The sequence below is a fragment of the Lodderomyces elongisporus genome, chromosome 7 (assembly GCF_030384665.1).
Source record: "Lodderomyces elongisporus chromosome 7, complete sequence".
In the NCBI taxonomy this organism is placed as follows: domain Eukaryota; kingdom Fungi; phylum Ascomycota; class Pichiomycetes; order Serinales; family Debaryomycetaceae; genus Lodderomyces; species Lodderomyces elongisporus.
In genome coordinates, this window is record NC_083679.1 from 397,934 (window position 1) to 956,748 (window position 558,815).

Here is a 558,815-nt window from a genome sequence, read left to right on the forward strand (position 1 = left end):
AGGAAATTATTTTCAGTTAATTTTGTTTTACTTGGTGGTTATCACCTTTAATATGTAACATTTCAGTCAAAGATTTGTGTTTAGAGTGTAACTGCCTGTCTATTAGAATTGCAGAGGGTATCAAGAAAAACACAAATAAGGAATATATACACAACCTACGGCAAATGTAGAGCGACTACAATGCCATGTACAAGTACCCGCAAACAAGAAGCAAAAAATAAAATGAAAAATTGAAAAATTGAAAAAAAGACGGAAACAAAAACGTTCAAAGGTACATTGGTGAAATGCATTTATTGCAGATACGCTCATCACGATCATTAAACTAATCTGAAATTGTTCTCGTGGCACAGAAATGAGCTGTGTGTATATCTTCCTCAATACTACTTTGAGTGCGATGAGGGAATTTCAGGTGCCAATAGATGCCAAAGCACAAACCTAAAAAGAGAAAAAAAAAAAAAAAGAGACAAAAAAAGAGAAAGAGAAAGAGAACGAAGCAAGTGGTTATCTTGCTCTGACTACTATCAATCAATCTTGAAATTCGAGGGGGGGGGGGGTTCAGAGGAAATCGACGATCCATCTTTGTTTTCTGCACACATGAAATTTTTTTTGCACAGTCTCCAGCAGTCACTTGAAACTCGGGTTTTCCGATCCATTATTATTGTAGATGCAAAGTATTAAGTATGCGTAAAAGTAAAATTTCATGTTATTTCTTTCTTTAAATATTTTTTTTTTTGGCACAGCGCGTCCTTGTAAAGCTCCTTTATTACCCTACAGGGTCCAAAGCTCATGACCATCTTCAAGACTGCGCAAAACAAGGAGTTAAAGCAAACAATAAACAGTAAACAACAAACAGCAAACAACAAACAGCAAAAAAAACAAAAAGCCAAAGACAAAATTTCAAGAGATTTGCGCATCACTTGCTCGTCAATTGTGTTTGTATACCCTTGTGTATTGTTAGACGAATTGGTCACTCATAAATTCATATTGCATTGGTATTGTTTGTTCCCACAACTCGTTTGCAAGGTAAAGAATGAACAATACAATACAAAAACAAGACAATACAAAAACAAGCTATGAAAAGGTATGAAAAGGTATGAAAAGCTAATATGAAATAAATATTTGTGGAAGAAAGTTCCCATTTCGAGAGGGGTTTGGGTTTGGGTCTGGTAAAATAAGCGCCTGTTAGCCCGCAACGCATCTCACTCGTTCTTTTATCTACAATTATTATTATTATTATTATATGTACAGTTGGTAGCATCAACACTAACAAAAGTGAAATTTCAGGGGTACGCAACGGACCATTGGGTTTGTGGATGTTATTGTTGTCGTTCACTTTACTGCGCCTGGTACAGGAAAAAAAAAGTAGTGAGAAACATGGAAAAAAAAAAGAAAAGAAGAAAGAGGAATGAACAAACGGGAAAGATTTACAGTGATGACTACAGGGGGAAAGAGTGGGGGAGGGGGAAGTGAAAAGAGGGCAAAGAGTAGTTCTCGAGTCAAAGATACGAATATATCAAAAATGATTAGTGATTACGAGGGAGGCCTGCCATGATTATGCTACCATCGTCTACAAATCTGCAATAAGAAAAACAAAAATCCGTAGAATGAAGAATGGGCAGATAAATAAATGTGGAGGTGCAGTCGTGGGGGCGTGGGGGCGTGGGGGCATCGGGGAAGAAAAGCGTGATGAAGACAAAAATAAAAAAAAATATATATATAATATTATTACTATCTAGTTGTGGTGCTGAGATAAGACCAAATGTTGGTTGAGCTATAAAGAAAAGGTTTGTCAAATCCAAAATTTCTTTTCACACACAAACACACAAGATCTCTTTCCCTCTTTCTCTTTTTGATTCCAATTTTACCCCTAATTCCCTATTTCTTAAATAAGAGATTGTCAAAGAGATTAATGAGGGTCGTCTTTTAGTTGTTTAGCCTGAAATTCCTATTGACCTTTTTTTTTTGGGCCCATTTTCCTTTTTTTTCACTTCTTTTTTCACTTTTTTTTCTCATTCACTTATTCAATAGACAAATTTTTTTGAAATTACTATAACTGCACATCCTCAACTTTCACCACTCAGCATAAACCAACAAACGTTTCCCATGCCCTACTCTTTTGCACGTTGATGATGATGCAACTTGCGTCCGGTGTACCGCGATAATGCTTTTCGTGCAAAGGGAGATGTGATTGGACAGAGTCACAAACTAAAAGCCACGAAACTCTGAACCTCAACTAAAGAAAAAAAAAAAAAAAAAAAAAGCAAAGTATGAATCGACCACCAACCCAAATTTCATCTCTTTTCTATATAGTTGTATTACGTCTACTCTTTTGCAGTTTGCTTTTCATTCTTCACTTTTCATTTTTCAGATTTGGTTCTTGCATCTTATGGGAAATGAGTTGAGAGCAGGCGGAAGGGTGGAAGCAAACCAAGCAAAGACGGTTCCATTCCACTACATTCCTCTTGCAAACCTGCTTTTGAACACAAATTCTAGTCTCAAGAGTTAAAAAGAAAATCAAAAGAAAAGAAAAACAAAAAAGAAAAACAAAAACTTACAGCACGGTACCCATATTTTCGTGATCTGCAGTACTACTACTTTGTAATACCTCTAAAATGTAACCGTCAAGAACGACCCCAAACATCTGTTTCTTGTTAGCGTCACCGTCTAAAACCAAATATAAATGAAATCGTAGAGACAGAATAAACCCAAAAGTGAAAAATTGAAAATTGAAATTGAAATTGAAACTGAGAAAAAAAAAATTGAAAAATTGAAACATTGAAACATCCAAACAAGAGCAGGAACATGAAAAATGGCTGAAACAGAGTGTTGGCCGATCTTTATCGAGTTGGAAATTTAGCAAAAACGATGGTGCCGTTCACGAAACTTTAAAGTTTTTGTGTCAAAACAAAGATTGATTGCATTTGCAAAGACAATGTAAGAGGCAAAAAAGAAAAAAGGTGGGTATACAAAAGACAAAGGATTAAAGGTTAGAAAGTTCGTGTTGGTGTTGATTGACTGTAACACCTAGTATTTTTTTTTTATGTTTTTTGGGGCTTTTCCTACGTCGCATGGTCATCGTCAGTAGTGATAGAGTCCATAGAGTTTCTCTCGACCTCTACTTTCACTCACGCCTTCTTCCCGCCACTAGCACTACCACCACTACCACCACTACACTTCCTTGGCTACACAAGACAAACATCAGGAGAAACTGGTAGTGCTATTAGTCAGATCAATACATGCGTTATTATTATAATATTTCCAATAGTTCCGGATTTTAGATGCACACATAAAGCCCGAAACAAGTTGGGAGCCATGAAAGCTTTTCTAAACACCTTCCCTCAGGATGCTCCTATACTACTTCCAAGCAAAGCCAGTATGCATTGCGAAAACTGTACATATTGCTACTACTGGTTTATTTTTTGCTTTTATCACTATATTTGTACAAGTGCTTCTTTGCAACTACCTCGTTTGCCACTTTTTCCTGTGTATCGTGGACTCTGTGCAGGGCATAGTCTTGAAACTTGCATAGGGATGGTGGTGAAACTCAAAATTAAACCATTTTCATTTTTTTTTTCTTTAAAAGAAGAAGAAGAAGAAAAGAAAAATGGTGCTTATTGTTGTGTGTTTTTCTTCTTTGTCCTTTTTCTTGCACCTATTGTTTATCTTCCTCTGTAGTATTGTAGTTGTCAAACAAAGGTAAAAGTAGGTGACATGGCATGCAATATGCACAGTACAAGTGTTACTTGCGACCCACTAAATTTCAACAAAATTCTTTTTTTCTTTTTTTCCCGCAAGTCAATGTCGTTGTGGGTGTGCAGAGGAAAGAGTGAGGAGAGAATTGCCAGGGTTGAAAATAGGCATACTAGAGCAGTATACTGGTTTTAGATACTGACTCACAAGGTATAAGAAAAAGAAAACTCCCACTTTTCATTGGTGTTCATCCATCGTCTATGAGTTGACTCTGGATACTCAGAAACAAAGTTTCCTTTTTGCGGCATCTATTTTTCTTTTTCTTTTTCTTTTTTTTTTTTTATTCTTTTTTATTTTGCAACTTTTGCATCCTTATAGCTTTTTGGGTGTCTCTTGTAGTACCATTGAGCTAAACAAAGTACATCAACATTTGCTACTTTTGACAAAGCATATTTCTCTTTTCCTTTTCTTTTTCTTTTCTTTTTTTTATTTGGAGGTGAAGGACATCTAAAGGCAGTTTTTATGGAATTGTAACTTCAAACTTAATATCTCTTCCAATGTCTATGCATCCATCCTCCCAATTGATACTACTCTACTCGAAAAGTAACACGTTGTCCTTTTTATTTTGTTTGGCTTCTGATCAATAACCTTTGGTAAAGAATATGCACAATTGACATTATCAAGTGAAGTATCCTGAAGTATATTTTTAAAAAATCAATAAAGGTAGTAGCTGGGTGTGTGGGTGTGTGTGTGGGTGTGGGCGAGGGAAGTGGGAAGTGGGAAGAGAGGGAGAAGAGGGGGTATCGGAATGGGCTGGGATGGAAGAAGGAAGCTCGACTTGTGTGGTAATGTATTGTTGTATAGTTTCGCATTGACAAAACTGCAACCTCCAGAAGTATTGGCCAATGCCAACAAATTTTCGCATAATAGGGGCGACCTTTTTACCTGAACTAACCACATCTACTTCTTGTTACCTGCACCACTACAACCATAGCCACCAAAATCCACTAGTACAACCACAACCACAACCACAACCACAATCAGAGAAACCTTTATTTTAGCTCTGCCCATGGACTCATACAAAGAAGCTAATTGATAATGCGTCCAGCAATTATCACCCTGCCCCCTTCCGCCCCTTCGCCCCTCCCCCTCGCACAAAAATACTACCTTGATTCAATTTTTTGAGGCACGATTGTGCATTAATTCTCTGTTTTTTGGGAAATGTTACACTGCAAAGAGACAAAAGGATAAACAATAGGTCATAAAGAATAGGGGATAAAGGATAAAGGATAAAGGATAAAGGATAAGGGATAAAGGATAATGGAGAAAGGATAAGGGATACATGGTAAATGCTAAATGATGAATGTTAATAGGGAGAGAATGGAAAGGACTGGTTAAATACAACATGGAGACTTTGTCATGTTTCGCTATACTTTTCTTTACTTTTCTTTACTTTACATTGCTATGCTTTTGTTTGTTCTATTTTAAATCGGGTTTAAGTTTTCATAAAACCTTGTTTTCTATTTTTGCATTTACTTTTAGGTTACTTTATTTTTTAAAACCTACTGATTTTTTCCAAACAAGGTGACACTTTTCTTGCATTTTTTGCTAAACCCCATGGTGGTGTGCTAAAACACGAAAATAGCTTTTCAGATTAAAAAAAAAATGGAAAAAAAGAAGATATGAAGACAAAGAAAGAGAAGGATAGATAAAGTGGGAAATAAAAAAGGAGGGAGGGGCAATGGAAAAGCTTGTTTTATACAAGTACTTGAAGTATCATCAGCAAGCACGTTCCTGGGATATATTTTCACTCTTTCTTATTTTTTTTGGTTTTGCTCATCATTAAAATTCACGTTTCCGCCTCATGTTTGGTATCAACAGTTGGAGTCATTTATCTAAACACTACTTTCTTTTTTCAATTGAGCACAAGAGTTTGTGCAATTGCCGGAGTGATGGCTTATGGCTACAGCAATAATGCGAAACATGGATGAAGCTTTGGCATTAGTTGGGGAGAGCAAAAGGCGGTGTTGGGCTAGAGTTCACAACAATCAGTGTCAATACAAAGCTCTTGATGAAAGCATATATTAAAACACGCTCCAGATAAGCAGGGACGCTTGCGAACTATCTAATTGAATGCCAAACTATAAAATGCATTACAAAAAGTCTTGAAAGTCAGTAGTTTAAAAGCCTAATCAAAGTATACACCATTTTTTTACTTTACTTTACTTTACTTTGTTTTGTTTTGTTTTTATTATTATTATTATTATTATTCTCTCTCTATCTCTATCTCTATCTCTCTCCTCTCTCCTCTCTCCTTTGACCTTCGTCAGATATTCATCAAAACTTTATTGATTAACCAGTCACGGAGAGCATTAATGGTTGTCAGTTGTGTGCCAGTGGTAGTAACTTGTTCGATGTTTAAAAGAACTCGGCAAGTGTTTGTCTTTCTTATTTAATTATTTATTTTTTTTCATTCGTTTGTTTCCCCACTACACACTAACTCTCGGTAAAAAAAAACAGCATGTGTCTATAAAGGTGTTTCAAGTCTACTGGCTGCTTGATGTAACATGGATTGCCAAACTTTGCTGCAACACAAATATCCCACACAAGTTGAAGTGTTCATTAGCTGAAACAACTGTGTGTGTGTGTGTGTGTGTGTGTGTGTGTGTGTGTGTGTAAGTAATGGGAAAGAAGTATCAAAAAAAAAAGGGTAGAAGTTTGTCTTATCAGGAAAATTTACGGCACTAGCGAGAGGTAGGGAGTGTTTATTCTTGGTTTTTTGGTTTTTGATTCTTGGTTTTTTGAAAAGTCTTCTGCTGTTTACACATGAAATAAGTAAGGAAAGATGAGGGGTGAAAGCTATGAAATGCGGGGAGTAGTAGTGGCAGTAGCAATAGTGATGGGTGATGTTAGTTGTAGTTGCTGCAATGATGAAGCCAACAATAATATCATATCGGCACTATCATGTAAGTTTTTATTGCTGGGTTCAGCTTCACTCTGTTCGGTGTTTGATTACAAAGAAAACCTCCTTTTATAATGCAAAACGTTAGTTACAATCCAGATTTCATAAAGTACATTATTATGCATACAAGTCCCGTGGTGCTTTAATTGTCATTTTCATTGTCGCTATCATCGTTATTATCATCGTCATCTCCACCATCATTTTATTACCACCATCACCATTACCACCACTTCCACCGTATTAGGGAGGTGACGAGCGAAAGTGTAGCTACAAAACAAAGGCCCAAGTTTTTGCTATTGTACTCTTGTCCCTGGTCTTGTTTTCCCTCGGAAATGAAGCGAGAGTTCAGCCCTTGAAGAAAATGACTATTACGTTTGTACAAAGAGAAGTATATCTAAGGAGGGGTCTAGTTGACTAGACCATTAGGCTATCCTTGAGTGTATTTGCTTCTTTTTTTTTGGCCTTATTATTTTTCTTTTTCCTTTAACTATTCCTTTTTCTTCTTTCTTTTTTCTATCTACTTTGTTGCATTTCGTTTAATAAAAGGAGGAATAAGAAAAAATAGATGTTTTATAATATCATACATTTCCTTGCAAATGCAACCTTGTGTTTTTAATTACCCATTTGGAAACAAAATAATGTGATACGAAATTGGATTTCTAAAATTTCCTGAGTCAGATACGGTTGTGTCTGTGTTTAGTATTTATTTTTTGTTGTTGTATTTTATTTTATTTCAGTTTCTTTTTTTTATGTTCATTTTTTTTTTTCTTGCTTTTGGTTCACCGGTGAGATCTCATCGAATTGAATTAAAATAACTTGAGCATAAAACTACGAAAGCTGAAGCCACCCTGAACTTCTTTTTTTTATTTTGTTCGTTTGTTTCGGAACGCTGGTGTCCGAAACGTATCTGGCCTTACCGGTTCAAGTTGAACCCAAGATCTATAAATTTCCAGACATGAATTCCAAGATCTGAAAGAGAAACTGTGTGTGTAACATGAGAAGTAACCTTCCAAGACCTAAGATCAAAGTTTCAAGATATTGAAAAAGTCGTCTCGACAAAGCGTTACCTTGAGCAAACAAAAGCACACAACTTATTTCTAGAATAGAAGCAAACACTTTGATTACTAATTATTCTAGACTTGTGCAAACTCTAAGCGAAACCGTTATCACTAAACAGTACATCGTAGTCCAATTACCTGTTCACTTCACCTCTCTTTCTTTTCATTAATAGATCAATCGTCGTCGATACATATATATTAAACATATGGTTACATGGTTCAGTATTGGCAAGCTCACACTAGATTAACTTGACCACGTCTCCTTCTTTTCCGCCCCCCTCCCCCTTTATCCTGTACAAGGATGACACAATACGAGGTGAAGTGAAAAACAAGAAGTGTTGCTCCATTTCAGTTACGAAGGGTCGCAACACCAAAACCCTTCGACCATCTCCGCAATATTAATAGTCAACAAAAGGGAAAACCGAGTTTTTTGGAAAAAGCAAAAAAAAAAAAAAAAAAAAAACAGAAAAACAGAAAAAACAATGCATGGATAGATAACTGACTGAATGAATGAAAAATTCAAATAATAATAAACATATACGAGGTTTGTCTCAAAGTGTGACCGTGCACTATGCCTCGCATTACTTAAAACATGTCTCCGCCATTCTCATTCATTATCATTATATTCTTCCTTTTCTTCCACCTTTACTTTATTTTTTATTTTTTTCATGAAACTCCTGAAAGATCCCAAACTATTCCTAGCTAGACGTAAGCTTTCCACTCATATATCTGCCTTGCCCATCTGGAATAATGTTTATCCTTTTTTGTGGTGTAAATAGGATAAGAAACTTGGAGAATAAATGCTGAAAAGATGCACAATCATGTCGGTATTATTATTATTGTTATTATTATTATTATTGTGATTGTGGTTATTATTATTATTATCATTATTATTGTGCTTGTGGTTGCTATTATTATTCTTTTCATCTCTCTTCGGGTAATTTGGTCAAACAGTAGCAGTTGAAACTTTTGTAATAATAAAAAGTTGTTGTAATAACCCAAAAACATAAAAAACATAATATGCTAAAAAAAATAAAACAAGATAAGCGTTATTATAGGAGGATTCTGGAGTGGAAATAGGTGTATTATGGGCGAAGTGTGAGGGGTAAGGGGTGAAGGGGTGAGGGGTTATCAATACTATCACTGCATGTCGAGGTAGGGCAAGATCCAAGTTGTACTCCATGCTGAAAATGATAAAGCAGGACGCTGCGGGGTGTTATCGCTTTCTCTCAATAACGATTCGCTACTGTCATGTTCATGAGTAAAAAGCTGGTGAAGCTGGTAAGCCACTTTGGAACCAAGGAAGTTTCAATACATGCAATGTAGCTATTCTATTTTGTTCTCTTTTAAAAAGAAGTAGACCATTCCAGAAGCTATGGCTTTACGTCATTATCATTCGCAAATAAGCTTGTCCTTGAATCGTTTTCTTCTTCTTCTTCTTCTTCTTTGCTAAAACTGCCCGTTTCTTCACATTTAGTATCTAATTATTATGAATTCTCAAGACCATAATTTTGCAGGCTCAACTCATAAATATTCTTGTCGTTATTATTAATTCCACGACTATACTTTGTGGTACGGGTGGAATAAAATATCAAACAGGTTCCATCAGTATCAAACACTATCTTTGAACTCCGCCCCTCATTTATTTATTTTTTATAAAAAACCTGAGAGGAAAAAGCACAGAGTTGAATAATGACGATGATGAAGGTAGAAGTGGTGGTGGTGTAGGTGGTGGAAGTGGTGGTGGTTATGGAGGTGATGTAATGGGTTGCCACATTGATAATAAAATTTATTATCAGGACGCGTTGGGGAAATGGTGATTTGTTTAATTTTCTATTTATTATTTTGTTTTTTATAATATTTTTATTTTTTTTTTTCCTCCACTGTGAAACTGGCTAACAAAAATTTTTATATAATGTGTATATTTTATAATTGTATGTTGTGTTTTTTTTTAATTATCTTTTCTTCTTTTGCAACCAGCGACATAGTGGTCTACCATAGATACCCATTCCCTTTCCTCTTCCCCCTCTATCGCTCTCTAGAGCCAAATCTGTGGTTAACGTATATGTTCTTTTCTTCTCATCAGAATTAATTGTGCAGAAGCCCACAACTTTAGCAAAGTGAATCAGTATAATCCCGGTAATCTAGTTTTGGAGTCTCAATATATTTTTCCAACTTTTCATTTGAGAAAAGGAAAAAAATCAAAAAGTTGAATAACAAAGCAAGTATTTGCCAATGTAGATGTCAAAGATGGTGTAAATATATGGCTAATTGTATTCGATATCAAATCAATTCTGACGAGAATATTAAGAATAACACACACACACAGAGCAAAATACTGGATATCGTAGTAATGTAGAAGAATATATATTTAAAACATATTAATCAATCGAGAACTGAAAACTAAACAAAAAAAAAGAACAAATTGTAAATTGCAAATTGCAATCAAGAAATTCAAGTGTCAACCAACCCTATAGTCATAAAACTCATTCGATTATATCCTTCGTCTCATAAACAATTAATATACCTCTAATATCTCTTTCTTCCATTTGGCAAAAAAAAAAAATCCATCATTTTCCTTGTCCTTTATACATATGATGGCTTTGTAGCAAAGTTAAAGTGCGGTGGTTGGTGAGGAAGAGGGTGGTGGTGGTGGTGGTGGCTAATGTATGCAAGAGGCTGCTGCTGCTGTTGTTGCTGCTGGTATTGGGGCTGGGCTTGGACCTGCTGTTGCTGGTGTTGGTGGTGTACAATCATTGGTGGCGCGTATCCTTCTTGGACTTGTGGGTGTACTTGTGGGTGTACTTGTGGGTGTACTTGTGCGCCAGCCTGTACATTACTATTCATACCGGCATTACCATTTGTATGCGACACCGATGTGTTTCTCATCCTCTTGTTTTTGCCATTAGTGTGTGTTTTGTAATGCTGCATACAGTTATCCTGTCTGGCAAAACGAGCATCGCAGCTTGGCCAAGGACACTCGTGTTTCCGTTCACCAGTGTGTATTCTATTGTGTCTTGCCAAGTGGCCACTGGTGGTAAAGGATCTAGAGCAAATCTTGCACACGTGTTTCCTGCGTGGATCACTAGCACTGGCAGTAGATGGTGATGTAGCTGATCTGGTTGAGGGAGAGTGTTGTGGCGACGAAGCTGATGAAGATGCAGGAAGGTACTGTTGTACTTGTTGTGCATGCTGAGCATGGGGAGATGTTGTAGCCGGCGATACCGACTGGTATTGGTGTGGAAAGTGTGCTTGCTGTGGTGGTTGTGCTTGCTGTGGTGGTTGTGCTTGCTGTGGTGGTTGTGGGTAACTATAGCTTGCAGAGTTGGATCTGATTCTTGAGTCAAACGCTATAGTGACTGGTGTGATAGGTGCCATGTTGATGTTGTCACTCATGTGGGAGGGAGGTAGTTGTTGTGGAGCCGAATGTGGAGCACGGTTCATCGTCATCGGCACAGCAAAACCACCATTTGGAGCTGTTGATGGATACTGTTGAATTGTTTGTGGCTGTGGTTGTGGCTGTGGTTGTGGTTGTTGAGTTTGAGATAATGGGGGAGTAGGCAATCTATGTTGTACTGATGGTTGAGAATAGTATTGGTAAGGCGGCGATGTAATGGATGGAACTCTATTTCTATCCTGTGGTACCGGTGCCGGTACTGGTTGTGCTTGTGCTTGTTGTTGTTGTGGTGGTGGTAGTGGTTGTCGCACTGAGGAGGCACTGGAACTGCTATTACTTCTTGACTTGAATTCAGAGGGGAGTGGGATCGAAGTCAAGAGTTCGCTGAATGAAGGCAATGAGGTAATCTTTGGTTTGGTTTCGTCATACTTGGCTTTGGTGGTGGTAGTTGAAGTGCTCTGTTTGGGAGATGATTGTTGATTCTGAACAGTAGAGCCAGCTACTGTTGTATAGTGAAGGTGTGTCTGGGTCATCATTGTGTCGTGTTTATTTTATTATTTTATTTTTTCAAAATGGTGATTTCAACAAACTATGCGCTAGTCTCTTAGCTAGTTGAAGCAGTATATGTGTGTATGTGTGGTGTTGTAAAGGCCTTTTCCAATAATACTTCTTAAACCCTTTTGAATGAATCTCGAGGGGCAAAGTAGAAGGTATGGGTGTGAGGTCCCGTAAAGTGTTTAAGTGTAGAATAGTCCTTCTAAAGTATGTAATGTGTGGGTACTACTGAGTCTAGTAATATATATATATGTGTGTGTGTGTCACGCTATCTGGAAAGAAGAGTAGCAATGATATAACCAAAATTACAATTAGACTGGGTGAGATCCTTTTTCCTTTTTAAGTATGTAGGAATATAAGAAATAGATGGTGTGTTTTATACCTTCGTAATTACTAGTATTGGTAGTATTAGTAGTAGTAGTAGTAGTAATAGTAGTAGTAGTAGTAGTAGAAGCACTCTTTTGTCAGTAAAGGAAGGGCTATCAAATGGGAAGGAGGGGGTGATAGGTGTATAGAAATGGGTGGGATATAGGAAGTATTTATAATTCTGAAGGTAAAGTAGTTGAAAGGGACTCTATTTCTTTTCTTTTCTTTCCTGCTGTTTCTTCCTCTACTTCTGATTCTACTTCTACTTCCGCTGCTGCTGTAGCTGTAGCTGCTGTAGCTGCTACATCTACTTTTGTATGTGTATTGTGTGTGTGTGTGTGTGGGTGAGGGTAGTAAGGTTAAGGAAAGTATCATAATATTCGCAACAACTCTATCTGCATGTCTATACACTATGGTGTTCCAATGCAACTGGAACAACAACTACAACTACAAAAAAAGAATAAAAAAATAAAGAAAAGAAATAAAAGAAATAAAAAATTTTTTTGCTGGAGCTGCACCTGCACCTGTCTTTCTTGTTGGTTTCTGTTACACTTGATGCCAGTTGTGTACTCTTGTTCGAAATCTTGTTCTTGTTCTTGTTCTTGTTCTTGATAAATTTTTTTTTTGGTTATATTTATGTATTATTCTTTCTGATTACTTCTATACTTTACTATCTCGCAGTAGTTGGCGCTTAAATGAAAAATATAAATTTAAAATTAAAATTAAAATTAAAATTTTTTATTTTTTTATTTTTTTTATTTTTTTATTTTTAAGCGATGAAGCGTTGATTATCATTTTGTGTAATTACGCACTTTTTATTTTATTTTTTTATTTTCACTTTGTGTAACTTTCTGTACACCGACTAAAGATACAGTTTCCTTTTTGTCGTTGTACTGGTACTGTATATAAACGATATATTACTATGCAGTACTCATACATCCACTGTAAATTTTTTTCTCTTTTTTTATTTTTTTGTAAATAGACAATAAGTATACAGTAACCACAAGATAAAGTCTCTCTTAACAGGATTTACTACTATAATAAGTGTTTCCTATTCTTTTCATCTATCTTTGTTTGGTTTTTTCTTTAGTGTTTTTTTTGTGTGTTTTTTTAATGCTGAAACTCCATCTTATGGAGGTGGAGGTGGACGACGACGAAATACTCAAGGTGTCGAGAGACACTCACTGTAAATGTTGACAAATGAAAGCTAATAGAGTAGTTGGGTCTGGCAAAGTACCATAATAAAGAAACAAACAAATACATAAACTAACAAAGAAACTGAGACAATCACTAAACCCAACACAAATACTTAAATTAAAAATTTAGAGAAACTAAGAACAAAAGATAGGAGATACGGACTTCACACGTCTCTTTACTTGAGGAATAAAATATCGTCAACTGAATCTGATGAACAGATGTTCCCCTTCACCCCGCCTGGCCTGCCCTCACTTGGAATTAAAAAAAAAATAAAAGGGCGAGATACTTAGAGTATGTAGAATCAGTAAGTGTGTGAGTAAACTGAAAAACGGAGGCAAACTAAGAGCACAATTTGATAATGCTGGAGCGCAGTGGGGCGTTTACCACTATATACTACAGTACTGCAGTACCACTGTACCATTGTACTATTGACTCAATATTCACTCAACTGCCACATTCTTCAGCTCTAACTCTGCCTCCACATATGAACCCTCTCTCATCCACCTTCCCTTTGTTCCCGCCTTCACTTTTTTTGTTTTTTTTTTTTGTTTTTTGTTGTTTTTTTTTTAGTTTTTTGCAATTTTTTCCATATTTGTTTTACTCTTTCCCCCTATACATGAATCCAGAGACAATTTAAAGTATGAAAAAAAAAACTTGATAACAATAATATAGCCAAACTAAGGAATAATACAATTAGTTACAAGAAGAATAATGAAGCAGAATTCAGAAACAATCAATTTAAAAGGCGAGAGCAAACGAAAAGGAACAAAGACAAAGACAGACACAAGGACAGAGTATACACTTGTTATCAGTCCAAGATAACCTTCCGCCTTGTAATCTGAAACAAGTTTTGTTCTAGCACTAGCTCTAGCTCTTGTTCTGAGTACTCACTTCCATAGTCTATTTTACTTTATATTTATTTTTTGGACTTTTATTTTTATTTTACTTTACTTTTTTTTGGCAACGGCAACACGACCATTGGTTTTTTACTTTCTCTTTACCTTTTTCGTTTCGTCTTGCGATAATAAAACATCTGCTTGGTAAAGGTATAAGACATTTTGATAACGATCTAGACGAATAGGAACGCTTGCTTCTACATATATTGGCTAGATGCTTTCTTCGTCTCAAAAATAGCGGAAATCCTTTGTCTCCACTTTTATTAAAAGCAAAGAAAAATAAAAAAAACAAATACACTCTACTCATTGCTCTCTCTATACTTTTGCTGTTTTGGTTGTAATCTTACTTTTGACCATATTGCTTCTTCTTCTCTTCAAGAAATGTAGTTTTGTAACATCCCAAATAAATAAGACAAAAAAAATAGTGGACTTTGTTGAGAACCTATTGTAGCTTGTCTTCCTTGTCTTTTTGCCTTTTTTTGCCTGCTTTGTGAAAATTAACAATCAGTGTTTTACGTACAACACCACCTCAACCTCAACCACGACCACTACCACTATTACCTATGCTGTTACTGCTGAGACATGGCGGTTAAGCACATTACAATATGAAAATGGGTAAAAGACATCTAAAGAGCAAGTTGTAGAAGAACTATAAAAAAAAAAACTCAAGCAACGCATATGCAGAGATGAAATTCCATCTTTTTTTTTTTAGTTTTGCAATGGAGAGGGGACCATAGGGGAAAGAAAAAAAGAAATTTACGCTTGAATCAAATCCCGGAAGTTGGCGGCGAGCGGGATTTCATGCAAGACAATTATAATATCTCACTCGTGCCGTAAATCTCTTATCAAACAATTTTGAAAAAATTCAGGCGTAGGTGAGATGCCCTGTTGATGACTCTCAATTCCATTCATGCACTTGGTACATTCTCTCTTACTCTTTTTTTCTATTTCTATTATTTCTGTATTTATTCTTTTATTCTTTTACCTCAACCAACCAGTGATGTAATGCAGCCATTACCAAAAAGAGAAAATGATTGCAATTTCAATACACAAAGTATAGGCACAGCCACTATCAGACCTTTTGTTTTTTTGTATTTTGTTGTTGTTGTTTCTTTAGTACCAAGGCACAACGTGCACCAATTGAACATCACCAACATTACCACGACTTGCAATCAAATGTGTTTCTGAAACGATACATGTACGCACTCGTTCTCTTCTCCCTTACAAGTAAAATGACCAATAATTTTCCCTCCTTTACATTATGGCTACGATCTTGACCATCTTGGTCCTGCCCGCCTTAGCCTCTCACTCCATACTATGATCTATGCATTTGCAACAGCACAACAGAATATGAATGAAGATCAACCTCAAATAGAAGAATAAAGAACCACACATAAAAAAAGAAAAAATATTAAAAAGAGAAACAATCATGGTGGACGGAAAAGGTTAAAGATTTGTGCATAGCTCATTACTGGTCGCCTTTCAAACGGTTCATTACAAATGGGAAATGGCACTTGTATGAGCAAGTGTATTCAAATTCCTTTTTTTTTTTTCCAATCTTTTTGTTTTGCCTCGACTTCTTCATTCTTATATCTTTCTTATTGGTTATTTACGATTTGTTATCTACTGTTTCCTCTGTTTTCGACAAAAAAGGGTCTAGTTTTTTTATCTAGTCTTGTAATTTTCTACAAAAACTTCTACTATCCAACTCCCAGTCTCTTTGTTTTCTTGGACTAGTGAACTAAAATGAGATAATTAAAATCAGAAAAATTTGAATAACAAGAGGTGGAAGAAGCAAAAACAAACACTGATTTGAGTGATTCTTAGACACTCAAATCCAATTTCCTTTATAACTATATCTTTTTTTTTCTAATCCACAAAAGTGTACAATACTATGTACTTCATACTTGGTGTAGTTTCTCTCACCTGTCACTCTTCTTCATCCCAAGTGATACAAGAGGATAACCTTCTTTACGTTCATGCACCAAAAGAAAAAATGAAAAGAAAATGAAAAGAAAATGAAATGAAAATCTCAAATTCTCAAAACCTTGTATTTACTATTGTTTTGTTTTGTTTTGTTTCGTTGTTTTATATATATGTATCTTTTTTATTTGATCATAATTTGTCATTTGCATACTTGACATTTACGTCACCACTTACATTGCATTAACTCCTCCTTTCCACCAAACACATCTACATTTCAGAGTCAAACAAAGAAATATTCTTATTGTCTCATGAATTCCAACACTTGAAGGCAACCCTTGATAAAAGCATCTGGAAAGTAAAGAGAAATATAGAAAAAAGGCGTTTGCAACTGTCACAAACTTTGTAGTGGTAGTAAACAGGTTAATTTGCACTTCAAACCATACGTTCTCTTTTTTTGTTGAAAACAATACCAAAAAAAAAAAAAAAAAAGAGTTGAAAAAGTTGTCGGAGATTAAACAATCGTTAAAATCTCATAAAAATAAAAGCAATGAACTGAGAACAAGAGTGTATGAACTCGGTCGAGTATTTCAATCCCAGTTTCTCAATTATGAAAGAAAAAAGAGAACAACCAAAGCTAATAGCTGATAATCCTGGTTCATCTACACCCATCTCTCTCTCTCTCTCTCTCTCTCTCTCTTTCTCTCTCTTTTTTTGTTTTTTTTTGTTCTTAAGTCCATGCCTTCAACATTTACTGTTGTTGCAACACACTTATATACTGTCAAGTGGGTGCCTCAGCATCATCTAGCGTCATCAAGACTTGTGTGCATCAGCATTTATCGTGTGTCAAATTCAAACTCAAATAATAATAATAGTAGTAGTAATAATGAAGAAGAAGACCGGAAAAAAAAAGACAAAATAAAAAAACGCGGATAAAAAAAAAATTGAAGGCTTCCAAAGGATCACAACGCTTGAACTTTTCTTTTTTTTTTTTTTTGTTCTTCCCAGTAGTTGCATGTGCGCAATGCATCTGAATATTGTTAATGTCTAGGCTGCTGCTGTTACTGCTGTTGTTACTGCTACTGCAAACATCGAACTGCCCTCTAGCATCCTCTTAACTTCCCTTTAACTTCACACGTCGTACAGCTCACTTATCACTAGCAAAAAAAGAAAAAAAGTTGCGCCATTCTTTATTCTTTTTTCTTGTTTCTTGTTTCGTTTTTCTTTTAATTAAAAAAACGGGAAATTTCTGTTGTCACGTCCAATCTGAAACCGTCAAAGTTATTCTTAGCAATTTAGATTACAGACAAAACAGAAACAGAAGCGCGTGAGAATAGGAGAATAGGAGAAAAGCAAAAGCAAAAGCAAAAACCATAACAAAGTTCATCACCATAATCACTATATACTAGAACTATCCGCAAAATAGTAAAAAAAAAAATTTGAACCAAAAATTAATCGCTTCTATTATACTGTCACGTGATATGAAAAAGTGAAATTAAAAAGAAAAAAAAAGAAGACAGTTTGGTGAACGAAGATGAGCAGTGTAGATCATTCATCTCAACGATCTTGCTTCAATTATGGTAGTGCATTTCACACCCTCTCAATCTTTCCCCACTCTCTGTCTCACTCTCTGTCTCACTCTCACTGTTTCCCTTTCTCTTTCTCGTTCTCTTTGTTGCTTATATTGCTGTCAACAAGTGTATTTATATATATGTATATATGTGTATGAGTTATGGAGATACACTATATACAGGACACCAAATTACTTTTCATTCAAATAAGTAGTGGATGCAAAGTAAGGTACAGCCTACTTCAACACACACACTCTCACACTAGCACGAACATTACCATGAACGGAAAAAGGAACGCAAGAAAAGGAAGTGGAGGTTGAAAGGTGGAGGGGGGGGGAGCCTACAAGAAACAAAGAGAGAGATAGCCAAAAGTTGTTCTTTTGAAAAGCGCAAATGCTATGAGGATTTTGTAAATATGTATTCCGGTATACTCGTTATCCACCAATCGTTTAGAGTATTGAATACAAAATTTTTTTATTCTTTACAAAGTATGTTCAAAGCACGTCGAATTTCAGTCTGGTCACGAGCCTATCTTTAGTTGATGTTGTTGTTGTTGTTGTTGCCATTTATTTCTGGTACTGTTCTTCTATATCCTTTTTTCTGCTTCTATTTTACTTTATTATTCTCTTTTTGATGCAGAGTGTCATCATCAGTGGTATATTGAGTAAAATCCCACTTTATTTCCTGAAACGTTTTTAAAAGCAGACGGGAAAGAAAAAAAAAAAGAAGCAATAAGAGTCGATGAAGGAGCAGCGGTTGTGCAAAGCCCATGGTTGTGAAACTGCTTGCCTCTCTTTCCTTCTTTATCTCTGTTCATTTTTTTTGTTTCTTTTAGGTTTTGAGCAAAAGCAAATTACCCAAATGAGCATTCATTGAACATTTAATTGATATTGAAAACAAAGGAGTACGTTTTCACAGATACATAAGCAAGCTTATAATACATGTAGAAAATGAGAAGAAGAAGAAACAGAAGAAGAGATACTTTGTCCTTTTTGTCCTAATTGTCCATTTTGCTAGCCCGGAAGAAGGAGAGAAACAAAAAAGTGTCAAAACCTTTTTTAAAAATTTCTTTTTTTTTCTTTTTTCCTTCTTTCTCTTTGTCTCTCTTTAATTACCGATGGTTCATACAATAGCAAGAGCAATATCTAGTGAAACTATTAATTTCTTATTCATCTTCTGTCCAGATGGTTAAAAGAAAAGTAATAACAATAATAACAATAACACTTGAAGCCACTATAGAGCAAGAGATTAACATAGTGTGTCTGTGTTTTTATTCTGTTGAAACAAGGATATGTTTTTTTTAAGAAAAAGGAAAAGAAAAAAAAAACAAGGACAATAAAGTCAACAGTCAGCTGATTCTTCGGGACCCAACACTATTTAAGAAACCAAAAATGAAGAGAAACAATAAGTTACAAAAATATAAAGACTAAGAAATGGTGGAGGTTAATGTTTTTGCAAAAGGGAGGAAATGGACACTGAAATGGGAGAGAGAGAGAGAGACAATTACACAAGATATAATTAGAGAGATAATGCCAGGGTGGCTGAGGCTATTGTTAGTCCCTGTTACCCAACCATTTTTTCCTTTTTCTTTCTATTTTTTTTTATTCTCTTTTCCTGTTGTTTGAGTAAGTAAAGCATTCAACTTTTGTTACACTTTGGGCTCTAGCCAACTATTTCCTCTTTTTTTTTTAGGGAATCTTACATTTCCCTTTTGTTATATATATATATATATATTCTTTTTTGTACTGGTTCTTGTACTTGTACCTGTCATTTTGTGGTGCGCAATATGCATAAATACAGAGCAGTATCTTTATAATTAGACCAGATACTGGAGGGTGAGGGTGAGGGTGAGGGCGAGGGCAGGTTCTTTGTTTCTTTGTTTCTTTTGTTCTGTGTAATTTTAAAGGTGTTGGAGTTTATACAGCGTGGTACAGAGCAATAAATGTAATTCCATCTTGACACAACCCACATATTTCCAGATATGTGGGTTGTGTATGTATGTGTGTATGTATGTATGTATGTATATGTATTTATATATGAGTATAAGTAATGGGCTTTGATGAATTCGTTTTAGGTATCACCATAGAACCGGCATACTCCACAAAAGATATTAGTGCAAGCTACTGCTAACAATCTATATACCTCTATTACAAAATTGTATAGTAAGAACTAAAACAACAATAGTTGAGCACTTGAATAGTTGAACACTTGAATAGTTGAATACTTAAAATTCTTTTCTTTTCTTTTTTTTTTTTTTTTTGTTTCAGTAATTAACTTCAACACCTATAGTCAGAGACAACTTTGAAGCGTAACAAAAGGAGTTGCTATTAGCCATTAGAAGTGAATTGTGAGTTATGAGCGATAATTGGAACATTACCTTTTGCGAAAATAAAAAGAATAAAAAATAAAAAAAATAGAAAATACAGAAATTGACAGAGACAGAAAGAAGGTCGTTGAGTGAGAGGGGCAGTAGATGCATCACCTATTCCTCGGGTTGTCAAGTACTTCCCACCACCACCACCACAACTACACTCCCCTCCTTCCCCACCCCACCTCCAAACAAAAAAAAAATCCAAAATCTTTTTTTTTCATCTCTTCTTTTATTTTATTTTGAAAAGAGGGGAATGTCTATACCAACCATTAATCGCAATTGCTTTCTTCAACCAAACATACAAAAAAAATAAAATAAAACAATAATTAAAACAAAGAACAAAAAACAAAAGTGAAGCAAAGGGATAGATACCAATATCTGTGCCCCATGTGCAAAGGGTTCTCTGTCCTTTATTACTTTGTTTAATAAAAAAAGAACAACAATAACAAAAACAAAAAATGAATAAAAAAAAGGATTCAAAAAAAAAGAGGGACAAAAGTCCGAGCATACGTTTGAACTCTACAGAGTAATTGTTGGTATTTCCGCGGAAAAAACAGCAGCATCTAAAAGAAGAAGAAGAAGAACTCAAAACAAAGAGCCATTCAGTTTGTTTGCTGGAAAGAGAAAAATATAATTAAATAGGAGTAGTAGTGGTGGTGGTGGTGGCATTGGGGCAAAGCAAGGTTGTAGTGGTTGTACTAGTAGTAGTAGTAGTAATGAGAGAGAGATAGATGAGCAATGATCAGCAAAATGCAAGTCAAAAATGTAATGAACATCAACAGAAATTACAAAACAATAAGGAGTGAAATGCATACATAAGAAATAAATAAAAAAAGAAGAAGAATGTTTTTGTTGGTGGTGATAAAGATGTTGGTGATGAAGTTGAAAGTCCAAAAAAAAAAAAAAAAGAAAAAAAAAAAAAAGAAAAAAGGAAAAAGGAAAAAGGAGAGAGCAACAGCACAAAAAAAAAAACAGATGGTATACAGAAAAAAAAAAGAAAAAAAAAACGTTTGTAATTATACCATCATCAACTGTCACAATTGGAATCTAAAACACAATAACCATAAAGAAAAAGGACATATTTGAATGCAACTTCACCCAGTGTAACTCATCAAATAGCAAGGCTTCATTGCTAAAGCTTTGTACAAGTTAAGTGGAGAAACAAAAAAAGCAGAAAAAAAAAATATGTAGAAAGATTGGCAGGATTTGCCTATAATCCCCCATACACTTCTCTTATCCAATAACTTCAAGAAAAAAAAGACCAACTATCTTGCTGGATATCGCTTTTGTTTTTGTTTCTGTTTTTGATTTTGTTTCTGTTTTTTTAATCTTTTTTTTGACTTGTCATCGAAGAAAGTGAATTGTAAGTCACATTTTAATAAAGTGGTCCTACTACTAGTGCCTCTATCTCTACAAATATTGAATAAGGTTTTTAGTACTAAAATGTCATTTTTTAAATGTGGAAGAAAAGCTTCGAAAACGCAACAAGTATGGAATGTTCTTCTTCTTCTTTCTATTTCTTTTTTTCCAAGTCCTTGTTGATCTTCTCTTGTTGTTCGATTTGGAAAAGGGCCCCTTAACCAATCACTCTTTATTACTGCCAAATTGTCAATTTCCATATATTTATTTATTTATTTATTAATTATTTTCTTGTTTGTTTACAAAGAATTCACCTTGTGTAGAGGTATACAGTTTGAATACGAAATTGCTAAAAATTGCAAAATATAAAATTTTTTGAGAAATAGATAGAGATATTGTATCTTCCCAACAACAACAACAACAGCAGCAGCAGCAGCAATTTCTACCTCTTTTTCTTTTTCTGCTCTTTGGCAGCGGTTGCTTTTGTATTATAATCTGCTTTTGTATTTGTACAGCGAGATCTTTAGCTCGTACTCTACTCATTTTGAGTATACCTTTAATTACACTCTGTACCTAACATTATCACCACCATGGCACCACCACTAACACTAACACCACCACCACTACGACATGCAAGAGCAATTAACCAAATGAACCACCACTACTATAGTAAGTGAACTTATCCCGATAACAAAGGGGAATATACTGGGTGGAGAAAAAACATAAAGCAAGAAAGAGAGAGAATGATTGTATCACAAATAATTTGTCTAAGCCAAAAGTACATTTAGTAAAAGAGCATAGCATAGCATAGCAGAGCATAGCAGAGCAGAGCAGAGCAGAGCATATAAGCTAGTGTACTTTATAATATCCTTGGGTATAGGCATAGTGCAAGTCCCTCTTCCTCCTTTCCCTCTTCTTTTCTTTTCACAAACATACCACGATGCATCCTACTTTCTACATTTTATCTTTTGGGAAAATGCATGGTGACACAATATACAAAGTCTTTTGGTAAATAGTAAAAGGAAATTATTTTCATGATTCAGAAAATTTCAAATCATCATCACCCATCATCTTCATCAGTAGTAAATATAATTCATTATATACAGAAAAAAAAATAAAAATATATATCTTACTCTCCTGCCAAATCGATCTTGCATGTATACACAATAATTGAATGCCGACAATGTTGTATTTTGTCCTCCTACTCCTCCTCCTTAAACCTCCACCTGTATTAGAAACGCCTCACTGAAGCAACTTTGAGTACATAATTCTGTGACTCCGTGACTCCTGACTTCTGGCCACTTGAAGATTAGGTATTTGACTCCTGAGAACTTTTTCCATACTCTTGATCGGCACTTTTTCCATATACATATGTATAGATGTATATATATATGTATATATATTATTTTTAAACCATTTATTATTAACTAATTTTACCAAAAAAGTCCAATTTGAGATATCAAAAGGAATGCTTGTGTTGGACGAGAGGCACGAAAGAAAAGTCTATTGACCATACAACACTGTTTATAACACTGTTTATAACATTGTTTATAACATTGTTTATAACATTGTTTATAACACTGTTTACAACATTGTTTATAACCCTGCATCCATAAAGTATATTCCTTTTCTTTTCTTACTTGCCCTTGCACTTTTACCTGTACGCCAAGGCGGCCAAGGTGTCGACATACAAATAACCCTTGAAATGAGTAATAAATTGTGTAACTTTTCCAACAAGTCTTTGAAATCCGGAATCCACCAAAAAAAAAATTATTTGAACCAAAAAAGTCACAATATATTTCATAGCAAAATAAAGACCAAAAAAAAAAAAAACCTGAATCACGTTCAAGTACAAGGTATTAATTTATCATTTCTCTAGTCCAACTATTCTTGTGTCCTGTTTCCTGTTCACCATGTTATTTCTATCTTTATGCTCAGTTATCTTTTAATCTTTTTTTTCATTTTTGGGAAAACTACCAAAAAAGTACAAAAAATACAAAAAAACAAAGCCACACCAGCAGAAACCAAAAAAAAAAATACTCCTTGTAAAAATGTATCCAGCACACGGGCATCCATCTCCGTAATCTATGCTATTTCTGCTCAAATACGTCGTCTTGCGTCTAAATCAGTAATCAACCATTCGGTTCTCCTTCCCTTTGAGTTTCCTAAAAACAAAAGAAAAAAAAAGAACGCCATTGAGAAAGTAAAGATAAAAAGAAAAAAAAAAATTGGCTTCTTGTATTTGTTTTCCCACTTTGCCTCTCTTTTGTTTAAGTAATTATTCTCGAGAGACAGAGAATGAGAATTGTAAGGAAAGGGCCCAATTGTTTCTTCAACGCCTTTTTCTTCTTTTTGGTCAATTGTGTAAAACTTTAATTTCTTTTGTTTATTGTTACTTTCCAGATATGAGCACTGAGCAGAATAGATCGGCTTGTTCCATACTCTGGTTGAAGGAACAATAATAGAAATTGACCTCCTATTACTACTAATAATACTACTACTACTACTACTAAAACTACCAACACTACTAGTAATAGAAAACAATTGCTGTATCTGCATATCATAATTACTCTATTTGCCATAGTTACAAATACATGATAATAAAGGAAAGGGATTGAGATGCTGAGATGCTGAGATGCTGATATTTGAGATTGAGATTGAGATTGACGCTAACAAAAAAATATGGTGACAAAAAAAAAGGAAAGAAAGAGGGGGGGAAAAAAAAGAAATTTCTTTTTTTTTTATATAATTTTATTATTTTTGGGGTTTTTCAACCTCCCTTCCCCCCACCCAGCGGTTGACTGAACAATTTGTGCTTTAAACAGAAAACTCAATTGAGAATCATAAACTAAAAAATTAGGAGGAAAATCCCATTCAACAGACAAATCGACTGATATTTTGTGTTTTTGGATCCAATTTTTTACTTTTTTACTTTTTTACTTTTTTTGGGCAAACCGGTAAACATGCTGAATAGTTGTAGTGCTCGGGGCTTAGACCCTCAGTTTCCTTTGCTTAGTTCAGTTTGGTTAAACAGCAATTTAGTCAAAAATTGTATCTAATGTGAACATTGAGTAAACACTTGCAATGTGTGTGTATGTATTCTCTCAAATTTCTCACTCTATTATTCCTTTCATTCTCAGTTTCTTTATCTTGACATATGTGGCTTGTGAAGCAATTTGGAGTCCGAGAGAATGGCGTTTTTCTGCATCAATGGTGCATGGTCAACACGGAATTCACAACATTTTCACCCTAGAGAAAGATTATCTTTAGCGCATAAAAAAGAAGAAGAAGAACCAGAACCAGAAGAAGAACCAGAAAAGGCATAAAACATCAAACATCAAGCATCAAGCATAAGGCATAAGGCAATGGTAGAAATAGGACATGGATATGGCCTGAGGCAAAGAGACAGTTCCTTTTTATACTACGCATATCAACATTGCCAACCACACTGCGGAAATACTTTTGCCCAAAGCAAAGCACGACTGATTAATATAGTGCCGCATGGCACTCCGATGACCATCGTTGCTCCCTGACCCAAGCACAGCTGAAATTCTCGTAGCCAGTACAGAAAGTACACATGCTTTGAGTAGCTTGTGTTGGTCATCTCAATAGAAGAGAGGAGAGAGAGAATAGAGAAAAAAAAGATCCAACAAGTGCCGGGAGATGTTGTGAAAGGAGCATAGCCAAAGGATAAAAGATAAAAAGAAAAGTCTCTCTGTGTGTGTATGTGTGAGAAAATGAATAGGACTATAAGCTGTTTATTGTCGTGAAATTAAGTGCCTTACCTTGTTATATGGCTTAGCACTGCAAAATACTGAAACAAATACGGTTCGGATACAATGTTGCTTAAACCACTACTGTGTAATGATTATTACTCAATTGGGGGATAATTTTGGTTTTCGAGATCTATTTGTATCGCGTATGGATAAAACTAAACAAAAAAAAAAATTAAAAGAAAGAATTGCCGCAATCTATTTTTGAGCTGCAAAGCTGCTTGGCCCAATGACACAAAGGGTTTATCTCTCTCTTTAGTTATGGTTGTTGTTGTTGTTGTTGTTGCTGGTGTGTGTTTGAAATTGGTGTTGAAATAGTTGTTGAAGTTGAAGTTGAAGATGAAGAGGTTATTTTTTTGGGCATGAAATAAAAAAAAAAATAAAAAAATGGAAAATATTTATTTTACGTTTTGTGTCTTTTCTCTCAGCTCCGTTAGTTTTGTGTAACTTGAAGTTTTTTTTTTTCTTCTTTTAAAAATTTAATTTGAAATTATACTTTTTTTTTCACTTACTTTATACTGGCTAGAACAATAGTTGGTTAGAATTGGTTTTGGTTTTCTTTTTGATTACTGCAACAATCATAACCACATAGTATTTCGAAGAAAAAGAAGAAGAAGAAGAAGAAGAAGAAGAGTGAGATCTCAAGATGAGGTAGAACGCGTCTCAAGCCACCAACCTCATTTCAATTTTTTTTTTTTGTTTACTCGACAACGTGATCAGTTCAGCGGGTACGACAAAACTAGTGTTTGTTTTATTCAAACGAGGAACGAAAGTAAATAAAAGAGAATTTGTGCATTCTTTCTTGATGAAAGCAAACTGTTTTGAAAAAAAAAAGTACCTTGAAGGGAAGGTCAACTTGAAAGGAGTACAGAATTAGAAAAAGTAAACGAATTAAAGTGAAAGTGAAAGAGAGGTGAGGAGAGAGAGAGAGGAAAGATAGTGTAAAATTCATCATTGATGATATGATTTCGTACAAACTCTGGGTAATCAATTGTCCGTACATTCTATTTACATTCAAACCTTTTCCCCTATCTTTCCTCTTTTCGTATTTTTTTTTTTGCACAGTGCCGAAGACCAGAATAAAGTATAATAGAGTTTGAATTGGAAACAAATGTATCAACATTGAAAAGTACAACATGGTACAACATGGTACAATATAGTATACCTTAGGGTAATTGCAAACTAAATAGTTGGCGCGTCTTTCCCAGTTCTTATAAAAAACATCTGATTCAAGGTAAATAATCCAATGCAAACAAGCTTTCCCAATAAAAGAGTAATTTGCTAATTGATTCGTCTTGTCTAGTCTCAACCACCTGCCCAACATTGTCCTAGTACAATTTCCTCAACTCTCCATCATTATTTTTTTTTTTCTTTTTTAGTGTTTTGTTCTTTCTAGATTATCTTTTCTTTTGTTTATGTCGTCGTTTTCATACCTCTCCAGAACCATAACCCTAACCTTAACAAAAAAAAAAAATAATAAAAAAGAAGGGAAAAACAAATTAGGATAGTCGTCTCTGCAATGGTCACGAACATTGTGCAACTAATTTTTATTGATTCAATACTTTCTACTAAGAAAGTAAACAACAGTCAAAAATGAAGTAGAAACACAGGTTTAAAACGAATGATTGAGAAGAAAACAGAAAAAAAAAAGACTTGGTACAGCAACCTCTATCCATCTTTAAACTTTTGACCATATATGGATAATTTGAAAATCCTCTAATGCCCAAAAGATCTTTGTGCAGCACCAGCAATACATCAAAATCAGAATCAACATCAACATCATCAACAGCATCAACAATAACTAATCCATGGTACTCTCTATCTCTTCCATATCACTGCAAATCTTTCTACTCTTTTGCTGATCTTGTGGTTAGGATAATATATGGTGCCCCCACCTTCCCTCTAGGATGTCCCCCACCACTGCCCGCCTCCACCACCAACAATAACAATTAGAACAATAACAGTAACAGTAACAACAACAACAACAACCTTATTATTCTCACCTTCATCTTCTCCTTTACCTTTACCTTTATCAACTATTTAGAAAAGATTTACCATAATCAATTAATTTAAAGGACAAGAAATGTAAAAGAAATGCAAAAGAAAGAACAATTCTGACTTGGATGTGTTTTTATCCACAAGTTGCTTCCTCTGGTTCTCCAATATGTACTCAATACGCGTCATTATTTGCATATCTAATTATACCAATTATAAACGTTAAAACTCTTCTTTTCACCTTAATACTTCTACTTTAAAATTAACACCACCACCACTAGCACTATCACAACCACCACTCCTTTCACAAAAACTATAAAGGGTGCTTTCCATGCTTCCTTTTAAAAAAGATTCCCAATTACCAACGGTATGCACTAATACTTCTTGTTCTTCTTCCTGTTTTTGTTCTTTTTCTTCTTCTTCTTCTGGTTCTTTATTCTTTATTCTTTTTCTTCTATTTCTCTTTCTATCTGTTTCTTTTTTGGGGTTTTTTCTTACCGTTTTCCTATAGCCTGAGGCAACTAGAAAACCAAGGAAAGTAAGGTGGTTACGAACAATATGTGGGTGGTGACGTTCCATATGTTGCAGCAATGCATACTATATATAATATAATAGAACCAGTTCCAAGAAGCCCTGTGCCTCTCTTTTTTCTTTTCTTTTCTTTTCTTTTCTTTTTCCTTAAAATACACTTTTGTTTTCTTTATTTTCTTCAAAACTCTTTCTCTTTTCTTGCCATCGTTGGTTGCGACAGCATAAGCTACTTGGCGATGGTGCACTTGCATTATAGTGTTGGTTTATTGTGAGCCAGTAAGGTGTTGGTTGTGAGAATTGCGGTATTCGAGCTTAATACTCAGGCCCAAGCTGCAAAAGCAAATGTAAAAGTACATATAAATTGAAATGGGAAAACTGGATAGAAGAACAACCCTTTTGCAGATGGCAAAGTGCAAGTTGCAAGATGCCACAAAGATGAAGTCCGTGTTCCTTTTGTAAGTTGTTGTTGCTCTTGCTCTTGTTGTTGTTGTTGTTTTTTTGGCCTTTTTCCAACTCTTGATAAGGCCAAATCTTTTAAATATATATATATATATATATCTATAACAAACAACAAGTGGGACATGTTCTGTGGACTTATTCAGAAGTATTTTAAGCCCTGAAACTTTTTTTTAGAATTACCATTTTCAAAATCACTCCAACAATAAAGTTTGGAGATAAGTGTATATGTGTTTGTAATTGCTTGTGTATGTTTGTGTATGTTCAATGGTTTCAAAGCAAATATGCATTTGGACACACACACATCTACACGTGTAGTAGTAAACATGTTGTATCAAATGAAGCCAAGGACCCTTTGTGTTGCTCGTTCAGCTCTTTTCTCTCCCTCTCTCTTTTGTTGGTTTTAATTTACAAGAAAGATTTTTGTTTTGTATTTGTTTAAAATTCACGGAAATTGATTTCTGATTTCTTTTTCCGTCCAAAGAAGAATATAGATTGTTCGATACATGGATGGTTAGCCCAAAGTCTTTACATATTTGGTGGATGCATCGAAAAGGAAAGAAACAACAACAACAATAATAACAATAATAACAATAACAACGACAAGAAGAAGAAGAAGAAAAGATTCATATTATAGTACTTGTTGGAAACGTTTCTTAACAGATTGTAGTAATTCTATTGACTTTGGTTCTCTAGACATCTCTTGCTAAACCTCATAACCAGAGTCATCCTGGTTCGTTCATATATATATATATATATATGTACATGTACATGTATTTATAACATTACCACAACAAGAAGAAAATAAAAACAATAGGGTTAACATGGAAGCTTCTAATTCGTATAACTACAGCCTATCTCTTGTTGTTGTTGTTGTTTTTTTCTTTCTTTCTTTTTTTTTGTTTCATTAATTTTTAACTGTTTCTGCTTTAAAAACACAACAAGAAAACAATCAACAATATTGACAGAAGAATATAGGTTATAAAAAGAAAGAGACAATAGGAATTAGATATACATGTATTTGTATATATTTGAATATAAGTGTGTGTGTATATGGTTATGAGTTGGAGCTAAATGTGAACATGCCTTAATTCACTTGGTCGCAGCACTAAAAAACGTCGATCCCTTGCTTTGCTAGTCTTGTTTTTTGATGAGTTTTAGCTCTTGAGCTTTTTCTTTTTTTTTGGCTTTAGCTTTGGTTTTAGTCTTGGTTGGTGCTTTGTTTTTTTTTTTTAGGATAGGACCTAGCACGATAACCCCATGGTCAAGCTAAAATCTAAAAGTGGGTCGTTTTTCATTTCATTTCTCTTCTCTTTTTATTTTGCACTGAATTTCAACTTTAGAAACTTATAATGGATTTCCAGCTATTTAGGTGATGGACTAACATTGGTGTTTTAGTTTACTAAAAGTAGTTGAAGGTGACATGAAGCTTAATAGACGCGTCACACCAAGGTATATATATATATATATTGATGATTGAGCGATTTTTTTTTTCATCGCCAATTCCGACCTAACCTCGGAATAATATTTTTCCTGCTTCTTGATTCCTGTTTCCTGCCGCCCCCCCCCCTCTAACTCGGAAGATAGCGTTTACCGACTCATGAAATAGAGTAAGGTAAAGAGAATATATATATATATCTATATATATATGTACATGTATATAACCATACAAAAAAACAAGAACAAAGTATACTTCGGCTATTTCTTTAAACGCTTTATTATTATATGTATAGAAGAAAATGGAACTAATAAATAAAAAAATAAAAAAAAAAGGAAGGAAACAATACTTCTGGAACTGAACTGGTTATAGAGCATTGTATTCTTTCCACTAACCAACTCAGTTTCCACAAAACAAAAGACAAAAAAGGACTCCATATTCTCCGAGAATCCGTAGTTTGGAGAATGTTGTTCATTGCACCAGAGCAAAATATTTGTGCCAATACAAACTCAACAAGATTCATTTCGTATTCTTCTTTTCATACCCCTTTTTTTTGCAGAGGGGGGGGGGGGGGGAAGGAGAGAAAATGTATCCCCAAAAGAGATAAACCATTTCAACTACAACTACAACTATAACAACAAGTACAACTACAACCCTAAAGGACAATGGACAATTATTCACGTCTGTCGGTACTTGCTCATATAGAAATTTGCCTAAAATCTTTTCATCACCCAAAAAAGAAAAAAGCTGGCTTTGCAAAATCCCAGAGTACTGGTCTATGCTCTCAGAATAAATTGAACCATGAACAAAATTTGCAAAAGAATTTATTCACGGAATAGTCGGATCAACAAAAAAAATTAAAACGTTCCGCTTTCATTTTTTGTTTTCCGTGATTTTTTGTTTTCCAGCTTTCTCTACTTCTTTTTTGATTTGCTTTTTCGTATTTGAATTTTGTATTTGTATATCATTAATCCTGATTAATCAGATTACTTCAAACTTCAGATAAAAAAGCAGTGGCATGGACGATATTGAAATGAATATATGTATGGTCATGAACCTTGGTAGAAAAAGAAACAAAGAACAAAAAAAAAAAAGAAAAAAGAAAAAAACAAACAAAGAACCGTTTCTTTTACCTTATTATTATTTCGTTCTTTGTTTCTAGAGAGAAAAGAGTTCCATTAATGCTTTCTCCAAACCCTCTTTTTTTTTATTAAAGTCTATGAGACTATTCGCATCTCGTATGTGGGTGACAAAATTCTTTAATCGAACTCTACCTGCACAAACATAAAGTATATTTATTCTTTCTGATAGTTTTTTATCATCTTTAAAGAAAGAGGTAAGGAGCAAGGAACCTCTCTATTCTCTATAAAAAAAATACTTGTCTGCGTTTATAGCTAAAGCCATTTTTTTTTTAAAAACGAAAAACCAAGAATGGCCCACAATCTTGGCTTTGAAGTATTGGAAGTTAGATATATCTCCAAAAGGTTTGCCTATACAGAATCCCTGTTCCTTTACGAGTGTAAAGAACTATCCCTGTTTCTCTTTTTCCTTCAATCTCTTGCTAACCAGAAAGCGTGTTGGGGAAAGAAAAAAATCAAATATGAATATTTCAAAACAAATTAAAAGTGAAGATTAAAAAAAAAAAAAAAAAAAAAAAAAAGAAAAACATGAAAACTGGAAAATAAAAATTCAACAAGGAGCAACACATTGAATATGAATGGTATATGTTTTTTCTACATTATTTTGTTTTTTTTTTGGGGGGGGGGGGGGATGAGCACGAATGCCAGAAGGTGAGTTTATTCAGTGCAGCTGAAATTCCATTGGGGAGTACCGGAATAGGGTGTAGAGAAAAGTTTGCTCCAGTGTAGGATAACATGGCTATGGATGTACAACACCGCCAAACTTTTATGCCACGCGTTTCGGTTAAAGAGTAAAAAGAAAGGGAGATGGAGATGGAGATGGAGATGAAGTAGAGATGTGAATTGAAATTGAAGAAAGTGGAATTCGTGGTGGTAGAAGAAGTAGAAGAAGAAAATAAAATAAAAGATATTCAAAATTGTACCTTCGTATCGTGCAGAACCCTTTCGTAATCTTTTTCTCCCAGATGTTGCCTCAATTAAAATAAAAATATAAAAAAATAAAAAAAAATTACCTCGGCATCACCCATTTTTGTGTCACTCTACATACCCAACCTCTATATCTTTCTCGACCAAATTCCAAATTCCAAAACTAAAGTAGTAAACCACACAAGTTGCGAAACCACCTTATCATGCAATTCCATCTATTAAAATAAAAAATACCCAACAAAGTTTGTACAAGTGTATGTATATGTGGGTATGTCAATTTTGTCCAAAGTTTGTTTATGAATAAACAATTTTCAATTGTTGCAGAACTCCACTATGTATATTTTAAAAGAGATGAAAAAGAAAATTAAAAGAAGTACCTTGTAAAAGCCTTGGTAACAAATATTGAAGACCCCTCTTCCCTCTGCCCCCCTCTGTCTCCCCATGCCTCTCCATTTTTTTTTTTTTTAAAGCTGCATCTGCAAAGTTACCACCGTGCTTTCCACACAAACTGCTCCAAACCTAGCATTTTCCAGATTCTTGGAATATTTCGTAAACTTGAGAAAGATTGCTATTTCAGTTGAGAAGAAGAAGAAGAAGAAGAAGAAAATAAAAAGGTAAGAAATAATACACATATCAAATGTTCCCCTTTTTATAGGAACTTTCAATACATTACTCTCGCTGAGAGGGACCCTCTTTTGTGTTGCCACCACGATGCCGTCACCATCGTCGCAGCTCGATGAAATTTGATTCGTTATAAAATTTTATGACATTCCTGAAAAGAGAGGTTTAACTTTCTTTACTTTTTTTGGTTATCCTGCTCTTTCCTGACCCCTTCCCCTTTCAAATATTAACTCAAACATATACAACGGAAAAAAATGGTAAATGAAAGGGTGGAATAAAAATAATATTGATTTGGAAAACAATCTGTCAATAGATTTCTTAGATTTTTCTATTTTTTCATTCTTGCCTACTTTCTCCTTCTTCTACAAACTCCAAAAGCATTCAGTGCTAATACTCACGATATCTTGTACTTTAACTGTAGACACACAAGTACATATATATATATGTATATATATATATATGTACATATATATTTCTGTAGACAAAAATCCAAACTCTTGCGTCTCTCCTCATGTCATGTGACTTATCTGTCCTTATCCTGGAGTTTTTTTGCCTACTAATTGCTCGAGACAACTCCCAAAGCAAAAAAAAAACAAAAAAAAGAAAAAAAGGGAAAGAAAAGTCACGTGTTATGAGCTGATTACCTAAGCACCCGTGGAAAACTTATTGCGCTCGAAAACATCTAACTAACTAGTTTCAGCAACCATACGTCCCCCTGACCCCCCCCCCCCCCCCTCCCCGCCCCACTCAATTGCCTATTCACTTTCTTACAGATTTGGAAACTTGTCCTAACCTTTATTGCTCAAACTACGTTTTTTCTTTCTTTTTTTTGTTTTTTTTGGTTTGTTTCTCAATTATTTAATTCACATAATTATGATTTCGAGAGCTTCTAGGATTTCCAAGAGGTGCATTTCCATTTCATTAAACAGCGAGGTCAAACTACCATTTGTTCCGCTAGTCAGTGAGACTGGGTTTCCAGGCGCAATTGGAAACACACCTTTGCTTCGATTACCAAGAATCTCAGATTCTGTTGGCAGAAACATCTATGCCAAGGCCGAGTTTATGAACCCTGGAGGTTCTATCAAGGACCGTGCAGCTCTTTACGTCATTAAGGATGCCGAAGAAAAGGGCTTGATCAAACCAGGTGGAACGGTTGTCGAAGGAACAGCAGGCAACACGGGTATTGGCTTGGCCCACGTTTGCCGTGCAAAAGGATACAAATGTGTCATTTATATGCCCAACACACAATCAAAGACAAAGATCGAAACACTTAGATTGTTGGGTGCTGAGGTCTACCCCGTGCCCGCAGTTGCATTTACTGATCCTCAAAACTATAATCACCAAGCAAAGAGACACGCAGAGAGTCTAGACAATGCAGTATGGACCAACCAATTCGATAATACCGCCAACCGTCAAGCACATATTGAAACCACTGGTCCTGAAATCTGGGCACAGTTGGACGGTAAAGTGGATGCGTTTACCTGCTCTACGGGTACTGGTGGTACATTTGCCGGAATAACACGCTACTTGAAAGACATCAGCAACGGCAAAACCAAAGCTGTGCTCGCAGACCCACCAGGGTCCGTTCTTTACTCCTACATCAAGTCTAACGGAAAAGAGATGGAGAGAGGCGGCTCCTCATTCACCGAAGGTATCGGCCAGGGAAGAGTCACCGATAACTTGAAACCCGATATCGAGTTGATTGACGATGCAGTGAAGATCCCTGACGAGGACTCCATCACCATGATATATAGATTATTGGACGAAGAAGGATTGTACTTGGGAGGAACTGGTGCATTGAACGTTGTGGCTGCCGTGGAAGTGGCCAAGACTTTACCGGAAGGAAGCAACGTCGTCACCATTTTGGCAGACTCTGCACACAAATACAGTGACAGAATCTTTTCCAAAACATGGTTGAAAAACAAGGGATTATACGACTGTATCCCAGACCATTTGAAGAAGTACGCTGTGTTGGACTAAAGAGAATGAGTGACCAAGAAACTAAAACTGCACTGTTTTATAAATCAGCTTTATTCTATATATACTGATCTTTATAAATACTTTATAGATTATCAATAAAATGTCAATAGATCAATTATGGATCATTTATGGATCATTTATGAATCATTTATGAATGCATTTTCTACTGTTTCCTCCATTGTCGTGTGCATGGTGACAAAAAAGATTTTCTGTTTTTTTTTTCTTTTTTGGTTTTTTTTTTTTTTTCCAGATCTTCTGCTGTAGACGGGAAACCAAAGCGACAAATGCACACACTGACACACACTCACACACTCACACACTCACACAAACATACAAATTTACTACCACCACGAACAACAACGCTAACACTTTGATCTAACAGAGAAAGTTTTCTATTTTGTTTTTTCTTTTTTCTTTTACAGCCAAAAGAGAGGGAAATATTGTAACAAACAACCATCAAGACTTTGGATTCACTTCACTCATTTGACATCCAACATCTTACCTTAACATCCTGCATTTTCATAGCATCTAGAAATCTATTTATATTTGTGCCTATATATATATAGTTTCTCAACTCCCACCTCCCTTCACCTCAGTGACTTTACTTCCCTGTTTTCCAAAATTTTTTTTTTTCTTAGAATCTAATTTATACATATTTGCTCAAATAGCAAAGAGCTAGTACGACTACATCGCGAAAAGTTTGTACCTTTATATGAAGCAAGCCTATTGAGTGTTTTGAAATCTTCATCTTGAAAAACCGCCCACTTATTCACATTGAATAACAAAGAAAAATTATTAGGTTTTCAAAAAAAGTCGAAAAGAAAAGAATAAAAATAAAAAAGAAAAAAAGAAAGAAAGAGCCATTAGTTTCTTACAAGTAGCGTTCAGATAGCAGTTCATTCATGGAAAGCCAAATACTAAATGCTATCGAAATAGCATTAGATGGGTCTGCGGACCAAAAGTTACAAGTGCAAGCGTATGAGTTTCTCAACGAAGTTAAAGGATCGAAAAGTGGTTATGACACAGCGCTCAAGCTTCTTTCCTCGTCGCCATCAAATACGTTGATCAGCCAGCTCAAGTTCTTTCTATACCAAGTGCTTGAAGAAAATGCAGAAAATCTTGACCCTGAGGACTGTCTTCAGCTATGCCAAACGCTTTTCAAGATGCTTTCGGAGTTTATTGTAAACGATCTCAAGGACGAGGCATTCTTGAGAAATAAGCTAGCCCAGGTATTTGCCAAGGTTTTTACACAAGTGTATATATCAACTGTTCCTGATTTCTTGACAAACTTACTAGCGACCACACAAACGAACTCCCAGTTGGCTTTGGATTATTATACTAGAATTTTGATGAGTATCCATATGGAGATTGGAGACAAGTATATTGCACGTTCACCAGCTCTCTCTGAACGCAACATGACATTGAAAGATGCCATTAGAAGCAGGGATATGTCAGCTTTGGTCACAAGCTGGTTCAACATTTTAGAAAACACCAATAACTTGGACGAGGTTCTTGACAATACATTAAATATCATTGCACAATATGTCGACTGGATGGAAATTGGCCTATTTGTTTCTCCACAGTCCATCAATACGATCATTGGATACCTTAGTCGAGAAAATGAGCGTAATTCGACATGCGAAACTTTGATCCATATATTGTTGAAAAAGATGCCAGCTCAAAATAAATTGGAGCTTGTGAGTCTACTAAATTTGACCAATGTGATATCGTCTATTGATTTGTCAGATGACCTCGAGTTTGTTGAGCGCATTGCAAAATTGGCAAATCAAATTGGAGAGGAACTTTTGATTGTGTTGGGAAACCAGCCAAGCTTATTGGATCAGGTAAATGAACAGTTACTCAAGTTGTGGCCAATCGTGCTAACATTCCTTGGTCACGAGTACGACGACGTCTCACAAAGCGTATTCCCATTTATTCAACAATTCTTGGGCGCTTGTAAAAAACACTCGCAATTGTATTCGGTTGAGCTTTTATCAACTTTATTGAACAAGACTATTAGCAAGATGGAGTATGATGAAGAAGACGATGACTCTGATGAGGAAACAGAACGCCAATTTGCCGAGTTTAGAGCACGGCTAAAGCTCTTCCAAGATGGTATTGCATCATTAGTACCAGACTTGTACATAGAAGCAGTCCCTATTATTATAAACCAGTCTTTATTTGAAGGTGACAAGCCTTGGAACAAATTGGAGTTGGGTATGTTTGAGCTTAGCAATTTCTCGGAAAGCTTGAAGAATAATGTTATCAATGCGCCAAAAGCCAAGATTAGCGAAAGCAAGCCATACTTGATGTTTCAAGAGTTTTTGGTGAAACTCATCAACTCTCCTTTCATCATCAAAGTGAACCACCCTTTGATCCAATCTAGCTTTTTTGAGCTAGTTGTCAAACATTACAGCTTTTTAAACTCGCACGAGAATAGAAAGGAACTTGTTTTCAAGATTATTGAGATTTTCACCAGTCCATTGGGATTACTCAACAGCAACGATAAAGTTAGGCTTAGAAGCTGGTACTTGTTTTTTCCGCTTCATGAAGCTTACAAAGCCCAAAATGGACAATGAGGCTTTGATTGAGGATATAGTATTGAAAATGCAACCTTTGTTGGTAATTAAAGCGGAATTGCCCACGCGCGATGAGGACGATGACGTGGTGGAAAATGGTAATTTTAACAACCAACAGTACTTGTTTGAAACCATGGGTCTTCTCATTTCCTTGATCCCCAACGAATATGTCTCGCTCAAGGTCAAACTTGTGCAAGCCATGTTCCAGCCAATCTTTAACGACTTGGAAAAATGTATTTCCATTGCCAACAAAGAACCCATCATTGTACTCCAGGCCCACCATTCACTTATGGCATTGGGCACAATTGTTCGTGGCTATGATTACGAAACAAACTTGAAGTTTCCACCCGAAGTGGTTGAAAAGGTTGATAATGCTGCACAAGTTGTTTTGATTACCTTGGAAAACTTTTCGAAATCGGAGAGCGTTAGGGATGCATCTAGATTTGCGTTTGCTCGCTTCATTCCAATTTTGAATAGCACAATCATTAGTGGCCACTTGACCAAATTGATCACCATCATCTGGTCAGCGCCTAATTTGAAGATTAGTGAGATCAGCGACTTTTTAAGTTTCCTTGGCCAAATTGCGCATACCTATAGGACCGATGAGAACATTTATCAGTTGCTAAACAATTTTCTCTCTCCTCTCTTCAAGAAAGTTTTTGAAGTATTGGACCTGCCAGTTACAGAAGATGAGAGCTTGAGACCAGATATTAGTCGAGATAAGAATTTCCTCAAGAAAGCTATCTTGAATTTCATCAATGCCATTATCATCAACCACTTGCCTAGTTTGTTGGTCACAGAGAGCAATAAGAATGAGCTTGCCACGGTTGTGTCCAAGTTATTTGAATACGCATATGACATATCGGACACAGCGGTGTCCAAGTTGGCGATTGTTCAATTGATCAATCTAGTCAATGTTTTTGGCCAAGAAGGCAAAATCTCAGATGAGCAAGATAAATATGGTCAGAGTCTTCCTCCAGTGGAAGGAATTGATAATTTCTTGATGGAAAAAGTAGTCAACCTCTCCTTTGAATTGCCATTTCGCAAACAAGAGTTTGTTCTTGGCGATGCTCAGTATAGACTCATTGCACAAGATATCGCTCTTTTGCTTAAAACTTTTCAACAAAAGAAGGGAGAGCAATTTGTTGAATACCTTTCGGTTTATTTAACTAATATGGGACTTGGCCAGGACATGACCAATGATTTCTGCAGCAACTTGATCAATTTAGACTTAAAGGATTACAAAAAGTATTTTGTCACATTTGTCAGTCAAATGAAAGGTGAAAAATAGAATTGACAGCCAATATAAAACAAAAAAGGATAACAAAAATTAAAAGAAAAATAGAAAGAAGAAGAAGAAGAAGATGATGATGATGATGAAAAGAACAAGTGAACGCTTGATGGCATGCTACTTTACTTTATTTTATACAAACTGGAAAATAAAAATATAAAGAAAATTGAAAGTAAAAGTTTATAGACAAGTAGATTGAATGATCATAATGAACACAATCTTGAGAAAGGAAAGAAATGGTGATATGGGGGAGGTGAGAGAAAAAAAAAAGAGAGAAATGGCGTAGAAGGATATAAATATGTAAAGTATAGCTTGTATAAGATTGATGAAATGGTAGCACCCATATTTTGAAAATTTACATCAAAGCCGCACATTTTCCTCATCTCGCGCGCATGCGCACGCTCACACACTCATATTCGAATTTTGCAAATCTCATCTTCGATGCTTACAGAGAAGATACTTGAACCCAAGAGTAGAGTAACTTAATTACCAAAACATCATCGACGTCTAGTGCCAAAAAGCAACTGCACATAAAAAAAACACCCTTGTTTTCTGTCTTTACAAGAATGACTTCGATATTGATAAAAAATAGAAAAGGGGAAATGGTGGAAGTACCGCCAAAGGACGAGGAGGAACTCATGTTGGAAAAACTAGTATTTGGAGACATCGAAGGATTGCAAAATAGCTTGAAAAGGGTTGACAATATATTTGATTTCGATGACGATGATGCAGAAGGGGGAGAGGAAGTGATTGAAGATGAAGAGGACAGCGACAGTGGAGATGATGATTTGGTACAGGATGAAGACTTGTTTTATATTGACGATGGAGAAGAAAAGGATGTCGAGGACGATGGAGATGAGGATATGGAAGATGGAGAAACATCGGGAGAGGGTGGAGACTCTGAAGATGAAGGTGACCATGACGATTACGACGACGACGAAGACGACGACGAAATGGCATGGGTTGATAGTGATGATGAGAAATTAAACATATCATTGATAGCATCGGACAGGCTAAAGAAATTAAGAAGACACCCCGATGATGTATGTATATCAGGTAAGGCATATACTACCAGACTACGCTCCCAATTTGAAAAGATCTACCCACGTCCTGAATGGGTAAACAAATTTGAACAGCAGTTGAAAGAGGCAGGTGACTCTGATGATGAAGATAGAGATGATGACAATGATGTGGATATGGATCAAGACGATGAGAGTTTGAAAAAGCAAATGACTCCTGCAACACTATCGAAATTTCTTTCGACGACGCACCAATTCCTCGCTTCGAAACAGCTCAAGCTTATATCGCCAACAAGGATCTCCATCACGCGTTTGAAAGATGCCAACTATCAGAAAATCTCCAAGTCGGCAATACAAGCGTTATCTTTCCATCCAACACACTCTATCTTGCTCACTGCAGGTTTTGATAAAACCATTCGTCTTTATCAAATTGATGGCAAGACAAATAATTACATGACTTCATACTTTCTCAAAAACTGTCCGATTATGGCATGTCAGTTTTCTCCACAACCCGAACAGAATCTAGTTTATGCTGCCGGTCGTAGAAAGTATATGAATAAGATTAATTTGAATACTGGTGAAGTGGAAAAAATTAGTCGAATGTATGGACACGAGCAAGTGCAAAAGTCGTTTGAGTCGATGAAATTGAGTCCCGGTGGAAAATTTATTGGGATGATTGGTAACTCTGGATGGTTCAATCTCGTAAATGGGACAACGGGACAATGGATTAAGGGATTCAAGATTGAGGGTACCGTTGTTGATTTCGACTTTGCTCAAGACGAATCGTTTGTTGTTGTTATAAATTCCGCCGGTGAAGTTTGGGAATTCGAACTCACTGGTAAATTAACATCCAAGCTGGAAAACAAAGTCTTGCGCAAATGGGCAGACGATGGTGGTGTTGGAATAACTAGAGTTAAATTGGGGGGAAGAAATTCTAGATGGATGGCTATTGGGTCAAACAATGGTATTGTAAACTTGTACGACCGTTCCACATTCAAAGATACAGCAGAATCCACTTTGAATCCAAAGCCATTCAAGACGGTTGAGAATTTGGTCACGTCCATATCGTCACTATTGTTCAACCCAGATGGGCAGTTGCTAGCAATTGCGTCGAGGGCCAAAAGAGATGCATTTAAATTGGTTCACATGCCCTCGGGTTCAGTATACAGTAACTGGCCAACGAGTGGTACCCCCTTGGGAAAAGTCACTTCAATTGTGTTTTCTCCAAATAATGAGATGTTGGCCGTGGGCAATGAAGCTGGTAAAGTAACGTTATGGAGATTAAACCACTATTAGTGTTGCTCTGTTTTTTTTTGCCAGTGATAATATAGAGGAATAGAAAATAATGATCTTTGGTAGTTGTTTTTTTTTTACAACGATGTATTTTTAATGTAGTCAAATTTTTTTCAAGCCTTTAAGTGTCAATACGTATATTGTTTGGGTTTGTTTGTTGTATTTTTTTTTTTGATGTTCTTAATTTCTATTGAAAAAAAGAAAAGAACAAGCAAACAAAAAAACAAGCAAACAAGCAAAGAAGCAAAGAAGCAAACAAACAATCTAACTCATTAATGGTGGTGATATCTGGTTGCCAAAAAATTTGTGCACTTGGTATGGTAAAAACGGGGTTGATGCTAGTGATGAACGCTACCAGTGAACCACTCTCAGTTACGACTAAATCAAGAAAAATCAAATTCAAGTAAAATTGAATCTCTCACCACAAACTCCTCTTGAGATAGTAACCATTCACCACCACCACCTGCACTATCAGCACCGACACGAGAGATAACATAAGCAAAACAAAATGGGTATCGCACCGTATGTAAATACTACGCTATTTAACTTATACTTGTCCTTAGTATACTAACCTTGGGCCAATTTAGAAAAGCACATTCACAATACCGTGACCCAAAGACCCATCAAATGACGCCAGCTCTTTATAGAGTCCGTCAACCTTTTTTTTGGAGGAATACCATATCTTTATTTGTCATTGGCTCGATCCCACTTGCGGCATATTGGTACACATTCACGAAAATGACTGAGGATGAGTTTAGTGATATTCCTATCCCACCTATTAGTGATGAAGAGTTGACGAAATTAAAGAAGGAGTATGAGGCTGGAAAGCAGTAAGACATGGGAAGTTGAGTGGAGAGAAATGAAAGGGAAACATAACCGAGATCGATGCTTGTACATAGGGAATTTATAGTATCTAATGAGTTGAAGTGAAAGGAAAAGAAAAAAAAAAATACAAAGAAATTATTTTGAAATTAACAAAAGAATAGAGCGAAAAGAAGTAGCCAAATTGTATTCATGGAATGTTTAGTTTATCTTTTAGATCCTGCTTACTCTCTTTAGATAAATATATATATATATATATATATATATATATATGTTTATTGTTCAAAGAAACGCGATACGCCTCGAACAGGGTATGGCACAGACAGGGGGTCGTTCTCGTTGTTTTTATCGTTGCCCCTACCTTGATGATCTTGGCAGCCCACTATATCTACATCCTCTAAATTCAACCGCGCCTTTGTCTGCTCTTGACGATATGCATCAACTATATCCAAACTTTCCTTAGTAATGCTATGTGTAGGGTAGCCCACAGGTTGATCTGCTTCATTTGCAATTGGTAGTATCATTGCATTGTTGTCAAACCCCAACCCATGTTCAAATTCCACTTCATCGTTGTCTTTCTCTTCTTCTTTTTCTCTTTCTTCTTTAAAGTAGGTTATTTGATCTTCTAAGTCTGGTTTTTTTCTCTTGTATTTACCACTTGGGCTTGTCACTTTATATAATGAGCCCTGTGAGCGGTTAGCTTTGGAAAAGGTCTCGGTAAAAGTCCCCGTTTGCGTAGATCGGGGTGTTGGGTGAAGTGGTGGAATGATGGAAGAGCTACTAAACGGATTCTCTGGTATTTGATCCATTTGGTGGTTTGAGAGCAAGTCGGTACTATTCATCTGCGACGAGTACAATGTTGGGTCTGTGAATGACCGTTGGAAATGTTGTTGAGTTTGAGGTGGCATATACGTCAATATTGCCGTTGATGCGTTTAGATCTGTATCTTTATCCCAATCGGATTGCAATGTGAAGGATCGTTTAGGTATCGATGGCATGAAACTTTCTTGCTGAAGTTGTTGATGTTGATGTTTATGTTTATGTTCATGTTTATGTTTATGTGTGTCATGAAATTGATTACCAAACATATTTTGTGTTTCCAAAAGCTGTCCTGTCTTGTGAGATGTTAGTTCTGGTGCTACGCCTGTGTATGCAGTATTGTATAAGTCTGTTTGATCATTTCGTGGTGTCGTTGTTGCTGTTGATATTGTTCTTGGTGGTGGTGGTGGAAGTGGAAGTGGTGATGATGATGATAATGATGATGATAATGGTAGTGATGTTGTGTTTGCGAGGTTATACTCTTTTCTATTTCTATTCTTATCTTGTAATGTGCTCAATCGTCTATTCATTAAAGGGCCCTTTTCGTTGTTTAATGTTGAATAGACTTGTTCTTCTTGCTGTTGTGTTTGTAGCTGTTCAAACGATGGTTGTTCTTCCAAGAGTGGTCTGGAAACGTTTATGTTCAGCTGCTGTGATTTGGAGCTCTCGCTTCTTCCATAAAATTGTCTCATTGGTATTTCATCTTCAGAGTCGTTTTTGTTGGGATAAAAGACCCTGGTATAATCTGTATAGTCTGGTAGTTCTTGGTCCAATTCTGGGAGTTGTGCGATTCCTTCTCTCGACAAGATTCCGTTATCGAGCAATTCCTGTTTGGACTTGTGGTGGAGTCTAACTGCATGCGATACTGACTTGTTGATTAGTATGCAGCAATAGCTCTTGAACGTGTTTGCCTCTTTGTCTCTTAAATAACATTTCAACGGTACGTACATGATCATTCCAAAAAGGAACCGGAAAAAGAAAAGTGCATAAATCACTACTGACAAGCACATGAAACTTAGGATAATTGACAAGTTCAAATTTGTTTGAGCTATACTCTTGATATTGCGCAATATATCGTTGTTCAACTCTCCGCCGGTGGCGTAGTACCGCAAAGTGAGTATATTGATCACTTGTCTTGGTGTGTCTGCAATCAAAATCTGTGGTGCATTGTCCAACTCATAATATGTGAGGAAGCAACAAAAGTCATGGAAATTGCCTTCGTCTATACTATTGAGCAAACAGAAACAGGAATATGACTTGATTGAGTATATCTTCTTGCAGATTGAATTCAAGTATACTAGTGCAATGTTTCTTGTTCTGTAAATGTGTAGTGCCCATATCCAATGGTAGATCACCAATACAAATTGGAAAATGATACATCCAGTGAAGATCCATTTGGCTATGGAGTATGCGTATGGTTTATAGTCTTCGGTGCCCCATTTTTTAAATACTAGGATATTAAGACATGAGTAGATATCTGCTGCAATCAAGATAAATGACAAAAGCACGAGGATCCACATGTAAAAGTACCAGAATAGCGTTGTGCATTTGTAGTTTATAAAGTTCTCCACTTTCACCACGTCGAATGTCGAGACATTCAAATCGTATTTTTTGATGGCTCTCTCGGCATCCAAATGGCCCCCTCCATTATCCCTGACCATGATGTGAAAATATCGTGAGACTAAGGGAGACGAGGCTGAAGTAGATTGAAGGTTATTTAAAATGACAATACCAAAAAAAAAAAAGAAAAGAAAAGAAAGAAAAATAAAAGATAACTTATATCAACGTGTTATTTTGATCCAATAACTCGTGACTGAATGGGTAATAATGATTTGGCAACGCGTTTAATTAGCGAATGTGTGTCTTTAGGGTTGTCAAAGGAGCGTGTTGAATAAGCAGGTCCATATATATATATATATATAGGAATGTATATATACAAAGGTGTGTGTGTGTGTATGTGTATGTGTATGTATTGTGTGTTGCGTAGAATGTTCTTTTAAAAGGAGTGACTTAGTAGTGTGCATTAGATGATGGCTGGTGTTTAGTCCATATCACTTGTATTCCTTCTCTCTAGTTGATACGAGAAAGATTGACTAGATTGTACTAGAGGTAGTTGGTAATATTGGTGAGCTATTAGTTCTACAAAGTATGCATTCAATTATTTCCTCTTCTGATCTCTCTGATCTCTCTGTTTTCTCTGTCCCTCGTGTCTGCGCCGTTTCATAATTTCTAAAAATAAATAAAAATAAATAAAACAAATAAAAATAAAAAAAAATAAAAATAAAAAAAATAAAATTGATTGAGGATAAATATTGCACCACTATTAAGAACTGGAGATCAGCAGCAATACCATCTTCAACAGCAACTACGAGCCATATACCAACCTTATCAGAAGAAGAAGAAGAATAAGAAAAGAAAGAGTACACGGCTGATCATCTTTTAAAAAGTCATATTTCCTCATTTGCTGCATGTACAATCAACGCTTCTCCTCTATCTTTTCTGTATTTGGTTCCATTTTTGCTTTGCTTTTCGAGCACCATATTCTATAGTGCATTTGTTCTCAATACTCACAATACAAAATAGTCTAGATTATTTGTATCTACGCGTCGTGTAATTATTCACGTGACTCAAAAAAGAAAAAAAGAAAAGGTGTATTGCATCATAGAGAAACAACTCCGCTTTCCAAAGTTCCTTTCAGTTTCAGAATTTGAAAAAAAAAAAAAATGAAACAGAAACAGAAATAGAAATAGAATCAGAAATAGAAATAGAAACAGAAAGAGATATATGTTGAATTATTGAAACACATTGTGCAAAACAAGTGCAACAAGCAAACAAACAAACAAACAAACAAACGAATAAACAAACAAACAAACAAACGAATAAACGAATAAGTAAATAAGTAAATAAGTAAATTGTCATTTTGCAATTATCTATATCTATTTGTACTAGTATAAAGAATATGTTCTAGACTTACAAGGGGTCGTAAAGAGTCTACAGTTTCTCTGCCCGTTTTCTTCTCAATCCACTGCAACATACCAACCTAGCATCGTCTGCGAATCCTCGTTAGCAGCAGGCATATATCGATTTACAGTTTAGATGCGAAAGGGGTAGTTGTTAATGTATAATCTCGAAAAAAAGAAACGAAAGACAAAAAAAAAAAAAAAAAAAAAAAATTTGTGAATAATTAGAATTGAATGCTAAACAATGTCGCATTTGGTGTCGCATTTGATGTCACACTTGATGTCACACTTTGATGTTGGAACTTTATAAAAGACAATTGCATGTGTATGGAACAAATTGTTGTTTTTTTTTCAGCTCTATAAATATTCTAATTTGTTTGCTATAACTTGCACACTAAAAGAATATCGATAAAGACTTTTTTTAGATAATGTATATACATATATATATATATATCACGTGATTTACGTGAATGTTGATATTTATAAGCGTCAGTTTTTAATTGAACTGTGAGTTGCTTATCATAAATTTAGACTTAAAAGTCGGACTTTAAAGTTCTAGCTGTGAATAGTAAGAGTTTTATGGATGCTTCATTATACTTAAATGAGTTATGGACATATTTAAATGACCAGTAGTAACTCTAAAATCATTTGATAATGTATAATAATATTTTCGTTGAAGTTGAAACCAAAAAAGTTGTTTAAAAAAAAAAAAAAGAAAACGAGAAAACGAGAAAAGCTCATGAACATATAAACACATGTTGATATATCTTTCAAAATTGCAATTCAAAGAATTGTAAATCTTGCCAACATTTATACAGCTCAAGTATTCATAATTCATATTGGTTTAGGGAAAAAAAAAAACACACACACACACACACATTGAAATGTTTTTGATCTCCTCTACTTCTTGTCCATGCATTATTCATCTAACTGTTGTTAGATCCTGTCATTTTCCATTTCGCTACCATCTTCTCACACCTCCCCACCCCGCCCTCTTACTCTTTCTCCTTCTCTTTCTTGTATCTCAAATACTCAATAAATCACTCACGCAATCAATCACTCTCGCTCTGGCAATAAAATGTATCTGTTTACATACTGGCTTTTTTTTAAACTTCCATTTTTTCTTTTTTCTTTTTTTTTCTTTTTTTTTTTTTTATCTCTTTCTCTCTTCTTTGTTTCTCATATTCTTTAGTATAAATTTTATTCCCACGCCTGTGAACAGAGGATTATAGTAACGTTTAACCCTTTTTAAAGGCTGTAAATTGAATAAACAATTTTAGCAATGGCAGACGGATCAACGGCCAATACTGATTTGGTGATCAGTCAGTTGGAAGCTGCTAAGAAGTTTACTTTATCCCAACCAGACCAATTTCTTAATGTATTCAAAGGAATCTTGCCCATTATCAACTCTCCTACCCAAGCGTATCCTGTACGACAATGGGGTGTCGAGTTTATGTACGAGACCTTTATCGATAACAACAATAACAACAACAACAATAGCAACAACAACAACAGCCAGAACAACAACAACAACAACAACAACGGCAACGGCAACGATAATGGGACTAGTGGTAGCATCCAGCTCAAACTCAATGAAAAAGTAGATCTTGCTATTGAATCTCTAGACACCTTGCTTTTCTTGATTGATTTGCCAATAAACTTGCAACAGCAACAACAGCATGCACACCAGCACCAACAACGTGCGCTTCACAGTAAGATACAAATCCAACATCTCGATGTAAAGACTTTTCGTCATTTGATTGATATCTCAACTATAGTGTATAAGTTGGTGTTTCAATACGTTGCTGAAAACGACAATTGTAACCAAATATGGAGTAAATTAACAGAGTTGAAAAACTCACTAGTCAACAAGTTTCAAACAACATACCCATTGGAGAAATCAGATAACGAAGAACACGATTTGGTAAGAAACATTCCCACGAAATTGGACTTGCTAAACTTCTTAATGACAGTAATTGACTACCAGTCAAAGACAAAGATTATTGGAGACCCAGTGGACGATAGCGGGTTCTCCCTCGATCGAGTGCGTCCGGATCACACGTTGATCAAATACCAAAACATGGAGTATGAATCCAATACTTTGTTCACACTAGTGTTGCGTATTTTCCAAATGGACATCATTATACCAGCTCTTTTAACAGCGACAATCAATCACAGTGTCGTAATCATCAAAAAGAAACCTCAACTTGTCTCTGCATTGCTCAAGGCAGTGGAAAGCTATGAAACAAATTCTAAATTCCAATCCAATTACCAATCAGTCGAGGAATTCAAACTATCAAAAAAATACGTCGATCGAGCGTTAAGAATATTTATTGGATATGCAAAAAGGAATGGATTGATCCCGACTCCAATAAAGAGTGCACTAGAAATGAAGCTAAATGTGCTATCAGATCGAGGTAACGCTTTAAGGAAAATTAATATCCTTGCTAGCCAAAACGATGATACAAATATTAGAAAACGCAAATTCGATGGTTTTTATAACCCCTCCAAAAAAATCAAAGTATTGGACTACGAACATCTATATAAACTAGGTGCAAGCGATGAGTTGAGCAAATTCGATCTTAGTCTAATAACTCAGCCCAATGTTCATGCATTGATGGTGATGAATGCGTTGAGAAAAGTACCTGTACAGAAACTCACTAAAGGTTTGGAAATCATATGCGAGCGGTTCAAGGATGCTGTATCAAAATCGGCTGCTTCCAATGCTCAACTTCAGACTACTATTAAATCTGAGCCTGGTTTTATGGACCCTTTTACAATTTCCGCAACTGCAAACGATGGCTTATACAACAAGGCATTCAAAAGCGAAATTGATAACAAAGGCAAAGGGAATGTTGGGAAACAAAACAACGAAGTGGGAAATACCGGGGGTAAGTACGGAGAAGAAAGAGTAAAAGTAAAAGTAAAAGGAAAAACAGAAAATGAGGGAAAAAGAGAAGAAGTAGAAAAAGAAGAAGAAGAAGAAGATGATGATTTTGATTACGATGATGACTACGACGAGAATGAATTTAAAGACGAGCCACTATTTAGCTTGCCTCCACCTCAAAATTTGTCTTTTGAAGAGAAGAAAGAGCATTTGTCTATAATCATTGAAAACTTTTTAAAGTTGGCTAAGAATCCGCCGGAAAAGAATGGCGTGGTCTCAATTGCACAAGAACTGAAAAACAATGCGAATACTGATTCGACTGCACATGAAAACCCCAAATTTAATGAACAGCTTAAGGAGGTGGCCATCAAATCATTCAACAATAATACGTGGGTGATTATACTCACGAGGTTGGCTACACGAGGAATGCGGACAGTAGCAAAAGATGAAGAGAACGAAAAAGAAGTGCTGGTGGATCGTGGCATTTATGTCAAAGACAAGTCACCTGATGATCAAAGCAAAGAAGAATTGAGCAACATGATTCGAGAGGCGTTGTTCAACTATTTTGTTGAGAATATTCACTCGAGAGTAGATGTGGTTATTGAATGGCTAAACGAGGAATGGTACAGCGAGCAGGTATTTTATCAAAATTGTATTCTGGAAGAAAAAGGAAAAAAGGAAAAACCAGACGAAACTGGAAATGAAACTGGAAATGAAACTGGAAATGAAACTGGAAATGAAACTGGAAATGAAACTGGAAAAGAAACTGGAAAAGAAAACGAAAAAAGAGCAGATGATGATAAGGACTCTTCTTCCAGAGTTATGAATGTCTCCACCCCAATATACGACAAATGGGCTAACAAGGTATTGGATGCAATGATTAATTACCTTGAACCTAGCGATAAGAAAAATTTCATCCGTCTATGTAGTGATTTACCCTCATTGAATGAGCAAATGTTGGGCAAAATCAAATCGTTATGCTTTGACCCAGCTCGTTCAAACATCGGGTTCTTGGCGTTGCATTTCCTTATAATGTACAGACCGCCAGTGAAAACCATTTGTCATAAGATATTAAAAGAGTTGGGTGAGAGTGATCAGGAGGATGTGAGAGAGGAGGCAAAAAAGAAATTAGCCAGGGTATAGGTAAATACTTTTGTACAAATTTCTGTTAATCTAGTAACGTTTTAGAGTCATTGGTTGCTTACTTTGAGAGCTTGTAGAGCAATTCATAATAGCGTATATGTTATAAATTTAAGTGCTGGCTAATCTTTCATGTTGGTGGTGGAGCCGACCCTCTCCTCTCCTCCTCACCTCTCAATGGGTCGTGCAAATTTGACTATATATTTCTCTAGTCTAAATTTTTTTGCGAGTATTTCATTATCACCACCAGCAGAACAAATGTTTATTACTATAACAAAACCTCAACTTCCATAGATGGAAAAAGAAGCAAAAAACAAAAAAAAAAAGAATTATTAATAGAAAGATTAGGCTACATCTAATTCATATAACATTCATAAATAACTCTTAATCATCTTCCATACTTCTTAACAGGTGGAAGCAAAGCAGTTTACAATTGTTCATTATCAGTGTTTTCTCGCCCCCTACCCGCTCCTTTAGTTTTTTTCTTTTGTTTTTTAAAGTTCAACAACACAACTCTTGCTAATTATTTAACATAAATTGGATCAATTAGTGAGCAACAACTGGCGTCTAACAATCAATTTTTCCATTAACGCTTAAAATATTTTTATCATTAGTTTTGAAAACACATACACACATAAACACCGCCCATTCTTTTTTAATTTTTTTTTCCTTTTCTACAACAGAGTGCAAGTGCAGGTCATTTGTTTCAAACAATCCATAACATCCTGTTCCTTTTGAGTTTACAATGTCGCAACAAGATATCATAACTCAGGTAACGCCAGAATCGACGTATGCTAGCCCCTCTATTACAAACAGCACGAACAGTACTGGTAATACAACACTCGCACCCGGCGGCGCCAGCACCAATACGGACGATGCAGATTACAACTCACTAATTCATTTGAATGTACGCGGTAAGGAATTCACCATCACGAGAGACGAGTTGATGAGTTTACCCGAGAGTATTCTATTATGTCTTTTCCCCAATGGCGTGTTTTTGGATATGAATGGACAAATAATTACCAATTTGACTGAGAATGACGTTGTTTACGTCAATTTCGATCCGCAATGTTTTCAATACATCATCGACGTGTTTTCTAAAGCTCAGCAAGAGTTGGAATCGCAGCCTGGAACTCTGGTGAACAACTTGTCATTGTCATACCCGGGAACTACACGAACACAACAAGAAAATATATTGGAGACTAAGCCCGCAATTATTGTACTTCGAGAGGATTTGGATTTTTATGTCATCCCACCGGTAGCAGGCTTAAACATGGAAGAAATGAAGGTGTTGAAAAGAGGAGTAAGCGCGGAGCTACTCAAGAATAAGCTAATATTTTCTGGATTGGGCTATAGATTTGCCGATCGGGATTTGGATACATTGGGTGAAGATGGGCTGCGGTTACAGGATGCAAACGTGAAGCAAGATAATGCCAAGGGAGACGGGCTAGGGCCAGCAGAACAGCATCTCTTTGACATGTTGTGCAGCTCTGGATTCGAAGTGAAGGATAAATGGGGGTCGCGAAGTTTGGAGCTTGGCAAGTGTGTTATATCATCATTGTCATTGGTGCGTTTGAAAACTGCTAAACAGAGAAGAGAGGAAGCACTTAGTCTTACGCCAACACCTACAGGAACACCACCGGATTCACCTTCGTTAACCCCAGTTGCATCACAAGCGTCTAATGGTAATGGTAGTCGATCCAGGTCGAGATCGCGGATAGCGCAGTTGGCAAACAGTGCCTCTAGGGCGGCATCAAGATCATTATCCAAAGGCCGGTCAAAAGTGGATCCAAACCAAACTAAGCTACTTTTATTTTGGAGGAAACCAGCAAGGAAGTGTTGGTGGTCTCATGGGTGGATTGAGATTATAGTTGATGATCCAAGCTTGAAACGCGTGGATAAGCTATTAAACATGAAAGAAGGACACGCTGATTCTAATGGCAAAATCAAAGTGAAAGTCCATGTGAGAAGAGTGTGGACTTTGGAATTGAGTGTTATCGGTGTACAATGAATAGGTGGGGGTATTTGGTCTAGTATAAAGAATAAAGAATAAAGAAAAAAGAAAAAAGAAAAAAGGATAAAGGATAAGGAAGGCAAAGTAAAGAAAGAAGGGGCATAGAGTCAAGATCAAAGTTGCGTTTTGTGGCTTTTGGTATTCATGGTGCAGGGGCAAAGAAAAAGAAAGAATGATAGTTATTGATCAAAGCCGGCTAGGGTCGCAAAGTTTCTATTCTATTTATCAATTGCATTATAATTATTAATTTGTAAAACATGCATTGCACTGTAGACCAGGCCAATATACTCAAACATATGTGCCTCTCTTGTATTTATGAGTTTTCCAGAAACCATGTTGTTTTCAAATCGAATAATAAAATCTTACCAAATAAAAAATAATAAACAAAACAGAAAGACAAAAAAGTGTGGACCGAGAAGCCTTTGTTAGTAGAGAATATGTGGCTGGCGCGTTCCGTATATATATATTCATATATATATATATATATATATATATATTTGTTCTCTCCATCATTTTAACAGTCGCACACGACCTTGTTATCTAATCTTAATAGGAATATCTCTCACTTATGTTACAAGTTCTCCAACTTGGAAGTATATGAGGAAAAGACAAAAAATGAGAGAAGGAGAAGAAGAAAGGGTGGAAAAGAGGGGAAAAAGGGGGTAAGGTGGTCGACTAAGGGAAAAGTAGCGAAACCTTGATTGTTGTGTTTTATTGTACAAGTTCAATAGATGTTTTTTACCTTACCATCGTTTGTAACAATTATATGTCAACAATAGCTTCCTGTGCTAGTTTCCCGTAGTTATATGTTTTCTTTTAATACATATATATATATATATACATCCACATACAAATCAAGTCAGCTTAAAACCAAGATTGAACCAACATTCATCTCCACTAGTTGCAAGGCTGGGAGTTGTATATTTAAATAAGTGCTAGTGGCCGTTTTTGTACTACCAAAGAAGAAGAAGAAAAAATAAAATAAAATAAAATATTACAGTATCAAAAATTGGAGAGATCATCCTTCTCCAAAGGAATAAAGGAACAAGACCGATTATAATACTCTTGCTTCACCTCTCCCCCTACCCACCTCCCTTTTTACTCTCCCCGCTAGCCTAGAACAGCTCAAACAATTTAGGCAATAAGCGACTTCAACCTTGAGCTTTTCATAATACCATCTTCCGCCAACCATCTTTTAGGTATCATCTAACTCATACATTTGTGAGTTACGGAGGTATTCTCATCAAAACAAAACGAGGTATTTATTTGGTAAAAGATACAAAACAGTTTTTATTTTAAAAATAGAGGAGATAAAACAAAACCAGCACATTAGCAAACCAGTACAGGGTTAACTTTCTTCCCTATTATTTCCCATTGGTTTTATTCATATAAGCTGGTTTCAAGACGAGGCTATCCTTTTTTTTTTTTGTTTGGCTTGGTGTGTGTATATGTCTGTGTTCTATTCTGGACCGATACAATTTGGTTTAGTTGAATAGAAAGCATCTCATATCAACACAATTTAGAGACCTTGAGAGTATTCTTAATTTTCTTTGGAAAGTCTACTACAAAGGTCACGCAGCAAGGATCATAGCAGGGACCTTATCAATCCATAACAATCATTATTGAAAAAAGCCTCTAGGCAAACAAATGAAAAACTAGTTGAAAGTTTGATTGAATTAGAACACTACACCCCTTCTTTTTCTTTTCATTCTTTTCTTTTTTTTTTATTTTTTTATTTTGCCAGTTCAACACAATTCACGTATATCAAAACTTATGCTAAGTTGCAACAGCACCACTGCCTATACTAAAAAGAATCTATTCATTAGCATATACTATATCCAGATTAAATTATGACATTTGCTTCAACTGCTACTCATAATTCACATATCGGCGAAGTAGATTTGCGGACAACTTCCACAAGTGCCAGCTCTGGTGCCAGCTCTGGTGCATGCTCTGACACACCCTCTGGTGCTGGTGCTGGTACAGAAACAAAATCACCATCGCCTTCGCAAAATTTCAGTTATAAAACACCCATTGTTCAGATACCAAACTCTCTTCACGTGGAGAGTAACCAATTGGAGTCAGATCTACAGCATCATCAAGATTTACTGGAAGATGAATTGGAAACTTTAGACCAGTTTGAACTAAGCTCAAGTTCTCACCTTGTACCGCCCAACGGTGGCACTCATATGAACAAATCTTCTTCAGTTGTGTCACATGTATCATTAGCATCCACTCTTTCTAGCGTATCGGACACTGTACATACGCCACATAAGGCATACAAAAGGTCGTCGTCCTCTTCCAACGATTTGATATACGAGCGAGATAGGTTTAGAGCAAGGTTGAAAAGCTTTAACGATACCAATTCGCTAGTCACAGAAACAAAACTAGATGTTGTTGAAGACGAGACCAATTGTGATGTTTGTGATGGGATTGGGTGCAAAACTGCTAAGCTTAATATAGATCTAGACAAGAAGGAGGCTGATGAAATCGACGATTTCCAATTTCAGAATATTACGATAGATCAATTGAGAAACCTTTTTGATCAGTATTTTAACAAAGGTCTTCCTAATACCAATATTATGTTTCCCTGGTTGCATGGATTGCACGTGGACAACTTTGCCCAACGGTCGTTTTTCCTTATGCAACAACAACAGATGCGCGAGAAAGCTGGCCAAAACAGTAGTATCTTCAATGATTTTAAGCTATTGAAACCGGAGAATATCTCATTTCTAATGTGCATCAATGACGGCACTATACCTGTTCAGCTACACAACACAGTTCAACTAAATGAAATCTTGCAAAAAATCGATGTGTCGAGATCAGAAGTAAAGGAAATCGTGCGATCAATATACAAAAAGGAACAAGGATCACAGTTTGATGATGAAAGTGAAATGCTTAAATTGCTTTTTGACGATTGTACCAAATTAAATGTGCTTCCGAGATTCACTAATTTAGATCCAGACCGAGGGATATCATTGCGTAACTTCCATATTCAAGTTGCCAAGTTATCTACATGTTCTGACTTTTTGGTATATGGCACGTCTCCAGAAAATATGCGCTCCATAGCAAGAGTGCTTTGGCTTGCTCAAAAAGCTGAGTCGCACGAAAACTCTGACGGGACAAAGAGACGCATTTTCATACTAGAAAGTCTGTTAAAGGAGCTTTACGAGGAAGTTGGCTCTCCAATAAGAACAAGCCCGCTTCGTTCGTTTTTCCATTACTCGAAATTGGATGCATCACACTTGCATTTTGAGATTAAGGATTCTACCTTGTTACTGCATGATTGCTTTCAAATTAGTGAGAAGATTGAAACCACAAAAATGTCTACAGCCACTAAATTAACTCAGAACGTTTGGGTTGGTAATTTCTGGGACCATCAAATCATGATTGATTATTTGTTGAATGGCAAATCGGTAAATACGCAACCAACTAACCCCAACTTGTACAACGACCCACTCAACTCACTCATAGTACACAAGAATGTACTGCCGCGAGACTTTATCAATTTCTTGCCAAAACCAAAAGCCAATTACAAGCTATTCATCCAGTGCCACGCCGATGCCTCGTTCCCCGACCTTGAAGAGCTTGCCCACCTTTTGTATCAATACACAATCACTTCACACGATAATCATACAGCCGCCGAGCGTCACCATCTTCAGTTCCCACCACTGGGCTCAATTGGTCTTGGAGATTGCAAGCGTGAAAACTTGCAGTCCATCGTAAACACGTGCAAGCTTATATACTTGTATTCATCAACACTTTCGGCAGATGGCTTGGGCTCTTTAATATATTGTTCTGATGGGTATACGGAATCGTCGCTCTTGGTTTTTTGCTATATCATGTACTCAATGAATCTTCCATTGGACGAAGCCATGTTAAAGCTCCATTTGGAGTATGGCCGCCCTTTTTACATTTTCAATAGCGATGTGGTGATTCTTCGCAAATTGGAACCATTGTTGAAGAAGTTTAGCCCGCTTGTCAAGAAAGATTTGAAATGGGAAGAACTTGAACAAATATCACCATCAGAAATAAACGAAATTTTACTCGGTGTACTGAGTAGTAAAGCTAACCGCAGCAATAAACTTGGATTTATAGCCAACGATGAAGATGGCGATGACTCTTCTGACTCTGATTCAGTGGGAAGCAATCTGAGCGACGAAGAATTGGAATCAAAATATTCCATTGATTGGGTCAAAGAAGTGGAAGGCTCTATCCCGTCTAAAATACTACCCTACCTCTACCTTGGATCTCTCAAGCATGCTCTGTGCTTACCGCTATTAAACAAATTGGGAATTAAGAAAATTATATCAGTTGGAGAATCTCTTCCTTGGCTTAACGGGTTCAAATTTCAGAAATACAATGATGTTACTGTTGATGAGTCTGATGATGGGAGTATCGAGTTTTTCAACATTTCGCCTAGCAAATCCCATTGCCATCACCGTCCTTTGCATTGGAACACCAGTATCAACACTGTGATGAAAGTCAACAACTTGGAAGACGATGGAATTGACGAATTGATGCACCAGTTACCACCTATTCTTGACTTTATTGATGATGCATGTAGAAAGGATCCAAACACAAAGATATTGGTGCATTGTCGTGTTGGGGTCAGTCGCAGTGCAACTGTAGTGATTTCCGAGATAATGAGAAGGATGAATGTGAGTTTACCGATGGCATATTTATATGTGAGAGTGCGCAGACTCAACATTATCATACAGCCAAACTTGAGGTTCATGTACGAATTATTTAAGTGGGAGGAATTTGTTAAGGAAAAGCAAAAAAGACTTACATTCAACGAAGAAGTCAGGGCTGCAGATGAAAGAAGCAAAGAGAATTTTCCAGATACCATCCCTAAATATCCCGATGGGACTTACTACCTACGTGAAATCGATTGGTTTATTATGTGTCGGGAGATTATGAAACTAAACCTGCCATACGTGAACTGTTAATGAATGTGACATGCTAAATCTTGATTGAATTTTGTTTGCCAACGTTTACAGAAGTATGAATTATGATTGCTATCATTTTATTCGTTCACCACCACTACCACCACCACCACCATGATCATCATAATCATCACCTTCATCATCATCATCGTTTTCTTCTTCTTCTTCTCTATCTTTTCACTGTTCCAACCACTGTTCCAACCACTGCTACCATCATTATCTTTATTATTATCAACACAATCTATTTCATGCTGTGGCTATATTTGTAATTGTTTTTCGATAATGTTACTAGATAAATTCAATAGATTATTTTGTTCTCTATCACTGTCGATGAGAATTTACAATAAATTGACTAGAAAGGTAGATTATACTCTTTAATTTAATTTTGTTTTAGTTCACTTTTTTTTTTTGTTTTATTCTCTACTCTTTGTTTCTTTTTATAATTGAATTCTTCTCTTCCATTTTCTTTTCCTTGTTTTGTTTTTAATCATGCTGTTCAGCATAAATTTATGGTACTACTCTCTTGGCTCTGAGGTAGTCCGTTTGTATGTGTTTTGTAGCTATTGTGCTTGGAGATTGCGTGGAAACTGCGTGCGCGCTATTCTTGCAAAAGTCACGATTCTGAAATTGAAAAACACCAATACCTGCACCCAGGGTTACAATAGTCCTAATAACTCAAAACAAATAGTCAAGATCATACATAAGCATTTATATCTATATCAAATATGGGTTGGTTTGGAGGTGGAAGTTCAAACTCGCAGCAAGCACCGCCTGCAAAAGTGTCGATTGTATCAGAATATAAGGAGGAGCCGAAACCTCATCAGCAGTATCTTGAAGATCTACCACCAAAATTTGCCGATGATGATGATGATAATCTTCTGCAGTCTTCACAATCACAGTCTCAGACACAAGTACAGCCACAACCACTCTCGCCATCACAGCAACGTCAAGCTACATTATCCGATGCAGCCAAAATGATCAAGCTTTCGGATTTCACGTTTGACCGGTTTGTCCAAATGCCATGTTTTCGAGAGGCGATGATTACGGGGTTTCAAGCGATGGGGGTTTTGGGTGTGATTACGTTCTTAGTGCATCGCAATTTTAAGAAATCGATGAATTGGTCTGTTGGTGGTTTTTTTTTGGGGAACCTAGTTGGTTGGGAGCAGTGTAGGTCTCTTAGAAGAAGATCATTTGAGATGGTTGAAAAGGCAAAGAGAGAAAAGGAGGAGAGGCACAGGAAAAAGTTGGAAGAGTTAAGAGAGAGCCAGCTGGATATGGATGATGTAAAAAGATTTGAGGAGTTTAACAATAGAAGGTGAACTTGGCAAGGGAAGAAAGGGATAAAGTATTTAAGATATAGTTGTGATGCCTCTTGGTTGTGGTGTGTATGTATATACATGTATGTATTCTATCAGATGATGATGATGATGATGACGACGATTTTCACGTGCTGTCTTCACGTGCCGTTCTATTTCTATTTCTCTGTCTCTATTTGTTATTGTTTTTTTTTTTTTTTTTGCTGCTTTTCAAAGTTTTTTCCAATACCTCGCTTCTTGTCTTCACTCTCCCCCAAATTTCTTCCCCACTTTTCGGTATATTAGGTAGTACAAAGAGAGAAAAACGTGAAAAATGGACGTGAAAAATCCTTATTCTTTAAAATAGTAATCCAAAGTCATCCATCAGATACATTCATCAATCACAAATATTACAAATTACCATAGCCATTTATTCAAACATATTGCCATCTTTTCTTTTTTTTTATCTCTTTATCGCTATTTACATAAAGAAAAAGAAGAAAGAAACAGAAAAAAACAAACAAAGAAACAAACAAACAATTTTTACACATTATGGAGAATCACAAATCGACAGTTACGTATCGAACGCTAAAGTCTAACTTGATTAATCTTCCTTCGAACTTGGCCAATTTATTATTCACTGCAAACATTCAAGTCCAAGATGTCATTATTGAGCTTGTACCGACTGACTCAGCTTCATCCCTGCTTTCCACAACGTCGTCTGCTTCAAGGAATATGAAAGCTCAAAGAAGATTCTATGCAGGTTGGTCAGGAATGACATCGTCAGCGCCACTGACTATTGAGATTGATCCAATATTTGCACAATCCTTGCAAATCAAGGATAAAACATCTGTGATTTTGAACCTTAAGTTGGGCAACTATGAAACGGCGCAGATAAATTTGGAGCCATTAACAAGCTCTGATTGGGAGGTGGTGGAGCTAAATGCGCAACTTATCGAAGATAAGCTTTTAAATCAGACCAGATGTGTTGCCCTTGGCCAGGTATTGGTTGTGTATCCGAATGCAACTACCTCTGCAAAGTTAGTAGTAACAGAAATTGGCTCCAATGATGACGCAAAGAACACCGGTTCCGCGTCGGTACACAAGTATGCCAAGATATCGCCATATTGTGAAATTGCCATTGCACCCAAATTAAGGGGCAAGAAAGACTCACTGGGGAATTCAGTTACTGAAACCAGAAGCGTTTCTAGTGCAAAAAGCAGTGCCAAGAGAAAAGAGGACTATTCAAATTTTCAACCAATACTCAAAAGAGGAATAAGTCTTCCACATGGCATGTTCCAGGACGTAAATCATGCTTCAGGCTGCAAAATGTATCTTGATTTGGACCAATTGCCCGATGATTTTGATACATTTGTTGCCGTTAGTGTTGTTCCCGGTCCAAATGAGATTCGAAATAATCTTGAGAACGAAAACGATATAAAAGAGAATAGAAGAGTTATTGCGCAGTTGGTGGATTATAAAGAAGGTCATGGGAATGTGGGGTTATCTTTTGATCTTGCAACTGCTTTGGGTGTCCGTGGTCAAATAGGAAACATTATTGCTCTTAAACCAGCAATCAAGAATTTGTCAAAGCGCCCTTCAAGCTTTGTGGTCCACCCATACGTAATACACACAAACAAGAAGAAGGAAATTAATTTGACAAAGACATCAAAAACAGCACAAATGCTCAATGATGCATTGTATCCACTGATTGCCGACAGTCCTGTAACAAACTACATGAGAATTCCTGCGATTACGGGCATTTTACCATATGGTGGGCTACTAAAATTTCGGAAAATTGAAAATCACAATGCATGGATAAAACCATACAACTTGACTACAAAAAAACCAGTCAAGATCGAAATTGGAGACGAGTTGTTGCGTCCGCAATCGTTTGTGGAGGAAGTAAAATTACCATACCAAATTGGAAGAGTAAAAGGAGAAAAAAGAGGAGGTTTTGAGGACAAAGACGAAAATGGAGAAGAGGAAATTGAGGGAGAAGAACCCATTGGAGTAGCTGATAAAATTGAAGACTTGGTGGAATCATTTGTCATTTCTGAAAACACAGGAACATTGGTGTATGGTAACGCAGGAAGTGGGAAAACTTTATATCTCAAAGAAATAAGTCACAAGTTGAGCAACCAACATGGATATTTTGTCAAATACGTCTCTTGCGACACCTTGATGAATGAAACTTTCCAAAACTTGTCGAAAAACCACATGTCCAAATGGTTCCAGCAATGTTCATGGAACCAACCCTCGTTATTGGTTCTTGATAACATTGACAAAATCCTCAATGTTGAAATGGAGAATATGGATGCATCAAAGTCAAATCAGATTACGGAATATCTTGTATCTCAAATGAGCAAATTACACCAACAAAAGAACTCCAATGTTTCTATCCTCTGTTCGGCTGTGGCCAAGGAAAGTGTAAACAAATTACTTTTGGGCTCACACTTGATTGAAAGCTACTTTCATGTCACAGCTCCTGATAAGCACATGCGCTTTGCAATTTTAGAAAAGCAATTGGTAGATCATTTTCACTGCAAAATTGATATGGACTTGATGGATTTAGTGAGCGAAACTGAAGGATACTTGCCGAATGATCTCAAGACTCTTGCCCACCGTGTATACCACCAATGCCTATCTTCTTCATCGTTATTATCATCATCGTTATCTGGACAAGGAAATGAAGAGGAGTCAATTAATGTCATTAGACTGGAGCACGCTACAAAAGCATTAAGTGGGTACACTCCTTCGGGCTTGCGTGGAGTTAAATTACAAACATCGGAAACCACATGGTCTGATATTGGTGGTCTATCTGAAGCTAAAAAAGTTCTTTTGGAAACTTTGGAATGGCCTACTAAGTATGCGCCAATCTTTGCAAACTGTCCCTTGCGTTTGAGGTCAGGTATATTGTTGTATGGCTATCCTGGATGTGGAAAAACTTTATTGGCCAGTGCCATTGCTGGTCAATGTGGTTTGAATTTTATTTCAATCAAAGGACCGGAGATCTTGAACAAGTACATTGGTGCATCGGAGCAAAGTGTTCGGGAGTTGTTCGAAAGAGCTCAAGCGGCGAAACCATGTATATTGTTTTTTGATGAGTTTGATTCTATCGCACCAAAGAGGGGCCACGATTCGACGGGTGTAACTGATCGTGTAGTGAATCAAATGTTAACCCAAATGGATGGTGCCGAGGGCCTTGATGGTGTCTATGTTTTAGCTGCTACATCGAGGCCAGACTTGATCGATAGTGCCTTGCTTCGTCCAGGAAGATTGGATAAATGTGTCTTGTGCGATATGCCAGATTATGAAGATCGATTAGATATCTTGAGGACAATCACAGCAAAAATGGACCTTGAAGAAGATGTAAACTTGGAAGAGATTGCTAAAAAGACTGCTGGTTTCAGTGGTGCTGATATGCAAGGATTAGGATATAATGCTTATTTGAAAGCCGTGCATGTGCGGTTAGAAGCATTAGAGAGGGAGGAAAATAAGAGCCAAGAAGAAGGTTCAAATGATGATGATTCCAGTATTGAGTTTTTTAAAGTTGGAAGTGAAAAGAGTGATTCCAATGGCCACAGCAATACCAAAAACAAGATGAAATCTGGTGAGAGATTGAAGATTTTGCATCAAATTGAACAGTTTATGACAAATGAGAAACAAGAGGGTAAGGCCAGTGGGAATTCAACAATGATGAAAAAGAAGAAAGCGGACCAACCAAAGGTGATGATCACGCATCGAAACTTTGCCGAGTCCTTAGAGGAGACAAAGCCTTCGATTTCGCAATCTGAAAAGACGAAATTGACCCGAATTTATTCGCAATTCGTGGATGGACGAGATGGAAAGATGCCCGATGGAGCACCAAGCAATGAAATAGGAGGAAGAACAACGTTGATGTAAAATCTGTAACAAAGTAAGAAGATAAGTATGTGCTGAATAATGTATTTCTGTGTAGAAGTATAACAGTATAACAATATAACAATATAGCAGTATAATGTACAGTTTAGAAAAGCAAAGAATACAAACCAAAAGAAAAAAAAAACCAGAAATAAATATAAAAGAATTGTAATTTTAAATTGTTTCAACTCATTTTAGAATTAAACATCCTCTAACATTGTGTCAGCTTCGCCATCGATCACGACGTCGCCTACTTTATGGCGATTTTCGGCATCTTCTTCCTCTTCTGCAATCATAATCAAATTGCTATAGCTTTGTGGGTTGGAAATCCATGGAAATAATCTCAAGTACGACCACGATCCAATCACCAATCCCAACATACTTCCAATAAAAACATCCACAAAGTGATGTCGATAATCCTCAGTTCTGCTCAAAGCAATAAAGGAGGCAACTAATAGTGGTGTAAAGCCACAAAGCAAAGTGCGCCAACTTCCAACTCTTGTGCTATTTGCTTGAAATTGTCCCATCAAGAACAACGCAAGATACACCAATCCAGCAAAGCCAATAGAAGAGTGACCCGATGGCGTAGTCCTATATCCGTCTTCTAACAACCCTGTGTCTTTTGACGTACAAACTTCTATGGATACAAGAACATCTTTTGGGGTTGATGGGTCTGGTTTACATCTTGATAAAAAGTCGGGACGGTGGCGGCCAATTAAGTTCTTCAAGATATCTGTAACATTCGAAGTTACAAGTACAGCTAGTAAAAGTCCCAAACAAGCGACATACGTGTTGTAGACTTTGTACTTTGGTTTGGTTAAAATCAAAGAAGTTATAAGTGCAATCACCAATGGAACCCAAGTCGAGTATATGAATAGTTCTAAATTGTTGACTGTCTCCCTTTCAGCAAATGGGTGCTGCAAAGTGATATCATTGATGTAAAATTGCCTGTGGAATGGTTTGATTCGGTAAATAAAGAAATAGGAAATAACCAACACCGCTAAAAGGGCCAAGTCTGTCACTCTCCATTTTACTATCCTTCGTGGTATGAACCCCAAGTTGGCTCTATTGAATTGTGGACTGGGCAAATTATTTAGTAAACCTTCCATCGACATTATTGCTGCTGTTGATATATAGTAGATTCTTTGGTTTGAACAATGTTTACTGAATTGAGGCGATCCGTGACTAGGAAAATTTTAAATAAAAAACTAGAATGGAGAATTATTATTGAGAATGAAATTGAATTGCTAAGGAACTTTTCTTTATTTCCTCGTTAAAGCTCTCCCGTGCAATTTACTTGTCAATGCCCCTTCCCTTCCCCCCCGTCTCCCTCCACAAACATTTGTGAGCGCGCGCACACACACACATACACATACACATACACATACACACACAAAAAAACACCAGCAACTCTAAACACAACCCAGAGAGCCAGAGCCGAAATTAGAAATGAAAAAGAAAAAAAGGAAAAAAAAAAATTGTTAACGACGCGTCCCCTTGGGAATGATTAGTGATCTCTCATACCTTAGTTATTAGCCAATTTTTTAAAATTCATTAGCCAAACTGAAAAAGGCGTTTATATCTATATTTCCATAGGCAATGGCGACGACAGCGGCAGCAGCAACAGCAACAGCAACAGCAGCAACAACAACAGATAGATCGAAGTACGATGAGGATAAGCTCCACCACACGCCTTGGGTTGAGAAATACAGACCCAAGAACCTTGACGACGTTGCCTCACAAGACCATGCTGTCAAAGTGCTCAAAAAACAAATCTCCACCGGCAACTTACCACACATGCTCTTCTACGGTCCTCCGGGGACTGGTAAGACGTCAACCATCCTAGCGCTTGCTAAACAGTTGTATGGACCGAACCTTTACAAGTCGCGAGTATTGGAACTAAACGCGAGTGATGAACGTGGTATCTCTATAGTTCGACAAAAGATCAAGAATTTTGCCAAGTTAACAGTGAGCAACCCGACTGAGGACGATTTGCGAAATTACCCTTGTCCACCATACAAGATCATTATATTGGATGAGGCTGACTCAATGACTAATGATGCTCAAAGTGCTTTGAGAAGAACGATGGAGACATATGCGAATATCACAAGGTTTGCATTAGTGTGTAACTACATCACCCGAATCATTGACCCATTGGCTTCAAGATGTTCTAAATTCAGATTCAAGTTGTTGAACAACGAGAACAGCTTGAATAGGTTGAAATATATTGCAAAGGAGGAGAACTTACACTTGGATGAAAATGGTGCGCCAGATGAGGTTTTGAACGAAGTATTGAGGATCAGCAATGGAGATATGAGAAAAGCAATCACGTATTTACAAAGTGCTTCTAAATTGAGCAGCAGTTTGCAACTAGAAAATTGTAAGAACGACATGAACGAAGATAACAAAGGTGAAAGCACACCATCATCAAGAAAAGGGGATGAAAAAGATGATGAGGAGGAGGAAAAAGATAAAGGGCTTATCACAAAAGCGTCCATCAGAGAAACAGCTGGAATTTTACCGGATACATTAATCTTGCAAATGGTTGAGTCAATAAAACAAAAAAATGAAGGGATTTTAATTAATTTGGTTAATGATATCATTTCAAGTGGCTGGAGTGTACAGCAGTTGATTGATCAGCTACATGACCAATTGGTCTGGGACGACACTATAGATTCATTGAAAAAGAATCAAATTGCTTTGACGTTGTTTGACACGGATAAAAAACTCAATCTTGGTACCGATGAGCATATACAATTGCTCAATTTGGTTCTCCAGGTGTCAGGTATTGTATAGAAACAATAAGTTGGAAGGTAATGTTTTGTTTCTCCAGTAAACTAGAAAAGTAAAAATAAAAATAAAAGAAAAATAAAAAGGAAACGAAAGAAAAGAAAACAGAAATTAAAAGCAAAGAAAACAGAGTGAATTGGAAAGTTGAGTTGTATGACAGTAATTGCATAAATCTTCTTAATGAGGTTTTTCAGTCAAAAAATACTTAAAGTGCCTCTTCCAACTACATGATAGCTGTGACGAAAATTCTAGATATACCAAGCCAACTATTTAATATTATTATAGATACAATTAAACACGCCATCAGGTAATTGAAAACCAAAAAAAAAAAACTGTAGAGTAGATTAATGTAAGTTACAATTGGTTTTCGGGTACTAGCGGCTGTTGTGACTTTTATTTCAGCTGTTGAGGTTGAGATTGAGATTGAGGTTGCGGTTGCGGTGGCTGTTGCAGCTGTTGTTGTTGTTGTTGTTGTTGATGAGGCGACTGTTGCGGTAATTGCCCTGGGTGAAAAGGTGGTTGTCGCAGTTGAAACCCAGGTGGCAACTGTCCATCTCTCATTGGAGGAATCATAGCATTTGGGTGGTTTCCAAATTGGCCAGGGTGGTGAGGCGGAGGCGGTGGACCTCCCATCCTCATCATTCCTGGCATAAACCCTGGTGGCATCATTGGGTGACCTGGTTGTGGAAAGTTTGGACTTTGGTGGGGTTGGAACTGCGAAGGTGGAGGTGGAAACCCATTTGGAAACATACCTGGAGGCGGTGGGGGAGGCATTGGCATCTGTTGGTTTCGTTGAATGTTCGGGAACAGAGGAGGAACAACACCATCGGGAGCAGCTTGCAAACTTCCACTTGGTTTTCTTTGATTGTTAGGAGACCCGTGTTGCAGTTGTCGATTTGATTGACTTTGTTGCTGCTGTGAAGCCGGACTAAAAGCTTGTTGAGCAAATTGCCTATGTTGGAGCATTGATGGATCAAAACCCGGAGGAAAACTCCTTAACTGTTGTTGTTGTTGTTGCTGCTGCTGTTGAGGATTCATCCAAGGTGGCGGAGGCTGTTGATGCGATGGCCTGCCTTGCCCATATAATTGAGGTAACTGATTTTGAGGCTGAGCTGTGCTTTGTTCTGACTCTTCCTCCTTGTTGAAATTTTTAGACAATGAACTTTGAGATTGATCACTAGTTTTCGCCGCTTCTTTAACCCTTACTTCCAGACCACCCTGTTTCAACTGGTCGACAACCAATGTGGGCGTATTTTTAACACTGTCTGGAGTCAAGTGGCCAACAGCAGGAGAGGACGTTTGTTGTCCGCTTTCCTTCTTCTTCAACAAGGAAAGAAAGAAATTGTCATTAGAGGTATCCAACGATCCTTGAGGTACAAGGGACGGTCTTTCTTGGACGCTGGACAATGTCGGAACACTAGATGATGATTGAGTTTGTGATGGTTGTGATGGTTGTGATGGTTGTGATGGTTGTGATGGTTGTGATGGCTGTGATGGTTGTGATGGCTGTGATGGTTGTGATGGCTGTGACGGTTGCGGTGCGCCACCAAAAAACTTGGAGAGACCCGGGGGTGGTGCTATCGTTCTACCAGTTGCAGTATGTGGCTGCACTGAAGCTGGCAGATAAGTAGCCTGAACTGGTGATTGCCCTTGTTCTTGTGTTTGCTGTGGCGGTTGTGCTCTTCCGCCCGGTTGCTGGAAAAACGAAGAAAATCTCGAGGACCTACTTGCATTGGTAGCACCTTGATTTTGAGAAGATACTTGCTCTTGTTCACCGGACTCCAATTCATCAACATTATTCTTCTGGGTGGGGGGTTTGATGAATGAAAAAAAGTTGTCCACTTCATTACCTGCGTTGGCTGCTGCGTCATTTTCATCCTTTTCCAACTTCTGCTGCTCCAATTCCATATCAATAATATCACCATTTCTTCTTCTCTCCTCTAACTTCATCTGAGACTTCCATTTCTCAAAGTCTTCAACTGTGTGACCCATATTGAGCATTGACATATTATCCGCGCCATCTTTACCATCAAACACATCATCTCCTATACCCCACTCTGGTGTAGGCTCCTCATTGCCTTCACCTAGAAGCTCTGAGATTTTCTCGCTACTCAAGGAATCTAAATCGTTGGCTTTATTAAATCCATGACGATTGTGATGTGAATGAGAACCTCTGTTTTCGTTGCTCGTCTTACCCCTCTCCCATGTTTCGTGCAGGTGTCTCTTAAACTTGCCCTTGTTATTTTTATACGTACTACTACCATTGCCACCACCAGCACCACCACCGCTTCCGCTGTGTTCACCATTGTTTATGGAATACCTTGAATTGACCTCTCTTTGAGGTTTTAACCTCCAAAATGCCACACCTGGTAGATCTTTCAGCACGTCCGCGATATCACCGTCATCTCGCACTTTTAGCAACTGATTTACGGTGTAGATGCGTTCAATTCCCTTTTTCTTCTCTGGAATATTTTCCAACATGTATAGTAACTCAGCACTTGGTTCTTTGTTTGGTTTACCTTTAAACGAGTTCTCGCGGCGGTGCAGGTGAGATGAAGTGCGGGATGGTTGTTCATTAGCACCCGCTCCACCATCACCTTCACCTCCAGTTTTAGCATCAGCTCCAGCATCGGCATCAGAGCTAAATTCTGGTACTGGCGTCGACTCCTTCGCTGCATGGGCCATCGCACTGTCCAATAGTTTACTCAATGCGTTACCAGGGTCAAGATTACTTAATGAGATGGACTTTTTAGATAAAAGGTCCGCTGGATTATCATCACTATCTTCATAATGTTGTTTATGCGTGGAGTTAGACCCCGCGTCCTTGTCTGATATACTAACAATCGAGGGGTCCTCCAACAACGGGTTTGAGTAATTGAATGACATTATCCTGGCCACTCAATATTTATGTTTGTATCTGGAATGACTAAATTGATCAAACCCTTAAAAAGGACGCAATTCTCACAATCAAAAATGAAAGGTTTTGATGTTTTTAAAGATTTTGAAGATTTTGAAGATTTTTAGTATCCTGTAAACGATCAATCACTTGTAATTCCTGAAAAAAAAATTGCAATTGAATGTGGCTGTGACTGCGGCAAATGTGCAAACTTTTCTTATTTGTTGTTTTTTAAATACTGCAGCCTATTCTAAGCTTGATTTCTTGTAGATATCTATGTATGTATGTATGTATGTGTGTGTGTGTGTGTATGTACTATTATCAATGCTGTTGCAATCTTTGTTTCTTCTCAATTCACTTTTTTTGGATTTCCAAAATTTAGCAGAATGCTTTCGTTCAAAAAGGGAGGAAGAAAATTTAGATTCTCATTTGCGCACTACCAAATATATTGCCTCTTGCCTCACTGCTAGCTAGCTAGCAATAAAAGACCGTTCTTTTTAAAATGAGAAAGGGAAAAATATATATATATATATATATATATAAAGAGGAAGAAAAATAAAGAATAAAAGAATGAAAGGGGAATTTTTAAATAGATTTAAAAGTGTGCTTAAATATATATTGATAATTTTTTTCTTCGTATAATACGTCTGTGTATAAGCATCCTAGAGTCATATTCTTCGCTAGTTTTGGATATCCATGTTGACCGTGCTTCTTGTGGAATCTATAAATAATTGATAAACGAATCGTAAAGACTTACGTAAAATCGATCAAACTTTGTATCGTTGAACCAGATTACCAAACGCAGCTAGAATACTTTGATGTTTCCCATTCTTGTCTTCATTTTCCTTCCACCACTCCCCTCCTCACCCTCAAGCACACCAACACACTAATACTCTAACACGCCCATACCACCACCAGTACCATTTCATTCCTTATATAATGTACAGCATTTCAATTGGTTCATATCCATTATTATTAAAGACAAAAGAATGCAACCAAGTAAAAAAAACACAAAAGAAAATACTAAAATAACATTCTTAAAATTCTCTATTAAAGTCTATAAAATTATATCAACACCAACTTCCGCTCATTACCTTTCAATTTCCTTTTTTTTTTTAAAAAAAATCTTTTTTCAATCTACTTCTTCTTTGGGATTAATTTGGAAAATGCACCCTTCATCTTATTTGAAATCTTACTGAAACGGAACAAGTAGTAAAGCACCATGCAAAAGATGATATTGAAGAAAATGTATGCAAAGAAGAACCCCACGTTTCTCCATCTGTATGAGAACTTGGCTCCAATAGTCAACAAGTACTCATCTGCGTTGGTGTACGAACAGTAGCCGCAATCGGATGTAGCATTGGGGTCTTGAAGATACCCACCAGCACGCTTCAAGAAATCTCCCGCAAACTCTGCACATGTTTGTCCTGATGGTGGGTCAAAAAATGAAAGCTCCTTATTGTTACAATGAATCTTCCTACCGTGCAAGAACGACGACACCAAGTTTTGAATAAAATAGGTGTATGGCGAGACTTTGTACATAAAAGTCCAAAATCCAGGCATCAACTGGACGGGTTGAACAACGCCACTGAATGCAACAATGAACGTATAAAGGAAGGAGACGAGGACGGCTGCACTCTCCAAATCTGGGGCAATGTACAACACCATCAAACCAAATGAGACAGCAAACCCTTGCAAAAAAATTCCTTGTGTAAAGTAAAACATACCCGAGTGCAGTGCAACTGTATCGACTTGAGTTGGGAAGTAAAGCGAAACAAACATAATGGCTGCACCTATCATTAAGTAAGGCATCTCGTTCAAAATCTGGGTCAAGATCAATAAAGACCAATGGTATGTGTTTGACAATTTCTCTCGAACTTCAAACAAATCACGACCTCCAATTGCCTTTTCTTGAATTTGATTAATCACTGGCGCTGACACAACAACTGATAAAAAGGCGCAGAACATACCATTCTGGGAACCTGTCTTTGTATGTTTCAACCCAAAGAAGGTAAAGCCAATAAACAAACCTGAAATTCCCATAAGGAAAATCTTGGCCATGATATAGTTGGGATCACGGTAGAATGTCAAGGCGTTTCTATGTAAAACCCAACGGAATTGGTAAAGGTATGGCGCTGCATATGTGTGACTCAACTCTTTCTCCTGTTCTTTACTAAGGTCAGATGGTTTGCTTCTTAATGATTCAATCAATTCATCTCTTTTCCTATCAGTCTCTATCTTTTCCGGCGAGTTGGACCAAACTTGGAACCAATCAGATGTAGTAGCAGCAGTCGCACCAGCCCCAATCGCTTCAAGTATATATTCCGCTGGATTTTCACTATCTTGGCACTTTCTTGCTCCGTTTCTTTCAAAATAGTCCAAAATGGTTCTAGACCTCTCTCCAATGTCGCCAAAGTAAACAGTCTGACCCCCCTTTCTCAACAATAATAATCTATCAAATTCTTCAAATAATGTTGCTGAAGGTTGGTGGATAGTACACAAAATAGATTGTCCGGCATTGGCCAATTCACGCAATAACTTAACAATGGCCCATGCTGATTGAGAGTCCAACCCTGAGGTTGGCTCATCAAGGAAAAGCAACAATGATGGTTTAGCTACCAATTCGACACCGATTGACAATTTCTTTCTTTGCTCAACATTCAACCCGTTACCGGATCTTCCAACAATGGCATCCGCATAAGCACTCATGTCCAAAACATCAATGATCTTTTCAACGTAATCCATTTTCTCCTTATCGGGAACATTTTTGGAACGTCTTAACCTAGCTGCAAATTGCAATGATTCTCTCACTGTGACTTCAGATACGTGAATATCTTGTTGCTGCACATATCCTGTACGTCTACTGAAAGACAAGTCCAATGGTTTTCCGTTAACCAACATATCACCAGTAATAGTACCGAAATCGATTCTTTGTGCCAAAGTATTCAACAAGGTGGTCTTACCAGCACCAGACTCACCCATCAATGCAGTCAATGTACCCGGAATACAGTAGCCACTCACATTGTCCAATAATTTACGCTGTTTACCATCATATGGGATCACATAGTCAACATCCTTCCAAATGAAAATATCTTGAACTTTCAAATCCTCATCATTTTTTTCAACATTTGGTTCGCGATCCTCGATATCCTCAATTGCAGGACCATACTCAAGGTCTTCTTCCACTTCCTTTTTAGCTTCAATAACGTGACGAGGCACTTTTCCCTTCAAGTACAAAAGCTTGTCACCGCCACCGGTGATTGGCTTGATGTACTCAGTTCCCAACGATGTAATTGCCAAAAAAAATGCCAAAAACCCAATAAGAATGCCCAAGTTTCTCCAAACATGTGTGAATCTATACGTGTACGCTATTCTCAAGTAGTCATCTCCCAATACCCAGTTTTGCCCCGCAACTGAACCGATAAAAGTACACACTTGTTCTCCAGCTGACAAATTCTCATATCCAGGACCAGAGGGTGTAAGATAGCTACCCGTACATTCCATTTTACGGCCATGAAATTCGGATGCGATAATTGCTTCAAATGCATACAATACTGGGTTGATGTATGAAATCCATTTGAACCATGGATGCATAGATGGTCTTTGAATCATATATGATGAATACATCAATGAAGCCAACATGAAAACACCGCCCAAGGCATTTGCTCCAGCAACCGATTTGTTTATAGCGGCAATGGCTTGGAACATTGATCCCATTGTGAGGTGTAGCAACACAACAAACAAAAAGCAAATAAAAAACTTGCCTGCTTCTCTAGCCAAGTTCGACAAAAAGTACAAAATAATGACAAAGAAGACATTGACAAGGATACTAATTGGAATCGAGGTGACAAAGTTGGAAAGCGAATCTGCCGAAGGATGGTACATTGAATAGTTTTTTTGTTTCATCAAAATGGGTCTACTAGCAAAAGACGCAGAGATTTCTGCCAACCCCATCAAGGACATGAATAACACAGCAAAGAAAATGACACCACCTCTCGAAAAAGCACCCGAGACATCATCTGGAGTATTGTAGTAAAGCGAACCAGCAACAAATGCTTGAGAAACACCGGCTCCCATAAGTGTTACTGTATACGCCTTATCACCCCATATTTTCTGAATACTTCTCTTTCCGCATAATCTGAGTTGCTCAAAATATGAAATAGTGAATGGACTTGTTTTTCTGGCACCTTTCATCTTTTCCTGATGAACTGACTTGTAGTACTCTGCTCTAACTTCGTCAACGTCGATTGAGTTGTTAAACTCGTCAATCTCATCAAGCAATGCTTGATACTCCTTGGATTTCAACCAGTAGCTTTCAAACTCCTCGGCTGTTTGGGGAACTTTGTTTTCCCATCCTTTTTTGGCAAATCTCCCTATAGGGTCAGTCAATGCTGTTAAAAACTCAGGGGTAGTTTGTCTTGCTGGACACGCCCAACCCATTTCCTCGAAATATTTCTTGGCTCTGTTTGCTGGACCAAAGTAGATTTGGCGACCGTGGTAAAGCACTGTCACTTTATCAAAACACTCGTAAATGTTTTCACCAGCTTGATAGATAGACACAAAAGACGTTGTCTTTAACACTTTTGTTGATGTCTTGATAGCTTGAGCAAACTCCAATGCGGTTGAGGCATCCAACCCTCTAGTTGCATTATCCCAGCAATAAATGGTACCATTACAGGCCAATGCCTCGGCAATGGAAACTCTTTTCCTCTCACCACCAGAAACACCCCTAACAAACTCATTACCAACTTTTGTGTGATACGTATGCCTTAATCCAAATACAGTGGCCAAGATTTCCTTTTTTGCTTGCACAAACTGTTCTCTAGACACACCATCAATTCTTACGTTTGGTGTTTTACATCCAATAGCAAACGACAAGGTTTGGTCAACAGTCAAGTGAGGAAAATGGACATCCAACTCCGGGTTATAAACCAAATCATTTTTGAAATGTTTGATCATCTCCTTTTGTGACAAGCCGTCGTATCTAATATCACCTTCGACACCTTTGTAGAGGTCATGATCGGTTCCACTGATGCTTTTCAAAAAGGTTGTGCAACCAGCACCCGGTCTACCCAAAACCAAAACCATTTCACCTGGCTTAGCAATGCCATTCAACTTGTGCAAGATGCTCTTATGTGGAGCTTTGAGACTAGAAACCATCTGTTGTATACCTCCAATGGGACCTTTTAACAAATCAAGACATGTTGGGACAACTGCAAATGATTCATCAGTACCATATGTGCACAAATCTTTAAATGTGATACCACTGCTTCTCAAGGCAATGCCTTGTTTCTTGGCAAAGTAAACAAAGTTGGACAATATTCTCATCAAATTGAACTCATCCATTCTCAATTCGAATTGACCCTCCTTATTGGTGACCTGTCTTGAGATTTCCCTCGAAATGTCATCCAATTTTTCGGTGTTGCCCTTTTGCGATAACGCTGTAATGGTCTTTACAAGGTTGAGTCTCCTACTCTCTTCATCGTTATCGTCGTACTCTGCATCGTAGTTCATCTTCGATTCGTAAGAAGTGAGTTTAGGCTCACCATTGTCAAAACTTTGTTTGTGATTGTGTCCTGTAAAATCTTGTATGGAAGATGAGGTAGAACTAGTGTCTGCCATGGGAAATAATATTAATGAGTGGTTCTATTGGTCTTTTTCCTTTTTTTTTTTCTTTTTGTAATATAGAAGTTAGGGTTGGCGAAAGCTTTAACACGGTTTTAATCAAAGATTGAATAACTACCACAACTTTCTTTCAAATAGAGTTACAGTTTTTGTTTAATTTGGATCTTTCTTCAGGTTGGTTTCTTTGTTGATGAAAATGTACTCGATAATAGTGATAATTATGAATGATGATATTGCTTTGACTAAATAAATAAGCAAACAAATAATTCCATTTGAAAACCGAGAAATGGGTCGTCTTATATAAGTTTATATATATATATATATATATATATATATGTATATTTTACATGTCTGCATCTGTGTGAAATCGAGGTTATGATCATTTGTGATGAGTGTGGGAAGGGCATTTGACACAAAAGCAAGTTGCAAATTGCACAGCGATATAAAGATGCAACAATATCAACAGAATGTCGTAAGAAGTGATGAAGGAAAGAAGAAAAACTTAGAATTGAAATTGAAAACAAACACAAACACAAACACAAAAATAGGATGTCGTCTCTCTTTATCTCCTCCTTCCATCTCTCTCTCTGTGTGTGTGCAACCGTTTGCCTATCAAACATTTTCTGTCATTTCTGTCATTTGCTTCTTTCTTTCTTTCCTTCTTTTCCCCTTTTCCTTGTACGTTTCGTCATGTCGTCGGCTGCAGATGCGTCAAAAAAAAAAACCAACAAAGAAAACATAGTAATATAGGAACCTCATATATTCTTTTTTTCCCCCGAGCATGGATGGAACAGTCATAACCGATCCAGAATGTCGTAAGCCTTTATTAAGACTTTTTTTTTTATTTGGTAACTTTACTAATCTTCCCAGTGCGAATTAATAAGCATTTGGCATCTTGACATATATGTCATCTCGTAAAAGTGTACACTGCAAATAACTTTCAGTTCCACGACACGGCAACTGGTCAAATGTACCTTGTTCGTTATTCTTCTTCTTTTTCTTCTTCATCATCATCTTCTTCTTTCCATGTTTCCTTCATTAACTATGAATGGCTTTATCAACAACATTCTTGACTGCACTACCATCAGTACAGGCACTGTTAGCAGCCTTTGTAGAAAAGTGTTCTTAGCCCCACTTTAACAAATTTAACTATACTTAGTAAGGAGACCATTGTTTTTTTAAGTAAAACAGAACTCTTTGCTCTCTTTTCCTCTTGTACAACAAGCCTTTGCGTGTTCTTGGTTTGCCGGTGTATGCGGGAAAACAAAGTTAAGAAAAAAAAAAAACGAATAAACAACCACTATCGCACCGGTAACCGAAAAACGACATAATTTGTTAAATGTCGTCTTATCCCCGTTTTAGTGGCTATAAATGTCGCATCTTTATTGGGAGAATGTCGTATGTACGGAGTTTGTACGGTAATAACTGTTACAAAAGCTAATTGATTACAGAGTAAATGTCGCTATGTCGCTATCTCGCTATCTCTCTTTCTCGCTATCTCGCATTGTAGCGATTGTACAAAGTCGCCTAGTTGTTTTGTATAGTCATAATGCTGCTTTATCTAATGGATGCATATACATATGAATTCGGTAAACATAAATGTCGTTCTAGTTCCCCTGAAGAATATTTAACTTTTCTTTTTTTTATTTTCTTCGGGGGGGGGGGGGGGGGGGGGGAGGTCTCCAATGCCAATAGACGGACTTAATACGACATTTAGTCAGGTTCCGTTGTAACAAAATGGATCAATGGTATTGCATATATCGCCATCCGAAAACCTGGAAACAAAAACCATCGACAGCAAGGAGGAAAAGAAAAAATGAAAAAAAGAAAAGAAAAGAAAAGTAAAGTAAAAAAGAACTATGAGAAACACCATCGTTTCATTTCCTTAATTGGTTTTCGGAGCATGCGTAGCAGTAGCCGATTGTTTATAGTGCCATGGTTTTGTTAATGAGAGCTCTGTGTTGCGCGGGTATAGACAATTATTTATAAATCAATAACAAGACATTAATAGTAGAGTGCATTTTAGATTTTATATCTTTTTTTATTTCTTTTTTGTTATGCTAACTGGAGTCATTCAAATACCATGACTTAGAAATAGGCTCTTTTTGGAACAATCTCCCCCATAGACCTTTATCAAGTTATAGTTTGTCTCTTGTGTTGGTCATGCTTTCGATCAATCGATCGATCGATCCATAAGTCGACGACGACTGGATTGTAATGAGCTTACATCTCATCTGGGGCTATTTCAGTACATCGCAAAGCCCACAATATACACAGAAAAGTAAACTTTAAGCAATGTGGAGAGGAAACTTTTCTTCTCTATCTCGTGGTTTCTATCTTCTTCATATATACACCATATCAATCACGTGATACAAGGATGTCGAGCTTAAAAGAAAAAAGTTTGCAATATTGCGCGGTTCTATTACACAAATATGCAAATACGTCCTCAACGCAGTACTCAAATATTTGTATTTGATCTTGATTTTTTTTTTTTTTTTTTGCTTTTGCCCAGTTACACCATATAAGAACACAAGTTATGATGTTTGACAATTTTATGATTTGCTTTATTATTTCTTTTTCTTTTTCTCTTTCTTTTTCTCTTTCCTTCTTTCTTCTTTTCAATCTTTGCGGTTCCCATTACAAACGTAGAAAAATGTAACACCATGCTCGTCTATTACATATTGATTTCACTTGCTATTGAATACTAGTGAAAACAGGTGTACTTTCAAGCTGTGAGTATCTCCCTTGACTATAACACTTTGTTTTTTGAAAAACAAATAAAGGTCTTGTAAACTCCGAAAACATCCGATATCCAGTACATTTTCAAACAAAAAATACTAAAAAAAAAACTAAAAATTACTATTTATAATGATAATTAGAATGAAAACAACAATGTGAGTTTAGGTTGCCGCAATAGAGACATCAATTACAATTGAATGCAAATTAGTAATGTTGGGGGTCCAAATTAGCTTATAGAAAATGGCTAAAATTTGTTCTTATGGGGAAAAAAAAAACTAAATACGATGAATAAGATTACAACTTTCACATTAAAACCCACCTGTATTACACGAAAATAATTGGCAAAAAAATTTGCCAATCTTTGAATTGACTCTTTATTTCGTTTTTGTCCTGGAACACTTAAGTTTCAAAAGATTAGGAAAAAAGGCTTCTTTGTAAAATGTAATAGCATTGTAAAAGTGACATACGGGAACAGACAGACTGCTCTTTGCAATAAAGACTCTCTTTGTTGTTTCCAACAAACAATGACCAGAATCCCAGAATAACTTGCCCTTTTGGTATTCTCTTGGGTTACTCCTTCCTCAATTACACTGAGATGCCTTTATTTCAAGTTTACTCAAAAAAAAAAAAAAAAGAAAAGAAAACAATCTTAATCTTTGGATGCTCTCTTTTTCCATCTCATATTCTCGTATCTCTATCTTTTCCTTGCATGTCTTTCCCCTATTTTGTAAAGCTTGAGGACTCAATCGTATAATCTCACAGAAACGCATCTTTTTCAAATTAACCATTTGTTTTGATGTTCTCCAATTCCCAAAACTGATCTTTTTTACCGTCAAACTCGTCCATGGTTTCAATAATGGTTTTCAAGTTGTCAATAACATTACTAATCGATACTCTAATGACTCGATCACTGATACCAGAAAATTTGCAAATCAAGGTATTGTCTTTTGTACTAAACAAAACACTCAATTCATTCAGCTTCAACACAGGGTCCGGATCAAGGGTTCTCTGGGCTATAATTGCCTGTTTCAGGGTTTCAAACGGAATCTGAAGTGTAAGTTCTGGCATTGGCCTCTGGGATCACTTTCTTTCTTTTTAGGAAGCAGGTACACAAATATGCTGTGAAGCTTCAATGTTCAAGAGTTATTTACCTGTTCTTTCTTTTTTTTTTTCCCCCATTTTTTTTTTTCTCTCTTGCTTGGAAAACATTTCAAGAGTAAATCATTTCTGCGCGATACAGAAAAGAAGTTGAAGACATTTTGAAAAAAAAAAAGAAAAAATTATAATATTTGACAAGACCATTTAAATTAGGAGCTTACTGCGCTAACACTCACTGCTTTCCTTTACTTCATCTTTCTCTCTCTCTTCCCCCCTTTCCCTTCCTTACCACCTTCCCCCCCCCCCCAATCCCTCTTTTCTCGTTCCGCTTTTCAGTCGCTGAGCCTCTTCTAGCCATCATTGTTGTCACAGTTAGCTTTCCTCTTCATTGTTTAATTTGTTGACCCTTCTTTTATAGAGCCACCTTGTATCTTAGAGAGAACAGTAATTTGTGGTTGATATGTCTATCAAGATACCACAATGATATTTCAATAGCTCTATTACAATACCTGCATAGACAAATTTGGTCATCTACGATGTAGATGTAACTATACATAAAATGAAAAAAAAAAAAATAGAAATAAAAATCGAAATAGAAATAGAAATAGAAATAAGAAAAGGATTTTACCCAATTTATTTCCTTACTCCTCTTCATTCCGTAATGGAAAGTTTTTCCTCCTCTAATTTCTTAAACTCTTCTGCTTGTCTAGCAATCTCCTCTTTGACTTTTCCTAAATAAGCGTCCAAGCGACCTAACTCATCGCTCTCATCTGTTCGTAAATATTCCTGGTCCCTCTTATCGTGACTCGATAGCGTATATGGAATTAAGTTTATTGGCTTTTTCGTGAGTATCTCAAATACTTTATCTGTTGGCTCATTAAACACAAGTTCGTCATAAAGTATCAGATGCACCTCGCCATTTTCTCGTTTTGGGTGTTGCGGGTTATAAGGATGAAGCTTTAAAGCATGAAAAATTTGAAAATTTTTCTCGTTGATCCCTAAATCTACTCCAGAATGAAAATGTAGCTTGATGATGATTTCAAACTCACCCCATCCGGTTTCAGTGACTTGGTATGGTGGTCGCTCAATGGATCTTATAGGGTTTTCATATGTCTCATGTAATTTAAATGTGACTTTTTTGATAAGTGGTGTCAAGTCAACATCACCGAGCACCGGCTTAAAGAAAACTGTCCAGATATGTGTATGATCTTGAGGTGTAGTGGCTTTCCGAGTCTCTGGTGTCAATTTATATGCATGGTTTCCATAAAGTACCGGTAACGATATCGATACAAACTTAATTCTTCGCGAATTGGAACTCATTTTCTTTTCTGGCAAGGCGCGAGGACGATATGTTGGTAAGATCTCTTTCAGTAAAGGGCGTTTATGACAACAGCTATGATAGTAGTTGTAGATACGTTGATTAGTCTAGCTGTGTATAGTTAAGAATAGTCAAGAATAGTTAAGAATAGTTGTGTGGGTGTGTGTGTCTGAGTATGTCTGTGTGCGAGTTTTCGCTGTGAATTACAGAGTGCAATATTTTGGTTTCTCTTCGACCTATGTGTGTGCGCTACCGCTTGAGTTTTAATGGATGTTGTAATTATAGTTGTAGTTGTAGTTATAGTTATGGTTGATGACAATAGTTACAGATTACAAAATGCTTCTCTTTAGCATCTCAAAATGGGGAGGGGAGTGGTAGCTTCTACATTTTTTTTATTTACATTTGGTTCAGTTGGTTTAGTTTTGTAGAACGTAAAATTGTTTTGTCTTTTAAGTGACAAGGATGATTTAATATATATTCTCATTGACTTTAAAGTTTGATAGCAAGCCGATTCTAGAAGTAGGAAATGATTATTATAGAATGTAGTATGTTCGTGCAATCTCAACAGCAACAAAAGAAATCAACGTTGCTGAGCATTGTTCTCGATACAATAATATATACGTACTGGTTGGAGACAACACTAACAATTCTGAAGGTGTTTGCTCGTAAATCAGTTCTTCTCTTTCTATCCCACTTACTTACTTACTTACATGTATTCACTCGCGCGTGCGCTTTGCTTGTTTATAATTGTGGCAACGCGACTTGTTTATTATGAGATCAAAACTTTCGCTTTACTAATGAGATTACGTTCTTTTCTTTTCTTTTCTTTTCTTTTCTTTTCGTTTCTTTTCTTTTCTTTTCTTTTCTGATTTGAATGTCACATCAGTCGGAAAAGTCAACTTGCATAACAACCTGAACCATGTCAGTGTTGACCATGCGAAAACGAAAACACGATTTCGAGGATTCAGTATGTTTAGATACAAGCAGATACAAACCTAAGAGGAAGAATAAAACAAAATGCAGAGTAAAAGGAGAAATAGATTAAATATAATATTCTATGATATCGCATACTAACATAAAGCTTATCAAGGACTTTGATGATTCTCTGTCTCATCAAATAATTCTACGTCAATTGGAAGACTTGCGAAAGCAAGACTCTTATGATGAAAGTAGTGGTCTCGATCCAATGACACAAGGGCCACCAGATGGTTTCAATGAATATGACGATAATGAAGAGATGGGGGATAAAGTGTATGACGAAGTTGGAGAGAGAGAGGAAGAAGAAGAAGGGGAAGGGGAAGGAGAAGAGGAAGAGGAAGAAGAAGAAGAATTTGACGAACCTGAGAACCTTCCAGCAGAGGCTGGTGTTATTGAGAAATTGACATTGAAAAACTTTATGTGTCATGATTTTTTTGAGTTAGAGTTGGGGCCGCAAATTAACTTTATCATCGGAAGAAATGGATCCGGGAAAAGTGCTATCTTGACCGGTATTTCAGTGGGGCTAGGTGCAAAGGCCAATGATACCAATAGAGGAAGCTCGATACGAGATTTGATTAAAGATGGGAAATCGATGTCTCGTATCACTATTGTGTTGAAAAACGATGGCAGCTGGGCTTATAGGCCCGAAGAATATGGTAGAAAAATCATTATTGAAAGGAAGCTTCAAAGAGTTGGAACCAATTCATATAGCATCAAGGATGAGCGTGGGAAAACGGTATCAACAAAGAAAGCTACTTTGGATGAAATTCTTTATCAGTTTAACATAACTGTTGATAACCCATTGGCCTTTTTATCACAAGACAAAGCCAGAGAATTTTTGACATCGGCCACTGCAAGAACAAAATTTGAATATTTTATGGATGGGGCTTTCATTACCGATATATACCACAATCTTGACCTTACGCAACATAACTTGAAAGAGATCAAAACCAAGATGAACCAAGCAAAAGCTTATAAAGATACATGCAAGGAAGAGTACAGAAAGGCAGCAATCATACACAACTCGCACATGCAACACAATCATTTGAGAGACAAGTTAAAAACTTTGGGAGGTAAAATACGCTGGTACAATGTCAAGACGCTTGAAGACAAGATCGGGCAATTGGAAGCTAAGATTGTAGCATTCGAACTGCAGATTTTGCAAAGAAATGAAGAGATAAAAATGTTTGACGAAGAGCTTGAACTTAAACGACCCGAGCAAAGTCGATTGGAGGAGGAAGAAGCCAAGGCTGAGAACGAAGTGATTGCCGGAGCAAGCGAAGTTGAAAGCTTGCGTGATGTGCGAGCCAAAATAAAGACAGAAATTGATACATTACTGGAGGATATGAGAAGCAATATTGACAAGATTGGGGAGCTTGAAAGAGATATAGTAAAAGCAAGACAAGCGATTGAAAGAGAAAGAGCAAAGATTGGGGAGCTTGAAAGAGATATAGTAAAAGCAAGACAAGCGATTGAAAGAGAAAGAGCAAAGATTGAAGAACAACAAGGTGGATCAAAAGAACAGATGAAGGAACAGTTGGAGAAGATTCGCTTAGACGTTCAACAATGTGAAGAAAAAATTGAAAACACTAAAATCAAGTACAAGGAAATAGATAAGGCGTATGAGTCTCGTGTCGAGGAGCTTAGAGCAACTAAGCAAATGGTTGGGTCAAAATTGCAGGATCTTCGACAGCAGCAAGTACAGTTAGACCGTGAACAGAACTTGCGGTACCTAGCTTGGGGAGCTAATAGAATGCAAAAAGTCATGCGTGATATTGATAGAGCTACTTGGATAAAGAAGCCTATTGGACCAGTGGGGAGTTATGTGCTGGTGAAGAAAGAATTCAAATCATGGGTCGGGATGCTTGATGCGATTCTCACAAAGACTTTAGACTCTTTTATCGTATCTGACGAGCGGGATAGACCCAAGCTTGCACACATTTTAAGAGCAAATCATTTGTTTAACCACAATATTATTGTCAGAAAAAACGAGCGCTTTCAATATAGTAGTGGGAAAGCTGCAGGCACCACGGTTGTTGATATGATTGATGTTGAGGACGAAGATATTCTTTATGCATTGATCGACACAAACTCGATTGAAAAATTGACCATAGCCAGTTCCCAAGAGGAAGGAAGAAGATTGTGCAGAATGCCGAATGTATACAGTGTTTTGATCCAATTTGGACCTGACTCTGGTAAGCGAGTCACATATAATGGGAATTTGAGCATTGATCCTGTTTATTATCTGACCAAAGCAGCCAAATTTGGATCTGCCAATAAAAACGATTTGATGGAAGAGATCATGTCTGGGATTCGTCTCGAGCAATTGAAACTTAATGAAGTAGAACGTGACACCCGTACGTTAAATTCCGAAAGGGATTCAGAAAAAGAGATTGTTAAACGCGAATTGCAACAATTAAAACAAAAACACTCCAAGTTGAAGCTGCAGCGAAGTGTTCTTGAAGATAAGATTGAAGCTGAGGTTGATTTGAGAAACATCAATAATTTAGAGTTGAGGATTGAAGACCTTGGGATTCAAATAGAACGTCTCGAGCAGCTAAACAAAGGGCTTGAAGAGAGAAATGAGTCTAATAAAGAAAAAGGAAATAGCCTCAAGAGACAAACCCAGGTTGCCAAGGATAAACTTCGTGTGTATCAGCAAAAGAGGAATGCTTGTCATGAGGCCAAGACCAAGAATCTTTTATACATCCAGACATATGAAGACAAACGCAAAGAATGCCTTTTGGAGATTACCAAATTGGAGCACGAGATTGAATCAAGTAAACGTATTTCGGAAATTGCCGAGCCAAAACTAGTCGAAGAACGTGTAGCTGCTGAGAAATTATGCACTCGAGAAGAGGCGCATCTTACCGATCGAGATACTCCAGAGTCTATGGAAAAAGATTTTCGCGTGGTACAGGAACAAATACAAGAAGCCGAGAGAAGAATGGGGTCGAATTTGGAGGATATTTTAAAACAAGTAGAACTTACGAGCCTGAACTTGAAAGCAGCAGAAGCCAATGAACGTGATTTGAAGGAGACTTTTGAGCGACTATGCCGAGAACTCGCCATCAGGTACAATTTTTTGACAACCACTATAAACCACCAAGTTAGTATTGCTCGGCGATCATTTGAGAGCTCAATGGAATTGAGGGGTTTTAAAGGCTCAATGAATATAAATTTTAGCGAAAGATCGCTAGAAGTTTTAGTAAAAACGAAACAGGACATCGAGAGGAATGGGATAGCCACCGCTGGTCGGACGGTTGAATCTTTGTCGGGAGGTGAGAAATCGTACACGCAAATTGCATTGCTTTTGGCTATTTGGCAAACCATGAGTTCCAAGATCCGAGGATTGGACGAGTTTGATGTATACATGGACTCTGTTAATCGTTCCATTAGTATTAGACTCTTGTTGAGCAACTTGATGAGATACCCAAAGTCACAGAATATCTTTATTACCCCGCAAGATATTGCAGTAGTAGGTGACTTGGACAATCCTTGCGTCAAGATCCACAAGATGTCTGATCCTCGAAAGGACTGAATGAACTAAAACAAAAGAAAGTAAACGAAAGTAATAAGAAGCAAAGAAGAGATATGTATACAATGGTAAGTCTAAAAGTGAGTAAGGTTACCACATTTGCTTTTCTGGTTTGTGTGGGCAATCTTTTGGCTCTTTTTTTTTGGGGGGGGGGGGGGGGGTTCTAATTTTTTTTCCCCTGTTTTCTGAGTCTTTTTTGGCCAAAGTAGCTTATATGTCTTTTTTATTTCTACTCTTGTATACATATGTATTTAACTATTTATTTACAGGATTTTTGCATTTATCTAGATCTGCTCATTACAAATGATCAAGTCATGAAATTTACCCGACGGATCCAAATTTTCGTAAGCTGCAAACATGTCTTTTGAAACAAATATCCGAGCCTCCTTCCATGTTCTAAGTTTTTCCAATTTGGACAACAAATCCGAAGATGAAGTAAATGGAGATGTTAATAGAAATCGGACAAACAGTTGCAAAACGCGTTTATTAACATATCCGCGTTTTATCAATGTATGATAATTGTATACTTCATTAGCAAATTGATGATCTGTTGCAGACCTCGCGCTTATGGAGTCGAGGATCGTCACAAAATTTTGGTTTCTCGAAGCATTCCTTTTTGATGTCTTGTTCATCAAGGCTTGCATGACCAAGAAAGCTTGCTTTGTATTTCCGACTTTGCACAATGCTGAAATGACAAATGCACTCACTCCAATATGACATTGCATTATAAATTCAAGGACGGCCCTTGTACTAATGTTTTGCAATGTATCATTACTACTCAGAAAATGACTGGCAAGCAAGTTTATGAATTCGGGTAAATCTGTAATAGCAATCGCCGATGACAATATTGGATTATGAGCAATGCCTCCGGATTGTGTTTTTGCAAAAGAGTAAACATTTCGATGAATTAACGGTGTATATTTTTCTGTTTGACATAATTGACAAAGCAAATTCTGGTGAATATCAAAGTTTTCCTTTGGTTCAAACTCATATTTGTATTCATTGGCTTCAATATTTGCATCTCGCCACCGAATTTCTTCCTCTTGGACTTTCTCCACTGGTTGGCTGTTATTGAGCAAAGCTTCGTTGTACGGTTGGTAATCTTTGGTTATGAGTGCTAGCCTTCTAAATGAATCCAATGCGGGTTTCAAATTACCCAGTTTCGCGTGTGATTCAATTAGAAGCAGTAACATAGCCCGGTAATTGTCCCTATGGTGCAAATATGAGTAGAAACGTCTGAAATATCGTAATAATCCCAGTATTCGCAAATGGTCTTCATTATTTGCAAAAATTGTAGCGAGTCGAACAAGCACGGAGTCGCAAACTAGAAAAGGAATAAAATCATTCTCCTGTACTCCAAAATTCAACTCCGCGTAGAACTTGTGGTTATCAATAAGCTCGTGATAAATAAACATGGCACCAACATGGTCAGATTTAGCGCAAACTTGATCTATTAAGTATGACCAAAGCTGGTTCGGAATCTGATACTTGGGGCACTTGTCTAATAAAAAATGCTGTAAAGATATAGCGGCTTTGATATTTCCCGATTGAAGTAAGTCATAACTGAATGTTGTGAGGAGACTGGTCTCTAACTCGTGATAATTGGATAAAATAAATTCTAGTGTTTGCAGTTGAGGCTGCGACTTTAACATCCATCGTAGCGCAAAATTGAGGTACTTTTTAGGGTCAGCATCAAGTACATGAGTTTTGTTCTGGTTTGCGAGGTCCGAGAAACAAAAGGATACATGATTGGGTGGTTTTGAGTAAAATCGCTTTTGCAATAATTTTGGAGGTATAACAAGAGCCTGTGAGCTGCAGCATTTACATCTGCCATTATTAATGCCGCTACGATAATTTTGGACTCGTCGTAGTGCCAGTCGTGTGAGTATACTCGGTCGAGGGTACATTTTGGGGGATGTTCTTTTTTTTTTTTTGCAAGGATATGTTGTAGTCAAGTTGAAGGAACTAACCCTTTTTTTGCTTGCTTTAATCTCGATTTCGGTTTCGATTTAAGCTTCAGCTAAGGTCTCTTCTGTCGAAAACCATTAGAAATCATGCCAGGATTATATGTCGCGTATATTTTGACGGTTCGATTGTTGCGAACTTTTGTGTGAGAAAACGCAAAAAATAAAAAATTTTGTGTGTGTGTATGTGTGCTGAAAAATTTCAAAGAGCTTGTCGATAATACAGAAAAGAAACAAATCCAAAAAAAAAAAAAAAAAAAAAAAAAAGAAAGAAAGAAAGAAAGAAAGAAAAAAAGAAAATAAAGGAAATAAATTGTACATTTTACAAGTTCAAACTTTATCCAGTTCACAATATATTCACATCACAATGCTTAGGCTAGGACTCCCACGTTCAGCAAAGGCTGTGCTGGCCATTCAATATCGAAATACGATACATGCAAGTCGAATCAGCAGACTCAATAAACCATCGATGGGCTTGAAGGCGACAGCATTCATGACATCTCTTCGTTTCAACTCCACTGCCAACACTTCTAACCCGTCGACCGCCATTTTACCAACCGATGCAGCGTCATCTTCCGAAATTTCCGATAAATTAGTTTCTTTCAGCGACTTGGCTGATAAAGTGCCAGTTACATCTTTACATTCTGATCAGCTTGGATACTTGAAGTCGATAGGTATGGGACAAGGATGGGGACCGACAGCCATCATAGAAAACTTGCTCGAGATTTGTCATGTATATACTGGCTTGCCATGGTGGGGTACGATTGCTGTGGTTACAGTCGGTATAAGAGTGGTGTTGTTTCCATTATATGTCAGAGCCAGTGCCAATGCTACCAAGATGTCTAAAGTGAAGCCTCAATTAGACCAAATTATGAAGGAGATCAAAGAAGACGACTCTGACTCTGTGCAGAACAAAATGAAATTGTTGGAAAAGAGGAAGAGATTGCTTAAAGAAAACGGTATTTCAACCATGGCTTCCTTGGCCCCAATTGTGCAATTGCCATTTGCTTACGGGTTTTTCCAAGCGTTGAGAAAAATGGCCAACCACCCTGTTGAGGGTTTTGAAGATCAAGGTATCTGGTGGTTTGAGAACTTGAGTGCTGTTGACCCATATGTTGGATTACAAGCAATTGCAGCAGTGGCTGTGATTGTTGTGGTGAGAATGGGTGGTGAAACGGGTCAACATGCGTTGGCTGCCAATATGAAAAAGATCATGACGATTGTGCCATTAGCTTCGATTCTCATTACCAAATCCTTTTCCGCAGCGGTAGTATTATACTTTGCAATCAACTCCTTACTATCTTTGGCACAAGCTCTATTGTTCAAGATGCCAATGTTGAGAAAGATGTTGGGTATGCCACCAAAATCAACAGCCGCAGAGTTACAACAAGCTAACAAGAATGCGCCACAGACAACTGTTAAGGATATGTTTACCAATTATCTTGAGGATACCAAGAAAAAGAGTGTGAAAAAAGCTAGAGAAGTTGAAAAAAAGATGAAAGTCACCAAGCAGAGACAAAATTCTGCCAACGATGGTTTTATTAGGAGAAGACAGCAATAGATCTAGCTCATGTAAGGTCCGCATATAGTGCATATGAAGCTTGTGTATTAAAATGTAAATAAATTCTGTGCAAGAGAATACATCTATCCTTCTCCCTAATTGTAATTCACACGATACCTCTACAAGATAAGAGAAAGGGGAGGGGGGTTTTCCCTCTTTTTCTCCCCCCCCCCCTTCCTCCTCCTCCCCCAATTAAACGAACAGCATAATTCTGTTTTGACTTGAATTCGGAAAATTTGGTTGAACTTTATTCTACAAAAGCAGACACGTGATTGATTTTTATTGATCCGATAAAGAGCGCAATTCGAGTATCCGTAAAATTAGAATGAAAGATTCAAGTATGTACACTTTAAGAAATCAGATGGTTGCTAGTGAGGCTAAATGAAGTTACATAAAGTGTAATTGAAAAAGAAAAAAAAAACACTCACACACAAAAAAAGTGTTTTATTGTGGCTCTTTGGTAATAGTTGAAGTCAGCTTTCGTATTTTGTTAGATGCTGCCATCGCTTGTTTGGAATCAAGAAAAAAATTGGACATTATTATCCGATACAGTTCACATACCCGGAAATAAATAAATACTACTAGTTACTTTAGCGAACTGGTAGTTGAACTTTTTTTTTGTCTTTTTTTGTCTTTTTTGTCTTTTTTGTCTTTTTGTCTTTTTGTTCAAAAATGAAGAATATAATAGAGCAGTAGAGAAATAAAGAATTAGAGAAATATTTGAAAAAAGTGGCAAGAGAATGGAAATAGTTTGTGAATTTATAGAATTGCTTTGGTATGAGATATTCTATAATCCTTTAGTAGGAAGGTTTAAGTCTGCAAGCAATTACTCTACCTTTTTTTGGCTACCTCTTATAACTTCTACCAAACCTCCTCCTTTTCCTCCAAGTTCACAACTTGTGCCTTGTCGTTTGGTAGCATCTATGTCCAACTGAGCTTCTTTTTTTTTTTTTTTGCTCTGCATTTTTCAGTGAAAACCTTCGGAGTTAAGATGTGTGGGATGGGAAGGAAGGAAAGAAATTGAGGAGGGGGGGAGGTCGAAAAAAGGAAATGGGATTAAGACCGAAGTACTTACCTCTGCTTTCTTTGCTTATTTCTCTTTTTTCTATTTCACGCTTTTTTTGCTGCCCGTCTCTTATCTCCTACCCCTTTTATTTTGTTAATGTGTCATCTTTAATGTAATCGGAAAAGGTGTTGTTGCAATACTGGAATATTTTATGCTAACACAAAAGGAAAAGGAGAATCGATACGGATAAAAGTGAGACTGTAATATGTCTATGGTGCATGATTCCACAATATTTTTCCATGACGGAAATATAAAGAGTTGTCGTTTTCTCCATCTTCTTCTACCCCACCGTACATAGGTTTGTGGAGAATTACAGCAATATCAACAACAACAGCAACAACAAATCTTCATTAAAACCACCACCATCACCACCACTACCACCACCACCAATAGCATTAAACTTTTGAACTTACACCCAAAACATATAGGCAAAGAAATAAAATAATTTTTTTTTTCTTCCCAATTCGGAAAGATAAGCCAAATTTCAGTAGACACATATACAAAAAGTTTTACTCCACATTCGAAACGGGCTATTGTATAAAAGCCCATCATTCCTTCTTGTCTGACCAGGTTTTTACATATAATATACAACATTGACAATCTTATATATCAATAGCTCCAAAGCCAATGATGATTCATTTACCACTTTTTATAGTATTGACATTACTGTTGGTACTTTACAACATTATACGCTTTTACCGTAAGCAGGTAATTAAAAGAAAGTACAAATGTCAGAAAATACCTAATGCTCAAACATCAACATTCTTGTCTTATCTTGGTCTTGAGTTTATAGTGAACTATAACAAGATTCAAGAAGAAGGCCGAATCCACCAGAATATGTATAAGCAGTTCAAAGATTTAAAGACTTCCACATTGGCACAAACGATGCTCTTCCTGAAGGTGGTATTTACTACAGATCCAGAAAATTATAGATACATGTCCAGCTCGGCCAATTTTAACAATTGGACGATTGGTGACAGACCAGATGCGTTTGACCCCCTACTTGGAGACGGCATTTTTTCAAGCTCCGGGGAGAGCTGGAAACACAGTAGAATTATGCTCAGACCTTTTTTTAGTAAAGACCATATAAAGCAAATTGAATATATGGAGCCGTACGTGAAAGATGTTGTAAGGCTCATTAACATATACCAAAGGGATGGTGTAGTGGTTGATATGCAAGACATTTTCCAATACTTTACAATCGACTATGCCACAAAGTTTCTTTTAGGTGAAAGCTGTGATACGTTGAAGGATGCACTTGACGAGCCCACTTCTGTCACTATTGACCCAGAATTGAAATCTCGATTTGCAAAAGCGTTTGATATTTCACTGAAATACTTGATGTTGAGAGTTTCATTAGGAAAGCCGTTAATGTGGCTTGTAAACCCAAAGGAGTTGAGAGAGGCAAACAAGATCCAGCATGATTTTGTTAGGTACTATATAAATAAAGCATTAGCTATGAATGAGGAAGAGTTGAACAAGCATTCAGATAATGGAAACTGTTTTCTTTATGAGATTGCTAAACAAACGAAGGACCCAAAAATTTTGCAAGATGAAGTTATGAGCATAATCCTTGCTGGGCGAAATACAACAAGTTCGCTTTTGTCGTTTTTGTTTTTTGAACTCTCGAGAGACGCAAATAAGGAGATTCTTAAAAAACTTGTTGATGCAGTGAGGTCCAACTTTGACTCCATTGAGTCAATTACTTATGAAAAAATTCATAACTGCGATTACTTGCGCTGGTGCTTGTATGAAACACTCCGTTTCCATCCATCGGTGCCACTTGCTTCCAAGACTGCCGCAGTTGATACAATTTTACCAAAAGGTGGTGGCTTGGACAACGAGTCTCCAGTATTTGTACCTAAGGGCCGAAGGGTTGTATATCCACTCTACACGGCCAACAGAAATTCGAAATTTTTTGGATCAGATACTGAAGTCTATAGACCTGAAAGGTTTGCTGATCTACCAAAGAGTGGAGGACCTGCTTTCATGCCATTCAGTACTGGTCCAAGATTATGCCTTGGTCAACAATTGGCATTAACCGAGGCCAGCTATATTACAATCAGGTTGTTGCAGACATTTGATATCATTGAAAAAGTAGGAGATGAACCATATCCACCAAGAACCTCGTCGTCTGCTACAATGAGGTTGATGGATGGTGCCAAGGTCAGAATGAGAACATCATCTTCCACAACACCATAAACAACACCAACAACAACACCAACAACAACAGTGAAGAGTTAGTGGTTATTTGTTTGCTGAATTTCAATTGTAATATTATCTATGTTCAAGTAATGAAGTTTTGTCTAGTGTGAATCAGTACATATATAAAAGCACGCAAGTGTTAAATTTTTTTAATTTCGTATTTTCTGTTTATAATTCTATTTCATAAAAATTATACAACAAGTAAAACGTTGCTCACGCATTCCATTCTAAACAACACATTATCACTTGAATATCATTGTATGTTTGGATGCAAGTTGGCTCAACATTGCCTACAGCCTTATACATCCTGCAATGCATCCTATCTCCACAAACAATTCTCGACTCGTTCACAGCAGCTCACGTGCGCGCACACATACACATACTCCAACCCGAGATACTCCAGTTTACAATGACAGCGATTGCGCGAAATATACAGAACGTTCAATTTGAGAAATAATTTGTAGGCTGAGTGCGAAATAGAAAAATGGTTCAATTACAAATAGCAGAGTGCATACAAAAACAGAAAGGTGTGTTAATATTAAAAAAAAAGTGCAAAGATTAATAGCAGGAACAGCAACACCATCAGCAACACCATCAGCAACACAACCAGCAACACAACCAGCAACACAACCAGTGACTCAACCAGTAACTCAACCAGTAACTCAACCAGTGACACAACCAGTAACTCAACTAGTAACTCAACCAGTGACACAACCAGTAACTCAACTAGTAACTCAACCAGTGACACAACCAGTAACTCAACCAGTGACACAACCAGTAACTCAACTAGTAACTCAACCAGTGACACAACCAGTAACACAACCAGTGACACAACCAGTGACACAACTAGTAACTCAACTAGTAACTCAACCAGTGACACAACCAGTGACACAACCAGTAACTCAACTAGTAACTCAACCAGTAACACAACTAGTAACTCAACCAGTAACTCAACCAGTGACTCAACCAGTAACACAACCAGTAACACAACCAGTGACACAACCAGTGACACAACCAGGAATAACACCAGAAACATTTTTGACAAGTTTAAATGGCATAGTTTGAGTTTGGTCGACGTCGGATAGCACACACTATAATAAATATGTTGGATATAATAAATATGATAAATATGATAAATATTAGTGGTGCTATTCCAACACGAGCAAACAATGATTTTGATGCAACATTAACAGACCCCGGAAGCAGATTCCACAAGCTTTTCTTCTGCACCATCTGAAACAACTTGCACGGTGACTTATACAACTCAACCTGTGATTATATGATCCCGCTGTGCCTTGTTGATACCCCTAGTGCATATGCGTCCTCGACATTTTTCGTCCCCCGTACAAGATCATACGACAAAGGCGCCATTTTGTCGCAGGATCTGCCAAGTTCAGAATAAATGTGTGAGTCAGCAGCTACACTAGTGCAATGTTGTGGTAGGCTATGGGAAACGGTAGCAGAGGTCAGTGGGCTCCCCTGCTTTGGGATCATGGTTGGGTTTGTGATATAGTCATCCGTGAAGCAGCAACAGAGGTAACATCAGAAATAGCATCAGTGACAGTATCGGTGGTAGCTTTAGACAGAGAAGGGAATTTCTAAGGACCATATCAAGCAACTCTGGGCGGGACGAGATCACCTTATTGAAGGCTTCTTCTGTGACCTGCAGTATGGGGACCCTCTTATAAAGTGTAATGAAGTCGCCCTCAGAATGGCTCTTAGTTCCCAGTTTAGTGCTATTCATGTAATGGATGTCTGCAAAGTTAACTGCAGCTCAGATCTATTGGCACAATTCACCGCAGTATGAATCGACGGGAGTCTTAAACTTGTCAAAGTGGAAGAAATTGATGTTTTTCTGGTTAATATTGTTTTTATTTTTAGTTTGTGTTGTGTTTTTCGTGTTTTGTGTTTCTTTTGTGATATCGATATCACACTAGTTCAAATGGTTGAGGTAACGACGGTTGTTGTTGTTGTTGTAGTTGTTGTTGTTGTTGTAGTAGTTGTTGTTGTTGTAATAGTAGTTGTTGTTGTTGTTGTAGTAGTTGTTGTAATAGTAGTTGTTGTTGTAATAGTTGTTGTTGTTGTTGTAATAGTTGTTGTTGTTGTAATAGTTGTTGTTGTTGTAATAGTAGTTGTTGTTGTAATAGTTGTTGTTGTTGTTGTTGTTGTAATAGTTGTTGTTGTTGTAATAGTTGTTGTTGTTGTAATAGTTGTTGTTGTTGTAATAGTTGTTGTAGTTGTTGTAGTTGTTGTTGTTGTTGTTGTTGTTGTTGTTGTTGTTGTTGTTGTTGTTGTTGTTGTTGTTGTTGTTGTTGTTGTTGTTGTTGTTGTTGTTGTTGTTGTTGTTGTTGTTCTTCTTTTAGCAGCAGTTGTTGTTGTTGTTGTTGTTGTTGTTGTTGTTCTTTTAGCAGCAGTTGTTGTTGTTGATCATCACTTTCAGCCAAAACAACTTTTTCTATTAACTCCTTCTTTTCTGCCCGTTTCTTTAGCCATGCAAACGGTTTGAACAGAGTCGTTTTGCTCTTCTTGAACCATGAAAACGGTTTAAACAGAGTCTTTCTGCTCTTCTTGAGCCGTGCAAACAATTTGAACAGTGGTATCCTACTCTTTTTAGGCTCCTTTAATTGATTCATACAGGAATCGTTTTCCTCTGGAATCCTAATATCCACAGAAACAAAATCGCAGTCCTCTGAGTTTTGGTTATTCCAATTGGTTCTTTCAACTGAGCTCACAGCATCTGACAAGGGGGCTGATACCAGTAAGACAGATGTATACGGTATATCCGCGTTTCCATCTATGGTTTCAATAGCAACATGAAATGGAAATGCGCTTGGAACGTCATAGGGCGAGCTAGACTCTAATTCTGGTATAACAGATGTATACGGTACATCCGCGTTTCCATCTATGGTTTCAATAGCAACATGATATGGAGCCTCTCTCGGAATGATTTCATCATCATACACCGAGCTAGACTCAAATTCTGATAAGGCAGATGTACATGGTACATCCGCGTTTCCATCTATGGTTTCAATAGCAACATGATATGGAGCCTCTCTCGGAATGATTTCATCATCATACACCGAGCTAGACTCAAATTCTGATAAGGCAGATGTACATGGTACATCCGCGTTTCCATCTGTGGTTTTAATAGCAACATGATATGGAGCCTCTCTCGGAATGATTTCATCATCATACACCGAGCTAGACTCAAATTCTGATAAGGCAGATGTACATGGTACATCCGCGTTTCCATCTGTGGTTTTAATAGCAACATGATATGGAGCCTCTCTCGGAATGATTTCATCATCATACACCGAGCTAGACTCAAATTCTGATAAGGCAGATGTACATGGTACATCCGCGTTTCCATCTGTGGTTTCATTAGCAACATGAAATTGAAGTTGGCTTGGACTGTCATAGGGCGAGGTGAAGCTGTTATTGGATGCCTCCTCTACTTGGGAAGCACTCCTCAGGATTGTTACTGTGTCAGATTCCGTAATTATATCCTCCCTCCTTGTCTGGCGACTCTCGGAGGAAAAATCAATTCCAATATTTACTGGACCTCTAAGTTTATCATAGATCAAACTTGACTCTGCATTTTGCAAAACAACTGATTCTGACGCAACTGATACTTCTGTGCCATCCAGCATATCCATAAAATCATCGGGAAAAACACGTGGATCCTCCGCAATGCGTACAAAGATCGACTTTGGTGGAGAGAAATGCGGAGGGCTGTTCTTTGGTGGCTGCTTTGCATTCTCAGCTTCTAAAGCGCGCCTTCTAATTAATGGTATTCCCGTTGATGGCTCTGTGTAATCCAGCTTATTCTGAAAAATCTCGCCATAAGTTTCAGTTCCAGCTTTTCTTAGATACCTGGAGTCCCTATAGACTGAGCTGGGTTCTAAGATTGGTGAGCCTGATGACTCCCCTGGAAGTAAAAACCGAACCTTGGGTTTGGCGGGTTCGGAATCCTTTGCAAAGACATTTTGAAAACAGTTATTGAAAAAGGGCATTGTTAATTTTTAAATTGTAGTCTTCCTCGATTATTGATGATAAAATCTGGTTAAGGTTATCGAGTAAGGCTTGGTTGTATGTTTAATTCTGGTAAAAGAAAGAAGAAAAAGGAAAAGAAGAAGAAGAAAAGGGTAAAAGAAGGTTTGAGGTCACAAGGGTTTTGTTTGTGGATATTTATACTTCACCAGGTAGCCCTCCAGTCACGCCTTGTGGTTGGGGATTAACAAGTAACTTGTGTTATGCCATATACATTTTGGTTGCAAAACCCGCGAAGAAGTGAGGGGAACAGAAGGGCGAGGAAGTCCCTTCTGGTAGCTCAGCAGTGCGTGTGCAATTGTATGCGCTACCAAACGCGTCATATCAAAAAAACCAAATGGGTGCTGCCAATAGTGTGTGGCTGTATCAGATAGCGGACGACCAGAGTGGATAAATTGTATGTTTGGATGCATGTTGGCTCAACACAATCTACAACCTTATACATCCTGCAATGCATTCTATCTCCACAAACAATTCTCGACTCATTGCAAGTTTGACGGCAATGAGTCGAGAATTGTTTTTGCGTGTTGATTATTCCAGCAAGTCTGGTGCGAATTTACAGGGAAACATTTTTCTACTGAAGTTTGAGGAAAACTGTGGGCTCAGCTACTCCCTCCCCTTCTCCCCGCCCCATACATTTACATCATATAGGCCGGGTTCCAGGTTGAACCCTACGTTGGATCCTATATCAGTTCTAGAACATAGGGGGAATCGTGCTCCTATCAATGCTGCTGCCCACTGTAGTGGTTTTTGTAAAGTTTTATGTAAAGTTTTTTGTAAAGTATACACGCACCCGCGCGTCCATCTTATGTGTATCTAACCTGTACCTTACCTGTATCCTACCTGTATCCTACCTGTCTCCTACATGTGTCTTACGTGTATCCTACGTGTATCCTACGTGTTTCTTACGTGTATCCTACGTGTATCCTACGTGTATCTAAGGTTGACTCGTTCACAGCAGCTCACGTGCGCGCACACATACACATACTCCAACCCGAGATACTCCAGTTTACAATGACAGCGATTGCGCGAAATATACAGAACGTTCAATTTGAGAAATAATTTGTAGGCTGAGTGCGAAATAGAAAAATGGTTCAATTACAAATAGCAGAGTGCATACAAAAACAGAAAGGTGTGTTAATATTAAAAAAAAAGTGCAAAGATTAATAGCAGGAACAGCAACACCATCAGCAACACCATCAGCAACACCATCAGCAACACCATCAGCAACACCATCAGCAACACCATCAGCAACACCATCAGCAACACAACCAGCAACACAACCAGTGACTCAACCAGTAACTCAACCAGTGACACAACCAGTAACTCAACTAGTAACTCAACCAGTAACTCAACTAGTAACACAACCAGTAACTCAACTAGTAACACAACCAGTAACTCAACCAGTAACACAACCAGTAACTCAACCAGTGACACAACCAGTAACTCAACTAGTAACTCAACCAGTGACACAACCAGTAACTCAACTAGTAACTCAACCAGTGACACAACCAGTGACACAACCAGTAACTCAACTAGTAACTCAACCAGTAACACAACCAGTAACTCAACTAGTAACTCAACCAGTAACACAACTAGTAACTCAACCAGTAACTCAACCAGTAACTCAACCAGTGACACAACCAGTAACACAACCAGTGACACAACCAGGAATAACACCAGAAACATTTTTGACAAGTTTAAATGGCATAGTTTGAGTTTGGTCGACGTCGGATAGCACACACTATAATAAATATGTTGGATATAATAAATATGATAAATATGATAAATATTAGTGGTGCTATTCCAACACGAGCAAACAATGATTTTGATGCAACATTAACAGACCCCGGAAGCAGATTCCACAAGCTTTTCTTCTGCACCATCTGAAACAACTTGCACGGTGACTTATACAACTCAACCTGTGATTATATGATCCCGCTGTGCCTTGTTGATACCCCTAGTGCATATGCGTCCTCGACATTTTTCGTCCCCCGTACAAGATCATACGACAAAGGCGCCATTTTGTCGCAGGATCTGCCAAGTTCAGAATAAATGTGTGAGTCAGCAGCTACACTAGTGCAATGTTGTGGTAGGCTATGGGAAACGGTAGCAGAGGTCAGTGGGCTCCCCTGCTTTGGGATCATGGTTGGGTTTGTGATATAGTCATCCGTGAAGCAGCAACAGAGGTAACATCAGAAATAGCATCAGTGACAGTATCGGTGGTAGCTTTAGACAGAGAAGGGAATTTCTAAGGACCATATCAAGCAACTCTGGGCGGGACGAGATCACCTTATTGAAGGCTTCTTCTGTGACCTGCAGTATGGGGACCCTCTTATAAAGTGTAATGAAGTCGCCCTCAGAATGGCTCTTAGTTCCCAGTTTAGTGCTATTCATGTAATGGATGTCTGCAAAGTTAACTGCAGCTCAGATCTATTGGCACAATTCACCGCAGTATGAATCGACGGGAGTCTTAAACTTGTCAAAGTGGAAGAAATTGATGTTTTTCTGGTTAATATTGTTTTTATTTTTAGTTTGTGTTGTGTTTTTCGTGTTTTGTGTTTCTTTTGTGATATCGATATCACACTAGTTCAAATGGTTGAGGTAACGACGGTTGTTGTTGTTGTTGTAGTTGTTGTTGTTGTTGTAGTAGTTGTTGTTGTAGTAGTTGTTGTTGTTGTAATAGTAGTTGTTGTTGTTGTTGTAGTTGTTGTTGTAATAGTAGTTGTTGTTGTAATAGTTGTTGTTGTTGTTGTAATAGTTGTTGTTGTTGTAATAGTAGTTGTTGTTGTAATAGTTGTTGTTGTTGTTGTTGTTGTTGTTGTTGTTGTTGTAATAGTTGTTGTTGTTGTAATAGTTGTTGTTGTTGTAATAGTTGTTGTTGTTGTAATAGTTGTTGTAGTTGTTGTAGTTGTTGTTGTTGTTGTTGTTGTTGTTGTTGTTGTTGTTGTTGTTGTTGTTGTTGTTGTTGTTGTTGTTGTTGTTGTTGTTGTTGTTGTTGTTGTTGTTGTTGTTGTTGTTGTTGTTGTTGTTGTTGTTGTTGTTGTTGTTGTAATAGTTGTTGTTGTTGTAATAGTAGTTGTTGTTGTTGTTCTTCTTTTAGCAGCAGTTGTTGTTGTTGATCATCACTTTCAGCCAAAACAACTTTTTCTATTAACTCCTTCTTTTCTGCCCGTTTCTTTAGCCATGCAAACGGTTTGAACAGAGTCGTTTTGCTCTTCTTGAACCATGAAAACGGTTTAAACAGAGTCTTTCTGCTCTTCTTGAGCCGTGCAAACAATTTGAACAGTGGTATCCTACTCTTTTTAGGCTCCTTTAATTGATTCATACAGGAATCGTTTTCCTCTGGAATCCTAATATCCACAGAAACAAAATCGCAGTCCTCTGAGTTTTGGTTATTCCAATTGGTTCTTTCAACTGAGCTCACAGCATCTGACAAGGGGGCTGATACCAGTAAGACAGATGTATACGGTATATCCGCGTTTCCATCTATGGTTTCAATAGCAACATGAAATGGAAATGCGCTTGGAACGTCATAGGGCGAGCTAGACTCTAATTCTGGTATAACAGATGTATACGGTACATCCGCGTTTCCATCTATGGTTTCAATAGCAACATGATATGGAGCCTCTCTCGGAATGATTTCATCATCATACACCGAGCTAGACTCAAATTCTGATAAGGCAGATGTACATGGTACATCCGCGTTTCCATCTGTGGTTTCAATAGCAACATGATATGGAGCCTCTCTCGGAATGATTTCATCATCATACACCGAGCTAGACTCAAATTCTGATAAGGCAGATGTACATGGTACATCCGCGTTTCCATCTGTGGTTTTAATAGCAACATGATATGGAGCCTCTCTCGGAATGATTTCATCATCATACACCGAGCTAGACTCAAATTCTGATAAGGCAGATGTACATGGTACATCCGCGTTTCCATCTGTGGTTTTAATAGCAACATGATATGGAGCCTCTCTCGGAATGATTTCATCATCATACACCGAGCTAGACTCAAATTCTGATAAAACAGATGTACATGGTACATCCGCGTTTCCATCTGTGGTTTCATTAGCAACATGAAATTGAAGTTGGCTTGGACTGTCATAGGGCGAGGTGAAGCTGTTATTGGATGCCTCCTCTACTTGGGAAGCACTCCTCAGGATTGTTACTGTGTCAGATTCCGTAATTATATCCTCCCTCCTTGTCTGGCGACTCTCGGAGGAAAAATCAATTCCAATATTTACTGGACCTCTAAGTTTATCATAGATCAAACTTGACTCTGCATTTTGCAAAACAACTGATTCTGACGCAACTGATACTTCTGTGCCATCCAGCATATCCATAAAATCATCGGGAAAAACACGTGGATCCTCCGCAATGCGTACAAAGATCGACTTTGGTGGAGAGAAATGCGGAGGGCTGTTCTTTGGTGGCTGCTTTGCATTCTCAGCTTCTAAAGCGCGCCTTCTAATTAATGGTATTCCCGTTGATGGCTCTGTGTAATCCAGCTTATTCTGAAAAATCTCGCCATAAGTTTCAGTTCCAGCTTTTCTTAGATACCTGGAGTCCCTATAGACTGAGCTGGGTTCTAAGATTGGTGAGCCTGATGACTCCCCTGGAAGTAAAAACCGAACCTTGGGTTTGGCGGGTTCGGAATCCTTTGCAAAGACATTTTGAAAACAGTTATTGAAAAAGGGCATTGTTAATTTTTAAATTGTAGTCTTCCTCGATTATTGATGATAAAATCTGGTTAAGGTTATCGAGTAAGGCTTGGTTGTATGTTTAATTCTGGTAAAAGAAAGAAGAAAAAGGAAAAGAAGAAGAAGAAAAGGGTAAAAGAAGGTTTGAGGTCACAAGGGTTTTGTTTGTGGATATTTATACTTCACCAGGTAGCCCTCCAGTCACGCCTTGTGGTTGGGGATTAACAAGTAACTTGTGTTATGCCATATACATTTTGGTTGCAAAACCCGCGAAGAAGTGAGGGGAACAGAAGGGCGAGGAAGTCCCTTCTGGTAGCTCAGCAGTGCGTGTGCAATTGTATGCGCTACCAAACGCGTCATATCAAAAAAACCAAATGGGTGCTGCCAATAGTGTGTGGCTGTATCAGATAGCGGACGACCAGAGTGGATAAATTGTATGTTTGGATGCATGTTGGCTCAACACAATCTACAACCTTATACATCCTGCAATGCATTCTATCTCCACAAACAATTCTCGACTCATTGCAAGTTTGACGGCAATGAGTCGAGAATTGTTTTTGCGTGTTGATTATTCCAGCAAGTCTGGTGCGAATTTACAGGGAAACATTTTTCTACTGAAGTTTGAGGAAAACTGTGGGCTCAGCTACTCCCTCCCCTTCTCCCCGCCCCATACATTTACATCATATAGGCCGGGTTCCAGGTTGAACCCTACGTTGGATCCTATATCAGTTCTAGAACATAGGGGGAATTGTGCTCCTATCAATGCTGCTGCCCACTGTAGTGGTTTTTGTAAAGTTTTATGTAAAGTTTTTTGTAAAGTATACACGCACCCGCGCGTCCATCTTATGTGTATCTAACCTGTACCTTACCTGTATCCTACCTGTATCCTACCTGTCTCCTACATGTGTCTTACGTGTATCCTACGTGTATCCTACGTGTTTCTTACGTGTATCCTACGTGTATCCTACGTGTATCTAAGGTTGACTCGTTCACAGCAGCTCACGTGCGCGCACACATACACATACTCCAACCCGAGATACTCCAGTTTACAATGACAGCGATTGCGCGAAATATACAGAACGTTCAATTTGAGAAATAATTTGTAGGCTGAGTGCGAAATAGAAAAATGGTTCAATTACAAATAGCAGAGTGCATACAAAAACAGAAAGGTGTGTTAATATTAAAAAAAAAGTGCAAAGATTAATAGCAGGAACAGCAACACCATCAGCAACACCATCAGCAACACCATCAGCAACACCATCAGCAACACCATCAGCAACACCATCAGCAACACAACCAGCAACACAACCAGTGACTCAACCAGTAACTCAACCAGTGACACAACCAGTAACTCAACTAGTAACTCAACCAGTAACACAACCAGTAACTCAACCAGTGACACAACCAGTAACTCAACCAGTGACACAACCAGTAACTCAACCAGTAACTCAACCAGTGACACAACCAGTAACTCAACTAGTAACTCAACCAGTGACACAACCAGTAACTCAACTAGTAACTCAACCAGTGACACAACCAGTGACACAACCAGTAACTCAACTAGTAACTCAACCAGTGACACAACCAGTAACTCAACTAGTAACTCAACCAGTAACACAACTAGTAACTCAACCAGTAACTCAACCAGTAACTCAACCAGTGACACAACCAGTAACACAACCAGTGACACAACCAGGAATAACACCAGAAACATTTTTGACAAGTTTAAATGGCATAGTTTGAGTTTGGTCGACGTCGGATAGCACACACTATAATAAATATGTTGGATATAATAAATATGATAAATATGATAAATATTAGTGGTGCTATTCCAACACGAGCAAACAATGATTTTGATGCAACATTAACAGACCCCGGAAGCAGATTCCACAAGCTTTTCTTCTGCACCATCTGAAACAACTTGCACGGTGACTTATACAACTCAACCTGTGATTATATGATCCCGCTGTGCCTTGTTGATACCCCTAGTGCATATGCGTCCTCGACATTTTTCGTCCCCCGTACAAGATCATACGACAAAGGCGCCATTTTGTCGCAGGATCTGCCAAGTTCAGAATAAATGTGTGAGTCAGCAGCTACACTAGTGCAATGTTGTGGTAGGCTATGGGAAACGGTAGCAGAGGTCAGTGGGCTCCCCTGCTTTGGGATCATGGTTGGGTTTGTGATATAGTCATCCGTGAAGCAGCAACAGAGGTAACATCAGAAATAGCATCAGTGACAGTATCGGTGGTAGCTTTAGACAGAGAAGGGAATTTCTAAGGACCATATCAAGCAACTCTGGGCGGGACGAGATCACCTTATTGAAGGCTTCTTCTGTGACCTGCAGTATGGGGACCCTCTTATAAAGTGTAATGAAGTCGCCCTCAGAATGGCTCTTAGTTCCCAGTTTAGTGCTATTCATGTAATGGATGTCTGCAAAGTTAACTGCAGCTCAGATCTATTGGCACAATTCACCGCAGTATGAATCGACGGGAGTCTTAAACTTGTCAAAGTGGAAGAAATTGATGTTTTTCTGGTTAATATTGTTTTTATTTTTAGTTTGTGTTGTGTTTTTCGTGTTTTGTGTTTCTTTTGTGATATCGATATCACACTAGTTCAAATGGTTGAGGTAGCGACGGTTGTTGTTGTTGTTGTAGTTGTTGTTGTTGTTGTAGTAGTTGTTGTTGTAGTAGTTGTTGTTGTTGTAATAGTAGTTGTTGTTGTTGTTGTAGTTGTTGTTGTAATAGTTGTTGTTGTTGTTGTTGTTGTAATAGTTGTTGTTGTTGTAATAGTAGTTGTTGTTGTAATAGTTGTTGTTGTTGTTGTTGTTGTTGTTGTTGTAATAGTTGTTGTTGTTGTAATAGTTGTTGTTGTTGTAATAGTTGTTGTAGTTGTTGTAGTTGTTGTTGTTGTTGTTGTTGTTGTTGTTGTTGTTGTTGTTGTTGTTGTTGTTGTTGTTGTTGTTCTTCTTTTAGCAGCAGTTGTTGTTGTTGTTGTTGTTGTTGTTGTTGTTCTTTTAGCAGCAGTTGTTGTTGTTGATCATCACTTTCAGCCAAAACAACTTTTTCTATTAACTCCTTCTTTTCTGCCCGTTTCTTTAGCCATGCAAACGGTTTGAACAGAGTCGTTTTGCTCTTCTTGAACCATGAAAACGGTTTAAACAGAGTCTTTCTGCTCTTCTTGAGCCGTGCAAACAATTTGAACAGTGGTATCCTACTCTTTTTAGGCTCCTTTAATTGATTCATACAGGAATCGTTTTCCTCTGGAATCCTAATATCCACAGAAACAAAATCGCAGTCCTCTGAGTTTTGGGTATTCCAATTGGTTCTTTCAACTGAGCTCACAGCATCTGACAAGGGGGCTGATACCAGTAAGACAGATGTATACGGTATATCCGCGTTTCCATCTATGGTTTCAATAGCAACATGAAATGGAAATGCGCTTGGAACGTCATAGGGCGAGCTAGACTCTAATTCTGGTATAACAGATGTATACGGTACATCCGCGTTTCCATCTATGGTTTCAATAGCAACATGATATGGAGCCTCTCTCGGAATGATTTCATCATCATACACCGAGCTAGACTCAAATTCTGATAAGGCAGATGTACATGGTACATCCGCGTTTCCATCTGTGGTTTTAATAGCAACATGATATGGAGCCTCTCTCGGAATGATTTCATCATCATACACCGAGCTAGACTCAAATTCTGATAAGGCAGATGTACATGGTACATCCGCGTTTCCATCTGTGGTTTCAATAGCAACATGATATGGAGCCTCTCTCGGAATGATTTCATCATCATACACCGAGCTAGACTCAAATTCTGATAAGGCAGATGTACATGGTACATCCGCGTTTCCATCTATGGTTTCATTAGCAACATGAAATTGAAGTTGGCTTGGACTGTCATAGGGCGAGGTGAAGCTGTTATTGGATGCCTCCTCTACTTGTGAAGCACTCCTCAGGATTGTTACTGTGTCAGATTCCGTAATTATATCCTCCCTCCTTGTCTGGCGACTCTCGGAGGAAAAATCAATTCCAATATTTACTGGACCTCTAAGTTTATCATAGATCAAACTTGACTCTGCATTTTGCAAAACAACTGATTCTGACGCAACTGATACTTCTGTGCCATCCAGCATATCCATAAAATCATCGGGAAAAACACGTGGATCCTCCGCAATGCGTACAAAGATCGACTTTGGTGGAGAGAAATGCGGAGGGCTGTTCTTTGGTGGCTGCTTTGCATTCTCAGCTTCTAAAGCGCGCCTTCTAATTAATGGTATTCCCGTTGATGGCTCTGTGTAATCCAGCTTATTCTGAAAAATCTCGCCATAAGTTTCAGTTCCAGCTTTTCTTAGATACCTGGAGTCCCTATAGACTGAGCTGGGTTCTAAGATTGGTGAGCCTGATGACTCCCCTGGAAGTAAAAACCGAACCTTGGGTTTGGCGGGTTCGGAATCCTTTGCAAAGACATTTTGAAAACAGTTATTGAAAAAGGGCATTGTTAATTTTTAAATTGTAGTCTTCCTCGATTATTGATGATAAAATCTGGTTAAGGTTATCGAGTAAGGCTTGGTTGTATGTTTAATTCTGGTAAAAGAAAGAAGAAAAAGGAAAAGAAGAAGAAGAAAAGGGTAAAAGAAGGTTTGAGGTCACAAGGGTTTTGTTTGTGGATATTTATACTTCACCAGGTAGCCCTCCAGTCACGCCTTGTGGTTGGGGATTAACAAGTAACTTGTGTTATGCCATATACATTTTGGTTGCAAAACCCGCGAAGAAGTGAGGGGAACAGAAGGGCGAGGAAGTCCCTTCTGGTAGCTCAGCAGTGCGTGTGCAATTGTATGCGCTACCAAACGCGTCATATCAAAAAAACCAAATGGGTGCTGCCAATAGTGTGTGGCTGTATCAGATAGCGGACGACCAGAGTGGATAAATTGTATGTTTGGATGCATGTTGGCTCAACACAATCTACAACCTTATACATCCTGCAATGCATTCTATCTCCACAAACAATTCTCGACTCATTGCAAGTTTGACGGCAATGAGTCGAGAATTGTTTTTGCGTGTTGATTATTCCAGCAAGTCTGGTGCGAATTTACAGGGAAACATTTTTCTACTGAAGTTTGAGGAAAACTGTGGGCTCAGCTACTCCCTCCCCTTCTCCCCGCCCCATACATTTACATCATATAGGCCGGGTTCCAGGTTGAACCCTACGTTGGATCCTATATCAGTTCTAGAACATAGGGGGAATTGTGCTCCTATCAATGCTGCTGCCCACTGTAGTGGTTTTTGTAAAGTTTTATGTAAAGTTTTTTGTAAAGTATACACGCACCCGCGCGTCCATCTTATGTGTATCTAACCTGTACCTTACCTGTATCCTACCTGTATCCTACCTGTCTCCTACATGTGTCTTACGTGTATCCTACGTGTATCCTACGTGTTTCTTACGTGTATCCTACGTGTATCCTACGTGTATCTAAGGTTGACTCGTTCACAGCAGCTCACGTGCGCGCACACATACACATACTCCAACCCGAGATACTCCAGTTTACAATGACAGCGATTGCGCGAAATATACAGAACGTTCAATTTGAGAAATAATTTGTAGGCTGAGTGCGAAATAGAAAAATGGTTCAATTACAAATAGCAGAGTGCATACAAAAACAGAAAGGTGTGTTAATATTAAAAAAAAAGTGCAAAGATTAATAGCAGGAACAGCAACACCATCAGCAACACCATCAGCAACACCATCAGCAACACCATCAGCAACACCATCAGCAACACCATCAGCAACACAACCAGCAACACAACCAGTGACTCAACCAGTAACTCAACCAGTGACACAACCAGTAACTCAACTAGTAACTCAACCAGTAACACAACCAGTAACTCAACCAGTGACACAACCAGTAACTCAACCAGTGACACAACCAGTAACTCAACCAGTAACTCAACCAGTGACACAACCAGTAACTCAACTAGTAACTCAACCAGTGACACAACCAGTAACTCAACTAGTAACTCAACCAGTGACACAACCAGTGACACAACCAGTAACTCAACTAGTAACTCAACCAGTGACACAACCAGTAACTCAACTAGTAACTCAACCAGTAACACAACTAGTAACTCAACCAGTAACTCAACCAGTAACTCAACCAGTGACACAACCAGTAACACAACCAGTGACACAACCAGGAATAACACCAGAAACATTTTTGACAAGTTTAAATGGCATAGTTTGAGTTTGGTCGACGTCGGATAGCACACACTATAATAAATATGTTGGATATAATAAATATGATAAATATGATAAATATTAGTGGTGCTATTCCAACACGAGCAAACAATGATTTTGATGCAACATTAACAGACCCCGGAAGCAGATTCCACAAGCTTTTCTTCTGCACCATCTGAAACAACTTGCACGGTGACTTATACAACTCAACCTGTGATTATATGATCCCGCTGTGCCTTGTTGATACCCCTAGTGCATATGCGTCCTCGACATTTTTCGTCCCCCGTACAAGATCATACGACAAAGGCGCCATTTTGTCGCAGGATCTGCCAAGTTCAGAATAAATGTGTGAGTCAGCAGCTACACTAGTGCAATGTTGTGGTAGGCTATGGGAAACGGTAGCAGAGGTCAGTGGGCTCCCCTGCTTTGGGATCATGGTTGGGTTTGTGATATAGTCATCCGTGAAGCAGCAACAGAGGTAACATCAGAAATAGCATCAGTGACAGTATCGGTGGTAGCTTTAGACAGAGAAGGGAATTTCTAAGGACCATATCAAGCAACTCTGGGCGGGACGAGATCACCTTATTGAAGGCTTCTTCTGTGACCTGCAGTATGGGGACCCTCTTATAAAGTGTAATGAAGTCGCCCTCAGAATGGCTCTTAGTTCCCAGTTTAGTGCTATTCATGTAATGGATGTCTGCAAAGTTAACTGCAGCTCAGATCTATTGGCACAATTCACCGCAGTATGAATCGACGGGAGTCTTAAACTTGTCAAAGTGGAAGAAATTGATGTTTTTCTGGTTAATATTGTTTTTATTTTTAGTTTGTGTTGTGTTTTTCGTGTTTTGTGTTTCTTTTGTGATATCGATATCACACTAGTTCAAATGGTTGAGGTAGCGACGGTTGTTGTTGTTGTTGTAGTTGTTGTTGTTGTTGTAGTAGTTGTTGTTGTAGTAGTTGTTGTTGTTGTAATAGTAGTTGTTGTTGTTGTTGTAGTTGTTGTTGTAATAGTTGTTGTTGTTGTTGTTGTTGTAATAGTTGTTGTTGTTGTAATAGTAGTTGTTGTTGTAATAGTTGTTGTTGTTGTTGTTGTTGTTGTTGTTGTAATAGTTGTTGTTGTTGTAATAGTTGTTGTTGTTGTAATAGTTGTTGTAGTTGTTGTAGTTGTTGTTGTTGTTGTTGTTGTTGTTGTTGTTGTTGTTGTTGTTGTTGTTGTTGTTGTTGTTGTTGTTGTTGTTGTTGTTGTTGTTGTTGTTGTTGTTCTTCTTTTAGCAGCAGTTGTTGTTGTTGTTGTTGTTGTTGTTGTTGTTCTTTTAGCAGCAGTTGTTGTTGTTGATCATCACTTTCAGCCAAAACAACTTTTTCTATTAACTCCTTCTTTTCTGCCCGTTTCTTTAGCCATGCAAACGGTTTGAACAGAGTCGTTTTGCTCTTCTTGAACCATGAAAACGGTTTAAACAGAGTCTTTCTGCTCTTCTTGAGCCGTGCAAACAATTTGAACAGTGGTATCCTACTCTTTTTAGGCTCCTTTAATTGATTCATACAGGAATCGTTTTCCTCTGGAATCCTAATATCCACAGAAACAAAATCGCAGTCCTCTGAGTTTTGGGTATTCCAATTGGTTCTTTCAACTGAGCTCACAGCATCTGACAAGGGGGCTGATACCAGTAAGACAGATGTATACGGTATATCCGCGTTTCCATCTATGGTTTCAATAGCAACATGAAATGGAAATGCGCTTGGAACGTCATAGGGCGAGCTAGACTCTAATTCTGGTATAACAGATGTATACGGTACATCCGCGTTTCCATCTATGGTTTCAATAGCAACATGATATGGAGCCTCTCTCGGAATGATTTCATCATCATACACCGAGCTAGACTCAAATTCTGATAAGGCAGATGTACATGGTACATCCGCGTTTCCATCTGTGGTTTTAATAGCAACATGATATGGAGCCTCTCTCGGAATGATTTCATCATCATACACCGAGCTAGACTCAAATTCTGATAAGGCAGATGTACATGGTACATCCGCGTTTCCATCTGTGGTTTCAATAGCAACATGATATGGAGCCTCTCTCGGAATGATTTCATCATCATACACCGAGCTAGACTCAAATTCTGATAAGGCAGATGTACATGGTACATCCGCGTTTCCATCTATGGTTTCATTAGCAACATGAAATTGAAGTTGGCTTGGACTGTCATAGGGCGAGGTGAAGCTGTTATTGGATGCCTCCTCTACTTGTGAAGCACTCCTCAGGATTGTTACTGTGTCAGATTCCGTAATTATATCCTCCCTCCTTGTCTGGCGACTCTCGGAGGAAAAATCAATTCCAATATTTACTGGACCTCTAAGTTTATCATAGATCAAACTTGACTCTGCATTTTGCAAAACAACTGATTCTGACGCAACTGATACTTCTGTGCCATCCAGCATATCCATAAAATCATCGGGAAAAACACGTGGATCCTCCGCAATGCGTACAAAGATCGACTTTGGTGGAGAGAAATGCGGAGGGCTGTTCTTTGGTGGCTGCTTTGCATTCTCAGCTTCTAAAGCGCGCCTTCTAATTAATGGTATTCCCGTTGATGGCTCTGTGTAATCCAGCTTATTCTGAAAAATCTCGCCATAAGTTTCAGTTCCAGCTTTTCTTAGATACCTGGAGTCCCTATAGACTGAGCTGGGTTCTAAGATTGGTGAGCCTGATGACTCCCCTGGAAGTAAAAACCGAACCTTGGGTTTGGCGGGTTCGGAATCCTTTGCAAAGACATTTTGAAAACAGTTATTGAAAAAGGGCATTGTTAATTTTTAAATTGTAGTCTTCCTCGATTATTGATGATAAAATCTGGTTAAGGTTATCGAGTAAGGCTTGGTTGTATGTTTAATTCTGGTAAAAGAAAGAAGAAAAAGGAAAAGAAGAAGAAGAAAAGGGTAAAAGAAGGTTTGAGGTCACAAGGGTTTTGTTTGTGGATATTTATACTTCACCAGGTAGCCCTCCAGTCACGCCTTGTGGTTGGGGATTAACAAGTAACTTGTGTTATGCCATATACATTTTGGTTGCAAAACCCGCGAAGAAGTGAGGGGAACAGAAGGGCGAGGAAGTCCCTTCTGGTAGCTCAGCAGTGCGTGTGCAATTGTATGCGCTACCAAACGCGTCATATCAAAAAAACCAAATGGGTGCTGCCAATAGTGTGTGGCTGTATCAGATAGCGGACGACCAGAGTGGATAAATTGTATGTTTGGATGCATGTTGGCTCAACACAATCTACAACCTTATACATCCTGCAATGCATTCTATCTCCACAAACAATTCTCGACTCATTGCAAGTTTGACGGCAATGAGTCGAGAATTGTTTTTGCGTGTTGATTATTCCAGCAAGTCTGGTGCGAATTTACAGGGAAACATTTTTCTACTGAAGTTTGAGGAAAACTGTGGGCTCAGCTACTCCCTCCCCTTCTCCCCGCCCCATACATTTACATCATATAGGCCGGGTTCCAGGTTGAACCCTACGTTGGATCCTATATCAGTTCTAGAACATAGGGGGAATCGTGCTCCTATCAATGCTGCTGCCCACTGTAGTGGTTTTTGTAAAGTTTTATGTAAAGTTTTTTGTAAAGTATACACGCACCCGCGCGTCCATCTTATGTGTATCTAACCTGTACCTTACCTGTATCCTACCTGTCTCCTACATGTGTCTTACGTGTATCCTACGTGTATCCTACGTGTTTCTTACGTGTATCCTACGTGTATCCTACGTGTATCTAAGGTTGACTCGTTCACAGCAGCTCACGTGCGCGCACACATACACATACTCCAACCCGAGATACTCCAGTTTACAATGACAGCGATTGCGCGAAATATACAGAACGTTCAATTTGAGAAATAATTTGTAGGCTGAGTGCGAAATAGAAAAATGGTTCAATTACAAATAGCAGAGTGCATACAAAAACAGAAAGGTGTGTTAATATTAAAAAAAAAGTGCAAAGATTAATAGCAGGAACAGCAACACCATCAGCAACACCATCAGCAACACCATCAGCAACACCATCAGCAACACAACCAGTGACTCAACCAGTAACTCAACCAGTGACACAACCAGTAACTCAACTAGTAACTCAACCAGTAACTCAACTAGTAACACAACCAGTAACTCAACTAGTAACACAACCAGTAACTCAACCAGTAACACAACCAGTAACTCAACCAGTGACACAACCAGTAACTCAACCAGTGACACAACCAGTAACTCAACTAGTAACTCAACCAGTAACTCAACCAGTGACACAACCAGTAACTCAACTAGTAACTCAACCAGTGACACAACCAGTAACTCAACTAGTAACTCAACCAGTGACACAACCAGTGACACAACCAGTAACTCAACTAGTAACTCAACCAGTAACACAACCAGTAACTCAACTAGTAACTCAACCAGTAACACAACTAGTAACTCAACCAGTAACTCAACCAGTAACTCAACCAGTGACACAACCAGTAACACAACCAGTGACACAACCAGGAATAACACCAGAAACATTTTTGACAAGTTTAAATGGCATAGTTTGAGTTTGGTCGACGTCGGATAGCACACACTATAATAAATATGTTGGATATAATAAATATGATAAATATGATAAATATTAGTGGTGCTATTCCAACACGAGCAAACAATGATTTTGATGCAACATTAACAGACCCCGGAAGCAGATTCCACAAGCTTTTCTTCTGCACCATCTGAAACAACTTGCACGGTGACTTATACAACTCAACCTGTGATTATATGATCCCGCTGTGCCTTGTTGATACCCCTAGTGCATATGCGTCCTCGACATTTTTCGTCCCCCGTACAAGATCATACGACAAAGGCGCCATTTTGTCGCAGGATCTGCCAAGTTCAGAATAAATGTGTGAGTCAGCAGCTACACTAGTGCAATGTTGTGGTAGGCTATGGGAAACGGTAGCAGAGGTCAGTGGGCTCCCCTGCTTTGGGATCATGGTTGGGTTTGTGATATAGTCATCCGTGAAGCAGCAACAGAGGTAACATCAGAAATAGCATCAGTGACAGTATCGGTGGTAGCTTTAGACAGAGAAGGGAATTTCTAAGGACCATATCAAGCAACTCTGGGCGGGACGAGATCACCTTATTGAAGGCTTCTTCTGTGACCTGCAGTATGGGGACCCTCTTATAAAGTGTAATGAAGTCGCCCTCAGAATGGCTCTTAGTTCCCAGTTTAGTGCTATTCATGTAATGGATGTCTGCAAAGTTAACTGCAGCTCAGATCTATTGGCACAATTCACCGCAGTATGAATCGACGGGAGTCTTAAACTTGTCAAAGTGGAAGAAATTGATGTTTTTCTGGTTAATATTGTTTTTATTTTTAGTTTGTGTTGTGTTTTTCGTGTTTTGTGTTTCTTTTGTGATATCGATATCACACTAGTTCAAATGGTTGAGGTAACGACGGTTGTTGTTGTTGTTGTAGTAGTTGTTGTTGTTGTAATAGTAGTTGTTGTTGTTGTTGTAGTTGTTGTTGTAATAGTAGTTGTTGTTGTAATAGTTGTTGTTGTTGTTGTAATAGTTGTTGTTGTTGTAATAGTAGTTGTTGTTGTAATAGTTGTTGTTGTTGTTGTTGTTGTTGTTGTTGTTGTTGTAATAGTTGTTGTTGTTGTAATAGTTGTTGTTGTTGTAATAGTTGTTGTTGTTGTAATAGTTGTTGTAGTTGTTGTAGTTGTTGTTGTTGTTGTTGTTGTTGTTGTTGTTGTTGTTGTTGTTGTTGTTGTTGTTGTTGTTGTTGTTGTTGTTGTTGTTGTTGTTGTTGTTGTTGTTGTTGTTGTTGTTCTTCTTTTAGCAGCAGTTGTTGTTGTTGTTGTTGTTGTTGTTGTTGTTCTTTTAGCAGCAGTTGTTGTTGTTGATCATCACTTTCAGCCAAAACAACTTTTTCTATTAACTCCTTCTTTTCTGCCCGTTTCTTTAGCCATGCAAACGGTTTGAACAGAGTCGTTTTGCTCTTCTTGAACCATGAAAACGGTTTAAACAGAGTCTTTCTGCTCTTCTTGAGCCGTGCAAACAATTTGAACAGTGGTATCCTACTCTTTTTAGGCTCCTTTAATTGATTCATACAGGAATCGTTTTCCTCTGGAATCCTAATATCCACAGAAACAAAATCGCAGTCCTCTGAGTTTTGGTTATTCCAATTGGTTCTTTCAACTGAGCTCACAGCATCTGACAAGGGGGCTGATACCAGTAAGACAGATGTATACGGTATATCCGCGTTTCCATCTATGGTTTCAATAGCAACATGAAATGGAAATGCGCTTGGAACGTCATAGGGCGAGCTAGACTCTAATTCTGGTATAACAGATGTATACGGTACATCCGCGTTTCCATCTATGGTTTCAATAGCAACATGATATGGAGCCTCTCTCGGAATGATTTCATCATCATACACCGAGCTAGACTCAAATTCTGATAAGGCAGATGTACATGGTACATCCGCGTTTCCATCTATGGTTTCAATAGCAACATGATATGGAGCCTCTCTCGGAATGATTTCATCATCATACACCGAGCTAGACTCAAATTCTGATAAGGCAGATGTACATGGTACATCCGCGTTTCCATCTGTGGTTTTAATAGCAACATGATATGGAGCCTCTCTCGGAATGATTTCATCATCATACACCGAGCTAGACTCAAATTCTGATAAGGCAGATGTACATGGTACATCCGCGTTTCCATCTGTGGTTTCAATAGCAACATGATATGGAGCCTCTCTCGGAATGATTTCATCATCATACACCGAGCTAGACTCAAATTCTGATAAGGCAGATGTACATGGTACATCCGCGTTTCCATCTGTGGTTTCAATAGCAACATGATATGGAGCCTCTCTCGGAATGATTTCATCATCATACACCGAGCTAGACTCAAATTCTGATAAGGCAGATGTACATGGTACATCCGCGTTTCCATCTGTGGTTTCATTAGCAACATGAAATTGAAGTTGGCTTGGACTGTCATAGGGCGAGGTGAAGCTGTTATTGGATGCCTCCTCTACTTGGGAAGCACTCCTCAGGATTGTTACTGTGTCAGATTCCGTAATTATATCCTCCCTCCTTGTCTGGCGACTCTCGGAGGAAAAATCAATTCCAATATTTACTGGACCTCTAAGTTTATCATAGATCAAACTTGACTCTGCATTTTGCAAAACAACTGATTCTGACGCAACTGATACTTCTGTGCCATCCAGCATATCCATAAAATCATCGGGAAAAACACGTGGATCCTCCGCAATGCGTACAAAGATCGACTTTGGTGGAGAGAAATGCGGAGGGCTGTTCTTTGGTGGCTGCTTTGCATTCTCAGCTTCTAAAGCGCGCCTTCTAATTAATGGTATTCCCGTTGATGGCTCTGTGTAATCCAGCTTATTCTGAAAAATCTCGCCATAAGTTTCAGTTCCAGCTTTTCTTAGATACCTGGAGTCCCTATAGACTGAGCTGGGTTCTAAGATTGGTGAGCCTGATGACTCCCCTGGAAGTAAAAACCGAACCTTGGGTTTGGCGGGTTCGGAATCCTTTGCAAAGACATTTTGAAAACAGTTATTGAAAAAGGGCATTGTTAATTTTTAAATTGTAGTCTTCCTCGATTATTGATGATAAAATCTGGTTAAGGTTATCGAGTAAGGCTTGGTTGTATGTTTAATTCTGGTAAAAGAAAGAAGAAAAAGGAAAAGAAGAAGAAGAAAAGGGTAAAAGAAGGTTTGAGGTCACAAGGGTTTTGTTTGTGGATATTTATACTTCACCAGGTAGCCCTCCAGTCACGCCTTGTGGTTGGGGATTAACAAGTAACTTGTGTTATGCCATATACATTTTGGTTGCAAAACCCGCGAAGAAGTGAGGGGAACAGAAGGGCGAGGAAGTCCCTTCTGGTAGCTCAGCAGTGCGTGTGCAATTGTATGCGCTACCAAACGCGTCATATCAAAAAAACCAAATGGGTGCTGCCAATAGTGTGTGGCTGTATCAGATAGCGGACGACCAGAGTGGATAAATTGTATGTTTGGATGCATGTTGGCTCAACACAATCTACAACCTTATACATCCTGCAATGCATTCTATCTCCACAAACAATTCTCGACTCATTGCAAGTTTGACGGCAATGAGTCGAGAATTGTTTTTGCGTGTTGATTATTCCAGCAAGTCTGGTGCGAATTTACAGGGAAACATTTTTCTACTGAAGTTTGAGGAAAACTGTGGGCTCAGCTACTCCCTCCCCTTCTCCCCGCCCCATACATTTACATCATATAGGCCGGGTTCCAGGTTGAACCCTACGTTGGATCCTATATCAGTTCTAGAACATAGGGGGAATCGTGCTCCTATCAATGCTGCTGCCCACTGTAGTGGTTTTTGTAAAGTTTTATGTAAAGTTTTTTGTAAAGTATACACGCACCCGCGCGTCCATCTTATGTGTATCTAACCTGTACCTTACCTGTATCCTACCTGTATCCTACCTGTCTCCTACATGTGTCTTACGTGTATCCTACGTGTATCCTACGTGTTTCTTACGTGTATCCTACGTGTATCCTACGTGTATCTAAGGTTGACTCGTTCACAGCAGCTCACGTGCGCGCACACATACACATACTCCAACCCGAGATACTCCAGTTTACAATGACAGCGATTGCGCGAAATATACAGAACGTTCAATTTGAGAAATAATTTGTAGGCTGAGTGCGAAATAGAAAAATGGTTCAATTACAAATAGCAGAGTGCATACAAAAACAGAAAGGTGTGTTAATATTAAAAAAAAAGTGCAAAGATTAATAGCAGGAACAGCAACACCATCAGCAACACCATCAGCAACACAACCAGCAACACAACCAGCAACACAACCAGTGACTCAACCAGTAACTCAACCAGTAACTCAACCAGTGACACAACCAGTAACTCAACTAGTAACTCAACCAGTGACACAACCAGTAACTCAACTAGTAACTCAACCAGTGACACAACCAGTAACTCAACCAGTGACACAACCAGTAACTCAACTAGTAACTCAACCAGTGACACAACCAGTAACACAACCAGTGACACAACCAGTGACACAACTAGTAACTCAACTAGTAACTCAACCAGTGACACAACCAGTGACACAACCAGTAACTCAACTAGTAACTCAACCAGTAACACAACTAGTAACTCAACCAGTAACTCAACCAGTGACTCAACCAGTAACACAACCAGTAACACAACCAGTGACACAACCAGTGACACAACCAGGAATAACACCAGAAACATTTTTGACAAGTTTAAATGGCATAGTTTGAGTTTGGTCGACGTCGGATAGCACACACTATAATAAATATGTTGGATATAATAAATATGATAAATATGATAAATATTAGTGGTGCTATTCCAACACGAGCAAACAATGATTTTGATGCAACATTAACAGACCCCGGAAGCAGATTCCACAAGCTTTTCTTCTGCACCATCTGAAACAACTTGCACGGTGACTTATACAACTCAACCTGTGATTATATGATCCCGCTGTGCCTTGTTGATACCCCTAGTGCATATGCGTCCTCGACATTTTTCGTCCCCCGTACAAGATCATACGACAAAGGCGCCATTTTGTCGCAGGATCTGCCAAGTTCAGAATAAATGTGTGAGTCAGCAGCTACACTAGTGCAATGTTGTGGTAGGCTATGGGAAACGGTAGCAGAGGTCAGTGGGCTCCCCTGCTTTGGGATCATGGTTGGGTTTGTGATATAGTCATCCGTGAAGCAGCAACAGAGGTAACATCAGAAATAGCATCAGTGACAGTATCGGTGGTAGCTTTAGACAGAGAAGGGAATTTCTAAGGACCATATCAAGCAACTCTGGGCGGGACGAGATCACCTTATTGAAGGCTTCTTCTGTGACCTGCAGTATGGGGACCCTCTTATAAAGTGTAATGAAGTCGCCCTCAGAATGGCTCTTAGTTCCCAGTTTAGTGCTATTCATGTAATGGATGTCTGCAAAGTTAACTGCAGCTCAGATCTATTGGCACAATTCACCGCAGTATGAATCGACGGGAGTCTTAAACTTGTCAAAGTGGAAGAAATTGATGTTTTTCTGGTTAATATTGTTTTTATTTTTAGTTTGTGTTGTGTTTTTCGTGTTTTGTGTTTCTTTTGTGATATCGATATCACACTAGTTCAAATGGTTGAGGTAGCGACGGTTGTTGTTGTTGTTGTAGTTGTTGTTGTTGTTGTAGTAGTTGTTGTTGTAGTAGTTGTTGTTGTTGTAATAGTAGTTGTTGTTGTTGTTGTAGTTGTTGTTGTAATAGTTGTTGTTGTTGTTGTTGTTGTAATAGTTGTTGTTGTTGTAATAGTAGTTGTTGTTGTAATAGTTGTTGTTGTTGTTGTTGTTGTTGTTGTTGTAATAGTTGTTGTTGTTGTAATAGTTGTTGTTGTTGTAATAGTTGTTGTAGTTGTTGTAGTTGTTGTTGTTGTTGTTGTTGTTGTTGTTGTTGTTGTTGTTGTTGTTGTTGTTGTTGTTCTTCTTTTAGCAGCAGTTGTTGTTGTTGTTGTTGTTGTTGTTGTTGTTCTTTTAGCAGCAGTTGTTGTTGTTGATCATCACTTTCAGCCAAAACAACTTTTTCTATTAACTCCTTCTTTTCTGCCCGTTTCTTTAGCCATGCAAACGGTTTGAACAGAGTCGTTTTGCTCTTCTTGAACCATGAAAACGGTTTAAACAGAGTCTTTCTGCTCTTCTTGAGCCGTGCAAACAATTTGAACAGTGGTATCCTACTCTTTTTAGGCTCCTTTAATTGATTCATACAGGAATCGTTTTCCTCTGGAATCCTAATATCCACAGAAACAAAATCGCAGTCCTCTGAGTTTTGGGTATTCCAATTGGTTCTTTCAACTGAGCTCACAGCATCTGACAAGGGGGCTGATACCAGTAAGACAGATGTATACGGTATATCCGCGTTTCCATCTATGGTTTCAATAGCAACATGAAATGGAAATGCGCTTGGAACGTCATAGGGCGAGCTAGACTCTAATTCTGGTATAACAGATGTATACGGTACATCCGCGTTTCCATCTATGGTTTCAATAGCAACATGATATGGAGCCTCTCTCGGAATGATTTCATCATCATACACCGAGCTAGACTCAAATTCTGATAAGGCAGATGTACATGGTACATCCGCGTTTCCATCTGTGGTTTTAATAGCAACATGATATGGAGCCTCTCTCGGAATGATTTCATCATCATACACCGAGCTAGACTCAAATTCTGATAAGGCAGATGTACATGGTACATCCGCGTTTCCATCTGTGGTTTCAATAGCAACATGATATGGAGCCTCTCTCGGAATGATTTCATCATCATACACCGAGCTAGACTCAAATTCTGATAAGGCAGATGTACATGGTACATCCGCGTTTCCATCTGTGGTTTTAATAGCAACATGATATGGAGCCTCTCTCGGAATGATTTCATCATCATACACCGAGCTAGACTCAAATTCTGATAAGGCAGATGTACATGGTACATCCGCGTTTCCATCTGTGGTTTTAATAGCAACATGATATGGAGCCTCTCTCGGAATGATTTCATCATCATACACCGAGCTAGACTCAAATTCTGATAAGGCAGATGTACATGGTACATCCGCGTTTCCATCTGTGGTTTCATTAGCAACATGAAATTGAAGTTGGCTTGGACTGTCATAGGGCGAGGTGAAGCTGTTATTGGATGCCTCCTCTACTTGTGAAGCACTCCTCAGGATTGTTACTGTGTCAGATTCCGTAATTATATCCTCCCTCCTTGTCTGGCGACTCTCGGAGGAAAAATCAATTCCAATATTTACTGGACCTCTAAGTTTATCATAGATCAAACTTGACTCTGCATTTTGCAAAACAACTGATTCTGACGCAACTGATACTTCTGTGCCATCCAGCATATCCATAAAATCATCGGGAAAAACACGTGGATCCTCCGCAATGCGTACAAAGATCGACTTTGGTGGAGAGAAATGCGGAGGGCTGTTCTTTGGTGGCTGCTTTGCATTCTCAGCTTCTAAAGCGCGCCTTCTAATTAATGGTATTCCCGTTGATGGCTCTGTGTAATCCAGCTTATTCTGAAAAATCTCGCCATAAGTTTCAGTTCCAGCTTTTCTTAGATACCTGGAGTCCCTATAGACTGAGCTGGGTTCTAAGATTGGTGAGCCTGATGACTCCCCTGGAAGTAAAAACCGAACCTTGGGTTTGGCGGGTTCGGAATCCTTTGCAAAGACATTTTGAAAACAGTTATTGAAAAAGGGCATTGTTAATTTTTAAATTGTAGTCTTCCTCGATTATTGATGATAAAATCTGGTTAAGGTTATCGAGTAAGGCTTGGTTGTATGTTTAATTCTGGTAAAAGAAAGAAGAAAAAGGAAAAGAAGAAGAAGAAAAGGGTAAAAGAAGGTTTGAGGTCACAAGGGTTTTGTTTGTGGATATTTATACTTCACCAGGTAGCCCTCCAGTCACGCCTTGTGGTTGGGGATTAACAAGTAACTTGTGTTATGCCATATACATTTTGGTTGCAAAACCCGCGAAGAAGTGAGGGGAACAGAAGGGCGAGGAAGTCCCTTCTGGTAGCTCAGCAGTGCGTGTGCAATTGTATGCGCTACCAAACGCGTCATATCAAAAAAACCAAATGGGTGCTGCCAATAGTGTGTGGCTGTATCAGATAGCGGACGACCAGAGTGGATAAATTGTATGTTTGGATGCATGTTGGCTCAACACAATCTACAACCTTATACATCCTGCAATGCATTCTATCTCCACAAACAATTCTCGACTCATTGCAAGTTTGACGGCAATGAGTCGAGAATTGTTTTTGCGTGTTGATTATTCCAGCAAGTCTGGTGCGAATTTACAGGGAAACATTTTTCTACTGAAGTTTGAGGAAAACTGTGGGCTCAGCTACTCCCTCCCCTTCTCCCCGCCCCATACATTTACATCATATAGGCCGGGTTCCAGGTTGAACCCTACGTTGGATCCTATATCAGTTCTAGAACATAGGGGGAATCGTGCTCCTATCAATGCTGCTGCCCACTGTAGTGGTTTTTGTAAAGTTTTATGTAAAGTTTTTTGTAAAGTATACACGCACCCGCGCGTCCATCTTATGTGTATCTAACCTGTACCTTACCTGTATCCTACCTGTATCCTACCTGTCTCCTACATGTGTCTTACGTGTATCCTACGTGTATCCTACGTGTTTCTTACGTGTATCCTACGTGTATCCTACGTGTATCTAAGGTTGACTCGTTCACAGCAGCTCACGTGCGCGCACACATACACATACTCCAACCCGAGATACTCCAGTTTACAATGACAGCGATTGCGCGAAATATACAGAACGTTCAATTTGAGAAATAATTTGTAGGCTGAGTGCGAAATAGAAAAATGGTTCAATTACAAATAGCAGAGTGCATACAAAAACAGAAAGGTGTGTTAATATTAAAAAAAAAGTGCAAAGATTAATAGCAGGAACAGCAACACCATCAGCAACACCATCAGCAACACAACCAGCAACACAACCAGCAACACAACCAGTGACTCAACCAGTAACTCAACCAGTAACTCAACCAGTGACACAACCAGTAACTCAACTAGTAACTCAACCAGTGACACAACCAGTAACTCAACTAGTAACTCAACCAGTGACACAACCAGTAACTCAACCAGTGACACAACCAGTAACTCAACTAGTAACTCAACCAGTGACACAACCAGTAACACAACCAGTGACACAACCAGTGACACAACTAGTAACTCAACTAGTAACTCAACCAGTGACACAACCAGTGACACAACCAGTAACTCAACTAGTAACTCAACCAGTAACACAACTAGTAACTCAACCAGTAACTCAACCAGTGACTCAACCAGTAACACAACCAGTAACACAACCAGTGACACAACCAGTGACACAACCAGGAATAACACCAGAAACATTTTTGACAAGTTTAAATGGCATAGTTTGAGTTTGGTCGACGTCGGATAGCACACACTATAATAAATATGTTGGATATAATAAATATGATAAATATGATAAATATTAGTGGTGCTATTCCAACACGAGCAAACAATGATTTTGATGCAACATTAACAGACCCCGGAAGCAGATTCCACAAGCTTTTCTTCTGCACCATCTGAAACAACTTGCACGGTGACTTATACAACTCAACCTGTGATTATATGATCCCGCTGTGCCTTGTTGATACCCCTAGTGCATATGCGTCCTCGACATTTTTCGTCCCCCGTACAAGATCATACGACAAAGGCGCCATTTTGTCGCAGGATCTGCCAAGTTCAGAATAAATGTGTGAGTCAGCAGCTACACTAGTGCAATGTTGTGGTAGGCTATGGGAAACGGTAGCAGAGGTCGGTGGGCTCCCCTGCTTTGGGATCATGGTTGGGTTTGTGATATAGTCATCCGTGAAGCAGCAACAGAGGTAACATCAGAAATAGCATCAGTGACAGTATCGGTGGTAGCTTTAGACAGAGAAGGGAATTTCTAAGGACCATATCAAGCAACTCTGGGCGGGACGAGATCACCTTATTGAAGGCTTCTTCTGTGACCTGCAGTATGGGGACCCTCTTATAAAGTGTAATGAAGTCGCCCTCAGAATGGCTCTTAGTTCCCAGTTTAGTGCTATTCATGTAATGGATGTCTGCAAAGTTAACTGCAGCTCAGATCTATTGGCACAATTCACCGCAGTATGAATCGACGGGAGTCTTAAACTTGTCAAAGTGGAAGAAATTGATGTTTTTCTGGTTAATATTGTTTTTATTTTTAGTTTGTGTTGTGTTTTTCGTGTTTTGTGTTTCTTTTGTGATATCGATATCACACTAGTTCAAATGGTTGAGGTAACGACGGTTGTTGTTGTTGTTGTAGTTGTTGTTGTTGTTGTAGTAGTTGTTGTTGTTGTAATAGTAGTTGTTGTTGTTGTTGTAGTTGTTGTTGTAATAGTAGTTGTTGTTGTAATAGTTGTTGTTGTTGTTGTAATAGTTGTTGTTGTTGTAATAGTAGTTGTTGTTGTAATAGTTGTTGTTGTTGTTGTTGTTGTTGTTGTTGTTGTTGTAATAGTTGTTGTTGTTGTAATAGTTGTTGTTGTTGTAATAGTTGTTGTTGTTGTAATAGTTGTTGTAGTTGTTGTAGTTGTTGTTGTTGTTGTTGTTGTTGTTGTTGTTGTTGTTGTTGTTGTTGTTGTTGTTGTTGTTGTTGTTGTTGTTGTTGTTGTTGTTGTTGTTGTTGTTGTTGTTGTTGTTGTTGTTCTTCTTTTAGCAGCAGTTGTTGTTGTTGTTGTTGTTGTTGTTGTTGTTCTTTTAGCAGCAGTTGTTGTTGTTGATCATCACTTTCAGCCAAAACAACTTTTTCTATTAACTCCTTCTTTTCTGCCCGTTTCTTTAGCCATGCAAACGGTTTGAACAGAGTCGTTTTGCTCTTCTTGAACCATGAAAACGGTTTAAACAGAGTCTTTCTGCTCTTCTTGAGCCGTGCAAACAATTTGAACAGTGGTATCCTACTCTTTTTAGGCTCCTTTAATTGATTCATACAGGAATCGTTTTCCTCTGGAATCCTAATATCCACAGAAACAAAATCGCAGTCCTCTGAGTTTTGGTTATTCCAATTGGTTCTTTCAACTGAGCTCACAGCATCTGACAAGGGGGCTGATACCAGTAAGACAGATGTATACGGTATATCCGCGTTTCCATCTATGGTTTCAATAGCAACATGAAATGGAAATGCGCTTGGAACGTCATAGGGCGAGCTAGACTCTAATTCTGGTATAACAGATGTATACGGTACATCCGCGTTTCCATCTATGGTTTCAATAGCAACATGATATGGAGCCTCTCTCGGAATGATTTCATCATCATACACCGAGCTAGACTCAAATTCTGATAAGGCAGATGTACATGGTACATCCGCGTTTCCATCTGTGGTTTTAATAGCAACATGATATGGAGCCTCTCTCGGAATGATTTCATCATCATACACCGAGCTAGACTCAAATTCTGATAAGGCAGATGTACATGGTACATCCGCGTTTCCATCTGTGGTTTTAATAGCAACATGATATGGAGCCTCTCTCGGAATGATTTCATCATCATACACCGAGCTAGACTCAAATTCTGATAAGGCAGATGTACATGGTACATCCGCGTTTCCATCTGTGGTTTCATTAGCAACATGAAATTGAAGTTGGCTTGGACTGTCATAGGGCGAGGTGAAGCTGTTATTGGATGCCTCCTCTACTTGTGAAGCACTCCTCAGGATTGTTACTGTGTCAGATTCCGTAATTATATCCTCCCTCCTTGTCTGGCGACTCTCGGAGGAAAAATCAATTCCAATATTTACTGGACCTCTAAGTTTATCATAGATCAAACTTGACTCTGCATTTTGCAAAACAACTGATTCTGACGCAACTGATACTTCTGTGCCATCCAGCATATCCATAAAATCATCGGGAAAAACACGTGGATCCTCCGCAATGCGTACAAAGATCGACTTTGGTGGAGAGAAATGCGGAGGGCTGTTCTTTGGTGGCTGCTTTGCATTCTCAGCTTCTAAAGCGCGCCTTCTAATTAATGGTATTCCCGTTGATGGCTCTGTGTAATCCAGCTTATTCTGAAAAATCTCGCCATAAGTTTCAGTTCCAGCTTTTCTTAGATACCTGGAGTCCCTATAGACTGAGCTGGGTTCTAAGATTGGTGAGCCTGATGACTCCCCTGGAAGTAAAAACCGAACCTTGGGTTTGGCGGGTTCGGAATCCTTTGCAAAGACATTTTGAAAACAGTTATTGAAAAAGGGCATTGTTAATTTTTAAATTGTAGTCTTCCTCGATTATTGATGATAAAATCTGGTTAAGGTTATCGAGTAAGGCTTGGTTGTATGTTTAATTCTGGTAAAAGAAAGAAGAAAAAGGAAAAGAAGAAGAAGAAAAGGGTAAAAGAAGGTTTGAGGTCACAAGGGTTTTGTTTGTGGATATTTATACTTCACCAGGTAGCCCTCCAGTCACGCCTTGTGGTTGGGGATTAACAAGTAACTTGTGTTATGCCATATACATTTTGGTTGCAAAACCCGCGAAGAAGTGAGGGGAACAGAAGGGCGAGGAAGTCCCTTCTGGTAGCTCAGCAGTGCGTGTGCAATTGTATGCGCTACCAAACGCGTCATATCAAAAAAACCAAATGGGTGCTGCCAATAGTGTGTGGCTGTATCAGATAGCGGACGACCAGAGTGGATAAATTGTATGTTTGGATGCATGTTGGCTCAACACAATCTACAACCTTATACATCCTGCAATGCATTCTATCTCCACAAACAATTCTCGACTCATTGCAAGTTTGACGGCAATGAGTCGAGAATTGTTTTTGCGTGTTGATTATTCCAGCAAGTCTGGTGCGAATTTACAGGGAAACATTTTTCTACTGAAGTTTGAGGAAAACTGTGGGCTCAGCTACTCCCTCCCCTTCTCCCCGCCCCATACATTTACATCATATAGGCCGGGTTCCAGGTTGAACCCTACGTTGGATCCTATATCAGTTCTAGAACATAGGGGGAATCGTGCTCCTATCAATGCTGCTGCCCACTGTAGTGGTTTTTGTAAAGTTTTATGTAAAGTTTTTTGTAAAGTATACACGCACCCGCGCGTCCATCTTATGTGTATCTAACCTGTACCTTACCTGTATCCTACCTGTATCCTACCTGTCTCCTACATGTGTCTTACGTGTATCCTACGTGTATCCTACGTGTTTCTTACGTGTATCCTACGTGTATCCTACGTGTATCTAAGGTTGACTCGTTCACAGCAGCTCACGTGCGCGCACACATACACATACTCCAACCCGAGATACTCCAGTTTACAATGACAGCGATTGCGCGAAATATACAGAACGTTCAATTTGAGAAATAATTTGTAGGCTGAGTGCGAAATAGAAAAATGGTTCAATTACAAATAGCAGAGTGCATACAAAAACAGAAAGGTGTGTTAATATTAAAAAAAAAGTGCAAAGATTAATAGCAGGAACAGCAACACCATCAGCAACACCATCAGCAACACAACCAGCAACACAACCAGCAACACAACCAGTGACTCAACCAGTAACTCAACCAGTAACTCAACCAGTGACACAACCAGTAACTCAACTAGTAACTCAACCAGTGACACAACCAGTAACTCAACTAGTAACTCAACCAGTGACACAACCAGTAACTCAACCAGTGACACAACCAGTAACTCAACCAGTGACACAACCAGTAACTCAACTAGTAACTCAACCAGTGACACAACCAGTAACACAACCAGTGACACAACCAGTGACACAACTAGTAACTCAACTAGTAACTCAACCAGTGACACAACCAGTGACACAACCAGTAACTCAACTAGTAACTCAACCAGTAACACAACTAGTAACTCAACCAGTAACTCAACCAGTGACTCAACCAGTAACACAACCAGTAACACAACCAGGAATAACACCAGAAACATTTTTGACAAGTTTAAATGGCATAGTTTGAGTTTGGTCGACGTCGGATAGCACACACTATAATAAATATGTTGGATATAATAAATATGATAAATATGATAAATATTAGTGGTGCTATTCCAACACGAGCAAACAATGATTTTGATGCAACATTAACAGACCCCGGAAGCAGATTCCACAAGCTTTTCTTCTGCACCATCTGAAACAACTTGCACGGTGACTTATACAACTCAACCTGTGATTATATGATCCCGCTGTGCCTTGTTGATACCCCTAGTGCATATGCGTCCTCGACATTTTTCGTCCCCCGTACAAGATCATACGACAAAGGCGCCATTTTGTCGCAGGATCTGCCAAGTTCAGAATAAATGTGTGAGTCAGCAGCTACACTAGTGCAATGTTGTGGTAGGCTATGGGAAACGGTAGCAGAGGTCAGTGGGCTCCCCTGCTTTGGGATCATGGTTGGGTTTGTGATATAGTCATCCGTGAAGCAGCAACAGAGGTAACATCAGAAATAGCATCAGTGACAGTATCGGTGGTAGCTTTAGACAGAGAAGGGAATTTCTAAGGACCATATCAAGCAACTCTGGGCGGGACGAGATCACCTTATTGAAGGCTTCTTCTGTGACCTGCAGTATGGGGACCCTCTTATAAAGTGTAATGAAGTCGCCCTCAGAATGGCTCTTAGTTCCCAGTTTAGTGCTATTCATGTAATGGATGTCTGCAAAGTTAACTGCAGCTCAGATCTATTGGCACAATTCACCGCAGTATGAATCGACGGGAGTCTTAAACTTGTCAAAGTGGAAGAAATTGATGTTTTTCTGGTTAATATTGTTTTTATTTTTAGTTTGTGTTGTGTTTTTCGTGTTTTGTGTTTCTTTTGTGATATCGATATCACACTAGTTCAAATGGTTGAGGTAACGACGGTTGTTGTTGTTGTTGTAGTTGTTGTTGTTGTTGTAGTAGTTGTTGTTGTTGTAATAGTAGTTGTTGTTGTAATAGTAGTTGTTGTTGTAATAGTTGTTGTTGTTGTTGTAATAGTTGTTGTTGTTGTAATAGTAGTTGTTGTTGTAATAGTTGTTGTTGTTGTTGTTGTTGTTGTTGTTGTTGTTGTTGTTGTTGTTGTTGTTGTTGTTGTTGTAATAGTTGTTGTTGTTGTAATAGTTGTTGTTGTTGTAATAGTTGTTGTTGTTGTAATAGTTGTTGTAGTTGTTGTAGTTGTTGTTGTTGTTGTTGTTGTTGTTGTTGTTGTTGTTGTTGTTGTTGTTGTTGTTGTTGTTGTTGTTGTTGTTGTTGTTGTTGTTGTAATAGTAGTTGTTGTTGTAATAGTTGTTGTTGTTGTTGTAATAGTTGTTGTTGTTGTAATAGTAGTTGTTGTTGTTGTTGTTCTTTTAGCAGCAGTTGTTGTTGTTGATCATCACTTTCAGCCAAAACAACTTTTTCTATTAACTCCTTCTTTTCTGCCCGTTTCTTTAGCCATGCAAACGGTTTGAACAGAGTCGTTTTGCTCTTCTTGAACCATGAAAACGGTTTAAACAGAGTCTTTCTGCTCTTCTTGAGCCGTGCAAACAATTTGAACAGTGGTATCCTACTCTTTTTAGGCTCCTTTAATTGATTCATACAGGAATCGTTTTCCTCTGGAATCCTAATATCCACAGAAACAAAATCGCAGTCCTCTGAGTTTTGGTTATTCCAATTGGTTCTTTCAACTGAGCTCACAGCATCTGACAAGGGGGCTGATACCAGTAAGACAGATGTATACGGTATATCCGCGTTTCCATCTATGGTTTCAATAGCAACATGAAATGGAAATGCGCTTGGAACGTCATAGGGCGAGCTAGACTCTAATTCTGGTATAACAGATGTATACGGTACATCCGCGTTTCCATCTATGGTTTCAATAGCAACATGATATGGAGCCTCTCTCGGAATGATTTCATCATCATACACCGAGCTAGACTCAAATTCTGATAAGGCAGATGTACATGGTACATCCGCGTTTCCATCTGTGGTTTTAATAGCAACATGATATGGAGCCTCTCTCGGAATGATTTCATCATCATACACCGAGCTAGACTCAAATTCTGATAAGGCAGATGTACATGGTACATCCGCGTTTCCATCTGTGGTTTTAATAGCAACATGATATGGAGCCTCTCTCGGAATGATTTCATCATCATACACCGAGCTAGACTCAAATTCTGATAAGGCAGATGTACATGGTACATCCGCGTTTCCATCTGTGGTTTTAATAGCAACATGATATGGAGCCTCTCTCGGAATGATTTCATCATCATACACCGAGCTAGACTCAAATTCTGATAAGGCAGATGTACATGGTACATCCGCGTTTCCATCTGTGGTTTCATTAGCAACATGAAATTGAAGTTGGCTTGGACTGTCATAGGGCGAGGTGAAGCTGTTATTGGATGCCTCCTCTACTTGTGAAGCACTCCTCAGGATTGTTACTGTGTCAGATTCCGTAATTATATCCTCCCTCCTTGTCTGGCGACTCTCGGAGGAAAAATCAATTCCAATATTTACTGGACCTCTAAGTTTATCATAGATCAAACTTGACTCTGCATTTTGCAAAACAACTGATTCTGACGCAACTGATACTTCTGTGCCATCCAGCATATCCATAAAATCATCGGGAAAAACACGTGGATCCTCCGCAATGCGTACAAAGATCGACTTTGGTGGAGAGAAATGCGGAGGGCTGTTCTTTGGTGGCTGCTTTGCATTCTCAGCTTCTAAAGCGCGCCTTCTAATTAATGGTATTCCCGTTGATGGCTCTGTGTAATCCAGCTTATTCTGAAAAATCTCGCCATAAGTTTCAGTTCCAGCTTTTCTTAGATACCTGGAGTCCCTATAGACTGAGCTGGGTTCTAAGATTGGTGAGCCTGATGACTCCCCTGGAAGTAAAAACCGAACCTTGGGTTTGGCGGGTTCGGAATCCTTTGCAAAGACATTTTGAAAACAGTTATTGAAAAAGGGCATTGTTAATTTTTAAATTGTAGTCTTCCTCGATTATTGATGATAAAATCTGGTTAAGGTTATCGAGTAAGGCTTGGTTGTATGTTTAATTCTGGTAAAAGAAAGAAGAAAAAGGAAAAGAAGAAGAAGAAAAGGGTAAAAGAAGGTTTGAGGTCACAAGGGTTTTGTTTGTGGATATTTATACTTCACCAGGTAGCCCTCCAGTCACGCCTTGTGGTTGGGGATTAACAAGTAACTTGTGTTATGCCATATACATTTTGGTTGCAAAACCCGCGAAGAAGTGAGGGGAACAGAAGGGCGAGGAAGTCCCTTCTGGTAGCTCAGCAGTGCGTGTGCAATTGTATGCGCTACCAAACGCGTCATATCAAAAAAACCAAATGGGTGCTGCCAATAGTGTGTGGCTGTATCAGATAGCGGACGACCAGAGTGGATAAATTGTATGTTTGGATGCATGTTGGCTCAACACAATCTACAACCTTATACATCCTGCAATGCATTCTATCTCCACAAACAATTCTCGACTCATTGCAAGTTTGACGGCAATGAGTCGAGAATTGTTTTTGCGTGTTGATTATTCCAGCAAGTCTGGTGCGAATTTACAGGGAAACATTTTTCTACTGAAGTTTGAGGAAAACTGTGGGCTCAGCTACTCCCTCCCCTTCTCCCCGCCCCATACATTTACATCATATAGGCCGGGTTCCAGGTTGAACCCTACGTTGGATCCTATATCAGTTCTAGAACATAGGGGGAATCGTGCTCCTATCAATGCTGCTGCCCACTGTAGTGGTTTTTGTAAAGTTTTATGTAAAGTTTTTTGTAAAGTATACACGCACCCGCGCGTCCATCTTATGTGTATCTAACCTGTACCTTACCTGTATCCTACCTGTATCCTACCTGTCTCCTACATGTGTCTTACGTGTATCCTACGTGTATCCTACGTGTTTCTTACGTGTATCCTACGTGTATCCTACGTGTATCTAAGGTTGACTCGTTCACAGCAGCTCACGTGCGCGCACACATACACATACTCCAACCCGAGATACTCCAGTTTACAATGACAGCGATTGCGCGAAATATACAGAACGTTCAATTTGAGAAATAATTTGTAGGCTGAGTGCGAAATAGAAAAATGGTTCAATTACAAATAGCAGAGTGCATACAAAAACAGAAAGGTGTGTTAATATTAAAAAAAAAGTGCAAAGATTAATAGCAGGAACAGCAACACCATCAGCAACACCATCAGCAACACAACCAGCAACACAACCAGCAACACAACCAGTGACTCAACCAGTAACTCAACCAGTAACTCAACCAGTGACACAACCAGTAACTCAACTAGTAACTCAACCAGTGACACAACCAGTAACTCAACTAGTAACTCAACCAGTGACACAACCAGTAACTCAACCAGTGACACAACCAGTAACTCAACCAGTGACACAACCAGTAACTCAACTAGTAACTCAACCAGTGACACAACCAGTAACACAACCAGTGACACAACCAGTGACACAACTAGTAACTCAACTAGTAACTCAACCAGTGACACAACCAGTGACACAACCAGTAACTCAACTAGTAACTCAACCAGTAACACAACTAGTAACTCAACCAGTAACTCAACCAGTGACTCAACCAGTAACACAACCAGTAACACAACCAGGAATAACACCAGAAACATTTTTGACAAGTTTAAATGGCATAGTTTGAGTTTGGTCGACGTCGGATAGCACACACTATAATAAATATGTTGGATATAATAAATATGATAAATATGATAAATATTAGTGGTGCTATTCCAACACGAGCAAACAATGATTTTGATGCAACATTAACAGACCCCGGAAGCAGATTCCACAAGCTTTTCTTCTGCACCATCTGAAACAACTTGCACGGTGACTTATACAACTCAACCTGTGATTATATGATCCCGCTGTGCCTTGTTGATACCCCTAGTGCATATGCGTCCTCGACATTTTTCGTCCCCCGTACAAGATCATACGACAAAGGCGCCATTTTGTCGCAGGATCTGCCAAGTTCAGAATAAATGTGTGAGTCAGCAGCTACACTAGTGCAATGTTGTGGTAGGCTATGGGAAACGGTAGCAGAGGTCAGTGGGCTCCCCTGCTTTGGGATCATGGTTGGGTTTGTGATATAGTCATCCGTGAAGCAGCAACAGAGGTAACATCAGAAATAGCATCAGTGACAGTATCGGTGGTAGCTTTAGACAGAGAAGGGAATTTCTAAGGACCATATCAAGCAACTCTGGGCGGGACGAGATCACCTTATTGAAGGCTTCTTCTGTGACCTGCAGTATGGGGACCCTCTTATAAAGTGTAATGAAGTCGCCCTCAGAATGGCTCTTAGTTCCCAGTTTAGTGCTATTCATGTAATGGATGTCTGCAAAGTTAACTGCAGCTCAGATCTATTGGCACAATTCACCGCAGTATGAATCGACGGGAGTCTTAAACTTGTCAAAGTGGAAGAAATTGATGTTTTTCTGGTTAATATTGTTTTTATTTTTAGTTTGTGTTGTGTTTTTCGTGTTTTGTGTTTCTTTTGTGATATCGATATCACACTAGTTCAAATGGTTGAGGTAACGACGGTTGTTGTTGTTGTTGTAGTTGTTGTTGTTGTTGTAGTAGTTGTTGTTGTTGTAATAGTAGTTGTTGTTGTAATAGTAGTTGTTGTTGTAATAGTTGTTGTTGTTGTTGTAATAGTTGTTGTTGTTGTAATAGTAGTTGTTGTTGTAATAGTTGTTGTTGTTGTAATAGTTGTTGTTGTTGTTGTAATAGTTGTTGTTGTTGTAATAGTAGTTGTTGTTGTAATAGTTGTTGTTGTTGTTGTTGTTGTTGTTGTTGTTGTTGTTGTTGTTGTTGTTGTTGTTGTTGTTGTTGTTGTTGTTGTTGTTGTTGTTGTTGTTGTTGTTGTTGTTGTTGTTGTTGTTGTTGTTGTTGTTGTTGTTGTTGTTGTTGTTGTTGTTGTTGTAATAGTTGTTGTTGTTGTAATAGTTGTTGTTGTTGTAATAGTTGTTGTTGTTGTTGTTGTTGTTGTTGTTGTTGTTGTTGTTGTTGTTGTTGTTGTTGTTGTTGTTGTTGTTGTTGTTGTTGTTGTTGTTGTTGTTGTTGTTGTTGTTGTTGTTGTTGTTGTTGTTGTTGTTGTTGTTGTTGTTGTTGTTGTTCTTCTTTTAGCAGCAGTTGTTGTTGTTGTTGTTGTTGTTGTTGTTGTTCTTTTAGCAGCAGTTGTTGTTGTTGATCATCACTTTCAGCCAAAACAACTTTTTCTATTAACTCCTTCTTTTCTGCCCGTTTCTTTAGCCATGCAAACGGTTTGAACAGAGTCGTTTTGCTCTTCTTGAACCATGAAAACGGTTTAAACAGAGTCTTTCTGCTCTTCTTGAGCCGTGCAAACAATTTGAACAGTGGTATCCTACTCTTTTTAGGCTCCTTTAATTGATTCATACAGGAATCGTTTTCCTCTGGAATCCTAATATCCACAGAAACAAAATCGCAGTCCTCTGAGTTTTGGTTATTCCAATTGGTTCTTTCAACTGAGCTCACAGCATCTGACAAGGGGGCTGATACCAGTAAGACAGATGTATACGGTATATCCGCGTTTCCATCTATGGTTTCAATAGCAACATGAAATGGAAATGCGCTTGGAACGTCATAGGGCGAGCTAGACTCTAATTCTGGTATAACAGATGTATACGGTACATCCGCGTTTCCATCTATGGTTTCAATAGCAACATGATATGGAGCCTCTCTCGGAATGATTTCATCATCATACACCGAGCTAGACTCAAATTCTGATAAGGCAGATGTACATGGTACATCCGCGTTTCCATCTGTGGTTTTAATAGCAACATGATATGGAGCCTCTCTCGGAATGATTTCATCATCATACACCGAGCTAGACTCAAATTCTGATAAGGCAGATGTACATGGTACATCCGCGTTTCCATCTGTGGTTTTAATAGCAACATGATATGGAGCCTCTCTCGGAATGATTTCATCATCATACACCGAGCTAGACTCAAATTCTGATAAGGCAGATGTACATGGTACATCCGCGTTTCCATCTGTGGTTTTAATAGCAACATGATATGGAGCCTCTCTCGGAATGATTTCATCATCATACACCGAGCTAGACTCAAATTCTGATAAGGCAGATGTACATGGTACATCCGCGTTTCCATCTGTGGTTTCATTAGCAACATGAAATTGAAGTTGGCTTGGACTGTCATAGGGCGAGGTGAAGCTGTTATTGGATGCCTCCTCTACTTGTGAAGCACTCCTCAGGATTGTTACTGTGTCAGATTCCGTAATTATATCCTCCCTCCTTGTCTGGCGACTCTCGGAGGAAAAATCAATTCCAATATTTACTGGACCTCTAAGTTTATCATAGATCAAACTTGACTCTGCATTTTGCAAAACAACTGATTCTGACGCAACTGATACTTCTGTGCCATCCAGCATATCCATAAAATCATCGGGAAAAACACGTGGATCCTCCGCAATGCGTACAAAGATCGACTTTGGTGGAGAGAAATGCGGAGGGCTGTTCTTTGGTGGCTGCTTTGCATTCTCAGCTTCTAAAGCGCGCCTTCTAATTAATGGTATTCCCGTTGATGGCTCTGTGTAATCCAGCTTATTCTGAAAAATCTCGCCATAAGTTTCAGTTCCAGCTTTTCTTAGATACCTGGAGTCCCTATAGACTGAGCTGGGTTCTAAGATTGGTGAGCCTGATGACTCCCCTGGAAGTAAAAACCGAACCTTGGGTTTGGCGGGTTCGGAATCCTTTGCAAAGACATTTTGAAAACAGTTATTGAAAAAGGGCATTGTTAATTTTTAAATTGTAGTCTTCCTCGATTATTGATGATAAAATCTGGTTAAGGTTATCGAGTAAGGCTTGGTTGTATGTTTAATTCTGGTAAAAGAAAGAAGAAAAAGGAAAAGAAGAAGAAGAAAAGGGTAAAAGAAGGTTTGAGGTCACAAGGGTTTTGTTTGTGGATATTTATACTTCACCAGGTAGCCCTCCAGTCACGCCTTGTGGTTGGGGATTAACAAGTAACTTGTGTTATGCCATATACATTTTGGTTGCAAAACCCGCGAAGAAGTGAGGGGAACAGAAGGGCGAGGAAGTCCCTTCTGGTAGCTCAGCAGTGCGTGTGCAATTGTATGCGCTACCAAACGCGTCATATCAAAAAAACCAAATGGGTGCTGCCAATAGTGTGTGGCTGTATCAGATAGCGGACGACCAGAGTGGATAAATTGTATGTTTGGATGCATGTTGGCTCAACACAATCTACAACCTTATACATCCTGCAATGCATTCTATCTCCACAAACAATTCTCGACTCATTGCAAGTTTGACGGCAATGAGTCGAGAATTGTTTTTGCGTGTTGATTATTCCAGCAAGTCTGGTGCGAATTTACAGGGAAACATTTTTCTACTGAAGTTTGAGGAAAACTGTGGGCTCAGCTACTCCCTCCCCTTCTCCCCGCCCCATACATTTACATCATATAGGCCGGGTTCCAGGTTGAACCCTACGTTGGATCCTATATCAGTTCTAGAACATAGGGGGAATCGTGCTCCTATCAATGCTGCTGCCCACTGTAGTGGTTTTTGTAAAGTTTTATGTAAAGTTTTTTGTAAAGTATACACGCACCCGCGCGTCCATCTTATGTGTATCTAACCTGTACCTTACCTGTATCCTACCTGTATCCTACCTGTCTCCTACATGTGTCTTACGTGTATCCTACGTGTATCCTACGTGTTTCTTACGTGTATCCTACGTGTATCCTACGTGTATCTAAGGTTGACTCGTTCACAGCAGCTCACGTGCGCGCACACATACACATACTCCAACCCGAGATACTCCAGTTTACAATGACAGCGATTGCGCGAAATATACAGAACGTTCAATTTGAGAAATAATTTGTAGGCTGAGTGCGAAATAGAAAAATGGTTCAATTACAAATAGCAGAGTGCATACAAAAACAGAAAGGTGTGTTAATATTAAAAAAAAAGTGCAAAGATTAATAGCAGGAACAGCAACACCATCAGCAACACCATCAGCAACACAACCAGCAACACAACCAGCAACACAACCAGTGACTCAACCAGTAACTCAACCAGTAACTCAACCAGTGACACAACCAGTAACTCAACTAGTAACTCAACCAGTGACACAACCAGTAACTCAACTAGTAACTCAACCAGTGACACAACCAGTAACTCAACCAGTGACACAACCAGTAACTCAACTAGTAACTCAACCAGTGACACAACCAGTAACACAACCAGTGACACAACCAGTGACACAACTAGTAACTCAACTAGTAACTCAACCAGTGACACAACCAGTGACACAACCAGTAACTCAACTAGTAACTCAACCAGTAACACAACTAGTAACTCAACCAGTAACTCAACCAGTGACTCAACCAGTAACACAACCAGTAACACAACCAGTGACACAACCAGTGACACAACCAGGAATAACACCAGAAACATTTTTGACAAGTTTAAATGGCATAGTTTGAGTTTGGTCGACGTCGGATAGCACACACTATAATAAATATGTTGGATATAATAAATATGATAAATATGATAAATATTAGTGGTGCTATTCCAACACGAGCAAACAATGATTTTGATGCAACATTAACAGACCCCGGAAGCAGATTCCACAAGCTTTTCTTCTGCACCATCTGAAACAACTTGCACGGTGACTTATACAACTCAACCTGTGATTATATGATCCCGCTGTGCCTTGTTGATACCCCTAGTGCATATGCGTCCTCGACATTTTTCGTCCCCCGTACAAGATCATACGACAAAGGCGCCATTTTGTCGCAGGATCTGCCAAGTTCAGAATAAATGTGTGAGTCAGCAGCTACACTAGTGCAATGTTGTGGTAGGCTATGGGAAACGGTAGCAGAGGTCAGTGGGCTCCCCTGCTTTGGGATCATGGTTGGGTTTGTGATATAGTCATCCGTGAAGCAGCAACAGAGGTAACATCAGAAATAGCATCAGTGACAGTATCGGTGGTAGCTTTAGACAGAGAAGGGAATTTCTAAGGACCATATCAAGCAACTCTGGGCGGGACGAGATCACCTTATTGAAGGCTTCTTCTGTGACCTGCAGTATGGGGACCCTCTTATAAAGTGTAATGAAGTCGCCCTCAGAATGGCTCTTAGTTCCCAGTTTAGTGCTATTCATGTAATGGATGTCTGCAAAGTTAACTGCAGCTCAGATCTATTGGCACAATTCACCGCAGTATGAATCGACGGGAGTCTTAAACTTGTCAAAGTGGAAGAAATTGATGTTTTTCTGGTTAATATTGTTTTTATTTTTAGTTTGTGTTGTGTTTTTCGTGTTTTGTGTTTCTTTTGTGATATCGATATCACACTAGTTCAAATGGTTGAGGTAACGACGGTTGTTGTTGTTGTTGTAGTTGTTGTTGTTGTTGTAGTAGTTGTTGTTGTTGTAATAGTAGTTGTTGTTGTTGTTGTAGTTGTTGTTGTAATAGTAGTTGTTGTTGTAATAGTTGTTGTTGTTGTTGTAATAGTTGTTGTTGTTGTAATAGTAGTTGTTGTTGTAATAGTTGTTGTTGTTGTTGTTGTTGTTGTTGTTGTTGTTGTAATAGTTGTTGTTGTTGTAATAGTTGTTGTTGTTGTAATAGTTGTTGTTGTTGTAATAGTTGTTGTAGTTGTTGTAGTTGTTGTTGTTGTAATAGTTGTTGTAGTTGTTGTTGTTGTTGTTGTTGTTGTTGTTGTTGTTGTTGTTGTTGTTGTTGTTGTTGTTGTTGTTGTTGTTGTTGTTGTTGTTGTTGTTGTTGTTGTTGTTGTTGTTGTTGTTGTTGTTGTTGTTGTTCTTCTTCTTTTAGCAGCAGTTGTTGTTGTTGTTGTTGTTGTTGTTGTTGTTCTTTTAGCAGCAGTTGTTGTTGTTGATCATCACTTTCAGCCAAAACAACTTTTTCTATTAACTCCTTCTTTTCTGCCCGTTTCTTTAGCCATGCAAACGGTTTGAACAGAGTCGTTTTGCTCTTCTTGAACCATGAAAACGGTTTAAACAGAGTCTTTCTGCTCTTCTTGAGCCGTGCAAACAATTTGAACAGTGGTATCCTACTCTTTTTAGGCTCCTTTAATTGATTCATACAGGAATCGTTTTCCTCTGGAATCCTAATATCCACAGAAACAAAATCGCAGTCCTCTGAGTTTTGGTTATTCCAATTGGTTCTTTCAACTGAGCTCACAGCATCTGACAAGGGGGCTGATACCAGTAAGACAGATGTATACGGTATATCCGCGTTTCCATCTATGGTTTCAATAGCAACATGAAATGGAAATGCGCTTGGAACGTCATAGGGCGAGCTAGACTCTAATTCTGGTATAACAGATGTATACGGTACATCCGCGTTTCCATCTATGGTTTCAATAGCAACATGATATGGAGCCTCTCTCGGAATGATTTCATCATCATACACCGAGCTAGACTCAAATTCTGATAAGGCAGATGTACATGGTACATCCGCGTTTCCATCTGTGGTTTTAATAGCAACATGATATGGAGCCTCTCTCGGAATGATTTCATCATCATACACCGAGCTAGACTCAAATTCTGATAAGGCAGATGTACATGGTACATCCGCGTTTCCATCTGTGGTTTTAATAGCAACATGATATGGAGCCTCTCTCGGAATGATTTCATCATCATACACCGAGCTAGACTCAAATTCTGATAAGGCAGATGTACATGGTACATCCGCGTTTCCATCTGTGGTTTTAATAGCAACATGATATGGAGCCTCTCTCGGAATGATTTCATCATCATACACCGAGCTAGACTCAAATTCTGATAAGGCAGATGTACATGGTACATCCGCGTTTCCATCTGTGGTTTTAATAGCAACATGATATGGAGCCTCTCTCGGAATGATTTCATCATCATACACCGAGCTAGACTCAAATTCTGATAAGGCAGATGTACATGGTACATCCGCGTTTCCATCTGTGGTTTCATTAGCAACATGAAATTGAAGTTGGCTTGGACTGTCATAGGGCGAGGTGAAGCTGTTATTGGATGCCTCCTCTACTTGTGAAGCACTCCTCAGGATTGTTACTGTGTCAGATTCCGTAATTATATCCTCCCTCCTTGTCTGGCGACTCTCGGAGGAAAAATCAATTCCAATATTTACTGGACCTCTAAGTTTATCATAGATCAAACTTGACTCTGCATTTTGCAAAACAACTGATTCTGACGCAACTGATACTTCTGTGCCATCCAGCATATCCATAAAATCATCGGGAAAAACACGTGGATCCTCCGCAATGCGTACAAAGATCGACTTTGGTGGAGAGAAATGCGGAGGGCTGTTCTTTGGTGGCTGCTTTGCATTCTCAGCTTCTAAAGCGCGCCTTCTAATTAATGGTATTCCCGTTGATGGCTCTGTGTAATCCAGCTTATTCTGAAAAATCTCGCCATAAGTTTCAGTTCCAGCTTTTCTTAGATACCTGGAGTCCCTATAGACTGAGCTGGGTTCTAAGATTGGTGAGCCTGATGACTCCCCTGGAAGTAAAAACCGAACCTTGGGTTTGGCGGGTTCGGAATCCTTTGCAAAGACATTTTGAAAACAGTTATTGAAAAAGGGCATTGTTAATTTTTAAATTGTAGTCTTCCTCGATTATTGATGATAAAATCTGGTTAAGGTTATCGAGTAAGGCTTGGTTGTATGTTTAATTCTGGTAAAAGAAAGAAGAAAAAGGAAAAGAAGAAGAAGAAAAGGGTAAAAGAAGGTTTGAGGTCACAAGGGTTTTGTTTGTGGATATTTATACTTCACCAGGTAGCCCTCCAGTCACGCCTTGTGGTTGGGGATTAACAAGTAACTTGTGTTATGCCATATACATTTTGGTTGCAAAACCCGCGAAGAAGTGAGGGGAACAGAAGGGCGAGGAAGTCCCTTCTGGTAGCTCAGCAGTGCGTGTGCAATTGTATGCGCTACCAAACGCGTCATATCAAAAAAACCAAATGGGTGCTGCCAATAGTGTGTGGCTGTATCAGATAGCGGACGACCAGAGTGGATAAATTGTATGTTTGGATGCATGTTGGCTCAACACAATCTACAACCTTATACATCCTGCAATGCATTCTATCTCCACAAACAATTCTCGACTCATTGCAAGTTTGACGGCAATGAGTCGAGAATTGTTTTTGCGTGTTGATTATTCCAGCAAGTCTGGTGCGAATTTACAGGGAAACATTTTTCTACTGAAGTTTGAGGAAAACTGTGGGCTCAGCTACTCCCTCCCCTTCTCCCCGCCCCATACATTTACATCATATAGGCCGGGTTCCAGGTTGAACCCTACGTTGGATCCTATATCAGTTCTAGAACATAGGGGGAATCGTGCTCCTATCAATGCTGCTGCCCACTGTAGTGGTTTTTGTAAAGTTTTATGTAAAGTTTTTTGTAAAGTATACACGCACCCGCGCGTCCATCTTATGTGTATCTAACCTGTACCTTACCTGTATCCTACCTGTCTCCTACATGTGTCTTACGTGTATCCTACGTGTATCCTACGTGTTTCTTACGTGTATCCTACGTGTATCCTACGTGTATCTAAGGTTGACTCGTTCACAGCAGCTCACGTGCGCGCACACATACACATACTCCAACCCGAGATACTCCAGTTTACAATGACAGCGATTGCGCGAAATATACAGAACGTTCAATTTGAGAAATAATTTGTAGGCTGAGTGCGAAATAGAAAAATGGTTCAATTACAAATAGCAGAGTGCATACAAAAACAGAAAGGTGTGTTAATATTAAAAAAAAAGTGCAAAGATTAATAGCAGGAACAGCAACACCATCAGCAACACCATCAGCAACACAACCAGCAACACAACCAGCAACACAACCAGTGACTCAACCAGTAACTCAACCAGTAACTCAACCAGTGACACAACCAGTAACTCAACTAGTAACTCAACCAGTGACACAACCAGTAACTCAACTAGTAACTCAACCAGTGACACAACCAGTAACTCAACCAGTGACACAACCAGTAACTCAACTAGTAACTCAACCAGTGACACAACCAGTAACACAACCAGTGACACAACCAGTGACACAACTAGTAACTCAACTAGTAACTCAACCAGTGACACAACCAGTGACACAACCAGTAACTCAACTAGTAACTCAACCAGTAACACAACTAGTAACTCAACCAGTAACTCAACCAGTGACTCAACCAGTAACACAACCAGTAACACAACCAGTGACACAACCAGTGACACAACCAGGAATAACACCAGAAACATTTTTGACAAGTTTAAATGGCATAGTTTGAGTTTGGTCGACGTCGGATAGCACACACTATAATAAATATGTTGGATATAATAAATATGATAAATATGATAAATATTAGTGGTGCTATTCCAACACGAGCAAACAATGATTTTGATGCAACATTAACAGACCCCGGAAGCAGATTCCACAAGCTTTTCTTCTGCACCATCTGAAACAACTTGCACGGTGACTTATACAACTCAACCTGTGATTATATGATCCCGCTGTGCCTTGTTGATACCCCTAGTGCATATGCGTCCTCGACATTTTTCGTCCCCCGTACAAGATCATACGACAAAGGCGCCATTTTGTCGCAGGATCTGCCAAGTTCAGAATAAATGTGTGAGTCAGCAGCTACACTAGTGCAATGTTGTGGTAGGCTATGGGAAACGGTAGCAGAGGTCAGTGGGCTCCCCTGCTTTGGGATCATGGTTGGGTTTGTGATATAGTCATCCGTGAAGCAGCAACAGAGGTAACATCAGAAATAGCATCAGTGACAGTATCGGTGGTAGCTTTAGACAGAGAAGGGAATTTCTAAGGACCATATCAAGCAACTCTGGGCGGGACGAGATCACCTTATTGAAGGCTTCTTCTGTGACCTGCAGTATGGGGACCCTCTTATAAAGTGTAATGAAGTCGCCCTCAGAATGGCTCTTAGTTCCCAGTTTAGTGCTATTCATGTAATGGATGTCTGCAAAGTTAACTGCAGCTCAGATCTATTGGCACAATTCACCGCAGTATGAATCGACGGGAGTCTTAAACTTGTCAAAGTGGAAGAAATTGATGTTTTTCTGGTTAATATTGTTTTTATTTTTAGTTTGTGTTGTGTTTTTCGTGTTTTGTGTTTCTTTTGTGATATCGATATCACACTAGTTCAAATGGTTGAGGTAACGACGGTTGTTGTTGTTGTTGTAGTTGTTGTTGTTGTTGTAGTAGTTGTTGTTGTTGTAATAGTAGTTGTTGTTGTTGTTGTAGTTGTTGTTGTAATAGTAGTTGTTGTTGTAATAGTTGTTGTTGTTGTTGTAATAGTTGTTGTTGTTGTTGTAATAGTAGTTGTTGTTGTAATAGTTGTTGTTGTTGTTGTTGTTGTTGTTGTTGTTGTTGTAATAGTTGTTGTTGTTGTAATAGTTGTTGTTGTTGTAATAGTTGTTGTTGTTGTAATAGTTGTTGTAGTTGTTGTAGTTGTTGTTGTTGTTGTTGTTGTTGTTGTTGTTGTTGTTGTTGTTGTTGTTGTTGTTGTTGTTGTTGTTGTTGTTGTTGTTGTTGTTGTTGTTGTTGTTGTTGTTGTTGTTGTTGTTGTTGTTGTTGTTCTTCTTTTAGCAGCAGTTGTTGTTGTTGTTGTTGTTGTTGTTGTTGTTCTTTTAGCAGCAGTTGTTGTTGTTGATCATCACTTTCAGCCAAAACAACTTTTTCTATTAACTCCTTCTTTTCTGCCCGTTTCTTTAGCCATGCAAACGGTTTGAACAGAGTCGTTTTGCTCTTCTTGAACCATGAAAACGGTTTAAACAGAGTCTTTCTGCTCTTCTTGAGCCGTGCAAACAATTTGAACAGTGGTATCCTACTCTTTTTAGGCTCCTTTAATTGATTCATACAGGAATCGTTTTCCTCTGGAATCCTAATATCCACAGAAACAAAATCGCAGTCCTCTGAGTTTTGGTTATTCCAATTGGTTCTTTCAACTGAGCTCACAGCATCTGACAAGGGGGCTGATACCAGTAAGACAGATGTATACGGTATATCCGCGTTTCCATCTATGGTTTCAATAGCAACATGAAATGGAAATGCGCTTGGAACGTCATAGGGCGAGCTAGACTCTAATTCTGGTATAACAGATGTATACGGTACATCCGCGTTTCCATCTATGGTTTCAATAGCAACATGATATGGAGCCTCTCTCGGAATGATTTCATCATCATACACCGAGCTAGACTCAAATTCTGATAAGGCAGATGTACATGGTACATCCGCGTTTCCATCTGTGGTTTTAATAGCAACATGATATGGAGCCTCTCTCGGAATGATTTCATCATCATACACCGAGCTAGACTCAAATTCTGATAAGGCAGATGTACATGGTACATCCGCGTTTCCATCTGTGGTTTTAATAGCAACATGATATGGAGCCTCTCTCGGAATGATTTCATCATCATACACCGAGCTAGACTCAAATTCTGATAAGGCAGATGTACATGGTACATCCGCGTTTCCATCTGTGGTTTTAATAGCAACATGATATGGAGCCTCTCTCGGAATGATTTCATCATCATACACCGAGCTAGACTCAAATTCTGATAAGGCAGATGTACATGGTACATCCGCGTTTCCATCTGTGGTTTTAATAGCAACATGATATGGAGCCTCTCTCGGAATGATTTCATCATCATACACCGAGCTAGACTCAAATTCTGATAAGGCAGATGTACATGGTACATCCGCGTTTCCATCTGTGGTTTCATTAGCAACATGAAATTGAAGTTGGCTTGGACTGTCATAGGGCGAGGTGAAGCTGTTATTGGATGCCTCCTCTACTTGTGAAGCACTCCTCAGGATTGTTACTGTGTCAGATTCCGTAATTATATCCTCCCTCCTTGTCTGGCGACTCTCGGAGGAAAAATCAATTCCAATATTTACTGGACCTCTAAGTTTATCATAGATCAAACTTGACTCTGCATTTTGCAAAACAACTGATTCTGACGCAACTGATACTTCTGTGCCATCCAGCATATCCATAAAATCATCGGGAAAAACACGTGGATCCTCCGCAATGCGTACAAAGATCGACTTTGGTGGAGAGAAATGCGGAGGGCTGTTCTTTGGTGGCTGCTTTGCATTCTCAGCTTCTAAAGCGCGCCTTCTAATTAATGGTATTCCCGTTGATGGCTCTGTGTAATCCAGCTTATTCTGAAAAATCTCGCCATAAGTTTCAGTTCCAGCTTTTCTTAGATACCTGGAGTCCCTATAGACTGAGCTGGGTTCTAAGATTGGTGAGCCTGATGACTCCCCTGGAAGTAAAAACCGAACCTTGGGTTTGGCGGGTTCGGAATCCTTTGCAAAGACATTTTGAAAACAGTTATTGAAAAAGGGCATTGTTAATTTTTAAATTGTAGTCTTCCTCGATTATTGATGATAAAATCTGGTTAAGGTTATCGAGTAAGGCTTGGTTGTATGTTTAATTCTGGTAAAAGAAAGAAGAAAAAGGAAAAGAAGAAGAAGAAAAGGGTAAAAGAAGGTTTGAGGTCACAAGGGTTTTGTTTGTGGATATTTATACTTCACCAGGTAGCCCTCCAGTCACGCCTTGTGGTTGGGGATTAACAAGTAACTTGTGTTATGCCATATACATTTTGGTTGCAAAACCCGCGAAGAAGTGAGGGGAACAGAAGGGCGAGGAAGTCCCTTCTGGTAGCTCAGCAGTGCGTGTGCAATTGTATGCGCTACCAAACGCGTCATATCAAAAAAACCAAATGGGTGCTGCCAATAGTGTGTGGCTGTATCAGATAGTGGACGACCAGAGTGGATAAATTGTATGTTTGGATGCATGTTGGCTCAACACAATCTACAACCTTATACATCCTGCAATGCATTCTATCTCCACAAACAATTCTCGACTCATTGCAAGTTTGACGGCAATGAGTCGAGAATTGTTTTTGCGTGTTGATTATTCCAGCAAGTCTGGTGCGAATTTACAGGGAAACATTTTTCTACTGAAGTTTGAGGAAAACTGTGGGCTCAGCTACTCCCTCCCCTTCTCCCCGCCCCATACATTTACATCATATAGGCCGGGTTCCAGGTTGAACCCTACGTTGGATCCTATATCAGTTCTAGAACATAGGGGGAATCGTGCTCCTATCAATGCTGCTGCCCACTGTAGTGGTTTTTGTAAAGTTTTATGTAAAGTTTTTTGTAAAGTATACACGCACCCGCGCGTCCATCTTATGTGTATCTAACCTGTACCTTACCTGTATCCTACCTGTCTCCTACATGTGTCTTACGTGTATCCTACGTGTATCCTACGTGTTTCTTACGTGTATCCTACGTGTATCCTACGTGTATCTAAGGTTGACTCGTTCACAGCAGCTCACGTGCGCGCACACATACACATACTCCAACCCGAGATACTCCAGTTTACAATGACAGCGATTGCGCGAAATATACAGAACGTTCAATTTGAGAAATAATTTGTAGGCTGAGTGCGAAATAGAAAAATGGTTCAATTACAAATAGCAGAGTGCATACAAAAACAGAAAGGTGTGTTAATATTAAAAAAAAAGTGCAAAGATTAATAGCAGGAACAGCAACACCATCAGCAACACCATCAGCAACACAACCAGCAACACAACCAGTGACTCAACCAGTAACTCAACCAGTGACACAACCAGTAACTCAACTAGTAACTCAACCAGTAACTCAACTAGTAACACAACCAGTAACTCAACTAGTAACACAACCAGTAACTCAACCAGTAACACAACCAGTAACTCAACCAGTGACACAACCAGTAACTCAACCAGTGACACAACCAGTAACTCAACTAGTAACTCAACCAGTGACACAACCAGTAACTCAACTAGTAACTCAACCAGTGACACAACCAGTGACACAACCAGTGACACAACCAGTAACTCAACCAGTGACACAACCAGTAACTCAACCAGTGACACAACCAGTAACTCAACTAGTAACTCAACCAGTGACACAACCAGTAACTCAACTAGTAACTCAACCAGTGACACAACCAGTAACTCAACTAGTAACTCAACCAGTAACTCAACTAGTAACACAACCAGTAACTCAACTAGTAACACAACCAGTAACTCAACCAGTAACACAACCAGTAACTCAACCAGTGACACAACCAGTAACTCAACCAGTGACACAACCAGTAACTCAACTAGTAACTCAACCAGTGACACAACCAGTAACTCAACTAGTAACTCAACCAGTGACACAACCAGTAACTCAACTAGTAACTCAACCAGTGACACAACCAGTAACTCAACTAGTAACTCAACCAGTAACACAACTAGTAACTCAACCAGTAACTCAACCAGTGACTCAACCAGTAACACAACCAGTAACACAACCAGTGACACAACCAGTGACACAACCAGTGACACAACCAGGAATAACACCAGAAACATTTTTGACAAGTTTAAATGGCATAGTTTGAGTTTGGTCGACGTCGGATAGCACACACTATAATAAATATGTTGGATATAATAAATATGATAAATATGATAAATATTAGTGGTGCTATTCCAACACGAGCAAACAATGATTTTGATGCAACATTAACAGACCCCGGAAGCAGATTCCACAAGCTTTTCTTCTGCACCATCTGAAACAACTTGCACGGTGACTTATACAACTCAACCTGTGATTATATGATCCCGCTGTGCCTTGTTGATACCCCTAGTGCATATGCGTCCTCGACATTTTTCGTCCCCCGTACAAGATCATACGACAAAGGCGCCATTTTGTCGCAGGATCTGCCAAGTTCAGAATAAATGTGTGAGTCAGCAGCTACACTAGTGCAATGTTGTGGTAGGCTATGGGAAACGGTAGCAGAGGTCAGTGGGCTCCCCTGCTTTGGGATCATGGTTGGGTTTGTGATATAGTCATCCGTGAAGCAGCAACAGAGGTAACATCAGAAATAGCATCAGTGACAGTATCGGTGGTAGCTTTAGACAGAGAAGGGAATTTCTAAGGACCATATCAAGCAACTCTGGGCGGGACGAGATCACCTTATTGAAGGCTTCTTCTGTGACCTGCAGTATGGGGACCCTCTTATAAAGTGTAATGAAGTCGCCCTCAGAATGGCTCTTAGTTCCCAGTTTAGTGCTATTCATGTAATGGATGTCTGCAAAGTTAACTGCAGCTCAGATCTATTGGCACAATTCACCGCAGTATGAATCGACGGGAGTCTTAAACTTGTCAAAGTGGAAGAAATTGATGTTTTTCTGGTTAATATTGTTTTTATTTTTAGTTTGTGTTGTGTTTTTCGTGTTTTGTGTTTCTTTTGTGATATCGATATCACACTAGTTCAAATGGTTGAGGTAACGACGGTTGTTGTTGTTGTTGTAGTTGTTGTTGTTGTTGTAGTAGTTGTTGTTGTTGTAATAGTAGTTGTTGTTGTTGTTGTAGTTGTTGTTGTAATAGTAGTTGTTGTTGTAATAGTTGTTGTTGTTGTTGTAATAGTTGTTGTTGTTGTAATAGTAGTTGTTGTTGTAATAGTTGTTGTTGTTGTTGTTGTTGTTGTTGTTGTTGTTGTAATAGTTGTTGTTGTTGTAATAGTTGTTGTTGTTGTAATAGTTGTTGTTGTTGTAATAGTTGTTGTAGTTGTTGTAGTTGTTGTTGTTGTTGTTGTTGTTGTTGTTGTTGTTGTTGTTGTTGTTGTTGTTGTTGTTGTTGTTGTTGTTGTTGTTGTTGTTGTTGTTGTTGTTGTTCTTCTTCTTTTAGCAGCAGTTGTTGTTGTTGTTGTTGTTGTTGTTGTTGTTCTTTTAGCAGCAGTTGTTGTTGTTGATCATCACTTTCAGCCAAAACAACTTTTTCTATTAACTCCTTCTTTTCTGCCCGTTTCTTTAGCCATGCAAACGGTTTGAACAGAGTCGTTTTGCTCTTCTTGAACCATGAAAACGGTTTAAACAGAGTCTTTCTGCTCTTCTTGAGCCGTGCAAACAATTTGAACAGTGGTATCCTACTCTTTTTAGGCTCCTTTAATTGATTCATACAGGAATCGTTTTCCTCTGGAATCCTAATATCCACAGAAACAAAATCGCAGTCCTCTGAGTTTTGGTTATTCCAATTGGTTCTTTCAACTGAGCTCACAGCATCTGACAAGGGGGCTGATACCAGTAAGACAGATGTATACGGTATATCCGCGTTTCCATCTATGGTTTCAATAGCAACATGAAATGGAAATGCGCTTGGAACGTCATAGGGCGAGCTAGACTCTAATTCTGGTATAACAGATGTATACGGTACATCCGCGTTTCCATCTATGGTTTCAATAGCAACATGATATGGAGCCTCTCTCGGAATGATTTCATCATCATACACCGAGCTAGACTCAAATTCTGATAAGGCAGATGTACATGGTACATCCGCGTTTCCATCTGTGGTTTTAATAGCAACATGATATGGAGCCTCTCTCGGAATGATTTCATCATCATACACCGAGCTAGACTCAAATTCTGATAAGGCAGATGTACATGGTACATCCGCGTTTCCATCTGTGGTTTTAATAGCAACATGATATGGAGCCTCTCTCGGAATGATTTCATCATCATACACCGAGCTAGACTCAAATTCTGATAAGGCAGATGTACATGGTACATCCGCGTTTCCATCTGTGGTTTCAATAGCAACATGATATGGAGCCTCTCTCGGAATGATTTCATCATCATACACCGAGCTAGACTCAAATTCTGATAAGGCAGATGTACATGGTACATCCACGTTTCCATCTGTGGTTTCATTAGCAACATGAAATTGAAGTTGGCTTGGACTGTCATAGGGCGAGGTGAAGCTGTTATTGGATGCCTCCTCTACTTGGGAAGCACTCCTCAGGATTGTTACTGTGTCAGATTCCGTAATTATATCCTCCCTCCTTGTCTGGCGACTCTCGGAGGAAAAATCAATTCCAATATTTACTGGACCTCTAAGTTTATCATAGATCAAACTTGACTCTGCATTTTGCAAAACAACTGATTCTGACGCAACTGATACTTCTGTGCCATCCAGCATATCCATAAAATCATCGGGAAAAACACGTGGATCCTCCGCAATGCGTACAAAGATCGACTTTGGTGGAGAGAAATGCGGAGGGCTGTTCTTTGGTGGCTGCTTTGCATTCTCAGCTTCTAAAGCGCGCCTTCTAATTAATGGTATTCCCGTTGATGGCTCTGTGTAATCCAGCTTATTCTGAAAAATCTCGCCATAAGTTTCAGTTCCAGCTTTTCTTAGATACCTGGAGTCCCTATAGACTGAGCTGGGTTCTAAGATTGGTGAGCCTGATGACTCCCCTGGAAGTAAAAACCGAACCTTGGGTTTGGCGGGTTCGGAATCCTTTGCAAAGACATTTTGAAAACAGTTATTGAAAAAGGGCATTGTTAATTTTTAAATTGTAGTCTTCCTCGATTATTGATGATAAAATCTGGTTAAGGTTATCGAGTAAGGCTTGGTTGTATGTTTAATTCTGGTAAAAGAAAGAAGAAAAAGGAAAAGAAGAAGAAGAAAAGGGTAAAAGAAGGTTTGAGGTCACAAGGGTTTTGTTTGTGGATATTTATACTTCACCAGGTAGCCCTCCAGTCACGCCTTGTGGTTGGGGATTAACAAGTAACTTGTGTTATGCCATATACATTTTGGTTGCAAAACCCGCGAAGAAGTGAGGGGAACAGAAGGGCGAGGAAGTCCCTTCTGGTAGCTCAGCAGTGCGTGTGCAATTGTATGCGCTACCAAACGCGTCATATCAAAAAAACCAAATGGGTGCTGCCAATAGTGTGTGGCTGTATCAGATAGCGGACGACCAGAGTGGATAAATTGTATGTTTGGATGCATGTTGGCTCAACACAATCTACAACCTTATACATCCTGCAATGCATTCTATCTCCACAAACAATTCTCGACTCATTGCAAGTTTGACGGCAATGAGTCGAGAATTGTTTTTGCGTGTTGATTATTCCAGCAAGTCTGGTGCGAATTTACAGGGAAACATTTTTCTACTGAAGTTTGAGGAAAACTGTGGGCTCAGCTACTCCCTCCCCTTCTCCCCGCCCCATACATTTACATCATATAGGCCGGGTTCCAGGTTGAACCCTACGTTGGATCCTATATCAGTTCTAGAACATAGGGGGAATCGTGCTCCTATCAATGCTGCTGCCCACTGTAGTGGTTTTTGTAAAGTTTTATGTAAAGTTTTTTGTAAAGTATACACGCACCCGCGCGTCCATCTTATGTGTATCTAACCTGTACCTTACCTGTATCCTACCTGTCTCCTACATGTGTCTTACGTGTATCCTACGTGTATCCTACGTGTTTCTTACGTGTATCCTACGTGTATCCTACGTGTATCTAAGGTTGACTCGTTCACAGCAGCTCACGTGCGCGCACACATACACATACTCCAACCCGAGATACTCCAGTTTACAATGACAGCGATTGCGCGAAATATACAGAACGTTCAATTTGAGAAATAATTTGTAGGCTGAGTGCGAAATAGAAAAATGGTTCAATTACAAATAGCAGAGTGCATACAAAAACAGAAAGGTGTGTTAATATTAAAAAAAAAGTGCAAAGATTAATAGCAGGAACAGCAACACCATCAGCAACACCATCAGCAACACAACCAGCAACACAACCAGTGACTCAACCAGTAACTCAACCAGTGACACAACCAGTAACTCAACTAGTAACTCAACCAGTAACTCAACTAGTAACACAACCAGTAACTCAACTAGTAACACAACCAGTAACTCAACCAGTAACACAACCAGTAACTCAACCAGTGACACAACCAGTAACTCAACCAGTGACACAACCAGTAACTCAACTAGTAACTCAACCAGTGACACAACCAGTAACTCAACTAGTAACTCAACCAGTGACACAACCAGTGACACAACCAGTAACTCAACTAGTAACTCAACCAGTGACACAACCAGTAACTCAACTAGTAACTCAACCAGTGACACAACCAGTGACACAACCAGTAACTCAACTAGTAACTCAACCAGTGACACAACCAGTAACTCAACTAGTAACTCAACCAGTAACTCAACCAGTGACACAACCAGTAACACAACCAGTGACACAACCAGGAATAACACCAGAAACATTTTTGACAAGTTTAAATGGCATAGTTTGAGTTTGGTCGACGTCGGATAGCACACACTATAATAAATATGTTGGATATAATAAATATGATAAATATGATAAATATTAGTGGTGCTATTCCAACACGAGCAAACAATGATTTTGATGCAACATTAACAGACCCCGGAAGCAGATTCCACAAGCTTTTCTTCTGCACCATCTGAAACAACTTGCACGGTGACTTATACAACTCAACCTGTGATTATATGATCCCGCTGTGCCTTGTTGATACCCCTAGTGCATATGCGTCCTCGACATTTTTCGTCCCCCGTACAAGATCATACGACAAAGGCGCCATTTTGTCGCAGGATCTGCCAAGTTCAGAATAAATGTGTGAGTCAGCAGCTACACTAGTGCAATGTTGTGGTAGGCTATGGGAAACGGTAGCAGAGGTCAGTGGGCTCCCCTGCTTTGGGATCATGGTTGGGTTTGTGATATAGTCATCCGTGAAGCAGCAACAGAGGTAACATCAGAAATAGCATCAGTGACAGTATCGGTGGTAGCTTTAGACAGAGAAGGGAATTTCTAAGGACCATATCAAGCAACTCTGGGCGGGACGAGATCACCTTATTGAAGGCTTCTTCTGTGACCTGCAGTATGGGGACCCTCTTATAAAGTGTAATGAAGTCGCCCTCAGAATGGCTCTTAGTTCCCAGTTTAGTGCTATTCATGTAATGGATGTCTGCAAAGTTAACTGCAGCTCAGATCTATTGGCACAATTCACCGCAGTATGAATCGACGGGAGTCTTAAACTTGTCAAAGTGGAAGAAATTGATGTTTTTCTGGTTAATATTGTTTTTATTTTTAGTTTGTGTTGTGTTTTTCGTGTTTTGTGTTTCTTTTGTGATATCGATATCACACTAGTTCAAATGGTTGAGGTAACGACGGTTGTTGTTGTTGTTGTAGTTGTTGTTGTTGTTGTAGTAGTTGTTGTTGTTGTAATAGTAGTTGTTGTTGTTGTTGTAGTTGTTGTTGTAATAGTAGTTGTTGTTGTAATAGTTGTTGTTGTTGTTGTAATAGTTGTTGTTGTTGTTGTAATAGTTGTTGTTGTTGTAATAGTAGTTGTTGTTGTAATAGTTGTTGTTGTTGTTGTTGTTGTAATAGTTGTTGTTGTTGTAATAGTTGTTGTTGTTGTAATAGTTGTTGTTGTTGTAATAGTTGTTGTAGTTGTTGTAGTTGTTGTTGTTGTTGTTGTTGTTGTTGTTGTTGTTGTTGTTGTTGTTGTTGTTGTTGTTGTTGTTGTTGTTGTTGTTGTTGTTGTTGTTGTTGTAATAGTAGTTGTTGTTGTTGTTGTAGTTGTTGTTGTAATAGTTGTTGTTGTTGTTGTAATAGTTGTTGTTGTTGTAATAGTTGTTGTAGTTGTTGTAGTTGTTGTTGTTGTTGTTGTTGTTGTTGTTGTTGTTGTTGTTGTTGTTGTTGTTGTTGTTGTTGTTGTTGTTGTTGTTGTAATAGTAGTTGTTGTTGTAATAGTTGTTGTTGTTGTTGTAATAGTTGTTGTTGTTGTAATAGTAGTTGTTGTTGTTGTTGTTCTTTTAGCAGCAGTTGTTGTTGTTGATCATCACTTTCAGCCAAAACAACTTTTTCTATTAACTCCTTCTTTTCTGCCCGTTTCTTTAGCCATGCAAACGGTTTGAACAGAGTCGTTTTGCTCTTCTTGAACCATGAAAACGGTTTAAACAGAGTCTTTCTGCTCTTCTTGAGCCGTGCAAACAATTTGAACAGTGGTATCCTACTCTTTTTAGGCTCCTTTAATTGATTCATACAGGAATCGTTTTCCTCTGGAATCCTAATATCCACAGAAACAAAATCGCAGTCCTCTGAGTTTTGGTTATTCCAATTGGTTCTTTCAACTGAGCTCACAGCATCTGACAAGGGGGCTGATACCAGTAAGACAGATGTATACGGTATATCCGCGTTTCCATCTATGGTTTCAATAGCAACATGAAATGGAAATGCGCTTGGAACGTCATAGGGCGAGCTAGACTCTAATTCTGGTATAACAGATGTATACGGTACATCCGCGTTTCCATCTATGGTTTCAATAGCAACATGATATGGAGCCTCTCTCGGAATGATTTCATCATCATACACCGAGCTAGACTCAAATTCTGATAAGGCAGATGTACATGGTACATCCGCGTTTCCATCTGTGGTTTTAATAGCAACATGATATGGAGTCTCTCTCGGAATGATTTCATCATCATACACCGAGCTAGACTCAAATTCTGATAAGGCAGATGTACATGGTACATCCGCGTTTCCATCTGTGGTTTTAATAGCAACATGATATGGAGCCTCTCTCGGAATGATTTCATCATCATACACCGAGCTAGACTCAAATTCTGATAAGGCAGATGTACATGGTACATCCGCGTTTCCATCTGTGGTTTTAATAGCAACATGATATGGAGCCTCTCTCGGAATGATTTCATCATCATACACCGAGCTAGACTCAAATTCTGATAAGGCAGATGTACATGGTACATCCGCGTTTCCATCTGTGGTTTCATTAGCAACATGAAATTGAAGTTGGCTTGGACTGTCATAGGGCGAGGTGAAGCTGTTATTGGATGCCTCCTCTACTTGTGAAGCACTCCTCAGGATTGTTACTGTGTCAGATTCCGTAATTATATCCTCCCTCCTTGTCTGGCGACTCTCGGAGGAAAAATCAATTCCAATATTTACTGGACCTCTAAGTTTATCATAGATCAAACTTGACTCTGCATTTTGCAAAACAACTGATTCTGACGCAACTGATACTTCTGTGCCATCCAGCATATCCATAAAATCATCGGGAAAAACACGTGGATCCTCCGCAATGCGTACAAAGATCGACTTTGGTGGAGAGAAATGCGGAGGGCTGTTCTTTGGTGGCTGCTTTGCATTCTCAGCTTCTAAAGCGCGCCTTCTAATTAATGGTATTCCCGTTGATGGCTCTGTGTAATCCAGCTTATTCTGAAAAATCTCGCCATAAGTTTCAGTTCCAGCTTTTCTTAGATACCTGGAGTCCCTATAGACTGAGCTGGGTTCTAAGATTGGTGAGCCTGATGACTCCCCTGGAAGTAAAAACCGAACCTTGGGTTTGGCGGGTTCGGAATCCTTTGCAAAGACATTTTGAAAACAGTTATTGAAAAAGGGCATTGTTAATTTTTAAATTGTAGTCTTCCTCGATTATTGATGATAAAATCTGGTTAAGGTTATCGAGTAAGGCTTGGTTGTATGTTTAATTCTGGTAAAAGAAAGAAGAAAAAGGAAAAGAAGAAGAAGAAAAGGGTAAAAGAAGGTTTGAGGTCACAAGGGTTTTGTTTGTGGATATTTATACTTCACCAGGTAGCCCTCCAGTCACGCCTTGTGGTTGGGGATTAACAAGTAACTTGTGTTATGCCATATACATTTTGGTTGCAAAACCCGCGAAGAAGTGAGGGGAACAGAAGGGCGAGGAAGTCCCTTCTGGTAGCTCAGCAGTGCGTGTGCAATTGTATGCGCTACCAAACGCGTCATATCAAAAAAACCAAATGGGTGCTGCCAATAGTGTGTGGCTGTATCAGATAGCGGACGACCAGAGTGGATAAATTGTATGTTTGGATGCATGTTGGCTCAACACAATCTACAACCTTATACATCCTGCAATGCATTCTATCTCCACAAACAATTCTCGACTCATTGCAAGTTTGACGGCAATGAGTCGAGAATTGTTTTTGCGTGTTGATTATTCCAGCAAGTCTGGTGCGAATTTACAGGGAAACATTTTTCTACTGAAGTTTGAGGAAAACTGTGGGCTCAGCTACTCCCTCCCCTTCTCCCCGCCCCATACATTTACATCATATAGGCCGGGTTCCAGGTTGAACCCTACGTTGGATCCTATATCAGTTCTAGAACATAGGGGGAATCGTGCTCCTATCAATGCTGCTGCCCACTGTAGTGGTTTTTGTAAAGTTTTATGTAAAGTTTTTTGTAAAGTATACACGCACCCGCGCGTCCATCTTATGTGTATCTAACCTGTACCTTACCTGTATCCTACCTGTCTCCTACATGTGTCTTACGTGTATCCTACGTGTATCCTACGTGTTTCTTACGTGTATCCTACGTGTATCCTACGTGTATCTAAGGTTGACTCGTTCACAGCAGCTCACGTGCGCGCACACATACACATACTCCAACCCGAGATACTCCAGTTTACAATGACAGCGATTGCGCGAAATATACAGAACGTTCAATTTGAGAAATAATTTGTAGGCTGAGTGCGAAATAGAAAAATGGTTCAATTACAAATAGCAGAGTGCATACAAAAACAGAAAGGTGTGTTAATATTAAAAAAAAAGTGCAAAGATTAATAGCAGGAACAGCAACACCATCAGCAACACCATCAGCAACACAACCAGCAACACAACCAGCAACACAACCAGTGACTCAACCAGTAACTCAACCAGTAACTCAACCAGTGACACAACCAGTAACTCAACTAGTAACTCAACCAGTGACACAACCAGTAACTCAACTAGTAACTCAACCAGTGACACAACCAGTAACTCAACCAGTGACACAACCAGTAACTCAACTAGTAACTCAACCAGTGACACAACCAGTAACACAACCAGTGACACAACCAGTGACACAACTAGTAACTCAACTAGTAACTCAACCAGTGACACAACCAGTGACACAACCAGTAACTCAACTAGTAACTCAACCAGTAACACAACTAGTAACTCAACCAGTAACTCAACCAGTGACTCAACCAGTAACACAACCAGTAACACAACCAGTGACACAACCAGTGACACAACCAGGAATAACACCAGAAACATTTTTGACAAGTTTAAATGGCATAGTTTGAGTTTGGTCGACGTCGGATAGCACACACTATAATAAATATGTTGGATATAATAAATATGATAAATATGATAAATATTAGTGGTGCTATTCCAACACGAGCAAACAATGATTTTGATGCAACATTAACAGACCCCGGAAGCAGATTCCACAAGCTTTTCTTCTGCACCATCTGAAACAACTTGCACGGTGACTTATACAACTCAACCTGTGATTATATGATCCCGCTGTGCCTTGTTGATACCCCTAGTGCATATGCGTCCTCGACATTTTTCGTCCCCCGTACAAGATCATACGACAAAGGCGCCATTTTGTCGCAGGATCTGCCAAGTTCAGAATAAATGTGTGAGTCAGCAGCTACACTAGTGCAATGTTGTGGTAGGCTATGGGAAACGGTAGCAGAGGTCAGTGGGCTCCCCTGCTTTGGGATCATGGTTGGGTTTGTGATATAGTCATCCGTGAAGCAGCAACAGAGGTAACATCAGAAATAGCATCAGTGACAGTATCGGTGGTAGCTTTAGACAGAGAAGGGAATTTCTAAGGACCATATCAAGCAACTCTGGGCGGGACGAGATCACCTTATTGAAGGCTTCTTCTGTGACCTGCAGTATGGGGACCCTCTTATAAAGTGTAATGAAGTCGCCCTCAGAATGGCTCTTAGTTCCCAGTTTAGTGCTATTCATGTAATGGATGTCTGCAAAGTTAACTGCAGCTCAGATCTATTGGCACAATTCACCGCAGTATGAATCGACGGGAGTCTTAAACTTGTCAAAGTGGAAGAAATTGATGTTTTTCTGGTTAATATTGTTTTTATTTTTAGTTTGTGTTGTGTTTTTCGTGTTTTGTGTTTCTTTTGTGATATCGATATCACACTAGTTCAAATGGTTGAGGTAGCGACGGTTGTTGTTGTTGTTGTAGTTGTTGTTGTTGTTGTAGTAGTTGTTGTTGTAGTAGTTGTTGTTGTTGTAATAGTAGTTGTTGTTGTTGTTGTAGTTGTTGTTGTAATAGTTGTTGTTGTTGTAATAGTTGTTGTTGTTGTTGTTGTTGTAATAGTTGTTGTTGTTGTAATAGTAGTTGTTGTTGTAATAGTTGTTGTTGTTGTTGTTGTTGTTGTTGTTGTAATAGTTGTTGTTGTTGTAATAGTTGTTGTTGTTGTAATAGTTGTTGTTGTTGTTGTAGTTGTTGTTGTTGTTGTTGTTGTTGTTGTTGTTGTTGTTGTTGTTGTTGTTGTTGTTGTTGTTGTTGTTGTTGTTCTTCTTTTAGCAGCAGTTGTTGTTGTTGTTGTTGTTGTTGTTGTTGTTCTTTTAGCAGCAGTTGTTGTTGTTGATCATCACTTTCAGCCAAAACAACTTTTTCTATTAACTCCTTCTTTTCTGCCCGTTTCTTTAGCCATGCAAACGGTTTGAACAGAGTCGTTTTGCTCTTCTTGAACCATGAAAACGGTTTAAACAGAGTCTTTCTGCTCTTCTTGAGCCGTGCAAACAATTTGAACAGTGGTATCCTACTCTTTTTAGGCTCCTTTAATTGATTCATACAGGAATCGTTTTCCTCTGGAATCCTAATATCCACAGAAACAAAATCGCAGTCCTCTGAGTTTTGGTTATTCCAATTGGTTCTTTCAACTGAGCTCACAGCATCTGACAAGGGGGCTGATACCAGTAAGACAGATGTATACGGTATATCCGCGTTTCCATCTATGGTTTCAATAGCAACATGAAATGGAAATGCGCTTGGAACGTCATAGGGCGAGCTAGACTCTAATTCTGGTATAACAGATGTATACGGTACATCCGCGTTTCCATCTATGGTTTCAATAGCAACATGATATGGAGCCTCTCTCGGAATGATTTCATCATCATACACCGAGCTAGACTCAAATTCTGATAAGGCAGATGTACATGGTACATCCGCGTTTCCATCTGTGGTTTTAATAGCAACATGATATGGAGCCTCTCTCGGAATGATTTCATCATCATACACCGAGCTAGACTCAAATTCTGATAAGGCAGATGTACATGGTACATCCGCGTTTCCATCTGTGGTTTTAATAGCAACATGATATGGAGCCTCTCTCGGAATGATTTCATCATCATACACCGAGCTAGACTCAAATTCTGATAAGGCAGATGTACATGGTACATCCGCGTTTCCATCTGTGGTTTTAATAGCAACATGATATGGAGCCTCTCTCGGAATGATTTCATCATCATACACCGAGCTAGACTCAAATTCTGATAAGGCAGATGTACATGGTACATCCGCGTTTCCATCTGTGGTTTCATTAGCAACATGAAATTGAAGTTGGCTTGGACTGTCATAGGGCGAGGTGAAGCTGTTATTGGATGCCTCCTCTACTTGTGAAGCACTCCTCAGGATTGTTACTGTGTCAGATTCCGTAATTATATCCTCCCTCCTTGTCTGGCGACTCTCGGAGGAAAAATCAATTCCAATATTTACTGGACCTCTAAGTTTATCATAGATCAAACTTGACTCTGCATTTTGCAAAACAACTGATTCTGACGCAACTGATACTTCTGTGCCATCCAGCATATCCATAAAATCATCGGGAAAAACACGTGGATCCTCCGCAATGCGTACAAAGATCGACTTTGGTGGAGAGAAATGCGGAGGGCTGTTCTTTGGTGGCTGCTTTGCATTCTCAGCTTCTAAAGCGCGCCTTCTAATTAATGGTATTCCCGTTGATGGCTCTGTGTAATCCAGCTTATTCTGAAAAATCTCGCCATAAGTTTCAGTTCCAGCTTTTCTTAGATACCTGGAGTCCCTATAGACTGAGCTGGGTTCTAAGATTGGTGAGCCTGATGACTCCCCTGGAAGTAAAAACCGAACCTTGGGTTTGGCGGGTTCGGAATCCTTTGCAAAGACATTTTGAAAACAGTTATTGAAAAAGGGCATTGTTAATTTTTAAATTGTAGTCTTCCTCGATTATTGATGATAAAATCTGGTTAAGGTTATCGAGTAAGGCTTGGTTGTATGTTTAATTCTGGTAAAAGAAAGAAGAAAAAGGAAAAGAAGAAGAAGAAAAGGGTAAAAGAAGGTTTGAGGTCACAAGGGTTTTGTTTGTGGATATTTATACTTCACCAGGTAGCCCTCCAGTCACGCCTTGTGGTTGGGGATTAACAAGTAACTTGTGTTATGCCATATACATTTTGGTTGCAAAACCCGCGAAGAAGTGAGGGGAACAGAAGGGCGAGGAAGTCCCTTCTGGTAGCTCAGCAGTGCGTGTGCAATTGTATGCGCTACCAAACGCGTCATATCAAAAAAACCAAATGGGTGCTGCCAATAGTGTGTGGCTGTATCAGATAGCGGACGACCAGAGTGGATAAATTGTATGTTTGGATGCATGTTGGCTCAACACAATCTACAACCTTATACATCCTGCAATGCATTCTATCTCCACAAACAATTCTCGACTCATTGCAAGTTTGACGGCAATGAGTCGAGAATTGTTTTTGCGTGTTGATTATTCCAGCAAGTCTGGTGCGAATTTACAGGGAAACATTTTTCTACTGAAGTTTGAGGAAAACTGTGGGCTCAGCTACTCCCTCCCCTTCTCCCCGCCCCATACATTTACATCATATAGGCCGGGTTCCAGGTTGAACCCTACGTTGGATCCTATATCAGTTCTAGAACATAGGGGGAATCGTGCTCCTATCAATGCTGCTGCCCACTGTAGTGGTTTTTGTAAAGTTTTATGTAAAGTTTTTTGTAAAGTATACACGCACCCGCGCGTCCATCTTATGTGTATCTAACCTGTACCTTACCTGTATCCTACCTGTCTCCTACATGTGTCTTACGTGTATCCTACGTGTATCCTACGTGTTTCTTACGTGTATCCTACGTGTATCCTACGTGTATCTAAGGTTGACTCGTTCACAGCAGCTCACGTGCGCGCACACATACACATACTCCAACCCGAGATACTCCAGTTTACAATGACAGCGATTGCGCGAAATATACAGAACGTTCAATTTGAGAAATAATTTGTAGGCTGAGTGCGAAATAGAAAAATGGTTCAATTACAAATAGCAGAGTGCATACAAAAACAGAAAGGTGTGTTAATATTAAAAAAAAAGTGCAAAGATTAATAGCAGGAACAGCAACACCATCAGCAACACCATCAGCAACACAACCAGCAACACAACCAGCAACACAACCAGTGACTCAACCAGTAACTCAACCAGTAACTCAACCAGTGACACAACCAGTAACTCAACTAGTAACTCAACCAGTGACACAACCAGTAACTCAACTAGTAACTCAACCAGTGACACAACCAGTAACTCAACCAGTGACACAACCAGTAACTCAACTAGTAACTCAACCAGTGACACAACCAGTAACACAACCAGTGACACAACCAGTGACACAACTAGTAACTCAACTAGTAACTCAACCAGTGACACAACCAGTGACACAACCAGTAACTCAACTAGTAACTCAACCAGTAACACAACTAGTAACTCAACCAGTAACTCAACCAGTAACTCAACCAGTGACTCAACCAGTAACACAACCAGTAACACAACCAGTGACACAACCAGTGACACAACCAGGAATAACACCAGAAACATTTTTGACAAGTTTAAATGGCATAGTTTGAGTTTGGTCGACGTCGGATAGCACACACTATAATAAATATGTTGGATATAATAAATATGATAAATATGATAAATATTAGTGGTGCTATTCCAACACGAGCAAACAATGATTTTGATGCAACATTAACAGACCCCGGAAGCAGATTCCACAAGCTTTTCTTCTGCACCATCTGAAACAACTTGCACGGTGACTTATACAACTCAACCTGTGATTATATGATCCCGCTGTGCCTTGTTGATACCCCTAGTGCATATGCGTCCTCGACATTTTTCGTCCCCCGTACAAGATCATACGACAAAGGCGCCATTTTGTCGCAGGATCTGCCAAGTTCAGAATAAATGTGTGAGTCAGCAGCTACACTAGTGCAATGTTGTGGTAGGCTATGGGAAACGGTAGCAGAGGTCAGTGGGCTCCCCTGCTTTGGGATCATGGTTGGGTTTGTGATATAGTCATCCGTGAAGCAGCAACAGAGGTAACATCAGAAATAGCATCAGTGACAGTATCGGTGGTAGCTTTAGACAGAGAAGGGAATTTCTAAGGACCATATCAAGCAACTCTGGGCGGGACGAGATCACCTTATTGAAGGCTTCTTCTGTGACCTGCAGTATGGGGACCCTCTTATAAAGTGTAATGAAGTCGCCCTCAGAATGGCTCTTAGTTCCCAGTTTAGTGCTATTCATGTAATGGATGTCTGCAAAGTTAACTGCAGCTCAGATCTATTGGCACAATTCACCGCAGTATGAATCGACGGGAGTCTTAAACTTGTCAAAGTGGAAGAAATTGATGTTTTTCTGGTTAATATTGTTTTTATTTTTAGTTTGTGTTGTGTTTTTCGTGTTTTGTGTTTCTTTTGTGATATCGATATCACACTAGTTCAAATGGTTGAGGTAGCGACGGTTGTTGTTGTTGTTGTAGTTGTTGTTGTTGTTGTAGTAGTTGTTGTTGTAGTAGTTGTTGTTGTTGTAATAGTAGTTGTTGTTGTTGTTGTAGTTGTTGTTGTAATAGTTGTTGTTGTTGTAATAGTTGTTGTTGTTGTTGTTGTTGTAATAGTTGTTGTTGTTGTAATAGTAGTTGTTGTTGTAATAGTTGTTGTTGTTGTTGTTGTTGTTGTTGTTGTAATAGTTGTTGTTGTTGTAATAGTTGTTGTTGTTGTAATAGTTGTTGTTGTTGTTGTAGTTGTTGTTGTTGTTGTTGTTGTTGTTGTTGTTGTTGTTGTTGTTGTTGTTGTTGTTGTTGTTGTTGTTGTTGTTGTTCTTCTTTTAGCAGCAGTTGTTGTTGTTGTTGTTGTTGTTGTTGTTGTTCTTTTAGCAGCAGTTGTTGTTGTTGATCATCACTTTCAGCCAAAACAACTTTTTCTATTAACTCCTTCTTTTCTGCCCGTTTCTTTAGCCATGCAAACGGTTTGAACAGAGTCGTTTTGCTCTTCTTGAACCATGAAAACGGTTTAAACAGAGTCTTTCTGCTCTTCTTGAGCCGTGCAAACAATTTGAACAGTGGTATCCTACTCTTTTTAGGCTCCTTTAATTGATTCATACAGGAATCGTTTTCCTCTGGAATCCTAATATCCACAGAAACAAAATCGCAGTCCTCTGAGTTTTGGTTATTCCAATTGGTTCTTTCAACTGAGCTCACAGCATCTGACAAGGGGGCTGATACCAGTAAGACAGATGTATACGGTATATCCGCGTTTCCATCTATGGTTTCAATAGCAACATGAAATGGAAATGCGCTTGGAACGTCATAGGGCGAGCTAGACTCTAATTCTGGTATAACAGATGTATACGGTACATCCGCGTTTCCATCTATGGTTTCAATAGCAACATGATATGGAGCCTCTCTCGGAATGATTTCATCATCATACACCGAGCTAGACTCAAATTCTGATAAGGCAGATGTACATGGTACATCCGCGTTTCCATCTGTGGTTTTAATAGCAACATGATATGGAGCCTCTCTCGGAATGATTTCATCATCATACACCGAGCTAGACTCAAATTCTGATAAGGCAGATGTACATGGTACATCCGCGTTTCCATCTGTGGTTTTAATAGCAACATGATATGGAGCCTCTCTCGGAATGATTTCATCATCATACACCGAGCTAGACTCAAATTCTGATAAGGCAGATGTACATGGTACATCCGCGTTTCCATCTGTGGTTTTAATAGCAACATGATATGGAGCCTCTCTCGGAATGATTTCATCATCATACACCGAGCTAGACTCAAATTCTGATAAGGCAGATGTACATGGTACATCCGCGTTTCCATCTATGGTTTCATTAGCAACATGAAATTGAAGTTGGCTTGGACTGTCATAGGGCGAGGTGAAGCTGTTATTGGATGCCTCCTCTACTTGTGAAGCACTCCTCAGGATTGTTACTGTGTCAGATTCCGTAATTATATCCTCCCTCCTTGTCTGGCGACTCTCGGAGGAAAAATCAATTCCAATATTTACTGGACCTCTAAGTTTATCATAGATCAAACTTGACTCTGCATTTTGCAAAACAACTGATTCTGACGCAACTGATACTTCTGTGCCATCCAGCATATCCATAAAATCATCGGGAAAAACACGTGGATCCTCCGCAATGCGTACAAAGATCGACTTTGGTGGAGAGAAATGCGGAGGGCTGTTCTTTGGTGGCTGCTTTGCATTCTCAGCTTCTAAAGCGCGCCTTCTAATTAATGGTATTCCCGTTGATGGCTCTGTGTAATCCAGCTTATTCTGAAAAATCTCGCCATAAGTTTCAGTTCCAGCTTTTCTTAGATACCTGGAGTCCCTATAGACTGAGCTGGGTTCTAAGATTGGTGAGCCTGATGACTCCCCTGGAAGTAAAAACCGAACCTTGGGTTTGGCGGGTTCGGAATCCTTTGCAAAGACATTTTGAAAACAGTTATTGAAAAAGGGCATTGTTAATTTTTAAATTGTAGTCTTCCTCGATTATTGATGATAAAATCTGGTTAAGGTTATCGAGTAAGGCTTGGTTGTATGTTTAATTCTGGTAAAAGAAAGAAGAAAAAGGAAAAGAAGAAGAAGAAAAGGGTAAAAGAAGGTTTGAGGTCACAAGGGTTTTGTTTGTGGATATTTATACTTCACCAGGTAGCCCTCCAGTCACGCCTTGTGGTTGGGGATTAACAAGTAACTTGTGTTATGCCATATACATTTTGGTTGCAAAACCCGCGAAGAAGTGAGGGGAACAGAAGGGCGAGGAAGTCCCTTCTGGTAGCTCAGCAGTGCGTGTGCAATTGTATGCGCTACCAAACGCGTCATATCAAAAAAACCAAATGGGTGCTGCCAATAGTGTGTGGCTGTATCAGATAGCGGACGACCAGAGTGGATAAATTGTATGTTTGGATGCATGTTGGCTCAACACAATCTACAACCTTATACATCCTGCAATGCATTCTATCTCCACAAACAATTCTCGACTCATTGCAAGTTTGACGGCAATGAGTCGAGAATTGTTTTTGCGTGTTGATTATTCCAGCAAGTCTGGTGCGAATTTACAGGGAAACATTTTTCTACTGAAGTTTGAGGAAAACTGTGGGCTCAGCTACTCCCTCCCCTTCTCCCCGCCCCATACATTTACATCATATAGGCCGGGTTCCAGGTTGAACCCTACGTTGGATCCTATATCAGTTCTAGAACATAGGGGGAATCGTGCTCCTATCAATGCTGCTGCCCACTGTAGTGGTTTTTGTAAAGTTTTATGTAAAGTTTTTTGTAAAGTATACACGCACCCGCGCGTCCATCTTATGTGTATCTAACCTGTACCTTACCTGTATCCTACCTGTATCCTACCTGTCTCCTACATGTGTCTTACGTGTATCCTACGTGTATCCTACGTGTTTCTTACGTGTATCCTACGTGTATCCTACGTGTATCTAAGGTTGACTCGTTCACAGCAGCTCACGTGCGCGCACACATACACATACTCCAACCCGAGATACTCCAGTTTACAATGACAGCGATTGCGCGAAATATACAGAACGTTCAATTTGAGAAATAATTTGTAGGCTGAGTGCGAAATAGAAAAATGGTTCAATTACAAATAGCAGAGTGCATACAAAAACAGAAAGGTGTGTTAATATTAAAAAAAAAGTGCAAAGATTAATAGCAGGAACAGCAACACCATCAGCAACACCATCAGCAACACCATCAGCAACACCATCAGCAACACCATCAGCAACACCATCAGCAACACCATCAGCAACACCATCAGCAACACAACCAGCAACACAACCAGTGACTCAACCAGTAACTCAACCAGTGACACAACCAGTAACTCAACTAGTAACTCAACCAGTAACTCAACTAGTAACACAACCAGTAACTCAACTAGTAACACAACCAGTAACTCAACCAGTAACACAACCAGTAACTCAACCAGTGACACAACCAGTAACTCAACCAGTGACACAACCAGTAACTCAACTAGTAACTCAACCAGTGACACAACCAGTAACTCAACTAGTAACTCAACCAGTGACACAACCAGTGACACAACCAGTAACTCAACTAGTAACTCAACCAGTAACACAACCAGTAACTCAACTAGTAACTCAACCAGTAACACAACTAGTAACTCAACCAGTAACTCAACCAGTAACTCAACCAGTGACACAACCAGTAACACAACCAGTGACACAACCAGGAATAACACCAGAAACATTTTTGACAAGTTTAAATGGCATAGTTTGAGTTTGGTCGACGTCGGATAGCACACACTATAATAAATATGTTGGATTTAATAAATATGATAAATATGATAAATATTAGTGGTGCTATTCCAACACGAGCAAACAATGATTTTGATGCAACATTAACAGACCCCGGAAGCAGATTCCACAAGCTTTTCTTCTGCACCATCTGAAACAACTTGCACGGTGACTTATACAACTCAACCTGTGATTATATGATCCCGCTGTGCCTTGTTGATACCCCTAGTGCATATGCGTCCTCGACATTTTTCGTCCCCCGTACAAGATCATACGACAAAGGCGCCATTTTGTCGCAGGATCTGCCAAGTTCAGAATAAATGTGTGAGTCAGCAGCTACACTAGTGCAATGTTGTGGTAGGCTATGGGAAACGGTAGCAGAGGTCAGTGGGCTCCCCTGCTTTGGGATCATGGTTGGGTTTGTGATATAGTCATCCGTGAAGCAGCAACAGAGGTAACATCAGAAATAGCATCAGTGACAGTATCGGTGGTAGCTTTAGACAGAGAAGGGAATTTCTAAGGACCATATCAAGCAACTCTGGGCGGGACGAGATCACCTTATTGAAGGCTTCTTCTGTGACCTGCAGTATGGGGACCCTCTTATAAAGTGTAATGAAGTCGCCCTCAGAATGGCTCTTAGTTCCCAGTTTAGTGCTATTCATGTAATGGATGTCTGCAAAGTTAACTGCAGCTCAGATCTATTGGCACAATTCACCGCAGTATGAATCGACGGGAGTCTTAAACTTGTCAAAGTGGAAGAAATTGATGTTTTTCTGGTTAATATTGTTTTTATTTTTAGTTTGTGTTGTGTTTTTCGTGTTTTGTGTTTCTTTTGTGATATCGATATCACACTAGTTCAAATGGTTGAGGTAGCGACGGTTGTTGTTGTTGTTGTAGTTGTTGTTGTTGTTGTAGTAGTTGTTGTTGTAGTAGTTGTTGTTGTTGTAATAGTAGTTGTTGTTGTTGTTGTAGTTGTTGTTGTAATAGTTGTTGTTGTTGTTGTTGTTGTAATAGTTGTTGTTGTTGTAATAGTAGTTGTTGTTGTAATAGTTGTTGTTGTTGTTGTTGTTGTTGTTGTTGTAATAGTTGTTGTTGTTGTAATAGTTGTTGTTGTTGTAATAGTTGTTGTAGTTGTTGTAGTTGTTGTTGTTGTTGTTGTTGTTGTTGTTGTTGTTGTTGTTGTTGTTGTTGTTGTTGTTGTTGTTGTTCTTCTTTTAGCAGCAGTTGTTGTTGTTGTTGTTGTTGTTGTTGTTGTTCTTTTAGCAGCAGTTGTTGTTGTTGATCATCACTTTCAGCCAAAACAACTTTTTCTATTAACTCCTTCTTTTCTGCCCGTTTCTTTAGCCATGCAAACGGTTTGAACAGAGTCGTTTTGCTCTTCTTGAACCATGAAAACGGTTTAAACAGAGTCTTTCTGCTCTTCTTGAGCCGTGCAAACAATTTGAACAGTGGTATCCTACTCTTTTTAGGCTCCTTTAATTGATTCATACAGGAATCGTTTTCCTCTGGAATCCTAATATCCACAGAAACAAAATCGCAGTCCTCTGAGTTTTGGTTATTCCAATTGGTTCTTTCAACTGAGCTCACAGCATCTGACAAGGGGGCTGATACCAGTAAGACAGATGTATACGGTATATCCGCGTTTCCATCTATGGTTTCAATAGCAACATGAAATGGAAATGCGCTTGGAACGTCATAGGGCGAGCTAGACTCTAATTCTGGTATAACAGATGTATACGGTACATCCGCGTTTCCATCTATGGTTTCAATAGCAACATGATATGGAGCCTCTCTCGGAATGATTTCATCATCATACACCGAGCTAGACTCAAATTCTGATAAGGCAGATGTACATGGTACATCCGCGTTTCCATCTGTGGTTTTAATAGCAACATGATATGGAGCCTCTCTCGGAATGATTTCATCATCATACACCGAGCTAGACTCAAATTCTGATAAGGCAGATGTACATGGTACATCCGCGTTTCCATCTGTGGTTTCAATAGCAACATGATATGGAGCCTCTCTCGGAATGATTTCATCATCATACACCGAGCTAGACTCAAATTCTGATAAGGCAGATGTACATGGTACATCCGCGTTTCCATCTATGGTTTCATTAGCAACATGAAATTGAAGTTGGCTTGGACTGTCATAGGGCGAGGTGAAGCTGTTATTGGATGCCTCCTCTACTTGTGAAGCACTCCTCAGGATTGTTACTGTGTCAGATTCCGTAATTATATCCTCCCTCCTTGTCTGGCGACTCTCGGAGGAAAAATCAATTCCAATATTTACTGGACCTCTAAGTTTATCATAGATCAAACTTGACTCTGCATTTTGCAAAACAACTGATTCTGACGCAACTGATACTTCTGTGCCATCCAGCATATCCATAAAATCATCGGGAAAAACACGTGGATCCTCCGCAATGCGTACAAAGATCGACTTTGGTGGAGAGAAATGCGGAGGGCTGTTCTTTGGTGGCTGCTTTGCATTCTCAGCTTCTAAAGCGCGCCTTCTAATTAATGGTATTCCCGTTGATGGCTCTGTGTAATCCAGCTTATTCTGAAAAATCTCGCCATAAGTTTCAGTTCCAGCTTTTCTTAGATACCTGGAGTCCCTATAGACTGAGCTGGGTTCTAAGATTGGTGAGCCTGATGACTCCCCTGGAAGTAAAAACCGAACCTTGGGTTTGGCGGGTTCGGAATCCTTTGCAAAGACATTTTGAAAACAGTTATTGAAAAAGGGCATTGTTAATTTTTAAATTGTAGTCTTCCTCGATTATTGATGATAAAATCTGGTTAAGGTTATCGAGTAAGGCTTGGTTGTATGTTTAATTCTGGTAAAAGAAAGAAGAAAAAGGAAAAGAAGAAGAAGAAAAGGGTAAAAGAAGGTTTGAGGTCACAAGGGTTTTGTTTGTGGATATTTATACTTCACCAGGTAGCCCTCCAGTCACGCCTTGTGGTTGGGGATTAACAAGTAACTTGTGTTATGCCATATACATTTTGGTTGCAAAACCCGCGAGGAAGTGAGGGGAACAGAAGGGCGAGGAAGTCCCTTCTGGTAGCTCAGCAGTGCGTGTGCAATTGTATGCGCTACCAAACGCGTCATATCAAAAAAACCAAATGGGTGCTGCCAATAGTCTTATTTTTATATCATGCACTTGGTAGCACCATCACCACAGGCAGAAGCATATTATTAAGTCCTTTTTTTGTCACGGTGATTTAACCATAGTTGTAGACATGGTGTTGTACTGTCGTGTGGGGGAAGTGGGTGAGAGGTGTAAAAATTAGTGAGTACCAAAGTGCATTAGTCATTTTGTGTAGATATGGGTCTTGTTTCTAAACTTGTCTGCGATGTCTTCGACCAAATACTGATGCGCAAGTTGCAGTTTAAGGACCATACGGTCTGATCATTGTTGAATTGTGAAAGAACAAAAGCGCGCGCGATTTATGTTCTGGATTCGCAGGCTATGTCTACATAAGCATCAAAATCGACAGTTAGAATGAATGGGAAATAAATGTTGGAATCTATTACGAGTCATCGCGTAGCCTACTGTCTATTTCTAGTTGGTGTCTGACAGTAATGCTAAAACAGGAAATTGATACTGAAAAAAAAAAATTTTTAATCAAAAACTTTAAATCAAACTAAAGCACATTAATCACCTCATTGTTTCAATACATCCCTCAAATTTCCAAATGGTAACACTTCATCAATGCGTTCAGCTCCACTTACATACATTGCCAATCTATCAATACCAATACCCCAGCCACCTGTTGGAGGTAAGCCCATCTCCATTGTCTTGACGTATTCCCAATCAGGGATCAACATTTCATTGTCTCCATATTTTTGCTTGTTCGCCTTTTGTTGCTGAAACTTGGCCAACTGAATTTTTGGGTTATTTTCCTCTTCGTATGCGTTGACATATTCCTTGCCGTTAATAAAAAGTTCGAAGCGTAGAGAAACTGGAATTCCATTATGCCCGTCAGTTTTAGATTTGGCCAAGGGAGACAAGATCTCTGGCTGATTGTATATAATCACTGGGACATTGTAATGTTTTGTTACTGAAAGCGACTCTAGATATGTTTCACTCAAATTGTTGACAAGGCTGATTGGATTGGGGTTAGAAGGAACTGTGATGCCAAGCTCCTTGTATAATGTAAGTAAACTGTCCAATGACAAATCGTTAATCTTTTTTCCAGTGATTTCCTCCAAAGTTGGCAAAAAATCGTACTTCGGAAATTTGATGGACTTCAACGATACTTTAGTTTGTTCAGTTCCACCTAATGGAACCTTGAATTTATGGAATATCTGTTTAAGTAGTTCCTCGGTAATATTCATAAGTTCTTCCAAGGAGGTAAAGCTCTGATAAAACTCACATGAGGTAAATTCTGGATTGTGCGATTGATCGATACCTTCGTTTCTGAAATTGTTACCGATTTCAAAAATCTTTTCAAACCCAGCAATAACCATTTTTTTCAACCACAACTCCGGTGCCACTCGCAACTGTACGTGATCATCTTTGAATTTAGTTAAAAAAGGTTGCGCATTGGCACCTGTCCCCAAGCTGCTCAAAATTGGGGTTTGCATTTCCAAAAACCCTTTGTTGATAAAAAATTGTCGTATTGCTTGTATAACTTGTGATTTGACAATAATAGGGTTTGCGGATTTAGGGTTCACAAGATAGTTCATGACCCTATTTTGATTAATTATTCCCTTGTCAATAAGCTTGTCTGGTAATTGGATCAAACAGGGACTGAGCATCCTCACGGGTGTGTTGACTTTCAATGTCAACTCACCAGTTTTAGTTCTCGATGCAAAACCATGACAGCTTACATAATCCCCTTCCTTAAACCATGAGTGCACACGATCAAACTCTGACTTTTCTAAAACCACTAGTGAGTTAGATATCAAGACTTGCAATTTGCAATTATCCTGTACAAGGTCAAAAAAGAACATTGCCTTGCCAAACTTTCTAATACCACTTATTCGCCCTTCGATGTTGTAGCACTCGCTGGTTCGATTGTATTCATAGTTACTAAAATCAGTCGTTTCGAACCTATTCCTAAAATCTGAAATCCGTAGCAAGGTTGCATCAGGGTATTGCTGGCGAGCATCAGCTATTGAAGGATAGCACGATGATTCGAAATATGGTTCTGATTGAATGATAGCCTTTCGTCGCTCAGCAGTGAGGTTTTCTTTTGTCATTTGTCTTGCGACTGATGCTGTAGATAATAATTTGATTCCGACATTGTTACAATATAATCGTCGAAAGCTTGATCTAAGACTTGGATTGAGGCATCGCAACATGGTATCTCTGAAGTATGTTTATAAATACGTATTGAGCCCAAATACTTGGAACAAAAATAATGGTATTTGGTGATAAAATAAGTTGAAAAAAAAAAAGCCGCGCAAATTTTTGCTTCCTCTTTCTCTCTTTCTCTCTTCTCAATATTTGTCTTTGTCATATTGAGACTTTGAAATACTATCGTGTCACTTCGCCTCTGTCTCCACTATATCTTAATTTACAACCTCTCCTTTACAAACTTGGTGACGCAAAAATTTAACCTTTCCCACAAATTTATGACATCCACTTTATAACCTCATTATTGCGTATTTACATCAATAGAGATCCAATATCATAATTTTATTAAAGAGGATTACAGTGTAATATTCTCCAAAAGTACGTATTTGTTCGTATGTTGGGCGGCCACATCACAATATAAAATTATTATTATCGCCATCGCTATTACCATTATTTAAACGCCATCAACTAGCCATTTCTTCATCATTATCGCCAGTACCAGCATGGACCTCTCCTTCTTGTTCTTCTTGTTGTTCTTCTTCATCATCCTCTTCATCATCCTCTTCTGCTTGCTTTCTGACTTCCACGAGCAAGTCATCCGGGATAAATTGATGCTTTCCACCTGTATGTTCTTTGCTCACCCAAGAAATCTCTAATTCGTAATCTTTATCCTTGTTGTCCTCGTGTGCCAAGTGTATAATCTTTGCTGCGACTTTAATGGCCTCCTGACATGTAATCTCCTCAAAGTTTAATTTTTCCAACTCAGACTTGGCAATTTGGCGTCCTTTACCTGTTGCTGCTCCACTATAACCCCAACATGAACCACTAGGCTCAATCATGTATAAATGAGGACCATCATCGTCAACACCTCCAACTATTGACACAACACCAAACGGTCTCACGGAGTTGTAGCAGGTATAATTCTGCACATATATACCCATTCTGTCCATTAGGTTGGGAACAGGGATAGGGATCTTGAATATAGACTTGAAAGATTGTGCTTCTTCTCGACTTCTATTGACAAAATGACGACCATCGGGGAGCAATCCGGAATAAACAACACCGACATGGCGGTCAACTGTTTGGATTCGCTTATTTTTACCTGGTACTAACAACTTTGAGTTTATAATCTTCTCCACTGCAAGAACAATACCATCCTTACATTTGATACCAATCGATGTGCCTCCATTCTCTACTGCTTTCATGGCGTATTCGACTTGGAAGTTTCTACCATCTGGTGAGAAGACACTATTGGATAAATCATAGCCAGTACCAATTGATGTCATCTTTTCGATTTATTATGTATTCTATTGTGGATACTTGACAGCCAAAGTTATATTGTATGATTGATTTAGAATGTTCAGGAAAGTGCAATCAAGAATTCTGTTTCTTTCGTTCTCTCTCTCTCTCACTCTCTCTCTGTCTCTCTCTTTCTCTCAGTTCTCGCCACCACCCTCCGCGAAAATCAAGAGACGGAAAGAAAGACTGACAAAAAAACAACAACAAAAAAAAGAAAGGCAAATATGACAGATATCAAACGCGACAATATGTAATGCCCGATTTGGAGTGCTAATGGATTTTTGCACGACACAGTTATTGACCATGCTTCTGTCCTTGCTGAGGTCTAACAACCCACCAGCTATTCAAATTACACTCTTCTGTAACAAACGAACCTGACATCTTTACTCTCCCGAGGGTACCAAAACTGGATAGTGATTGGGCATTTGCTGTTGCACCTAAATGGCTTGGGAGTTTAAGTGGCCAGTCCTTGGCGTGATTATTCCGTGCACAATTATAGCATCAACGGCCTACGGATCACACTACTTTGTCCTACGTCACCACCTTAGTTTTAAGGAACAAATGTTTTACCAGTTCCTTGTGTGCATGATTTGGGTCTCGTATTGCATGGCAATATTCACAGATCCTGGTCTGCCCCCAAGGACATATACTCCAAAACCGGGTGAGTGGAAACGGTACTGTAAGAAGTGCCGTTTGTTTAAGCCACCAAGAGCCCACCACTGTTCTAAATGCCAAAAATGTGTTTTGCAAATGGACCATCATTGTCCCTGGACCATGAATTGCGTTGGAAATGATAACTTTTCCCATTTTATGAAGTTTTTGGTATGGGTGATGATTGGAACGAGTTATCTACTCTTGCAATTTATATATCACATCATCGAGTACTACGAAATGTCATCCATGCCTGTGTATTTACTTCGCAAAGGTGAACTTTCGGCTGTGATTGTTTTCACCTTGCTCGATGTGTTTGTTTTGTTAACGATAACATTATTGTTCATTCGATGTGCCGTAAATATGGCAAAGGGTATGACCCAAATTGAAACGTGGGACTGGGAGCGTATTGAGAGCCAATTTTACACTAGAAGATTTTGGAAGCAGGTAAGATCAAACTACAAGCGACTACATGGTAAAAAATTGCCACAACTTTCGAGTTGGAGAAATCCAAATTTTCAGGGTCTTGGTGAAGGCGGTGGCGATGAAAGCGATGGAAATGCCGAGGAAATGCAGGTTTTTTCTAACCAAAACGAGTCATCTGCATTGGCGGATGTGGAAGGTGCATCACACAATTGCCACGAGAATCACGGGGATAATGAAGGACTAGAACTTTCGCATAGAAGATCCAATGAAAGCGAATCTTCAGTGAATGAGCAAATTGACGAGGTAGCTACGAATTTTACCATCGACGATCTCATTTTTCCTTATGATTATGGATTGCTCGTCAACTTCAGAACTACACTTGGACCACTACTTTTCTGGATGCTACCGTGGGTCAGCACACGGTGCAACGGGTACGATTGGAAATCGTCTGAGGATTATGAGGAATATGATCAATTGAACTTACCCTGGCCACCTGATTTTGGTCACGGCGAAATAAGAGCTAGTAATCAAGTATTTATGGAACGCATGCATTGGCAAAATGATATGGGCGAAAGATTGCGCGATTTTGGAGTTGATATAGATACAGAGCAGGAAGAGTCTTTGGATTGAGCAGTTAGGATGGTGGGATGAAAAAATAAAACAAAGAAAGAGAGATATACATATATATATAATTGCAGCTTTTTTCATCACAAAGTGTTAAATGGAGTATAAACGTATTGTAAAAAATTAACTTATTAGTATCGATCTTTTTCTTAACAAGCAGTTTTGGTATGTGTGTAGTAGGGCCAAGCGTTGTTTGCAATTCCTGAATATTTTTTTCTCATTTTTTTCTTTTATTCGAAATTGGTGCGAATTTCACACAAAGTTGCTGTACATATTTCTTCTTTCATTTTTCATGCATTCCCTCTCTCATTTTTTATTTTTTTGCTCGGTCGTCTTTTTCCTTAGTCATCCTCTCCCTTTTTTCCTATATTTACTTTTGGCTGCAAATTCCATACAATTGCACGTGACTTGTGATAATATCCGCTAATCAAATCGTCACCACTATTGTTACCAATCACCTAGCACTGAGCCATGTAATAGGGGATATATCAACCGTACAAATGAGTTGTCTTTGTAAGCAATTGACTATTGATACTTAACGAGAATTGATAGTCTGCATTGGTGTTACCGGAAAAAGTTAAAACTGGAGAGTTTGTAGGCGGAGGTTGTTCTTTTCTGATTCACAAACAAACAACTGTGGCTTTGGTGGTTATTTCTCATAGAAAAAATGGGAGCTGTAACTACTATTACTACATATACATCTACCACCACCATCATCACCACCACCACCACCACCACCACCACCACCACTACTGATACTACTTCTGCTTCTACTTTTATGATTCTTATTACAGTTACTTCTTCTACTGTACATCTGCTTATAACAAATTTGGTAGCCTTGGTGGATTTGCCACACGTTCTTGTCTATTGCTGCCCCTAGAAAGACTTTTGAATATAATGCTAACACTAACTTCAAGACGACTATTGGCGCCAATACTAAATTGAGTATTTGTTAGTGCGTGTGCATGTGCATGTGCATGTGTGGAAATCGGGTGGCAGGTGACAGAGGAGCTTTTTTTTTTTCGGTGGAAGAAAAAAAAATAAAATATTTCAAATATTTCGAATATTTCAAACATTCCATATTTGTGGAAATTAAGAATCCACAGTCTGTGGCACTATATAAAGAGTCTGCTTTTTCTCCTTCTTTGCTTTCTTATTTTCGTACAAGTTTTTTCTTTTCTTTTTTTTTTTTCTTTCTTTCCTTCTTCTTCTTCTTTTTCTTTTAAGAATTGATCTTCCAAATTACTAGCAATTAACAATGAGTGACTCAAAGCAACACACCACATTGAGATTGGGTTCAACTGCCCCAGACTTCAAAGCCGAGACTTCCAATGGACCAATCTCGTTCCACGAATACCTTGGCGACTCTTGGGCCGTCTTGTTTAGTCACCCAGACGACTTTACTCCAGTCTGTACTACCGAATTGGGTGCATTCGCCAAATTGGAGCCGGAGTTTGCCAAGAGAAACGTCAAGTTGATTGGTTTGTCAGCTAACAACTCTGACTCGCATAAGGCTTGGATCAAGGATATCGATGAAGTTACAGGCTCCAAATTGAGTTTCCCCATCGTTGCTGACCCAGAAAGAAAGATTGCTCACTTGTACGATATGATTGACTACCAAGATGCTACCAATGTCGACGACAAAGGAGTGCAATTCACCATCAGGTCTGTTTTCGTTATTGACCCAAAGAAGAAGATTAGACTAATCTTGGCCTACCCAGCAAGCACTGGTAGAAACACTGCCGAGGTTTTGCGTGTGGTTGACTCATTGCAAACCGGCGACAAATACAAAGTTACTACTCCAATCAACTGGGTTCCAGGTGATGATGTCATTGTGCACCCAACGGTCTCAAACGAAGAGGCAAAGACTCTTTTCCCTAAATTCAGAATCATCAAGCCATACTTGAGATTGACCCCATTGGATGTTAAAGAGGAATAAACTACTAGATTGACTGGTTCAAATTTTTTGTTTAGTAAATGCGAATAATTTTTTTTTTTATTATGAAAAATGTACATATACCATGTATGTATATTGAAACTCTTTGATTTTATAAATGTAGTGCTCTAGAAGGACTTGGGGTAGAAGAAAGAAAAAAAAAACGATAGAAAAGAAAATAAAAAAAAAAAAGAAAAATCCATTCAGTTTGATGTCAAGTACTTTATCTAGTCTACCTTTGGCACATTTTTATCTACTTATTCATTTATTTTTTGATACTTTTTTTTTTGCTTTCTCTCTCACTCTCTTTTTCTCTCCGTATTCATCCATCAGGCTTTCTCGACACATCAAACTTTGTTTCATACACCTAATTCGCTGATGTTACTCAATAACTGTTGTAGACATCTTCGTGTCGCTGCGTCATCATGCAATATTCCAGAAAATGTACCATCTCTCAAAGGTTCGGGTAAGATATTTGCCAACGCTTTTCTCGCTTCAAGATTATCCGATAACCGCATATAACACCTAATAACATGTTTCAACAATCGACCTGAGCTATTTGATGACGAAGGTTGTGGTGTTTGGCCCTGTATTCCTTGCTGCGCATGTTGGTTGCCGAGGCCATTGGCTGTCACCGTGCTACTCAATTGCTCCACCATTTTGGATAGCACTGATGCCACGGTATGGAACCTTTCAAAAGTTGTGCACACATAGTTGAGTCCTTGGTCGTCTAGTAATATCTTCTGTAATATGAAGATAGCAACTGTCTTTGATAACTCTGAGGAAATCTCCATAATGTTCAAGCACAACGGCACAATCTCTGTTGTCAATAAAAAGTTGATAACTTCGGGTGTATCATTTTTCACCAAGGCACCAATCACACCCAAACTTGTGAGTCTTAAATACTCAAATGAGCGTTGTCGAGCATTTGTCGACAAGAATGGATACAAGTATAACGGCAAATTGGCACTTAGGAAAAGCCCACGGGTTTGTACATTGGAGGCAACACATTGAAGCAACGCTAAGGCATTACATACTCTGTTTGAAGCAGATGCACTCAAGTTTGGTGGGTCAAGGTAAGGATAGACGCTAACAATTTCCTCTAGTAGAACCGTAATTACACCAAACGAGTTCCACAAGACCAAAGCCAAGTCATCGTATTGTTCTCTCTTTTTACCTAGTTCAAGAAGCGCTTTTTCCCTATTCGGACTTGAGACTAGCTCCGTAATCCATTGGTAGATTTGATCATCGTTTAATGCCATGCCCGAGGCAACATTGGTCTTGTCTTGTTTAAATTCTGCCATTGGTGGTGGCCAATTTGAGATGTGATTCTGAGACTTTGGAGTTTGTGCACTTGCTGTACTATACATATCTTTTCTCCGTAACTGGACTTATACAGCCTTTTATGCTGTTACTTCCTATAAACACCTGAATTTGGTAATTTAGATTTAAACTATCTGAAGGGGTATTCGAAACGAGAAGCAAATATCCTATCCAGTTTCCTCAAAATTTGAAAACTTAGTTTAATTTTTTTCTTCCTTTCTTTCTTTTCTCTCTCTTTGATTTGGGATTTATTTTTTATTATCGTTCATGAGAACTCTCGCACACATTTTCTGTGTTTTTATTTTTTATTTTTTATTTTTTATTTTTTATTTTCCCTTCCCTTGACTTCAAGCCCGCACTCAACCTCTGTAGTTCGGAGAGAGAGAGAGAGAGAATGGAAGGGAAATGAGTGGAAGAGCCAAAAATAGGCAAAACTGTATCTGAGCATGTAAAACTAAGTAAGCGCAAGTACAAGCAAACAAAAAGAACGGAGTCTACAACAACTATGCCGCATGAAATCTATTCCTATTCATTGTCGGATCTCGATGATCTCGAGAACGAACTCCAATTTTCTAAGTTCAACTCTTCTATTGCTTGGGAATTGGGTGTTTTAGCACGCGAAACATGTCAAAAGGAATATCCTCAAAAGCCAATAGTCATTGATATTACATTGGTTAGTGGCCAAACATTGTTCCATACTGCAGTTGCTTCCGGGGCACAGTTTGATAATGATGAGTGGATTCGCAGAAAGTACAAGACTACCTTTAGGTTTGGAAAGTCAAGTTTCTACATGGGCCAGAAGTTGCGCGGAAAACAAGGCAAATCAATGGAGGAGGCTTACTATGTTTCATCTAAAGAGTACGCTTTCCACGGAGGAAGTGTGCCGTTGAAGTTGGTAGGATTCGATAACTTATTGGGTGCGCTCACAATCAGCGGTTTGGCTCAAGAGGAAGATCATTTGATGGCAGTGAAGATCTTGAAATTGTACACATCGAGACAAAAGTAGTCCTAAAATTAGAAGTTGGGAGTCAAACGTGGAGTCTGATTAGATAATAATTTTTTAAAAAAAGATTAGTATGCACATAAATCATTGTTTTTCAAGAATTTTTCTCTTCTGCCCTCTTCTACATTAAAGCATTAAAAAACTACAAATAGTTAAGATGGCACTGTTATTACAGATGTGACGATCTCTAGTTGTTTGAGTTGAGATAGCTCGACTCCATATGGGTTTCGGATATTTTTCAACAAGTCCTACTATATATATCTCTCCCGCGCAATTTGCACAACTGTGAATAGTGCGAAATTCAAAATGAAAGAGAAGAACACCAAAATATATTTTTAAAAGAAAGGGATGAAAAAAAAAAAATTATTTGTATCAGAAAAACTAAAAAAAAAAAAAAAAAAAATTTCAAAAGGAGCTCTCTAGATATAGTTTCCCACCCCTCCCTCCATTGCAAAAGGATACACACTTTTTTCATCCTTGTACAATACCAGTAATGTCTTTTATTAGAGGACTTTTTGATCAAGCTAAGAGTTCGATTCTCATAAAGAACAATGTTCTTGGTAGTGTCGAGCAGATTCGTACTGCGACCAAAAGAGCGGCTGGTTCAAAAACCAACAATAAGGACTCAGCAGGAAGAAGGTTAGGACCAAAAGCACACGAAGGTCACCCCGTGAAACCCGGTCAAATCATAATGAGGCAGAGAGGTACTGTTATTCACCCAGGGGAGAATGTTAGACTTGGTAAAGACCACACAATCTATGCTGTTGAACCAGGTTATGTTAGGTTTTACTATGATCCTTTCCACCCTAGAAGAAAATATGTTGGAGTTGCCCTTACCAAGGACATAAGGTTCCCCAAGGACCATTTTGCTCCAAATTTGAGGAGGTTCGGGTATGTACCAATCACCGATACAGCCTTGGCCAAAGAAGCCGAAGCAGAGAAGCTGAGAAAGGAGGAGTTATTATCACCCAAATTGGAAAAGATTCAACGAAGGAAGCAATGGGTTCGTAACAATAGATTGAAGAATTTCAAGGAGCAGGTTGCAAGCGAATATAAGTTGGATTTTGGTGAGCAGGAGATGAAATTGGCCGCAGAACGCTTGGTGAACATTTTGGAATTGATCGAGAACCGCGATCCCTTAACTGCAGCCAAGATGCAGGTTACTTATAACAAATTGTATGACTTCAAACTCCAGTATAGAAACCTGGAATTGAGCCAGGAGGAGTTTGAAAATGCCAAACAGAATTATATGAATTTGGCCAAGAAAGTAGATGATGCTGTTTGCGTGTCCGTAGATGGAGTACTATACAAGAGTAGGACCGAGGAAGAGAATGAAGAACTTAAAAAGAAATTATTGTCACAATTGGAGACGCTTTATGAGACCGAGGCTGCAAGCAACGAGTACAGATCCAAAGCTCAGCTGCTTGTTGAGACACCTGGCGCCTTTGACTTGACCGAGCGCGAACAGTTGAAACAACAATTTGTACCCAAGAGATTACCACTTGATGCCCCAGGAACAGTCATTAAAGATATTGATCTCAAGAATGTACCTGAAAACGTTGTTGTTGAGAGGATCTACGATGAAGAGGCCGGAAAAGTTAGGATTTTTGGACGTCCAAAGACTGTGTTTGCATAAAAAGATTGAAGAAACAAACCATTTATTTTAGAAGCAAGCGTATATGGATGTATGTATATATAAAACCAATTGAATAAATTTGAATAATTTATCAAACGGTCGTTGAAGTAAGTTTTTGGTTTTTTTTTTTTGTTTGATATTTTTTCGGATCTCGTAAATAAACAGCTCATTTCTGAACAAGTGCCCAACATTAAACTGCAATAACTATAAAACTGCAATAAAAACGATTCGTGTCTGTTGTTCGCGTCCATAATTTTTTTTTTGTCTTTTTTTTTGTCTTTTTCTCTCTCTCTCTCTCTCTCTCTCTCTCTCTCTCTCTCTCTCTCTCTCTCTTTCTCTCGATTTTTTATTTATTTATTTACAATTGGAAAGGAAACTAAAACAAATTTTTTTTGTTATCAACAATTATCGGAAGTCGTTTGGACCAATTGAGGTAAATCAACTTTCACAGCAACAGCAACAACAACAACTGCAATTAAACTGGCAATTAAAGTGGCGATAATAACAACAATAGTACCGATAGTTGCAGTAAGATGACGGATTTGCCATTTGGTATCACTACTGAAAACCCTGTTGTTCAAAATTACAAAAGAGTGTTGATCACTTACCAGAAATTTGTTGATGAGTCTGTGCCTCACACCAACTACAGATGGCTGGGTTTTGCTATTTTGCTCTTTTTGTTCATGACAAGGGTTTTCTTAGCGCAAGGCTGGTATATTATCTGCTATGCTCTTGGAATCTACTTGTTAAATTTGTTTTTGGCGTTTCTCACACCAAAGTTTGACCCATCATTGGAACAAGAGATGAAAAATGAATCTATTGAAGAAGGTATCGATGGCTCAGATCTGCAACAGCAACAACTGCACCAGCTGCTGCAACAAGGTTCAAGCGGAGACGAGGAATTCCGTCCTTTCATCAGAAGGTTACCCGAATTCAAGTTCTGGTACAATGCCACAAGAGCTACATTGTTGAGTTTGGTCTTGTCATTTTTTGCTATTTTCGACATCCCAGTGTTTTGGCCAATCTTGTTGATGTATTTCATCATTTTATTCACCTTGACCATGAGAAAGCAAATTCAACACATGGTGAGGTATAAATACCTACCTTTCGATTTTGGCAAGACTCGTTACAGAAAGGGTTAGTAGTGGGAGAAGTTTTTTTTTTTTTTTTTGATGAGTTCATGCTTTCTGTTCACATGGCCATTTATTCTGTATACTTGTATAATTTTCTATTATTATTCTTGTTCCTCATCAATATTCATTGGACATTTTTATCACTATCGATCTTATTTACACCATCGAGACAACAGTAAAAACAGAACAGCGGTGCTTGTAGTTTTGTACAAATGCGAATGAAAAAGCAGAAAAAGCAAAATAAGAAAAAAAGAAGAAGAAGAAAAAAAAAAAAGAGTGGGAGAACCGTATACGGATGGAAGCTCCAGTAATGGGAAACTGGGTGGAGATTATCCGTCGATGGATAATGCATGAAGAAAGGGTAAAGTAGCTTGACTCCAGACCACTATCTACTTAATCTTGGATTTAAATACGAGCTGCTATGCAATATGGATGCTCTAATTATTGCAGTTCCTATTACTTACTGTAGAGTGTCCTTACTTTCCGCGTCTAAATTGAAGGATACTAAAAGGAAATATATATATATATATATATCTATCTATATATATTAAAAGCAAAAAATATTACTTAGGGATCCTGGTGTATGAGAACGTACAATTTTTGAAATAGTTTCTCTCACTTTTACCTCTACCTTACCATACCCCACTGCACCCTAGTATACTCTCGTATACTATTTCGTCCTTACGATCATTCTCGTCTGCTCTATCTTTATTGCCCTCTGCTTTCACCTTGTACCACTACTTTCTCTGCTTCTTCCTTTGTTTTTCTAAAATTCCACGTTTAACCTTGTAGTAAAAGTGTGCTTAATTTTCTATGGAAAAGTGCGCTGAGGCAATATTACATAAGCTTGCCCTTATTATAAATTGGTCGGCGATAATCTCGCCAAACCAACACCGAAAATCCACACCAATAGTAACTACACTGCCCTTTTTTTTTTTCCTTTTCAAATTTCGTAGTCTGCAACGCCCCTTGCCATTTCCATTTCCATTTCCATTTTTATTTTTATTTTTATTTTCATTTCTATTTCGATTTCAATATCATAACTATTATTATTATTGCAATCATAGCTACGATCACAATTGCCAGTACCTGATTTAACAGATATCAATGAGTCGTGCTGAGGTTGATTTGCAGACAAGTGTCAAGAAAGCTTGTAATAGCGATGAAGTGCCACCAAAGCGTAAGCATGTCCGAGCATGTATTGTCTACACATGGGACCACAAGAATTCACGTGCATTTTGGAATGCAGTCAAGATCCAGCCTTTGCAGAGCTCGGAAATCCAGTTGTTCAAAGCATTGATAATGATCCATAAGGTATTGCAAGAAGGTCATCCAAACACACTTAAAGATGCGTTCCGCAACAGAGACTTTATCGGGTCCTTGGCAACGGTTTTTCCTAGTCACGGACTGGCATATGGAAAATTGATATACCAGTACGACAAGTATCTTTTGCAGAAATTGGATTTCCACCGCAACAATCCAGGTTTTAATGGTACTTTTGAGTACGAGGAATACCTTTCCTTGAGAGCTGTAAATGATCCGAACGAAGGTTACGAGTCAATTTTGCAGTTGATGGATCTTCAAGATCTGATCAATGACTTGCAACAACTTATTTTTGCTACTATCCACCAAAGCCGCAACAATTTGTGTAAAGTTAGTGCTTTGGTGCCTTTGATTTCGGAGTCATATGGTATATACAAGTTCTGCATCTCAATGCTCAGAGCTTTGTATCAGCAATTGGGCGAGGATGAAGCACTCAAGGTATTGTTTGATAGGTTTGAATCGCAGCATTTCATGCTTCGTGATTTCTACACAGATTGCCATTCAATAAAATTTTTGACAAGCTTGATAACTATACCTCGTCTCCCCAATAGTTCACCCGATTTAATGGTCCAAGAGGACGGCCAGCCAGCTCCACGCGCCCGTTCTGTGAGTGATCTTGGTGATAATCACCAGCTTTCGCAAATATCGTCTCGTGCCACTCCGAGCCTCGCCGAGGAACCTTTTACTGCGCCACCTGAATCCGTTGACAATTTGTACACTGAACGTAATGACAATTTGTACCAGCAACAACAAGAGCAAGAGCAACTTCAGCAACAATTGGAGCTCCAAAGACAACAGCAATTGCAACAACAGGAGCAGCAGCAGAGATTGTTTGAACAGCAGCAGCGGGAGCAAGAGCGTAGATTCATGGAAGAGCAAAGGGCCCTCCAAATGCAGCAAACCCAGCAAAACCAAGGTCGTGTAGCGGAGTTGGAGCGTGATTTGCTCATGTTCAAGAGCCAATATGACAATGATCAGCTGCTTTTGCAACAGTACGATTCAAGAGTGAAAAGTTTGGAGAATGAGTTAGCTGCCTTCAATGACACAGCAGCACAACAAGTCAACTCCAAGAGCGAGCAAATAAAGAATTTAGAAGACCAAATCGCAAATTGGACCAAGAAGTATGAGTCCCTTGCCAAGCTTTATTCACAGTTGCGTCAAGAACATTTGAATTTGTTGGCCAAGTTCAAAAAAATTCAACAAAAAATTAGCAGTGCTCAGGAGTCCATCTTGAAGAAGGAGAAACTAGAGAAGGATCTTAAGGCTAAGAATATTGAGTTGGCAGATTTGATCCGTGAAAGAGACAGAGCTAGACTCGAATTGGATAGAGTCAGGGCGGGCAAGGATCAAGAAATTGAGAAGCTTGAAACACAAATAAGAGAACTCAATGTGTCTGCATCGGAGTCAGGAAAGTTGCAGAATATGAATCTTAGTTCACTCATGGCCAAACACGAACGAGAATTGAGTGACTTGCAACTGCAGCTCAAGGAAAGAAACAACAAGCTCGAGCAATTGGGCGACTTAAACGGGTTGGAAGCCAAATTGAGAGATAAGGATATTGAGTTGGAAATCGCCAACCAATCTCTTGAAGCAGCATACCAAGAACTCACCCGGTTCAAGGAAGACCAAGATGATATTGTGAATGCAGAGATTGACCACATTATCATGGAGCATCTATCCAAATTCAAGGGGTTGATTGATTTATTTTTGGACAACAATATCAAAAGGGTGTTGGACACAAAGCGTCAGCTTACCTTACCGGGCCACACCGGAACTTATGGTTCATCTCCCGAACATTTACTTTCCATCATTGAGCAATGCTCAGACGTGGCAACTGATTTGGCATCGACATTCAACGAATACATTGCGGAAAATAACAACCAAGACGAAGAAGTGTTTTCCAAAATCATTTTGAATACTTCCTCGTTGGCAACTTTTTTGAACGAGTTGGCATTGAACGCCAAGGCTTTTGCAAAGGGTTCGCCCAGCGCAGACGAAGAGTCTATATTGCTGCAAATGAGCAATATTTTGGACGATGCGGAAAATTACTATTCCGGCTTGAAAACTAACGAGTTGGACAAGTTTAAATCTGACGACGACAAGATTGACGCTGTCATTGATCTCAATCTCGAGTTGCAAACCTCAATGAAACTACTAGGAGGACTCTTTGACGAATTGCGGAGCTCAAGTGCAATTGATTTCAAGGGTGGTAACTTAGAGGATCTTTTGGACAGAGAATTGAGCCAAACTGTGAAGACTGTTGATCATGCATCACAATTCTTGACAAACTTAATGAAAGACGTTACCATTTACGGCGGAGACGTCAAGGTGCACGAAGCGCTTCTTGCCTGTGCCAAAGCGATAACAGATGCAGTTGCCCGTTTGATAAAAGCTTCGGTGTCTTCACAAAAGGAGATTGTCGATAGAGGAATGGGCAAACAGTCTCGAACGGAGTTTTACAAGAAGAACAACAGATGGACGGAAGGTCTCATCAGTGCCGCTAAGGCAGTAGCCGGAGCAACTAACATCTTGATCCATACTTCAGATGGGGTGTTGAGACAAAAAAACAGCCACGAAGAGTTGATTGTTGCGTCTAATGAGGTTGCGGCATCTACCGCACAACTAGTGGCAGCTTCGAGAGTCAAGGCCGACTTTGTTTCCAAGTCTCAGAACACGTTGGAGGATGCGTCAACCAGTGTCACCTCAGCATGCAAAGCTCTCGTCGAACAAGTTAGAAGTTTGTTAAAGAAGGAGGAGGAGGTAGAGACGATTGACCTCAGCAAACTTACTCCATATGAGGGTAAGACAATTGAAATGGAGCAACAAGTCCTCATATTGAAATTGGAGAATAAGCTTCTTTCTGCCAGAAAACGCTTGGGTGAAATTAGAAGACATGGTTACAGAGACGATAACAGCGATGATGAGTAAACCGTAGGTGCGAGGAATGAAACGTTTTATTTAGTATCTGTATAGTAATTTTAGAAAAAGTCACATAAAATTTACGATTTAAACAACCCTTGAAACAAAATACGGAAGCAACAATCACATTAACCACTACATTTTTGCTCTCCCTATACGCAGCAATTGCCGAAACACTATATTGCCAAAGACTCATTAAAATACTACTAGTATATCACCATGATAAAATTTAGACAACAAATAGTTTACAAAAATAAATATCACTATATTTGACCAAGCTTATAACGAACGGTAAACACAAAATCTTTCAAAAAATACAACGGCATATTCTGACCATACACATTGCAATTAAAAACAGAGATAAATAGAACTCAATATGAAAGATACTAAGCATTACTCACAAACCTTGAATATCACAGACTATGAAGAGGTTTTTTGAGAGCAACAGCCGTCGCATAGAATGGAATGGGGGTTTCAAACACTACCGCTGGCGAACATTAAAAATCAACAAGTCAAAATCGGTCGGAAAAATTACAAATATCTCGTCACAAGAACTAAATTCAACCCTATCTTTGCTTTCTAAATTGCCAATCGACAAACTAAAAAAAAGAAGTTCAAAACAAACGACGTTATAAATGCTTTACTTAAACATCTACAATGAAAATGAGATCGCTCTATTAAGCCATTTTCAGAGATGCATGGGAAGCAAAATATAGCACAAGAAGATCATTCCCCCCAAAATTCCCCCAATTGAAATATGTCTAGATCAAATATATTAAACCAAAATGGAAGGAATTCGATAATTAGAAAGAACAGATATTTGTCTTCATAATTCAACAATTCGATGTTAATAATTTTCACGTATCTACATGTAAAAAGACTGTTATTGAAATACAAATAAGGACCGATGATGAATACATTTAATAATTTGTAATTCAACTCAAAACCATAGTTGTATTACCAAAACAAGGTTATGTGATTATATCTCAAGTAAAGCTTAAAAACCACTTCTTATGAATACAAGGCTGTGCCCACAACACGTCATGTCGAACTCATTATGCACTTTATTTTTTATTATTGTGGACCAAGACGTAGACAGAAACGTCATTAGCAAAAATAGTCACACAGTAAACACACATCTTGATTTTTGGTCAATGCAGTATGGTAGAACTCGTAGAAATTTTGCATTATCTCATGCGTTTATTTTATATTAAAAAACGTTAGCCTTTATATATTAACCTCAATGAATAGTGTTTAGCTCATACCTAATAGTGGATTGTTTTCAACATTCAGCAAGATGCAAATGTTATCGAATTTTGTAAACAATTTTTTTTATTTGCATCGTCAGTTAATATCTGTGAAATTTTTGCGACTTTTATAATAAGCTTGCCTTTAGCACATTTCTTTGAATTTGGTAGTACACACTTTCGCTCAGGTCTCCGAATGTTACATTTCATTTGTAGCATATGTATTTAAACTAATTTAAATGAACGTATGTGCACGGAATTGTAATCTAACTTTGACTTCTTAGACCTATAATTATTACAAAATTTTACAAATAGTGAAATTTCTACATAATATATATTCTAGAGCAAATGTAATCTAGTATAGAACAGGCAGCAGGGTCTGCAAGTCATTTCATACTTCGTGAGAACTCGAAATTTTAGCCAAAATTGGCTAATTTACTATTTGTTAGCTTTCATTCTACATTAAAGAATTATAATCATGCCTTTTGTCTAGTAAAAAGAGGCTTTTTAGTGTTAATTAAATGGTTGAACTTTATCACGATACATTCGTACTCACCATGACTTAGCCAATCACATGATGTATAGCGAGCCTTTTTGTTTTATAGCTTGCATCACGTATATGGAATTTCATTAGATATCTTAGAGCCAGCCTACGGAAAAGACGATAATTTATCTTTATACACTTCAGACGCATTTGATTGACAAATGAGTTTAAACAATAAAGTTGAACATCTAAGAAGTTGGCTTATATAAGTTTAATACAATTATAAATCTAGGAATTGAAATCAACTTATACAATGTAGTGTTGTAAATTATTGTTTGATTTCCAAATGATACTTTATTAATATTGTTGTAATGTTACTTTTTTGTTAATCGAGTCTCACACGAAGTAATTTTTTAAAGTATTTGCTAAAGATTCATTTCGCAAAACAAAATCCAATAATCAAGTGTTGAAATCACCCCCCTGATCCCAATTCTATGTTTACAAGTATTTGTTGCATTATATTTTAACTGACTTCCCTAACGGGTTTCTAAGAAAGTAGTTAACCGTTGTATATTGTTTGAAAGTAATGGTCATTGTTATAATTGGTCATATTGAGCACTGAAATAATATATATGTGATGGTACTTATAATTTGTTAATATGATGCGGTTGCGTTCACTTTAAGGGCGAAACATTTTTTTGCAAATGATGATTTTGTTAAACAGAAGTTTCATAGCTGTAATGCTTTAGCTATTTCTATGTTAAAAGTATGGTCGAAGAATATATGAGTATTTGTTTTTTGTAAATTTTTTCGTTACACGTTAGCATTAAGTATTTAGTGATTGTCGTTATTTCTTCACATAAGGTTCCATATATAGATGAAGGGTGTTGTCCAATAAGTTTATCGTGGGTGGTATTGTATTGTCGTCTTTAGTTTAATTTTATTATAGATTAAAAAAATTAAAGCTTTGATTATGCTGATGCGCTTATCGTTAATATAAAAATGGGTTTTGACCTTGATAATGGGTCAGTACCTTTTCTTCATATTGTTGAGAAATAATGCATTATTGTTTCTCGGCTCTGAGTGTTGTCCTCGTATATTTTAGCGTAATTTTTTTTGGTAGTGTAGGTAGACGTTGGTCAATATTTCTAGTTGTTAATTGGTTTCATGTGTCATAATTTTGGTTTGAAGGTAATATAGATACGATTTAATTGAGGCGTTTTAATAAGGATTGAATTCAAATTTTGTTAATTCAAGGACAATTGTACTTTTATTAAGCACGCTTGGGTTTAATATTTATTCATATCCGAACTATATTAAGTTTGGAAGGAGTTGTACTTTTTCGCAGTAGGTTTTAGGCAAAGAGGTCATGTGTCAAGAGATTAAGTCTGCGAGTGATGTTTATAGTCAAAATTGGAATTACAACTATAAATGATATGTAAATAATGACATTTTCGCTCAAGTATCAATAGGCTATATATGATGCTCTAGATTTCAGATGACGGATCAACAATCTAAGGGGCAATTGCAAAAAAGACCAGCTTTCATTAATATGCACAGTTAGTTTGCAATCGTCATCGACATGCGCAATTCGTGAGATAAAGCATCTAAGCCACTTAGGTATTTATCCTCGTGTGGATCATGCTCCGAAAACTCAAAGTTCGGATTGCTCATGATGGTCCCCATGCATGCGAGCAAGGTTTCAGTTGTCGTTTTGCTCTTGAAAAGTGCCTGTGACTCAAGGTCTGTCAACATTGAAGGGCTCATTTGCAAACTCGATATAGACGCGTCTTCGCGATCATCCATACGCGATAGAAGCATTGGTTTCAAGATGACCCTGCTAAAAGCCTGGATTAAGTATGTGTCAGCATCTAGCATTTGATACCTTGAACAACCGAGCTTTTCAACATAGTCTCTGTTTAGTAGCAACTCAAGTGGATGCATTATGGTTATCACCAAGAACCTCGTTCTCATATTGAAGTGTGTCCAGCAGCTCGATACAATGTCCCAGCGGTGAATCGGGCTATCGTTTATTACATCCCGTCCTTCTTGTCGATTATTCTTTCCTCCGCCTTGGTACCCATCGATCAACATATGCATACACATATCTAAAACCTCGTTGAATTCTCTAGAGAAAGTTTGAAGAGCATGGCCATTCGATTCCTCCAGATGAGGATTGATAGTATTAACGACTTGTATTTTTGACGGAGATCTCACTCCTTTTCGGTATTTCGCCAACTTGATGTTTGTGGCTGCAAATGGGTTTGCTTCCTGGAACACATCTTTCACATAATTTCCAAGCTCTTCGACTGACACGCCAAGTTGCTTACTTAGTAACCAATCTGAACTTTTAGCATTGTTGTTGATTTTACTAATGCCATTGATGTTGTTGCTAGTGTGGTGCTGATACTGGTGATGTGCGTTGAAGTTGCCGTTATTTCCAGATGAATCAAAAAGAGGCTTCAAGATTTGAAAAAGTCTTAGCTGAAATTTAGAAAGTGCAGGCTGATCTCTATTGGTCTTGATAGCTGTCTTGGAGTCCAAGATTTCACTCAAGACTTCGTTGTGCGGGTGGTGCTTGTTGATCTTTTGATAGATATACAGATCTGTTGGTGTAAACATTTTTCGCTGTAGCTCAACCAAAGTGCTATAGTCAGAGTTCCCTTCGCTATCTTCTGCAAATAAATTACCCTGAGTGAATCTAAAAATTGCCGCAAGGTCTGGATCGCTGACTATAGAGTTGGAGTTGCTTGAAGATAAACCCACTACGTTTTTAGATTGGCTCGGAAGTGAATCCTTGCGGCCCTTGCCTTCTGCCTTCAGTTGCGCACTGCCCAAAGGCTTGTGAAAAAAGTTTTGAATGCTCATCACAGGTGAAGCAAGCGATAATTTTTTTTGTTTTCTCTTTAAGGAGCTAGGTGAGGAGTTTTGAGAAGTAGTGCTGTAGCTATCCTGTCCATCAATAAAGTTCGAAGGGGGTCTTTCAAGCTCGAGACTTGCAGAATGCAGCTTGGTTTTACTTGGCAGTTTCTGCTTATCTTTATGTCTGTGCCCTGAGGAGATACGTGAGCCTATATGAATGGAAGAGCCGCTTCTCCTGACATATTGGTTATCTGCGCCTTCCTCAGTAACATTGTTTTCTCCTGCTTTGTCTCCTCCATTTCTTCCTTCTTTTTGACTATATTCTTGCTCTTGCTCTTGCTCTTGCTCTTTCTCTTCTTCTTCCTCCTTTCCTAACTTTCCTTTTCCTTTTTCTCTTTCTTTATCTTTATCTTTTTCTTCATGATGGCTTGGATTTGCTTTCCGCAAGCTTGTATGGGCACTCGCTGTTTGTATAGAGTTTGAAGATTTATTTCTTGTAAAAAGCCTTGCAAGTGGATTCGACTTTGTTCTTGCACTTGCATCAGACGTTCGCGAGCTGCTCGTGGTTACTTTTCTCAAGTTGTTAAAGTCCACGTTGGAAACGTGCCCCACATGCTTGAAAGTCTCTCCCTGATGGATTGAGGACGATCTCAGTTTCGGTAATGACTGACTGTCGATTGTATCATCGGCAACACCTCCAACACCACCATTGCCTGCTTCTAGATCTTTTCTTGTACATTTTCCTATATCGGCTACTTCACTTGCTGGGATTTTGTTATTCGCGGTTGCAAGGTTCCTTGTATCGCGGTCAGACACATTACCATTTGTCACCATTGCTCAAAGCTTTATTTTTAAAGAAAAAAGCAATGTGTGCTTATTTTTTTTGTGGAAAGCAATTCGTCCTCTATATGCGACTCCTCTTCCCTGAAATTCGCCCTATTCAAAGTAGCAAGCAAATGACACTCTCTTGGTTTTTGAAAGGTCGCTGCAAGTGCGGAGACATCAAGAGCACTTGCGTTCTATAACAATTTTGGTTTTTTTTTTTGAATCCGAATCACGTTTAGTTACGATGTTGGGGTGCGCAATATCAAGAATTTTGAGTAGAAAATTAAAAACAGAACAACAGAAAAAAAAAAATGCTCTATAAGAAACATAAAAGTAGAATAGACAGGGTTTGGCGGACCAAGTGGCTCAAAAAGTAATAGCGATTAAGCTTACGAAAAAAAAAAAATATATATTTGTATGTTCTGTCTCATATGATTCAACACGACAACTGATTAAGCAGTGGAAACTAATAAGTTTAAAATGCTGTTTAAAGATAAAGCACTGGAAGCGTTGAAAGAAGGTAACTACACAGGTGCTATAAATTTCTACACATTGGCATTGAAAAACGAACCGTCCAATTCCAAGTTGTTCTCGTCGCGAGCCAAGGCGTACTACTTGAACCTTCAAACTGGAAGCAGTAACCCAACACAAGCTCAATGGAAGAAAATAGCCGATGACTGTTCTACTTCTTTGTCCTTGGATAAGGATAACTATGACGCGATATACTATAATGCATTAGTGCAATCATATGGCTACAAGAGATTGGAAAAGGGTCTCAAGCTATTAAATGAAGCATACACCAAATCACTAAGCCGGGTCAAGCAGTCTAAACATTACCTGTTACCGCAAGAAATTTACATGGAGATCTTGAAGCTCAAAGCAAATATTCGTGAAATGAGACTCCATGAGAATTTGGCCAACGCAAACCCCTTTTTTAACAAGTTGGTATACCTTCTCCAGCAAGAGTATGAAAGGAAATTAAAAGAGCTCATGTCAAAGGACATGCAGAAACCTGCTTTTGATTATGCTACAACAAAATTGGCAGTGGAATACAACAATGAGATTAAACAATTGATTGATATGTTTGAATTGAAGCGCCGCAATGTTGAAGAGCAACACAAAGAAGTAAAGGAGTTGAAAAAAGATGAACAGAAAAACGGTAAAAACAACAACAGCAGCAGCAGCAGCAGCAGCAGCAGCAGCAGTGATAGTAGTATTGCCAGTAGTGCTAGTGGTAGTGGTAATAGTGAAAAGAAACAAGCACTTGATGTTGGGATTGAGGCTCCAGAATACTTGTGCGATCCAATCTCATTTAACATTTTCCATGACCCTGTGATTACGCCGTCCGGTCAATCCTTTGAAAGATCGTGGTTATTCCAATACCTCAGCTCCAATGAATGTGACCCATTGACGAGACAGAAGTTGACAAAAGAGGACTGTTACCCGAATTTGGGCCTCAAGGCTTGTGCCGACAGATACCTTGAAGATGTTGCAAACCATTCGCCTTAGATCGATTTTTACAACCCGCATCTCGTGCAGAAAAGCCAAGACATTGTTTTCTTCATTCCTTGTGAATCACAAGAATACATGTATAAGTCTAATGACTCTCATGAAAACTACCAACCATTACGTTGTTAAATTTAACATGTCTTTTTTTTGTTTCCCAGTATTTTTTTTTTTTCTTTTTGCTTCATCGTCATCCTCTTATTCTCTTATCCTCTATCGATTCTCTGCGCTCACCAGTTACCATTTATTTCTATTGTTTATTTTTTTTATTTTTTATTTATTTTTTTTGTCAAAATATGCACGTCGTGTTAAACAATATTGTTTTTGTTTTGATATTTACCAGATCCAGATCTTTATTTTCAAGGTATGGCTTGGTCCCAGGTCTTTCCATTGCAAGACTACATAATCTCATATGCTGACTGGGAATTGAATTTTTGATCCTGTTGCTATCCTCTCAATTTCACTTTTCCTTTCTTTTTTTTCTTTTACTTTTGCTACTGTTGTCGGTATTCAACTAGTTAGTTTTATTCTATTCTTGTTCCCCACAAGGACAAACTACTACTACTACTACTCCTACTCCTACTACTACTACTACCAATGCATCCAAACAGCAATATGGACCTGGATCTCGACCTCGAGATCCCTTATGCTGCACATGTCAGCTCGAAATCTCCAAGAAGACGGTACCAGCCATTGGACGATGATGACCCATTCGAAAGTCCATATGAGAATAACCCATTTGAGGAGTCAGCACAATTTGCTGCATTTCCCAGCTCTATTATGGAGCAACAGCACCAGCACCAGCAGCAACAAGGACAACAGTATAGCCAACCAGATATGAAGCGTTCGCCCAATATCTTTTCCAAGAGCATTGGCCTTTCAAGTAATAATAGACATTACAACAGCAACAACAATAAAAACAAAACCAAAACCAAAACCAAAACCAATAATAATAGAAATAACCAGTCGCCGAATAAATCACCAACAAGGTCGCCTTTTGTTGGGAAATTGCCAGATTTGAGTTATAGCAACAACAAAGTTAATAATCATACTAATGATAATGTCAACATTTACAGCAATATTGACATAGATGCTGGTGTTGGATCATCACCAGACACTGCGCGTGGAATGTATACCTCGAGAGAGTCACCCAAACGACAGAGGGAGACAGAGATCCTGATTGATACAGATTATCCTGCTTATACAGGATCACCTACTCGGTCTCTTAAATCTAGCACAATCAGTAGTCAACGGTTTCTCGATCCCCCTGAGCCAATCTTTGCACCAGGGTCCTTTGAAGATGATGACGACGACGACGACGAAGAGGAGAAACAGAATCCTCAAAAAGTGCAAAAGGAGGTTTCAGAAATTGACGACGACCAAGAGACATATTATGAAGATAGAATGGGACGTAAAAGCACCGAGTCCAAGCTCAGTCAAGGGTGGCACGAAACCCACTCTCTTCATTCGGGGTCCACAGCTTATAGTGGATACACTAGAGATAGTGCAGAGTCGAGTCATGAGTCGGAATATTTTGGGAGATCAATTGATGGAAACATGATGCAAAATGTGGCCAATGGGTACATACCAAACAGAGAAAAGAATGTAACACGAAGGAAGGTTAGAGTTGCTGGGGGGAATAGTGGTAATTTGGTATTGGAGAACCCAATTCCGGAAGAACTCGAAAAAGTGTTGGCAACCACCGAATCTCCATTTGGAGAGTTTACTAATATGACGTACACGGCTTGCACGGCTAATCCTGATAACTTTATGGATGACGGGTTCACCTTGCGAGCTGCCAAGTATGGGCGCGAGACGGAGATTGTTATTTGTGTTACGATGTATAATGAAGACGAGATTGCTTTTGCACGTACTATGCATGGAGTGATGAAGAATGTTGCACATCTCTGCTCGAGACAGAAATCAAAAGTATGGGGCAGAGACAGTTGGAAAAAGATCCAAGTTATCATTGTGGCAGATGGAAGAAACAAAGTGAAAGACTCGGTTTTGAAATTGTTGACTGCCACCGGATGTTATCAAGAAAACTTGGCTCGCCCATACGTCAACAACCAAAAAGTAAATGCCCATTTGTTTGAATACACAACACAAATCTCGGTGGATGAAAATTTAAAATTCAAAGGAAATGAGAAAAACCTCACACCAGTGCAGGTCCTTTTCTGTCTTAAGGAACAAAACCAAAAGAAAATCAATTCTCACCGTTGGTTGTTCAATGCATTTTGTCCAGTTTTGGACCCAAATGTGGTGATCTTATTGGATGTCGGTACCAAGCCAGATAATCATGCCATATACAACTTGTGGAAGGCATTTGACAAAGATTCCAATGTGGCTGGTGCTGCTGGTGAGATTAAGGCCATGAAGGGCAAAGGCTGGATAAACTTGTGGAATCCGCTTGTCGCATCTCAAAACTTTGAGTACAAGTTGTCAAACATTCTTGATAAGCCATTGGAGTCCTTGTTCGGATACATTTCAGTTTTGCCGGGAGCTTTATCGGCCTATCGATACATTGCCTTGAAAAACCACGATGACGGTACAGGGCCACTTGCATCCTACTTTAAAGGTGAAGATCTTTTGAAGTCTCACGAGAAAGACAAAGAGAACACGAAAACCAATTTCTTTGAAGCCAATATGTACCTTGCCGAAGATCGTATATTGTGTTGGGAACTTGTTTCCAAAAGAAATGATAACTGGGTTCTAAAGTTTGTCAAGCTGGCCACGGGTGAAACCGATGTGCCCGAGTCAATTGCCGAGTTTCTTGCGCAAAGAAGACGGTGGATCAATGGTGCATTCTTTGCAGCGTTATATTCGCTTTACAATGCCGGCAAAGTCTGGCAAACTGACCATTCTTATGCGCGTAAGTTCTGGCTCCACGTTGAGTTTACATACCAAATGGTGAGTTTAGTATTCTCCTTTTTTTCGTTGAGCAATTTCTACTTGACATTCTACTTTTTGACTGGTTCCTTGGTTTCATACAAAAGCCTTGACCACAACAGAGGGTTCTGGATTTTCACAATTTTTAACTATTTATGCATCTGTGTTTTGACCTCGCTATTCATCGCGTCCATTGGGAACAGGCCACACGCCTCAAAGAACATATTCAAGACGTTGATTATTTTGTTAACGGTATGTGCATTGTACGCCTTGGTTGTTGGTCTCGTGTTTGTTATCACCACCATCAACCTGTTTGATACCGGTGGAGCGTCGACGTATGTGTTGATAAGCATTGTTGTCTCGCTCCTTTCGACATATGGGCTATACACTCTATTGTCGATCCTTTATATGGACCCATGGCATATGATTACTTGCTCGCTTCAGTATTTTTTGTTGATTCCGGCATACACTTGTACTTTGCAGATATTTGCCTTCTGTAACACCCATGACGTTTCTTGGGGAACAAAAGGTGATAACAATCCACAGGACGATATTTACAACCAATACATTGTTGAGAAGAACGATGACGGCGAGTATGAGGCGACGATTTTGGACGTCAATGTGGACGAAGTTTACCTCGAAGCGTTGTACGACATTCGCTCAAAAAGATCAAACAAGAAACTCGCTGCAACTACAAGCACAAAAACTGTTCTTGATGGCGACGATTATGCAAAAGATGTTAGAACCAAGGTCGTGCTAGTTTGGCTACTTGCAAATTTGATTTTCATTATGACCATGGTTCAAGTATACGAACCAGGTGACACGGCAAGAAATATATATCTCGCTTTCATTTTATGGACTGTGGCGGTGTTGGCGCTCTTTAGAGCAATTGGCTCGATTGGATACTTGGTACAAAATTATGCAAGGTTCCTCGTTGAGATGAAGAGTAAATGGATGCGAAAAAGAACTGGCTACGCAGTTACTAGTCAAAACGCTCTTAATTGAAGAAAAGAGAGACAAAATTACTGATACCCTTTATAAAGATATGCCAATATATAAATAGATAGATATATATGGAGAGAGAGAGAGGTATGTGGGTGTACTCGTATGAGTAGATAGGTACACGTATCTAGACTAATAAAAAAAAGTTACATCTTTACATATTATATATATATATATATATTAAGAGAATTATGACCTTGATTTTTTAACAAACTAATTTGTAGTTGTCCTTGAACTTCGGGCCATGTGTGTGTCTATGTGTGTGTGCATGTGTGTGTGTATGGGCATTTGTTGGTGTCAGTGTGTGGTTATTTTTTTTTTTGTTTTGCTTTTCTTGCTTTTCTTGCCTTTTTTCACTTTTCGGTTGTTGTTAATTTTTTCGCATCTCTTTGCTAGCAATTTTTTGAACAACCTTTTAACCTTTTGAATCTTGCAAAAGCTTTGGAAGCGAGGTGGAGTAACAACATAAACATCTATTTACAGCTGCAATATTGACGCAATAAAAAGTATCGTTTCAATACAATGGTTGCACTTCAGAGAAAGAGAAAGACCGAGGAAGGAAGCCCAAAGAAGGACCACAAGAAGTCCAAGAGCTCCTTGGTTACGTCATCATTCATTCTTCACTCATACTCGAAACTACCAGATATCAATGATTCTCCAAAACCAAAGTCCGTGGGGTTAGATATATTTGTATGGGGGTCTGGATCCATGTGTGAGTTGGGATTGGGTCCATCCGCCAGCACGAAAGAAGTGAAAAGACCTCGATTGAATCCCTATTTGACTAAAGAGAAACTTGGTGGCACCCAGATCGTGGACTTTGCTGTGGGCGGTATGCATACTTTGGCATTAGACGGCAAGAACCGTATTTGGTCGTGGGGTACGAACGATAGTGCCGTGTTGGGCCGTGACACTTCAAACGCAAAAGAAGTGCTCAAAGATATGGATGCAGCAGGGAGTGATGGCGATGACGATGATGAAGATGGGGATCTAAATGAAGCAGAATCAACTCCGGGTTTGGTGGAAAACTTTCCCAAGGAGGGAGAAAAGATTGTTCAGTTGGCAGCAACAGACAACTTGAGCGCAGCCCTTTTGTCTAATGGTGATGTATATGCATGGGGCTGTTTCCGGTGTAATGAGGGTCTCCTAGGCTTTTTGAGGGACGAGATAAAGATACAAAAAACACCACTCAAAATCAAAGAACTCAAGAATGTAGTGCAATTGGCTGCTGGAAAGGACCACTTGCTTGCCTTGGATTCGAAGGGGATAGTGTTTGCTTGGGGTAACGGGCAACAGTTTCAATTAGGGAGAAGAGTTTTGGAAAGGCACCGTTTTAGAAGCTTGGAGCCACAGCAGTTTGGTCTTTATAACATCAAGTATATTGCCAGCGGTGATTTCCATTGTTTTGCCATTGACCACAGTGACAATGTTTACTCGTGGGGTTTGAACCAATTTGGGCAATGTGCGCTTACTGGCCAGAATGGGGAGTTGGAAGACGGATCTATCTTGACCAAGCCCACACTAATTCCAGAATTATCCGGTCTCGGAATCAAACAGATTGCTGCTGGCGAGCATCATACTTTGGCTTTAACCGAAACGGGAGAGGTACTTGCTTGGGGTAGATATGATATGAAAGAAATTGGCATACCAGAAAGTTTACTTCCCGAATCGTCGTTCAAAGATGCGCATGGAAAAGTGAGGTCTGTGCCTAGACCTACAAAGTTAAAATTTGGAGCTAAGAAGAGTCCAAAGATTAAAACTATTGGAGTTGGCTCTCATCATTCATTTGCTGTTACTGAGGATGGTTTTGTTTACGCGTGGGGTTTTTCGGAAACGTATGCACCCGGTTTAGGTAATTTGGATGAAGATGTAGAGCGTCCAACCAGAATCGTTAATACTGCTACAAAGTACGAAGATATCACGATGATCGGTGCAGGTGGTCAATTTTCCGTTAGTGGTGGTATCAAGATTGACGATGAGGATAAGGCAGAGGACAGACTAGAGAAATATGAAGAATTGGACGAAGAATAGTGGGTCATTTTTTTTTTTAAAAAAAAAAACAAAAAGGAGAAAAAAAGGCGGGTAAGGAAGGAAGGAAGGAAGGAAGGAAGGAAGGAAGGAAGGAAGGAAGGAAGGAAGGAAGGAGGGAAGGAAAAAGATTGTTATTCTTACATTCTCCACAGAAAAGAAAAAAAAGAAAAAAAGAAAAAAAAACACAAGAAAATGGTTGTAATTTTAAATATTCGTGGTGTAAAAGTATATTAAAGAAAAAGTAATAGATGTTTCCAAATTTTTCTTCTTCTTTCCTTTGTTTTTCATCTTCTTTTTTTTTTTTGATTATGTTCTTCTAACCAATTATCTTATTGCGAAAGCTCATGCAAGAATGGAAAGTATTACAATTTGTTTCAGAACCATAGAATTGTTTAACGAAAATAAATATAAAGCTCTCTCTTAAAAACATCTCTCTCGCCCTTTTTTACCATGGTGAATCAAACATAATATCCTTGCACCATAGCATAAAGTATTATCTACCTCACCATTGTGTCTCGTCCCATTTAACCATCTCCAACGCTTGTTGGTGAACGTCTTTTTGAACCTTTTTTCTCATATAAAAAATGGGACAATCCTTGTTGGAGCAAAGCACTTCCTGATGCAAGGAGCCTTGGCATCGTTGACATTCAGTCCACAATCTCGAAAACTTGTTTTCCAAGAAATTCATTTGCGACAATGCGTTCGTATAGAGTGCCTGTCCTTTACCATCTTTGATACAGTTAGGACACAATGCTCCACGATTCGTCGAGCTCAATGGTGTCTTACAGCTAACACAAACCTCGGATTTCTTCGCAAACCTCATAAGACCCCCCGTTTTCGGTGCTGACATTTTGATCGTTCTTGTGTGAGCACCCGCAAGAAGCTCTTTTGTTTTGGACTCTCCCAAGATTGGTATAAAGATTCTTTCCAAAGGCTTGGTCATCTGCTGGTCCAAGTAATATTTGACATCAATGGGAAGCGAGTTCTCCAACACATACAACGGGTCCTCTGATTTTTCATAGTTTTTCTCACCTCCTGACTTGACAATCACGTATGCCACACGATCGCCTAACGTAGGAGCAGATCCCGGATCCCTTTTCCTCATTCGCTCTGCTAGTTCCACATGAGCTTGCTTCGCAGAATAGTCGTGCTTGGAGTATGCTTTAGTAATCACCAACTGCGAAAGATCGACCCTGTTCTGCAACAAATCAGCAATAGTTTGCTTAACAAACCTTTGCGCCTTCTCGACATCCCGCTCCTCCAATATGAACTCCAACACTTTAGTGATAACATTCTGCACTAATCTACAATTGTCTCGCCTCACGGTTTCGATACCTTTGGTGTCCATCTTATCAAACTTCTTAGGGTTAGTCCAATAAAGCCCAGCATACCTCTTTTTGTTGATCAAAAGATACGGAAAATAGACCTTCTCAAACTCCAACTTGATGGGGTTCTTAAACTTTTGCGAGACATAATTGGCAGCCTCTTCCCCTAGCTTCATACAAGTCTCGAGATCCTGGTAACCAAACTTCACCATCACCGAATCAGTGTCACCATAGATGACCTTGGCGTCATAAGGGTGTCCATTCTTTTTGGAGTAGTGTTCCTGCACCTCGTTTTTGGTTTTTTCAATCATTTCACGTCCAAATGCAGTCACCGATGATGATATCGCCAAGCAGGGCAACTTACCAATCGTGGCACCAGTAAAACCATAAACCGAGTTGGCCGATATCTTCAAAGCCAATTGTCTACCGTTCAAGACATTCTTTTTGAATGGATCGGTTTCATTCTTGAGGTCCGTCTTGGCTTTCTTTCTTGCGGTAAGCAATTCATTCAAGATAGTGGGAAGAATTCCCTGCTTCTTGTTTGGTTTCACAAAGTAATCTCCATTTGGGGTTTTAGTGTAATCCTCCTCCGTGAGTTTATACGATTCAATAGTATTTTTACTGATTAAAGTTGTATAGCACAAATTGTGCGCCATCATAATGGAAGGGTACAACGAGCTAAAATCCAATGTAGCAATCGGTACATCGTAGTAACCTCTCTCGGGTTCAATAACCGTAGCACCTTCAAACTCTACATTGGATCCTTCGCTTTTCATGTTGGGGATAACAATACGCTCTTGCAAACATTTCCGGAACAACTGCGAAATAACTTTAATTTGTTGACCTCGCGATAACAAGTACGAGAATGGAACTCCCGTAACACGCGCCATTTCAGTGTAATTAACCAAACACATTAGTTTGTCCAAAAGACGCAAAGGTAGATAGGCATCTTTCAAACAATACACAGCCAACCGCCTTCTTGTCTCCTTTGTGCCGTTTTGCAAGTCAGTAATTATAGAGTGCTGAACATCTTCCTTTTGTTCTCCTAAAAAGTGCGCCGAAACCGAGTTAAGTGTGTATGACCTCAACTTGTATTCACGCTGAACAAATTGAAGCAAATCAAGTTGCATCCGCCCATCAATGTTGGCAACCTTGTTTTCTCGAGTTCCATATGCCCTAGAACTAAATACTGCATCCTTCACTTCTTGCTTGACAAATTGTAACCTTCCAAAATACGGGAATTTCTTCAAACCCAATGCCTTTGCTCTATCAAGTAAATAAGGAATGTCAAAATTGGCAATATTGTACCCAATAATAACATCGGGATCCACTTCATTCACGAAATCTTTCCAATGAAGCAACATATCCTCTTCTTTTTGGTGCTCAAAAATTTGAGAACCGATAATTGGAGCACAAGTGTTGACAGTAAACACATTCCTCACAAACGGTTTCGCATCACCCAATTTTGAAACAACATTGGCAATTTGAATAACTGGATCCTGCTCTGCTTCGGGAAATATACCTTTTCTTCCAGCACACTCAATGTCAAAGGATAAAATCCTTAAAGGTGCCATTTTCAACCATTTCCCCTCCGATGGATGAGATATCAAATCCTTATAGTCAATCGAGCATTCAATCTGACATGACGAGATCTTCAGACCAACCATGCTGTATTTAGTTTTGGGAAGTGTTATCCAGGACATACCCGTTATGTGGCAGTCAATCATCAACCGCAATAAATAGTTGATATTGTCATAAGTAACACTTTGCTGCAATGGAAATAACCCTTCAAAGGAGATTTCGGCTCTCTCAAACGCACCTCGCAATTTAGTTATATTCCGGTTATTGTTGACAAAGATTTGGAAAAAAGGCGTTTTGGTATTATTGTTGAAACCCCAAATCGATTCCCTAAACTCAATCTTGACTTCCACCACGCCTTCGTAATTAGCCTTCAAGTAGCTCGTGAATTGAGGAATAAGATTCTTGTTGAAACCTTTCGGCACAGGATAATAAAAGTAATGAATGAAACCTGTAACATTACATAGCACCGAGTAACCTTCTTGCGTGATTCCAAAAAACCTTGCATAAGTAGAATCGCCGTCATTATACTCTTCAGCATCCAATTGTTGAAATGAAATATCCTGTTCCGTAGGATCAAAGTCAGCTGGTAGAGGCGGTCTTGACCACGATTGATCCTCTTCTGAACTCATGGATTGCACAGCCTGTGTCATTCCAAGAAGCTCCTTCTCAAACTCAGAAGGAGACTCCGAGCCATTTGGTCTCTTCACTTTCTTGAGTAGTTGCTCCTGTGAAGCACTAAGCTCAAATTGAGATGACGCGGACGCGGCAATAGCCAGTTGACTTGCAACAGGCAACGAGTGCGCCTGATCCTGTTGATTATGATGGTTATACACCTCGTCTAATGTCCTTTTTCCCGACATTGATTATGAGTTATAGAACAGGTTGGCAGATTGGCAGATTGGCTGGGTGATAGACCAATCGATTAATTTTTATTTTTTACAAATAAGAAAAGTGGTGCACTAGATATCCCTAGCTTTCACTCAAAACAAGATCGTGCAGTTTCAAACAAGAAACGCAGAAAGAGAGAGAATTGGAGGGGGGGGGAGGAAAAAAAAATAAAAGAGAAAATAATCACGATTCGTGTATCGCCTTCTCATCACTTTGACGCGTCTGGCGAGAAATACATTCTGTCTTTTTTTCTTTGGCACAACCAGAGCCACACCCGCACATAATACACAAAGTTAAAGTGGGAGAGAATGTGTGTGTACATGTGGGTCTATCAGGTTTCATAAGCTGCTTTTCGAGGTGCAAACCTTTTTGCCCAAATATAGCTTGTTGATTGATGTGCTCTCTTTCTCTTCCTCTTTATTTTTTTTTCTTTTTTTCTATTTTTCTTTTTCTTTAGTCTTTTTTATTCATATAAGAAGAATCTGCTGATAAATGGCTGTCATTTTTTGTCAATAAAAAGGAGAGAGAAAAAAAAACAATGAACTTTCTCAATTTGTACAAAGTTTACAAAGTAAGCAACGTCAGCTATGTTAACTTGATCAAGAAGAAGATAAAAGAAGATATCAAAAAAAAAACACAAATTCTAAAAGTTCAAAATGCTAAAAATATAAAAAAAAATTAAATTATTCAACTACCTTCACTTAAGATCATCAACTTCCATTGCATCGTTCATGTCACTGATGTCTTTGCCGTCTTTGCCGTCTTTGAAATCGTTGACATCACTGGCATCATGGATTTCAGTAATTTGAGAACTTGTGTAATGTAAGGCACTTTCAGTTACGGACCTTGTATCCGGTGCTAATTGACCTGGTCTACTCTTCATGGCAGGTACATATTCTGATGAATGTGACTTTGTTCCCATATGTGGGCTACCCGTAGATGACAAGTTTATCACCGATGGTGACTCCGACTGAAAAAACTCGCTGTTTGCATCTCGATTAGAGTTTTTGGACGGCGAGGATCTTATATTCATGGTCGAGTCTCCATTCTTCATAGACCCTTTCTTCAATTTCTTGGCAAAGTCAGACGTTCGGTTATTGTGATTTTGTTTCGATAGCTCCTTCAACTGGTTGATGTTGTGAATACACTTGTTGATTGTCTGCATGAGTAACTTTGGTTTCAATGGCTTCGATACATAGTCGTCCATCCCCTTCGCAAGCGATTTCTCTCGATCACCCAACATCGCGTGGGCTGTTAATGCTATAATGGGGGTCCTGAATGTCAAATAGTCAATCGGATTCGATTTTTTCTCCCATTGACGAATCTTCTCCACGGACTCAAATCCTCCCATAACGGGCATTTGCACATCCATCAAAACCACATCGTACCTATTCTTTTGAACAGCCTCAAATGCCTCCAATCCATTTTCGACAACTTCAACCTGGTGTCCTTGCTTTTCCAATATTCGAACAGCCAATTTCTGGTTTACCAAATTATCCTCGGCCAACAAGATCTTGTAGCTAACGGATTCGTCAGAGTTTTGCGAAATAGATCTTGACTCCAAAGCCGGGATCAATGCACTTGCAAGATCAGTAATTGAGCACGGGGTGTTTCCATACGACGAGATACCCAAATCAATACACACACGCATGTTCAACTCTGGAATAGAATGGTGCACAAGCACCAAGGGGATATATTTAACCTCTGATAAAAGACGCAATTTCTTAGCAGTAGCAATCGAATCAATCATGATGATATCATACTTGATAGGTTCTGATAAGTTGGCATCTTCAATATTCCGAACAATCACCGGGTTCAATCCCAACTCCAAAATTCCATCTCTAATATCCTCCAACTCCTCATCACTATGCTCATTGGAAACAAAGAGCACGTAGTGTGAGCTAAAGGGCAAGAGCTGCTCAGTCTGGCGCGTGTACCGTATATTGGAGGGAGATACACTAACAGTGAAATTGAAGTTGGATCCAGAACCATACTCGGATGTGACCCATATTTCACCACCCATGAGGTGGATCAATTGTCTCGAGATAGATAAACCTAGACCAGTACCACCAAACTTTCTTGTTGTAGAACCATCAGCTTGACAGAAAGTGTCAAAAATCAAACCTAATTTGTCCTTTTCGATACCGATACCTGTATCACTCACACAAACTTCTAGTAATAATTTATCACTATCTTCGGCAGTCTTGTCAGATTTCTTTACACTAACACTCACTCTACCTTCCTTTGTAAACTTTATTGCGTTACCTGCCAAGTTCAAAATAACCTGTCTCAATCTAAACGAGTCACCAATAAGATTATCTGGGAACGACGAGTCACACTGATACGTCAAGTCCAAGTTCTTTTCAATCGCCTTCACCGCCAATGTTTTCAATGCACCAAACACTGTACCACGGAGTGAAAAGTCAATCTGCTCAACCGTCATCCGGTTGGCTTCAATCTTGGAAATATCCAAAATATCATCAATAATCGTCAAAAGGGAGTTTGCCAAATTGTGGACAATGGACAACATCTCCCTTTGGTATTGCGTCAACTCAGTATCTAACGACAATTGCGTCATACCAATGATACCATTCAATGGGGTTCTAATTTCGTGCGACATGTTGGCCAAGAACTCTGACTTGGCACTGTTGGCCAACTCTGCTGCTTCTCTTGCTGCGGTGTTCCTTTGAATGGACTCCCTCAAGTTTAAAACCATTTGGTTGATTTTGGTTTTCAACGCATCCATTTCTCCCAGCGCTTCAACAGTAATAAACCTTGTGAAGTCACCATCTGTGGCCGCCGCAGTAATTTGGGCAAATGCTCTCACTTGCGAAGTCAAGTTTGAAGCCATGGTGTTCACATTTGAAGTGATTTCTTTCCATAATCCATCAACATCGCTAACTTGGGCTTGGATACCTAATTTACCATTTATACCGACATCTCTAGCAACTTTAGAGACTTCGGAAGCAAACAACTGCAAAGAGTCCACCATCTTGTTGATGGTGTTTTTCAATTGCAAAATTTCTCCCTGAGCATGAACATCAATCTTTTGCGACAAATCACCATGAGCGACAGCAGTAGTGACGGTGGCAATGGATCTCACTTGATTGGTTAAATTTGTTGCCATTAAGTTAACGTTCTCGGTGACTGCTTTCCATGCGCCCTCGACATCTTGAACGTTGGCTTGACCGCCCAAAATACCAAGAGTACCGACTTCTCGTGACAATGTGGTAACTTCGGACGCGAATTTCAACAATCGGTCCACCATTTGATTGATTGTTAATTTCAAATTTAAAATTTCACCTTTACAATCAGCAGTGACTTTCTTGGACAAATCTCCCTTGGCAACGGCAGTAGTAACATTTGCGATATTTCTCACTTGCGTAGTCAAGTTCAAGGCCATTGCGTTTACGTTATCGGTCAATTCTTTCCAAATACCTTCAACGTTTTCAATAAATGCTTGACCACCCAAGATTCCCAAAACTCCGACATCTCTTGCAACTTTGGACACCTCAAACGCAAAAGTTCTCAATTGGTCCACCATTGTGTTTATAGTCATTTGTAATTGTAAGATTTCACCTTGGGCGTGAACATTGATTTTTCTCGACAAGTCACCTCTAGCGACTGCTCTTGTGACATCGGCGATTTCTCTCACTTGGTTTGTTAAATTGGAAGCCATAATATTGACATTATCGGTTAATGATCTCCATATACCCACAGATCCTTCGTTTTTCGCTTGACCGCCCAATTCACCATTGGCGACCTCGGTGGCCACTTTGGTGACTTCGCTTGCGAAAGTCTGCAACTGGTCCATCATTGTGTTTATGGTGATTTTCACTTTTAAAATCTCGGGGTCGCTTTCCACTGTGTGGATTTCGACTTTCTTGGACAAGTCACCCATCGCAACAGATATGACAACTGTACCAATCTCCGAGAGAGCCTGTTTGAATGCTTTGTTTGCCGTCTTGCATACCTCTAACTCGTTGTTTTGGTCATTGATGACCAAGTTTTGCTGATTAATGTGTTTGATCAAGTCATTTCTGATCTCCATATGCTTTTGTTCGTACAACACGGGGTCTTCGAGAATTTGCAATATTTCATGTTGCGTGTGTGAGGTGGCCAACATCGTCCCCTCGCCAAATACGTTGTTGTTATGTTGGTGGTGGTTGTGGTGGTTTTTATTGTTGCCGTTGCTGTTGCCGTTGCTGTTGCTGTTGCTATTATTATTGTTGTGATTACTATTAGTAAATGGATCTGCGGCTGAGTTCAAAGACGCTGGCGAGCGCGAGGTCAGTTTATTGGAAGTTGGTGAGTGTGATGCTGATGAGTCCAAGTTCAAGTTAAATGAGAAGTTACTCTCTACGGGCGATGAGACGACTGCGGTTGATAGTCTTTGTTTCTTGACTGGCGGAGTAATTTTGGAAACAATTTTTTTTTTTTATATATCTAGAGCTGGGTGGGGAGCTTTGAGGCAAAAAGGGGCAGAGAGACACAAAAATGGTGATGATGAAAATTTTGCTCGTGGATTTTAGATCTCAAATTTTTAGTGTTAATATTCGTGTTAGTGGTAGTATTAGTGTTCGCGATCGTTTTGCTTGATAGTCGGTGATTGGTGATAACGGTTGATCCACTTTGTCCCTTACAATTTTTTTTTATAATGATTGGTGGCTATATAGCTATTGTTGTTGACGTTTCAGAGGTAGTTACTTTTTTTTTTTCTCTCTCTTTTTCCTTATAGTTATTGTTGTTGGTATTGTTATAAGGGTTATGGTGAAATGTTAGTCTATCGAGTTTGTATGCCTTAGTCAGTAATGCTGTTGGTGCTATTTTTGGTGCCAGTTTGTGCGTGTGTGCGTGCGTGAATTGAACATTTTGGTCGATGACGTATTCAGCGCTAACAGGTCTCAATAAGACAAGACCCAAAGGGGCCAAAACAAAACAAATGTAGTAAGGATGCGGCGCGTATCTATCACATATACAGTACAAATAGATTGGTAAAAAACTATAATATGTTAGGTAAGCACTAGTACTGGTCTTACTAAGCATATCTGTACACATACATCTATACATACATATTAATCAACCAACTAACTGACTGACTAACTAACTAACTAACTAACTAACTAACTGACTAAGTGACTGACTAAGTGACTAGCTCATATAAGTACTTGTCTCTACTACTACAGGTAAATTGGAGATAATACTTATGCACGTGATCTAATGATATTCAAACATTTTATGAATTTTTCATACTCTATCACTAGAGACGTGCAGAACATTAATTAACTTGATACAAGTGATACGAAGCCATTACGGTGACGAAGCAGTAAGATCAAAGAGTGTTAGAATAGTGCATTCTTTATTCTTTTTTTCTCTTTGTGTGTTCAACTGGGATTACTAGCCTAGCCGCTGCTTCAATACATTTGAAAAGTCAAATGTAGAGTTTGCAATTTTCGAAAAATCACAATGTCACAGCTATTATTTTTGTCCAAATTTAGACGAGAATTCTCCACTAGGTGCAAACATGAAAGATAAAAACCGTTGTAAAATGTTTGCGTTGATGGAATTAAGTGGATTTCTAAAGCATGGATAAAGATTACTACTTCTATTAATACAGTCACAATCAATACCATCACATTTAATACTATTACCATTATAATTATTTCAATAGCTACGTATTTTATATACATTTTGTGTAACTTTACCCCTGATAAGACGATGCTGGTAATTCAATACTATCACCATTCCTATTATTTTTATTACTACTATACAGACCTAAAACAAATGCCTCAAATAAATAGATATCCATTCCATGAAAAGCAAGTACATTTATCACAGACATGATTTGCTTTCTGCTTCTTTGTTTGTTTGATTTTTTTTTTTTTGTTTTTTATCCCAAAACGTTAGCAGATAATTCTCCTTGATTGTATCAATCATCACTTGTTCTGACTATTTCCAAAATTTTTGGCTCAAAATTCAAGTGAAAAAAAGAATTATAAAGGAAAAAAACTTCTCACTTTTTTTTTTTTTTTGAAATATGACATTGTTTTATCCACCAATCTAATTATTGCCTTGAAGCTAAAAAAAAAGAGTGAGCTTTCAACTTAACAATAAGACATTAGATTTCTCTTCTTTGCTCTGTGAGATCCTCCAATGGAGTATCACACCATATAAACTCTACTTCAAACTGATCGAAACCACCATTGGTTTTGGTGAACAGAGGTCGTGTACATTGGGCATAAAAATCTGGTTTAAATGAAAATACAGGATAGAAAAAAAAACTCAAAAAAAAAGAAGCGAAAAAACTTGCCTGGCTCACTCTCACGTTTGTCTTTCGCATTCGCAACTCAAAAGAGCTTGATCATTTATAGACCAGCCCAATTACCACCATTTTAACATAAAAGTCCTACATTAATTAGATCAGCCACATATACATATACGTATACACATACACATACACATACACATATACATCATGCCAGCCTCATCAAACTATCAGCTCACGTTGTCAGACGAGTCTAAGGAAAGAATTGTCAAATTGTTGGAATACTCCAAGACAATTGCTCACTACGGTTTCATTCCATTTGTGTTATACTTGGGTTGGTCAGCTACTCCAAGCAAGCCTTCCATCTTGAGCTTGTTGTCACCATTTCCATCTGCCTAAATAGAGAACAGATCGAAGCTTTGAGATGTGGGCAGTTTCCGAATGTGTGCAATAGACACTGTTTTGTTAAAATTTCAAAATTTTCCACCATCACCAATCGATAATTTATCAAACACAATCTATTCAATGTTTGCCGATTTCTAGCAACGCCTAGTAGTGTTAAGCATTGTTTAGCATTGTTCAGTCTACTATACCCGAGAAAGAGGTCATTTGTCTAATATCATTTCCCGGTTAATAATGTATATATATATATCTATCTTTTTTTTATAATAAACTTTGTCCATCAAAACCTGTATTTTTCCATACTTTTCCTCTCTTTCCTTTTCTTTTTCTTTTTTTTTTTTCCCCTCTATAATTTTCCTATAATTAATATCCCCCTTTGTTTTGTTTTTCTTCTATTCCTTTGTCTAGCATCTTCTTTTCAGTAGCAGAATTACAGTTTAAGGCGATTTTGAAAGCTACAGAATGAGTCTATAATTGGCAAGGAACAAGTACACCGTTCTCAAAAATGTGACATTCTTTCTGATGTTCTTTCTCCCCCTCCCCCCGGACCTACATTGTTATATTTCGTTTGTTTGTTCTCTCTCACGCAAAAAGTTATTATATCGAGATCTTTTCTCTGCTCAAAAATTATATTCTTCCCCACGCTACACAATTCATTTTGCCATATTTCGTTTTTCTTATTTACTTCGATTTCTTTCTTTCTTTCTTTTCTTTTCTTTTCTTTTTCTTTTTCTTTTTCATTTTTTTTTTTGGTTCTTTTTCACACCTCATGAGCCACCTACAGACGGAAAGTACAGGACATGGTGTGATCAATCGTCGAAGCATAGAGGTCATTTCGGGTTTAGCTGCCGGGTTCACGACCACAGTCATCACACATCCACTCGATGTCATCAAAGTCAAACTACAGTTGAGCCATATGAATATGGCGTCGCCTAGAACACAACCACTCCAGTCCATCCTATCCGTTATTAGACGAATGGATAACGATGCTTTGTTGTTAACAAAGCAGAACCATCGACCGAAAGCTGTTAATTTGCTATTCGAATACTACCGAGGTATCGTTCCAAATTTGCTAGGCAATATTTCAGCATGGGGAATATATTTCACTTTGTACGCGGAGTTCAAAACACAAATTGCATTTCAGAATGATACATTGACTTATTTCACAAGCTCAACCTTGGCCGGTATAACGACTTCCCTTTTGACCAACCCCATTTGGGTGTTGAAGACACGGATATTGGGCGGTTCAAGAGCGCAGCCGGATTCATACAAGTCTGTGCTCGATGGAGTTAAGCAGATGCTTCGTAACGAAGGCATACAAAGCTTTTGGAAAGGAGCTGTTCCCAGTATGTTCCAAGTATTCCAAGCAAGCTTGCAAATAACAATTTATGACCATTTGAAGAATTACGTACTGCCGAGTCCAAAGACCACAAATATGCAAGCTAATGATGTGAAACTGAATCTCACATTGACTACATGGCAATATTTGTACACTTCAGCCACATCAAAGATCATCAGCAGCTTGATCATGTATCCTGCTCAAGTAGTGAAGTCGAGGATCCAAAATAGCCATGGTCACTTGGGTATTCGACAAGTCGTTCACATTTTGTATTACAAAGAAGGTGGATACTTTGCTTTCTATAAGGGGTTGAGCGCAAATATAGTGAGAGTCCTCCCGGCAACGTGTATTACATTTATGGTTTACGAAAATGTTAAAAAGTACTTGACTTTGCAATATTTGGAGTAATACACTTTTCGGATGTAGTTATGGGTGCGCCCGTTGTAAAAGTGGTGGATGCAATTAGATTTTATAGACAACCTTCTGTGATAGATAGATAGTTAATGGATGATATATATATATATATGTATATATATACATATAAATATATCTATACGTTGTTATTGCTATCGATATGGCTCTGGCATCTATGTATTAGGGATGGAGGACGCGTGAAAAAAAAGAAAAATTAAATCAAAAATTGGAAATGATTACATAATCAGAATAATTTTCAAATATCTTTCTATATTTACCATTTGCAAAACATAAAACTTTGGGGTGGTTGCTATATTCAATTTTTAATTTTTATATATCTAAATCAACGATTAGAATTACAACTAAGATTATAGTTATTGAAGATAGAAACAAGACTAGAAATAATACAATATCATTATCCACCATGTCAGTTGCCTCACCCATTAATGGTTCCGGGCTTGATGCAGAGCCACTACTTGAAACTGACTTGAAGAGAAAAGTTAATGATGAACTCCTCAGTTCGTCTTTTAACAAGGACACATTTGTCACAATACAAAATGGCGGTAGTGGTGATCATAATAATAATAATAATAATAATAATGATGATGATGATGATGATGATGGACGTAAAATAAAGCGAGCCAAGTTGTCGGAGTCCGAGCAAGAACCAGAACACGGGAAAGTACACAACGAGACAGAGGAAGATAATGCCAAAGAGTGGATGCCACCTTCAATTACAAGTATCGAGAACTTCTCCAATTTTAAAACCACAACGTATTCATCCAAAGTGCCACAATCGATTCTTGAGAACCCCGAGGAGCCCGTAGAACTCGGGGTCGATGAAGCAGGGAGAGGTCCTGTGTTGGGCCCAATGGTTTACGGTATTGCCTACTCTTTACTGAGTTTTCTGAAATGTTTACAAAAGCAATATGGGTTTGCCGATTCTAAACAATTAACAGGTGACAAAAGGGAACTGCTATTTAAAATGATGGAAGATACCCACATTGAGAATGGGCTAAGCAAACATGTGGGATGGGCAACTACAACAATGACTGCAAAGGATATCTCGCTGGGGATGTTGCGACTGGTGAGTAATGGCAAAGGTGTTTACAATCTAAACGAGCAGGCGCACGATGCAACGATTGAACTTATCCGGCTCATTCTTAGTAAAGGTGTCAACATTACGGCAATTTACGTGGATACAGTAGGACCTCCTGCAACATACCAGGCTAAATTGAAGAAATTGTTCCCAACCATTGACATAACAGTGACGAAAAAGGCCGATAGTATATACCCGATTGTTAGTACAGCATCCGTTGTTGCCAAGGTGACAAGGGATTTGAACTTGAAGTATGCGAACCAACACATCAACTTACTCAAGAACCATGCATTGGGTTCGGGGTATCCGAGTGACCCAAACACTAGCTTCTGGTTAAACCATAACGTTGATCCCATTTTTGGTTGGTGCTTTGGGTTTATCCGTTTTTCCTGGCAAACAGCAAAGGACTGCTTGATTAAGCACAATGCAGTGCCTGTGATCTACAGAGACCAATGTGAGAGGACAAAGGGGTACAAAGACGTGTCGCAATTGATGAAGGACAGCAGTGAGGATGGAAAACAGGGCCGGATTAGCAAAATGCATTATAACAGCGACTTAGTTGAGCTATAGGTGGTACAATATTTGGTGCATAAAGCTGACTATGTAGAGAGCATGCACAATTGTACATATATATATATATATATATATACATATATGTATATAAGAGATTCTTGAATTGTTTATAAAGTACAACAAATACAATCACGTGATTATACGGAGATGTACCTCCGTAGAAGAGGGGAAGGGCAAACACAAATAGACAAAATTGAGAAGAGAAGCCTGTCGTGCTCTTTGTGTGACATTTTGGGGAGTAGTGAGGGAGTGAGAAGCAAAAAAAAAAATAAAAAAATTTAAACAGAAAAAGTTGGCTATCGGAAATCATTGCTGCGAAAGACTCCAAACCACAAAGAGATTTTTGTAGCGATTTTTGATACAACAGATAGCTAGAGAGTTTATTCTTTAAGCGATACCGTTGTGTTGAGAATGATCTCTGATGGCATAAATAATACTTTAACAACAGTGATAGTAGTAGTAGTAGTAGTAGTATTGTGCCTTTTCCAACTGTAAAAGAGAAAGCTCTTGTTGATGGAATCTAACAAAATGTAAGAGGAGAAGAAAGGGGGGATTAGGGTAGGGGAAGAGTGAAGAAGAGCAATGTAAAAAGGATATAGTATACACTATATGGAACGGTTTTGGCCGATTGAGTATACTTTATTGATTGAGATCACCTGTTCCGTAAGCACCTATTACGTTCTTTCTTACTTTGTCCGCATAGAAAATTATACACAATTTTAATACTTGTATCATATATATATATATATATATATATATATATATATATGTCAACTACTTTCTATCAACTTCTTCAAATTGAAAAAGCAAAATTGGCAGAGATGGTATTTTTTTACCAAATGAAGTGGCTACTACTCTGTGCTAGATTAATTTTATTTTAATCTTTTATTTTCTTTTTTGTTGGTAAGGTCTCAGTGAAGGTTGTTGTTGTGATGAAGATGAAGATGAAGATGAAGTAGTAGTAGTAGTAGAAGTACAAGAAAAAGAAAAAGAAAAAAAAGATGGCACAAAGTCCTCGCGAACTTCAACCTCCGAAATTTTGACGTTTTGGTTTTTTCTTTCCTTTGCACAACATTTCTGACATCGCCATATTATAATCAGCTTTTCTTTTTCCCTCCACCACCCTTCCCTTTTATACAGCTAGCACCAAAAAAGCACCAAAAAAGCACCAAAAAACACCAAAAGACACCAAATAAAAACCACCAACAGAACACCCCATCTTAAATAATGTCTGCTATCTTTGCTGCTTCTGCCAAGAATGCGGTGCGTTCATTGGCCTCATTCAACGCCGCCACCATCAGATTAACATCGGCATCAAGAACCTCCGGCTTGACCTTGGCCAGATTATACTCTTCTGGTAAGTTTCCTCCACACACCGTCGTCCACATGCCTGCATTGTCTCCAACAATGACACAGGGTAACATCCAAAGCTGGGCCAAGTCCGTCGGTGATGAATTGAGCCCTGGTGAGCCAATTGCAGAAATTGAAACCGATAAAGCTTCCATGGACTTTGAGTTTCAAGAAGAAGGTTACTTGGCTAAAATTTTGATGGATGCTGGCTCCAAGGATGTTCCTGTTGGTCAACCAATTGCCGTCTACGTTGAAGAGTCTGGTGATGTTTCTGCTTTCAAAGACTTTACTGCTGCTGATGCAGGAGAAGGACCAAAACAAGCGGCTCCTGCAGCTGAAGAAGAGAAAGCCGAATCAAAGAAGAGCGAAGAACCAAAAGAACAAAAAGACGCTTCTTCTTCACCATCATCATCTCCAGCAAAAAAGACCTCTCCACCAGTAGACAGAATCTTTGCTTCTCCATACGCCAAGACCATTGCATTGGAGAAAGGTATCTCATTGAAAGGTGTCAAGGGTTCAGGACCACATGGTAGAATTGTTGCCAAGGACCTTGAAGGCCTCGAGCCATCAAGCGCTTCTTCAGCATCTTCAGCACCTGCTGCTGCTGCTGCTTCTACTCCAGCAGCTTCTGCTACATACGAGGATATCCCACTCACCAACATGAGAAAGACTATTGCCACTAGACTCTTGCAATCAACTCAACAATCACCTACCTACATCATCCAATCACAAATCTCTGTTTCCAAATTGTTGAAGTTGCGTGCTTCCCTTAATGCTTCCGCCGAGGACAGATACAAGCTTTCCGTTAATGATCTTTTGGTCAAGGCTATTGCTGTTGCTTCACAAAGAGTACCACAAGTCAACGCTGCTTGGTTGGGTGAACAAGGTGTTATCAGACAATACTCAAACGTTGATGTATCCGTTGCCGTTGCCACACCAACCGGTTTGATTACTCCAATTGTTAAGGATGCGCACAGCAAGAGACTTTCAGCCATTTCAAACGAAATTAAAGACTTGGGAAAGAGAGCCAAGGCTGGTAAATTGAACCCTGAAGAATATCAAGGTGGTACAATCTGTATCTCCAACTTGGGTATGAACCATGCTGTCACTGCATTCACCTCCATCATCAACCCACCACAATCTGCCATTGTTGCTATTGGTACTACAGAGAAGAAGGCAGTCCCAAGCGAAGTTAACGAGCAAGGTTTTGTCTTTGATGACGTCATGACCATCACCGGTACCTTTGACCACAGAGTCGCTGACGGTGCCGTCGGTGGTGAATGGATCAAGGAGTTGAAGAGAGTTATCGAGAACCCATTGGAAATGTTGGTTTAAGGTGTGTAAAAGAAATAAAGTGATTTCAGTCATTTCACATCTGAAGAATACCACCAGAGAATAGTTAGTTTGTTTGCATGCTTGTTAGGTTTGCTTACTTGTTTGTAGATTACATTAGCAGAAGAAAGCGCAATACGAACTAGCAGTAATATCAAGTACAACCAACTAATGGAATAATCATGAAACTACAAGTAGCCTTGTCCCAAAAAGAAAAAAAAAACAACAATATGTTTTCTCTCCTTTCCTTTAAAAACCTATGTCTTCTTCTGAACAAATATCTGTGCCATATATACAGACAACAAAGAAATAGCAAAAAAAAGTAAACGGAAAACAAAACAAAAAAAAAAAAAAAATTAATAGAAAAATAAGGAAAAAGAAAACCTATTTATTGTTTGATCTTTTTTTTCTTTTTAATTTTGATTTTTATTTTTATTATAATTTTTATTTTTATTTTTATTTTTCTTTTTAATTTTGATTTTTATTTTTATTTTTATTTTTATTTTTATTCCTTTTAATTTTTCTTTACATAATTATGCAACTACGCAATTCCAACATTTTCACCATTCTACATTTCCACAATTTTCTTTTCTTTTGTTTATCTTTCTTAGAACTACGAAAATTTCACACATTAGGGCACGTTTCTTCTTGTATTCTTTGCTATTTATTTACATTGAAATCAGCGTTTAAATCAACATTTATATTTACAGTTTAGCTTGCAGTTAACGTTTGTTTCCCTTTTTCCGTATTTTACATCAACTCACCTTAATTCACAATGACATTGAAAGAGATATATATTGCTCGACATGGGTATCGATCAAACTGGCTTCCACCACCACACCCACCAAATCCTACTGGAATTGACAGCGATCCGCCTTTGGCGCCACACGGAGTTGAACAGGCAAAGCAACTTGCAGCGTATTTGGTCTCGATTCCATCTGAAGATTCCCCACAATTTATCTTATCTTCGCCATTTTATCGTTGTGTTGAAACAGCAGAACCAATTGCCCGGATGCTTGGGTTGAAAATTGGGTTGGAAAGAGGTGTTGGTGAGTGGTTTAGAAAGGGCAGAAACACTATTCCCGTTCCTGCAAACTATAATGACTTGAACAAATTCTTTAGTGAAGTCTTGGTAGAGGAGAAGGAATGGCCCAGAGACCACATTGGCGTGATACCAAGCTTGGAAGGTGAGCTGCCGGAGGATATCTTGGCAAGAGCACAAAATTTCTGGAAGGCATTCATTCCTCAATTTGAGAAGGAACATCCTGAGATCTCAAACATCTTGATAGTCACACATGCTGCAACAAAGATTGCCTTGGGAAGTGCGCTATTACAGTTGGAAACGGTCACATCACCGATTGACGACAACCATGCAATGTTGCGTGCAGGAGCATGTTCCTTATCGAAATATATCAGAGCAGATGATACTTTCGCCACAGACAATTTAAAATGGAACTTGGTTATGAATGGTAATTGCGAGTACTTGACACAAGGAGAAGAGATGAATTGGGACTTTACTACTGGGGTTGAGGCCGGATCCAATGAAGATATAGCGAGAAGGCAACACGAGGCAAAGAAGAAAAAAGAAGAAGAAGAAGCAGCAGCAGCAACAGCAGCGACAGCAACAACGACGACAGCAGGAACGGCAAAAAATGGATTAGGAAGCGAAGGTTCAAATGTCAATCAGAGCAGAGAGATTAGTGAGGAAACATCTTCAACTGGACCTATAGTTCAAAGCAAGGAAGCTGTCGAGGACGACATGGAGGTACGTGGACGAATTTAGAGAACTTTAACACGACTGGTCCTAATAATATTATTGATACTACTGGTACTATTGGTACTACTAGTATTACTAGTATTGGTACTATTATTACTATTCTTATCCTTATTATTTTAATTATTAATACTCCTATTATTATCGTTATTGTTGTTACTATTAGTGTAGACAAATTAAATTACTAACAAATACACATTGACATAGACATTTTACATTACAGTTGATCTTCCAAACCTACCGCGTAAAAGAGAAGATTATGAAGAGCAAATGGGCTCAGCAACAAGTAACCATAAGCCGAAAAAGGGTACCCCAAAAGTTAAAAACTACATTATCAAGTCTTCAGCGCAATTGCAATTCACAGATCTCAGTGTTGAAACTCCGTTGGTGAAGTTTTCCAATAACTCTAACTTTGGCATGGACTTGAAAGATAGCAATAGTGGTGTTGGTAGTGGTGTTGGTAGTGGTGTTGGTAGTGGTGTTGGTAGTGGTGTTGGTAGTGGTGTTGGTAGTGGTGTTGGTAGTGGTGTTGGTAGTGCTGGTAGTGTTTTGGGGAACACTAATGGTGTACATAACATTCATACAATCGATGCATCTGAGTTGATCAATGATCGAATTTATGAGACCAAATGGAAAAAGTTAATAGGGCTGGAATTACTCTTTGATGATTATGGTGACCTCATTGGGCAATTAAAGGAACATTTGGTAATTAATGATAAAGCACGGTTTGAACTACATAAAGAACAATCTAATATAGATTATGACGAATGGGAAGAATACAATGATGGGTCAGTGAGACCTGCCAATGGAAGTAGTAAAAAAGGCCAAAGTGCATTTTGGAAGAAGGCTAACAAGTTGGCCAGAGAGAATGAAAAACGGTGGGATTGAAAAAGGAAAAATAATAATAATAATAATAGAGAGAGAGAACTCATTTGTTGAAGATCTTAAATGCCAGATTCAAAGTGCCGAATGCAAGATGCTAGTGGGCGGAAGTTATAGTTAAAGAGAAACGGGAAAGAGACGAGTTTGAACCCACAATTCTACTTATGTTTTTTTAATTTTTTTTTTTTTAATTTTGTTTTTTAAAATTCAAAAGCGCTGTTGCTAATCTATTGTAAATTTTTTTTTTTTTTTCATTCTATCGACTCTAAAAATTGTTTATATTGAATTGTAATCAGCGAACCAAAGTGGAATGCGATAGCTCACCAAACCATTGAGAAAAAATATCATCTAGTGTCCAAATATTAGAAGAGAAAAAAATCATTTCTTCGATGTGATAATTCTCTGCACATGGTCCATATACAGTTGTAGACTAACATCATCGGTGAACACATCCATTCTGTCCCCTGTTCCGTAAAAGTGGTTTACATTAGTGGCATAACTAGTACTTGGATTCAATTTCGCCATTAAGAACCTCGCTTGCGACCCACCTTCGTCACAGTTTATAAATCTCGGTAAGGGGAACCTCTCTGACAATATTTCCAATGCTTCTCTTTTGGGTGCTTCCAAAAAATCTCTAAAATGCGCATACTCTTCTTGCTCATGGTACCCAGCATTTCTCCAATCGGCAACCTGTGAACCATGATGTATTAAAATATGGAAGAAAGTGTCAAGAAGAAGAATCTTTGAATGTCCCAAACTTGCTGAATCCAAAAGGACCGGTTCGGGCTCTTGTTCTTGCTCCAGTAAATCATTCCCATCTGTCGAGGAGCCCCATGTGTTGATATCATAGGAAAGCAACGATGGTTGGATCATGAGTAATGAGTTGGCCAAATCTTCATGCATGAATAACGTTCTGACATAACTAGTTTCATCAGGCGAGCTATTAAAAACATTGATAAATGGCGACCGCCTCAAGTGGTAAATGAATTGTGGAAACAAGGAATATGCACTTGATAATCTAAAAGAATCAGGCATGCCTTGCGTAAAGACACCAAACCTAGAGCAGAAACTAATCATTTCTTCGTCCAACTCCTTTATAATCGCTGCGCTTGTAGCAAATTTCTTGTGGATCGAGTCAATTCGAAGCTTTTCAATTGCTTTACGCGCAACTAGCACCAAAGCTGCTTCTTGGTCAAAACCAAACTCCAAATTGACATTATCTGAATCTGGAAGAACATTTATAGGTACGGTAGTCACCCTCAATCTTATTTCCCCAGTCGGGTGTTGATAGTGTAAAAGAAACTGTATATAAGTCGTTTGTGTCGTCATGCTATCCAATTTATCAAGGTAAATGGCAAATGTTGATTTCGGGTTTAAGCTGCAAAGCTTCCATGAATTCGTCTTTCCCTCACCAACATCAGTCTCGGCAACCATCCTTGCATTTGCTGGGGTAGTCTTGTTTATTGGCAAAGATGTTGCCTGACCTATAAGACCCTCAACCTTGATATCAGTAGCAGCTTTCACTTCCAAAGTGGCATTGAATGCCATATTCAATAAACCAAACCCTTGTTCCTGTTCCTGTTCCTGTTCCTGTTCCTGTTCTTGTTCTTGCTCCCCTTCTTTCTTTTTAAAAAATTTAATAAAACTTTGCTTGAATATTGCCGTGGCAAAGGAATCACTCATAACTACAGCTCCTCCTGTTTTGTAACAAACCTCATCCATCTCAAAAAGCCCCACTTGATCATAACTACCTATGAAAAGGTCGCAGCTGAGTCCAAGGCCGATCAACAATTTTGTTATACCATGATAAAACATCTTACACTCCTTAAGCAAAGAAACATCAAACTTGGATATCTTTGATGTACTGGTGGCAGATGGAATTGATACACTTTGCGACTTGATGATATCATGGTGTGATCGCAAAGGCGTCTTCAAATGTTTGTCTACAACTTTACCAGGCCCCAACGTGCAGACCCCTGACATAAACACCATCAAGTGCCCACCTGTTAGATGCGCATCTCCAAAGATACTCTTCAAAAGCAAAGCCGCAACATTGATTGCCGAACCAGTACACCTTTCTGGACGTTCACTAAAGTTGTTTCTTGGGAAAGAATTGCACACAAGGTTTTCCAAAATACTTGTTAATTGGTACTCAACTAGATTGAGTGGTTGGACAAATCTCCTCGCAGCATTGCCAATGGGCAACTGGCTCCCATTTTGCGTGGCGTGTTTCAATCCTGCAGCACTCAATTCCGAGCCCAATATACCAAGACTAGATTGAACCTTCTCCAAGGTGTATGTCTTAGAGCCACTAAATGTGTGGCTTATATTATCGTTCGATGTAAGATCATGTACACTAACATGTTTGCCAAAAGTAATGAGCCCTACAAGAGCATCTTCGGGAAGCAAACTGAGTGATATGATCAAGCTCTCCTTGAGTTGCTCAAATGCCGATTCTACGTCGTCACCCTCAAAACAAGTGTCAACAACATAAAAAAACACCGGTGGTAAAGAGCTATGTCTCCCAGTTTGGTACTCAATAGTTGTCGATCCCGGGTTCAAAGATGGATGCAAAACCGGCTCGCCTTGCGCGTTGAATGTGGGAGGAAGTTGATTTGAGGTGCCGCAGAACTGGCAATTCCATAACTGGGTATTGTTAACTATCTGGACATAAGGGTTAATGATTGATCGACAAGTCCTGCAACTAACCAAAAAAGATTTATCAACCACCTCTGTTTCGCTCTTGTCGTTCATCGGCGTATACAAAGCAGCTAATGGTATGACATTTCTTTTGTTTTGCAACCTAGATTTTGGCACTGAGGACCAAGACAACCGAACACCATCTTTGTCCTCTCTCTTTTCAAACTCCATGTTAAAGAAATTTATTGTATATTGTTTTTTTTTTTTTTTTTTGGTGAAGGTGGTGAAGGTGGTGGTGGTGGTGATGGTGTTTGACAAGTGGAAGGGAAAATGGAAATTCAGCTAGAACAAGGACCTTGTATTGATTTTACTAATTTCGATGCACAAAGATCTGTTTGTAATCCAGAATTTGCTACCGGAAAGAAAAACGTGAGAAAAAAAAGTATCAACAAAAAAAAAATCACGTACGCGTTAAGTGTAAAGCATAACTGCAGGTCGACAATAGTGTGGGACAGAGGGAAAGCATCGCAAAGCGATTTTTAACTAGTTGCATTCTCCTCTTTCGTCCTACAAACGAGCGTATCACACTCCAACTAGGAAGACGAGAATCGCAGTTATGAGAACAAAGAACAGAATAAAGATCAATTGTATAAATAACAGGCTCAATTCTCATTGTGGGCCTCTACTAAAATGAATAAGAATTTTTTGATAAAAAACTACGTTTTCAGGATTAAAACAAACATACGCTAAAAGACATGTATATTGTTCCAGAACAAATTGTGTATGTAAAATACAAAAATATAAATGGTCCTTAACCTCAGTGCTAAATCCTGTACTCAATAAGCTTTTGTCCTGCGCCATTAACAAGCAAGTCTTCATCCCATACAATCTCAACTATATCTTTGAACTCTCTTGCATAATACAATTGCAACGAATACTTTTTGGCAAAATAGTCTTCCACTTGCGACATGTTGAATTCGGGTAATTCGTTATCTCTCAAGAGCTCATTGATGAGGTTCATATCCTCCCTCGAGTTGGCGATGGTCACGGCGGAGTCACCATTCGAAGTAGATGATTTAGTAGCACTGGTTGTATTAGCAGCAGCAGCAGCAGCAGCAGTAGTAGTAGTAGTAGTAGCGGTGGTAGCCTTCTCCTCTACTAAACATTTTGCATATTCTTCAATAAGATCTTTCCTATTTTCACGTGGAACAATCATCCTCTTAATGCCGGGACTAAGATGTGCACCTAACATCTTCTCCTTAACGCCACCAATTGGCAAGACCAACCCACGTAAGGTGATTTCACCAGTCATGGCGATATCACTGGGCACTGCTCGATCCAAGAGAACCGACAAAAACAGCAATGCCATAGTGACACCAGCAGATGGGCCATCTTTGGGCACCGAGCCCATTGGAACGTGCATATGGATGTCAAGATTGTTAAATTTATCAAGGACTTGACTCTGACCACCATCAACTCTCAACAAATCCTTGTATATCATCAGCTTGATGAGGGTCAACCCAATCTTTCCACTTTCCATCAAAACCTCACCCAACCTACCCGTCATGTGCAATGCTGCTCCTGACCCAGATGCGGTTCCTGGATTACCATCCATCAGTTTTGAATCTTCCCCAATGACTTTTCCAAACCTTCTATCAAACCCAATACTCTCAAACACCAAAACAGATCCAAGACCTTCGGAGTTGTATGATAATCCATTCACTACCCCAACTTTAGAGTTTCCAAACGAGGTTGCATTTTCAGAAACACAGTCAGAGCTTGCAAATGGAACTCCTAGATATACAACCAAATCGTTCTCGCCAATCGTAGGATTATAGGGTTTGCGATTACCATCATTTAACGACTCGCAGTACTCAACAGCTTTATAACGACACAAAGCACCAAGTTTCCTCTCAAAATCTCGAACACCCGCTTCTCTAGTATAATCGACTATAATTTTCTTCATGGAATTTTCATCGAGCTGGATATACTCATCATAGTCGTTTTGAGCTTCCGTAATGGGGAAACCATTTCTCCGAATCTGACGCGGCAAGAGATACTTTCTGCCAATAACTAATTTCTCATTGTAATCATAGGCACCCATCTGAATCAATTCCAACCTATCCAATAACGGTCTAGTCATGTTTTGAGGCTCATTTGCAGTACATATAAATATGACTTGTGATAAGTCGACGGGAAAACCCAAATAGTGATCAATAAATGTATTGTTTTGCTCAGGGTCCAATACTTCTAATAACGCAGCTGAGGGATCACCATTAAACTTGCTGCTACCAGAGTTGCCTCCCACAACCTTATCAATCTCGTCTAACAATATTACGGGGTTCATGCAGCGTGCCTTACGCAACGCTTGAATAATAAGTCCCGGCATGGCACCAACATAAGTTCTACGGTGGCCCCGAATCTCGCTTTCGTCTTTAATTCCTCCCAAAGACAACCTTTGAAAGTTCCTGCCTAATGAAGTAGCTATCGATTTGGCAATGGATGTTTTACCAATACCTGGGGGACCGGTTAATGCAATTATGGGAGATTTGTTATTCTTGCTCACAGCGACCTGTTCCAAATATCCATTCTGAAGTTCAACACCTGTCGAAATAGTCCCCTTCTGGTTAGGTTGTTCATCTAGTGTACTTTCGTGTTCTGAGCTGCCAACAAGGCTGTCACCATCATCAGAATTTCTACGTGAATGCTTTTCTAGCTCTTGCCTCTCTTTGTTTGCAAGGTATGAAGCGTTGATACCCAAGAGCTTTAAAACCACTAAATATTGTATCAATCTTCGTTTGACATGCTCTAGTCCATAGTGGTCTAAATCCAATTGCGCCTTGGCTGCTTGAAGATCAATGTCCTTATTAGACTCAAACTTTGTGACAAAACAATCCCATGGTATATCCATAACAATCTCCAAGTAGTTACGAAGAACATGGTAATCTGCACCCATACCGCCAGGGGAATTTGCCGAAGACTTGATCCGTTTGAAATCTTTTAGAATGAGCCTTTTTGAATCAGAGGATAACGAGGAAATTGTTGGAAGTGTATTTTTAATGAAGTTGGAAATAGCTTTCAATTCATCGCCATCGTCATTACTATCATCAAAATCGTCGTTATTTTCACCACGCGAAGAAGAAGAAGATGAAGAAGAAGAAGAAGAAGAAGAAGAAGAAGAAGAAGAAGGGGAGCCACGTGTGGAAGTTGGTGAATTTGTGCCCTTTCGTTGTTTGGATTGCAGGCTCTGCAGCAGCCTTTCGACGTTCCTTTGCCTTATTTTGTTTCTTGTGTTCATGCCTTCCAAAAGACCACGGATTGACTTCAATTGCTTAGCAACTACATTTGCCTTTTGAACATTCGTAGCTTCGTTAAAGAACCAATTATTCGCAAATAAGTTGTTCTGCTCAAGATTTTTGAATATCTTTGTTAGCAAAGACAACATGTCATTAACAGTGGTAGATCTATCTTCAATATGGAAACAGTTCAAGAGACGAAGCTTTTCGTAATTGGGGAAAGGCAAAATTGCGGCTGTTAAATCTACCAATTTCAAATAAATCTTTTCATCCTTAAAGCCTTCCAGACGCTGATGCTGGATCTTGGCATCAAAGTGCGAGTATAATTGTATAAGGCTATTATATGCTTTACCGATATCTGTATTGCTGGCTAATTGTAAGAAAAGAGCATTTGCAAGTGGGTTCAAAGTCAAAAGATCCTGTTCTGGTGGTTGTGATTCGGTGGAGATTTTGCCATCCTTTTTATTTGCCGATTCATCCTTGCTAGAGGAACTTTCCTCTTCCTTTACCAAGGACAAATTACTACCTTGTATAGTACTTGGATTGTTCTCACTGGCACGATGGTATGCAACAAGAAAATTTTCGATTGCTTCATTCAACGCAAAGAAGTTTGACTGCAATGTGTTCAACTTTTCTTTTAAATCATAAACATCGTGGTTCCAATCAATGAGTATTTTTGCTTCATTGGCCCTCAACTTTTCCCTGTCTTCTCTTGGTTTTACCTTTAAACCTCTAGTCACAGCTTTAAAAGTAAGTCTAATGGTACTGGTGTTATCGGTCACTTTGACAATCTTTACTACAGTTACAACTCTACCCATGGAGCTAAGGTAATTTGAGTCTCTATCTTTGATACGATCCAAGTTGGGCGAAATTGCTAAAGTAAGCCAATCAAAACGATCTAAAGTAGGCACATTGGCTCCTTCAGTAGTTCTTGTTCTTGCTCCTGTTTCTTGTTTCGCATTTGCATTTGATTCCTCCTTGTTTGAACTAGTATCTGCAAAAGCGTCTTGAACATTTTTCTCCATATTGTGAAATCTCCAGATACCATCTTCTGCATCCTTCGAAATAAGTGTTGGAGACAGTCCATATTCGTTTTGTTCATTGGCAGTAACTCCGTTTTTTTTATCATTTGTGGCTTCATCTTTTTTAAAATCATATTCATTTAACAAGTTATTAATAACATTGATATTTGAAACATGGTCACTAAAACGATATAACAATGCAGCTGCTTTGAATCTCGAGAAAGTAACATTATAAATCACGCCAGGTAACAAAACCAAGTTTGAGTCAAGTTTATACGACGGTAAGACCGCTTCTTGACTTGTAAATTTTGGCAGCCTAGCCTTTGAATATTTGCCCATTTTTATGTTTCTTTTCTAAACTGAGAAAGGAGGGGGGGGACAAAATAAAGGAAAATAAAGGAAATGGAAAAGAAAAAATAAGTGCAGATGAGGGAGGGTGGTGGAAAGATAGTGAAGTTGAAAAATTGGTGGCGTTCCAAGTGGCTCAAATAAGTTGGATAAAGAATGATAGCTGTTAAATCAGATGTTTTGAAAAACTAAAAGATAATCCTTTGTAGATTGTTGAAAAGCAAAATATTCTTTTAAGATGTATCGTGTAGATTATTTTCACTAATTTCCTTATTATAAATTTCAGGGTAGATTTATATTTTTGTAGTAACTGGACAGTGATCTTGAGACTGGGGAAAGGGCGCTGGGCGCAGGTGTTGGCTGGGATCTACAATCGAGGAAGGAAAGGGTTGTTGTGTGGGGAAGGCCAAAATCACACCGATAACAATTGGTAGCAATATATATATATTTATCCTTTGTTGTTGAAGAACATCCGATACCGAGGGCATATGAATTTTTTTTTTTTTTTGGCAATCCCACAGTATGATAACAAAATATATTCATAAATACACACATGTACAGAAAACTTTGCCAAAAAAAAAGGAAGAGAAACAAATCAAAATTCACAACCTTGATCTTTAATCATTTTATTCAAGAAGAAGACAGAAATAAACAGGAGCACAGAGCTTTATATTCTTTAAAGTATATATAAATATGTCTTTGGCATTAATCGGAGTTGAAAAAAAAATAATCCTTACATTGCAATTCGATCTTATCTATATACACATTTACTTCCTTGCATAAATTCTATCGTCGCCGTTTTGCTGGAAGTACTATTGGTACCCACCCACGCTCCTCCTCCTCCTCCTCCTCTTCTTCTTCTTCTTTCTTCTTCTTCTCCTCCTCCTCCGAGTATTATATCTTACCCTCTAGCAAGTCGTTTAAACCATCTTGTAACGCTCGTGTTTCATCATCCATTTTCATTTCGCTCAACTCTTTTTCTTTAACATCACCTCCCATCAACGCTTTCATCCTATAGCCAAATTCTTTCAAGTTGCTCACGTCGAGGATCCATGCAGTGCCAAACATCAACATTCCCGATATCGAGCCACACGCGAGTGTACCTGCACCAACAGCAACCATAGCGTCAGCTGTGAAGTTGTATGAAGTGGGTGGTTGATGATTCTGCTGAAACAATAAGGGTACATACTGTCTTGCAATGGTTTGTTTGTAGATGAATCTAGTTGAAAAAATTGATAATGCAGCAAAAGTGAAAAATTTGGCCATCTGCAACTTTCGACGGTCTATATATTCTGGCGAAGCATCTGCAATGCTAAAGTTGAGTTTATGCAACACATCTCTCGTTGTAGAAGTCATTTTTGGACTCAAGTATATTGTTGTTGTTGTTGGTGGTGGTAGTGGTAGTGGTAGTGGTGATGGTGGTACTACTACTATTACTACTTGTAGTGATAATTTAAAGGGGAGAGTTTGAAGGCTGCGCAAGGTTGAAGCGTTACGATTCAATTAGAAGAATATGATGCTTTAGCTACACTGGAAGCATACAGTATTAGGTCTGTCCCAAAGAAAAAAAAAAAAAGTGTGCCTTATGAAAAGTACGACAGGAAAATCTAAGACAAAAGGATTCGCGACATATACAACAGACGACGGAAAGATTACACAAAAATACGTAAATACGAAAAGAAAACAAACAAACGGCCCATTACCAGGCTATCTGAAACCACTATTTCCCATCACTCAACTCCCAAGGCAGAATTGACACTGCAAATTATCTTGCTTTTGCTACTTCTTTAAATAATAGAGTCTCATTAGCCATAGGGGTTATTGGTCATGCAAACTTAAATTTTTAGTAGCATCGATACGCATATTGCTTACACTAGCATATTGTTTTTGCTATAGTAGCCATTGAAAATTACAAATGATGTCAAAGAGTACTTTGAATGATCTGTATGACCGCGAGGAAGGAGAATGGAGTACCGATTATATTGCCCATACAACTGAAGACGCGCGGGAGAGCGCTGAATATCTGCGGATTGCAATAAGTGCAAAGGAAGAAGAAGAAAAAGAACAACAACAACAACAACAAGACCAACAGCTAAAGAAAGAGAAAGGAGGGGAAAAAGAGAAAGAGGAGGAAAAGGTAGAAAAAGATTCATTAGGGCTCCTTATCTCCAGACCTACCCATCTAGAAAGAGATGGTACTTCTGATACGAATTCAAATATTTCAGATGATTTGCAAAATTTTAGTGATGACTCTGCAAATTCTCCAACATCACCTTTTGGTAACCAACAATATAGTCCATTTATTTCAGACTACTCTTCTCCGGCACCAGATGACTGTGATTTGGGTACTATCGATAACAATGAATTGAACATCCTAGATGAAAATGTCAAGCGAATAAGTAACGTTAACTTGGAGGAGAGCAAATCACCTTTAAGCAAAGCACAAAATTTGAAAAACATATCTCCTTGGAGACAATTTCGTACAACAAACACGAAGTTGCAACCATTAAATCACAACTCAATCTCTAATGTACCAGATTTGAAACCGACATCAGCGGATTCAGTTGGATCCACGAAAACCACACAAACTACTGAAACGAATGGAACTACTGTAACGGCTGGAACCTTTGGAACATTTGCAACCTTTGGAACCACCGGAACAAGGTCTCGAGAAGACGAATTAACAAAACAGATTGTCAACTACAAGATTCAGATCAAATTATTGAAAGCATCAATAAAAGAACTTTTGCTAAAAAACAATTGGAATCCAGATGACTTTCGACATTACTTATCCATGATATGCCAGGACTCGACACAGTTGAACAAAAGACTCAAATCCCTCCAAAGCGAATATGACGAGATCTACAATTTGAATCAGGACTTGTACGCAAATTTGGAAAAAGTGCAGGACTTGCAAAAAGTCGGGGATCTTGAAATGAAGAGTTTGAAGGTGATATTGCAGACTGTACAGGATATGGTTGCAACTATTGTAGAGATAATACACGAAGGAGAAAAAGAATTGAAAATAGAAAAAATAGACGAAAAAACAGAAGATGAGAAATTACACTGTGATCTCAGCGTCATATTCACATTGCCTATTGAACAGCAACTTGAATATATCATTGATAGCTTAAGGCGACGGCGATTATTGGATATCACTTGTATATCTCCTCCAGAATCCGAGGTGGAAACAGCAACTATTGCACCCGACGATGAGGATGACAAGAACAATGGGGAGAAGGGCAGCAGTGACGATTTGGATGGTGACGATCATTGTGGAGGTAAAAATGATTATATTGATGGTGTTGAAGAAAAGGAAAGGAGGAGGAGGAGGAGGAGGAGGAGGAGGAGGAGGAGGAGGAGGAAGAGGAGTGGTCACTCTGCACAAACTGCCAGCTTTTCCAAAAGTTCAACTATATCCAATGAGGAACCTGAAAACATACAGATTAGAGAGCTAGAAATTGAATTGGAAAATCGGCTGAATATGTGTTCACAACTCCAAATTCAATTGAATGACAAAATAAAAGAGGCAGAAGAGTATGAACGGAATCTCGAGCTTGCAAAAGCGACAATCTCTCAAAAAGTGAGCGAGTATGAGACTCGACTCGAGGAACTCGAGCATAAGTTGTATGAGGAGGGTCAATCAAAACAAACCAACAATGGCATCGTAATAGATCGGGGGGATGTGGAAGAGCAAGAGGAAGCTTTGAAACAGGGTAAGGAGAACCATGACTTGCAAATCGCATACAACGAAAAAATAAAAGAGTTGGCGCAAGAACGTCAGGCACATGAGAGAATTCAAAGAGATTTGCAACTGCAATTGGATGACTTGAATGCCAAACTCAAAGCAAAAACTTTGAGTCCACATTCCCAATTGAATACCATCAGCAAGTTCGAAAGGCAAGTGATCGGTGATTTTGACATTAATAATGAAGGGGAGCCTGATTTACGTAGGCGTCAAATTTCTCTTGAGAATGACCTGTTGCAAAGGGAAAACCAATCTTTGCGAAACCAGATTGATAAACTATCCCAAATTATATCCCACAACAACCGTAATAATAGCTATAGCGATCATAGCGAAAAGTCGATGGAGCTTCATTCTCAAAGTATATTAAAAAAACTTTCTATAATGGAGTACCAGTATCGAGACTTGTTGTCTTTTGACATGATTGAGTTTCAAAAATTTATACAACTGTACAATAAAATTGCCGAAGATCAATCTTTGCTGGACCCGAGGGAGAAATACGAGAAAGTAATGAAACGGATAAAACACTTTGACGAGGAAGATATAGCATTCATTCGAGATAAACACAAATCTATATTTGAGTATTTTGTTCGTGCTACTGATTTATTGATCAACGATCATGTCAGGTTACTAATCAAAGATGGGTCTAATGAGGAACGCATGCGGAAGAAAATGAATTTGGTAAATACAGAAAATGCACAGTTGAGAGCAAGGGTTAACCAACTAGAGGAATCTTATCAGTATCATAAGAAACCTGTGTCATCTATCACTGAGTTGAGGATTGAGGATCTTCAAAGGAAATGGAAAGCCGAGCGCGAGCGAAGAATCCTTGAAGATCACGAGGCGCAGAAAAGATTTAGGGAATTGGAGAATGAGATTGTATTGTTGAAAGAGCGTGCAGGAACATAAATGGGGGCGATAAGGCGTGGTTATATAGTTCTTATTTATTCTCCCTTCTTTTCGGAACCATTGATGGAACCATTTCGCTGTTGATACAGCCGAGCTAAATAAATGGCTACATTTTACAAAACCTTTTTTTTTTCTTATTTTTTTTTTTATTTTGTCTTTTTATTCAACCTTTATTGTATCTCATCCTCTCCAAGCAAGTTTATATTTCTTGATCTCTCTTTCTCCAAGTTCTTGTCCTTCGGGTATCTTTCAAGAAAATACAAAAAAGAAACATACATAGAAATTAGAAAAAAAAAAAAAAAAAAAAAAATTAAGAAAAAAGCGAGAAGAAGCGGAAAAGTGAGAAACAAAAAGAGGCAAAGAAACAGCGAAAAAAAAAAAAAATTGAAAAAAAAATATGGTGAATAAATCGAAGAAGCGAAAATTTTCAAAAAAAAAAAAACAAAAAAAAATTACCTATAAGGCGGTTTATAACGACGTTATTATAGCCATTTACTCCATTTACTTTACCACCACTATAACCGCCAAAACTGGAGATGTCTATTAACGAAGAAGAGTACCTTCGCTTAGAAGAGGAAATTGATTTAGGTGACATCGACTTCACCGACTTGGAAGAGCAATACGAGGCAGACCTTGGATATGATAACTACGTTATTGTGGATGGTGCACCTATTGCACCAGAGGCAAAAGTGCCTATTTTGATCAAGGTTCTCAGAAAACTTTTCAGCACTGCAGGTGAGATTGTTGAAGGAGACGAGGGGATCTTTATGCCAATGGAAAACGGCAAGTCCAAGGGTTTCCTTTTCATCCAATACAAGAATGTAGCGGATGCAGACACTGCCATTAAGAAATTGAATGGTAAAAAATTAGATGCGCAACATAGATTGTTGGTGAATAGATTGTCCGATATCGAAAAGTACGGATCCGTATCTGGCGAATTCAAAGAGCCGGAGATTGAACCATTCCAATCACATGGATTTTTGCAAAGTTGGTTGCAAGATGAGCAAGGTAAAGATCAAATTGTTTTGCATTTCAACGAGAGCGTTGGTGTCTATTGGAACAAGAAAACATCTGAGCCAGAGCCAGTTATTGAACCAAGACGTGGTTTTACTTCTAAATATGCCAAGTTCTCACCAAAAGGTACATACCTCTTTTCGATCCACCCACAAGGTATCCAAGCATGGGGTGGTGCTGATTTCCACAGAATCAAGAGATTTTTCCATAATCAAGTGAGATTGGTTGACTTTTCACCCAATGAGAAATACATGGTGACCTTATCACCATTACCAATCACCTTACCCGATTCCACTGCCGAGAGAGCCCAATTCCCATTCGGGCCAGAGAGTGAAGGTCACAAGTTGGTTATTTGGGATATGGAAACCGGCGAACCAGCAAGAACCTTTGCGTTGCCACCACATCTCGAGAACCAGAAGGAAATGCAATGGCCTTTGGTGAAATGGTCATTTGATGACAAGTACTGTGCTCGTCAAGGACCAGATGCGTTGGCTATCTACGAGACACCAAGCTTCCAATTGTTAGAGAAGAAATTGGTCAAGATTGATGGTATTCAAGAGTTTGAGTGGGCACCAGCAGGCGTCAAATTGCACAATAGCAAAGAGGCAAACGAGCACCTCTTGTCGTATTGGACACCTGAAAGTGCGAACCAGACTGCCAGAGTTGCGATTATGCAGATACCAAGCAGACAAGTGTTGCGTACAGTCAACTTGTTCCAAGTTAGTGATTGTAAAATGCACTGGCAAAGCGAGGGTAAATTATTGTGTGTCAAGGTTGATAGACATACCAAGTCAGGTAAGACCTTGTTCTCGAACCTTGATTTCTTTAAAGTAACTGAGAGGGATATTCCAGTTGAGAAGTTGGAGTTGAAGGATGTCATTGTTAACTTTTCATGGGAACCAAAGAGCGAGAGGTTTGTTACCATCAGCAGGTTGGACGATGGTAATCCAAATCCAGCTATTCCAAAGAACTCAATTACTTTTTACGCAGTTGAAGAAGGTAAAGGTAAAAACGCCAATTCCAAATATAAGGCATACAAGCAAATCGAGAACAAGCATTCTAACACTGTTTTCTGGTCACCAAAAGGTAGATACGTTGCAGTTGCCACAATCTCGAGATCCTCAGGTGAGATTGAGTTTTATGATGTTTCATTTGATGACGAGACAAGCAAGAAAGCTGCACCAGCTAATGTCAAACTCTTGAAGACCGACAAGTACAGTGGTATGACGAATATTGCATGGGACCCATCAGGAAGATTCTTGGCTGCTTGGTCTTCATCATGGTTGCATACTATAGAAAACGGTTACAGAATTTATGAGTTTACCGGAAACTTGTTGCGCGACGATTCTGTTGATCAATTCAAGGAATTCATTTGGAGACCAAGACCAGAGAGTTTATTGACCAGTAGTGACAGAAAGAAGGTGCGTAGTAACTTGCGTGAATACTCGGCACAATTTGAAGAGTTTGACGCCATGGAGGCCGATGCTGCTGTTAGAGAAGCTATCTTGGCCAGAAGAAAGGCTTTGGAAGACTGGAGAGCATACAGAGCTAAGCATGCTGGAAAGAAGGTGCAAACAAGCAAGGTGCAAGCAGAAGTCATTGAAGAGATTAAAGAAGAGATTGTCGAAGAGAAGGAAGAAATTGTCGAATGAGCTTAATTCGTTTTCTTGTTTCCTCCCAATTGTATTAAATACGTATGCATGTATGTATATATGTATGTATGTGTATATGTATGTATGTAGCCATGCATTGTATTGTACTCCATTGTATCTTATAGCACTGGATTGAATTTGCATCTATTTACATTATGCATTATATAAAAGAATATTACAATGATATAGTTTAGTTATTCTATGTGGATTTTGTTTTCAATTGCAAGCCATGCCATTTCTTGATCTCATCTTTCAATGTTTCATTGACCAAACGATGTTGTTTGATCATGGGAAGTCCTTTGAATTTAGCACTTTCCACGAGAATAGCAAACATCGATCCACATCCACCAGAGACATCTTGCACTTGTAATCTCAGTGGCTTGAACTCTTCATTCAAAATGTTGTATATCTTTGTTTCGTATTCGCCCATGGTACTCTCTTCATTCAGATCCAGCAGTGAATACATCCTGCGGTAGATGAGATTTGCCGGCAAGGATGTCATCATCGTCATCATCAGCAGCAGCAGCAGCGGCAGAGGCAAAAGGGGAAACAACATCAGGTTGTTCCTTAAAGCGAGGCTTCGTCTAAATTGAGATCTTAACATTTGTAAAACTTTGAACTTTGTTCGAATTAAAAAAAAAATTGAATTGTAAAGATAGCTGTCGGATAAGTAGAGTTAGTGTATCGTCTAATGAAGTTGTAGATGTTGATACTCGAGAATATCCGCTGAATGAGATGCGGCAGCCGAGATTTCAAGTTGAAAAAAATGCAGGATTCTAAAAGAATATCAAAACAATTACTAATTGCTTTCACGACATTAAACGCTACTGATATGTCATGACACGACTTATTCTTTTTTCCGGAATTCATGTGGAGTATATCAAGACTATTGGAAATGTCGCAGATTGTGCACTGTTGTCGCAAAAAACAAGTAAATAATATCCACGACACTTGCTACGCATTGATATATGCGGAAGTTCGTTGACATTTTGAGGACGTTTTGAGGACGTTTCGTGGACGTTGTTAGCCGCTAACTTTGTATTTTGTATTTGGAATAGTCGTTTTGTAGTTTTATTTTTAGTTTTCTCCAATTTGGATTTACCCACAAACCAAAAGATCAACAAATACAAAAAAAAGCTAACAAATTAATAATCCAAAGTCAATTGATTCACCACCTATTACTTTCAACATGAGGTATGTGTAATAACTAAAATCTTATATGGTCCAATTTTCTAATTCTTTCAATTTCTGTTTTTTTTTTTCTTTTTTTTTTTTCGCTTTTGTTTTCGGATATTTTGGTCAATTCCATTCTCCATATACATCTTCTTTTACATTTTCACTTAGTTACTGACTTGGCTGTTTTTTTTTTAAATCGATTTAGTGGTAAATTTGTTAGAGCTTCGAAATACAGACACGTATTTGGCCAGGCAGCCAAAAAGGAATTATGCTATGAGAATTTGAAAGTAACAAAGAATGCGTGGGATTCAAACATCATCCAATCAAACGGACAGTACATCTCTGTCAATTGGGATTCTTCTGGTGGTGGTGCGTTTGCGATAATCCCAGTCTCCGAGGTTGGTAAAGCACCCGATACGGTTTCTTTGTTCAGAGGTCACAAGGGTCCTGTTTTGGATACCGCTTTCAATCCTTTCAACAAGCAAGAAATAGCGAGTTGTTCGGATGATGGCAAGGTTTTGATTTGGAAAATACCAGAGGATTATTCTTTCCATCATTATGTGGATGAAAACGAGGAAGTTGTGGACATAACCGAGCCTGTCAAGGTGCTTCTGGGCCACACAAGAAAAGTGGGGCTCATTGAATACCACCCATGCGCTGAAAATGTGTTGGCATCGAGCTCCTTAGACTACACAGTCAAAATATGGAACACCGAGACAGGAGAAGATGTAATCACCTTGCAGCACAAAGATTTGGTTACTTCTTTTGCATTCAACTATAATGGCTCACTCTTGGCCACTACTTCAAGGGACAAGAAAATTCGTATCTGGGATATCAGAACAGGTGAAATTGTATCTGAAGGGTCTGGACACACAGGTGCTAAACCTTCTAGAGTTACTTGGCTTGGTAACACCGATAAGATAGTTACTACTGGGTTTTCGAGGCTTTCAGATCGTCAAGTGGGAGTATGGGACATCCACAATATCGAAAAAGGTCCGATCGATGGGTTCTTGGTGGTTGATGCATCTTCAGGAGTTTTGATTCCTTATTTTGATTCCGAGACGTCGATTCTCTATATTGCAGGAAAGGGGGATGGAAACATACGGTACTACGAATTTGACAATGACAGCAACATCTTGTATGAGTTATCGCAATATGCCTCAACCGACCCACAAAGAGGATTTGCCGTTATACCAAAACACGCCGTTAATGTAAAAGATAACGAAGTTGTGCGCGCATACAAGACTGTTCTCGATAATGTGATTGAACCCATTAGTTTTATTGTTCCTAGAAGATCAGAATTGTTTCAACTGGATATTTTCCCAGATTGTCCATCCACCAAGCCAGCACTCAGTGCCAAGGAGTGGTTTGATGGAAAAACAGTCAATGGTCCAATATTGATGACAATGGAAGCAGTATATGAAGGCAAAGAGCCAACTTTAACAGAGAGTAAACCACCTGGCTCGTCGTCATCTATCAAAAAAGAGACTAAACAGACAGAGGAGCCAAGAAAAGAGGAAACTAGTAAGGACGATTTGGAGTCAAAGAAAGAGTTGACGAATTTAGCTGTCGACACTGATGTTAAAGAGCCTCAACAAAGAGAAATTGGTGTTTCCAAACCTGACCAAACTCTTGACAATGTGTTGAAAGGATCGAAAAAGGTGGATGGCTTACTAGACAAAGTAGGTGACCAATCAGACGATGAAGATGATCCTAGTAAGTCTAATGACGAGGACGACGAAAGCTGGGAAGATGTTCCAAAACCAGAGATTAGAAAGTCGGGGAACTCGCTTGTTAAGGATACTTCTCCCGTGTCCAAATCCGAATCTGTGACTGCATCTGAATCAAAGAAGAGCGATTCAGAAAGCAGTGGCGATGATAAAGTGATCTCAAAGGACAAAGTAGCTGATGTCAGGGACGAAGAGAAGGAAAAAACACCCGAAGTAAGCACAAAAGATGGGCTGAATGTTGAAAACGCAGACATTAAGGAAAAGAGCGCCAACGCTCACACTCACACCACTACCAGTACCACCCCCACCACCACCAACAACAACAACAACGACAACATCAGCAGCAGTAGCATCAACAGCGCTAATAATGCAAAGGCAGCAGCAACAACAACAACATCAACAATATCAGCAAACTCTTCCGATGCAACAGTACACTCACCAGGAAGCTCCATTTCCGATTCAAAGACAAAGGAAACGGAAACATCAGAACAATCAAAAGATCAAGATTCAAAGAAAAAGCCAACTTTAACATCCACTGTTGAAAGACTAGCATCACTTGTTGAGCAACTTCAGAACCAAATCTCAAAGTTGGAGGAAATCAATTCCTCAAAGGAGGAAAGGTTACAAGCCTTGGAGAAAAAATTAGACGCCTTGAACTCCGCTTAATATTTTAGCGAACGTCACATATATGTATTATTGACCCCAAATATATGTAGATATCTATCTATCTATATATATACGCAGGCACACAAGAGAACATACACGTATATAAATATATTTTAGTTGTACTATTCTAGTTTTGACCTTGAACATCGTAGAATGTCTTGAATATGAATGCTGTGATGTTGCCCGAGTCGAATACAATGTTATTGCTGCACAACGAAAGCTTGGGCTTATTCTCATACTGTAAAGCTAACAACTCGTCAAGAGTGACGATAGCACTTGCACCAGTAACAACAACAGAACCCTTGGCAACTTCGATTGTGAACTTGCCAACTTCATGACAACTGAATATAAGTTCAAGCTTATTCCGTGGAGCATCGTAGCCATAGCTTAAAAGCACATTTTGCTCCATTAGCCTTTTAGCCGAAACTATACGAGAGCCAAACTTTGGTGTCTTGTTGCGCCTACGTAATTCTCTGTGGTAAAAATATTGCTTGCTGAAAAGCGGAATGATGTTGAACAACTTTTTATCCTTTGGTATCACTTGAGAGTCAACAAGAATTTGGTCAACATGTCTTTTGTACTCCTGCAATTGCTTGCGCAAAAACTTTTCCTTATCAGTGATTTTCTTGCACGTCATTTCCAACATTTTAATCTGCTCAAATCTAGTCCATCTCTCGGTACCTTTTTTCCTTATATCATCGGATATTTGATTTAGCAACTCTTGGAATGAATTCTTTCTTGTCAAATGACCCATTGTCTCTAGCTTCAAAATGTCTTCCAAACATTTTCTTTTCAACTCATGATAAGTCACTACTTCGGTGTTTCCAATCACAGCTTTTGAACGATGTCCCGCTTTAACATTATTATCCTCATTCTCAGCATTCAATATCTCCTGGAACTTTTGTTCATCCGCAGGTTTGATTCCTGAGATCAATAGCTCCAACAAATCGTCTCCTTGTTCTTGCACTCTCATTATGTAGAGCAAACATCTTTTTGCTTGTGCAAACAAAAACTTGGTCTTTGTATCCGTTATTGACTCATCCAAGGCAGACGAGTTCAAGGCAAATGTCAATACGTTCAAATCGTTTAAAATGACAAAGTCGTTGGAAGAGCTAACGATGCTATTGAGGTTACTCATCACTGTAACAAGCTGGTCGTTAAAATCGGGGGCCATAGTTTCAAGATTATTAGTCACGATTCTTTCGAGGAAAATCATTGAATTTGCCTTTATCTTGACATATGGTTTCGTAGTACTCATGAGGTCCTCATATTCGCCAATGTCATATGCATCGCTTTGTATGTCTATAATTTCTTGGATAAGCAATTCAGCAGGATCGCTCATCGACAATATGTAATCGTTAAGCGGCTTCAAGAAATTGTCGCTAAATGGATGCATACTGAATAGCTGTAGCAAAACTCTATACATTTGGTGAAGATTAATCTTCTCCTTGGAATCCTGTTTCAACCGAATACCGTAGTTCTCAGGTGTGTTAAATATAGATCCAATATAGTGCTTGAAAAACACAACGCCAGCAACAGCCATGTGTTGTTTACTAGATTTTTCAGGATAGCGTGATTTTGAGAGTACATATGCTTCACGGCATAGAACACGTATATGGTGTGGAATTTTGTCAACACATTTTTGCACCTTGCCAAAAAACTCATGGCAGTGTTCCCTTAAAGAAGTCAAGTTTCGAACAAATTGAGTTGAGACCTCAGGGCATCTTATGGCTTCTTGTGGATCACTAGTAGGCTTTTTCGTGCTGGTTCCGGTAACCCTGATTTCCTTGGCAATGATTGTTGAAAGAATTGAGGTAGGATCACTTTCAAAATCAAATTCGTCATCCTCAGTCGTTTGAATAACAAACGCACCAAAAAGAGCCTTCAAATGCTGTCTTTGAGATGTACGACTATTGAAATGAGCCAAATACTCTATCCAGTATGTAAAATGGACTTTTGTAATATCACTCAAAGTCTGAGATTGAACAATGTCATTTTGCATAAGGGTGAGTATAAATTTGATAAAGTAACGCTCCTCTCTAGAATGAGTGCTTGTTGAGGTTTGTTCATATGCAAAGATTTGCAAAAGACAAGTAAACAAGTCGCGGTATTGTTGACTGTTTTTAAATTGATGATGGTCAAAAGATTGAAATAATCGACCCCAATACTCCGGTCTAGTCTGCAAGAGATACACTAGGCGCTGGTAACATTCTATTCTTGCCCGTATGGTCTTGCTCAAACCCTTAAGGTTCATTTCCTCTGGTAGCCTCATACTGTGCCTAAGATGATTCAGCTTGGCAAACTCATCAACGGTAATCTTGTTCTTGTCCAATAAAGTAAGCTTAAAGTCAAAGTTTTCGATTTCTGATTCCAAGTTTTCGTTGATCTTGGACAATTCAACAACACGTTCTCTTGAACGGGATAGCTTGCGCTCTTCTTCAATATCTGCCTCCGTTTCAATCAACAAGAATGCAAATTTACGCACCACAGGTAAAGTTGGCTGCGTATTAGAAATAAATGCACGATACGCTCTTTGTGCCAATACTTTTCTTATTATAGCTTGAGCATGCACTATTTCCGGCACACGCTGATGGTAATATTCGTTTACGGCATCAAATGTACGTCTAGTACGCAGACTTCGGACATATGATTGCAAGGTAATAATTTGATCAATGTACAGGTACACATCATCAAGAACCACTTCTTTTTGATAACGAGAAAGTATACCACGAAATAAAGTCTGCACAGGAAGCACAGATTTATGTTCAAGCATCTGTAGCTCTGCTTTAACCGCATGGAACTTAGCTCTTAGTTGTTTACCTCTTGCAATGGCAAATAACTCATTGATTGCATCATCCTCATGCATTAGTGTGATTAAAACGCCATTGCATATTCTAGTTCTCGAAATTGCACCTCTGCAAATGCTTTGAAAATCTATTATTTTTCTTTTGCATGAACGGATTACACTATGCTTGTAGTTGATCTCATCAATCACCAAATTTCTTTTGGCCATTGCTTGCAATTCAACGATACCACTAATATCGTCAAATGCCACTGTTGAGTATTTTGAGTAAAGCTTGGCACGGATGATTGATTGGAAATCGATCATATTTGTATGAAAATCCTTGCTTTGTAAAAGCACGATACTGGTTAATTTCGAAACTTTTTTCATTCTAACGATCGATTGCAACTTGACAGTTTGATATAGAGAGGTTTCTAATTCCAATTTTTGCTTCGTTTCTTCCAATTTATTTCTCACCATAAATCCTCGGCATATGCTTTGCAATTGCTCGGTTTCGTCGAAAGTCTCTTTAGAAGAAACCTTTGGTTTTTTGCTCATCAATAGCTTGCGACGTATGATTGATTGTAATTGCACCAACATGTGGTTATGACCTTGCAATTTATCTCTATGTTTATGAATTGTTAATCTGCGCACTTTGGCACCTCTAAGAACAGATTGGAAAGTAGTTAACTCATCACAAAACGATTTAAGAAGAATCCTGTTGGCAAACATTGAATAACGAAAATTGGCACCACGGCAAAGTGCTTGCAATTTGACAAGGTATGGACTTACTTGTTCAAGCTCAGTTCCAGATCCGGTAAAATCACGATTCCGTTTGATACTTTCCTGCTCTTGCAGCAAAGAAGTGTTGATGCGGGTTTTTGGGGGTATGTCGACTGGTCTTGTCGTCTTTGATGGTGACTGCAATTGTTTTGATGGAGATTTTGGAGTATCAATGAATGGGCTTTGGTCAACAACACTACGTGTTCTCGCTTTTGAAGAAAGCTTTATAGGTGAACTTACTGCATCCATGAATTTGGTGTCACCGTCAATTCCAATATCGGCACCAGAAAATTTCGGCAATGGTGCACCTACCAAGGCCTTATTTGCAGCTTTAATATCATCCTGAGTGAAAGTCAATACATTGACTAAATCCTTCATTTTAGGGTACCTCGAGTCACTCCTATGTAAAATATAGCTTAGTGCATGCAAACAGAACCAAACTTTGGGAATATTCTTGGCATCATAAAGGTCGGTGAGTTCAAAGCGAAATAAATCCGGCATATTCAAAAAATCTAGCAAATGGAAAAATCTATTGATGTTCTCTGTATGCTTGAACTGCAATCTAGTATCATCTGTAAAGACTTTGCGCTGCGTCGGTAATATAGCATTGGCTAATTTAGCTAGATGGATACCGTTTCGAATGTATGGGATTAGTTCTACTGCAGTCTGTTCAATTTGGTCATCCAAGACTTCTTGTAGCCAGAGTTTTATCGCCTCTATTCGACAAAGATATTCGTACCCAGGAGAAGTGTGATCCCCTGGAACACCCGCGGAGTATTTTGTCGGCGAAGAACTTGGAGTAGTTCCCGGAGTTCTCGGAGCATGAGCTCTGGAGTTATATGAACCAACAACTTTGGATGGAGATTTGTTCAATATTTTGCGATAGTCTTGTTTAGCCCAACTTGGAGTTTCATCAGAGCTGGTGGTTGTAGCAGCAGCCGCTTGATATCTTTCACGACGAGACGCAATGCCATCAAGTGTTGTTTTTGTTTTTGTTTTTGTTTTTGCTGCTGCTGTTGTTGTCGACGACGACGACGATGACGATGACGATGATGGGGGTGATAATGAGGAGGATGCCTTAGGGGAAGCTGATATAAATGACGAAACGGTAGCAGACGGCGTACCAAATGCAGTTGAGGTAAATACATGCCTTGTAGAAGGCCTATTTCTAGTGGGTGACACATTCAACTCTCTTGCTAACTTATCTAGGTCCAGATCAAAAGTCTCCTTCAGCTTCAAATTTGACGAATATCCATCAATATTATGGCGTCTTGTCGGCTGCAAAACCTTGTTGGGAGTTCGTTGGCTATTATAGTATGACATTATTTATGTTGAAAAGGTCCCTTTAGTACCTTAGTTTGGGAAAGGGGACGGAGAGATGGGACGGAGAAGGTAGGGTATTGGTCGAAGGGGGATGGGGGGGGGGTGAGGGAGGAATGGGTTGAAAAGAAGAAAGGAACGGAAAAAGGACGCAGGGAAGAAACTGTGAAAGATTAGTAATAAAAACAAAATTGCAAGTGAATGAAGTGTAACTGGAACTTGGCTTCAGATATTCACACTTTCCGTGAATACTAATCTTGTAGAAATTGGTATAAATATGTTTTGTTTTGTTTAGTTTTGCTTGGTTTTCCCCCATTTTATCCTTTTTCTTTTTTTGAGTACATCGTGTAGTTATTCTTTTGTTCCTGGGGAATTGAGAGCGGAGGAAGAAAGCAGCGTTTCGAAGCGAAATCTCATATACCCAATTCGGAGAATCCGAAAACAAAATGTTTCTTTTTTTTTTTTAATTTTTTTTTAATTTTTTTTTTCTATAAAAAAAAAAACAATATAGAAGCATGCACTGTTGAAGTGTGAGCAACTTACGAGACAGAACGTGTACTTAATTCAAACTGTATCAGGTCGGATAGTAGGTCATTAATTCGGTAATTCTACAAGACTATTAACTTTAGCTTCTATTTAGAATCTGGTCGACATTTATGTTCTCCCATGAGTGGTTCACATACTTGTGCTTTGCACGACTTTACTCATTCCTTCGTACGCTACCAATCGTCAACCTTCAAGTTGGTCTCACGTGTATGCTAACACGTGATACCGTCAAGTGGCTTATAATTATATCTTGATTCTCAACACCCTCTCTTAAGTGTAAGTCACTTGACATCATCATGTCATTTCCATTCATCATCTCTTAAATAAACCGATCATTCACAATGATAAAAAAAATGATTTGACTTGAATTAAACGTCATTCAATCAAACAACCAAAAAAAAATATCATTGCTAATTTCAAAACCATAATTTCAATTCTCCAATTAAGTCATTCATGTTAAGACAAATTCCTTAACATATTCACTTTAACGAGAAACAATCATATCTGCTTCTTTACATAATTACCAAGCAGATCAATTGTGTAACCAGGCTATTTTCATTAGCCTTCAAAAGTCTCCAAAAATCCCAGCCATGGGAAGAGTCATCATTGACTCACAAGGACATATGGAAGTGATGTGATATATCAATATCCGTCTCTAGTCTAACTTCACCATATGTCCCTTTAAATTCCTAATAAATCTTATGACCATTTCTTTGATCACATATTAGTGCAGCGAGTGCGTCCGCGGTACACTAATTTCTTTTAACATTAAACGCACCGTCTAGTTGTTCGTCACTAACGGGCCCTGACACTCTTGTCTATGTGTCCATGTAATTAATAAGTAATACTTCTAAACTGTATTCTTTTTACGTATCCTATTGATCGTTCATTGCCAATACGGATTCAGAGGTGCATTTCTCGTAGTCTTCTAAGTAGGCTTCCATACCTCCTAGGATGTAACTTGCCCTCAATCATAACATATACTGGTACCTCCAGTAACCTTAACATCGGATGTGTTTTCACCCGGATAACCTTAACATCGGATGTGTTTTCACCCGGATAACCTTCATTATTTTCTTTCTCTAAATGTATATTTCATACATTTCGTTGATCGACAGTATCAGATTCTAGAATCACTTATTGGGGTCAAACATATATTTCAATAGTTTCCCTCTCTGAATCTGAACTGTCTGATCAACAGGATCAGATTCTCAAATCACTTCTTGAGATCAAACATATATTTCAATAGTTTCCCTCTCTGAATCTGAACTGTCTGATCAACAGGATCAGATTCTCTTGCCAATACCTTCCTTGCTTTTAAAAGATATTAAAACTATTTTATGCAGTTCATATGCATCATCAACTCATAAAAATCCTTATGAGTAACACTATGTTTACCATGTCTCTTTTCCGTTGTGAAACTATGGAAAAACATTCACTTGATGGATCAGACATTCCATCACACATAATTCAATAAATTTAACTCCTTAGCTGGTTTCATTGATAATCACAATTCAATAAACCTCGGCTATTAGAGTTCACACTGAAATTATATATATAATCGTATATATATATTCAGTCACACATTATCCCATTCTGGATAATTCGGGATACGAGTTTGAGTATTACACAGCATTTGTAATTTACCCTTCAAGTTCCCTCACAAGCTGCTCTCAGCTTTCAACGAATGTGCATCCTTTTCTGCACCATTCGTAACAGATAAAACATTTTTCCCTTTCTATTTGACGCGAACCCATTTCAACGCCCTTTCCTGAAGAGTATATCTGCTCATATTTGACGGCCGTCCAATTCAGCACTGTTCAAATTCAAATTGCTATACTTTGACATGACTAAAAGGACACTATTTCCTAAAAGTTCAAGTCAATCTCGGGCAAACGATAGAATGACTACTCATGTCACCTATCCCAATAAGACCAGGTTTCATCCAATGAAACTTCAATCTTCCAAACAATGTTGTGCTTCACAGCACCACTGTTAACATGTAAGTTATCAAAAACCCAGAAAGCTTCCATTACTTCCAAAATGAGCATACTTCCATTCTGCTCGAACTAGTGGCCTTTCCACCTTTTAAATAGTAATCCTAGCTTAATTGCAAACAGTGACCGAACCAACAATCCTACTTATCACGACAAAGGATACTTCCCTTGAGACAATTCATCACTCTATTCATGCAGCTAATAATCTAACGTTAGCTCAATCACTTGACCAACATAATATAGACATCTCGAGCTGAAAACAAATATATCACTCAACCATTTACAATCGTCCTATCATCCTTTCATGCTTCACACCATCGTCGTTCATACGCCAACGTTGTCAGGGCTCATAACCTGTTGAAGTGTGAGCAACTTACGAGACAGAACGTGTACTTAATTCAAACTGTATCAGGTCGGATAGTAGGTCATTAATTCGGTAATTCTACAAGACTATTAACTTTAGCTTCTATTTAGAATCTGGTCGACATTTATGTTCTCCCATGAGTGGTTCACATACTTGTGCTTTGCACGACTTTACTCATTCCTTCGTACGCTACCAATCGTCAACCTTCAAGTTGGTCTCACGTGTATGCTAACACGTGATACCGTCAAGTGGCTTATAATTATATCTTGATTCTCAACATGCACGATTTTGCTACTATTTTTATTACTATCGCTAACACTAGTTATTTACGATTACAGAAGATATTAATTTTGAATTTCATGATGGAAATGTATACATATTAACATTAAAATCATAATCAACATTAAATACTAGATACCTCGACAAAGCTTCGCGTCAACAATTACTTTCTACGATGAACCATGAATTAAGTTGTTATAATGAGAACAATTTACTATTTCCTTTGTTTTTCCTTCTTGTTTTTTTTTGATTTTTAATCAATAGAGATCAATCAAGTCCATAATCCCATCTGAAACCCATTTTTTTTCTTTGTTTTGTTTTGTTTTGTTTTACCCATCACAATAAACTTAATTGAGAGTCGAATTCGAGGTTAGATGCAGAAAAATTTGAGAAAACGTGCTCCATCTTACTTAACTTCTTTTCTTCTTGGATCAAATGGGAACTGATTGTGGTGGATCCTGATTGAGTACAAAATTCAAGAAATGAAGTTTCAATTTCTCTCTCTCTCTTGTAGTAGTAGTAGAAACAGTAACAGTAATTGCAGCAGCAGTACTAATCGCAGCATCACTGACTACTGTTGGTTCTGCTGTTCGTGCATTGTTTTTAAAAAGTTGACAGTCTTTGAATATCGTTGAAGTTCCAGCTTCAAACTAGGTAATTTCTTATTCAACGAGTCGGCAAACTCTAGATAGTTCCTATAAGTGTCGTTGAGGTCATCGAAGTTGAATTGTACAAGTTCGTCGTCAACAAGAGTTTGACGAGCATTGCTGATCCCATTAGTACCACTAATACCTTCTCCAAGAGTATTAACTCTGTACTCCTCCGTTTCCTCATCGATAATTTTCAAAACATCTGAGACCTCCTCCTCAATCGAGCTCGTGAGATCCTGATACAAGTCCTGCACTTTCATTGGTAATGTTCTTTTCATTCTAGTCACTTCTACTACTAGTTCATCATTCTTGATAAGGATTTGTTTAAGCTTGTTATCTATCGAAGAGTCGAATGTTTCAACATTATCATCTTGTCCATCAACTTTCAACACCTCGTTAATTGACATCGAACTAACATCCTGACCGTCAACTAGTAGTCCTTTAACTAGCTGCTGAAACGTGTCTGCTAAATATGTCTCTGCTTCGTTTGTGACAGCTTCTAATCTTGGATCCGTGGGTGGAAATCGTAGGCTAAGCTTATGTACTATGCTCTGAAACAAATTGTTATAAATGATTTTCAACTCCTTTTTCGTAAGAGACAATTTCCCAAAGTCATATTGAGACTCAGATAAAGATGACTGACTCATTTTGTAGGTCTATGTGTGGTAAGTAGAGCACTAATGTTTTGTAATTTGTTCTGATTTGGTTTGTTTACATTTCGGTTCGTAATAGGAGGGATCGGGGGGGAAAGATATTGGGTCCAAAGCGCGCCAGAAAAAAGAAAAGCTGTTATAAAGATATAAGCAGCCAGATATAACTAGCCACTAGCTTCGATGTAGAGAATGCTACAAGTACATGGAAAATGGGTTTAACAATAGTGACAAGAACAACAACAACAACAATAAGGAATAAGGCTTGATCAACTTTCTCTATTTTTTTTTTTAGTTCTTAATGGAATGTGTTTACGTCTCCTACAGAATATATAGAACATTGTCGCTCACAAATGTTTGATAGCTCTCTGATTGATTTTTTTAGTTTAGCATACTTCTTTTTTTTTTTTGTTTTTTTGTTTTTTAGCTACTACAGATGTTACTACTGGTACTAAGCACTCTCTTTCTCGCCCTTTTGCTCACTCTATTCTTCATTTCCATTTAAGGTAGTGCACACATTGTCAAAATATGATAGCGATCAAGAGAACAAAAAAGGCACAGAGCTTTCAAACTACTGAACATACAGGCTATTGCTCGGGTACCATTTATAAAAAAAAACTCAATAATACAACTCAACCAAATAGTGTATACATAGAACTATATTGTACGCTTTTCACCACCTAACACTCATTAATTTTACAATTTTTAACAACATCAGTAGCAGTAAAAACAACAGCATTACCAGCAAAAACAACAACAACAGCACCACCACCATTACCACCACCACCATCACTACTACTACTACTACTACTTTCGCATATCCCACAAACCGTTCATTTTAACACCAATTATGTCAGATACGCTAGGACCGGAGTTTTACCCACTGTTTGCACCATGGTTGGGTTTTGCTGGATGTGCAGCAGCAATGATTCTTTCGTGCGCTGGCGCAGCAATTGGCACTGCAAAATCTGGAATAGGTATCGCTGGTATCGGTACTTTTAAACCTGAACTCATTATGAAGTCGTTGATTCCCGTAGTGATGTCGGGTATCTTGTCTGTGTATGGATTAGTCGTGGCCGTGTTGATTGCGGGTGGATTATCACCTACAGAAAATTATTCACTTTTCAACGGGTTTATGCACTTGGCATGTGGACTTAGTGTAGGGTTTGCGTGTCTCGCATCTGGTTATGCCATTGGAATAGTTGGTGATGAGGGTGTCAGACAATTTATGCATCAGCCACGTCTATTTGTCGGAATTGTGTTGATCTTGATTTTCGCTGAAGTTTTGGGATTGTACGGAATGATTATAGCCTTGATATTAAACACAAAGGGTAATTGAGTGAGAAAAGTGTTACATACGAGAGAAAGTACTTGTTAGAATATATATATCACATTATCTTTTTTTCTTTTTTTTTTTAAAAAAAATATTAAGGATAAAAAAAAGAATACTTTTGATTTTGTTTTATTTTATTTTATTTCACTTTATTTTACTTTGTTCAACTATGCTAAACTTTATTTTACAATTCATTTAAAAAAATACAGAACAATTGTGTACACTCTAATCGGTTGTGATTTCCATTTTGTCCTCGTCTTTCTTCTCTTCTGGTTTGACCTCACTGGTGGCTTCGACGGCAGAAGCTTCTGGATTGGACCCATTGGTGGATATCTCAGGAACCGGTACAGAGCTTGCTGATGGTGCTGATGGTGCTGGGGTTGGATTTGGTACAGGTGCAGGTGCAGGTGTTTCACTCTCATGTTTGAAATCTCGATTTCCAATTGTGACATTTCCAGAGTTATCAATATATTGAGAAGCATTTTGCTCCAAATGCTGCACGGATCTATCAGAATCTAGGAACAACATGTAAGCTCTCTTGATATCTTGCAAGCTCACTTCATTATTTCTCTTTTTCAATGCTATCTGCTGTGCAACCGAGATCAAGTTGCTAGCATACCTCAAGCTAGTTTCTTGTCCAATTTTAGTCAAAAGAGCTAATGCATCAGCACTCAATTCAACTTCTTCCTCAGTGGCTCTTATGGACAAGATTGTACGAATCTCATCTCCGGAGTATGTTGTAGTATGGATAATCACAGATCTGTCCAAGAGGTCCAATGGTATACCATGTGGCGACTTGTAATCTGTACCTCTAGTTCTACTAACACCTCGGTTAGTAGCCATCATTACCACTGGTGAGAAATCATCTTCCAAAGCTCTATTTATGAATGAGAAACACTCGATGTCCAACATGTGAACCTCGTCAATAAACAAAACACCAGGAACAATTTCCGCCTTACCTTCTTCCTTCCATTCTGCAACCTTGGTGTTGATCTGATCCCTAACTTCAGAGTTGATCTCTCCAGTATCACCAGAGAACAATGCCAAAAAACCCTGTTGTCTAGAGTTTATAACATCAATCTCATGCAACGACACAGTGTGCACGACTTCTTTTCTCTTCTGCAACTCTCCTTCTGGACACTGCACAAACTTGGTCTCTGGTCCCATTGCATCATAATCTCTTGCTCGTGTAAATGATTTACCGAGCTTTGTGATTCTTCCTGAAGCTTTGTCGATGGAAATGACATCACCAGCAAGAACTTTTTCTTTCGTTAACCCTTCAATCATTTTGTTTCCCAATTCATAAACAGTCTCCATGTCTGTGGTTTTAATGGTGAGTTTACCTTGCTTGTGGCCACCGGTGATAGAACGATCAATTTGAATCTCAACCACCTCACCCTCAATAATTTCTGTTTCCTCTTTGATACGAACACCAATCGATTTCCTAAATGCCTGGGTCAATGCCTCTGTTTTGGAAATCTCTAAACTGTAAACTTCAGATGCTGCAAGTGCAGTAAATGGAACTTCGGATCCCAAACTTTGCGACAAACCCAAAGCAATCGCTGTCTTACCAGTAGATGGTGGACCGGCAATCAAAACAGCTCTTCCGGCAATCTTACCTGCCTGGACCATCTTCAAGATGACACCAGCAGCTTTTCTAGCTTGGATCTGGCCAACTAAGCCTTGTGCATTCTCTTTAGGTTGCAAGTTGTCTTCCAAACCGAGTCCCGTGATGTGCGAATGAGCAGCTATCAACGATAACCCGCTCACATCCTTTGTTGTGACATGTGTATTAATCGTGGTCATTTCTATACCTAGGTTCAAGTAAAATATATCCAGCAAGGGAAATAGAAAAAGAAGGAAAGCAAAATAAAAGAAAAGGCAAGGGAAAATATAGTATACTTTTTATAAGCTAGTGCTTTGAAATTCGCTTTTCCTCTATCTGTTTTTTTTTTTCCTTTTTTCCTTTTTTCCATTTTTCCTTTGAGTTGTTTGTTTAAACTGATGCTTTTGTATTTTTCATTCAGCAGAAAGGGAAGGGTTGAGGTTCTTCAGCGCGCGTAGATTGAATTGTTCAAGTATGTGCTACCAACTGGCCATGATTCTCCTTCGTCTACTGAGTATATTTCAGTCTCCTCTAACATCCTCACTTTATTCACTCGAATCCCTTTTTCATATTACATGAAATAGTACATTTTACAAGTGTTAATATCTAGTCAAGATCAATTCTATTCCTCTATATCACAAGGCACTACTCAAATCGAATTGTAAAAAAAAAAGAAAAGAAAAGAAAAAAATAAGATAAAGGATAAAACTAAAATAATTTTTTTTTCCTCAAAGGAAAAGAGCAAGACAGAAACAGAATCAAAAACAGAAACAAAAACAGAATCAAAAACAGAATCAAAAACAGAATCAAAAACAGAAACAAAAACAGAATCAAAAACAAATGGAAATTGATTACAAAGAAATTAATTCGAATCTACAACTTCAAATTCCGCAAGATCGACCCCTCGGCATACATTTCGTCGATTTGTTTTTTGAAAAATTTAGCAGCAATGGGTCTTTTTATCTTTGATGTGGGGGTAATCACATCCCTCTCCAATCTTAATGGCTCAATCTCTACGTGAATATTGTGCAATTTTTCAAACCCATTCAATTTGGAGTTTATTGCAGTATTAATCGTGAGAAGGATTTGTGTACGGATTTCTCTTTGGTTGCAAACCTCAATTATTTTGTCGTTAGATGACAAATCTCCCTTGACACCGAATCTGCGCAAGTGTGGCACTATAGTTTGTGGATCAATTCCAATGACTCCAACCATAAATGAGCTTGTCAGCTCACCATGTGCAAATACCTGTGTTAACAAAGGACTAGCGGAAAGATATGTATTTTCAATTTTCTCTGGGGTTACGTACTCACCTTGTGATAATTTGAAAAAATTCTTAACTCGGTCAATAATGATGAACCAACCTTCATGGGTTATTTGGGCAACGTCACCAGTAGAGAACCAGCCTTCTTCATCTACACTTTTCTGTGTTTCCTCCGAGTTTTTCAAGTAGTGTGTGAACATTTGTGGGCCACGTAGTTGCAACTCTCCTCGCGGGCCTTCCGGGTCAGACAAACTATAACCCATTTCAGGTAGTGCACGCAAACGAGCTTCAGTTGATGGGGCAAGCGCTCCGCAAGTACCAACACTTGGCTCGTGATTAGGTAATGCCAACAAGACACCACCAAACGACTCACTTGATCCATAACCCTGAGTCATTCCAACGCCGAATGCTGTTTTCAAAAATCTAATGGTATCCGAAGCAATGGGTGCGGAACCAGTAAAGAACATGTCCATCTTGTCGAGCCCAAAAGTTTCTCTTAACTTATCGACTGATGCCTTGGAACCAATCTGCAAATCCCCTCTTTCGAATGGTGATGAAAACGATGACAACGAAGAAGAAGAAGAAGAAGAAGATGATGATGATGGTGGTGATGGTGCTGCTGTTACTGCTACTGTTGTAGCGTTTGTTAATTCCTTGACCATATCTTTTACCCCCGATTCAATTTTGGTAAATATACGAGGTACGTTTGCCAAGAATGTTGGTCTGCACAATTTGACGTCGTCGAGCATGGTTGCAGAAGTTCCGCCTAATCTCGGGAACGCAATTGAGCCACCATAGACAAAGACATTTGCGGACATTTGCCGTTCAAAGATATGGGCCAATGGAAGGAAACAAAATTCCTTAGTGCGTTGCGAATGGGGCAAAAGGAGAGCCAGGGAGGTAATGGCACACGTCACTGCTCTCTGCAAAAGAACTACACCTTTAGGATTGGATCCCGTAGTTCCAGAAGTAAAAGTGATTGTATAGACCGAATCTGGTGAAGGAGGTGTTTCAACGCGTGGGAAAATGGCACCAACACGCTCCACTTGACTGAAATCGAACAACTTTATGTTCACTTTATCGGCTTGTTTGACCAACGACATATACTCCTTACCCAAGTGATCCATCGAAACCAACATTATCAATGATTTGAGGGCCACGGGGTTGTCTCTCTTAAGGTTGAGCAAAGACTCTATCTTGCTTCTTGTTGTAATCAACACTGGCGATTGAGTTGTTTCCAAAATATATTTGGACGACTCAACACCCATGGTGCCATAAAGCGGAGCTGTGGCAATAGTGTTTGCAGAGCATGCCAAATCTGACAAGATCCACTCTGTTCTGTTTCCAGAGTAGAGTGTAACAACAAATGAGAAGTTATCCTTGTTGTATGAGGCAAAGTCTCTTTCATGGTTATCTATTTTTTGGTGAGCCTCCAAAGTAAGGTCTTTGTATGGATTGTTTGTCAACAAGTAAAGCAATCCACTCACCAAATTATCCTTCCTTGCCAGCACCTCTTCGTATGAGATATCCAAGTACATACCGGTATGTAATTGGTTATCGAGATCATATTCATGGTAGCTCAAACATGGTGCCTTTGGATGTCTTTTCACAGCAGAATCAAAGATTTTGGGATAAGTGTCAAGCTCTTTGGTGATGCAAGATTTCAACCCGTTGGGGAACGCAGCATTGCGGTAAATCTCCGAAAAACCTGGTTTTGCAGTCATAGATATTTTGACCGAGCACGCACCAAAATTTTGGTTTATGGGTAATGATTGGTTGATGAGGGTTTCAACGGGTAAATCGTAGGGGTTTTCAAAGACATAATGCTTGTCATCGTTAGCAAAAAGGTGATCAGTTTCACAAATTGAGGGAAGTTTGAACGACATGGTGCTTGAAGTAGAAGGCAAATTGTTTATTTCTTCCGATAACCCTTCATCATGGATATGACAAATGTCTACTTATATATGTACATATATATATACAAACTTGTGTCCATGTCTATATCTAGACTTAAATATACAAGCTCACATAGTCAAAGCTATTTTATTGCCGATGTGGAGATTGTTGGACAGATTACAAGTTTTAGGAGGAGACGGTTGAGTAAAGAAACACAACAAATTTTTCGTACCAAAGGGAGCCGATGTATATTGCGGGGTAGTTGGTGGGGATTTCTCAAAACCGACAACCAAAAAAAAATAAAAAATTAAGAAAAAAAAAATATTAAAAGAGCAAACAAAAAGAGAATAAAGAAAAGAAAAGAAAAGAAAAGAAAACAACTAAAGAACAAAACAGCAACTTGTTAGAGATTTATTGATACAATCTTTTGCGTTTTTTAAGACTCTTCAGGAATACTCGGAAGTCAACCAAACTGCTTTTATTTTCCCCTCATTTTTTCAATAAAAGGAACATAATGACATTGAGCTTTTGTTTGTATGTTTTCCTTCCTCTTTCTTTCTTTCTCTCTCTCGCTCTCGCTCTCAATGTACACACCCTTTCCCAATTACTACCAGAACCCAGAGAATGTTATAAACTAATATGTGCATACGACTCCGAGTAACGTAACATTTGTGGTCCTTGATGTTTTTTTTATATAAATGTCTTTTCCTCTGACACACATTCTCTCCCTCTTCTCTCCCCCAACCTCTTTTTGCTTGTCAAATGCATGTCAGTAGCACCGAATTATGACTTTTGAATCTTGCTTGACTGTTTCTAGTGCTCATAACTGTAACTAGCTATTTTCAGTGCTTACAATAGCCCCAACTGCTTTCTCTTTTTCTCTTTTTCTCTCCTCTCCCCCTCTCTGTCTTGCACATCCTTCCTTCGTCTTTACTTCTACTTTTCATTCTTTTGGTCTCTGCGTGTAAAATAATTTGTGGGGTTGATTACAAAGCAGAATTGTGGCTAAGCTAAATTAGAAATAATAATAATAATAACTATAACAATAACAATAGCAGACAACCGGAAGGAAAAAAAGAAGGAGAAAGATGTGCGATGAGTGGATGGGGGGGTAGAGGGAAAGCAAAGCTATCCAGAGACAAAGCGGGGAAGGGATTTTTGAGTGAAATGAATCATGAAATGGTGCCCGGTCGATACTCCGAAAAAGCCTACAATAAGGGTGCATACTATATGCAGGGGATCGATGTGGCGAATTAAGAACAAATGTGATCAAACGTTACAAGCGGGGAGGGAGGAGTAGTGAAGAGGTTATTTTTCTTTTTATCTTTTTTTGGGGGGCGGGGGAAAGGGGGTTTCTTCTACTTTTTTTTTAGTTCCAATTCTAGTTATACTTCCATTTCTAGTTATACTTCTAGCTCTATATATCAATGCTCGGTTACAATTTCAAGTCCTTCAAGATAGAGCCCTCAGAGTACATAGCGTCAATCTGCTCCTTAAAGAACTTAGCTGCAATAGGTCTTCTCAACTTTGAAGTAGGAGTGATCACTTCTCTCTCCAATCTCAATGGCTCGATATCAATAAAGATATTGTGCAATTTCTCGAACCCATTGAGTTTACCGTTCACGTTTGTATTCATTGTAAGCAAGATCTGAGTTTTGATTTCTCGTTTGTTGCATGCTTCGACGACTTTAGCTGGAGAGCTTAGGTCACCGGTGTACCCCATTTTCTTCACCAATGGTACAATATTTACAGGATCAATACCAACAATACCTACCAAGTATGAGTTGAGGGAATTGCCGTGTGCAAAAACTTGTGTTATAAATGAGTTTGAAGAAAGATACAAGTTTTCAATTTTTTCTGGGGTAACGTATTCACCCTGGGCCAATTTGAAAAAGTTTTTGACACGGTCAATGACAATAAACCATCCATCATGTGTGATTTGCGCTACATCTCCAGTGGAAAACCATCCGTCCTTATCAATTGCCTTTTTCGTTTCTTCTTCATTTTTGTAGTAGTGGGTAAACATTTGAGGACCGCGTAATTGTAATTCACCTCGAGGACCTCCTTCGTCCGTCAAGTTATACCCCATTTCAGGTACTTCTCTTAATCTTGCCTCCACAGTTGGGGCAATTGCACCACACGTACCAACACTATCTGCGTGGTTTGGTAAGGCCATAATTATTCCAGCAAAAGATTCACTCGATCCATAACCCTGGGTGATACCTATGCCCAAAGAGCTTTTCAAGAATCTAATAGTCTCTGCCGCTATTGGCGCTGACCCCGTAAAACACATTTCCATATTATCAAATCCAAATGCCTTTCTCAAACGCTTAATTACCGTCTGGTCATAGATGAAATGATCTCCTTTGGAATTCTCACTCTCTTGTTTTTGACGCTTTGCGTCAAACGCTTGCAGGTATACCGTTCTGTTGAATTTCGACTCAGAGTCAATAGTCATGGCTTTTATAGTTGCTTCGATCTTGCCAAATATACGTGGAACATTGGCCAAGAAGGTGGGCTTTGCCAATTTTAAATCATCAACCATTGTAACGGCATTACCTCCCAACCTGGGGAAAGCAATTGATCCTCCGTAAAGAAACACGTTTCCTGACATGTGTCTTTCAAAGATATGGGCCAATGGAAGGAAGCAAAATTCACGGTCTTTTTTGGAATGTGGTAAAAGCAAAGCTGCTGCTGAAAGCGCACATGTGACGGATCTTTGGGGTAAAATGACTCCCTTTGGATGAGCACCGGTAGTACCCGAAGTAAATGTGATTGTGTAGACTGAGTCTGGGGTAGGTGGGAACCTTGGAGATGGGAAAATAGCACCAACTTGTTCGACTTGGGAGAAGTCAAAAACCTTGATTCTTTGGGCTTCTGCTTCTCGGATCAAGTGTGCGTGTTTCTTGGTCAAGGGGTCCATCGATATGACCAAGATCAATGATTTCAAGGCCTCGGGGTTTTCTTTTTTCAAATTAATCAAGTGCTCGATCTTGCCTCTTGATGCTATAACCACGGGTGATTCGGTGGTTTCCAAAATATACTTTGATGCCTCAGCGCCCAAGGTGTCGTATAAAGCTGTCGAGGTGATTGAATGCGCTGAGCATGCCAAGTCAGACAATATCCATTCTGCTCTGTTGCTTGCGTAAAAAGTGGCAACAAAGGAGAAATTGTCCTTGTTATATGAAGCATAGTCTCTTTGGTGGTTGTCAATCTTTTGGTGTGACTCTAATGTAGGGTCTTTGAAGGGACACGAGTTTAAGAGAAAGAACAATCCACTTGCGAGGTTTGTGACTCTTTTACTAACTGTGTTGTAATCAATAGAGACGTACCTTTCCATGTGTTGGTCATTCTCGTAATCGTATTCGTGATACAATAAACATGGCGAGTGCCCATGTCTCTCGACAGCAGAGTCAAATATCTTGGGATGGGTGTCCAAGTCAGCAGTAATGCACGATTTCAATCCATTGGGAAAAGCTGCGTTTCTGTAAATTTCAGAGAACCCAGGCTCGGCAGTTGCTGGGACCTTGGTGGATCTTGCACTTAATTCTTGGTCAATGGGTAATATTTCGTTGATCAAGGACTCGACAGGCAAGTCGTCTGGGTTTTCAAATACGTAGGTCTTGTCGTCTGAGGCAAAGACCGGGTCTGTATCACTAACTGATGGGAGTCTCATACTAAAAGGTTTAGGATTTGTTGGTTGGTTGGTTGGGGGGGGGGGTTTTTTTTTGTCTTTACTTAGTTTTTATAAATACTTTTGTTTTTTGATAAATTTTATTACTTGTTCTTCTTTTGGTTGCAGAATCCATCATAAAGAGTTCCAAGAGAGTGTGTAGAAAATGGAAATTGAGGTTGGTATTTATAATCTCAAGATGTCTATTTAGAATATGTGGCAGCTTTGTCAATAATAGTACTGCCTTGTCTCCGAGCCCATAATAAAAACTAGTACTTAGATAGTGGAGAAGTTGGCCACAATACCGGTTAAATAAAGTGGAGAGGGGGGGAGGGGGGAAAGGAAGTATATAAAAATAAAAATTAAAAAAAATAAAAAATTAAAAAAAAGAGGAAAAAAAAAAAATAGTAAATAGAGACAGAGAGAAAATGGGGAAGTAAGAAAAAACAATAGCGGGTAATTTTCTGGTGGGAAATTTGTTTTATTCAATTGAGAAATTTTTTTTTTTTCAAGTTTATGTTTTCAAAAAATTCTTTCAATTTTAATCTTTTTTTTTTTCTTAATTGTTGAATCAGTTTCTTTTTAGCTGGAATGTGAATATCAACGGTGCAATACACTTATTTTGGCATCAACTGCTGATTCTGTTTCGTCCTTTGCTTTTGTTGTTTTCTACCTCTCTCTCTCTCTCTCTCTTTTCTTCTCTTGTTTTTTTAGAGAAAAAAGCAAATAAAGGTTGAAAATTGTGGAATTTTTAGTACGCCTCTTGTTCTCCTCCACAAGTGACTTCTTGAATCTCGGACTATGCGGGTGGCATGCATACTCTCCAAAAGTGGGCCGGGTGGTGGAGCGAGAGTAAGAGAGTAAGAAACTGATTGGAGAACAATAACGCACCTCAGATTCTTGCTACTCTTCCGGCATTTGCCAACTGCTTCTATAACAAGAAAAGCGTCGGTTTGCAAATTTCAAGATGTCATTGCGCGCGGAAAATCAAAGATCACGAATCGGGCACAAAAAAAAAAATATAAAATAAAAAAATATTAAAGCATAAAATAAAAAAAAAAGGAAGAAAGGAATTTCAAGTCAAAGCACGACAGAAATATCTAGTGAACAAAAGGAGTGGGGGAAGAGTAGGTAAAAAGTGGGGCTAGTTGGAAGTTTGAAGATGAAGCTATTATGCGAGGGGAAACAAAGCAAAGCAAACAAGGAAAAAGAAAAATAAGATTATACCGAGACTCAAGCTTGGCAGTACAAGTACATAAAACCCGAACTAGGTTGAGATAAGAATAAAGAAGAAGACTGTTTCTTCTCTTATCAAGCAACCATATTTGGTCATTGCATAGTTGTTCTATAGATAAGATGATTATTATGACAAAGATAAGCACCAGGGGAATAAGAAAGAAAAAAACCGAGAGTCACCAGCTTTACTTTCTACACGTAATCCCCAACTTTTGGTGAGATTGGAAGCCTGTTTCATTTGAAGCTGTAGTTCTTATACCAACAGTTTTCATTGAAGATTGCACTGTGTGCGTCGTCCCCAATTGTCCGCATATACTCCAGAACCAAAGGTAGTTCTGCCAAAGTAAAGAACAGTTGCAGGCCGTTTACTTTTATTGTATAGTTGCATTGTAAGTTTCTATGAAAAGTAACGGACACGACGTTAAGCTAGAGCGAAGAGAAAACGGGGACACGAAAAAAAAAAAGTGAAAATAGTGATGACAAAAAACGTTGGAGACATTTTTATTATACCTCTGCTAAATCTTTTTTTTTTTTACTTTGTGGTGCTCTATCGGAGAATCGAAGCGCATTACCCCAAAGGGGATTGACCTCGGAATGTAGGACCCAATACCCAACCGCTATCGGAAACATGGAAGAAACTTTGTCTCACTCCTATCTTTGCCTTGTTCTTCGTTTTTTTTTCTACGTTGATTCGATTGCATCGTGTGTTACCGGATGTCTGATGCAGCGTACGATCTTCCTGGAAAAAATAAAGCCACTTTTGACGTAGAACAGTTTCGTCCTTAATATTACTTTTTTTAATTTTTTATGTTGATTATTTATATCTTAGTCTTCGTTATTAGATTTCAGAAATTCAATGATATCATGTATTAATTAGCACGTGCTTAGAACCACGTGATATGACACTATATGTACTTACTTCTCTATTTGGAGCCATTTAATTTTTTTTTCTTTTTCGTTTTTCTCTCCTGGACGAACAAAATACCCGGTTCGTTTTTATTATTTTTTGCCGAAAAATACCCTCGTATCTCCGTCTTTTTTACTTTTCTTCCTCCTCTCTTTTTTTTTCTTCTTTTTTTCTTCTTCTTTTCTTTCCGTCGGATATTTTATCTCCGCTAGATAAATCAATTTTTTTTTTCTTTTTTTTTTTCTTTTGTCCTTTCTCTTTTGGCCTCCAATTTGTTATCTTTGGCTGTATATTGTTTGCCACTGATTAAACGATTTTCTCAAGGTTAAGCAAATCCTATTTTAGCTTCCACCAATTACCTTCGAACCAATCTTGTTGTTTGTTTTATTTTTTCTTTTTTTTTTCTTTGCTTTGATTCGTTGGTGAACACTTTATCGTGACTAGTACAATCTTTCGTCGCAGTGGATATCGATTCTTTGCGACCATGGTTGCTTCCGAAGGATTATCATCTTCACTTGAAGGCGCATCATCATCAACATCATCATCATCATCATCTGGAGCAGCAATAGCAGCGGCAGCATCAATACACAGCACAAACACTAACAGGGTGAGTACAGAAACCAGTGCTACTGCCGCGACAAATTCATCACAATCAAAGATGAGTTCTCGTACAAAAGTCAACGAATTCAATGATGGTCGAGTAACTCCGTCTTACTCATGGAAGGAAAGTTGGAATGATTGGTTTAAACATAGCTTCAGTTCCAACTACACCGATGCAAAAGTCGAGTCGCGTCTTTTGAACCAGATCAAATTCAAAGAAAATGTTGTTACATCCATTATTGATACCGATATTGGCAATGGCAATTATATACACGAATTTTACATCCAGAACAAGTCAAAAGATACCAACGCCAAATCTGCTGCATCGTCGTCTCCATGCAAAGAAATTGTCCTAATCCATGGATATGCAGCATCATTAGGTTTGTTCATTGATAACTTTGAATTGTTAAGTCGCGTGCCGGGAGTCAAGATCCATGCAATTGATATGCTTGGATTTGGATTGAGTTCCAGACCCAAATTTCCACTGTTTCCATCCGATACTAAGGAAGATATATATAAGGTAGAGGATTGGTTTATTGATTCGATCGAGTCATGGAGAAAGAAACGAGGGATTGACAAATTTGTCCTTGTTGGCCATTCATTTGGAGGATACTTGAGCTGTGCATACGCAATGAAATACAATAATCATAAGGATCAGCAACAAAATGTCCTTGACAAATTGGTTCTCGTTAGTCCTGTGGGAGTAGAGAGAAGCAAGTTTTCCTTACTCGATGACAAGACAACAGTACCGCAAATTTCTATTGAAGAAGAGCTTGATGCTAATCAAGAAGACATTGTGCATGGCCTGAAAAAAGAGTCATCGTCTTCAAACTCCTCACCAAGACACAATGTCGAGGAAACTGATTCGCAGGTTCCTGTGCCATCAAGAAGAAGAAAATTGTTCAACTACATGTGGCAGCACAACTATTCACCTTTCTCCATAGTTCGTAATGCTGGCCCAGTAAAGAGCAAGATGATTTCGCGTTGGACTACTCATAGATTTGCTCACACATATTTTCAAAACAAAGAGAACTTTCAAAACATGCATGATTATATATATAGAGTGTTTAACGGTGCAGGGTCAGGTGAGTATGCCATTACACGTGTTTTAGCAGTTGGTGCATTGGCCAAACTACCATTGATTGATCGTGTGCCTCAAAGATTTGTTGAAATGAAATTACCCACGTTGTGGATGTATGGAGATAAGGATTGGATGAATGAAGTGGCTGGAGAAGAAACAGTGAAGGAAATCAACGAATTGTCTGTGAAACACGGAGGAGGCAAGCTTGCACAGTTTGACATCATCAAGAATGCCGGTCATCATTTATACCTCGATAATCCACCTGATTTCACAAAGACATTGTACAAATTTTTGGGATACACTTAACAGTTGAGGACGCTCAGTATACAGTATATAGATTCTTGTGTCTTATTGTGTCTTGTTGTGTCTTATTTTCAACTTTTCTGTTCTGTTTATTATTGTAGATAATCAACTAGATATAAATAATGCATCAACTATATTGAATTTGGCCTGATGGTAAAAAAAGTAACTCAATTATGTAGGATAGGGATTGTGAAAAATCTACTATAAATTGTAGAGAAAGGCGAAAAAGTCACGAAAGTGAAAAGTTTAAAAAGAAATGTACATATATTAAGAAAATAAAAATAGGTTGAAAAAAAGCTCAGAATTTAGATGCCAAAAAATGTGTTTGGTGTATTGCGCGAAATTTCGATTTCTTCAATCCACTTTTTTTTTTTCCTCCTTTGTCACATAGCGACTTAAGTAAGTCGCATTATGCCATCATTTCTGTGAAACAGAAATTAGTGTCATTACCAATTATTCAGGGTAATGAGAGAACAAACAAATTAAGTTAGTATAGAAGGATATAAATAGTGGGTAGAAGTCGCACTCTAGACTTCTATCAAATTGTATAGAATTATCGATAAATAACACATTTTACGGTCACAACAAGTATAACGCAAATCAGTGAATATTGGTAGAGAATGGCCACTCTACTAATTCCCTTCACTTGAGTATTGTATGAGACAATTTACTTCTTACACTTAAACACCATACCATGATCATGGTAAGAACAGTTACGAAATCACTTAGTCAGAATATAGCCAGTTAGGTTGTAAATAGAATAGCTGGTACTAGTGAGCAGGTAGCGATAACCTAGTGCACAGCAGTCGCACACTTACGTTGAGTAACGTTGCTATGTGACATTTTGGTGGTCCCTAGCAGGAACTTCGACCATTCCTGCACTTGTTGCAGACCTTTGGTACTGCAACTTGTGATTCATACTGACTGGTGTCATAGAGTTTGAAATAATTTGTCGAACTAGGTGTGTCACTGTCGCGAAAGTCTCACTACCTAGAATAGAGGGAGGAAGTGCTCCTTAAGGCGTTTGAACTTAAAATCCTACACTAAACCAACTTGGGAGGAAGTGCTCCTTAAGGCGTTTGAACTTAAAATCCTACACTAAACCAACTCGGGAGGAAGTGCTCCTTAAGGCATTAGAACTTAGAATCCTACACTAAACCAACTCGGGAGGAAGTGCTCCTTAAGGCATTAGAACTTAGAATCCTACACTAAACCAACTCGGGAGGAAGTGCTCCTTAAGGCATTAGAACTTAGAATCCTACACTAAACCAACTCGGGAGGAAGTGCTCCTTAAGGCATTAGAACTTAGAATCCTACACTAAACCAACTTGGGAGGAAGTGCTCCTTAAGGCATTTAGAACTTAGAATCCTACACTAAACCAACTCGGGAGGAAGTGCTCCTTAAGGCGTTTGAACTTAAAATCCTACACTAAACCAACTCGGGAGGAAGTGCTCCTTAAGGCGTTTGAACTTAGAATCCTACACTAAAACAACCTATGGGAGGAAGTGCTCCTTAAGGCGTTTGACCTTAGAATCCTACACTAAAACACAACCATTGAAGATTAGACCTTGTACATGTACACTACCCATGGATATGAGGATATTGTGAAGCATTACCATTTGGGAATCAGATGTGATTTAACACACCGCCCAGTGATCATCATATACCAAGGATATATTTGTATCACACAAAGTCAAGTGGACAAATGTATAAATAATACCTTAAGTCCCCGAAGAAAGGTTTGACGAGCCGGTCATACTACATAACCGGAAACGTACAAATAAACCACACACCCATCACGAGACATCAACGTTATTAACAAGCCAACAAATGCCTTACTCAGACATACATCACGCGGATCCTAACCATACCGCTCAACCCAACGCAGTTTTAAACGCACCTACCTTGGATAATGTTAACTCATCCGCCACGTCTGAGATTAGTAACTCATCAGAGGATGATAGTGGAATCGAGGAGAACCACGTTACATCAAAAGGGGGAGTCCAGAAGGATAAACCCATTGAGGAGAAAACAGACGACACTATCAGCAACCAAAATGTAGCCACTACCTTAGCTAAAGTTAACAGTGAGAATGCAGATTTGAGAGCAACTGTTAACAGATTAACAATGTTAGTCGCTGACTTGACAGAAAAGTTACATGACCTGTCAAACAAACCAAGAGTGGACGATGGTCACATTGGTGATCAAGCCCAATCGACCCCGTCCACCCAAAAGAATCACCTTAGTGAATCCTTCCTGTCTGCCCATTCCTTTAAAGACAAAGAAACAACCAATATGTTATTCCAACCTCTGGCTATATACGATGGAGTTTCGTACGCCCAAGGGGGTGGACCAGTTGAAGTCATGATAAAAGGATATGAAGCAACGTGTCAGAAGATAAACGACTACAGGAAGAGATTCATCGATAATGAAAGAATTGAAGATATTCCTTACATTAGAAGACCCGACCCCAACGTCGAGAAAGTATTTATTGCTCACTACAATGAATTGTCAACCAAACTTATCAGAACACATCAAGATGAATTAGCTATAAAACGTTATGATGCCCAGAAATTTCCTTCACCCACTTCTAAAGACTTTGATGGATTCTTCTTTTGGTTAAGGAAGTTGATTTGGTATAAACATACTTATTTTATTCCTGATTACTTACTCAGAGAAGAAGTTATTGCTGTAGCACAACTGGTCAAAAATGAAACATTGTTGGACATTGTCAAAGCTGCCACTAAAAGAAAAGGAAACGAACAGCATAAACCAATCAAGTACCATCGTATTCTAGAAGAGTGGGGAAAGAAAGCATCAGAAGAGCATTACGTTGATATCATCGGAGAAGTAAACAGGGTCATCAAACCAAATGTGGACCCTAAAAGTGTGATGATCATAGTTCAGACCGAAATTGACAACTACTTGGAAAACAATGAAATTGGTGACTTACCCGCATTGACTTGGATTCGATTATTCAAAACCCTATTCAATAAACTCGGGGGAGTTATGGACCAGATAATTACATATATGAGCAGCAGAATTAAAGTACAAAGATACGACGACGATGCCGAAATAAAGGAAATATGGATTAATGGAGAAGATGTCAGACATTACCTTACCTCGATCAAGGTAAATAGTCACGACCATTTAATTGCCATGGAAATGAATTTATCATATGTGGATATCTGGGACGCTATAAACACTACATATACGGCGAAGATGACTTTGATAAATTCACGACAAAATGAATCCAAATCACAAAACAAACAAAAAGAACCCTGCCTAGTCTGTGGACGAACAAATCATAAGACTGAGGTTTGCTTCCGAGCACAAAACGCTGCTAAACGAGGAATGATCAAAATAAAGGATGGACGAATCTACACAGTTGACGATAATGAATTGAAAGTTGGAGAGAATGAATTTATGGTAAAGAAATACCCAGACCTATTCACTCAACAAGCGAGGCACCGTGAGGGCGGAAATTAAGACGATAAGTAAACTACAACCGCTGAAAACTCCAGTCGACCAATCATCTAGCGCTGAAGTTAATGCAGTGCAAACTAGAAGTCAGACGAAAGCGGGAAAAAGATTAACTACTCCCAAATCGACAATTCCAAAACCCCAAACTACTCAAAGAAGAAGCCAAGTTATTAAAGATAATATGAAGGCCCAACGATCAACAACCAGTGAAGACGATACCAGTCCCAAACAATCATCAAATGCTCCGGATTCCACAAACCCTGAACTTACAAATAATCTTACCCCTTTTGTTAATCAACATCTCACTGAAGATGACATTTCCACAGACCCAGACTACACTTATACAGAACCTCCGTTATCTGAACAAAAGTTTCAAACTACACCTTCGGCAATGGATAAAGAATTGAACAACTTAGCGCAAGAAGGTACCATACTGCCTGAAGAAGAGATGCTACAATTCTTGAATGATGATGCCGGGAATGAGGTGGAAGAGCCAAATAAGATTGAAATCATGGACGTAGATGAGGAAGAGGATCGCAACAACGATAATCTAGAAAGTCCCCACGATCTAGAACCCGGAGATTTAAGTCCTAATGCCCTAGACAAACTCACAGATGAAAGTGAGAATCAACAAGATGAGACGTTAGGTGATGATACCAGTATAAGACTCCTTCGGAGAAAAAGGACTAGCCGTTTCGATATGCCAGACAAACAGACTTTCTTTGAAAAGATGCCAACTGAGAATATTCAAGTGACCATGTCATTAGCAGATTTCCTTGGGATATCTCCAGAGTATAGGAAAGACATACACGAAAGGACAAAAGGAATATTGGTAGCCAGAGCGGGACCCATGAACGCTCCAAAATATGAAGTCAATGAAACCGTAATCATTAACCCTAACGAACACACAAACGACGCTGACCAAATCTACATCCCAGCGAAGATCCAGAACCGGGATGTCACCCTTAAATATGACACGGCGCTGCAAGTGAGTTTGATTAACCCAAAGACCCTTGATGGATTGAACGTCAAATGGTCAAAGCTATCGCCAGCGGTACGAATTATTGGTGTGAATAAAGATGAGGTACTAGTGGAGAAAGGAGTAGCTATTGATATATTCATTCACTTTATCCCACTCACAGCACATTTATTAGTACACGACGCTACGCCTGTTGGACAGATATTATTAGGACTCCCGTTCCAAAATGAGCATAAACTCAGTATTGGCTTCAATAATGATGACAAGCGAGAATTAAGGTTCAAAGTAGACGGTAAAGTTTTGAAATTCCCAGTTCAACAAGTCGGAAGAGAGAGTTTCCAAGTTAACCAATACCCTGAAATCCAATGCAACGAAGCAACCTCCGCAAACCAACTCGAAGAGTTGTTGACCACATCCTTTAACGGTTCCAAAGCTACAGCTGAAGAAATGCGCTACTTTATCTCAAAATGTGCAGATGTTACTGACGTGTTCTATGTCAAAGGTGGGCATCCTGGCCGCCTAAAGCCTGAAGTTCATCCACCGGTACAAATCAAACTCAGAGATAAAAATGCCTTCTGGAGGTGTAAGTCTATCCCGTTAGGTATAAAGAGGCCAGCAGCAGTCGAGATCCTTAGCGAAATGTTAAAGAACGGACAACTCCAATATAGTAGTGCTGCTTACCGAAATCCATGGTTCCTTATCCCCAAAAAGGATGGAAGGCATAGAATGTTGATTGATCTCCGAGAACTTAACAAACATGTTGAGTTGGAGGGGGGTCACCCTCAATCTACAGATGAATTGACATCTGAATTGAGTGGGAGACTGTTTAATACACTCATTGACGTTCAGAATGCTTATTTTCAAGTTCCATTAGACCCAACAACCAACGATGTGACTAGTTTCAACAGCCCATTAGGATTGCTTAAGTATGCAGTGTTACCACAAGGATACCTTAATCTGGTTAGCGAGTTTAGCTCTATCCTACAAAAAATATTATCACCAGTGGCCAAAGATGTAATATGCTTTATTGATGATATTGCTATCTGTGGTCCAACAGTTGAAGACCTATCGGAGTCGCTGATGAAAGAACACCTTGACAAAGTGCATCAGGTCCTTCAACTCCTTGCTCACGCTGGATTGAAAATCAACCCAGCTAAGCTAAAAGTCGCTGTGGAGGATTGTGAATTTCTCGGTTATCGAATTACACCTGAAGGTAAAACAATCATACGCGGACAGGTGGATGCGTTAACAAATTACCCACGTCCTACCACACAAAAGAAAATGGAGAGTTTCCTTGGTCTTGTGAATTATTATAGACAATTAATTGTCGGGTTTGCAGAGTTGACGGCTCCACTCTACGACCTCATTCTGAAAGCCAAAGAACACCCCAAACACCTACTCGAATGGGATGATCAAACAATCAACTACTTCCAACATATCATCAGAGTACTTACAAGCTGCCCCGTACTACAACCATTCAATGACAAACAAATCACCACTATTCATACTGATGCGTCAACTGAATCTTGGGGTGGTGTACTTCAAAACACAGATGCTCATGGTGTCACCAGGATGGTCCTGTGCTATTCTGGAAAGTTCCATGGGTCCGAAAGACACTACACTATATATGAGAAAGAGTTATTTAGTATCTATTTAACCTTGAACGCTATTCAACCATTACTCGTCGGGTATAAAGATATCCTCTACATCTACTGCGACAACAAAGCACTTGTCACAGTTTTAGATAAGCCTTTGGAAAATTCACATTTTGTAAACCGAACTTACAAGTGGTTGAATTATATCCGGTCTTTCAATTACATGATCATCCATATTGATGGGAAAAGGAATGTCATAGCGGATGCCCTTAGCCGCTGTCACCTGTCTTCCCTTCAAGCCGAAAATTACGCGGTTGAGGAGGTACGAAACCTATTTAGGAACAGCCTCGACCCAACTATCCTCGCCGAGGTAAACACAGTCAACATAATCACGAATGCCAATAACTCCTACAAAGGTATTAATGTTCATTACATCCAAAATTACCTCAAAACCTTAGAGATCCCTACTACGTTCCTGAAATCCAAAGATTTGAAACGATTTACTAACCGGGCTTTAGAGTTCTATTTACAGGACGGTAAATTGTACAAACGGGGAAAAGACGGATCCTATACTCGAAAGGTGATAACCAACTCCAACGAAGTCCGAAATTTGTTCCAACTTACCCATGATGCTCGAGGTCACTTAGGCTTAGAAGCCTGCTTCAACCTATTAAACTGTCACGCCTTTATCCCGAATTTGTACCGCAGGTTAAAAGCATATACCACATCATGTCTTCACTGCCAAAAGCAAGGCCCTGCCACATTACAGAGAGACCCACTCTACTTTCACCTTCCCGCAGGCCTCTTTCACACTGTTGTATGTGATTGTGTCAAGATTGGAAACATCGTGATAGTTGTTGCCAGAGATGAATTCCTGGCGTGGGCTGAAGCTCGTATTCTCCCTGAACTTTCCGCTGAAGCGGTTGCCGATTTCATTTTTGATGCCTTTATTGCGCGAGTTGGTTCATTTCACACGTTGAAGACTGACAATGGGCCTGAATTTGCGAACAGAATACTCCGGAGACTATTGGATATTCACGGTATCAAAGCCACCTATTCCGTACCTTACCACCCACAAGGAAATGGTATGATTGAAGCCTCTCATAAAAGGATTATCCGGTTTATGCAACTGCTCCCCCCACGAGTTAACTTCCAACATGCCTTGCTGACCGCACTTTGGGTGGATAGAACTACCGTACGGAAGAGGACTGGGTTTTCCCCCCAATACTTAGTCTATGGATTTGAGGGACACAGTCCTTTGAGGTCCTTCCTAGACATTACTCCAAAACATACTACTTACACTGAGGATGAGTTATTTAAATTCCGATTTCGCCAGTTGTACCATAGGACAACCCAAATTGAATCCGCTCTCGACACTCAACGCAACGCACGGGAACGTCAGAAAGTCAAATTTGATGAACGATATGATACAACGACAATACTACAAGTTGGTGATCTAGTGTTAGTAACTGATAAGAATCAGGGCCCACAAGGGAAACTTGCCCAACGATGGGCAGGTCCATACAAAGTTTGGCGAAAACTGAGCCGAATCTATCATTTGCAAAGTTTAAGCGGTATCAAGATTCTGAGGTGCTACACAAGAGAAATGCTCAAACCCTACGTACTAAGGAGTACCCAAATATGAATTTACGTGTTCGGAACGTCCCAACGAACTTCCCAAAATATACCAATCCAATCATTTCAATTCGAAGGGGGGTACAGAACACGCTAAATTCACACAAAAAAAAAAAAAAAAAAAAAAAAAAAAAAAAAAAAAAAAAAAAAATGAGATTCAAAGATCCAAGAGTTACACCTACCTTCTTCGTAGAGGGGGGAGGAATGTCACATAGCGACTTAAGTAAGTCGCATTATGCCATCATTTCTGTGAAACAGAAATTAGTGTCATTACCAATTATTCAGGGTAATGAGAGAACAAACAAATTAAGTTAGTATAGAAGGATATAAATAGTGGGTAGAAGTCGCACTCTAGACTTCTATCAAATTGTATAGAATTATCGATAAATAACACATTTTACGGTCACAACAAGTATAACGCAAATCAGTGAATATTGGTAGAGAATGGCCACTCTACTAATTCCCTTCACTTGAGTATTGTATGAGACAATTTACTTCTTACACTTAAACACCATACCATGATCATGGTAAGAACAGTTACGAAATCACTTAGTCAGAATATAGCCAGTTAGGTTGTAAATAGAATAGCTGGTACTAGTGAGCAGGTAGCGATAACCTAGTGCACAGCAGTCGCACACTTACGTTGAGTAACGTTGCTATGTGACATCCTTTGTCTTGGACAAGCGTGCTAATATTGTCCATCATTTTGTCAATCTCAATCTACAATAGACGCTTGAACACCCTTCTTCTTAATATTCAGCCAATCTCACATCAAGGCAAATACACACACATACACACATACACACATAAACACATACACACACGTGCACAGTCATAGATAGGGAACGCTGTTCAACGTATATACATACAAACACCTAAATTAGCATCCACACTGACATAGGAACCAAGGCTGTGCCTCTATACGATGTCATATACAAAAGAGCAAGAGGCTGTGGTCCTCAAAGTGCTCTCATACAAGAGTCATCAGTTCTATGAGATCTTGGAAGTTAAAAAAACGTCATCTGAATCCGAAGTTAAGAAGTCGTATAGAAAACTAGCCATAAAATGCCATCCTGATAAAAACCCACATCCACGTTCCTCTGAAGCATTCAAAGTGCTCAATAAGGCATGGGAGATTTTAAGTGATCCACAAAAGAAAGCAATCTTTGACCAAACAGGTACAGACCCCACCTCACGTTTCTCAGCGGCAAGTGCAGGAGGGGCCGGAGGAGCTGGTAGTGGTTTCGGCTCGGGAGCATCACACTTTAGCAGCGGAAGAACAGGGTTTGCTTCTGCTAATGGACATCCATTTGAGGATGATCTTTTCAACATGTTTTTTGGAGGTGGCGGTGGTGGCGGATCTGCTTTTGGAGGTGGTCCAGCGTTTACATTTGGCGGTAATGGTTTCACTTTCCAATCATTTGGTGGGCAAGACCCATTCATGAGACAGAGACGAACAACAAGAAGGTCTGGAGCCAGAGGAGGAGCTCGCACGCAGCAACAACATGCAGATGGGCAGCCGCGACAACCTGAGTCACTATTTGAATCATTTAAAAGTCTTTTGCCCTTACTATTAGTTTTGATTGTACCCATTCTTTCTGCACTTTTTTCAGACGACACTAATCCGGAATATTCGTTTGTTCAAACACGAGAGTTTAACGTGGAGAGAACAACACCAAGGTACAACATCCCATTCTATGTCAATGAAAAGTTTGTGAAGAAGAATTCGCAAAAGACGAAAAGACAAATGAGGAATTACGATTCCAAAGTGGAAAATATCTTTATACATGATAAACGGGCGAAATGTTCTAGAGAACAGATTCGAAAAGACCAAATGATTGAGGATGCGCAGGGTTGGTTTTCAACAGATATGGAGAAATTAAGACAAGCCGAGAGCATGCCCATGCCTAATTGTGACATCCTTCGAGGTTTGAATCTTCTTTAACACAAGTAAGTAGTTTAGCTCCCTAATATGTTTTCTTTTTTTTTTTTTTTTTATCTTCTTCCTCCAGAAGTTTTTCTTTATCAATTTTTTGAGCTTACAAGTTTTTGTCTGTTCTTTTAACATTTCCTTTACATTTTATATTTCTTCTTTATTTGTAGTCTTTTTTAATTTTATTTTTATTTTTATTTTTATTTTTATTTTCTATTTTTTATGTTCTTATTTTTGGTTTTGCTAGGTCAATTCGTGACTTAACATATACAGTATTATGATAGATATTATAACATTTCAGAGATAGCAGCTCACAAAAAAGAATACTTAAACTTTTTGTATCGTTTATTCTCAGTTTAAATTGAACGAAACTGAAGTTTGTTTCCGTGATTGTGTAGCAGTATCGAGGTGCCTTGAAGTTGATGGTGATGGTGTTTAAACAGTGATTTGGTGCCATCGAAACTCGCATTTGGTAGCGGGTTCAACATTTTTCGAGATTGTGGCAACTCCCCATAATTTCGCCAATACTAGATTCTAATTCAAGAAAATATAAATCGAAAACTCTAGTCGATCTTCAAAAAAAAAAAAAAAGAAAGAAAGAATATTGCTTTTGCTTTACTATCGATTCATTCCTCACTTTAACGAAACCAATGTTTAGAAACAATTACGATAACGATTCTGTTACATACTCTCCCACGGGCCGTCTCTTCCAAGTTGAATATGCCCTCGAGGCTATCAAACAAGGCAGCGCCGCCGTTGGTCTCACCTCGGCAAACCATGTTGTGTTGGTGGCATTGAAACGTAATGCTGAAGAGTTGGGTTCCTACCAGAAAAAGATTATCAAGATTGACGACCATATGGGTGTTGCGTTGGCAGGATTGGCCCCCGATGCTCGTGTGCTTTCAAATTATTTGCGGAAACAAGCCATGCAATGCAAGATGATTTTCAACCGCCCCATCCAGACTTATAAAGCAGCATTGTCAATTGCAGATAAGGCACAAGAAAACACTCAAAGCTATGGTCTGAGGCCATATGGTGTTGGATTATTGATTTCGGGCTACGACGAGACTGGTGCACACTTGTTGGAGTTTCAACCATCGGGGTCAGTATTGGAATATTTCGGAGCTGCGATTGGTGCTAGATCGCAAGCTGCTAGAACTTATTTGGAAAGAAACTTGGAGGAAATCAAGCAGAGTGAAAGTGTTGAGCAGTTGATTGTACATGGATTGAATGCCTTGAGGGATACTTTGAGTCAAGATGTTGAACTTAATTCCAAGAATACCACTGTTTCCGTTGTGGGCAAGGACCAGCCTTTTGTCTTGTACGATGATGAAAATGTGCAGCAGTGGTTGGACAAATTGGACTCAGTGACTAATGACCGTAATAGAAATGATGGAAGTGGCAGTGGCGATGACAATGAAAATGACAATAATGAGGATAATAAGGATGAAGAAGGTCTGAAAGATAATGTAGAAACCCAACAACAGCAACAGCAGCAACCACTGGGAGAGACGAGAGAGGGTGATGCAGATAGAATGGAGACTGATGAATAAATAATTTTTAGTTATATACAATATACATCAACTCTTTTGGAAATTAATTTTCCTAACTCCTTTCGGTATGAATTCTACAGCCGAAACGACCATTACCTCTACTACTTCAAAAATTACTACCACTACTTCTCTTCTTGTTGCTGCTGTTTTGCAGCAAGATTCTTTATAGCTTCCATGCATGTCTTTTGCATCTGGTTCAACTCATTGTTGAGAACCTGTGGATTATGAAGCTGTTTTCCACTTCTTATGTCATCAATCATTACTCTGACCCTTGATATTTCGACTTTAATTGCATCAACTTCGCCACTCTCCATCTGCTCACCAAATTGCACCAATGCCATCTCTGTATCAGTGCACAAGATCTCCGCTCGTGAAGCATGCTCGTATAATTTACGCATCTTTTCGTCATCCAACTTGTTTTGTCTACTCTCTTCGAGCTTCTTTTCCACTTCAGACTCGCTCATTCCAACTTCGGTAACTTGAATAGAAACAGTGTTTGGCTTACCATAATGAGGTGAATCTTTGCTATAGGGTGTTTTGTCAGTTGCACTCACATTGATGATTCCGTCAGCATCAATCTCAAACTCCACCGCAATTTGAGGAGTACCCTTAGGGCCGGGTGGTATGTTGGATAGCTTGAAATGTCCAATCTCCTTGTTGTATTTGACCAATGTCCGTTCACCTTGATAAACGCGCAATTCCACTCCAGTTTGTCCATCTACTGCCGTCGAAAACATTTGCTCCTTTTTGATAGGAACTGCAGAATTTCTTGGAATGAGTGGACTAAAAATTCCACCATAAGTTTCAATTCCCAATGACAATGGAGTCACATCCAACAACACTACGTTTTTCACCTGACCCGAGAGGATTGCACCCTGGATTGCAGCGCCTAAAGCAACAGCCTCATCTGGATTCACCGCAGTACTAGGTGGTTTACCAAATAATTCTGATACAACTTGTCTCACCAATGGCATCCTCGTCATACCCCCCACAAGCAAAACCTCGTCAATATCCTTGATCTTTAACCCGGCATCTTTAATACATCGTTTCACTGGATCAATGACTTTGTTGATGAGCAGCATGCTCATCTCGTTGAGCTCCGGCTCAGTTATAGCAAAATCAATATGTTTATCTTCAAAAATAAAAGGGAGCTTGATTTCCGTTTTGTCCTTAGTAGACAATTCAATCTTTGCAGTTTCTGCTGCATCCCGTATTCTTTGCACTGCTTCTTGGTTCAGACTCAAGTCGATTCCGTGTTGCAGCTTAAACTTCTCCAAAATGTATCTCATCAATATTATGTCCAAGTCTTCACCACCTAAATGTGTGTCACCATTTGTCGCTCTTACTTCAAATATCCCATCCTCAATATCTAGGATGGACACATCAAAAGTCCCACCACCAAAATCAAAAACTGCAATGATGCCTTCTTTTCTCGACTTGTCGCATCCATAAGCCAATGCGGCTGCAGTTGGCTCGTTTATGACACGAAGCACTTCTAAACCGGCTAATTTCCCAGAGTTTTTAGTTGCTTGTCTTTGACTATCATTGAAATACGCTGGAACCGTCACCACCGCTTTCGAAATTTGGCCTTCTCCCAACTGCTTCTCTGCAATATGTCTCATTTTTTCTAATACTAACCCTCCGATTTCCAGTGGTGTAATTTTTTCGCCCCAAGAAGTTTCCACCACTGCATCTCCTTGACTGTTGGGAACAATCTTGTATGGCACATTTCCTATATCACGTTGGACTTCAGGATCCTCGAATTTTCGACCAATGAGCCGTTTTGTAGCAAAAAACGTATTCCGAGGGTTAATCAATGCCTGCCGTTTAGCTACATCTCCAATAGGCTTAGAACTGACACTAGTACTGTTGTTGCTTTTGCCGTTGCTACTTTGCTCAGTAAAAGCAACAACCGATGGTGTAGTTCGTTTGCCCTCGTCATTCTCCAATATGAATGGTTCATTATCGGCTCCAATTGTCGCGACCGCGGAATTCGTCGTACCCAAGTCAATACCAATTACATGAGATTTGAATCTCCTGCTCTGCTTAAGTGTGCTATATAGTATCCGCCTGTGCATTGTATGATGTATAATTTAACAATTGAGTCCCGTTTTCTATGTTGTTGATTTATTATAATGAAAAAATAAAAAGAAGTTGATTTGCCTGTAACCTTTTTTTTAAAAAAAAACTTTCCCCATTATCGATCCCTCCTCTCTTCCTTCCCCCCCCCCCCCCCCCTTTTTCTCTCCTTCTCGCTGTTCCTCTTTTGGTTTTCCCCCCTCCGTTTCCGTCGAGATTTCCGCATCGTACGCCGCACAATGGTCATCATTCTCTCTTTTTTCTTTTTTCTTTTTTTTTTTTTTATTTCCTTCAAACTCAAGTCTTTATACCAAATGTATAGAAAGCAATATGACGTCAAATGTGGTAGGTGCACAGTCTTGAAAAAGACATATTTCTATAACCAGAGTAACGTATTGATACTATATGGTCAATAAAAGAGTGGCCCTTTATCAATGGGCAATAAATATAAGTACATATTACATAAATATATATATATACATATCTCTATATTTTTATATACAATAGGAAAAGAAGTTGAGAAACAAAATTATTGATGGTATAAGCAACAAATCAAAATTTTAAAGTTTATTTTTTGCTCACTGAGTGTGTTGGATGAAATACCCATTTGAATCAAAATTCATATCTAAAATTTTCAACTAGTGATAATTTACCCATGTCTTATTACTACTTTGCAGTTACTCCAGAAACCTCATTTGAGCCAACTCTCTATCCAACAATAGTTTCCTAAACCCAAGCCCGAATAATTCTTCAAGCTTTAATAAATAAATCATGGAAATGTGCTCTTTCGCTCTTCCTTTGTACGGCTTCCATGGCGTGCATGATTTGGACGATACTCGTAAGCTATCTCCGCAAACATCCTTTACTATATAATACTTATCCGAAGTGATTCCTGTAATGATTCCAGGAAAATATCGTGTCTCAACTAATTGTCCAAAAAACGGACCCTTTTCGCCGCTTGGCACAAACTGTTTCTCTTGTTGTCCCATAAGTTCGCTTAACACGATTCCATGAAAGTCGTAGTCAAAGCGCAGAAACTGCTCCAAAATCGTGTTCCATTGCTCATAGGGAAAGCTTGCCATATCATAAATTGCTTGTATCCTTGAAATTGCATTCTTTTCCAAATACATTTTTGACGCTAAATGTGGATTGGGCAATTTCCCTCTATTTTTTACCAAATAATTGGAAAGATTACTTTTTTTATTTTCATAGACTAACCAGTTTAAAATTGATTTCTTGCATGATCTGAGATTCGTCACGAATTCAGAATGTTGCTTTGCATTAAATACCAAAGGCTCTCCATTTCCAAAAGACATGACGCAATCATCAACCACGGCAAATCCAGCTACAATGGTTGGTTGAACCTCACGCAGAGGATACAGCTCTTGCGGCTCTTGCGACTCTTGCGACTCTTGTGGCTCTTGTGGCTCTTGCTGTTTGTTTTCTTCTTTTGTAGACCTCTCTTCATTGATTTTTGTCTTTAAACCAAATTCATCTGTAAAGCTTTCCCACTCGAGTTGAATAATTTCCAAAATCACAGCAAGCAATAGTCGTTGGTCGGCACAGCCATAACCGGCATACAAATTAAGAACATCGTATGCTTCTATCAGCGTACTATTGAAACTAGTAACTTGACATATCTTCAAGCTTATAAAATTTTTCAGTAGCAACTGGAAACTGCGAGCATAAAAAGCGTAGCGCATCTCGCTGAGAGATGTCCTCTTTTTGTCATCAAATTCATGTAGCAACATGGTGCTAACTTTCCTGTGAAGCAATTTCCTCTTTGCCCTAATAAACTTTCTTCGACAAGATATTTTTCTAAATGCAGATCGATCAAGAAGACTCAATGTGAATGCCATGCTTTCGTAAGATGTTCTCTTTGTAACCTTTTCCAATCTTTGTAAACCAATGCGATAATATTGGTTTACGATCAAATACTGCAATAAGCCGCACAATGTGATATCAAAAGTTGAGTCATTCCCATCCGTAACAAATGCTAATAGTTTCTTTTCTTCTTGTGCGTGCAAGTTTAAAAGTGCCGGTAGATAAGAATGGTCCATAAGGTATCGCTTTTGAGTTTTCTCTGGATCCAAACCAAACTCTGCCAAAAGTTGTTGTGACATAGTATTCACTTTGGTTGAGTTATATTTTGCTAAATTAGTCCATTTGATCTGTTTCAACTCCAAGAGCCGTCGGTAATGCAAGTGACAAAGCGAGAAATAGTCTGCATTGGATAGTAATGATGATATTGATGTTGATTTCGATGGTGATTTCGATGGTGATTTCGATGGTGATTTCGATGGTGATTTTGATGATGAAAGAGAATGCAAAGAGGGAAAAGTGTTGGTGGTGGGTATTTCAAGATCCTCATATATCGGTGCTATCAACTTGTTGTACAACACATTCCAGAAATATGGGTGTGATAGTTTTTGTCGCAATAACCTATTGGATTGGTATAATGCAAATGCATCGGAAATAGTTAAATTTCCCACATCGAAAATGTGAAGCACCAAATCTATTGGTAATGTCAGCATGGATATGGGACAGAAAGAGAGAGAGATAGAAGAAAAAAACAAAAAAAAAAACAAAAGCTTGATCGATTTTCTATTCCAAAAGTCAACTGATGTTCATATGGTAGAATATGTATGAAACTATAATTCTAAGTAGCCGTTGCGGTGAGGCGATAAAGCAGTGGAATTATTGAAGCAGTAGCGCAATGGAGTAGTGGAGTTAATGAAAAACTGTTTTTCTGCTTTGTTTTGTTTTGCTTATTGTTATTATCAATGGATCAGGAAGCAAAGCACAGAGCGCAAAATTGGCAAAATTGGCAAAATTGCCGAGTTTTGTGTCAGTTGTGGTGAAGAGAAAAAATTCCGTCGAGGTTAGAGGAGAGATGGATGCTGGGAAACCAATCCATCTTGATTCCTCTCCATCACCAAAACACGAAATCAAAACACAAACTAAAGATCAAAGACCAAAAACTGAAAACTGAAAACTGAAAACAAAAAATTGAAAACTGAAAACTAAAAACCATTTACAAGTGAATATTCCATAGCTTCAACCATTGCATTTGTCATTTTCATTTCATTTTCCGACAAAATATGTCTAATAAACGACAAGGAACCGAGTCAAGTCAGACTCATACAAAAAAAAGAAAGTTCACAAATGCTGCAAAGTTATTGAGTCCCTTTACTTCGGGTGTTTACGCAACATGTGCACGTAGAAAAGAAAATCAAGCTCGTCGGGAGTTGATAAGTGTTCTTGCCGAGAAAGTACCAGAATACTTTGACTTAAGCAAAACAGAGGAAGAAGATAAAGATCAAGATCAAGATCAAGATGAAATCGACAAAGCAGTAAAAGAAGGAAACAAAAAGGAACCCGAATTGTCAATTGAGGAAAAGATCCAACAAGAATTGTCCGACTTGAAAGATCAGAGTAAAAAAGACAACGACCACTTGCAACCCATGGAGCTAGACTGCGAATGTGTGTTATTTATCAAAACAAGAAAACCTATTGACCCCGAGACTTTAGTGCAAAACTTTGTCAAGGATTGTTTTGAATCCGGCATCAAATCTACGCGATATACACAAAAACTTATTCCTATAACAGACTCGTGTTCTACTGGCGACGAGCCGCAACAGCATTTACGAGAATTGGCTAAACGAGTACTAAAAAGGCATTTCCACCAAGAGGAAGGACAAAAGCCTGTCAAATTTGCTATTCAAGTCGGAAAGAAGAATTTTAATACCTTGAAATCTGATGAAATTATCCGAATAGTTGCCGAATGCGTTGGCCGCGATCATAGTCACCAAGTCGATTTAAAGAACTATGACAAATTGATTATGGTTGAATGTTACAAAAACAATATCGGGATGGGTGTCGTGAAGGATTTTCAAAAATATTGCAAGTTTAATTTGCAGCTGATATTTGACAAACTGCAAGAGAAAAATTAGCGGCAATGGGTATATCTTTGAATTGTATAGTTATTAAAAATAGCTGTGGTTTGTTAGGTGCATATCTCCATCTTTAGATTAATACATGCATAAAGAAATGGAATACCAAAAGAAAGAAGAAAAAACAGAAGAAAGAAGAAAAAAAACTAGTTGATAAATCATATATATACCCGCTCAAGAGGTGGTGCATACTCTTTCCAGGCTAACCAGTCTGCTTCCGTGTGCGGTATAAGTCCCATTTTATATAGCTTATACACTCCAACACCCATATTCAATACTTGAAATAGAATAAACACAAGTTTAGCCAAAGTGATTTGCCCTCGGTTGCTTTTGGTCTCTAATTTTGAAAAGCTAATGTTTGTGTCATTGAAAATAGCTTTGATAGGGTTCCATAATAACATCAATGTCATCGACATTGGGATGATTTGTAATGAGTTACCAGTCATATAACTCATGAATAAATTCATAGGTATAGATTTGGCCGGTGCAATGGCCACCTCCCAGATTTTCTTGGACTTGAGCAGCTCAACTTCAGCATTCGATTTAGTAGATTTTGGATTGGCTGCGGAAGTAATTTTAGTTGTTGTTGCACTTGCACTTGCACTTGCGGATGCGGATGCGGTTACCAATGTAAACCCTGATGGTGAAGCTATGGATTCGTTGGTTTTCCTTATTTTGTTATTAGGAACAATTTGTGGATTCAAAATCTCCTCAAATCTCTTCATATTGTGTATGGTATAATCTTCCCGTTCTTCCCTTCTCTTTATTATTATGTTCTAGTTTTGGCTGATACAAAGTTAAATTATTTCTAGAGTCAACTCTTATTAGCAATTGACGAAATACATTGAATGGGCTTTTTTTTTAATGGCGTTCTTGGTGCGAGAACTCCTATTTCTTTTTCCCATTCTCTTTTTCTCTCTTTCTCTCTTTCTCTCTCGCCCGCACTATCTTTTTATCGCCAATTTACCTTCTTATATTCCTTCTCCTCTTTACCCCCCGCCCCCCCCCCCCCCTACACTTCTCTCGTTCATCAGCAAACTCCCCAAAAACAACCTCGTTGAAAGATCAAAAAGAAAAAGCGAGTAGGTCTCATCCACATACAAAAATCAGCATCCATCAGCAAGAAATTGAGCACTTTAGCCTTAAAAAAAATCAGAAGCACATTTACTAAACCAATTGAGATAAGTAATAGGTCAAATAAAGAACTAGAGAAAGGACTAGAAAAAAGAACTAGAACGATGATCAACTCAACGTCCTTCAAAAATGTACATCCATTAAACAGAATAATTGGCTTATCTGTGATTTTATCCGTCGGTTTCCTTCTAGTGATTTTAGCAGGGATTTTGGGCAGCTGGTATCCCATAATTATTGGTATCATCTTTGCTGTGGCGCATTTACCGGTTGTAATTACACGGAGTATTTCGGATTCCTCAGATTACGATTTCAACTTTGACCCTTCGAATTCATCCAATGCCAACTTGATTGTAGAATTTGGACAATTCACTACGGCGTTTTTATTGGTTACCGGTTTTTATTTGCCGATAGTACTACATCACTCATTGATTTTGACCAAAACAGCTGTAGTGTTGACTATTGCTGGGGGAGTATTGATATATGGCACTGTTTATACATTTAGTCACTATTTTGACGAGCCAGAGGAGGAAGACGCATTAGCTGATCTAGGCGGAGGAATTATTTAAATATAGCGAGCAATGACAATAATTAACTGATACAAAAGGAAAATAAAGCAATTCAATAAAGAGAGCAAAAAATGGATTGGATAGTGACCAGTAGCAGAATGTACATTCTGTGCAACATGATGTATGGTTCTGCCATCTGGAAGGCTGAATGAATCTTCAATAAGTCTGTATATTTGTATTATGGACTTTCCCATTCTTGATTGGTTTTCTTTGTTTTTTTTTTTAAAAAAAAAAACGAAAACGGAAAAGCAAAAATAAGGAAGAGGAAGAAGAAGAAGGAAAAGAAAAGGAAAAGAAATGGTAACTCTCCTTGACGGTAAATTCGAAATGAAAAATGCATTAAAAATGCAGAAGTTTTTTTTTTTTTAAAAAAAAAAAGAGTTTAATCTAAAGCTGACGTTTTGATGAAACGTTGCAGAATACATTTCAGATTGTAGTTTGCGTTACCATAAGTACTTGTGTTTCTTTTTTTTGAAAGAAAAAAAAAACTGTCCAAATGGATAATATATATCCATGTTTTCTTTTTCTATGTTTCTTCTTTTTTTTTTAATGCACTTTTTTATGAGATAGTATCCACTTTTTCCTTAAACTCTTGTAATGCCGCTTGTTTTCTCTGATTATCTTGTTTTAGCTTTTCAATTTGTGCCTTCATGCTTTCTGGTGAGTCTTCAATGCCCTCGATCTCCAAAACGTGCTGTCTCAATTTAGAGATTTTCAATCTTAAACCACCAATCAATTTATCAAAGTCCTTGGCTTGTTTGGTACCGTTATTGACTTCAAGAAGAAGCTTTGTCAATTCTGGCATAATCTGTATTTGTTTGATCTTGTCGATGGGATTATATTCAGTTTGCTGCTGTTGACTTTGGTCTTGATTGTGAGCAAATTGTTCTTGTGGGGCATTCTGCAAATGCAGCAGCAGCTGCTGTTGTTGTTCTGGTTGTTGTTCTGGTTGTTGTTGTTGTTCTGGTTGTTGTTGTTGTTCGGGTTGTAACATATTCGATATTGTAGCATCTCCAGCAACATCAGCGTCCATCATCGGCACGTCACCTGTTAACTCATACTGCAGGCTTTCATTACTAGGTGCTACTTGTGCGGGAATGCCAGCTGCACTATCTGACATGGTGGCTGATTAGTCAAAGTAGTTGGTTACATATGGTGTCAGAAACATAGAGATTGCATAAATGAATTGTTTTCAAAGCTCAAATATCACGTGGTACTTGGTACTTGGTAGCGATTTGATATCTTGACTTCACTATAGTCTTGTTTTCTTTTCTATACTATTTCTGTATTTCGTTTAATGTTATTTTTTGAACATTATATGTATATACATATGTACATATATATATAGTTAATGTTCTGGGATTGGAAAAGAAGATGGTAATTGCCGAAACTATTATGGGTCTTTTATTAAATAAAGGGTGTTTGTGGAAAAGAGTGAGAGGGGAGGAAAAAAAAGTAGTATTGTATCTATGAAAAGAAAAAGTAAAAGAGATGCTGACATTATTGACTGAAAATTTCGTGGATAGATTGAGACAAAGTTTGTCGATTTGTAAATTTCTTTTTCCCCATAATCCTTTATTTTCTTTTTGACATTGTTGTCTCTCTACTTTTTTTATGTTGTTGTGGATTTGGTTTGATTCTGCACCAAAAAGTTTTGTTCTTCAAATTGCTTGTTGGATTAGCAATGCGAAGGGATGACGGATAAATAAAAAAAATGTCAATATACAGATATACAAACACAACCGAGTGTTTACTGTGTACACACACACTCACACTCACACTCTCTCTATCTCTTTTCTTTTCACCTTGTAATATATTCTATTCTAAAGATAACTTAAACAAAACAAGCAAAATAAGAAAAACGGATATATATGTCTAAGAAAAAAAGACATATCAAGGATAAAGGATGTAAAGTTTTCTTTTTTTTTTTAAAAAATCATATGCTTCTTGTACAGCTAAACTCCGCTAAACTCCTGACATATGGCAAAAAAAAAAAAAAAGATAATAATGACGCTACCAACTGTTAATACTATTCTGAATTTTTCTTTTTCTCCTTTTTTTTTTCCATTCATTCTTTCATTCTTTCATTCATTCCTTTGTGTTTTGTGTCAATTTATTTGTGCTTTTTTTTTCTTTACCCCACGAATGCCGTTGATTTTTTCTTTAACAATTTGGTATTGTTGAGACGACGAAAAGGAGAAGAAAAGAAGAAAAGAGGAGAAGAAGGAGGGGCAAAAGACGGAAAATAAAAACATGCTCAATATTTACATATATAAACACAATCAGGATATCTAGTTTATATATCTCTAAATATTTATATATATATATACATAAAAGAAAGTACTTGAAATATATATATACAAATACAAATACACTGCTTTGTTCAGAATAATGGGCAGTAGTAGTGATAGTACCAGTAATCAAAAGCCATCTAATAATAATACACCTACTCGCATTGAATCCACTTCTGCCAAAATCAAGAGAAAATTATCCATACGCAAAATGAAAAACTCATCATCAGCTGCAATTGAACCTCCAAAATTGGACCAAGTATTGAGCTCACCCGAGTTGGAGCCACAAACACAACAGGAAAGAGTACCACAAACTTCAGCAAAGACCAACAATACCAACAACAAGCCACTGGCATCGACACCTCAGTCTAAAAAGACTGAAGCAAAAAAATCTGACCTCGGTAAAAGCCAACCAATTAGTAATGGAAATAGCAAGTTAAAGCCCACACCAGCAAATACCAAAAACAAAGTTAGCAGTGGTGAAAATAATATCGGCTATAGTAAAGATGGTGGTACTAGAGTCAAAGTAGATCGACCAAATAACGATCACAACTCCAAGCTCACTCCTAATGCACTGGTGAGATCATCAGCATCTTCAACAATAACAGCAACAGCAACAGCAACAGGCGCAGATGCAGATGCAGATGCAGATGCAGAAAGAGACTCTATCACCACAAAGGTCTCTTCAGCTGCGCCCAGTATGTCAACTACTAATGGTGCTCGTGGTAGTGAGGTGAACAAAGATTTTAAAGCTTCAGAGGAAACAACACTTGAATATACTAAAGTCGAGGATATCGAACCAGGTATTGCAAGGGTCCATGCCGGTTTCAGAAGCGGTAAAACACAAAGTATCCAATTTAGATTGAACCAGTTGAGAAACTTGTACTTTGCAATCAAAGAGAATCAACCTGCAATTTGCCATGCATTGAGCCAGGATTTCCACAGAGTCCCATCTGAAACAATAAATTACGAAATAGCAACTGGATTGGGCGAGTTGCTCTATATAATGTCACAATTGCACAAATGGGTAAAGCCAGAAAAAGTCACTGATTTACCACTAAACTTATCCACCAGTCCAGTGTATATCGAAAGAATACCATTGGGAGTTGTCTTGGTCATTGCGGCATTCAACTACCCACTCTTTGTCTCCATATCGCCCATTGTGGGTGCTATTGCCGCAGGAAATACCGTGGTTTTGAAGCAGTCGGAGGCAACTCCACACTTTAGTCAATTGTTTACAAATATCTTGTCAAAGGCATTAGACCCAGAAATCTTTTTCCCAGTCAATGGAGCAGTCCCTGAGACTACAGAATTACTTAAGCAAAAAGTCGACAAGATTATCTTTACAGGCAGTGCCACTGTGGGCAAGATTATCGCATCAAAAGCAGCAGAGACTTTGACACCTACAATATTGGAGCTTGGTGGTAAAACACCAGCTTTTGTTTTGGATGATGTTAAGGATAAGGATTTGCCCACTGTAGCCAGAAGAATTGCTTGGGGAAGATTTGCCAACTCTGGACAAACGTGTATTGCAGTCGATTATGTATTTGTTGCCAAATCCAAGCATGATAAATTTGTTGACGCATTGAAAAAAATTGTACACGAGGAATTTTACTCCAACATCAATGCAAATGATAAGAACTATACCCATTTGATCAACCAACGTGCATTCAACAGGATTGAAAATATCATTAAAACAACAAAAGGTGATATTATTACTGGCGGAGACGTAAACCCCAAGTCGCTTTATGTGGCACCCACTGTAATTGACAATGCTACATGGTCAGACAGCTCGATGCAAGCTGAAATTTTTGGTCCCATCTTGCCAATACTTACCTACGATGATGTTGAAACTGCATCAAATGAAGTCATTGCCAATCACGATACTCCCTTGGCGCTCTACATTTTCACCAGTGGAGCTACTTCTCCTCGTGTCAACCCCCAAATCAAGACTATAGCCACAAAAGTGAGATCCGGTGGAATGGTGATCAATGATGTGTTAATGCACATTGCTCTTCATAATGCACCATTTGGAGGCGTGGGACAGTCAGGATATGGAGCTTACCACGGCAAGTTTTCGTTTTTGGCATTTTCACATGAACGTACCACGATTGAACAACAATTGTGGAATGATTGGGTGATCAAGGCTAGGTATCCACCACATACAAACCAAAAGGATAAGTTGGTCAAAACAAGCCAACTGAGTTATGGTGGAAGGGTATGGTTTGCAAGAGATGGCAATGTTAGAAAAGAAGGACCCACATCATTTTTCAATGCATGGACTGGGGCATTAGGATTAGCAGAATTGGTTAAAGATTTTATTGGTGCCTCTATTTGATTTTTCATTAGAAAAAAGAGGAAGACAGAAATAGACGAACCAAAACAAACCCCAAACAAATGAAGAAAGAAAGAGCAAAAAAAAAAAAAAAGAAAAAACCAAAGACAAAACCCAAACACAAGCGAGCGACAAAGAGAGTCGACAGCGATTGACCTGGGATTGTGGAAGGTTTAGCCACCTACCAACCTTGATTTAATTTTTTAAATAGTTTTTTTTTTTTCAGTAGAGGACAATTTTTTTTTATTAGACAATATATTACGTTATTAAAATTTAGGGACATAGTCCAAATTGGTTTGAACTCTGTTTCAAAAGCTTGTAAATGATTTAAAGATCAAGCAAGGAATAGTGTTGAACAAAAAAGAGACAAAAAAAACAGGAAGTAATGACGACAGAGTTGAAAGAAGAGCGCAATATCGTCATCAATCACATATATGAGTTGAAACCGCCTTAGTGCGCAAATTCATCGATTGTGGCAGGTGATTCAACTGCGAAAAGGAAGTTAGATATTTCCGTGGCGCAAGCTCTATTCAGAAACGCCTTGGTTAGGACAGTGTTGCAAAAAAAAATATACTTATTTCTTGTTCTCAACGCACAAGTACTTTGCCAAACCTATTACTTTACTACAGCTTTTGTAATTTCTTAATTTTTTTGTTTTCGTTAGCTTTTTGTTTTTCACCAGTAACAGATTGTTTCAATAGAGAGCCATTTTCTACATTCAATATATATAGGTTTGAGACCCAAAATATACACTTTGGTTTACAATAAAGTAAGAAGCAAATAAAATTTAGGTAGCAGTTATCCAAGTTAACTGAGCAGAAGTAGACAAAACGACACTTTCTCTTTTTCTCTTTCTTTCTTTTTTTTGAGAAGGGGGGGGGGGGGGGGAGGGGAGGGGAGGTTTACTATTCATGATAATTCAAGGGTCATTTCAATTTCATTTTTTTTTTTTTTGTTTGTTTTGGCTTTTCATCCCACTTCATTAATTTCTATTTCCATTATCGCGCCTCCTTTTTTTTCCAGTTAGTTGGAAAATTAGGATGATGGAAGCAAGAATGTGAAAGATACAAGCATGTTTGGAAATCAAAATCTGTTCAACTATAGATTCTCTTCTTCTGAAAATGTACATTATCAAATTGGTATTCCTATCAAGTGTGGATTAAGGCTTCAGCGAATTGGTGATGACGAATGTCGATCCTTTCTACATGATTGAAAGATACCTGATTACCCAGGAGGATTCAATAAAATTGGAGGAGGAAAGAAACGAAATAGTTTTGAAGTATTGCAATAGATTTAGCAAACGGTAAATTTTTTTTTTTTTTTTTTTTTTTGTCTATTTGAGGGGAGATGAAATAAATAGAGAGCGACGATAGATAAGGCAAGCAAGAATTAACCTTTGCCATTTCCAATTCCAATTCCATTCATATTTCTTCATTTCTTTAGGTATTTTTGTAATTATTGTTCATAAATGGTTCTTCTTTGCCGGCCCGTGTGGGTTACCCTAATTGATCTACTTCACGTGACCGTGAACAAATTCAAGCAATTAATCTGTCTAAATTTGCAAAAGTTGCTGTTAAGCGCCATGGCCAGAATTTGTCTAAATTGCACCTTGCATTTTACAGAGAGTTAGGAAAAAAAAAGGGAAATTTGTACTGTGGTTTGTAGACAAGACAGAGAAAGAGAAAAGGAGATAGATTGATAACGTATATACCATAACTGGAAAGTGAATTCCATGGTTTCTAACAGTCAAGTGTTTTTTCATTTTTTAAATTTTAAATTTTTATTTTTTTCTTTTTTTTTTTTTTGGGGGGGGGGGGAGGAGGGTGGAGGAAGAAGTACAAGGTAGCGGAATTTGTTTTTGTGGTTTGTGGATTTCTTTACTTTTTGCAACTTCAGCTGCGCAAATGACGTTTTTTGTTTTTCCACTATATGTATAAATATGAATATATTTCGCAGCCACACTTCCTTGTGTCAATTTTAATAGTAGGCAACACTCACTATACCATAAAGATAACAATACATTACATGCAAATACTGCAAAATAAAGACTTAAAAACAATACGAACAATTGGAGCAAGAATAATTCATAACTCTTGTGATGCCACCACACTTTTTAACCACAATAAACAGAATTAAAGTTAGAGATAGAAACATTGTTAAAAATTTAACATTAAGATTGAGTGATATATGTACCCTAGTTCTAATATAGAGGCAAGGGGGAAAAGTAGGGTTGGAGAGGGAAGAGAGAGTTACAAATCTATCTATGTGTCTATGTGAGTGTGAGTGAGTGTGTGTGTGTGCATGCGTGGTTGTGTGAAGGAGTGCAAGAAGAGGAAGTTTGAGAAAGATAGGTTTGTAATATGCCTGTTAACGGTTAGTTACACATCTGTTGACTACAAATCTAGGAGATTGCTGCAAACTTAAAATAAATTAAACCAATACTTAACAAACAAAAAAAAAACAATAATAGATTGCAAGGCAAAAGAGACTAGACCACCCACCCATCGACCCACATCTACCAGATTTGTCGAGTATATAACTGAGCAGATATCTACCTCATCTTCAAATCTTTAAACTATTAAGATCATCTTTGCCTATTCACAGCATCCTCCATACTTGGCACCCTTTTTGCACCCTCTTTGCACTCCACTTCCTTTGTTCCAAGAAAAGGTTTACCGAAATAATTGGAATACATACAAATTTAGCTTGGCTGATACTTGGTAAACAAACAACATAACAACATAACAACAAAACAAATAAACAAAAAATTTAATAATAATAATAATAAAACGTTCGAATCTTGGCAGTATATTTTGGACTACACGCAATGTCTGCAAGAAGAAATAGCATTGACACGGTCTCAATAGGATCTGCAAATAGCCAGACACCTTTGAAAGACGAGACAAAAGAGGTCAATATCCAAAGAGTAGGGTCTGAATCGTCGACCGAGACAGTCAATCTGAAGAACCCTTTTATTGACCCTAAAGTTGCTGAATATTATCAAAACTTGTACGATGAAGTCCATTATGAGTGTCGTGGTGCTTTTGACCCATCATTTGAATGGACACCCGAAGAAGAACGCAAAGTTGTTTGGAAGTTAAACTTCAGAGTGGCTTTGACAGCATGTCTTATGTTTATGGGTTTGCAAGTTGATAGGGGAAACCTTGCGCAAGCAGTTACTGACAATATGTTGACAGACTTGGGTATGAACACTAACAACTACAACACTGGAAACACTATATTTTTAGTTTGTTTCTTGGCCGCTGAAGTCCCTTCACAATTGATTTCAAAGGCACTCGGACCAGATGTGTTTGTTCCATTTCAAATCTGCGCGTGGTCAATCGTTGCCATGTCACAGGCTGCTCTTAAAAATAAAGCTGGCTTTTACATTACTAGAGCATTGATTGGAGCGTTGGAAGGTGGATTTATTGCCGATTTGGTCTTGTGGTTGAGTTATTTCTTTACTAGTAAAGAATTACCTGTGCGGTTATCCTGGTTCTGGACCACATTGTCCTTGGTGCAGATTTTTACCTCCCTCTTGGCCTTTGGTATATTGAGAATCCGTGCAAATGGCATGCACGGTTGGCAATGGCTCTTCTTGATTGAAGGCTTGTTCACATTGCTTATTGGTATTTCGTCTTTTTTTTTAATGAGACCAAGTGCAACACAAACAAAATCCAAATGGAATCCAAAGGGCTGGTTCACCGATAGGGAAGAAAAGATTGTGGTCAATCGGGTTTTGCGTGATGACCCATCAAAGGGAACCATGCACAACAGACAAGGAATCACACCAATAAATTTATGGAGATGTTTTACTGACTACCATCTTTGGCCCATTTATGCTATTGGATTAGTTGCATACATTGGACAGCAAACACTTGCCTCGTACTTTGGTTTAATCAATCGGTCTTTAGGATTCAGTGTCTTCACTACCAATTTGTTGACTATTCCAAATGCCGTGATTCACATTATATTTTTACTAGCAATAACATGGTTCTCAGAAAGAATTAACCAGAGAGCATTGGTGTGTTTGATTGCACCAATATACGCAACGCCCATAATGGGGGTTATCAGATGGTGGAAAGGTTCAGGCCACAACATTTGGGGGACTTGGGTTTTAAACACTTTGTATATGGGTCAGCCGTACATCCATGCAATTTGTGTCTCTTGGATCTCAAGAAACTCAAATTCTGTGAGAAATAGATCTGTTTGTTCAGCTTTGTACAATATGTTTGTTCAATTGGGAAGCATTATCGGAAACAACATTTACAGAGACGACGATAAACCACTTTACCATAGAGGAAACATGCAATTGTTTGTAATCACTTTCATCTTGATCCCCATTTTGCTCTTGGCAAAATTTTATTACGTCTACTTTAACAAGAGAAGGGAACAGATTTGGAATAATATGACCGAGGAGGAGAAGCACGAGTATCGAGTTACCACCAACGATCAAGGTAACAAACGGTTGGACTTTAGGTTCGACCACTAGATTTATAGACAGCAACACTATAGACTATAGACTATAGATCCTAATTTCTGAAGAGCAAAACAAAAACAAAAACAAAAACAAAAACACAAAACAAGCTCCAAACTTTAAGTACTTAGACTTTAGATATCTTTACAAATTTCGTTTAGTTGAATTTATTTATTCCATCTGCTTTAATCATATATCAATTTAGATTTAAATTTTGAATCTGCTCTCTAACAAAAATATCATTATCTGTGTGCTCAACATATTTCAACAATGTCGAAATCTGTCTCTGATATTTCTTTGGAAATTCAACTTTATCGGTTTCCGAAGTCCCGATAACCAAGTCCTGAATTAGCATAACAGCCGCCCGCCTCATAATTGCTTGCTCCTTGCTAGTTTCGAGATTCAAGATCCCAATGGCACAATCTAAAGCAGCTTCCAAGTGTCCGATTAATCCAAGCGGGTGAACTTTACAACAGATCCCCAACAATGACATTGCCGACATTCTTATTCGGTTATCCTCATCGTGTGTGCGAATAACACTTAGCGTGGATTCCACTACCAATTCAGCAGACTCACCAGCAAATGTCTCATTGGCAAGTTGTATGTATTTGAGTAAAACTTCACCAATTCGTAACCTCTCATCGAGCTCGGTGTCTTTCGAACGGTATAGTCCACACAAGATTTTGAGCACGGGTATTTCTTCCCACTCGATCAAGGCACCTAACCCTTTGATCACATTCAAGTAGATATACGGTTCAGGATCCTTAAGTTGCACTAGATGCAAATTAATGACAAAGTCAAGCGAGATCACCTCGCTCCGCATCTCAACTAGTTGTCTCAACAAATAAAGACCATGCGCACGTATAGGAACTAGAGGATCATTCAAGCTGGTAATTGCCCTGCTTAACATGGTCTTTTGCGCATCAATTTTGTTAGTGGCTGTAGCAATCTCCCCCGACAATAAGTTTGTAATCCTTTGCTGAAGCGCCTCTGCCGAGCTCTTGACATTGGAATTAAGACCTTCGTCTATGATATTCGAAAGTGATGTTTTGATCTTGAGTAGTACAGCGGATGAAGATTTATCAATAACAACGTCACTCTCGGTTAATATAGCAGAAAGTAGTTCCAATAACACTGGTAATAAACTCTCTTTTTCGTTCTCGTCGCTAAAATTCTCATCATCTTCGTCATCAGAATCGGCATCTTTAGTAGTATTTATGCCTTGCATTGAATCGGCTTCATCAGGAAGATTCTCAAGAAAACTATGGACTATAGTCAACATCTCATGCGGAGTTCTAGCCAAACTTTCCTTGAAAGTTTGACCTATACCCTCCAACACTTTCAAGTCCATTAATTTGATAAATGGATTTTGACCAGTCTCACCCAATACAAAATTATAACCGCTGCCAACGCCAGCACCAGCACCAGCACCAGCACCAGGACTAGTACTAGCACCATTGCCTTTGTTACCACTGAGCCATTGCCTCAAGGTTTCAATAAATATGGCATGGACAATCTCATCATCGACATCCTTGAGCAAACTTACAAAGTTTGTACAGGCAAAGTCGATATCCTCAATAAACTTTGTAAGTTTTACTTCCTTACTTTGTGAAGTAAACTCCGCAGTCCTTTTAACAATCTGCGGTAGCCCATTTGCGCCAACTTCGTATTTCCATTTCTCCTCATTACCACCATCGAACAAAAGGTTTTTCCGTATCTTATCGACCCCAGTAAAGCTGTTTTCATCAAAGTCTTTGATCACAGTGAAATAACTTGTTAGTATTGTGCTGATGATCTCCACGGATTTCCCATTCTTTTTAAGAAACAAATAATAACCCCACAATGGCAATATAACAGGTTCCATAACTGCATGGTACAAGCTTGCTTCCAAACCTTTTCTAGAAATTGATATAAGGACATTAATTCCATTGTTGAATTCTTTTTCTGAAACTAAAACCAACAGGTTTTCATTTTTTATATTTGACAAACTCTTTTTCCTTTCCCTAGGTTCAAAAACTCTCCATATTTGCTGCAAGAAAAAGTCATTGACAACAAGTTTATTTCTCTCCCACAATTTTTCCATGATGTATGTTACACAAGAGGCAACATGCGGCCTATTAATATTTACTAAAAGATTATACGATTGTTTTCCAATAGACGTAAAGTAATCTGTCGTTTTTATCTCCTTTGGTTTCAGAAGCACCACGTTTGCCACTTGGTCGAATTTGATGATATCAATATCTTCTTGTTCACGCAAACCCAAGACGTATTCTATCAATGTAAGCAAACCGTCTCCTCGAGGTGCATCATACGGGAGAGTCTGAATTTTCTGCATCACAAATTGCTTAAAGTAAGACGGCGATGGCGTGGTTAGTAGTAGGGAATATGTTTGTAGCAACTCATAGGTCTCTGCAATCTTTTCAACTCCTCGAAATTGCTGAATAATTTGTTCTTTGCTGTTGCCATTCTTGTTGCCAATATTGTTGTTGATATTGTTGCATCTTGGAATGGTGATGAGAGCTATGGCAATGGTGAGAAAATCGGTGAATCCTGTTCCTTTGCTCAACAAGTCCGTTACATCTGACCGTGTTTGAAATAAGATATAAAACTTTTCATATAACAATAATAATAGTTCCATTGCTGGCGACGGTTCCAATTTTGCAATATGCGCGGGTCTACTTTTGTCGGTGGTATCCTTAAGTTTCCTCTTTGCAAAAGGTATACCTATATGAAATGCACTTAATGCAGGGTAAACTCCAAGAATGACAATGGTATTCACAAGTTTGCCAAAAGTTTTTAAATCATGCAAAGATATTGTAATGAGTGAATTGTTCTCTCCAACTCGACTTTCTAGTGACGCTTCCTGTACCTGGATCAATTGATCCATAAGAAACTTGATGACATTGTACCTGGAACAAGATTGGTCTTGTTCTTGGCCATGGAAAATCTTTTCAGAAAGTTGTTCAATTGTGATCTCATCGTAAGGGGACTCCAAAATCTTTTCAAGTTTTTGAAATAATAGGTCAAGTGGCTTATCCCCCAAATAATCTAGTTTATTTAAACCTCTTCTTTCTGGGTAAACTTCATCTGGGTTTCTTCTCATCGTTGTACCTCGTTTTGCGGCAAACGGGTTCTTTTTAATTGGGGGTTTGACCTGTAAATCTTCCTGAACAGGCTGCTCAGGTTGATTATGGTAATCATCAGGTAATTCTTCAATTTTTGGCGCCATTTTCTCATATACACTAAAACACTTCCAAAGGTCTAACAGCTTACAAAATGGCAAATCTATATTTCCATTCACGATAGTAGCGATAAGTGACAGAGAGAGAGCAGCAATAAGTAGAAGCAGGGTGCAACATACTCTTCGGAGCGCCGCATCGGAAAAAACGCAAAAAAGAAGAAACAAGGGAAAAAAAAACTAAAGAAAAGAAAAAGCAAAAAATAGAGAGAAAAGGAAGAAGAGGATAAGCAAAAAAAAAAAGGACTAACGCATCTGAGATCACATTCAGTCCCATCATCTTCAATCTTCCATTATATAACACGTTTCCATCAAGTATCTCATTATCAACAAATACTGTTTACTAGCATACCTGGCTCATTATTTTGAAAAGTTTTTATAAACATTTTTTATTAATTTTTTCAAATTTGCTTTATTCTTATTATTATTTATTTTAGAATTTTCTTTTTTTTCTTTTTTGATACTTCCTCACAACGATCAACATGTCGGGTAATGTAGAAAGCTTAACTCAAGAAGAGATGGATGTGGTCATTTATGACGCAAGGGTTGGTGATTTGGAAACATTACAAGAGATTTTTGCTGAAGTATCACCTTCGCTATTATTATCGATAAAAGATGATATTACGCTAGCAACACCGATCCACATGGCAGCAGCAAATGGCCACCTTGAAACAGTACGATATCTTTTATCCATTATACCAAAAGAAGACGCTGTGAAGCTTGTGGCAAGCAAGAACGAGACGGGAAATACTGCGCTCCATTGGGCGGCATTCAATGGTCACCTTGAAGTTGTACAATTGCTTATTGAAGAGTACAACGCCGATGCTTTTGACAAGAACACTGCTGGCCATGATGCAATTTACGAGGCAGAGAATAATGGTAAGGTAGAGGTTGAAAATTGGTTTTTGAAGAAATATACTCCTGAGCAAGAGATCCTGGTGGAGGAAGAAGGAGACACCACCAAGGTCGTTTATACACCTGGTAAGGAGAGTAAATTGGCTGATGACAATGCTCGTGAAGCAGCATTCAAGGCTAGCTTGGATGAGGAAAAGTCGCTAAAGAGTGATAGTAATGATAAAAAGGCTGACAGCAATATGGAAAAAGAAGATTTACTGAATGAGCAACTGCTAGAACAAGGTATAAAGGATGTGTCTATAGAAAGTAAATAGAAACATTTTGTTTTTAAATATATATATATATATATATATATATATTCTTTAATTTTAACCCGACATAAAGTGTAAAAATGATCGATCCGTGAACATAACTACTTTATATACACCTTGCAACTGTTCAAGGCAAAAACCAAAAGAGTAACCCCCCCCCCCATGTTGTCTCGAGAACATCTTTGTCATACGAGTATATACAGAAGTGTTTACTCTACTATAAATTATTATTCACAAATTTTTTATTTTTTATTTTTTATTTTTTACTTTATTTTTTTATTTTTTTTATTTTTTAATTTGCTTCTTCCCTTTATTGTACTCACGCGCACTAAAAAATTTTCCAGAAATTTTCAACTTGTAGATGAAAAAAGAACAAAAAAAGAAAAAAAAAGAAAAAGAAGACTCACAAACAATTTTATTGTAGTGTTTACAAGATCATCAACTAAGCCCAACACATATCATCTTCATTTACATACACCCATCCTTTACCAGTTTCCCCTGTATATCACCTGCTATATTTTGTATAAACTAACATTTGAATTAAGATAAGATGTCTGACTTGGGATTTGATGCAACTTTAAAGAAGAAGAAAAAGGTTAAGAAGACTGTTGATGGAGCAACGCCCTCAGAAAGCACAGAGTCAACACCACAACCATCGACCACATCATCAGGAGCTGTAGGCGACGACTTGTTCTCAGGATTGAAGAAGAAGAAGAAATCCAGTTCTAAGAAATCAGAAGACTCGCCATTGGAAAAGTCTCTCTCCCCTGATGCAGGTGCAAGCGATGATCTTTCGGCCTCGCTTGGCGACCTATCGTTAAAAAAGAAGAAGAAGAAGAGCACAAAGAACCTCGACTTGAACGAGTTTGAGCAGCAATTAGAAGAAGCTGGTGTGGAAGATGTGGCTAACGATGATAGCTTAGCCGACTCGCAAACACAAACACAATTGGGAGGCGGATTATCATATGACGAATTGCTTTCACGATTTTTTGAGATTTTGAAAACCAATAATCCAGAACTTGCTGGAGACAGATCTGGTCCCAAGTTCCGTATTCCACCACCTGTATGTCAAAGAGAAGGTTCTAAAAAGACACTTTTTGCCAATGTTCAAGAAATTGCCACAGTATTGCAACGTAACCCTGAGCATCTTATACAGTTTTTGTTTGCCGAGTTGGGTACCTCTGGTTCCATTGATGGTGAAAAGAGATTGGTGTTGAAGGGTAAGTTTCAACCCAAGCAAATGGAGAGTGTTTTAAGAAGGTATATCATTGAATACGTTACATGTAAAACATGTAAGAGTATGAACACCGAGTTGAAGCGAGAATCCGCCAACAGATTGCACTTCTTGAGCTGTAAAGCATGTGGATCCACAAGATCTGTTTCTTCCATCAAAACAGGTTTCCAAGCCCAAATCGGAAAGAGGAAGAAGTTTTAATATATTTACATATATATATATATATGTATATGTATATGAATATGTATGTATGTATACTTGTTTAATACATTGTTTAGAGAAAAAGAGTAAAAAGAAAATCCGTAAGTAGTTTCTGGATGTGTATAATATTTAATCTCTCGAGCTCTAATATGTGGAATCTGTGGAATTCATGAGCCGATACATACCATGAACACTCCTTTAGCGTTTAGTGCTTTAAATATCCTATATATATATATATATAAATTTATAGAGAGAGATCGGTACCTCTTCCTCCTAAGCATTCAAACTTTACTCACAATCTTCTTTAGTGGAGAACACCATGAAGCAACACCTTCATGTGCCATCATATACTCGACCACTTGATTGGCCAACTCTTTTCTTTCGATTGTTCCTTCAATCACCTCATGAAATACTGTAGCAAGAAAGTGGAGATGTGTTTCGTTCATTGTCTGTATTTGAGTTTGCAATTTCTGTTTATGATGGGTCAACTCTCGTTCGGGTAATTGAATGGGCAAGGTGAATACCTTATCACATAATTCCATGGTCTCCTCACGGTTTCGTCGTACTGTTTCACCAAGCGATATGGTAGAGTTGTTCTTGGACATCATCACAGGCGTGGGACAATCGTTCCAGCCTTCTATGGCATCACCCCTTTGATATTTTGTTAGCGTCATTATGGACCAAAGGTATTGTACTGTAAAGATGGGGTTGATCAATTAATGGGCTGAGCTGCACTGGTCGACTGTACCTAGTGAATTTAAAAAGTTGGCTCAAGGAAAAAAAAAAAAAAAAAAAAAAGAAAACAAGAAGTATTAGAATAGTAAATTTGAATGTTGATGGTATGTGTTTAGATTTCACTTATGCGGCTAGAGTGGAGGAGGAGGAAGAGGGGTGTGAGATTTGGGCGGGGGGTCATATATATACAAACAACAAGAGAATGTGTGTGCGTGTATGTAAATATAAGAGAAATCAGTTATTGTTTCATACTAATATTGCATTGCTACCATGTCACAACTGCCACGTCCATACTCAAACCTTATCCACAAAATGAAACCATAAACATCAACTAATAAGCTATCACCTTGCTGATGACAAAAATTATGTACAAATTTTTATTTTTATTTTTATTTTTATTTTTTTTTAATGAACTTCAAGGTTGTATGAGTACTGTAAACATTAAATTAGTTACTTCATAGTATAACAGTAGTATTATTAAAACCAAGGTCCTTACCTTTGTTCCCAATCATTTCACAAAGAATTCAAACAAATTCAGCTTTTATTGTTCTATTTTTCTCTTTTTCTCTTTTTCTCTTTTTCTCTTTTTCTCTTTTTGTCGTTCTGTTTACTAGAGCATTACTGTCTCTGATACATTCTAGTTATATCCAATGCCTCTTCAACTAGCTCAGCTGCGGATGGACGTTTTTCTGCTTTAACTTGTAAACATTTCCTAATCATCTCCACAAGCTCTTCACTATAACCGGCTCTATCCTCAGGTATTTCGTATTTCCCCTGAACGATGGCAATGTTTAAGTTAGCGCCCTGTTGAATCTCCAATTTTTCAAACGGCGAGTACCCAAAGCAACAGCAGTATAGTAGACAGCCCAATGACCATATGTCTGTAGCCTCGGTAATTTTGGCACCTGTTGAGACATCCATCAACTCTGGTGCACGATATGGCAAAGTACAGTGTTCTTGTGCAAAATCTGTTACTGTTAGAGCTTGTTGCCGCGTGGTAACATGGATTCTAGCTTTGGAACAGGAGCCAAGGTCAACAAGTACGGGTAACCCAGAGGAGGAGAACATCACGTTTGCCGGTTTGAGATCGTGGTGGGCATATGGTATTTTGGTCAGCAGCAGCAGTAACAGTAACAGTATTTCGTTTGAATCATCTCCATCAATATTATTGCTATTGCTATCCGGCTCAACCCCAACTGCATCCTCTTCGCCGTCGTGAGGCAACAACGCAGCCTCTTCTTCTTCGGCTTCTTCGTTGCGAGATATATTTGAGTTTCCTCCATTGATTTCATTGGTGACGGCTTTATGTGACTTGTAGTTATGCATTACTTCTAGCCCGCGACATATACCAATGAATGTCCTCAATATATCGCCTTCATCCATCTTGGTATTACTCAAGACGTGTTCATTGATGATATCTTGCAATGATCTCTCAAAATATGGCAAGAGGATATTAATCTGTCCCAGTCCATCGGGATTGGTCACTATACTCTCATCGATTGACTGAATAATATACGGCGTCTTTGAAGCGGTAAACCTGTGATAATTTTTGATCTCCCTCATTGCATTTTTGTATGTCTCATCCTGGACCCCAAAAGGACAATTGATCCTCTTGAGAGCATATGGCGACGACGATGATGAGGAAGAAGGAGAAGAGGAAGAGTGAAGTGTTGTTGTTGTTGTTGTTGTTGTTGTTGTAGCTCCTGCCGCTGAATATGAACCGTGTACTAAGTAAACGTATGAGAAGCCACCTTCACCTAAAAGCTTGATGATCTTGTACTTGTCATTATTGATCCACACGGAGGGAATGGATAGGTCTGGAAAGCACGGAAAACATGCGCCAAGAAGTTGCAAGATTGAATCCATTGAGTCAGAAGGTAGTTTATGCCTAGGTTGTGTATATTCAAATATCTGGGTGTGAGGAAAGGCTTGTACCTACTAAAGATTTCAAAACTATTACGTGATTACAGTTTGTGCGACGATAAGCAATGTGGAGAAGAAATTAATAAAGAAGAGGAAAAAGGAGAGGAAAAAGTAGAGGAAAAATAACAACAACAACAACAACAACAAACGAAGTAACCAACAAACAAATCATTTGTACTTTACAATTTCGAAAAGCTGTTTACGCTTGTAGAGTATAGCATTTAGCAGAGGGAGATGTATGTACTATGCTGTCAATTTCAATGTATCTTCTCGAGGTTTGAACTGTATTTTTCTTTTCTGTTCTTGTCAAACTTTTGAAAGTGTTCTTTGTCATAGGATATAACCACAGCTTATTTCAAAGATTATCTAGCATCTTGAGCTATTAACAACACTAGCGTTTGGTATAAACTCTTGAGTCAAAGTCTCTGTGTGATTCTTTTTGTGCGCAAACAACTCGGTCCTTTCATAATATTCCAAATTAAATTCTATAGTTTATCTATTAGTTTACACTGAATCTAGCAAAGCAATATTGTGAAAATGGCTATAGCTTCTTTCAGTAAGTAGTAGTTCTTTATTCCTTTATTCTTTATACCTCCTCCAAAGTGTTAATGCTCACTGACCTAGTAGAAAAGCAAAAGCCAAGTTTTGAATAACATCACATGGCTAGACCGTTCTCTTCTTCAAATGAACAACTTTATTTTTTTTTTTTTTTTTGCAATCTATTCCCCTCTTGCAGAACCACAACAAATACAAGAACAACGACGGACCATTCTCGAAGTGTGAGAAAGAGGAACAACGAGAAGGGACGGACGGAAAGACAGCGATGGATACCAACAGTTCGGCCTATTACTACAAGTAAAACGTAACCATTCCCCCCCCCCCCCCCCCCCACCACCAAAAAAAAAATAAATACGTTCGTCCTTCAGTGGATAACCAAATATAATAATCTGTCAAATTTTTTATTATCTCCATCCAGGGTAAACTCAATGGAAAATGGGAGTCAAAAAAATAGAAAATACCATATCTATCTCTCCTTATCTATACATGTAGAATGGTTTGAAAATGAAAAGGGAAGATGTAGAGGGGAAAAAGAAAAAAAAAAGAAAACGGAAAACAAAGAAATGGTAACATTACACACACACTCACTCACTCATTCACACACTCGCCAAATGTTCTCCAGTTCATCCATGATGATCTTTTCTTCTTGAAAATCACACACTCAATTAGATACAGTGGCACTTTTGGCTTGTTTGTCTTTTGCAAAAAAAATTTTTTTCCTTCTTTCCCACCTTCCTTTCCCCTCAAAAGAAAAACAATGAGTGCCAGTTTCAATGAACTATATCAAAAATTTAAAAAGACGCCTGCTTTAACTGCGGGACTAGTTGTTTTCACCTTCTTTTTATGCGTTTTAAAGACCACATTTGGAGTCACTTTTCAAAGCTTGATCTTGTATCCGAGATCGCCCTTGGATCTCAATCTCAATGCCATCTCGCTTTATAGCTTGGTCCATATTGGATATTTGCACTGGCTATTCAATATTTTGTCAATCTTCACACCTTTAGCCTTGTTTGAAAAAAGGCACGGAACTGTATATACCGGGATCACATTGAATTTGTTGACTGTTATTGCAGCCGTCCAATATTGTATAGTGGGTCTTGTGTTTTACCCTGAAACAGGAGTTGCTGGATTATCCGGAATTGCATTTTCCTTCTTTGCTTATATGGCTTATCAAGAGCACAAATTTAAACCAGTAATGGAATCATTTAATATCGGCTCAGTGGAGATCAAGATTTATACCTTGTCCATCCCATTCATTGTTGCTTTGGTGTTTATGATTATCTTTCCAGCTAGTTCATTACCAGGTCACCTAGCAGGTATCTCGACCGGGTTTTTATTGGCCATGGGATACATCAATAAGCTTTACCCACCATCAAGTGTCATATTGAAGATTGAACAATGGGTAGCACCAGGAATCAACCTTTTGGGACCTATTGTCACATATTACAAGGAGGAAGATGCATTACATGTGAGAAACGTGGGATACACGCCTTTATTGGTTGACGATATTGAGAGTCTGGCCACTGCTTCATCTTCAAGTGGAATAACTTCTGTTGGAGGTAACGTTCAAGCAAGTTCTGGCCTTGCTGTTCCACCTACTCGAGCATCTCGCTCTTCATCATACGTAAGAGAAAGCAGGGTCTTAGGTGAAGCATAGAATTTTGAATTTAAGAAAAGAAAAAAGAAAAGAAAGAATGGAATTTGTGTTTGCCATGAAAGCTAGAGAGTATGTACTTCTACTCTGTGTGTGTGTGGAACCTTTTCTCCCTCTATCTCTCTCCGTGTGTGTGGAACCTTTTCTCTCTCTCTCCGTGTGTGTGTGTGTGTCTATGTGCGCACGTTTGTACTAGAGTATTTTGCATGTAATTCAATTCCTTAATACCAATAATTCCCGTTGATTTCTTATTCTTAGTATGGAAAACTGGTCTTTCCCTTGATTTTAGAGCAAATCCTGACCCTTTACTTTCCATTTCCATTTCCATTCTCATTTCATTCTTTTTCTTTTTATCATTTACTTCTCAACAACCAATTGACGCTGTAACCTTTAAAGACGTAAAGGAATCAATCTCGAATAAATGTGGGGGTGGGGTATTACTTTATATTGCGGGTTCTGAAAAATTTAGTAAGCAAAAAATATAAAATATAAAATATAAAATATAAACGAAAATAGAGTTAAATATTTAGGAGGGGAAAAAAAAGAAACAAATAAAAAAATAAAAATAAAAATAAAAAAATAAAAATAAAAAGAAGCGCTTGGGGGAGAGACTAGAAACAATATCAAACGTGCTAAACCTTTAGGGTATATAACTTTGCAATCTGTATTTACCAAGACTTATCTGTTCATTGGTGAAAATTTACTGGGATTAAAGAGAATTGGAGTACAGACATCCACACGTACACACACACTTATTGACAAATATATATGTCTATATATATATACATACATAGATGGACAACTGGAAAGTAGCTCAAAAGTAATACTCAATAATGGAAGGAAACTTTGTAACCAGTGGAGACGATTATAATGATAATCATGATCATGCACAGAATAATTCGAAAGAACCCATATCTCGAACGTCCCAAAGTTTATCGCCAACACTTTCTAAACAAAAAGACGACTCTAAACGGAGGAAGCGAAAGAACAAATCGAAAAGCAACAAAAATCAACAATTGAACAAAAAACTACCTCAAAACGAACACCAAAACGAACACCAAAACGAACATGAGCACCAAGACCTTACTGACAACAACAACAGCAGCAACAGCAACAGCAACAGCAACAACAACAACAAGGACACTTCCACCCAAACTTATAATGCCATTAGTGAACCCAAGCAGAAACCTTCAATTGATAAATCATATCCTATGCAGAACTCGAAAAACTCTGATTCCAAAAAGTCTGCTAAACTAAATTCGGCAGCCTTGGAAGATTCGCATAAAACAACACCAGCACAGATAACTGAAGCAGTCTTGCCGCATGCACAGGAGCCGCCTCCAGTAATGACGTTACAACACGCTTACAGGTCGCCGAGAAGAGAAGCTCTAATGCGTCATAAACAAAATGACCATGACTCGGTTGGAACTACAGATTTTCGAGATCACTTAAAACCGAAGACATCAAAATCTACAAAGTCGAATTTGAGTATAAACTCAGATGGACCAAAATCCCCATTTAGATCCCCTCAATCTCTCCAAAACACAGAGCAGCCGCAATTTTCAAGCGACATCGATGCCAAAGTGACATTGTTTAAATACAAGTCACTGAGAATTGTGGAACTTATAAACCAGCATACACAAAGCGGCTCATTATTAGCACACGGAGAAATCGAGATTTTTCAATTGCACAATGGCGATGTCACATACCTCTCGTGCGGCGGGAAACTGTTTATATATCCGCTTCTTCCCAAAATCAAAGTCTTGAGAATTAGTTTTAACCAGTTTCTTTTGCCGTTGCTTAACCCTGAAAGGTACTGGAAGATCTATGTCGATTGTGAAGATGTATCCACTTTAGACTGTTTAGAAGGGGTCTTGAAATGGAACGTGCAATATATCAATATCAGCAACGATAAAAGTGACAAAAGTGATAAACTTGACATAGACGATCCAAAACACCAAAAACACATAAAGCACCAAAATGACCAGAATGACAAGAATGACCAGGTATTTCAATCTAATTCCTCCAAATTGGTCAGTAGAAACACTTTCTCAACACCAAAACATCTAGACTTACAACCAGCCGAGTTGTCAGAAAACTTGAGTGGAATAGGGGTAACGGTTATACCACATTTTATAGGCAATGATATTCCAGACTCGCCACCTTCGGCACCAATATCTCCCAATCAGACGCACTCTGTGCCAAATACTGTGCCAAATTACGCGCTATCGCCAGCTGAACAGCGAAAATACGCCAAGGCACAAAATCTCTTACTAAAGCAACCATCAATGCAATCATTATCTACAAATGTGGCATGTTTAGACGTGAATTCAGGAGCCGAGCCCTCGCCATTTTATCTACCCAAACAATCACAATCATTGTCTGCAACTCGGAACTTAGAAAGCCCATATCATTCTGTGACTACTTCTTATCAGAAAACTGAGCAGGTAAAAAATGATCAGAGCCGCAATGTAAATGGTAATATCGATAATTCCAACTCACGCCACCATCATATTGACAGAATAGATGAGAAGTCGGAAAGTTCAATGGACTCACTATTAGATGAATTTGATGATACAGTCGCCAGGACAACGAAATATCCTCAAACCTTGTCGCGACAATCTAGGCCTGTGTCACGTCAGCAATCGATTGTTTCAATACATAACCCTGTTCCTGTGTATTCGCGTGGCAGTTACTTTTATGGTCAAATAGGAAAAGACGAGGAGCAGGACGAAACTGATGTTGAGGTTGAAGACGAAGAAATGCATTTTGCTAGCTTGAATGAACGTAATCGAAATATTTATCAAGCACCATACCTTACAGCCAATGGTGTAATTGTTAATAATAATAACAACAACAACAACAACAACACTCGCAACCTTAATAGGAACAAAAATAACAACTCTACCATGAGTAGACGATCATCACGAAGTGATTTGTACTGCAATGAGAGTGGATGGATGGAGCCTAATCTTAATTCGAGACCATCAAACCAAGGGCAACTGCACCACTACCCGCATCATCATCTTCATCACCTTCATCAACAACAACAACAACATTCATTGTCAACCCATGCAAAAATACCCAGATCGATTTCGAACCAAAGTATTAATAGTGCCATATCTGGGAGTAATCTAGGAAGTATTTATCGCTCAGTGATTGGACAACGAAACACTCGTAATAAGGCTTATTTGCAACAAAACCAACAACAACAACAACAATCAGTTAATAGTGGACGTCACGATGTCTGGGACTCTCTGCGTTCTGTTAAGCTGATGTCACAGGCGAATTACCACAGACCTGTTCAACCACCGTTGAGCAGTAGAAGAAGCGCTTATTTGCGGGGTGATACAGAGAAGCATCAAAGAAGTTCTGTATCAGTTAATGGTTCGATAGGAAGAGGTAGGGATACCGGAGAAGGAGTGGGTCGTGGTGGTGGAGTTAATGCATCTGCTAAAGATGTCAAACTAGATTCGAGGGAAATATATCGATTGCTTAGTAGCAAACAAGTGAATACAAACACTACTTCCGCAACAACAAACACACCACCAGCAAAACCATCATCATCATCATCACTGGATGATATGAAACAGAAACAACGACAGGTGCCGAAGAGTTCAAGTTTCACTTCTAGACTTTTCGGGTGGTAATATTTGGAAATGAAAAGTCGAATGGGGGAAAAAAAAAGAGTAAAGAGGAGTCAGAATAAATTAAAAAAAAAAAAGAAAAATCACTGCTTCTAGTAATGAAAAATAGACTACTAGAACAAAGTTCAATTAACGCTTTATTTATTATGTACAAAACAGGCTCATGTTATACAATCTGGTGTAGATTGTGTCTCTTCAAAAAGTTTTGTCTTCTCAAAAGTTTTCCATCTCTTGGTTTCTTCGTTCTCTTTTATATATATAAAGATTTAGATATATCTATTCTACTTACATGGCTGGAGGTGCACCTGGGATTGGGTTACCGTTGGCATCAACCAAACCTTGTTGCATCAACATCAATTGCTCGTTACCGGCAGCTTCAAATTGTAAACCCAAACCTAATCTGCTTGTGTTTTTGAATTGGTCAATTTCACCGCTGAACAAGACGCTTACAGTAGGCAAGATTCTCTTTTCCAAGAATGCGCTAACTTTTCCTTTTGAGTCCAATTGGCCTCTGAAAACAGCAGTTCTGTATTCGTACTTGGCACCAATTGTGGTTGTACCTTCAATGACTGGTTCGAAACCAACACCCATCAATGGGTCGGCAACTTGTTTCATTGTGGCTGCAACCTGGGTTTCCAAACCAGCCTCAACTTTATCACTAACTTTTCTCCAGAATGAAGCAATCAAAGCACCTTGAGCCTGAACTTGTGCAGAAGCAATCCATTTGCCGTTATTGTTGTAACGTGCAACGTATGAGACGGCGGTATCTGGCGGACTCATTGGTTGTTTGGAGTACATTGCTTCCAAACCAAGAGCAAATTTAGGAGTGATTGATTGCAAAAGTGAAGCAACGGCAACACCAGAAAATCCACCGTAGAGGAAACTTGGGTTAAGGGTCTTCAAGTTGATGGAAAAGTCGTTGGCTTGGTAGTCTTGCTCCAACTGAACCATTGATGGTTGTGATTGTGCCAATTGCAAAGTAACCTTTGAAATGTTGGATTTGTCCCATCCATAGTTGATTCTACCACTGAAACTGAGGTCATTGTCGACATTACCCTGGAGGAAGTAATCTTCTGCAGCGTAAAGAGCACTAAACGCATAAGGTGGAAGAACTTGCGAGCCCAAGGAAAGGGTGTGGGAAGTTTGGAATGCAGGTGAGATGGAGAATGCCTTGTTTAAGTCTGCTCTCAAACCGGTGAAAAAGTATTGGTTGAGGAAAACGTCTCTGCTGACTTCCTTGTTGAGGTTCTCGATGGTACCTGGGTTGGTCAAACCCAAGTTCTTGCGGTGTTCACTAATGGTGATATATACATCGTTCAAGTAAGAAAAGACTGGGTTTGACGACCACAAGCTGTTTGATTTTGGTGGAGTTGGGGTAACGTTAGGTAAAGTTGGGACAGACAATTTCGACAAGTCTGCCACTGTGTATGGTGCATCGCTCTTGGTTTCAACTGACATTGTCTCTTCTTCGATCTATGACTGTGACTGTTACTGTGACTGTGTCTATGGAGAAGAATGTGAAGGTGTGCTTGTGTCTGTTATTTGATGCTAAGCCGATAGAAGTCAAAAACAGAAAATACAAATTGATAAAAAGAATGAAGAAAAGAAAGCTCTGGTTGGTGATTCTCACTTTCTGTTTCTTTGTTCTCCAGTGTGTTTGCTTCACTCTGATTCAGTTTCCTTTTTCTCTCTTTTCTCTTTTCTCTCTTTTCTCTGTCTCTTTCACTTTTTTTTTTCTTTTTAATTTTCGCTTGGTTCAAACTGCTGCTCTTGTTCTCCAAAAGCGTTGAAAATTTTTAATTCAACTTTTGGGTGCAATTACACTACACTTTGGAACACTTGCAAAGAACGAGAGACACACAGAGAGAGAGAGAGAGAGAGAGAGAGAGAGAGAGAGACAAAGACACATACACACACACACAAACATATATATATTCAGAGAGAACAACAATTGCAGACGAACCGTGGGCAATATTGTGCATAGAGTAGAAGTCCACTAGACTGTTGTGAGTTATTTCACGAAACGATTGAGACTTAAATGGCTGATCTAAGTCCTAGAAAAGTTATTCTGAGTAGAAGGAAGTATAATATATAGACAATGTGTCGCGACGGATATTGAAGGGCAAAATAAACCTATGAGGAAAATGATGTCATCCCTGTCGCATAGCACTGTCACAAGTGACAAGTGTACGACTGCTGAGCATCGGTTTTAGCTGGTAGCTCACCGATACCAGCGGTTTGAGTTCGTGACTTGATAGGCTATATTCCAACTAAGTGTAATTGTCAATGATCGCACCTATAAAGGTCTCAATGCTCATAAGTTAAGAGAGTAAATTGTCTCATACAAAGTCACTAGTAAGGAGAATCGTGAGAGTATACACTCTGCACGTTCACCTAGTGATTCGTGTTCAATGTAGTTGACCGTATAAATTATGTATTTAACCGATATTTCTATATAATAGTGATAAGTTAATTTTACCACTTCTCGTTCCTATTTATATTAACTCATCTCGTTTGAAGTTTCAAGTTTCCCATGTCGTGCAATATTCTCCAAATATTCACTTAGCGGAAACAAGGGCACAGAGCGTCCAGTGTGTGTCACACTGTGACATCTTCCCCCCTTCAAAGTCAGATGAAAGATACGGCCTAATTTCAGTTGAACTTTGGAAAAATATTGATTTGAGGTAAAATAACTGTACAATATGATGATAACCGTTGTGGCCTCCCCTCCCCTGCAAAGCAAAAACTTACCTATTAAATGATGAGCGGAGCGGCAACAAAAGGTTTCGACAATTTCCTGAAATTCTATCGAATAATAAGGGAAATGTTCTCATCAACGTTTGTGACAAATGAATACCTTCAAATCCAAAAACCAAATATTGCGGTGTGAGCCCAATACGTTCGCGTACTGTAGTATGGTCCACACACAATGCTAAATCTACGTCCTGCATTGATTCGTTCGTGTCAGGATCGTTCGCATAAATATGCTTTTCTAATTTCTAATATTTGACTCTGCATATTGCCACTCTCATGTGATGTAGGAACAGGTTCATTTCTATTCCCTTCGCCTCCGGAATAGAATGACTTAAGTTCTTCATCTGGATTTACGACCTCCTCCATGGCTAGGTCTTCTAATTCCTTATTCATTGCCCGTGCAGAGGGATCGAACCTAGCATCAGATGCGTCAGGCTCTTCGTATTCGTAACCCAGATCTACTTCCATGCTTTCCTTGGGAAACTGGAGTTCCAGGAGTGGTAAATGCGAGTCAAGGGTTTGGAGAATGATCTCCGGTTGACAGAGACTTAGACTCTAAGTCTCGTCGAGAATCCTGCATAGTTTGATCTATGTCAGGACGAGGTGCGCTTTCGCGACGCATTACTTCAGCCTCCTGTCGCTGTCTGACTACTTCATTGAGTAGCTGCTTCACCTTGTCAGCTCTCAATTTATTTCGAGTAGATTTTAACACACTGGGGACAGGGGTATTTTTTGAAGCCCAATCCTTTACTACCTTTTTCGCAGATCGGGTATTGGCTGCGTACACCAAATATACATGAACGTCATCAACTGTGATCAATTCAATCCTTCGTTGTTTGTCACTCGTCCCTTGTCACTTTCTTCAAGCGTGATTCTGGACTTTGATGCAATAATGATGTTATATTTGGGATTTTAATTGGTGAAAGGATAAATGCTAGGAAAACCCTTCGTTCCATATTATTAAGGATTTTTGCTCAATTAATTTTTGGGATTCAAATTTTTTCTTTCGCATCGTGAGAGTTAGGTTTATTTGTCGGTGACCTCATCGAACGAAGTGAAAATTTTTTCATCATCGACTGGTCGTGCGTCTGAACCTCATTTTCTTAAATATTGTCGACAAAATATTTAAGATCACAAATGTAAGTCCCCTAAAATAGTAACACAATGATTCCGCGAATCCAGTAATCGACTAATAGAGCGTCCTGTAGAAACACTGAGGTTTCATGAAATTAGTTGGTTAAATCCTTTCGGGAACTTCATCCCACGGCAGCTACCTTTTCCGTCGTTTTTGAAAGGTGTATCGTCTCACCCGAAACACTGAGGTTTCAATAAGCTTAGTTGGTTAAATCCTTTCGGGAACTTCATCCCACGGCAGCTACCTTTTCCGTCGTTTTTGAAAGGTGTATCTTCTCACCATAAATGCCGTTTAGTTTGTTTAGCCTGCGGTCACCATATCTAGGCGAGAAATGATAATAGTAACTCCTAAACTCTGCTTTAACGGCCTCACCATAGCTGCAGAGACTGGTGAGCCAATTTTGAGATATAAACCCTGATTTGGGATGTGGTCATTACCTCTAAATAACTATTTTCCACGAAATTTGCACCACTGTGAGGGTAGCCACATACCCATGCAATATTCGGTACTTTTCGACGCCATGGCATTTCATGTACAGCATTCAATTATAGCCAAGTCGGCAGACACGACTCTAATCGGCCTATAGTTGCACTCTGTCTAACGTCTACAACCTTCGCCCTTTGTCAACTGATCGATGAATATCCCATCATAAAGTGTTGACAGTATGCGCTATTTGATATTTTCTGGTGTAGTCCCGGATACGTTCCGAAGACCACAATGCATATTGTTTCATTGGACTAAACTCGCGCAGTTCTCCAATGAGGAGTAGCTCCTCCTTCAAACTATAGTTCACAACAGTGAAGCTATTAATTCGTGGATAAGAGATTTTCTCTTCCACAGGTCCTTCTCATAAATGATATTGACCAAAATGTTGTAAAGCCAAAGTATTGAAATGTCATGATCATTCAATATCCTGGTCGACAATACTGCTTAACAGTAGCCTCAATCAAAGTATCAATTACTTGAAATATTAGGTAACCATATCGAATCGTTCAAACAACATGATTTGCAAGGATTTGAGTTCCTCACTCTGGTCGCCATTCTGTCGCATAGCACTGTCACAAGTGACAAGTGTACGACTGCTGAGCATCGGTTTTAGCTGGTAGCTCACCGATACCAGCGGTTTGAGTTCGTGACTTGATAGGCTATATTCCAACTAAGTGTAATTGTCAATGATCGCACCTATAAAGGTCTCAATGCTCATAAGTTAAGAGAGTAAATTGTCTCATACAAAGTCACTAGTAAGGAGAATCGTGAGAGTATACACTCTGCACGTTCACCTAGTGATTCGTGTTCAATGTAGTTGACCGTATAAATTATGTATTTAACCGATATTTCTATATAATAGTGATAAGTTAATTTTACCACTTCTCGTTCCTATTTATATTAACTCATCTCGTTTGAAGTTTCAAGTTTCCCATGTCGTGCAATATTCTCCAAATATTCACTTAGCGGAAACAAGGGCACAGAGCGTCCAGTGTGTGTCACACTGTGACAATCCCCCGAAAAGAGCAAGAGATTGATATTTTCGCTACACTTTTACAGTCTTGTTTAAACCAAATGATTTCATTGTATACTTCTTCCACTCTTCCTTTCCTTTCTTTTGTATCTTTCATTCGTGTCTCCTTTTTATTAATAAGTAGAAGCTCCTAGTTTCCATTGTTTTCTTTTCAAGCTCAAACCAAAGCTTGTATGTAGTTTTTCTATTGTCGTAAGATAAATAATGGAGAGAGAGATTGGGCTCAGTTTAAAACGAGATATCTAAATTTATTTTCAATAGAAAACAATAAAAGTAACAAACTTTAAACATTAAAAGAAGCTCAATACGATTTCGAAATAGATTGTTACTGTTACTGCTGTTGTTGTGGTGGTGGTGTTGGTGGTGGTTGTCATCTGTTTAATTTTTGCAATCGTGTAATTCCCAAAAAAAAAATGTCTATACATCTTTATGTCTCATACACAGACACACACACACACACTCTCTCTCTCTCTCTCTCTCTTTCTCTCTTTCACTTTCCCTCACTTTGATGATCGAGAGGGTGGGTGAAGGTTTCGCAATACATTCAACCGAAAGTGCGCAAAAACAATCATCCCACAGCACTGGATTTCATCATGCTCATAGAATCTCCAAAGGAGCTGCAAACTCCGTAACTCCAAACCATATCCTTCAATCCTTCTTTTTTTTTCTTTTTTGTTTAATTATAAAATTAAAAAACATACAATAAAACACATACACAGACACATATAAAGACATAGAAGTATAAGAAAAGAAAAAAAACAAATATAAAGATTAATACCGTTTCTCATATTTTCCCCCCCTGAAAAGTGTTTACCAAGAAGTGAATTGACGTTCATAGCATTTCTCACAGAATATAACGAAGAGAATTAAATAAAAAAAGAGCTTAATATCTTTATACAATGTTGTCGATTGTCAATGGATCCTCGACGATACCGTTGATTGCCGGCTCATCAGATCTAGTCAATGACGCACTTAACTTTTACACCAATGTTTTGGGATTAATAGAGCATTCAAAAACAAACGATACTGTCTACTTGTCAAATGACGGCGTCCAGGTCATTGTTGCCATCACTTTAGATGAGACAAAAGGCAACTCTGCTCAAGAAGTTAGCAAGAGGAGAGAAGAGATTTTGTCTAAATTGAACATTGTCGATTGGAGGTCGCTTGATACAACATATGTCTTGAAAGTTGAAAAGCTCGTTGATTTGGTTGAGCAATTAAAGACATTCAACTATAATGTGCAAATAACTCCAAACGAATTGTACCCAAATGAAGTATACTGTGTCGACCCATTGGGCTACATACTTGGTTTCACTGCATGCGACGAGCCGTTGACAGTGGTGCCACCTTTACAAAAAGCCAGACCAAGAATTGACTCGTCGAAATTGGACTCGACATTGATGTCCACCACAGCATCCGTGGCCAAAAATGATTTTGATGCTGGCTCTGCAGCAGCAAACTTCCCAAGCAGAAGAAACATTGCTGTGATGACCTCCGGTGGTGATGCGCCAGGTATGAATGCTGCAGTGAGAGCTGTGGTGAGAGCAGCAGTGTTTAGAGGTTGCAAAGCTTTTGCAATCAAGGAAGGTTACGAAGGGCTTGTTCGAGGTGGAGAGAAATACATTACAGAAATGAAATGGCAGGATGTGAGAGGTTTCTTGAGTGATGGTGGTACAAATATTGGAACTGCTAGGTGCATGGAATTCAAGGAGCGAGAAGGTCGATTGAAAGGATGTCGTCACTTGATTGAGGCGGGAATTGACGGTTTAATTGTTTGTGGAGGTGATGGATCATTGACCGGTGCAGATTTATTTAGATCTGAATGGCCATCATTAATCTCCGAACTTCGCGAAAGAAAGGAGATTACAGAGGAACAATATGAAAGGCACAAACATCTCTACATCTGTGGTATGGTGGGCTCCATCGATAATGATATGGCCACAACTGACTCAACTATTGGGTGTTACTCGGCATTGGAAAGGATATGTCGTGCAGTTGATTATATCGATGCCACTGCCAACTCTCATAGTCGAGCATTTGTTGTTGAGGTGATGGGTAGACATTGTGGATGGTTAGCATTGATGGCCGGTATCGCAACAAGTGCAGACTATATTTTGATTCCAGAAAAGCCTGCTTCATCACATGACTGGCAAGATCAGATGACTACAATTGTGAAAAACCATAGAGCTGCTGGTAAGAGAAAGACAATTGTGATTGTTGCCGAAGGTGCAATTACTATAGACTTGAAACCAATTAGCTCAGAGGATGTCAAGGACGTATTGGTGGACCGTTTGGGTTTGGATACGAGAATTACTACATTGGGACATGTGCAAAGAGGTGGATCGGCCGTCTCTTTTGATAGGATCTTGGCTACTCTCCAAGGTGTCGAAGCCGTTAAAGCAGTATTGGATTTGACGCCAGACACACCTTCACCCTTGATTGCCATTGATGAGAATCAAGTGGTGAGAAGGCCATTGGTTGAGGCAGTCAAGATTACCAAGTCTGTGGCACAAGCTATTGCCGAAAGAGATTTTGAAAAAGCCATGTCCTTGAGGGATTCTGAGTTTAAAGAACATTTGGCTAATTTTATGGCAATGAACAGTGCCTGTCACGATAAACCAGTTTTGCCAGTGGAAAAAAGGAAAAAGATTGCCATCATCAACATTGGTGCTCCTGCTGGTGGTATGAACTCAGCGACGTATGCCATGGCCACATATTGTATGTCCCAAGGTCACACTCCATATGCTATACATAATGGATTTGCAGGTTTGTCAAGGCACGAGTCAGTGAAATCTATTGAGTGGATTGATATCGAAGGATGGAACAGTGTTGGTGGTTCAAACATTGGTACAAATAGGCAGACACCAGCCGAGACGGATATTGGTATGGTTGCCCATTACTTTGAAAAGTACCAATTTGATGGGTTGATTATTGTGGGAGGTTTTGAGGCTTTTGTTTCGTTGAATCAACTTGAGCAGGCGAGATCAATGTATCCTGCTTTCAGGATCCCCATGGTTTTGATCCCAGCAACCATTTCAAACAATGTTCCTGGTACAGAATATTCGCTTGGTGCAGATACATGTTTAAACGCACTTATGGACTATTGTGATATCATTAAACAGTCTGCATCAGCAACTAGAGGCAGAGCGTTTGTTATTGAAGTTCAAGGAGGAAACTCTGGTTATATTGCTACATTTTCTGCATTGGTGAGTGGAGCTCAAGCCTCTTATGTTCCAGAAGAAGGAATTCATTTGCAACAATTGGAAATGGATATCAGCTCCTTGCGCGAAGGTTTTGCTGTCGATAAAGACCTCACCAAAGCAGGTAAATTGATCATCAAATCTTCCAATGCATCATCTGTACTCACTCCACAAGTGCTTGCTGATATAATCAATGCTGAAAGCAAAGGAGAGTTTGACACAAAGACCGCTATCCCGGGACACGTTCAACAGGGTGGATTGCCTTCACCTATTGACCGTACTAGAGCCGATAGATTTGCCATCAAGGCTGTGCAATTCATTGAGGAACACGCCGATATAATGGAGCCTGTTAGATACACGCTTGATTTCCCACACGATGAACCTAAGTATGCAGATACTGCAACTGTTCTTGGTGTTAAGTCGTCGCACTTGAAATTTACTTCCATCAGACGATTGTTTGATTTTGAGACTGAGTTGAAGAGAAGAATGCCCAAAAAGGTGTTTTGGAGCAAGATTAGAGACATTGCCGATGATCTCGTTGGTAGAACAAGGTACAGAACAACATGAGAATAGATAAATTAGACATTTCATCAAGGGTTTACTGATGGTGAACATGATAAAAATGGTAGAGTGAGTAGTATTAAGAAAAGCATTATTAGTAACATTATTAGCAATACCATTAGTAGCATCATTAATAACATCATTAGTAGCGTCATTAATGACTTCATTAGTATGTTCATTGACACCAGCGTTGAGAAAGGGGAAAAGGAATAAATTCTGGGGAAAGACAGAGACTTTTACAAAACAAAATAAACTCATCTAACTATTTTTTTTTACATACTTTATATATATATCTTATTCAAGGTTGACTCTTCTTGTGTTTAATTTATAAAGCGAAAAAAAAGAAAAGTCAAACAGAAGCACATAAATTTTAGAATTCAAAATTGTTACTTTAGCTTGTTATTTATGCTCTTGGTTCATACCTTATTTTTTTTCATTTGAACTGCTCTATTGTTTTCATTCGACTTGTTTCTTGGAGAGTGATATCTCCGTTCAACGGAAATAATTATACAATGCGATAGCGTCAAAAAAAAAATAATATCTCCAAAAAAATCCATTGATAATGTTTCCTGCTCCCCATCTACACATTATATTCTAATGATGCTGCATTGTCTACCAACTTGAACTCAGATTTCAGATCTAATCTTTAAGTTTGATTTTGATTACAGGCATGAATAGCGAGTCGTATTCACAGGATCATGTGCAACCAAGTATTACACCTTCCTCGCATAAAAACACTTTACCGCATTCCAAACCCACTTATATACAAAAACAAGAAAATGAGGAATACAAGTCTATGCTCAAGTTGATCCAACTGAAGCAAAACCAGTCGCAAAAAAAGAGATTTCAATTTTTTGGTGAACCTCAACCACCAACAATACCACTGCATCAGCAAGTAAAGTCCTATTCTTCTTTACCAATTGCAGGTTCCTGGAATAGCGATACTACAAAAAGTCAAGATAAGTCAGTCACAATAATCAATGAGACGTATTCTGCTAAAGTCGGCCACTTGCACGTAAAGAAGTTTGAATCAAGTATACTCTCGATTCAGGGGCATTCTTTGAATCTTTCAAATGGGCTGAACTCGATCTTGGTGTTGAAATGCAATGGGCCAATACTAGTGCATGATATAAACTATTGTATTGTTGTTATCCTTCAGTGCCAACAAGCTAGATTCCACAACTCTTCTAATTGTATTGTATTCATGGCGAAAAATGAAACAAGCGGTGACTCTTTTGAGGAACTGAAAGACGCTGTTGAAAGTGGTATTGATACAAGCTTGCCTCCATTGATTGTGGAAAATTGTGCTTATCTCAGAACAAACCAAATGAATATTGAAAATTTTAATCATCCTTCCCGGAAATTTAGAGATCCAACTTTTCAATCATTAGATGCGAATGAAAAAAACAGTTTGAAAGAAGTTTGCGAACGAGCAGATTTGGCGGATTTGGCATCAATCTTACGACGATATGGAGTGATAAATACTAATTGTCAGAATAGTACTGCTTTTACTGCTACCACTACTACTACTACTACTACTACTACTACTACTACTACTACTACTACTACTGCTGCTGCTGCTGCTGCTAATGAATATGATAATAATAAATAAAAATAATACCAATTTGGGGTGTAGAAAGTGAAAGAATGTGCGATGACCACAGCTTTAAGCGAACTAAAAGCTTTCTCTAATTGGTCGCGAATGCACAGAAAGCAAAAAACAGGTATAATAAAAAAAGGGAAAGAATTCATGGCAACATATCTACATGGTTCAAAATAAAGAAATTCGAATCAAAAAAAGAAAAAAAAAAAAAAAAACAATAATCAAGCCGTAAATTGTTGAGTAAATAACTAATCAATGACTGCAACTTCGTTTCGAAGCTTATCAAGACATCTTTTGATCTGTTCCGAGCTTGCTGGTTTCTCAATCACGTAATCAAAGCAGCCACTTTGTCTTGCCTCTTCAGGGAATCCCGTGATGGCAACAACAGGTGTATCTGCGTTTTTTCCGGTGGTATATTTGATCAACTTTATAGCGTCTATTGCATCGACTTTGGCTAATCTTAGTCCGGTCATTATAAAATCAAACTTAACTTGACTGGTTGCTCTCTTGATCAACTCTTCACCGTCGGATACAGCAATTGTGATGCAACCGGCTTTCTCAAGTAGTTTTACCGTTTGGTGACGAACGGATGAGATAGGTTCACAATAAAGAACATCTATCTCATGCAGTAGCGATACAACCGTATCAGACATTCTCGAACTCTCGCGTCTTCTTTGAATCCTCAAGAGTGCATTCGAACGATTAGCTGCCTCCTCTGAGTCTGATGAATTTGGCGATGAGAAATCACGGATATGCGACAGTGCAGTACCAGCGATACTTGGGTTGGGGTATGAGAACGTACTTGCCGTGGGGGAATGCTGCGATAATAAACTTGACTGCTTGTGCAATGTTTGCACATACGGCGAACTAGATGATCTTTGATGAAAATACGAGGTTGACGTATTTGGTGATTCACCTGGCATCACTTCATCCCCCAGCGAAAACGTACTTACTGTTGAGGGGATACGCTCGTGTTTACGCAAATCCATGGGTCTGTGCGGTATCGATGGTCCCAAACCTGCAGGTGGTGAAATTGGTCTTTTGAAAGGACTGCCACTAAAACTTGTAATGGGCCCTACCATGCCGGTATTACCGCCAGCATTGCTACTAGCACTATTAGTACCCCCACCGATACCTCCACTTTGGTTCGCGGTACCAAACGAGAACCCACGAGAGCGTAACACGGGAGTACTTTCCAGAGACGACGATGAAAAGCTATTCATATGCTCCATATGCTCTGACTTGAGTCTGTTAATAACGTCTTTATTCTGCTTCTCCAATACTGACAAATTTCTAAAATGGAACAGTCCAAACTCTCCACTGGGATCACTCAATTTATTCGGCCTCCTCTCAGACCTTGAAGAAGATGAATGGGTACTTGGTGGTAAGTGAAGCGAATTAATAGACAGTCTTCTATCGTTATTGGTATCGTCGTTTACTTTTTCCTCATCTGATGACGATGAGTCTTCCTTGGGAAATTGTGCCAATTGTGCGCCTCGCAAGTCAAAGTAATCTGTCAGCTCTGGATCCTCTGAATTTGGAATAAATACGCCCGGCTCCTCATACAATGTATCCCAATGAATGTGTCTGAAAAAAGCGTGATTTTTGATCTCCTCAGCTCCGTTGGACCCAAGCCTCTTTTCAGGATCAAGAGTCAATAGTTGTTTGATCAAATCCTTTCCCTCTGGAGTGCAAAATTCCATATCTTCTTCAGGTGATAAGTTGGGCCAATCAATTTTGCCACTCAAGATGTTGTCAAACACTTCTTGTGGGGTTTCTGCATGAAATGGGGGATAACCGTAAAGAAATTCAAACAAAATGCATCCAATAGACCACCAATCCGATGCTTCGCTTTGACCAACACCTTGAATAGTCTCTGGCGCTAAGTAATCTGGAGTGCCAACGAATTTCTTAATCTCATGATCACCGGCACCCACGCCTCCGTGTTCTTGTTTTGGGTCATACAAGGCATAGTTTGTAACCGAAGGACTTGAACTATCATCTTCAACAATTGCAAAAGATGATTCGGAAGCTGTTCTTGGAATAATGGGCTTCAACAACGGAGAGTCATTGCCACCAGAGTTTGACCTTATGCTTTTCTTTCGAGTGCCAATTACAGGAGGTTGGCTCAATCCTTCTATAGAGGCTATTGGTGAGCTCGATGCTTGCGACGATGATGCATCAGGTGTCAGAAACAAATACAGTTGCTGATGTAGTTTCAAGTGCTCTAATGTAGGAGATAAGGAAACAGGTGTGCTTGAGCTATACCTTTTTTGATTTTGTTGTTGTTGTTGTGCTGGTGGTGGTTGGTGATGCAGATAGTGTTGCTGCTGCTGCTGCTGCTGCTGCTGTGATTGATTCTGCATTACATGCTCATCATTGGTGTTTCCTCCGCCAGCGGATGCACCTCCAAACATGCTGCGGAACAATTCAACATTTTGCTCATTAATACTGCTATTTCTATGTTGCGTTTGCCTTCCCACAACACCTAAACGTGAAAGCCCAAAATCTGTTAATTTTAAATGCCCATTTTGATCAATAAGAATGTTATCTGGTTTCAAATCTCGATGGATAATACCTCGCTTGTGTAGATCATCAACCCCAATGATTATTTCGGCAATGTAACGAGGAGACCAATCCAAACCAACAACACCCAAGCTCTTGATAAGATTGCCACAATCTCCTCCATTGAGATATTCCATGACCAAATATAAAAAATTTTTCGATTGGAAACTGTGGTACAATTGAGCAACATAAGGAGAATCTGATTGCCGCATCATGACTGCCCTTTCTGACTTGACATTTAGCACTTGATTTTTAGCTATCATATCTCTTTTACGAAGACATTTTATGGCAACGTAATCGCCAGTAATCCTTCTTCTTGCTAAAAACACCGATCCAAATGCACCTTTGCTTATTGGTTTGATGACTTCGTAATCTTTGATGCTAGCTGTTTTGGGAGGAGGCGGTTGTGTTGATACGAGCAATGGTGACAAGGGAGGCCTAGCTGTACTGCTTTTCAGACTCGGCGTAGCAGATGCTTGAGATAATCCTCGACCATGTGAAGGGCCACTGGTATCTAGAGACAATTTGGTAATTCTTTTTTCGTTGATATTCCCGTTATTTGCGGTCGAGTCAACCATTGGCGACGACATGGGTGATGCTTTTACTGCATTATTCTTCAGCAACGTAGTAAGGTTGATTTTATCGAGACATGGCGCTGGAGACAAATGATGATGCCTGGGTGAAGAGTACACTGAATTGTTACCTGACGATTTCCGGGAACTTTGATTTTGAATTGTCTCGATCAACTCTCTAGAGCTGTTGTTACTTTGCGAATTTCGCGAACTAAAGCTAGATCTCGATTTGGTGAGAACGGGTGGTAACGCAGGTGGTAAAACGGGTGGTGTCACGGTTGACAGATGGTGGGGCGCTTCATTGGAATCTCGGCGTAGCAAATCGTGTGGTGTCACGACGTTGTCGTATGAAGCATGCAAAACTTCGGGAGACTTGCTTCGCGACGGCTGTGGAGCAGCCATTAGTGGCGTTGGAGCTTTCAATTGAGGCAGGTTTCTATTGAGTTTATAATTCTGATCTTGGCTCTGCAAATGGTTGGCAATTTGCATTTGCATGTTCACATTTTGAGAATCATTGTCATTGGCTATATATGACAGCAGTGGATGATGTTGATGAGATGAATCGAGTTGATTATTACTACTCGGCGTTGCACTTCTCGACAATGCAAATTCAGTTTGGTCTCTGATTTTCTCCACTGTTTCACGTACACACATCAACACTAGTTCATCGACTCTATTCTTGATCTTTTCCGAATATTGCAAAATGGAGACTAATCGAGATAATATTTCCAACTTCTCGCTGATAAGTACATCGACATCTTCTATAAGTTGTTTTATGGCCGGGTCCGAAGATTCAATGTGGCCCTGGTGGTTCATAGCTGAGGTTATATGCTTTTCTGATTCTGGTGAAAATGATACAATAGTAGTTTGAGGATTGGTGATATCGCCATCATCAAAGGTATCACCTCCACCCCCAACTCCATCCGCGTCGTTACCAGTTTTATTATTACTTTCACTTGTAGTAGCTATTCTCCTCGAAGGTGGGTTAATTGCCAATGCTTCGTCACAAGATTCAATAAGTCTTTGTAAAGTGCCAAAGGGGAATTTTTTAGAGTAAATCAAGCTTTTATTGCGTGCTTGGAAATTCTTGGTCAATACTTTGTTGGCTAGCCTTGGCGAAGATGTTTCCGAAATTACTGGTAAAGGTATTCCTTTGTATTCCAACATCACATTCAGAGTGCCATCATCATCTGACGACGAGCCAGATGAAACAGAAGATCGAGGCAGAAGGTGTATTGACCCCAGAGATGACAGCAACGACTGTGCTGAACCAGCGTCACTTCCACTTCCACTTGAACCTGAACCTGAAGTTGTACTTGTACTTACATTTGTACTTGTACTTGTTCCTCCTCCCACGGTTTGTTGCATTTGCAGAGCTAGACTCTCGCTAATCTTCTCAACCATATCTCGTTGATCTACTATTGCATCATGACATTGTTGTAATTGCTCATCGACTCTATGTTCAATAATGCATAAATCTGAATGCTTTTCTATGAACCAAGCAGGAATGTGAGTTTCACATATCCTACATAGTATAGTATTCGGTTGTGGTACATTTTCTTCATCGGTTATGCCGGAGTTTTTCAAATTTACCAAGTACGATTCAAAAATCTCAGAGCCAAACCCCAAAAGATCAAACAATGCCGTTGGTATTGATAGTTCCAAATCAACGTGAACGAATGGACGGATGGTCCACATTGAGTGGGTTGGAAGTTTTGTCTTTGGGTCGTGGATCATTATCCCCTGTGCTTCCAATTCAATAAAGTCTCCATCATTTGACAATGTAGACGAAAGTGGGCTCGATGTAGTTGCCGATAATAAGATTTCTTCATCTACATTTTCCAATCCTTGCTCTTGTTTTTGCTCTTTTTCTTCAGGAACAAAATCGTCAACGGGTAAGGATTCAACATCAACAACCAGTAAATCTTCAGTAGAGTTATGCGGAGTTCTTCGCCCACTCAGCGATGCAACAATATTCCTCAACTCGGCAATCCTCGCATTTTCCTCTCCATCTTCATCTTCGTCATTGTCATTGTCATTGTCATTGTCTTTGTCTTTGTCCTTGTCAATAAGCAGGCTATACCTTGTGTGATTAGTTGCAGTAATGAATTTAACCTTGTAGCTTCCGTCATCTTTAATCATTGAGTCGATAGCCTTGTTGAATACTTGAAAATCTTCGTCGTTTATACCAATGATAATCTTTGATATGTGTCGATTCTTAATCTTCTTTATATGGGTACCAACTATATATTCCCAATTCTGCGACAAGTACTTGATATTTCCATCAAGGTCCAATTCCATCACAATTGTTGGGTTATTCAGTGATGCTAGTCTTAAATCGATGTGATCTTCAATCTTGTTGTACGTGGATTGCGAAATCATCTTTGGCGGGGAAGAAGAGGAGGAGGAGGAGTAGGTATCTGCATTGTTATTTTGTGATACTTGTGATATTTGTGATACTTGTGTACCTGGTACATCTGGTGTACCTGGTGTACCTGGTGAATCGTCTTGTACTGTGCTTTGTTTTGTTTGGTTTGAATTTTTTTGTGCATTTTGATTATCACCGATTATGCAAATCAGAGGTCGTTCACTCTGGGGTGATCCTCTTTTCTTCTCAAGATGCTGTTGTTGTTGTTGTTGTTGCCGCTGTTCCTGCAGTTGTGGTTGCTTTTGTTTGTGTATACTAGGATCGGGTGAGTTGCTCTTTGATAGTTGACGTGGTGAAATCGATCGGTCAATTGAATGGGGGTGGTGCATATCCATATTTTGGAATACTAGTTCATCAAAGATAGAGTTATTGATTGGACTCTGTCCATCCTCTGTGTTTCCAGACATTCTACTTTTATTTAAAGGTATATGTGCTGGCAATCTGGACCTAGATTAGTTTCGTTCGGTGTTGTGTATAATTTGTGGGTAATTCCTGGGTAATGTATGTTGCGTGTCTCTTTATATCTATGACTCTCTCTATATATATATATATATTTATGTGTGTGTGTGTAGTTGTGTGTGCTATTCAAACAAGGTTAGTATATAGAAATCACTTAGATTTCATTATACTATACTATGATGAAGAGTGATGTAAAGTCAAAGGAAAGTAGGATTGAAGCACTGAATAATTTTTCAATAAACGAAAAAAAAAACAAGAAAAGAGAAAGGAACCAAATGACCAAGATTCTATTCTTGTAGTTTTTAATCAATGGATTGGACCTTTCTATGTATATTCTCTTTCTTTCTTTCTCTCTGTCTCTCTCTCTCTCTCTCTCTCTCTACTTCTATGTATGGATTTGTGGCTGATTGATACATGTTGTTTTCTATTTTATTTTTATTTTTATTTTTTTCTGGTTGTAAAAAAAATGAAGAACAATGCATTTTGTGTGTCTGAGAGATTTTATCTTTGTTTCTCAGCGATAATGGAGAGAGAGTATAGACACAATACAAACATTCTGAGAGGTAAAGGGGGTGGGAAGTAGGTTGCATTTGCATTTGGGAAATAGAAATATTTTATAGGCATGTGTATATTCAAGTATAAAATTAATGGTTGTAAAATCAGCTATAATATCTCGCTATCTAATAAAGAGGAAAGAGAGGAGCTGAGTGGTTAAAAAACAAACTCCTTTCTACTTTACTTGTTGAAGTAAAACTTTCGTGTTAATATTATTATTATTATTACTACTACTACTACGGTGGTTGCAGTAATAATGGTGATTCGTGTCTCATAAGTTACAGTCACAACTTGCAAACTAAACACTTTCGTCTAGCGAAATGTTTGTGTGCTGGTGGTCTGTAGTTGGCAAAGGATGGACAAATGGTTGAGAAATGCCAAAGTGTAAGTCTCTAGCTCTTCCTTTTTGTTGTTGTTGTTGCTCCTTAAAGTCCAATCATCCTGTAAGTTGATTACAGGATCATTATATATATATATATGTGTGTGTGTTGGTGTGTGTGTATGTGTGTGTACGTACACACGTGTATTGTTGTAGCTCCACATATTTAGCAATGTGTTGTTGTGTTACAATCCAGTTAAGTCGTACTCTTCTGAGATTCTCTTCTTGATTGATTCAACCAATTGCGAGTTCTTGCTTTCATTTTGTTTAAAGATGATGGTTTTCAAGCATTTGTTTTCAACCTCCATTTTTCTCAACTTTTGTTGTAAACGTTCAACTTTTTCTTCCAACTCTTTGGTCTTTGTATGCAATTCTTGCTCTTTCAATTTCTTCTTAATTCTGAATCTCGCGCTTGCAGCTGTGTTTCTCTTTTTCTTGTCCAATAATGAAGCTTGCTCTGCCAGTGAAACTAATGTTGATGTTGATCCTGGTGCTTGTGCTGGAGTAGATACTGTTGAGTATGAGGTTGCTGCGGCTATCAGGTTGTTTCCGTATATGCTACTACTGTTGTTGTTGTTATACACTGGTGCTGGTGTATGTGTCGTTAATGGTTTAGCATATTGAGTATTCTGTTCGTATTGGGGTTGGAACTGGCTGTAGTCAATAGGTGTTTGGAATTGTGGCGATACAATAGTGGTGGTGGAAGAGGAGTTGTATAATTGTTGCTGTGGTTGCTGTGGTTGCTGTGGTTGTTGTTGCTGGTGTTGTGGTTGGTGTTGTTGTTGTTGTTGGTGTTGTTGTTGTGGTTGTTGTTTGGTTGGTATTGTTGTGTCGCCCAATACGTCCAATGAGTAAAAGTCGTTTGCTGCTTGGCTGAACAAGTCCAAATCCTGTTGCAATTGTTGGTTGTCAATCATTGGTGAAACTTCGTCATCAAAGTAGTCGTTGTTGATGTTAGAGTCGAAATCTATATTCAAGCTCAGAAGGTAGTCTGTAGGTTCAAACTTCATTGTAGATGAGTGTCTTTTGATTACAAGTTGAAAGTGTAGTTGTAAGCACACGTGTTGGTGTTTAGTAGGAAGATGATAATAATAAAAAAAAAAATGAAGGAGGAAGGGAGAATACAAAGGGTAGATTCTTAAGCTTTCTATATATATATATATTTATATATATATCAATCTGTGTGTGTATGTAATAAACTGGAACCTGAAATTGGTGCTTCTTTTCCTGTTTTTGCAAATTTTTTAGTATTTTTTTTCTTTGTGAAATTTTTTTTTCCCTTTCCCTTTCTCTCAATTTCTGATGAATCATCATCTTCTTCTTCAGCAATGCTAATAATGTTTAGTGCGTGCCCACTACTTCCCTACAAGAACAATCAGCTAAAGTTTCTGCTCACCAAAAAAAAAAAGAAAGAAGGAAAGAAAACACCACAAGATTATACACTCTATGCATATCTGTTATGATACTGTTGTGATACTATTACCGCTAATGTTGTTACTGTTACTGTTACTACTACAAAATATCGCAACTATAGCATAAACTGTCATTGCCACTCCCTATTTTCTACACATTACTTTTTTACTCTACTACAACATTATTGGGGGGGGGGGGGGGGAAGGGTCCATTTCTTTGCTATTTTTTACCCAATGCAGAAGTGAAAACCCGATACTATCTTAATTCCTCTTCTCTTAATTTCTCTTCTCTTCTATTTTTTATCTACATCTTCCATAACATCTCTAGTACATTTATTCTTTATATAATCTCTATGGTAGTGGGTATGGAAATGATAACTTTTTTTCTATTAGCGTACTGGATCTCTCTTTATTCGTACTATTGACAAACATGCCACCTTGTCTTTTGGTTTATCCTCTCTACATGTTTTTTTTTTGGTTTAAAATTGAAGAAGCTTTTGTAAAATTTACTCTGCAACTGTTCTACAACAAAGTACCCAAAAAATAAAATTAAAAAAATAAAATAAATAAAAAAAAAATTCATATTCTCTCTTTGTCAGCATCCATACATACATACATCCATACATACATACATACATACATACATACATCCATCCATCCATACATATATTAATTATTGACAATACAACCGCTTTTCTCTGCCATTTAAGAGAATTAAAGAGCCAAAAATAAAATAAAATAAAAATAAAATAAAATAATTTCAATATATATACAACGGGAGAGAGAGTAAAGAGAGTAAAGAGAGGGACAGCGGTTGCGGGATGAGTCTAAGTTTGAGCTTACCAAAATGTTTGTTTAGAAATATCTTATAGAGAGTGTACCTCAACAAAGCTACTCTACTACTAAACGCATAATATATGATTGCTTTCCAGAACCTTTAGGAAGCTGATGAAATTATTATTGGTAATTGACTATTCTTTTTTTCTTTTCTAGTTTACACATATATATATATATATATACATAGAGTCATTTTCTCTTTCTTATTTTTAAAAAGAAAATGGTTCATTCCTATACGAGTGTGCCTAGAAATGTGTATGGGCCTTTTTCGGTCCTTTTTTATTTTGTGTGTGTGTGTGTGTCTGTGTGTCTGTCTGCTTTTGGGTTCTCTCTTTTTAACCGCGCTCTTTGCCCTTTCTATTTCTTTATCAGCGCCGGATCTGCAATTCTTATTGGACAGCTACTCATCTTCTCTGCAATTTGCAATTTGAAAAAAAAAAAAAAAAAAAATAAAGTAGAAATGGTATTAAAAAAAAAAGTCAAGTGTGTTAATATATCTAATGGTATGCGCTAGTTCTAAGGCGTGGAGGTAAAGTTGGAGGATCAACAACTAGAAAGAAAGAAGGAAGAAGCAAAAAGAAGAACAATAAAAATAAAGGGAACCAATAGAACTTAAAGGAACTACTTGTGTGATTCTTTTGTAGATCCTTATTTCTCAAATCACCCTCGGTAATAACAGAGATGAGGAGAAATATAAACAGATAGGCACACACTCTTTTATTCTTTGTCTTCCTCTTCCCCTTCCTCACCCCATTCTGTAGACTAAGAGCAAAGTCATTAACTAACATAGAAGAGAATTGAAGAACCTCATAGACAAGTTATACAAAAAAACAATACAAAAAAAAACATAAATGTCAAATTTCTTCTAGCATCGTATAGCATGTACTCGGAACTTACCGAATTTTTTCTTTTTTCTTTTTTCTCTCTCTCCCTCTCTCTCACTTTGCGTTATGAGAAAATGTGATTACTAATTACTCTGCAAGTACATTCTCTTTGTTATATATAATCACGGTTATGAGATTATCCAGTTTCTTTTACAATACCAAATTATTCAAACTTGCTAACCCTTGTTGTTCAACCAACCAACCTAACCAAGCCTCCAAGCCTTAATTTTATTATTAAGCAATAGAGAGAAAGTAACAAACCTATATGTGTTTTTCTTTTATTTTTCATTTTTATTTATTTTATTTTTTTTAATATAATTCTACTATGTCCGTTCTCCAATAAACAAACTAATTAGGTATTGAGTCCCTGGTACCACGTTCAAAAACATTTTGTACATTTAATCATTGACTCACTCACTCAAATACACTATAATTCCTGACCTAGGAATTATTTATGAACCATGTTTTATATTTATTTTTTTTTTTGTTCAACCTTTTTTTTTTTTCTTTGCATCCCCCACCCGTTCCCCCCTCGCCTCCGATGACAATTGAACAAACATAACAAACAAAACATAACAAACGAAACAAACGAACAACGGACGGATATAAAAGAAGAAGAAGAAACAAAGAAACAAAGAAACAAAGACCGACAAAAACTATAATTGTGCATAAAACAATTTGTCCCTCTGCTGCTGCCCCCCTTCCCGTTCCCTTCACTCCCATTCCCATTTTTTCAAATCCCTCCCTCTTATACTCCGCCGCCCTTCTTCTTCCCTCTCCTTCCTCCTTACCCCCACCCCCCGCCTCCGATACCTACTTTGATTCACTCTTTTCTCCAATTCTCCTCTCCATACTCTATTCCTCTGCAAGAACCAAGTCAATGTAAAATTAAACCAATCTACAACAGTTCATTTCTATATAATATCCCTTTCTCTTTCTTTTTAATTACAATATATACCACCACTACTTTCTCACTTTATTTTATGAATATTTGTACAATACCTTTCTAATTTTTAATTTTTTTTTTGGTTTCAAAATCATTCCAAAAAATTGAAAAAATTAAAGAAGTTAAATACTTTTTCAGTTCAACATTGAATAACCCCCATTCATGTATCACTTTCAATCTCTACCAATTAAACTGTAAAAATTGTCTCTACATTAATAGTGAAGAACATTCAAATAAACCAGTTCCATTGTATACAGCTGCAAAGTAAAAAAAGAGGTACTACATCATATTATATAATTAGATATCAGAAATAAAAATATATATATATATATATATGATGCAAAGCACGTGACCATCTTATTTTAGTGCTTACACAAACTAGTTGCAACTAATACTTTGGGGTCTATTATCTTGTTCATCATTACTATAATCAAACAGAACATATATATATATATATATAGATATATATAGATATAAAGCCAAACAGCCGGCTTCCATCTCTTATCCTCTAACCACCTACACTTACACCTACAACTGAACCTCCCCCACTCACCACACCACACCACACGACTCCCCGCGCAAGGTTTTACATCATGATTCTTAACAAAATTAAACCACCGTCCTTATTCTTTCCCCCCCTTCCTCCCAATAAAAAATATCCTAAATCATCAACTCAATATCAATGTCAATCAGTCTAATCAATTTATCCATCTCACCCAAATCTCTATACGTCGATTGGGCAATTTGCTCCTCTTGCTTCGACTTCTCATCAATCAACTTCTGCATATTAACATCCTGCAACGCTTTTGCATTCTCACGATTGATCAAATCCTGATAAAACATCCTCGTGTTTGTCTTCAACCTCGAAAACGGATCACCACCATCAAACGACGCCGTTGACGCATCTGTCTTAAACTTGAGCTCGGCCTTCCTAATATTCGTCGAATTCAACTTTCTATTTCGCTCATTGACCTTGGCAATACTCTGAATCTGCGATTGAGATGTACTAGACAGTGTCTTTTGATCCAAAATCTCATCAATATGCTTCAACTCATTGATAATCCGCTGCGTTCCTTCCAAATCTCCCCGTTGCTTGAAAATCTTGAGCTCCTCCATTAACCTCGATTTCGCCTGCACAGCCTCAAATGCAGTGTATGCACCCTTCTTTTGTTGCATCTGCTGCTTCCTAGCAATACGCTCATTGATATCCTTATCCGTAATACCCGTTTTGTAGAACTTACTCAACTCCAGAACCTTCTCCTTTATATCATCAAGCAAATCAATGCTCTCACCAGTCTTGGCAAGCTCCCCAAGATACTTATCATACTCTTCTCTGGTAATAATAGAATCAGAAAACGTACTCATGGGAAAAGGCATCTTCTGCTCTCTGTTTTGACTCACCAAGAAATACATGTCATATTTAGAATTCCCAATGCGGAATGGCTTCTCCGGCCTAGCACGAATATCCTCAATCTTCACCATCCTATAAAACTGTCTCCCCGTATGCCTATCAAAAGAAACAGCAACTTTGGCATATGTTCCAATCATGACGTTTTGAAAGTTCGGATGATAGCAGTATTGCGCAAGCACACTTCGAGTCATACTTATTCGTAAAATATCCTCGTATTTACCTGGCTCAGTCAGCTTCTTACGCTTCGTCTTGGAAACACCACCCCAAGAAACACCACCTTTATTAAACTCATCAAACTCATCATCTTCGTAAGCCTCTTCACCCAGCAACTCCTCTTCACCTAACCCCGAGTCATCAGAATCTTCCTCTGCATCATCATCATCATCATCATAGTCATCTTGTGCTCTAGTCCGTTTTCTCGAATGTTTTTCTCTCTGCTTCTTCAATTCACTCAACTTATTCTCCTTGTGTGACCTCGCACCAACAGTCTTGTTTCGACTAGACGTCCTCAACTTCTCATCGGACCTATTAAGTTGTTGTTGTTGCTGCTGCTGCTGTTGCTTTTTGATCCTCTGTTGTAAAAACCTACGCTCATTGTATTTATCCATCTCCTGCGATCTTTCAAACAAAATCTCCTCTCTCTTCATTTCATCCATTGCTTCCAACTCGTCACGATCCGCCTCATCCTTATACTTACCATCGATTGGATATGGATTCACCAATTCGGTTTCATTCTCCTCGGGTTCGTATCCAGTACCTGCATCGGGGTCATAATCGTCTTCTTCTTCGTCCTCTTCGTCGTCGTCTTCATCATCATTTTCAGGACTTAATCTACCCTCAACTTCATCATCGTAATCATTGCTTCCAGAGTCAACTCTACGACGCTTCTTGGCCAAAACAGTATCTTCGTCATCACTTTCAGACTCATCACCACCGCCATTACCATTACCACTACCATTATAAGTCGATCGACTCTTTGATGTTGTTCTTGTGGTGGGTACGTCAGCCTCGGAGTCGTATTCATCGCCTCCTGCTAACGCCAATAAGTCATCTTCTAAATCGGACATAATGCTTAAACTCAAAGAAAAATAAAAAACAAAAGGATAGGTCAGATGGATTAATGGGTGAGTGTTGTATTGATTGAATACGTGTGATATGTGGAAATCGTCGACTCTACTAATAGTTATCACGCCAATAGCATTGTCTCACTCACTCACTCACTCACTTACACACACACACACTCACTTACTTTCTCGGTGCCAATCTACACCTTCACAATACTATAGTTCGCACAGGTCCAGTCATTGTCGTAAAACAGAGGTAGACGGTGTCGCATTTATTCATTGCGTCACGTCATTTCACAATGTCGTAAATACTAGACAATCATCTTTCAAAATGCGTCAATGAACAACATGCTCTTTCCAATTCTTTAAATATCCATCTCGACGTTGATCTTTTCTGGCGCTTTCCTAATGCGGCACATCACGCGGCGCGTGCATTTTATGCTACCACATGTAAGGGTTAAACCCAATTTTATTTTTTAACACGTGATCGCGCAGTAGAGTAATAGACAAATTTAAAGAGACACCTACACTGCACAAGATATTACTATAATGACTGGATAACCACTAGTTAGCAAGACAAAAGAAGAGACAGAAACGTTTTTGAATGCAGTCCTCCTTTCTTGGTTATACTAGCGTATCATAATGTGTGCATTCTTGAAATAATAAAGTTCTAAAAATGACATGTATTGATGAGTTTTAATAGACTAAACCTCCAACATGCACATATGCAACATCTCTCTCTCTCTCTCTCTCTCGCTCTCTTTCGTTCTCTCCACTAAACTGTCCGTATTGATAAAGTGAACAAGCCGAGATTGAATAAAAAAAGATTTTGTAAGTTGGGCTGTGAAAGGGGGAAGTGTAGGTGGTGATGGTGATGTGTGTAAAGTGTGAATTGGAAATAAGCGAAAAGACAAGTTTTGTTTTGAAAAGGTTCCTTAACGCAATCTTCTAGCTTCTCTTTCAGATTCCATCAAACACAAGATGTCGTTTTCTCTGACTGGACCTTTGACGTTTCTGACAATGGTTCTGGTTGAGTCTTCCAAGAACTCAACTCTGACTTGGGTGACACCACCTCTTGAACCGGTTCTACCTAAGACCTTGATGACTTTAGCTAATGTAACTGGGGTTTTTGAGTCCTGCAAAAGAAAAAAGGCAAGTTAGTAATCCATATTCTAATAATATCTTCCATATAATAGATCCACTTTGTAAAAACTAATGGTACATACCATATTTGATACTTGATGTTGTGATTGTGAATAACCAAGATTAAGTTGTTCTTTCGTGAACTGAAAAAATTCAAAATTTAGAGAAAGCAAAAAAAAAAAGAAAAGTTTTGATGATAGATGCGTGTAACAAATGAATCTATTTGGTAGCGCTTCCTAGAGTTGAACGAAAAAAAAAATTTTGTATGAGGCAAAAAAAAAACAACTCCCACACAAAAACAATAAAGACAAAAGCAAAAAAAAAAAAAAATTTAAAAAATCTAAATAGCAAAAATGAGAAAGTAGGAGAGAACTGAAGGAGATTTTAAAAGAAAGTAGGTTGGGACGTGCGCCATGGCATAAAATGTTTCCCCCCTTTTTGCAACCGTCAAATAAGAACTGCTGAAAGATAGTATTGTTTATGCTAAAAGTTGGTACATGAAGTACATTTTAAGTCCAATCTGGTTTTCTGTAGATGTCAAAAACAATTTTTTGCTTTAGCTCCAAGTGGTTTTCTTTTATTCTTTTGGTCAAAAAAATTGTTTCGAAATTGTCTTGGGTAAAAAGACTGAGGTGAAAAACCTCAAAACGGAGTTTAGATCAGGCACATTCGTGGATAGTGTTTTCTATAATATGAAAGAACCTAAAAGCCTCAACTACGAGCAACAAGTCAGATATTGTATACAAAAGAAAAGTAAACGGATCCAGGTTTCGAGCTTTAATAGAATGTATTTGAAATAGCGATTTTTCTTTTTTAATTTTTTTTTTTGTTAGAGACTCTCTCGTTTTTCCTGTTAGAACCATCTCCATTATATGGAAAGCAAAAACAAAAATGAGTGTCACGTGCCAAAAACAACTCTATCTTATCGAATAAGCCGCAGCCTTTGTTTCGCGCGTCCAACATCCCATCATTTCTCCCGCTTTTATCCATGTCATATAATTAATAACATTGATCATTTTGGCACAACGTCACGGTACAACAACTTCCCACATTACTAGACTTTGACTTGTATAATGCCTTCAACAGCAGCCGCAACGACAACTACGCCCACACCCACACCCAAAACCAGGTCTACTTCCAGACCTGGTGTCACAAACAAGGCCGACAATGAATGGGCAAGGGCAGAATTAGATGTCATCAAAGAACAACAGCAGCAAGAAAAAATTGTTAACGAAGAGTTTAAGATTTGGAAAAAGACTGTACCTTTGCTTTATGACTTGATACATACTTTTGCATTACCCGAGGTATCCACAGTAGTGCAATGGATACCGGAATACAAAAAGCTGAATGGTAATGGAAACTTTACAGAAACAACTTTTCTTTTAGCAAGTAATTGTGTCAACAAGGCAGATAACTGTGTGCAACTCGGTTCTGTAAAGTTGCCATCTACGATTGTTGAGAAAGGTAAAGAGATTCCAGTTCCTACTGAAGGTTCCGAAACTGCAGATTTTAAGATCCTCAATAAATGGAAACAGGCGAATGAAGTATACAAATTAAAAGTGGCGCCAGATGGAGCTAATGCGTTATCGTTCAATAGTGATGGTGTCATACACAGGTTTGATTTACTAAACAAAAGTGTCTCAGATTACAAATACCACAAACAAGGTGGTTATGCCTTAGAATGGATTGACAACTCTAGGTTCCTTTCTGGTTCAAAAGATTCGCAGATTGCATTGTGGCAACTAGATAAACCATCTACACCCATTCAATTATTTAAAAGCCATTATGGTGCCATAAATGACATATCTGCAAGTGATGAAAACATCTTTGGTTCCGTTAGCGATGATTCAACTACGCAGTTCTACGATATCAGATTATCCAGCTCAGATAATTCTTCTGCGTCAATGTCTTCTGCTAATCCATACATTAAGATTGAAAACAAACATATTCAAAATTCCATCAAATTTCACCCAAATATCAAGACTCTTTATGCCACTGGTGGAAAAGATAACATTGTTTCATTGTATGACTTGAGAAACAACAAAGAGCCCATCAGAAAATTTTATGGTCACAATGATTCCATTAAACAATTGGAATGGGATTGGACCAATCCTTCTATATTGGCGTCGACTGGGTATGATAATAGGGTTTTGTTTTGGAACTTGGAAAATCTTGACGAGGAATACCTGTACCCCGATTCTTCGACTCCAACGTCCACCGAGGCTCCAAGAAGAAGAAATACCCAAGTTGTCAAGATTGATCCTTGCTTGAAATTTGTTCATGGCGGACATACTGACCGAGTAAATGACTTTGCAATCCACCCAAAGATTAAAAATTTGTTTGCTACTGTAGGGGATGATAAATTATTAGAAATATGGAAACCAAAGAGCTTACCCGTTGAGGACGTCGACGAAGAAGAAGAAGCAGAAGAAGAAGAGGAAGAGGAACAAGAGGAACAGGAGGAGGCAGAAGAGGAAATTAAAAGAGAGGAAGCAGAAGGAATAGAAGGAAGCGAAGCAGAAGAAAAAGAAGAAGAAGGAAAAGTTGGAAAAGAAAATGAAGGAAAAGAAGAAGAAGAAGAAGAAGACAAGGAGAAAAAAGTGGAGGACATAGAAAAGGATGAAAAAGAAGTCACCAAACAAGAGGATGAACTGAAACCAAGTGAGGAAAAGAGGAAAGATGAGGAGGTGAAGGATGGAACAGAGGGAAAAGAGGAAATTAAAGAAGACGTAGAGATGAAAGAAGAAGGAGAGAAACCACTGGAAACTGAGAAGCAAGAGGATGCAGATGTGGAAATGAAAGATGTTAGCGAAGAACCTAGAAACAACGATGATAATACCATGAACGAAGAACCAAAAGAAAGTAGTTCAAAGGACTTGAAAGCAGATACAAAAGGAGAAAATAATGGCTCAACAATATCAGCTGACGAACCTTCTGCTGCAGCAGATGATATGGAACTAGACGAAGAGAAGAAAGGTATATCAATCGAAAAAGAAGGGGCCGCAGAAACTAAGAAAGATTCATCAGCTACACCTGATGTTGACACTATTAGCGGCAATAACTGAGTAGCCCATGTATTGTATTAATAATAGGAAACGGTGAGTAGAAAAGTCAACGATATTTACAACTGTTATTCTTGTTGTAGAAGTAAACTATCTGTTCAAAGTATATTCAGAGATTGTATAAGAAAAAAAAAAATGGCTCTTAGTAAGATGCGCTTGAAACGGATTTAACTCCGGAGATAACAATCACGATCGCGTCCTCGTTCGAAACAATTTTCTTTTTTTTTTTATTATTAGCAAAATAATAATTAAAGAATGATAATATTCGAGATCAATCCTCCTTCTTCTAAATTAGATAGCTTCAAGCACCCAAAATCTTATTTTCAGTTAACATTCTACCATCAAGGCCAAAAGAAAAAAAAAATAGAAATGACCAACCTGATTTTATGGCACAAGCTACCCATTTCTGAGACAGAACTCAATTTATCTATAGTTTTGCGATGTGGTCAAACTTTTCGCTGGAAGAACATTAATAATGTGTGGACTTTTGCAACCAAGGACAGAATCTTATTGTTGAAACAGGAGCAACGACAACAACGATACCACCACCAGCACCACCACCAACAACAACAACAACAACAACGAGAGAACGATTTTATCGAATATTCACATATAATGAAAAGCGACAAGAAAGGCACATACAACGACACGCTTTCGTGGATTTCAGATTATTTTACATTAGACACGAAGTTGCACGACTTGTACGCTTCATGGAAAGTCAGTGGCAAGAAGTACAGCACCACCATTTCCAAGTTCGACTCACATACAGGAATACGTACGTTGCGACAAGATCCGTGGGAGTGTTTGATCTCATTTATTTGCTCATCAAACAACAACGTCAAAAGGATATCCAAAATGTGTGATAATTTGTGCGAGCATTTCGGAGACTTGGTGAATGAATATGAAGGTTATAAACACTATAGTTTCCCCACACCAGAGCAACTTTCTGCTTCGAACACCGAGAGTAAACTTAGAGAGTTGGGCTTTGGGTATCGAGCGAAATACATTTACCAAACGGCGAAAAAGTTTACTAGTCCCGAGTATCCTGATATCACGATTGAAAAGTTGATGTCTATGAGGGACATGGATTATGAGCAGGCACATGAATTTTTGCTACAACTTTCAGGTGTTGGTCCTAAAGTTGCTGATTGTATCTGTTTGATGTCACTCGACAAGCATGATGTTGTACCAATTGATACTCATGTATATCAAATTGCCGTGAGAGATTTTAAATACAAAGGGAAAAGAGATCTCAAAACATTAAACAAAGAGATGCATCGGAATATAAGAAAGTTTTTCCGTGACATCTTTGGCGATTACGCAGGATGGGCACAATCTGTTTTATTTGCTGCCGACTTGAATGACTTCAACAACGGTACAAATGTAGTTAGTGTGGAACTTTCTCAATCAAAAGGTTTGAAAAGAGAAGTTGACGATGATACTGACGCAGTAAAAAATTCTGTTGTGACTGGAACCACTACAACTACTACAACCACTACCACCACCTCCACTACCGCAAACTCAAGAGCCGTGAAGAAAAGGCGTACAACGTCTGTCAAAATAGAAGCGTGAGTTTGGGTTCATTCCATATGTATCTCGCCTTCACATATTCTTCTCTTGTAATTATTGGAAAATTATGAATGGGTATAAGGATTTTTGATTTTCAATTTTTACATAAACAATGTATAAACATTTCTCTTTATATTCTTAATTGTAGTTTATTACTTATTTATACAATATAAAAATGCTGTTGATGATGTTAACTAACTAAATTCTCCACGATGCTAATTCCATGATGTTTCGTTTAATCGAACAAACCGAATCCCATGTCGTCGTCAGATTCTTCAGCAGCTTCCTCTTCCTTAGCTTCTTCGGCAGCAGCATCACCACCGGCAGCAGCACCGCCAGCAGCAGCAGCTGGAGCAGCACCACCGGCTGGGGCAGAAGCAGCAAAAGAGAACAACAACTCTTTCAAGTTCTTACCCTCAACAGCCTTGGCGAAGATGTCAGCCCAGATGGAGTCAACTTCAGCACCTGCAGCCTTGGTGATGGCCAACAATTTGTCGGAGGTGATTTCTTGGCCAGCGTCGGCTAAGATCAATGCCGCGTATGAGACGGAGGATTCTTGTGACATGGTGTAGTTTGGTGTTATGTGTATGTATGTATTGACTAAGTAGCCGTGACTCGCGACCCGCGATATAGCGGATTTTTCACGTTAGTTTGATGTTTTTGGCAATCTCTGGATGTGAGAGTGAGAGTGAGAGTGAGAGTGCGAGTGAGAGTAAGTGCGAGTGCGAGTGCGGGTAGAAACTCAAGACCACGAGTATAGCCCTAATATCACGTGATACTGTTCATTTTAATAGGAATGATAGTCCTTGAGGTTGGATAATTGTACTATGAAACGGAAATATGAATCTCCATTAAAGGTATCAATCATATTCGATAGGAAATTCAATGGACTTTACAGTTGTATACCAAGACGTAGTTTTCGGTTGTGTTTTAGAGTAATATTTTTATCTTTTTCTTTTTCTTTCAAACACGTAGAGTTTCAAAAGGTAACTTGGCAGTGTCGTCAAGTTATCGGATCGCGCTCGGCTTTTAGATAAGATACACGAGATGCCGTGACATATACCTATATACCTTTGTATGTATGGTTATCTGGTTTATACATAAATAGCGACATATATCCCCACACTTTTCCCGAATAAAATAGCACAAGATGCAACCTTCATATAAAGACTTGCACTGTGCATGCCAATCTAACTCGCAAACGAACCAGTCATCAGTATACTCCATGTCAGATGATATATGGGAAGATGATGATAATGATGAAGAACAAGAAGGGTACGACAGAGGTGACAACAGCAACGACTATAATAAAGATGGCGTCAGTGCTCGACAACAGAATAAGCAAACACAAAGTCTTGCAATGAATGAAATTGCAAGGCGTCATAGAAAGCAGGGATATGTAGATGGCCTTGCAAAGCACCAAGAGGAGAACCTACAAAAAGGGTTTGATTTTGCTTACTCCATCGGCGCGGATTTGGGTATTAAAGTTGGTCGATTACTAGCCAAGGCATGTATTGCAGATGGCGCTAATAACGATTTGAAAGACAAATCGGGTGGCAGTGGAAACGGTCTGGGATCATTGAAGGAATGCATGAATGCACTTAACATCTCGAAAGTTTTGGACCTGAAGTACTTTGACGACCACTTGAACTTAAAAGATGGAAAGCATGGGTTAATCGAAGAATGGCAAAACAAAAGCAATTGATGCTGACTGTTGTGATAAAAGAAAGTCAAAGCAAAATTACAATGCCACGTAGGATTGCACATTTTTTATTTCTTTTTCCTTTTTCCATTTTTCATTTTTTATGGTTTACGCTTTTTTTTTGAAGAGAGACAATTCATAAGATGGATTTCTAACACGGCAATCGTATATCAAACTAATCGAAAGAAACTATCTGTTTAAGAATTGAACACGATGATAAATTTCCGGTATTGAATAGTGAGCATACTTGCAGAGAATCTCAAGTGTTACATTCCAATGAAAACCACCAGTTTTGTGCAATCTCAATGTTTTGTGTATTGCATAAGCCAGGGTCTATGTCGATTTTTTTATAAACTCAGTACTCTGTTGATACAATAAAACAGTCAATATGAGTTACGTATGGCTAACAAGAGCCAAAATAAGAGCCAAATCAAAGCCAGTTTTACTTTGCTTTCCCCACTTCAACTTGTGACCTCATGTGAGTTTAGTGCTAGGTAAGGTTTTTACTTTTTTCATGTTTTTTCATGTTTTTTTTTGTTTTTTGCTTTTTTTTTTTTTCATTTTTTGTATTCCTTTCTATTATTTGTTAATAGGAAAAAACATTTTAAATAAAATGTTATGAAACGACATTTCTAGTATCTATAGCAAGCAGTATTAATTAAATATTTGTAGCCCACATTTCCCAAAGTCGCTTTTCAAAAGTGTTGATATGTTTATCTAAAAGTATACTATGTTGGTCCTTCCCCACCTTTATATTTTTCGGTGCTTACCGAAATGCTCAACTGAGGCTCTGTCTTTTTATTTTTCTTGTGCGTTAAAAAAATAACACTGTGGTTTGCGCTCATTAATTTGCGCTCTTGCGAAACATCTCGTGAAAGGTGCAGCAGACCTCGCATCTTACTTTTATGCAAGCTTAAAGGAAACAAGGCATAGCAAGGAGATTACTTTGCTCAGAAGTCTACGAGAAAGTACCTTCCACACCAATTGACATCTTTCATGATATCATTGTTTTAGAGGCAAAATACCGTTTGATCCAATTTAGTCTGCTATCTATTTTATCCCTATTTTTTTTTTTATTTTAATATATATATATATTCCAAGGATTACCAAGCTTCATTATTTTTTTTAATTGAATTTTGAATTACATTTCAGAGCACTTACCATTCCTTAATACCTTTCCGGCCCCCCTCTCCCCCACCCACAGCATTGCTACAGTTTAGACCTAAATATGTATTCCACACCTACACCTACACCAGACGTACGGCGTCTTCACGACTATCAATCACCATCAAATTTGACCAATCCTATAAGATTAGCATTCCTTGGAGGACCCAAATCGGGAAAGACTTCACTCATTTCCAAGCTTACATTGGGCAATTTCATGGACACTTATTACCCTACCAACAAAGTTAATCCAATACTATTCAACTTTGAGCCCGAGTCCAAATTTGCACAAGATATTCTCAAGGGTAAGACAATATCCAACACCAAGTATTATAATCTTCCACCAATCCTACATCGAGAAATAACTGGTCCTTCATCTATTTCTTCCTCAACTTCTTCTTCCTTTGCATCTCCATCAGCATCTAGCTCGAGCTCAAACCCCAATATTGCTCCGAAAGCCACTATTCAAAATAATGGACGGTACCAAATTACACCTGATGGTCAAATCACACCCATCTTGATAGAACTCATTGATACTCCATCCTTTAACCCTAAGCAAGTTGTCCCATTCCTCGAGGCATCTCTCTACACCAATTTGGATAAGGAGATTCTTCGTAATTTGGCAAATGAACCACGAAAACCTGTGTCGACCAATCCACTACTTGTGGCCAGTGGTGCGAGTGAACTTAATGGAAATGTCGATGGATATTTCTTTGTCTATAGTGCAATAGCAAGTTATAATCCTCCAGCCTATGAAGAGGGACCAAATACAGAGTTGTCGAATCAGCACACATTCAGTTTATTAGCAGTTATGAAAGATGCTTTGGATGATGCATGGGAAGAATATAACAAGTACAAATCAAATTGGGAAGTTGGCCAAGAAGCTGATGTGTTTTCATTCAAAAATGCTTTTAAGGGGTTTTGGAAAGATGATAAAACAAAAAGGGCAAACAAATGGGGCGAAAACAACACGAGTTTTAGACAATCACCTCCAGTGTGGATAGTTTGTACTCACACAAGAAGCCAACTTGCATCGGTAAAGTTGATTGAAGATGGAAAACAACTAAGTCGCGACTGGAATTGTGGCTTTATTGCAGTTGATAGTACAAATGACGACGAGATCAATTTAATGCTACCGTTGATGATTAGAGATATAGTAGAAGTGCAGCGTATACGAAAACGATAAAAGATTTGGGACAACTCTGGTGACGATATCGGTTGGGAAATTACTAAACATATTATATACAAAAATGAGCACGTCATCGCCACTACTATAAACATAAACATAAACAATTAAACTTCGTTACTTCTCTCTCTCTCTCTCTCTCTCTCTCTCTTCTCCGCCCCGCTCTCTTTAATTGTTCCATTATCACTTACTCACATAATCCCTACCTCTTTACTTTAATATACGCATTCTCTTCCTCTAGATCTAGTTCAAGAATTTTCCGATTTCATTGATCCATAATCTGTACTCATCTTCTTCTTTCACATCACTGTAGGCAACAATAAAGTCAGCCAAGTCGTTGTTGACACCTTTTTCAAGCAAGTAATTTTCGAATTCAGTTTGCAAGCTCTCATCCAACTCGGCAAATTTAGGACCTTGGTAGTTAAATTTGTCAACAAACTCATTTTGTTCTTGAACATTCTTAATAAACTGTTTAACGTCTTTTTGAACATTGATGAAATCAATCATGATAGAGCTCTCAGTGTTTTGCAAAAGCAAGCTAAAGAACAAACCAGTGTTGTCCGGTTTTTCAACAAGAACCTTAACGTTACATAATAATTGATCCAAGGAATCAGCTTCTTCTTCCAAATCACCTTCCATAGCCTCAAAATCTTCTGTAGGGATGTCAGTGATTTCATCAATGTCAAAGTAAACGTGGATAATGTTTCCGGTTGATTCATCGGTTTTCACCATTTCCACGTTGGCCTTACCTGGTGAAGCAATGATCTTGAAACCACTTTGGGAGAGGAAATCTTGGTAACTGCTTTCCAACTCATTTGGGATGGCACTAACAACATCCTTTTCGGATTTGATAACTTCCTTGAGTGCTGCTTCGGCACTTTCGTTGAGTCTGACACAAGTGTTGTGGAATGATCTAACACTTGTCAAAGCGTTGACTGCTAAAGGCTTTACAACTGTAGAGAAGGCTTTTGTTCTCAATTGAGGCTTGAGTGGAGACAATGCCAATCTTTTGGCAAGGTTGGCGCGTGCGCTGTTGGATAAAACTCTCGACATTGTTTCTTCTTTCGTTTTTTCCTTTATCTTCCTTTGTATATCAGTTTAGGTTTGATTGTGTGCAGTAAGATGGGGTTTGTAATGAAAAAAAAAAGGGAGGTAGATGGAGTCAAGAGAGATGGATTTAATCAATTGAAAAAGGAGAAAGCAAGAGACAGAGAGAGAGAGGGAAAGAGAGAAAGGGAAAGAGAGAAAGGGAAAGGGGAGGCAAGAAGAATTTTAAGGGATACTTACAATGCTACCAAATGTTGTTGTATAGTTTAATAAGTAGTTAAGTAAACATCAAGCCAAAATATATGTGGCATCCGAGCACGGCTAAATTAGATCAGTATCAAGAAAGTGAAAGGAAGAAAAACTGCACCCAATGAACTCATAGTTGAGAGAAATATATGTATAAGGTGAAGCTTTGTACATGAACTTTGCGCTGTTGATGCACAATATTTTTACTTTTCTTAAAATATATGATTACAAATATGAATGTCCAACTTTCCTAGTCCTTTACACAAATTGTGTAAAATGTTGACAGAAATGATATTGAAGTAAAAGAAAATATTTTAAAGAATAAAGGGGAAACAAATAAAGCAGAAAACAGAAAACAGAAAACAGAAAACAAAAAAAAAGTAATAATAGTAAATACATTTCTATCGTTCATTTACGTTATTTTCATGCATGTAATTGTTTAGTGATACTTGAGTTTGATCAAGAACCTGTGCTTCCCTTCGTCGTGGTTTCTTGGTCACATATATATATATATATATATATATAAACACACAAGTGCTATGTCTTGCCTCCTTCACCTGCATACTTCTTATTCAAAAGCATCAAAAAAGTCTTGAACAAAAAGAGAGCTTCGTCTATACCTTCTTTCTTGATATTTTTCAAAAATAGCCTTGTGATTTTTTTCTGGGAACCTACAGTTCTCAAGCATCTGCTCTGCCAAGGGCCGTACTTGTCGTTCGGTGTACCCACTATAGAACACGTGCTGCTCTGTCCAGTGGCCACGGTTAAGCAAATGTCGCGATAAATAGTGTGCGCCAGCAGCTAGCCAACTTGGCGGCGAGGCAACAAACCGTGAGTCCATTATTGTGAGTTCCAAAAAGTATTTAGCCAATGTACGAGTCTCGTAATCGTAGTCATCTGCCTTGGAGGTTCTTCTCAAAAAAGACATTGGACCGGGCCAGCCCATATCGAATTCCAATACGTCTATCATGAACCTTTCGGCTTTCAAGAACTCGTCGACGGTGTATGCGTTATCAGCCATAAAAGCAACTTCTTGAACCGTGGGACAGTTAATCTCTTCATACTTTGCAGCAATGAAAAAGGCAACTGCTCCAACGAGTTGTAAGCGTGATAGTGAGACTTTCCGTTTTGAAAGGAAGCGGTCAATGTAGTTGACAGTGAGGTATAATGTTTCAGGTAGTAAATTGAACTTATCGTGGACCTGGACAACCCAGTCAATAAGCACAGCTCTCATTTCCCATTTGAGTTCGCTTTGCATATTTTCCATATAGTAAGGATCTGGCATATATTTTTGTTCTAGTTTTCGCATGTAGTTGAAAATCTCTGGAGCATATTCGGCAACCATTGTAGCGTCATAAGTGTCTTCATCTTCGGGGTCTAGAGTGTCACGTGAATATTTGGCAACGATTCGTCTGAGCTCTGCGTGGCTCGAGGGTGTGTAAATTGGTTTCATTGGAACATGTTTATTTTCTGATCTGACTCGTTGTTGGTGTTTGAGCTCTTCTTCAGCAACATCGACTTCTTCGTGTTCATCAAGAGGTTCGTCGTTGATCATTCGCAGATAGTCCACAGGCTCTATTTCATCCCTTTCTTGTTCCTTCTCTGTTTCTTGCTCAACTTCTATGGATCGCAAAAGTGTTGCATCGCCCTCTTGGTCATGGGTTGGTAAATCCAGTGTGTTTAGGTAATCGCCAAACTTGTTTTCCTTATCCTCTTCTTCGTCTACTTTTTCTTCTTCTTTTTCTTCTTCTTTTTCTTGATAATAGTTTGCTCTTTTTCTATATCCATATTCATCATCATAACGTGACCCTTTGAATTGTTGTTTCACACGTCTTTCTTCCACTTCGGAACTCCCCGCATCACCACGATCATTGTCAATATCCTCTCCTACTTTTTCTTTTTCTTCTTCTTCCTCTTCTTCATCTTCTTCATCATTACCATCAGTATCAGTTATCTCATCATACCCGTGTGTGTTTGTTTTGTGAACTCTTTGACGTTTGTTCTGGTGTATACTCTGTGCTGCTTGTTGTTTGTAAACTTGAATTTTGGATTGGTTTATTGTAGCAGTGGTCATTCCACTATTGCTATGGTTGCTACCAATACTATTGCTGCTGCTGTGGTGTGGGTGGTGACGATGCTGGTGTGAAGTTTGGTGTGAGGTTTGGTGCGAATGAAGTTGTGGTTGGTAATGCATTGCTGACTTGGAGTTTTCTTGTGCAGTCACATCAGTCAATGCTTCACGTTGGTGGTGCAGACCGGTGGATAACCGCGATTTGGCCTTGGCTATAGCTTGGTTGTGTTGTGGATGATTCGACAGTGCTGAGGGTGCACTCAATGTCGTTGCACCAGTAGCAGCTGTCATTGTTGCTGATTTCGTAGCTGCTTGTGATGCATGCTTTCCTCGTGACTGTCGACTAATCAAGTTCTCATCAGTAATGGCCTTGTACGATCTCATAATGCAAGCAATGGTAGAAAGTATGTGTAGAAGGAATGTGCGAGTGTAGGTGTTGTAGGTGTTGTTGTTGTATGTGTTGTTGTGGTGGTGGTGGTTGTGGTAGGCCAATTGGTGGTGCTATCTATTTTGCCAAAGCTAATGGTGAAGAAATTTTGTTGTTGTTGATGATGCTACAGCTAATAATGGCCAGTGAGATTACTTGTGTATATATTGGAGGGACGTGTTGTAGATGTTATGGTGATTATTGTTGTGTTTTTGCTTTGTGTTTTTGCTTTGTGGCTCTGTGCGCTTTTTCCTGAGATTTCAGATGTTTTGGTTTTTCTTCTTAAAAATAAAAAAGAAAAAAGAAAACACAAACAATTCAAATGGTTCGCGAAACTGTAGAATCGCGGAATGCGAGAAATTTTTTTTTTTTTTTAGAGTATAGATGGGTATGGGACAGAACAGTCAAAAGAAGTGGTTAACAAAAGTGGAGATCTTTCTTCTTAATAAGGTCTCAAAAAAAGAAATTGGGAGCAATTGAATAGTCGTAGAGAAGAAACAATTGGTATTGTCAAATAGAAAAAGAAAAAAGGAAAAAAGGAAAGGAAAGAGAAAAGGGAATAAGGAAGGGGATTGTACTCAAATATTGCCTTACTTCTTGTGTGTGTGTGTGTGTGTGTGTGTGGGTATCTCTATGTGTTTTATTTTTTTTTTTATTTTCTCGTTCACATTTTCACGTTTTTTTTGCTTTGCTTTGCTTTGCGCGTGAAATATTGACAATGGTCTCTAGGAGCGAGAGGAGGGTAAACATTCACAAAAACGCCATTCTACTTTTATATGTTGAACACTTTTGTTTTTTGTTTTGTTTCTATTCACCCTTTAGTAATATCCCATCTCCATCTCCATTCCCAATTCTTCTTTTCTCTTTTCTTTTAGTTTCCAGTTTATAGTTGTCGTAAGGGTGATGAGGAAACGTGCCAAAAAAGAAGAAATAAAAGAAAGAAAAGAACTCAAATGATAATATGAACTGAAAACAACGAAAAGTCCTAATGATCATTAATGTAGAACATGAACACACATCAAGAATATAGATTGCAGACAATCCCAATTACAAATGTACCAAAATGGTCAAACCATTTGTACAGTTCAACCTTCTTGTTCATCATCATCATCATCTTTCTTTCTTTCTTTCTTCTTTCTTTCTTTTTTCTTTCCCAAAATTTTGTTTTATTTTTGATCACGTGATTTGTGATTAATCTTTTTTCCTTTGGTTAGTTAACTAGTATTCAAAATTGTAATTCATAGTTTTCTTTTCTTCTATATATATAGATATAAAGAAAATGCCCAAAAAAAGCAAAGAAATGCAAAAAAAAAGAAGGTAGCAAATAATATACCTTGTTTAGAGAAAAATACTTTATAGATTAGACGAATGCCTCAGTTGTATTGCAAATGTTGGTGAGGGAGGGTTGGAAAGAGGGGGTGAATAGAATAAAAGGAAGTGTATATTTTCCTTGTTGTATTGGCATGGAGTTCCGATCACAAACAGGTGGTGGCTGATAGCGATGGGCTTGTCAATACACTATAAAAGGGGAAATGAAAAAAAAAAGTAAATTGGGCGAAACTCGTCAAACAATCAATAGTCTTCTTTCTAGTTTGTTAGAATCTTATTGTTTGGTTAAGTACTTTGCACTCTTTCTTTCCCAATCTCAAATGGAAATGGAAAATAAAATTGAAACAAAAGAGTGTCAACAAAGGGAGACGGGATTGGCAGTGTATTGATCTACCCTTCCTTGTTTTTTTTTTCTTTATTGTGTTTCTATACCTGTTGTTTCCAGATTTTTTTTTTAGTTTGACTGCATTCTTCATATAGTGGGTTTACAGCTATTCTTTATCTCATGGGAAGCAAAGCAAAGCAAATTGTCTAGTGAAGTATGTCTTTTTTTTTTTTCTGAAGAAAGTCCAGTTGGTAGGCAGTAACGAGGAGAATGAAAGTTTGAAAAAGAAATAAAGAGATAGAGAGGGTTGAAGAATTGGGGGCAAAAGCAAAGTCGTGGGGGGGGGGGGGGGGGGGGGGAAGGAAAGAGGTGAAGTGCTAGTGGAAAAAATGGGAAAAAATGAAGAGAGGGGGAGAGAGGGGGGGGCGAGTAAACGAAGTATTGAAGAGAGCATAAAGTATTACAATAACAATAAGTTGCTGGATTATCTTGTCTTGAAGTACTTGTGAGATGTAGTACAAGATTACAAATGCCTAGACGATACAATCTATAACCACATTTGATGTTGTAGTTGTGGTTGTTCTTCCCCACCCTTGACGAAATGATAAAAAAAGTACAAAACACAGTTGAGGTGTCAACCACTTGAATCAACTTGACAACGATACCCTGTAATAATATTTTTTTGTCTGTCTGTTTGTCTGTCCGTCTGTCTGTTTGATCGACAACCAAAGTTTAATTAACGAAAAAAATGAAAGAAAAAAAAACCCAAAAAAAAAAGAGAATAATAAAAAAGTCAACAAAGATTCATATTTGACGTGATAAGACTTGTACAGAGCAACGAAAAAAGAAAAGAGCAACAGTAATTGCAACATTTGCAATTGCAAGAACAATAGAAACAAAAAATGCATAGATAAGATTAGATAACAATAGAATTTACTTATTGTCTCTTCCCCCCCTCCTCTCTCTTCTCTCTTCTCTCTTCTCTCCTCTGTTATTGTTTAGATTTAGCAAATTGATGTTTCCGGTAGCTACGGAATAATATCCGGGACATTTCCCTAATTCCATCCTGTTATTCTTTTTATTCTTTTATACTTTTATTGCCTAAATTTCATATTTCCTTGTTACGTTTGTTTTCCTCTTTTATTCTATGCTTTGCTTTACTTTTTAGGGGGAAAGAGGGAAAAGATTTTCTTAATGCAATACGGAGTAGGATAGGAAATCCATTCTTGTTTTTCTTTTTTTGTATTTTGCACATTTTTGGATTGTCATTGATTAGGTTTTCAAAAAAAAAAGAGTAAATTAATTATGATACAAACGAAGCAAGGAAGGAAAAAAGGCAAAAAAGAAAAAATTTAAAAAGAAACAATGCAAGGAAGAATAATAGGTTGGTATTATGCTAGAGAAAAGTTGACGTCAATGTAGTAGCTAATCCGGAAAAAAAATAAAGAAAAGAGTGGGGATATGGGTTGTAGAAGCATAAAAATGGGAGGGGAGGGGAGGAAAGGGAGGGGAGGTTTGAGAAACACAATTACAGTGTATATTTCTAATTACTTATAATACGTGTATTGAGTGGGGAAAGAACCAATGTGTGTAATAATATCAGTATCAATTGTTTAATAGGTATTCGAAATAGTCTATATGTAGAACAACCAGCGTTCAGGAATAACAGGACAAATAACAAAAACAAAAAAAAAACAAGAAGAAGAAACACAGTACCAAAAAGGAAAACAAAAAGAAAAAAGAAAAAGTAAAAGTAAAAATAAGCTAAGAAACTTATTGAGGATGAATTAGGAAAGTCAGGTGGCGAAATGAAAAAAAAAAGTAAAAGTGAAATAAAAAGTGAAGTGGAATAAAAATGGCATTGTCGTTCGTTAAGGTCAAGTAGTACATCATTTAGGACATCATCATTAGCATTTGGATAAGTCTTGCAAGAATTTAAAAGATTCATTTGCAAGGGGTAGAGCGTTAGCGAATATATTCTCTTTGTGTTCACCAACTTGAGCTGTAGTGTAAATATCCAGGTGACAACAAGTGCTTGGTTGCAGGTTTGGTTGTGGATGCTGTCTTGGTGCATTTATAAACTGTGGTTGTGTTTCCTTTGTAATTTGGTGCTTTGGCGTTTCAAAGATATAGTCCATGTTTTTGTTTGGTTGCGGCAGTATGTCCTCAAATGGTGGCAACAAGGTTTGAGTGTTTTTTATTTCACAGTTTGTATTGTTAATTGTAATGGGGTTGGAGCTAGTGTTTTTTTGAGAATTAAAAAACAAGTCAAAACTAGATTTCCTCGGCATAGCTTTTTGTTTCAGCAGATGTAATTCCTGCATTGTAGAGTCCAACAACTGGTTCATTTCATCCTTGAGTGAGTCTTCAATGGTATTGATAGAGTTGAATTTTAGTTGAATCAATTTGAGTTTTGTTTCAATAGTGGAAGCAGATACAGATACAGATGTAGATGGAAACAAAGGTTTCGACTCTAACAAAGGTTTTGTGTGTGGTGGAGTAGTAAAGTAGGCGAGCTGCTGCGTGGATGTGTATGGAGTTGAAGAAGCTTGAGTTGTCCCTCGTACGCAATGTCTTTTGTAGTTGTTGTTCAAGTTGTTGTTTAAGTGGTTGGGTAAAGAGGGTGTGGTTGTAGATGATACAATCGAGGGTGGCGTAGAGTGTAACAAGTATGGTTGTGGGGTAGGCAACACAGAGCTACAATTACTGCTGTGTGTTTCTGGTGTCAGTGGTTCCAACACTGATTGTGACACTGATTGTGGCACTGATTGTAACACTGATTGTGACAGTCTTCTCTTTCTTGGTGGTCTCCTTGAAGAGTCAAAGGAGAATGGTGATTGCAACATCTCTTTTATTCTAGCTGATTTTGTATTCAAGATGTTTTGTCTTGTTTGGATTAATAGTTTAAAGTGTTGGTTCTTGTACAAAAACTGTAGTGGTATTTTCCTTGTTTGGGGGGGGGGGGGGTTGTGGTAGTAAGTCGTTACCAATATATATATATGTATATGTATATATTTGTATATAACAAGAATTCTGTAGATAAGTGGATTAGTTTTCTTCTCTTTTCTAGGAATAGAGTCAGTAGCGAGTGGGTGTCTATATGTATAATGGAAAACAGGAGATTACTATAACCTTGTAAACAAGCAAAATAAAAAAGAAGAAAAAAAGGAAAGAAGATATGAACAAGAAGAGTGAGGTACAAGTGGTGTTATATAAATACTATTTGCAAAATGGCCGTGTTTTCCTGTCTTTTTCTCTTCTACTTCTCTTTTTTTTGTTTATATATATATCTGTAGTTCAAAGGTTGGCTAAAGCAAGCAGGATATGTAAGATGTAAGATGTACGATGTAAGAGACAGAGAATGAACTATTTTTTTGTTTAATTTTATTTTTATTTTATTTATTTTAATCTTTTTTAAAAATGTTTTACATGTTTTGCGGTGGGTGTTGCAGTTGCACAAATCTGAAGATTCACTCTTTATTTTTTTTTTCTGTTGTTGTTGTGTAGTATACTATAGTTGCAAAAGTAGTGTACACGTGCACAATTTAGGAACAAAATTTATTTATAATAATAAGAGTGAAGGCATCTATATGTTTTGTGTTACATTTAGATGCACGTAATAATAACATAACTCAGGCAGTGAGATGCATTACATAATTACACTACATTAATTACATAATATCTTATGTAATATAATAATTATAATAAATAAAATAAATCAAAAAAAATAACAAGAATAATTTTTTTGTTTTTTCCCAGGCATAAGCACGGAGTTCAGTTGAGAACAATTTGACCAGATTCTGAAACTCAATTCAATACAATACAATAATGCACATCATACTTTGGCCAATATTATTCATTTATATGTATAGAGAGAGAGAGACAAATAGATATATAATCACTCATTCTTATTCTTGTATTATAATAGTAATACGGAGTGGAGTGAAACTAAAAAAAGAGCGGGAGAAAATATGACAAAATAAAAAAATAAAATACAAGAGAGAGTGAGAGAGAGAGAGTGTGTGTGTGTGTGAGGGAAAACTGGAGTTCCTTATACACAGACACAGAAGAATAACAGAACATATTGGTGGAAAAAAAAGCCATGTTTCTCAGTTCCCTTCTGACATCATCAATCTACAATCAAGTGTTTTAAGGGTGGGGAGGTGGGGAGAGGTAAGAGAAAGTAAGAGCAAATGGTATTTGACTCTCAATGAACAACAAGTCGCCAAAAGTTGCTCATTCCCCATTCCCATATCCCTCTTTATTTATTTATTTATTTATTTATTTATTTACCTTATTTATTAATATATTCTTCTCTATGCATTTAACTTATTCTTTCTCCACTTGTACTCACACCCACAAAAAAAGAAAAGAATAAAGAATAAAAAACCTTAGAGACTAGATCTTGTGTCCAGTTACTGAACTCCGCAAAGGATTGTTTCGAGAAAGAAAAGTTGCGCAACCTCTCTCTTTTTCCTTTTTGCACATGTTCTTGTCCAACGTAAATAAATAAAAAGGGAAAACAACCACCAGATGTACGGTATATTCACTCACTTCTACTACTTCCTCTTTTATACAAAAATTGAGACTAGCAAATCTCTACGCGATAAAGAGATTTGCATCTTCTTGTCTCTCTCTCTCTCTCTCTAAAAAAAAGAAGCGCAAATATCATTCATTCAAACTGTTTTACTGGCTTCAAACGTTTAAATTTGGAGCTATTTTCCCTCGAATTGGGCACCCAACTTTTCCTCGCCCATCGACTCTCTTTGCCTCTTTGCCTCTTTGCCTCTCTCGCCCCTCACCGCACCACCCTCACACCCTCCTCTCTTCCCCTAATACTACTACTGCTAACACGCGCTTGCACTTGCTCCTTTTTATTTTTTTTATTTTATTTTATATATATAATTCTCTTACTCGTAACTTTGATGCTAAAGTGAGACAAAACCTTACAAGTCTCGAATATTGTTTGTGAGCAAGGTACGTACGTGTGTGTGTGTGTTTACATTTATAGATTGGTAGTGCATAATAATACTACAGAAGAAATCTTGGTGTAATAAAAAAGCAGAGTTGATGATTTGCTTGTAATATTTGTAGGAGTGAGTGGGGGGAGAATGGGGGAGAATGGGGTTCTGCTAAATATACGGACCCTTTTTTTATCCAACTAACCCCCCCTGCCACTAAATACTTTTGTCTCATCCCATTCACCTCTATCCTTGTTAATGTATTTCATAAGCTGCTGTTTTATTAACAAAAAGCCTCTCTTTAGTATATATTCTTTATTCTCATTAGCTAGTGAATAAGATAATCTCCAGTACCACCAAAAGTGAAAAACAAAAAAATTGAGCAAGTAAACATATTAGAAAAAGAAGGATTCAAGAGAACACCAACTTTGAAACGTGTATTTCCTTAATAGTTCCTCTTTTTATTTTATTTTTTTTATTTTTTATTTTTGGTATTTGGTGATTGTAATTGTAATGATGGTGGGTCTAGGTGGGTGCTGTAGTACAAATTTTTTTTGTTTATTTACGAATTAGTTTCAAAAAAACACACACACGGCGTTACAGAATGAATTATAAATTATAAAGTGCTTTTTTGGAGGACACACACACACACTCGCACACTGACTTTCACTTGCTTTATATATATTGATCTACAAGGTAGAATATATCCACTGTTAAATAACATAAGAAGAAGAAGTAAAAATGGGGCGTAGACTAAAACTTTCTCTTTCTCTTTTTTAGTCAATTATTTTACAATCTCCCACTTTGGAAAACTCCCTCAAAAAGATGGAACGAGATTGATGCCAAGAGCTTAGAAAACGCAGCTTATGTACTCTGAAATTCCCCCCATATAAAGAAAGAAAGAGAAAGAGAGAGAGATGTACATCTAAACTCCTGTTTCATCCTTCACCCCCGCCCTTTCTTCTTTTCCTTTTACCAAAATCTTCAAGTCACATTCTCGTATATGCACTACAAACATTTGTATATTCTACTTTGCAAGTCCTTCTCATGAAGAGAAAAAGAAAATTAAAGGGAGAATATAGTATAACAAGTTGTAGTTGTAGTTGTTGTAGTATTAGTGGACAAGTAATACAAAATTATATTACTTGCAATAATGACATTATTATTATTATTATTATTATTACTACTTTGTGATAATATACTAAACCACTACTTGCCAGATCAAAGTGGTACGATGCACAACGAGGCGGAACGTCAAATAAATAAAAAAAAAAACGTATTCTAGTCATCCTTTGATAAATTGGCAAGGTGTGGTGGTCCAATCTTTTCACCAGTACTAGTTTAATGGGTTGTCTGGCATATGGATTCAAGGTATTGTGATACGAGCAAGGCGAATGAGTACATGGACTATATCAAAGGTTTATTTAAATCAACCAATATGTTTTATTCATTCTGCTTTTTTTTCTGATGTTGTACTTCAATAATAATGTATGATCGGATTTATTCACCTGCTTCCCAGTATGTGTATATATATATATTACACACTGTTGATGATATAATAGTAGTAGTAGTAGTAGTAGTGATTGGTGCAAAATAAATATAATATTACCATCTCTTTGGTGAATATTGTACTGGACAACAGTTGCATCTTTTCTAAAGTTGATATTACCAATACCTCCCTTCCTATTTTTTTTACATTTTCCCCTCTATTCAAGGGTTCATCTATACAAAAAGTATATTAAACGACAGTAGAATTAAGAGGGAGAAACATGTTTATACCAATGACAAACAAGAGAAAAACAAAGTTACATATAGACTAGGTATCTCCTTCTTCCTCTTCCTTTATCATCATATTATTCTATTGGTCTGTATCCAGAGAAAAATAACAGAGACCAAAAAGTAAAGAAAAAAAAGTAAAAAACATTATTGGTAAAAACAATTGTCAATGTTAATCTAACTTCTAATCCAATGTCATTGTCTATTTAACTTCTAATCCAAAGTTTGAGCATTTTTTCCCTTTTTCAGTTTTTTTTTTGTTGGGTTTGACACTGAATGTTGATGTGTGCAATTGGTAAGTATAGATATTTTAAAGTTTTGTGTACTTGAAATGGATCTCTAGCGAAAATGCCTTATATGCAAAATATCCTAAAAAAACAAAAAGAAAAAAATAGTTTGAAAAAGCCAAAAAAAAAAGCCAAAAAACATCATCATCATCATCATATGGTTACATATATACATATATACATGACAGAAGAAAAAGACTTATTGGATAAGGCAAAATATGTTCTTGACGATACACAAATATATATATTTCTCCCTTTTTTTTTCTGGAAAATAAAAATAAAAAAAAAAGAAAACCAATGAGAATTAATGATGAATTCAGTTGTAGAGTTTCTTTATAACTCCGATATTAATCTTAAACTATTCAAAACTTCGTACTTGTTTCAACTTAAGTAATGATCAAGGAGTTCTCTTTCTTAAGCAATTTCCTTTCTGCCTTTTTGAACAAAAACAAAACAAGAGAAAACGGAAAAGAAAAATGAAAATGGAAAAGGAAAAACCTCGTAATTCTTTGGTGGCGAAGTGGAGGGTGTATGGGCGCTGGCCAGTTTCATCCAACTTAAACTAAACTTGAGTTTAAAAACAACTTTAAGTAAAAAAAAGGGGAAGAAGAAAAGTTGGTTGGTACTCTTCAAAGGCCTAGAGTGAAACACAGAATTGAATTCCAACCAAAAAAAAGGGAAGACCCAGTTGCATAGTGAGACACATCATGGTCGACTCAGAGTCAGCGAGAAAAAAAAACAGAGAGAAAAAAAAAACAGAGAGAGATATAGAGTAAAAGAGAGAGGCTCCAATCCATTAATACAATAAGCCCAAAAAAAATTATATATATATATATATATACATGAGTAGATGGAAAGCAAATCAGTACTACTCAGTAAATCCCAGTCCATGCCCCCAAAATGACAAATCAAATCATAGCCCAGGAACAACGTGTCGGCAACAACAAACTCATCATCAAAGGTCAGCTCATAGATACACATACAAGATGCTCCCATTATCACACTGAACTAGACATTATAGCACTAAAATTTAAATGCTGTCGAGACTCAATATATTATCCGTGTTTCCAATGCCACGAGGAATTAGCAGGACACAAGATTGAGAAACTTCCAGTTGAAAGTGAGATCAAAGCTATTGTATGTGGCAAATGCTGGTATGAGATGACTGCGAAAGAGTATATGAAGAGCCAACTGCAATGTCCCTCATGCCATGGCCACTTCAATCCCAAATGTTCACTACACTATAACCTATACTTTGAAATGTAATCTAGAAAATAAGAAAATAAATAAAATAAAAAAAGATGACATTTACTTCCTTTCACGTGACATGTCGTAAAAAGAAGAAGTTCACGACAGACTTAAAGATGACGTTGAAACTTGTCCTATCTGAAAAAAAAAAAAAAACATTTGACTATACAATTTACAAAACCATTTGGTAGCATCTTTTTATTATTTCTATTCAACATACTATTTTTATTAGAGTACTATGGCTATACTGAAAACAACGGAATAAAAAATTATATAATAAAAATTATATAATAAAAAAAAGGAAATATAACATTACCTTTTTTGTGTTGTAAGGGAAAAGCTAAGCCTCAATTGTGACCTCATTTATTATCAAAGTCTCAAAAATATATTGCCAGCTGCTTCCCCTCCCCCACTTCCACTTCCACTTCCAATTCCACCATTAAAGACATAGACAACAAAAAATAATTATTACTACTCCAACTACTCAAACTACAACTACAACAACATTGTGAGATAAATTGCACAATATTATTATCTACAATTATTTAGATCACACTTTTCAGATACGATAAAAGAGGCTATATCAGCATAGATACTTTCACTTTATAGCATTTACCCCATCCAATCTACTTTTAACCTAACCCTCCTTCTCCCACCTCCAAAATCAAGTTACCGCCTCGCTCCTCCCACATTAAATCAAAGTCATTCAAATCACACAACAACTGCGGCTACACAAGGAGTTTTGTTTTTTTTCAAAAAAAAGAAAGAAAGAAAGAAAGAAAGAAAGAAAGAAAGAAAGAATTGGATAGATTTATAAATAGATTGTCACCTGGTGGTTTTTTTTTTTTTACTATTCCACACCATTGCAACTACTCGAAACTAAACCTATTTACTTCTCACCTTAAAACAACAAAATGTCGAGTCCCTCCAGATCACCTACATTGTCAACAGTTTCAAACTCATCTCCAAAGACTTCTATCATCATATCAAATCTAGACAAGGATGATTTCGTCAAACCAGCTAAAGATTGCACCAAACCACAATTGATTTCAAAGAAATTGTCACTAGTAGACCAAATCAAATTAAGCGTATTGAACCACGACGAGAACGTAGTACAGCATATCACTTATTGGTCAGTATTACCCTTTCTACACCGAATAATTATTATATTCGACAAGGAGTTTAATGCAAAAGCAAACTTGCAGTATTTGGACGAGCTATTATCGAAGCAATTTCCATACATAAAGCTTTCATTACAGGAAAACTTGCTTCAAAAATCAAAGTCACAAGACCAAATCGATGGCGCAGCATATTCACTGACAGAAACCCACTTGAATGTCACCAAAAGCTTGGCAAACTTTAGAAGTTTCCATAACGACCCCAAAAACGAAGATGTCTCATCTTTAGCTTTTGCATCAGAGTATGTTGAGCCGGCACCAGCCCAGTTCAACGTCATCTCAGACTTGTCCAAGTTGGGTATAGATTTGAGCCAATACAACAGTGACGAACAATTGAACGAATTGAAACAAGACGAAGAGGAGTCCCGCGCCAACCAAGCCAACAACACACAAAAGACATCGAGATCAGGGTCTATATCTGCAGCTGCAGCTGGCTCAAGATCTAGAAGTCCATCTTCGTTGTCACCGGTGTTACCCCAAGGTTCGCCTGCATTTGCATCGCCATCCCCATCCTCTACAACAACAGCAGCAACAACAACTGGATCGACTAATAGTGATATGCCAATGAGAAGAAGGTCTACAAAAACACTATTCAAGCCGGACTTGAAAGTCAAAACTAGTGGAATCAGCAACAACAACAACAACAACAGTACTGGAGCAACAAATCTGAATGTTGAAGAACAGGCAAAAAGGAAAAAGTCTTTTCCATTCGATGAAGAGCTGGAGAATTTCCCATCTTCACCAACAATAACCTTAGATGAGACCTTTTAAATGGACTCGTAGAGATATAAGTAGAGATATAATTTTTGCATATATATATATATATATATATATAAATTGATACATGAATTGGTTTTTAACAGAGATTAGAGAGAGATAAAGAGATTAAGAGATAAAGAGATAAAGTTGTATATTTCTTTTCTTAGTACATTCATGAATCTTGTTTGCGCGTATGGTAGCGCAAATACTTAAACACTATTGTTTGCCTACTTTTACACCGTCCAAAAAAAATCTAAAATTATAGTCGATATTTAGAGCGACGAGTGTTCAACACGCAATTCTATTGTAACAACACCATCAAATATATCATTGCTTGTTGTTCTTCCCCCTTTTTTTTTTTTTTTACCTTTTCCCCCTTCAACCAAAGAAAAATTAAAAAAGGAAAGAAAACAATGAAAGTTTTTGGCTTGATAAGCTGGTCATTGCTATCATCTGTGGCCCTCGTTAGTGCCCATGACAAGCAACATACTGCTAAAATATATAGATTTGCCGACCAGACGACGAGCAACTCATTAAACACAATTGAGTTACCATTGAATGATGCAAAAATCTATCTCGATAATGTGCTAGGCAAAGACCAATCTAAAATTGATTTGCCTAGTAGTAGTAGTAGCAGCAGCAGCGGCGGCAGCGGCAGCGGTAGCAACGGTGATGCGCTTATCGATGCATTGAATGAACAATACGAATACCAGGAGAAACAGAATAATAAACCTACGTTGGTGATTAATGTCAAAGGTGTTGATTTTGATGAATTTTCAAAACCCATTGTTCAAACTTCAGATAAAATCAACAAATATTTCAAAAAACAAATGAAAGAAGATGGTGCAGGTGTTCGGAAATTGACTGATGAGTTGCTGATTATTTCCCAAAGAAAGTACCCTGAGTTGTATGCGCATTTCAAATACTTTCAAGAAAAGAAGGATTATATTTGGAAAGAGTTTACCCTTAATGGTGGAGCTGTTTCTGGTACTGGCTCTAAAGTTGGAAGTCAAAATGTTTTGAAGAATCAATACAGTCCAATAAATGATCAATTATTCATCAATGAATTGGCAATGTTGATCCACTTGCAAGAGTTTGCACAAAAGGAGGCGCAAATTATTGACAAGTCAGATGTATTGTTAATCACATCATCATCGTTGTTATCTATTAGCCGTAAGATTGGCATGGAGGCTGAGACATTTATTCACGCCAAGCAAACTATTGTCAATTTGCTCACCGCAATATTGAGTCAGAATTTCAATATTGTGGTGGTTGCTACCCCTACAACAATGCAAGACATTTCGCACTTACACAAGCGCTCAAGCGAACTTGTCAAGAAAGCTTCTGCTTCAAACGTGTTCAAATACGGAACCAAAGAGGCATGTGAGGTGGGCACAAACAAGTGCAACTCGCACGGAGAATGTTCAAAATTGACAACGAAAAAGAGTAGTAAGAGAAAAGAAAATGCACAGGCGAATGAGGAAGAATGGGGATGTGTGTGTCAACCATCATTTAACAAAACCATTTCCAAAACAACTACATGGGTAGGCTATGATTGTAGCAAAAAGGATGTATCAGTTGAAGCTAATTTATTCTTGTGGACTACCATTGCTTTGCTCTTGGTCACAGTTGGTGGAATCAAATTGATGATGAGTATTGGAAGTGGTCCATTACCTGGAGTTTTGGATGCAGCTACCCTTCCTGGTAAAAAGAATCTTTAAAAAAAAAAAATCTAGATAAAATTGATAAAAAAACATACAAACTTCAAGTGAAATCAAATCAAGTTTAATTAAGTTTATAAAATATTGACAAAAATGCTCAATGCATATTGAGGCTATTCTGTATGTGTTTTTCTTTTGACGATTATCTCTGGGGGAATAAATAAATAAAGAAAGAAAAAAGAAAACGACGTTATTGGAATTGTTTTATTTTTTTCGTATTTCTTCCATCTCGGCTATCCCCATTCTATAAAAAGCAGTTAGGAAATTTCCTGAGGATTGCAAGTCTAAGTTGTGCCAGTGGTGGATCCAACAGGAGAAACAAGTTTCAATATATCAGATTTGAATATTGCTCTAAATTTATCTCTATAAGCACTTTACGTGAAATTTGCATTCTCCAATTCCCATTGCCTAGCAAGAATCAAGCAGTCCTTGATAACAATCTTAAAAAAAAAATACGTTATCAGCAAAATGATCACCTTATAGAGCAAATGAGATTATCGAGTTCAGAATTAGTAGGGAGGAGCGAGAAGTGGGGTGGGGTGGGGGAGAGAGAAAAAAAAAAGGTGAGAAAGGCGGAATGATGCACGTCTTAAAAGAGGGAAAACCCACACCAAAAAAATAAATAATAAAATCAATAAATAAATAAAACAAAAAATTATCAAGGAGAGGAAATTCACATTGATATATTCTTGTATCTTGAATATCATCAAACCAACATTGATCAAGTTTTTTCTTTTTTTTTAATCAAAACGAAAGATCTAAGTCAATTAAATCTAGAAGCCAACTTTGAATTGTAATTCTAAAGCTTTATATCACCAATAACCAATAACCAAAAAAAATACCGCCCAAACAATAAATAAGTAGATAAAACTTTGCAACAAAATAATATTTTCTAAATAAAAAAAAATCACCTTTTCTTGATTTATTAAGCACTCCATAGTCTCTTCTACTTCACAATGTCCAAGTTTACAAGGAGACCGATAGCTACCACATTTGCACTTATTACACTAGTGTGCATTATATACTTTATCTCATCGTCATCGCTGAATTTAGAAGGCTCTTTGGGTAAAAATTTACCTATAAATTTGAGTGCTGACTCGTTCAAGGAGACAATCAATTCTTTGAGACTGCAGCAAGCCGTACTTCCACCACCAAAGAAACTCTTAGAAGAAACAGATCTGGATGAAATAGTTGTTGATGAAAAAGGAGTAGTTACCGATGATAAACAGCCAGAGACAGGATCAATCAAGCAAGAATCACAACTTTCACAAGATGAATCAAATGAAGTGAGTAGTTCGAATGAACAAGATGTAACTACAACACCATTTATGCCCAAGATGGCGAATGAAACGCTCAAGCAAGAATTGGGCCGCTCTTCTTGGAGATTATTCCACACCATATTGGCAAGGTACCCCGATAAACCTTCTCTACAAGAACAAACAACATTGAGCACATATATCCAGTTGTTTGCCCAAGTTTATCCCTGTGGTGATTGTGCTCGACATTTTCAGAGATTGTTAGCCAAGTATCCACCGCAAACAAAATCAAGAAAAACAGCGGCCTTGTGGGGATGCCATATACACAACAAAGTCAATGAAAGATTGGGCAAGAATGAATACGATTGCACTACTATCTTGGAAGACTATGATTGTGGATGCGGCTCTGATGAGTTGGAAAAGGATGACACTTTGGGTAAAGGGAATACCATAAGTGATGCTAGAGAAAATACAAATCAAATAAATGGAAATGCAAAGAAGGCGGAAAATGAAGCACTGGATGAAAAGTCTCAAAATGCAAAAGGTTTGGACCAAGCTACGACATTGGAAACTTTGAAAAAGGGGAAAAATTCAGCAGAGAATGGAAAAGGTATTGGTGCTGGTAGTAGCAGTAGTACTGAAAAGAGCAAAGAACCAGCTCATCCATTAAAGGAAATCGACGTCAGTTTGGAGAGAGAAGGACGCCAACGAGGAGGATAAATTGATCAAGTTCATGAAGGACATACAATGACATTTATTTTATTGTTTTTTTTTGTTTTTTGCTTTTTTGCTTTTTTGCTTTTTTGCTTTTCCGTTTTTGTTTTCATTCTTTACGAATATACACACGTCTACTCAAGATTTGTATATTCTTGTTGATTTTTAACTTTCCAAATTGTTTTCAGTATCTGTTCTAACTCCATTATCGTGTTCTAATTTCTTCCCACCCCCTCACCCTACTCACTATCTTGAATTTTCTTTTTCATTTTTCTCAATTATTTTCCCCTTCTTTTTTCAAAATTTAAAAGAAAAGAATGCTGTACTCACATGATTATGCAACACCCTGTTGTCTGTTGTTGGCGCTTCTTAGCACTATCATTCAAAAGTTTGAATTGCTGATGTCTTGCGAATTTGTTTTGATCTGGTGGTAATTTCCAATTATATGGAATCAAATAATCTGGAGTCTCCTCAACAAAGTTTATGATCCTATTAAAAAAAGGGGGAAAAAGAAATGGAGTTAGTAGCTGTTGTCAGTGTTTTGTTTCAATATTTGTTCTTTTTACCTTTGACTCTTTTGTTTTATTTATTTATTTGATGTTTGAATCAGCTCAACATATGCAACCCAGTATTTAAAAAAGGTTAGCTCTAAATACATCAAAATCTTAGTTCTTCAAGAATAGATACGTACAATTCAGATGCTTTTGAAGCGGGAATCCGTTCTCTTTTTAATGTTTCCGTTAATCTGCTATTCAATTCTTGGATCCTTCGCAATTTGATAAGTTGAATCGAATTTTGGATTTGGAGTTTTGTGTTGGTATTGTCTGACATTGGTGTACAAGATTGTATTGATACAGTTTAAGCACTATATTAGTATTTAAGGATTGTATAAATTGTTAAATGTGCTATAATCAAATGCTGGTGTCTCTCTTTGACAAAAGTTGAATTGAGCTTGCTTTTAAAAATGGTCGATTGTAGCTTCACCAATTACCAAAGGTTTTAAGGTTACATCTTGACTCATGGACGGTTGTGGATAGCTGCGTTGTTATATATATATATATGTATATATACATACATATATATTATATTTAAAGAAATGTCGAGGTTCCAAGAATTTACATATACTGGTGTATACATATATATATATATATATATACAATTAAAAATATAAATATTATTTTTGCTTCTGGTCTTTATTTTTTTAAGAAAAGAAAAAATAAATAATTGAATACATGAACAAGTGACATGGAAAGAACAATTCTGAATTATTTTGAAAACTAGACGGTAGGAATAAACTAATTGACTTGGCGATAATATTGAGATTAGGTCAGTAGCCAGTTGCTTCATAATGATCAAAACTTTTTTGAATGCTGTGTATTAAAGATAATATGTAGTGTAATTAACAACCTCATTTACTTGTTTTTTGTTTTTCTTATATTTCGTGTTCTCAGCGAATTAGGTTATCAAATTCATTAGACTCACGAAGTAAGTCTTCTTCTTCTTCTTCTTCTTCTTCTTCTTCTTCTTCCCCCTTTTTATTTCCGTTCATTTTGATCTTCTCTTTCAATCTTTCCTTTTTCTTTATCTCTTTTGTTTCTTATACAAAGAACAAAAGCAAGATACATGCTGCGATAATACTGGCCAAGATCAATGTATCTCTTTTCCTTCTTGTATTAATCTTTGATATCAAGACATTTAAACCGGGGACACTTGACGCGACGCCAAATATTCTCAGTTGAGCATTCGTCAAATACTGTCGTTGGTTCATCAACTCGTCTCTTGTTTGAAGTGCGCCTTGTAACAACCTGTCTGCTAATGTGTTTGCAGAGTCTGCACGCTGTCCTTCTTCCAAAATATACGAGTTTGGATCAATTTCATTGGTGGCTGCTCCGGGATTAGTTCGACGTTTGTGGTTCGATATATCTGATTGCACCGAGAAAAGCAAATTGTTTCGATTTCGCTCTTCCTCGAGTTGTGATTTGATTCGGTGGAATGCACGTGTGTGATCCTGTAAGATTTCACGATGACGGCTGATTTGTTGAAGTTTTGAGGTTGAGAGTTGTTCCCCACCTTCTGGTGCGGACGAGTCACTTATACGGTTTAGTTTCGAGACAATGGCTGAGCGACGAGTGAGTATCTCTGTAATTTGTGTCTCTGTAGAAGTTTCATCTTCTGACGGTTCAAGGGACGATTGTTGTGCAGTGGCTGTGTTTTGAAACTGGGAGTATTTCGAGAGCAATTGCTCCGTTTGCTTTTCTAGATGGAGTGCTTGCGACCTTATTTGGGAAAATGAAGATGAAGACATTGTTGACGGTAATTAAAAGCACGCAGAAAGGTGTGTGTGTGTGTGTGTGTGTGGAGAAATGAGAGCTAAGGAGCAAATGAATACTCAAAGACGTGGTGAATTGATATAAGTAGACAGAATCGACTGGAAATGGTAATTTAAAATGATTGTACTTTATTTCTATCACTATTAATTTTCTTTTTTCTGGCTTCTACTGTGGTGAAGTTTCCATGATTTCACGCACAAGGTTTGTGAATATTTCCGTTGACTCTCCTTGAAAGCTCAAGTTTCTCCGCCTACGAAGTATTAGCACCGCCCAATGCGCATTTCATGATTCTCCATTACTCAGCATACATTCTTTTTTTAATTTGAATGAAGAAAGGTATACGGAAGGTCTAATCAGTACCATTCTGCTTCCAATAGTATTAGCAAAGACCAAAATGGCTAAGGAAGAACTACAAAAGGTTGTGCCCTCGCCAATCTATTCACTAGAAGAACTATCACCAACAACTTCACATACTCTAACACCAGCTACATCTGAAACTCAGCCTTCAAAAACTCAATCACTGTCGCTGTCACTGTCCCAGCAAACATCGCATGACTCGCACAACTCCTTGTTTCTGCCGTCGCATGGCTCGCATGGCTCGCATGGCTCGCATCGCTCGCATATTTCGATATCCAAGTGGGTTATTCCGTCATTGTATCGAATCCAAAAGTATAGTGCATATTCACTTGTGTCATTTGTAGGGATCCATCTTACTTCGGTGGTGATTATACCTATACTTCCGATCCCGCGCGATGTCAAGGACCAAGTATTTAGTCTTGCAAAGGCTGTGTATCAGGATATTCCTGGTTATGAACTGTTGCTCATATATGGTGCTGGTGTGTGTCACATTCTACTGGGAATAATCTTACGAGTAGTCAAGGTTATCCGCAAAAATAGAATTGAGGAAAGGAGACGCAAAGCAGGGTCGCATGTTTCCAAGGTGCATATGATCAATAGTGCCAATTTGGGAAATGGTACTATTGATATTAGAGACAATGACGAAGATATTGGTCTTGGTGGCATAAGTAATTTGTTTGGATTGGGATATAGGAGATCAATTACCCTGACGATGTTTGGCTTGAGTCCTTTGCAATTCACTGGTTGGTTTAGTATACCATTGGTGTTGTTTCACTTGTACAAATTTCGATATGTTCCGTGGCTGGTGGAGGGTGATTCTTCCTTGGTGAACTTGGAGTATATTCCGTATGTGGTGAATTTGAAGCATCCTGTGTTTAACCAGATAGCGTTGTGCTTATTAGTATGGAGTGTAAGCTATCATATGATGTCGGGTATAATGAAGTATCGTGGATGGTTTAGCAAGTATTGGAAAAGGGTTGGGTTAACTGTTATTAATGTTTTGGGGTGGAGCGGATGTCTTGCTGTTTGGTTGTACAAGAGGCAAGAGATTGATGTGAACAATTTGGATTTTGTTGGTAAGGCATTCCACAAGTACGTTAACGCATTTTTGTTGTAAGTTGCATTAAACAGAGGTTTACAATGGTAAGGGGAGAAGGAGGGAGAGTGGGGATGAGAAGGCAGAGACAAAATTGCAACTTGAAAGAGTAGAGTTGAATTTTAGTAGTCAATTGTTAAAGTACCTTTTTCTTCAAGATAATGGCTTATTTATTATTCATCAAATACATTAAATTGTGTATAAGATCCGTGATCTTTGTCTTTTTTATGGTGAGAGAAGGGAAGGGAAGGAATGAGTAGAAATTTGCATCAGGGCGACTTGTTTGCTTTGCTGATGATGGGTTTTAATGCCTGTTTTTTCACTTCTTCTTTTTCTCTTTTTCATTCTTCCTTTGTTGGTCTTTATGTTTTTGCAGCCATTGAAACATTTCAAGTTTGAAAAGAAGAAAAAAGGGGGTTGGTGTGGCAAGAATCAATACTTGTGGTTTTTTTTTAAGAAGATGAGGTTTATCAATGTAGTAATTTTGATAGTAATAATAATAGGAAAAAGTAGAACCAAGAGTAAAATAGAATTGTCATTTTTCGGAACACGATCCGTTTGTATACAATTAGATATGTATGCACTACGGAGATGCATATTGCATATTGCATAAAGTGCGGATTTAAAGTAGAAGCAGATGGGTGAGGGGAGGAAAAACCCCTCATCTCCTAACTCTTTTTGGTTTGTATTTTTTTATTTCTAATTTTTAGTTAATTTTTATTCATTTTAAAAAGAAAAAGACAAGCGATGGTAACATAGACTATTGATGGAATCAACAGAATCGAAGTGAATTGAATTGGGAGAAAGAAAGAAAGAGGGTGGAAATGTTATAAAAAAAACATGCAAATTTGATTAACCAGTTACTTTTCTTCTAAAAAAGGAAAACATGGTTATAGATACGTAGAGTAACAGGGACAAAAAAAGAATTAAGCGTGTATTGCAAAGAAAAGAGGGGGAATAAACAATGAAGGATGAGGGGCGTAAATAGCAAATTTTGAAAAGAAAAAAAACAAACAAACTATAAACTGAAAGGAACCTAACAATGAAATGGGACAATGAGGGAATACTCCAAAAAGCTCCTTGATTGAATTTTTTTTCCTCCTTCTTCTTCTAGCAAGTCGAACCAAAAAGAAAGAAAAAAAGAAAAAGTATATCCCCCCAAACTCAAAGCTGTGGCTGAAGATGGAGGTAAGGGAAAAGTTAGATATTTTTTTGTTCTCTTCTTTTTCCAGTAGTTGTCGACTATAGTTGGTGTCTTTAACAAGTTGACTAATTTCTTTTCAAATAAAAAAAATAATGCACATTATTGTTGTTAAAAGTTTAGGCTGTTGCTGTTGCCACATCGCCTTCGGTGGTGGCGACTGCGGCGTCTGGTCCCAATGTTGGTTTGCTAGTTTTTCTCAATCTCTTGGATCTGTAGTCCTTTACAGCAGACTTGATGGCGTCTTCGGCCAACATTGAGCAGTGTAACTTGACGGGAGGTAAACTCAATTCCTGGGCGATAAATGTGTTTTTGATGGCCAATGCTTCGTCAAGAGTTTTTCCTTTAACCAATTCTGTGGCATATGATGAACTTGCAATTGCCGATCCACAGCCAAAAGTCTTGAATTTGACATCTTCAATCTTGCCTGTTTTTTCGTCAACCTTGATTTGCAAACGCATAACGTCACCACAAGCTGGTGCACCTACAAGGCCGGTACCGACATCGGTGTCATTCTTGTTTAATGTTCCAACGTTACGTGGGTTTTCATAGTGGTCAATCACTTTTTCGTGGTATAATCTCTTCGACTGGAATGATGTAAAGGGGGACAATGGGGTTGATGATTGTGTGTTTTGGCTAGTGAGTTGGTAGAGTGTAGGTACCACTTGTTGTGTGGATGTCCTGAGTATATTTGATGATTGTGACTTGAGCAAGTTTCTGCTGTTTCTCAATACTGTTCTCGATAACATTGCTGTGTGAATAGATTATTTATATGTATGTGTTGTTTGAATAGAAATATAAAAAATATGAAATATAGGTCTATGTTTGAATAAATAGTTGGAAATGGGTTGATAAAGTGTAACTTTGATTCTTTCCTTTATAAATAAAAAGATTAGTTGGTATGTTGGTACGTATATATTTATTTTCTTTTGCTCCTTTCTAAAATGTATAGTGAAAATTCGTTCTCTTTATATTTATATATACACGCACTATTTGAATCGTTGTATATAGTGTATACAAATTCTATATGTATTATGTGATGTGGGTGACGATAAATTGATGACATATTGAAATTCTGCAGTCTAGACTAAAAAAGAAAAGGAAACGGAAAAAAAAGAGTGAAGGTATTAGAAGTATATCTATTTTTGTACCAAGTACACTACCTCTATATATCTCATATACAAATAAAAAATATTGCTTATCTACTTCATCTCTATTTTCTTGCAAATAATACAGACAAGTCAGAGTCACTTAGTGCACATGTACACGACTTTCCCCTATATTATTTAACAATTTTACTCCTTTTTTTTTAATTTTTATTTTTTATTTTTTTTAATTTTTTAATTTTGTTTCGTTTTTACGGAAAGAAGGATCCGGATCCGACAAAAGGAGAGGAGAGAACTGCATATAACTGGTGGAGGTTTAAGAATTGTTGTTTAGTGTCTTTAGTATGTGTGTGTGTGTGTGTGTGCAAAAATACTGCTTACTGTTCTCTGATATAATTGGTTGGTCACACACTTTGTGAATCTTCTACATTTACATTTAGTATTGATATATATATATATGGAGAATTATAGAGAGGAAGAAGAAGAAGGAGAGAGAGAAATAATACGTGGATCCTGAAACAGAGTGGAGAATTGTTTGTTTCAATCAGATAAAGACGTAAGCAAATATATATTATAGTTTAGGAGAAAAAAAGAAGGGAAGATATATATAACAATGTAGTATTATCTCAATGGTGTTTCGAAAGATAAGGACTATTGACTGTGACTCTCTTTGGTGAGAGATAAAAAACATAATATATGTATTCGAATATAGAAATAACAATTACATTTACAAACACACTATGTGTGAGTGTGTTAGAGAGTGTGTGAGAAATACAAAAGTAATTGAGTAATATAAGGAATGCTACCAAGCGACTCGACAGAATGTATAAAAGTGGTAGCGAAAACAACAATGTTTGGTTTGCTTTCCACACACACAAACACACACACTCTCTCTCTCTCTCTCTTTCTCCATTTTTATACAATCTCACAATAAAGTGGTGTCCATAATTAGTAGTATTTGCTATAGACAGAGCTACCATATAAGCACGTGCCCCACTTTTATTTCTAATCTTCTCCTTATTACAATGTGTGTAAGTTTTAACACTGAGTTTTTAGTTTCTTTATTTATTTTTTTTTTATTTTTTTTTCGCTTGCAAATGAAGTAAAACAAAAGCAATCAATACTACAAAATTTCAAGGCGGTAAGGGTGAAGGGTGAGAAAGGCGAAAAGACATCGCGGGCAAATTCCAATTCTGTAAAGTGTTCGTTAGAAAAAAACTAAAGTATACTTATAATGACTTAAAAGACCAATGGGGAGGTGAGAAAAGGCAAGGGGGGGGGGGGGGGGGGGGAAGGTGGAGGAGGTTGTTTGCGTTGATAAGCCTTATCAAAAAAGGAGAAGAAGCAGAACCAAGAACAGCATAGCCCTCTTACACTCTGCTTATGGTTACAAGTTTCTTATCCGTTTATACCTTTCTCTTTTTACATATATATAAAAATATAAAAGGATAAACAACGGGAAATATCAACATACAGTATCTAGCTAACCTTTTGATAAGAGTTTATTGAGGATTAACTTTTATTAGTCTCGTATCCTTGTGCTTTTTTCACAAACTATGTTTATTCTAATCTGTAACAGTAACTGAAGGATGTAGTGGAACTACAAGGATGGAAACCAGAATTACAATATAAAAAAGAACTACACAACACACACAAAGTAGTTGTTTGCTTTGCTAAATGACTTCACATATCCTTCCTCTTTGGAAAATTTCATGTTCTTTTGGCCTGGTAATTTTCTTTCTATTTTTTTTTCTTTACTTATCTACCCCCTCCCCACATTTCAATTTTACCCTTTTTTCCATCACATACTATCCATTGAACAAAACACAGTTCTATACGGAGTTTGCCAATCCCCCCCTCCTTTTTTATTTTGTTTCTTTGTTTCCTTTTTAGTTGGATGTGATTTTTTTTTCTTTCGGTACAGTACAAAGCCACCTCCTCACCACCACTCCTCCTCATCACCCCTCCTTCTCCTTCTCCTCCTTCTCTTCCCCTTGCTATATCAAATAGGAACTAAATCTTTTTTTGGTTTGTTCCAACAAAAAAACTTTTTCTGTATTGTTTTTGTACTTTTTTTTATTTTAATTTTTTTTTAGTCCATATACCCCGTATCACAGATTCGACGAACAATATTTACAGCATTCATTTATCGGACACCAGCTTTGTGTAGACTCTTTACTTCCCCTCCTCGTCTTCTCACTACACTTCTTTTTAAGGTGTGATCATCTGAGCTTCGAGGTTCACAATTCACAGTTCACAGTTCACAGTTCAAGGTTCATACCCTATCCACAAACAATAGCTTAATAATACCCACCACAATCTCTTTGTTTATCATCTTTATCCTTCTTCACCTTTAAAATCCTTCATTCTCTCCTTAGCTACCACCACACCACACTATTACTACTAATCAATTTATATATCCATTATTTCTTTCTTTTTACAACAAAAAAGTATATATATATATATATATATATACTTAAATCAGATACACCACTGCCAGAATCAATACCAAAGAAGAAGCAGAATTAGCAGAATCGAAAGTAAAACATAATATTGGATCACCATCTTCTGCACCTCTCATTGCCATATTAGAACTCATATAGATACTAAAATCATTCTTTGTTTTCTTGGAGACTTAGAACACCCATAGACTAGTCATGGCTTCAAATGGATCTACAGAAGTGGCCTATAGGACAAATTTACCCCAACACCAGAAACACCAGGAACAACCTCTGCACACACAGATACCAGCACCGGCACAAGCACAGACACCAGCACATAAATCATCTTGCAATATAACAATTACAAATCCACACCAACAACCACCGCCCGAGGAATTGGACACTGGTGTCTCCAATGGCGACGTTGATTGGTTGTTTAGAGGCAAGTCCAAGAAATTGGTGAAAAAATTGGCAAGTAACGCCAATAATGACACCAAGGAGACTACAAAACAAGCAGAAGAAACAACACCACCAACAGCAGGAGGAGCAGCAGCAACAACAACAACAACAACAGCAGGAGCAGCAGCAAATGCTGAACATAATGAAAAGCCAACAGAAACACAGAAACAGAAACTGTTGCCAAGTAATGCGTCTACCACCAAACCACCAATTACAGATGCAGAAAAACAAACTTTGTCTCTGGAAAACAACAACTACAACAACAACAACAACAACAACAGCAAGTCAACTAAGTACGGCGAGCAAATACAAAAACCTACTGCGCCCACTGCAACAGCTAACGTATCATCAGCTAATAAACTGGGTCAAGTGACAGGAAATGCTCCACCTCAACCAGAAAAAACTTCAAAATTAGACAGACTTATCGGTCGCTCAAGATCATCGTCAACTTCTGCAGTGCCTTCATCACAAGAGAATAAATCAAAACCCACAATCAATCCACAACAACCTAGCACAAACTCATCCACCAAGAGGAGAAGCAGCAGCAGTTTCAATTTTATGGGCTCAGCTGCAAAAGAACATGTTTACAATGATCACGATGAAGGAAGATTACCCTTGAAATCAACAAATTCGATTTCTTCAACTTCAACTTCAACTTCAAATACTTCATCACCAAGTGTCTCACGCTCCAACAGCGGCAAAAAAGGTTTGTTTAGCTCACTTTCATCAAAGTTCAAACCAACATTGTCCAACAACCTGCAATCACAACAGCAACAGCAACTGCATGAATCACAACAGCAACTGCAACAGCAACAGCAATTGCAACCACCACCACCTCCACCACCACAACAACAACAACATTCATCACATGCGTCCCCAAAACTCAACCCACACTTGATCGGATCTGCCTCGAACCCTAAAAAAGTCGAAGACCTAGTCTCATTGACAAATACCAGTCCCGCAGGATCGGGAATACCAATTAAAAGACGTACATCAAGTAGCTCAAAAGACGCAGGAACAAGACCAGTATTTAAGGACTCATTCTTGGACGAAAGCGCAATATCCACTACCCCACCAAATGATGGCTTGAATAGGTTCTTTAGAAGGCGATCTTCTGCAACTTCAGCATCATCAAAGTCAACAGCGATGGGACACAATGGCAACAACACTACAAATCTCTCTCGCGTGATATTGAACAAGAACAAAACTAGGGTTGCCATCCCAATAAGAGATCTTCAAGATGTCAAGATGCGGAGAGTCACCTTTGCCGTGGACAAACTTGACTATGACCCACAACAACAGATCCCATCGAGAAGACCTAGAAAGGGTAATGTACTAATCCCACAGGACCTTAATGCACCACCGCCACGATTATGTTTGGGCATTGCTGCTGCTGCTGCCACAACAACAACAACAACATCAACAGCCAATGACTCAAGGGACAAACAGCAGCAGCAACAGCAACAGCAACAGCAGTATAGTGAACGAGAAATTGCACTTGCCTTGGAGGCGCAAAAGCGTGCCTTGTTAGAAGCCGAACGACATCAACACGAGGCACACTTGCAAGCCAAAAAAATTGCAAATGAAGTTGCAAGTTTCAAACATTTAAGAAGCGGTAAACTAAAAGATACAGAGCTTGCTAATGTGGCAGAGGCAGCTAATGAAGATGAGTCCAACATGGGAAGAGGATTAAAGGCACAACAAGATGAAGAAGATGCACAAGAAGAAGAACAAGAAGAGATTGAGGTTGATTCCAAAATCTCGAAAAAGTTTGCTACAAAAGCATCGATTGATCAACCATTGCATGTACACGAGCAGCATTTTGATGACGAAGAACATACTTTGAAACATGATGGGTCTGGCGTATCTCTAGAAACCGTATACACCAGATGTTGTCATTTGAGAGAAATATTACCTATTCCAGCAACTTTGAAACAACTCAAGAATAAAAAAGCACCCTTGGAGATTTTGAAAATGCTCAACCCCAAGCCAACATTAATTGACGTTTTATCGTTTGCAGATTTTATTGCTATAACACCAATCAATGCAGTGATTTTCGATAACGTAACAATGACAACAGAAATGCTCAAATGTTTTCTCGTATCCCTTGTTCATAGCAAGACTTTGGAAAAATTGTCATTAAGAAACGTTGCAATAGATTCACAAGGTTGGAAATTGCTTTGTGCATTTCTCGCAGAAAATAAGACACTCAAGAAATTGGACATTTCGCAACAACGAGTTAAATCAGAGACACCACAAGGATCGATTAGGGGCAATTTAAATTGGGATTTGTTCATCTCAGCAATAATGTGCCGTGGTGGCATTGAAGAATTGGTGATTAATGGCTGCAAATTGTCGGACGAAACATTTGAAAAATTAATCACAAAGGCAGTATCTCTTGGCACTAGAAGGCTTGGCGTTGCCTCAATTGCAATGACGTTGACCAAGGCGCAAATTGTGGCAGATTATATCTCAAACCCTAAAGCTGGTTGTGTTGGTATTGATATTGCATGCAATGATTTAAGCGAAGGGCAATTGCAACCATTTATTGATGCATTCAATCATAAAGAAGTCAACCTAATGTTTCTCTCACTTCACTCTACCAATTTGAGTGATGTTAAAGAAGCAAAAAGATTGTTCAAGAGTATTATTAACTTGAAGTTCTTGCGGTTCTTGGACATTAGTTCTATTCCAAAAATTTTTCCCGACATTATCTCATCATTAGCTGAATACATTCCACTATACTCAAGTTTACGAAGGCTTCACATGGACTTGAACGAATTATCACCACAAGCAATAGGTTCAATTGCAATGTTTCTTCATAAGGTGCCTTATTTGGTGCATTTATCACTTTTGGGTAATCGTGATTTAAATCATTCGGCTGCTGCCACTTTATATTCCGCTGTGAAGGAGTCCAAAACGTTGTTTGCACTAGATCTCGACTATGACTTGGTAAGTGACGACTTGTCTCAACGAATTGCATTTTACTTGATGAGGAATATGAATAGTACCATGAGCTCACTGTACCATATTAGTTCTGAAGTCAAGGATGAAGACTTGATGTTTGATGGCTCATTATTGATGGAGACTGCTGAAAAGTTACTTAGTGAAGTCGATCATGAGGGCCACAAGGTCCAACAAGGCGGACAAGAAAAAGAGAATATCAAGATTCAACAAATCATTTCCAATGCCATGCTCGAACGAACAAGAGCAGTTCGTAAAGATATCCACAAGACTATCGATACATTGTTTCAAAAACGTAACCAAGGGCAATTATCATTTGATGGTAAGGAAACATTAATCAGGTTTTGTCTATTAGATTCGTCTTTGGAGAAATTGGTGCTTATGTTTGAAGAAAATGCTCACAAATGGGAAGGCAAGTCTTTTAGTGCTGAACAGACGCCGGAAATACAAATTTCGCAACTGGAAAATGTGGGTCAATTACTGTCACCAATACCACAACCAACTCATCATCAACAACAACCACTACAACAACAACAACAACAGCAGCAGCAACATAATGAACTTCAACACCCATTTCAACATTTACAAGAAGCTCATGAACTGTTGCATCATAATTCAAGCGAGGTTATTTCAGCTGGTCCCATTTTGTCGCCTATGGCGTCGCAAATGCAGTCCAATGCACATTACTTTTCAATTCCAATTGGAGGTGACGATAGTGGCACTGGCTATGACATCGGTAATGTCAGCGGCAACACTAACGGCAATACCAATAACGTAAATTATATGAACAATACGAATAATTTTAACCTCCAGCCCCATCAAGTGGTTGTAGAGTCCAATGTGGACGGAAAGGATGTTGTGGTTGACAGGATCACGGGACGTCCAGTTTTGACCAAGACAATTAGTCAAACTAGTTTACATGCCAGAGAACAGGAAATCGAGGAGGGTGAATTCCACAAGCTCAATTTTTTCATACAACTGAGGAATTCCGAAGCCAATGCAGAGAATGATCTTACACGAGCTTCTGGCACAGAAGACGGTCATGGTGGCGGAACTGGAGATGGGGCAAATGCAAATGCAAGTGCTAGTGCTAGTACTAGTGCTAATGCTCTTGCAGCACATCAAAGTGATTTGAGGCGCGAAATCCCACTTTTGAGTCAATTACCTTCTGGTCCCGAACTACGCGATGCCATCATTAAAGCAAAAGGTATTGATAATGTCAATGAGTTGATCAACAGAATCAACAACAAATCAGGTGTAGAGGGTAACAAACCCATCACCTCAGAGATTAAGGAAAAGCCTAGGCATGCTGAAGACCCTCCATCCGATGAAGCCTATTCGATCGACTCCGGCTCAACTCACAATAATCCAGATCCTGTTGTTGATGAGGTTTATGATAAACTATTGAATGACGCAGAACGAGTGCGTCTGAACAAGTAAAGTAAATAAAAGGAACCCAAAAAAAGAAACAAATTAAAATATAAATAGAGTATAAGTTTGTTTGTTTTTTTTTTTTAAAAAAATGAAACAATAGAGTATAAACAAATATAGAGATACATATACTTGCAAAAAACAATGTACAACTTTAAATATTAAACAGTAAAGGGATATTTATTGAGTAAAAATTAAAAAAAAAAAAAAATTCAAGAAAATTTATTAATAATGATTAGAAACAACCGCTTCTAAATTTAGTTGTTTTCAGCTTGGAAAGCAGCAATCTTCTTAGCAATCTTCTCTTCTCTCTCAGCCTTGGTCAATTTAGTTTGTCTGTATTTCTTTGACTCAGCAGCGTATTGCTCCTTGGTGAACTTCTTTTCAGTTGGCTTGAAAGATGGGTCTTCTCTGATTTTCTCGTGAGCGTTGGCGTAGATTTCTTCAACGTCTTCAGCCTCGATTTCATCTTCAATGTACTTCTTGAACAAGGTTCTGAATTTTTCTTCATCATCGTCCATCAATTCTTCCATGTACTCGGAAACGTGACCACCAAAGATGTATTTTCTCAACAACTCAGCGTCCAATTCCTCAGCTTCGATATCCCAACCTGGGAATCTGTTTGGTGAGTGAGGAACGTACAATCCACCATCGGAAGCACCCTTCAAGACACCAAAGACTCTAGCACCAGTGGTGGTTCTTTGCAAACCAATGTCCAAAAAGACCTTGAATGGTCTTGGAGCATCTTCGACAGCCTCGGTCAATTGGTATTCACCTTCGACTTCTTCGACACCAACGTAGGTCTCGTCCAAACCGAGTTTTTGCAAAGCTCTTCTGGCAACCAAAAGACCAACAGCGTAAGCAGCAGACCAGTTAGTCAAACCGTGCTTGATACCGTATCTTGGCAATTCGTGAGCGTAAGCAGCGGTCAAGACAACATCACCGGTGATTTGGGCACTAATGATTTGAGCAATAATGTCCTTGTTGGTGAATCTAACAACCAATCTGTATTTTGGAGTGTTGTATTTAGCCTTGTGTTGAGTGACCAATCTCTTTCTTTGGTAGTAGTCGGTCTTACCCTCTTGTCTTCTACGGAAAGGGGTTTGGAATCTGGAGTGGTAAGCAGAAGTTTTCAAAGTCTTTTGGAAAGGCATCTTGAGAATGATAGTGTTGGTGATGAAAAGAAAAATAAAGGAAAAGAGGGGAAAAAAAGTAGAAGAGAAAATTTTTCTAATTAGTTTTAGTTTTAGTTTTAGTTTTTTTTTTCTTTCACTAGATGCCTTTTGATTTTTTTCCTTTTTTTTCGTTCTGTTCATCTGTTGGTGGGAGAACATGCACAATTGAAGAAAATGAAAAAAATTTTCAGTCACATGTACACGACCTTTTGTATCAGATAAAATGAAAAGAAAAAGACAAATGGAGAAGAATGTACGTATATGCAGGACATGAGGGCTCGAAGGAATTGTAGTGTGGCTTTCCACTTGTGATTTGAATACCTCTTTAAACAAGTCAATTGATTGTATTTTGTTGGTTGTAGTTAATTGATTTCGGGAAAACACCTAATTTGGAGTTTGGTATCACTGGACAAATATGCTTACACATTGAGAGGAAAAACATCACCAATTCTTTGACATTTGGTCCTCTATCTTTGTCTTTTTTCCTTTTTTTTTCCTTTTCATTTAAATTTTGTTTGCTAACTTCAGCGATGCTTTAGCTTGAAGTATATATTGACCTTGAATCTAGAAAGATTTAATATGTACTTTAGCCACTTCCTTCTTCTCTCATCTTAGTGTTTTTTTTATGTTTTCTTTCTTTCCTAAATTATCTTTCAGAGAGGGTTCAATAGGTATATGTATATAAACGCTACCAAGTTTAAATTTTTTTGTATGCTATTTGGTAACATATGCTTTGGCTGGCTGCAAAAATATCAAACAAAAAAAAAATTGAATTAAAATGATCAAAAAAAGGAGAGATAAAGCAGGCCAAATTCATAACATTATAGTGTGGTTCGTTACTATTTAAGTAGTGAAATACCATCTTTTTTACTAAAAACAAAAATAAGAACATTTTTGAACTTCAATTCTTATCAAAAAAAAATTTAGACTAAAGTGTTTACATTTTTTTTAAAAGTACTCAATTAATTCACAAGCAACAACATTTTCTTTGATTAAAAGATCAACAATTCAATCCGAAACAAAACGTACCAAATGACTACTTTTTTCAACAACAATACCTTTTTAGGTTTGAGCAACAACTCTAACCACTATGAACATATCCAAAAAACCAATTTTGATGATTTTGATGATTCATCTTCATGTACATTGACAATCAACACTGTTGAAGACTTTAGCCAGGTTTTCAGTATTAATCCTGAATACATTAACCACATTGTTTGTCATGAGAACTCAAGAAAATACAAGGCAAATGCCACAGTTGTTCTTACTGTTGACATTACTCAGCCAATTTCTTTTAAAGTGGGTTATAATAATAATTGTTATGAAACCTATAAAAGTTCTGCATTAGGTGCATTACAAATAATTGAAGATGTATCAATTGAGCAACCAAAATTTAACGGCGTGGACTCATCATTCTCAACAAACAACGATAAAGACAATGCTGCTATGAATATGAATAAATTAGAGCTCGAAGAAGAAGAGGACGACTTTGAGGAAGTCGAGGAAGTAAAAGTTGCTGATGAAATGGACAATTCTACAACAAACCCACTCATGATTGACGCTAATAAAGATGTTCACCAGTGTAACCAGATAAAAAAGGTTAAAGTTAACAGCTTTAAAGAAACTAATATTGCTACAGCAAACAGCTTTGAGAAGAGTCTCAATAAACAACACAATTACAATAAATCATCTCAATTTGAAACAAACGACAATTCAACTACTACAACTCCTCCTACTGCTACAACTCCTCCTACTGCTACAACTCCTCCTACTACTACAACTCCTCCTACTGCTACAACTCCTCCTACTGCTACAACTCCTCCTCCTACTACTACAACTCCTCCTACTACTACAACTCCTCCTACTACTACAACTCCTCCTACTACTACAACTCCTCCTACTACTACAACTCCTCCTACTGCTACAACTCCTCCTACTACTACTGCCACTACTGCTACTCCTACCACCACCACCACCACCACTACACTTGCTAATAATAATGATAATGGTCCTATTGCAGCAACAGTTGCAGTAGCTGTAAATACCGAGCACAATGAATCAATCCATAGAAGAACTAGCCCCAAATTCACCTCTATTTTTGACAGTGACTATATTACTACATCACCAACTTTAAAATCAAGTGAACAAAGAGGGAAAAAATCCACCAGCAATTCGCCCAAAAATAGAGTACAATTTGTCGATTTGATTGATACACAACTGAGTAAAGTGGATTCAAATACCCAATTCGAGTATGAACAAGACAAAATATTTGCTGATAATAAGCACCATCCTCAGCCGGAACATAGCCACAAGCACCACTATAATCTGTTCCAAGTTGCAAAAACTAAAGTCAAAGTTAGAGCGTTTTTGCGTAACATAAAAAGCAAATGTCGTACATTTATCCATGATACCGTTCAGTCACGTGCAGACACCGATAAGCAGCTTTTATTCGATACCAAAGGTATGAATAAAGAGATGCAGCACAAATTGTTGAACCCGGGTCCTTCCTACTTGAACTATGAACCCGAAATTGCTGGTGCACAAGATTTTATTGAGCAGCAAGTTTCATTAAATTTTGCCAATAAGGTAAGTTCAGATCTTTGTGGTGCAACTTTGCGTGAAACAAACCCAAAGCATCAGCATATCTCCAATTATGATAAAAGGAATACGCTTTTGGGCTTTGGCTATGGCGATGAGTCGTTTGGTTTTGATAGTTTGACCAAGGCCAATACCCATTTGAACCAATGTGTATAATCAAACAATTTTGCAAAAATATAAAAAAAAAGGAAAAAAAATATAAAAAAACCAAAAAATATAAAAAAAAAGGAAAAAAAATATAAAAAAACCAAAAAATATAAAAAAAAAAGAAAAAAAATTATAAAAACCAAAAAAAAAAAAAATTACTCATTAAATTTAGCCAACATGAGAGTTTGCATTCAGAATGGCTTGATATAATTACAAGTGTATTGCTTTTCACTTATTTGCTTTGCTTCGCTTTGAATAGGATGTATTCAGTTTATATTATTTTATCTTCATTAAATGTTACGATGAAAATTATTATGTTTTTTACTTTAAAATTGTAATGTTCAGTTTGCAGCAATTGTAGGATAATCCGTGATAAACACTCAGACAAAGGGATAAATTTTGACGTCAGAGTGACGTATTCTAGAAGAAACTAAAAAACGTAAAAAAAAAATAAATTAGAACACGACAAAATAAGAGAAGAAAAAAGGACCCCACCACCCCCCTTCCACTTCTTTTCTCTTTCCATTTTTCCTTTGTTTGAAAAAGATGGAAATTGCATTGCAGCAATCAAGAGCAGATCAAAGACAGGATGATATTAATTGCTGTTGACGCAACAAAGAATAACTTAAGCAAATGTAAAGATTTTAGATACCATTTGAAGCATAGAAAGTAGGCATAGCTGCAATAACTTTGCCACAAACTTACATCATAATCAGAGTTAAGAAGCAGCTAGTACGTTTGAAGCTGGAAAATGGTGAATGTAGAAAGAAGAGATTAATCAGTCTCTGTCAATCTTCTCAATATATCCATTACAGGCTCCTTTCTTTTTGTCCCTTTCCCTTCTTCTAGGTTCCTTTTTCTTTGCCATTTTTTCCCTCTCTTTTTTGATCTTGGTAGGACTAGAATGGCCGGAACTGAATGCAGCTTTACCAAAAACTTGATGATTGTCCAGAATTGTTGATAAGGAAGGTGGCTTTTATTTCAAGTCAAATCAAATAAGAGAAAAGCAAAAACAAAAAAAAAAATAAAGTAAATCACCAGAAATAACAAACGGACTTGAGCAAGTATGAAGTTTGCTCTTCCATTAATTACGGTATTGGTAGGATGTGTCATGGTGTGTTCTGCCGTGTAATGCACGTGCAATGTACTGTTTTTTTTTTGTACAAGTGCAAGTACAAGTACAAGTACAAGTGCAAGTACAAGTACAAGATTGAAGGAAAGATGTGGTGTATTTTATTTTCTATTTTATTTTTTTAAAATCATTTTCTGAAGTATTTTCTGATTTTTGCGTTTCTTTTCATTGTTGTTTGCTTAGATTCTTTCCAAATGTTTTATCAATGTAGAAGGAATATTGAGAGTGTGAAGAAGAAGTTTGTTGATACGCAAAGTGTATCGTAATATGACATCATAACGTTTTGTTAAGTCAACGTATTGATACTCTATATTTTTCTATTGTTTAGTTTTTTTCTTATATCATGGCTGTGTTTGTATTATTGCTTGCAAAGATACTTCTCGACTTTTCGTCCTCTTCTTCTTCTTCTTCTTACGCTTGGTTTGTTGAGGGAAGCAAGACAGATTTTTGTGTGTGTGGAATCTTTCTGTTTATTGAAAAATGATGTCACTGTGGAGACCAGCTCAAGGAGAAGCCCCAAAATTGTGAAGAAGAGAATTGATTGCTGTTAATGGTTATAGTAGGTTATGTAATTATCATGGCTTAAAAAACCTTTCAAAAAGGAAAATAGAAAAAAGTGATACACAGACATAAAGAGAGATGGAGATACAGATATACACCACAATAGTATAGCCGTTGGTTTTGATGTTTTTATGATTCTATGATAATTTTATTTTATCATTTTGGAGGTTTGAATGAGGTTCTAGAACCTTTTGATATTTCCGTATTGTAATGTTACACAATACCAAATTTGGATAGAAGAGGAAGAAGAAGAAGAAGAAGAAGAAGAAGAAGAAGAAGAAGAAGAAGAAGAAGAAGAAGGAAAGAATTTTCTTCGATTTTTTTTTATTTACGAAGCAGCTGCCAAAAGAACATTTCAAAGAAATAGGAGGTGGGAATAGGGATGAGTGAAGAGAAAAGAGGATAACAAGGGAAGGTAAATGTAGGAGCATGGAGAGAGGTCAAAAAAAAGAGGAAACAAATCAAACGAATCCAAAGTTGAAGAGTTCTGTTTCTACCCGGCTCTTACGAAAAGAAACCGGTCTCTCTCTCTCTCTCTCTCTCTCTCTTAATTTTCAGTTTTCTTTTTCTCTTGGCTTTTGACTTTTATCCGTATCATCAATTTTGGCCCTATAAACATATGTTTAAGTCTTGGAAATCATGGGACGGCAGAAGATTTGATTTTTAGACCGTAGTAGAAGGTTAGGTTCATCAAACGTGGTTGAGGTAATTAATTAATATACATATATATATATTTGAGAGATGAATGAAAAGTATGCTTTATTTTTTTTTTTTGGTCGAGCACGGCTAATGGTTTGGTTCATATGATTAACTTTGTATTGCAATACCGGTTATTCAAAACTTCGGGACATGTCTTTCTTTTAATTATTTAATCCTTTAATTATTTAATTTTTTTCTTATTTTTTTATTTATTTTATTGGGAAACAATTTGACAGAATGGCGGATCTTTTTTTCCGAGCAAATTTATAGCATGTACCAATACAGGAAAAATAATAATAAGTAAATAAATATAGTAAGAAAGAGGGAAGATGAAGTGAAAATTAGATTATATTTTGTTAGTTGATCCTTTCATTAGGCTGAGTATTGGTGTTTATGAAAGAGAGGAAAGCTAAAGTAAAGTAAAGTAAAGTAATGTAAAGTACTATTGCCTATACTTCCAAGACAAAGATGTTGTTGATGATTTATCCTTTCCTTTCCACTCTGTTTTTTGGGTATTAGATGTAACATCGGTTGGAAATGGTGTACTATTCTATACTCAAAATTTTCTTTTTCTCTCCTTTTCAAGTTAATCAAGATTTTTCTAGGCCACCACCATACGGTGGGTGAGGTTTTTATTTTTGAAAAAAAAAATTAATTTGGCTCATTCGGGGGGAGAAATCCAAATGAGAGAAATAAAAGGTAATGTTTCTGTTCAGTTTTGTATCGTCTTTCTTTCTTTCTTTCTTTCTTATTTTTCTTTTTTTTGTTAATTAGAACCGATGAAGAGACAAAAATAAAAGACGAGTGGCGGAATAGGAGGAGATGAGAAATTGATAATAGTGTCGAACAAGCAAAGAATATGATTGTAGATTGGTTGGTTGGGGGAAGGTTAGGGCACCAAACCGGTTATTGAATGTAGTTTAAATTGGGAGAAATAACGCGTCGTCATAAAATCTCTCTACGTTCTTTGCGCTCTTTGCGCTCTTTGCGTTCCTTCTTCTTCTTCTTTTAATTTCTCTTAAAATTAATTATCTATCTATCTATCTGGTTTGTAGAAAAGAGACCATCAGCCCATAATCTACGTGGTTAGGAGAGGTATGACTTCAAGTGGTGGTGTTCGTAGCAGATATAGTGGTCATTACGGAGAGGGAAGTGGGAAGGAGGGGGAAGGAGCAGAAACAGTGCAAAGACCAAAAGCGGTTCAAGTGTGACAAGCTGAGGTCCAGAATGAGTATTTGTAATCTATAGTTTATTTAGTTACTCCCAGTTGGTGGTTTGTATTAAAATTAGTCAATGATGGTTTATATGAGGGACTTTTAATGCACTATATGTATATCTAATTTTATTCCTTACTATCTCTCTCTCTCTCTCTCTCTCTCTCATTACTTCAACCAATAACACGGGTCGCAGAAGCAGCAGCAGCAGCAGTAGGAAAGAGTGGGTCTAAATGGGAAGTTTAAAAATGTTCAACAGGTTTCTCGGATGTAATTTGTCATCATCATTATCCTACTTCTCTTACACCCACTCCCACTATGAGTGAAAAAAAAACAGGAAAAAAAAAAGAATAGTTAATTAAAAAAACTTTACAATCAAACAATCAATTCTTTATTACTCAATATCTTCACAGTCGTTCTATCCGAGCCATATCATGATTAATAAAATATAGGACAATTTTTTTTTATTTTTTTATTTTATATTTTTTCTATAGCGTTCCGGATTTTTCTTTCCGCAAATTCATTTAAATCCGCACTATTACGGTAAATGAAGATAAATATAAATATGACATTTTGATATACGCATTTACCAGTATTGTTAGTAAAAGAGCTGCTTCGATTTACTAATTGTGGTGTTAAAGATTGAAAAGTCGTTTATACTATATAGATCAAAAATGGGTATCTCTCTTCCTCCTATTTTTTTTGTTTTCTATCTTTTTTAACTGTAATAGTTATAAGCGATGGGAACTTTAGAGTCACGGTTAATCAAATAATTAAAATATATAAAACAGGATAAAAGAGATGTATCTCTACAAAACTAGAACTCTGTTTAAACTTTCTACTTCAATCCTCTGTCTCTTCGGATATTAAGGAACAAATGAAACAGGTTAAAAGTGGAAAAAGAAAGAAAGAAGGTAAAAATATTCATCAAAGAGGTTACGGCCATCGGAGAAATGTCTGAATGTCTGAATGTCGAAAAAATAAATAAAATAAATAAAATTAAATTAAATAAATTAAATAAAATTAAATAAAAAAAAAATTAAAAAAGCGCGCAGAGTGCATTACCCGAGACCGAAGTTTTGTGAGATTTCAAATGGAATGGAACAACTAAAGAGAAGAGAAGAGCAAAATATTACGGAACGGGCCCACAAGCACATTGATAAAAAGGACATATCAAATTGATTCTACATTAATTTGTAGTATCTTTTTTTATATCTTATTTTGAGTCAGGATAGTTCACAGTAGGACAATAATTTTCTCAGTACTTTCTTCAGTCCTTTACTTTGCGTTGCATTTCGACAAGTAGTAATTTCCGAAGTTTTTCTCTTTCCTTTTCTTTTCTTTCCTTTACTTTACTTAGTTTTCATTATCTATTGGGAGTTTGCTATATGGTAAACGAATGTTCTTTTTTTCATTTATTCTTTTTTTTTTTTTTGGTTTCAACAAGAGCTAGCTAGACTCCATGGCTGACGTCAGTGTGGACCCAAGCAAGACTGCGAAATAAAAGAAGAAGAGAGAAGAAAAAAAAATTTCTTTTCTTTTCTTTTGTCTCTCTTTCTCTCTCTCTGTTTCTTCTATTCACATATACTAAATTCTGTATCAATCATTATTAATTTCTCATTCATTTTTAATATTTATTTTGATTAGTTGCTTGTAGAGATTCAATAATTAGTCTAGACTCGTGGATTAAATAAATAAAAAAGAAAGAAAGAAAAGAAAAAAATAAAAAAGCAATCTCTACTAGCGAAGTGTCCGTTTAGTTTTGCAGTTTCTTTTAGTTCTTGCTTCTTGCTTCTTGTCTTGCTTCTTCTTGCTTCTTCTTCTCTTGGTGTGTGTCTGTGTCTGTGTCTGTGTCTCTCCTATTCCGCGCAATTTAAGAAAATAAATAAAATAAAAAAATAAAAAAATAAAAAAATAAAAAAAATAAAATCCATCGGCTATTAAAAAACAAAAAAATTAATTACTCAGCTGCTGCTGCTGCTGCTGCTGCTGCTTAACTATATGCGTCATACCCACTATTCTGCTTTTCCCTTCATCTATTGTACCTTTTTGATATACCCATGTATATATAAGGCACACAAGAGAACCCACTTGTCCACATTTTTTTGTTGATCTCTTTGAAAATGCTATTTTGAAATATTACAAACTCAACCACAGCTTAACAGTTCTACAGTTCTACAGTTCTACAGTTCTACAGCTATAAAGTTATAAAGTTCTACGGCTTGCAGCTATTCTACTTTTAATATCTTCATTTTTTTGCTCTTACCATACTATTCCGTTTCCTTTGACATTATACACTTCCTCTTTATACCAAAGGATCTGACGAAACTAATTTTAGCTTTCCCCTAATCAGATCTTCCCCACCAACACAAGCAACTACGATTTCACTTTAACCAAGACCCGCTTGTTATTCTTGCGCAAGTACCCAACACCATAACTCCCAATTCTGGCAAACATCCCCAAAATGTCCATGTCATTTGCCCAAACATATATCTTGGCCAGTAAAGTGAGGTCCAAGCTCACCAAGGAAGCCTCTTCACCAAAATCAAGTTTGCGCAATTTGGTGACACAAGCAAATATGTTGGATAATTTGATGGATTATATCAGTGAAGAAACTGAGAAGCGTACCAAAAGAAACCAAGAAGAAGAAAAACAAAGAAGAGAGGTTGTATTCAACATTCCAGTGACCAATAACCACAAGCCAAGAAGAAGCAGTGGCTTAGCCTCCAACACTCGTAATACCATTAATGGTACTACCACAAGCACTAGCGCCGCCACATCTGAACCATTATACAAGACATCTATCACTGAATACGAAATAGATTCAGACTCAGACTCTGACTCAGATTCTGATGAAGACAGTGATAGTGATTATGACTCAGACGACGATGTAGATGATGTTTATGACGATGCTATTTACGATGACAATGTTGCTGAGATTCACCAACTCAGCGACGTCATTTTCGATACACCACAAAGCTCAAAGAACAATTATACCCACATTCCACAGATCGTTGACCATCAAACATTTAACACGTCCCATACAATGGTTGATGATGAAGATACCGAGAGCGAAAGTGACTCACTGGTGTACTCTTCTGGAGACGACTCTGACGATTATTATATCTACTCTGATCCTGAAGAAGAGATAGAAGAACAGAAACAGAAACAGGAACAGGAACATGAACAAGAGCAAAATAGAGTGCCCAGAACATTGGTGACATCTCCCTCATACAAACAATTACCAACCTTGGATTTGTCATTGAACTCCATTGAAGAAGAAGAGGAAGAGGAAGAGGAAGAAGACATGGATCTGGATAATTATTCCACAGAAGATGAGTGCCAAACGCTTATTGTTGGTGATGAAGATCGAAGAATGGAGATGGAGATGGAGATGGAAAATGAGATTGGTCATGTACCGGAGTTATCAAGAACGCATCTGTTAACTGACGACGAAGCAGATCACTTAGTACAACATCACCATCAAATCATTTCACCTTTTGAAGAAGAAGAAGAAGAAAAAGAAGTGAAAACACTATTACATAATGGAAAGACCATGCAGCAGCATCAACAACATAAGCAATACCAACAGGAGTACCACAGCCATCACAACAGTCACAACAACCATATTCAAGACAATAAAGTGGGTGTGCAAATACAAGTTCCTGGTTTATTCAAACATGATAATATCACCATTGAACAGATTTGTTGAGTTTGGCCGATTTCAACTTTTAAGTTCTTTGCAAACTTGCTTATGAGACCAATGATGATTCCTTATTTTTTTTTTCTTTTTGCCTTTTTGCCTTTTTGCCTTTTTGTTTTACTTTGATTTTCACGAATGACTGAGCTTATGATTTCCCTATTTATTTCAATTCTTTTGATGATAATGATTTACTTCATCACTACAACAACCTTGCTTATAGATTACATACAGATATACATATATTCATATACAAAGAGCATTGTTATTGAGGGTTTTTTTTTTTTTTGTCAAAGATGCCAATCCTCAAAAACTTTGTGTGTTCTTTAATATGTATATTTTTTTGATAGAATGACAATTACAATTTTCCTTTCAATAGTACCTATTTTCTCCCAGAAAAAGATAAATATGTGGATCTAACATTGTAGTTTTTGTTATCAAGTTCAACCTTTACTTTTCCCTTTTCTCTCTTCAGTTTTCTCTTTTTTTTTTGACTTTAATTCCCCATTTTCCTATTGTCTTGTTGCAGCTGATGCAACAGCAATGACTCATTTGGTAGTGTTTGGCATAGTAAAGATAAAGAGCAAAAGAACAAAAACACATCGTACGAGTTTTTGCATCATTTAACAAACGTTGGAAAGATTTAATAAAAAAAAATAAAGGAAAAAGAAACACTGATAACCATATTCCCAGTAAGCGAGAAGTTGGCGGGTGGATGGAAAGGGAAGAGGAGGGGGGGGGAAGAAAGAGAGAAGGAAACAGGGTGTAACTTGAATATACAGAAAGAAAATAGCAAGGTCAAGTGTAGACAATGGAAGGGGAAAGAATTGAAAATGGAAAAAATTGAATGTAAAAACAAAAGAAAAAAAGAAAAGATTATTGCAAATCGGGTATTCAACAAAAATAATACCTAGCGCATTTACTTGACCCTAAAAGTTATCTGGTTCAATTTTCTTTTTCCTTTCACTTTTTTCACTTTTTTTTTGATTTCCCCTTTTTTCTTTATTTTCATTTTATTTTCTTTATTTTATTTTAATTTATTTTAATTTTTAAGTTTTTCGTTTTACGTCATGCGAAATATTAATTCTTTTTTCTTTTTTATTTCTTTTTTCTGTTTGGACGGACCCGAGATTTGGCCAAAAAAGAACTAAGAAAAAAAATATTTAAAATGATCTGGACGGAGATATGGGGTTAGCGGAGTTAAGGAACAGTTGATTATTTTTAATACGGCCGTAAGTTTTGTATTTTTGCTTCTCTTTCCTCATTTGTCCTTCCTTACACACTTACTTTTATTTTGGCAAATATATAAACAGTAACTAGTAAAGATCCAAGAAGTAAAGAAAATATTGTTAAAGAGAGAGAGAGAGAGATCTATAATACATCAACACATTGTAAGGGTTAAGAAGATTATAATATTCCTTTAAATAAGCAGACTAAAAAACCAAGAATAGCAAAATAGAGATTACATTACTGAGTCTTGCAGTACCAACAGAAATAGAGTCTACCAGTTCTTTTGAATCCATAAACCACACTAACGTTGTAACAAATGTTACAAAGTAGGAAAAAAACAAAAAACAAAAATAATCCATTTCCCAATTATCCCCATAAAACGATTTCCTTAATACTTTGGATTTCAAATTTAAATTTGGCTTGTCTTTCTTTCTTTCCTTTTTTCTCTCTTTAGCCCTATTTTCTTTTTTGGTATATCAAAACACTTTTGAAACTGGAGCAACCGGTAATAAAATTCAGCATACTAAAAACTCTTTTAACCACTTGATATAGGTCATCTCAATAATAAATATGAATCATCTGATAAAGTAAAACATATTGCATTGGAAATCATTTAAAATTGTGGGGTATTCTCTGGCTATAAAAACAAAACCATCTTTACGGAGGGGAAAGGCGAAAGGGAGAGAGAAAAAAAGTTTGTGCATCACGGTACCTAGGAAAGAAGTTTTCAAATAACAAAGAATGGAATAACAGATTGAGTAATTATACTTTAATTATACTTTTTTCATGTACGAAATGGAAATGACCTATATAATATGATCTCCTGAAGAAGTAAAAAAAGAGAATAAAACCAAAAAAGAAAAAAAGAAAGAAAGAAAAAAAGAAAAAAAGAAAAACCTGTCATGACATGCGTTATGAATCTAATATATCTAACGTAAGTTATTATAGTTGTGTACTTGAAGTTTGTGTTTGCAATGTCTTCCCAATAGGCAATATATTATCAAGATGGATAATTGAGTGCAATGAGTGAAAAATTACTACAAAATGTTGGGTTAAATGTAACTAGCATGTCATTATCCTATTTTCATTTATTTAGTATGTTCTTTTAATTTATTTAGGTTATTTTGCTTTTCTATATTTTTTTTCACCTTCATTTGACATTGACCCCACATATCGGTTATAAAATGAAATAGAATATAATTTTGTATGTACAGAATAATACAAAAAAGTAAAATGTATATTCGGTGATCTTTCTTCGTAATTTTCAATTTGCGCTGTTTTTATTTTTATTTATTTTTTTATTTTTATTTTTTTATTTTTATTTATTCATTTTTATTTATTAAAAAAAAACAACAGTTAGATGATCAAAAATTATACCGATCGGTAACAAGTATTCATTTTATTGTCGCCGAAAGAAGAAAGTTATCTAACGCGTCTTTAACGAATATATTTATCAAAAAGTAAAATTAAGTACAGATAAATATTTATGGAGCAATACCTTTTGGAATGGCAGTTATATAAGGTAAGTTTGCAAAAAAAAACGTATTACTGACTTTACACCAAACTCTTTGTTCTTTATTCTTTTCTTTCTTTTTCCTCCTTTTTCTTTTTTATGTCAAATTTATATGCAAGGTATTTGGCTAGGTTTTATCTGATCCTTTGTTTGAACATCACATTTTCTATAATCCTTTAGTACTTATTCGTGCTGCTTCAATTGCAAAACGACTGGAAACACCCTTTCTTTTCCCCCTACTCCAACACCTTTTAAACTGAATAACTAGAAAAATACACTTGCAAAAGAAAAGAAACTAAAAAATAGATCTTAGTTATTCTGTTAACCTCGTTATAAAGTGGCCTTTGTCAGTATTTGTGTTTCCCAACTTTTTACATGCCACCTTTATATTATCTTGTTCTCAATTTTGTTTGCAAAAGCTGACCACGCACGTGACGATTTGAGATACCTATCATAGATGTTCTTCCCTTACCTTTTTTTCTTTACCGCCCCTTTCACCTTCTCATTCCCCACACAAACAAACACCAAAAAAAAAGAGACTGAAACCAAAAATAGACAAAGCGGAAATTACCTTTTACCCTTTGTTTACTAAATGTGGATGGAAAGTGAACTCAATCTGTTTCATTCAATATATATCTCTAGATTTTGGTTTTTTCAAAATTTTTTTTTCTTTTTTCATACATATATTGGATTATCCCATTTACTAGATTTGCCACTAAGTTCAAATACAACACATTACAATGAAATATCTAGATACAATAGTGCTACAGAATAAAGGCGCAGTTGCTCGAGATCATGTACGTATTACTTTGTCTTTTCTTTTCTTTTCTTTTCTCTCTTTCTTTCTTTTCTTTTCTTTTCTTTGTCTTTTCATTTTTTTCTTTTCCTTTTTCAATCTTTGTTCATTAAAACTGAGGAAAAACATAACTAACCTTATATTTGCCATAATAAGCTTGCCAATGAACGGACTCTACTAGCCTGGGTACGAACCTCACTTACGTTTCTCACTTTGGGGATAGGTTTCATGCAGTTTTTCAGATTGGAACAAAAGTCACAATGCACGGAGATATCAATGCAAATACCTCCATCATCGCCCTCGTCATTATTTGATCATGATGTCACAAGTACCATACTACAACTATGTCGGCCAATTGGAATTATGTGCATTCTTATGGGGTTGTTGACTGGCGGGTTTGGTGTGGTGCGGTTTTTTTCTGTGCAACATATGTTGACCAAAGACCAGTTCCCCGTGACTAGGGTAACAGTTGTGGTGTTGATGGTTATCAATTTGAGTATATTGATCTTATTATTAGTGTTGTGCTTCAAGGTAAGTTTATAAATGAAGTTGAAAAGTTGAAAAATTGACAAATAGACAAATAGACAAACAGACAAATAGACAAACAGACAAATAGACAAATAGACAAATAGACAAAGAACACCCCCAAAAAAGAATAGAACAAAAGATTGGTGTCAAATATCACGACATACTTGCTTTTGACCACCAAGTACAAAATAGGCTCTTTACTCAAATCAGTCTCCTTAATACACCTCCCTTTTTCTGTCTCTCAAAAAGTAATTTGGATCAAGAGAATTAGTATTTTGCAAAAAAAAAGAAAAAAGGATCAAGTTGAAACTCTGATAGGGTGGATAAATCTCTACACTCACTGGAAAAGAATAAAGACAAAAAAGAATATTTATTCTATAATAAATATATATTTACATATGTTTGTCTATATGAAATATATTGTATTGCTTTTTTTTTCTTCTTCTAATGAATTATACAGTCACTTTGCTCACGCCTTCAGCCAATTTGTCCTGGTCATCGCCATTAGTTTCAGTATCCCCTTCATCTTCTTTAGCCAAACCTTTCTCAAAAATCTCCTTTCCAGTCATTCTACCATTGTGCATCTCCTGTTTTCTCAATTCATCTTTCTTGTCAACTTGCATTTCCGCTCTAAACTTGTTTCTCCACTCGAGCCAATTCTCGGGAGTCACTTTTGTACCCTGGAATTTCTGTTGCTCTACCTTCTCTCTTTCGTTTCGCCTCTTTTCAAACTCCTTCTCGGCAGCATCTAGTTTACTTTCAAAAAGCTTTTCTGCTTCTTCCTTCAATACTGTGGCTAATGTGAATATCGATGGCATACCAAGCATAAGTTCAGCTTCTTCGTTAAGTTTACTCAAGAGCTTCGACAAGTCGTCGCGCTCAAACTCGATTGTCTCGGCCATGTGCAAGGCCAATTTAGTAGCTTTGCGTTCTTCGTCATCTTCATCATCGTCTTCGTCGGAATTTTGTCCATCATCCTCGTCATCTTCTTGCTCTACTATTTCCACTCGAAGGTCGGGTATGACTTCTGGGTAGCTGGCTGGGTACTTTACAACTAAAATTAATCCGTGCCGCCTTTCACTAGGCACATCTAGGTTTAACTGTATTTGAAATTGTGTTTGCGAATCATTAAGAAACTCAAGCTCATCGGGGTAAATGGATTGTAAGATCTCAATCTCTTGTGCTTGTTCTTCTGCTGGATCCATCTTGAAGCAAATAAAAAAGAAAGACAAGACAGAATCAAAAAAAAAAGAGTGTAATATGAATATACTTATACTCTAGTAGAAGTTTGTGACGTTTGTACTTGATGCAAGCTTTGAATCTAAAGCTACAAAAATTAACAGTGTTGATAAAGCAAGGTATATATATATACATATATATATATATACTTTTTTTTTCCAAATCCGCGAGAGTGAGAGTAGGAGAGCGTGCAAAGAGCGAAAGCCTCACTCTGTAACTTATTCGTGAGGAATTTGCTACCATGTGTTTTCATCACCGACTGAATTGCAAAAAAAAAAAAGAGAAGGACGAAAACAATTGAAAATAAAATAGTGGGAAACCTCAGTAGTAAATGTATTGAATTAGCAAATAGCACTGAATAGCTCCAATTGGCATTCCCTATAGTAGAGATTCATTCTTCTTCCTTTATAACGTAGAAAAGTGGTGTGTTTGGATCTAACTTTATATTTTTGTTTTTCCTTACCGTTTGTTTCCAAAAGGTCTATGGCGTACAAAACAAAAGGAGAAGGAGAAAAAAGAGAGAGACAAAGTAAAAAATAAAAAAAAAGAGGACAACTGTCACAGTGCGACACACATTGGACGCTCTGTGCCCTCGTTTCCGCTAAGTGAATATTTGGAGAATATTGCACGACATAGGAAACTTGAAACTTCAAACAAGATGAGTTTATATAAATAGGAACGAGAAGTGGTAAAATTAACTTATCACTATTATATAGAAATATCGGTAAAATATAGATTTTATACGGTCAACTACATTGAACACAAATCACTAGGTGAACGTGCAGAGTGTATACTCTCACGATTCTCCTTACTAGTGACTTTGTATGAGACAATTTACTCTCTTAACTTATGAGCATTGAGACCTTTATAGGTGCGATCATTGACAATTACACTTAGTTGGAATATAGCCTATCAAGTCACGAACTCAAACCGCTGGTATCGGTGAGCTACCAGCTCAAACCGATGCTCAGCAGTCGTACACTTGTTACTTGTGACAGTGCTATGCGACAGAATGGCGACCAGAGTGAGGAACTCAAATCCTTGCAAATCATGTTGTTTGAATGATTTGATATGGTTACCTAATATTTCAAGTAATTGATACATTGGTTGAGGCTACTGTTAAGCAGTATTGTCGACCAGGATATTGAATGATCATGACATTTCAATACCTTGGCATTTCAACATTTGGTCAATATCATTTATGAGAAGGACCTGTGGAAGAGTAAATCTCCTATCCACGAATTAATAGCTTCACTATTGTGAACTACAGTTTAAAGGAGGAGCTACTCCTCATTGGAGAACTATGCGAGTTTAGTCCAATGGAACATAATGCATCGTAGTCATCGGGACGTATCCGAGACTACACCAGAAAATATCAAATAGCGTATACTGTCAACACTTTATGATGGAATATTCACCCATCAGTTGACAAAGGGCGAAGGTTGTAGACGTTAGACAGAGTGCAACTATAGACCGAATAGAGTCGTGTCTGCTGACTTGGCTATAGTTTGAAGGCTGTACGTGTGATAGGCATGGCGTTGAAACGAGTACCGAAGATTGCACGGGTATAGGTGGCTACCCTCAATTGGTGCAAAGATCGAGGAAAGTATTTTTAGGATAATGACCACATCCCTAATTTGGGTTTATATCATTTTTTTAAAAAAGACTTATTACATTCTAGAAGGTAAATAAGCACCGTTAAAGCAGCGTTTAAGAAATCATCATTACTGTCTACGGACTCATCTGAGTATGATGGTAGCAGACTAAACAAACTACACGGGTTATCGGTGAGGTAGAATTACACCAGATAAAAACGGCGGAGATGGTAACTACCGAGGGAAAGACTAAATTGCATCTCGCAAGAAAGACTATATAGCATCTTGAGAGAAAGACAGAATTGCATCCCGAAAGAAGCAACCAATTATTATTATGAAACTACAGTGTTTCAATAGGTCGTTCAATCATCACTTTATTAGAGATACTGACTTAGCGCCTGCTATATAGGAGGAGTCAAATCCGAGGCACTCATTTATTGTCGACAAAATTTTTAAGATGAGGCCAGGATACACGACTATGCGCTGGTGAAAAATTTTCACCCTACTCAACAAAAATTGTTGTCCACGACCTCTTACTCGCGTGACGAGAACTATAAGTATTCCCGAGATTGATTGAACGAAACCCTTGATAATTTGGAACAAAGGGTTTATCTACCATAAAAACATTTCACCAAAAAGTTTAACACCAAGTATATCACATATTACATTCAAGCAAAATATTATTCCAAAAACTTGAAAAACTTCTACTACAAATGTCATCTTCAACAAAAGATTCTAAGACCTCTAATCCTACTCCAAGGAGTATCAACCCTGGTCCAAGTAAACCAGACCTTGCTGGTGTCGACTCATCTTCAATTTCCGGGCAGTCTATTTCTACCTCGGGAAGAGCCGATATGAGCGAAGGTGAAGATGAATCTCCTGGTTTGAAAAGGACAGAAGCTCCTCAAATAAATCAGGTTGAGATTAACGAGATCTTAGACTTGAAATCTGAGATGATGATGATGCAAGAGCAGATGAAACAAATGACTGCTATGTTTAAAGCCGCTATGATTCAAACAGTCCCGCAACTTAGCACTCCTGTACCAGCTAGGAACGATGAGGCTAACAAGGCCCAGATTTCGGATGATAACAACAGCATAACCCTGCCAACTGACGTGCAAATGAAAGTTCATCCGGAAGAACACACATTTTCACCAGGACGTAACTTCCCTACCTCGAGGCCACACTCACTCGCTTCACCCTTGACTCACCAATCCCGTCAAAGTGGTACTCCTAGTGCTTATGGATCTGATAGATCTGTTGCATCTTACGATGGTATCCTTTACCATGGAGAAGTAGTCCATAGCGGATTCTGGGTTGAAGGCCATGAAGAAGCTTGTCAAATCATAAACGAGGCAAGACAGAGGTACCCTCATGGGGAAGACGTCAGGGTAATTCCATACATTCGAGTCCCAGACATAGCTGTCGAAAAGGCATTCATGGCGTACTACGACAAACTCCTTGCCAAACAAGGGAGAACTCAAAATGACAATATGGCACTCGGTCAGTATGACATTGCAAAACGTGTCCCTTTGAAGTTCTCCGATGAGGAAGGTTTCATGTTCTGGTTAAAGTCGGTTTTGTGGCACAAACACACCTACGGTGTTCCTGATAAGCTCATCATTAATGAGTTAAGGAACGGAGCTAATTTGACGAAGTCAGAGTCGTTGAAGGACATGATTGAGATGTCATGTAAGAGTGAGGGCCCCTTTGAACAACCGGTGGTTGATTACTTACCTATCTTGGGCAATGGGGGCACTCCTCCAGAAACGAACCAAGTTACTGATGTTATGACTGCTATCCATGATGCTTTGAAAAAGAAACATAATCCTAGAGTGAAAATGACCATTATTGGTATTGCTGTCAAAAAGTATTTGAGGATCACCAATACATCTCACCTAGCACAGGAAACATGGATCTCAATCTTTAAGACCCTTTTCGAAAGGATGGGTAGTGTCATGGATCAAATAATCATGTATATGACCCCGGAAGTTAAAATCGAAAAGCCGGGAAGGACTGGACCAATAGTCACGTTTGAAGATGCGTCGATCATAAAGATTGGCCTTGGACTCCTCAAGAATAAACCTAACGATAAAATCATTCAAGGTGTCAAATCATACGATTTGACATTTGAGAGGATCTGGGATGCTGTTAATGCAACATTTCAAACGAGGATGCATCTTATCTCAGATGACGAAGAAAAAGATGCCGGTACTACACTGGTGTCTAAAGGTGACAAATCACAAAAGACTACTAAATGTAATTTTTGTGGAAAGTACAGACACACTGTTGATAGTTGCCACTTATTGGTGACTGCTTTGGATGAAAAGTTGGTAAAGAAAGTCGATGGGAAGTATTACTTAGCAAACGGTGAACCGTTGGTCATGGATTTCTATAAGTGTCCCCTTTTAAAACACCTGAGCTTGAAATCTCTAAGTTCTAATGCGAGGCATCGCACGCCCCCAACAAAGTAAGTCCAAGGCAGCACAAGTTATGGAGGTAGAGGTTATTCCTAAGAGTACAGTCACTAGTAACTCTAGAGAAAATACCCACCACGAACGATTACCGACAGAAGTGATGCAATCTAATTCTCATATAATGTCTGATTCAATAGATGAAGCGATTAAACCCGGACCCATCATGATTGATGACGTCCCGGTTTACTTGGTGCACGCAGCCAATGCTCAATCTGCTAAGAAGGTAGTGAAGGATTGGACTGCGAAGAAAGCCCATCTCCCTAGCTCGCGAAAAGATGCTCACAATAAGTTGAAGGCTGATAAGGTGAAACAGCAACTCAATGCAGCAGTTAGACAACGGCAGGAGATGGAGAGAGTGGAGCGTGAAAGCGCACCTAGCCCTGTAACAGAGCAATCTATGCAGGAGTCCCGACGGGAATTAGACACTGAGTCCCCGCCGATCGGAGAGCAGTCTCCACCCTATGACTCACATTTACCATTCCTGGAACTCCAGTTTCCAGATGAAAACATAGACGTAGACCCAGACTACGAGTATGAAGAACCTAGCTCGGCTGGTATTCGGTTCGAACCCTCCGCACTGACAATGGATAGGGAATTAGAAAACCTAGCCATGGAGGACACCGTAGATCCTGATGAAGAGTTAAAGTTATTCCTATCCGAAGGAAAAGGAATTGAACAGACTTCTACGCCACCGGAGAATGGAAACATGATGAGTCACCCTCAAGAAGAAGTGCCTAAGGTGAAATCTGACGTTGTTGTTAATGAACCACTTAATGAGGAACAGGCAAATGCTACCGCTGATGATGGAGTTGACTCCCCAGTGGCTGACGATTCAATTAAACTCTTTAGTGTCGAAGACATCTTGAGAGAGAATCAGCTAGATGAGCTTGCCAAATTAAGTGCAACGTCCGACCAACCACACCACCTTGCTGACGATTCCACTGATCCACAGCGGAAAAGTCAGCGCCGAGTACGTACTAGTAAATTGACCATACTAGACAAACAGGCTGCATTCAAAGATGCCATGAAACATAACTTCTTCGTGTTTATGGATCTTTCGAAGTATTTGGGAATGCACGATGATGCTCGAGCCATGATGAGAGAAAGTACTAAAGCTATGTTGGTTGACAGAGATGTTTTGCAGAAAGCCCTTAAGGATGGTATTGCCAAGTTCAAGAAGAAACCAGTTGTTACTGAAGTAAATCTGACGACCACTTCGACAGGCTACCACCAACCAGGGGTCACTCAAGAACTACTCTGTTTCCCCGCATCCATACATGGCCGTAGGATAGAAATGAAATACGACACCGCGGCCCAGTTGAGTTTGATCAACCCGCAAACACTAAAAGGGTTACCAATTAAGCCTTTTCCCTTGAGCCAGCCAGTATTTGTTCAAGGTGTTAATAATGACACCAAAGCAATTACTCAGGGAGTGTTTTTAGATGTTACTGTCCATTTCATCTCCTTACCTGCAATCCTCTATTTGCACGAGCAAATTCCTGTTGGTCAGGTACTACTCGGGTTGCCATTCCAAGATGCGCACAAACTCTCCATTGGGTTTACTGATGATGGTGATAAACGAGAGTTACGTTTCCGCGCGAATGGCAACATTCATAAATTCCCTATTCGTTACGATGGGGATTCTAACTACCACATCGATTCATTTCCAACTGTCCAAGTGAGTCAAACCGTCGTCATTCCTCCCCTTTCAGAGATGCTTCGACCTGCATTTACCGGGTCTAGGGCGAGCGAAGATGATATTCGGTATTTCGTGGACCAATGTGCTGAGGTGTCTGATGTCTTCTACATTAAAGGTGGAGACCCTGGCAGACTTAAGCCTGAAATACACCCTCCCGTTCGTATCAACTTGCGAGATCCGAATGTTCACTGGCGGATGAAATCGATCCCATTAGGATCTAAACGTACCGCTGCAGTAGAGATTCTCCAAGAAATGATACGACAGGGGCAATTGGTCTATAGTGATGCGACTTATCGGAACCCATGGTTTCTCATAAGTAAGAAGGATGGAAGGCATCGATTGTTGATTGACCTTCGGGAACTCAACAAAAATGTGGAGTTGGAAGGGGGTCACCCACTCTCCGTGGATGATCTCACTACAGAGATTAGTGGTTGTTGGTTTATAAGTACTATTGATGTGCAGAATGCGTATTTTCAAATACCATTGGATGCTGCTACTAGCGATGTTACCAGTTTTAACAGCCCGTTAGGTTTGTTGAAGTATGCTGTCCTTCCTCAAGGATATATCAATTCAGTAAGTGAGTTTAGTTCTATCTTACAAAAGATTTTGAGCCCAGTTGCGAAGGATGTGATGTGTTTTATTGACGACATTGCCATCGTGGGTCCCAAAGTAGATGAACTTACCGACTCACTGGTTCGAGAACACCTAGATAAGATTGTCGAAGTGTTCCGTCTTCTAACCAATGCTGGCTTGAAGATTAACCCTGCGAAGTTAAAGATCGCTGTACCTGAATGTGATTTTCTTGGATACCATATTTCACCTGCAGGGAAAACGTTAATTAGGGGTCAAGTGGATGCATTATTGAATTACCCACTCCCTAACACGGTCAAACAGCTAGAAAGTTTCCTTGGCTTGGTCAATTATTACCGACAGTTGATTGTAGGGCATGCTGAGTTGACTGCTCCCCTCTACAACTTAGTCAATCAAGCAAGGAAGGAACCCAAGCATCAGATTCATTGGGATCCTACAACTAAGCGGTTTTTCCACCAAATCATCACAGTACTAACCAACCAACCGATTCTCCAACCCCTTAATTTTAAGGACCTCATTACTGTCCACACTGATGCTTCGACAGACTCTTGGGGTGGTGTGTTGCAAAACACCAATGCGGCTGGAGAATCGAAACTAGTCCTGTGCTATTCTGGAAAGTTCCATGGTTCTGAAAAGAACTATACTATTTACGAAAAGGAACTTTTCAGTATTTATAAGACGTTTGATGCAATCCATCCACTCTTGTTTGGATTTACTGGGGTCATTCATTTGTACTGTGACAACAAAGCTCTTGTCCTTGTGATGAATAAACCACTCGATAATTCACACTTTGTAAATCGGGTTTACAAATGGTTGAACTTCATCAGGACCTTCAACTATCAGATCCATCACATTGATGGACTGAAAAACATCATTGCCGATGCTCTTAGCCGATGCCACACGTCTACTCCGCAGACTGATCATTATGAGGTCAGAGAAGCTATTGCCGAGTTTAGGGCGAAGTTGGATCCTAAAGTACTAGCAGAAGTTAATGTTGTTACCATTGAAGCTGAGCCTAATAACAGTTATAAGAAGATCCCACTTCAAGCGCTTAGAAAGTACCTTGAGGCACGTACCATTCCCGTTTCGCACAACGCACCTGCTGACGCCAGACGTTTCATCAACCGCGCACTAGAGTTCTATTTACATGATGGAATCCTTTACAAGTTAGGTCGGACCGGTTCATACACTCGACGCGTCGTTTATGAGAACAATCAGGTTGAACACATATTCAATCTTGCTCATAGAGATCGTGGTCACCCAGGAGTTGAGACTACGTTCAATCTAATAAATACTGGATTCTACATTCCGAACCTCTATCGCAGACTTGCCGACTATATCAAACGGTGTGTTTATTGTCAAAAGGACCAACCTGCAACTAGGCAGCGGGATCCATTGTACTTGAACTACCCGGCTGGTATGTTTCATACAATCGTCTGTGACTGCGTTAAGCTCCGTGACGCTACTGTTGTCGTTGCACGTGACGAATTTCTGGGATGGCCCGAAGCTCAGGTTTTACCAAAGGTTACTGCAGAGGCAGTAGCCGACTTTATTTATTCAAACTTTATTGCTCGTGTAGGAACCTTTAGTGTTTTGAAAACCGACAATGGTCGTGAATTTCACAATGAGGTCCTCCAGCAATTGCTCTCAAATTATGGCATTTCTCCATCTTATTCTGTACCGTACCATCCGCAGGGGAATGGGATGATCGAAGCGTCGCACAAACGACTTATCAGATTCATCAAACTGGTTCCAGAGAATAAGAATTTGAGCAAAGTTTTGAATGCTGCATTGTGGGTGGATCGTACTACGGTTCGTAAACGTACGGGATTCACACCACAATACTTGGTTTTTGGATTTGAAGGTAATAATCTGCTCCAATCATTGATGCAAACACCATCTGATATACAACAATACACGGAGGACGAACTATTCAAGTTCCGCGTTGGTCAGTTTTATTTCCGTAAACAACAGGAAGACTCTGCTAAGGAAACTCAACGCCGCGATCGGGATCATCAGAAGGAAGTTTTTGACAAACGTTATGACACTAATGTACCGATCAAGAAAGGAGACTTAGTCTTAGTTTACGATGCTGCTACCAACAAGATGGGCTTGAATTGGTCGGGTCCTTTCGTTGTCCGGAAGGTGCTGTCGAGGATTTACTATCTTAGTAACCTCCAAGGCATTCCCATGAAACGTCAGTATACTAGGGAGATGTTGAAACCGTTTGTTGCCGCTCCGCTTAGTACTACAAAATGATTTTCTACTTTGCAGGGGGGGAGGCCACAACGGTTATCATCAATTTGTACAGTTATTTTACCTCAAATCAATTTTTTCCGAAATGCAATGAAAATAAGGCCGTATCGCTCATTCAGACTCTGAAGGGGGGGAGGATGTCACAGTGCGACACACATTGGACGCTCTGTGCCCTCGTTTCCGCTAAGTGAATATTTGGAGAATATTGCACGACATAGGAAACTTGAAACTTCAAACAAGATGAGTTTATATAAATAGGAACGAGAAGTGGTAAAATTAACTTATCACTATTATATAGAAATATCGGTAAAATATAGATTTTATACGGTCAACTACATTGAACACAAATCACTAGGTGAACGTGCAGAGTGTATACTCTCACGATTCTCCTTACTAGTGACTTTGTATGAGACAATTTACTCTCTTAACTTATGAGCATTGAGACCTTTATAGGTGCGATCATTGACAATTACACTTAGTTGGAATATAGCCTATCAAGTCACGAACTCAAACCGCTGGTATCGGTGAGCTACCAGCTCAAACCGATGCTCAGCAGTCGTACACTTGTTACTTGTGACAGTGCTATGCGACAACAACAACAAAAGAAAAAACAAAAGAAAAAACAAAAGATAAAACTTTACACACACTCAGAGAGACATACAGAGACATATATACAGTAAATCTCAATTTACGACGCAAGATCAAAAGTCATAATAGACCATTTGCTTGATATCGTTTTCAACACCAACTACTATTACCATCACTCTGACGACCACCATCACTCTGACGACCACTACAACTACTACTACAACTACAACTACTACAGCGTACCCATAGATACACATACCGTCTCGGCTGTTTTTTACCCGCTCGAGTACGAATTTACAGTTGAGATATCAGATTCGTTGCATTATCTTATTCTTTCTTCTTTTTAATACCGTGTCAATTGGATTCTTCTAATCCCTTCTCCACCCCACAATCTTTGCCGGCATACTATCTTTCCAACTTGGTTTACCATTCAAATTCTTTGGTACTTTTGACACAGTAAATTTATAAAGCACTATAATTTGCAATTTCATCACCTTGAATTTCCCAAACAGAAACCCGAAAAGGAAAGCAAAGAAAGGACCCCCCCCCCCCCCCCAAAAAAAAAAGAGATAGGAGTAGAGGAAGAAAAAAAAATAATACATGAAACTGTTACTATAAATAGCTATTATCAAGTTCATTTCAGTACAAACAACAACCGAAAACACAATCGTTAATCAGATATATTCATAAAACTTATACAGGGGTAAACAATCATTCTCCCCCCTTTTTCTAATTCTTCTTCTTCTTCCCTATTATTATTATTCACCTTTCATCTGGTTCAAAACAATGAGGTTCAAGCTACCACCAAATACACAAGTTAAGGATTTTGGGTACCCAGAGTCCCACCCACTACATCTGGGGACAGGCGAATCTCTAAGGTTTTCGTATCAATCTACTTCAATTTCGGACTCGTCAGATGAATCTTTAGCATCTTCATCTTCATCATCATCTTCACCATCATCATCATCATTGAACGCATCTTCTCAAGGTTTGCCTCTGGGCGGAGATACGCGACGAAGGGAAGGGGACGAAACATTTAACCATTATTACAATGAAGATGATCTGTACCAATTTATAAATGACGAAATCAATTGCAAAGCTCGAGCCATATTTGACTTTAAACCGGAAAACGATAACGAGATAGAGTTGGTTGAGGGACAAATTATTTGGATAAGCTACCGACACGGGCAAGGCTGGCTAGTAGCCGAGGACCCAATTACCAAAGAGCACGGTCTCGTGCCTGAAGAGTATGTCGAAGTGTTTGAATTTGCGGAAAATGAAGACCGAGATGTAGCGAAACCATTCCTACCTGAAATATTTCGACGCCGAGAAGAGATTTATGGAACTGAAGCGGCGGGGGAAATAGATGATGATGAATGGGTTGACACAGACGGAAGTGATGGCGAGTTTTACTCGGAAACTGAACCAGAACCAGAACCAAAACCAAAACCAGAACCAACAACAGTAGCAACAACAACAGAAACAGAAACAGAACCAATACAAGCAGATGGTATAACAAAAGAGACAAATGAATTGAAAAATGTAAGCGTAGATACAGGGAGTACAAACAAGAAGGTGTCAGATATAAAGGACCGACTAGCGGATGGTATCAAAAATATGCAAATATGATGTAGCATTTTTTTTTAAAAAAAACGTGGAATGAATATAATGAATTTATATACTAATATTAGCCAGTTGTATCTCTTGATATTCTCACATGATGGCATAACGGCCTCCAATTTTGGCAAAAAAAAAGAAAAAAAGTACCCGTTACAATACAACACTATCCACCAAACGTTATTATTTCTACTCTACTCTTTTTCGATTTTGGTGTGACATCAAATAAACGCGGTAGAACGTACATTTCTATTCTGTTCATTTTGTAATTTTTTGTTTTCTTTTTTTTTTTATTTAGAATTGAAGGAACAGGGAATAGGTACATCGATCGCATCCTAAAACCCGTGATCTGGAATGTAGATTACCTCGCAGCGTATACATATGTATATATATATACATACACACATACACACACGCACATATATATCACATCTCACTGCTCCAGACCATACCACAGCATACCACAAACAAGGGCAAAAAAAAAAATCCAAAACAAAAAACCCACATAAGAAACGTGTGTGATTAGTTCCACATATATGACATAGTAATTCTCGAACCTAAAGAATAATGAGTGAGGGGACACAGCGATCTCAACCAGATCCTGATACGGCTACAAATGAACCTCAGCGTGATATTCAGAGCATCGCAGCTAATCAAAGTCAATTAAATTTGGGAAATAGGTTATCTACTAGAGATACCTCTTCCAGAAGGAGGATTTCCCGCTCTGCTGCCGGGAGAAAGGCGCAAAGGGCGATTAATGCATCCAAACTTCGAAAAGCTAGCAAATCTAACAAGGATAGTCCTGGAGAAGCCAAAAAACTGTTGAAGGGAGTATCACGACAGAAAAGTGTACAACCTCCTAAATTAATCGAAGAAACAGAACAAAATGGCACAGAAGATTCAGGGATCTCACATGCATTCTCTGAAATTCAACTGTTAGTTCCTGGAACACCGCTTACAGGAACAGCAAGACGCTCATCTTTAACTGGTGAACACATATCACCCTCATCTCAAGCACAACAGCAATCACATTTGCATGAAACCCAATTACAACTCCTGCCTTCGCCAATTGAAAGCCAGTCGTCTAATTCTAGAATGCAACCACGACGAAGACGTACTAGTTCAACAAGCTATCCTTTACTAAAAAGACCCTTTAATTTTGACACAGAGGAACCAGAGCTGGAACCTGACGCGGAGCCAGAACCAGAGCCAGAACTAGAGCTAGAACCAGAACTAGAAATAGAACCAACACTAAGATCAGAACCAGAATCGGAATCAGAATCAACACTAAGATCACAAAAAAACCAGCTGCAACAAACGAGTACTACTCCTTCACTGCTAAGGCAGAGTATCTCACAAACCATGTCAAATAGTCAATCAGTACTTGGAAGGATGTGGAATTTCTCAAAAAGTTTGTTTTCATCTCCACTACGCACAGATGAAGATGTCTCTGTATTGTCTTCCGACTCCTTGCCAATCTTAGCATCTCATGTAGAGAATTACCGTGAAAATGACGAAATAAATGGCGAAAACAACAGCAAAATTTACAACAGAAGAAGGAAAAAAAGAAACAACAGTGTCGCCCGCAGAAGAGGACTGATATTTGCGTCTTCTTCGCCAATATTAAAAACAAAAGATAGTTCTGGTATTTCCACAACCATTAACACCAACATCAATAGAGCAACCACATCAACGGAATCAGGTTCACCAACCACGGAAAGAGTCAACCGTATTCGATATTCACCTGCCGCAAGTCTTTCCATGTTTGATAACCAACATAAAGATAAGAACATACGTGATGACAGTCCAAATCCAAACAATCATTTGCCATCTTTGTCGCAATCATTACTAGCAAATAGTACATTGACTACCTTGAATAATCAACAAGAACCAATAGAAGCACTCATAACTAGGTCACGTTCAAAAGTCCCTTTGGTGAACAAATCACCAATACAATCAGATTCGAGTCAGAGCCAGAACAATCTTCTGAGCTCTCCATTACCTCTTGCTTCACCTAACTCAAATAAGCAACTGACATTGAAAAGGTTTCTGTTGATGCGCGATGCTGTTAAAACTCCTGGATCGCATGTAAACAATCAAACGAATGGAATTGTATTACAGGATGATAGTAACGTGCACCCCCCAAAATCATTTAACAAAGGACACAACAATCGAAATACCTCAACTAATCTATCTGTTTTGTACGGGCACTCATTGATAAGTAATTTGAAAAAAAGTGTTACACCAGAAACTCAAAGCGAGAATAATGATGAAGAGGAACAGCAACAGCAACAACTACATAATCAAATAGAAACCGCCACTCATGAAAAAAGCTCTGAGGCGTACGTTTGTGTACAAATTGCCTCAAATGAGCCACTAAACGGAGATGTTCAAGAAGCTAATAACGACTTGACCAAATTATTTGATGGTGGACAAACTACTCCAAATTTGAAAAGAAGAAATCTTGATCTTGAGTCGGATGTACTCCACGATGACACTTTGCTGAGTCCAAATTTATTGTATACTACGCAAAATAATAACTCCCAACAAGTTGCACCAGCTGAATCACCAGTACAAAATTCAACTACTTCCAGTTTACCACCAGCTCAGGATCACCAGTTAGCTGTTAATGACTTGAGTTCACAGAGACCAAATACTTTGCTGAACTTGCTTTCGTTGAATAGCAGCCATGTGGAAAACACCGATCGCGATTTTACCCCTACAGAACAAGCTCTATTGAAACTTTCGTTAGCTCGTGAATCATCTTCACCACCATCACCATCATCATCATTCTTTCCAATATCATCACTTCAACCATCCAATCCTACTCAAACACAAAAGCGTAAAAGTGGTTTAAATAAAAAAATAGGTACGGAGGGGTCTAAAAGTGTTGGCTCGAAAAAAAGACGAAACAATTCTCAGCAGATTCCAACATTGCAATCTAAAGATTCGAATCCATCATTGAGTAAACAAGGTGAGATGTCAACGTTGGACGAAACTGTTTACCATACCAACAATAGCACTAATGTGCACGTAGATGGCACAACAAGCAAGAATCCAGCGTTATCAAAAACAAGTTTACTCTCTACATCTGAGGAAACCATTGCTCCAAATTTGCAAAACTCTGTTGTAGCAACTGTTGATCCAATTAATAACGCAGTCTCTCAATCAGGAGAAAAACTGGATAAACAGTATACATCTACAACACTAAATGAGCCTCATAGATCAGGAATTATACTTCAAGAATCTACCACTAATGACTCGACATTAGCAATACCGACCTCGTTGCAAATGCTTCCAACCACATCAAAACATGGCCATCATGTTCAAACACGAATCATTGAGGAAGCAAGAAATTCGCCTCTAAACACCGACGTCTTAGTGTCTACGACTCCTAATTCTAATTTGCAACACTCGAATGGTAGTGCTACACCACAATTGCCTTTGCCAAAGATACAAAATAAGAATGCGAAAGTTATTGAGAAACCAAAGCGCAAGAGGAAGCCAACTTTCAAGCCACTTGATGAGATGGCTCCCAACGCCAAGTATATTGATTTTTACAACACATATGTGAAAGAAGTATTTGGAACAACAAAGGCGTCAAAACTATGGCATTTTGATCCACTGAAAATTAGCTTTGAAGGATCATTTCCTTTGGAATCATCGAATCCTGGGTGTGTTTGGACTCCTGTAGATAAAGAAATGTTCTTTAAGTTAGTTGCTAGACATTCTATACACAATATCGATTTGATTGCCCTGGAAATGAAGAAAAGCGAGATGGAGATCATCACGTATTACAATTTGTTGCATTCTGAAGTGGAGAGGCTAAAAAAGGGTGAGATTGATAACGATGATTTTGTTATTGATAAACGTGAGCGGAAACGTAGGAAGAAGGATATGAAAAGAGCTATAGTGAAATATGAGGATATGCCCATTGCATATGATATGCTGGAGTGGTTTATCAGGTTTGAAGATGAGCAGAGTTTTATTATTGAAAATTGTTTGCGCAAGCAAATGGTGAATGAACAAATTGAGAATGAGTTGAATTACATGGACCAATTAACCAAAGAAATTTTGGATGATGAATCCCTGCTGGGCACGGGCATGGATATGGACATGGACATGGACATGGGCACGAGTGTAGATGATGATGTTTGTGAAAGAGCTGTAGAAAATAATTTCTCAACTTCACCATCAATCTCCGAGCTGCAGTTGGTTGATAAGCTTAGGTTAAGCCAACTCTTGCAATGTAAAGCTGATGATGATTCCTTTGTGTTGTTTGGACAAATTGTGAGTAATTTAACCAAGAGAATATTGCTCAATCTTATATTGTTGAGAAAAAGCGATGCTACAAAGAAAGAGTCTAGTGATTTACTTAATAAAATTATAACAAAGTCTGAAATAAGGAGTGCTGTTAGGTCTTTGGATTACCGTGATCCTGATTTGATGTTTTCTCGGCGAAATATGATTTTGAAATACCGCCAGCAAATGGGGTATAAGGTTGATGAATGGCGGGAAGAGTATCACCAAAGTTTGCACACGGCACCTGTTTTTACTCCACCAAGTATACGTGATAATTTTGTTCCTTTGAAGAAAAAAAAGAATAGAGATTTTGCTGACGAGTATGATAATGGTAATGTCGATGTTTATGCTTCAAGCAATGATGATCTTGGTGACATTTCAGAGACCAGTGTTAACGAATCAGATGAAATGCAGCTGGCCTGTTATGAGCGTGGTTTATATTCCCTATTGCTTGATTCGATGGAAATAACGCTGTTGGATTATAAGAAAGTCGCCCACTGGGAACGCGAAATGAAGAAAGAGAATAAAGAGAACAAGGAGAGACAAGGACCTAGAGAAGAGAAATTTTCAAAAGCGAATATAGTAGAAGGAGTCCTTACTAGTAATGGAGAAACAAGTTAAACAAGCATAGTTTTGAAGGGGAATGAATCAAATAATTTGATACTCAGCTTCATTTTCACTCAACTTTTCTTTCACCATGCGTTTTTCTTTATTTTTTTTTTCCTTCTTTTTGTTCATTCGTTTTGTTACTTTTTAAAAATTGTAATTGCTTTTTTTGCATTGTATTGTACTTTGTGCTTTATGCTAATTAGTCTATTTATAATGATTTAAGTAGTATACATCTATATGAATTATTCCGATACATGTGAGCACTAAAATAAAATCTCTAAACTTCAAGGGTTGTCGCCTTGTTTCGCAATGGTCGTATTCATCATCATCATCATTGCTGTTTGTATTCATTTGATTGTAAGGATGCTGAGTTTCCAAATCGTTATATTCTCTGAAATTATTGTTTAAATCTTCGCCATCTTTCAATTCCCATAGAATCATGATCCATAGGCAATATAATTTAATCGACCACTGTGCAAGTTTCACTATGATTGCATCATCCAGCTCTGCAATCATTAGGAATGAATAGCTTAGTGGAATTTTCAACATATGGTTGTTAAAAGTTGTTAGACGAACCGGTGTTTGTTTTGCATTTGCAGTTAAACTTGCATTAGCATCTCCATCTTCTTCACCCCTGGCACAGCAATAGTCAATCCCAAGAGATATGGCGATAAGCAGCAACTGGATGATTAAGCTGATTGAGATCCATAATTCCATGGCACAACATACATATATTGTGACTAGTGCTCCTATAATGAATAACAAGCATTCTCCAAAGGTGCCCAATTTTGTAGCATGGGCAAATCGATAGACAAAGTATATGGTAATTATTTGGTTTAGGATATCTTGGAATGGATATGATTCTGGATATGGCAGCTTGACTAGGTAGGATAGTTGCGGTAGATGCGGTGTGAGGTGTGAAGTTAGGGTGTATGCGATGAGTATGGTACAAGCTGCGATGGGGTTGTTGAGTCTTGTACAAAGCTGTTTTTCAATCAAGTTGATATATTGTTGCGTTTTGTTGCAAACGGGGTGAACCTTTTCTGTTGTGGTCATGACTTGGAAACGTGGTTTGAGAATAATGGAAAGTTGTTTGGATTCAGTTTCGTGTGATGATATTGTAAAAAGTAGCACACGTTGTGTACTCGAGGTGGTAATTATATATTTGAATTATTGTCGATGGTAATGGAATAGGTATAATGTCAGCTCTAATTACCCATTGTCAAAAAAAATAGATTTGGTCAAGAAAGGAAGGAATAGCAGTATATTTATGGAGAAGGATGTAATGATAACCACATCTTTTTTTTATTTTTTTGGGAAAGAACAAAAATTAAAGTTGAAGATCAAGGTCAAGGTTCAAAATTCAAATTCATATTTTAGAATTTCTCTATAATTAGCTACAACATGTGGCTTTGACTAATATGTTGTTGATGATGATGATGAGTAGGAGGGGGAAGAATAAGAAGAAGAAATTGAATATGGGGATGAGGATATGACAAGAATAGGAAACCCAAAAGCCTCGAGTGCAGGAGAAAGAAGTAGTGCTGTATAATGATTGTAAAGGAAAGCTAAAAGAAGAACAAAAGAAGACTAACCATTCAATTAATAGTGAAAAACCTTATAAATTTACTTTTGGTATCGATGGTTTGCAATCATATCTCGAAATGCAGTGTTCTTTTCTGCGACAACGTGGATTCTCTTAACCCCCCACGTGTGTTAGGAGGTTGAAATTACACCAAAAAAATAAAAAATAAAAAAATAAAAATTAAAAAATTAAAAAATGAGTATAGAAGTATGCGCTACCATCTGAACCACAATAGAATAGCACTGCCTCTGCCTTCTTTCAAAAAACCGTTGCCAAGAAAAACAAACAATACATTGACTTACACTAAAACAATTGACGTACAATTAAAAAAAAGTTTTAGAAAAAGGTGAGGTCCAAATATAGATTCAGCACAGAAAGGAATTGAAACTCTTGTCTCTTATGTCCTGTTTTTTTTTGTTTTTACTTTGAATTTTCTTTTTTACGAGGTATATATTTGGTTGGAAGAAAGAAAGAATAAAAAAAGGAGCAACACCCACACACACACACACACACACAATACAAATTTGTGTTGTTTAGACATAGTGGATACAACAATATGTCAAAATAGATTGATGCATAGTATTTAAGAGATATAAACCAATCTAAAGCAAGCTATACGAATCTCTTGAGAAAACATCTTGGCAAACTCCTAACAAGTTTTCCATAACCTGTTAAGGGGAAATATCTATAAACACTTCGAACAATCAAACAATTACTCACCAAATCAATCAACACATTTTTAATATTATAGTTTACTTATTATTTAAATATATCCCCTTCCCGTTCTTCCCCCCCCCCTGCGCCACTCCTTTTTCTTTTTTTTTCCTTTATTTTCTGTATGTAGCTATATCAGTCATCTTTTCCATTCCCTCGTCAATATGTCTCTCTTTCTCTGCTTCTATTCCGCCCCCCCTTCCTTCTACCAAATTTCAAGGCTTATAAGAATTACCAGTTCCCAAATATAGAATTACTTGTAATACACTATCATAATCCAAGCTTATCCATATATAATTTGGTTGAGGAAAGAGAGAGAGGAAGATTAATAAACTGTGTTTAAAATTAGAAATTTAAAAGTGGCTGAGGCAAAAAAAAAGAAAGTTTTAAGCATTATAAAAGAGGTTCCTAATAAGATAGTAACAGCAATTGTACACTATAATATGAATTTACCTTTGTAAATATGAATTTATGTATATATAAAAAACTATTGCACAGAGATTATACACTTTAATCGTTGTATTTACTAGCAAATATTAAACACTTTTAAACTAAATCGAGGCTGAGGCATACAATATAGAAAACGATTTACAACTGTGGGTTAAATGTTTAAAACAGAGGAAATGGAGGAAGAGAGGGGAAATACTGAGACGATGAGTGACCTGGAGATTCATATCCAGTCCTAGTTCTTATATAAACTGAAGCTTACTATTCATAAAAAAAAACAACAAAAAAAAATGGTAGGTGATATATTTGAAACCTTGTACCGCCTTAGTAAATTACGCAATTCAAAGATTTACTACATTCTCTTTAAAACTCTATAGTGGTTCAAACTAAAACCTCGCAGCAGATTGTTTTTAGTAAAGAGTATTGTAGTTGTGTTATCAATAGTTTTCTTTTTTATTAGTTTTTTTGGGCTTAACTTTGTCACTCACTCACTCATTCTTTCATTAACTCACTCACTATCTGTAGCTCCTAAAAAAAATAATTTTTTGTTGTGGCTTGTCCTCGCTAATTCAAAGCTTTTTGTGTAAAGCAGGATCAAATTATAGCTTTGTGTTATTTGGCTCTTTCTTCTTTTTTATTCCCTCAAATACCTTTGATAAATATGTTTTTTGGAAAGAATGTTTATAAAAACTAGTTTTAAAAGAGTTTAGTGGGTTTTAATGTTTACACGGAGGAAGCCGTTATTCTTTTTTTCTTTCCTTCAATATAAATTCGCTCAACCATTTAACATAGAAAAGAAACCGGGTTTCCACTTTGATATTGTTTTTTTTTTTTCATATTTCAAGTGGTTGGTTGTGATGAGTTGTTGCTCGGATATACACATATATTCTTGTTGTTTCTTTTGTGTTTGGGTGTAAAAGACTATAAGGTGGTCAAAGTCCGTAGCATAATACAATCTAAATAAAAAAAAGTGAAAGAATGAAAGAAAAGGTGGAATTAACTATCGTTGTGATTACACAATCGAAGGATCACAACCAAGTATAAACTGGGTAAAAAACATAAAGAACAGAAAGAGCAGAAAGAACAGAAGTAGTTACAAAGAAATTTGAAGCAGTCTGCTATAAGAATCGTGCGCTATTAATAGTCATGGAGAGGAGAGAGGGGACGGTTTAACTCTTTCCTAAATTTTTTGAACCTTCTTTTTTGTTTCTTCTTCTTAGTATTTTTAGTTCTTGTTGTCTAAGTCACAAATACAAAACACAAAGATGAAGAAACATTTAGAAGCTGAGTCAACCATGGACAAATTTTTTATTTTTAATCTAAAATCGAAAAAAAGAAAAAAGAAAGTAAGAGCATCAACACAACTTCCAAGAATAAATTGAAACCTTCTATCCGGTGCAAGTGGAAGAAGGGGAAGAGACCAGACCAAACAGTTAGAATATCTCTCTCTCTATATATATATACATATATATATACATTTGTATGTATTCTGACTTTCCCTATGTTTTTTTAACATTGCAAAACCGCATTTTTTATGCACTATGAAGGTGTTGGAACTTGGCCAACTAGATACTAAATATAAACAAATTACCTATACATATACTGTCTTGTTGGTGACAAGTTTTCGCCATAACTGTTGTTGAAAATTGGTGTTTTGTGTATACCATCGCTTATCTTAGCAATAGGAGAAACTCTCAGTAGAGTATCCATCATCTCTACCAAACACAAAGAAGAAGGGATAGGAAGACGCGGAACATGTTCTTTTTCGTTCTATTATCTTTGTTAAGAAGAGCAATATCTTAAGAGCCAGTTTGAGGCTTAGAGAAATGAGGTTTGGGATGCTTGGGGGTGTTTTGCAGGTTATGAGGCTTTTTCACAATATGGAATGTGCGCGATTTTTGGTTTTTTTCATTTTCTCCATTTTGCGTTCCCTTTTGGTTTTTTTTTATCATGTTCTGTTTTTAGAAACAAGTTATTCTTTACAAAGACTAAATAAACTAAGGAGTGCAATGCTAGATGGCGCAGTGGTGCCGTAGTCGTGTGACCTTAAGACTTTGTAATGTTCGAAAATGCCTGTTTTTGTATGTGCTGTTGTGATTTTTGAAAAACAATATTGTATTTCAGAAGTATGTTGTTGTTTCTGTGGCAGTATGCCGCGTGAAATTAGGGGTGAAAACAAACAGGAAAGTAGATGTATTATTATCTATGCTGGTGCTGGTGGAAAAGGTGGTACTACTTGTATTTGTATCTATATTGTACTATTACAGGCTCTTGTATATTCCCCAATTATTATTTTTTGTCAATCGCTACATTGCTTTGTACTTGTCAAAGAAGGTATTAGAGGGTAAGAGTAGAAAATTGTTGGTTCTTTTCTCTTTTTATAGAATTAGTCGTTTACTATTTTTATTTTATAATTATTCAAAAGTCATGGTTCGTTTATAGTATAGAATCGTAGTTGGGGCCGATATATACAAGCACAGATATGATAATCATCAATACATTTTCACACAAATGCTGTGGCAAAGTTTTGTTTTTAAAAGGTGAAACCATCATTTCCAATACTTGACTGTTGCTTACATCATACTCTATTTCTTCAAGTTTGTTGTCACTTTCCATATTGGCAGCTGCTTCGAGATCTTGTAATGCAATTCTTAATTTGTCGTTATTAATGTCGACTATTTCGCTTCTGATAAATGCAGATACTGCGTATACTTTGATAAAGTAGCTCACTAATGGTCCTTCTGAATGTTGTAATGGCACGAATGAAATGATAATGAGTACTGTGAACAAGTATTTGTTGAAGGATTGTATAGAGTGCGCCCATTTATTTGTTTGGTAGTACTTGATAAACAAGATGGCAAATGGAATCAAGCATTGGGTTGAGATCAATGCCAAGATTGGTTTGCTTATGCTATTGTATTGTGGCAACAAGTAGACAATTCCTGCCAATTGTGCAATGCCAAAGGGGATTTCCAAAAACAAAGTTGTTGGTAACAAATTTGAGTATCTTAAAACTGCAACAATATTGAGCCAAGCATAGTCGTCAACCAAGTCCAGCGTAAAGAATAGTTGAGCTAGTGTGAATGTGGAGCAGATGGAGAGTGTGTATGCAACTAAGTCCATGAGCTTGAGGTAAGTGGTTGATGAAGCAAAGTACTTGTGAATGTGAGGCAGCAATTTGTTATGTGAAAATGTTTCCATGGATGACTGTGGAGTCAATGGTAAAGACAACTCTTGCTTTTCATTCATTTTTTTCAACTAAAAGATAATTTGAGTGGATGGGTCAAAATGTCGTTGCTAAAGCTTTGTTTAGAATTAATCTTGTAAAGGCAAAAAAATAATAATAAATAAACCAGTTGAAGTATAGAAACTTATGAATGGAGAATCAACTAATTGGTTGATACTTTCTTCTCAAGCAATTAAAGATAAGTATATGTTAAAAATAAGCAGGAGGAGGAGGAGGAGGAAGGGGAAAAGGAAAAAGAAAAAATGAAGTATAGCCTTCTTCTTTCTCTGGTTCTTTTCTAATTTTGGGGATACATTTGCAACCTATTTATACACCAGTGAATAGTTTTTTTTACCAGGATAACCATCTTGTAATTATTTGTTGTTTCTTAAACGTGTATATAAATTTTTAGTCTACTGTTGCTTAGTATTGAGCTGTATTGTATTGTATTGTATTGTATGGTATTGTACATTTGCTTTTTTTCCAGAGTAAAGTGCCATGGGTTAAAAAAATGTACTGAAGAATAACAGAGAATAAATTACTTTATATATTTAACGTATTTAGGTTGGTTGGCATAAATTACACAAAAGTAAGAAAATAAGGATACAAATGAAAGTCATATGCAAGTACAGTCCTTTTCCTTTGTATTTTTGTGTATAACATCACCTCAATGTTGCAGAGATATCAAGGTTCTCTAAGAATTGGGATTACCCTTGAACCAACGAAGAAAAGAAAAGAGAAGAAAAGAGAAGCGAAAGTATATAGAGACTTTATGTTTTTTGCAAGATATCGAAATAACTTAGAAATTAGCAAACATCAAAACGATATCAAAAAGATATCAAAAAGACAAAATACGTGATTTAGAGGGTAAAAGTTACCACCATACATCGTGCGCCATCTACTGATGAATAAAACACCGAGAGATAGGGAAAGCGTGAGCGTGTGTGTGTGTGTGTGTGTGTGTGAACCTTGAGTGTATTGTGTGTTATCTGTATGTGTGTATGTGTTGTGTATGTGTTGTGTTGTGTGTGTGAGGGTATCTACCGGTGTATATGCCTGTACGAGAGATTAACCGAATTGGTTACGAAGGTACAAGTGTTCAACCTTTGACCACTTCCATTTCGTACAAACACAAACACACACACACACAGACACACACACATAAACCTCTCTCTCTCTTTCCCTCTCTTCCTTCTCTTTTCCTTTCCCACTATCTCTCTTTGAGTGCGCCTTGCCTGTTATTCGTAATGGCTGTTTTGCTTAGAGTCGTTCTTTTTAACTCTCTTTTATCTTTCTATGCAATTTCGCCAATTATCTGTATATACATATAGATATGTGTGTGTGTGTATATTTGTGTGTGTGGTTCATGTTGTGTAGATCTTGCGAAAAGCCTCGAAGCACGTGTTGCCTTAGGCAAATGGGATTATCGTGAGATGATAAATTGTAAAAAAAAAAAAAAGCACTAAATAGAAGAGAACACAGACTAAGACTTACTCAGACTTACTCTAGATATAGCGATATACTGCACACCACTCTGTATAGTCTAAAGCTGAAGATATTTAGTTTGAGCATTATCTTGTTCACTCTCTTGCGTGTATGTTGTTTGTAGAGTGCAATTTGTTGGTGATTGGCTTAACTTTGCATTAACAATTTTTTTTTTAAAAAAAATATATATGAAAAACAAGCTTATACAATTGTAAGAGTAATAAAAAGTTTTGGGTAGTTATCAACTTCCAATTATTTTCATTAGCTTTTTGCACTTTGTTTGTTTGTTTGTTTCTTACTTATTGTTGTTGTTGTTGTTGTTGTTGTTTATTGTTCTTTATTTGACATAGAGGGCAACGTGGGACAGTATTTGTTTCCTACTAAAGAAAGAAAAAAAGGCAAGACAATATCGATGGTGAGCACGTGCTCACCACAATATATATATATATTAACAGTGCAATAAGACAAAAAAAAATTAAACGTAAAAAAAAGACCCCCACGTTTTCTCAAGTTGGCCAATCTCAATCTCAAATCTCAAATCTTCCACCCCCCTCTTCTGAAAGAAATGCTTTGTTAGGAGGTTGATTTATTTTGTCCTTTTGTACACGACTCTCCATCGCACTCTAATTTTCTTTACTGCTCGTAGATGCACACGATATCCCAAAATTTTATTTTATCTTCAACTTTTTTGAGTTTGTTTTGTTTTGTTTTGTTTTGAATTTGATTTTTTGTTTAATTTACTTTAGTATCAACTTTTTGTAACAAAACTTCAAAAGAAAACGCAAATGGAACAAAAAAAAGAAAAAACAAGTAATGGGGATGATTTGTGCTTTTAAACAGTATCGTGTTGCCTTATTACGAAATAAGTGTACGGGACACGAAACACCGGTTTAGAGGCTAAGGAGCTTGGATCTTCGTTTTAGCTGCTTGTTGGATAAATTTACCTATTAAAGCAGCGTTGTTTTTTTTTGGGGATTTAGTGCTACAAAGACTAGTACTAGTACTAGTACTAAAACAGTACTAAAACTAGTACTAGAACTAAGCAATAGTATCAAAGATACTCCCTTGAGCATATCGCCTTTTTTTTTCTGTGGCCAAAGATCTATTCAAAGCCATATCCATCTACTTTATGTCCAAACTTCTAAGTATTTGCCGTTCAAAGAGAAAGAGAAAAAAAGAGAAAAAGAAGAATAGCACTTTGATTTCGTAATTTCAATTAAAGAACGAGATAAAGAGAGAGAGAGAGATAAAGTCAAATTGTTTTCCTTCTTTATTGGTGAAAACTCCGAAGTTGAGACTTATTTTTTTAAATTTTTTCTTTCCTTGCTTTATCAGGCAATGGGCATATTTGTTGTGACAAAAAAATAAGATAGACCAATGTGGCTTTTACAAAGAGTCTCTGTAGCATTTACTACTACTACTACTACTACTTTCTTGTTATGAACATTCAGATTGTATGTCTTGCCAAACGCTACTCGTCTATCAGCGTATACAAGTTTAAACCAACTTTGAATTTTTCTTTTTTCTCTTTTTTTTTTTGGAGGCGGCGGATAGATTCGTAAACCATATACAATATAAGAGGGCAGATAGAGTTCAAAGACAAACTGTTCATTTATTTATCCTCTTTTTTTTGTTTTTTGTTTTTGTTTTTGTTTTAGTTTGCCCACTTTGTCAATTCTACATTGTTTAATGACTTTCAGAGTGATATTCAATTGACTCTAGTAAGAAAAGATAAAAATCTACTTACGTGTCACACTCCATATTCTTTTCTCTTTTGAGTTTGCAATTGCAGTTGCAGTTGCAATTGCAGTTGCAAAATTCTCCTTGTTTTTTTTTTGATATTGTATTTTATTTTGAAATCAAACTTTGTAATTCATTTCATTTACAAGACACCAGCTTCCTCAATCTTGATGGTGGCCTTGGTAGCACCTGAACCTGAACCGTAGCTCTCAATCTTCTTAACAATGTCGAAACCATCAGTAACTTCGCCGAAAACAACGTGCTTACCATCTAACCATGGACATGGGACAGTGGTAATGAAGAATTGGGATCCATTGGTGTTTGGACCAGCATTGGCCATAGACAACAAACCTGGTCTGTCGTGCTTCTTGGTGAAGTTCTCATCAGCAAACTTAGCACCATAGATGGACTTACCACCAGTACCATTGTGGTTGGTGAAATCACCACCTTGCAACATGAATTGAGGAATCACACGGTGGAAAATTGAGCCAGCGTAACCAAAACCCTTTTCACCAGTAGACAAAGCTCTAAAGTTTTCAGCAGTCTTTGGAACAACATCATCGTACAACTTGAACTTGATGGTACCCAATGGTTGGCCATTAGCGGAAACGGTAAAGTATGTGTTGGTCATTTTTTGAAATAGTTATACTCTTTTATTCAATTGAACTGTTTACTAAAATTCGTGGTCAAAAAAAGAAAGGAAATAAAAAAAAGTTCAACAAAAGAGGAAAGAAGAAGTATTGAGAAGGAAAAATTGTAAAGGAATCAAATATCCTTATGTACGGAAAAGTGTCGAAAATTTCTTTGAGAATGTGTAGAATCAGGAAGAAGGGGAAAGAATGTTGGATTGTGAAGTACAAATGCGGTGGGATGAGTGTGAGGCGCAGAAATTTGAAACATACGCACGCCAGTTTTTTTTTTCAATTCTCTTTTATTTTAATTTTTATTTTTATATTTTATTTTTTTTTATTTCATTTTAGGTTGCGGTGGAGGAGTTAGGGGTAGAGAAGTAGGGGTTGGGGGGGGTTCAGGATTAGTGGGCTATAGAGGGAAGAGTGTATATAGCATCATACGGTGATTGCTTCAAAAGGGACTAGTTTAATGATAAAATTGGAATGGGGAGAAGAAGGCAAAATAAAAATTGTGGGGGAAGAGTGGGGGAGGGAAAAGGGAAGAGTGGACGGACAGAGTTTGGTCGAGTTCGATCCTATAAGGTGAACTTGCAATTATCATTTATATAGCAAGTGTGAATCCAGTTTATGCTAAATAACGTTACGTCACCATACATTGCAAAACAATACAATAAAAAACAGTACAATCTATGCCTCTTATTATGAAAAACTAAACATAGTGTACCTTTGCTACACTTTTGAAAAAATTCTGTATGTATTCAATTTGTTGGTTGAATCAAGACATTTATCACTACCTGAATCTCTATATGACCTCTTCTTTTCTTTTTTTTTCAATTCCAACTTCTTCTGTCCCCCGATTTGTTTCAAACTGTAGCAACAGTTTTCTACATTGAGAAAAAAACAGGAAAAAAAATTAGACATAACCACTAATTCACAATTTAGCCAATATAGCATCAACGCCAGACTTGTCTACCACTCTCTCTGTCTCTGCTCCGAAATAGTCCACTTGGCTATTTTCACAATTGACCAACACGGCATACCTCTTATTCCTCACAAATCCTGTAGGGTCAGTCATTGATAACCCATGCAGTTTGCTGAAACCTGCATCGTTGGCAAATATTACTTGTAGTGAGTTTGCATTCTGTGCCAGATTGAGAAACTTTTGACACAATTGGTTACCCCATGCTTGCATAACAAATTGGTCATTGGCACCAACCACTATAATTGCAGCCACTTTTTTGGCCAATTTCGAGGTATTTTGTGCTAAAGATTCAAGATAGGGTGGAATATGGTTCTCAGAACACAAGGGTGTAAATGCACCAGGAACAGAAACAATTAGTATATGTGATTGGGGATTTTGTTTGATAAGACTATCAATGCTGAGTTTACTAGGGATCTTGCATGTATCATCAGCTGGATCTGCCAAGTTGATGGGAAGGTAGTTGAATGTGACGTTTTGTGGAAACTTGTCACCTTGAGTTAATGTCATTTTGCCGGAGAAAGAAAAGAAAAAAAAATATGGGGCAAACAGTAGTAGTAGAAGTAGTAGTAGTAATATTAATTTTTCTTATGTAAAGACTTTATAGGAGGTGAAGGGGAAGAAGAAAAACCCACCAGAGAATTCAAAAAAAAGAAAGGTTCCGTGAATATTTAAAGGGAGATGGGGCGAATCAGATGTAGGTGATAAATTGTATGAGTATATACAGAGCTCTTGGTCAATCTATGTTGATAAGAATTGGCCGAGAGTAAGAAGGAGACATAAATATTTCTGGGGAAATTTGAGCTTTTTCATTAGTTTCTTCTGCGGAGATAACCGAGAACAATAGTACACACACACATATATATATATATATATGTATATGTATAAGGAGGAGTCTAAATTACACGTCCTTTATTTCCATCCATTCATCCACCCATCCAATCTTCAATATCTATACTTGAATAAGTATCCCTAATTTGACTTTGACCACAAGAAAAAAATTAAAGAAAAGAAGAGAAGAGAAAAGAACAGTAAAAGAGCTGGCTATTACTTTTCCAATGTACATAAACATATTGTCAGTGGCCACTGCATCATGTTAATGTTTGTGGAAACTTTATGGAAACTTCATAAAGTTGTTTAGTTCATCAAGAGATTTGGTACTACAATTTCCCATGTCTAAAGTTAGACAAATTTGTAAATAGTTTCTCTTCTTCTTCTTATTTTATTTTACTTTGTTTATTTTTCCATTAAAAGTAAAGAATCTGAAAAAAGAAAAAAAAAATTAAAACCAACGAATTTAACAATATAGGTAATCAATCTATTTGGTGTGTGCTGGTGGTGGTCCCTCTGGTCTTTGGTATTCGTAGGTTGGTGCGCCATCATTGCTGTAATATGTTCCGGATCCTGTATTACCAGTATTTCCATAATTCTCATCTGTTGTTGTTGTAGTTGCACCGCCGTATCCACCATATCCAGGTTGTCCTGCTGTGTTACCGTATTCGTTATTTGCATTATAACCGCCGTAACCGCCATAGCCGCCAGTTTGTGAGGTTTGAGGATTTTCTGGTGGATAGTATGTTTGTTGTTGGTTGTTGTAATATTGCTGATTGTTGTTATCAGGGTAAACGACATTGGACTTGGCTCTTCTCCTTCTGACACAGAATAGCAACAACATGATAAAGATGGGGATCAAGACAATCAACCAAAGAAACCAACGATAACGGTGCCATCCTGAGTTATTGTTGTAGTATGGATTGTAATAGTATCTTTTTGCGTGCTCTTGCACTTCCTGAATATACATCGTGTGAAATATAGTGTGAATAAATAGATGGAGCAGAGCAGAACTAGTTGAACAAAGTGCTATTGCGATTGAAGACTGGCTTTAAATGTGTGAAAAAGAAAAATGTGTTTATGTATATATGTATATATATATATATATATATAATATTGGAAGAAAGGGTGTGCTTGTGTGTTTATATATAGGTACTTGTCTTGGCTCAAATATTCCAAGAATACTTTTGATAGCAATTTTAAATATATCTGTATATAATTATATGTATATATATATATATACTCAAATATAAATATATATGCAAAAAAATTTATATGAAATTGAAAACAATAAGGGCAGAGACAAAGAGAATAAAGAAACAACTTGCAGCTTATGGAATATGTCACACAAGATTAGAAAGAAAGAAAGAGAGAATGAAAGAAAGCAACAGGCTTTGGGGTTAACTGGATGGAGGTGCTTAAAAGCAATTTGTGTATTGCACAAGGTTCAAGTCGTCTTTTTCTCATATTCTCTACCCTAAATTTATAACTTGCTTATTTCACTTATCAATCTACATTGTCTCTTAAGATGAAATTAGCAACACACTCGTAATTCAGATGAAATGAAAAAAAAAAAAAGAAAGAAGAGAGAGATAGAAGAAAGGTTTGCTTTCAACTAGTTTGTGAAATAAACAGCAATACATATCTGAATAGTCCAAGTGGATTTTTGAAAGCAATTAACAAGTTGAGATTTCCTGTTCTTTTCACATTTTATTATTTTTTATTTGTTTTTTTTGGCACATGACGTATTATATCTTTTGTAACTATGCACGCACTCTTGCTCATACTAGATGTCTGTGTCCATATATAAAAAAAAAACAAAGAAGACAATATTTAAATATCAATTGGAAATTAAGTAGAATAGAAGGCAGAAGTAGATACTCTCATGTAGGAACTGAAACAAACGGTCAAAAGAGCAAAGATAAAGACGATGTGCACTTATCGACTTTCTACTATTTTTATTGTTTCTGTGGTGTCAATCCCCAAGCCTTACCGTTGAGTATTAACCCCACACAATAGAACAGTACATGGTGCGGCTGTTCTTCAGCAAGAGATTTCAAATATTACATGGAACCATTGGTTAAAACAGTCAACATATAGCAATCCATATGAAGAACTATATGAAACTCTATTGCAAAGCTTGGTTTTTAGCGTACTTGAAGTATAGAATGAAAAGTATCAAGAAATAACTGCACAGCAGTAAAATACAGGTTACTTGTTAATTTTAACAATTGATAAATATATATATATATATATATACATAATTATTCTAATATATAACATGGTGCAATAGTCGGTCAGAAATTGGAAAAGAAATATAAAAATGAAATTTGAATAAAGATATTGCTATTGAAGTATACATATGATATTTTTCGGACATCGTGTCTATTGCTGAGAGAAAAAAAAAACACAAACAAATTGCACATCTAAAACATAATTGTCGACTGTTAGGATAGTCTAACCTACTATCGTGTTCACCTAATCACGTAAATAAGCTGGTGGTGGTGGTGGACCCGTTGGTCGTTCGAAATTGTTAAATTCGTTCAGACCAGCTGAATTCACAACACCATCTTTGGCTTGTGGTGTTCCAACTTCCTTGCTGTTTCCATTAATAGTAGTAGTAGTATTATACCCACCGTAGTCACCGTAGTCACCATTAAGCGTGTACGGTGAATTGTGATCGTATACACCAGTCTGTGCAGATTGCTCAATATCACGAGCTCTTTGTTTTCTTTTGCGTGAACGGTACCACAAGTATATGAAGAGCAATATGATTGGAACAAGAATCAACAACATCAAAAGCCATCTGCGATCCCAATCTCCATCATCCTCGTTTCCATTGGAACCGCCACCATGTGCATGAGCAGCATATGCGCCAGCACCAGCTGCACCCCCAGCGGCTGTTCCTGAACCCCCTCGATAAGAACTAGATGAACCCAGACCTGAACTATGACTTGATGAGCCCAGACCTGAACTATGGCTTGATGAGCTCAGACCTGAACTATGGCTAGAACTGCCACCACCAAATCTCCCCCATCTTTTTTGTAGTGGAATAATAAAAGGAATAATCATTAGCTAGAGTGTGAATTGATGAAACTGTAATCTCTGAATAAATTTAGCTTTTAGTTTGCATAAAACAGCCGTCCTGGTTCCTTTATATACAAACCTGCAATACTTATGGCTCCAATCCCTGTGTTGATTTTGTTATCACCAACCGGCATCTACATTCTTTTTTTGATTTTCATCAAATTTTTTTTTTTTTTAAATCATCTTGCATAACTCTGATCTTTCTTGTCTTTCCACAATTTGTCTTTTTCCTTTTTTTGAGCCAGAGATGGGGGAGTCGCTGTGACTTTGTGAGTTTGTGAGTTTCTATGGTTGTGCGAGGCTTAGCATTTGGCAGCGAAGAGAAGGAAGCGACAAAAACAAAAAAATTTTAATTCAATTTACGAGCTTTTTCCGAATGACGCGTGGCTTGGCAAGGCGCAGGGCTTGATACTTTGATGCTTTGATGCTTTGATGCTTTGATGCTTGGAAAACGGTATCGGCAGTTATTAAAGCAGCTCGTTCTCAATTTTGATACAGTTTTTGCTCCACCCAAAACTTTTATGACTTCTTGATTATTCAACGATCAATCAATGGGCTCAGCTATAACAATTAATTATCGGTTACCTTATGTTTACATTTTTTCTTTTTTTGAAGACGAAACGAGTTGCATGGTTTAGGTTTTTTATATCCGTTACATAAAGATTATATCTCCGCTACAGAATCAACAAAAGAAAAAAAGAACAAAACAAACAAAACAATTAATCAACCTTTGGAAAAAAAATTACAATGTTTTGTGGGTTATCAATCTTTGATAAATCTGTTCATTAAGACAAACTAGACTCTGAAAATGAAACATGGAAATTGGAAGTGGAAATTGTGAATTTGTTTAATCAGAGAACTATATGTATATATGTAAAGAGGAGAATGGAGGATTTTACTACTCGCAAATCATCTAGTATAGGCTGGTGGCGGTTCCATAGGTTCTTGAGAAGTATTATGTGCAAAATTCATTTCAGTTGTTGTAACAATTGCATCTCCAACTTCTTCAATTTCTATATTGCTATTGTGTCTAGTAAACATATTGCTATTTACCATGCCACTTTCAATAATTTCTGTAGATGCAGCAAATGCTTTAGTAGTTACCTCCAGGCCAGTTTGAAGCTGGTGTTTGGATTCAAAAACTCTTTCGTGATTCAAATTTCTTTTCAAGTGACAACCAGCAACTTGTTTTCTTCTTGTGTAACGACGATGGCAGTAATAAATCAATGAAATCAAAAGGGGTAAAAGAATTAACAACATTAATAGCCATTTGTTATTCCAACCACCTCTATTATGGCTTGGCGCAGCATTGTTTCCATAAGAAATAGCATCACTGGAGGTATATGCAGAAATAGACGTGGCTGTACCGACAGCAGAAGCAGAAGCAAATGCTGAAACAAATGCTGAAACTGAAGCAGATACAGCAACAGAAGCTGTTGTTGCTGTTGTTGTTGCTGTGCGTTTCAGAGTCACAGCTGACGCTATAATAGATGGGTTAAAGTCAACTGAGCTAGAATCAGAACAATCTGAATCCAAAGATCCATCTCCAGAGATATAATACCCAGAAGGGTCCAAATAAGGGGCGCAATAACCATTCGGATAATACCCTGTAGGGTCTAAGCCAGTGGAGCCTGACCTGGAGGATGAACCATCCCCAGAAAAAACTGAGCTAGAGTTTTTGTAATTATTCAATCTTTTGCGTATTGAAACCAAAGGTATAATCATTGTTTGAAAAGGAAGTTGGTGGTTTGCAAAGTAATTTATCACTTCAACATGGATAAGAGAATCTTCTCAGTATACATATATATATATATATGTGTGTGTGTGTGTATCTCTATGTCTATATACATATCTACAAACTCTAGCTAGATTTCATTCATCTTTACCCTCTTGTAGTGCCTTCGTATCTAAGCTTTTGAGATGTAATGACACTTCAGATCATATTGTGCTTATCAGGCTGCGTGCAATAATGATATTCATTTACTATGAAGGGTAGAAGGAAAGAATACCAAGAGAAGCAAGTGAATTATATTAAGTAGATGGTCGTGAAATGTGAAATGTGAAATGTGAAAAGTGAAATGTGAATAGTCAAGTGGTGCCACAAGCAATGTTCTCAGTCGGTAATCGGCGGAAGAAAGAAAACTCATATTTGCAAAAATTTACGAGGTTTCAATATATTGATAAAAAGAAGTGTTTGGGAATGAAATGTAGAATCCGAGGCCAAGAAAAATGAGTCTGACGTTATCCATGCTTTGGTGGTGTACCTTACATGTATTCTTTACACCAACTGAATTTGTGTGACCTTGAGATAAAGTTGAACAATGTAAATGTATAAGCAAGTATACAAAGTCTTCTTTACGTGATACATTTTGATTTTCATCCCCGATAAGAGCAAGTGGCTAGCCAATGAGAATTTCCCATCATAAAGACACTCCTCACCCCCTCTCCACAAAATAAAAAAGCAAAATGATAAAGAAGAAAATGATAACTTGTTTTGCAATCATTGCTGTATTCTCTATTGTCAATGTTCAATGTGGTCACGAGCAAAATTCAAAATTTTTGTTTGTGATAAACTCGGTCCGAGAGGGTCACGGGAGGAGAGCGTGGGGGGGGGGGGGGGGGACTTTGCAAAACTTTTCTTTTTTTTTTTGGTTTTTTTACGAGATTTCTCGGTTTTAAAATTTTTTCTGGTTTTATTTTTTATCTTTTTTTTTTTTTGCTTTAACATCGGATTTATCCTTTTAGAAGACAATTTTGCATCCATAATCCCGGTTGTATAAATCGGATTGTACAAAATAAGTCAAAAGTGAAGCACAATAGAGAAACAGGAAACATGACCAAAACAAGATGCAACCACCCACTCTATATCCAATTAGTTACAGATAAACCGATCAATTCCACAACTCCAACACCCCCCCTCCCCTTCAACTTTTTTTTACCCTCCTTCTCCCCCCCCCCCGCAAAGAAAAATAAAAAAAGATTCCAAAGGTATAGCAAGCGGAATGAAGAGTGCTTATGTTAATCTAAAATAAATCTAGTGGATTAATGAATTGACTATATGACGCAATATAAATTAAAAGTAACAAAACACTTTTGAAGATGCCTCTTGCTTTTTATGTTGTTTTTTTTCCTTCCTTCCTTTAGGTACTTATCTGCGATAAGCAGGTGGTGGTTCTGTAGGCAATTGTAATTCACCAGCCGCATTCCGACAACGATCGTGTTCAATCTGGGCTTGACAATATTGACAGCTATTAGCACCATTTGTAGCTATAGTTTCTGCACCTCTCTGTATGGGTAACATATTCATCTCTAAATCGTTTGATTTCTTAGTTTTTCTATACGAAAGCCAACCTTTGAAACCACCTAAAAACATTAGAAAGAAAGGTATTAGCATAACTAACAACCATAGTTTGTTCAAATTGCTCATGAAGTTCTTTGTACTTGTAATGTTTAAGAATGAATGAACAACTACAAAAAATGAAAAAAAAATGAAAAAAAAAGGATCATAAAACAATTTGAAAAACGAATTTGGGTGTGTAACAAAAGAGTAATCGGGAGAGGTATTGAGAAAAGAGTTGAAGTCTCTCCAAAAAAGAGCAACATCATTAATATCAAGATCAATGATTGAAACTACCCATTGTATTTATACTTCCTTCGTGATGATCATGCCTCTGTAAAAACCACGACTTTGGTGTAGTGAGTCTACCTTGCTTCGATCCTTTGTTCTGTTTTGGTGTCATTTTTTCTCTTTCTTGGTTCATCTTTGACTTCCTCGTACTTTAGCCATGCAAGAGTCACCAGATTCTTTAATCTTTATCTTTACAAAATCAATCTCAACCCCATTGGTTCAAAATCAGCACTGCCGAATCACCAACATTTCTCATACTATTATCGAAAAAAGCGGAGATAAGTCATGAAAAACTCAACCACGGTGATAATGCCAGAATAAGCTCAGCAATCCTCCTCTTTCTCTATTCCTTTTTTTTTTGGACTATTATTAGTATTATCTGTTTATGAAAATTGTCTTCTTTGTTTTTGTTTGTTTTTTTGCTTCTTTTATTGGCAAGAGAAAGCGAAGTTTGGAGTTCACTGCACTGATTTTATTTCTTGTCGCGACATATGAGAGATTGCTAATTCGACTTTAGAAATGCTTAACTGCAATTTTGTTCCTTCTTCAATATCAATTTGGTTGAAATTGACCAATAATCTCGAGAATGGTTCTTAATCATTTGCTTGCAAAATTTTAATTAAATAGCTAGCTACAGTTAGAAATGAAAACTTCTATGTATCCATGACAACTTGGTTTGAGTTCAATTTCTTTCCTGCTGTTTTTTTCCTATTTTTATTTTTCTTTTTCTTTTTAAATGATTTTGGTACTAAAATAATTGAAAAGAATGTACCATTTACGTTTAAAATAGAATGACCACCTTCACAAAGAATTTTTTTAAAGATAAAGACAGAGAAACAATCAATAGTATACGACATTGCACCAGCTAAATACAGATACTGAAACATAGCAAGTCCTCAAAAACTATTGTTCATTTCATAGGTTACCAAACAAATCAAATTGGAAAACCTTAAGCCGCACGCATTCCTATTTTTCTCTATTCCTTTTGTATTCTAAACCCTCATCACCAGTATTTACTTTTTTTTTTTTTTTATTTTTCCTCTTCTTATTTATTCTTCTTTTGCAACATCCAGGAAAACCCATTAGTCCCGACCAAATTCCACCAACCTTGCTGTAAAACCAGATTTATGCAAAAAACCCCATTGATGAAGCACCCATTTCAAATTCTCACATCAAGCACAGATGGCAAACTTCTTATAGCGTCTGCATCGTCACCATCAAACGAATCTAGTCTTCTTCTTTTGCTGCCGGAGCTGGGAGATGTACTATGTCAACAAAATGTACCACAGCCCATTTACATCAATTATCTGGAAACTGGACCCGATAAGGTCCTCATAACAGCTGATGTTGATAAAAACATTACCATATATAAACTTGAAAACAATGAGCTTCACCAATTGAAACAGCAACCAATGCCGAAAAGACTTAGTGGCATCTCAATACTCAACAGTGATGCAATAGTTTGCGACTCATTAGGGGATGTCTACCAAATCACAATCGACACTCAACCAGCAGTGAAAAAAGAAGACTTGAAACCACTTTTGGGACACACGAGTCCTCTCACTGCAGTGGTTGCAGCACAATACAAAAACCCGCCTAAATCGTTTTTGATAACCAGCGACCGGGATGAACACATACGAGTTTCAAACTACCCCAAGTCGTATGTCATTAAAGGATTCTTGTACGGCCATACACAATTCGTATCGCAAATTCATTTGTTTGAAATATGCAAAGAGTCAAGACTCGTGTCCGGAGGCGGCGAGGGCAAGTTATTTTTCTGGGACTGGTTTAGAGAGGTTTTGATTACCGAATTCGACTTGATGCCATATGTTGAAGAATACCTCCACGAGTTTCATATAAAGAAAAGTAGCAAAACCAAAGAAGAACAAGATGTACAAAAAGAACAAGAAGTAGAAAATATACAACCCAAATATGAAATTGGAGTGCAAAAGATTGACTCTATCGAAGGTGAGGATGGTGTTTTTATTGTGACATTGGTTGAAAATACTTCATGTCTAGTTGTGGTTCATTTCACCGATGAGGCCAAACACGCACAAACAATTCAACTTGCTGCTCCCGCAGTGACATTTGCCATTGTTGGAAACAAATTGTTTGTTTCACTCGATGCTGAAAACGATAATATATTAACAATTTACAAATTTGTTGATGGACAGTTTGTAAATGACGATGAAGCACAATCAAGCATTGCTGAAAGAATTATACTGGCCAACCCCATTAACGTTGAAGACAAGAGCAAGTTTGCACCATTCTACAGTATCAACCAGCTACGCAAAAGAGGAAACAATTACAGTTAGGATAAATAATCTCAAACAATAAAAAAATAAAACCAAAAAATCAAAAGCAAACTTATAAAAAAAAAATGGACATACCATTTCTTTTTGTACTACAAAATTTCTATTTTTACTATATCTTGTAGAATCCCATTTGATTATACATTTCTCTGAGAATTTGAATTGTTTTGAATTTCAAACTAGGTAAAATTAATATTGCTGAAGTGTAATGTTAAAGCAAAAGAAAGAAGGAAAAAAAAGAAGAACCAGGTAAAAAAAACTGGGTCAAAAAAATTATTCCCACTAGTTTTCTTTTCTCTTTTCTCTTTTTTATTGTTTCTTTTCCCTTAACCCTCTTCTTCCTCAATAAAACCTCCTTGTTTAGCCAATGAATAAAGTAACGAGTTTTTGTCACTTAACAACACCTCGGGAGTGTCAAACTCTGCAACTTCACCCTTCTCCAATACCAAGATCCTGTCTGAGTCCAAGATGGTATTCAATCTGTGAGCAATAGTGATGATGGTCTTATCCTTAAACTCTGTTCTGATTGTTTGCTGCAATATCTTGTCGGTTTCAACATCAACTGCTGCAGTGGCTTCATCCAAAACAAGTACATTTGAATGGTTAAGCTTGAGAAGAACTCTTCCAAGACACATGAGTTGACGTTGGCCAATAGACAAGTTGGTACCACCCTCAGAGACTTTAACATCAAGCGCACTATCACTTTCAATCTCCTCGCGTGTCTCTTCAAACATTTTCAATACATGATCTTTCAAGTGTGAAAGATCCAAGGCTCTCCATATTTGCTCATCTGAATACTCCTCAGTAGGATCCAAATTCGATCTAATTGTACCTTCAAACACTTGTGAATCTTGCGGAATAATTGAAAGCTTGTGACGCAAATCAAAGAGACCTATCGAATTAGTCTTAATGTGGTCAATATTTATATCACCTTGAAATGCTTCAATGATACGGAAAAGCGCCAAAGTGATTGATGATTTACCAGCACCAGTTCTACCAACAATACCAATCTTTTCCTTTGGCTTGATATCAATATTGATGTTCTTCAAAACAAGTTCAAGCTCAGGCCTATACTTTGTCGAGTAATTATTGAATTTGATTTCACCTTCAGAAGGCCAGTTTGTAGGTGGTACATGCCCAGGAATAACTGCTGGTGCTTCAGACTTTAAACGAGAATATTCAAGACTTCTTTCAACAGAAACAATATTGGTTTCAACTTCAACTGTCATACGAACAATCCAGTTGAGTGATTGTGTTACTTGCAAAGCATACGAAACTGACAAACCAACCATACCTGCAGTCAAGTGACCCGAAGATAATGTCAAGATGGACAAACCAGCAGAGCCAAGAATGATTATAGAACCAAGAAACTCTAACCTCACAGCAAGCCATCTGTTTGAATTGATTGCTGGATGATAAGCTTTCAAGTTTTGATCAACTCTTTCTCTATTAACAACTCTAAACCTCTCTTCTTTACCATACGCCCTGATTGTCGAAACACCAACAAGTGACTCTTGGAAATTGGCAAATATAGGAGATCTAGTCACCGAATCCAATCTCTTCAACTCTCTTGAAGTACGAAGATAATACTGTTGGTAATAAACGTACAACACACCCAATGGCAAGATCAAAAATACAAATTGCCATGTTGAAAAGCAAATCACCGCAATCGTCAAACTAACCTTGATAGCATTACTAAAGAACATGTTGAAAACCCTGCCCAATACTTCATCAATCTTGTAGATGTCATTAGAAAATCTATTCAACACTCTACCGATAGGTGTTGTTTCAAAGAAACTCATTGGTGCACGAATCACACTCACAGCCATATCATTGTGAATCTTTTTAGACCCCTGTATAGTACACAATATCCAAAGTGTAATGTTTTGAATCAATGACGACGAAGAATAACCAATACCCAACAAAAAGTAGATACCCAAGTATTTCCCAACGTTTGGGTTATATCCATATTTTGTATTAATTTCTGACCAATGTTCCAACCAAAATGTCGAAGCAACATTGACCAAATAAGAAAGAATGGCACACCCTAAAAAGATCATCACATTGATTGGGCCACACGCTTTAGCATACTCCAAGTACACATCCCATTTAACTTTACCTTGCTCAATGTGTTCTTTTCTAGCCTTTGTGTCGGCATCTTCAGCATCAGCTAATTCTCTTTGTTCTGCAAGATACTGTTCTGGATCACGCTCATCTTCTGGTATATAAGACACTTCAGAAGCACGTCTCAAACTAATTCCTTCAAAGTCACAATCGGAGTCGAGATTTTGTGTGTCGATATCATCATCTAGCACTTCGTATTGATCCTTCTTGGGAACTTCACCTTCATTGATTGGAGTACCAGCAACAGCCTGCTCGCGCTTGGCTTCACCAACTGTTGGAGTTGCAGCTCTAGAAGGAGTTCTTGTAGGAGTATCCTCCTTCTTTTTACCAAACTCATCAATCAACTGCTTCAACTTGGAGTTTGGTTGCTCCATTATATCATCGTATGTGCCTTGCTCAATAATTCTTCCACCACTCACCATTTGCAAATTATCGGCAATACTCAAAACTCTAATATTGTTTGTAGCCAAGATCTTACATTTTGTACGCAACAATCCGTTGGGACCCAATACGTGATCTGTTAAATGTTTCCCAACGTGTTCATCAACAGCACTAAGCGGATCATCGAGTAAATAAACATCAGCACGTGCATAAACAGCTCTTGCTAGTGATAACCTAGCCTTTTGACCACCAGAAAGAGAAATACCTTTTTCTCCAACTTCGGTTCTATCGCCTTTAGGAAGTATTGCCAAATCAACAGTCAAGGCACAAGCTTTCAACACATTTTGGTAGAATTCAGGGTCGTACTTGTGGCCGAATAAAATATTGTCCTTAACAGTTCCATTCATGATCCATGGCACCTGTGATACATAAGCAACTTTACCATGCAATGCAACTTCACCATCGAGTTTATACAAATCACCAAGGATGGCCTGAATTATAGAGGATTTACCAGAACCAACCTTACCAACAATACAATCCAATTGTCCCTTTCTCGAGCTGAGGTTAATACTTGATAATGCAACTTTGTAATTTTGTTCACCTTGAGCTTTGGACCACAAAAAGGTACCATTTTTGATTGAAACAGCTACATCACCAATGTTCTTTGCTGGTGGTAGCTTGCTCACCGCATTACTTTGCAACTCGGAGCTGGTCAAGTACTTTGTCAATCTACCAACTGCAACTTGCGCTTCAACAATATTTGTAATCACCATTGGTACAACAGCAAGTGGGAATGACAAAAGGTTGAAAAGAGATAATGCTGGAAAAACCAAATCAGTTGACAAACTTCTCTTTTGTGTCCACACAAACACGGCAAAAGTTGAGCAACTAACCAAAAATGGTGCCAAGTTCCAAGTAAAATTGGAAACTGCCATAAAGACACCCATTTTTTTCAAATTCAGCAACTCCAAATCATTTCTGACATAGTTTAACCTATTCAAATATGGTGTTTCCCAAGCGTACAACTTGAGCGACTTGATATTGTTCAAAATCTCATTGATTAATCTGGACCTCTTATCCTTGTATTTCATTTGAGTCTTTTGCAAGTTTCTTTGAGTTCTTGCAATTACAGCATTCAAAGGAATCATAATAATCATAATCGCTACACCTGCCCACATAGAGTTTCCAATCAATCCATGCAAGGAGTATAAACATATGATAATTTGGAAAGGTCCCGACCAAATAATTTGCAAATTCTGTACCAAATCTTGTAATCTTTGCACATCAACCGACATCAAGTTAACAATGTCACCAGTTGAACTTTCTTGTTTGGACTCGTTCGACAAGACAAGAGATTTGTCATAAACGGCAGAGGATAATGAACTTCTAATCTTCATCCCTAAATCAAATGCTCTTTGGAAATATTGGTGCAAGCAAGCAGTTTGCACAATGGAAACAACAAACATTCCCACAGCAATTAACAAACCTTTGGTCAATGGTATTGGTTCGCCATGTTTAACCGATTGCGTATAGTCGTTAACAAACTTTATCAATAATCTCAACAATTGTGGTTGAACAAATGCAAGACAATCCTGGGCGCCTTTAAACACACCACCTAGCAAAAACTCCAATCCAAATGCATTGCTTACTGCCCAAAACAAGGATTTGCCGCTTGCTGGTTGTTCATTCCAAAAGTGATTAAAGTCTGTAGTGGTCTTGTTTGCCTTTAACAGTTTTGGTAAGGGTGGTAAATCATGTTCAGTGAGGAATTGGTGGTATCCTTTTTTCATCAACCCGCCAATCCAGTCAAATGTGATTCTTGAAAATACATTTGCTCTGTCGTATGGCGATTGTCTCAATTGACTAATACGGTCAAGTGGTTTCATTGGTAACAACGATTCAACCAACAAAATTGCGAAAGCGTTGACTGTTCCCAAAATGAGCAATGTTGAATAGTGCAGGTTGAATTGACTTCTCAAGTGCAAGTTAATGTCTTTTCCTAAAAAGAAAATGGTCTCAAATAACCAATAAAAGAGCAAAACACCATTGGGGATGGTGGATTTAAACTCTTCTATGTAGTGGATAGCCAAAGCCACAATTGTCGATGCAACATTCAATACCAAGGAAGTGAAAATAATTCCTTTTGCTGGGCCAGTAAACGTAAACACCAATCCAACTAAAATAGCCAACTGGATCAAAACTAGTGATAATTTGAAATAGAAGCTCCACGTGATTCTATTTCCTGAAGTGATTTTCTTATTTTTGAGATGCACAACTTGGTATGTTCCAACAACAATCATTAACAACGATGCAATGCTAAACAAGAGGCCAGTAAAACACGGAGTTAAGTCATTGTATGTATGAGAAATAGGACCCCATGTCTCATGTTTAGTTGTACACTGAAGCCAGCTAAATCCATCTAGGAAATTGACATCCAGTGTAGTTTCATTGTGGGACTCTGCACCATCAGTCAATTTATCAATAGGTAAATGTTGAGATTGAGACAAAAGCCACGAGTGTGAGTCAAATAGACTCGGCTGGAATTCCAAGTGGTTATTGTGCTCCATCTTCAACTTTTTAATAAAACTCAAGTACCCTTTAATTTATCTTGCAGTAACTAACAAGTTCTGAATAAAAAGTGGAAGCTAGATAAAACTTAAAGTCTATAGTCTAGACGAGGGAAAGAGAAACGTCAAAAAAGGAAAAAAAATAAAATAAAATTGATAAAGAAAGTCGTAGTATTTGATGTTCTTTTTTCTCTTTTCTTTTCTTTTCTTTTCTTTTGTTCTGTTTTGTTCTGTTTTGTTTTCTCTCTGTTTTATAAGCTTGCAAGTAGTTATAATTGATATTTGTTTGAAGTATCTACCTCCATATATATATGTATATATATATATACCATTTTTCGAGAGATAAGATTATTATTTAATACGATGGAACCGTTGCCCTCCTAAAGTGCGTGAAAAAAAAAATAAGCAGCAAAAAAATCAAAATAAAAAAAAATAAAAATTAAGAAAGGGAAAAATTTACAGTTAGTATGCATTACGTAACCAACAAAATTTTTTTTTCTTTTTTACTTTTCCTCTCTCTCTCTCTGTCTCTGTCGACTTGATTAGTAAGACTCTGAAATTTTTCACTTTCGGAACTACATTCCGTCGTCTCGGATAAGCCTCGTTATATCAATATCATTTTAGGAATTAACACCGAGAGCACTTTGGGTAACAAACGATACTCTAAAACAAATTATACATTTGAGAATCAATATACAAATTGAAGGCAAAAACACTAATAATTACATTTCTACAAAACTATTTAGTCCTTAATAATACAAGTACTTTTGAACATTTGTCTATTGTACTCTACTGTTTTGCTCTACTATTTAAATAACTTTTTCAATTTAGAGGCTTTAGATTTCTTCTTCTCTTCAGTGCCACTTCCCATTGGTTGTGGCGATCCACTTGAGCCTCTCTTTTGGTAATGAGAATGTGTTGTTTTTCCACCAGTCAGTGCCGAGTTTGGATCCAAGCCATGAGCCTGGGCGTACATCTGTTGCTGTTGCTGAACTTGTTGTTCAAATGAACTTGTTTGGCCAAATTGTGGTTGCACTTGTGCACCAGATCCAGTGCCACCGGCAGCAAGAGGGTGGGGCTGAGGATGAGAAGAAGAAAAAGAAGAAGAAGAAGTGAAACCTGGTTGTGAAGTAGTTGTGGGAACACCTCCTCTTCCATTAACATTGTTACCATGTGCAAAAGATTGACCATACTGACCTTGAAAACCTTGTTGGTTTTGGGGAACAGACTGTGCTGTAAGAGGTGCACGTGGTTTGGGAATACCACCATCATTATACAAGTGCATAGGAACTTCTTTTCTTTCCATTGACTCCTTCACAATATTGAGATTTAACTGATCCAAAGTCTTGTTCTCACCCAAATTTTGTAACCCAATAAGGAAATCACGTGGCTTCAAAATCGACTCTGATCCAATATAAAACTCTTTACCCATGGTACTGGACAATTCATAGATGGACCTAATCTCATTGTATGTCATTCCTCCGGCAACATAGCAAAATATTCTTTGCTTTGGCTTGGCTAGACTAGAGCCATTGCCATATCGCTTTGAAGTGGGAATCGAGGATGACGACGAAGATTGATTAGCCCAACTTGCTTTGATTCTGGGGTTTCTCAATGTTCCGTTACTTGTCTGAATCTCATTCTTCCTTTGCTGCTCTGAACTGGATGTCACTAATTCATCATCCAATGGTGTATCCCTAAAATAAGGGAACCAATCTCGGTCAAGCGAGTATTTGGCAACATTTTGCATCACCGTTTTGAGACCAGGAGTGAATCTCGAAGTATTGTATGTTCCTTCATTATTGATTGTATGGAACATTTGTTTCGAGTATGGTTTGGATTTGAGATCTTTTTTGAAAATCTCAAAACCAAGTTTATCAACATTATTGAAGCATCGTTCACAAAGCCCACTTATGTGAGAATCCTTAACGCCAATAAATTTAATCATTTTCTCAAAATCAGATCTCATAAGCCCACCACGATAGAACGCATATATCAAAATAAGTCGAAGTTTATCATTGATATGCAAGTCATCTCTAGCAAGCAATACAATAAGATCGTCGTGGAGATGCTTATTGCGCTCACCTTCAAATGTGACACCCTCTGCGCAACAAGTTTGCTCAAAGTCAGCGGCAAATTCTGCTAGTTTTCGTGATGCATTGATATCGAGACACTTGTCAATCAATGTTTTGTGCAATGTCAACTGCTTTCTTTCTTCGTCAAATCCTTTCAAATGAGCAACTATATACATCAAATCTGATGAAGTTGATGCCTTGGATCTGTCTATAAGCAAAGGATTGTTCTTGATCAAATCCGTAATCTTGTTGACAATCAACTCCGAACTTTCAATGATGTGCAAGTGCCGCAAATTGATCCAATCCTCATCATTTTCATTAGTCAATGCTGCTTCAACATCATTCACTTCACCTTTTTCGTTTTCACTTTGGTATTTGAAAACATTCTCCTTCTCCAAAGATTCGACAATGTCGTATGCCATAGCTTGATAGGTGAACTCATGCAATAGTGGTGCGTATAAATCAATTGTTCTATCAGTTATCAACAACACCGACCTTGTTTTAGCGGAAACCTCTGGTGTTGGGTAGTTATCATTGTATCTACAATAGTTATCCATTTGCATCTGAAACTCATCAGCAATTAATTCCGGTAAAGTCTTTGCTTCATAGTTCGCATTTGGTGGCTTGTAAAACCGTATAAATGGGTACTCTTCCATAGAGATCATCAAATTGAGCAAGCTCTGAGCAACTTTCTTGATTTGTGGTATAACAAACTGTTGTACATTTTTGTTGTAGTAAATCGGCATAGAGTTGGGAGTAACATTATCAGTTAAAAACACTCTAGTCTCAAGGGCGTTGTATTCAAAGTTCATATGGTTAAAGTTGCCATTGAAAAATTGCTGAACCTGGGGGTTTCTCAAAAATTTGTTGTGATAGAAATCCTCAACCTCGAAATCAAAGTCTTGGTCTTTGTATTGAAACAACGCAATGGCGTTTTTATACCTCTTGGTTTGAACATCGGCTAAAATGCACTTCATGTTATAGATTGTCTTTTCGACTAAATACATTGCTGTCATGTATGAGTTTTTGCGTCGTTCTGCATCAATGAGTTCAACGGCAGCAACTATTCGTAGAAGTTGCTCCTTAGTAAATGTTTTGTACAAGATGGATTCGACATTTTTATCTATGATGAGATTGTATATTTCCTTTGGTTGCTGAAGCCCCTTGATCCTATCGTGGATATATGTGTGTTGGATGTTGAGAAGCGAGTTTGGGTCTTTGTTTCTGGACATAATGTGTTACAAGAAGGAGGTGGAAGAAGGACAATTGTGTTAAAAGTGTGTCAATTAGGATAAGCTAGGTAATGAACAGCAAAAAAAAAAAAATAAATTGATAAATTGAGAGTGGTGTTTTGCTAATAAAGGAAGGAGGATACAAATAGTGATTCTGATTGTCGAAATAGGCAACTCTCAAATACTCTTTGGTTGAGTCGGTAGAAGTGGAGAAAAAAAATGCTGTTGATGATAGTTTATGTTTGCTATGTGAATAAGGAGCCTTCGTGGGTGATAATGATACAGCAAACAATTGCAACGCAGTGTGATCTATATATATATATATATATATATATATATATATATATATATATATAAGTAAATAAACGGAATTGGCTTTGATGTTTGGATGGGCCGATGGTTTGGTAGTGGTGGTGTTGTCGACTTTGCTGGTTAGCTAACTTTTCAATTCTAGTTTGTCGTAATTTGTACCTTAAATCAGGCACTCTCGGTTTTCTTGTTTTCGACTTTATCACTGATTGGGAATTTATTTTTTCCTTCTCTCTTTCTCTCTTTCTTTCTCTTCTTGATTTACCCTTTTTATTTATTTATTTTTTTTGTTTTATTTTATTTTTTTATTTTATTTTATTTTATTTTTTCTTACATAGTTTTGCTCTCTATTGAATCTCACTTGTGTAGGACATGCACGTGACGTCAGATATATATATTACTGTAAAGGGAAATGCATCTCTATTCTTGAACTTTGGATGTGAGGTAAGTGACAAAAGATGGCTTGGGGAAAACCGATATTTATAAAGATGAAAATTAGTTAATAAAAAGAAATAAAGGACAAGGAGCCAATATCTCTTGTTTGCGACAAGGTACTTTCATTTTTATCTCTGATGCAAATTAAGCATCGTATTTTGTATCTCATCATCTTGTGCAAGTACTTGGTATCTGAGAGAAACAGTTTAAAATACATATATGTATCTATACATACATATATGTACATTGTTGGTCGTTACTCGATATGATTGCACCTGTACATTTCCAGTAGCGTCACCGGTTTAGTGTAAAAGACCGTTGCTTGCTCTCGCTTTTACTGTACATTACTAACTCAATTCTCTTTAACTCATATTTGTTGTTTTTTATGCTACTCCTTGTGTCTCCTTGTTATGTGTACTCATCATCACTAAGTTCACAACCTTCTTTCTCTCCTTACCCCCACAAAACTCTCACAATCAATTCCGTTGTATTAAAAGTGTCGCGCACGTACTCGCACAAATACTGGTACAAACACACACTATCTAACAAGCTGAGCACAATTTTCAAAAGCTCAAACGCGCACAGAATTCCGGAAAACAAATATACTTAGCAACAACAACAATAACAACAACAACAACAACAAGTTTTGTTTTATTATAAAAAGTAATAAAGATTCAGAGGCAAAACATCGTATTCAAGCACCCACAAACTGCAAAATCATCCTTTTAACGAAGAACTTCTAAAAATTTATTATCTATATTAATATACTAAGATACGATATAGAGAAAAGTGAAAATAGCGAATGGATCACAACATCAATTGTCAATTGCAACATCTTATAACTACAACAAAAAGTTTACACCCGTTATTTCCAATTTCTTTTTTACTGCACAGTCCATCCCCTAAAAAAAGCACCTTTGAATAGCTTAAAATTGTTAAGAATACTTTCTTTTTCTGTCATTATCTTCATTCCTTCAATTTTTTCCCACCGTTTTCTTTTCAAATTTTATTTTCTTTGCATTTCTTTTTGCATATTTGATTAAATTGCCTGAAAAGAGGTCAACCTTTAGATGCAAAATAATTACCATCCTATGACTGCGAAAACAAGCCATAAGCGAGTTCCTTCAAAACAGGTTACAATAGATACGGACATTCCTCTGTCGACAAGACAATTACACCACACGCAACACCATCATCATCATCAACATCATGATGGTTTTTACGATTACCGAAACGATCTAGATACTAATCTAGATAATATTCAAGCTAAAGATCTATTAACTGTAGGGCAAAATATATCGCATGGATGTCAACCTTCCACGAATGTTGCCCACGCATACTCCAACTCTGCATCTTCGTCATCGGCATTTGCTACACCACAATCACCAATATCACCTACATCACAGACTTCGGCACGTCTATACAAACATCAGACCATACAAGCAACAATATACATTGTGGGTTGGTACATTTTTTCTTTATCCATTTCAATATACAATAAATGGATGTTTGGCTCACAGGGACTTGACTTTAAGTATCCGATATTGATTACTTCGTTTCATCAATTGTGTCTTTTTTTCCTCAGTGGGTTAATCTTGTACATGAGACCAGACCTTCGACCAAAAGTCCCGACACAAGGACTGCGCCGAAATTCAGTATCTTCGGTTTTTGAGCTTACTCTGCAACAACAACAACAACAACACCAACAAGAACAACCTCTGCTGCCACAAGTGCATCAACAACACCAGCAAGGAAGATCACGCAGTCCCAGTAGCATATCATTAGGCGGCACGAGGTTCAACTATCAAGGATTCAATTTCCCCAAATTTATAACTTATGGAATCGCGATGCCCTTGGGAATGTACTTACGAAATATTATACCTTGTGCATTAGCCTCAGCTGGAGATATTGGATTGAGCAATGTGAGCATAAGTTTGATCTCTTTAAGTTTGTACACAATGCTCAAGACCAGTTCTCTAATGTTTGTGCTCATTTTTGGTCTACTTTTCAAATTGGAAAGGTTTAATTGGCGATTGATTTGTATCTGTGTCGTTATGGTATTTAGTGTTGTTATGATGACTGATAAAAACGACTCGGGTTCTGAAGACAATACAGATGAAGGGAGCGCCAGACAAGAGGATAGTGGGTTCGGTATCACCTTGGTAATATTAGCGTCAATGCTAAGTGGATTGCGCTGGTCGTTTACGCAAATTCTTCTCAAATCTAACTCGTATACTTCGAATTCAATCTCAACGATATTCTATATCGCACCATTTATGGGGCTTGTGCTATTTATCCTCGGCTTGTTTATTGAGAAATGGTCAAACTTTATCTCGTCACCGATTTGGGTTACTTATGGAATAGCGCAAACTACAGTCTTGTTGGTAATTCCAGGTCTATTAGCGTTCATGATGACATTATGCGAGTTTAAACTATTGGGAGTTGCCCAGATCATCACGTTGAGTATTGCAGGAATATTCAAGGAATTACTCACGATTTTGATAAGTTCCATAGTATTTGGTGATCAATTGAGCTTAATCAATTGGGTTGGATTGTGTATTACTTTTGCTGATGTGTTGTGGTACAATTATTATAGGTATTTGGAAAAAGACACGGAATTGGCAGGAGTTAATGAACATGGGCACCCCTATGTCAGTGTGGGTAACAGAGATCTCGAGCAGAAGTCGGCACACGAGACCAAAGCTAAAGAAAGAAACAACAGTATTTTCAATGATAACAATAATGATAACGATGACGATGAAGGTGATCGCAATGAAACTGGTTTTTATGCAGGTGACAACAGTATCGATTACGATAGCGTGCGATTAAACAACCTAAACTTTGATTTGGATTTGGAGAATAATAATGAAGATGCTTTGGGTTTGGGAAATCGCAAAAGTCTGCGATAATAGAATACATAGGAGATGTTTAAGTCGGGGAGAAAAAGGAGTGGGCAAGAGGGAGGCGGAGATGGAGATGGAGATGGAGATGGAGATGGAGATGGAGATGGAGACTATAATTATAGAACTAATAAATGATTAATCTTAGCAGCTATCGTAAAGTATTCATTATTGATTTTATGTTTTGCAAAATAAAAAAAAAAACAAGTGTGACCAATAGAGTTTGTAAGACTAACATTATCTTTCTACATTTTCATAATTTGGTCTTATTATTCTTTTCTATTTTTTCGTTTTTCTTCCTATATCATGACCTATTCATTGTCTTGTATATACATCGAAAGAGAAAAACGATTCAAAAAAAAAATAAATAAAGAGGAAAGAAAAATAAAAATAAAGAATGAACAAAGGATTGATCATAATTAAAAACTTGCCCCTAAGTCTCGCTGGCTCAAAGGACTAAAATGAATCCAAGCATTAGCACTGCCAACACGGCTGTCATCATTCCGCCAAGATCCGGTCGGGTTATCAGCCTCATTCTCTCAACTGTATTTGCAATCTTATTTGCCCCGCTCAACTTTGTCATGGTCAACAGGGTTTGCTGTGTGGTTACTGAAATCGACCCAGCGGTATAGCCAGTAACGTAAATGGATCCTTCACTAATCACAGCGCCACTTAATCTGGCTGGGATATCCAAGATCACAGTCTCATAGGATGCGTTGGTCCTGACTTCAGAGTATGTGAATGTTCCATTGGGGTGCATGTATGTGCTTGGAGTTGCAAATGGGATGGTTCCAGAAATGATGTATGCTATTGACGATGAGGAAGATGAAGATCGTGATGATGATGATGATGATGATGATAAAGAAGAGGAAGACAATCTGCTAGAGGAGACCATAGATGTGGAACTAGTATCGGATGGTGTGATTATTGGGTCAAGTACCAAGGATGAGTTGAATGCTTCATAGTTTTCATCATCATGCATCAAGTCGTCAAGTTCAACGTCCAAAAACTTGTTTGTTTCTGCCATTGCTATGGTTTTACCCTCATTATCCACCACAAGGTATATATGGCGTAGAAATGGTAAGCCCAATGCATTGAAGCCAGAGTCTTGGCTCGATAATACGGTCAAGTAGCAAGCGCTAGCACCACTTTCAAACTTGAGTAATTTGTCCTGATATATTGCATCCGCCATAAACTCACGAATGGGGATGTGGATTGAAAGGTTCGCGCCCATTTGGAAAACAATGGTGGCGTTGCCATTGGTGAGCTGATCGCATTCAACAAGCCATCGACCCGCCTCGGGAGAATAGTAGGCGTTGGCTTGAACTGCGAGGTTCACTATTACGTCGAGCGGTAAGTAGGAGTAAATGATACGCGAGTCTAGCACCACGGGTAAAGCTTCATCATCCGATTTAATGCTCAAAGATTCATCCAAGTCTAGTCGCTCTACGCGTATGTCATCGAGGTTGATCACTGGTAGTGTGAGTGCTGCCAAATCTGCATCGACTTGTGGATTCTCTGCATATCTTTGCCCCAGGTGTGGTAACATATCAAACTGATACAAGTCACCAATGTAGTATTTTGTGTCCACTACTCCAGGGATAAGCTGAGCAAAAGTATTCTCTACAGTACTGTAATTGTTGAACCAGAGTGAATAGCCGGGTGATTTTATAATTCCTTGTTGAACTAGTTGCGGAAGAAACCCCAGTCCATGGGGGTGTAGCGCGAGCCCTAACCCACCCACATACATGTTTGTTTCATTGGCCAATAGTACTGTCATGTTTCCCATCAGGTATTGCATCCCATTGGTGATGTTGAAACTCATCTCGTCGGTGATGTATTCGCCACTTGCTCGTATTTGGTTCAAGTAAGGGATCATATAAGGTTTACCATTGTATACAGAGGCATCACCACCTCTAGCCAGTGGCATTGCGTCTAGTGAGGTTGAGCTATACGTGCCTCTTTTGGCACAGTTCATTGTGAATTCACTCTGGGTGGTGAGAGAGGCTGGAAGAGAAGCATCTGTTTGGTACTGTGCTTCTTCGCTGCTGATAAATGAGTACAAGGATGAGCAAGGAACAAAATCATTCTTGTTCATTAGCCATATTTCAGGCTGCAACAAGTCTAGTCTAAGACCCATTTTTTGCAAGGAAGCAGTGTCACTAGTATTGCCTTTATCATTATCTTTATCATCGTTATCATCATCATCCTCCTGGTTCTGTTCATTTATTTGACCAAATTGGAAACGAGCATTATAGTAGGAGTCGTCTGTGCCCATGGTAAACACTAGCTTGAAAAGATTGGAGTCTTGCAAGTCTTCATCGGTCTGTGGTGAAAACAGTGATGTTTCAGTAGCAGATTTGTTTGAAGATGATTGGCTAGTGCTACTAGTGGTGGTGGTTGTGGGTGCTCTCGTAACAGCCACTGGGGCTAAAGTCACTCGACTTATATTTGTATTTCTCGTATCAGATGTAGTTGTTGAAGACGGGGAAGAAGAAGAAGAAGATGATGATGTTGATGATGTTGATAAAGTTATTGAAGTTATTAAGGATAATGACAAAGATGAAGGTGAGGATGAAGACCTCGAGTTTGTAGTCGAGTTTTCTCCACCACTGGATTCCGCATCTGCTGCTGTCGCTCGACGTATGGATACTAGTATATAAAGGACCTGTAATAAAAGAATAGTTTTGTTGTAATTAAACATTAAGCTGTAGTTGCTTTGAGCTTTCTTGTTCGTGTATGAGTTTGAGTGAGTGAATCAATGAGGGAATGAGTTAGTGGGTAAGTGTGTGTCTATCTTTCCTTGCCCTTCACTTGCCTTTTAATTTTATGTCTTTCCTTTTTTTCGCTTCTGTAAAGCTGTTGTTCTTTTGGGAATAGTTCCTTGTGGTTGTCTGTTTTGATTTTTTTTTTCGATATTGAAGTCAAAGAAAACCCATAACAGGTGCAATGTCTCTTCTTTTACAAAGTTACTGACCGCTGTCGAGGTTTATATTTGGTCTCCTCTTTATTTATTTATTTATTTTTTTTATGTTACCTTTTTTTTTTGGCTTGTAAGATTCCAAGCATTGCAAAAAGAGAAAATAAAATAAAATAAAATAAAATAAAATAAAATAAAATAAAATAATAAATAAAAAATAAAATAGAAAACAAGAAATTATACATATAGTAATCGATGTCTATTATTCTCCCTCATCTTTCTTCTATGGGAAAACCTCAATACAATATTGCAAAACACCAAGGCATTACTTATACACTGTGTTGCGTTGTCATACAGAATCTTAACCGAGAGCCCCAATTAAAAAAAAAAATTTCTCCCTACTTTACTTCTTTTCTGTTCTATTTTTTAATCCTGGATGACAAGTTTAGATACAAATTTCCTTTGACGCAAGAATTAGAATGATATGATTTAGTCAGTGTATTGCACTAGTACAGAGTCTTGGTATGGTTAGTTTTTTTGCTTGAATCACACCAAACTTCGAAAAAAAAAATTAAAAAAAAATTTAAAAAAAAGAATTTAAAAAATTAAAGCTACAGCTAAAGAGGTGCACATGTCTTTCTTTAGTCGCTTTGCATGACGTCATCTCTATTATTAGCATCATCGTAAGCTGCTCGTTATTTAAAACATCTTGTAATTCGATAATAGTGTATTTTCATATACGTTGTATGCTAGAGTCAAATGTACTCACCCTTTATTGTGAGTGTTTGTATCAGCGTTTATAAGGTTTCCAAAAATGGTCTTTTTTCCATCTTTCAATCTTTCTATCCATCTTTCTTTCTTTCTCTTTTTTTGTCTAGGACTCCGTATCTTTTTGTTGAATATACAATTGTTGTATGTACCAACAAATGAAAAAAAAGCAAAGAAAAGCAAAGAAAAATAAGGAAATAATAAAGAAAGAAAACTGGTCATTTGGAATTTCGGATGTGACTTTAATGCTCTCATACGGTTACTCTTGGTCAAGAAAAATTAACCTATCTATTATCATCAGCCACTAAGCCTGGTCATACAGCTTACTGTTGGCTACAACCTTTTCTATTATTAGGAGAAAAAGAAACAAACAAGCTGAAATAAAATAACTAAAAAATATAATAAATACAAAAAAAAAAAAAAAAAAAATAAATAATATAAAATAAAGTCGATGCAAACATCTGCTCAGAAAAGGTGTATATGCTCTTGGTGATGTAATATTCAAAGAGGTTAGAGCTCACTCCAATAGGCATTGATGTTGTTCCTCTCTTTCTTTTTATAACTACATACATATATATATGGTTATATATGTTTGTTTGTGTGTGTTGGTACCAGACCCTGAGACGAGTTCTCGGATATATAGGGTGCACAATTATTGTGATGCTGAAAATAATGATTTTCCATTCACTAAACACTACTCTTTAGCCAAAAGTAGTGGTATAATATCTTGAATTGTAGGAAAGGAAAGGAAAGGAGAGAAGGAGAAGAGGGAAAAAAGCATTTTTTAGAAGAGCAAAAGAATGGATGATTTCTCATTCTGTTGCCTCTCGTGTTCTTTTTATTGCAAAGAAAGAAACATCCAGTTCCTTTCTTCTTTTTCTTCTTCTTCTTCTTCTTCTGCTTCTTTGTTTTTCTTTTCAAGTGTATCCTCGTAAACTTTTTCAGTTTATGATGCTACTCTTTTTCCTGCACCACTTTCCAACCTTTTCTAGTTTTGTAAAGAACCACTTCCATTAATAACCAAGTACAAAGATTAACTCCGGATGGTATCGTTTCACTTCTAATAGTCTTGTTCAAAAAAAAATACCCAATTCAAACCTATCCATATCAGCTATCAATACCAAAAAAAGGCTTTGGCAAATACTTGTACTTGTTACAATTCACCCACTGAAATCACCCACTGAAATCACCCACTGAAATCAACGTTCACTTTTCAACAACTGCAAATCAACACTAACAGAGTTCATGCCACCATTTGAAAACCATTTACTAATCTTATCAATATTCATAAACGAGTCCTTCACGTCATTGAAATTGTTCATTGAATAACTCAAATACACAACCAACTTGATTTGTAGATGTTTGTTACTTCCACGATAATCATTGTCGTTGCATAGCATCTCTGTAGTAGAACGGTATTTCTCCAATTGCTGAATCATGGCCTTGAAATTCGATATTGCGAGATGTATTTCAAAGTTGTAAAACTTGCATATATGTGATTGCAAGTGAGTGGATAAATTGCAAAATTCAGTGACTGGGATTCCCTTGGAGGGTAAGTTGTTGCCAGTCTTTTGAAGCAGTGATGTAGGCTGGATCAGCAGTGGTGATAATAACAGCAGCTCTATCCCCAGAGCCAGCTCCAGTGGCAATGGCAGTGGCAGTGGTAATACCAGTAATGTATGTGAATTATAGTCTTCCAGTAAAACAGAAGCTAACCCATCATCTAAACACAACTGAAATTGACTGTTGCGATACAAATGAGTTTGTATAGTATTTGCAAAATGCTTCAGTAGACGAAACTCCTTAAGTACGGAGACTGGTAAATAACAATATACCTGGAGGAGAAGCTCATCAGGTAAGTCGTATATAGTGACCGACATTCTTTCTATAGCTTAACAATAACTTTTATTTAAACCTTTAACCTAAATTTCTGGTGTAAACCAAATTGTGTCGCTATTTAAAAGTAAAATCGAAAACAAAAACAAAAAAATAAAATAAAATATGGAGTATTAAATAAACATGCCGTTATCGGAATCCAGTAGTACTGAAAACCAAAACGAGGAGACTTGGGTTTGAGAAAAAAATGTGGAGGTGGAGAAAACCATAAAAAAAATATATATGTATAGATAAATTTATAAACATAACTGTGTGCTGATTATGTAATAAAGTATTGACAAGACCTTGTTATGTCGCATAATATGGGACATTTAAAAACTGCGACATTGCGATGTAAATTGAAGAATGGAAAAGAAAAGGAATATGAGAGAGAGAGAAAATAAAAGAGAGAAAGATCAACATAAGTTGCCCAAAACCTTCAAAAAGAAAAAAAAATGTTACCTTTCAACCCCCAAGAAGTGGGTATATTACAACAATTGGAATATACATCATTTTGTTGATAATTTTCTTTTTTTTTTTTCCAACTAGGATTGCTTTAGGCTACCACAATGGTATGTTCATAACAGATAAGTCGGCGCATCTACTATTTCCAATATCTTATTGTTGCTGTTGCTGTTTCTAACCTACAAATACTAACATCTCATTCTAGCTCCCGTTATATCTTTTAACTGCAGCAAAGAACAAACCAGTGCTAATAGAGTTGAAGAGTGGAGAAACATACAATGGAAACCTCACCAATTTGGACTCATGGATGAACCTTACCCTAAGTGATGTGATACAAACCAGTGCCAATGGAGATAAATTCGAGAAGATTCCAGAGATTTACATTCGAGGAATGCATATCAAGTACTTGCGCATACCGGATCAAGTAATGGACCAAGTTAAAGAGCAGCAGCAACAACAGTACCATCATCAACATCAAAACCAGCACCACAATCATAACCACCATAACTACAACTACAATAATCAGCAATCAGGATACCTGCATGATAATAGAAATAGAGGTAGCTACGGAGGAAACAGGAGGAGAGATGGCGCCGGACAAGGTGGCAGAGATAATAGGGATAACAGAGACAATAGGGATGGTAACAATCGCAGAGGTGGAAGAAGCAGGAGAGGCAACAACCAATCCAGAGATAGTTAATAAAGAGAGAAAAAGAATAAAGGGGAGGGGAGGAAAGAAAGAGTTGTGTTTCAAATTGAAAAGACTAAAACGTATTGCAGCGACTGTACTGAAATGTTTGAGATTGGTAATTGGAAACTTTCCCCATTTTTTTTGTCATTTTTTTTTGGATAATTTTTTTTTTTTTGTCTTAAAGTTGAAGCATATTTGAGATTGAAAATCCCCCATTAAAATGTAATGAGATACTATTTGTGGTGGTACTGAGAAATTGTCATAAAGATGGCTTTTTGTTTCTGTGGTGTACTTACATATTTTCTATCCTAATATACTTTTTTTTTAATTACCTTGGTAATGTAATACTACTCGATCATGATTACTTTAGTCCCTTCGTCTTAAATTTTACTGGTAGAAATCTTTGTTGATCAATATCAATTTAACACTTGTCAATGGATTTGGTATCTCGAGAAGAAAAATTAAATACAACCAAAATCTAACTACTTGTTGACAAAAATTTGGCTGCTAAAAAATCATTAAACTACGAGAAAAAGAAAAAGAAAAAAAAAATTATTCAGTAGAAAGTTTGCAACCAAAAAGCATTTCAAAAATCTCATGAAAATTCTCCATTGACATTAACAACCTTCGTTTTGATCTAACAGCAAAATGAGAGGAATGTTTCTTTGTATTTTTACTAAACTTTGTTATTTCACTTTGCCAATAAAAAAATCTATCTGCTTTTATCTTTTCTTTTTGCTTGATTCTGCTTTCTTTTAATGATATTGTTACTATCTCCAATTTAAAAGAAAGAAAACAAAAACTCATTCAAATGGGCTATAATGATTGTAAGCTACGACATCAAACTGATCCTGATTCTACCCTTGACAATTCTTCTTTAGTATGCAATTATGAATCAGATTTACTCTCAATTAAAATAATTGAACGTGGAATTTTCAAAGGGTATCGAGACACACGTCGTTTCAATTGCTATTCCAAACGTTGCAGAGTAACTGATGATACAAGCAAGGTCTGTGCCTATTGTAAATACTTGCCATATTTTTCGTCGCCGTTAAAGTTTGTAAGAGCTACTCGCAAAGCAAGAGACAAAGAAGATGAAAATAACAACAATAACAACAACAACAGCAGCAGCAGCAGCAACAACAACAAAAACAGCTACAAATATAGCAACAAAAACAGTAATAAAAATAGCCACAATAGCAAGTGCACCACTGATGGTGCCAAGCACAGTAAATGTTACAACAAAGGAAGTGAAAGCGGTGCAACCGTTGTCGAAAAAATAACCCAAGACCAAAAGCTCGCTAATGTTCAATCTGTTAAGAGATACCATTACACTAATGAAATACATTTTACCGGTCAATACAAAAATAGTGTAAATGATGAAGGCAAGTTGGTAAATAGACGAATTTTACGAAATTCAAGCTTGACTTGTGAAAGCTTCTGTAGTGACAGAAAGGGAAAAGGGACTACAAAACACGTTGAGAATAATGATTACCTTGAAACCAATCATTTCGACACGCAACTTAAATCCTTCACGTTTAAAAAACACGGACATCTGTATCACGAATTTGGTGATTTGCATAGTAGGAATCATCGCGTTTTGGAAAGAAACATCACCTGGGATGAGTTGTTTGAAACATTAAGTCAACTTATCGGTCACGATTGGGAGGAAGAAATTGAAGGAGAAGAAAAAGTGAATGAAGTAAATGTTGCAAAAAAGAATGGTGATGAAATTACGATGCCTCGAAATGAACCTCTATTGCGAACTAACAGTGACTTTGATAATGCTATAGATGGCGAGCAACAGGGCAAAGACGACGATTATAATAACGATGATGATGATGATGATGATGATGAGTTGAGCCAACTGGATGACCGTTATTTTGAAAACTACAATTATAACGAAAAATATTAACCAACTGGTGGTATTGTTTGTGAAAAACAAATAATAATAAAGAAAATAGATGCTGGTGGTCAAGAATCTAATGATACTCGATTAGCCAATTAAAGGTTCCCTGAAATCCTAAACCAGGATGAAGAAGTAATACAAAAATAAAATAAAAAAATAAAAAAAAATTTAAAGCAGAATCATCAACCTAGTCACAATTACCAAAATCATCTTTTTTTGAAAGCCAACAACCATCTTAGGATAGATGCCTAATCAAAGTTCATAATGTTGATAAGAAGATAAATAGCACCTTGAACATACGTTACAATCTAATATACACCACACGTTTCTCTCAAGCCTACTCAATCATTGCTCCTGCAAAACCCCGTGTAGATATTAAACAAGCCTGGAGAATAAAGTAGGTAGGATATTTTTGCCAAATGTGAAGTTAATGACGGCTCGAAATCGAAATAAATAATTGAAAAATTAAAAAATTAAAAATTAAAGGAAAAAAAAAAAGAAAGAAAGGGGTAACTAAAGCAAAACAGGTAGATCAGTAAAATAAACTTCTTTATCTGCTTCTATCACCGATCTAAATGTTCGCCTGAAATATTCCAGCTTCTTAAGTTGGGCCTATACCTTTGCTCGTTGATCAATCCGTTCAATTCTCTATACGTGTCATCCTTATCTGCATCTTGACGAAGGTTCTCGTCGTAATAAGATTTCAACTTCATGTTGCAACCATAAGGATTCTCTGGATTGTCAAAAATATCATTGATGCATTGGTCTGGAGAGTAGTCCAATAATGGATATAATTCTGGATCCCAGCTACTCTCCAAGATCTTGGCGTAAAGGAGGCTGACAATGGGATCCATTATAAGTCGCTTGGAGTTACTGTAAACTTGACCCTGTGTGTATGTTTTTGGGTCATTTGCATCATTGCCGTCTCTTGCGTTTGCACCACCTTCGGCCGAGATGTTCCCCACATTTGCCATATTTATCACACTTGAACTATCATTCCCTTTTGCCACATAATATAACAATTCATCATTGTCTAGCTTTGTGATGTCATCTAGAGGCATATCTTTTTGTGAAGCATTGGACAGTTGTGCGGAATGAGAGTTTTTCGACTTTGCACTAGATTTATCATAGTGACTGAATAAACTTCTGTGCGAATGCTTCCCATTTAACTGAGGCTGCTGGCCATTGCCACCTCCATTTGCTTGTGTAGATTGTAATCCGGTGGAGCCACCTTCGATGTGGCCCTGACCTGGCGGGTGCTCTCCTGGGAACGTATTTGAATTATCACCAAAAACATTATTTATGCCAGTAAACACGTGTTTTCGTTCTAGTTCTGGTACATTGAATGTGGTATTTTTCTTCAAATGCTGCTTGTTATTGTCATTTAATGAGAGGGAGGTGGATGACGCATGACTGCTGTCATTGTCCTGTATTTGTAGCTGAGTGTGGAAATCGAAATTCGAGGGCAATTCATGCAATGCCATGGTGATATTGAGGATGGAATTCACTTTGGAATCCTCAAGTAAATATTTGTTATTGACTGGCTCTCCAAAGTTGAGATACTCTGTAAGATTAATCACTAATTTCCCCAACAGTATCACCTGTGTGTGCGAACCACCACTATCACTGGTGCTACTCGTCGCACTAGTGCCAACATGTTTATGATTATCGATGACATAATATATCCTGAATATCAAGTACTTGTTGGAAATTAAATTGCTCTTTCTCTTACTGTAGTTGAAGCGCAAGTTACATGACAAGTTATAATTGAAAGTACATTTGAAATTGTGGAGCTTTCTTCGTGATGTAGTTGTCTTGATAGTTCCCAGCAACGAAGTGCTACTGGTACTATTGTTGTTGTTACTATTATTACTTCCCGCGCCATCCGATAATGTGCTTTTAGTATTATTATTATCATTATTATTTTTGTTATTATTATTTCCATTGTCAGACTTGCTCGATTTCGATAGAGCATCATCAAATTTGTTAAATAAAGACCTTGTTGAGTTAAGTGTAGATGAAGCCTTCTTCACAGCCTTCAGAGAAGGAGAAGAAGATGACTCGATATCGGGGATCTTCTTGCCTTTAACTCCGCTCTTCAGACGCTTGTTATCGCGCACTTGAACTTCAATATAGCAAGAGCCACTAATCTCGGGCACATTTGTCAAGTCATGGATTGTCAAATCAAATGAAAACTTTGGTTTCTGGTCTGAAAACATGTTTGATTAGTAGGAGAAAAAACAAGTGTTATCTTATCGATAAGGGAAGAAGTAGTTGAATGTGGGGGGATAAAGAAATTGACATTAAAGAGGCTTCTGTTTCCTTTTTATTTTCGGTCCTTTCTCTTTTGTTTTTTATGTTTTACTTTTTTTTTTTTTTTTTTTTTTTGTCTCGGTTGCTATTTTAGTTAAATGAAAATTGTTAAAGCGAATTTGTCTTACTGGATGCAAAATTATATTTACTTTACTTATAGTGCTGGCTTACGAAAACAAGTCTGCTTCTGCTGTTTCTCCAAGTAAAATTATCTGTGTAATTAAATAAAGAAGCAACAGTACTGTCTATTACTTCTGTTTCTTTTTGGTTTCTCTTTTTTGGTTATTATGATTGATTCAGAATTTACTCGGGTTTAAAAGGGAAATAAGTGACGGAATTAAAAACAAAAAAGTTGTTAAATTTGCGCTTATTAAAATTAATTAATTCTACTCATTTTAATGCAAAATATACAAGTATTTTTTTATTATTCACAATAGATTGTTACAAAAGCAAACACAAAAAATTCTATCAATCTACTATTGACATCTATTATTCACAAGTATTTAGGTCATTTCACAGGATCACTTTTCTTTTCCATATTGTTGGTACATCTTGCTTTCCATGTACTCACAATCGTCAATTTCACGGATCAAAAGATTTTGCTCTCTCCATCCAATACGAGACACATTGATAACCATGCTCCATTGAGAATCATCCTTGTCGCCAAGATTGATGAGCCAAGCAGATATTACACCCAATCTTTTCCTCTTTGCTACATCACGTTCGCTGAAATAAGGCACCAGCAACTTAACAAAGCGACAAGGGAAGCCCTCGGTCCCTGGTATATTATAGGCTTTACTCAAGTCTGCTGTTGTAGTGGTAAACGTCTCGATTTGGTCAGGAAATATATGCACATTTAATTGAGAACCATCGATTATAAAATCTGATAAAATGGAATTTTTCTCATTCAGACTCAGGTCCAGGTTCAGGTCCAGGTCCAGGTTCAGGTTCAGTTCCATACCCAGTTTGTTGCGCGAAACAAATTCGATAATTCTCTGTTCAATTAGATCAACAACTTGTGTAGTGAATGACTGGTATTCGTTATCAATATCGTGTTGTAAATTGTACAATTGTGTTTCATCGTACGGTAGAATTTTGACAATCAGTAGTGGTGAAATAATCAACTGGTCTTTGATTGATATTTCATTCATATTAGGCGGAATGCCTCCTACCGCCTTTTTGGCTTCTTTATTCACAAGCTTGTTATAAAGCCATTTATACAGGAAATATGAGCCAATGCATATCGGTGGACCTAGAGTAATTAAAACCAGTGGGTGTATTTTAATAAATGATAATATACTGGCTCCAAATGCAGTGAGATACTTGGCTTGGTAGGGAATAATATTGTTCCATATTAGTATTGGATACGTTTTGTTGGCTACAAGTGATGGTCGTACAGGTCCTTTGTAGACTTGGAAAAAACCCCTTCTTTGTTGTAAATATGGTATTCGAAGCATATTATAAAGAAAATAAAGCTAGCTGGTGGAGAATGACACACTTTTTATGCCTCTTCTACCTCTTTTACTTCTTCTTTTCTTGTATATATAAATGTATTCTTCTTGATCTCCAAGGCAGTTTCTATGGCTCTCTCTCGCTCTCACTCTCTCGCTCTTTCTCCCCATCCCAAAAGAAAAACCAGTCAATCGATTGTGCGGCTCGTTGCGAGATTATCAAAACAGCATCTTTCGATTCTCTCTTTTCTTTTCGTTTAAGAGAAAGACTATTGAAAACTAGCACATTGGTTTCTACGCTACAAAACTTTGAAGAAGCAGTTCTTACCAATTCGTAGTAGTCGCGCCCCTTCATTTACTATCACCACCTTCATCAACTCCTTTGTTTTCATTAGCAACTAGTAAATGGGTAAAGCAGAAATAGGAACCGCAAAGTATGAGGCCAAGCGTCTCAAAGCCAGCGGTCTTCAAAAGTTGAAATTTTACTGCCAGATTTGTACAAAACAGTGTCGAGATGCCAACGGCTACAAGAACCACTTAACCTCTAGATCGCATTTGGGGAGGATCTCTAATATGGAGAAACTGGGAGAAACAAAAAATGTTATGGCTCAATATTCGCAGGATTTTCAACGCGACTTTATCAATTTACTACGCGTTAATCACGGTACTAAACCAATTAATGCTAACAAGTTTTATCAAGAATATATACGACAAAGAGATCATATACATATGAACATTACAAAATGGAAAACTTTGACATCTTTTGTAAGACATCTTGGGAAAAACGGGATTGTGCGTGTTACAAACACGGCAGTGGTCAATGAACAAGGTGAGGCAGGAGGTAACGAAGATACAGAACATGATGATGATGACGAAGAAGAAGAAGGGTTCAATTTGGAGATTAGTTTGATTGATGGGAAAAACTTTCTTGAAAAGAAACGCGACGTTGATACAGATGCCAATGATGTAGATAGTGAAATAGCTGAAAGGTTATTGCGCAAACAGATTGAGCGAGGGAAAAGAGAGGAAAAAATTAGGAAAGAGTTGGAGACTAAAGGTGCCCATTTTATTGGAAGGAAACCTGAAGATGAGGCTAAGGTTATAGAGCTGCCTACAGTACTGACAGGGCCTATAAAGATTGGCATAAAAAAGAAGAGTTTACCACGGACTCGCAATGTCTTTGATGATGATGATGATGATGATGATGCCGAGTAGTTTTATTTTCTTTTTTTTTTTTGGAACTTGACATTTAATTTTTTTTTTTTTGTATTCAAATTTCCTGATAGATGGTTCCAAAACAAGAGTTGGTTTAATGAGATTTTACACTATGATACTTGACAAGAGTTTATAAAGGAATTGATGAGGATTTCCAAATGAGCGATTCGGATCAAAATATACATCAAGCTATATACTAGTAAACAAAACAAGTAAATAAACAAAACAAATTGAAGAAAATTTGATAACGGTGTTCAACCAATACTACCAAACCGCACTTTTCACTATTGAAATCAGCTGTACTAAAAATAGGAAAGGTATATGTGATGGTGCTGTACAGGTTTGCAACTGGAAAAATTTTCCAATTTGATTTCAAGTGTAAAAAAGGAGTTGCTATTGTCTTAAAATTATCAAGTAATGTGTGGTATCAGTTATAAGGAGTAGTCACGTTTAAGTGCCGTGCACAAGCGAAGTTTGCTAGAACTGGTTTGTCACACACAAACATAGACATACCTATATAAATTCGTATATGTGTATATATACCATTAAAATTTTCATGTATACCGCAAAAGCTTTGTCAAGGACCCTGAAATGCAATTTTATCTTTTGTGTAACAAAACAGCCGTTCTATTTAAACAAACATACACACACACACATATATATATATATATACGACGCACAGTGTCAACCACACGATTTTTCAAAGCAAAAATAAGGAAAAAAGGTTTGTTTATATTATCCGATATTCTCGAATTGATAAAATGAGTTTATAAAGGAAATATACCTCTTGGATGCAGGGTTCAACTAAAAAGCTGTGATTTTATTCATCCTTTACAAAAACCACGAGTGTGCTTCATTCTGAAATTGCCTCTCAGGTACAATTGTTGCTTCAAACTAGAAGCCTATTCCTTCTTTTGGCAGAGATAACTTTGTACATGGACTTTAACTAAGGAAAGTCCTTTCCTTTGATTATTCTTAGTGAGAAAATTAGTCTTGGTGTTACTAGATTTGCATCGCATGAATGATTCTATAAATGTTACAATGATCAAATATGCTTTTTGTTTTTCAATTTTTTCATGTTTCTGTTACATCCTTTCACGTTGATTTTCTAACCGGTTGTTATTTTTTTATTTTTTTTTGGATATTTGATGCTTTCACTGAAATGTTACATGTGAATGTAAAAGCTTAATCCGAAACTTGGTCTCAGCATTGGAAGCAAAGTTTTGAAGACGCGTGTTAGACGATACGTAGGAAATGTTAATCTACTTTTTTCTATTTCTTTTTTTGCAATGAATATTAATTGCCAGCTCTATCATATCACCTAAATAACTTTTGATATAGTATACAATTGAAAATTTCGTTGAAGTGTGAGCAATCTACAAGACAAGAACATGTACTTAATTCAGACTACATTAGGTCGGATAGTAGGTCATTGATTCGGTGAATCTACAAGACTATTAATTTTAGCTTGTATTTGAAATCTGGTCGACATTTATGCGCCCCCTGGGTGGTTCACATACTTGTGGCTTGCACGACCTTACTCATTTTTTCTTACGCTACCAATGGTCAACCTTCGAGCTGGTTTCACGTGTATGTTAAGCTTCCATTACGTCCAAAATGAGCATACTTCCATTCTGCTCGAACTAGTGGCCTTTCCACCTCTTGAATAGTAATTTTAGCTTGATTGCAAACAGTGACCGAACCAACAATCCTATTTATCACGACGAAAGATACTTCCTTTGAGACAATTTATCATTCTATTCACGTAAACCAATAATTTAACCTTAACACAATTACTTAACCAGCCTAATATAGACATCTCAAGCTGAAAACAAATCTATTGCTCAATTATACACAATGGCCCTATCATCGTTTCATGCTTCACATCATCGCCGTTCATACGCCAACGTTGTCATGGCGCATAACCCGTTCCTGTACCAGGACTTGAACTTATTTCAAAAAATAAATTCAAAACACGAAGATATTTATTAATGTCATGTTCGTAGTCTATTTCATTACAGATAGCTTGATCTGTTTCAGATCTGAGAGTTAAACCAACTAAATTGAATAATTCTTGTGAATCTTCATTAAGTGGAATAATTTCAGAATATAATCTAAAAAGATTTAACACCGACACATGGATTGGGTCTTTGTCAAGGTACCATGAAGGAAAATAAGCCGTAAGCTCATCATCAGTCCAGTCTTTGCGTAAAGGTGGAATGAAGAATAGGCTCTTAACTTCTGTTCCATTAACAACAGCAGTATTAGAGTATTTCTCAGAATTAATTGGACTCATATATCTCTTAATATGAAAATCCAATTTGTCACGACCTTCACGGTCATCCCAAAATAAATTCTTCAAAGCTTTTTCATCATCAAAAAATGGGGTAGGAGATTTGGCTAAAGCTGCAAATCGTTTTGCATTGAGCAACAGGGTTCTAAGTGTAGTCATGGGCCACTTGACTTTAGCTTTACCAAGCTTAATATCGGAGTTTTCAAAATCGGAGAGTACTGCGTCTAAGGACCTGGGCAATTGTGTTCCTATTGACCGAATAACATTATATCTAAAGTTATTAGTTTTCGGTTCACCACTATAAGTAGACCAGAGCTGTTTTGCAAATTTGATAAATGCCATATAAACCAAGAAGCATCCTATTGTTCCGTGGCGTCTTTCTTCTAATTCCGTCGAGGAACTAGTCACAATAATCTGGCTGAATGGTTTACTAATCCTAAAAGGAAAAGTATCGTCTAATTGGAAATGTTCAATAGTATCAATTTCAGTAATAGCGATAGACATTGGACCAAAGCCTGATTGATTTTGGAAATCAGACCATGATAATGAAATTTTGTCAGAGAAAGTTTTTGGAGGTTTTCCAGTTCGCTTCTTCTTACCCTTTGAATTAAAGGTCTTATTGTGTGCCTTTGCATGTTGCGATATTGGCGAAGTGAGAATAGTATCTTCAGACATTATAAATGATAATGATTACGCGTTCAAGGTTTTAATAGTAATTGTAAATTTGTATATATTTGAAACGAATCTGTCTTTCACATACCATAAACCGAAAGATATATATATCAGCCTTGAACTGAAAGTCAATGCCTTTCTTTTCTTTTGCATCCTTATCAACTTCTGCTTAAACGATTAGAATATAGGCTGAGTATGTCATTTCCTAAAAGTCGCGTTGCGCACGACCAACTATAAACTTTTCTTTATATCGTCATCTTTATCAATTGTTTTTATTTTATATTGTATACATACATACATACATACATACATACATACATACATACATACATATATATACATATATACATACATACATATACACACGTATTTAGTTAAAGTAAAGGACAGGGGAAAAAAAAGACGCCTAAAAAAATAAATAAATAAAAAAGAGAAAACAAAAGGGAAACTAAGACAACCAGACTACGATATCTTTTAACAAATTGTTTATACAGAAATAGGACATAAGAAAATCCACAACAATCCATCGAGAACAATCAAGACAAAAAAAAAAAGAAAAAGGCATATTGAAACCTACTAGTTTACGGATAAAAGCCTTACAGTTTCGGACAAGTAGCGACCATAATTATTATACTGATAACTATTATCAGTATTTTCATTCTACTTTTCATTCCAACTAGAATAGTGTTTAGCAAAGTGAAGAACCAATAAAATCAACTAATTGAGTCGATTAAGCAATTCCAGATATTAGCTTTTTGCTTTTTGCTTTTTGCTTTTTGCTTTTTGCTTTTGAGTTGACACATAATCAATTACGAATTGAGACTGAATTCGTCTCTTGTTCACAAGTAACATGTTTATAATGGAACATCAATCACAACCCAACCTACAATTTCAAACACCTGAATTTAGAGATAATCTGTGCAATAAGAATATTATCGTCGACAATAGTAGCAGCAACAACAACAGCAGCAACAACAGCAGCAACAACAGAAACAATAACAATAACAATAACAAACGGAATAGCTACCAAACTCGAAACACATACATGCATCAGAACGATTCCAATACCAGTTTAGGCGATTTCCAAACACCGACAATACTACCTCATAGCGAACAAGATACAACCATGGAGTTACCACCGCTCCAGAAATTGAGTTTAGGTGGAGCTTTACCATCTGGCGATATCAAAAACTTTACATTTATTTGCTCTTTCCTCAGCCACATCTTGAACCTTAAGGACCCTGTGCAAATTCTTGAGAAAGTAAAGGATACAAATTTTTACAAGTCGATTCAGTACCCTGATGGATACGACGAAATACCGAAGATTGAGATCATGAAGAATATAGTATTCCCATTTGATACTTGGTTGCGGGATGAAGTTTCTGTTAAGGATATAAAAATCAAGATCATATTGCTTAACGAAATAAATACCATGATGGAACTTGAATTACAAACAGCCGATGACCAAACCTCATTTGAAGAGATCACCTTAAACTACTATGCAAAGCTACTCACCGCGTACAAGATGTATGACATGCCTGCACGATCAACATATCTATTTAATACTACTACCACCACTGCTAGTAATAATACACCATCAACATCATCCAATACCAACAACATCAACAACAACAACAATAGCGCTTTTGCTCTTGGCTCTGCCAACATAATTGATGAATCAATTGATGAACGATTTGAACATGTTGGTGATCTTAGGAGTACAAATGATTCTGAGTTCAACTACTTGGGCAAACCCTTGTATAGAACCAATTCAAACCTGTCGCAAAAGTCACAAGGATCATCAACACAGAACCGCAGGGCAAGCACATCGAGCTCGTTATCGCGAAGAAGATTTTCATCATTGTTGAATGTAGGGAGTAATCAAAATAAGCACGGAAGTGATTCATCACTTGAGAATGATACCAACGCTCCCTTGTCAAAGCAAATTTCATCACCTCATACACCACCCCAGCGGCCATTTCTGCAGTTCAATTTTAACCACCATTTAAGTTCAAGTTCAAGTTCTGGTGCAAATTCAGATGCAAACCAAAACGGCAACTTTAACACCCATTCTAATGCTTTTGTTAATGGTAATGGAAGCCCAACAATGAAATCATCACGCCCTACACTGCACGACGGCAACTCAACAACATTCAACTCGATTCTTTCAAAGCTGAAAATTTATACCCGAATGAAAAAACACCGCGAACTGAATGCTTCTTTAGGTTCAAACTTGTCACAACAAACTCAACCCAGCAATCGGAGCAGTATCAGCACCACACAGACTGGCCAAACTTCAGTTGGTACCCGAAGACGAAGCATGGGTCTAGGCATCTCCCACCCAAACCAGTCAAACACAAGTGCTTCTTCATCATTTGTCTCAACAAATACATTGGTGATGGCCACACCTCCACCACCAACTTTACTACCACAACTTAACAGGGAAGAGAATATTGCCACTTCTGAGCAACGACACGAAAATGCCAAAAACAAATACGATTACTACATTCAGCTATTCAAACTTGAGAAAAACTCTCAACGAATTTTGAAAATATTGAACAATCTGCATACCATTAACAATAAGTTACTAAAGTTTATTGAATTTATCAAAAGCAAGCTATTGAAATTCATCGTCATTGACATCATGTGCATGATCCTTGGGTACGCTGAATTACAGAGCAGCAACTTTCAAAACGTGAGAAGATTTTAGGCGTTGAGGATATTTCATTGCTTGCTTCTATGCTTCTATGCTTCTTTTGCTAATTATTTTCATTGTTTATGGTTATTATTTTTTTTTTCTTGATTAATGTATTTATTTCCTTATGTTAAATTTTCAATTTTAGCAATGGATTGAACGTCGGCAGTATTGTTTCAAGGGTGAACAAAATCAAATATCAAGTGACCCGTTGATTTTTATTCGACACTATTGCTGCTTCTTTCTGTGTTCCTCGTTTGCTCTCTTTTACTTTTATTCTTATTTCTAGTTTTTGTTGGATAAGTAATGTATTATGAACAAAGTAATAGTATGTTTTCATGTATGAGAATCGATATATCTTAGTGTTTACTTCAAGGTCTATTTCTTGAAAGAAAAAAAAAACAAATATTTCTTCAAGTATATCATAAACAGTTCTACAGTATCTTTCACAGCGCAAATACATTATAGCTACTTGCAAGTGCTCAACATTTGCGAAATGACACTCAACAACTGTTCATTCTCACACGCAGCTGCAACCCTTTCTTTATCATTCAACTGTTTATTCACTTGGCTTTCCAGCTGATGGGTTCCCTCTTTAATCAATATCTTGTACCTAAATCTAGCAGGCAAACTCCTTTCTAGCCTAATCCTAATACCCAATCCAATCAATGTTGCTAGCGAGCAGTGTGTTATTGTTGGTGTAATTTTGATTACAATCTCTGAAATTTGCGATTTGGTAGGTGCAGCGTTTATAGTTATATCGTTGAGATTTACTACCGCAAGCTGAGCTAGTGTAAGAGGATGCTCAGGATCAGATATAGTCGATATGAGATCAAAAATTTCTTGCTCATCTATAAGATCTTCATCTTCTTTACCTTCTTCATATAATTCTCCTTCATATTTTGATACAATTAGTGGCTGACTTGAGGCATGTGGATCGGTATCCATATCCTCGTCAAAATCACGAGCAGGAGAATCACCACTAATAGAAAGGGAAGATGCATTTGATGTAACTGAAGACATGGAGTCACTCATTGTGGGGCTCGAATGTGATTTCAAGTCGCCATTACGCACTATTGAAAGGGATGATATCATCTTTTCAAGAAGTTCTTTATTCCTATTCTCCTCATCATGGAAATAGGAAGAAGCAGCGCCGCCTTTATTTAGACGAGTGGGTAAGTTGTTTACGTCGATCACCGTTGGATTTGCATTTATAGGGTCACTCATGATGGATTGGAATATAGTGGTGTGCTGCAAAAAAGATGAATGATGTTGTGTTAATGCTGCGATATATATTTATATATATATAGATTTTTAAAATGCGAATTTTGATGAAAAAGAATGTTAGATTAGATTACGCCAAATTCCGTAATGACTATTAGCGTTCCGTTTATCTGTATTCTTTTTTTAATTTTTTTTTCTTTATATAATTTCTATTTTTATTCTTTCTACTTTTTGGTATCACATACCAAGGTTTAATTCTTACTAATATCCTACTGCTGTGCACAAAGTATTTTGCTACACAGCTCACTAGGACCAATGGATTGTATCAGAAGGAAGTGAAGTTGTAGACGATTGTATACTGAGTATAATAAATGTCTAGAGTGTAAGGTGTAAATTATCTAGCGGCGGACTGTTAAGTAAATCTTTTTCGATGAAATGGCCGTTCTCTTCAATCATACGATATATTGTATCTAACTTATGATGACCGATCAAACTAGTATTTATCGATATTCCTATACAAGCTGATAGTAGTTTGAACCGATATTTTACTTATATCATTTGTATTCACGGTTTCACACTTTTGTATATTGTATTGGCTAATTCTTTTTATTTTTGGGTTCGGCACGAATTTCTACTTTGTGGTAGTATTGGTATATTGCGACTGGTTATGGTTGCAATGTGTTTGATATCAAGTATGCAAACACCAAAGTGATCTAAGATATATAAACTCCATTAAAACATCACTAGATTCTATACCGAAATCAAAAAACAACCAAAACAACAACAACAGCAACAACAGCAACGGAAGTAGCGAGAGACAGGCGGACACACACACACACATCAATTTAGACCCTGTTACCACAAGCTACGCAAAGTGACTATTAGCTAGGCCGATTACTACAACACATTGTCACATTTTTTCAACGTCTCTTTCTATTGCCCACCTCATACCTCACTTTACCCCTACCCACAATGGAGTATTATAACGAAGCATTTCTCAGACAACTGAATCCACTTTTACGCATCCAAGTAGATTCCGAACAAGTACGACAATCAGAAGCATGTAGCTCAATTATATCGCAGTGCGAAAGATATGACATTGGTCAGCTGGTATGGGACAATTGTCTCATTCGCAACCGAATATCAACTGCTAAATATATTATCCAAGTCAAAACTAATATGGACCTGGATATAAAGGCTGTTGATGTGCCAACAATAGAGAAAATACCAAATAAACATAGCATATTGTCTCCATTCAATGCAAAATCACCGATTTTTCCCAATGGAATCTTGACCCATGACTGGCTAAAAAAGTATCAGGAAATCTATCCTTTTGCCATGTTGTATGTTTGTCAATTGGACCAGGAAAATGATGCTGGTAGTGATAGCAAAAACACAGGAAATGAAAAGCACAAAGACAACGACGACGACAACGACGACGACAACGACGACGAATACAAAAACAACGACGACAACGACGTCGAGGACAACGATGACGACGATATTCACGACAAAGAGGATGATGCAATAATTGATAAACTAAAGTACTTGAAGCTAAAATTAGAAGATATTGATTGCAAATTGGTTGTACTTGTGCTCACTCGTGGAGAATTGAGCTTAGAGAGGCAAAACAAAATAAAGACAGAGCTAAACTTGGCCAAACACGGAGCATTATATACATTCAACACTTTAATTGATGGTTTGCAAAACGAAAGCGAAGTTATAGTGCTGGCTATAATGAAAAACCTTACTAAGCTAGCCCATGATTACTATGCAAATATTGAATACAAGATCAAGCAAAGATACAAAAAATACTATTCCTGTCCGCCTATAGATGATATCGATACTTCGATTGAACTTACACCGAAATTTTTGGAGACAAGAAACTTGATCAAGCAAGGTTTTATTTTAGAATTTTTATACCCTAGAAACTTGGAAACTAGTGTCAAGATCCTCGAAGTTGCGTACCAGGAACTTGTGGAAATACTCGATACAACATATGCAATAAATTTACTGGACCATGATAATAAAATTCTTGAACAGTTTATGACATTATTGGATGTGATTGCTTTTCATATCGTTCGTGCATACTTTTCAATTGAAGAGCCTATAAAGGCATTGAAGAAACATAAAACGCACATTGTTAATGTAGTTGAAGTTGTGAAGCGGGATCATGACTGGGTTTCTAGACAATACGAATGGCTTGCTCAGTTAATGAGGTTGGTTCCATATTCGATAATAACAAATTTAAATACCACAGCAATTTTGAAGCAGCAACTGGAAAATCGACGAAATGCTCGACCACAATCATCAGCAGCATCATCAGCAGCATCATCAGCAGCATCATCATCATCGGTGTCATTGTTGGCTTTCTTTGGTGGCATACGTACTCCTGAATTTGATTTAGTGACTAATCCTGGATTGGTTTACGTCAAGGCATATGAATTGAGCAGTGACCCGCAAAAGAGAATTGGTCTTTTAACAAATGCCATTGAACTATTAGAAACTCAATTGCTGAATGCCACCTACAAGAATCTGATCTCAGGAAAGGATAAGTTGGACGCGTTGATCTCATACATCAACTGGCGTATTGCTGAGGAGTTAATCCAGATGAAACAATATCAAAAAGCATCAGACTTTTTAGAGATGGCGTATAGTTTAATCTGTGATTCAAATTGGTTTAGCATTAACCACTTATTGTTGGAAAAGTTGTTGTTTTGTTATAAAAACATTGGAGACAAAAAGATGGAGATTAATACAATTCTTAAATTGGCAACAATGCCGCATCCTACGCAGACAGAAATTAGCACCAGCTTTGTGGACCCAACCTTGAGTGAAACAAAGAATGTGTTTGAATTTGCAACCGACTCCAAACTATTAGAGGTTGACTTGTTGGACTCGAAATTGCACGAATTCTTCAAGGTTGATGCATTATTAATCAACAAAAATTTGTCCCTGAAAGAAACTCATGTTTTAGACCAAGTAATGTTTCAACTAACACTAAAGTCCAAAATTAATTTACACGTGTTAAAGTCTTTTTTGCCCAAAGAAAGTAAAGTTCACATTTGCGTCAACCAAATTGACGTTTCCTTTTCACGCGCAGATGGTAGGTCTAAATTCCCTGGAATTAAGAACATTTCCATCACCAACGACGAAAAGAAAAAGTTTGAAACTGTTATGCAATTGCATGGCCAGCAATTGGATCGAACATTTGTCGATTCTGCAAACTTACAATTAAGTGGCCAAAATGCTGATAGTGATGATAGTGGTACTGGTGTTGGTGTTGGTGCTAGTGGCGGTCATGGTCACGTTCGTAGTAAATTAGTACTCCAGCATGTACAGTCTGTTCATTCAACTAGTCAAGTACAAGTAGAAGTTGTTAAGTTGCAAATCTCAGTTCTTGTTAAGCACCATGACAAGTGTATTAAGTTGAATAAAATTGAGTTACATCAAACATTCCCAACTAGTTCTCATTTGGGTCGCTTATTCAACTTTGATGGAACTTCAAGACCAATTAGACTATACGAACCATCACACATTATCACCGTTGTGCCTAAGAAACCCGATATAAGAATCGGGTTGAAACAAAAGCTAGATTATTATATACTAGGCGAGAAACTTCAGATCCCGATAAATATTAAATTTGACGACAAAGAGTTGAGGGCAACTTGTGCAAAAGCGAATTTGTTTGCGAGAGTTAGGAGTGGCGATGTAACATTGACTTGGGAAGGGTTGAAAGATGATGAACCATTGAACTTACTAACTTTAGAGAGTGGAGCAGATGAGCTAGAGCATCTGTTGACTGTGCATGCAAGGTTTTGGCGTGAAACAGAAATGAAACTTGAGATTGAGTTGGTAACTGCTGAGGAGTTTGATGCTGAGGAAACAATAGAAGACAATGGACAAGGGCAAACAACTGTGTATCCGGTCCTTTGTCAGCTCATTCGTGTCCTCCCTGCCCCATTCAGTTTGAATGAATTGATCGAACCAGTTCTTTTTGAACCACGTGCTCTCAGTAAAGAGGATGAAGGAAGAGTAAATGAAAACGAGTTGGAGGTCTCCACAACAAATGATACCGAAGGTGTCATTCGGAAAAATGACGATGATGAACAAGGAGCAAAGGAAGACGAGGAAAAGGATGAAAAAGAAAGAAAAGATGAAAAAGATGAGAAAGAAAACAAAGAAAATGCAATACGGTTGTCTCTTTTGAATCGTGTTTGGAAACTTTCTCCCAAGATTGTTGACGAGTACAAATTAGTAAATGGAAACGATGGAACTAGATTGGATATTGTTGAAATGGACTGTAATATAATATCGCAGAATCCCGAAATCTCGATTGAAGTACAGAAACCAAGCCATCAAAGTTACAATAGAACCTTTGTCACCAGGAGCAGGAATCGGTTGACTTATAGAAGTGTTCTGGTTGCTGTTACTTATAACATCAAATGGAAAAGGTCGGGAAATGCTGATTCTGTTGATAATGGTATCAATGAGTTCAATTCTCGCGAAAAAGTGATGTCCCTTCCATTGATGCTACCCCGTATTCTTTTAAATACTGAATTTACTTTGAATGAAACTGACGGCACTGTCACTGTTGAGCTAAAATATGTATTAGAAAATCCCACACGTGCTCCATTAAACTTTTTAACCGAGTTGATTGATTATGAAGATACATGGACAATTGTGGAGGGACAAGTGAAAGTAGGTGATTTGGAGAATGGCAAAGTTCTCACTGTTGGCTCTGTATCTCGAAATGTGGCAGAGTTTAAACTCAAGAGCAAGCGTCCAATCTCAAAAGAGACGGGGTTGATTAGACTTCCAAATTATAAAGTCTTTGATGTAAATTATAAAGTATTGTTGGTAACAATGAAGACGCAGGAAAATGTCAAATTCAATCCAAGAGACAAGTGTTTATACCTCTCTGTGTTTTAAGAATATTTATGCAATAATAAACGAAAGAAAGAATGAATGAATGAATGAAGAAAGATAAAAAGAGCAAGAAAGAGAAACAAAAAAAGATCAAATAATATTAGCCATACAATTGTAGTTGCATATTAGTCTTGAATTATTTTTTTCTTTCAAAAAACAGCATACTTCTAAAATTTAATTTTTGTTTTCTATAAAAACAAAGTACTCAAATGTTCTAGATACGTCGATATATATATACATAGAGACATCCTGTATATATAGCTGGCAATTCTTCTAATCTATTTTACTTACCATTGACATTCAACAATTCCACATCAAAGACCAAAGTGGAGTTTGCGGGAATCAAACCGGGAAATCCTCTAGAGCCGTAACCGATTTCTGGTGGGATGGTCAATCTAGCTTGGGTTCCTTTCGAAATTGATGGGATACCTCCTTTACCGAAATTGTTTGTCAAAGCAATGTCCCAGCCTTTAATGACTTGACCAACTCCAATTGTACATGAAAATGGCTTACCACGTTTTCTTGATGAGTCGAACTCGCTACCATTGGATTCCAAAGTACCTACATAGTGGATTGAAATGGTATCACCAGGTTGAGCAAATGTCTTACCATCACCTTCTTGAGTGATGACGACTTTAGGTAAAGTTTCTGATCCTGACATGATGAATTGAGGTAAACTAAAAGTGAATTGATTTCAATTGAATGGAGTGTAAGTGGAACAACAAAATTGAAAATAATGATGTAGTTGGAAGATATAAAAAAAAAGAGAAAGAAAGAGGGAAAGAAAGAAGAAAAGAAAGAAGAAAAAAAAATGGAAAGGAAGGAAAGGAAGGGAGGTGAAGGAGGAGAAAAAAAAAATAAGTTACGTTGTGGGGTTGGAGAGTGACATTTATTCTGTAACAGCTTGAGGAAAGCGAGCGCAACCAAGAAGGAGATGGCAAATCTACAGATGTTGGCGATGGTGTCGTAAAATCATATTGTCACGTGATGAATGCGGCAACATCCTTTTAACGTCCCAGACCCCTTCCAACTGTTCCTTCCGATTCAATAAAGCAAGGTCGTCTTTACTCAGTATCGTTTGCTTTAGGTCGTATTTAATTGTGTAGATATATGTTCCACAAGACATTTATAAGGGAACGAAAATAAAAGAATGGAAACAAAAGAATGAAAATAAAAAGAAAAAAGAAAAAAAGATTAACAATGAATTTATAACTAAACCTATTGTAATACAGTAAGGGAGGAATGTTGAATGCTTTGAAAAGACTTTTAATCGAATTAGTATTCTAGCTTTGTTGCAAGGTGAAGACTTTCGTAGATCTGGCTATATAATATAGATCTTAACCGATATTCCGTGTACGGCGGAGAGACAAAAGAAAAACGGAGATTGTAAAAACGAAAAAAAAAAGTGGAGGAAAGGAAGTAGCGAAATCGAGTAAAGTACAAGGATGACGAGCTGAACTCGATAATGTCACAAGGTTATTTATTTTCTCCTGTGTCTTGTTGTTTAAGCGTGTGCTTGTTAGTAAACATTAACGTATTCCATAAAGCATACATGTATCCATCATTTCGTATCACGCGACGTATAATCCACTAGTTTTTGTCACGTTTGCTTGTAAAATTTGTTAATACAATGAATTTAATTCACAAGGGTGTGTGAACCGTCTACAATTTTGTTCTATAATGCTTTATTGGCTTTCGCTTTCGCTTTTTCGTCCTTTCTCGTCTTTCTTTCACCTATTCTGGCTCCAAAGCGTACTTCGTTACCTTCAGTTGCTGAAATACTCCATCTTTTCCATTCTTTGTATATATATATATATATAAATATATATATATATATGTCTGTGTGTGTGTGTGTGTGTGTGTTCTATGTTTTCTTTTTTTTTGCATCTGATAAGGGGAAGAAGCAAAAAAAGCCTCACTTGCTTAGTACCTGAATTGTCAGTCACACAGAATTCACAACCACCATTACCATATCAACACTTATTCAAGAGTGGTTTTTTCTTTCACAACTGAAACAAAAGTGTTATCCTTGAAACACCAAGACATCGCTTAGACCTAGTAAAGAAATACACAAACTAGAAAGCAAGCAAACAAACAACCAAACAAACAAACAAAGAAACTGACAAATAAATAAACGTCACTGAAATACCCTATATACTGGCCGCGGTAAACTATTGTGCACCCTCGGCTATGTCTACTGTAAAGATTGAAATCGACCGCTCGGCCACTGATGGCACATTCACTAACCATGATGTCATTCGTGGCACTATTGTTCTTGTTGTCTCCAAGGCAATAACGCTCAATTTCATTCAAGTCAAGTTAGAAGGTATTGCAAGTTCACAACTACGTATTCCCAAAGAGCAACACCAGCGTGACAAGAATCGAAATGAGCGGCAATACAAAATTATTAGGGACCAACATAAAGTCTTGTACGACACACAGATAGTGTTTCCACCTAATAATGTACGAGAAGTAAGTAAAGCCAAGGATTTTACCTTGGCACCTGGTAATTACCAGTACCCTTTTGAATTTACTATTCCCTTAAATAATTCGTGTGTTAAAATGAATGGTATAACGAATAAAGTGCTGTTAAATCTAAAGACATATGACGTTATGGTCAACAATGGGAACTTTGGAGTTGGCTACATGAGAAATAAAGGCAAAGGTTACATGGACGATATGTTTGGTCCTAATCGCGAGAGACCACCTCATCATACGCCACAACCTTACCATGTCACCATGCAGCTTCCACCATCACTCTCGGGGTTGGGTGACTTGGCCAATATCAAGTACTTTGTTAAAGTCACATGTAAGAGATCCTCGTTTTTTAAAACAAATAAAAGAGCCTATGACCCATTCATATTTTTACCCTTGGATTTAAACATGCATAATCAACTTCAACCTCATATCCCTGCTACTGCGAATGGCGAGTATGATGTCGAATATAAGGAAGCGTTTGTGCGGAAAGAATTGGTCTTTTATAATCGAATACCAGAAATAGTTGCGGTGAAAGTTCCAAGCCCTTCAAAGGAGAAACAAAAGCAACCTTTACCACCAGTACCCCAAATTGCTCCGAAAAAACAAGGTTTTTTCCAAAAAATATTTAGCAGTACTGATTCTTCATATGGTAGTGGTAGCAGTGGCAGTGGCAGTGGCGGAAGTACTGGTGCATCAACACTGTTGCGTGGAAGAAACAAACAGCATGAAAATGAGATTCATTCAAAGAATGTTCCATTTTCGTTCGAGATCAGATTTAGACATCCTGCTTTCTTAATACCAACCAAACCACCATCTTTCAAACTATACATAGTCTCTACATTGAACCCCTTGAGATACACTTTATCTGAATTTGGCAGGCCCGACGAATCTAATGGATTAGGTGTGATTTATTTGCAAACATTGGATATAAAGCTCAATGCAATCACGGTTGTGTCTGTTGTTGAAAATGATGGTCTTTCGGATGATTACCATATGGCGCAGCATGAGAATAGCATATCGGTTTGCAAAAACACGTTTCAAAACTTGAAATTTGACTTGATGCATGGGCAGCCGAATAGACATGCATTCCAATCGTCAAACATAAACATGAATGCTCAGGGTTCATTATTTGAAATAGAAATTCCGAAAAAGTACTTTGCCAATTGTGTTTTACCGGACCACTTGGCCCCTAGTTTCAAGACGTGCAATATTACTAGACGATACGATATGACTGTAATTGCCGGATTTTCTAGTGAAAGGATAGATGACTTTAGTAACAAGAAGGAACTAAAAAAGATAAAGTACATTGAGTTGGAATGTGCAAACATTAGGGTTGCAAGCGGCCTCAATATGACTAGTACACTACAGTCGAATGCTCTGCGGTCATCCGTACCACTTCTTTCAAATGCTCTGCAAGCTTCTATACAGAAATTACCCACTCCTCCACCATCTAGACCGTTAACCAATAGAGCAAATGGCTCTGGATCCGGCTCAGTAAGGAAGTTTTCACATTCCTCAGTAGGTGCTAGTGGTATTGAAAGCTTATCCAATGGACACACCAGTCAAAGACCAAATGGAAATTTTGAAAAAAGCAGCGGATTGCCAGAGACATTAACTGGTGCTGGCTCTGCTAATGAAGTTGGGAATATGTCTGAAAACGAATTGGAGACTGCTACCGGAACTGGAATAGCTAGTGGACATGCACCGGAAAATACAATGTTACCAACTTATGATGATGTTGTGTTAGAAAGCTCCTACCAGGATGATAGTGAACACCAAAGAGCAAGAAGGAGATATAAACAGCTGGAGCAATATTACCATGATCTAGATGGGTATAGTTGAAAACATGCAAAATAAAAATATTTATACTACTCTTCTATAGAAACTTCTATACATATATTTATACGTTGATCGATTTATGGATGGATGTATATTACGTATATTATGTATATCATGTACATTGAGAGCTACTCATATCGCTCATTCTACGGTTTATTAACCCACTATACAAACATTCTTCCAGGTATAGTGCTTTTCACTTTCCATATGAAAGATTTCACCTTTTACTTTTCACCTTTTATTTTTTATTTTTTATTTTCTACTTTTTATTTTTTTATTTTTTATTTTTTTTTTCTGATTTTATTCTTTAAAAAAGAGTTTCCTACTTGTGATGTCATTTGCAGGTTATATTCAAAGGTAGTGCATTTGGCGCAAATTCTGTGCGTTTTGAAAAATTTAAAATTTCGATTTCTCTTCGATTCTACAATTGCCATTCTTCGGTTTTAAAGAGAGACAAGCAGAACTCAGATCACCAGTAACTGGAGAAGCATAACGACTCATATTAGCAGAAGTGATAGGAACTGAATAGCTAGGTACACATCTCCAATATAACTAGTACTGCTACATACTGATATATATTTATCCATATATATATATATATATACCCACAACATGTCTGACAATTTCTTCATCAAAAACAAGACAGCTATTGTAGCCACTGCTCTTGCTGTCACATCAGCTGTTGGAGCATACTACTACTATAGCCAACAACAATCCACATCTACGTCATCATCATCATCATCATCAAAGTCCAAGTCTGACTCTGTTTCTGATAGTGCGGCAGATGACGTTAGTGGTCCTGGCTCATCATCCTCGGCATCAAAGAACAAAAAGAAGAAGAAGAAGAGTAAAGGTACATCTGCTAGTCCCGAACCTGAAACCGCTAGCTCGTCAACTGAACATACCAAGAAGTCGAAATATCCAGTTGATTCCCAAGGATTACCAGCAATTACTGCAGATGTGATTGCACAAATTTCTGGAGCAGAGAAGGAGGAATGGGCTTTGCAATTGAAAGAGGATGGAAACACCGAATTCAAGAACAAAAAATTTGAAAAAGCCATTGCATACTATACTGCCGCTTTGGAGTTGAAAAAGGACCCAATTTTCTACTCAAACAGATCAGCATGTTACGCTGCATTAGATGATCACGAAAAGGTCATCGAGGATACAACCGAGGCTATCAAATTGAAGCCAGACTACACAAAGTGTATTTTGAGAAGAGCCACTAGTTACGAGGTATTGGAAAAATATGAAGATGCTATGTTTGATTTGACCGCATTGACCATTTATGGTGGGTTTTCAAACAAATCGGTCGAGCAAGTTCTTGAAAGAGTTTTAAGGAAACACTCCATCAAGATTGTTGACGGAAAGAAAAAGATTATCGCATTACCATCAGCTGCCACCATTGGCTCATTCTTTGGCGCATTCAGTGAGGATCCAGCATTGGAATACCTTAATGAATCAAGTGAAGGTGGAGAAAAGTTTTTATACGATGCATTAATGAAGATCAAGGGCAACTCCAGAGATGGATATGAGGAAGCTGACACTTTAGTCAACCAAGCTGTTGGTGCATTAACTAATGATGAACAAGACGAAAAGAAGAAAGAGTCATTGGCCATTGCTTTGGAATACAATGCAGCATTCCAATTCTTGAAGAATGATCCAACCACTGCAGCAGAGTTGATTGATAAGGCTATTGCGCTCAAGCCAAGACCAAGAGCTTATGTGTTTAGAGCTTTGATTAATGCTGACAGGTCATCTTATGAAGAAGCATTGAAAGATTTCAAGCTTGCAGAAGAGTTGGACCCATCTTCGCCAGATATTTTCTACCACTTGGGTCAATTATACTACCTCACCTCTGACTTGGCCAATGCCGAAGTTAATTTCAACAAGGCCAAAGCCTTGCACCCAGATAACGTTTATGCATACATCCAATTAGCCTGTATCACCTACAAGAACGGTCAACAAGAAGAGGCATTTGAAAAATTCACTGAAGCCAAGTTGAAGTTCCCAACCAGTCCAGAAATTCCAAACTACTATGGTGAAATTTTGGCGGACAAGGGTGACATTCCGGGTGCTTTGAAACAGTTTGATATTTCTGCTAGATTGCAAGAAAAATTGGACCGTTTTAGCGTTGGTGCTTTGCCATTGATTAATCAAGCCACTGTGATATCAAGAGAAAGTTTGGAGAAATTGCCTGAGGCAGAACAACTTCTTCAAAAGGCATGTGAATTGGATCCTAAATCCGAATTGGCAAGAATCTCTTTGGCACAAATCAAATTACAAAAAGACGAAGTAGATGATGCCATTGTATTGTTTGAAGAAAGTTGTGACTTGGCCAGATCTATCGAAGAAAAAATTCAGGCTGTATCGTTTGCAGAGGCTACCAAGATGCAAAAGAGAATCAAGGCTGATCCTATTTTGACAGCCAAGATTGCTGAATTGATGAGACAAGGTGGTGCTTTCTAAAACTTAAGTGAAAGAACTTGAGAGAAGGTGTGGAGAGTGGCGAAGGAAATATAGTTAAGTTGTGCGATTGATGTTTAAGACGACTTGATTTGTAAATATATATATATATATGTATGTATGTATATCTACATATATTATTATTGTTAAATTACAGCACGCTCAATAAGCAATTGTGGATAGACAATTTTGGAACCATCTACTTATACACTCTATACCATAAATTAAATTATTGCTAGTAAGTATTTTGTCTATTTGGTATTTGATATATATTTTCTTTGTCAACAATCGTGGATACGTTTTTATATGTACCTCTAGATATCAAATTTTATCTCCCATACTATTTTCTTGCATTTTGCGAATATCGCCACTTCCTGATGCCGGCCTATTTGCTTTTCCCCACATACACACACACACACACACATACATGCACACACACACACACATACATGCACACACACACACATACATACATGCACACATGCAAAATTAGAATTCAGATTTTTTTCCGTTGCATAATCTTTGCAACCACACCACACAAGACAGATCAATCATTTCAGCTTCTTTATAGGATAGCCATGAGCTAATTTATGCACTAGATGTCGTTTGTAAAGTCGTTAGTTAGATCACTAGTTGCAGCTCCAAAACAGCTATACTATGAACCAGAGCTTGGTTTGCAACTAGACTTGTCATATATCACACCCCAGCTTATTGTTTCTTCGGCACCTACAACAACATATATCGAATCATGGTATCGGTATCCACTCGGTGACTTGCTCAAGTACCTCAATCTTAAGCATCCACATCATTGGTGGCTATTTAATTTTCGTGGTGAAGAGCCGGGATATCTAAACGAGGATGTTCAAGGGAGAGTAAATCATTACCCATTCCCTGATCATTATCCGCCAACGATGGATATAATTATGAAGGCGGTAAAAGAGATCGACGAGTACCTAAAGTTGTCAAATGAAAATGTTGCAGTGCTACATTGTAAAGCTGGGAAGGGGAGGCTGGGAACAATATGTTGTGCATACCTAATGTACGAGAAGTTACTCTATCGAGGTGAGTCAGACATAACTGTCGATGAAATAGTCTCATACTACACGCAGAAGCGTATGAGATCAATTACCGGGATGAAGGGTGTGAGCATATTGAGTCAACAAAGGTATTTAGAGTATTGGAGAAGCTTAATAGTCGATGAAAGCGGTAAAACTAAAGAAGCGTACATGGAGTGGAAACGTGCATATCGAGAAAGTTTCATTACTCATATTGTGTTTCGAAATTGTACACAAGACGAAGTTTCCTTTCTGGTCTCAGAATACGTGGCATTGAGTGAAGATTCACTTGGTCGACAAAACACTGTAGCTAAACAATTGTTCAACACATTGTCAACCACATTTGCTACGGGTGCCTGGAAACGTGATCAAAGTAATGATCTCATTTATTCTTTTCAAGAACCACAAAGAGTTGGAGAGGATGTAATGATTAGAATTGGACGGGTCTCTTACCTTTGGTTTAATACATATTTTGAGGCGCTGGATTACGGAAAGAAAGAAAACATATTGCTGTTCTCGTGGAGAGAGATGGACGGATTCAAAGGCACACGTCAGCAAGGCACAAAATGTTTTGACAGTATTGAAATTCATTTTGCTTCAACCTGAAAAAGGGGTTTTACAATCATAAATTACAGATTACAAATTACAAATTACAAAATACAAACCATCAACAGGTTCAATGTCACTATCGAGATATAAAAATAAATTAGAATTTGACTAAAATTGACTAAGTTTATCCCCCTTTCTTTTCATTGTCAACTTCCAACCAAAATTGTTTTAGGGCACGAGTCAAAGATGCTAGAAACTTACTCTCCTTGGTCCTTGTAATGACTTGTATATTCTTTGTTGTATTTGTGAATGGCTTGTGAATTTTAATTTCATCGTGGACAATGATTTCGGAGTGTTTTGGGTTACCATATTTGATATTCGTTTCACCATATAACTTTATAAGTTTTTCGTAAAGTTGCGATGCGATTGGATTTGGATTTGGATCTGGTGTTGGTGTTGGTGTTGGTGATGTTTGTTTACTATGCTGAGATGTGGAATTAATATGCCTGGGTTCAGATGCAAGTTGTTGATGCAGATGCTGTTGCTGTTGCGTTTGTGGCTGTGCCTGTGCCTGTACCTGTGTCTGTGTTTGGTTCAGACCTTGATTTTGGTTTTGTCCTTGGGCCTGAACCTGTGACGTTTTGAGAGCGGGCGAAGTCTCGTTCTTGCTTGAACTAGAATTCAACTGTTTTCCTTGCTCATGTTGCTCGTGAATTTCTTTCCCGATTTTTTCTGAGAGATACTTTTTCAAGTCTTCAACATTTATTGGCTTTAGCTGCACATCATCTCCCTTGTACGGTTTTGAATTTCGCTTGTTCTTCTGTGGGAAAGGTTGCAACACCATTATACTCTTGATGAATGATGTATTGATAACTCTGTACGTACTATGCGGCGAAGTGAGCTCCTTATCCTTTGAGGTTCGGAGATTTGACGTTTTAAGTACAAGAATCTCATTGGACAGAGAATAGGTGTAGATGACACCTGTAATTTCTTGATCTAGTAAAGTGGTTATCTTGATTTTTAGATTAAAAACTTGATCAAAACTTTGAATAGACATCTCGGTACGGAATGAATGTTACTAGTTATGTGAGTAGATATTGAACAAGAAAGATAAACGTGACTAAAGATTTGAACAGCAGAAGAATGTTTAGGCAATTGATGAGTATTTTGTTGATGACTGTTTTTTGTAGCCACTCTCGATTTGAGAATTACCAATTTTTCATATTCGTTCTCCCCCGATGTCACACTGTCCTTGAAAGCACATACACACACAAGAAAAAAAAAATGTATATATATGTATATGTATGTATACAGATATTCATATCTACATGTCGTGACTCTTTCTACGACACATCTCTCGAATTACCACGATGCAATGTGACATAAGACGACGCGACTCGACTTGTCAAAACATTACAATACACAATACAAGACAAAACAAGACAAAACAAGACAAGACAAGACAAGACAAGACAAGACAAGACAAGACAAGACAAGACAAGACATGATCTTGCATTCAGGGCGCAATTTAACAGCACCTCCGCCCCGTCGCCTTCTGAGCTTTAGAAACGATTACATATCGAGTTTCGAAGTTAGATTCAACTGAGCTCACTCAGATATAAAGCCACCACCGAAACTGAAACCAAAAAGCGAAAACTAAAGTCAACAGAAAGAAAAAAGGAAAGAAGGAAATCAAAAAAAAAAGGAAAAAATAGAAGAAGAACTTGGGAGAATTTGGAAAATTTTGGGATCTGTGAATAGACTAAAATAAACTGAAAAAGGAAAACAAAAAAAAAATAAAAAAATAAAGAGCAAAAGTACAAATTGCTCGGCTGGAGATGAAAGAAAGAGAGTATAATGAATTATGGGCCCATACAAATTGATCAATTGGAAGACCTGATCATCGATCATCCCGATGCAGAGACCCGTCAGGAGTTAAACGATACCTCTCTTGATGAAACATTCCAAAAAAAGTTGAGTGCAAAAGCTCATGAAATTGAAATGGCCAATAGTGGACCAAAAAACAATGAGTCCAACTACAATGACAATGATATGAGCTATCAATTTTTAGTGACGAAGCTGCACTTGCTGTATGAATATAAGGAGATTGAAGATATCGAGCAAGCAATCAGTGAATGGTTTACTTATAGTGATCTAAAAGCTGTGGGTGTGGCGGCGGGCGTATTAGCGCTGTCGAAGGTGTTTAACAATGATATAGACAAATCACTACAAGAATTGAACCAATTAAACCAGTCTGGACTTGAAGATGATTTGGATTGTTTAAAGAATATTTTGTATTTTAGTTTTGGACTTACAAATGGCAGTGATCCAGGTGATAGAGTAGCGACTAAGACTGCTCAAATCGAGAATATTATTCACCACAATGAATATTTAATTTCTCAAAAGGCTTACGAACCACTAATAAATATGGTGATTAATTTTTTAGACAAAAGAGTCAAGATTGATAAACAAGGAGGATTTGAAAAGAGCAACTTACTTTCAAGAAAGGAACTGGGCAATTACTTTAAGTTGCTCACGTTAATTTACTTTATGATTCTCGTATCATTAAAGGAACCTGGAAAGAGCTCTATAGTCTTTAAGAAGTTTTTGCGAGAATCATGTTTTATGGAAAAGATTCTACTGTTTATTGTGCATTGGAAATGGTTTCCAAACAACTCGTATCGAACTCGGTACTTGATACTAATTTTCAATAAACTAATATTTTTCGAATTTGGAGATTCCGAACAAATACGCCAATGTGACAACTACCTCAATGCAAAACATAACATTACAAAAAATAAAGCAGATATTGAAGATAAGACGCGGTTAACGTGTTCTCCTTTGGATTATTTTGCATTTCGAGAAGACTTGTTGGATAAATTTCCTTTATTTGATGCAAATGTGGGAGGTCAGAGCCGCAATAGTAATAGTGATGGCAACAGTAATGATGTCCATGCTTTTTCATCTACATCTAATCAAGAGGAACTAAAATCAATTGAGAAGCAACAACAACAGTTTATGTCTATAAATGCGTTCTCAAATTCTTTAGCTAGTACTCTTGAAATTCCAAGAACTAACAAATCGCATAGCGTATTGAGCCAGCTACCCACGCAACCAGTTCATCTTGCTACACCTATACCTTCTCCAAAATTGGCGGCTTCTGATTACATGACAGGAGGCGAAAAGATTAGGAAATCATACCAAGTTAATCAATCAATGCCCTTTATTTATCCTGTAGATCCAAATTCCAAATATTCGGTACCGGTGGCTATGATTGAAGCTGACAAAATATTGCAAAATGCAGTGTATGAAAGTTATTCGTTGAAAATGTTGTGGAAAGAACGCGACAAGTTTATGCAGCAGGAAAGGGGATACGAAAGCGCTTATGGTAAAGATGACAATTTTGACTTGGAGCAGTCAGCTGTAAAGCCAGAATTGAAGGCAAATACAGATGCAAATGCAGATACAGATGCAAATACAGATGCAAATTCTGACCACTATGAAGTTGATTCAAAAAATGTTGCTCTGCTCCAACGTGTTGAGCAATTTTACGCTTCTTCTCTTTCAAAGTTGCACACTTTTGTCAAAGTTCTTATTGAAATCATCAAGAGCAATCGTATTGAGACCAACTTGAATTTCTATGAACTTGAATTAAACCCCAGTACATCATATATGATTAATTCCCCTGTCTCCCAATCCAATGATAATGCCAGGTCGAAAATTGAGATGGTGTTAATGCTGCAGTTGGAAGTTTTGAGTGTTAAGGAAACAACTTGTAAAGCAGTTACGGACATTTTACTCAATTTGCTTTCTTGGTTGAAAAGAAGCCATATTTTGAAGAGCTATTATTTTTCTTCCTTGTTATTTGACCAACAATTTTTTTCAATTGCCTTGGATTATATCGGTGGCTCATTCAACAATCCTAATAATCAAAGTACCGCACCGCCCAAATCAGATGAGTTGATTGAATATGAAGTATTGATCAATCAGAACCGATTACTTAATCCGCAAATAAAGCTTCCAACAATGAATTTTTTTAACCACTGCTTAGGTTTAAGGAACAAGTCTTATGATTACCAATTCATAAACAAGACATTTATTTCAGAATTGCCAAAGGAAATTGACGAAAACAACATTAATCATGTTCAAATTAGAAATTATAATGCCAATTTTGCACATATTTTGTCGAATTTGCTTCGAATCCTCAATAAGGTTGTTATAAAGAACCAAAGTCAGCGGATTTTTGCACTAAATGATTTAAAGCCCTCAGAGCTTTTTAAAATGATTTTAATAAATTACGACACCCCGGCCTTTTCAAAACCAATATTAAAGATCATGAAAAAATTAGTGCCTTACCAGGGCCGCAAGTGGAAAAATGTCAACATGGATCTCATTAGCTCGATATATATGAATTGCAAGTTGAGCATGAAAGACAGTTGGCTTAGTGGGAGGGATTTGGAAAGTGATTTCAATACCAGTTATGATCAGGAAGTTGCGCTTAGAGCATTATTACAATTCTACAATATAAGGCGATACCCAAGCGAGATGGAAAAAATCGGCTACAAGCTCAACAATGATGCTGAAAACTTTGATATCTCGGATATCCCAGCATTGAATTTGGAAAGTATTGATTTGTCTAGTTGAATATAAAATAAAAACCATGGTATTTTTTTTCACTTTGCAGAGGCCGTCTAGCATATAAACATTTGCGCTCTCTCTCTCTCTCGCCCACTCTCTCCTTTTCGTTTTCATTTTCGTTTTCGTTTTCGTTTTCTTCTTCTTTTTCGTTCGGTCCCTTTGTCTCTTTGTCTCTACGTTTTCCTCATTTCTTTCTTCCATCATCTTTATACCATTTTGTCTATGTACTTTGTTGTTGGTTCTTTTTTCTGTTACATATACAAATATTTAAATATTTATTTTTTTTTTTGCGTCTGGTTGTCATAGTCAATTGAGCGGGTAATGGTGTGTAAAACTGACGAAAAAAATTTGTCAACTGCAATCCCACAAAGGTTGCGAAGTTGCAGTATCAGCTTGAAAAAGGAAAACCAAAGTCACTGACTTCAACAACCTCTCTCTCTCTCTCCTTCCCTCTCTCTTTCCTTTTACATTTAGTTGATCAACATACTATAATCATACTTGTATAACTTAAGTCAATAACTCAAATATAGCAAACGATGGTTAAGGTAACACAAATTGAAGACGAGACATTCACCAACGGACAACAAACCGTTGAGAAAGTGGAGATCAACCAATTCTCTGATGACGATGCATCAGACGTTTCTGACTCTGAGTTTTCCGATGATGACGATTTCGACTATGAGAACGAGACCATATACGATCGTATTGCCGCTTTAAAAGATATAATTCCACCACTGCAACGTGATCAACTTTCCAGCTTGACTTCAACGGTGAGTTCATATGTTTCAGCTGCTGCAAACAACGGAGGTAAATTGTTGTGGGCATTAACTTCAAGTTCACTTTTGTTGGGTGTTCCTTTGGCATTGGCAATCTTGAGTGAGACTCAGTTGCAAGAGATGGAGAAGGATATGAGTTTGCAAAAAGCAGCACAAGATGTATTGGCACCAGGCTCTGACGAAGCATTCAATGAGAAAAAATAAATTTTGTGATAGGGAACATGTAGAAGGAGCGAAGAATAAGAATGAGGAAGGAGAATGAGGGAAAGAGTCGGATAACGTGATTCTATATAATAGTGTGTCGTTTGATTGTCTAATTCATTATTAGCTTGATTCGTTTCGATTTGATCTATTTGGATCTATCTTGATTTATCTTGACTTTCGAAAAAAGTGTATTCTAGTTGAAGATTGTGTATATAACTTGTAATCTATCTAACATTCTAGTCTAAAATATGATTGTACAATTTACTTTGCTCAGCGGATACACTTGGACAGGTGGCTATCCTATGCTCTTTTGTGTTTGATGGATAAGGCGTATATGTCCAAGTAGGAGGTGATTTCGGTTATGATTTCTCCCACAAAGATTCCATGTATACCTAAAGTAACACCAAATCCCAACCAGCTAATCGAGTTCAACACGTTGTACTCGTTGTAGCCGTAGATGTCAATGAGAACCTTTGAGATTGCCAATTGTGCGATAGGGATAAACATTGGGATTTGAACAAATGGAAATTCCTGAATGGTCAAGTGCGCCAAGATGATGCGGCCCACGGAAAATGCAATAGTACATCCTATGGAAAGTACCAATGGGAACCCAAATTCTGTGACAACTGAAGGATAGATCCATGCGTAAAAGATGATGACCCCATAGTAAACAAAAAATGGGTAGAGACCCTTGTATGCCTCGTGGATTTCACTCTTGGTTTTTTTGGTTTCTTCTCCATCTTTTCCTTCGTAATGCTTTGCGACATTGTGCATTGCCGAGATGATGTTAAAGTACAACGATCCCAATCCAAGAACAACGTAGATCAATGAGGAATCAAGTTGGTAAATGCCGTATCCTAAGGAGGTCAAGTTTAATTCAAACAACTCAATGTTCCAAATGTCGGGGCCAAACACACCGGTCAAGATGTACACAGTGCAAATCATCAAGATTCCTTCAACTGGGCCCGAGAATTTGGAAAGAAACAATTTATGGGTGTGGTATTCTTCCCAAGTGGAGGTATAAAAATTGCAAACTGAGGCAAACTGCGACAACATGAGCAATCCGCCATAGCCCATCTTCATGACACTGGCAAAGACCAATGATCCCAAAGTGGTATTGATGGCATCGATCGAGTGGTCAAATAACTCGCCCAATGGTCCGCTTTGTCCCGTGCGTCTTGCGTGCATTCCATCACAACCATCAAATGTCTGATACATAAATAAACCAAAAGCGTAGAAAAAGTAGCACCATCTTGGCAGGGTTGAGTTCAAAAAAGGGTCGTAGTAAAAGACAACAAACAAGTTGGAAATGATAAAGAATAACCCGAGAAGGGTTACCATATTGGGTGCCATTGACAAGGGGAAAATTTGGACAAAGTAGTTCCACCATTTCTTAAGAACGTACTTGGAGATCAAGGAGTGGTCTTCAGACAGGTACTTGTATAGCTTGAGGTTGTGCAACTTATTGGTTGGAATGAAAAGGCCCATCTTGTGTGTATAAATGTGTGTTTGTATGTGTGTGTGTCTGTGTGTATGATTGTTGGTAAAAAAAAAGGGAAGATAAATGCTCAATAACGATAGATAATGGCAACAAAAATCACAACAATAATTTAAGTATGATTGAATGAATGAATAAATAAATAAATGACCAGAAACAAACAGATAAATGTAAAGCTTGGATTAGGTATGACAGGAAGTTGGGACACACTTATAAATTATATCAAAAAGTTTGTGTATCTGTTGGTTTGTCTAATATATTCTATAGGTGGATCTTAGTCTGCCAATTGACAAAAAATCAGGAATGAAAATAAATAATGAAATTGAGAAAAGAAAGTAATTAGAAGAAGAAGAAAAAAAAAAAGGGAACCAAAATTGGTAAAAGTCAAATCAAGAATTGTGTATCTTTAATTAACAATTGTGTGACGAGGAAGATGAACAAAATTTATAATGGAGATAAAAAACTTGTTTGAAACTCTGTAAACGCTGAAATTGTTGATAATTGCTAAAAAGAGAGAAATGTTTTGAAGTTGTGAAGATCCACGTGAAGAAGAAGAAGAACGCCCCATGTGCCAATAAATTTTTTATTTTATTTTTATTTATTTTATTTTTATTTTCCTATTTTGTTCACCTAATTTTTTGTGTCAAGAATGAAAAAGTAGAGGATCACTATATTCAACTGATTATTGTTTAGTTCAGTTTCAGTATACTCAATTATAAGTGTCGATAAAAAAAGAACATAATTTGATGGCTAACTCTAGCAGTCAATAGAAGAAACTTATCATTCATTGGTTTTAGTTTTAGTTTCAATTTCAGTTCCAGTTCTAGTTCTTGTTTGTAAGAAAAAAATTGCTTTACTCCAGTTGATTTATTCAAATTTTAATATAGTTTCCAACTTTTTTCACATGGATTTGGACCAAAAATTTTTAAGACTTTGAGTTTGAATATCACAAAGGAAACCAAAACGTATTTCCAAGTACATGGTAAAAACACACTCACTTTATAACATTTATGTGCTATGAATTCTTACAAAAAAAAAAATAATGTTTTGTATTCTATTCAATTATATTTCCATTGAGAAACCATATACATGTCATCTTTATCGTGCTTCCATGTTCCTTCCTTGCGTTTCTATTTTTTAATTTTTTTTTTTTTCATATGATAATTGTAAATAACCACCACCAATGAAGCTTAAAGAGTTTCAAGAATCAATTTTTTTATATCACATTTCTATGACGTATACGAAACTTAACTATTTTGAAAAAAAAAGGTAAGCTAGAGAATTGAACTTTCTTTTCTTTTCTTTTCTTTTCTTTTTTTTTCTTTACTGATTCTATCGAAATATTATATACTCTTTCTTTTCATTATATCATTAGCATCTACCAATAAACTAATTAAATAAACTCCCAAAAAAAATAAAACATTACGTTACATCACATTTAATCAACTTCCTCCATAGCAGATTCAACTGCTGGCTCTTCAGTAGCAGCAGTATCGGCCTTAGCGTCAGTTGACTCGGTTTGAGTTTCTGGCTCGTCATCATCAATGTTCAAACCCAAAGCAATCAATCTGTTGATTCTTTGAGCAAAGCTGGATGGCTCTTCCAAAGTGAAACCCGAAGTCAACAATGCAGTGTCAAACAACAAGGTGGTCAAGTCCTTAACAGTCTTGTCTTCAGCACCATCTTCTTCAACCTTCTTTCTCAAGGTTTGAATAATTGGCGATCTTGGTGAAAGTTCAAAAGTCTTCTTTGAGGACATGTATGAGGACATGGTGGTGTCTCTCAAAGCTTGTGCCTTCATGATTCTCTCCATGTTTGCTGACCAACCAAATTGACCGGTTCTAATGGCAGCTGGAGCATCAACCAACTTGTCAGAAATGATAACCTTCTCAACTTGGTCACCCAAGATATCCTTAACAGCCTTGGTCAATGGCTCAAAGTCCTTAGTCTCCTTTTCTCTTTGAGCTTTTTCTTCTTCAGTCTCCTCCAAGTCAAAGTCCTTGGTAATATCAACCAATTTCTTGTCGTCAAATTCCTTCAATTGCGTCATAGCGTATTCATCAATTGGGTCAACCATGAACAAAACTTCAAAGTTCTTGGCCTTCAAAGCATCCAAGAATGGAGACTTTTCAACAGCCTTTAAGGACTCACCAGTGATGTAGTAAATATTCTTTTGGTGTGGTTGCATTCTTGTGACGTAATCGGTCAATGAAGTAGTTTCCTCAGTGGACTTGGTAGAGTTGTATCTCAACAACTTGGCCAAAGCTTGTCTGTTCTGGGTGTCTTCGTGAATACCCAATTTGATGTTCTTGGAGAAGGCGCTGTAGAATTTCTCAAATTGTTCTTGATCCTCAGAGATTTCTTGGAAAGTTTCAATCATCTTCTTGACAATATTCTTTCTAATAACCTTCAAAATCTTGTTTTGTTGCAACATCTCTCTTGACAAGTTCAATGGCAAATCTTCAGAGTCAACAACACCTCTAATAAAACTCAACCATTCTGGGATCAACTCTTCAGCATCATCAGTGATAAAGACACGACGAACGTACAACTTGATGTTGTTCTTCTTCTTCTTTGATTCAAAAGCATCAAATGGTGCTCTCTTTGGAACAAACAAGATAGCTCTAAACTCTAATTGACCTTCAACTGAAAAGTGCTTAACAGCCAATGGGTCTTCCCAGTCGTTTGAGATGGACTTGTAGAATGCATTGTACTCGTCTTGAGTAATGTCTTGTGGGTTTCTAGTCCACAATGGCTTGACTTTGTTCAACTCTTCGGTTTCGGTGACTTCCTCCTTAACCTTTTTGGTCTTCTTCTCCTTCTTTCCATCTTCATCGTCAACTTCCTCCAATTTTGGCTTCTTCTCGTCGTCACCTTCGGTTTGCTCTTCTTCATCCTTGGTCAAGGACTCATCTTCTGGAATTTCTTTTTCAACCTCCTTAGTAACAACCAACTCAATTGGGTAAGCAACGAATTCAGAGTGCTTCTTAACAACCTCCTTGATTCTCTTTTCTTCCAAGTATTCCAACTGGTCCTCTTTCAAGAACAAACGCAACATGGTACCACGGCCCAATCTTTCGTTTGTTTCGTCCAAGGTAACGGTAAACTTACCACCAGCATTAGATTCCCAAATGTATTGTTCGTCATCATTGTGTTTCGAGATAACTTGAACGTGGTCAGCAACCAAGAACAAGGAGTAGAAACCAACACCGAATTGACCAATCATAGAGACATCGGCACCAGCGCTCAAGGCCTCCATGAATGACTTAGTACCAGACTTGGCAATAGTACCCAAGTTGTTGACCAAGTCAGCCTTGGTCATACCAATACCTGAATCTCTAATTTCCAAAACTTTTTGATCCTTTTGTGGAATAATTCTAATGAACAATTTAGGTTCTGATTCCAACAATGATGGATCGCTCAAAGCTTGGTATCTAATCTTGTCCAAGGCATCTGAAGCGTTGGAGATCAATTCTCTCAAGAAAATCTCTTTGTTTGAGTAGACAGTGTTGATAATCAAGGACATCAACTGAGAGATCTCAGCTGTGAACTCGTGTGTTTCACTCTTTGGGTCAGACATTGTGATTGATCAGTACAAGAATTTATGAATAATGTTACTGTTAATAACGATGGTAATGATGATCCAAGAAAAATGTAGATTGATGAAATTCAGAAAGAAAAAAAGAAAAGAGAAAGAGAAAGAAAGAAAGAGGAGAAAAGGATAAAAGAGTTTACACAGGAAATTCGATGGGAATTTATAAATTGGAAATTTTCAACGTGTGGGTAGTTTGCACAAACGCTCAATGTATCAAGAGAGAGATTGAGAAACAGAGAGAAAAAGCGAAAGAAAAAATGAAGACAAAAGAAAAAAAAAAAAAAATAGTCCGCAGAATATTCCATTAGATTCTACACCTAAAAGTATATCACGTGATATACTTATATGCACACTACTTTGATTTTGCACTATTTATTTTGCCACTATATGCTATTAGATATGTCCTTTAAAAAACACATTATAGATACTCATTTAGGAGGAGAGCTGAGGTTATGGATAGAGGAGGCACAAATTCCTGATGGATTGGAAATATCGCGAACGCATTAGAACTTTCTAGATCCAACTATGAACATTTCACATGTGCTATCATTGAATAGAATGGAATCATTGAAGAATCAAGAAACAAAAAAAACAATCAAAAATCAAAAATTGGTAGCAAAATAGTAGCAAATCACTAGCAAATCAGTAGCAACAGTAGCATCAACTGCATCAACTGCATCAGCATAGAGTTGTAGTGTATGCAGCAGCCAAGATATATTTTCTACTATATAATTACTTCTTCGACCTCTACGCCACAATCTATACATCTCTTTTTAACCAAGTTTTTACCAATGGTGAGTGGAGCTGACCAGTCGTGAGCGTGCCGTTCATCAAGTGCTTTCCCATCTCTCAATTTCCTTGTGTACTCCTCTGCCCTCGTCTTTTTCCTCATCTCTCTCAACGCGTCTTGATACTTCTTTTCTTTCCTCTTCAACTTATTCAGCTCGCGCTTTTCCCATTCTAAATCTAGTCCTTCAGGCGACCCCCACTTCTTCCATGCAAACTCTTCGACTTGAAACCGTAAAAACAATTGCATCTTGCTATAACCATGTGGGTTGGGTTTTTCAATTCTCGGTAAGAGCGAAATGTCTTGCAATTCTGGCTCGGTAAGAAGATAATCCTCTTTGCACTCAGTCTTGACCAATAATGAATATTTTTCCGGCATCTTCCTCACACATGCTCTGCATGCCCGTACTTTACGGAAGTTAGTATACAAATTCAAATCAATATCCATTGAATTGCACTCAAAGCATCTCGGCGCCGTTTCCAAGTCCACTGGCGGTGGTGCATTTTTTATTCGCTCCAATTCCTTTTGTTTCTCTTTCCATTCTTGAAGCGTTTCCTCATCGTGTAGTTTCCTTTGCTCGTCATGAATGAACCCCCCTCGTGAATCTTGCATAGTGGCAAAGTCATACTCTATATAATCTTTCTTTTTTATTGGCGGAGGCTGGTACTTATTTGTTTTGCCAGCAGTATCAAATATAAAATCCTGTTTGTTTTTATTTAATCGAATGTTGTCCATGTCGACAGCAGTTGCAGTACTTTCTCCACCACCACCATTATTATTATTATTATTATTTCTCTGCTCTTGTTGTTGTGTCCCCTTTTCTTTCTGATCTCGAATTCGATTCTGTATCTCTATTGCACGCAATCTATTCTGCTCCACTTTCTCAATTTGCTCAGCTGTCTTGTTACGCTTAACAGATCCATCCGGTTCAAACTCAATAAACTTGGACTTGAGAGAAATTGATGGTTGGTCCAAAACCTGACTAAATGGTCGCTTAGATGAAGTCGACGAAGCCGAAATGTCTTTTGGCGTTGCATTTGGTACAATGGTAGAGTCTGCAGTTGCTCCAGGGTTGCCCTTTTTCCTAAGACGTTCCTGTACCCTAGCACGATTTGCTTCCTAAATCATTAGTTAGTATCTCCATAAAGATGCTGTCGCAATAAATAATTCTCACAAAGATGGTACTGATTACATACTATTTTCTGTCTCTGGACATCGGATATATTTCGTGCTTGACTCATTGGTACTGGTAATAATATGGTAAGAAAACTTCGGATATGACTTGCACTATTAATGAGGTTTGCTTTCCTTCCCCAAAAGAGTCACAATCACAAAGATGGCGAAGATCATGATACCATCATGATCCCATGATTCCACGATGGGTTGCCGCGCGTTTGCATAGTAAAATTGACAGCCCTCAAAAGCCCCCACATTTTATATAGTACAGCAAACCCACACAACGTGCACTAGAAAATTCTAAACATACAGAATTATGAAAAAAAAAACCCACAACCCCCTCCTTCCTTTAACACACACGCAGACACATTCTTGACAAACTGTTTATATACAAGTATCAGGAAAAAGTAAAAAAATCTATCATTCATTAAAAATTTATCTACAACCGTAGAATATCTATTTTTTTTTTCTTTTTTTTTTACTCCCTCTTCCCCACCACTCATAATTCTACAGTATCATCCAATCTGACATCCATCTTGGCCTCGTCCTGCAAAAAGTGTTTCACTTGATTCACAGTATATTCGCCACGGTGGAATAACCCTGCACCCAATGCAGCATCTATACCACATTCCATTTCAAACACTTCTTGGAAATGTTTTGGATTACCAGCACCAGAACTAGCGATAACTGGTATCGAAACTTGTGACTTGATCTGATTCAACAATTCTAAATTGAACCCAGCATTGGATCCATCATGGTCAATGGAATTTAGTAAAATCTCACCAGCACCCAACTCCTCACAAGCTTGACAAAGCTCAAGTGCTCCCAATTCATGGACTTTACGACCACCTTGTGAAGTGACTTGGTAGTAACAATATTGTTCGCCATTTGGTCCGTATCTTGTCGAGTCTGTAATGTGAATAGTCTGCATTGATGTGTCACTTGGCGATTTGACATAAAAGCGCTTTGGATCAACAGAAATCACAACGGCTTGATTTCCAAAAGTTTTGGAAATTGTTTCGATTGCTGATGTACCTTTCTTTTGCTTATCGTTTGCATAATACTCTTCTGCAATACGAACAGCATCTGATCCAATACTAACCTTATCAGCACCAGAGCGGAAATAAAGATCAGCAATTTGACAAGCAGGAACCATTTTACCTGTCTCTGGGTCCTCCATATCTTTGATACCTCCACCCACTGTGAGTGGAACAAAAATTGTCTCGGCTGCTTTCTGCAACACTTGCAACATTGGCAAATCCTTCAATGGCGAGTTTCTAAATGATGTTATGTTCAAAAATGTGATTTCGTCAGCACCTTGAAGGTAGTATCGCGTAGCAAGCTCCACAGGTTTACCCAAGTTCCTCACTTTAGCCTTTTCTTTCTCTTTCGCATTCGCATTTCCAGAATCTTCGCCTCCAGATGGAGCTGTTTCTCGCACATTGTATTGGTCCCCTTTAGTCACCACCAAATCACCATCGTCATTTGTTCTCACATCTAAACAGGCAATTATTCTTCTAGTTAATCCACTCAATGTTTTCTCGACACCAACAGGTTGTTCTTGGACATCTGAGTGGTGAACATCAGCATATTTCTCACCCTCAAGGAAACTCTTGATAATCTTTAATCCGGCAACACCCGATTTTTCAGGATGAAATTGTGTAGCAAACAAGTTACCTTTGCTGATTGCAGCAACAAACTTTTCCGATCCATACCTTGCAAGGGCAAAATTCCATCCTTGTGTCTTTAAGTTTTCAATTTGTTGCAGTTGCAAATCATCAAGAATAGCAGCATATGAGTGAACAAAGTAGTACTTGTTTCTCAAATTCATACTGAATAGAGACTTACCAGCAGGTAACTCTTCTTCTGAACCCACGGTAATCTCTTCAATACTATTCCATCCAATGTGCGGTACCGCTTTTTTGATGTTTTGAGCCTTGTATTCTGGGTCATTGACGTCAAATTTTTGCAAATTCAAGTCCAATATGCTCAACCCCTTCTCACCAGGACTTTCTTCTGAAGTCAGCACAAACGCTTGTAGTCCAACACAGATGCCCATAAGACACCTGTCCTTGGCGATGTAGTTTCTGATGTGTTTATCCAAGTTACGTTCGTAGATTTGTCTGACAAAGTGGGCATAGTTACCAACACCTGGAAAGATCAATTTTTCAATTTGAGAATCTTCAGCAAGAAACTCGGCTTCATTGTGGATAAATCTAATTTCGTATGATGGGTTGATTTTCTTGATGGCATTCGAGAGGGATTGCAAGTTTCCACTCTCAACGTCAATCACATGGACTACCTTTGTCATTTTATCCTGCTACAACGGTAGGTACTATGTTATGATATGCTACTTTGACTGTATTAATATGTGTTCAATTGCAAAAACAATACAGGAAAACCAAAAAAAGGTACCAAAAAATCAGAACAAAGAAAAAAAAAAAAGAAATTATAATAAACTTCGTATGATGATGAGAAAGTCCGCTATTTGTCTAATGGTGGAGATCCATCACAATTGATTTCTTTTCTTTTTTTTTTTCTCTTTCAAAGTTACTCACACCGCAGTCACGTGATGTTTTGGATGAGTCAAGAAGTTTGTTGAGAGTAAATGACAAACATCGTTAATAAATACAAAACTTTACGCCAATGTCATGTACCAAAAAAAAACCTGATTAGACAATATTGTATGAAGATATATACTTCTATATCGATACAATGGTTATGGCAAAAAGAAGAAGAAGAAGAAGAAACAAAAAAGAGAGAGAAGGAAAAAATGATTTGTGTTGGAAAAGGTATTTGCCATGTTGAAGTGATATTCCAGTATTACTAAACAGTAGATTGTAGTAAACCAAACCAGAAAACCTTTTTTTTTTCATTTCTTTCTAGTTGTAGGAACCAAACAAGCAAACATTTGTATTCTATAGATAATTCACACAGGCAAGTATAGTTAAATATTTGTAATTTTGTAGAATTGTATTGATTGAATTAAGCATAAATTTTTTTTCTTTTTTTATTCTTCTGTGAATATTGCCTCTCTAAAACACTGGATAGACTGTTGAGGAATGTAGGTACTACTATTATTCTTATTATTATGTTCTGTTCTGTTCTGTTCTGTATTTTCGGAGACTGATCCGCATTTCTATTCTCTGTAGACCCAATCTTTGTAATCTCCTAAAGTCCACAATTTTGTGTTAAATTCTTTGTAATTCCGTGTTGGTAGGCAAACAGAATACATTACCCAGGGTCTACACCACTTGATTTTTATTCTTTTATTCCATTCTTCTTTCCTTGATCACATCAAACAAATAAACAAACAAGCAAACAAGCTAGCAAAAGAACAATAAGCAAAACATGATCAACTTTTCAGGACAAACAAGAAAAAGAACGGTTAACTTGGGTGATCGAAAAGGGTTTCGCAGCGACAATAATTTCTTGCAACAGTCCATCCAGCAACGTAAAGAACGAGAGGAACAACGACGGAAGGAGAAAGCAGCAATAGTCATTCAACGAAAAATTGTGGAGTACTTAAACACCAGTAAACAAGCTTGGGGTAAACTAATTGAATGGAAAGAATCTGCGACACTACTACAAAGGAGGACAGAAAGTCTAGATGTGTTTGACTCTTACCAATCTACTGAGCTTATAAAACCGATCAATGAATGGCTAGACGAGGGTATACGTCTTGTTCGATGGTTTTCCAAAAAAGCATTTAACCCAATGGCATTGCTGGAACTTTTACTTACTTTACAATCAAGTAAACAATTAGTTGAGCTTAGTGGTTTGTCCAACCTGTTCAATCAGTCGACTTTAAACTTGAATCTAACGATGGGGGGAAGGATACAAAACCTTATTGCAGTGTTATCACCCATACTTTGCAACAAAAGACTGTCAAGAGAATTAGAATTGACCACATTTAATGTAATAGTCAACATCCAAGCCAATGAGATAGTGTACAGCGATGTACAACTAACATCTTTGATTAGTTGGCTTGGATCATATCAGGAAAAAGGTGAAAATAAAATTGCGTTACCAGAAAAAGTAGTTGAGCAGGCCATGGATATGGTGTACAGAATTGGACTTGGTGGCACAGGGAGAAATTTTGAGCATAAGAACCTGGTATCACTTTTGTTGGCACTTTCATTGGCATATAATCAACCTAACCTAAATTATTTACACACTTTAAGAGAAAACGCAAAATATTGCAACGCCGATATGTTTCACAAGCTACAAAATAGCATTCCAAATGAAAAACTCCCTTTTATGTTGATCAATTATTTGATAATTCATGGAGACGAGGAGTTTGTTGTTCAAGATTACATCATTATTAGTCTTTTGCTTCGTTATTTTAATGGCGCTGTTTGCGATGACAACGAGATATTTGGTGTTGGAGAAGACGATGATTTGGAGAAACCCAACGAAAAACATTCTGCAGTGATTGTTAACAAAAAGCAACTTGAAGTGTTGAGAATACTATATACTAGAAATTTTTTACAGGGAGTGTTTCATTTTTTCAAATTCAATGATAAAAGAGATAAAGAACATAATTTGCAAAAAATGCAAACGCAAACGCAAACGCAAGAACACACACAAGAAAACGATTCTGAATATGATACTTCTTTTTTGACAGAGGATCGATTGGTACAGGATATGAGTATATGCATTCTCTCAAGGCTTGTGACATTGCGCCCTCAATGGAAACTGTTGGTTTTCAATCAAATCTGCGCTACAAATTCTGTACACCTAATACATTGCCAATTGAGAAAAAATAGCTCGTTTAACCAGATTGAGCAGGACTCTTCTTCTGAATTGATTCCTCGAGAAAAACTTCAACAATCTTTTGCAACAGCAGAACTTTGGGAAGGGATTGCATTATACCATGAGGTCATTTCTTATTGGCTACTCATTTCGCTTGATCATGAGATATTTAGAGAAGTTGATACGAAACAACTTTTGAGCGTTGCTCAATTCACCAAAAGAGTTGTTTTGACATTGTTATACAACGAGGATCTACAAAGTGAAGCTGTGAACTTGAAGAACGTTTGCTTAAGATTGCTAAACCAGTTATACGTTAAAAATTTGCGGGTAAATTTTCTCCCTGATGATTTTTGGACTTTAAAGCAAATACATATTGATGTGGACAAGATAAATATGCATATACTTGCCGATCTGTTATCCAAAACGCTTTACGATGATGAGGATGACATAGACGAGGAAAATTTGACATGGAGGAAAAAACCTGAGAATAATCCATCACTGGTGTATGCTGCACTTGAGATCTTGAAACACGCACCCTACTTTATTGCATTTCGAGATAGAGTAAAAATCTTTCAAGAATTAATTGAGCATGATCGAGAGATGAATTTTTCTGCTTCCCGATTTGACCAGGAGGGTTTAGCAGGAAATATTCGTCGTGAACATGTTTTAGAAGATGCGTTTGCAGCCTTTGCATCAACTGGCTCTCAATTTAAGCAACGTATTAGAGTTCACTATGTCAATCAGCATGGACCAGAAGCCGGCATAGATGGTGGAGGAATTACAAAGGAATTGCTCACTGGTGTAACAACCGAAGGATTTGACCCCGAAAATGGCCTCTTTCAAGAATCCTCCGATCATCGAATATACCCAACAACTGATTTGGGGAATACTTCTAGCCAAATCTTTATAACTGGTACTGGCACGGGTACTGAAGTTGGAAGTGGAAGTGGAAGCAGAAGTGGAAGTGGAAGTGGAAGTGGAAGTGAAAGTGACTTTGAGCTCATGAAGTTGAAGCTTGACTACTTGAGGTTCATGGGAATGTGCGTTGGTAAATGTATGTACGAAGGCATTCTTATTGATGCTTCCTTTGCTCCATTCTTTTTAAACAAATGGTGCCACGACTCGTTTAAAAACACAGTGGATGATCTCAAATATATGGACGTTGAATTGTATAACAACACCATAAAGCTTTTGGATATGAGCTCTACCGAGCTTGATGCTTTGGATTTAACATTTTTCATCAATGAAAGAATATCGGGCAACACCAAAATTGTGCAATACGATTTATTACCCAACGGAAGCAAAATCAAAGTGGACAGGTCAAATGTTCACTTGTACAATCACAAGTTTGCCGATTTTAAACTAAACAAATCGTTAGCACAACAGACAAAGCATTTTTTGTCCGGCGTTCAAAGCATAATTCCCCTCCGTTGGCTTACCCTATTTGATTACCATGAGTTGCAAATGTTGATCTCGGGAGGTGAAAAGGCGATAGATGTAGACGATTGGAGGAGAAATGCTGTTACTAATGGGTTTGAGTTTGATGATACAACATTGAACATTTTTTGGGAAGTAGTTGCAGAAATGTCGAGTGAAGAGAGAAGGAAATTATTAGCATTTGTCACATCGAGTCCTCGTCCTCCATTGCTTGGGTTTGATCAACTCAATCCTAAATTTGGAATACAGAACAAAGGCGCCGAACTCAACGTCTTGCCAAGTGCTGCTACATGCGTAAACTTGTTGAAATTACCAGACTATAGAGATAAAAATGTTTTAAAGGAGAAGCTTCTTTATGCAATTAATTCAGCAGCGGGATTTGATTTAAGTTAATAGAGTTAAAAGCTGATAATCATAATATTGCATTGCACAATACATAATCAAATCCACAATCGTAAAAAAAAAAAAGGATTTATATATTAAAGAGATTGAGTAAAATAAAACAATTTATAGATTCATTATTTTTTTTTTAAAAAAAAAAACCGTCTTGTTCTTTGTGCTTCTCATCCATTATCAGTAACGAATTGAAGAATGTTCCATATTAGTGGAAAAAGGGTCCAAACTAGAAGCTAAAAGCTTAAACAAAAAAAGAACAAAGAAAAATAGAAAAAAAAAACAAACTCTAACTTGTATTAAAAATTGAATCATGAAATATGAAAAAAAGCAACATAAGTATAAATATCTATATGTACGCGAGTCCTCTGACTAATATCTAGTGTCTACCATCTACTTCTCTAAACTGTTGTTATCTAACCTTTCAAATAAATCTATCTTTTCTTTTTTAATTTTTTGGTTTATTTTTTTTTTTGCTTTTGACTTGTCTATTGCACCTACCACTATCGCTTCACTGCTTCAATGTGTACACCAAAATGAACACTTTTATCATTTGAATTGATAATCTTTGAGTCGTCGTCATCCTCAGCTTGAAAGTAATTGACGTAATCATCAATCCTACCAGTCATTTCAAATAATTTCAACCCAGTGAATTTAAGCAAAAACTTACAAACATCTTGGTGCGAACTCAACAATGTGAAACTAAATCTAACATTACCTTTGCCAAACACAGAGTTTAATTCTAAAAGTATAGTTTCAATGTAATTTGGTATGGCATGTGGGAAATGGTCAAATATGGAGTATGAGTTGGCTGGATCGTAAACCCATCCATCAGGGAATTGGGTCGAATACGTTGACGCGAGGTGCTCAACATCTTTAACTCCGAAATGAATCGAGTCAAAGACCAAAGAGCCCTGCGGTTTAAGTATTCTGTGGAATTCGCGAACTAGAGTAGGGTAAGTAAGTTTTGTTGCTTGCCAAGGGAAATCGCGCGAGTGGATGAGTTCAAATGTTGACAGTGCAATATGTGATAAATTAGTGTTGCAATAGTCAATGTTTGCTGGTCTATGGCTCATACTCGATGCAGGGAGTTGTATCTTGTTACTATTGGATGTAGCGCTTGAACTAGCACCAAAACCAGAGGCTCCACCTGTAAATCCCATATTGCTCCTAGGAATAGAAGAGCTGTTGACATTTGGGTCGAGAGGAACCTGTGAAGCTTGTGAAGCTTGTGAAGCTTGTGAGGCTTGCGGAACACGAGATGACGAGACCGAGGCAAGTGATGCTACTGAATGTTTTTTTGGTGGCATTATTGGCCGTACAGGAATTGAAATTGTTTGATCCTTGACTTTTTTCCCCAATTTAACCAACTTTTCCATACTCATTGCATTGTACTCTTGGAAGGAAGAGAGTCCCAATTTCTTGAAATAAGTTTCAAATAATTCGACATCGCTTTGTCTAAAATCCTGCTTTTGCGTAGTTTGTAAATGTCTGGAGTATTCCTTTTGGTCTGCAAGTAAATCTGGGTCTTCATTGTATACATGGGACTCAATAAACCTTACAAATGGGATTGAGACAGCGAGGTACCATCCATATTGCAATGACAGTGAAGAATTGTAGATAAAGACTTTGACGTTTTCTCTCAGATGGCTTTTCACCAGCTGCTTATACTTGTTGAATAAAGTGCTGACCTGGAATTTGTCGATCAAGTAATTATTGTGAAGCTTTGTTTCCATATCAAATCTGTATTTTTCCAAAAGAATGTATTCATATGATAGTTTGGTAATCGATTCTAGTAAGAATTTCGATCTTATTGCTGCAGTGGCTGCATCGCTCGATGCTGCATCAGTTGATTCTTCATCCTTGCGCAATTTGTACAAGGCATCAGCCAAAACAACAAAGATCTTTTTAAACTCATAATGTTCCTTGTCTAAATCACTCGTTTCCAGCACGTTCGATTTAGATTCATCGGGAAGAGTCATCAAGAATCTAACATAATTGATAAAATTTGTTTGTACTAATTCCTCATGATTAACAAGTTTATGGCCCAAAGAAGATTCGCGCAATAATCGTCTCATAAACGATCTTGTCTTTGAGTATAAAAAGTACGCCAACACTGCTTCTGTGGTGGCCAAGTTTGTATAGTTTTGAGGGTTAAAGTATCCATTGTTGTCGATTATTGCCTTGCCCCTTTTTTGTCGAATAACAAATTTGTAAAGCGAATGAATTCGAACATTGGCAAAATTTAATGCATCACTTGTATGGTATTCACTAAGAAGATCAAGAAAATTATTATACCGGAAAATCTGATATGTTGGTACGATAAATGCTTTTCGAACCAGCTCAATGGAATTGTATACGTCAAGGTCCATAACTGGTACAAATTTGGGTACTGCAAGTTTTTCACTTTCCGTAATAACATCGGGAAAGTAAGATTGCATACTCATTTTGGAAACCACCTTTCCACCTGAAAAATCGGGTGTTTGTGGCAGCTGGGTAGAAACAGTGGGTGCTATGTTGCCAGTGGTTGCTGGAGAAACTGCTGCGCTATCTTTCCTTTTCAGTGAGCTTGAAGATAAAAATGATAATTTTCTAAATTTTGAGGAAGAATCCTTGGGAGTAATTGGTGGGTCTCCGGAAATGGCTGTGGTCAATGGTAATACAGATGATGAAGATGAATGTGCTATTGGTGCTGTTGCTACAGGAGGTGCTAATGTGGTTTGATTAATACTTGAGGAAGAAGAGTTTCTATGAAACATCTGGTTTTGAAAATAATGTGAATTTTGATGGGTGTTCGTGCCGTTATTATTTACTTGTGTCGAAGCTGCTGTCGATGCTGATGTTACTGGCGAATAAACAGAATTGGTTCTAGAATTGTTACCTGTGTTGCTTGGGGATATTTGTGAGTTGGGGACGCTAAAGCTGTGGACTGTTTTCAGTTGCGTTAATGGTGTCATTGGAGATATGGGCGATTGTGCACTGGATGATACTGATCTAAACATATTACTTGAGGTTCCTGTCCTCAACTGGTATTGCTTGAACGAATCTGTTGTTAACGATTTCCCGTAGTTCAATGCGATAGCTGATGCTGTTTCTTCTTCTCGTGTCACATCTTCTGGAGAAATAAAATTTTGTGAAGGCTTTGGAGTTAGCGATTGAGAGTGGACGGGAGTGTGAGTGTTTGTGTTTGTGTTGGTATTGGTGCTGGTGTTGGTATTGGTACTCGTGCTAGTGCTAGAACTAGTGCTAGTATGATGATGATGATGATTATGGTGGTTGTGGTGGTGGTGATGATGAGCACGATATAATGAGTTTTTACCTTCCTTGCTTTCTCTACTTTCTTTGCTATCTTTACGTTCTCTTGTTTCTAGATCAATATTCAACTTCAGGTCTGCACTATCTTGGGCAAGCATTTGATGCAGCCTAACCAGGAAATTTCTTTCTTGCAAAGTATCAGGATGACTATAATGTCTTTGTGTATTTGGGTCTGTCCTATCACGGTGGTGCAGGTGGTGTGGCAAAGAGGCATGGGTGTGATGTGGGTAATGTTGTTGTAATGGGGTTTCTGATGATAACAGGCGGTGCTGGTTGTTGCTAATATATGACGGTGGTATAGTTGACTGCAGCAGAAACAAGGACTCGTTATCTTGGTTGTATTCTGCCACAGGGTCATATGTATATGCTGATGTTTGTGCTGTTGAGTAAGCGGACATGATGGATTTTGTATCATCTAGATCAGATTTTCTTGAATCTCTTGACGCGTTGGAATTGCCTCTTGGTGGTGGTGGTGGTTGTTGTTGTTGTTGTTGTACTTGGAGAGCAGAGGCACTTGTCTTGTTGTTGCTGCTGCTGTTATTGTTGCTGTCGCCTTTCAATTTGCTCCATCCTAGTTTCAATTTACTTCGTTTGGATGTAGAGCTAGCTGTAGTTTCCAAACTATGAACACTTTCAGCTGAGCTTTTGGAGTCTTTGCTTTTTCTCAGGTGCAAATGCAGATGTGAGTGTTTTTCTCTATTTTTCTCTTTTTCCTTCTCCCTCTCCTTGTCTTGTTCGTCTCTTTTCTTCTTGTCATCTTTCTGTTTCCTGAGCTTCTGTTGAGTTTGGTACGAGACCGGCGGCACGACAAAGAAACTCATTCTCGGCTTGAAAGGTTAAGGTTAAGGTGAAAGTGAAGGTTAAGGTGAAGGTGAAGGTGAGTGTGAGGATGATTAAAGTGGCGGCCACGTTAAATTAAAGGGTTGGATTGATATTTTTGATTGTTTGGTTGTTTTTTTTACCTTTTCAAAGTATGACTGTCTACAAACTTTTTATCAATGTAGTAGTGTATCCTGCAGGTCCTACTTTAATTGGTGAGCACATGTAATTTGTACTGTTGGTGGGTTTGACTTCTAGTAGTTAAATTGAAAAACTTAGTTATAGTTATAGAAGCAGTTGGACTTGTTGTTGAATTTGTTGTTAAATTTGTTGTTGTTGTTGCTGCTGTTGTTGTTGTTGTTGTTGTATATATTGTTGAATGTGGTAAAAATAGAAAAATTATAAAAATATTCTACAACCCCCCTGAGTATATCCGCTTTTCTGTTCTCTACTTTTTTTTTTATAATTTTTATAATTTTTATTTTTATAATTTTTAATTTTTATTTTTTGTTCTTTGGGTTCTTTTGGCTTTCTTCTGAAGATATAGAATTTATATATTAATTACAATTACAATAATTATTTCAATTCTTATTCAATTAAATTACACCAAAAATGAGATCAGTAGTTCACTATAGCAGGGTCGTTGAAGATATGATGATAAATAGAAAAACAGTCAGATCTCACAATTTGTTCTAATCAACGGTAGTCAGGGGTTTTTCTTCTTTTCTTCTTTTCTTTTTTTCATCTTTTCTTTTTTTTTTTTGGTCTTTTACATTTGGATACTGTCTGTTTTGCTGCTGTAATCTGTACAGATAAGTATGTATATATATATATATATATATATCGATATATCTCGCAATTATTTCTTGCGTTAGTTTTCCCAACGTGTCGACTATTTACTCTTTTTTGTATTCAAAATCTTTTTTGAAAACAAAAAAAGAAAAAGAAAAAGAAAAGAAAAGCAGAAAGGAAGTGGTTGAAAGAATGCAACAGAAATGGGAGGGGATGCTGTTTTGTTCTTTGGCCTGTTAGTTTCTTCTTCTTCTTCTTGGTTATCTATTCTTTCTGGCACTGCATGTATTCAAAGTAATGTTAGGTAGAAGTTTTTTGTATTTTTCTTTTGGTAAGGTCTTTTCAAATGTATCAGTGTATGTCTTTGCCCTTTCCTCCCCCCCCCCCCCCCCATTTCCACCACCAACGCATTTCTTCCTGCTGGGGTGTGAGGTTGAGAATCTTCCACTTTATCGGAGCAGAATGGCACAAGATCCAAACACACTCTAAATGTGACTTGTTTGTTGATGTTTCTGGGTGTGTCTCAGTTATCCCTTACTTTTGTGTGCACTGCAGATATGTACTGCTGCTTACATATCAACACAGAAGCTAAGACACTACCAAAACTGGAAAAGAACAAAAGAACAAAAGAAACAAGCAATTCACGCTCAGAGTACTTATAGATGCTATAGTAATCAATGCCTTTTACATGTAAAGAATACAAAGCAGAGACAGAGAAAAAAAAGAAAACTTGGTGTTGGTGTTTGAAAAGTAAATCTCATCATATATCTTACAAGTGTCAGCGTTCAATAAGTAGTAGGCATTCTTTGTGAATCGCTTTATATCATCTTCTTCTTCTTCATTTTTTTCCTTGTTCTTCCGCGGCACCTCGCTATCATTTGCCAATTTGTTTTTGCAATTTATTATTCAAAAAACCATCGCTAGAATTTGCCGTTTTTACTCGCGGAATTAGTATCACATTCCATAAACCTATCCCATTTTTCTTTTTCATTTTCATTCTGGTTTTTGTTCTATTCTTTTCTATATTCTTTTCTATATTCTTTTTTTCACATTTCTTCCTTGTTTGAAGAACACCGACCCATTTATCTTTAGCTTTATCACATGTAAACATTTCTCTTCTTTTTCCTCTTGATATTTCATTTTTTCGTTATATTATTTTTAATTTTTAATTTTTAAATTTTTTTTTTGCTTTGACAATCAATTGTTTCTATGCTGTATGTTGGTTAATGCTGCACATGCCTTGTCCTGTTTCAAATCGATGAGTGTCGATGAGCAAGTACCATTTTTTCATATAACAATTACTATTTCTAACAATTACTAGCAAAAGCTTATTGGTATGTTGTGTAAAATCTCTCAACCATTTTTTGGGACCAACAAGGAGACGCTCCTTGGGGTATATTTGCTTACAAAACAACTTGTCCCTTGTCTCTTGTCTCTTATTTCCTTTTCTTTTGTTTTTTTTTTTTTTTTTCTTCGTTCTATCAATTGACTATATCCAAGAAATGGAAAGTACTGCACACACACAAACACACTAAGAAACACACACTAAGAAACACATACATCATGGCTAAGTAAAATTTGGTCAACTCCAAGAAATGCAACATTCTTCACCCTCAGCCTTCTTTTCTTTTCCCTTCTTCTTCCTCCTCCTCCTCCTCCTGCCTTCCTTAGAATTTGAATAAAGACAAACTGCTTGGCACAAGGCTGTGTAGATAGAAAGCATAAGCAATCGAAACTGTGACTAACTTGTATAAAAATATATATATATAGTTGTATATATTATGGTCAGTTTTCTGAAACTGCTTTGATACTTCTTGCTTCTTTTTAGGAGGGGGAAACGAGGAGGTATTTGTTTTGCACCAAATTTGCACCAAATTTGACACTAAATTTTACACTAAATTTTATTTATTGGAATTCCATTTTATTTAATGTAATTTAGTGCAACAACTCTTCTTTCTTCCCTCACTTCCTGTTCTTTGAGTTATCACACCACAAATGATTCTTACCACCACTACAGAGTCTATAATCACACTATCGAAACGGTCTACACAACAAAGAAGGTGGTTATTTTGGTTGATACTAATTCCCTTATTTATAATAATACTTGCATGGGTATGCTTTAGACGAAGAGGAAGAAGCAGAAGAATAGGAACCAGTAATCAAGGCAATGCAACGGTATACCCTAGAAACAGTGTACCTCAAATGACGTATATGCAACAACAACATCCACTACAACAACAACAACAACAACAACCACCACCACCACCAAGTGGTTTGTATTATAACAATGCAAACTACAATTACCCACCACACACAACACAAGAGTCATATGTGCCTCCACCATACCCTGAACACGAGCATGGACAAGGACAAAGACAAAGACCAGCTGAAGTAGAATCACAAGGGGTACAGTCACCACTAGTGCTGCGGGGAAGAGGTGGATACATACCCCAAAATAATGATGACTTGGGGTATGCGCCACCCCCACTGACAGTGAGTGATCAGAAACATGTATATGTTGCACCAGAAGGACCACCTCCACCTGCCCACACTAGATAACTAAGCAATTGAAAAATTACAAAAGAAAACAAAAAAATAATAATAATAGTACATAAATGAATAGAAAATAAATGATGTAACCTCTGGTGATTATTACTTGAAGAAGTAGCAGCCGCAAAAAGAAGAAGAAGAAGAAGAAGAAGAAGAAGAAGAAGGAGAAGAAGAAGTTGATGACGTAAGGCATTAACAAATATATATAAATATATATATATATATATTATATAAATATACACTCATACTATTTCCTTATTATAATATCCTACATACTATATCAATGTCGTATTCTCCTTGTCTTACTTTTTATCAAGACGCTAAAAATTTGAGACACTTATTTTTGTCAAATTTAAAAACACAAAAAAAAAAAACAGAATTTGAACGCGTCATCAACTTATCTCCTGGCCACCGTACCGTTAAATTTCTATTTTGCTTTTTGCAATCCTTTTCTTCTTTAACAATGCTAAAGTGTAAGTATGTGTGCTGATACGTGTGCGTCTGAGTGTTGATGGTGTGGGCCCACATCACCGTCTATGTTTGCTTGCCCAATTTCTCTTTTCCTTCCTTCCTATTTTTTTTTTTTATTTTTGTCGATTTGAACATTGTTCAGATTACCCTTACTTTGATCCAGGGATAATAGTAAAAGCCATGTTTTGGTGTTGGTGCATTTCACGTGTAACAATAGTTTCCAGCCTCTTTTTGTACTTTTTTTTGTACTTTTTTTTATTACTTTTTTTATTTTAGACGATAACCAAAGATAACAAAAGAACAAGAAGAAGAAGACACGAACCTTTACGTAAAGAAGTTGAGAAAGTACTCAGAGCTTGTCTATAACATCCCCAGACAACTTTACTATACAAAGTTCACAGATAATAATAAAAAAATGATAAAGGAAAAGACCACACCGCACAATAACTGAGCAGGTGACGTGGTCACGTGATTTATAACTTACATTTAAAAAACAGTTTGATGAAGAAACAAAAAAACAGAAACAATAAAAAGGAACTAATAAAAAAAACTTGAAAAGAGAATGTACAATTACTTGGAATAAGAATGATATATATCATCCACCGTTTATGCACAATAATGGATGTTGATCTCTTGTCCTTTGTTCTTTGTTCTTTGTTTATTGGATATTGTTCATTTTCTTTTTTTTTCATATTTCATATTGCATATTTCTTCACCTCCAGCTTTACCCATTTAACAAACTTTCATCCACTCCAATACTCAATTTGTTAATTCCTACTCCATTCTATTCTGGAATTTAGACGATTAAAAGTTTTTCATTAGTCAAAAAAATAACAAAATAAAATAAAATAAAATAAAGAGAAGGATGAGGAAACAACAATCAAAAGTTGAATTCTATGGTTTTGTTTCTCATTCTCTTTATAGGGGCATCAGCTGACGTAGCCATTGACTAAACTACAAGAAATGATAACCACAATATATCCAAACATTGCAAGTTTGTATGTGATCAGTATAGCTATAGGCTTATTTCTCGTCTCCCAGTATTTCATTTCTATTTCTTTTTCCTTCTTTCTTTCATTTCTTTAATCCACCAAAGATTAACAAAACTGTAAAGGAATCCTTAAAGTAAGTTTCAATTACTGGCTAATAATTGCTTTAAAACTCTGATGATTACCTAAATAGCTTACATGTTTCGTTATTTCTATAAAAAGTTTCTTTTTCTGGTCCTTTACGTTAGTTATTTTTTTGCCTTTTTTTTTCAGTAGACGCGTTTGAGTTTGTACGTTTTTTATTTTGTTTGTTTGTTTGAAAGGTCCATCACTTTCTCGATTAGGACTAATGTTGATCCACAATGAACATTACACGTCCTTATACAAAGTTTGTATGATGAAGGGGAGGGGAAAGAGAAATAGTGATGGAAGAACAATAGTAAAGAGAAAAAGAGAGAGAACCAAGACGAACAAGTAACAGGGGAAGGAAAAGGAAAAGGAAAAGAAAAGGGAAGGTACACTCTTAAACAACAATAGGATATAGTTTTAGCCTGTCTATTACTCGCCATACCTCTTTCGCCACGATTAACAATATCTAAACCTAATCAGCAACATGATTTTTTTTTTTTTGTTGTTGTTGTTGTGTTCCAGCAAACTGTAAAGTCTTATGGAAAACTGTAGAGATAAACAAACTATGGGAAAGTGGAATGAGTAACGAAATGTTTGATCTGTAGGGAGCTTCTAGTGTAGGAGGTTTCGTATACAGAAAATTAAATAATTACACGATCATTAAAACTTTGTCATTCCAGGCTATTGTTTGTACCACTAGTACAAGTTATAGTACTGTTTTACCTTCCACTTCCCTCCTCTTAATCGTTATGTGAATAATTTTATAAATAATTTTATTTTTATTTTTTTATTTTTTTTATTTTTTATTTATTATTTTTTATTTTCCCCTTCCTTCCTTCCTTATACGTTGATATTTCCTTACATACATTATGTAAATTTTATTAGCGCACGTAGATACATACATGAACACGCATAAACTATTACACACACACACACACTTAATCACGATTTACAACAAAATACTCGTTAACGACAAACTAGAATAAAATTTTGACAACCAAAATTTACCAATTCTTGTCTGCCACCATTAGAAGTCCATCACCTTAGACAACTGCTTCTACAATACTAGTAACATTAGTAACATTAGAAACACTTGAACAACACCGACAACAACAACAACAGTATCTACAATAGTATATACAACAGCAACCTCTATAGTTTTTTCCTGTTACTCGTCGATCTTGCAAGAGATATATTTGATCAGTTGCAATTAGTCCCCCCCCTCCCTTCAAATTTACCACCACCAACCAAACAGTCAGAATTTAAGATGAGGAAGATCTGGGGAAAAAGAGACGGTAAGGACAAGAGGAAAAGTTTATCGTCAAAATTCACCAACGGGTCCAACAACAACCAGGACTATGATGATACTAGCTCACTCCAAAGTGGAGCCACGGGAAGCATCTCTGGTGGTAATTCATCATATTATGAGCGACACATGGACTATACCCACAACAACAGAAGCAATACCCACCTAAACCACGGTGGAAACGACGATGATATAATGTCAATCAGGGAAGAAAGAGAAGATGGAGACAGAGAAGAAAGAGAAGAAAATGGGAGGAGCGGAGACAATAATGAACACGATCACGACCAACAAACTATTTCAAACGAATCTCGTCTCTCACATGATGAAATCTCCACTTTACCAACTGCTCCAACTCACAAGCAAAATACAAGAGCAAATCATTCTATAACTGGGGCTCAGCTTGCACGCGCACCTTCTAATACGTCTACATTAGCATCTACTTATACTCCGTCAAAGAGCTCTACTCAACAGCTGGCATACACCATAACATCACAGCAACACGGACAACAACATGGACCACAACAAGGACAACAACAAGGACAACAACAAGGACAACAACAAGGACAACAACATGTAGAACCACATAACCAGAGTCCACTCAGACTTAGCGCATTGGTGAAGCAAGACTATGATACCACCGTTGTCAAGACTGGGTGGCTCAACACCATTGTGAACAAGAATGGGGATATTGATCAGCAAAACTTGAAAATATATAGAGTGGAATTAAAAGGTTCCTTTCTTCACTTGTATAAACCAGCATCAAATCTAAATATCAAAAGCTTCAAATTGGATAACAATTTGGAAAATGAATTTAGTAGTACAGGAGGTGCGCCTAGTATATCAAATGCAAGCGATGATGCAACTTTAACAGATTCTGCGAGACAAGCTGATCACATGAGTTCAACTAGCCCTACAAAGAGATTTAATAACCTAAGTGATTTTGATAAAAGCAACATCAGTATTTCCTCGCCTCAAATGATTGAAACTCCAATCCATACTCAACCCGAAGACAAACTAGCACCAGCATTAGCAACGAATGTGGACATGACAACGAATTCAACAGCACCAATGACAACAACATCAACTACTATTTCGACAAACTCAGACGCCAACGTTACGACAAAAATAGAAAAATTGGACAAAATGGACAATATAGACAATGTGGACAATATAGACAGTATGGACAATATGGACAATATGGATAAAATAGATAAAACGGCAAAAACGACAAAAATGGCAAAATCAGCGGAACCATCAGAGCCATCAATACAAACAAGCACTTTTGCGTCACCTCCAGGAAAAATTGTGCCAATATCGTACTTTTCAAGCATCATTCCACATCCACAACTTCGGTACGACTTTCATACCCATAGGTTTACGACATATTTATTCAGCAATGATGACAACACGTTAGAATCGATTATTCATTTCTTTTTCTTCACTGAAGATCCACTTGATCAGCCGTCAATCAATACTATTACAAGCACACTTCCTCTTTTACCCAATTTTGGCCAAATACTACAATACATTGGATATTACCTCGAAACAATTTTTGACGACAAGTTTGAGTTAGCTGGCAAGACCCAATTGGTATGCGAGCGAACACTTGTATTATTGAGCAACTTGGAAACCCATTTTGACGGGTTTTTGTTAAACTCTGATGTTGGACCCTCCATTCTTAGGATCGTAGAGCTTCTTTCACAAGTACAGGATTTTGATCAAGGTATGGTTTCAAGCCTTAAGCAAAGAATGTTGATTAAGCAACAAGGTCTAATTGACTTGGTCAATAACAGTAGCCTAGCTCCAGCGCCAGAACTAGTATTGGATCTGCCAACACAAACTTCAACACCGGCACCAACTTCATCAACAAATTCAGATCCTTTTAAGGACCTTTCATCGCTGGTGTTTATGAAGGATGTGAACTTGATAGAGTTTGCTAAGACTATTAGCGACTTGGATTTGAAATATTTCTCGTCATGGAATTCAAATATTGACAAGTCATTGCTCTTGGCATCATCAATCAATACTACCAAGGAAACCAAGAACCAGTTTTACAAAAAGAATCCCCTTATTTTCAACAATAATAAGCATATACACTATTTATCAAGATTGCTCATTAACCACATTTTTGTTGAGCAAGCGCTGGCTAGATCAATGAGCTTTGCAATTTTAGAATCGAAAGCAAGGATATTGGAGAAATGGATTGACTTGGGATGTCTCTTGGACAAGTCAGGCAATATGTCCTCATGGTTGGGCATATCATCTATAATATTGTCTCAGCCGGTTTTGCGTTTAACCAAAATTTGGTCACTTGTATCTAATGACTATATTAAATTGTTGAAGAATGATTGGTCGCCCGTGTTGTTTGAGTTGGATCGGCGATATTTGGTACATGAAACAAGTGGCGGAGACAATGGGCTCTCGACTCTTGGTGAAAAGCAGGAACTGACACCATCAAAAGAGTCGTACCATATCATGGCACCAAGAGGTTTGGGCAAGATTTATGCTAAGGAAAGAGTGATTCCTTATTTCAGTGACTTGGTGATCAACAACCTGGGTCTTACTGAAAATGTTGATGTTTACGAGTTGGAATCAATATGGAAAAGAATCAATTATTCGTTTGATCGATGGAATGACTATTTGTCGAATTTGAATAACCATGACGAAATTATTAAATATAATGAAGATGTCTTGAGGCGGTATGATACTATGGGTTTTATATTTTCAAACGAAAGCTTGAATCAGATCTTGTACCTAGGTGGAAACAACGACGAAGACGTTGAACCACACGCGCTCCGTGACGAAATGAATCAAAGGCATAATAGAAATCATGATTATGACCATTCCTCAACAAGAGAAGGAAGTGATAGCAACGCCAAGATCACTGAAGGGCTATTGAGATTAATTGAAGTCAATTGCAACTCGATTGATTTAGAGCAGATTATGAAATTATCGCTAAATTTGGAACCCGATTTACCAGAGGGATACCTTACAATGATCAACTCGCAACTGGTGATTCCATCAACACCATTAGATTTAACATTTCCTCATAAAAATCAATCAAGTTTATCGGTCAACTCTGTGGAAACTCAATCATCACTTGAATCGAGCCTCAATAATCAGGGTTTCAATCCCTCTGCACGGCTACCAACATTTAACAACAATTATTTTAAGCTCGATTTTGCCAAATATGACGAATTGGCTGTAGCAGATGACAAAATAGTCCACCAACAACAATTGGATCCGTCCGTAAATAAACACAATTTGGTTATAGATGATGAGTTAACATTTCGGATTGATGATTTTGTTACAGAAGTGGACTCTAACGGATCCGGTGCCGTTGATGATCGTGACCAAGTTGCTGGCTCATTAGATGGGGGCGAGGAGGAAGACCTGCCTGGGTTGGGTATTGATGTCGATGATATTTTGAGCTCTGAAAAGTTTAACAATTTCACCATATCACCAAAAAGTGATAACAACAGACGCTCCTCTTCTCACAAGCACTCACGCTCACACTCACACTCACACTCACACTCAAACTCAAATTCGCATTCGCAGTCGCATTCGCAGTCGCAGTCGGGTGCAGGTTCCAACGTTGCTTCTAGCGCCAGAATGGAGGGAATAAAGACAATTTATAGCTTTGTTCCCAAATACGCTACTATCGATAGGCTCATTGACTTGCTTTTAATTGATGCAACTTATTTTCATAATGATGTACATTTGGACTTGACAGAGTATCGATTTGTGTTTCTCCTTAATTATAATTCTTTTATGACCACAAAGGAATTGTTGGACAAGTTGGTGCACAGGTTTGTGAACTCGGGAAATGCAGTATTGAGCGTGATGAAGAAAAATCACTTGTTGAAAAAAATGAATCATGAGGTCAAGTATACAAATGGTGTGACTGGGAAGATGCATGAACCAAATTTCGAGAAATCTACACCACAATTGCCCATTAATTTCCCCAACTGGGATTTAGACCCAACAATTGACTTGACAGAAATGGGCGAAGTGGATTATGAATTACTCTTGAAGATTCAAATTAACATCTTAAAGGTTCTTATTGTGCTTCTCAATAATTTTTATTCAAACTTTTCACTAAACTTGTCAAATAAATCCATTTTGATCAAGCTTTTGAAATTGTTTAGCAATGAAATTTTGCAATGGTACAATTCAAATAAGATTGATGCTTCTTTGGAAAGATTGTTTGAAAGTTTGGTTTCTTACTACAAAAAATTGAAGAAGTTATTTGTCAAAAAGACATATAGACCTAACGAGATTTCAAAATTTGATGAGTATCTCATTAACGAATACAAGTTTAACAGCTCATTATCAGAAGTACCAATGAACCGAAACTTACCCAGTCCCAAAAATGTGCACAAGATTGAAAAATTTTTATACAAATTTAATAAGTTGTTGACCATATTCTATAAAGGTATTAAAGCAGAGGACTGGGTTAAAGCGTACAAGATTTTAGAAAATTTGTACGAGTTGAATGCATTGTGGGACTTTAATTTACAAAGACCTACGGGTATTGGTTCTGGATCAGGTGTTGGAAATGGAAAAGGAAAAGGAAACGGAAACGGAAGCGGAAATGTAAAAGGAGCAGGGGTAGGAGCAGGAGCAGCCATAGGAGAAGAAGATGAGAAGCTTGTGATTTCCAACATTTTCAATTTTTTTGAAACGTTAGTTTCTCCCGAAGAAAGACAATTGGTCTTGAAACAATTTCCACTTGTGTTTCGCAAGTTGTTTAAATTATATTTCAGGTTCAAGACGTACTTGTTGGTGCAGTTAACGGATCCAAATATCACCACTGAGGAAAGACTCGAAAGAATGAAAACGCTACTTTTGATGACCAAGATTTCCAAGTTGAAGATGAATGATAATCAGTTTGTCTTTGAAGGCAATGGCCATATACCCTCATGCGTAGAAACCGCAATCATCAATGTTATCTATAGTCCCGAGAGCCGAATGTTTTCCAACTTGTGGGTGAAAGCGGCGCTTGCGTTAGATGAGTCAAGAAGAAATTCGCAATTCAATAGCATCGAAGAAATGATCCCGCTGAATATATCAGTACTTGACTTGCAATCAACAGAACCACTTTTGCCATGTTTTGGGTGGATTATTGAAAATCTTATTGCAAGCGATAAGTGTCCTTCTTTTTACAAAAAGATGGTCAATTTCAATAAACGTTACCTCATTTTCAAATTGATCAAGGAATTGGGGATTGAAGATTTTGAGGAGTCGACTTTAACAAACTCATCGCTGACTTCGGAAGCTACGTTTCACGAATCAAGAGAGTTTGATTTCTTATTGAAATTGAATGAAACGCTAGTGAATTCGCAATTGATGGAGAATGTTTATGGACGACAAGCACAAAGTGATAAAGCGCCTATTTTTTCCGGGGTTTTACGCGAACAGCAAAGAATCTTGCTTATGGATAATCAGAAAAAGTATTTGAGAGATACAAAATATGTCATCCATGGCACGGCACTGTTGAGTGCTACTTCTGTTAACAATTTTAACACTATCCATGGCCCCAACAATAACAGCAGCGGCATCGCTACCGGCGCCACCACTACCACCACCACCACCGGCGGCAGCAGCAGCGGGAATTTTCGCAACCACAACATTCATGGAATACACGGCAATGATAGCATTAATAATAGCACTACATCAATCTTGTCGAAAAAGTCATCAAACAACTCGCTCAAGAGACAATCTTTATCTTACAAATCCAATAGTTCTTCTCGATTTAAGATTAGTGGGCTTTTTAGTAAAACGCGTCCGTTTCTTTCGAGTAGTGAAATAGTTTCGGTCAAAGATTTGCCGAATCTGGATGCTAGGGGTGAAAAACCCGCCAAGGCACATATTAGTATCTCGCTTCGAAACCGCAAGATTTTCCCAGTTTACCAACTCCAATATAGTTTCAAAATTGATGGTGATTCTCCTGAAAATGAATTTTTCTTTCAAGCAACATCAAATGATGAGCTTAACGACTGGCTCGTTAAACTCAATTATGCCAACCGCCACTGGTTTTACTCCAAGGTGTTGAATTTTAGATTCAGCGGAGGTAGCAATAGCAACAATCTCGTATTTGGTTTACCATTGGAATTCATATGTATACGTGAGAGGATGGAAATACCCACTGTACTAAACCAGCTTCTTGAGGCTATTGAGAGTGAAGGATTGGATGAAGTTGGGGTATATCGTATTTCCACGAGTTTATCTGAAATCAACAATCTCAAAAATACCATTGACCGAATGGGGTGCATGGATGATAAAGAGTATGACACACACACGTTGACATCTACTTTAAAAGTATACTTCCGGATGCTACCAGATTCGATCTTAACTGACGAGGCAATTGAGAGATTTTATATTATCAAGGATAACAAGGGGTTTGATGAATACCGAGAGATATTGGAGTTGCTTCCAAAGAGTAGTTATAACACATTAAAAAGGTTGATTAAACACTTGGTCAAAGTTTGTGAGCATTCTGAAACAAATAAGATGACCACCTCAAACATTGCTACCGTCATTGGTCCAACACTCACGGAGGCAAGCTCGCTTGACATTTTGATTCACAATTTTGGATTTATAAATCTGGTGTTGGAGAAAATGATTTTAAATTATGATGATATTTTTGAATAGAATGATATTTATATATTGCTATATGTATAAGTTTGTAATTACAAATGAAACAAAGTATTAAAGGTAAAATGAAATAGAGAATATAAAAGAAGAAGAAGAAGAAGAAGACCAAAAAAATACGAAGAATACAAAATATGAGAATATAAACAAATAGAGCAAAAAAAAGATAAGACAGGTAAAGTAGAAAGCTAATTAAATTGATTACAAATTTGGTCTAATGCATTTAATGCATTGGTTATTGGACTTTCTTTCCTTCTTTCTTTCTTTCTTTCCTTCGTTCTCTCACACACTATCTTCTCCCCACAGACACAGACACCTCTAGTTTGACCAGCTCTTGCCTATTCCTTAAGCTTTTTAATGACTTGATCAATTTCTGTTGACAGTTTGAAATAGTGTTCTCTAAACCACTTCAATTGGGCAATGCTTTCCAAGATATCTGATTTGGCCGTGTGACTTTGGATCTTATCGGGTTGAAGATCCATCAATTTTGGTGCATGGCGTTTGCCAAACTCCATTATTGATGAGACATCCAAGAGTCTATAATGCAAAAACTCAACAATTTCGGGCATATCTTTCATCATAAAGAACTTATCCATGTGTACTGAGTTTCCGGCCATGATACCAATTTTGGGTCCGCTTATATACTTTTTCAAAAATTCGAGTAATTCAGCTTGGACTTTTTCCAAAGTCCTATCGGGGTTATCTAATATTCGCTGGATCAACCCCAGTTGTCCATGCGTTGTTTGGCACCATTCATCCATCTTATCCAAGGTTTCCTGTGGGTAATAGATTGTGCTTTCGTAATAATCGCCATTGCCCAAGACTTCCAAGTTTTCATCGGTTACAATGCAGCAAATTTCAATGATACGGTCTTCACCCAATACGTCAAGACCCGTCATTTCACAGTCGACCCATACTAAAGGTCGTTTAGGTTTCTTTGTTGATGCTAAAAAGTCCCTCATCTTACCCAAAGGGCTATTTTCACTAGGAGATTTGGGCGATGCTGGTGACAGAGGTTGTGAGGTTGAGCTTTTGGACTCGTCTGTCATTTTATCTAAGATGAGTGGCTTTGTCACAGAGTACAATCTAGTAATAGTGGTAGGTCTATATATTTGAAACGCCCTTATTGAGCGTAAGTGACGTAGCATTTATGTTCGGGGAAGGGGGGGGGGGGTTTCCTTTTATTTTTTTTGGGGAATGATCTTTTGTAAGGTTTGCAACTCTCATTTTATTACATCTTTTGGTGTCTCTTTCTCATTCACTCTCTCTATATTTTACATTTTTTTTCTTTTTGTACTTTATTGCTTGACTACGTAATTTTAACTTTAAGTGAATGAAGATATAGAAACGCCTTTTTTTTCTTCATATTTTTGTAATTTTGTAAAAAAAGACAAACTTCAACATGGTTGAAACCAAGCAGTATCCAGCTTATTTATTCTGTACTTGTCTGATAGTAAAGATTATTGAAATATATAAAGTTTATCAAAATATAGCAGCATGTGCTGTGCATGTTTATTGCTTTACTCTTGGTATTATTACGTTTATTTAGGGATTTATTTCTACATTTTTTTTTATTCCTTACTCAATAGTGTTTATCACCAATGTGCTAGTAATTTATTTTTGGTCTATTTTGATTTTACCTTCTTTTTAATTCACTGTTTTGAATTTACATTTGTTTCTTTTTTAGGGATTCAATCTTCTTTTTTTTTTACCACTCTCTTTGCTTAAACTTTAGTTTCGTATATAGCTTATCTCAAGTGATGCAAGGACCTTACCAAGATTATAAAAGGTATAATTAGATAAGGTGAATAGATACCCACCAACTTGACTATCTCCAATTCCAGTAAGCCAAATACACTTCCTTCGAATATAATGTGCATCATACATACTAATGTCGTGAAACTGGCATTGAACCCATAAATCAATGACCATGCATGATACCTGGTGTCAAACTCTCTCTTGTTGTGTTTCCATACAAAATATATAAACAATGGAAGCTGAAATATGCACTCAATGAATATGAATGTTTTGAACCATGTTTGTGGGTATAGGAGCAAGATATCCTTGTTCTGTGAAACGTGGAAGTTGACCAAGATATTGGTTAAATTGAGATGATATTGTTTGGGGATGATGACTGAAGAGTCAATGAGTAAAGTGACTGGGATATGTATGAGATGGTAGAGTGTAATTAGTGATTGAGCTGTGTTTGGAGACATTATCGAAGGAATGGATACAAATGTAAGTATTGAATGTGTATGCTCAAGTAGCTTATAGATAGGAAAAACTATAAATGTTTTTGACAGCTTCAAGTTTGTTTGTGAATCAATTTGATGGTAACTGCGAAAGTTTGTTTACTCTGGCGTGGGGAATAGTGGTTGTGTCGCGTAAAGAGTTTCTCAGAAAAAAAAATAAAGAGGACTGATTTTGATCACGTGATTTTTGATTTAACAAGGCACCTTTATGTAGATACAAAATAAGGACAATAGAATATAGAAGAACATAAAAAGCAGGAAATAAGGTAAAAACGAAACCATCGACAATAGTAATAAAAGTAGTTGTTGATTCGGTTACTAGCAATGATGTTACTCAGTACATTGCTCCCCTTAGTGCTTTGTCTTCTTCCAGGACATTAAGCATAGTATACTTTACCTTTATAAACAAATATGTTAAAATCAATATAAATCGTTAATGAATTGAAGATGCGTAAATGAACGGAGTTTATACCCACCATTCTCTCCCGTCGCTTTCTTTTTAATTTCGTGTATTTTTTTTTTCTTCTCTATCTAAAAATCCGCATATTTGCGGAAGTAAGGGGGAAAAAAAAAGAGAGAATAAACTGAAAAAATTAATAAGAAGAAACATTGTAATACTTCTTTATCATCCAGTTCATAAACTCTAGAGATTTCTTTAGTAAGCAAGTAAATAGTTAACATTGTTAAACAACCAAGCAACCAAGCAAATAAACATTGCTCTTCCTCTGGTCAATTTGTGTTTCAATCCGAACTTAAAAGAGAGAACGAAAGAACCTAAAAATTCGCAGATTTTGGTACCTTAACTGTGGTTCCAAACAAGGCTGTGTTTCCCAAAAAAAAAAAAAAAATGGAACCCGCTATCGCCTCTTTTGCTTTTCCGATTTTGATATAAAAGCATGTGCTAACTTTTCCATAAATTGCCGCAATGTCTCAATGTTTCAATATTGTTGTTGTTAATGTTGTTAATGTTGTTAAATAATTGCTTTACTCATCGATGCTTGTAATGCTACTAATGGTTTTAATCAATGTAGAGTAACAAAAGAATACGTAAAAACACGGCTTTAGGAGGCTTGTACAACTATTTCTTTTGAGTTAATGATCTACGAGATATGGAATATGGAAACGGTCATTCTTTTGGTAACCATTTCATTGCGGTTGTTAATGCTGGAAGAATAATGGTATTATGTGGTTAGGATAAGGATAAGGATAAGGAGAAGCAAGAGAGGTTTGCTATTAAGAAAGAAGGGCAAGGAGGGAGAAAAGGAAAGGTTAGTTTTGTTTTATTTTGTTTTTTTTATTATTTATTTTTTTGGGAAGGGGGGAGGGGGGGAGTTTGATCTTTTTTTTTTTGGTTCTGACTCAGCCGCATTTATTGATTGTTGCATCCGTAATCATTATTGGAACCACAATCAGTAACTGAGCTACCATTAGATATATTCAGATTATAGTAAAAAAAAAAAGTTGGGACCTACCAACACTAAAAGAGACAGAGAAAGAGTGTATTGATTGTATTATAATTGCGTTTAAGTTTGAGTTGAGTTTGTCCTTGTAATTGTACTTCTGTCTGTTTGTACATATCTAAACAGAATGTGGGATACGTTTTGAAATAGGCAAAGGGTCAATCGTAGTAGGGTAGAAGTGTTTTTTCACCATGTATTCGGGAAAAGCTTGGTACACGAATTGCAATGAGTATCCGATTCCGAAGTTTTACCCGTTTTGCCTTTTTTTTTCATTTTCTCATTTTTTTTCTTTCTTCTTTTTTTTGTCCTTTGTAAAAAAAACAAAATAAAAAATAAAAAATAAAAAATCCATTTTGTGGTTGAGGTGCGGAGATAAAGAGCAAAAGGTGTTTGTCATCAACCACAACTTTACATTATTCACCAACAACTATAGAGTAACCTTTGACCCAATCACAATCTATAACCTTGTATATACATATAGACTTATACATGTTTACTTCTCTCTCTCGGTTATGCTCTATTGTTACTCCCACACCATTCTTCTCTCTAACAGTAACAAGTGCTATTTAATTACTGGTTTAAGCAATGTATATATACAATGTATACATACATTGTACATATACGTATATTTGTTATAGAAAAGAATGTTGAGTTGAGAGGTTGATGCTTACTATAGTGGTTATATATATATATATACATATATATATATATATATATACATATATATATATACATATATACAAAACCAACATTTGTAATCAATCAGTAACTCCGCAGCCAAAACTCGGGTCTAAGAAAGCAAAGGAATGCATCTCTTGGAACCAGCAAGCAAGCAATACGCTTAAAGAGATGCACACGTTATGTAGTGAGTCCTAAACGTAGACACTCATAGTAAAATAGTGAATAATCGGTGGGAAGACAAGGATGAATGATGACTAACCCGACAACATCCTCTATACCAAACCCCAATAACAAACAGCAACAACATGAGAAGAGAAACACACGAAATAGAAGGAACACTCTTTCTTCTTTTCACTTATTGTTTTCTTTTGTCTTCTTTCTCGTTTCCAAACTTCTTCCTTATTGTCTGTCCTTATGAGTGTTACTAAGCGTGTATGTAGCATAATGTATGGTAATTGGGACCGCTTATGTAATCGCCAAACTAACTCTTCTCTCTAAAATTTTTTTTAACTTTTTATTTTAATTTTATTATTTTTTTTACTCAGCATAGAAAAAAAAAATAATAAAATATTCGGGATTCGGAAAGCGGGGATTAGTAATAACCCTTCTCCGTGATGATAAATACCTGTTTACTTTGGTACATACATTAAAACTTAATTTTTAAACCAGCCGAAATTTGTAATACCCGTAATACCAGTTTAAAGAAAGATGTGTTTATAAATACACCAGCAAAACCATTCATGAAGGTTGTTTTTTTTTTGTTGTTGTTGTTGTTGTTGTTACTAACTTTTCACCAATACTTTAAAGTTTCATATTTCCAAACAACTGAAAACAATCTGATACACATTAATGGTACATTCTACAAACACAGTCTTGTATTCTGTTCCTAACCCCAATTTATCACAATTATCAAGCAATTACAAGTCAACCACCAAAACTACAAATACAACTACAACACCAAAGATGAACCGCACGTCTAGTTCTGCATCAAATCAATCAGCTACCTCATCCACGTCTACTGCTACTACTGCATCCACTTCTTCCTCTGGCTCCTTGTTTGGCAAGTGCAAGAATAGAAAATCCATTCCATACCCTTGGAAACTCGACTTTGACGACACTTTGCAACAATATTACTATACAAATACAGCAGATGGCACAATTTCATATGACTTGCCCAATGAAGTCAAGTACAAGCCAAACACAAACAAAGGAGGAAACAAAATACTTCATAAGATTAAGTCATTGACTAAAAAAAGAAAAAGCATCGATGACTCTAAAGTTATAACAAGTGCCGAAACCAGAAGAAGCAGTAACGCTGTGGTTGATGATGATAATGAAACTGAAAATGCTAGCATCACATCTGCAGAATCAGTCAAGTCCATTGACCTCGACTTGAGCAATGCCACGGACACAACTATTCAAGGTGCAGATGAACCATACTTGCTCTCAAACAACATGTACAATCAGTATAGAAATTTTGCAGGCACTTCGTCAATTACACCATATGACTCTGTCTCTATCCAGTCTGAACTAGCATCACTCGAAAGTGACCACGAATTTGATGAAGAATATGAAGACTATGATGAGTACGACTACTACTACGGAGATAACATTGCTGCAAATGAAATCAAACCATATACAAGAAAAAACGTACTGAACCCAGAATACGGATTGGTGTATACCAACTACTTTATGAATACATGGGACGACAACAATGACAATAGTGGCAACAGTGGCAACAATCAGTACAATCAGTACAATCAGTACAATCAGTACAATCAATACAATGAAATGAGTGATTTGGATAAAGAGAATGAGAGACGAGAATTGAGATTGCAAATGTTGAGAGAATTGTACTAAAAAGTTCAAGAAACTATAAAAAAGGAAAGACCAAGAGAGGGGAAAGAAGAGTTGTGAAACATTCTACTTATATTCTCTAGACAATTCAATTCTAATTTTAACTCGTTTCAAAACTTTACTGTATTTATTTCAATTCATTTCGATTCTACCCATTTTTTTTGTTTGATTGCTTTAATTCACCCAAGTCTCAATCCCTTTTATTTTGGTTCAATTTTCCTTTTTCATTTTTTAATATCTTAGGTTATCTGTATATACTTTTTAAGGCAACATGTTTAGTCTTTAAACTTCTTTCTTCTGTTTTTTTTTAAAAAAAAAACAACAACAACAAATTAACATAAAGCTCAATAAACTTTGAAATAAAAAAGAGCACGTAAAACACCTAAAACAAAAATAGGTAAATAAATAAAATTGTAAAGTGTAGGAAATTGTTATTAGAAAGGCTAAATAGTTTATAGATTTAGAGTTGGCTCAACATTTTTAAAAAAAAAAATATTAGAAAAGAACACGCTCATAGTTGATGCTAGTTTTACTTGCAGGTTTTGATGTACTTGTCATCAACACAAGCAATGTGAAGTAATGCAAAGTGAAGCAAAGTTAAGCAAGAAAAAAATTATGGAGAATAAAAGAGGAGGAGGAGGAGGAGGATATGTACGAGGATAGAAAACGTAATTTAATATAAAGTTCTCATCAACTATTTCGTTACATCTAGTGTCACTTCAACTCGGAGATAAGCTTATCAATAACTTGCTGAGTTGTTAATTTCTCACCATTTCCCACAGCTTTCTCAATCTGTTTATAACCCAGCCCCGCCAAGTAAAAACCCAAATCTAAGCTTGCCTCGTTTCCACACGTTTCCTTTTGCTTTGGATTTTGCTGTTGCTTTTTGCCAACTATATCCTTTAATTGCTTATATGCAGCATAAGCATAACCATACGGAGGCAACTCGCCATTCACATCTATATTTACATTTACATTTACATCTCCATCTCCATCTCCATTTCCATCTTTATTTTTAATTGCTCCACTTTTAGTAGCCTTCTCCAGCTTCCTCTCTTCTTCAATTCTCGCAATAAAGTCTGTGACAACAGCACGTGCGGGTTTACCAGAAATCAAGGCAGTCATAACCGTACTTGGGCCATCCTGCGAAATTTTGCTAAAGAATCCACTAGTGTTGGATTCTACAGTTCCTAGAAAAGCAGTACCGAGTTGCACTGCATCGGCTCCAGCATCTAAAAACCTTTGAGCCTGACTACTATTCATGATGCCACCAGCAACAACAAGATACGGTGGTAAGCGTGATGCTTCTGCTGATGCTGAGGCTGTTGATGAGGATGATGATGATGATGATTTATTGTGCGTCTCCAGTTGATTTAATTCCTTCTTCACCAGCTGAAACAAATCCCATGTTGGTAGTTTTGCATCAACTACTCCAGTGAGAAAGTTGCCTCGATGTCCACCTGCTTCGTATCCTTGCAACACAACCCCATCAACTTCACCACCAACCTTAATGACTTGATTTACTTCCTCAACTGAAGTTGCAGTGATAAAAACCATAATCCCCAATTGTTTCAATTTATCAATCGTTGATCGCTGGGGAATTCCAAAATGGAAGCTGATAATCTTGGGACGATACTTTAATAGGTAGCTCATTAACCTATCGAGAGCTTCACTATCTTGTTCAAACTCGCGAAATGATACATTACCATTTTTGGTGCATTCAATTTCATCGATGACTGACTTTGGAAGATTTGTTGCTTCAAGGTACAATTTTTTCCAGTTCAAAATTTGCGACTCCATTGGCGGCTGCTCTATTTCATGGCAAAAAAAATTCAAGTTAATTGTATTTGTCTTGGAATCATCAACCAAGTTTGAATTGTAGGAGTCGATTAATGCTTGGAGTTGGGTGATTGAGTTGGGTAGAATGAAATTGATAGTCGAAATGGGAAGCGAGCCCAACCCTCCGGTATTGGTCACTGATGCTGCCATAGCAGGTGTCAGTACTCCTGCCATGGGAGACTGTATGATTGGATATTTGATGCCCAACTTTTGCAAGAGTGAAGGTCTCAGTCTAGACATTTCCGAATGAGTAGTTTGATAATTGGGGATTGTGTTGAGACTTTGGCAAGCTAAAGATGTCTCAAGCTAGATTAGACGTGGACAAAGTATTCAAAGTTGGGTATACACATACAGATAAACATTTATATATATATATACGTTTGTGTCTGTGTGGGTATGGGTATGTGTAACTTCTTGTGTATTGGCAAGTCGGCCTTTTTTTTTTCTCAATGACGGTTAATCGGAGAAACGGTGCTAGGTTTTCGTATACTCCGTGTTTGAATTTGCCCAAGACGGAAAATTGGGACGGATTCTTGATGCGCGATAAGTCCGTGTGATATTTATTTTTTTTTTGTATATTTTTGACATTTTATGTCTCTTTCTACTTCTACCTTACTTTTTTTATTCATAGGGTTCTGGGTTTTTGCAGCCACCGTTGGAAAAATGCACTAAACAAGTCCTTTTTAAATGAAATTATTCAACATCTAATTGTCACGGCGTAAATGCAATCTTTCTAGTGTATTTGAGATAGTAGGACACCTTTTGCTCAGTTGTGAATGGGTTATTAAAGTTGAACATTGAGGAAGAAGAAGAGGAAAAAGTCAAAAAAAAAAAAAGAATTCATAAATATATATATATCCGCACGTGACTGACATTGATAATAAGCCCAACAAAGTTTATACTATTGTTCAATCATAAGAAAAAAAAAATTAAACAAAAAATATGGAGCTTTTGAGAAGTAAAATAATCAGGTGTTGCATTTTCAGTTGAGTCATTTACTGGATGGTTAGTAAACTATTCAAGTGTGCCAGTTACCTTCTTTTTCTCCCCAATCCAATTTGATTTTTGAAAAAAAAAAAAAAAGCAAAGAATGGTGGGGTAAAATGAAAAGGAGTGGAAAAATTTAGTCAATCAATTCTCATGTGAAAAATAAAAGAGCAGGAACAGAAAAATTGGAAGGAAAACAAAATGAGTGCGTGTTACATATTGGAAAAAAAGGGTGGTGGGGAGGAATTGCGCGCGTTTGTTTTCTGTTGGTGTCCAATTACATTAAGGTAAACTCTGCTTACTCGAGTAATAACTACACTTTTTCTTTTACACTTTCAAGTATTGTAAAGATAATCACATTAAAATGAAAAACAGAGTGTTAGCTTGTTTATTCTTTCTTCTATATCCCCTCAGCGAGTGTTTCATGTAATGAACAAGAACTAACATGAAAAGCTGATTGATGTATACATATATATATATATATATATACATTTATATATTAATGTATGTATATATTAATGTGTGTTTGTGTGTGTGTGTGTAGAGAAAAGTACTGAATAATTAGTTTCAATCTCTTGTTTGAATCTCTTATTCATGTCAGCTTCTCAAGTCTAAACAACCTTCTCTATACAAGGATAATAAATAAAACATTGGTCTAAAAGGAAAGAAAGAAAAAAACAAAAAATAACTCTAAAGATTGTTCTTGTAGTAGTAAGCACCAAAAGCCAAAAGGAACACTGCAACTGCAATCAATGGGAAGTTGACCGAGCTCTCAGTGGATGAGTATGCTTGAGCTCTCTTGGCTTCAACTGGTTTGGCACCCTTCAAGTTACCCAAGTATAATTTCTCCAAAATCTCGTGAGCTTCGTCAGAGTGTCCGATATCGTCAAATGCCTCAGTAGCATCAGATCCAGCAACGTCCAAGATAACTTCTTCTCCACCTGGATGTTCATCGATATAGCTTGAAACATTGTAAACTTTACCGTTGATGATTACCCAACAGTCATCGTGGGTTGTGTGTTTAGCAACTTCATCAAATTCAAAAACTTTAACTTGTTCTTCTTCTGTAGACATTTTATATATATATTTATGTGTGTGTGAGTGTGTGTATGTATTAATGAATTATTTTAGTTAAAAAAGAAAGCAAAAACAACAATCTATTTCTAAACTTGTAGTAGGTAGAGTTCCCTTTGTCTAAAGTAAATCAAGTAATTTCTAATTTTTGTTTTAAAAAAAAAAAGAAAGAAGAAGAAGAAGAGGAAGAAGGATTGTTAAATCGATTTATACGATAATCAGAAGAAATTGTTTCAAATGTTGTTTTTTTCTCTCTCTCTTTTTTTTTAATTTTTTTAATTTTTTTAATTTTTTTAATTTTTAATTTTTGGGTTGGGATTTTGTTTTTGTATCAGTTTCTGTTTTAGGGATAAACTTCCCTTTGGTCAATGAATGTCTCTTTTCACTAGTTCCAAGCAGAAGAAGAAGAAGAAGAAGAAGAAGTAGAAGAAGAAGTAGAAGAATAACACCAACACCAACATCAACAATAACAGATGTAAAATATATACCTTTTAAAGAAAGTGGATCTCTCATCAGCTTTATGTAATAACACAGACACACACACTCTCTCTCTATCTGTGTTTCATTTTAAGTCTTTTTGATTAACTTCAACAGTCTCTGGTGACTAGCAATAGTTTACACGTTCAGTTGTATCTGTAAAACTACAAAAAAAAAACAAGTTTATACTAATGACTTGGTTCTAGAAATATATTTTTTTAGATCCGGAGTTAAGCTGCAGCCATGCATATTGTTTTGTGGGCTGATACAATGAAACAACCTGTAGATGTATCTATCTATCTATCTATATATATATATATATATTATGATTATCACAAGCACCTACTTTTCTGGTTTGAACATGATGCTGGACAAGTATATGTAAAGCACCCAACCCTCTCCACACTTGAACTCAATTAAAGACATTGAGTGAGCAAGAGATCAAACCAACGACAAGCAATTATTCAAAACATAAGAGAAAGATAGAAAGAGAAAGAGAAAGGAGAAAAAAAAATTGGATAAGAAAAGACAGCGATACTAACATATTAAGTTTGACCCCCTGCTTCTTCTTCTTCTTCTTCTTCTTCTTCTTCTTCTCTTTCTTCTTCTTATAGATCTTTACTTCCCCTTGCTTCATTCAATTCATCATCCATCTTATTTCGAGATAATGAATCGCAATTGATTGTGCTAGACCCAAAAAAAAAAATTTCAGAAAAAAAGACATCTAGATATCGGGATATTGTATCCAAAAGTAGAAATGAATTACATTTTTGAAAATTTATCCGTCGTTCGCATTTTTCCTCTGCGCCTAACAACGAACAATACTTTAAAGATACTTCCACAATAGTAAATCAACAATTCGTACTTAATTATCTGATGCAAAAAGAATATAGATAAAAAAAAAAATGTTAAAAGTATACATTGCAATACAAGATTTCATTAACTTTATATAGAGGCTAAATCGTAGTCAAACCCTTTAGCTTTCAACTCTTCAACCTTTCTTTTCTTACTAGCCTCGAATTTCTCTACAATAGTAGCCCACTCTTCCTTAGTCTTGCGTTTCTCATGCTTGTCCTTAACAATCTTGTGCACAGGAACAACTTTGAATTTCCTACCGGCATTTTTGAACAACTCTTTATGTGGATTCTCAACAACTTGACACCTGATCAAATGACCAAACAACAAGTAGTTGTCCATTGTCTCTGCTGCAATCTTGGCAACTTCGGGTGAGTCAAATTCAATATGTGCAAAATGCTTGGATTTACCAGTCTTTTTGTTTCGTGAAAGAATTAATTGTGTGATGTTTCCAAATTGTGTAAAGTATGTACGAAGCTCCGACTCTTGGAATCCCAGCGGAAGACGACCAATATATATCACTCCACGTTTGGACTTTTTATCACTTGAACTAGTTTTAGATGTGCTCGAAGCTTTCTTCAATTGTTTATTTACTTTATGGCCCGCGGCAACTGGCTCAAGAGAACCTTGAACATCAAGATCAGAGTCATCGGATGAGGATTCATCATCACTATCATCGTCATCAACAGCTGCTGCTGCTGTTGTTGCTGATGCTGCTGCTTCACTCTCTCCTTCTTCTTCTTCTTCTTTTTCTTCTTCATTGTCGTCTTCTGAATCATCACTTGAAAGTTCATATTCTTCAGCATTCACCGTCACTTTTGAATCTTTATTTTCATTTCCAGATCCTTCATCCTCCGATGAGGAGGACGGGAGATTGATATCATCTGCCTGTTCTTCTACTTCTTCCTTAGGTTGTTTCTTTACCACTTTTTTGGCACTTTTGGCATCTGCAGTCTTCTTAGAGCCACCATTTGATACCGATTTGGTATTAACCTGTTTTCTAGCCATGTTGCAATATATCTCTTAATGTCAGTATAATTATAAAGAAATTTCAATCAAGTTGTGTATACCTGTAGTTGAAAAATTACAATAAACTCTTTGCGATGAGACAAGATCAGTGCGCACTGATAGTAATAGCGAGAAGAATAAGACGAAAAAAAAAAAAAATACTCCTTGAAGGTTATAAAAATAAAGAAAATAAAGAAAATTAAGAAATTGGAATTATTGTCAGAAACAGTACTATTGCGACAAATCTCAGAACACGACAGTACATATACATATACATTTGCAAACATTTATACATACATATATCGTATCAAGTGACATATTACAAAAACTAACACCATTTCGTTTACTGCCCCCCCAAGATCTTCCTACTCATCAATCCCTCATAGAAGCATCACCTCTAAGTCTGTCTTCTTCAGTCAATCTTGGTTTACCGGCAAGCAATTCTCTTCTGATCTCAGGACCAATTGCATGGTGGAATCGTTGTCTCACAGTTTCCAACAAGAAATCTCTCTGGTCATCGGTGATATCATTCTTGTACCGTTGCGCAAATGATAAAAAGGCCTTGTGCCAAACAACAGGCAAGGCAGGAGCATCGCTGACTTTGTTGCCACTCTCATCCACTTCCATCATCAACTCTGGCTGGGCTGCATTCCTAAATCTCATAAAGTAAAACACCAAATCATCCAAGGTCTGATATGGCAATGCATACTTCTTTTCAACCAACACTCTTATAAACACCGTTGTTGCTGGTGAAAAGTCCCGTTGAAGTAACTGACTCAATGCCACAGACGAATGTAGCACCGGAACTGAAACTTTTGTGAGAATCGATGCAGCAATAGTGGCTTCACGAACTGAACAATAACCATCAACCAATGGGAAAAGAAAACCTTTGAAAAAAGCTGCGGGTTTGTATAGCGATTTCTTAAGTGCTCTATAAATATGATAGTTCAACATATGATCATCTGACTCCTCAATGTTGGTCCTGAATTTTTCCAACAAAACCTGTTCAACAAATTTTTGTGCCTCGTTTGCTGAAAGATTCGAAACAAATAATTTTGTAGCCTCGTATGTCGCATGCGGTGACCAATTATCTGGATTGGTGACATATAACACATCTTGCCAGTTTTTCAAGCTTGGCAAAATCTTGAAAAGTTTTGGAAGTTTCCCGTGGGTGTATGTCGATAAGATCTGGCCGATTTTCTCGTATGCCATAATCACTTTTGGTGGTAATAACACTGCTTCTTCGGATTGTTTGCCTTGCGCAATGCTGGCTTGCTGAGCTTCTCGTTGCTGAATCTTGGCAAGAATTTTGTCTGCAAGGTTAATTCCTTGTTCATTGTTTTGGTTGCCACTATCGTTGTTGCTCGATTGGAAATACTTGTTGAATAATTCAGCATCCTTTTCATCAACTTCAATTTCTTTTTCGTCAATATATATCTCTTCTTCTTCCTCCTCTTCCTCTTCATCATCATCTTCTTCTTCTTCATCTTCATCATCATCATCAACAACATCTTTGTCTTCTTCCCCTTCTTTCCTAACACCATACTTTACTCTCCTCCTATTATTATTACCATTATCATAGTCTTCTCCGTCATATTCTTCGTCGCTAACATCAGACTCCTCGCGCTTTAATGACTGGATAAAACTAGGTTTGGTGGATCCGGCATTTTCAAATGCTTCTTCCTCACGCAACTCATCCTGTTGTTCTTTTGCCAATTGAAGAATCTTTCTAGAACTAACAGCATCGAGGTATCCTTCGCCGTCGTCCTCGCCTTCGTTATTAAGGTTCTTCTTGGTTTTGGTAGATTTTGACTTGGCTTTACCAAGTGCAGATCTGGGAGTGGATCGTAAGTTACCGCTCTGCGAAGAAAGATCCTTCAAGAGCGGATTATGACGCTGCTTGAGCTTGGATTCTATAGTAGCTTTACCCATATTTTACTTGTTTAATGAAAAATAGTAAAGCGTTGGTGAAAGGTTGTTGATGTTCAAACTCAGTTTAAAGATATTCGAGATGCCTAAGAGATGTGATGTACACAAAATTACTTTTTTTTTTCTCTCTCAATTGTTTTGTCTTTCTAAATCAGAGGAAAAAAAAAAGGGAATAAAAAAAAAAGAATAAAAAAAAAAGAATAAAAATAAATTAAAATTTAAAATAGATGAAGAAAGAGAATTAGTCCTCAATGTTTTTGTTTGAATCTTGCAATAAGTTACTTATCAATAATTCTGTACTTTGAACAATACTTGATTTCATTATATTACATTAGATTTGCATTATACTCATAAGATACTTTGACAAATAGGGAAGAAAACGGTAATCTTTCACCGAAAGGGTCTTTTAAATGTAAGTGCTGATACCCTTGTTGTAAATGATCCAACTTTGTTACAACCATTGCCACGGTAGCTGGTGTATGAGTGTCGAATTTGCTCGACTCGGACCATGGTGTAGAATAGGATCCAACAACAAATTTCACAAAAATGAAATCTCTCAAACCTGTAATCTCTCCATTAAAAGTCTCATCCCATATGGGACTAAAACCATTATTATTGATCACTCTAGTCCTTTTTCCCAACTCGCCCTCTTCTGTATCAGATTCGATACTGTCAGCTCCGATGACCTCAACAGTTACAAATGGATTTAACACATCGGCATATGTGCTTGTGGGTAGCTCATGAGCACCAACTATAGTAATGCTAAACTTGATCTTCTCCGCCGGCGGAGAAGGCATCTTGTAAAATTTCGAACTCTTAATAATGGGTTTACGCAAGTATGAAGGTTTTAGAACGTATCCGCTCTTATTATGCGGATCTTCAAACATTGCCTCGTTGAGTTGTTGACCCAAGTCATATGTCTGCCAGTTCGTGGCCACCATCTGAACTCCAATTTTCCAATAATTGATGGGGATAAAGTTGGACGATTTGAGTCGAAATCTTGATGGGTAAACTCGTAAAAAATATTTCCTGTTATGCTTGTCTAGCGATGTGCGCTTAACCTCATCTTTCAACATCTTGTTCGTGGCTTTTTCGCTTAACGAAAAACAGTGGTTGTAAACTTTTGACTCGGGTAATGAAAAGTTGCGAAATTTTATGCCTTGGATATATACGCCCAACTCACTTAGTACATCGATGATTTTTGGTGCAGTGACTCGACGAAGCCCTCCTATACCTAAGCCTGATTGCAGCTTGTTATTACCATTAATATTAATATTGCAATTATCTTCGCTAAATGAAGTGGGCGTGGTTGTTGATGTCGTATAGCTTCCGTCTTCTGTCTCAAACAAATCCTTAAATGGACTTGTCTTTTTCACCTTTACCAAAAAACGGTACTTTAAATCTTCAGGCGAGGGTAGTATCGAGTACTCGTTGATTGTTTCAGTAACCAAACTCTTACCTAAAGTCTCTTTTATGATTGTAACCACACTTCTCTGGTAGTTTGCAGAGCAGTTAATTTCCAAACTTAGAATAACTGGGTAAGGAGAGCTTTCAAATGCATATTCCTTAATTGTTCTTATCACATCTGAGAATTTGATAGATTTGGTAAATGTTCGTCCATGGTTCACCACTGGCTCGGCAACAACAGCGATAGTAGCAGCACTAGTCCCACCATTGGTATTTGTATTTGCACTGTTTCCATCCAACACCAGACTGCTTGCTCCTCCTCCCGAACCGTCCCACACATCAATCTCTACACATCTACAGCCTTTTTTAAGTGCTTTGATGTATCCTTCAAGGGAAGACTCCCCGCCAACTTGTCGTCCTATTAGATATGTGTTATGCGAAGATGATATATAATAGTCGGTGAGTGGATGTGAAAAGTACAGCAAATGCTGTGGAGGGGATTGTGGAGGCGTTGCAAGATTCTGTTGATTCAACATTGGAAATGCTTTGGCTATTTACTCCCTATCAGCCTAAAGGAGTTGTGTTTTAAGTGATGTATAACGGAATGTGTATATATATGTTTGTATGTAGGTATGTGAGCAGATGAGCAAGTGGGTAATTCAAATGGTGCTTTATTGCGGGTTTATGCTCCCAGAAGTATTTGTTTTATACAAACGTATATAGGATGTATACTATAGTGTGCTCTTCAATTATATTGTATTGTAATGTAATGTAATGTTTTTTTATTGTATTGTATTTGGTTTATATGTTTGTCCTTGTGCGTGATGGGTCTCTGCTCAAAACACGAGCGTTAACCCTTTTTTTTCCTTTTTCTCGTGTTCCAAAAATAAATCTCTTTCAATAAAATCCACCACGGGAGAATTAAGAGTAGGGAGCTATCACGTGTCGAACCAATAGGTCTAGTAATTCTAATGTTGGTTTTTGCAGTAAAAAAGAGTATTCTCTTACGACTGTTGATATTGTTACAACAACTGTGTCTTGTCTCTTTTATTTTTTTATTTGTTATTTGTTATCCTATATATATATATATATATGCTCATATATTATTAATTGTAATAGCAAGTCGTTCAAATCCCGCTTACAAACCATTGCATTGGGTAGCTTTGGGCCGCACTTCAGTCCAATGTCTCGGCCGAGCATCACTTTGAAAAGGGGCTTTGTATTATCCGTATAAAAGAGATGAAAAAATGGGTAACGGCTGAGGAGGAGGAGGATGATGAGGAGGAGGAGTAGTAGAAGCGGGGAAAAGTGGCGGTGGAACCGAAAGATGGAACACAACATGGAGGTGGGAGAATAACTTTAATCCATTAGTGTTATCACTCTTTTCTTTAGTGGTCCAAGCTAATTTCTTTCCTCAAAATCTATACTTATTCTCAACATTGCTTCAAATTTTAACATTTAGGTTAAAGAAGAATAGTTAAAATACATTGTATGGATATAAAGTATACTATATTTATATATATATATGTAGGTATGTATGTATGTATATATTACATCATAACCTGGTCTTCTATAATATCATGCTCTATTTTCATTAATGAATTATATTTCTTCTTTATTGATTATATTTTTAGAACTGAAGGGGGCAACGGGAATATATAATTTTTTTTTTACTTTAATCAACGGCTTAACCACTGCACTGTTGTTGCAATCTTTATGAAATGACTATGCAATGTCAAAGGAGGACTTGCCAAAGTCTGGAGTACCACCCAAAGTATTCAAGATATCTCCAACATAGTTTTTTGAAGAATACTTTTGGCCTTTTTCGTACACAGTTTCCCAGTTGTGCAAGATATCATGGATGATTGGCGTACCGGCAATGACCAAATTATCCAAACTTGCCTCGATACCACCATCTGTTCTGTTAAAGAAGTAGTCAGTAGCGGACATTGATGGTGGTGGTCTAGAGAAATCCGAAATCGTCCTCATAACAATCACTCTATCGAAGTCAACCAAACCATACTTGTCCAATCTGGTAAATACTTCCAATGACGCGTTATCTTCTTGTGCAGTAGAACAGTATGTGGCTGAACCATTGGTCATTAATTTGGTCAACTCACTAAAATAATCATTCAACACATTACCAGTGAAATAATTGTCACTAGTCAAGACGTCGCACTTGACTACTTTGGCATCACCTCTGGCGGCTGTTTCATTATACAATTTTCTAAACTTTTTGTTTAAAGTATTACCATTGTTCAATGTCGCGTTTGATGCCAAGAATGCTGCTCTGTCTCTTAATTTTTCATTTACTTCAAAAACTTCGGTACCATAAACATTTCCCGGGTACGTGTCTTGATCTTCGGTACCGTATGGAACATACCCTGAAGTCCAATTAGACTCGGTCTCGATGTAATCTTCATATGCAAATTGGTACTCCAATCCAACTTGCACAGCAAACTTTGCAAATGTAACACCGCCCAAAGTAGTATACTCCGGCTCGCCACCAGCAATACCAGCAATCAAGAAATATGTTTTTGTCAAATCAAACAAGGGATTCAATGTAAGAGCAGAGATGGAAGCAGCAGCATTGATTTCACCTTCACCCGTAGTGATTTGACAAATGGTATAGTTTGTAGTACAATGCAATGTTGGGTAAACTGGTGACAATCCAGGAATGGTGATATTGTGCACAAAGTCCATTGCTTTTAGCCATGGATCACGTTCAAGCTCAAACATTGACACAATAAATGCCTTGGGCTGGTAAACTGCAAAAGGTTTACCATATGAAGTTTGAATATCATCGTCACCAGAATCAGGAATCTCTTCGGCAATTGCAGTAACGTTAATAGCACGTTTCTCAATTGGGAAAGAGAGAATACTGGTGAATGTAGCAGCAAGTGAAACGAGGGTGGTGAATCTCATATTAAATAATTACTTTTTGTTTCCCGTTTTTTTTTTATTTGTATTATGGTTAATGATTTGATGATGAAAGAAAAAAAAAAAGACAAGAAGAGACAAAAAAGTAGTAGCCAAAGGGATGTGTTTTCTTTTTTAAACCTTCAAATATAAGACAAGGTAAAGTGTTTGAAGAAATGGTGGTGGATCCATCAACATTATATAGTTAGAAGTAGAGGAGTCAAGAAGCATGAATCAAGTTAGATGAGATAACGGGATGATGCCGTGCGAACCCAATCAATTGTCATTCGTCGTCATCATTGTTGTTATACTATGACTATTAGCATCATAATCAACAATAACAAGATCATCATCATTGGGATTATCTTCATTGAAAGTTTTGACCTAAGGTGGGTTTTGTTTTCGGGAACAATAAAATTTTAATTGATTACTCCTATTTCTGTGACAGATTTTCAAAAGTGATAAATGAGATATTGGGTCCAAGGAAGTGAAAATTTCATCCTAATTAGGAAATGTAATAACAGTCTCACAAATGTGGGAAATTAAACAAAGTTACAAAACAGAAACAAAACAAAACAAAAGCAGAAACAGAAACAGACAAAAATCAAATCAAAAAGCAAACTTTACCAGATTTCCATCGAGCTTCCACAAACATGTCCTTGCACTACTACACCAGACGCAGGACACATATCAAACGCTATTCCAACGGAAGCCGCTAACAGAAATAGAAATGAAAATTCACAGATTGCGCAGGAACGACTAAACCAACAGAAACAGAAGGAGAATTGATCTGCAAATCAAATTTGGTGATAATTATTCGAGCCTATTGTGCAAGTGGTTTGGTTTTATTTTTTTGTAACTTTGTTCATTAAAATTACTATAATTAATCTTTTGCTTTCGTTTTGAGAAATCTAATAATCTGAATTTGACTTCTATCTCTCTTGTCAATTACTTTTAGGGAAACTTGCAAAACAAATTTCGTAAATCGTTTCATCCTGATTGATAAAGTAATTTATTCTAATCTGGAATTCATTGAATTATGCAAAATCACGGTTTATTTTTTGTTGAAATAGGACCTCATATGTGTACATGCACAGGAAAGTACAACTTCTGGTCAGAAACAATCATCAAATGATGTACATAATGAACCTAGTCACTAACGTATTGTAAGGAAGTCCCACAAGAGTATCGTTGTTAGGATACATGCACAGATTTATCTATACATATATACATACATACATATGTATATATATATATATATATATGGATCTATAACTGTGCTCAGGTCTGTAGGGTAGAGGCTGGTCTATACTCCTACTTGTCTGCCTCTTTGCGTGTAGTAGCTCAACTCAAAGGTCCTGCTACCATATGTCGTTCAGATTCTCATCCCGACTATTCAATAGAGGTGTTTAGAAGCTCAACTGATATAAAAAAGGAGTGTAAATAGGAGATTAATTAAACACAGTAACCATATCACCAGTTATTCAAGCATCAATTCTGATAGCCCTACTCTGTCTCAGGTAGGGAGTAACCTTTTCTATATATATATATATATATATAATACAAGACTCAGGTATTTTAAATTCAACAGATTATGAGCCAAAGTAACTTCTTCAGCAATATGAGAGTTCCTGACGATGTCAAACTAATTGGCAAATACAACTTTGAGATATGGCATATGTATTTCGTGAATCATACCAATTACGGTAAAAAGAATCTTTATCATTACTTGACTTGTGATGAAGGTGACGAGAATTATGTCGATGATGAGAACGATATATTTCATGAATCGGCAGATGCATTTATTAAAGCTTCAATCTCTCCTGAAATTTTGAAAACGCTTAGACGTAAAGGATTGAAGGGTAAAGCTGCTTATAAAGCCATCTGTGAAATTTATGGAACATTTACCCCAAAAGACAAGATACTTCAGGTTACCAAATACACTGAAGAATGTCTTGACGAGAGCATTTCTATACCAGAGAGGATGTCTACTGCTAATCACTTGAGTAGATTTATACTTAAACAGCCTGAAGAGGAACACGAGTGTCTTATGCACTTTTTATGGATAGGACAATCAGCCAAACCAATCATGGACAAGTTCATTGAGATGAATTTACCACTTGCAATGTCTAGTTTTGACATTATCACTTCCATATATCCACATCTTTCAGAGCCACCTGCTACTACTCCTGTAGCAACGAAAACGGTTAGTGATCGAGCTCTGAATAACTCCTATAATTATCTTTGTTTTAATTGTTTAGGACTTGGACATAAGAAAGCAGAGTGTCCCTCACCTCTTCGAACAATCAGTACACATACAGCGATAGCAATACTGAAACAGAACATCAGAAAGGTATTGTCACGACGAAAAACTAACACCGAGGGTAATTACAAGCAATAAAATTCTGAGAAAGATGTGAAACTGAAGGTCACACGTAGATGGAAATAGGGTGGTACACAAAATAGTCACTCGTGAACACCGGCTGCAATACTCATTACTCTCGTTAATTGTGTCACTTTGGACTCCGATAAGTCCTTTTTGGATACAGGTGCTACAGTTGACTTTGGTAACAGATGCCAAGATCTTGCATGATTATGAATTATTATCAACACCAAGTTATATAAAAGTGGCAAACAATCAAACAATTTCAAACGCTTGGTTAATTGCCCAAGCCATATAAAGGGCAAAAAAGGCTTGTGTTTATTCGTTTGGTTGTCTGAGTACATAATTTATCGAGAACTTTACAGTAGCCATAATTTCGTTTATATATTTATTTCCATCAAGGCATTTTTCAAAATATTTTGAAAATTTGAAGAATTTTCTCAGGCAAAAAAAATGTTCAATATTTTTTTCTTTACAGATAGTCTTATAAGCAACTTTGCTCTTCTTTCCAGAACGACTTGAGCAGATTTACATAAACTTGCAAGCTTCATTACAACAACAATTTAAATGCTATAATTCTTTATTTTTCTTTTTACTGATTTGGCCTATCCTCTATAAAATATGCTTATTTGGGAACCAATGGTTTCCAATCGGACATAGTTCTCATACTTCTCGCAGCAGGCGGCACTGGTGCCTCCTTTTTTATTACCTCTTTATTTCCTACCTTACTACTGTTATCTGCGATATCAACTTTTCTTTCCACTTCAACTTCGGGTTCACCTTCACCTTCACCTTCATCTTCATTATTTAAAGAAGTAGTCTTGATTTTCGATGCAGACAATGCCGAGGGTTTTGTAGGTACCAGTGGCGGCTTTGAATGTTCCATCGGCGGTGATTTTACCGATCTTGATGGAGCTGGAGATGCAATTGGTGACTGGTTCAGCGATGACGCATTAGAACCTGTCCGGCTTAAAGGAACTAATGGAGATGAGGAAAACCCAAAAGGAACTTTCATTGGCGCTGGAGAAGCAGTAACACTTCTTGGAGCTGGTGGGGTGGGAATAGTATTTTCGTCAAGCAAAGAATATGATTGGGGAGCTGGTGGGAGACCCCGGGGTTTTATATTTGGTTTTGCTGTGGCCATGTTCGGATTCGCCGTGCTAATGCCAACATTGGAATCAAGGCGTGGTTTAGCTGTTGAGTCTATTGATGTTGAAGAGTATGAACGCGGTGGTGGTGGAAGACGGTGCGGGAGTCCATTTGGTTTCTTCAGTCCATTGGCACCACCTATCAGTCCTCCAAAACCATTCTTTGCTGTCTCTTCTGGTACGACTTTTCTTGCTGCTGGTGGTGGTGGAACACGCTTGGGTGCGGTGCTATTTGGATGAGGCCGCGAAGGCAAGGATGGAGCATTGGGGTCAAAATCATCTAATAAATTAAGATCGTTTAATGCATCTTGGGCAAAACCCTCATTTCTTGAAGACGTAGACGGAGTGGGTGACAATGTATGCAAAGATACTAGATCAGCAAAGCTTCCATGCTCTTTACGGTATGCATCGTATAGTGACTTGGTTATCTCTGCTTTCTTTTCCTTATCGATGAATTCGACCTTGGCTTCAAATGTTGCATAAACAGGTTTATGGTCGCTCAAAAATATATCCATTACCGAGTTGTAATTTAATTGCTGTAAATCGTTACGCTTCTTCTTGTTGCTTATAAACAACACACGATCAGTCCACGAAGGCGTTCTTTGCTTTTCAGAAGTGTCATAATCTGAAGTGCCCTTGTCGAACTTGTATGTTGGGTAGAACTTGACAAGCCCTTCATTAAATTCCTGAAATGCACCTCTATTGCGACGCTCCTCGGTCAACTGATCGCTTTGGATAAGCTCATCAAATGCCCCATTTTCTACAAGTTCTCGACACTGGTAATTTGGTAATGAGAGACGGTAGTTCAAGTCACCAAACCAAATCACATGGTCATGATCTTGGATGGAATAGTTTCTAGTAAAGACCAATCCATTCATGATGGTAGAGTAATCATTAAATCTTTCCATGACCGCAGTTGTGCCCGCAGCCAAGTGCGATGTAATCAATGAAAACGAAGTGGCGCCGTATTCAAATCTCACTGCACAGGCTCCTTTATTTGCAGCGATGCCGCCCAATCCAGTCTTTTTGTAAGAGCCAGAAACTTTTGTTACATGATGAACAGCAGATTGTTTAACAAATAAGAAGATAGACATCGACGCAATCGACTCGGTACGTAACAAGACATATTTCTCATGTGCGCTTCCGTGCTGCGAATTGAGTTGTGCATTCAACAATTCAGCCCATTTCGCAGGTCGCGAAGCATCCGCATTCAAAATAGCACCTGCATTGAGCTCGATCAATTCTTGGAATCCAATAGCATAAATATCTGGTAAGGACTCGTTTTCGGGTGGAAACAACCATGCGGTAAGGTCAACATTACTAGACGGCTCTAATGCATTGACATTATATGTACCAGTAAAGATTTTGATATTTTCATTAGTCGAAAATAAATGCAACTGTTGTTTCAAACCAGCAGAAACAAACTCGCTTGCAGGGTCATAAATCTTCACTTTACGTGAATTTGGACCAGCGACTCCCAAGAGTAAATCAATGGTTGATTGCTTTTTACCATCAACAAACGTGTTTTGATACATTCTTGAGACGGACTTTGTGACATCTGATAAGGCACCTGCAATGTTCATCTTTCCGGACCTGGAAAATGACGATTTCAATGCATTTGTACCGGTATATATTTGGGAAATGGCATCTCCATTATCTGCCCACAATGCATTATGCAAAAGTTTTAGATTCTCGGAGCGTACTTGATTCGCACGGCTACTCGATTGACTCTGCAAAATAAGATCGAGCACGGTACGAGATATGACTTGCTCGATTAAATTTGTACGGTCGAGGCAATCCAAACAGTTGACTCTAAAGACACCATCTTGGCGAGTTATTTCTTGATTCAGATCTAAATCGTAGGAGAAAAATCCAAACTGATGCAACGACTCATCAAGGAGTCGGAGAATTTTCACTGCACTTGCAAACCCACCAACTTTAGTCTCCTGGTGGAAGTCAAAATCGGTATAATCAATTTCTTCTTTTCGATCAGAGTTCTTCAAGAGTTGTCTGTACCTGTTTGAAAGTTGGATTTCTGCAGACTTTGTCTTGGAAAGAAGATCAACAATATGACATACCCCGTAGGATTCACTTAAATCGGCAAAATGTTTGTTAAAAACAGGTTGTGTTGCTTCTGCTGAACGTGTAAGTGTAATTTTAGGGTTCATCAAACTTGAATCTTGCTCCCAAAATGTTGGCACCGAACCTCTGATTTGTGTATAAGTAAAAACACTTGATCTCAGTGAGTTGTAGTAGATGAATTCCGTCTCTACAAAGTTGGCCACATTACCATTGTCATCGATTCCTCGAGTGTTATATCTGGTCCCTGCTCTTTTCCACGATTGCTTTGATATGATGGTGAATCTATCGTCACCTTCTCTTGTCGGTACAGATTTCGCAAAGCCTCGAATAACCGATGTGAGGAATCGATTATCATCCAAGATCAACTGGTTGTGCTTGTCCAAATTCGATCGAAACTGAATCATATCATCAATTAAAAACGAATTCCACATGTATTGTGGCAGGTAATGGCTGATAGTATCCAAAGAATCTTCTACACCTCGACTTTGCAAAGTAGATGTCAAGTCAAAGTCATTTGAATAGTAGAAGGAGCCATTGGATAGCAACTTTTTAAACTCCCAGCATGGATGCTGCACTCGGTTGCTATATTTTTCTTCGTCAGCTTCGTCAGCAGTAAGTATAGGGTAGCCCAGACTATCAATTTCAATGAAATCCCATTCATTGCTGTTTAAGGAGACAAAATCTACAGAATCAATTTTGTCCACTGTTTCTCCGTGTATAGGACTTGCCACTTTTTTCGTTGCTCTCGTAATCACGGCAAGATATATTTGTTTTTCAATATATATTAGACCTAGACAACCTGAAATATCTCTTCTAAGCAATGGTCGAAAATTCTCATCTCGCGAGATACTTGCATTGGGGACAAGATCTAAATTAACCGTTGGTTTCGGCAGTTGGGTCTGTTTAGAATTGGTGCGAAATGTAAGACTATAAGTTTCAGAGCTGAGCACTAATGTTCTAGGCTCATCCTTATAAAGAAGTTTCATGAGGTCAAAAAGTTATGTTTCCAAGGTGGAAGAAGAATGTAAAGGTGGAAGTAATTGCACTAGAAAATGGTGGTGTTGTTGTTGTTGTTGTTGTTGTTGTTGTTGTTGTTGTTGTTGTTGTAAAGATGGTGCACTCGATTTGTTTGCACGTATAAGAATGCACTTTCTTGATGTTGAATTGCTGGAGATCAGAACATTTGAGATTTGTAATTTATATATCCGTGCGAGAGTCAAAGTAAAACACACAAGAGCAAGAAAAAAAAAAGAAAAAAAAAAGAAAGAAAGAAAAATATACTTTAACGATCTTGACACCAAATTATTATCTATTATTTGTTAATGATTTCTATTCTCTACTAGCATTGCACCATATCAATTGCAAATATATGCATTCACTTTAATTACATGGACTTAGTTACCAAAAGAGAATATATATCTAAATGTATATAGCTATGAAAAAAAAAACCACCACAAGACAACAAGACAATACCAAAGTTAAAGATTTTTGACCAATTGACAAATTGAATAGAACAAAATTGATAAATATAGTAAGCAATTGCTTTTTTTATATCACTCGTCAACAATTATGTTGCACTTGTCTTGTACACATGTTGTAGATTGAAGAAAAACAATTATTGTATGGCTTTACTTAGAAGATCAAATGTACAAGTTGGTAACCCGACTACATTTAAATAGTCACCATCCATTCCTTTAAACAACAAGCACCCTTTCTCTTGATACTTGAATCCGCCAGCTACTTGTAAACCCTCCTCGCTTTCGATGTAGGAATTGATTATTTCTTCATTATCTGGCTTGAAAATCAATTTGGTAATGCTATAACCTACAAACTCATCGATCAGACTACCTTGACATCGTATCACAGTTACAGCTGAAATCACTTCGACATTGCCATTTTGAGCAAAAGTGTTGAAAAAACGACGTTGTTCCTTCTTTGTCTCTGGCTTCTCAAATATTTCACCGTTACACGCTACTACTGTATCGCAAGTAAGTAAGATTGTAGGTTGAGTTTCGAATTTATCACGAATTTCACTTCGTAGTAAGAGTGCCTCTGCTTTGTGTTTACTGGTAAGGGAAACGTATTCCAATGGTGTCTTATCATCTTTAGAAAGGTTTTCGGCAAAGTTTGACGCAAGTATGTCAAAGTTAAAAAGACCAAAATTTTTTTGTAAGATTTCCTGACGACGTGGTGAGGTTGAGCCAAGGATAAGCTTGTATTTGGCTAATTCCTTATGAAGAGTTGTTTCAAATGACATTCTTTTGTCGTTTTTGCTTGTGCTTTTGTTTTTTTTAATTAGGGATCAATGTTCGAAAGTAAGAACTTTTCTTAAAAAACAAAAACAAAAGATCTTGCTCAATTAAGCTTGGTGTGAGAAAAAAGCTGATGGTTTTAAAGACGAGTACAATAACGCCTATTAAGCAACTCCAACTTATATATATATATATATATATATATTTGGTCATTATTAAGAGCAATGTCTCTCTCCCCCCCCGCCCCTCAAATATTTTATTTGTGTTACAAAATTTTGCAACCACTTGAAAACCAAAAAAAAGAAAAATCAACATTAATACTAATTATAACATTAATCAAAAACAGATGATGGAAATAAATAAGGGAAAATAAAAGATTATCAAGTTTGAATACATCATATGCATTCATTCAATTAGCAGAGGTAGTACCATCAAAGAATCGTGTTCATACAATCTTGAAAGAAAAAACGGGAAAGAAAATAAATAAACAAAAACAAAACTAAGGATAAACGTCAAAAAGAACAGAGTATGAAGTTTTTGTCTTTTTCTTTTACTTTATTTTATTTTATTTTATCTCATTTTTTTTTTGCTTTTTCAAACACTAGATCCATTGGTTCGTTTTCTTGCTTGCTCGCATAACGATTCAAAGTTTGCTGCGAGTGCATAGTAACTCTGTACAACTCCGATAAGTGCCAACGCAGCAATCGCACCTATCCATAAGCCGTCCAATGACCCTTTCCATGGTGAATAAAAAGTTATGTACACCGAGAGTGGGAGACCTACAAAGTAATAACTCACCAAATTAACAATACCACCAATCTTGGTCTGTCCCTGTCCACGTAAACAACCTGCAGAATTGGCATTTAGCGCATCAGCAATTTGCATCGTTGCAATTAACCCCACTATTCCCAATAAAGTATTAACCACTTCTTTGTCATTTGTGAATGCATTTGCAATTTGAGTTTTAAAGATTACTAATACAAAAAGGTTGATCAAAGATGCTGCAACACCCAAACATAAAGATACTTGGGTTGCAACTTTTGCAGACTGGCCCAATCCAGCTCCAAGATAATTGGCAATTCTTGTTGATGAAGCAATACCTATTGCAAATGGCACTTGATACGTCAATGCCGCAATTGTTGTGGCAATAGATTGCGCTGCAAGTGCAATTGTTGAAATATGCGATGCCAATAATGTCAAGATTTCAAATGCTAAAAACTCAGCTTCAAGCATTATTAAACCAGGTATAGCAAGCTCCAAAAGTTTCTTCCATCCGGAAAACGCATTTTTGATATTCCACCCATCCCAACATTGCAATGGGTGGAAGCCTTGAGGTGTGGATTCGGGCTTTATAAAATACACTGTGGCTATAAATAACATCAACGTCATTAACCAATAGTTTATAGCCACCGCAATGGGTGCACCAATATACCCAATAGCTCTGACTAGGCCAAGATTCATTACCAAGTTTGTTGGTGCAGCAACGCAAAGCACATATGCAGCAACATCGTATATTTCTTGAGCTTGTAAAAACCGTTTCCCGCATTCAAACATGATATATGCTGGGACACCAAAGGCCACATACCGTAGATAGACCGCAGCTAGTTCAGCTGTCTTGTGATCGGGTACAACACGCGCAATGATCTCATACCCAAAAAAGACCCAACAAAACAATACCGGAAGCATTACACACATTATGAGTGCCAAACCTTGTTGAAAATATTCTCCTACAAGATGATACTTTCTAGCTCCAAAAGCTTGTGGACATAAAGTATCCAATGCCGTGGCCATGCCTTGGATAATAGCATAAGCAGTAATGTTTGCTGTCATCGACCCCATGGTCACTGCTGCTAATTCAATGGCCCCAATGTGGCCTACTGCGAAAACTGAAACTGTGGAAAAGGACATTTCAAGAAGAAATGTGGAGACTGTGGGGATCGAGAGCCGTATAAGCACTTTGAGTTCTTCACTCCATGTCGTTGTGGAAATACGATGGTGCGATACTGAAGATGCAAATGCACGAGCAATCTGATCATCGTCATCAGAATCAACTAGTGGGATGTGGTTAGCGTGAAGAATATCACGTTCTTGTGATATTATTTCGTGACTGACACTGGAACGAGATACATGTTTGGGAATGAGCGGACTGGTTTCATCGTGGTTAATATATTCTTCGTTTTCCAAGGTTTGACCAGGAGGAGATACAGCGGTCTTGATAAAGTCTGAGGGGAGGTAAAGTCCAGGTTTACCTTGCGCATCAAACACCGAAGGGCGACGTTTTGTCGTGTGAGTGAATTGGTACTCAGCCTCAGTCATGAAAAAAATAAATTGATTAAATGGGCTGTAGTGTATTCAGCCAAGGAAGGAAAGAAAAAAATTGGACCTCCATTGGAATGATCAAAGTTTATAGCTATTGGTCTTAGTTTTTCGTTCGTTTGTTTGTTTGTTTGTTTTCTATCTTTTTTTTTTTGTCATTTGCCCCACTACAATCGTTACAATAAGCTCCAACCTTATCGCTTGTAACTAAATTTCCTGACTCATATCAAGGTTATAGTGTCTTTTGGCAAATGCACGATGTGTTGAAATAATAACTTTTGTAAGAAGCTCATTTAAGAAGCAACAGAGGTGGGGAGGAGGAGGTAGCATCTTTTCTTCAAGTATGAACTTACAGCTAAAAGCCAAATCTCAACAATTGACAAAAAGTAAGAGACAAAAAAAAAAAGAATGCCATCTAATTAAAATGTAGTTCTACTACCAAATTTATTGATCATGTTGTTTAATCGAAGGCCATCACTAAAGTTACGGTATAGGAAATTCTAGTTGCACAACTTGCTTTTCTTTTTTGATTCTTTCTTTTTCCTTTTTTCTTCTTTTTCCCCTTTTTCTCCATTTATTTGATTCAGTTCTAATTCGCAAACAATTTCAATAAATCTACTTTAAAAATCAATAATTCAAATGCTATTACGGTCAAACACATTTTCTTCACTGTTTAGTTGTCTGCTGTTTTCCAAATTTTTACTTTTTTTTTTTAATTTATAATTTGTTCTATCATTGTTTCTTTTATACAACACTACCGCCGGTCCGCTTTCTTGCTTGCTCACATAATCTTTCAAAGTTTGCTGCGAGCGCATAGTAACTTTGTACAACTCCAATGATTGCCAATGCAACAGTTGTACCAATCCACAATCCATCTAGTGACCCTTTCCATGGAGAATAAAAACTCAAATAGATTGATAATGGGATTCCCACAACGTAATAACTCACCAAATTAACAATACCACCAATCTTTGTCTGTCCCTGTCCACGTAAACAACCTGCAGAATTGGCATTCATTGCATCAACAATCTGCATGGTTGCAATAAGCCACATTACTGCAAGTACAGTGTCAATTACGTCTTGATCATTTGTGAATGCATTGGCGATTTGCACGCGGAATATGAATAGCACAGCAAAATTTAGTAAAGAAATAAACAAGCCAAACATGAGGGAAACTTGAGTCGTGATCTTGGCTGATTGTGCCAAGCCTGCGCCCAAGTAATTGGCAATACGGGTAGACGACGCAATACCGATGGCAAAGGGAACTTGATAAGTGAGTGATGCCATAGTTGTACCTATGGACTGTGCTGCCAAGGCAGTGGTTGAAATGTATGATGCCATAAGCGTCAAGATCTCAAATGCCAAAAACTCAGCCTCAAGCATTATCAAACCAGGTATGGCGAGTGACAATAAACGGCGCCATCCAGAAAAGGCCTTGCGGATATTTAAACCGCCCCAACATTTCATGGGATGAAGTCCCGTTGGTGTTGATTCTGGTTTCACTAAATAAATAGTGGCAAATAAGAGCATTGCTGCCATAAACCAATAATTGATTGCCACGGCAATTGGTGCACCAATATAACCAATCAGTTTCACCAATGTGATGTTCATTACCAAGTTTGTTGGTGCAGCGATACATAGCACATAAGCGGCAATCTCGTAAACCCCCTGTGCCTGCAAGAATCTTTTGCCACATTCAAATGCAATGTATCCGGGGATACCAAAAGCAACGTACTTTAAATATACTGCAGACAATTTGGCAGTTTCCTTATCTGGCACTATTAAGCAGATCAAGTCGTTGCCGAAAAAAATCCAGCATATAAGCACGGGGAACATCACAGTGGCAATCAATGCAAGACATTTCTGTAAGTAATCTCCCACCAAATGATATCTTTTTGCGCCAAATGCCTGTGGACACAAGGTGTCCAATGCTGTCGCAATCCCTTGAATGGTGGCGTATCCGGTGATATTAGCCGTCATTGCACCCATTGACACCGCCGCCAACTCTGTTGCACCGAGGTGTCCAACTGAAAAGACCGAGACAGTGGAAAGTGAGCATTGCAAGAGGAAAGTCCATACGCTTGGAATAGATAATTTGATTAAACTCTTGAACTCTTGTAAATGTGTTGTTGTTTGGATCTGGTGATTGGCCACGGCACGATCAAAAGTTAGTCGAATCTCATCTTCATTTTTGGGGTCATTGACTGCGATATGGTTTGTAGTGAGTATTTCTCGTTCTTGTTCAAGAATCTCATTTGATGCAATACTCAGACGACGGTGTTTGCGAGAGGATGTTGCATTTGTTTGTGGTGAATGCTGATCCTGTTGCTGATATTGTTGCAAGTGTGTTGGTGGTGATAAAAGTGGTTCTGTTTCATCGTTATTGTCTTGATTTTCATCGACAATATTTTCTTCCAATGGTGGTTGGTCAATGAAGTCTGAAGGAACGTAAAGTCCTTGTTTACCTACTGATCCATATACAACAGATGCTCTTCTTCTTGTAGAATGTGTGAACTGATGATGCTCTGATAATGACATAACTTGGATTTTAATATGTATATATTGAAGCAATAATGAGCTAATGCAAAGTGATGTTGGAGTAAATAACGAAGGACAAAGTTGAACTTTAAAAAAGAAAAAATTGTTGTTGCTGTTGTTGTTGTTTATTTTTTTCTTTTTCTTTCAATAAGAAAGGAAGGAAAAATGCAAAAGCGTTTTATGCTATACTTGAAAGAAGTCCAAGGTTCAGGGTTGTAGGCTAGAGCGTGATAAGAAAGAAGAAAATAAGTAAAAAAGGGAACAATTTTAAAAGAATTCGGAAGAGAAGGAGGAGTGGAAGAAGGTGGTGGGGAGTGGGAAATTGTAGAAAATAGGATGTACCAATCAATACCAAAAAATTAAAAAAATTAAAAAATTGAAATTAAAAAGTTATGAACTTTTTTGTCTTCTTCATATGAAATGGTTATGTTGATGACAAGGGTGTTTCAATATATATTTATCAAAACATTGATATATGTTTCTCGTCTAAAGTTTGGTGTGAGAGAAAGTGGTTTTGTTGCTCATTTCTTTCTCTTTTTTTCTCTTCTCTTTTCTTTTCCTTTTTTGTGTTCCAAATTCTCGCTGCTAATTGAAACTCTTTGCAAGCCAGAAAAAAAAGAAATTAACAAAAAAAAAAAACAACGAGAAGTGGGATGGCGATAAACTGATATTCCGCTTTTGCTACCCTAATAGGCAATATTTAAATATGCGCTTTCCTCATACACTGAGAAAATGGTGGGAATACTAATTGGTCTGGTATTATCTTTACTACAACAAACTAGTAGAAAGAAGAAAGAGGAACTAATAATAAGGGTACCAAGTGATTGAAAAGAAAGTGCTTGTATTTGTATTCGAATGTTATTTTGTTCAAGTCAAGGCAAATTGGGCTTTCAAAGAAATTCCTTACATTCTCCCTCTCTTTTTTCTCTCTAATTCAAATATCTCAATGAATTTTCAAACTTTCTCTTTCCTTTTTTTTCGGCTGTCCCCCCACTTTGTGTTTTGAACAATAAGTCTGTGTTGTAGTAATACCTTGTTTGCCGCATTCACTAAAGCTCTTCACGCACTATTGAAACTAGTATTCAGTGCCTGTATAAAACAATATTTTTTTGGGGGGGGAGAAGGTTGGAGGATTTGCTCAAATACCATATACGCTTTTCAAATAATGGGTGAATTACTTGAAACACCCACATCAAGGGCCTTATGGATCTACTTAAGTTCTAGTTGGTAACTTTATATTAACAAGATGTTTTATACATTCTCACTTTTGATGTTGCTCAATTTTAGTTGTTTGTATTTTTTGATTTTTTGTTTGTTTTTTTTCCATCGATTTTGCAACCAAATCTTGTCAAAAAACAAATGGACTAAATAAAACCCATTATTTTACAACAATATATTCATTTTAACAGTTTTACTGAAAATAAAGTACGCTACGAAGTGGCTTTCACACCCAAAGACTTGGTTATAGTGAAAAAGCTTACAGGAGTTTACTTTCTTTCTTGTTCTTTAATAGGGCAACTTTTGATTTATTTTTTTTTTAAACTATATATAATAATACAATAAAAAATTACAAATTACAAACTACAAATTACAGTACATTATAATGAAATATAATGTAAATATTAATACAATCATTCTTTTATACATACTCATCCATATGTTCATCACCCATACCAAAGTAATTTTCCTGCTCTTGGCAATATTGCTGGTGCTGGTGTTGGTGGTGTTGTTGGTGCTGGTGTTGTTGAGCGAGTTCACTTCTACTTCTCTGGCCTTGCATTTGCAGGTATCCGTCCATGACATAGTCTTCCACCTCAGCAGTGGGACTCAATGAAAAGCTTGCACCTGCACCTACACCTGTTCCAGTTCCTATTCCCGAGTTGAAGCTAGACTGGTGGGATAAAAGTTCCACCAGCAGCAGCATCAGTAGTCTGTCGCTTTCTCTCAATTGTTCTCGTTGTAGTTGTTGTTGGTCTGAGAATTTAATTTTGGGCTTGATGGTATATATTTGTTCAATGTGGTCTTCCGAGACAAAGGAGAGCTGGTCAAAGCTTACATCCTGGAATACTTTGGAGTTGCCTGACTCCTTGATGGATCCCCAAGGTGTGAGTTTTATGATGGAGCCGTCTGGGTGGTGGAAAGTAGGCCATTCTGGATTGTTTATATCGAGGTTCTTGAGTTTCCTATGGTGTTCATTATCGCTGTATTGATCAATGTCTTCGATATCATGGTTTTTTCGTTTATCTTTTGTAGTGGGTGTATTTATAGCTGTTGTTGATGGAGTAGTACTACTATTAGGACTACTTGTACTAGTGGTACTGGAAGTGTTGGGAATAGAAAGTTGGTCAAATTGAGATTGAGATGTATGGAAGCTAGTTGTTACTGACATATCGCGAGACGTAAGTATGTGTGTGTGTGTGTGTGTGTGTGTGTGTGTGTGTGTGTGTGTGTGTGTGTAAAAGTATAGAAGTATATATGGATGGTGGAATTAAAGTATCGAAAAGACGTGAAGTTAGTTGGAAAAAGCGCGTTTTACCTGTTGGGGAGTATGCTTGTATGTATTTGCGTGTGCACGGATATGACAAGAATGATATTTGAAAATAAAAGAAATGTGAGGGGGGAAATAAGAAAAGTGGAATGGTGGACAAAAAGACGAAAGTATATGAGGTAATGTGTAGTGGTATTAAAACAAAGTGGATAAGTGAATGTATACTTTTGGAGTAAAAATAAGATGGTTGAAGTGGGTGTAGTGTTGTATATATAGTTTGAGTAGTTTGAGAAAAGAAAAGAAAAAGAGGAAGCAAAAGAAAAAACAGAAAAAAACAAAGGTGCAAAACGAGAAATTTAAAAATTGAAATTTGGAAAATGGAAAATTATCCACAATGTCTGTGGGAGTTAAGGAAAGAGGAAAGAGAGAGAGAGACGGACAAGAAAGAGAGAGAGATAAAGATGTATAAAATATAACCTATAGCGATATAGCATGTAACAATACAAGTATGCAAGAATATGGATAATATTCTTTTGTTAGTTATGTTATACCAAGTTATACCAAGTTATACTATGTTTTACACTTCTCTTGAAAAAAAAAGAAAAAGTGGATTTTGCTTAAGTACTCAAAGGCTCAGTTAGTGTTAACAGTCGCCTTGTTTCTTACACCTCCTCCTCCTCCTCCTTTATATTAATCTTACGTATTATATTATGTAATATACATATATATATGTATATATATTATTTATATGTACATTTGACTTTGTGGTATAAACATTTTTCACTCTTACACATACTTTCTCTCTCTCTGTATATGCAGTACCAATATACTACTTCATTTCTTCCAATATTTCAAATTTCTTTTTTTTTCTTTTTTTTTCCTTTCTTTATTCTCTTTTGAAAAAGTTTCTTTTTTTTTTTCGTCTTTCCCTACTACAGAAATTAGTCTAGAATACTAGAGCTACCAACTGTATATATATCTATTCTTTTTTAATTTATTGTAGAATGTAAAATATAGAGCTACTTCATTTTTCTTTCAATTGAAATTAGTATATAGTTCAATCAGTATTAAGAATTGAATTTTAGTTTATTAGTTTTTGAAAGCAAAGAAGGATATTACAAACAATTATAATTATAACCTTCTGTCGCATAGCACTGTCACAAGTAACAAGTGTACGACTGCTGAGCATCGGTTTGAGCTGGTAGCTCACCGATACCAGCGGTTTGAGTTCGTGACTTGATAGGCTATATTCCAACTAAGTGTAATTGTCAATGATCGCACCTATAAAGGTCTCAATGCTCATAAGTTAAGAGAGTAAATTGTCTCATACAAAGTCACTAGTAAGGAGAATCGTGAGAGTATACACTCTGCACGTTCACCTAGTGATTTGTGTTCAATGTAGTTGACCGTATAAAATCTATATTTTACCGATATTTCTATATAATAGTGATAAGTTAATTTTACCACTTCTCGTTCCTATTTATATAAACTCATCTCGTTTGAAGTTTCAAGTTTCCCATGTCGTGCAATATTCTCCAAATATTCACTTAGCGGAAACGAGGGCACAGAGCGTCCAGTGTGTGTCGCACTGTGACATCTTCCCCCCTTCAAAGTCAGATGAAAGATACGGCCTAATTTCAGTTGTACTTTGGAAAAATATTGATTTGAGGTAAGATAACTGTACAGTATGATGATAACCGTTGTGGCCTCCCCCCCTGCAAAGCAAAGGCTTACCTATTAAAAGTGAGCGAAGCGGCAACAAAAGGTTTCGACAATTTCCTGAAATTCTATTGAATAAAAAGGGAAATGTTCTCATCAACGTTTGTAGCAAATGAATACCTTCAAATCCAAAAACCAAATATTGCGGGTTTTGTTCAGTTATTGTTGGGATATAATTATCTTTCACGCCGTGCGGGTTACGAGTCGACGTCGACAATACATTGGGTAAAGTAAAAAGCATTTCACCATCAACTAGCCGCGCGCCTGGGTCTGTTTGTTCGGAATTCGTCGACAAAATATCAAGACTTCGGTTAAAAACTCCCCTACTACTAAAAACGGAAAGTCAGCATCTCCAATATTCTAATAATTGAACGTCCTGTAGAAACACTGAGGTTTCATAAAATAAGTTGGTTGTTCCTTTGGGATTCTGTCCCACGGTAGTTACCTTCTCCGTCGAAACACTGAGGTTTCATAAAATTTGTTGGTTGTTCCTTTGGGCTTCTGTCCCACGGTAGTTACCTTCTCCGTCGTTTTTTGAAAGGTGTATCTTCTCACCCGAAACACTGAGGTTTCATAATAATAATTGGTTGCTTCTTTCGGGATGCAATTTTGTCTTTCTCTCAAGATGCTATAAAGTCTTTCTTGCGAGATGCAATTTAGTCTTTCCCTCGGTAGTTACCATCTCCGCCGTTTTTATCTGGTGTAATTCTACCTCACCGATAACCCGTGTAGTTTGTTTAGTCTGCTACCATCATACTCAGATGAGTCCGTAGACAGTAATGATGATTTCTTAAACGCTGCTTTAACGGTGCTTATTTACCTTCTAGAATGTAATAAGTCTTTTTTAAAAAAATGATATAAACCCAAATTAGGGATGTGGTCATTATCCTAAAAATACTTTCCTCGATCTTTGCACCAATTGAGGGTAGCCACTTATACCCGTGCAATCTTCGGTACTCGTTTCAACGCCATGCCTATCACACGTACAGCCTTCAAACTATAGCCAAGTCAGCAGACACGACTCTATTCGGTCTATAGTTGCACTCTGTCTAACGTCTACAACCTTCGCCCTTTGTCAACTGATGGGTGAATATTCCATCATAAAGTGTTGACAGTATACGCTATTTGATATTTTCTGGTGTAGTCTCGGATACGTCCCGATGACTACGATGCATTATGTTCCATTGGACTAAACTCGCATAGTTCTCCAATGAGGAGTAGCTCCTCCTTTAAACTGTAGTTCACAATAGTGAAGCTATTAATTCGTGGATAGGAGATTTACTCTTCCACAGGTCCTTCTCATAAATGATATTGACCAAATGTTGAAATGCCAAGGTATTGAAATGTCATGATCATTCAATATCCTGGTCGACAATACTGCTTAACAGTAGCCTCAACCAATGTATCAATTACTTGAAATATTAGGTAACCATATCAAATCATTCAAATAACATGATTTGCAAGGATTTGAGGTCCTCACTCTGGTCGCCATTATGTCGCATAGCACTGTCACAAGTAACAAGTGTACGACTGCTGAGCATCGGTTTGAGCTGGTAGCTCACCGATACCAGCGGTTTGAGTTCGTGACTTGATAGGCTATATTCCAACTAAGTGTAATTGTCAATGATCGCACCTATAAAGGTCTCAATGCTCATAAGTTAAGAGAGTAAATTGTCTCATACAAAGTCACTAGTAAGGAGAATCGTGAGAGTATACACTCTGCACGTTCACCTAGTGATTTGTGTTCAATGTAGTTGACCGTATAAAATCTATATTTTACCGATATTTCTATATAATAGTGATAAGTTAATTTTACCACTTCTCGTTCCTATTTATATAAACTCATCTCGTTTGAAGTTTCAAGTTTCCCATGTCGTGCAATATTCTCCAAATATTCACTTAGCGGAAACGAGGGCACAGAGCGTCCAGTGTGTGTCGCACTGTGACACCTTCTTTCCGTTTTATTATTTTTTAAATCACGTGCGATCAACTACAGAGGAAAAGAAAGAAAACATAATCCTTCTTTCTTCTAACCATTATGCTTTACCACGAGTTGATACCTACTTAGTATATAACTTACTTTCTATACTTAATAACATATTGCATATATACAATATGTCTCTCCTTTCATATATATATATATATATGTATACATACATTTTCTTGTTCTGTTTACCAAGCACACAAACTCTGATGGTGATTGTGTGCTTGCAAAACATTGTAATGTAACGAAAATCCATTGTATAGCCAGCACTCGATCATTATTACCTTTTCCATTATCTTTTGCCTTCTACACTTTCTCTGTTGTCTCGCATTATGTTTTTTTTTTGCACACGTCCACGTCCACGTTCCTTGAAAACTCCTCTACATTTTCATTCTACAACTGTTCCCAAAGGTTGGAAGCACACGAGTTAAAAAAGGAAAAGAACAGAACAAAACAAAACAAAACAAAACAAAAAAATGAGAGCCAAAATTAAAGTTGAACTTAAGTAAAATGTAATTGTGTGATACAGAATAAATGTGGAAGTATTATTCAAATTATATCACGTGACACACATCGATATAATATAAGAGAAAAAGAAAAAAGACAGTATTGTAGGTGTGTCGTATTTGTAATGTCGTAGGTAAAAATAAAATGACACTTGTTTTTTTTTACAAATTACACGCACCAGCGTAAGCTCGCACACCCACACCCACACACACTCTCTCTCCTTATTTGCTTTTCCTTTGCAATGTTTCTTGTTGCACCAAAAACTCATACAGCCAATAAAATATTTTTGATTTGTAGAATAAATTTCTCTTCCTCATCCATTGTCAAGTCTCTCTCTCTCTCTCTCCCCCAATACATACATACATACATATATATATATTATTATATATTTTTATTACCGCACTTTGTATAAACACCCACCAACAAGTGTCTAGAGATACATTGTAAGAAAGAAAGAGGAAAAGAAAAAAAAAAAGAGAAAAACAAAGTACCAAAGTACCAAAGTACCAGAAAAAAAAAACATAAAAAAAACAAGAGAGATATATACATAAATCTAATCACAATTAAAGACTTTTACTCTGACCTATACAAACAAAAGTACAGGCTAGTAACAACTAAAGGGTAGTGTCTACTTGCACGAAATTTCCAAAAACTTACTAGAAAAAAAACCAATCTGGAAATCCAGTTGATTTTCACACCAAACCTTTATCCAATTGACAAGAATCTATTAGCAAGGTTTTCACACTTGATATATACCCAGTCACACACCATTCACCCTACACCATTCACACACCATTCACACACCATTCACACATCATTCACACTACACCCTGCACCCTAACATTACCATTACCATTACCACTATTCTCCTTTTTTTCCCCATTTTTTCTTCCCATTTTCATTATTTTCCTTAGGACCAGATTAAATCATGTTGAGAGCGGTACTGAGACTTACACAGAACAGGGCCTTTTCCCGAAATTGCGTGCGCAGATATGCTCAAGCTGGCCAAACCATCACCAAACCAAACACAACGGCCTCTGCTAATCCAAGCACATTATCTACTGGCTCACTGATTGACGCACAAGCCCCATTAGGACAAGTGCCCCACTTGCCAGACGTGGAGGGAAAATCCACCTTTTCAGATGTCTTGAACCAAAACAAGATGATGTGGGACAAATCTGACGACCCAATGAAGACAAAGACTCAAAACACCAAAGTCCGTCACTTTACAATCAACTTTGGTCCTCAGCATCCTGCTGCCCACGGTGTCTTGCGTCTTATCTTGGAATTGCACGGTGAAGAAATTATCCGTAGTGACCCACACGTTGGTTTATTGCACCGAGGCACCGAGAAATTAATCGAAACAAAGACATATATGCAAGCCTTGCCATACTTTGACCGTTTGGACTACGTCTCCATGATGACCAACGAACAAGTGTTTGCATTGGCCGTGGAGAAGTTGTTGAATGTAGAGATTCCATTGAGAGCCAAGTATATCAGAACATTGTTTGGAGAAATCACCAGAGTCTTGAACCACTGTATGTCAGTATTGACCCACATTATGGATGTCGGTGGTTTAACTCCTTTTCTTTGGGGTTTCGAAGAGCGTGAAAAATTGATGGAGTTTTACGAACGTGTTTCCGGTGCTAGATTGCACTCGGCATACGTGAGACCAGGTGGTGTTTCACAAGACTTGCCAGCAGGTTTGTTGGATGACATCTACATGTGGGCCACACAATTTGGTGACCGTATCGATGAAATTGAAGAATTGTGTACTGATAACCGTATCTGGAAAGAACGTACCGAAGGCGTTGGTGTTGTGACCGCCGACGATGCATTGAACTACTCCTTGAGTGGTGTTATGTTGAGAGGATCGGGTATCCCATTTGACGTGAGGAAGTCTCAACCATATGACGCTTACGACCTTGTCGATTTCGATATTGCCGTTGGTCTCAATGGTGACTGTTATGATAGATATTTGATTCGTATGGCTGAATTCCGTCAATCGTTGAGAATTATTTTCCAATGTATCAACGATATGCCACAGGGACCAGTTAAAGTTGAAGACTACAAGATTAGTCCGCCATCTCGTGCAATAATGAAGGAGGATATGGAGGCATTGATCCACCATTTCCTTTTGTTCACCAAGGGTTACGCTGTGCCACAAGGTGAAACATATACAGCAATTGAAGCACCAAAGGGTGAGATGGCTGTCTACGTTGTGAGTGATGGCTCAGAAAGACCATATAGATGTAAGATTAGAGCTCCTGGTTTTGCCCACTTGGGTGCGTTTGACCATATCGCCAGAGGTGAGTTGTTGGCGGATGCTGTGGCCATTATTGGTACCATGGATTTGGTGTTTGGTGAAGTTGATCGTTAAAGAGAATGGAAAGAAGGATAATAGAAAGAATCAAAAAAAAAAAACAAAAAGGAAAAGAATAAATTGAGAAGTTTGAAAACAAATCTTTTGATTAAATAAAAAAAAAACTAAAGCATTGAACATGATGTAAGCGAGGAGTAAGATTGGAAAGGAGCACGATGATGGAGATATTCTCTATTTAATTTTACCATAGTTAGACCCAATAAGTCATAATAAACTATTCATAAAGCAGATACCATCTTCGAGTATAACTAATGTCTTTTCAATTTCTTTTTTCCGTTTCTTCTCTTTCTTCTTCTAATTCAGCACTAAAATATAAGTTTATAAACAACATATACGGAGAGTGTGCCTCCAATTAGCGCTACGGCCCTTGCCATTCCGCCACTCAGGTCATGATTAGTTGGTTTTTGATAAAGGTTTTCGTATGTATTTGCCCCAGTGTAGGTATAACTTCCCCCGTATTTTGCATTTGAGTAGTTCGAGTCTTTTCTCGGCAGGTATCCTCGATTTCCATAATAACTTTGGCCACTCGAGTTATAAGATGCACTGTTGCTATTCTCGCCACTGCCACCTACTCCATTTGCCGCATTTGCCGCATTTGTTTCACCTTTGATCATATTGACATGTCTTAGTAAATGTTTAGTCTTTAGCTCTTCGTCAACTTTTTGTCCCAGTTTCATCAATTGGCTCAAGATCTTGTCTTTTGTGGATTGGTCCAAATGCTTATCTATAATGCGTTGCTCAAACATCAAGTTGCGCATGAGGTGGCGATCATAATCAAAATGTGGCACATCGTACTTGTCACCGTAATTGACGTGTTGGCCGCTAAAGGTGGACATATTGGGATCGCCATCTTGTGGGTGTTTGTGGTTGTGGAAGCGTACTTTATGGCGCTTGGTATTGAGTCCCAGTGCCGTGTATGATGAGTAGCCACTACCACTACTGCTATTAAAACCGTGTCGCGAGTAGTATTTGGCATCGCCATGGTATTTATTGTATTCGCCACGATTGCGAGGAGACGAGTATGCAGAAGAGGATCCATTTGGTCTTAATGATTGGTCGTAAGCACGTTTGCGTTTAACATCTTTGAGTACGTCGTATGCTTGTACCATCAATGTGAATTTTGCAGCATTTGATTCTTTAGAGGCATCGTCGAGGTGCTGGTTTAGATCTGGATGGTACTGTTTCAGTAATTTCTTGAATTGAAGTTTGATTTCCTTGATGGAGGCAGAAGGTGGAAGTTGGAGTACCTGATAGTGTGTAGGAGAAGTAGAAGCAGATGTAGCAAAGGTTCTTCGTAGTTGACTGGTAAACATTTTCCTTTTGTTGTTGTTGTTGTTACTGTAACAAAAAATAGTGGGAAAGAAACAATAAATGGGCCGTTGATTACAACACTTTTGAAAACTATATTGATATAGTATTGATAGGGAGAATACTTCTCGTGCAGTAGATGCAAACTTCTTTCTGATTTTTTCAATATTTTTTTGGGCAAGGAGTGAAATGATGATGCACTAGTGTTGTAGTTTATGTTAAAGTGTAATATTTGAGTTGTAAAAGTCGGTGATTTGCCAACACAAGTAGTCTGAAATCACTTGTTAGTGTTGAAGTAGTGTGATCTTTGGTGAAAGATTAAAGGGAACTAGCCAAAAGAGAAAAAAAAATAGCGGAATTTCCAACGCGGTGCAATCTCCGCTTAGAGAAAGAGAGAGAGAGAGAATTTATATATATATATATATATATATATGTATGTGTGTGTGTGTGTGTGTGTGTCTATAGTGTGAAAAATAGATAGAGAGAAAGAGAGAAATATAGGTCAAAAAGCCGCATGGAATCTACACAAAAGTGCGAGATCTGGAGCGAAGTTCGGGTTTTTCTTTTCTCCAAAAAAAAAAAAAATACAAATTTTATTTTACTTAATGACAAAGAGAAAGGCAATGATGAGAATACAAGTGAGTCACGTGCGATAAGAGTATATATATGTAAATGCTAGTTATTGTGTGGTGGTGTCTTATAACAGTTGGTAGCTCCTACTTTGACATGGTAGAGTGGAAGAGAGAAAAAGAGAGAGAAAGAAAAAGAAATTTTACAACCACAATCATAAGTAATAACTAACAACCAAAAAAAAAAAGAAATAGAGAAAAAAGAAAATGATGCGAGTAACTACCACAGTTGGTGTGATTGAATTGCCACTGGCCCTTTATACATTGTCACATACTAATTTTCATCTTATCAAAAGAACAAGTGATAAAGTAATATTGGTGGTAGTATTAGTAGTAGTAGTAGTTATGGTAGTAGTCACTAGCACTGGAAGGGAGTTGTTGTACTAATTCCCTGTCCTTTATCTCTGTTTCCCCCAATCCATCCATGTGCACATAGTAGACGTGTGTTATATATATCATTCTAGACCTTTAGAGTAAAAATCAAAAAAAAGAAATATACAAGAAAAAGAAAAGAGAGAAAGAGAGAAAGAGAGAGAGAGTGTGTGTATGTGTATGTGATGTGTGTTTGCTAGTACTACACACATTGAGTTAAATTGGTAGATTCACCACCTCACAAAAAGAAAGAGAGAGAGAGAGAGAAAAAGAAAAAAGAAAAAATTAAGTAGCTGATTAGTACACATTCCATTTATCCATCCACTATCACCACTAATTTATACCAAAAAAAAGTTACTTATTTCCATCACCCAGCAACAGCAAGAACGGAAGCAAGAACAGCTCATATACCTCATACTTACACCAAGCCTTACATACTCAGACTAATCTACCAAACACCCATTTAGTTTCCCTTTTTCTTTTCTTTTTTTGCCTTGTGTGTTTCTTTTATATATTTGTTTTTGTTCTTTCCCAACGTTGGTAGCCCCCCCTTTTTCCCAGCCTTTTACATTGTACCTATCAGTAGCTACTCAGAGAAACAAATCAACAATTTGGAAAAGCACACAAACAACCCATTTATAAAACAAACCAAGTATATTTATCTATAAGCACCTACACTTATACATACACCTACAAGTACACCTACACATACACCTACAAGTACACCTACACATTGCATCTTGAATATGAGCTCCAAATCAGCAGCTGCAATCTTGCAACGACAATTTAAAGACCTTACTGACCCCAAAAAACGCATCCCATCATTCCACATTGAATTAGACGATGACAACATATTCTTATGGAATATTGGCGTTATGGTATTAAACCCAGACTCATTATACCACGGAGGCTACTTTAAGGGCCAAATGAGATTCCCCCAAGATTTCCCATTCAGCCCACCAAGTTTCCGCTTCACACCAGCCATCTATCACCCCAATATCTACCGAGACGGCAGATTGTGCATATCCATCTTACACCAGGGAGGCGACCCCACCTCGGACGAACCAGAAAGCGAAACATGGTCACCAGCACAAACCGTGGAGAGTGTCTTGATCTCAATCATCTCTCTCTTGGATGACCCAAATGGAAACTCACCTGCAAATATCGATGCCTCAGTCGAGTTTAGGAAAAACCCAGAAGAATACAAGAAAAAAGTATTGAAGGAAGTCGAAAGAAGCAAAAAAGACATCCCAGAAGACTTTGTCATGCCAGACGACCAAGTTAACGCATACGATAACCAAATGAACAGACGAGGAGTTGAAGGGTTGATTGACGAACCAGTAGATGAAGATTTTTGGTATGATAGCGAAGAAGAAGACGAAGATGAAGAGAGCTTTGACGAGGAGAGTTTGATGGATCACGAAGAAGACGTGGGAGAAGAAGAAGAGGACGAAGAGGAAGAAGTAGACGAAGACATCAAATAGACTAAACAAGGAAAGCTACCCACAAGTTATACAATATATATATATGTATATATATCGTGAAGGACAACTCGACCTGATTCAACTACACTAGTTATTCCTTAACTTTCCTTGATATTATAAATCAAACCAGATGATATAACATTACACCACACCACACTATACCACACTGCACCTCATCACATCAAATTATATAACGTACATATCGCATCAGCCTCTACTTCAATTACGACTATCAAGACAGCTATTTCCGAATTTTACGATATACAAAGAAGATTCATTCTTTAACTGTTCTCCAATACACTATATCCACCAATTTTGTTTTTCTTTCATAATCTAATATCACATAATAAATGCTTCTTTTTTATTTTCTTTTCCCTCTTTATTTAATCAGTTATATCTCTCTGAAACTAATACATACATCTAGCTCACTCTCTAACCCACTTGATTGCAAAGAAGCAGTATTAGAGAGTTTAGTAAAATAGTAGAAAACATAATAGTAAAATAGAATTTTTTTTAAAAAAGTCAAATACTCTAGGATAAAGGTTCAACCCATTACAGGATTTGTATGGTACTTACTACCACTGAATAATATAACTTTTACCAATTTATTCCATCACTTTTGGGAAAGAAAAAACAAAAAAAAAAAAAGAAAATGTCCCCTCGAGATAAGAATTGAAATTGCAACAAAATAATCTTACGGAAATATGTAAATTTTGGATTTAGGAATAATCATCTGAGTAACCAGCTAGTCCGACTCGGAATGCATCAACTAATGCATCCACTTTCAACTTTGCCAATGCATCATCGTCGTAATTACCGTCAGCATCATCAAAGTCATCAGAAGTATCTCTATTATTATCATCATCTGCTTTACTACCGTTGCCAGAAATACTATTCGAAACTGGAGGCGTAGATCCAGATGTTTTGCTCTGACGATTTGCGTAGAACAATACAACGTAGAATACTGCACACTTTGGTTGCGTGTTTGGATCGCCCTGAATCAATTGTGCTTCTTGTGCCGCCTGTTGCTGTTGCTGTTGCTGCAGTTGCAGTTGCAGCTGGCTAGAGATACTAATTCCACGTTGTCTCTTGGTCCGCGTATCTTCCTGCTCAGACCCATTTTTTTCATCACCGCCACTCTCGTTTGTATTTTCATAATCTTTACTTTTGAACTCGATACGTCCTGCTGCTTTGTTGCTGGTGACTATTTTTGCTATGATACACTTGACAAAATGGAAATCAATGATATTCCATTCCTCTTCTTCGCTCAACGAGTTGTATGCTGCAAGTGAAAAAATTCTTAATTGATCGGCAGTATTGTTGGACGAGCTCGCAAGTCCATCAGATGACTTGTTTACATCAGTGTTGGTGATTGTAATCAACGGGTTACCCCTTGTTGATAATAGTGAAATGGAGATGGGTGATAATGAATTGGACTGATGTGGAATTGGATCGAGGGTTTTGCGTAGGAGTTTAGAAATTTGTCGTTGTTGTAACATTATATTAATTGGTTCCGTTTCCTTTTTAATTCGTTTCTTCTTGATCAGTACTAAGTATTAGAAGTAAATGCTTGGTTTGGCGATTTATACTAAGCTGAAAGATAAATATAATTAAAAGGAAGGGGAGTATTTGTCAATTCTCGTGCGCTCAAGTAGGCTCGGCTGTTTTTGTTGCAGAACAGACAGTCACGTGAGAATATGTACTTTTTCAACTACTATACTATTCAATCTTGTTTAATATATATTTGACATTAGCTTTGTTTTCAAAAGATAGGACCAACCATACCAACAAGCTCCAGTTTACATACATTGCAACCACTAGTTTCTCTATAATCACAAAATTGTATTTATTTATCAATTTATTTACCTATTTCTATACGATTTCTCTATACTTTGAACCCTAATTTTTTTCCTATGTTCTCTACTCTCTTATTTTCTTCCTCCTAATGAATTTTTTGAATAATAATAATAATAATAATAATAATAGTAATAATAACAAAACCTCCCCATGTCCGGGTATTTCCCAAATCTTTTTCTTTTTTTTGATTTTGTTTTTGCATTCTCCGTCTAAAAACTTCTTCTTCTATACTTTTCCAATTTTCCAATTAAATTAATATCACATCCAAAATATCATAAATGTGAAAACAGCACTTCCCACAACAGTTTACAAGGTAAACAAACCTGTTCTCTTTTTACCAAATGGATAAACAACTAATGCTGCAGCAAATAATCCAACACTAATACCAATTGAGACTTCCACCATTGTGGCACCAAAACTCAAACTCGATGTTTCACTGTCTGAGGTGGTCGTGGTCGTTGTACCATTCTTATTAGTAATCGTGTCTGCCTGTTGCAAACCTGAAATCAATGTACTTTTGGATGCAATACCAGATGGAACTTGCACAAAGATTGCTGGCAACATTGCTGAAACTGCCATACCTTTCCATATACGCGAATACAAATTACCCAAAATACCAACAATAAAAGCACCAATACACGCAGTGAACTCTGTCACTTTGGAAAAATGCTTACCTGCAAAATAAGTACCAACATAACCAGTACTGGCAATTACAATCATTATCGGCAATTGTCTAAATTTCGCCTGATTGATCAAACCAAGCATAAGGGCAAACATAGGCACAAAAAGAATTCTAAACTTGTCATCCATTGCATGGCCGGCTTGACACGAATTTTGCGAAGTCGCATTATGGTCAACCCATCCGTACAATGCAGCACCAAGTGTAATACCAAATCCAAGGAAAAGCGAGTAGATAACTGCATAAAACATACGCACTGATCCTGCAACCAAGTTTCTCGATTGAAGTTCAAGAGATCCACAAAGAATAATGTAACCCGGTAAAATTAGCGCTAGTGATCCTTGAGTAATTGCACTAAAGCAAAACAAATTTCCAGAACGGATTGAACCAATGCCTCTAGCAATAAATGCAACAACAATTGCCGCCGAGACTTCGAAAACACTCGAGTACAAGTTGGACATGGAACTGACATAAAACTGCAAGTATCCAACACATAATCCAACACCAAATGAAATTGGAAGATCAATCCATCCACCTTCAAAAGCAAATGGTGTAACTGCTAGTGATCCCAATCCATAAAAGAGAACACATAACCATGGTGGGAACTTATTAGGAAGTTTCAATAATTCATCAAGTTTCTTCAGCGCTTCTTCTACACCAATCAAATCATGAATCACTGCCTTGTAAATCTTGTGCGTATCTGTCAATTTACCCAAGTTTAAACCTTGAGCACAACGAACAAGATGAACTTCGGAGGTACGTGTTGCTGCATCACCAAATGAAACCAACATACATCCAGGAAAGTACATAAATTGTCCATCGATTTCCAAAACTCGACTTGTCATAATCATATACTCTTCCAACCTATGCGTTGGTGCACCAAACATCATCAATGCACGACACATATTCATTATAAAACGTTGACGTTGAAGGATATCTGCAATATGCACGGTAATTCTCAATCTTTCTGCACGCTGTTTATTCCTAAGTTTCTTCTTCATTTTGCCCGTGGCTTCACTCGTTTTCTTCTTTGGCATCTTTGGTCTAGCGTTTTGAAATGATGGAAGATGACCGTCTCCTCCATTGTCATTACCGCCATCACCGCCACCACCACCGGCACCATCGCCGTACTTTTCATTACCATCTGAAGCATCGCTATCATCATCGGGAAGTGGCTTGTCAAACTCTGGGTTGGTATTTTCCTTCTTTCTCAACCTATTTGCAGCTCGGTCGTACATGTTCTTTGGTAAATTTGGTGCATCTTGGACACCACGGTAGCCCATATTAACTCCAGACTCTGCTTTCTTCATACCTTTTCTGAAACCAGATTTTACTCCTGAACCAAGCTTGGTGATGTCGAAATGCAGGGTTGCTTTTTGATTTTGGTGATCATAGTAGCTGCCTTCATCAGACGAGGCGTATGCACTTTCAGCACCTGTGCCAGCACTTGGTGTGGGAGTCAACGAGCTTGTTGATTTCCCTTCATTGGGGTTTTGGTATAGTCTGAGCAAAGACGACAATACACCTGCTTGAACTTGTTTTGGACGTGCTATGTAGTCGCCATCTAAATCTTGAAGGAAATCATTGCCATTTTCAAAGTTTTCGTGTGAGTCTTCATGGCCACGAAGAAAAACATCGGGGTTAGGTGCGTAAAATGGATTTTCTGCCTTTTTCCTCTCTTCCGATCTACGTTGCTTCTCGGCGTCATCCAATTCATCTTCTCTTCCTTCTTGCTCGTCTAAATCACCACCTCCTCCTTGTCTGTTTCTGTTATTTGAATCTTTTTCATTGAGCAAATGTTGCTGACTAGGACTCATACTAGGTGTAACATTGGCACTATTTTCTGCACTCGTTGTATTTGAATGTAATACCCCTGGTGGTAAGTGTTGGCCAATCAATGCCTTTGCCTCTTCGCTCAAGTCATCGAAATTGGCAATTGGTTTCATCTCAATTGCATCTCGATCATTCTCCTTCTCAGCAAACCCAACCTTCTTCTCTTCGTCCATTGCTTCAGGAGACTCGTTAGATTTTCTTGAGGCACCGGGTGCCAAACCACCGCCACTGATACCAGTATTTCCAATGTTGAACACTCGTCCCAAAAAGGTGTCGCTATGACTGATATCGTGTTCTTCCGAAGGAAACCTGTCAGCAAGTGACATTTTTCTCAATATGCCTTTGATTCCTCCACCACTGTTGCCAGAATTGCCTCTACTCCTCTCTGTATCGATTGATGCACGAGAATTGAATGACGGTTTCCTCAATGGTGGCACTACATCTGCCAAGCTGCTGTTACTGTTACTGTTACTGCTCGATGTGGCTGATTTTCTAGATGAGCGTGACCTTGTTCTGTCTATGGATTTGGTCTCCATTTTATTTTTGGCATTCTCGTAATTTTCATGTTCATTTTCCCCTTCTTCATCGTCGTTTTCATCATCGCTGGAATCAGTGTGATAAAAATGTTCTGGTGGGTTCAAGTTTGAGAAATCTGCATGTGTTTGGTCTTGAAACTCTCCTTCATCATCATCTTCTTCTTCTTCATCGTCATCGTCATTGTTGTCCTTGTTTTGTAATTGGTTCTTTCTAATCTCATCAGCATTAAATTGGAAATGTGGGAGGTTTTGGTTTTGACGATCGCTCGACATTCCTTCTCCGGGTGTAAAATCGTCAGAGTCGCTATCTTCCGATGAACCATTTCCGGTGCCGGTGCCAGCTCCAATGCCAGTGCCATCAAAGGATGATCGTTGCGATGAGTGCATGGAGAATCTTGGATCCCTGGGGCTATATGAATCGGCAAACTTGCCGCCTTTCTTTTTTGGGTTGAGTTTGGTGGCTTTGGCAAAATTGGATGTTGCTTTGGTGATTTTGGCATTATCCTTTTTTTGGTTTTGTTTCCTCACCTTGTGTAGATCAAGTTGTTGTTGGGGTAGCTGGATATGGAATCTGTGTTGTGGAGAGTTTGGACTGAATCCTCCGCCCTCTTCGTCACTTGAAGATGAGTATCCATTGGTCATTCTTCAATCTGTTTTTTTTTTTGGAATATGAGCTATAAAGTTGTATTGAAGGTATGGAACAGGAAAAAACAAATCTGGTGAACAATCGAATAAATTAAAATTTCAAAGTAGGAAAGATAATATCAACGGTAGTAATTTTAGTAGTAGTCTTAGTAGTAGTAATTGTAATTTTAATTCTAATATTGATATCAACGAGTGAAATGTGTTGGTATTAATATATCTTTTGTCCGTATACCTGTTTGTGTTGCAGTAGCAAATTTAAGGTGAACTTTGGGAGAACAAAAACAATGCTTTGTTAGATATTTTGATAAAGTGAAGCGACAAAGAGACAAAGAAACTGAGAGACAACAAGAGAAGATGCAATACAAAGGCTTTATAAGCTATTTGAAAGGGATGTTTATTTGCCTTGTTTGAGGTTTCTTTTCTTTTTTTTTTTGTGAGGTGGGAGAGGAGGAGGAGGAGGAGTAAGAGTGGTACGGAAGAGAGATAGCAGGTGACACGAAAAGAGACTTTTCCCCTTTGGATTGATGCATCACTTAATTTATGTGTTTTTGTGTACAATAAATAAATGTGCTGCAACAAACACTATGTAAAAAGTTTAGTTGAGTTTACCACCATACTGTTAGAAAGAGAGAGCAGAAGAAAAAAAAAAAGAAGAAAAAAAATTATGTTTAGAAATTTTCATTTGGCACACAAACTCACAGTTGCCCTATGACATCATTTTGTTTAGAAAAAAACACTTAACTAATGCCATGCTTGATGAGCTCTCCTTTCAAAGGCGATGTGGCTAATGTACAGAGAATGATAGAAGGAAGTAAAGAAGTAAAGAAGGAAGGAAAGAGAGAGTGCACTACAACATTAACTAATTCTTAACTTGCTCTCTTGGGACCTTTAAGTATGCAATTATAAATGTAAGCTGTAGCCACTGCTTTGTTTTATCTTCTTTTTTCCTGATATTTCAAATGAATAACAACAACATTACGTGAACTTTCACTAGTTAAAGATCATGTTCTTCCACCTCATTTGCAACATTATCTTTATCTCAAACTCTATATACAAATAATGTCACCTTATATGTAAAATAGCCCAGTTTGAATGGTCTAGAAACTCAGAATAGTATAAACACATTTCTTTTTGCTCGCGTTTTATAAAAAATAATACAAATAAAAATAAAAATAATAAAATAAAAATTAAAAATAAATTTCTTTTATTTTCCCACTTCTACATTTTGTGACAGCTTCCAACTCTGATCTGAAACGGTATTCTCCTTTACTCATTTCCGAGTTGCATGCAACACGTCATACTTGACATTTCGTCCTTCCTTGGTCTACCTCTTATATTCTCCCTCATTACACCGGACACCACCCCTTCGTCTCGAACCACCCCCTCCCCCCCCCCCCCCCGCAGCTCTCTTTCTTCACGTTGATATTTACAAAGGAGAATGTATATAGAAGCATTCTTAGTATCAGGAAACCTCATATATTCTTATACTTGTACTTGTATTTGTACTTAATTTTAAAGAATAAAATACACAAGGAATTAAAGAAAGCAAAAAGGAAAACAAAATAAAATGGACACACAGGGTTATAAGATATGAAAAACAAACACTACAATGGCTGTCAAAACGTACCTATGAATCTAATCACATGTATATATATATATATATATAAAACAAGGAGTCAAATTGCTGGGTAACTTATATTATACACTCTCTTCCCATTGCACTCCACACCATTCCTCTATATATGCAACCCCATTTTCATCGAATCTATCATCAGGAATATAATCTTCAACATCAGTGCACACAATAATCGTACCCCAACTCATACCATTAAGAATATCCTTAATATCCACTTTACTATTGCCTCTTCCCTCTTTCTCATCTCCATCAATATCTAACCCTTCAAGGTCCATGATTGCTTTTGGCATCAATTGCAACTCAAACCTTCGCTCACTAGAAGGATTGTACCCCGGTCTTGGAATATTAGGGGGGTTGACCAAAAACCTCTTCGCAACATCATCTTTCCCATTATAAAGCAATGGTCTACCGTGAAGATCATAACGCAAAACCTGGCCTGGATTGTGCTTAACTGTACTTGAGAAATTCTCAAAGTATTTGTCATCCAACATATTGGAAATACCTTGTGTTTGGGGATCCAATACAGCCGATGATTGCGAACCTCGTCTACTTGACGAGCCACCACCCAATCCAAAAATACCATCGTCATCGTCACCACCAGCACCACTGCCACCATTGCCCTCACTGTTATTCTTCTCAATAAGATGCTTGTACTTTGCAAGTTCGGCATCCGACGTCTTGTCCTTTTTGAACTTTTCAGGCTCAACAAACACAAAATTACCAATGTATTCTGGAAGGTCACCTTCTAACGTCTTGACTTTTGTTTCAACTTGCTTTGGAGCATTTTGCGCAACAACCTCAGCAAATGATTGCGATTCCTTTGGTTGCTCATTCTCTTTTGTTGGCTTCGACTTAGACACGGGCTTTGTAACTTTCTCCATAGCAGCTTCCTGTTTCTTCTGCTGCGTCGTCATTGACTGTAAATCATTTGATTTATTCTCTTCTGGCTTTGCAAATGGGTTGGATCCAAATGGGTTACTATCCTTGTCCCCAGACTTGGCAAAAGGATTTTGAGCACCAAATGGATTTGTCCCACCACCTTGGCTACTCTCAGCATCTGGTTTCTTAAACAAATCCTTCATCAACTCTTGATTCAACTGTTTTTTATTGTCCAATTTCAATTTCTCGTCCAATTCCTTTGCTTTAGCATCCTCCAACTCTGACTTGATCCTAGATACAGTCTCTGCACTTTTATCGATTCCTCTAATCACCTTGACACTGCCCTTTTGTCGTGAACAACCAGGATTCTTACATCCAAAAATGTACAATACACGATCATACAAGATCCCGTCTATTGGTGCAAACGCTTGTGACAAAAGTGCCATTTTCTTATTGCAGTGATTACATATAAGATATTGCTCATCAGGTTTAGAATCAGGATGAAGCCATACGGGTTGGCCGCCAATAAATGTGTCCTCTATACTTGGCTGATCATCGGCGGTAATCGGAGCATCAACAAACCCCAATACTACCTTGGAGTTTGAACCTCCATCGTAGATGCTTTCATCGTCAGAAGAAAAGTATTCGTCGTCGTTGTTGCTGTTGCTGCTGCTATTGTTGCTGTCGTGAATGTAGTTTGACTTAGATGATGACATGGTGTATATCAATTTGCTTCTTGTGAGATGAGATTAAGGATTGTCTCTTGCTGTAAATTTTATTTTCATTTTTTGTTTTTTCTCAAAAAAAAAAACATAAAAAAAAAAGAATTAAACTAAATATATTCTCATATATATATATATTAAACAGTGAGTGTTGCAAAAATCTCACTAAACTTGGTACTGCGCCAATATATCATATACAAACTGAGAAATAAATGGTTTAATGCAACTACACTTTAGATCGAATTGTCCGCAAGGACACGGCATACCAATAGTATATTGACACCAAGAGTCATTTACCAACCATCAGGTAAAGATTGAAAACAGAAGAAAAGAAAGAGAAAAGGAAAACAAAAAGAAAACGAAAGAATACCCTTTCTTAAACTTAAATTTGCCAGACAACTTTATCAGTAGATTTTCAAAAGCCTATTTACAAGTACCTTTTATGTTCAATCTCTTCGAATCCCTGAATAACATCGCCAACTTCAAACTTTGTCCATTCCTCACCTTTATCGTCTTGAAGTCTCAATCCACATTCGTGATTGTTTCGCACCTCGTCAACGGCATCTTCACCAATTTGGACATGAGAAACACGTCCTCTTATCAACTCTTCTCCCAGTCTTATGATTCTAACCTCTGCTCCTCGTTTGAGCACTCCCAAAGTAACTTTCGAACCAGCAATCTTTATCTTTTTCTTTCCCTTGGAGATTCTGAAAAGCTGAAGTATTTGTGTTTCGCTCAAGATTTTAGTCTCAATCCTGGGCTTCATCATCAGCGACAATTCTTCAGTAACTTCTTCAACCACTCTATAAATGATTTGATGCTCCCTAACTTTGACTTTTGCAGCGGCTGCCTTTTGAAGCACTGCCTTGGGTGTATTGACATTGAATATAATCAAAGTTGCATCAAACAATTTGGCCATTTCCAAATCATTATCAGTAGGTGGACCAGCAGAATGGGACAATACATTGGCCTTGACTTCATCATTTGCAAGACCATCGATTGTATCTTTGATTGCTTCTGCTGATCCAAATACATCAGCTTTAATAATATAATTACGCTTCTTTATAGTGGAAACGCCGTTGCCATTTTCTCCCTCTCCATCTCCATCTCCATCTTCAACCTCATCGGGTTGCAATCCTGCTTTCTTCAATGCCGCTAATTTTTCCATCCTCTGAGCCTCTTTGATTGCCTCTGCAGTTTTGGCATTTATATCTTCAATATTACGAATTGCCTCCAACTCCTTAGTTTTAGCATCTCTATAATCAATCACTTTTTTGGCAATTTGTTCTGTGCTAGCTTGTAAAATTTGATCACCGCTATCTGGTAAATCCTTCCAACCCCAAATTTGAACTGGTGTAGATGGACCGGCAAGTTTGATCTGTTTCCCAAACTCATCCTTCATACCTCTAATCTTACAAAACGTCTTTCCAGCAACTATAACATCACCTGGTTTCAATGACCCACGAGTTACCAAGACAGTGGCTGCGTCTCCCAACCCTTTCAAAACTTGAGATTCAATAATCCACCCTTCAGCTGGAACACCCTTGGGCTCAGCTTTAAATTCAGATAATTCACTCAAAGTAACAATTGCTTCCTCCAACTTATCCATATTGAGACCTGTTTTTCCTGAAACTTCCACGAGCTGTGTCTCACCCCCATAGCTTTCGACATAAATTTCTTGAGCAGCCAAGTCGCCACACACCTTTGCAACATCTTTATTCGGCTTATCACATTTGTTCACCGCTACGATTATTGGAACACCTGCTTTCTTTGCATGTTTAATAGCTTCGATGGTTTGAGGCATGACGGAATCATCAGCAGCAACAACCAAAACAACAATGTCGGTAATCACTGCACCTCTTTCCCTCATTTTCAAAAATGCCGCGTGTCCGGGTGTATCCAAAAAGGTAATTCTCTTTTTCGACTGCGGAGTGATGACGGAAAAAGCACCAATATGTTGAGTGATTCCTCCAAACTCTTTATCAACAACTTTCGATTTCCTCAAATAGTCCAAAATTGTTGTTTTGCCATGATCTACATGACCCATTATTGTAACAACTGGTGGTCTATCCTTGAGCAACTCCGGTTTCTGTGGTGCAGGGAATAAATCGCCTTCAGAGTCTTCTCCAGAAATCACCTCGATCCCGTATTCATCAGCAATCAACGTTGCATTTTCCTTATCCAAAATAAAAGAGTGTCTTATATCTTCAAAGCCCAAACCCTCAAGTTTTTTAAACACATCTTGAAGACTAACATGCAATGTAGTGGCCAAGTTTGACACTGAGATGAATGGCGGAAGATGTATCTTGACTAGTTTCTCCTTTTTTGGCATTTTTTTCGCTTTGAATTTCCTATCCTTGCCGAGCTGTTGAAATTGAGGAGCATTGGTTCGCTTATATCGATCCTTAGCATGACCCGAATTGAATTCACCTTGTAATCGCTGAATTTGTTGTTGTGCTTCGTTGTATACTGCTTGTTCTCTTGATCGATTTTCAGTTTCAGTTCTTTTATTTGCCTGATTCTCATAAGTTCGAGACCCGTCATTTCGATTATTGTAGCTTCTATTATCATGACCGCGAAAGCCTTGATTTTTTTGAAAGTCTCTTTGATTGGCATTGTTACCCATGGGATTAGAGTAGTAGCCACCACCATTACCATCACGACCACCACCACCGCCACCACCATTAGTAGGGGTCCCCCTTTTTTGAAAGTTTCTCAGTGGATCAAATCTTTTCACTGGAAGGAATGGGTCACGTCGTGGCTGATTCCCTCGACTATTTGGTTGCGGCTGATTTGCCTTTGCATATTGTTTGGCAAATCTATTCTCCTTGGCTTTAGAACCTGATCCAGAGGAAGTATTTGTTGATTTTGCTCTGATTTCGTCTAAGATATTCGAGTACGACCGCCTTAGCTGTAGGTTATTCGCTTTTAGCTGTTTACCGGTAAGTCTAGTGAACATCATCGTTGTTTTCGACTCCAGCTTGATACAAGATTGCAGCCAAAATTTATTTGATGTTTTTTTTTTTTTGCTTTTCCTTTCTAAAAAATTCTAATTTCAGTCACATTATAAAAATTAACAAAGACATGAAAAAAAATTATTAGAAAAAATAAATAAATAAAAAAAAAAAAAAAAAATAAACGGTCCAGGGATTAATGAGTGGAAGAAGAAAAGAAGAGTAAAAGAGTTATAATAGCTATAATTGTCAAGGACTTTAGAAGTGTTCTTAGCTGAGCCGCAATACCATTTTTCGATGCTTTGCCTAAGTACTTTTTTTTGTTTTACTACTTTAACCTAGCACAAGGCTCTGAGAGTGCTTATATTGTAATAGACGGGGATGTAGATTAGAGAATGATAAAAATAAAGATGCATTCATTCATTAAAGATTAGCTGATTTAAATTTTTTAATTTTTTTTTAGCTTATACGTAGTCGCCATTTGAAGTTATATGACCAAACGAGCGACTTTCTTGCAACGTGAGTATGAGCTCGTCTATATCTTTGAAATTTCTGTCGTCACATGCAAAATTACGGTGCCTGTTGCTATGAATGTGGTCGTCAAAATGATCATACTTGACGCGACAATTTTCACAATATCCAGGATTCGTTTCCTTCTCCTTGCGTTCCGTCATTTTGCGTTTCATAAATATTCTTCTCTTGAGATTATTGAGGTTGCGCGAAGGTACTTGTGAACCTACTGGTCCCAACCCATTGCCTCCTCCTCCTCCTCCCGCAGCATTGACTGCATTGCTATTCAAAGCAGAGTCCATTGAAAATTGCAATGCATTGGAGGCACCATAGTATCCTGATGCCATATTGTCAACGACTTTAGACTGGATGCATGATGAGTTTCTAGTCAAAGTTAATGGATGTTTCAACTCCACTTCCTCAACATCATCAACAGAGGTCTCTTCAATCTTGTCGGTACTAGTACTTGTTCCGGTAAATCCATTTACCGATAAAGACACTCCACTAACAACTTTATGTGAAGCTGCCTTGAGCGCTTGACGGTGAGCTTTCGAAGCTTCAAATTTTTTCATCCTTTTCAATCTCTTGCGTTCAGAATTTTGGTCAGAAGGGTCATAAATGAATGGACATTTGCCGTCCAATGTCAAGTTTAAGGTTGGATACTCGTTGCCCCATTCTTTAACAGCTATGGGTCTCACTGCTTGACTCAAGTCGTAAACGTACAAATAGTTTTTTCCAAAATAATGGAAATCATCTCTTCTTGCATTTGGATCTCTATCAGCTGAACCATATATTTTTTCCTCCTTTAAAAGATTGTATAAATTATTGGTCGGGGTATCTCTCTGTGCTGCATTACCAGCATTAACTTGCTCATCAGTTAATGAACCCAAGCCCAAATTCTTCATGAACCTGAAAAGCTTATCGTAATTCCATACTTTGACTTTGAGTCTTGACACATTGCAAAATATATCGTGCGGTGGGTATTGCAACTTGTCATCATAGGTACGCTTGGATATAATTATTGTGACGTTGCTTCCATAAAATGGTGCAATTTCGCATCCTACATATTTTAGCAATTTTGTAGCTCTACGAAACTCGGCCAGTTGTGCATCATGTTGACCTTCAAAGAACACGGTGGATTCCCTCATAATTTTTCTCCATGATTGTTGCCATTGGTAAAGCTCATCGCCTGAAAGTCTTCCATTAGCTTTTTGCTGTTGCTGGTGTTGCACGTGTACGTGAGAGTGTTGTTGTTGTTGTTGTTGCTGCTGCTGCTGCTGCGCAGGATGTTGTGCTTGGTGCTGTGTTTGTATGTGCTGTAACTTGTGAAGTTTATGATCCGTCACTCTGTCGCTTTGTTTAGGGAGAGGTTTGTTGATATCAAGCGATTTGATTGGTGATTTTGCAACTTTCGTGCTAGTTGGTTTTTGGTTTCTTTCTGTGGATTCATTCAATTGCAATTGTTCAGCTTTGGCATGTGTATCCACTTTGGCTGTTTTTGATAGATGAAGAGACTCTGTTGATTGTTGCTCAGGTTTTGTAGCTATTTGAGTAGCGGCATTTGTTTGATCTTGATAATGAAGAAATACTTCTTTTCCATAGTGGGTAGTACTCTTTTCCTTAAAAAGTGTCGTTGATTCTCTGGTAGTTGACTCCAATTCATTATTGACTGAGTGGTGACTTTTATTTGTATTTGTTTTCATTCCCATTTTCATTTCTGATTCAATATTTATTTCCGTTTCTGGACTTACTTTGGCTTTAACACAACGGTCCAAAACTCCCTTAGAGTGTGTTTCTTTACCATCATCTTCTCTATCACGTTTTCTAGCATTCTCTGTATCTTTTGAAAATGCACTTGTGGCTGGCTTAACAAGCTCCAAGTTTTGTTGTGATCTTTCATCTACTGTTTCTTTCTCTCTCTCATTTGCAACAGAAACTTTGGCTGTAAGAATTACTGAATCATCACTAACTTTCGTTTCTGTGTCTAACTTGATACCTGCATTCTCTACCTGTTTATTAGTATCATTAATTAAAATTTCTTGTTTGTGACCAACTTTTTGTTTATCCCTACTGCTGTTGTGGTCATCGTTGTTGTTGCTGTTGTTGTTTTTGTTATCTTCCTTGCTAGGAGATGACGTTCGTCCTTGTGATTTCAGTTTTCTATGTAAAGATTGAGCTTGATCATTCCCTGGCTTTAATGAGGGGTACTTGTTTGGCAGATATGATTTTCTGTGTGGTTTATATAAAGGTTTAGGTAGGTTGGAGTTGGTTTCTCGTAATGGCTGCCGTGGACGCGATAATGAAGTAAACTTCTTTTTGAAAATATCATGGTCGCTTGATCGAGGCTGATCTACCTTCTCCTGTTTGCTGCTGCTCTCCATTGCCAACCTCTAAACAAGTACGATGCTTTTGATGTATATTGGAAAAGATCAAAAAAAAAAATTGCATAAACGATATCAATTTGCTGCTTTTCTTCTATTCGTGTATGTTCTTTTTTTTTTACAACAACAACACCAACAACAAATTCTTGTGTACTTGCTGGTATCGTCTCCTTCGCAAATCTATTAGTACATTCAAGAAGAGGGAAAAAAAATATAAAATAAAAAAATAAAAAATAAAAAAAACAACAAAAAATGTAAAACGCGAAATTCAATCCTTTAGTAAAAAAAAAAACACATAAAAAGGTGGTACAAAAAGAATACTGGCAGGAGGGAGGATGGTAAGACACTATCGCGTCTCTTTTATATAGTCTCTGATGGTTGAGCTAGATGGCAAGTAAGTAATTGACAAGAGGTTACCCTTGAATAGAGCTAAACAGTCTAAAAATGACATGAAATAATAATACATCAAGCGGGAAACAGAGAAACATAGAAACATAGAAACAAATAACGGTAGGCATTTATCCATTACAAAGTCTTACAAACTTTTATTAATTTACCAAACAAAAAAAAAACAAAATCATTGGTCTTTACTCATTTCGACAAATAAAAGTATGGCTTCAAGGCTGCAATAGCTGGCATTTCTGCTCAACTGGTATTCTTCTTTTCTTTTTTTTTTTTAAAGTAAAAAGAATGTGCACTCTTCACTAGATCTACATTCTCAAATAAGAGCCAAGATAATCATGAATAATGCACCTACTGATCCCGAGGCTGAACCATTTCCACTAGTTGTAGCGGACGTGGTCTCTTCAACTCTAGTGGTTTCTGTACGATCTGTGGTTGCATCAGTATTGACATTGTCATTTGTTGTTGCTGTTGGCGATGTTGTTGGCGATGTTGTTGGTGACGCATTATTATTGGCATTTGGTGAGGTTGTGGGTGATGCATTATTTGTACGCATATTTGCCATTGTACTGGTGTCCCAATCGCTCCATGCAATTAAACCAGGTACGGTTGTTGCTTCGGCATTCATTGCATCAATAACGGGGGATGGGTTTGCCGCCAAGTCGCAGTAGTAACGGCGTAAACGGTCATCATCGTCAGTGGGTTCGAAAAAGTTCCATTGAATACAGTCATCAATGCAATCTGAATAATCGTCAAAGAAATCATCATTCATTCTACAAACACACTCGAGGAATGATTGGACTTCAGTAGTGTTACTAGGTGGTTGTCCGCATGCTGCATCTATTCTCGTACGCGCCAAAACACACTCATGGCAATCATTATCATCGTGGTCTCTGCGTGCCTTGGGTGTTTTAGCACAAACGGCAGTGACAAATAGTGCAATCTTTAAGCTTGAAACTAGCTTCATTCCTGGATGGTTGGTTGGCTCTGTTCTTGATTTTGTTATTTCCTTTCTGGATCTTGTTTTATTGTCTTTTTGCAGCACTTTCTTTTTTTTTCTTTTTTCTTTTGTCTTTTCTGTTTTTCTATAAATTCTACAAAAATTTCTGATAGCTGGATCTTACCTATTTATGTACAAGAAAACTTGGAGCCGTATACCCTATTTGTATTCTGCAATTGAC

At 37.7% G+C, this 558,815-nt stretch overlaps 181 protein-coding genes across 181 annotated transcripts; 79 read left to right on the top strand and 102 right to left on the bottom strand. All coding sequences in view use genetic code 12, as the record gives it.

Moving 5' to 3' along the window:
* Window positions 1–10,296: 10,296 nt before the first annotated feature.
* On the bottom strand, window positions 10,297–11,643 carry NRG1 (transcriptional repressor; the record flags this gene model as incomplete). The annotated part of the gene is made up of 1 exon (XM_001523296.2): window positions 10,297–11,643. One exon carries the CDS (start codon window positions 11,641–11,643, stop codon window positions 10,297–10,299), a length of 1,347 nt encoding a protein of 448 aa, XP_001523346.2.
* Window positions 11,644–33,098: 21,455 nt separating this feature from the next.
* PVL30_005102 (uncharacterized protein) lies at window positions 33,099–34,205 on the top strand (the record flags this gene model as incomplete). Its single annotated transcript, XM_001523299.1, has 1 exon — window positions 33,099–34,205. One exon carries the CDS (start codon window positions 33,099–33,101, stop codon window positions 34,203–34,205), a length of 1,107 nt encoding a protein of 368 aa, XP_001523349.1.
* Window positions 34,206–35,107: 902 nt separating this feature from the next.
* On the top strand, window positions 35,108–38,075 carry LOS1 (pre-tRNA nuclear export protein; the record flags this gene model as incomplete). Its single annotated transcript, XM_061119645.1, has 2 exons — window positions 35,108–36,715; window positions 36,768–38,075. 2 exons carry the CDS (start codon window positions 35,108–35,110, stop codon window positions 38,073–38,075), a joined length of 2,916 nt encoding a protein of 971 aa, XP_060975628.1.
* A 566-nt stretch (window positions 38,076–38,641) lies between these two features.
* On the top strand, window positions 38,642–40,390 carry UTP18 (U3 snoRNP protein; the record flags this gene model as incomplete). Its single annotated transcript, XM_001523302.2, has 1 exon — window positions 38,642–40,390. One exon carries the CDS (start codon window positions 38,642–38,644, stop codon window positions 40,388–40,390), a length of 1,749 nt encoding a protein of 582 aa, XP_001523352.2.
* A 505-nt stretch (window positions 40,391–40,895) lies between these two features.
* On the top strand, window positions 40,896–41,221 carry COA3 (Cytochrome c oxidase assembly factor 3, mitochondrial; the record flags this gene model as incomplete). The annotated part of the gene is made up of 2 exons (XM_001523303.2): window positions 40,896–40,909; window positions 40,975–41,221. 2 exons carry the CDS (start codon window positions 40,896–40,898, stop codon window positions 41,219–41,221), a joined length of 261 nt encoding a protein of 86 aa, XP_001523353.2.
* Window positions 41,222–41,484: 263 nt separating this feature from the next.
* Window positions 41,485–43,689, bottom strand: KCH1 (Potassium transporter; the record flags this gene model as incomplete). The annotated part of the gene is made up of 1 exon (XM_001523304.2): window positions 41,485–43,689. One exon carries the CDS (start codon window positions 43,687–43,689, stop codon window positions 41,485–41,487), a length of 2,205 nt encoding a protein of 734 aa, XP_001523354.2.
* Window positions 43,690–46,270: 2,581 nt separating this feature from the next.
* Window positions 46,271–49,018, top strand: PVL30_005107 (uncharacterized protein; the record flags this gene model as incomplete). The annotated part of the gene is made up of 1 exon (XM_001523305.2): window positions 46,271–49,018. The coding sequence occupies one exon, from the start codon at window positions 46,271–46,273 to the stop codon at window positions 49,016–49,018; it is 2,748 nt and encodes a 915-aa protein (XP_001523355.2).
* A 742-nt stretch (window positions 49,019–49,760) lies between these two features.
* Window positions 49,761–51,026, top strand: PVL30_005108 (uncharacterized protein; the record flags this gene model as incomplete). The annotated part of the gene is made up of 1 exon (XM_001523306.2): window positions 49,761–51,026. The coding sequence occupies one exon, from the start codon at window positions 49,761–49,763 to the stop codon at window positions 51,024–51,026; it is 1,266 nt and encodes a 421-aa protein (XP_001523356.2).
* A 1,853-nt stretch (window positions 51,027–52,879) lies between these two features.
* On the top strand, window positions 52,880–55,981 carry PPS1 (tyrosine/serine/threonine protein phosphatase pps1; the record flags this gene model as incomplete). Its single annotated transcript, XM_001523308.2, has 1 exon — window positions 52,880–55,981. The coding sequence occupies one exon, from the start codon at window positions 52,880–52,882 to the stop codon at window positions 55,979–55,981; it is 3,102 nt and encodes a 1,033-aa protein (XP_001523358.2).
* A 722-nt stretch (window positions 55,982–56,703) lies between these two features.
* On the top strand, window positions 56,704–57,297 carry COX20 (Cytochrome c oxidase assembly protein cox20, mitochondrial; the record flags this gene model as incomplete). The annotated part of the gene is made up of 1 exon (XM_001523310.1): window positions 56,704–57,297. One exon carries the CDS (start codon window positions 56,704–56,706, stop codon window positions 57,295–57,297), a length of 594 nt encoding a protein of 197 aa, XP_001523360.2.
* Window positions 57,298–57,825: 528 nt separating this feature from the next.
* On the top strand, window positions 57,826–61,179 carry PEX1 (Peroxisome biosynthesis protein pex1; the record flags this gene model as incomplete). Its single annotated transcript, XM_001523311.2, has 1 exon — window positions 57,826–61,179. One exon carries the CDS (start codon window positions 57,826–57,828, stop codon window positions 61,177–61,179), a length of 3,354 nt encoding a protein of 1,117 aa, XP_001523361.2.
* Window positions 61,180–61,376: 197 nt separating this feature from the next.
* On the bottom strand, window positions 61,377–62,291 carry DPP1 (Diacylglycerol pyrophosphate phosphatase 1; the record flags this gene model as incomplete). Its single annotated transcript, XM_001523312.1, has 1 exon — window positions 61,377–62,291. One exon carries the CDS (start codon window positions 62,289–62,291, stop codon window positions 61,377–61,379), a length of 915 nt encoding a protein of 304 aa, XP_001523362.1.
* Window positions 62,292–62,775: 484 nt separating this feature from the next.
* On the top strand, window positions 62,776–63,972 carry RFC2 (Subunit of heteropentameric Replication factor C (RF-C); the record flags this gene model as incomplete). Its single annotated transcript, XM_001523313.2, has 1 exon — window positions 62,776–63,972. One exon carries the CDS (start codon window positions 62,776–62,778, stop codon window positions 63,970–63,972), a length of 1,197 nt encoding a protein of 398 aa, XP_001523363.2.
* Window positions 63,973–64,359: 387 nt separating this feature from the next.
* On the bottom strand, window positions 64,360–66,852 carry PVL30_005114 (uncharacterized protein; the record flags this gene model as incomplete). Its single annotated transcript, XM_001523314.2, has 1 exon — window positions 64,360–66,852. One exon carries the CDS (start codon window positions 66,850–66,852, stop codon window positions 64,360–64,362), a length of 2,493 nt encoding a protein of 830 aa, XP_001523364.2.
* Window positions 66,853–67,999: 1,147 nt separating this feature from the next.
* SNQ2_1 (ATP-binding cassette transporter snq2) lies at window positions 68,000–72,484 on the bottom strand (the record flags this gene model as incomplete). The annotated part of the gene is made up of 1 exon (XM_001523316.2): window positions 68,000–72,484. The coding sequence occupies one exon, from the start codon at window positions 72,482–72,484 to the stop codon at window positions 68,000–68,002; it is 4,485 nt and encodes a 1,494-aa protein (XP_001523366.2).
* A 3,522-nt stretch (window positions 72,485–76,006) lies between these two features.
* PCC1 (EKC/KEOPS complex subunit) lies at window positions 76,007–76,294 on the bottom strand (the record flags this gene model as incomplete). Its single annotated transcript, XM_001523317.2, has 1 exon — window positions 76,007–76,294. One exon carries the CDS (start codon window positions 76,292–76,294, stop codon window positions 76,007–76,009), a length of 288 nt encoding a protein of 95 aa, XP_001523367.2.
* A 681-nt stretch (window positions 76,295–76,975) lies between these two features.
* YAF9 (NuA4 histone H4 acetyltransferase complex and the SWR1 complex subunit) lies at window positions 76,976–77,644 on the bottom strand (the record flags this gene model as incomplete). Its single annotated transcript, XM_001528785.1, has 1 exon — window positions 76,976–77,644. One exon carries the CDS (start codon window positions 77,642–77,644, stop codon window positions 76,976–76,978), a length of 669 nt encoding a protein of 222 aa, XP_001528835.2.
* Window positions 77,645–78,561: 917 nt separating this feature from the next.
* smc6 (Structural maintenance of chromosomes protein 6) lies at window positions 78,562–82,161 on the top strand (the record flags this gene model as incomplete). Its single annotated transcript, XM_001528788.2, has 2 exons — window positions 78,562–78,609; window positions 78,724–82,161. 2 exons carry the CDS (start codon window positions 78,562–78,564, stop codon window positions 82,159–82,161), a joined length of 3,486 nt encoding a protein of 1,161 aa, XP_001528838.2.
* Window positions 82,162–82,442: 281 nt separating this feature from the next.
* PVL30_005119 (uncharacterized protein) lies at window positions 82,443–84,065 on the bottom strand (the record flags this gene model as incomplete). Its single annotated transcript, XM_001528790.2, has 1 exon — window positions 82,443–84,065. One exon carries the CDS (start codon window positions 84,063–84,065, stop codon window positions 82,443–82,445), a length of 1,623 nt encoding a protein of 540 aa, XP_001528840.2.
* A 424-nt stretch (window positions 84,066–84,489) lies between these two features.
* On the top strand, window positions 84,490–85,683 carry PVL30_005120 (uncharacterized protein; the record flags this gene model as incomplete). The annotated part of the gene is made up of 1 exon (XM_001528791.1): window positions 84,490–85,683. One exon carries the CDS (start codon window positions 84,490–84,492, stop codon window positions 85,681–85,683), a length of 1,194 nt encoding a protein of 397 aa, XP_001528841.2.
* Window positions 85,684–87,379: 1,696 nt separating this feature from the next.
* On the top strand, window positions 87,380–88,951 carry PVL30_005121 (uncharacterized protein; the record flags this gene model as incomplete). The annotated part of the gene is made up of 1 exon (XM_001528792.2): window positions 87,380–88,951. The coding sequence occupies one exon, from the start codon at window positions 87,380–87,382 to the stop codon at window positions 88,949–88,951; it is 1,572 nt and encodes a 523-aa protein (XP_001528842.2).
* A 487-nt stretch (window positions 88,952–89,438) lies between these two features.
* PVL30_005122 (uncharacterized protein) lies at window positions 89,439–90,019 on the top strand (the record flags this gene model as incomplete). The annotated part of the gene is made up of 2 exons (XM_061119646.1): window positions 89,439–89,481; window positions 89,505–90,019. 2 exons carry the CDS (start codon window positions 89,439–89,441, stop codon window positions 90,017–90,019), a joined length of 558 nt encoding a protein of 185 aa, XP_060975629.1.
* Window positions 90,020–90,882: 863 nt separating this feature from the next.
* PVL30_005123 (uncharacterized protein) lies at window positions 90,883–93,449 on the bottom strand (the record flags this gene model as incomplete). Its single annotated transcript, XM_061119647.1, has 2 exons — window positions 90,883–92,925; window positions 93,441–93,449. 2 exons carry the CDS (start codon window positions 93,447–93,449, stop codon window positions 90,883–90,885), a joined length of 2,052 nt encoding a protein of 683 aa, XP_060975630.1.
* A 2,136-nt stretch (window positions 93,450–95,585) lies between these two features.
* PVL30_005124 (uncharacterized protein) lies at window positions 95,586–98,194 on the bottom strand (the record flags this gene model as incomplete). Its single annotated transcript, XM_061119648.1, has 2 exons — window positions 95,586–97,670; window positions 98,186–98,194. 2 exons carry the CDS (start codon window positions 98,192–98,194, stop codon window positions 95,586–95,588), a joined length of 2,094 nt encoding a protein of 697 aa, XP_060975631.1.
* A 2,124-nt stretch (window positions 98,195–100,318) lies between these two features.
* Window positions 100,319–102,702, bottom strand: PVL30_005125 (uncharacterized protein; the record flags this gene model as incomplete). Its single annotated transcript, XM_061119649.1, has 2 exons — window positions 100,319–102,178; window positions 102,694–102,702. 2 exons carry the CDS (start codon window positions 102,700–102,702, stop codon window positions 100,319–100,321), a joined length of 1,869 nt encoding a protein of 622 aa, XP_060975632.1.
* Window positions 102,703–104,826: 2,124 nt separating this feature from the next.
* Window positions 104,827–107,243, bottom strand: PVL30_005126 (uncharacterized protein; the record flags this gene model as incomplete). The annotated part of the gene is made up of 2 exons (XM_061119650.1): window positions 104,827–106,719; window positions 107,235–107,243. 2 exons carry the CDS (start codon window positions 107,241–107,243, stop codon window positions 104,827–104,829), a joined length of 1,902 nt encoding a protein of 633 aa, XP_060975633.1.
* Window positions 107,244–108,739: 1,496 nt separating this feature from the next.
* On the bottom strand, window positions 108,740–111,576 carry PVL30_005127 (uncharacterized protein; the record flags this gene model as incomplete). Its single annotated transcript, XM_061119651.1, has 2 exons — window positions 108,740–108,882; window positions 109,881–111,576. The coding sequence occupies 2 exons, from the start codon at window positions 111,574–111,576 to the stop codon at window positions 108,740–108,742; spliced, it is 1,839 nt and encodes a 612-aa protein (XP_060975634.1).
* Window positions 111,577–114,146: 2,570 nt separating this feature from the next.
* On the bottom strand, window positions 114,147–116,758 carry PVL30_005128 (uncharacterized protein; the record flags this gene model as incomplete). Its single annotated transcript, XM_061119652.1, has 2 exons — window positions 114,147–116,234; window positions 116,750–116,758. The coding sequence occupies 2 exons, from the start codon at window positions 116,756–116,758 to the stop codon at window positions 114,147–114,149; spliced, it is 2,097 nt and encodes a 698-aa protein (XP_060975635.1).
* A 2,088-nt stretch (window positions 116,759–118,846) lies between these two features.
* PVL30_005129 (uncharacterized protein) lies at window positions 118,847–120,820 on the bottom strand (the record flags this gene model as incomplete). Its single annotated transcript, XM_061119653.1, has 1 exon — window positions 118,847–120,820. The coding sequence occupies one exon, from the start codon at window positions 120,818–120,820 to the stop codon at window positions 118,847–118,849; it is 1,974 nt and encodes a 657-aa protein (XP_060975636.1).
* Window positions 120,821–123,390: 2,570 nt separating this feature from the next.
* On the bottom strand, window positions 123,391–125,978 carry PVL30_005130 (uncharacterized protein; the record flags this gene model as incomplete). The annotated part of the gene is made up of 2 exons (XM_061119654.1): window positions 123,391–125,454; window positions 125,970–125,978. The coding sequence occupies 2 exons, from the start codon at window positions 125,976–125,978 to the stop codon at window positions 123,391–123,393; spliced, it is 2,073 nt and encodes a 690-aa protein (XP_060975637.1).
* A 2,088-nt stretch (window positions 125,979–128,066) lies between these two features.
* Window positions 128,067–130,816, bottom strand: PVL30_005131 (uncharacterized protein; the record flags this gene model as incomplete). The annotated part of the gene is made up of 2 exons (XM_061119655.1): window positions 128,067–130,292; window positions 130,808–130,816. 2 exons carry the CDS (start codon window positions 130,814–130,816, stop codon window positions 128,067–128,069), a joined length of 2,235 nt encoding a protein of 744 aa, XP_060975638.1.
* Window positions 130,817–132,904: 2,088 nt separating this feature from the next.
* On the bottom strand, window positions 132,905–135,636 carry PVL30_005132 (uncharacterized protein; the record flags this gene model as incomplete). The annotated part of the gene is made up of 2 exons (XM_061119656.1): window positions 132,905–135,112; window positions 135,628–135,636. 2 exons carry the CDS (start codon window positions 135,634–135,636, stop codon window positions 132,905–132,907), a joined length of 2,217 nt encoding a protein of 738 aa, XP_060975639.1.
* Window positions 135,637–137,713: 2,077 nt separating this feature from the next.
* On the bottom strand, window positions 137,714–140,418 carry PVL30_005133 (uncharacterized protein; the record flags this gene model as incomplete). Its single annotated transcript, XM_061119657.1, has 2 exons — window positions 137,714–139,894; window positions 140,410–140,418. The coding sequence occupies 2 exons, from the start codon at window positions 140,416–140,418 to the stop codon at window positions 137,714–137,716; spliced, it is 2,190 nt and encodes a 729-aa protein (XP_060975640.1).
* Window positions 140,419–142,879: 2,461 nt separating this feature from the next.
* PVL30_005134 (uncharacterized protein) lies at window positions 142,880–145,437 on the bottom strand (the record flags this gene model as incomplete). Its single annotated transcript, XM_061119658.1, has 2 exons — window positions 142,880–144,913; window positions 145,429–145,437. 2 exons carry the CDS (start codon window positions 145,435–145,437, stop codon window positions 142,880–142,882), a joined length of 2,043 nt encoding a protein of 680 aa, XP_060975641.1.
* Window positions 145,438–146,921: 1,484 nt separating this feature from the next.
* Window positions 146,922–149,860, bottom strand: PVL30_005135 (uncharacterized protein; the record flags this gene model as incomplete). Its single annotated transcript, XM_061119659.1, has 2 exons — window positions 146,922–147,064; window positions 148,282–149,860. The coding sequence occupies 2 exons, from the start codon at window positions 149,858–149,860 to the stop codon at window positions 146,922–146,924; spliced, it is 1,722 nt and encodes a 573-aa protein (XP_060975642.1).
* A 2,559-nt stretch (window positions 149,861–152,419) lies between these two features.
* PVL30_005136 (uncharacterized protein) lies at window positions 152,420–154,947 on the bottom strand (the record flags this gene model as incomplete). The annotated part of the gene is made up of 2 exons (XM_061119660.1): window positions 152,420–154,423; window positions 154,939–154,947. The coding sequence occupies 2 exons, from the start codon at window positions 154,945–154,947 to the stop codon at window positions 152,420–152,422; spliced, it is 2,013 nt and encodes a 670-aa protein (XP_060975643.1).
* Window positions 154,948–157,036: 2,089 nt separating this feature from the next.
* On the bottom strand, window positions 157,037–159,567 carry PVL30_005137 (uncharacterized protein; the record flags this gene model as incomplete). The annotated part of the gene is made up of 2 exons (XM_061119661.1): window positions 157,037–159,043; window positions 159,559–159,567. 2 exons carry the CDS (start codon window positions 159,565–159,567, stop codon window positions 157,037–157,039), a joined length of 2,016 nt encoding a protein of 671 aa, XP_060975644.1.
* A 1,519-nt stretch (window positions 159,568–161,086) lies between these two features.
* On the bottom strand, window positions 161,087–163,644 carry PVL30_005138 (uncharacterized protein; the record flags this gene model as incomplete). Its single annotated transcript, XM_061119662.1, has 2 exons — window positions 161,087–161,229; window positions 162,183–163,644. 2 exons carry the CDS (start codon window positions 163,642–163,644, stop codon window positions 161,087–161,089), a joined length of 1,605 nt encoding a protein of 534 aa, XP_060975645.1.
* A 915-nt stretch (window positions 163,645–164,559) lies between these two features.
* MSK1 (mitochondrial lysine-tRNA synthetase) lies at window positions 164,560–166,203 on the bottom strand (the record flags this gene model as incomplete). The annotated part of the gene is made up of 1 exon (XM_001523536.1): window positions 164,560–166,203. One exon carries the CDS (start codon window positions 166,201–166,203, stop codon window positions 164,560–164,562), a length of 1,644 nt encoding a protein of 547 aa, XP_001523586.1.
* A 459-nt stretch (window positions 166,204–166,662) lies between these two features.
* Window positions 166,663–167,484, bottom strand: PRE10 (Putative proteasome subunit alpha type-7; the record flags this gene model as incomplete). The annotated part of the gene is made up of 1 exon (XM_001523537.1): window positions 166,663–167,484. One exon carries the CDS (start codon window positions 167,482–167,484, stop codon window positions 166,663–166,665), a length of 822 nt encoding a protein of 273 aa, XP_001523587.1.
* Window positions 167,485–168,271: 787 nt separating this feature from the next.
* PFA4 (Palmitoyltransferase) lies at window positions 168,272–169,204 on the top strand (the record flags this gene model as incomplete). The annotated part of the gene is made up of 1 exon (XM_001523538.2): window positions 168,272–169,204. The coding sequence occupies one exon, from the start codon at window positions 168,272–168,274 to the stop codon at window positions 169,202–169,204; it is 933 nt and encodes a 310-aa protein (XP_001523588.2).
* Window positions 169,205–170,456: 1,252 nt separating this feature from the next.
* PRX1_2 (peroxiredoxin 1) lies at window positions 170,457–171,137 on the top strand (the record flags this gene model as incomplete). Its single annotated transcript, XM_001523539.2, has 1 exon — window positions 170,457–171,137. The coding sequence occupies one exon, from the start codon at window positions 170,457–170,459 to the stop codon at window positions 171,135–171,137; it is 681 nt and encodes a 226-aa protein (XP_001523589.1).
* A 356-nt stretch (window positions 171,138–171,493) lies between these two features.
* Window positions 171,494–172,504, bottom strand: RCD1 (Cell differentiation protein rcd1; the record flags this gene model as incomplete). Its single annotated transcript, XM_001523540.1, has 1 exon — window positions 171,494–172,504. The coding sequence occupies one exon, from the start codon at window positions 172,502–172,504 to the stop codon at window positions 171,494–171,496; it is 1,011 nt and encodes a 336-aa protein (XP_001523590.1).
* Window positions 172,505–172,962: 458 nt separating this feature from the next.
* On the top strand, window positions 172,963–173,463 carry PVL30_005144 (uncharacterized protein; the record flags this gene model as incomplete). Its single annotated transcript, XM_001523541.1, has 1 exon — window positions 172,963–173,463. The coding sequence occupies one exon, from the start codon at window positions 172,963–172,965 to the stop codon at window positions 173,461–173,463; it is 501 nt and encodes a 166-aa protein (XP_001523591.1).
* Window positions 173,464–173,953: 490 nt separating this feature from the next.
* Window positions 173,954–175,096, top strand: MRPL2 (54S ribosomal protein L2 mitochondrial; the record flags this gene model as incomplete). Its single annotated transcript, XM_001523542.1, has 1 exon — window positions 173,954–175,096. One exon carries the CDS (start codon window positions 173,954–173,956, stop codon window positions 175,094–175,096), a length of 1,143 nt encoding a protein of 380 aa, XP_001523592.2.
* A 533-nt stretch (window positions 175,097–175,629) lies between these two features.
* PVL30_005146 (uncharacterized protein) lies at window positions 175,630–176,238 on the top strand (the record flags this gene model as incomplete). Its single annotated transcript, XM_001523543.1, has 1 exon — window positions 175,630–176,238. One exon carries the CDS (start codon window positions 175,630–175,632, stop codon window positions 176,236–176,238), a length of 609 nt encoding a protein of 202 aa, XP_001523593.2.
* A 1,098-nt stretch (window positions 176,239–177,336) lies between these two features.
* Window positions 177,337–180,480, top strand: SLA2 (sla2 Src-like adaptor 2; the record flags this gene model as incomplete). The annotated part of the gene is made up of 1 exon (XM_001523544.2): window positions 177,337–180,480. One exon carries the CDS (start codon window positions 177,337–177,339, stop codon window positions 180,478–180,480), a length of 3,144 nt encoding a protein of 1,047 aa, XP_001523594.2.
* Window positions 180,481–183,762: 3,282 nt separating this feature from the next.
* PVL30_005148 (uncharacterized protein) lies at window positions 183,763–185,898 on the bottom strand (the record flags this gene model as incomplete). The annotated part of the gene is made up of 1 exon (XM_001523545.2): window positions 183,763–185,898. The coding sequence occupies one exon, from the start codon at window positions 185,896–185,898 to the stop codon at window positions 183,763–183,765; it is 2,136 nt and encodes a 711-aa protein (XP_001523595.2).
* Window positions 185,899–186,369: 471 nt separating this feature from the next.
* PVL30_005149 (uncharacterized protein) lies at window positions 186,370–187,398 on the top strand (the record flags this gene model as incomplete). Its single annotated transcript, XM_001523546.2, has 1 exon — window positions 186,370–187,398. One exon carries the CDS (start codon window positions 186,370–186,372, stop codon window positions 187,396–187,398), a length of 1,029 nt encoding a protein of 342 aa, XP_001523596.2.
* Window positions 187,399–188,010: 612 nt separating this feature from the next.
* Window positions 188,011–191,289, top strand: CHS1 (Chitin synthase, class 1; the record flags this gene model as incomplete). The annotated part of the gene is made up of 1 exon (XM_001523547.2): window positions 188,011–191,289. One exon carries the CDS (start codon window positions 188,011–188,013, stop codon window positions 191,287–191,289), a length of 3,279 nt encoding a protein of 1,092 aa, XP_001523597.2.
* Window positions 191,290–191,808: 519 nt separating this feature from the next.
* On the top strand, window positions 191,809–193,314 carry RCC1 (Regulator of chromosome condensation; the record flags this gene model as incomplete). The annotated part of the gene is made up of 1 exon (XM_001523548.2): window positions 191,809–193,314. The coding sequence occupies one exon, from the start codon at window positions 191,809–191,811 to the stop codon at window positions 193,312–193,314; it is 1,506 nt and encodes a 501-aa protein (XP_001523598.2).
* Window positions 193,315–193,816: 502 nt separating this feature from the next.
* On the bottom strand, window positions 193,817–197,080 carry POL3 (DNA-directed DNA polymerase delta; the record flags this gene model as incomplete). The annotated part of the gene is made up of 1 exon (XM_001523549.2): window positions 193,817–197,080. The coding sequence occupies one exon, from the start codon at window positions 197,078–197,080 to the stop codon at window positions 193,817–193,819; it is 3,264 nt and encodes a 1,087-aa protein (XP_001523599.2).
* A 725-nt stretch (window positions 197,081–197,805) lies between these two features.
* NIK1 (histidine kinase osmosensor) lies at window positions 197,806–201,234 on the bottom strand (the record flags this gene model as incomplete). Its single annotated transcript, XM_001523550.2, has 1 exon — window positions 197,806–201,234. One exon carries the CDS (start codon window positions 201,232–201,234, stop codon window positions 197,806–197,808), a length of 3,429 nt encoding a protein of 1,142 aa, XP_001523600.2.
* Window positions 201,235–203,583: 2,349 nt separating this feature from the next.
* TOM7 (translocase of the outer mitochondrial membrane) lies at window positions 203,584–203,772 on the top strand (the record flags this gene model as incomplete). The annotated part of the gene is made up of 1 exon (XM_001523551.1): window positions 203,584–203,772. One exon carries the CDS (start codon window positions 203,584–203,586, stop codon window positions 203,770–203,772), a length of 189 nt encoding a protein of 62 aa, XP_001523601.1.
* Window positions 203,773–204,237: 465 nt separating this feature from the next.
* FLX1 (mitochondrial FAD carrier protein flx1) lies at window positions 204,238–205,522 on the top strand (the record flags this gene model as incomplete). The annotated part of the gene is made up of 2 exons (XM_001523552.2): window positions 204,238–204,241; window positions 204,573–205,522. The coding sequence occupies 2 exons, from the start codon at window positions 204,238–204,240 to the stop codon at window positions 205,520–205,522; spliced, it is 954 nt and encodes a 317-aa protein (XP_001523602.2).
* Window positions 205,523–205,952: 430 nt separating this feature from the next.
* PVL30_005156 (uncharacterized protein) lies at window positions 205,953–207,197 on the top strand (the record flags this gene model as incomplete). Its single annotated transcript, XM_001523553.1, has 1 exon — window positions 205,953–207,197. The coding sequence occupies one exon, from the start codon at window positions 205,953–205,955 to the stop codon at window positions 207,195–207,197; it is 1,245 nt and encodes a 414-aa protein (XP_001523603.2).
* Window positions 207,198–208,427: 1,230 nt separating this feature from the next.
* On the top strand, window positions 208,428–209,885 carry LAT1 (pyruvate dehydrogenase complex dihydrolipoamide acetyltransferase component (E2); the record flags this gene model as incomplete). The annotated part of the gene is made up of 1 exon (XM_001523554.2): window positions 208,428–209,885. The coding sequence occupies one exon, from the start codon at window positions 208,428–208,430 to the stop codon at window positions 209,883–209,885; it is 1,458 nt and encodes a 485-aa protein (XP_001523604.2).
* A 772-nt stretch (window positions 209,886–210,657) lies between these two features.
* On the top strand, window positions 210,658–212,544 carry TFC7 (C6 zinc cluster transcription factor-like protein; the record flags this gene model as incomplete). Its single annotated transcript, XM_001523555.2, has 2 exons — window positions 210,658–211,647; window positions 211,864–212,544. 2 exons carry the CDS (start codon window positions 210,658–210,660, stop codon window positions 212,542–212,544), a joined length of 1,671 nt encoding a protein of 556 aa, XP_001523605.2.
* Window positions 212,545–212,916: 372 nt separating this feature from the next.
* PVL30_005159 (uncharacterized protein) lies at window positions 212,917–215,409 on the bottom strand (the record flags this gene model as incomplete). The annotated part of the gene is made up of 1 exon (XM_001523557.2): window positions 212,917–215,409. The coding sequence occupies one exon, from the start codon at window positions 215,407–215,409 to the stop codon at window positions 212,917–212,919; it is 2,493 nt and encodes an 830-aa protein (XP_001523607.2).
* Window positions 215,410–216,001: 592 nt separating this feature from the next.
* Window positions 216,002–219,835, bottom strand: PVL30_005160 (uncharacterized protein; the record flags this gene model as incomplete). Its single annotated transcript, XM_001523558.2, has 1 exon — window positions 216,002–219,835. One exon carries the CDS (start codon window positions 219,833–219,835, stop codon window positions 216,002–216,004), a length of 3,834 nt encoding a protein of 1,277 aa, XP_001523608.2.
* A 903-nt stretch (window positions 219,836–220,738) lies between these two features.
* Window positions 220,739–221,200, bottom strand: AIM11 (Altered inheritance of mitochondria protein 11; the record flags this gene model as incomplete). Its single annotated transcript, XM_001523559.1, has 1 exon — window positions 220,739–221,200. One exon carries the CDS (start codon window positions 221,198–221,200, stop codon window positions 220,739–220,741), a length of 462 nt encoding a protein of 153 aa, XP_001523609.1.
* A 559-nt stretch (window positions 221,201–221,759) lies between these two features.
* PVL30_005162 (uncharacterized protein) lies at window positions 221,760–224,498 on the top strand (the record flags this gene model as incomplete). The annotated part of the gene is made up of 2 exons (XM_061119663.1): window positions 221,760–223,148; window positions 223,290–224,498. 2 exons carry the CDS (start codon window positions 221,760–221,762, stop codon window positions 224,496–224,498), a joined length of 2,598 nt encoding a protein of 865 aa, XP_060975646.1.
* A 536-nt stretch (window positions 224,499–225,034) lies between these two features.
* On the top strand, window positions 225,035–227,164 carry PRT1 (Translation initiation factor 3 subunit b; the record flags this gene model as incomplete). The annotated part of the gene is made up of 1 exon (XM_001523561.1): window positions 225,035–227,164. The coding sequence occupies one exon, from the start codon at window positions 225,035–225,037 to the stop codon at window positions 227,162–227,164; it is 2,130 nt and encodes a 709-aa protein (XP_001523611.1).
* Window positions 227,165–227,363: 199 nt separating this feature from the next.
* On the bottom strand, window positions 227,364–227,630 carry PVL30_005164 (uncharacterized protein; the record flags this gene model as incomplete). Its single annotated transcript, XM_061119664.1, has 1 exon — window positions 227,364–227,630. One exon carries the CDS (start codon window positions 227,628–227,630, stop codon window positions 227,364–227,366), a length of 267 nt encoding a protein of 88 aa, XP_060975647.1.
* A 723-nt stretch (window positions 227,631–228,353) lies between these two features.
* On the top strand, window positions 228,354–230,736 carry CRN1 (Coronin-like protein crn1; the record flags this gene model as incomplete). The annotated part of the gene is made up of 2 exons (XM_001523562.2): window positions 228,354–228,358; window positions 228,546–230,736. 2 exons carry the CDS (start codon window positions 228,354–228,356, stop codon window positions 230,734–230,736), a joined length of 2,196 nt encoding a protein of 731 aa, XP_001523612.2.
* Window positions 230,737–230,863: 127 nt separating this feature from the next.
* On the bottom strand, window positions 230,864–235,624 carry IQG1 (iqgap- protein; the record flags this gene model as incomplete). Its single annotated transcript, XM_001523563.2, has 1 exon — window positions 230,864–235,624. The coding sequence occupies one exon, from the start codon at window positions 235,622–235,624 to the stop codon at window positions 230,864–230,866; it is 4,761 nt and encodes a 1,586-aa protein (XP_001523613.2).
* Window positions 235,625–236,195: 571 nt separating this feature from the next.
* On the bottom strand, window positions 236,196–238,015 carry PVL30_005167 (uncharacterized protein; the record flags this gene model as incomplete). The annotated part of the gene is made up of 5 exons (XM_061119665.1): window positions 236,196–236,237; window positions 236,305–236,319; window positions 236,373–236,451; window positions 237,114–237,150; window positions 237,967–238,015. 5 exons carry the CDS (start codon window positions 238,013–238,015, stop codon window positions 236,196–236,198), a joined length of 222 nt encoding a protein of 73 aa, XP_060975648.1.
* Window positions 238,016–239,378: 1,363 nt separating this feature from the next.
* On the bottom strand, window positions 239,379–240,104 carry PVL30_005168 (uncharacterized protein; the record flags this gene model as incomplete). Its single annotated transcript, XM_001523565.2, has 1 exon — window positions 239,379–240,104. The coding sequence occupies one exon, from the start codon at window positions 240,102–240,104 to the stop codon at window positions 239,379–239,381; it is 726 nt and encodes a 241-aa protein (XP_001523615.2).
* An 853-nt stretch (window positions 240,105–240,957) lies between these two features.
* Window positions 240,958–241,446, top strand: VMA11 (v-type proton ATPase 16 kDa proteolipid subunit 2; the record flags this gene model as incomplete). The annotated part of the gene is made up of 1 exon (XM_001523566.2): window positions 240,958–241,446. The coding sequence occupies one exon, from the start codon at window positions 240,958–240,960 to the stop codon at window positions 241,444–241,446; it is 489 nt and encodes a 162-aa protein (XP_001523616.2).
* Window positions 241,447–241,665: 219 nt separating this feature from the next.
* On the bottom strand, window positions 241,666–243,246 carry RVB2 (RuvB-like protein 2; the record flags this gene model as incomplete). Its single annotated transcript, XM_001523567.2, has 1 exon — window positions 241,666–243,246. The coding sequence occupies one exon, from the start codon at window positions 243,244–243,246 to the stop codon at window positions 241,666–241,668; it is 1,581 nt and encodes a 526-aa protein (XP_001523617.1).
* A 673-nt stretch (window positions 243,247–243,919) lies between these two features.
* FAA2_4 (medium-chain fatty acid-CoA ligase faa2) lies at window positions 243,920–246,196 on the bottom strand (the record flags this gene model as incomplete). The annotated part of the gene is made up of 1 exon (XM_001523568.2): window positions 243,920–246,196. The coding sequence occupies one exon, from the start codon at window positions 246,194–246,196 to the stop codon at window positions 243,920–243,922; it is 2,277 nt and encodes a 758-aa protein (XP_001523618.2).
* A 1,445-nt stretch (window positions 246,197–247,641) lies between these two features.
* FAA2_5 (medium-chain fatty acid-CoA ligase faa2) lies at window positions 247,642–249,882 on the bottom strand (the record flags this gene model as incomplete). The annotated part of the gene is made up of 1 exon (XM_001523569.1): window positions 247,642–249,882. One exon carries the CDS (start codon window positions 249,880–249,882, stop codon window positions 247,642–247,644), a length of 2,241 nt encoding a protein of 746 aa, XP_001523619.2.
* A 2,624-nt stretch (window positions 249,883–252,506) lies between these two features.
* On the top strand, window positions 252,507–254,009 carry PVL30_005173 (uncharacterized protein; the record flags this gene model as incomplete). Its single annotated transcript, XM_001523570.2, has 1 exon — window positions 252,507–254,009. The coding sequence occupies one exon, from the start codon at window positions 252,507–252,509 to the stop codon at window positions 254,007–254,009; it is 1,503 nt and encodes a 500-aa protein (XP_001523620.2).
* A 1,828-nt stretch (window positions 254,010–255,837) lies between these two features.
* On the top strand, window positions 255,838–257,496 carry PVL30_005174 (uncharacterized protein; the record flags this gene model as incomplete). The annotated part of the gene is made up of 1 exon (XM_061119666.1): window positions 255,838–257,496. The coding sequence occupies one exon, from the start codon at window positions 255,838–255,840 to the stop codon at window positions 257,494–257,496; it is 1,659 nt and encodes a 552-aa protein (XP_060975649.1).
* Window positions 257,497–262,624: 5,128 nt separating this feature from the next.
* Window positions 262,625–263,644, top strand: HLJ1 (Chaperone protein dnaJ; the record flags this gene model as incomplete). Its single annotated transcript, XM_001523571.2, has 1 exon — window positions 262,625–263,644. The coding sequence occupies one exon, from the start codon at window positions 262,625–262,627 to the stop codon at window positions 263,642–263,644; it is 1,020 nt and encodes a 339-aa protein (XP_001523621.1).
* A 638-nt stretch (window positions 263,645–264,282) lies between these two features.
* On the top strand, window positions 264,283–265,185 carry PRE5 (Proteasome subunit alpha type-6; the record flags this gene model as incomplete). Its single annotated transcript, XM_001523572.1, has 1 exon — window positions 264,283–265,185. The coding sequence occupies one exon, from the start codon at window positions 264,283–264,285 to the stop codon at window positions 265,183–265,185; it is 903 nt and encodes a 300-aa protein (XP_001523622.2).
* A 122-nt stretch (window positions 265,186–265,307) lies between these two features.
* On the bottom strand, window positions 265,308–267,263 carry PVL30_005177 (uncharacterized protein; the record flags this gene model as incomplete). Its single annotated transcript, XM_001523573.2, has 1 exon — window positions 265,308–267,263. One exon carries the CDS (start codon window positions 267,261–267,263, stop codon window positions 265,308–265,310), a length of 1,956 nt encoding a protein of 651 aa, XP_001523623.2.
* A 678-nt stretch (window positions 267,264–267,941) lies between these two features.
* Window positions 267,942–269,798, bottom strand: PVL30_005178 (uncharacterized protein; the record flags this gene model as incomplete). The annotated part of the gene is made up of 1 exon (XM_001523574.2): window positions 267,942–269,798. The coding sequence occupies one exon, from the start codon at window positions 269,796–269,798 to the stop codon at window positions 267,942–267,944; it is 1,857 nt and encodes a 618-aa protein (XP_001523624.2).
* Window positions 269,799–270,365: 567 nt separating this feature from the next.
* Window positions 270,366–271,217, top strand: PVL30_005179 (uncharacterized protein; the record flags this gene model as incomplete). The annotated part of the gene is made up of 1 exon (XM_001523575.1): window positions 270,366–271,217. The coding sequence occupies one exon, from the start codon at window positions 270,366–270,368 to the stop codon at window positions 271,215–271,217; it is 852 nt and encodes a 283-aa protein (XP_001523625.2).
* A 158-nt stretch (window positions 271,218–271,375) lies between these two features.
* Window positions 271,376–271,942, bottom strand: PVL30_005180 (uncharacterized protein; the record flags this gene model as incomplete). The annotated part of the gene is made up of 1 exon (XM_001523576.1): window positions 271,376–271,942. One exon carries the CDS (start codon window positions 271,940–271,942, stop codon window positions 271,376–271,378), a length of 567 nt encoding a protein of 188 aa, XP_001523626.2.
* Window positions 271,943–272,455: 513 nt separating this feature from the next.
* PVL30_005181 (uncharacterized protein) lies at window positions 272,456–272,917 on the top strand (the record flags this gene model as incomplete). The annotated part of the gene is made up of 1 exon (XM_001523577.2): window positions 272,456–272,917. The coding sequence occupies one exon, from the start codon at window positions 272,456–272,458 to the stop codon at window positions 272,915–272,917; it is 462 nt and encodes a 153-aa protein (XP_001523627.1).
* A 559-nt stretch (window positions 272,918–273,476) lies between these two features.
* PVL30_005182 (uncharacterized protein) lies at window positions 273,477–274,037 on the bottom strand (the record flags this gene model as incomplete). The annotated part of the gene is made up of 1 exon (XM_001523578.2): window positions 273,477–274,037. One exon carries the CDS (start codon window positions 274,035–274,037, stop codon window positions 273,477–273,479), a length of 561 nt encoding a protein of 186 aa, XP_001523628.2.
* Window positions 274,038–275,308: 1,271 nt separating this feature from the next.
* HFD1_2 (Hexadecenal dehydrogenase) lies at window positions 275,309–277,546 on the top strand (the record flags this gene model as incomplete). The annotated part of the gene is made up of 1 exon (XM_001523579.2): window positions 275,309–277,546. One exon carries the CDS (start codon window positions 275,309–275,311, stop codon window positions 277,544–277,546), a length of 2,238 nt encoding a protein of 745 aa, XP_001523629.2.
* Window positions 277,547–280,370: 2,824 nt separating this feature from the next.
* On the top strand, window positions 280,371–282,035 carry PVL30_005184 (uncharacterized protein; the record flags this gene model as incomplete). Its single annotated transcript, XM_001523580.2, has 1 exon — window positions 280,371–282,035. The coding sequence occupies one exon, from the start codon at window positions 280,371–280,373 to the stop codon at window positions 282,033–282,035; it is 1,665 nt and encodes a 554-aa protein (XP_001523630.2).
* Window positions 282,036–282,216: 181 nt separating this feature from the next.
* On the bottom strand, window positions 282,217–285,249 carry PVL30_005185 (uncharacterized protein; the record flags this gene model as incomplete). Its single annotated transcript, XM_001523581.2, has 1 exon — window positions 282,217–285,249. The coding sequence occupies one exon, from the start codon at window positions 285,247–285,249 to the stop codon at window positions 282,217–282,219; it is 3,033 nt and encodes a 1,010-aa protein (XP_001523631.2).
* A 491-nt stretch (window positions 285,250–285,740) lies between these two features.
* On the top strand, window positions 285,741–286,427 carry YAR1 (ankyrin repeat-containing protein; the record flags this gene model as incomplete). Its single annotated transcript, XM_001523582.1, has 1 exon — window positions 285,741–286,427. One exon carries the CDS (start codon window positions 285,741–285,743, stop codon window positions 286,425–286,427), a length of 687 nt encoding a protein of 228 aa, XP_001523632.2.
* A 547-nt stretch (window positions 286,428–286,974) lies between these two features.
* Window positions 286,975–287,859, top strand: SUI3 (translation initiation factor eIF-2 beta subunit; the record flags this gene model as incomplete). The annotated part of the gene is made up of 1 exon (XM_001523583.1): window positions 286,975–287,859. The coding sequence occupies one exon, from the start codon at window positions 286,975–286,977 to the stop codon at window positions 287,857–287,859; it is 885 nt and encodes a 294-aa protein (XP_001523633.1).
* Window positions 287,860–288,140: 281 nt separating this feature from the next.
* Window positions 288,141–289,053, bottom strand: PVL30_005188 (uncharacterized protein; the record flags this gene model as incomplete). The annotated part of the gene is made up of 2 exons (XM_001523584.2): window positions 288,141–288,510; window positions 289,049–289,053. The coding sequence occupies 2 exons, from the start codon at window positions 289,051–289,053 to the stop codon at window positions 288,141–288,143; spliced, it is 375 nt and encodes a 124-aa protein (XP_001523634.2).
* Window positions 289,054–289,212: 159 nt separating this feature from the next.
* On the bottom strand, window positions 289,213–290,460 carry ENV7 (Serine/threonine-protein kinase env7; the record flags this gene model as incomplete). The annotated part of the gene is made up of 1 exon (XM_001523585.2): window positions 289,213–290,460. One exon carries the CDS (start codon window positions 290,458–290,460, stop codon window positions 289,213–289,215), a length of 1,248 nt encoding a protein of 415 aa, XP_001523635.2.
* A 1,372-nt stretch (window positions 290,461–291,832) lies between these two features.
* On the top strand, window positions 291,833–292,732 carry RBD2 (Putative rhomboid protease; the record flags this gene model as incomplete). The annotated part of the gene is made up of 1 exon (XM_001523586.1): window positions 291,833–292,732. One exon carries the CDS (start codon window positions 291,833–291,835, stop codon window positions 292,730–292,732), a length of 900 nt encoding a protein of 299 aa, XP_001523636.2.
* An 830-nt stretch (window positions 292,733–293,562) lies between these two features.
* On the top strand, window positions 293,563–296,379 carry INP1 (Perioxisome inheritance; the record flags this gene model as incomplete). The annotated part of the gene is made up of 1 exon (XM_001523587.2): window positions 293,563–296,379. The coding sequence occupies one exon, from the start codon at window positions 293,563–293,565 to the stop codon at window positions 296,377–296,379; it is 2,817 nt and encodes a 938-aa protein (XP_001523637.2).
* Window positions 296,380–296,661: 282 nt separating this feature from the next.
* TOM40 (translocase of outer mitochondrial membrane) lies at window positions 296,662–297,834 on the bottom strand (the record flags this gene model as incomplete). The annotated part of the gene is made up of 1 exon (XM_001523588.1): window positions 296,662–297,834. One exon carries the CDS (start codon window positions 297,832–297,834, stop codon window positions 296,662–296,664), a length of 1,173 nt encoding a protein of 390 aa, XP_001523638.1.
* Window positions 297,835–299,340: 1,506 nt separating this feature from the next.
* On the bottom strand, window positions 299,341–300,760 carry PVL30_005193 (uncharacterized protein; the record flags this gene model as incomplete). The annotated part of the gene is made up of 3 exons (XM_061119667.1): window positions 299,341–299,613; window positions 300,225–300,232; window positions 300,757–300,760. The coding sequence occupies 3 exons, from the start codon at window positions 300,758–300,760 to the stop codon at window positions 299,341–299,343; spliced, it is 285 nt and encodes a 94-aa protein (XP_060975650.1).
* Window positions 300,761–302,683: 1,923 nt separating this feature from the next.
* On the top strand, window positions 302,684–305,551 carry PFK2 (phosphofructokinase beta-subunit; the record flags this gene model as incomplete). The annotated part of the gene is made up of 1 exon (XM_001523589.2): window positions 302,684–305,551. One exon carries the CDS (start codon window positions 302,684–302,686, stop codon window positions 305,549–305,551), a length of 2,868 nt encoding a protein of 955 aa, XP_001523639.2.
* Window positions 305,552–306,215: 664 nt separating this feature from the next.
* PVL30_005195 (uncharacterized protein) lies at window positions 306,216–307,157 on the top strand (the record flags this gene model as incomplete). Its single annotated transcript, XM_001523590.2, has 1 exon — window positions 306,216–307,157. The coding sequence occupies one exon, from the start codon at window positions 306,216–306,218 to the stop codon at window positions 307,155–307,157; it is 942 nt and encodes a 313-aa protein (XP_001523640.2).
* Window positions 307,158–307,396: 239 nt separating this feature from the next.
* RIM15 (rim15, signal transduction response regulator) lies at window positions 307,397–313,120 on the bottom strand (the record flags this gene model as incomplete). Its single annotated transcript, XM_001523591.2, has 1 exon — window positions 307,397–313,120. One exon carries the CDS (start codon window positions 313,118–313,120, stop codon window positions 307,397–307,399), a length of 5,724 nt encoding a protein of 1,907 aa, XP_001523641.2.
* A 1,171-nt stretch (window positions 313,121–314,291) lies between these two features.
* PVL30_005197 (uncharacterized protein) lies at window positions 314,292–315,116 on the bottom strand (the record flags this gene model as incomplete). Its single annotated transcript, XM_001523592.2, has 1 exon — window positions 314,292–315,116. The coding sequence occupies one exon, from the start codon at window positions 315,114–315,116 to the stop codon at window positions 314,292–314,294; it is 825 nt and encodes a 274-aa protein (XP_001523642.2).
* Window positions 315,117–318,845: 3,729 nt separating this feature from the next.
* On the bottom strand, window positions 318,846–320,663 carry RTF1 (RNA polymerase-associated protein rtf1; the record flags this gene model as incomplete). The annotated part of the gene is made up of 1 exon (XM_001523593.2): window positions 318,846–320,663. One exon carries the CDS (start codon window positions 320,661–320,663, stop codon window positions 318,846–318,848), a length of 1,818 nt encoding a protein of 605 aa, XP_001523643.2.
* A 932-nt stretch (window positions 320,664–321,595) lies between these two features.
* RPS28A (40S ribosomal protein S28) lies at window positions 321,596–321,889 on the bottom strand (the record flags this gene model as incomplete). The annotated part of the gene is made up of 2 exons (XM_001523594.2): window positions 321,596–321,796; window positions 321,887–321,889. 2 exons carry the CDS (start codon window positions 321,887–321,889, stop codon window positions 321,596–321,598), a joined length of 204 nt encoding a protein of 67 aa, XP_001523644.2.
* Window positions 321,890–322,876: 987 nt separating this feature from the next.
* Window positions 322,877–324,868, top strand: PVL30_005200 (uncharacterized protein; the record flags this gene model as incomplete). The annotated part of the gene is made up of 1 exon (XM_001523595.2): window positions 322,877–324,868. The coding sequence occupies one exon, from the start codon at window positions 322,877–322,879 to the stop codon at window positions 324,866–324,868; it is 1,992 nt and encodes a 663-aa protein (XP_001523645.2).
* Window positions 324,869–325,480: 612 nt separating this feature from the next.
* Window positions 325,481–326,437, top strand: OGG1 (8-oxoguanine glycosylase ogg1; the record flags this gene model as incomplete). The annotated part of the gene is made up of 1 exon (XM_001523596.2): window positions 325,481–326,437. One exon carries the CDS (start codon window positions 325,481–325,483, stop codon window positions 326,435–326,437), a length of 957 nt encoding a protein of 318 aa, XP_001523646.2.
* A 232-nt stretch (window positions 326,438–326,669) lies between these two features.
* On the bottom strand, window positions 326,670–326,999 carry RPP1B (60S acidic ribosomal protein P1-beta; the record flags this gene model as incomplete). Its single annotated transcript, XM_001523597.1, has 1 exon — window positions 326,670–326,999. One exon carries the CDS (start codon window positions 326,997–326,999, stop codon window positions 326,670–326,672), a length of 330 nt encoding a protein of 109 aa, XP_001523647.1.
* A 585-nt stretch (window positions 327,000–327,584) lies between these two features.
* Window positions 327,585–328,139, top strand: YAE1 (Essential protein Yae1, N terminal; the record flags this gene model as incomplete). Its single annotated transcript, XM_001523598.2, has 1 exon — window positions 327,585–328,139. The coding sequence occupies one exon, from the start codon at window positions 327,585–327,587 to the stop codon at window positions 328,137–328,139; it is 555 nt and encodes a 184-aa protein (XP_001523648.2).
* Window positions 328,140–329,364: 1,225 nt separating this feature from the next.
* Window positions 329,365–330,486, top strand: PVL30_005204 (uncharacterized protein; the record flags this gene model as incomplete). Its single annotated transcript, XM_001523599.2, has 1 exon — window positions 329,365–330,486. The coding sequence occupies one exon, from the start codon at window positions 329,365–329,367 to the stop codon at window positions 330,484–330,486; it is 1,122 nt and encodes a 373-aa protein (XP_001523649.1).
* A 243-nt stretch (window positions 330,487–330,729) lies between these two features.
* Window positions 330,730–331,539, bottom strand: MAM33 (Mitochondrial acidic protein mam33; the record flags this gene model as incomplete). Its single annotated transcript, XM_001523600.1, has 1 exon — window positions 330,730–331,539. One exon carries the CDS (start codon window positions 331,537–331,539, stop codon window positions 330,730–330,732), a length of 810 nt encoding a protein of 269 aa, XP_001523650.1.
* Window positions 331,540–332,347: 808 nt separating this feature from the next.
* CLB4 (B-type cyclin) lies at window positions 332,348–334,234 on the bottom strand (the record flags this gene model as incomplete). Its single annotated transcript, XM_001523601.2, has 1 exon — window positions 332,348–334,234. One exon carries the CDS (start codon window positions 334,232–334,234, stop codon window positions 332,348–332,350), a length of 1,887 nt encoding a protein of 628 aa, XP_001523651.2.
* A 3,604-nt stretch (window positions 334,235–337,838) lies between these two features.
* PVL30_005207 (uncharacterized protein) lies at window positions 337,839–338,777 on the bottom strand (the record flags this gene model as incomplete). The annotated part of the gene is made up of 1 exon (XM_001523603.2): window positions 337,839–338,777. One exon carries the CDS (start codon window positions 338,775–338,777, stop codon window positions 337,839–337,841), a length of 939 nt encoding a protein of 312 aa, XP_001523653.2.
* Window positions 338,778–345,117: 6,340 nt separating this feature from the next.
* PVL30_005208 (uncharacterized protein) lies at window positions 345,118–346,152 on the top strand (the record flags this gene model as incomplete). The annotated part of the gene is made up of 1 exon (XM_001523605.2): window positions 345,118–346,152. The coding sequence occupies one exon, from the start codon at window positions 345,118–345,120 to the stop codon at window positions 346,150–346,152; it is 1,035 nt and encodes a 344-aa protein (XP_001523655.2).
* Window positions 346,153–346,553: 401 nt separating this feature from the next.
* PVL30_005209 (uncharacterized protein) lies at window positions 346,554–347,861 on the top strand (the record flags this gene model as incomplete). The annotated part of the gene is made up of 1 exon (XM_001523606.2): window positions 346,554–347,861. The coding sequence occupies one exon, from the start codon at window positions 346,554–346,556 to the stop codon at window positions 347,859–347,861; it is 1,308 nt and encodes a 435-aa protein (XP_001523656.2).
* A 956-nt stretch (window positions 347,862–348,817) lies between these two features.
* PVL30_005210 (uncharacterized protein) lies at window positions 348,818–349,837 on the top strand (the record flags this gene model as incomplete). Its single annotated transcript, XM_001523607.2, has 1 exon — window positions 348,818–349,837. One exon carries the CDS (start codon window positions 348,818–348,820, stop codon window positions 349,835–349,837), a length of 1,020 nt encoding a protein of 339 aa, XP_001523657.2.
* Window positions 349,838–351,428: 1,591 nt separating this feature from the next.
* On the bottom strand, window positions 351,429–352,136 carry GOS1 (protein transport protein gos1; the record flags this gene model as incomplete). The annotated part of the gene is made up of 1 exon (XM_001523608.2): window positions 351,429–352,136. One exon carries the CDS (start codon window positions 352,134–352,136, stop codon window positions 351,429–351,431), a length of 708 nt encoding a protein of 235 aa, XP_001523658.2.
* A 419-nt stretch (window positions 352,137–352,555) lies between these two features.
* Window positions 352,556–353,635, top strand: PVL30_005212 (uncharacterized protein; the record flags this gene model as incomplete). The annotated part of the gene is made up of 1 exon (XM_001523609.2): window positions 352,556–353,635. One exon carries the CDS (start codon window positions 352,556–352,558, stop codon window positions 353,633–353,635), a length of 1,080 nt encoding a protein of 359 aa, XP_001523659.2.
* Window positions 353,636–354,934: 1,299 nt separating this feature from the next.
* Window positions 354,935–355,564, bottom strand: ISU1 (iron-binding protein; the record flags this gene model as incomplete). The annotated part of the gene is made up of 1 exon (XM_001523610.2): window positions 354,935–355,564. The coding sequence occupies one exon, from the start codon at window positions 355,562–355,564 to the stop codon at window positions 354,935–354,937; it is 630 nt and encodes a 209-aa protein (XP_001523660.2).
* Window positions 355,565–358,578: 3,014 nt separating this feature from the next.
* Window positions 358,579–363,225, top strand: PVL30_005214 (uncharacterized protein; the record flags this gene model as incomplete). The annotated part of the gene is made up of 1 exon (XM_001523612.2): window positions 358,579–363,225. One exon carries the CDS (start codon window positions 358,579–358,581, stop codon window positions 363,223–363,225), a length of 4,647 nt encoding a protein of 1,548 aa, XP_001523662.2.
* Window positions 363,226–363,473: 248 nt separating this feature from the next.
* Window positions 363,474–364,370, bottom strand: RPL5 (60S ribosomal protein L5; the record flags this gene model as incomplete). The annotated part of the gene is made up of 1 exon (XM_001523613.2): window positions 363,474–364,370. The coding sequence occupies one exon, from the start codon at window positions 364,368–364,370 to the stop codon at window positions 363,474–363,476; it is 897 nt and encodes a 298-aa protein (XP_001523663.2).
* Window positions 364,371–365,423: 1,053 nt separating this feature from the next.
* Window positions 365,424–367,145, top strand: PVL30_005216 (uncharacterized protein; the record flags this gene model as incomplete). Its single annotated transcript, XM_001523614.2, has 1 exon — window positions 365,424–367,145. One exon carries the CDS (start codon window positions 365,424–365,426, stop codon window positions 367,143–367,145), a length of 1,722 nt encoding a protein of 573 aa, XP_001523664.2.
* Window positions 367,146–373,206: 6,061 nt separating this feature from the next.
* On the top strand, window positions 373,207–374,454 carry PVL30_005217 (uncharacterized protein; the record flags this gene model as incomplete). The annotated part of the gene is made up of 1 exon (XM_001523615.2): window positions 373,207–374,454. One exon carries the CDS (start codon window positions 373,207–373,209, stop codon window positions 374,452–374,454), a length of 1,248 nt encoding a protein of 415 aa, XP_001523665.2.
* A 3,471-nt stretch (window positions 374,455–377,925) lies between these two features.
* On the top strand, window positions 377,926–378,524 carry PVL30_005218 (uncharacterized protein; the record flags this gene model as incomplete). Its single annotated transcript, XM_001523616.2, has 2 exons — window positions 377,926–377,982; window positions 378,237–378,524. 2 exons carry the CDS (start codon window positions 377,926–377,928, stop codon window positions 378,522–378,524), a joined length of 345 nt encoding a protein of 114 aa, XP_001523666.2.
* A 437-nt stretch (window positions 378,525–378,961) lies between these two features.
* Window positions 378,962–379,714, bottom strand: GIR2 (the record flags this gene model as incomplete). Its single annotated transcript, XM_001523617.2, has 1 exon — window positions 378,962–379,714. The coding sequence occupies one exon, from the start codon at window positions 379,712–379,714 to the stop codon at window positions 378,962–378,964; it is 753 nt and encodes a 250-aa protein (XP_001523667.2).
* A 2,342-nt stretch (window positions 379,715–382,056) lies between these two features.
* PVL30_005220 (uncharacterized protein) lies at window positions 382,057–383,817 on the top strand (the record flags this gene model as incomplete). Its single annotated transcript, XM_061119668.1, has 1 exon — window positions 382,057–383,817. One exon carries the CDS (start codon window positions 382,057–382,059, stop codon window positions 383,815–383,817), a length of 1,761 nt encoding a protein of 586 aa, XP_060975651.1.
* A 5,923-nt stretch (window positions 383,818–389,740) lies between these two features.
* NBP2 (HOG (high osmolarity glycerol) pathway protein) lies at window positions 389,741–390,583 on the top strand (the record flags this gene model as incomplete). Its single annotated transcript, XM_001523618.2, has 1 exon — window positions 389,741–390,583. One exon carries the CDS (start codon window positions 389,741–389,743, stop codon window positions 390,581–390,583), a length of 843 nt encoding a protein of 280 aa, XP_001523668.2.
* Window positions 390,584–391,138: 555 nt separating this feature from the next.
* PVL30_005222 (uncharacterized protein) lies at window positions 391,139–395,494 on the top strand (the record flags this gene model as incomplete). Its single annotated transcript, XM_001523619.2, has 1 exon — window positions 391,139–395,494. One exon carries the CDS (start codon window positions 391,139–391,141, stop codon window positions 395,492–395,494), a length of 4,356 nt encoding a protein of 1,451 aa, XP_001523669.2.
* A 192-nt stretch (window positions 395,495–395,686) lies between these two features.
* On the bottom strand, window positions 395,687–396,538 carry PVL30_005223 (uncharacterized protein; the record flags this gene model as incomplete). Its single annotated transcript, XM_001523620.1, has 1 exon — window positions 395,687–396,538. The coding sequence occupies one exon, from the start codon at window positions 396,536–396,538 to the stop codon at window positions 395,687–395,689; it is 852 nt and encodes a 283-aa protein (XP_001523670.2).
* A 4,126-nt stretch (window positions 396,539–400,664) lies between these two features.
* PVL30_005224 (uncharacterized protein) lies at window positions 400,665–401,429 on the bottom strand (the record flags this gene model as incomplete). The annotated part of the gene is made up of 1 exon (XM_001523621.2): window positions 400,665–401,429. The coding sequence occupies one exon, from the start codon at window positions 401,427–401,429 to the stop codon at window positions 400,665–400,667; it is 765 nt and encodes a 254-aa protein (XP_001523671.2).
* A 3,392-nt stretch (window positions 401,430–404,821) lies between these two features.
* On the bottom strand, window positions 404,822–405,310 carry CPR1 (Peptidyl-prolyl cis-trans isomerase; the record flags this gene model as incomplete). The annotated part of the gene is made up of 1 exon (XM_001523622.1): window positions 404,822–405,310. One exon carries the CDS (start codon window positions 405,308–405,310, stop codon window positions 404,822–404,824), a length of 489 nt encoding a protein of 162 aa, XP_001523672.1.
* A 932-nt stretch (window positions 405,311–406,242) lies between these two features.
* On the bottom strand, window positions 406,243–406,800 carry PVL30_005226 (uncharacterized protein; the record flags this gene model as incomplete). Its single annotated transcript, XM_001523623.1, has 1 exon — window positions 406,243–406,800. The coding sequence occupies one exon, from the start codon at window positions 406,798–406,800 to the stop codon at window positions 406,243–406,245; it is 558 nt and encodes a 185-aa protein (XP_001523673.2).
* Window positions 406,801–407,608: 808 nt separating this feature from the next.
* On the bottom strand, window positions 407,609–407,965 carry PVL30_005227 (uncharacterized protein; the record flags this gene model as incomplete). Its single annotated transcript, XM_001523624.2, has 1 exon — window positions 407,609–407,965. The coding sequence occupies one exon, from the start codon at window positions 407,963–407,965 to the stop codon at window positions 407,609–407,611; it is 357 nt and encodes a 118-aa protein (XP_001523674.2).
* Window positions 407,966–409,599: 1,634 nt separating this feature from the next.
* PVL30_005228 (uncharacterized protein) lies at window positions 409,600–410,193 on the bottom strand (the record flags this gene model as incomplete). The annotated part of the gene is made up of 1 exon (XM_001523625.1): window positions 409,600–410,193. One exon carries the CDS (start codon window positions 410,191–410,193, stop codon window positions 409,600–409,602), a length of 594 nt encoding a protein of 197 aa, XP_001523675.2.
* Window positions 410,194–411,117: 924 nt separating this feature from the next.
* On the bottom strand, window positions 411,118–411,933 carry PVL30_005229 (uncharacterized protein; the record flags this gene model as incomplete). Its single annotated transcript, XM_001523626.2, has 1 exon — window positions 411,118–411,933. One exon carries the CDS (start codon window positions 411,931–411,933, stop codon window positions 411,118–411,120), a length of 816 nt encoding a protein of 271 aa, XP_001523676.2.
* A 1,423-nt stretch (window positions 411,934–413,356) lies between these two features.
* Window positions 413,357–413,581, bottom strand: PVL30_005230 (uncharacterized protein; the record flags this gene model as incomplete). Its single annotated transcript, XM_061119669.1, has 1 exon — window positions 413,357–413,581. The coding sequence occupies one exon, from the start codon at window positions 413,579–413,581 to the stop codon at window positions 413,357–413,359; it is 225 nt and encodes a 74-aa protein (XP_060975652.1).
* A 1,400-nt stretch (window positions 413,582–414,981) lies between these two features.
* TRM82 (tRNA (guanine-N(7)-)-methyltransferase non-catalytic subunit trm82) lies at window positions 414,982–416,151 on the top strand (the record flags this gene model as incomplete). Its single annotated transcript, XM_001523627.2, has 1 exon — window positions 414,982–416,151. One exon carries the CDS (start codon window positions 414,982–414,984, stop codon window positions 416,149–416,151), a length of 1,170 nt encoding a protein of 389 aa, XP_001523677.2.
* A 323-nt stretch (window positions 416,152–416,474) lies between these two features.
* Window positions 416,475–421,220, bottom strand: YCF1 (ATP-binding cassette glutathione S-conjugate transporter ycf1; the record flags this gene model as incomplete). The annotated part of the gene is made up of 1 exon (XM_001523629.2): window positions 416,475–421,220. One exon carries the CDS (start codon window positions 421,218–421,220, stop codon window positions 416,475–416,477), a length of 4,746 nt encoding a protein of 1,581 aa, XP_001523679.2.
* An 805-nt stretch (window positions 421,221–422,025) lies between these two features.
* Window positions 422,026–424,527, bottom strand: sec1 (syntaxin binding protein 1; the record flags this gene model as incomplete). Its single annotated transcript, XM_001523630.2, has 1 exon — window positions 422,026–424,527. The coding sequence occupies one exon, from the start codon at window positions 424,525–424,527 to the stop codon at window positions 422,026–422,028; it is 2,502 nt and encodes an 833-aa protein (XP_001523680.2).
* A 1,835-nt stretch (window positions 424,528–426,362) lies between these two features.
* On the top strand, window positions 426,363–428,180 carry PVL30_005234 (uncharacterized protein; the record flags this gene model as incomplete). The annotated part of the gene is made up of 1 exon (XM_001523631.2): window positions 426,363–428,180. The coding sequence occupies one exon, from the start codon at window positions 426,363–426,365 to the stop codon at window positions 428,178–428,180; it is 1,818 nt and encodes a 605-aa protein (XP_001523681.2).
* A 439-nt stretch (window positions 428,181–428,619) lies between these two features.
* YPS7 (aspartyl protease) lies at window positions 428,620–433,350 on the bottom strand (the record flags this gene model as incomplete). The annotated part of the gene is made up of 3 exons (XM_001523632.2): window positions 428,620–430,808; window positions 433,064–433,301; window positions 433,345–433,350. 3 exons carry the CDS (start codon window positions 433,348–433,350, stop codon window positions 428,620–428,622), a joined length of 2,433 nt encoding a protein of 810 aa, XP_001523682.2.
* Window positions 433,351–434,303: 953 nt separating this feature from the next.
* Window positions 434,304–434,899, top strand: PVL30_005236 (uncharacterized protein; the record flags this gene model as incomplete). Its single annotated transcript, XM_061119670.1, has 2 exons — window positions 434,304–434,306; window positions 434,405–434,899. The coding sequence occupies 2 exons, from the start codon at window positions 434,304–434,306 to the stop codon at window positions 434,897–434,899; spliced, it is 498 nt and encodes a 165-aa protein (XP_060975653.1).
* Window positions 434,900–435,701: 802 nt separating this feature from the next.
* Window positions 435,702–436,805, top strand: PVL30_005237 (uncharacterized protein; the record flags this gene model as incomplete). Its single annotated transcript, XM_001523634.2, has 1 exon — window positions 435,702–436,805. The coding sequence occupies one exon, from the start codon at window positions 435,702–435,704 to the stop codon at window positions 436,803–436,805; it is 1,104 nt and encodes a 367-aa protein (XP_001523684.2).
* A 557-nt stretch (window positions 436,806–437,362) lies between these two features.
* On the bottom strand, window positions 437,363–439,018 carry PVL30_005238 (uncharacterized protein; the record flags this gene model as incomplete). Its single annotated transcript, XM_001523635.2, has 1 exon — window positions 437,363–439,018. The coding sequence occupies one exon, from the start codon at window positions 439,016–439,018 to the stop codon at window positions 437,363–437,365; it is 1,656 nt and encodes a 551-aa protein (XP_001523685.2).
* Window positions 439,019–439,633: 615 nt separating this feature from the next.
* PVL30_005239 (uncharacterized protein) lies at window positions 439,634–440,569 on the bottom strand (the record flags this gene model as incomplete). Its single annotated transcript, XM_001523636.2, has 1 exon — window positions 439,634–440,569. One exon carries the CDS (start codon window positions 440,567–440,569, stop codon window positions 439,634–439,636), a length of 936 nt encoding a protein of 311 aa, XP_001523686.2.
* Window positions 440,570–440,968: 399 nt separating this feature from the next.
* Window positions 440,969–441,778, top strand: PVL30_005240 (uncharacterized protein; the record flags this gene model as incomplete). Its single annotated transcript, XM_001523637.2, has 1 exon — window positions 440,969–441,778. One exon carries the CDS (start codon window positions 440,969–440,971, stop codon window positions 441,776–441,778), a length of 810 nt encoding a protein of 269 aa, XP_001523687.2.
* A 1,912-nt stretch (window positions 441,779–443,690) lies between these two features.
* Window positions 443,691–444,746, bottom strand: PVL30_005241 (uncharacterized protein; the record flags this gene model as incomplete). Its single annotated transcript, XM_001523638.2, has 1 exon — window positions 443,691–444,746. One exon carries the CDS (start codon window positions 444,744–444,746, stop codon window positions 443,691–443,693), a length of 1,056 nt encoding a protein of 351 aa, XP_001523688.2.
* A 1,042-nt stretch (window positions 444,747–445,788) lies between these two features.
* PVL30_005242 (uncharacterized protein) lies at window positions 445,789–447,453 on the top strand (the record flags this gene model as incomplete). The annotated part of the gene is made up of 1 exon (XM_001523639.2): window positions 445,789–447,453. The coding sequence occupies one exon, from the start codon at window positions 445,789–445,791 to the stop codon at window positions 447,451–447,453; it is 1,665 nt and encodes a 554-aa protein (XP_001523689.2).
* Window positions 447,454–447,906: 453 nt separating this feature from the next.
* PVL30_005243 (uncharacterized protein) lies at window positions 447,907–448,665 on the bottom strand (the record flags this gene model as incomplete). Its single annotated transcript, XM_001523640.2, has 1 exon — window positions 447,907–448,665. The coding sequence occupies one exon, from the start codon at window positions 448,663–448,665 to the stop codon at window positions 447,907–447,909; it is 759 nt and encodes a 252-aa protein (XP_001523690.2).
* Window positions 448,666–449,634: 969 nt separating this feature from the next.
* Window positions 449,635–453,594, top strand: PVL30_005244 (uncharacterized protein; the record flags this gene model as incomplete). Its single annotated transcript, XM_001523641.2, has 1 exon — window positions 449,635–453,594. One exon carries the CDS (start codon window positions 449,635–449,637, stop codon window positions 453,592–453,594), a length of 3,960 nt encoding a protein of 1,319 aa, XP_001523691.2.
* Window positions 453,595–453,874: 280 nt separating this feature from the next.
* On the bottom strand, window positions 453,875–454,252 carry FPR1 (FK506 binding protein proline rotamase rapamycin-binding protein; the record flags this gene model as incomplete). Its single annotated transcript, XM_001523642.2, has 1 exon — window positions 453,875–454,252. The coding sequence occupies one exon, from the start codon at window positions 454,250–454,252 to the stop codon at window positions 453,875–453,877; it is 378 nt and encodes a 125-aa protein (XP_001523692.1).
* Window positions 454,253–455,781: 1,529 nt separating this feature from the next.
* Window positions 455,782–457,911, top strand: PVL30_005246 (uncharacterized protein; the record flags this gene model as incomplete). The annotated part of the gene is made up of 1 exon (XM_001523643.2): window positions 455,782–457,911. The coding sequence occupies one exon, from the start codon at window positions 455,782–455,784 to the stop codon at window positions 457,909–457,911; it is 2,130 nt and encodes a 709-aa protein (XP_001523693.2).
* A 609-nt stretch (window positions 457,912–458,520) lies between these two features.
* TOM70 (TOM (translocase of outer membrane) complex component) lies at window positions 458,521–460,377 on the top strand (the record flags this gene model as incomplete). The annotated part of the gene is made up of 1 exon (XM_001523644.2): window positions 458,521–460,377. One exon carries the CDS (start codon window positions 458,521–458,523, stop codon window positions 460,375–460,377), a length of 1,857 nt encoding a protein of 618 aa, XP_001523694.2.
* A 596-nt stretch (window positions 460,378–460,973) lies between these two features.
* TEP1 (Telomerase protein component 1) lies at window positions 460,974–462,035 on the top strand (the record flags this gene model as incomplete). Its single annotated transcript, XM_001523645.2, has 1 exon — window positions 460,974–462,035. The coding sequence occupies one exon, from the start codon at window positions 460,974–460,976 to the stop codon at window positions 462,033–462,035; it is 1,062 nt and encodes a 353-aa protein (XP_001523695.2).
* Window positions 462,036–462,162: 127 nt separating this feature from the next.
* Window positions 462,163–463,035, bottom strand: PVL30_005249 (uncharacterized protein; the record flags this gene model as incomplete). Its single annotated transcript, XM_001523646.2, has 1 exon — window positions 462,163–463,035. The coding sequence occupies one exon, from the start codon at window positions 463,033–463,035 to the stop codon at window positions 462,163–462,165; it is 873 nt and encodes a 290-aa protein (XP_001523696.2).
* An 800-nt stretch (window positions 463,036–463,835) lies between these two features.
* Window positions 463,836–466,622, top strand: FAR11 (Factor arrest protein 11; the record flags this gene model as incomplete). The annotated part of the gene is made up of 1 exon (XM_001523647.2): window positions 463,836–466,622. One exon carries the CDS (start codon window positions 463,836–463,838, stop codon window positions 466,620–466,622), a length of 2,787 nt encoding a protein of 928 aa, XP_001523697.2.
* Window positions 466,623–467,152: 530 nt separating this feature from the next.
* Window positions 467,153–467,596, top strand: tom22 (mitochondrial import receptor subunit Tom22; the record flags this gene model as incomplete). Its single annotated transcript, XM_001523648.1, has 1 exon — window positions 467,153–467,596. The coding sequence occupies one exon, from the start codon at window positions 467,153–467,155 to the stop codon at window positions 467,594–467,596; it is 444 nt and encodes a 147-aa protein (XP_001523698.2).
* A 300-nt stretch (window positions 467,597–467,896) lies between these two features.
* Window positions 467,897–469,084, bottom strand: EPT1 (Phosphotransferase; the record flags this gene model as incomplete). The annotated part of the gene is made up of 1 exon (XM_001523649.1): window positions 467,897–469,084. The coding sequence occupies one exon, from the start codon at window positions 469,082–469,084 to the stop codon at window positions 467,897–467,899; it is 1,188 nt and encodes a 395-aa protein (XP_001523699.2).
* A 1,448-nt stretch (window positions 469,085–470,532) lies between these two features.
* Window positions 470,533–472,674, bottom strand: HSP82 (Hsp90 chaperone hsp82; the record flags this gene model as incomplete). The annotated part of the gene is made up of 1 exon (XM_001523650.1): window positions 470,533–472,674. The coding sequence occupies one exon, from the start codon at window positions 472,672–472,674 to the stop codon at window positions 470,533–470,535; it is 2,142 nt and encodes a 713-aa protein (XP_001523700.1).
* A 739-nt stretch (window positions 472,675–473,413) lies between these two features.
* RAD14 (DNA repair protein rad14) lies at window positions 473,414–474,717 on the bottom strand (the record flags this gene model as incomplete). Its single annotated transcript, XM_001523651.2, has 2 exons — window positions 473,414–474,595; window positions 474,673–474,717. 2 exons carry the CDS (start codon window positions 474,715–474,717, stop codon window positions 473,414–473,416), a joined length of 1,227 nt encoding a protein of 408 aa, XP_001523701.2.
* Window positions 474,718–475,151: 434 nt separating this feature from the next.
* Window positions 475,152–476,963, bottom strand: HIS7 (Histidine biosynthesis bifunctional protein hisB; the record flags this gene model as incomplete). The annotated part of the gene is made up of 1 exon (XM_001523652.2): window positions 475,152–476,963. One exon carries the CDS (start codon window positions 476,961–476,963, stop codon window positions 475,152–475,154), a length of 1,812 nt encoding a protein of 603 aa, XP_001523702.2.
* A 1,040-nt stretch (window positions 476,964–478,003) lies between these two features.
* HUL5 (ubiquitin-protein ligase (E3)) lies at window positions 478,004–481,237 on the top strand (the record flags this gene model as incomplete). The annotated part of the gene is made up of 1 exon (XM_001523653.2): window positions 478,004–481,237. The coding sequence occupies one exon, from the start codon at window positions 478,004–478,006 to the stop codon at window positions 481,235–481,237; it is 3,234 nt and encodes a 1,077-aa protein (XP_001523703.2).
* A 503-nt stretch (window positions 481,238–481,740) lies between these two features.
* Window positions 481,741–486,574, bottom strand: PVL30_005257 (uncharacterized protein; the record flags this gene model as incomplete). Its single annotated transcript, XM_001523654.2, has 2 exons — window positions 481,741–485,204; window positions 486,571–486,574. 2 exons carry the CDS (start codon window positions 486,572–486,574, stop codon window positions 481,741–481,743), a joined length of 3,468 nt encoding a protein of 1,155 aa, XP_001523704.2.
* Window positions 486,575–488,271: 1,697 nt separating this feature from the next.
* Window positions 488,272–488,722, top strand: PVL30_005258 (uncharacterized protein; the record flags this gene model as incomplete). Its single annotated transcript, XM_061119671.1, has 2 exons — window positions 488,272–488,275; window positions 488,328–488,722. The coding sequence occupies 2 exons, from the start codon at window positions 488,272–488,274 to the stop codon at window positions 488,720–488,722; spliced, it is 399 nt and encodes a 132-aa protein (XP_060975654.1).
* Window positions 488,723–491,569: 2,847 nt separating this feature from the next.
* Window positions 491,570–498,262, top strand: BEM2 (rho GTPase-activating protein; the record flags this gene model as incomplete). The annotated part of the gene is made up of 1 exon (XM_001523656.2): window positions 491,570–498,262. The coding sequence occupies one exon, from the start codon at window positions 491,570–491,572 to the stop codon at window positions 498,260–498,262; it is 6,693 nt and encodes a 2,230-aa protein (XP_001523706.2).
* A 338-nt stretch (window positions 498,263–498,600) lies between these two features.
* Window positions 498,601–499,311, bottom strand: rex2 (Phosphatidylinositol 3,4,5-trisphosphate-dependent Rac exchanger 2 protein; the record flags this gene model as incomplete). Its single annotated transcript, XM_001523657.2, has 1 exon — window positions 498,601–499,311. The coding sequence occupies one exon, from the start codon at window positions 499,309–499,311 to the stop codon at window positions 498,601–498,603; it is 711 nt and encodes a 236-aa protein (XP_001523707.2).
* Window positions 499,312–503,504: 4,193 nt separating this feature from the next.
* Window positions 503,505–504,515, top strand: PVL30_005261 (uncharacterized protein; the record flags this gene model as incomplete). The annotated part of the gene is made up of 1 exon (XM_001523659.2): window positions 503,505–504,515. The coding sequence occupies one exon, from the start codon at window positions 503,505–503,507 to the stop codon at window positions 504,513–504,515; it is 1,011 nt and encodes a 336-aa protein (XP_001523709.2).
* A 711-nt stretch (window positions 504,516–505,226) lies between these two features.
* On the bottom strand, window positions 505,227–506,591 carry PVL30_005262 (uncharacterized protein; the record flags this gene model as incomplete). Its single annotated transcript, XM_001523660.1, has 1 exon — window positions 505,227–506,591. One exon carries the CDS (start codon window positions 506,589–506,591, stop codon window positions 505,227–505,229), a length of 1,365 nt encoding a protein of 454 aa, XP_001523710.2.
* Window positions 506,592–508,028: 1,437 nt separating this feature from the next.
* Window positions 508,029–508,412, bottom strand: CYB5 (Cytochrome b5; the record flags this gene model as incomplete). The annotated part of the gene is made up of 1 exon (XM_001523661.1): window positions 508,029–508,412. One exon carries the CDS (start codon window positions 508,410–508,412, stop codon window positions 508,029–508,031), a length of 384 nt encoding a protein of 127 aa, XP_001523711.1.
* A 1,422-nt stretch (window positions 508,413–509,834) lies between these two features.
* On the bottom strand, window positions 509,835–510,752 carry NOP15 (nucleolar protein; the record flags this gene model as incomplete). The annotated part of the gene is made up of 1 exon (XM_001523662.2): window positions 509,835–510,752. One exon carries the CDS (start codon window positions 510,750–510,752, stop codon window positions 509,835–509,837), a length of 918 nt encoding a protein of 305 aa, XP_001523712.2.
* Window positions 510,753–511,124: 372 nt separating this feature from the next.
* Window positions 511,125–512,684, bottom strand: ENP1 (snoRNA-binding rRNA-processing protein; the record flags this gene model as incomplete). Its single annotated transcript, XM_001523663.2, has 1 exon — window positions 511,125–512,684. The coding sequence occupies one exon, from the start codon at window positions 512,682–512,684 to the stop codon at window positions 511,125–511,127; it is 1,560 nt and encodes a 519-aa protein (XP_001523713.2).
* Window positions 512,685–513,007: 323 nt separating this feature from the next.
* Window positions 513,008–514,624, bottom strand: PLC1 (Phospholipase C; the record flags this gene model as incomplete). Its single annotated transcript, XM_001523664.2, has 1 exon — window positions 513,008–514,624. One exon carries the CDS (start codon window positions 514,622–514,624, stop codon window positions 513,008–513,010), a length of 1,617 nt encoding a protein of 538 aa, XP_001523714.2.
* A 1,189-nt stretch (window positions 514,625–515,813) lies between these two features.
* On the bottom strand, window positions 515,814–517,013 carry PVL30_005267 (uncharacterized protein; the record flags this gene model as incomplete). The annotated part of the gene is made up of 1 exon (XM_001523665.2): window positions 515,814–517,013. One exon carries the CDS (start codon window positions 517,011–517,013, stop codon window positions 515,814–515,816), a length of 1,200 nt encoding a protein of 399 aa, XP_001523715.1.
* Window positions 517,014–520,015: 3,002 nt separating this feature from the next.
* On the bottom strand, window positions 520,016–523,606 carry syj1 (Inositol-1,4,5-trisphosphate 5-phosphatase 1; the record flags this gene model as incomplete). The annotated part of the gene is made up of 1 exon (XM_001523667.2): window positions 520,016–523,606. The coding sequence occupies one exon, from the start codon at window positions 523,604–523,606 to the stop codon at window positions 520,016–520,018; it is 3,591 nt and encodes a 1,196-aa protein (XP_001523717.2).
* Window positions 523,607–524,235: 629 nt separating this feature from the next.
* PVL30_005269 (uncharacterized protein) lies at window positions 524,236–524,877 on the bottom strand (the record flags this gene model as incomplete). The annotated part of the gene is made up of 1 exon (XM_001523668.2): window positions 524,236–524,877. One exon carries the CDS (start codon window positions 524,875–524,877, stop codon window positions 524,236–524,238), a length of 642 nt encoding a protein of 213 aa, XP_001523718.2.
* Window positions 524,878–525,466: 589 nt separating this feature from the next.
* On the bottom strand, window positions 525,467–527,188 carry ERC1_1 (ethionine resistance protein; the record flags this gene model as incomplete). The annotated part of the gene is made up of 1 exon (XM_001523669.2): window positions 525,467–527,188. The coding sequence occupies one exon, from the start codon at window positions 527,186–527,188 to the stop codon at window positions 525,467–525,469; it is 1,722 nt and encodes a 573-aa protein (XP_001523719.2).
* Window positions 527,189–527,932: 744 nt separating this feature from the next.
* Window positions 527,933–529,726, bottom strand: ERC1_2 (ethionine resistance protein; the record flags this gene model as incomplete). Its single annotated transcript, XM_001523670.2, has 1 exon — window positions 527,933–529,726. One exon carries the CDS (start codon window positions 529,724–529,726, stop codon window positions 527,933–527,935), a length of 1,794 nt encoding a protein of 597 aa, XP_001523720.2.
* Window positions 529,727–531,365: 1,639 nt separating this feature from the next.
* PVL30_005272 (uncharacterized protein) lies at window positions 531,366–532,115 on the bottom strand (the record flags this gene model as incomplete). Its single annotated transcript, XM_001523671.2, has 1 exon — window positions 531,366–532,115. The coding sequence occupies one exon, from the start codon at window positions 532,113–532,115 to the stop codon at window positions 531,366–531,368; it is 750 nt and encodes a 249-aa protein (XP_001523721.2).
* A 5,237-nt stretch (window positions 532,116–537,352) lies between these two features.
* NUO49 (NADH:ubiquinone oxidoreductase 49kD subunit) lies at window positions 537,353–538,804 on the top strand (the record flags this gene model as incomplete). Its single annotated transcript, XM_001523672.2, has 1 exon — window positions 537,353–538,804. The coding sequence occupies one exon, from the start codon at window positions 537,353–537,355 to the stop codon at window positions 538,802–538,804; it is 1,452 nt and encodes a 483-aa protein (XP_001523722.2).
* Window positions 538,805–539,112: 308 nt separating this feature from the next.
* PVL30_005274 (uncharacterized protein) lies at window positions 539,113–540,120 on the bottom strand (the record flags this gene model as incomplete). Its single annotated transcript, XM_001523673.2, has 1 exon — window positions 539,113–540,120. One exon carries the CDS (start codon window positions 540,118–540,120, stop codon window positions 539,113–539,115), a length of 1,008 nt encoding a protein of 335 aa, XP_001523723.2.
* A 1,742-nt stretch (window positions 540,121–541,862) lies between these two features.
* Window positions 541,863–542,600, top strand: CDC34 (Ubiquitin-conjugating enzyme subunit; the record flags this gene model as incomplete). The annotated part of the gene is made up of 1 exon (XM_001523674.2): window positions 541,863–542,600. One exon carries the CDS (start codon window positions 541,863–541,865, stop codon window positions 542,598–542,600), a length of 738 nt encoding a protein of 245 aa, XP_001523724.2.
* A 719-nt stretch (window positions 542,601–543,319) lies between these two features.
* Window positions 543,320–544,099, bottom strand: PVL30_005276 (uncharacterized protein; the record flags this gene model as incomplete). Its single annotated transcript, XM_001523675.2, has 1 exon — window positions 543,320–544,099. The coding sequence occupies one exon, from the start codon at window positions 544,097–544,099 to the stop codon at window positions 543,320–543,322; it is 780 nt and encodes a 259-aa protein (XP_001523725.2).
* Window positions 544,100–544,763: 664 nt separating this feature from the next.
* Window positions 544,764–548,147, bottom strand: PVL30_005277 (uncharacterized protein; the record flags this gene model as incomplete). The annotated part of the gene is made up of 1 exon (XM_061119672.1): window positions 544,764–548,147. The coding sequence occupies one exon, from the start codon at window positions 548,145–548,147 to the stop codon at window positions 544,764–544,766; it is 3,384 nt and encodes a 1,127-aa protein (XP_060975655.1).
* A 1,701-nt stretch (window positions 548,148–549,848) lies between these two features.
* PVL30_005278 (uncharacterized protein) lies at window positions 549,849–551,381 on the bottom strand (the record flags this gene model as incomplete). The annotated part of the gene is made up of 1 exon (XM_001523677.1): window positions 549,849–551,381. The coding sequence occupies one exon, from the start codon at window positions 551,379–551,381 to the stop codon at window positions 549,849–549,851; it is 1,533 nt and encodes a 510-aa protein (XP_001523727.1).
* Window positions 551,382–551,814: 433 nt separating this feature from the next.
* IFM1 (translation initiation factor IF-2) lies at window positions 551,815–554,346 on the bottom strand (the record flags this gene model as incomplete). Its single annotated transcript, XM_001523678.2, has 1 exon — window positions 551,815–554,346. The coding sequence occupies one exon, from the start codon at window positions 554,344–554,346 to the stop codon at window positions 551,815–551,817; it is 2,532 nt and encodes an 843-aa protein (XP_001523728.2).
* A 459-nt stretch (window positions 554,347–554,805) lies between these two features.
* Window positions 554,806–557,232, bottom strand: DBF4 (Cdc7p-Dbf4p kinase complex regulatory subunit; the record flags this gene model as incomplete). The annotated part of the gene is made up of 1 exon (XM_001523679.2): window positions 554,806–557,232. The coding sequence occupies one exon, from the start codon at window positions 557,230–557,232 to the stop codon at window positions 554,806–554,808; it is 2,427 nt and encodes an 808-aa protein (XP_001523729.2).
* Window positions 557,233–557,950: 718 nt separating this feature from the next.
* On the bottom strand, window positions 557,951–558,601 carry PVL30_005281 (uncharacterized protein; the record flags this gene model as incomplete). Its single annotated transcript, XM_001523680.2, has 1 exon — window positions 557,951–558,601. The coding sequence occupies one exon, from the start codon at window positions 558,599–558,601 to the stop codon at window positions 557,951–557,953; it is 651 nt and encodes a 216-aa protein (XP_001523730.2).
* Between the last annotated feature and the right edge of the window lie 214 nt (window positions 558,602–558,815).